The sequence below is a fragment of the Gouania willdenowi genome, chromosome 13 (assembly GCF_900634775.1).
Source record: "Gouania willdenowi chromosome 13, fGouWil2.1, whole genome shotgun sequence".
Taxonomy (NCBI): Eukaryota; Metazoa; Chordata; class Actinopteri; order Blenniiformes; family Gobiesocidae; genus Gouania; species Gouania willdenowi.
The window spans coordinates 22,319,465-22,896,180 of NC_041056.1; the positions used below are offsets into that span (position 1 = coordinate 22,319,465).

General features: G+C 38.0%; 13 protein-coding genes and 1 long non-coding RNA gene across 33 annotated transcripts; 6 read left to right on the forward strand and 8 right to left on the reverse strand.

Annotated features, from left to right (window-relative positions):
• The first annotated feature begins 41,625 nt into the window (after positions 1-41,625).
• sphkap (SPHK1 interactor, AKAP domain containing) lies at positions 41,626-79,185 on the forward strand. 2 transcript variants are annotated; one of them, XM_028465250.1, is made up of 12 exons: positions 41,626-41,925; positions 44,367-44,463; positions 49,637-49,747; positions 66,375-66,434; positions 67,033-67,173; positions 67,773-68,043; positions 68,999-72,377; positions 74,311-74,472; positions 75,129-75,212; positions 75,510-75,553; positions 75,754-75,905; positions 78,109-79,185. In XM_028465250.1, exons 1-12 carry the CDS (start codon positions 41,891-41,893, stop codon positions 78,256-78,258), a joined length of 4,686 nt encoding a protein of 1,561 aa, XP_028321051.1. In that variant the 5' UTR covers positions 41,626-41,890; the 3' UTR covers positions 78,259-79,185. The 2 variants fall into 2 exon arrangements, with proteins under 2 accessions (XP_028321051.1, XP_028321052.1); XM_028465251.1 differs by lacking the exon at positions 74,311-74,472 and having other exon boundaries at positions 78,109-79,184.
• Positions 79,186-79,759: 574 nt separating this feature from the next.
• daw1 (dynein assembly factor with WDR repeat domains 1) lies at positions 79,760-91,076 on the reverse strand. 3 transcript variants are annotated; one of them, XM_028464942.1, is made up of 14 exons: positions 90,852-91,076; positions 90,572-90,679; positions 90,213-90,285; positions 89,278-89,422; positions 87,913-87,971; positions 87,684-87,806; positions 87,473-87,572; positions 86,838-86,921; positions 84,864-84,970; positions 84,642-84,744; positions 82,986-83,100; positions 82,704-82,780; positions 80,167-80,329; positions 79,760-79,970 (listed from the first exon to the last, which is right to left on the reverse strand). In XM_028464942.1, the coding sequence occupies exons 2-14, from the start codon at positions 90,609-90,611 to the stop codon at positions 79,936-79,938; spliced, it is 1,224 nt and encodes a 407-aa protein (XP_028320743.1). In that variant the 5' UTR covers positions 90,612-90,679; positions 90,852-91,076; the 3' UTR covers positions 79,760-79,935. The 3 variants fall into 3 exon arrangements, with proteins under 3 accessions (XP_028320743.1, XP_028320742.1, XP_028320744.1); XM_028464941.1 differs by having other exon boundaries at positions 86,838-86,945; XM_028464943.1 differs by lacking the exon at positions 90,852-91,076 and having other exon boundaries at positions 86,838-86,945; positions 90,209-90,285; positions 90,572-90,625.
• Positions 91,077-91,968: 892 nt separating this feature from the next.
• slc19a3b (solute carrier family 19 member 3b) lies at positions 91,969-99,791 on the forward strand. Its single transcript, XM_028464916.1, has 8 exons — positions 91,969-92,261; positions 92,391-92,570; positions 92,701-92,866; positions 94,663-94,978; positions 95,276-95,427; positions 98,433-98,625; positions 99,399-99,540; positions 99,638-99,791. Exons 1-8 carry the CDS (start codon positions 92,112-92,114, stop codon positions 99,782-99,784), a joined length of 1,446 nt encoding a protein of 481 aa, XP_028320717.1. The 5' UTR covers positions 91,969-92,111; the 3' UTR covers positions 99,785-99,791.
• Positions 99,792-100,515: 724 nt separating this feature from the next.
• On the forward strand, positions 100,516-104,266 carry slc19a3a (solute carrier family 19 member 3a). Its single transcript, XM_028464224.1, has 7 exons — positions 100,516-100,961; positions 101,550-101,785; positions 101,873-102,359; positions 103,276-103,354; positions 103,464-103,656; positions 103,739-103,880; positions 103,958-104,266. Exons 1-7 carry the CDS (start codon positions 100,815-100,817, stop codon positions 104,105-104,107), a joined length of 1,434 nt encoding a protein of 477 aa, XP_028320025.1. The 5' UTR covers positions 100,516-100,814; the 3' UTR covers positions 104,108-104,266.
• agfg1a (ArfGAP with FG repeats 1a) lies at positions 104,259-136,972 on the reverse strand. 8 transcript variants are annotated; one of them, XM_028464218.1, is made up of 13 exons: positions 136,636-136,972; positions 120,002-120,095; positions 117,700-117,815; positions 116,624-116,789; positions 114,452-114,614; positions 113,163-113,282; positions 111,810-111,881; positions 108,839-108,995; positions 108,390-108,472; positions 107,307-107,414; positions 105,496-105,645; positions 105,317-105,408; positions 104,259-104,960 (listed from the first exon to the last, which is right to left on the reverse strand). In XM_028464218.1, exons 1-13 carry the CDS (start codon positions 136,800-136,802, stop codon positions 104,901-104,903), a joined length of 1,548 nt encoding a protein of 515 aa, XP_028320019.1. In that variant the 5' UTR covers positions 136,803-136,972; the 3' UTR covers positions 104,259-104,900. The 8 variants fall into 8 exon arrangements, with proteins under 8 accessions (XP_028320019.1, XP_028320018.1, XP_028320016.1 ...); XM_028464217.1 differs by having other exon boundaries at positions 108,390-108,469; positions 113,163-113,285; XM_028464215.1 differs by having other exon boundaries at positions 113,163-113,285.
• A 2,960-nt stretch (positions 136,973-139,932) lies between these two features.
• mrpl44 (mitochondrial ribosomal protein L44) lies at positions 139,933-144,077 on the reverse strand. Its single transcript, XM_028464225.1, has 4 exons — positions 143,876-144,077; positions 141,951-142,419; positions 141,667-141,845; positions 139,933-140,272 (listed from the first exon to the last, which is right to left on the reverse strand). Exons 1-4 carry the CDS (start codon positions 144,049-144,051, stop codon positions 140,101-140,103), a joined length of 996 nt encoding a protein of 331 aa, XP_028320026.1. The 5' UTR covers positions 144,052-144,077; the 3' UTR covers positions 139,933-140,100.
• A 401-nt stretch (positions 144,078-144,478) lies between these two features.
• dnaaf1 (dynein axonemal assembly factor 1) lies at positions 144,479-147,468 on the forward strand. The gene is made up of 3 exons (XM_028465073.1): positions 144,479-144,523; positions 145,697-146,580; positions 146,657-147,468. Exons 2-3 carry the CDS (start codon positions 145,752-145,754, stop codon positions 147,466-147,468), a joined length of 1,641 nt encoding a protein of 546 aa, XP_028320874.1. The 5' UTR covers positions 144,479-144,523; positions 145,697-145,751.
• Positions 147,469-148,971: 1,503 nt separating this feature from the next.
• Positions 148,972-157,356, reverse strand: mffa (mitochondrial fission factor a). Of its 3 annotated transcripts, none has more exons than XM_028465401.1 (8): positions 157,171-157,356; positions 156,403-156,633; positions 154,125-154,291; positions 153,948-154,039; positions 152,452-152,613; positions 150,805-150,861; positions 149,651-149,735; positions 148,972-149,551 (listed from the first exon to the last, which is right to left on the reverse strand). In XM_028465401.1, the coding sequence occupies exons 2-8, from the start codon at positions 156,614-156,616 to the stop codon at positions 149,420-149,422; spliced, it is 909 nt and encodes a 302-aa protein (XP_028321202.1). In that variant the 5' UTR covers positions 156,617-156,633; positions 157,171-157,356; the 3' UTR covers positions 148,972-149,419. The 3 variants fall into 3 exon arrangements, with proteins under 3 accessions (XP_028321202.1, XP_028321201.1, XP_028321203.1); XM_028465400.1 differs by having other exon boundaries at positions 152,452-152,625; XM_028465402.1 differs by lacking the exon at positions 152,452-152,613.
• Positions 157,357-158,958: 1,602 nt separating this feature from the next.
• On the forward strand, positions 158,959-228,404 carry egfem1 (EGF-like and EMI domain containing 1). The gene is made up of 30 exons (XM_028463948.1): positions 158,959-159,001; positions 160,388-160,522; positions 161,382-161,491; positions 161,554-161,658; positions 175,624-175,746; positions 181,078-181,200; positions 181,381-181,506; positions 181,949-182,071; positions 182,824-182,943; positions 184,427-184,564; positions 184,643-184,765; positions 185,668-185,790; positions 185,901-186,125; positions 186,456-186,584; positions 190,322-190,450; positions 191,000-191,128; positions 196,030-196,164; positions 211,714-211,842; positions 211,911-212,039; positions 213,379-213,507; positions 213,600-213,728; positions 218,336-218,467; positions 218,561-218,689; positions 218,808-218,936; positions 220,317-220,445; positions 222,077-222,205; positions 222,397-222,525; positions 227,105-227,233; positions 227,320-227,448; positions 227,808-228,404. Coding segments are annotated over exons 1-30 (3,729 nt in total). The 5' UTR covers positions 158,959-158,999; the 3' UTR covers positions 227,888-228,404.
• LOC114474049 (EH domain-containing protein 2-like) lies at positions 190,643-195,651 on the reverse strand. Its single transcript, XM_028463949.1, has 6 exons — positions 195,206-195,651; positions 194,943-195,119; positions 193,944-194,041; positions 193,126-193,538; positions 192,853-193,017; positions 190,643-191,925 (listed from the first exon to the last, which is right to left on the reverse strand). Exons 1-6 carry the CDS (start codon positions 195,424-195,426, stop codon positions 191,332-191,334), a joined length of 1,668 nt encoding a protein of 555 aa, XP_028319750.1. The 5' UTR covers positions 195,427-195,651; the 3' UTR covers positions 190,643-191,331.
• Positions 228,405-238,185: 9,781 nt separating the features above from the next.
• Positions 238,186-411,313, reverse strand: mecom (MDS1 and EVI1 complex locus). Of its 8 annotated transcripts, none has more exons than XM_028463945.1 (18): positions 411,106-411,313; positions 345,696-346,033; positions 268,932-269,066; positions 261,170-261,272; positions 260,926-261,039; positions 259,741-259,852; positions 259,499-259,646; positions 259,249-259,402; positions 254,355-255,729; positions 254,083-254,170; positions 252,833-252,859; positions 249,311-249,477; positions 249,106-249,183; positions 247,460-247,629; positions 245,333-245,477; positions 241,972-242,202; positions 240,382-240,562; positions 238,186-240,005 (listed from the first exon to the last, which is right to left on the reverse strand). In XM_028463945.1, exons 1-18 carry the CDS (start codon positions 411,140-411,142, stop codon positions 239,871-239,873), a joined length of 3,738 nt encoding a protein of 1,245 aa, XP_028319746.1. In that variant the 5' UTR covers positions 411,143-411,313; the 3' UTR covers positions 238,186-239,870. The 8 variants fall into 8 exon arrangements, with proteins under 8 accessions (XP_028319746.1, XP_028319745.1, XP_028319742.1 ...); XM_028463944.1 differs by having other exon boundaries at positions 254,083-254,173; XM_028463941.1 differs by having other exon boundaries at positions 254,083-254,173; positions 259,225-259,402.
• Positions 411,314-425,974: 14,661 nt separating this feature from the next.
• On the reverse strand, positions 425,975-438,180 carry LOC114474369 (sodium channel subunit beta-4-like). The gene is made up of 5 exons (XM_028464640.1): positions 437,441-438,180; positions 429,977-430,137; positions 429,662-429,881; positions 429,438-429,567; positions 425,975-428,256 (listed from the first exon to the last, which is right to left on the reverse strand). Exons 1-5 carry the CDS (start codon positions 437,532-437,534, stop codon positions 428,163-428,165), a joined length of 699 nt encoding a protein of 232 aa, XP_028320441.1. The 5' UTR covers positions 437,535-438,180; the 3' UTR covers positions 425,975-428,162.
• Positions 438,181-449,148: 10,968 nt separating this feature from the next.
• Positions 449,149-470,418, reverse strand: scn2b (sodium channel, voltage-gated, type II, beta). Its single transcript, XM_028464784.1, has 6 exons — positions 470,160-470,418; positions 454,849-455,009; positions 454,565-454,781; positions 453,272-453,464; positions 451,099-451,151; positions 449,149-450,399 (listed from the first exon to the last, which is right to left on the reverse strand). Exons 1-5 carry the CDS (start codon positions 470,245-470,247, stop codon positions 451,142-451,144), a joined length of 669 nt encoding a protein of 222 aa, XP_028320585.1. The 5' UTR covers positions 470,248-470,418; the 3' UTR covers positions 449,149-450,399; positions 451,099-451,141.
• Positions 470,419-473,128: 2,710 nt separating this feature from the next.
• LOC114474453 (uncharacterized) lies at positions 473,129-475,213 on the forward strand. Its single transcript, XR_003675365.1, has 3 exons — positions 473,129-473,250; positions 473,341-473,445; positions 474,222-475,213. It is a non-coding gene; the product is annotated as an uncharacterized LOC114474453 (long non-coding RNA).
• The last annotated feature ends 101,503 nt before the right edge of the window (positions 475,214-576,716 follow it).

Consider the following 576,716-nt stretch of genomic DNA (forward strand, 5'->3'; position numbering starts at 1 on the left):
TTATTTGCATATAATAAAAAATAAATAGGACTTAAAAAAACACATCAGTAAACAAAAAAACAAATGTTCCAGTTATGGTGGAAACATTACTTTGATTCTAAGAGAGAAAATTAAACAAGGAAGAAAGGTTTCAGAAGCTGTGTTGCCAGATTGGGTTTAGAAGTCAACATTTTGGTGGATTTTTTTTTTTACTGTTTAGGGGTAGAACTATCATCTGTATCTGGCAACTCAGAGCAGACGCTTCATGGGTGCAGATGCTTCAAACAGCAACATATGTTAAGAGGAAAATAAACAGGAGACAGCCTGCGAGTACAGAAGCTGCTCATTTAGGGCCTTAGTTTATTTAGTGCTCTGTTGGTCAGTTTAAAGTGTTTTTGAAATGCTGAATGAGCGCTCACTTTTGTCAGCTTTAGTAGCACATGCTACATTCCTGATCCTGATTTATCAGTAAACCCTAGTAAAAAAAAAAAAAAACATCATTAATTTAATGCAGATGAGCCAATGGGATAAAATGTTACTTTTCAGGGTTAACTGTCTGAAAACGGCTGCTGGTTTAAGAATATATTTGTGTAGAAATTATTATTATTATTATTATTAATAATAATAATAATAATAATAATAATAATAATAATAATAATAATAATAATAATAATAATAATAATGGCTTAGATTTTTACAGCGCTTTTTTCAAGGAAACTCAAACCGTGTACAGAAACCATTATTCATTCACACCAGTCACTCACATCAGTCACACCAGTGGTGGTAATCTACAAGGTAGCCACAGCTGTCCTGGGGCATACTGACAGAAGTGTGGCTGCCACTTCACGCCTCTGACCACCACCAACATTCATGCACGAGTCATACCCATTCAGACAAGGCAATGTGGGTGAAGTGACTTGCCCAAGGACACAACAACATTGACTTGGATAGAGCAGGATTCGAACCCCCAACCCTTAGCTATTTGGATAAAAAGTTACTGAAACAGAGTATTTTTGTGGGGTGGATATTTATTTAGCAATATTATACTATTTCCTAAAGACAGATGTACTCAAGGAATCATGGCCAGCACGAAACAATGTTAACTACTTCTGATTTCCACGGGCAGTAATTCAGCTTTATGTCCTGAAACGTTGAATGTACGGAATAATAACAGTATGGTTTTACATAATGCAAACAGTAGGGAAAATGATGTTATGATGATACACTGTTTTTATTTCGAACAATTGCAATAATACAAGAAACAATATTACAATAAACAAAAGATTTGATGCAGATGGCTTCCCAAAAAGAAAAACAAAACAATAATTACATATATTACTGCATAGTGCATAAACATACTTTTTATGTTCGAAAGGGTGGAAGTATAAACGTATTAGTCCCACCCCTTTTCCTACATTACAGGAACAAGTAATCCATTTTCAGCACCCTGTTTTCTAACCATTGCTGCTGTTAATAAATTAATTTTGTCTCATCCTTTTAAGATTTTGATTAAATTAATTATTAATTAATTAAGATAGATACAGACAAAAACACATTACACACTTAAAATTGTCATATAACGTAAATATATTTTCTTTTAAATTGCTTGATATTTGTACACACATAAAGGCAGTCGGCGAAGGCCTCAATATTTTATGTCTTATAAGATTATCCTTTAGGAATTTTTTGATGCATTATAATAGTGAATTTGACCTGATAATCAGTTTTGATACTGGTCGTGGATGGACAATTGTAAATATTAAATCTGTTCAATATTTACGACCAAAACTCCTCGTGTGCATTGAAAGTCGACGACTCTCGACTCATGACCTTGTGATTTGTGACGTGCAATGGAATGTAGCCAATTAAGAAGTGAGCTGACTGTGAAACACGTAATGCTGCGTTTTAGGCAACTCTGAACTCAGCCTTAATGTGGCCAAAACAACAATCTCTGAGTTCAGTGGCAGCACGTCAAAATATATCAAACACTACTGACCGTTATAATATTAGAATTGTTTTCCGACTTTACAGAAAAGGAGTTCCGACTTCAGGTGGCGTTCTAAGTCACTTTTTAGAGTAGAGGGTCAGAAAATCCCGACTTGCTTGGAACACCGCATTAGGTCACGTTGTTAGATCTCATTTATTGCAAGAGATTGCTGGCTTGGAGGAAGATTGGTGTTTGGACAGTATCGTTATGTTTATGGTAAGATTATCGGAGCACACACAGTACGATCAAAACTGTTCTATGCCTGATTTTTTTTTACCTTATGAGGGTGGTCTGTAACTCGAGATGGGAATCGAAAACCAGTTCTTTCTGAGAGTCGATTCCCAGTAATCCAATTCCTAGGAATTGTTTGTTTGTTTGCCTGTTAATTCCACTTATCGGTTCCTCTTATGTGATGACATCACACGCAAGCAGCGTGTTGTTGAAGTCATAGACTGGTAGCTCTGTATTTAGTAGTCGGTGATGATTTGCGTTGTTTTTTGGCAGTTTAGGCGGCGTTCGAAGCCTGTTTGAAGAGGCCAGGATGGGAGGGGCCTGGATTGTATACCTGATAAGTAGGCCCCACGGAAACATTTTCCCATTAAAAAAACGTTTCATGCCGATTCTGTCCATTTCCCCGTTCAACAGTGAATTCCGTTTTCACTGGTCGATTCCATGATGCCACGATTTCGTTACCTTAGATTTTATAGGGCCCTACGTAGTCCAAAGAGTGAATGAAGAAGTCCAACTATATAGAAATCTACCCCCCATCCCCACCAAAGACAGCGCCACCCTCTGGTGGTGGATGAAGGGGGGCACATTGCCAATGGTGTCAGCTTTAGTTGAGAAATATCTCTGTGTCCAAGGATCCTAAACACATCACTAAATTCCTATCAAATCCCATTTCTATCTGTAACAGAAAAAATGTCTCCATTTTGAATAAAACTTCTATCATACAAGAATAATATAGGCAGACTTTCAAAAATGTGTAAATATGAGCATCGGAGTACTCCAATGAAGCTAGACTTGGTTGGATGATGATTATTTAGTTCCTGGCCATCTGTTCAGTTACAATGTATCAAGTTCTAAAGACGTCTGAATTTGCGCCAGAGATCCAGTTAAATCTTGAATAATAACCATTTGTTGATCCACTTGTACTTGCATGCACGTTAAAGAAATGACACTCAAACTAACACTGGGCCAGCAGGAGCATTTGCTAAGCAGTGTTTGTCCCTCCTCCCTGCTGGGAGTGTGGGCTCGCTGTGAAAAGCAAGTGGGAGCAGGGATAAAGAGGCAGAGGAGCCCTGAGAAGCAGACAAAGAAGCAGACACAGAACTTGTGAGTCAGAATGCTGAGAGAATGACTGTCATCGGAATCTGCCACTAATTTGCCCCGAAACAGATGACAGCGCTACTGTCAGACACAAGCTAAAAGAGCATCCAGCTATCAACATGGACTGCTTCAGTTCTGAAATCATCGTTCAGTTTCTTTGGTTTGAACCTCTAATGGCGTCTTCATATGCCCGAGGGATTCACTATCAAAGGGAAACTTCCAGCTAAGCTGCACATTTCTGACTAAGAGAGATAAACAAAAGGACAACCAGTTGTGGTAATTTGCTCAGGCTGAAGGGAATGTTCAACAAGAGAGAAGCCATTTTGCCCTGTAAACATAGTACCCTGATAAGCTGTTTCTCACTGATATAATTGGAGAGAAACACGATGTATGAACTAAATCATGTAGCTAAGTTACTGGGAGCTTGAAGAAGCTATTCAGGGACTTTTTTTTGTTGCAAACTACATAAATGATAGAGCTTTTACTTGTAATGTTAAGACAATTAGATATAAGTATTGTTGAAATAATGAAGCAAACAAAAACTAAGATGAGTTGAAATATCAATAATAGACCATTTGCAATTTTTTTGATTGTGTTACACTTCTAAAATGCCATCAGGCTAAAATCGTTTCCACAATTTTAGCGTAGAGTGTGTGGAGCGGTTGGAGTGTGCAAATGTGTGGAAACAGAGCAATACCTCAGGAGCAGTAACGCTGTGTTCAAGGCATCTCAGAACATTGGAAGTTCCAACCTCCTAATTGGAAAACGTGCATAGAATGAATCACACAAAAACGTATGTTTTTATTGTAAATACTATCTTCATTAGCCATGCTTTGGTGTTTGGTGTTTGGTATTCAACGTGCTGAGTCTGGAACACTTTAGAGATCGATTGAATTTTTTAGTACGGAAATGCTGATTCCCATTTGTTTTAAATCCAGCATCAGAAATATGGTTATAGACCATATGTGGACTTTTGGGGGAGTGCAAGTTGCACCTCTAGGTGGTACAAATGTGATTGAAATTCTAAATAGCATTCCTTAAGGCTATAGGTGTTTCTGGCAATAGGCGGACTATGCATTTCCAGTGTCCCATGAACCACTTGGGGGACACAAAGCTAAGTCTTTGGCCATATCTAAGGAGGTCTTAATCTTTAATGTGTTTGAAAATGATTAACTGAAACATGTCACTGCTATGACTGGTATTTATTAGGCCTTATTAAAGCTGCAGTTTGTAAATTTTTTTGGACATAATTTGGTCAAAAATCCATAATCATCTTTGAGCATATTGTAATCCAATCTCCTTCTCCTGGCCCGGTAAAATTACATTTATATGTCCCGGAGCGTGACTCTCCTGGAATCTGGATGTTATCCAATCAGAGATCTTTCTACAAACACGTGTGCTCCGTGAGTTGTTTTAGGCATTTCTATTGGCTGCTTAACTGAAATCAGGCACGTCCACGGACCATCGGTCGTAAGCGTGCATTTGCGGACGTTCCAGCAAAAGTTCTCATAACAGCGTAAGGCGCAACAGTGACACAGCAAATGAAGCATAAAAAGGCAGACCTTGGTGGAGAAGCAACAGAATAAAGTCACAAACACTGAGGAGGAACGAATCGCTTTTGCTTTGCGTCCTCGCGGACCTCCGTGACTGCGCAGGGTCCAACCCACACACACACTGGCTTCAGAGGGAGAGGGACAACAGACAGGATAGATCACGTGTAAACCTATGGGAAGCGTATGCAAGGTGAATTAGTTTTACAGTCTGAATGCGGCTGCCCTCAGAGCAGCTGAGATCAGTGCAGCACCCTCTGTGTGTGCTTGTGGCGGGGACGAGCTGACGGCAGCAGCCGTTGCTCAGGACAGTAACTACAGAGTAATACGTGCATTCATGTCAGAGTCACTAAAACACCAGAAAATGTTCCACTAACACAAGATTAAGTCCATTCATTTGTCACTATGTCTTTCTGGTGAAAAAAGGAGCGAAGAGAGGATTCTACAACCTGCAGCTTTAAGTCACTATTTCATTCAAACAAAATTATGTGCATTATGGAATTTTAAGGGCTGATTTCAGAGTTGCTCTTTTTAATTGCTAAGATTGCAACAGACTCATAGGTGTGTGTATTTCTCCATAGAAAATGTGATTTTTAATGTAAGGGATGTATAAGGTGACGTCCCACAACCACAAATACGTGAATCAGGCTTTATAAGAGGTAGCAGGAAGCACTCTCTCACCATCACTGCTGTTTTATCCACTGTCAACCCAGCTGTTGAAAAGCAACTGTAAGAGGTGACAGGTGTTTTGTAAGTGTGAAGATGTCTGTATTCTAAAGGCAGGAAAGAGCATACACATCTTTTGAACAGCTTCGTGATGGCCTTGCACGACGTTGCTTTGCTACAAACCAAACAACATTTTTGGCAGGTCTAAAGTGAAAATACTTTTTTTGTCACATGAAAAGATGGTGAAGAAGCCCAGCGCCTAAGTATACCTTTGACTCTTGGATCGCATGCTCTGTGTAAGATTGCTTTTTTGATGAATATATTTATGCTTTATGCTTTACATTTTGATAGAGCCAATGCCCAACAGTTTTTGCCAACAAGTTTTTATTTGGTGGATTAAAGTTAAAGTCAAATATATTTATGGTAAAAAAGAAAGTATTAAACATTGTTTTCCTAATACATCTTTTTAGATAAACCAACCTTGAAACAGCTTTTAACATTTCTCAATTCTTATTACACTTATTTATTCGATTCTTAATACACTTATTTGCTTCGCCCCAGACTATGTTTTTGTGTTCCTAAAACTTTTATAAAAGCAAGACATGCTTTTAAAATGTGTTGTTATATCCCCCCTCCCCTGTATTTATCATGGCTGATTTCAATTTCTTATTTTCTGAATTGAAAAATAAATTACCCCAGAGTTACAATCACAATAGAACAAACATGACATGTTAAATCATCATATTTATATCTTTCTCTCCATCCATTTTAAAGGATCGTGGCATGACAGGACAAGCGGAGGGTGTGTACTGCATACTTATGATGCTGATGATTAACAACACTATAACATTCCCTTTGTAGAGTCCAACCTTGTTTATTTTTCTTCTTCTGCCATCCATCCTTTTGCTTTGCAGTGCTAAGCTCGGCCTCTGGTATGCAGGACTAAAGCTGTGCAGCGTGCCTTGAGTGATATTCAACACAGCACCATTATCACGTGGCCGAGACGACCAATCCAAATTAGATCAAAAAAGAGCCAGCTTTCACGCCTAAAGTGAATAACGCATTTTATTGGAATTGATTTAGGAATTGTATTTATTTATTCAAACATGAAAAATAAAACCACATGAAAGAAGGGCTGAAAGCTGACAATCACACATTTAGCATCCACGCCGTAAGTAATCAGAGAAGAAAGGATGGCTGAATTAATCAATAGACAGCAAAATTATACTAAAAAGGTCATAAACAGACCAGACAGTGACGGGATTACCCTGTGTTATGCTACCATTAATAGCTCCACCCCCTGTGTAATGTTACAGTTATTAGCTCCGGCCTTGTGTTATGTTACAAATAAAATCTCCGCCCCCTGTGTAATGTTACAGTACTTAGCTCCGCCCCTTGTGTAACATTACAAATATTAGCTCCACCCCTTATGTTCTGTTACAAATAATAGCTCCGCCCCCTGTGTAATTTTACAGTAATTAGCTTCTCCCCTTGTGTAATGTTAGCTATTAGTTCCGCCCCTTGTGTTATGTTACAAATAAAAGCTCCGCCTCCTGTGTAATGGTACAGTAATTAGCTCCGCCCCCTGTGTAATGTTACAGTAATTAGCTCTGCCCCTTGTGTTAGGTTACAGTTAATGTGACAATTACAGTATGTCTCTCTGCTGTATTTCATCTGATTAAGCTCTGTATCATACTTCACTTTACATCTGTGTCATAACAAACAATGAAAAGCCTAAACTCAAAAGGCTCTGCTCCAGAAACCGAGAAGACACAGCAAAGCAGTGGAACACCAAACATTACTGACTATGATCATTTAAACTAAAAAAGACACAAAATCAATCATGTGATTCTGGGATGTCTTTAAACACAACACAGACAAGCCGGCTGCATACATGGAATCAAGCCAACTATGTGATTAAATATGCAGTATGCATGCATCAGGAGTTTTAAATTAAAGAGGGCAGTTATTACACATGCTTCAAGAGATGGGAATCAGACTAAAATATATGTTTCATACTTAACAGGACTTGAGGAGTAAATGTTCCTCTGATTGTATTTTTGTTAGCCCTTCACTAAATTGCTGATTTGTACAGATCATTTGTGGTTGAAAGAACTAATTTATTTAATGAAATCAAAAATAATCACAATCACATTTTTCACCAGTGGAAAAAAAAAACAAAACATAGAAATAACTTTTTCTCTTGTTTCTTTAGTTGCATGCAAACAAATGAATACGCAAGGAATAGACAGAGGCTTTGTATCTTCAATTGTGTTTAACCTTTTTAAAGATTATTTACCATATTTGTATGTATGTCATCATCAACACTGCATTGAGCAAACCTTCCATTTTCACTAAAGCATAGGTTTATTACCCGTCTACATTCCACACCACTGTACATGTCAACAAGGAGCCTGGTGTTTGTGGCCAGATTGAACGCACACTCTGTTGGCTGCGCTAATGGTGTCCAAACGTCACTTCATGTGTTTATACCCACTACCTCTCCTTCCTTATTGCACCATCCTGACACACCTTTTAGCTTTTCCAGGGGGCTTTTGTTGGCTGTCATATATAGACTGAGCATTTTATTGCAGCTCAGAAATCAGTGTTCCTTAGCCTTACTGTCTGTGTTTGGTTTCCTATATTTAGCTGTTTTTCACCTTGCAGAATCTTGATGCTCCCTCACACACCACTCAAACACACCCTTCTCTTCTTGTGTTCATCATCAACACCAACATTTCTGCATTCTTGTGTATCTTAAGGCTGTGTTACATCTGCGTCTTTAAAAATAAAACAACAACTTCCCAACAAAACATTTCCACAATAGTAAGGGAATCCTAAATCTGAGTAGCATTAAAATGCACCAACTCAGTGATGAAAGCAGAGAAGTCGGCTACCTTTCTGTCACTCGTGATCACACAACAAACAGCGACAACTTGCTCAAACAGTGACACTCCAACCCAAACTAACAAGTTTTAAGGAATTATTATTTATTTTTTGTAAAATATGATAAGCTGTATAAAATATTGTTTCTTTTCTTCAGGGTTTCAGGGATGAAATATTCAACTAAATCTATGTATTTTAGACAGACTTGCCAGTGCGTTTTCCGTATCATAAAAGGTTTGTAGATGATAGTTTTTTTTGTACAAAAACATACATAAATACAGTGCATAAATTAAATAGTCTATTAGAATTGAAATGAATCAAAGAGTGAATATAAAAAAAATCCCTAAATGTCATTTACTATTTAATGTAATTTCTACTGCAGCAATCCAAAAATGAAGGATTATTTACACTATAAACATCTAAGGACCTCACATAGTTGTCTCCAGCAAATGTGTAACGTCTTTCTCCTCGAGATAAAACTTGTGTGTGTGTGTGTGTGTGTGTGTGTGTGTGTGTGTGTGTGTAGGTCATACAATGTTAAACACCCACGCAATACTTTCTGGTTCACTAATTTTTTCCTCTTAAGATTCAGAATAAAGTGTGATTCCAAACTTTCTATCACTCTTCCTGTAATAATTTTGGATCCAAAAGTTTACCAACATTTGCAAGTTAACTTATGGAGCTTTTATTTGTAACATAACACAAGGGGTGGAGCTAATAACTGTAAAATGACACAGGGGCGGAGCTATTATTTGTAACATAACACAAGAGGCAGAGCTATTATCTGTAACCCAACACAGGAGGCGGAGCTATTAACTGTAACCTAACACAAGGGGCGGAGCTAAATACTGTAACATTACACAGGGGGCGAAGCTTTTATTTGTAACATAACAGAAGGGGCGGAGCTAATAATTGTATTCTAACACAGAGGGTGGAGCTATTAATTGCAAGGTAACACAAGGGGCGGAGCTATTAATTGCAAGGTAACACAAGGGGCGGAGCTAATTATTGTAACATTACACAGGGGGCGGAGCTTTTATTTGTAACATAACACAGGGGATGGAAGGCGGCACAGCAAATGTGGCGCAAATTGCAGAAGTTGGTGCAATTGTGTTAGTACAACAACAAAAATCTTTAATATGTCTAAGGTTATGTCTCAATAGTACATTTCTGTCTAAACAAATCAATAATAATGCATCGATAGTATAAAATTCACTGTTAAATTATGTCTTTGTATGAACTTGAGGTAGTGCATGGGAAGCGGCACGGCAAAGGCGGCGCAGGAAAAGTCGGCGTGGCAAAGGCGACACAGCCAATTCAAACAAAATTAAATCGCGCGCTTCTCTAATTTCTGGCTATTTCCGATTTTGAAACAATTTGACACAGAAGTAGACCATGATAAGACAAGTAAAAAATATTATGAAGACCATGCCAAAAAACACACAGGAAACCCAGAATCTTGAATTGATAATTGCAAAATTGCTATTTTTGCTAGGGCGTTTTACTGATGGGGTTCAAAATCACTGGGGATCATCTAGAGAAGTGGGACACCGAAAGTGATCCATGGATTTTTGATGACTTTTACGGTGTTTGCAGGGTGGAGCCATGAATTTTGGGCAAAAATGACAAAATATTTTGGAAGTTTTGGAAAATGCTCCCATTTGCACATACGAACTCCGATTTTATTTTAACGCACTTCTCCTACTTCACCGAGAGGGCTCAAAGTTGCTGGAGATCATCTAAAGAAGTGGGACACCAAAAGAAATCCATAGATTTATGATAACTTTTACTTGGTTTGCAGGGCGGAGCCGTGAATCTTGGCCTAATTTAAAAAAAAAAAAAAATGTAAGTGCTCCCAAAGGCGGTGCGGCGAAGGAGGCGCAACAAAGGCGGCACGGCAAAGGTGAGGACCGTTTATTGCCGCTTGCGGCTGAATTTATTATATTATAATTTGACTTTGAACTCTATATGAGCTTTTCTAATTTAAAACTGGATGTCAAAAACAAAACAAACTGAATAAATAAATAAGTGCATTGAAGGCAGAGCATAGATATATTATCTTACCACAGCGAAGGCGGTGTATCAAAGGCATTGCCGAAGGTGGTGCAATTTGGCCGTTTATCGCCGCTTGCGGCTGAATTTATTATATTATTATTTGACTTTTAACTCTGTATGAGCTTTTCAAATTTAAAATTGGATTTCAAAAACACAACAAACTAAATAAATACATAAGACTTTTCCTTTTTAAAGTGCAAAAATCTACTCTCAGAATAACATTAACTGCAACGGAGGGTAGAGAGAGTCAGCATGTTAAAAAATCTGAAGGGAAACAACGCTGCCAACCAACCCTACCCCGCCCCCGCCTGCCAGATACTGTGGACCCCCTAACGATATATACTGAATTTCCTGACATTTTAATATTGTGAGAGATCATTGCGTAACACATTGTCCCACCTCTTTTTATCACTGATAGGATGCAATGTGAGGTTCAGCGTGCACTCCAAGATTGTGTAATAATACTGTGATTTAATGTATGATATGAAATGAGCAGATATAGGCCTATACATAGGAGAGGTGTTGCTTATGGGATGTGTGAAAGCAGACAGATGGAGGCATGCAATGGAATGCATGGGGTGAAGAGATGAAAAAGGTGTAAGGGTTATCAGATTTAATAAAATAAAAAAAGGCAGATATTAGTTTTAAGAGCTGTGTTTACCTGCTGCTGATATCCTGTCATTGGCTGGCCCTAAATGCACATATTGGTGTTATTTGTATTATTTGTCATCATCCCTCATAATGGGTAAGCTCACAACTTTCCGACAGCTGCCGTTTAGTTTACCATATGCCAGCTGGCAAAAGGAAAACAGGCCATTTTGAAGCAAAAGCCGAGTGCAATCTCTTTCCTTCGCAGCACGATATGTCATACTGCTCCATTTGCAATATAACACCTAAGGCTCAGAGGGTGTCACAGATGTGATGTGTGAAGACTCACGATGTGATAAGAACATGCGTCAATACTGCAAACAATGTTTTGTTATTGTGATATTTACTCCAAAAATATAATAAAAAATACAAACTAGAGCCATGTTCATTTTTAAAAACAGCAGCAATTTGCATCAGGACAGGACATGTTATGCAAATTATACAGAGCTACATAAACATCAGATGTACGTATTCATGTAGCTGTGTACTTTTAACCTTTTAATCACCTAATTATGGTGAACAACATGTCACGGTGTCTGATCTGAACTGGCAGGATTAAAACATTGACAAATGGTATTATGGATACATGTGTGACCCTACAGGAAGACTATGCCCTTTGCATTCATTTGTGCTTTAATTGACTTTCTGGCAGATTTACAAACCATGTAGAGTAGGGGTGTCAAACTCATTTTTGCTCAGGGGCCAAATCCAGTGCAGTTTGAGCTGAAGTGGGCCACAGATTAGTTAGAAATAAAGTGCAATTTTAACACTATTGTGCCCTAGTTTTCACTTCCGCGTATAACTGATATATACAATTTGAAAGGTGCTGACAATATCCAAGCAACAAGTGACACATATCAGTCCCTGCAAGATCAACACATCGAAATCATTGAATTTGTGGGAAAACGCTGGAATTCAGAAAAATTTCTACAATATACAATAAAAAAAGACATGTGAATTATAGGCACAAAACAACAATGTTTGCCCCTGCCAACATTGTGTCAATTTATTAAATGTGTGTATTTGGAAGGACAAAGATAGACAATTTAAATATTTGGTCATTTATTAAATAATTGATGTTTTCTATTCCGTTATTGCTTTTTTCCTGTGGGCTTAATTTGATGGTCGAAAGGGCCAGATTTGACCCCCCGGGCCTTGAGTTTGACACACGTGATGTAGAGTATGTTATGGAAATGGCCTTCAAAATTATTCACATAGCTCTGTTGCACATTCCCAAGTACAGCTATACACATTTAGTTATATACATGCACATTAGAGGCTTTCAATCTATTATACAGGATTTCTGACTAATGGAATTTTAGAAAGAACTTTTATACTATAAAAATTGTGACCAATAGAACTTGAACCCCTAGTGTTCTTTAGCTTCAAGGCAGTAGTGCCTTTCACTGCTTGCCTGAGCAGCTAAAAGCCAATCAATATACATGGAACAATGCAACTTCAGTGTCCTCAGTCAGAATACTTGATGAATGATAAAAAGCTGCACTTCAGGAAGTACATTTATGACATTTACACTGTAAATGCCACACAGATTTTAGCTGCTGTCTTTTCTTGTTCTTGCACAATGTAGGTCTGTCAATCAACTCGACTTTTTTCTTCTAATAAAGAAATGTCCTCAGCCATTTCCAAGGTAGCGCCATGCATTTCTCCTGTTTTCATTCCCCAGTTTTTACAGACAAATTGTTCTATAAAGCTTTTAGCTTCAATGACTACATAATGAACAACTGCAAGATATAATTCAAGTATACATACATGTAGCTTTTATGTTGTGGTATAATTTGTGATGTGCAGGTCCTTACAGAGAGGGAAACACGTTTGAAGGTATGAGCCATAATGAAACATGTAAGGATTACATATTGGTCATAGTGCACTGTACATCTTTAAGCTCTCTGAATAAACATTTGTTTACTCTCTGTTGTAATGAAGAGGTTTTGTCTACATTAGAAAAAGCAGAAAACTTTGAAGGGAAAAGGTGAAACACAAAGGAACTATAACGTCTTTAAATGTTCACTTAGTGATGTTCTTGTAGCCTCATCCTTTCAAATGCTTTCGTAAGATCAAACAAATGTTAACATGGCAGGATTGCTTGATGTTTATCTCTGCAGTCATGAGAAGCATCTATTCTGGAATTACCCGTAAACCTTTGACTTATTACCTTTTCCAGCTCTTTGTTTGCTGTAGCTGTGACCATACTGTATATGTGATGCATCCCGTCCATGTCTATTAACCAAAGAAGAAAGGCTGCGTTGGAAAAGATTACACAAACCATTAAGATGGACTTAATCTTTGAAAAAGCAGCTTTTTGGCTCCAAATGAATCCCTTTAAGTTAGGCACGCTTATGTTTTTTTAGTTCTTCATAAAGATGAACTGTAGGTTCTCTAATAACATTGTCTTACATACCACAACACACAACACTTTACAAAACTCCCACAGGATTCAATGAAAGTCATCATTTATTCATATTCTAGCAGCTTGAGCCAATCAACACACACTGAAGATGGCTGAAGTCATAGAATATATATGTTCTATTAATGCTTTACAGTTTTGTGTGTGGTTAGAATTGTGTATCTTAAAACTGATGACTTCCTTACACAGCTGCATGACACAACAAAGCATTTTACTTGTTTATTTGCCTGAAGTTTTGCATTGTGACACATGTTGTACCAGTAAACTTTCTGTTAATAAGGATGTGTAATTATTGTGTTCCAGGAAGCAATTAATGTGCCCAAAGCACGTGTGTGTTTATGTGAGATTAGCTAACGTTACATAGCCTGGTGACTCTATTGCTGTGGGTTCTGACCTCATTAAATTGTCCAATAACATCATTAATTTGCAGAGAAACCTCATTACAACTTTCCATGACCTCCTCATGGCTCAGTGACGGCCGTGTCATTTTAGCAGATGATCTACAGCCGAGATTGTACTGTGTATATTTTCTTAAACATATGTGACATGTTTTTAATGGTGTCATTTAAAGGAACAGCTCTCTATCAACTGAAAACAGTGCAAAGTGTTTAAAATAAAATGAGTAAAGATAAAACACTACATCCAAACAATTGCTTTATGTTTATATTACTGTCTGTTTTATTTATATTACTGTCTGTTTTCAGTCTTCAGAAACGGATTTGTTAGCTCATCTGAGCCGACACAGACACATTTCACTCATTATACCTGTATAATGCATAAATACACTCCAAAGCAGATGAATGCAAACAGTCTTTTAAAGTGATTGTAAATCATCTCCAGGAGAGAAATAGTCGCGGTCGATTGTGTAATATGTTTTTCACTCTACGTGTGTATTACCAATTTATTAAAAAATATATGTATATATGTATAATTCAAATTATTTAAAAATACAAACATTTGCCAATAACATTAAATTTGCCTTTGAAATATGTATCATTAAATTAAATATGTATGCCATAAAGGCTATAATATTGTGTGCGGACCCATTTTAGTTCTCTGCATTCTGAAAACTCTCAATTGGAAATTAAATAACATTAAATTGTCATTGATTTCAGCCTGAGCCACTCATTTGCCAAATTGACTCATAGCTGGCCTTTCCTTTCCCTCTCTCCTCTCATGCATCGTAGCTGCCCATGACCCTGATGCAGTTTCACAATTGTCCCTTCTTTTTTACACACTTTTGATAGATACTGACCCCTGCAGACCAGGAAAAACCTAAAAGACCTCCATTTTTAAAGATGCTCTGACCCTTTTGTCGAGTCGTGACTTTTTGACCTGTATGAAACTTGTTCATTTTCCCCTTTCAAGCACCACAGAACATCAACTTTGAGGACAAAGTGTTCACTTGGTGCCAAACTTATTCTACCCACCGGCAGATGCCATGAGAAGAGACAATATAGTTACAGTACATAATGCAGGACATCGACATAGTGGTGGACAGTATCAAATTAATGTACTTAAGTACTGTACTTCAGTAGTATCGTTGAGTGTTTTTTGGGGGGATACTTCATACTTTCACTCCATTAATATTTGAAAGACAAATATTGTACTTTTTACACCAGTACATTTTTAAAAATACTCTCGTTATTAAGCACTTTTTTTTCTCTCCTGTCAGCTTGTTTTTTTAAAAAAAATTTTATTATTATTTCATTTTCTGATACTAAAATGTTTCTGTTGATCCTCATACTGGTTAAAGCTGGCAATATAAAGTATGTTTAGTTAAAGACAAAGTAAACATTGTATTGTATTTGTTCTATAGGGTTAGTTAAATATGCCTCAGCTCTTTGTTCATTCTGTGAATAATGATGAGTGGTTGGTTTGATGTGATTTTATTAAACACAAACCTAAATATTACAGTAACCACACAGTGTTGTACAAACATAGCTACTATAAACATGTAACAGATCAGTGTTTTCTTATTTGCATTATGATGTGGAAAATTATGCTGGAGTTTTTAATTCATTTCATTACTTATGTATTTTCTTATGCAAATACTTCAGCGTTTTCATTTAAGTATTATTTTGACTGATAGTTGTACTTTTATTGGAGTAGTTTTTTGTACTTTTACTCAAGCAATAAAGCTGATGATCAATGTGTACATTTGCCAGTTCTTAATGGTTATTGATACAGCAGTAGCCAGGAGTGTTGTGTATCTGCTCCATTTCGAAGCTGTAGCATGATTCCCACAATGCATCAGTTCTGTGTTTTTGTACAAGTGACCACCCCTCTTAGTTTAGTGTCAGTGTGACACTTGTCATTCTGAACTACTTTTGTGTACTTTAGTAGCAGTCTGGGTATTAAATATGTGTCATTTTGTGTTTGTGGCTGCATATAGAGTAGAGGAAAGCATAGAAGACCTCCTGCTGTGCGAGCGATAGCTTACATTGATGGAATCACAATGGAACATCTGGTAGATTGTGTTGAGAAGAACTGCAGCAGGTAGAGAAATTGCTCTGACAGGAGGCCATTTATTCCCTTCTGTACAAAGTATTGCAGCATGTGAGGGTTTGGATACATTTTGTGAAACTATCGCCTCTTTGTGTGTTGTAGGTAAAACACCTGAGCCAAGTCATCACAGAGAAACAGACTGAAGATGTTGTCCTCACTGGTCACCGTGCTGCGAGCCTTCACTGAAACGTAAGCTCAAAATATTCTCTGTGATTTATATTAAGTGCAACATTTGTAATCTGTTGAACATCTGTTGCTAAAGGTACAACATCAGGGGTGCCCGACTCCAGCATGTTTTAGATGTCTACCACCTCCCCCACATTTAAATTAAACCATCTTTATTAAGTGTCTTCCGTGTGAAATTTAATGTTTCTGCTGCACAAAAAACAACATTGGTTAAAGGGATTCTCTACGGCTTTTACAAATATGTCCTTATTAGAATATCAATGCCTAACAAACTCCCATCCAAGAGGACTTCTATCCTCAGGGTTTGTGTTTCTTCAGCAGTCCGTGATTTACTCGATTACTTCAGCCACCAGAGCATAAACCTGAGCTCTTCTTCTCTGCTTCATTGTCAACGACCAAACCACAGAGTTGGAACTGTCGCCCCCTGTGGTCATAGATTATTTTTTGGGTCACAGTTTTGATCCTCTTTCAGGAAACTAAAGAGGGTTACATTGACATTTTTAACTTATCCTGATTATTTAGAGCAACCAAAAGCAGCACAAATTGACATTTTGACCAAAAAAGCTGCTAAATGACCAAAAAAGCAGGCTGAATGCGTCACCTCAATAGGAAACAATGAGATGTTTACAGGCAAATGGAGCCGTGTGACATCATCAATCATGTGATTTGAAGATGGCGGAATACGGATTTTAAAACGTCAGAGCTTAATTTGGGCCAGAATTCTGCCCTGGCACGATCTGGCACCTCCCAGATTTTGACCCGCACTTATTTGATTGGATCCAGCCCCTCGTTTTTATTTATCTATTTTTTAAATTTCCAGCAACTCATTTACTTTTAGGTGTTTTGATTACATTTTGAAGTATTATATTTGCACAGCTGTGTCTTTTATTGAGTTGAAATCACTGTAAATTTCGATGTACACACAAAATTGAATGTAATGAGAAACAGAGGGGTAAGTCAGGCCACGCCCACGCCATGCTGGCTAAAAAGGATTCAAAGAATTTTTTTTAAGCCAATAAGTGAAGCTAAGTCTGAGGTAAAGGTTGTTTCTGTGGAAATCACGGAGCAGCAGCAGCAGTTAGCACAGCGAGTAGCGGCACCTGTAGCATAGATGTACAGTATGTGCGCATGTGCGCGCATATATGAACATGCGCGCACATGCCCACTACCGAAAAATGAATTTTATGTTTTATTTGTTTAATGGATTATGTTAGGGTTAGGGTTATAATCTCAGTACAAAGGTAAACTCAGACCGTGACACCGGCCTCTAACGGACAGAACACTGGAGAACTATCCAGAACTATCTCAGTTCAAAGCCAAGATAAGCTGCTACTCTTGGCTTATGGTAAATGGTAAATGGATAAATGGACTTGATTTTATATAGCGCTTTATCACCACACTGAAGCAGTCTCAAAGCGCTTTACATATCAGCCCATTCACACATTCACTCTCACATTCACACACCAGTGGGACAGGACTGCCACGCAAGGCGCTAGTCGACCACTGGGAGCAACTTAGGGTTCAGTGTCTTGCCCAAGGACACTTCGACACATAGTCAGGTACTGGGATCGAACCCCCAACCTCTCGATCAGAAGACGACCCACTACCACCTGAGCCACGGCGCCCTTTTATGAATTATGAATTATGAAAGACAAATACAAGGTTAGCACAAGTTGTATTTTAATTTTCTGTTATGGCCTTACGATATGGGTGTAAAAGTATGTAAATATTTTGTATTTGTGGGTTTTTGTGTCCTGAAAGTGGCCTTTGTGATGAAAGTGGCTAAATTACTGGTGATTTTCCGCTGTCATTTGACAGCTGTCACTCAGAGGGAGAGAGAGAGACGGATGCTCCGTAACGAGCGAATGTCTGTGCTCCATTAATCGTTTTTTTTTTTTTTTTTAAACATTTGGGTTCATTGGCGGCCGGTGTTCCGGGACTTGATGATTTACAAATTAAGCACTGGGTAAAGTAGTGACATTTAAAAAAGTTAGTCAAATGAATATGGTGCAAAACAATGTGTTTTATTAGGCATAGATTTTCTAATGAGGACATTTCAAAGATTTTGGGCCACATTTGTAAAAACAATGGAAGATCCCTTTAAGGCCCAATGACTTTATTGTGAAGCTTTCATTTTATGCATGCATGAGTAAATATTGTCAGAGAACACTTTCAAATTTCCTCCTATGATCAATGGATTGATGCCTGCGAGATGGATGGAGGTTTTTATGCTCGTTCGAACCTTTAAGTTATAGTTTTGTGAGTCTTTATCTGACCTGTCTTTCTCCACATGGGGGTTCGCGGCTTTGTTCTACCTCATTATCTTTAGTCTCTTGTCAAAGGATGATTACAACCCTTAATTGTGGCAATTTATCATTCAGACCCATGCCTGTGTTTTGCTATGGACTAGAGAGACAGAAATGATGGAAATTAAAAGCCTAAACTCTTTGGGAGTACTGATGCAGATAGCTGATCATAAAACACGAAAGGATGCCAAGCTGCTAAGGGAGCTCTGCTCTCTGAGAAACACCTCATCATCATCATCTTCATTATCATCAACAGCAGCAGCAGTGATGTCTCAGCAGCTCTTTTTGCACAACAGGTGTCACCAACCACCTCCACGTCAGACAGAGAAATATACGGGACAGATGGTACAAAGAGTAGAAGCAGGGTTTATGCATGAACCGTGGGATGTGGAGGCACAAGGCCGGATGTTTCACTGATGTAACATGATTATGATCAAACCAGGACTGAAATATACAGGTGTATTCCTAATACAGCATCAGATTAACCTAAAGTACGTTTTAAGAAACTCCATTCTGATAAGAAGGAATTTCCAGTACTAGAAACTCATTTTTTATATTTTCTTGAGATTTTACACTACCTTAAATATATATTTGCACGCTCACATGGAGGGAAATGGAAAGTTGAAAAAGAAAGATAAAGCTTTTATTTGAAACACTGTTTCCTGCATGCAGTGTGATATTATCACACTGTCAGAGTTCCTAAAAGGAGTCGCCAAAGAAAAATTCAATAACGAACAGGAGACTGAATGTTTTTGCTTCGTGGTCCTGGTTGTTCATATTTGAAATCAAATGTGACTTTTTTTTTTTTTTAATTACTATTCAGCCTCACTATCTAATGCTCAGTGCCTTTCAAACAGCTCCACCCATGTGTCAATTTTTCATCAATATCTGCTAAGCTCACTTTTAACCTGATATTCTACAACCATATGATACCAAAAGTGTCTACATCAGGTTTTTTCAACCTTTGGGTGGAGACCCTATGTGGGATAGCCTGAAATGTCTAATAATTAAAAAAAATAAAAAATATTATAATACAAAAAAATATTTAAATTTAATTTTAATTAAAATAATAATGATCTATTTTGCATAAGGAAGAGGAAGAAAGCTCATAGAGCTTAAATAAGTATTATTCTTTTTAGAATTAAAATGCCACACACAATCTCAAACAATGAGAAATACATTTTAATCACTGTGTTGCACTGTTGTGTTGGGAGTGTACTGTGAAGTGCAGCTCGTACACCTGCCATGGCCGCGCGCTCGATCTCCACCGCCGGGAGAGAACCAGCCATACATATCACCCAGGCAGGCATCGGTGAAGAGGCGTGTGGGAGCGGCTGTGTGTGTCTCTGCTTGTGTATTGGTTGAGGTTACAAGGGGTGGGGTTAATTAGCATATGTGCGAAACATTTAGGTTCAACAATTAGATTTAGATTTAACATTTAACATTTAGATTTAGAGTTATTATTTAGATTTAGATTTAATATTTAGATTTAATATTTAGATTTAACATTTAGATATAACATTAAGCATTTAGATATTTATATATATTTACATTTAGATTTAAACATTTAGATTTAGATTTAATATTTAGATTTAGATTTAACACTTAGATATAAGATTTAGCATTTAGATATGATATATAACATTTAGATTAATTATTTAGACTTCAATTTAAGATTTATATATAACAGATAACATTTAGATTTAAAATATAGATTTAGATTAAATATTTAGATATAGATTTAACATTTATATATAACATATACCATTTATATTTAGTTTTAAATAATTAGATCTAGATTTTTTTTTTTTACCTCTATATATGTGGTTAAATGTAGTAAAATGTGCTAAATATGAGAAAAGTGAGATAAATAATGAAAATGTGTTAGCTACAACTTTTCTACTAAATTTTTACACTTGGCACCCCATACCCAACAGCTTGAAAATTCCAGCCATATCATCTTCTGAGCAATCAGCACATTGGAGTTTCATGCTGAACATAAAAGCCTGTCGTGCTCAGCAGTGATCACATATTGCACGCCACTCCAGTTCAGTGTCACTCGCCGTCTAAACCCTTTGGTGAAATGATCACCAGTGTGACAGGCTGTGAGCTCGCTCTGCTTTGTCTGAAACACAAAAAACAGTCCCAAATCAAGAGCTCTTCATGACAATTTGGTGAGCCTGGGTTGCAGCTTGGTGAGCAGGTGTGCTACACTGCCAACATGTAATTAGTGCTCAGGGGGGCATGTCTGGAGTAGTGTAATCACAGAGAAGATGGGCCTCCTCCTAGGAGGCGTATAGCAGGGATTCTTTCCTCTCTTCTATATCGAACCGCTTTCCTAACCTCTTTTTGCTCTAATTTGCTCTTGTTTGCTATAGAACGTTCAGCATTTACTCTGCTCTCAATCCTACATTTCTTATTAGTTTTTAACATGTACTGTATGTGTCTGTTGTTCCTGATCCATTCCTTAGTTATTTTTAGCCATGCACCAAACAAATTGTGCTATCTCATTACAGGAGGTAGTTTTCTGTTTGTTCTCATTCACATTTACATGTGAGCTTTAATTCCTTTTTTATTCAGAATAAAAGTTTAATCATCATTGAACTGATCTTGTAAACACTTAATTCTGAATGAAAATTGATTCAGAATTAAACTTAAATCCTAATTAAGTGGCTGGTTTATTCTGATTTTAATTCCGAATAGAATAATTCCTCGATCTTGTAAACGTTTAATTCCGAATGAAAATTGATTCAGAATTAAACTGAAATCAGAATTAAGTGGCTGGTTTATTATGATTTTAATTCCTAATAGAATAATTCCTCGATCTTGTAAACATTTGATTCCGCTTCAAATGAATTCCAGTCATTCTGCCCATGCTCCAAGATGGCCGCCTAAAGCGAGTGGGACTCGAGCCAAGACTATTTATTTAATCAGCGCTTTAGATGACATGGATGTAATGAAAAGAGTGGATGGACGGAAGCATAAACATACAGACATTCACACGGACACATGGACTTATTACACACACACACGGACGTCGGCAAACGGAACAGGCTTCATTGGGGCATGGAGCACCAGAGCTTCACTAATGATGCACGGATCATTTTAAAGTTCATTTTTCACTCAACGTCCTATAGAGTGGAGGTAGAGCAGCTGTTTCACTAATCGCTGGCTTTGATTGACCAAAGTATGGATGTCTTCCTCCTTTCTCCGGTACTCTATCTCCCTTCTCCTGCTCAGCTGACCAAAGTGAAACTCGAAAAGGAAAACCGTATGTTATTGTCGAGCTGCTGCTTCAAAACTACGATCAAAATAAAATTGAAAAAAGTTTCTATTACTGTATGTTGTCTTCTATGTTGTAGCTGAAAAGAAAAGGTTTCTTGTGTGCTTTTAACAATAGACGTGAAAACATCACGTTCGCCCCCTGTCCAATCAGAAGCCTCCCTAACCCCCAGACCGAAAGTGGAATTGAAGGCGAATAAACATGTTTCCATCTAAACCTCAATTCGGTGTTACTATTTTCATGTAGACACGAAGCAGAACACTTTCATTCCGAATTATAAAATATCATATAACCGTAGCCATTCACTATGTTCTGCACTCACGTTTCCCAATGGCAGCAAAAGGTTTGCCTCTGCGAGAGTAAAATAAAAAAAAAAATGATTGTCAAAAGAAGGAAACAGACTTTTCAAGCCCGTATAGAATGTGAGAAAAACTCAGTTAGAAGAGCTATGTCTACATCACACCTCTCAGTTTGCCCTCAAGGTCAAGAAAAGTGGTCTGAAACTGGAGCAACATCAGGAGCACTCACTTGGACTGTGTGCCTGTAGAAAGCTGTGGTGTAATGTGTTTCAATCAAGTCTGTGTAACCTTTTCCCAAGATTGGATGACAGGAGTAATGGGGAAATTTCATTTTGCTGTCGCCAGCGGACTTACTCGGCCACTGAAGTGGCAAACACTAATTACACCATTTCACCATTTCACAATCAAATCATAACAAAGTGTCAATTTTGGCCTTTTTGGCCAGGAACAGGAGCTGTTGGAGAGTAGGACTGAGATGGAAGGAGTCAACTCACTTTGTCAGGGAAACAGTCGAGACAACAACAGAAAAAATAAAAAAGTATATTTCACAGCATTGATTACCTGCTTTCTCTACTGGCGAAAATCACACAATCTATGCCTGGACAATGATATGAAGAACATAAATTCACACCCCCAAAAAGAAAATTGTTACCACTTTACGGCATAAATGGAACCACTAGAGACTCATAAAAGTGGCTTTCCGAGGATAAAATACCAGTCATTGGTGAAGCCCTATTAAAATTGTTGGAAAACTGCCTCATGATGACTGATCTTTGGCCGTTCTACAGTATTGAATGAAGATGTGCATTGTGGACGGTAATGTATTACTAATTATTTAATAAGGATTAAATAAATAAATGAAAACAGAAAGCTTAACTAGACGAGCAACAAAAAGAGGAAAGAAGAGGGTGTCTGAGTTAGGAGAAGTGGAGGACTGGGTGTCTCTGAAGGCACAGAGACAGGGTTTTTTTAATGAATGCAAGTCAGGTAGGTGTGTGGGCTTAAGGGTGCTGGGTTGTTGCCTACGACTTTCTAGTTTTTGATGTGTGTTTATTCAATGTGGCTTTTGTGTATCTTCAGTCACATTTACCTGAAAGGTACTAGTTCAGAAAAAGCTTTTTTAAAAAAACTCCACGTAGAGTCAGCACACGCACCATTGCCTTGATATTTACTCGTACAGAAAGTCTCAACTGCAAGTAATGCAGAGTAGCTCACTACAGCACACATCACAGATGCCTCAGCAGATGCTCTGTGGCCACAGGAGAGAAGATGGACACTGATGTATCTGTACTGTTGGGGTGGCACGATGCCACAGTAAATGTGTTTCAGCCTTCTTGACTTGCACCTCTGTACAAAACCTGGCTCTAATGGCCCTTTACTATCACTATAATTGAAATTGCATTTTCACAGTTTTGATATTGACTGGTCATGTTAGTTAGTTAGTTTAGTTTTATTATTTCATTAGCTACCATAGTGTTTCTCTCAGTATATGTGCTGTCCCAATTATTATTATTATTACTATTATTAACTGGCGCATGATGACTTAGTGGTTAGCTTGTCCGCCTCACAGCAAGAAACACGATTGTTACGTTGACTGGAGTCTCTAAATTGGCCGTAGGAGTGAATGTGAGTGTGAGTAGTTGTCTGTGTGTTGCCATGCGATGGACTGGCGCCCTGTCCAGGGTGTACCCAGACCTAACACCCACTGAGAGCTGGAGATGGGCACCGGCAGACCCCCACGACCCTGAAAAAAGGAACAAGTGGGACAGAAAAAAGATGGATGGTGTGATAATAATAATAATTACAAAAAATTTCTTTCGAAATTTCTTTCGGGTCTCTCTCTTTGTTTTTGTTTTTTTTTTTAAATCTCTGAACAACCTGACGGATTATGAGCATAATGTGCGCGCACGTGTGAGAGAGGTAACGCACGCAGGAGATAGAGGTACACACACACACACACACACACAGTATTTATAATAAAAATATACTAAATGAGTAAAATGAAACAAAAAACTAAACAATATTTATACATAGAGTACACAAAACAACAACAGAAATTCCCAAAAATATACAAAAATGCTCCAAAAACACATAACGTGACTCCAATAAAAAAGATTACAGAAAAATACACCAAACAACAAAAAATATGAAAATACATACAAAATAAATATTTACACACCAAATGACAACAGAAATTACACAAAATGACTCCAGTATTACACTACAATGGCAACAAAAAACTATAATTACAGAAAAAATGCACAAAAATACACGACTCAAAAAACATCCATGACAGAAAAATACCCCAAATGAAAAAAAATGTATAAATGAGTAAAAAAACAAACACATTTATCATGTACATGTCCCATAGAATTAAACCAGGTAAATCGCACATGCTATTTTACTTTGCACCCGCAAATATACCCCTTCATAACAGTAACAGAGTATGTACACCTCTTTGTACATCTAACCTTCAAAACACATACTCATGTGGCCATAAATGACAACTCCATTACACTACAATGGCAACAAAAGACTATAAAAAACAACAGAGAGATACAAAAATACACGACTCCAAAAAACATACATTACAGAAAAATACACCAAATGACAACAAAAACATGAAAATGACTCAGAATACACTAAAATGACAACAGAAATGCACAAAACTACAGCAAAAAAACTCCAAAAATACACAAAATGACTCCAGAATCACTACAATGGCAACAACAAAAAAAACAATAGTTATACAAAAAATGTCCAAAAAGACAACAGAAAGATATAAAAATATGCACAATGACTCCAAAAAACATACAAAAAAAAAAAAAAGGATAAAAAACAACACATTTATCATGCACCATAAAATTAAACCAGAGAAATCACATATCAAATATTTTCTCATTTGGCCTTAATTGACAACTGTACTTATGCTCCCACATGAATGCATACTTCTGACGGGCACTGTACTAGTTTGTTTAATTCAGACTTTTTTGAGTCTGACTGCAGAGAAATAATTTATATCAAACATTGTTCGGTTCTCAGCAGTTACATTGATTGAAAACAAATAGTTCTCCTTTCTAATGTAGTAAAAACATCAAAGGCATTCACACCAAAGTAGAAGATGACAAAGAAAACAAACACGAAGGAGCACTCAAGCAATTGTAGTTAAACTGCAGCTCAGGAAGTGCCAGCTCAGTGCTCCGATGGCTGAAAAGACAAACTGTTCGTACACAGCCTGCAGCTTCTCCCATGGGCTTCTCGTTCATGACCTTTCCAATGATTGCTGATTAGGTGCACTCAGCCGCCTGCAGAACAGCATGCGAGCGAGGCGAGGAGAGCAAGAAAAGAAGAGGGACATCCTGTCTAAACAACAGTATTCAGTCAAGGACTGCAGGCTTTCCATCAATTTGATTCCAGCGTTTTTAGAGGCGACAAACGTTATAGCTTAATAGCATGATTTCTTGGCAACAGCCTTTCTCTTAATAATTTCATAGTAGTTGGCAACCTCAGTAGTAGTGACAGCACCAATAGTATGTATAGTAGGATGATGATTTGGGGGTCATTTTGATAATGATTTGTTGTTGCCGATACAATATAAGGATGCTATTGGGTCATTTAGAAGGATTCAGTTGAAACAATTCAGTGACGACATTGATTCCGTAACCTTTTAGCCAAAATAATAATTCTGAAGGCCAACTTGCCGAGCACAGATCAATGTAGTTGAATTGTAGGAATATATATGGATTCATCGGTCTAATGCACGTGTGTCAAACTCATGGCCCGTTGGAGCATCTTATTCGGCCCGCAGGTGAAAGTAAAAATGACAGAGAAATCATGAATCATGGTGTAAATGAAATTTAACAATATTTGCATGTGCTCACAGTTTTCCTGGTGCTTATATCACATGGTTGCAGTTATTTGTAATGTTAAAACAAATTCAAAACAAATTTTCACTCAATTGAATAAAATTGGTCACAAGATCTAGGAAATTTAAAGTAAAGATCCTGTTAGAACTGATATCTGTCAATTATTGCTTGGATATGATCAATTTCCTACACATTTTGTATTTTATATATATTTATATATGTATGTATAGAAGTGCAAACTAGAGCACAATGATGTTGAAATTACTCGTTTTCATGCATAAAATCCATGGCCCTCTTGAGATCAAACCGTTCCATATTTGGCCCCTGAACTAAAATGAGTTTGACACCCCTGATCTAATGGATGAATTGATACACCCTTATTGTGTAGGCATATACAGTAAGGGATGAGAACCAATAGATGTATGAGGATCATTCACCCTGAGTCAGAGAGGTTAGGCAACCCATCACAGGATCAGGTAGTAACTAAAGAAGAAACAGGCTCTGTTTGTATGTAAGTGCATGGACACAAACCATAGTAAATTACAGATTTGGAAGATAATTCCGTCTGGATTATTGCACATCAAGTAGACCCTGATATGTTTGGTGTAAAAATATTGAAGCTTCTTAAGTTTAGTCTTTAGAGTCTATGGCACTTGTGTCCTTTCTATGTCTATATTTAAAGTTTATTTACCTGCGTAAAGTGAGCAGCCAGAAATGCACTTTCTATTTAGCTTTAATGTCAGACAGATTAGATGTTTTTGTTCATGCCGGCACTTATTACATTTTTTTCACTAGCATTGATCCACTTTCTTAAGCATGCCATTGGCCATTCATTACTTATTACACTTCTTTATATATTTTTAAACAGTTGAAATATTTACCAGGCAGATATTTCTCATAATTATTTATTGATGACTCGAACGGTAACAAAGGCTGCGAGTTTATTTTCAGTCGCGCCCATTCTCTTTGGTCTTTGATCTCAGATTTGATCTTTGGCTGTGAATTATGAATGAATGTTTCCATCATATGACGGTAGAGTGCGGCGACCTTCTTTTCCTCATGTAGCAGGTAATTGAGTGGGCTGCGGTAATAAGGTACAGGTCCTTCCTATTGATGTATGGGGGCAGTCATTTTCCTTCATCAAAATAATTTATCAACTTTTAGATTTGGGACTTTGACTACACTACTCATTCTCAGAAATGAAGACCTGTCAATGTGAAGGTGTGGATATTCACGTGGATGTGTGTGTGTGTGTTTCTTAGAAAGTAAAACCAATTGATCTCAGTTTGATTTCTAGCCATTCTTCTTTGAGGCTGGACTGTAAAATCTAGAGATGTGGATGACAACCTTGTGTCTGGTAATCACTATGTAAATAGGGACGGGTTCTCGCTTTCACCCTGACCCAATGCCACATCAGTTATTTGTCTTGTGCCACCCAGTGCACAATTACGTCTACTTGTAAACAGTTCATTAATTAATTGTGCTCTGTAATTAATTAATCTATTTTTTAATCGCACTTAAAAATTGCTGAGAAACGGCCTCAACTTAACGTATTTTCATTTAAATCACATTATTGTGGCAGATCAAAAAATTGGGTCTTCATAAAGTCATTAATTGTTTTTAACAGACTTGAACAGATGCAGGCGTAGACATTTACATTCCGCGTATTTGAGAGTCGTCCCAAGGGCTACGTGTCATATTGATGTGTACTTTAGTCGATATCCAAAGAATAGAAAATACAAATGAAATAAAACATTAGGACTTATTCATTTTGGCTCTGAACCCTGTCATCTTGTCGAGTTTTGGCCACACGGTGTGCTCGGAGCATGTTGCAGTTAGCACTGTCTGAGTTTTTGCACGAGCTGTCCGTGCTAGCTGCTACATGTTTAGCATTGAGGTGGTAGCAGAGGATGCAAAGCTCCGGTGTTCAGCAAACTCTTTCTTGCTCGATTTGCATACAACTAGGCTTGTGATTTCCATCTGGTGTTTTTATGAGCCAAAATGAACTCAGACGAAGTTGAGAAACTTGGTAGTCTCAGGGTAGTCTCTTGTCTTATGTATTATGGGTATACCAGGAGCTAAGGAAATGGAAAAGGATCCGCGCTGTTTGACGCGCTAAAAAAAAATCCATTAACAACGTAAATGTTTTTATCGCATTCATTTTTTTAGCTCGTTAATTTTTCCTGTAATTAATTAATCACGTTACAATGACAACCCTACTTGTAAGCACATATTTTTTTTCTCTGCCTACTTCAGAACAAGTGAGCATCGTAAGCCTTTAAACTCTAAGTATGTATCGAGTTACAAACTTCTTGAAAGTTTTTCAAGGACTGATATGACTTGACTTTTCATAGTCACAAAGTCTTACTCAGGATTTTTAAGTCGCCTGCTGAGTGGGAGTGCATGCTGGTTTTTATTTTTTACTTGAGTTCACAGAAACTGAGCTGCAATTCCAAATCTGTGCGGGAGGCAGAGGCATCAATCAGTAGCGCATTTTTAGCATCAGCATTTTTGATGATTTGGTGATATGCTGAGAGAGACAAAAAGGAAGCCTGTGCCAGTCTGCAAATTACAAATTTATTCCATCTGTAAATGATAATTGAATTTATTGCTTAGCAGGATTGAAATGACAATAAATGAAAATGAACCACCATGATTTTAAATTATTTGCAAACTGGTTTCAGTTACTATCCAAGAAAGTTAAGCTATACAACCTAAATCTAACATCAAATCATTACAAATGTTGACAAATGCAGTTGGTGATCCAGAAACAACAAGAATTTTAAGGTAGGCAACAACATTTTTGTCTTGCTCAATCCCAAAGTATGTATTATTTATCTTCACCTGGCTGGGCTGCAATTTAACTATTATTATTATTATTAATTTTATTATTATTATTATTATTATTATTATTATTATTATTATTATTATTATTATTATTATTATTATTATTATTATTAGTTTATTTAGGAGGGACAGAACAGAGAGCATTGTCACATATAGGAAACTGATGCCATGTCCGTGGGCCATCTAGCCAAAGGCTAATTTGTAGACCCAACATAAAACAGACAAAGGCAAACAGTGAAAAATAGTCATACATAAAAAACTTGCTAAAAAAAACTTGCGGGCTTGGTTTAACTTTAACCAGCACTTTGCTTTGCTGTTGAACAAGTTCAGATCTGTGAGGGTTTTCAGTTTGGCAGGTAGGTTCTTCCAGATCTGTGGACCTTTACTGTGAAGCTGCATTAACCGAAAGTAGTTTACATTTGGCTGGTTTACAGTCACCGTTTGCAGCACCTCTCGATGACCGCGGAGGTTACATTTCTCTACCATTTTACATACAATGTCAGGCATGAGATTATACACACATTTGAAATTTAATTTTAAATGTGCCTGCTAACTGACAGCACTGAATTAATGTCTCTAATAACAAACACGACAGAATATTCTATGGTTTCATTGATGCCTTCTGACACCACAACGCCAGTGAAAGCATACAGACAAGTGTATCTAACATGACACAATTTTTGTGGTTTTATAATCCTCAGTGATATTCTACTCTAAAAACTATGGTACAACTTTGTCCTGTTCCCAGAGGAAAGCAACAGTTGATATGTAGCAGTGAACTACTCACTCGTTCATATTTTTGGTGGTTATTTATGAAATTCTTTCTTAATTTGGCAGCGTTGCACTTTCTCTGTTTCTGTTGGCAGTCAGTGGATTGTGAAAAATGAAACCCATATTTGTTACCGTGTGATTGGCTAAAACAAATCATGGTGGACAGGCGCTTTGCTCAATCAGCTTCAAGCATTCTGTTCATGTCCCTCCCTGGTGCCGAAAGGATTTGTCTGACACAGACCCAGATCCATGTGGAGAACTAGAGTTAGAGGGAGGGGCTACACATCAATCTGGCTCTAGCCAGGTTACTTGTTGGTGATTTGGGGAGAAATTCATTTTAAAGTGACTCGGGCTGTGGGTGGGAATAAAGGATGCTTTCACAAAGATTTCTCATTTCTGTCTTTCTAAACAGTCACTTATTCTGTTTCTATAAAAGGCCACTGATGTGAATGTGCATGATATAAAAGGCTGCAAATCAATACTGGATTCCTGCAACCTTAAAGCCTGTCACGGCAAATTTGCGGTTGACCTCATTTGGAGACATGATTTATTGCTCTGGTTGAATGATGGAGTCCAGGCGAGGCATTGATGATTTTATAAAAAAAGGTTTATTATAAAACTAAATAAAAAGGAGTACAAAGATGGACAAAATTAGTGACCGCCTGGGCGGACATCCGATGACAGAGTGGCACAGTTCTAACTCATCACGTATATTCCCCCTCAGTCCCCCTCCCTCCTCCCCCCAGGAGATAAAGAGGACAGGGTGGAGGTGAAAGAAGAGGGTGAAAAGAGACAGTTTCTTCTTTAGGTCAAAACAACCAGTTCTCTGGTATCTCCTGATTGTCGCGAGTGTTGGAGGTGTGTGCGTGTATGGTGTTTGTGTGTATGAATGGATGTGTATTGGGTGTGTATGTGTGACTATGTGAGTGTGTGTAGGCATGTGAGTGTGTCATGCCTCTGTGTCTGAGGGATAAGATGTGTTTTGGGAAGCTGACCTCGAGAAGAGAGCAGAAAACATGAGACAGCAGAAATGAAAAGTCTCAACTTAAAGCCTTAAAAAGAATAAAGTCTATGAGTAAATATGTTAATAACTAACAATTTTGCCCTGACAAGCCCAAAGCAGCTGATTTAATCTTATCATAATCTTATTAGCTAAACAAAAAAAAAAAAAACACATTTTTGTTCTTCATATTGAGTCACAAGAATATTTCAGATGCTGTTAACATTTTTTTTTTTCTTTTTGCAATACAATTATACTCTGTCCTGAAACTGATCATTAAAGACTTTACATCACAGCAATTGCACTTTGTCCTCACAGCAAGAAAGCTCAGAGATTCACTAACTGGTAAAGATCAGGAACCTTCTTTGTGATGTTTGCATAATCAAGGTGAAGTTCTGTATATTCAGCAATGTTTAATGGGGAAAAAGCGCTCTAAATTATTTTAATTTCGTCGAAAATTAATAGATCGGTGGACTAATATCCACATTTATTTGTTGTATCATTATTTGTTTTGTTTTTTTTTCATGATGCGTGGTGCTGTCTCACCTCTTGCGCTCTCAGGCTGACCAGGCACACCGTGGGGGATGCGACGCCTTCACTTTCAAAAAAATTCATCCCCCTCACTTTATACAGAGTGATTCATTGTTGAAAACGTATTGGTCCAGTTAGTGATTGAATGGTGATCAAGCCAATCACAGCCAGCAATTGACCAATCCGCCATTCCGAGAAGGTAAACAAAGAATTAACAGTGATGAATAAAGTGTAAGTAAAGTGACTAAAAATGAGTAACAGGTGGCAAAAAATTGTTCAAAAGTGGCAAAAACGTGGCAAGAACAAAGTGAAAAATGGCTAAAATGGCCCAAAAGCAGTAAAAAAAAAAAAGGAAACAAGTGGTATGTATTGGCTAAAGGTAGCTTAAATGAGCAAAATGTGGTAAACAATAGTGTAAAAGGGAAAAAATGTGGAACAAAAAGAGGCAAAAATTGGATGAAAGTGTCAAATAGAACAAAAAAGTGTCACATTTTTTGGAAAAGGAGCAATAATGGGACAAAGGGAGTTGCAAAATGATCAAAGAAAAAGCAAAAAATGGTCCAAAACTGGCAAAAATGTGGCAAGAAAAGAGTGAAAAGTGACTAAAAACAGTCAAGAGCGGCAAATGAAATTGACAGAGGAAACAGGTGGTGGCAAAGGGAAGCTTAAATGAGCCAAATTTTACAAAATAGTGAAAATTGAAGAAAATGTGCAACAAAAAGAAAAAAGTGTTGTTTATTTGGCAGAAGGTATAGCTTATTTGGATGAAAATTGGGGGGTAAAAATGGTTAAAGAATCAACAAAAATTAGATAAAAGTGTCAAAAAGAACTTGCAAAAATGGACCAAAATTAGGAAAAGGGGATATTTATTAGCAAAAGGAGCTAAAATCTAAAAAAAAAATACATTTTCAAATCTTTTGGAAAAGGAGCAAAAATGGCCAAAGAGAAAGGTAAAAATGGGTTAAAAAGTTTTGCCTTTTTTAGGGTTTTTTGGTGGAATTAAAATAAAAATTAAGACAGAAAGAGCCACATGTTGAGTATCACTGACTTAATAACAGCTTTATCATGATTTTAGTAAATTAATTTAATAATTTAAATTGGGAGTGGACGGTTGTGAAAATACCCTCACTTTTAAAATCGCTGCTCCACCACCCCTGAGGCTGACTGAACACTGATTACATGGGAGTTTGAATGGTACAGTAAACTGATGTTGAAATCATACTCATGATTTCACTTGAGTGAAATAATTGTATCATTGTGGTGTTTGTCACTATTTATTTGCTCTTCGGGGAAACTAGGTGCTCCAGATGAAGTAGGAGAGTCATTTCTCATCCCATGTGAGTAAGATTGAAGTAGACAGGCGCTAATCAACTGCCAAGAGAGACCAAAGTGATGGATGGAGAGAGTGAGGGAGAGGTTCACATTCAGGGCAGGGAAAAGGAGAGAGAGTGTGACTCCTATAAATGGAGATATCCACATATAGATGAAGAGATAAAAAAGCGCTTTGATTCAAGCTGCCGCTCAGGTTTTCTACATGTTTTTCTGGTTAGTGAAACAACAGAAATGGTTTTGGTGATGTCGGTGGTTCTGTGTCTTTCACTGCATGTGTGGCAAGATGAGGATTTGTTTAATGTTGACAACGCCCCCTTGGGAGTCTCACCCAAGGAAATAAGTAATATTTCAAATAAAATAGAAAAAATAAAAATAATAAAATAAAATAGAGTAATAATTGATTTGTAAAAGAATAAATAGATCATGTAAGGCACTCAGTCTCGTTAATTAATAGAGCTTCAGACATGTTCCCAGTTAAAAATAGGCTTATTATAAAAATATTCTTTTTAAAACAGTGTTTGTTCAAAAGAAGTAAATTAACAAAACAACATCAACCTAACATAATCAAAATAATAAATGTTGAGAACCAAAACCCAAAGTAACACAGAGACAAAACAAAACACCTGACCACCCATGAGGCATAGCAAGAAAAGCCACCACCAGGGGTAAGGACTGCTCCACAGCTCTGATCCTGAAAACAAAAGAAAGTTAACCCAAAATACAGTTCACAAAATAGTTACAAATTAAATTATAAATTACAAAAAGTAGTTTCATTAATTAAACAAGTTACGTGGCATTAAAATGATTTTCTGAAAACTTTGTCTCACGCGCGCGTGGACGCATCTGACCTACCTCATATGAGGGAACGGCCAGTGCTGGGAGGACCAGGGAAGAGACCTGAACAGTATACAGTCCTCCCAGGCTGGGAAATGCAGTCAAACCCTGCACCTACTGTACCTTCCTGAGGTGTAAAGACAGGAATGTGATGATGTGAACCGGAGACTTCAGCTTGACGCTGTCCGCACAAACACCCGACCACGGAGGAAGTAATCTCTGCACTGGTTCACTACCGGTGCAGATATACACATCCTCCCGCCTACTGCAATGCCCACAAATTAAGGCGCCATCTTGAAGTGAGAGCACCTCAACTAAATTAAAAATCCATCCTGTTACACCTGTATATATTGGCTTCACTGGGGATTTGCCACTGTTAGATGGTTTGTAGTGTGTTTGCACCACTAGTGTCATCATGAGTATTAAATACAACATATCATTACTCAGCAGGCTTGTTCCTGACTTGGCTCACTCTAAGCCACTGGCTGTGTTTGGCTCAAACTCCAAGAAATCATCCCAGCATCATAGCAAAAAAACACAATCTGTCCCCACTACTACCAACAGCCACTGTCGTAGAGAACAGCTCCACCTCTCCTGTGATTCTCCATCTCTCCAGCCATTGTCAATCGCTCCTACATTGTTTCCCCCCCATGCCCTTCAAAGCCTTTATTTGACCTCACAAAGTTGTACACATAATTGATTCGTATGTTAAGTTGAGGTTTTGTTTATTCAGAAAATAATTTTCAGGATTTTTTTTTTATCTCCTGACATGTTTCACAACTACCAGTCTTCGTCAGAGGAGTTCTGCTAATCGCCTTTGATGCTTCCTTTGAAGTTTTACTTGACTTCCATGTAATAGTTCCAGCAAGATTCATTTTGTCTCATTTTTTAACAGTATGTTAAGTTGAGGTTTTTGTTTATTCAGACAAGGTTTTTAATGATTTTTTCTGTATCTCCTGACATGTTTCGACTGTCAACTGCTAGTGCCCGTTAGAGGAACTTCAAAGGAACCATCAAAGGTGATCAGCAGAACTCCTCTGATGAAGACTGGCAGTTGACAGTCGAAACATGTCAGGAGATAAAAAACCTTGTCTGAATAAACAAAATCTCAACTTAACATACTGTTAAAAAAAAGACACAATTATTTCTGCTGAAACTATGGTTAAATTTAAATTTGAAAGTGTTTTTTTTTTGTTTTTTTTTAGTCACTTAACAACATGCAAACCGTACAATCAACCCTATAGGGGTCTTTGCTGCGAGGAGTGGAGCTGCCTGACATTTAAACATGTGGAACATGTTTGTAATGCATTATATAAATGAAAAGAGATAATAATCCATTCCCACTGAAAATATTTGTCAGATTATTGCTCATTAGATTGTATAATCATCCATTTCTATTATGAATAAAACACAGGTGGAAAAAGACACATGAATAAAAAGGTTCAACCAAAATAAATCAGCTCTGAGTCAAGTGAGCGTTCCCTGTGATTACTCTGATTAGCCAAGCCATTAGCTCCGATTGTTTCCAAGAATGTATAGTAAGTAATAAAATCTCGATTTCAGTCCATAGTGTCACTGTGAGCTACTACATGTGTGCTCGTGCTTGTATGAAAACATTGAATCAGGCCAAATCATTTGAAAGAAAACAGTTGAATGTGTTGTGAAGGTAAAGACTGTATCAAACCTGCAGTTGTGAGGATTTGTAACGCAGCGTGACTGGTTAGGTTAATGTCGTTACACCCAGGATTTTTATAAGTTTTGTTTGATATTCTTGTTGCTGCCTTTTCTTCATTCCTTTTTAAGACTTGTGGATTTAGTTTTAGTTTTACTGAAGGAGGGTGCGGTCCAGGTAGGTGTGGTATTGTTGGCAGCTGAGCAGCAACTGTTAAGTTAAACCCTTAAGATGTCACCTATATATTACCATTTAATGTTAAAAACATTAATTATTCAGTAAACACATTAGCAAGTTTTTTCCAATGTGTGTTTTTTTTTTTGGACTAGCTAATGTTAATGTTCCATCAGGGTTGCTTTGTAAACACTTGTTATCCAGAGTCAGGGCCCTGCTCTTTCTCGCTCTAAAAGCTTTTTCGTTGTTATTAATTGCCAGCACTGACTGGGAATTGCTTGTTTTTCCTTTTATGCGTTTGTGTTGGTTTAAAATGTGACTTATTGTGCCATGAAAAATAACACGTCCATTTAAACCTAGTTCAAATCTGGCCTCGATGACAAATGAAATTATTTAGCCACGCTACAAATCCTATCCGTGTTATTTTGTGGGTGGCGTTATTCACCCTCGTGGGAAAAATGTGGCGATTACAGTAGCTCAACTGAAGATAGTCAGAAAGAATGATAGGAATTGTGTAACAAGAAGAAAACAACAGTAGAACAAAAAAAAACCTCTTAAAAACGCAACAAGAACACTCAGAGAGCGCAAATCTCCGTAAGGTGGCAATAATGCTCGGTTGGAGAGAGGTTGGAGAGGGCGTTAAGAGAGAGGTCATTTAGGTTAGAGAGGGACCGGAGAGGGTCCCATTCCTCTTTCAAACACTCCCTCTATGTCTGCTTACTCCCTTGTGTGTTTGCTCCTGTACTCCTTCTGGCTTTTGTCTTGCAGGTCCGTGGGATCCTCAGTGTGGAGTTACAGAGACTCAGCGGCTCTGTCTCCACCCTTTTCTCTGCACACACCCAACACAGCATAACGTGGATGGCTGTTCATCATAGGAATGGGATCCACACAAGGTTCCTGCTGCTTAACAGAAGGTTTTCCTTGCCGCCATGATGAATTCATGTTGGGTGTGGGATACATATGTATGTGTATATACGTATATATGCATATGTGTGTATCCATAAAATGAAGAGTCCGTCCTTAAGACTGCTCTACTGTAAAGTGCCTTGAGATACCATTGGTTATGATTTGGCGCTATACAAATAAAGATTGATTGATTGATTGATTGATAACCTCTTTCTTTGCCTGATACTGGATCTGGATCAATGATGCTGATCATGGTATTATGATCATTCACACTTTAAAGGCTTGGAAGAATTTCATATCATACAGGAGTAGGTGAAATTTAATAGGCACCCCTATTTTTTTCTTTTGAGAAAAACTGCCATGGAATGTGTAATCAGAATCCAATCTGAATGAAAATCGTTGGGGTAATTCAGCAACCAACCCAACATAACTGAGTCAAATTTCATAACAATCTGTCATTTAGGAACCCAGATATGATTTTGTGGAATTCTACCAACAATGACAGAACTGATCTAAAATGTATTGAATCTTCCATGGTGCCAGGTCTGTCTGTGGTTAAAATGTTGTCAAAATCCTTTAAGTACTTTTGAGCTAATCCTGCTAACAGACAAACAAATAAATGCCAGTTTAAAGTCATTGGCGGAGGTACAGTAATATCTCCAACTTTAATACTACAAACATATTCATTCTACTGTATACACCGGTACATTGAGGAATTATGGTCAACATTTTCATTAAGATGTTTCACTACTTCTCTTGTTAATGTTAATGCTGGTTAAGCAGTTACAACTTTAAGTTGAAATCATGCTTTTTATTATGTTTTCTTTTGATAAAGTTGTTTTCCATCGACTTTCTGGAGCCTTTTTCAGACTTTGGTCTGTGGATCAGAAAAGGTTTTTCCTGCTTATTCAACATCTTAGAACCTTCCAGAGATGGAAGTTCTGGTGAAGTTGACCCACTGCTTGCGTCTCTTTCTTAGCACATTTTAATTATCGGCATCAGAACTGACTCCAAATCCTTTTTGAATCCACAGTGAAAACGATGTGTGCCTTTTACTTCTTTTTCTCAGGGACCGTAATCATCATGTGAGCGCTCACACATTTTACTACATTAAACTGGAAGAGTTTGTCTGAAACTAATCTTTCCTTTTATAGCCAGCAACAGACTGGTATCAGCTGAGACCGCATACAAGACAAATCAGGATTTGTTTTGTTTATTTTCAGAGGTGGGAATCAGAATCTCATGAAAGGAAAGATGCCCTGCCATTTTTACAATACAAGTTTTTATTTATTTATCGCTAAACTTTTTCAGTGTACTGTATTTAGCCAAAGTCAACTCTATGAATGTGTACTTTTGTAGCTCTGTGTATATGAAAGCTGTACAATGGTTTATGTGGAATTGGTCTGTTGGTAAAAACCACCACAACAACAGAGATGCAGACAAACAGTTTGACATGGAAGCAAAGGTTGAAGATCTCCACCATCCTTCCTCGTGTAAGTGCTTCTTTTCATGTTTTTATGAGGCTTGTTTTCTTATTTACAGACTGTACAAGTGTACGTTCACATGGCAGCTGCTGGCCATCTAAATGGCTGACCCCTAACCCAAACCCTGATGTTCTAAAAATATCTTCTCACATCATTAATGTTCACAATCACTTACTGAGTTCCCCTGACATTCCACCAGTGTAATAATACCTTTCTCCCTTTATTTTTAAGCCATTTGCTAAATTAAAAATATGCCCACTGTGGCAGATTTCTAAAAGCACACTGTTTGCTTTTTAAGTTGATTCTGGTATGTCTTCATTTTGTCTTTAAACTCCCTCAGACGTCTGATGAAAAACGTTATTGCTTTCAACTGCACTTTAGTTGGTCTCCCATCTTTTATTAAATGTGCAATGGATTAATCCGCCCTATGGTATTCCTTTGAATTAAAACGTGGAGAGTCACAGACAAGAAGCTGAGAAGGCGAGCTGACGAACAGGGACAGGACAGTCATTTATTGTTCTAAATGATGAAGCACTGAAGGAGTCTGTGGAGGATAAGTGAGCATCATGTTTACGCTTCAAGATTTGATTCTAATCCTGTTTGGTATTCAACATCTAGTTAGGTGTTATCATCGTGTGTGTCTGTCGAGCCCTAGAAAACATATAGAGTGACAGGCTGTTGCTATAGAGACTGACTGAAACAATTTTAACCCACTTTTGTGATCTATTGCTAGCATGATTCCATAGCTCCAAATATCCTTTGTCAGTTATCATGGTACCATGATAATTCACACTTTAAAGGCTTGGAAGAAGTTTCTGTGTTGTTGTATGCTCTAAACCATGGGCAACTTCAATCAGAGCGGGGCCCACAAAAATTTGACTGTCTGATCCGAGGGCCACATTATCAACATTTATGTTAACATTTAGAATAATGACCAATCTGAGCATTAATACAGGAAATAACAAAGATTTTGGTCTTCTTCATTTCAATATGGCAAATTTTTGTTGCCTTTTTGTTTGTGTTTTTCGAGTCATTATATGTGTTTTTGTTACATGTTTTTTGTGTTAATGTTGTCTTTTTGTGTATTTTTCTGTCATTTTGGGCATTTTCCTCTTTTTGTGTGTCTTTAAAGTCCTTTAGTATATATTGTTGTTTATGTAGTCATTTTGTGTTTAAGTGGTTGTTTAGTGTATCTTTGTTGTTATTTTGTGTACTTTTGTTGACATTTTATGAAGTTTTGTGTTTCCTATAACTTCCAACTTCATGAATTACAATTTTGTTTTGGGGGGCCTCACAAAATTACACGGAGGACCACATTCGGCCCCCGGGCTGCCAGTTGCCTATGTCTGCTCTGCTGTAAACAGAAAGTGAAATGTTGTAGAACCAGCTCAAAGACCTGAACAGGGAGATTTATTGGATTATCCATAAATTCTGATCACTTGTTTCTTGTCCTATTTAGGATATTTCCTTAAAATGTCATTTGTTTTCTATAGTTAGACTGTTCACCGACAATGAAATAAATAAATAAAATAATGCAGGTGAAAACGTAACCATCTTGGCAGTTGTAAATATTCAAAATCATAATCACCCAACATGTTGAGTTGCTTCGACTAAACAATGGTTTCTGTTAGTGTTTTTACTCTTTGTGACAAAATTGAGCATATAAACTGGTAAATGTCATGTTCTGAACATAAAAGTCTTCAGTTGAGTCAACGATGAAGCCAAAACAACTGAATCTCTGAGGTGAATGATGAGCTTTTCAATATTGATGTTGATGCACTTGGCTTTCTCCACGGCTCAAAAAAAAAAAATAGTGGAAAAGTCCAAATTCTCTCTAATTTTGGCGTTCAGCTTCATCAGACTGTTTTGATGAAAGCAGGCTCTGTTTTGGAGGTTGAATGAATTTGTTTTCTTGGATTCAGACACAATATTGATATTAAATTGGACTTTTAAGAAGAATGTTATTCTTCATTGAAATTGTCAGAGGTGATGTGTGTTTCTCAAAGTGAAAAGCCATGGGAAATGTAACGTGATGGTGTAATAGTAAGCAGTCACTCATTCACGAGAACCAAGTGAAAGTTTTCTGCATGCACTCCAGTTTTCACACGTACAGAACAAAGAACAAATCAGTGACTTTGGTCAGTGAAAGGAACCAAGCTAAACACAAACTCACATCTGGATGTATTAAAACATATCTGTTGCATCACCTGTTGAGGTCAGCTGACAGACATTAGGTTATGACATTGTTGCATGCAGCTGAGTACAGCACGAGGCATGCGTTCAAGCAAATATCATGACAGCTCATTGACTTTGAAGAATTGTATTTTCTTTTTGCATTTGAAGTTTTCCATTTGACTGAAATGATCCTTTCTGCAGAGAGGAGGTTACACATCATGCATATCATTAGAAGTGTTAACTCTCGTGTTCTCGTTCTCCATCGCGCAGGCACGCACAAAATCACTTACACACACATGCGCACACACGTACACAGCCAGGCACACTTTCCATCTGGACCCATCACACCTTTTCTTTGACGGTGCATTTCTCCCACTTTCCTTCCTTCACCTCTATCTCAGGCTGTTCCTCTCTAAGGGTTATAGAGCAGGAGGTCTTTCGGCTTTGTCTGATTCGTGCTGAACTCTTTGATAGAACAGAGGATTCCAACCCAAGCCTTTGGATAAAGCAATGAAATCTGTACCTCTGGGGAAACTTTACTATTATTCCGAGGATATCTGGCGCAATCATTCGTGTATATTCAAGTAATCGGATCCTTCAAACTCTTAAACTTATTTATTGGTTTTACTTAGCTCAGGGTTTAGGTTCCCCTCTTTAGTTATTGATTCTTATTATAATACTTCCCTTTGTAACATTTTACAGAAACACCATCCTGGTTCTCTTGAAGTGTTATATATTGGGATGTTTGATATAGGGAGACCTTCACATTTTCATGCATTTTCCAGGGAAATAATCATATTCAGTCATGGTACAGTAACACCCAGCAGATCTGCTGAGTCTTTTGCTGGAAAATGAATGCTTGAAACAGGTGCACGTACCCTTGGTATACAGGGGCACGTCCAAGCGGGAAAAGGTAAAGTAATAATGGTGAAATTCATATCTTAAAATGAGTCCAAAGTATTTAGAAACTCTAACATTTTTATTTGAATATTACGCATGATTTGAGCTAGAGCCGTTTATTGCTATATGCAGGGTCATCCAGAGTACAAAACCTACAATTAGTTCACTTTAAACATAAAGAAAAACTGTTTTTCACTTTGGTTTTGTTCCGTGTGCACATTTGTAGCCATGGGTATTTGTTTATTGTTTTTTTGTTTTTTGTTTTTTTGTTCTAACTTAAGGTTTGTTGAAGCAAAAGCTTGTAACCTATACACACACAACTACACACACCTACACTTACACTTCATCACAGAAACAAAACAAGAGCCATGTAGATAAAATAAAAAAATCTAATAAAAATAATAATAATAAGGAAACTAATGTTACTAGTTTTACAATACACATTCAATATATTTTGCACAAAGTTATACATGCACATCAAACATATATACATACACTGTACGTTCACACATATACATACATACATACATACATACACATGCATGTTCGTGACATATTTCACTTAAAAGTTTACAATTCACATTTGACTTGTTAAATAAATCATTCATTAATGTTGTTATAGCCATTGTTTTTTTTTTTTTTTACTTAAAATGTAACTATCTTTTGCATTCTCAATTGGATGATGTACAAGAACGGACGTTTTCATGTTTCACGTTTAAATGTTTTCATGGAACAGTCCCCATGTGTGATCTGTAATAACTTATTCATCTATTATTCTACTTTATCCTCAGCTGCTGCGTGTTATGCAACGTTTTAATCGTCAATCCACCTTTGATGCGGATCATTGATCAATCTGTGAGTGAGTCAATCGTTTAGAAGTCCCCAAACATTTGGTCGGTAACTTGTGAACCCACAAGAAAAAAATAGGATACACCTAACACGTTTGTACACATGCGCGCGCACGGCTCGTGCCCTTGCCCCTGCTTGCGTCGTGCGGCTCCGTGCGTCTGATCCAAGCCGAGTCTTTGCGCTCCGCACCCGGCGGAGACACGCGCAGGTCAGACGCTGCTGATCACTCACCCTTTCAGTCCTTTCATCCACACTCACGGTGAAACACGCTGGGATTCCTTCGGTGCTGCGTCGCTGATGCGCATCTGGACTGGTCACCGTCCAGCGGACAATTACGCATCGCGGCACTGATACTCGTGTCCTTGACGCCTTGTGTGGGATTAATAACTCCTGTCCATTTTATTTTATTTTTTTTTTAATTTTCCTTCTTCTTTTGGACAGAATGGCAGGTGCTAAATGCCTTCTGAAAACACCGAGGTAAGACTGTGGATGATGTGGATCCTAAAATGTGGTATGGAGCACTTTAACCTTATGGAGGCGAAATTCTCTCCAGTGCAGGAAATAAATATACATTGTATCTATTTTTATCTGTGAATGTACTTCCTTTGGAAGCAATATTGATAGGTTGCGTTTCATTGATCTCAAATGTGAGAATTTCAGAACATTGCGCATCATTAGCTAGTAATTGGTGTTTAAAAAAAATACGCACTAAAAAACATCCATTCATTCATGTTCATATTCATATTCATATTCATATTCATATAGCTGCTGCTACTGCTGCTATGTAAGGCTTTATAGGGCAATAAAGAGTTCACTTTGTCATCATGTGAGTCCTGATATTGTTAAATCTCGTAATTTATCACTTTTTTTTTTACGAGCTGTTAACAGATCCTTTAGTTTTAAGTTAAAGTAAAAAGCTTGGGACAATGATTATTTTTTGTTCTTCATAATAGTGAAACATAAAGTTGTGAGTTTTCGAGCTTTCCAAACATCCATATCTGTTCATAGAGCCCTTATCACCAGCTGCCAGAAAACACAATGCAATATGCTGAAATGGAACGTATATGAAACGTTTGAAACGCGGTCGTTTAGGGGTTAATTGTTTCCTGAAATCACGTTGTGTCCGGCGGACAGAGCTGACTGAGCTGTCAGTCATCACCGCATCGTGATGAAGAGATCATTAAATTCTCTGAATAGAGAGCAGGTCGTGCGTAAAACATGTATTCAGATTGGATTTCCTCGTTTTTTTTAAACATCAGTTAAAACTGATACAGCATAAATCAGATGCCTTTTTCTTTTTCTGTAGTACATATTTTAGTTTTTCTGCATGTAAACCATACAGATTTCCTGCAGAATGACTGGCTCTGGAGTTGTTGTTGTTGTTGTTGTTGTTGTTGTTGTTTTATGTTCCCTGCAGGTGCAGCAACCTATTTAAAGCCTATATTATCCATTATCATAGTTCCAACCATCACAACAAACTGACTTTACATCAGGCATGTTCATTCATTTAAAAATAAGTCTGTGTGTAAGCTATTCCTTTGCTCTGAAATAGAAACAGCTGTATGCCCATTTGAATATGCATCCATGGGCTCTTCATTTACCAAATTGATTCTCATTAGTGTCGTTACAGATAAGCTTCGATTTTGGCTTATCGCAGTGAAAGCACGCACAGGATGAAGAAGCCTATCCGGGATTTTTGGGTTTGCTTTATAGCTTTCCCATTGAGCATCAACAAACCACCCCCACCACCAATGATGGGACAATAATTTTGCTAAGCGAAGCAAATGAAGGTCATGCATTGTGTTTGTTTGCTTGACCTGAAAACATGCAAATATAACGACATCATACAACATCGCACAAACAAAGACGCCAAATGTCTGAATCTCTCCCAGAGATTGTGTTAAAAACACGCACTCAACCTTCATTGAGTCAGAAACATTCATGCATTCATTCATATTCATATAGCTGCTGCTAGGTCAGGCTTTATACAGCATTAAAGGGTTCACCCTGTCATCATGTGTATCCTGATGTTGTTAAATCTTGTAATTTATCCCTTTTTTTAACGAGCTGCTTGATCCATTAGTCATAATTGAAGTTAAGCTGAAGTGAAAAGCTTAGCATCTGGATTATTTTTTGTTGTTCATTACAGTAAAATACAAAGTTGTGAGTTTTTGCGCTTTCTAAACGTTCATATCTCTATATAATTTTGCTGAGCGAAGCAAATGAAGGTCATGCATTGTGTTTGTTTGTTTTGTCATGAAAACAGGCAAATATAATGACGTCATACAACATCGCACAAACAAAGTGAGATTGTGTTAAAAACACGCACTAAAATATGTTTCCAGATGTATGACAGATTCCCCCATAATTCCTAAAAAAGATAAAAGCAGGTAAAAACCTTATTTTTCCCAGTCGTTAGTTTTGCTGGGACTTAACTGCATGCTAGCCATTAGGGTACGTACAGATACCTGTACTGATGACATGTTCCATTGCAGGTTGTTTGGAAGACTGTTTCCAGCTGACAGTGTTTGAGTTTGAGAAAGCTTTGATTTGACAAATATCAACAACATAAATTCTGTTTTTGAAACCGTTAATTCCTCTTTAAAGAATTGACATTATTTCCAAGATCTAAGAAAAACAGAAACATGCAAAGTGAAGGTTCACCATCAGCGATTATCTGCACGTTCACTTCACTACACCAGAAGGCTTTAAAACTATGTTCTACCTTTTATATAAATCACAATACAAGTTTTTTTGCTTCACTCGTTAAGTTCACTGAAACAGTGCCAAAGTGCATGTTAGGTTGTTCCAGTCACAGTTAGAATTAGTTCTGGCTCCCTGTAGGTCCATTTCAAAATCTGATGGAAGTGAAAGCAGCTCTGACCACATCAACCTCTTCCCTTTTCTTCGTCTTGCAGTAATTTCCAGTCATCCGTTATGTTTGAAGGCTCCGAGTCTGTTGAGGTGATCAGCACAGAGAGCACGTTGGCCTCGTCCATCAGCGCCTGCAAAAAGGTAAGAACAAAAAAACACAGAGGTGTGTGATCTTCACTGCTTCGGTTTTGCTCTGGTTTGACCTTTTCTATGGCTACGTTCACACTGCAGGCAAATGCAACCCAAATCCGGTCTTCTTGCCCATATGCGACCTGTATCCAGTGACGCTTCGTGAGCACTTGGGGTTGGGTAGGCAGGGCAATTCTAATCAAGACCACCAATGTCGACACCAATGACAATTTCATATGTTTTAGCTGGCAAGTGTTAATCTAACAATCAAGATCTTTGAACACCATTAAAGAAACATAAACAATTGTGCAATAGCAGGCTCCATATTCTCTTAACAAGATATATCTCATGACAAGGCAGAACATCTGTTGTTTGTGTTGGAAACACAGAGAAAATGACAACAACAACAACTTAGAACAGCCGGTTCAGTGAGGCGCATCCAGAAAACCAATCCTTCATTTTGTACCATTCACTATAGAAATTAAGAACAATTTTTTTAACTTACCTTTGCTGAAGGTCTGCTAGCTCAGGTGTTGGTCTCCCATTTTTTAAAAGCTGTTGTTTTTCCTCAAAAGAAAGTTTCTTTATCGTCTCCAGCGCTGTCATAATTCTTGTAGTGTTATCCCGCTTCTAGCTATAGAACGTAACAGCGGTTACGCTATATCAATTCACTAATGCACTGTAAACGTACGTATAGCATTCAGCATAACACGGTAATGTCCAAAGGCAGCGTAGCGATCTTCCTTTTTACGTAAATGGTTTTCATAATGGGGAACTGACAGTGCATGCACAAACACATATAAACACAGGCTATGGGTTCAAAGGCAGAGTAGCAATGTGCCTTCGGGAGAGGGTGTGGCCTCCTCCTGCCTTACTCAGTGGAGTGAGACTTGTGCAGCGTCTCTGCCGTACCTGGAAATAGCAGTGTTGAGTCATTTGGGCTATGAAAAGCACAAATGCTGACACTTTCCAACTGTATTGTAGGCTTTCGGAAATTTAAAAATAAGTTAGAATTATATTATAATTAAAACAAATAATCAACATATCTATTCACCCTTGGGTAGGCACTGCCTACCCTGCATACATACACATGTCACTGCCTGTATCCGATTTGTTAAGGACAGTCTGAACAACACAATTCTGATTTTTTCCAATCCGACCCAGGCCCCTTTCATAAATGCGATACGTATCCAATTTTGACAATAATGCAACTGCAGTCTGGACAGCCGAGGCGCTTTCTGTCCGACTCCTACATCATGACCACTGTTGACTCCGACTCCGCATCCAAACAGTCCTTTGTACAGATGTAAGCAGCCATCACAGCAAACGGCTAGAGCGATAAACATGGATCTCTACTTTTTCACTCTCTTTAAAGTTATGAAGTGCTGACATCTGTTGGAAATAACATTTCTCAGTGCGACACACAATCCTACACAGGACGCCTCCATATTTACTTCCGTAAACACCGTACGTGCCTGCGGGGTCATGTGCTACCTTAGACCTCTTCTGGGTCTCATTCCGTTCAAACTGCAAACTGATTGAAGACGCATTTAATATGTGATATGAAGGATTACGCAAAAAAAAAATCTGATTAAAAAACAAATAATCTGAATTGTGCATTAAGACCTGCAGTGTGAACGTAGTGTCTGTTTGAGTTCACCTGTCTGTCATAATTGTTCTTCCATTTGTTTACTCATTTGTGTGTTTCCAGTAACGCAAGGATTTTTTCATTTCCTCCGCTTTGGTGCCAGTGAAACCCAGGGGGTTGTGCAATAGGAGAAACAGGCCGGCCAATGGGGTCAACCCAGTAGATTTATCATCTCCCAGTGCTGGAGGAACAGGAGGGGGAAATGGGACAGATGAGTGGGCTGGGGGTGGAGGCGAGATTGAATTTCCTTTCAAAGTGTGTGGGTCTGTTTGGTTGTGCATGCCCAACTGTGCACCATGTGAGTGTGTGTGAACAGGAGGGCTTTCTACTGCTGTTCACATTCATCTTCTGCTCAGAAGCTTAACTTCATTTTACTCCACTATAGAGACTGGCTTCATTCTGGCTTCATTGACCAGTGCTTTGACGTGATTTTTCATGACATCACTTGTGTTTTTACGTCATCTTTACTTGGCTGAAGGCCCGCACAGATGGTCCTAAACAGAAGGCGCAAACATGGGGGGGATTATTGCCTCAAAAATACATTGTGAAAAAGAGCATAGACAATAAGTTCATCATACAAGAAATGTCAATAAAATTATTATTATTTTTTTTTTATCAGTTTAAAAAGGTAAACAAATGTTGCTGGTGAACCATGTCCTTTTGTGGTATTAAGTATGAGATTTGCTTTCCATTGTAATCAGAGAGGCACTTCTGTAAATGATTAACTGCACTACTTTACTTCCTGTATGATATTAAGTAGCAAGTGGATCATCACTAATTATGTTGAATTTTGCCTAAACAATTGATTTTAGTTTTTTACAATTAGCAGGATTTTACGGAGCCCCTAAAGGGACACAAGTGTTTTATTTATTTTTTATTGCGTGCTCGCATAAAGGTTCTACGCGAGCACGTGACACTAATACGTATTCGCGTAAAGGGCAAGGATGTTTTTAAAAAGTTACACTCGAGCACTTGATACTAGTATTGCGTAAGCAAGCACGTAAAGGTAATTGTTAACCCTAACTCTAACACTAACCCTAAGGCTGAAATAAAGCTCTACGAGATCCGCAAACATGATTAACACCTTACGAGCAGAGCACGCAGCCTGATAACTGACTTTTATAAATGCGCACTGTTATGGCAATTATTATATTAATCATCATATCATCAAATGTGTGTTCATGTGTACAATTTTTCACGTGTTTAGACTGCATTATTTGTTGTACTTTTGAACAGAGACATTGCTCCTTTGCTGAGTCATGTTAGAGTAGATTACTCCAGGGCCCTACACTAACTTTTCCAGTGGTGGCACTGGTGCGACTAACTTTCTCAGTCGGTCGCACCAGCAGAGAATTTGGTCGCACCTTTTTTTCCTTTTTTTTGGTGAGCGGGGGTGGGGAGAGTGTACAGCATAGCCATGCATGCTGATGAATAGCTGACTTAACTGGCGTACTGTAGTTTTCTATGAAGTAAAGATTGACAATGACTCGAGATATATTTGCTAAATGTTTTAATGTTTTATTGTCAATATTATATATTATAAATATAAGTTTTTTCTGCAACAAGCAGTGGCTGAAATAACAGGTCATTTATTTTATATAATTTTAAAAGAAGACGTAACAATTTTTTTTTTTTAAATAACAGCAAAGCATAACAGCATGTTACGTGTATTCTGTTTTTTTTTTATTTTGCATAAAGGCTGTACTTGAATTAACTTAACAGTAGCATAATCAACTTAGCATCTACATTGCTTCACCCCATGGAATCCAATTCAGAGGGTCCAGCTCTGATAGTGGGGTCTCCTAACCCTCGTCCCCTGGTCAGGGGTCTGTAACCTTTACTCTACAAGAAATCATTTCACCTCATCTCACCTGGATTAAAGTCCTCCTGGAGCCAAAAAATACCTTCTCAATGAAGATAATACAGTGAATTAAATTCTATACAGTTAAAATTATATAGAATAATGTTTGATTAAATTTGATGTGATTTATATTGATCATGTAAATAGAAACTTAAAAATAGTTTAAAATAAAATAAAATTGACATCAAGAAATAAAACAGTATCTTGCATCTTCAAATTCCTACATATCTCAGTTTACATGAACACAATGTTATATAAAGAAGTTTTTTTAGTTAATGTATTAACACATGATCATGTGATCAACACATGCTAATTGCTAATTTCTTGCCACACATAAAGCATGAATATTTAACCAGCACATTGGTGATTAAATGATTCTGTCCCCACACAATTCAAATATTTTCTTCCAGAATAGTGTTTTTGTTGGTTTAGTTACAGTATCTTACCAGGGATTTAAAACTCAGTCATTGCACAACGTGATTCATTTTAAGTTAACAAATTGTTATATCTTGATTTTATTTGTCTTTAATCATTAATAGCCTCTGTAAAAAAATAACTTTATTTCAATAGTTTTTTTTTTAAAGCTATAGGGAGCCATTGCAAAAGAGTCAAAGGGCCACATTTGCAGACCCCTGCTCTGAGAGAACCACAGCTGAACATCTGGCCTGGCATCATTGTCCATCAGTTCTGGTCCCTCCATGCTGGTTTTGATGAGTGTGTATGTTCTATCACTGAGCTCAGCACGTTTTTCCTTTTTACTGATGCCCTCAATGTGAGCGTGCACTCACTGAAGGGCTCGTTATGTCTGGCTCCGTTCACGGACCGCGCGCACTCCAAAGAAGCGTATTGGTGTTTATACTCGGTGCATTCACCGTTGCATTACCCGCAGCCAAGTTGCGTGAGCGTGCACCGTCTTCTCACCTGCGGTCAAGCCAGCCTCCACTCCGAAATCCTCGGTCAACCTCGCCGCCAGCCAATTTGCAGTGCCTGTTTATAGACGGTTTTACGGTAATCCAGCAGCGCAGAGAGAGAGAGGGAGAGAGAGGAAGAGAAGTGCACTCTGTGGGACGTGACGGAACGCTCTGCCGCTCCGTATAAAAAAACGTCACCCTATACGTACTCGCACGGATGCGACCGGATAAAAAATTTCACTCTCACACACTGAAAAAATACTCGCATATGCGACCATTTTGGTCGCAGTTTCGAGCCCTGAGTTGAACAATTTATTCAACTTAATAAAGCCTGTGTAATATTGCATTACTTGTATTGTATTCCTCCTGCAGGAAGTTGCACCCATAATCAGGAAGTAGTTTCCCAAAAACTAATTTGGGTTCCTTGTACGCTTCTAAAATAGCTCATTTAATTTTCTGTGACAGGTCAGTTGTTGATTGAATGACTCCAATAAAATGTCCCCTTCTGGGAGGAGGCGACAACAGTTCTCTTATAATTTAGCAGAGTGTCTGCTAAGCTGACAGATTATTGATCGCGTGCTGTGGATATTTACCTCCAAAATAAAGGTCCAGGAGAAAAGGTCAATTGATCTTGTCATTCTGAAAGGGGGCATACACAGAGACTGCCAAATCAAAGTGAAAGGGTGACTCAGTGTGTGTGTGTTGTCTACAATTTCCATGTGTGCCTCCTGCTGCATCTGAGCCCACTTTATTCATGTGCTGCAGGTTTTGTGCAGCAACAGTGTTCTGGATTCATCTGAGTACTGGCTGAAGAATGAGAAAGCTCTGTGCAAACTGGGCCTTTTGGATGACGACACGGAGTGCAGCTGCGCCACGGTGAGTGCCACGCATCATATGGGACATGAAACTATTCACGATTTTGGCAACAAAGAAAGAACTTGAGTCCATTTTTGTACACTGTCTTTAAGCTGGAGGCGTCATCGTTTAGGCTTTCAATGACAAAGACTATAAACCAGTGTGGAATTCAAAGCAGGACTGGTGTGACACAACATCAAAAACTGCTTCTTCATTTTAAGTGGCTTCTGAACATGAAGATGGTGACAAAATTGTTTTCTCTGCAGGTTGGCTCTCATGTGCTTGACAGATTTTGCTCATTTATGCGTCTCACTTGAAGTATGAAGCAGTAGTCCAACATGAGAGCTTATCTATGACTGTATGAAACCAAAAAAATCCTGTCATTTTTTTCTGAGTTATTTTTGGCACTGATTCTTGGTTTATCATGTATTTGCATAATTTATGGCCTAATCAGTGGAACGTTTTACTTGGTACAAAAGTCTAGATTTAGAAACTCACATGTATATTAGCAAACTATACAGTTTATGTACAGTTTATTAGCCATACTGACCATGTGATCAAAGGGCTGACTGTCTTTCTGCATTTTAAAAACAACATATCATCACCCTCATCTCTAGCGCTAAGTTTGCTTTGTTTTTTTTGCCAAATTGAGATTTTATAATTTATAAAAAAAACCTTTCAAATAATAATAATAATAATAATACAAAAAAATTCAGAGTTTTTGTTTTGAAGGTCTACATGTTGGCCTACATGCAAGTGTGTGGCTGCATTGGCTGCCATTAGGCTCTCTGCGTTCTGTTCAGCGTAAATGTATGAATCGTAAAATCTGAGTTTTATTTGCAGTGAAACTATAAGGTAAACTCTTAAATCGTGTAACTCAGTATTTCACACAACTCACACTTACAAAAGGGTTTAGATTTTGGTATGGAAAGTCTGGTTGGGCCAATCCAAACACATTATCACTCTATATCAAGAACTTACCTGTTTACTTCAGTCTGGCGGTGCCTTTCTGACAGAGTCCTTAAATTCAGTTGTTGGGAAACAGAATAGCACTTTTTTCGATTGATTAGCCGTTTGCCAATTTTTATGTTTGAACTACTCCTGGTTGATTGGTCTATTATTATCCTTTCCTTCTTGAAAAAGAGTGAAGTCCTCTGGCCTAAGTGGTCCCAGGCGTTTAATTTCCAATTTTTGTTCGATCGGTAGAGTGCCATTCCAGTTTTAAAATCTTTACACTGGCTCCCAGTCAGCCTCAGAATAGACTTTAAAGTTCTGCTGCTGGTGTATTCATGTGTGAATGGGTTTTGTTGGTCAGGTATGAGCCCAGAGTTCACAGTAAACATGGTGATGCTGGAGAAATGGAACAAACTTCCAGCAGAGCTGAAGTCATTATCTAATGTGAACATGTTAAATCAAAGTTAAAGGTACTTTTTTTCTCTATTGCGTTTGATTGAGAGGGAGATTTTTGGTCATGTTGTTGTTGTTTGTTGATGATTTTAAATGATTTTACTGATGATTTTAAATGGGTTTTTTTTTTTGCCAACTTTAATATTCTTATTGATTTTAAGCTGTTGGAATGTTTTCTGTTGCACTTTTTGATCATGTAAACCACATTGAGTTGCCTTGTGTATGAAATGCGCTATACAAATAAATTTGCCTTGCCTTACCAAATCGCACAGTAGATAAATAATCTACTCGGTTCAATATTAATCTCTAGAGTCTAAAGGAAACAATCGTCATCTAGTTAGAGTTAACAAGGTAGCAATGCCCAGTACCACCACCCAGCATCTATAGACACTGGCCAAACTAAAGTGTGCATTAAGCACACTCATTCCAGCAGCAGTAATGTATTGAATTCAGACAAATCTGACAAATCCACACAGACCAACATTGCAAACAAGCCTAGAGAAGTAACATACTCTGCAAATGAAATCTTCATTGTTTTATTTGGCGAACAAAGTTCGGTTTGCTAATTTTACGTTTCATTGAGCAACATAATTGTGTAACACAGATGAGCGTAACTCTCCAAATGCAAAAACACCACTGTTAACCTCTATCAAACAATTCACAACACTGCAGAATAGCTTGGCCACTTACTGCCACTTATTGACAAGGCAGAATATTTAATTACTCTCCACTCTACAAATCTTGAAGTATTCCGAAGCAAAATAATTGCAGTACAAATTGTTATAGCGCATTTTGATTATGTAGTTACACATAATGACTCCCTCACCTCCCTGTGTTTAATCATCAGATGTTACCTGAGCTAAAATGATCTGAAAGCTAATGTGGTAGCTGTATTTACATTTAATTTATAGTTTATTGGGTTTTTTATCGACACAATTACATTAGTTTTGCATTTCCTTGTTTTGTCTGCTGCATAAAAAGTAACAATTTAGGTTTAATCAGTGTTTTATAGCATCGAGTATAAAAACACAACATTAAAGAAGTTGTCCTCAGGGTGATTTGTGTACAATAATGATAAGATTTCTTCCAAAGCTTGCCGTTTTCATATTTGTTGGGATTTTTTGGTTCACCAAGGACGGTATTATTTATTTAGGCAGACACAAGGCTTTCAGCTGTTACCAAGGCTTATTCTTAATTCTGCCTGTGACCCACTTCTGATGTGTCACCTTTGATCGCTGGTTTGTCATAAATTGCATGTTGTGCGTGAACTGCAATTGGAAAGCACATCTGTCAGCTGCTAAAAGCCACTGCAGAGAGAATATCAGCCGTTTGCTCTTTTCTGAGTATCTGCTGCATTTTTCAGCATTCATGATTGGTTTGTATTAGCTGGATCCAAATAGGTTTAATTAGGTTAGCGTACTTGCACAGAGTCTTTGGTATTCATGCTAGAGGCAATAGTTTATGGGTTAAAACAGTTAATCAAGCTAATAACTTCATTTTTGCAGATTTCATAATCTTGCTCTATGACCTTTAAAACAACTATTCATTAGTGAGAATGTATAGCTTCCTCTCTATTGTTTTCTGTGTACTATGAATATTAATACTATCATTATTACAGAATAGACCTTTGTTCGATAAATTGTCCTCAAAATTTTGTAGGATTTTACTGACCAGGGTACCCCAGTGTACAGAATACTAACAACACTCATTTTATTCATTTATTTTTATTGTTATTTTTTTTATTTTACCTTGTCTGCACATGCTGTTGAAGGTCAACACTACATGTAGTGCAATAATTTTTTTCGCGACAGCAACTCATGTTTTGTTATTGCAATTAATTAAATTAATTTATTTTATTGCATAATTGTGACCATCACCAGCCCTCCCTAAGGAAGGGTAAGAAAAACTTTATTAAAGGAAGGATATACTGTAAAAAGAGAGGGCAGTGTTACACCTATGTGAGGGGGAAGGGAACAGGGAAGAGGATGTCAGGGTAGGACAAGGGAAGGGTTGACTGTTTTAAAGTGAGAGTGCATTACACTCCTTTTACGGTTTTTGATTAAATGGCAAAATTAAATTGAGATTTTCCCACTGAAATCTATTAGTACAGTGAACACAGCACCCCTGTTAGTCATTATATTACGCTTTGCTGTATTATTAATAATACTGGCTCTAAGGGGTTATACATACTCTAAGGGTTACTGTATATACTGAGAGTTGTACTGATTCTTAGGAGTCATACTGACTCCAAGGGATAAAGCTTATGCATCCTCACTTGCATTTTCTTTGGGAGATGAGATGACTCACTTCAGACTGATTTATGCTCTACTGGGGATGAAGGCACAGAGAACTAGTATAAAGATATGATGAGATGCAGGGATTACTTCTGTTGTCATTTAATATTATCTAGGTTGAGTGCTTTGATGGGACTGCAGAATATCAGCACATCGCTCGTCTCTCCTGTTGAAATCAGAAATACTTTATTCATCCCATGGGGAAATTACTTATGTCACAGAAGCTTGAGAAAAATTACAAATAAAAAAAAAATAAACACTAAATGAAAAAAGAAAAAAGAAAAACGTCATTAAGTAAAATACTCTTCATTAAATAAGGATTAAATACAAGTGCACACGTTGCAGTTAAAAAACCCAAAACAAAATAAGATAAAATATAAATAATAGTAATACAAATATACAAATGTCCAAATACAATACTGATATATACAAGAATCAAGAAGCATGACAAGAATGACAAAAGTAGAGTAGAGCAGTGACACCAACAGCACTCTAAACAGTGAGCTTTGCATGTCAAAACATGTGGGCTGGGCACGCTTGTGCATGACACTTAAATAAAATCGATCCATCAATCAATCATCCTCATTACCCAAACATGAGCTACTTTTAATTTACACGTTTCTCAATTACAACAAAAGTCATCTCAAAGCGCTATCAAACTATAAAATTCGAAATAAAAAGGAAAAATGAAAAAACCCAACAAATCCACATGGACAACCATAAGCAACACTGGGAAGAAAAAAACTCCCTTTTAACAGTTTTTCTTTTAACAGGAAGAAATCTCCAGCAGAACCAGGTTCAGAGGTGGCAGCCATCTGCCTCGACTGGTTGGGGTTAGTGGACAGAAGGAGGAACAGAACAGGATAGAGAAATAGAACATCAGAGAGTCCCAAACTAGTTGAGCTGTGAACTATTGATCAGGAACTACCAGATCCAGCTTAAAAACACCTGAAGCAGAAAACAGAGAGAAGGGCGAGGAGAAGGCACAGACTGCAGAAAAACATGATACAGTATTAGTAGGTCTGCCTGCATGGAAACACCTGATGCTACACTATGTGTGAGTGGAATGAGAATGAGTATGTAAATGTGTAAATGGTGTGTGAGCAGTGTGATGGGTGTACAACAAGGTTCAGAAGTGGGGGGTTGGCTACAAACCGGCACAACCTTGTCTGACTGGACTTCACACATTGCCACCCATTAGAGCTATGTGTAGATGGTGGATTGTAGGGATGTAACGATTAATCGTAAGGCAGTTAAAAAATTGATTTATAGGTATCACGGTTCATATCGATTTTCTGAAAATTGAATCGCAGTACTTTTTTTAAACAACAGAGGGCGCGATATATTTATCCTTCTCTTGTCCAAATGCTGAGGCGGCGTGCGGAATCTACTACTACTCTCTTTCCTTCTACTCTTAAACATGTTCATGAATGATTCCTAACCCCTTTAGCACCAAAAGAATATCTGTAATATTACGTGAATATCTGTAAAAGTCAGGTTTTTCTATTATCTCTGTCTGCTAGCATAGCATCTCTTCTTCACTGCACAGAATAGCTGCATCCCAACCAAACACTGGGTTACCAGCGCCCTCTGCTGGTCCAAACAAATATCTGACATAAATACAGTTCAGACTGGTCCAATTGTTAAGGCACAAAATACATTTTCAGTTGCACTTTTAAAAAGAAAAAGAACTATTATGCAGTTTTGCATTGTTTACTATAGATCCAGAATTTAAATTAATAGGCTTCTCCTTCATTTGTATTATTCCTTTATTTATTTCATTCAAGATTTATTTTTAGTTAAATTGCATTGTTTTTAATAGTTTATCAAGGGATTCTTTTGACAATGAAAAATAAAAGGAACATCATTTGTCTACAGTCCCATTTTGTAAAATAAATCGTGAGAGAATCGTATCGTGAACCCAGTATTGTGAATCGAATCGTATCGGGAGTTGAGTGAATCGTTACATCCCTAGTGGATTGTGTTTGAATATAGTGTTGGTGTTCTACTATATAATAATAGTTTTTAGGGTTTTGTTCCTAGTGGTTAGGTCAACGCTATTATACGGTATACGCTTTAGCAATTAAGTAGGTTTTGAGTTTAGCCTTAAAGGTGGAGAGAGTAGCAGCCTCCCATACTAAGACTGGGAGCTGGTTCCAGCTGGAAGCTCTGCCTCCTGTTCTACTTCTAGACACTTTCGGAACTTCCAGAAGTGGAATATAGCACAAAGTGGAATATAGCATTCCTTCACCATCAGCTAAGTAGCATTTCAGGGTGAATGTCTCAGATTCCAATGATTTTTGGCGGATTGTATAAATTACATAAATTCCACACTCTTGCATAATGTTGCCTTGACTGCTAATGATTACCACGGTAAGTGGAATAGCAGTAATTTAGCAAAGAGCATTGCTCTCACACTCTTTTATCACACTTGTGAATTTGTGCTCAACCACATGCTGATTTAAATCACAGCGTTTTCCAGAACAGCGCCGTGCACGAGTCTCAAACAGATGTGTGCGAGCTTTCGGAGAGGTCTTTCTAATAATGTCTTCACGATTCTCTGTGCTTCTTTGATGGATGTGTAGGACCCCAGGCCGTCACTGAGGTTATTTGTGTAGGGGGTGACGCTGTCATTTTACTCACTTTGACAGTAGACGTGCTGTTTGTCAGCCTGTTTCCTGCACACAGTGCAGCTGTTTATGATCAACACACGTTTAGCCCCTCACAGAGGGAGGCGTACCTGATTATTTTGTGTTTGAGTTTGAAGTGTCATGCTGATTTCTCATTATCATTTACTCATGAACACAAGCTCATTGTGTGTTTTTTTCTGTGACTTTGGAAGAAGCTCTGGTGTGTGTATGTATGTGTGTGTTCACAGTTGTGCACCTTCCTCACAAAGCGTTTCTCTTGAGCTTTGACGTGATAAATTGCTTTCCTGACTTTTAATACACCACTTATCTTTTCAAGGATTTCCTCAGCCAATCAGTCCAAGAGAAGCCCACACCCCATGACACAGTGTGAGGAAATAAATTCCTCTGTCCTGGCCTCAGCTGGATGACAAAGTAAAGTGTGGAGAGTTTGAAAAAAAAAATGACAAAATTCTTCTGTCCGAAAACCTCAGATGAGAGTGAAAACGAAATCCACTTTCAGATTTTGATCAATCTTGATATTCAATCAAACCTACTCAGAGTAACACTTGAAGAGAAGAAAACAAGAACATTTAGGTTTTAGCAGAGAGCTGATAAAACTAAAACTGTGCTTTTAGGAGGAAAAAAAAGCTAGTTTTATCTTTCACCTTTGGTAATGTCCTGTTGGCACCTTTGATCATTCACTCATGTTTTAATGCATGAAGTCACTGCAAAGTGTCATGTTGCTGTTATGGTCTCACTGAATGTGATCATATCCCTGAATGGTTTCACAGTACTGGGCTTGTTTTGGAAGTGAGAAAGAAAAAAAGCACATTTGTTTAAAATCCTTAATCTTCACAAATTAGATTGTCCACAGACGTTTCCTTAAAAACACTCATTTGAATATCTAATATTCAGGGTTACATTTTTCAATAAAAATTTTGTAAGTAAGGGGACGGATCTGGATAAGCATAATGCTTTTTTCCGTCGCCCTTTCCGGCATGCAAAAGGACAAAAAAAAAAAACAATGATGTGATTTTGCTCTGAATGTCAAATGAATTTCTGTGAATGCAACCATGTTGGAAATGAACTGAATAAATAAAAATAAATAAATAAGTTCAATTGCAATTGAATTATTATTATTTTTATTCAATTACAATTAAAATCACAATCACAATTTTGCCCTGACAGTCAATTACAATTATGTTCTAAATTACTAAAGTTCAATTACAATTAATCACATTTACCGAGTGAAATAAATAAGCCCATAAAACTTAACCTTCCTCTTCTGTCAGCTAGCATCTCTTATGTTGTCTTAAATCAGCTGTAAAATACACAAAAACTATGTTATGTATCATCTAATTTGTTTTTCATCGCTTAGTGACGTTGTTAAGCTTCCCAATTTACAAAAAATATTAATGTTTTTGGAGTGGATGTCTGAGGCTTTTTTCTGTCAGTATCACTCAATTTATTTATTTTTTTAAATGGTAAAATGATCCTCAAGATAACTAAAAGGTAGTGGGAAACGTTTATGTGAAACTATTTATAAAAACTGTCAACTACGTATGTGTAAGCCATAGAACTGTCACACGGTTCCACAGGTTTAATTAAATTGTAATTGAAAATGTTTGATCATTTCCATGCCAATTACAATTACTAAGTCAATTGTACGGTGGCCGAGAAGTGCAAAACACTTTTACAAATGGCCGCAGCACATTTACAAATTATTGCAACACTTTTACAAATGCCACAACAAATTTACAATTTTGAAAACAAATGTACATAATTATCAAAAAACAAATAACAAAACAGATTAAAGAGATAGATTTACAAAGGCACATTGTAATTGTAAAAGTGTTTCCATATTTGTTAATTATAGTTTTGACCTTCATTTGTAAAAGTGTTGCAATAATTTGTAAAAGTGTTGCAATAATTTGTAAAAGTGTTGCAATAATTTGTATAAGTGTTGCAATAATTTGTAAAAGTGTTGCAATAATTTGTAAAAGTGTTGCAATAATTTGTAAAAGTGTTGCAATAATTTGTAAATGTGTTGTGGTATTTGCAAATGTGTTTTGCACTTCTCAGCCACTGTACAATTGTCTGAACTTAATCACAATTCAATTACAATAGCACCCTATTTTTTTCCATTACAATTCTAATTCTAATTATGTCATAATTGTAATTATCAGTTACGTGATTACAATTATAATCGACCCGAACCCTGGACTAACATTTGTGTTGTTTGCATCTAGAAGTTAAATTTACAATGTCTCATTAAAAAACAAAATCCGTTTGAACCCAAAATGCACAACACAATGAGCACGAGTCCCCAGGCACATGCGTTTTTCTGCTTTGTACGTCAGTCCCAGGAGGAAAGTGATTCATTATTCACTGGACTGTGTGTTGTGTCCTGACCTGTCCTCTACTGGCCTAAGGAGAAGAAGAACAGATTAAATATACCATCGATCACATCAGTAGTGCTGACGTTCATCAGAATCTGAGCAGGGAGAGAAACCTGACCCCTTCACTAAAAACAAAGCTCCTTTCGCCCTCACCTTTCTCTTATGAATGTCCCACATGATGAGAAAACACAGTGGTAGCTTCAGGATCACGGTGTGTACACCGTACACAGAAATATATTTGCTTCCTTGCTTATCAGTTAGTTCAAGTGTGTTGAATCCTGTTCTTGTGACACCATGTCCTGCTCTGAACGCTTCGATGCTCCACCACACACACCATTGAGTGGGTTGTTATCAGGTCTCTGCAGAGCTGCATGATGACATAGGGATAGGTTGCATGTCTTTGAAAGGTAGGAAACTTGAAAAAAAAAAAAAGAGGACCCAAAACAAAAGATACTCTGTTTAATACGTATTAGCCTGCGATTCATAAGACAGAACACAACAACAACAGTAGTAGGTCTGTGGCCAACACCAGAAAAAAATTGGCTACCCCTCCCCACGGTAGAAGAAAACACGACTCTACTGTATGTTCTATAAGAAGTGAGGAAATGGTTCTTGTGGCCTCCGGAATTGATGGCAGGGATGTTATTTTTAGCGCATTTTAATAATATGATGATTTTCGCGATTTATCGAAAACACGTAATTATCAAATACATATATTTTGAAAGCAGTTTTTTTACGTCATATTTGATATCAAAATTTCGATAATGATGAGACACATCTTCATGAAAACAATTTGAGTCTCTTCGAAATCTATTTTGGCCGTCACATGACAAAAAGTGACAAATTAACAGTCAAAAACATTTTGACTTTGTAAGTAATGTTGCGCAAGATTGTCCATAACATCGTTAATATAAATAAAGTTTTGTGTAAGGTCTTAAAATGATCCCAGTCCATTCCAACTTTCGGTTAATTTTCATTTTTTTCTTTGATTTTGTCAGAAAATTAGGGGGTAATGTTAGTAAGTTGACTATATTTACGCAATAATAGTTTCTTGTTGCTAAAAGCATCATTTCATGAGCATGGGGAATGGACTGGGATGATTTTAAGACATTAAACAATACTCAGCTGTGTATATTGATGATGTTATGGACAAACTTGCGCAAAATGACTCCCACAGTCAAAATATTTTTATCTTTGTCGACATTTTGGTATAACGTCCACACGAAAGTTGAACCTCCAGCGGGAAAGGATCCAGTTATAATTATTGCCATGAATTGGTATTTTGTAGCTAATTAGTGGTCACACTTTTTTCTTTGTTTTTTAACCATGTCATGTCTGGGGCTCTGTTCTCTATTTCTTGTTGTTCTTCATCGTTTTTTTTTTTGGTTTTTGTTCTAACTATGGAAATTATTAGCTTTGATGTCACCAATAATCCTGAGGTGGACTTAATTTTACGATTTAAAGAAAAGTTATTTCATGCATATAGATACCTCTTAGCAATAAGGTTAGGGTTAGTTGGAATTACTTGAATTGTGCACTTCCTTTAATAATCACTACGTCATAGTTTATCAAACATGTCGACCTCCACAACTGTGCATTTAAAGTGCTTTTTTATAAAATCACCTCCCATTTCTACTACTAAGCTTACATTCTTTCGGTTTAGCAGTAAATTGAATATCCATTTAAGATATTTCTTGTTTAGCTTATATATAATGTTGTAATCTTTCAAACAGACCCATCAGAGAAAGAAAACAGTTGGGCTTTTTGGAAAGCAGCAGCATTTCATATTATGGTCTTACATTTTATAATTTGTGGACAATTCAAGGGTTTTAACCTATGATAATATGTAAAATTAAAACTCAGAAAAAAGTTTTTAACTCATATTAAAGTCACGTAATATGTTCATTTTCCAGGAATTAAAGCATATTTTTTTTTTTTTATAATTTCTTGAATTGGCCATTGTCTACAGTGGAGGTAAAACAAGAAAATGAATTACTCAGTAAAACAAAATCATTTTAAAAGACAACTATAGTAAATAAAGGAGACAGTAGGACGGGGAGAAGCAGCTGTGTGTGGGAGCACAGGGGGACTGAAGAGGAGGAGTGAAGCTTTGATGGACAAAGTAAATTCAAATGTTTGTAAGGATTTCCAGTTGTGTATGACTGCATTTTATGGTCATGAAGCTGGCACAAGCTCATTTGGTTTGTTTGTTTGTTTGTTTGTTTTACACATTTAGTCAAAATAAATCTGCTTTCCACATTGCTTTTTTAATGTATTGTTTTAGATAATTACATTAAAACAAAAATACATACTGATCCCTGTATATATTACTTCCAGTAGTAATGCATCGAATCTGGCTATTTAAATCTCAATATAAGTGAAATTTGGGCTAATAATTTCTAATACTTGAACTGTTTGTCACCTCATCAATGGTTGATTTATGGGCAGCAGTGAACAATTCATCAATAAACCCTCTGTTACATAACCTTTGCACATGTATGCATTAAAAAAGGCAAGAACATGCATTTATCATGCAGATGATGCTTACAATAAATGCACCACATAGTTACAGTGTTGAATACAAATCACTAGCTGTTAACTGAACTATCCATTCTTGTTTTCTCCAAGTTTTAGAAACCAGGTGTAACCAGTGAGGCCAGTATTATATACCAAGCACCAAATTCTAACCTTAATTTGGTCAAATGGATTCATACACTAGATATAATAAAAATGTGCCTGCAAGCCCTGTAGAGGTACGCAGACGATTTTAGAAATGCAACATGTAACGTAATGTACCTCATCATGTTGAAGTAGTCATTACACTGTGACTGTGGCAGGTAATACATTGAGATTTTCTAGCTCTGATTATAGCAGCAGTTTTTGATCCAACCCTTTCTGGAGAATGACAGCTAGAATACACAGATCCTTGCTGTAGCAGGAACTTTAGTCGCATTGGTCAAAAAACTGTATTTATTATTGAAATGAATACAAAAAAGTACCTTTATCATGTCAGTGTGGATCTTTTAATGCTGGTGTTTCAAATGACCTGGACATCAGTCAGTTTCTTTCATTTTTCACCTCACACAGATGACTAGATTTATTAACATAATTAATAACCCTGATACATGTCGTAATCAATAATCTTGATACATGTAAAGCTACAAGCTCGATCGAGCTTCTCGGTATCCTTCACAGCATACTGCTGCGGATGCAAAGACCTCTTACTCTATCTGACTCCCTTGTTCTTCTGGAGCTTTTTTCACCCACAGGTCAGAGACCAGGGGTTGGGGTTTGACCCCCCAACCTTCACCATTTCTACACAAGCATTCAGGTGTTCAGATTATGACAATCAGATGTACTAACAAAGGTGTTGGTGTTCTGCCTAAAAGCAGTGATTCCTAAACAGAAGAATTGAGCACATTGTAATACGAAGGTTTAGTTGGACGACTCTGTGGAGATTCATCAAAAGGTAAAGTCAAAAAGTTGAAGATGGATGGATGGATGGATGGATGGATGTGGGACAGCTTGTGACAGGGTTAAACATCCTCCTCTCAGGAGTCTCTATTGGTCAATAACATAAATCGGTGCTTGTGCATTGCTTGTGTTTTGTGTGGGAGAAGTGTTGGCATGCAGGAGGAGGTGTTGTTTTCTTGACTGATTCCTAAAATTAGCTCAAATAAAAACTGCTGAGGTGCTTCTGAGCAATGACACGGAACAACTCAACAGAGGTTATAAATATTCCAAAAGACTTTACTAAACTAAACTCCCATGAGGGTTTGATCATTCTCCTTCAAACCGTGTATGACTCATTCACTCTTCTTCTCCCTAGTCACAGGTTTATATCTCAAAGTTAAGTAAGGTTAATGTTTTGACCAAGTTTCCTTTGATCGCGATGAAAAAGGGATAGACAGAACCGATGGAGAACGTTAAAACTGAAAACATCCATCATAGGAATGAAAGAGGAAACTCCAGAGTATGGCGTATTGTTTTGTTTTTCCCCGGTTATCTGCATTGGTTATTGACATTTGCCTGCTGCTCTAACAAAAGCACTGTTATCACGCTTAATAAAGAGATCTGAATCCCTGACAAGTGAAGAGCAAGTGATTTTCTCTTGCTGTGGGGAAATGGCTGTCTTTGTGTGTGTTGGAAGCTGTTACAAAGCCGAAGACCTTTTAGTATTTCAATAAATATCTCTGGTGACTTGTGCAATTCGTGAAGGGCACAGGAGAAACAAAGAGCAACCTACAGACAATCACTGCCTTGCAACCAGATCCGTGGAATCCAGAAAAGGCATTTACATGTTCACTTCATCGTCACCTTTCATGGACTTCTCATTATACGCCCAAATGACCTGGTACTTTTCATCACATCGGCCTTCACTTGGGATCATCTTTGACTAGAGTTGCCTGATTAAATGTGAGAGGCGAAATTGTCCTCCCTTGAAAAACCTCAGATGTGTCTTCTATTCTTAAAGGAAATCAAGGCTGTGAAGGAAATCCTATAGCCTATTATTTGTAAACCTAAACAATATTTATACAAAAAGTACACCAAATGACAACAGAAATGCACAAAAATATACAAAAAGCCTCCAAAAACATACATTACAGAAAAATACACCAAACGACAACAAATGTATGAAAATGACTCAAAATTCACAAAATAAAATTTTTATACGAAAAATACACAAAATGACAACAGAAATGCATAAAACTACACAAAAAAGATACAAAAATACAGAAAGAATGGCTCCAGTCACACTACAATGGCAACAAAAAACAATAATTATACAAAAAATGCACAAAAAGACATCTGAAAGATACAAAAATATACATAATCACTCCAAAACACATACATTACAGTAAATACACCAAACAAAAAAAAAAATTAAAATGAGTAAAAAAAACAAACACATTTATCATGCACATGTCTCATAGAATTAAACCAGGGAAATAACACTACAAAACACACTATTTTACTTTGCACCCGCTAATAAACCCCTTTATAACACTACAGAGTATGTACACCTCTTTGTACATCCAACTTTCAAATACATACTCATTTGGCCATAATTGACACTTAAGCCCTCACTATATGAATACATACTTCCGACGGGCACTGTACTAGTATTAATAATATATTTATATATCGTTCACAGCAGGAAGATGTGAGAGCAGACATAGCGGCAGGTAGAATGGGTTTTGAAATAGCATAGGTCCTGGGTTCCCAAAGTTTGGTATGGGTACATAAATGGTCCTAAGGGTGTATGTGAATAAAAATTAAAATCAGCATGACAACATTGGAAACTAGAATGTTAATCGACCAGCAATCAGGAGCCTCCGTGCATTGACGTAAATTACACATTGGCCTCTGTAAGACTGCTACCCTCTAGTGGTGACAGAAAAAACAAATGTCATCAAAAAAATCACATAATTGTGTGAAAGTGGATTTTCAACTTTGACAAAAATAAAAACAAAATATAGAACAAGACTTTGTGTGGAGAACGATTTAAGACTAAGTCTTTCTCAAATGTAGCCAAACATTGCAGAGTTCTGTGCATTCTCTCAACCTCATCCTTCTCATTAAAGTTGTAGTGAGTTGTATTTCACAGTTTCAGGATGATGAATATGTTGTATTACAGATATATGTTCAATCAACAAATGTTTGGTAGATTTCTTTTACCAAAAAAAAGACAATTTCTCACTTTTTTTTTAAATTTTTTTGTTATATGTTATTCCTCAACAGGATAGGTAATATTCAAAGGCAATTTCCACTGTAGGGCTACATTGTATAAGACCTAGGTTTCCAAAGTGGGGTACAAGAATTGTCCTGGGGATAGGTGAATGGAAACTAGAATATTAATCGTCCAGTAGTCAGGAGCCTCCATGCATTGCCACAAATGACACATTGGCCTATATAAAACTACCCTCTAGTGGTGGCGTAAAAATAATCTCGCAAAAAAAAAAAAAAAACCTCAAATATGGCGAGAGCTACATTGCTTTGTGCTAGCCAAACATGCTTGATTCTCTCTGCTACCACTTACTTGTGTGAACGTGGATTTTTAGCTTTGACAAACGTAAAAACAAAATATAGAACAAGACTGTGTGGAGGACTATATAAAACTCGGACTCTCTCAAATTCAGCCAAAAATTGCAGAGTTCTGTGCATCCTCTCAACCAGTTGTATTAGACAGTTTCAGGGTGATACATACTGTATGTTGTATGACAGATATTTGTTCAATCAACAAATGTTTAGATTTATTTTACCAAAAGTAGTAGATTGCTTTCTTCTTTTCTCACTGAAAATGTCAGTAGGCTAATTATTTAAATAAATCTAATAATTAATAAGACGTTTATTGTGTGTTTATAGATTTCTTTATTTTTATTATTATACAATAATCCTCATCACAATAGGTAGTGCAGGAGTAGGGAGTACATGGCTTCATGTTACTTGTCTGTATATATATACTGTATATACAACATGTCTGTAGTTTGCATGTCTATGTGTAGATGATATACTGTATGCAAAAAGAAAGAAGCAGAGTTTTGGTCAGCTGCCTTTACTAATGCTCCAAATGTACTGCAGCTCAGAGGAGAACTACATTCTCCTCAAATGCTTCTGGAGCCGTGCTTTATCCATTTAGCCCTGTAGCAACAACTTCAGTGTGCCAGCTTACATCAGAAGCACTGTGCTGTACAGTCGATACGACTGTCCCAGACTTTCAGCTCTGACATGAGGATTCTATCACAGGCCATTTAATCTACAGCCAAAAGCAAAGGCGCCTGAGACAGGAATAGACGGTGACAGAGTTTGATGGAGGTACTGTGAAGGAGGACACAGTGGAGAAGAACAGTGGAATGAAAGAGACAAGTGAGAGGGAGAAGAAAGCTTTTCTAGTTTTTTTACATCTGGTGCCAGCGGCTCCTGGGAGAGACACAACTGCACTTTGGCTATCCCAAACACAATAGACACACTGAAACTTTGAAGAGTAAGTACACTCCTGCCTTCTGCTGACCTGCCACGAGGAGGGAAATTCAAAAAATGCCTTGATTATGGGCGCTACTGCTGTAAGACACGCCCACTCTGATAGCCAGTCAGCGCTGTGCGCAGAGACAGACAGTAATACACACAATGATGTGTACACACACACATAGCTGACATTTGACACTACAACCACAGGCACACACAATCACGACGTGAAGCTCACTCACAGCCTTACAGACACCACTTAGGGCCCTGCTGTCGCACTACCCCACGCACGTAGAGATGTACACACACGTCTGCGCACACACAGAGAAAGAAGGGAATATGCACACTATATGTGTCTGAACCCTCTGATTAGTGCAGAATCAGCTCTTTATAGAAGCACAGTCAACAACATCACTGCAAGAACGCACGCATATTAGTCAATCACTCAATGCTCACTGAGGGTTGTGATTGGAGGTAACCCTCTCCCTCCTCTGAACTTTTATATAAGGGGCGGGACCAACAGTGAAATTTGATGACGCAGGGGAATCTTAAAGAATCCGTTTCAGCCAAAATTCAAATATTGTAAAAGCCGGCGTTCAACCCTTAGTGGCCAGTATATCGGACAATTTACAACTAAATACGCAGATTAAAATACTTTTACTAAAATGTGAAGAGTGGGACTAGGATCAATTAACAGCACTACTTAATACACAAATACATATGTATTCAGCAGAAAAAAGTTGGTTTGGGTGTACTTGCTCTTTAAAGAGTGAGTCACTGAAAGTACAAGTGCCAGGTTTATTCTACAAAGAAAAGCAAGTTGGAAAGACAGTCCTGCATCCTTACAACATTACCATACAATCACATCTGACACCTCAGAAACTCTTACTTTTTTTACTTTGTATTTATTGCAAAATCTTGCACTTACGTTCTTAATCTTTTGTTTTTCTAGATATGTTTCGTGAATCTGGACCCTCAAAAAACAGACTGCCGTGATGACAATAGCATCAAGGTGAGCAAACTCCCCCAGTCATTTACACACTCATGACATTAGTTGCTATGGATTCAAGACCATTTCCCAGAATGAAAAGGCTGTTTCTTAAATGCATGTTTTGCAACCTTTTGTTGCAGCTCCTGTCTGTAGTTTTCAATCAGCAACTATACCACGTTGTCTCTAAAGACTTCATAATCATGTAGAAATTACCTAAAACCTCAAAGAGCACATTGTTTTTTTTCCTAAAATACTTCTGATATGTGATTACAGAATCTCTCCTGGTTCTGGTCACACTGCCCTAAGCAGGCCAGATACCATTGTACACTGATAGCTTTTGCCAAGATCTCTTCTCGGAGGCTCTGTCATTGTTATGGCTACCACTATCAGTAACATACAAAACCCTGAGAGTGCAGAACAACTGCAGATTTATTGTGACACACCTCTGAATCTCAGAGTGCCTCCAAAACCCTTTGACCAAATAAACCCTGAGTCCGTATCTGACCAGCAACCCTAAACCTTGACTCCGACTCATTCCATTCAAAACCGCCACAACAACTTCAGTGAAATCTTTTTAAATACTAATTTCCATTTTTTGTGTTTTAAATATATTTTGCAGAAATTGGCATCTGTGTGTCCTGACCTGCCAAAGCTTGTAGAATTACTTACTGTCCACCAGCCAAAAGAAAATGAGATCCTGCTGCTTGGTGGTCTTGAAACTTCAGATTCTTTCCAATTGTACCAACACCCTCCACAGCTGGTGAGTTTACAGCACTCTTCAAGTCCTTGCATGAACTACCAGCACTCAGACTGATCAACTTGCACTGCAAGTAATGCAATTTCTTTCTGAGCAATTAGTTTGATGGGGTTTAAATATTTTCATGCGATTACAGTATAACTGATGCGCAATCGTGGTCAATTCTTGCCCATTGTCAAATTGACTTTTCACACAAGTGGAAACTTTAGCGCTTAACGCGACCTAACCATCCATATTTTTCACTCTGTAGTGTATTCTCTTGTTTGCATTAAGGGTTGCATCACTGGCTCTCAGCGTAGAAACTGTGCATTCAAGCCGAGCTGGCCTGGGTTTCTTTGCAAATTTTTCAAGTCCGAAGCTTTTTTGTCTGCATGTCACCTTTCAAAACATGATCTTTCTAAATTGAGAGCAATTTTGAGTGTACATGTACAGCCTGTAATTCACCTAAAATTTGAATCAGCACATACAGTATACTGGATGGGATACATGCCTGAAATATTTCCATGATAATTTGTTTTTTAAATTAACAATTTTGTCTGTATTAAAGCAAAGGAATTATTTAATCAATATGAAATTCATAATCTGTTTCTCCTCCCATTCAGAGTGGACAGCAGCTGCAGAGAAGCACAGGTGTGTGCGTGGTTCAGAGCACAGAAAAAAGCTGCTCAGCACTGCCTGGAAGCATCATATTTGAGATCAACAAGTTTCTGATTGGTCTTCAGTGGGGGAAAGAGCGTCAGTTACCACATGGTCGAGCAGCTGGGCAACGAGCTGATGATGACACTAACCGCTCCATCTCCTCTATTGAAGAAGACTTTCTGACTGCATCAGAACATCTTGGAGATGACAGTGAAGATGATGGCTTCAGACATGGTGAGGTTTCCCATTACTTTTGTTATTGGGTATGTTATGGGTGTCTGTTTCCCTTTCCATGTCATTCATATTCACATTATAATAATAACTATAATAATGTACCTTTATTAGTGAAATTCTTCTCTGCATTTTACCCATTTTTCCTGAGGAGTAGCAGTGGGTTATGTCTTTCTCTTTGTTAGCACTGCTATATACAGTGTATTTCCACCTTCCAATTCTCAATTAGTTTGTCCACCAACCAGCATTTCCTCCTTTGTGTTTCTTGGTATTACTGAAGCATGAAGAAACCAAACCACTGTGTTATTCTTTATACTCACTGAGAGCTTGAATCACTGTGTTCTTGTGACTGAAGTGTGCAAAAAAAACACAGTTCCACAATACTACCTGCTACACATTGATTGAAAGGAGTGTTATTGAGACCCCTACAGACCAGGACAAATGTGAAAGTAAAAGCTCCTGCATTTTTAATCCCTAGTTCTAAGATGAGTGCTGCCCATGCTCTATTAATGTAATGTCTCGAGATGGCAAACTCTAGTTTTTGATTAACTTTATTTGGCGAACTCTATCTTCCTGAGAGTCGTTTAGTGTTTATGTCAACATTTGTTCCAAGCACATTCTACACATTTGGCTTTAACAGGTGTAAAAACCTACCTTAAGATAAGGCATTGCTTTTAATCTACCTGGATGTAATGCAGAAAGTGATGTATTCTTTAAGGCAGATATTAAACTCTTTCTCTTAAACCTTGGTATAGTAGCTTTAGAATTAGTGCATGCATTTTATAATGTCCGGAGCATAAAAGACATATTTCATATCATGTAAAGAAATGTGGCAGTTTAAGATTCAGTGAAGCTAAAGTAATATTGGGCTCCTTTTGAAAACTCAAGGTGCTGCTTTGTAATCTGTTGAGACATTCTTCATTCCCTGTCTATTTCTGTTTCCCCTCTCCTTTCACAGAGCCAGAAAGCAGTGACCTGAGAGGTAGCCTGGTGGAGGTTGCACAGAAACACTGTATCAGACTTGCATATCACAAGGGACAGCTGACCCATCATCCAAGTCGGGAAAATGTTGAGGTGAAAAGGGAAGGGCCTCATGGAGCAAGCCTAAATACAAAGGAATCAGCTGGATATTACGCCACCAATCTAGCTGAGTCAGTACTGCAAGATGCTTTTATAAGACTTTCGCAAGATGAAACCTCTTTTGTCTCTGAGGCAGCTGTCAGTTTGTCGAAGACAAATTGCCCAACCATCTCCAACAGTCCTAAAAAGTACAAAGAGGCGTTGCAACAGCACACTTGTTCTTTTGAACTCCCTAAGATTGTCATAGTCCAGAGCCCAGATAGTGCAGATGCTGCTGCTGAATGGTCAGATACCCAAGTTTCTCATGTTTCTGACCACAACATCGTTTCCAGTGAAACACCAGAGAATGATCCACAGACTGTTACTTCTCACCGCATCATAGGGCACGCACCCAAACATGTAGAAGTGGCTTTAGCCTGTGCTGCCAATGTTATCGGAACAATATCAACCCCACAACTAACAGAGCAGCTTGGGACTGGATCTACGACTGAAGAGGATACAGAGGAAGAACTTCAGGAAACAGAAGAGAGGGTTGACTATTCTGTCTCCTCAGCCATGTGTGGTATGGCTCAGGTGGCTGGTGCAGTGGCAGCTGTGGAGCTAACTGAGGACTCGGGAGATAGAGCTGTCATTGATGCAGACTCAGCTGAAGTCTACGCTGCCTCCCAAGGTCTGATGTCTGCTGCTAACACCTCTGCAGCCTTGCCCCTGCACTGTAGTGTAGCAGAGGGTACCAGCGTTGAAGCATTTCGAGCAAACATCGCTGAAGTTCTGCACAGGGAAGCAGCTCAGGTGCTGACGCAACCACAAGGCTACAAGAGTGTAGCCCACCTGCTGGAAACTACTCATAACAGAATAGTGGATGGAATTACATGTCCTAAAAAGTGTTACTTGGATGAAAAAGAGGTGGATGACTTGATTAACGAAGTAGCAGACAGCTTATTTAAACATGCATTAGAGAAAGCCAAGAAGAAGAAGGAACTCGAGGGTACAGGAAAAGAGGCACCGAGTCTTCAACTTTTTCTGCAGGAGAGTGTAAATAACCTACTGTTTGACATTCTTTGTCTTACACAGAAGAAAATCAGTCACATTGCTACTTGTGAGCTAGAGTCATGTGAAGCACATGAAAGCGACACATGCACTACTGTGTCTGCAACTGCCAAGGATTCATTTGGAGTGTGGCAGTGCTTAGTTGATCAATCCAATACTAACGAAATTCACAGTAGCACCACATACTACACAGATAAACTACCCAAGGTTCAAGGTCTTAGGCAGAAATTTGTGATTGAGGAAGGTAATCACACTACACCTCTGTCCTCAACCCGCTTTAAAGATCATCAGTCAGTAAATAGACAAAGTTATTCTAAATCTACTTTCTCACAATCCAAAGACATACTTGACCTTCACCAGAGCCAACAGACCAGTGCTCCCAATGGGGAAACTTTCAGTGACATCATAGTTCATAACTTTGAGAAGAGGGGTCGCCTAATGACAGGAAGTGACAGTAGACAGTCTTCTCTCACTCCTCAGTCTTCTCTCACTCCTCAATCTTCTCTCAACTCTTGCAGTTCTCTCCAGTCCTTCAGAATGGACTCAGAATCACGAGCACCAATTACTTGCTATGCTGATGATCTGGCTGCTACAGTGGTATCTATGGCCACAGAGCTGGCAGCTATTTGTCTCGAAAACTCTAGTGGAAAACAACCCTGGTTTTGTGCTCTAAAGGGTGCAACAACAGAGGGGCCAGAGGCCTATTTGATCCCTGCTGGTCGCACAGTTCTGAGAAGAAAAGAAGTTCAAAGTGGCAACGCAGCCTCAAGGAAACATCGAGCACCACGCCTTAGTGAAATAAAGAGAAAAACGGAAGAGCAGCCGGAGCTAATGGAGAGGCTGGTGAACCGGGTAGTGGATGAATCAGTAAACCCTGATGAACCACAGGACCCTTTTGCACTTTTTGCTTCTGAGGTCACCGCCAGGATCATGAATTGCCCTGAACTGAATGTGGTGGATACCTCTAAAAGCGGTCAGCCCCGCAGCAGGCTGCAGTGTGAAAGGTGGAGTCGTGGAAAGGCGTCCAGTTATGAGAGCATTCCAGAAGAAGATACAGACCCCTCAGGCACACCCAACACCCTGGGCCCTGGCAGTCGGTTAGGTCAGAACCTAAGTCGTGGTAGCTCGATCTCTAAACAGTCTAGCTGTGAAAGCATTACAGATGAGTTCTCACGTTTCATGGTCAACCAGATGGAGACAGAGGGCAGAGGCTTTGACCTGCTTCTGGACTACTATGCAGGAAAGAATGCCAGCAGTATCCTGGGTGCAGCAGTTCAACAAGCTACCTCAAAGAAAAACGGTCACTTAAATGTCAGGACGTCATCCTGCCTGTCTAAACAGTCAAGCACAGAGAGCATCACCGAAGAGTTTTACAGGTTTATGCTTCGAGATATGGACAAGGAAAACAGAGATTATGGAATTGCCAAGACTAAAGAGTGGAGCAACAGCTTGTTCCCTCCTTCTCCCAGAACTCCCTTCTGTATAAGGCAGTCTTCTGTCCCAGATCGCCGCTCTTCAGACTCACGACTTTCTGTCAACTCTCCCATAAAAGCCAATTCTTTTGATGGATTCGCTCGCAATGTGCATGGAGACACGTTAAATATCTTCCCTACTAACTCAGTGTCAACAAGCGGACTGTGTAAATCTGACTCCTGCCTTTACCAAAGGGGTAAGACTGATCAGATTACTGATATGCTGATTCACGAGACATGGTCGAGCTCCATTGAATCCTTGATGAGAAAGAATAAGATCATTGCTGATCAAGAAGAAAGCATTGAGGCGGAGGCTGCTGGTGACTCTCAGCTACCTGTGCAACAGTTTGCTAATCGCCTAGCAGCTGACATTGTAGGTATTAGCAAACCAACTCGAGGAGCACAGCAAGATGTAATTAGGAGTTCATTGGGGACCCACCCACAGGTGCATATGCCTGAAAGTGACAGAAGAAGAGGATTCAAACAATCTCCCTTAAGTTGCACTCGAAGTAGGCCCAGTCAGGAACAAGCTGTTGTGGTAAATTCTGCGGCCAATGACAGCAGTGCACCTTGCATGAGGGGCCCGAGAGATGTGCCACTGATCCACATCGAGGGAGACCAGAAGGATAAGGAGACTCATATGAACCCTGAAAGAACCAAAGGAAGAGCTCAGGAAACATCCAAAGACATGACAGCTATCAAGCATCTGGAGCGATCTACAGCAAACAGCAGCAGGTATTGGACTTCCAACAGTTCTTCTGTGAGAGAACTAGTCCTTTATGTTTTTCCGTTTAAAGCAGCAAATTCATTTTTAGACAGACATCAGACAACAGGCAGACTGTTTATGGAACAAAGATTAAAGTTATTTTTAGATTTTATTGAATCGTGATGGACATACACTGGATCTAATTACTGGAAAAGAAGTGTGTGTGGTGTGTGTGTGTGTGTGTGTGTGTGTGTGTGTGTGTGTGTGTGTGTGTGTGTGTGTGTGTGTGTGTGTGTGTGTGTGTGTGTGTGTGTGTGTGTGTGTGTGTGTGTGTGTGCACGTGCGAGTGTGCATCTGTGTGTGGCACAATATGTTCAAAGAAACGTAAAATATAATTAAAGTATTTGATTTTATTTAATTTGAAATACTGCAAAAGCTTAAAAACCTTGCTGTCTCTGTTTATCCCTTGGGCAGAATTCAGCTGCACACCAGGTCAATAAAATTAGATTTCCCTCAAGATTTGCTAAAGATATGATTTAATTATAATAAAATTTATTTATTTTGCTGCAAAACATTAACAATACTGCCTTGTTTTGTTGTTGTTGTTTTTTTGCTTCAAGGCTATAAAATGTGTAATAATTGTTGACATTATAAAATCCACTTTTTTCCGGGGATTGGATAATTACCGGTAATCATAGATGATGATTGATGTTTAAAAGTTGAACTGATAGGATTGGTGAAAAAAGAGTATTGCAAAGAATAAATAATGTTAAAAATATGAAGAGTTCAACCTAAAAGTTGGTTATCTAAACAAGGTTAAATTGGATCTTTACTGGAATAATGCTGAGGTCAAGATTGCATGATTACAGCCTCAAATCTCCCTAATTAAATTAGTTCTTCCTTTTCCTACAAAGTTAAAGCGTTTGACCCTTAGACCGCAAAAAATTGATTATTTTCATGAAAGATCAGTTCTTTTATTGGACAATACTAGGGGTGGGACGATACAATGAGATTATGATGTGCAATAATAGGTTCGTGATAAAGATATGATAATTTTGTTACTTTGACTTAAACTCTGGACATACTTATGGCGCGTTTCCACTGGCGGTATCGGCTCTACTCGGCTCGGCTTTACTCTCCTTTTTCTCGATTCCACTGGGAAAAAGTACCTCCTCCGTGGTATCTGGTGCTGCCCTTTTAAGGATCCCCTTTGTTGAGGTTCCAAAAGAACAGCCCTGGTCTGAAAATGTGGCGTAGGCATTAAGCAGACACTGATTTAATGATCGCAGCAAAGAGGAAGCATTTGGCCACCATTGATTTTTGTTGGCGATCTTGTGAGGATGGCAGTAAAAAAGAGCATTCCGTCTGGCAGTTTTGCGTGTCAGGTTGGTGCTCAATGGAAACGCTTCGGAAAAACAATATTGGGTCCCGAAAGCGAGGTATGCGGAGCCGTGTAGAGCCGATACCACCAATGGAAACGCGCCATTACAGTATATACTTACTCTGGGCATGACCTTTTCAATTGAAATAGGAATATAATAAAATAAACCATGAAAATCTAGTATGTAGTAGATCATGTTGATATTTTTTATTCTACACCACACCCCACTGTGATATCATAGTACCCTCGACGATACATCTTGTGACGTTTCATTATTGCAATATCTTGTCGTACGATATATCATCCCACCTTTAGGCAATACCGCCCAAACAAGTAGCTGTTGTAATTGTATATCCTGGTGTGTAAGTGGCCTGTTATACATTTAAAGTTAGTTGTCAGACTTTGAAAATGAATAACTTTTGAACATTTGGGTACATCTAACATGTCTATTACAGATGAGTGATCAATCTGATTAGAGTAATCTAGATTGTGAGTCTGTGAAAATACACAAGACATTACAGGAACAATGTGCACAATCAGCTGATGGTCACTCCCACCATCTTGCGGTCTGCTCTCCCCAGCAGTGACAGGAGCAAGCCAGCCGTGGCAGTGGCTGCTGTAGTGAAGAGTGACAAGCGTTCTATGAGTGCTAGCAGTGAGGAGAGCATGGGGAGCTGGTCTTATGTAACTCCTGAGGATGACCTCCACGAGGAGACCAGTAGTTTTATCCAGCTGAGTGAGGGGTCAGTAACCACTGCTTTAACGCTGCTACTCCCACCATTAACCCCACTCTCATTGGCCCATTGCTGTTGATAAGTGTGTCCCGCGGTGCCAAAGCCAATTTTGCTCCCTGCTGTTGCAATATCGCACCTGTTAAAGCCAAGTATGACAGTGAGCACACTCTACATCACTTATAGAAGGCTGGACCACACTCCACAGCATAGATACATACATTGTCTACAGTAACTGGTCAAAAATAGCAATTCTTAAACAATATTATTATATTTTTCATCACAAATGACAAACAGGTTTTTTGTGGTACAATGAAAAATATAAACACCACACCACAATGACACCTGGTGCTGCTTGCAACTTCTCCATCTACCTTTTTTAATGTAAATCCACCTCATACATACCTGATCCATGCTCTGCCACAAAGACATGGCTCCCAGCTTTGCCTGGTCACCCAACCCACCTAAACGACCTCCAGAGATCATCATCTCCATGTTCAGGAAGACTTCTGCCAGCATCGGCGTCCACTTTTGCTGCTGCTGTTTTTGTGTCACAAGCTAACTAACATGACCTACATTGCTGAGCTTTGGGTATTTTTCATGCTATCACGTTGGATGTTGATGAGTCTGATTTATTCATTTGTGTATTTATTTGTTTTTATTTGCAGAAATGGAACCAGCAGCACATCAAGCTTTGGCCTTTCTGACCTTGATGCTTTTTCTGATGTTCCCAGTCAGAGCACAATAATTAGGTGAATACCTCAACTTTATGTTTTGTATTAAAAAACAAAACGAAATTGCTGATGAAGGTTCTCATGGTTCATATTACCCCAAATTAGCTAAAAAAAACATGTTAGATTATTTGTGAACAAATATGAATGTTAGTTCTTCAATTAAATTCTGTGTTTGTTAGCTATATGTTAGACTAGAATCAGGTACAGGTTGTACCAAATGTAGTCCCCAATTTCGGCAGGAATTATCTAAAGTTAAACCGCTTTGAGATAGAATTAAAAAAAAAAAAATCTTTGATTTTTCTTATTTTCTCATAGTGATGGGAGAACCAACGTAATGGGACTCAAGGACAATGTTTGTGGTGAGACCGTCATATTCCTTATTTGTTCTTTAATTATTTTCTTTTGTGATCTGGATAAAACTTAATATGTTATAACAGCAAGTCAATCTTTCCTTCTTGACCCCCACTACAGTAAAGTAGCAGAATAGCATCCTGAAAACATAGATTTAAAATACAGAGTGATGGGAACACTTCTAGGTTCTATTTCCTTTGTGTTTCAGATATGAGTTCAGCATTGTTGGTGGTAAACTGTGACCTTGAGTCAAAGTGTGTGGACTTGGAGCTCAGGGTGGCCCTGCAGTGGATCGCAGCCTCTGAGTTGGGTCTTCCAGCTTTCTACTTCAGGAAGTCCAAAGAGCGGAGGGTTACAAAGGTAGGAAAGACCTACAGTATGACTAAACGTAAGCTAACATTGGGCAGTGGTGACCTAAAAAAAGTGGGCTTGTAACTGGAGGGTTTGAGTCCACTGTTGCCATCATTCCAACCTAACATTTTCAGAGACTCTCCTGAAAAAGAGGTTAAATAAAGGTAAAAAACAAACAAGCATGAATTTCCTTCTGTAGATTTGGTCAGTAACACGTTACAAAAGTAACACAATTACAGTAATGTATTACTTTTTGCTGTAACGCAGTAATGGAATGCAATACTGATACAATTTTGGTAATATTATACCCGTTACAAATCTCAGTAACGCGCGTTACAATGCATTTTAACCTGAAATGTGAAAAACAGCACCAGTAACTTGAAGAAAAACCTCTACCGTTGCCGCGCTAACACCAAGTTGACAGAGAGAGATGGGAGTGCGGCGAAGAGAAAGAGAGCAGAGGACAAAAGTGAGGAAAAGAGTCAGACAAAGCAACAGAAATGATGTTTCTCTCAGTCTGACGTGCTACTTGAACCAATAGGAGTGAGGAGACTATGGTGGAGGATATGCAGCCTCTGTGGAACCAACAGTGAAATTGCTGGCGTTATGGCACCGTGCCGGGGCGTATGGCTGAGAGTGAGACTCATACAGATCACATTCCTGCTCCTACATGTGCGGTGTAGAAGTTTTTGGTTTAGAAGTAATTTTTTTGGAGACATTCACAGTAGAAATGTCACTAGCTGGAAGCTAAAAACAATAACAAAGCTAACCGCCGTCATCAATTTGACTGGTGGTCATGGTATCTCGTGACTGGTTTGTCTTGAACACTCATAGAAAATAGTGATACAATTGTAGTGGTCACCATATTAGCAGCAGTAAAAAACAGTGCACTAAAAAAGAGAATAAAAGAATAGAAACAAAAAGAAAGAGATGCATGTGTCTTGTCATGTCATAAGGCTAAAGGTTACATTACAGTTGTTTCTAGCTCTATGTGTTTCATATGAATAGGTCTAGACTGTCATTTTGACAAATCACATTTATTTCTCATAATGTAAATCAAATTAAATATTTTTGTCTTTCAAACTTTTTTTTTTTTTTTAGTGTTTATAAGTTTCTCTTTTTCTGTCTTAAATGTAAATTAAAATTATTTTTTTCTTTCATCTTTATTTTTCCAAACAGTGTCATGGAGATCTCTTTTACAAGAGAGACCTGGAAACAGCATTTTACTAACAGCCGATAGAACACAATAGACAATGAGAATGAACAGAAATTATTCATGGAGATTTAAACTCTCATCGGTGAATGAGGGACAGATTGAGTGCAGATTGCAGTTCATTCCATTTGAATGGAGCATATTAACTGAAGTGGGTTCTACCAATGTTTGTACGAGTAAATTAAATGTTAGATAATGAAGGTTACATACTGTAGTTGCTAGCTCGTGTTTTGAAGTTGTCAGGTTTTAGTGAGATAAGGGAAGTGAGGTCATTCAGAAGTTTCACAAGCCAAGCTTTGTAGATGAATGACATAAAGTTAGTATTTCTTCTGGACTATAGAGAGGACCAACTCACTTTTTGATACAGTAAACAGTGATGTGTACAAAAACTGTCAGCTATGACGGACAAGGTCTTGGTTGTTGCAGAGTTGATGACCCAGTTTTCTGGCAAAAGATTGTCTCAATAATTATATTTTTGTTGAAAAAAACTTTTCATCATAGTTTTCGTAAACTATATATATTTTCTAAGTGACAATAACTAGACTATGACAAAAAAAGATGCAAGTGAACGAAAACTATAACAATATAAAACCAAACTATAATTTTGACACGCGACTCTTACGAACATAAGTTTTAACTAAATCCAATCAGAACTCATGTGATCATGTGGTTTTATGCATTGATCACATCAAATCTGTGTCTGTGCATATTTACAAACTTTAACACGATCCCATATCAGGTTGATGGTATATGAATCTTTAAAAAGTCTTATGCTGTATATTTTAGTAACAGATTTAGTCAACTAAAATCTTAATGTCATTTAGTTGACTAAAATAGCCCTGATGACCAAATTTGGACTGAAATTAAGTTGCATTTTAGTCAAAAGACTGAAACTAAATCAAAATGACCACTGGTTCCAATCCATATCGGTCGTATTCTACTGACAAATGTTCCAAATGTCCAAACACCAAATTGACGATTTTTTGTTGGTTTTCTCAGTTTCAGAGGGTGGTCCACCTACTTTCTCAGAAGGCGTGGCGGATTGCGGACTTGTTCAGGGCTGTGGTTCAATTCTGTAAGCTACGAGAGGAAGAAGAAGGCCAGTCCAACCAGCCCAGCCTGTTCGATTGGCTGTTGGACACATTTTAGGACCAGCCTTGTGTTATTGCAAATAATGAGAAAAAAAAAAAAAATACAAAACTTGGTCTTTCATTAATTACCATCAGTTTTCTCATTCTGTGTGCTCACTTCAAGTGTAACCTACTGCAAGATAAAAGCACAACAGAAAGTGTATACTTGAGAAATTCAAACCTGTCACTTTATCTGTAATAGTTGTGTCGTCTTAATCAGTCTGCAGCTATTATTCGACTTCTCTCCCTTTAACAATACCAGGCTTTCTGTTGGAAACCGTGCACACAAATCCAGTGGGCGGGGAAATACCAACAGAAATAAAGCAGCCTTTAAGAGATTACAGTCAGCAGGTTGTAACTGCTGAAGTATATATTCAACTATTGTTGTATAGATTTACAGACCACTACTCAAATTGTGTGGTAATCTGTTTCACGTTAGCACGTTTAAAGCAAAGTATATGTAGAATACAGTAAAAATCAGCTTGACCTCTCCACACACCATGCAGATTTTTGTATTAAGAATATTTTGTAAAGAAGGCTTACACAGGCCCAAACATGCTTTGTCTCTTTCTGTCCATTTTCTTAATGTAATCATTAACATTTTTGTTGTGTTCACCTGCTATCATCTTAACTCTGTTGTGTCTGTAAAGTCCAAATCAAAGTACGTGTGTTATCTTGTTCCCGTTACTTGAGATTCAATATTTTGTATAGCCGTGTTGTATATACTGTAGATTTGGGAACTGCTGCACCTTGGAATAGTGGACCGCTTTCTTTGGCTTTTATTACTATTGTTCTGAATAACGGTTTTGGGTTTGTAGTGATGGATTTATATGTGGAGTTGGTCTGTTTATTTCTTGAATAAGTGGCAATGTTAAGACATCATTTAATGAAAGCTAAAAGGGAAGAAAAGCACACAATTCAGCTGTAGACACAGTCAGTACACCTGAATGTATTTATTTATTATTTATTTGACATCAATAAATTTATGTGATGTGAAAAACAATCAGTGCTTTGATTTATTTTTCTCTTTTTTGGCTGCCTTTTCAACATGGACTCTTGGAGTCATGATAATACAGCCCCACAGGAGTTATACTGACTCTGAGGTGTTAAACTGAGGGTTATACTGACTCTGGGGGGATATACCAACTCTGAGGGGTTTTACTGACTCCAAGAGGTTATACTGACTCTGAGATATTATAATGACTCTGAGGGGTTATACTGACTTTGAGGGGTTTCAGTGATGCTGAGGGGTTATACTGACTCTGAGGGGAAATCCAGTCCGTCTAGTTTAATTCATATTTTTTTGTATTTCTAATATAATAATATATAAACGGTTTCTGAGAAAAGCTGTCCCCTTTAACTTGGATGGACGGAGCTCAAACCTATATCCCCCTTCACACTTTGTGGCAGGGGATAATAATAATAATAATAATAATAAAGTTGTGAGAAGTTAACTTTACTGGTATTTAAAGGGTTTACCTTAATTGCCACCTGCAATTATTGGAGAATGATCCCTTACTACTTCCCTAAAGGACAAATTCAGAAAAAAACAAGGTATAAAAGATGACACAGCATCAGACTTTTTTAAATAAAGGTTTCCAACATAATTCATGAAGACATTATCTGCAGATCTATGATCTATGTCACAAAATTAACAGTTCCAGTGCTTCGCCAGCTTGTGGTAGAAATAGAAGCGTCAGTACCAGATACGGCAGGTGTTATCCTTGCTCCCTGCAGGGGAGAAAAGACACAAACAGGTGGTTGCACAGACGGACACAGCTGGTTGGCTTTAATCTAAAATAGGCAATTATGCATTGGTGGCAGCTGGACAAAAAGACTTAGTCCACTGCTCAGAGGTGCTACACGTTAACTGTGAGGGTTTGACACAGAGGCAGCGTTGTTGGTGGCGCGAGGCCTGCTTTCATACCTGTAATAATGGTGTCGCCCTCGTAGTTAAAGACACAGGAGAAAATCTCGTCCGTGTGTCCCTCCAGGACTCGCAGACACGCTCCAGACTTGGCGTCCCACAGTCGAGCGGTCTTATCCGAGCTGGCGGTCAGGACTCTGGTGCCCTGTGGGCTGAAGCAGATCTACCAAAAGATGAAAAAGTGTTAGCCTTACATGGAGGTGGCTGTGAAGGACAGGAGTGCTGAGTCTGGGTTTATCTAAGAGTCCAAATGAATAACAAAGGGAGAAAACTTCTACCCTTGTCAGCAGAATCACACAGAGGTCAGCCAAGTTAAAACACTTTAACTGAGATGAATTAAAGCACCCCCAGTGAACCTGAGTGCAGAAATAAACGGGTATAGAGAATGGATGGATGAATGGAGTCACAGCACCAGAGGCACTACTTATAGAGGACAGCAGGGCATTAGAAAAAATAATGTCTAAAGGTGATGAAGTAAAAATCCAGGTTTAATGAGCTCTGATGCTTTAAAAATACCAGTGGGGATGGAAAGGATGAAAGAAAGTAAAATAAGGGCAGAAAGATAAATTAAACTCTCCTTATGTGTGCCCGTGCATGTGTATTATGGAAATTGTATCCATGCAAAAATACTCATGTCATGTTTGATCATAGCACTGAAAATCATCGTCATTAATGTACTATTTTTTTCTTCTATAGTTTTTTTTTTTTTTGAAAGATCCGAGATGTTAACATGGTGTGGTATTAATAAGCATTATTCTGAAATAGAGAGAAGTTTCTGAAGAAATTGTGCTATAACCTCTGGTTCAGCCTATCTCTTACAGACACTCTGACATGTACAACAAACAATTACAGAGGGAAATGGGACGTCACATGAACCTAACAAACAGGAGATATCTATATTAATTTCTATTGCAGAAGAATGTAACGTCATGGCAGAACAGCAGATTTGTATGGTTGAGCTGTTTTTTATTTGAACAAATGGGGAATCCCAAGTACAGTGTGTGTTTGTGTTTGAGCAATATTAATACAAACTTGGTACAAAATTCACGCTAACCAAAGCTGACAGTTTCGCTATAACCATTGATGACAACTCCTCCATCTCTCCCTCTCAACAGGTTAATAGTCTGGGTGTCATCAGTACTTTATCATTCACTTCTCATATCAATAACATCACACGGTCTGCATCATTTCCGCTCATCCCTCACACTGCTGCCATACTTGTTCACAGTCTGGTCACCTACCATCTTGATTATTATAATTCCCTCCTGTTCGGTCTCCTCAATAAAACTCTTCATAAACTTCATCTGGTCCAGAACTCAGCAGCCAGGATCATCACCAGGACCCCAATTACTCACCATATCATGCCCGTCCTCCAGCAGCACCACTAGTTATCCATCACACATCGCATACATGACAAAATACTTCTACTCGCTTTTAAGGCAATCCACAATCTGGCTCACCCATACCTCTCCAACCTCATCCACATTGCTACGCCCTCTCGCTCACGCAGATCATCCTCTTCCATCCACCTCAGTGTCCCCCCTGCACGCCTCATCATCATGGGGAGCAGAGCTTTCAGTCACTCTGCTCCCCATCTCTTAACTCACTCCCTCCTGACCTCCGATACGCAGATTCACTCATTTTTTAACCTGTTTTCTACTGTTTTTAACTTGTTTTCTACTGTTTTTAAACCTGTTTTTAATTTGTTTTTTTTTACTGTTTTTCAACTTGTTTTCTACTGTTTTTAACCTGTTTTCTACTGTTTTTAACTTGTTTTCTACTGTTTTTAACTTGTTTTCTACTGTTTTTAAGAGTTTTGTACTGTTTTTAACTTGTTTTTAATTTGTTTTTTACTGTTTTTAACCTGCTTTCTACTGTTTTTTTAACTTCTTATCTACTGTTTTTAACCTGTTTTCTACTGTTTTTAACAGTTTTCTACTGTTTTAACTTGTTTTCTACTGTTTTTAACCTGTTTTCTACTGTTTTTAACCTGTTTTCTACTGTTTTTAAACCTGTTTAAACCTGTTTTCTACACAACCCTTCCTACTGGATAAATTCAATGCTTTGCTCTAAATACTCGCTACATGCTAAATTTTCTTCAAAACGCTAAAAGAAATTTTAATGCTAATTAAGTCAAAGAGTGACAAAAATGAATTTGGCATAATGCTCAAGTTTTTAACCAGATCAATAATGTTGCACAGCTGTAACTACTATACATCAACTTCAGTCATTGATCAGGGATAACAATTAAAAAAAAAAAAAAAAAAAGAAAAAAAAAAACATTTAATAATGGTTTAAAACTAATTCTTCCTCACGTATGTGCTACATGCTGTGGTATTTCACTAAACGTTTACATTGGATTCACATATATTGGAGAAAAATATTTAAAGGGATGAATTCCTCCAACAGTAGTATGTGTGAAAATCCCAAATAACACACAAAATATTTTATTGAACAAAGCCAAATATTAAATGTTAATAAAGTAGGCTACACTTTTGGCTTTTTGTGGTGACATAAAATAACATGAATTGTCTTACCTTAGAGATCTCTCCATCATGGCCCACAAGCGTAACCAGACACTGATGTGTGGCCACACTGAACACTTTTGCTGTGCCTAACATAAACACACAGCAGCACAACTTTAGAGTACAGTCCTTTTTTCTCAGATAAGATTGGATCTGTTCAAATTAACTGCAAATGTTTTTCTTAAAAAAAGTCTATTTCTTTGAATCATCATAAAAGAGTATCAGCAAACAAAGTAAAACATTGTTGTTGCTTTGCCTCTAATGTTCCATTACTGGTAAAGGAGTTTATCTTACCATCAGCTGAGGCTGTTGCAATGAGCTGACCACTTAGATCAAAACACACATCCAGCACATCTTCTTTGTGTCCAACCAGTGTGACCACACACTTTCCACTAGCTGCATCCCACAACTACAAAACACAAGCACGAAGGCCAAGAAGAAACGTTGTCAAACATGAATGTATAAATAGATCGTGGGCGACCGTGGCTCAGGTGCTGGAGGGTCGTCTTCTGATCGAGAGGTTGGGGGTTCGAAGTGTCCTTGGGCAAGACACTGAACCCTAAGTTGCTCCCAATGGTCGACTAGCGCCTTGCATGGCAGTCCTGTCCCATTGGTGTGTGAATGTGAGAGTGATTGGATGAATGAGCTGATCTGTAAAGCGCTTTGGGACTGCATCAGTGTGGTTATAAGGCGCTATATAAATCTAGTCCGTTTACCGTTTAGATCAGCGGTTCTCAACCTTGAGGTCAGGACAAAAATTTTGCCAATTTTTGCTTATTTTTTTTATAATTTTTCTGATACTACACCAAACTTGCCATATTTTAACCTATTTTCATCACTTTTTCTTGCCATATTTTTTCTCATTTTAATGCATTTTTGCTACATTATTCCCATTTCTGCCACTTCTTCATCAAATTTCAATGCCTTTTCTGCACATTTTTTCCACTTTCAAGACATTTTCGGCACTTATAAACCCTTTTCACCACTTTTCCCATATAATGTCACATATGTTGACCCATTATTGTCACTTTTAACCTCTTTTTCCCATATTTCATGCTTATTTTTGCAAATTTAACCACATTCACGGTTTTTCATGCCCATTATTTGCCAGTTTAAACTAATTGTTCCAATATTGACACGTTTTCTGTCTAATTTTGGCCAACTTTTAACCAATTTCTGTGGTATCTAAAATCCCATTTTACCACCTTTTCCACCATGTTTTGTCACTTTTAACCCATTTTATTTCTGATTAAAACAAGGATTTACATCTTTAAGAAGACTATACACTATGGCACAAATAATAATAAACTTCCTGTATAACAGTGGATATTAATCAGATTAATAAATAAATGTGGTTTTCACAGATTCATAGAACAATGAACCATCAGTTTGCTGACTTTATGGATGAGCCCCAAAAAGCTCTCCCCTTTATCCCCCCTTATAGATGGCCCTGTCTCCACATGACTGTTCTTGTCTGTGTTAAACCACCTTCAGGTACAGTGGGGGTCCCCAGTCTCTGGCACCTTTATTTTGGCAGTCGCGGGCTGAAAAGTTTGGGGACCACTCATCGAGATTACTCCACCTGCCATTGTATACCTAATAAAACCTAATCCCATTGGGGTATCTTTACTTAAACACTGGAAGAACTCAATTAGATGAATAATTCTAATGATCATGATTGATTTGTGTTGGTGTGAAGAAAGAGTGAGAATTTAATTATTTCTACCGAAAATGATTGACATCTGAGAGACGGCAGATATGAAGCAACAAATAAAGAAGAATAAGAAAGAACAATAAAAAAGCAAATTTTTACCAGCAACATCTATAAATGCAATGTAACTATCCAGACTGGGGATACGCTTTTCGTGAAAATGACTGACTGACTGACTGACTGACTGACTGACTGACTGACTGACTGAATGAATGAATCTTGTCTTGAAAATACCTTACCTTCCCACTTTTGTCTATAGATCCTGTAAGTATGAGGGAGCTATCCCAGTTGAACTGAACATTGCATATTTCTCCCATGTGACCAATGAGAGTGTGGACAAGTCTGTGGTAAAAAGAAGAAAAACAGTTCTTCATTAATTGTAGATTTTCTAGCTATCATAAATAGAATGTATGCACACGTTCTAGATAGCTTCCACATAAAAAACCATAAGGATATCTGACCTTCCTGTCGCTACGTCCCATATTGCTACGGTGTGGTCGAAGGAACCAGTGACGAGTTGATCACCGACAGTGTTGAAGCACAAAGACAGAACCTCTGCTGTGTGACCCTGGAAGGGATTCAAAAGAAAGCATTATCACCCACTAGCTCCATTTTCCTTCTTAGATTGGATCTTTCTCAGCCCCTCTTTTTATTGTTTTTTTTTTTTATATAATACTTCATTGAATACAGGGTCCTAGAGGGTCTGCTGGTCCCTATCCCAGCTCTCATTAGGGACAAAACAGGGCATAGCTTAGTCTGGACAATAGGCAGACAATCCCATTCACACATTTTGTCTCTTCTGCAGACAATTTGGGGGAAAAAAACTGCAACACAATGAAGTGAGCACATCGAATCTGAAAACAGGATTACCTCCATCCTATAAAAGAGCTACTGGTACATTGTTGTCACTCGTCTCATCACTTGTGGATTTGCCAGAGGGCTGAGGTTTTAAAAGTGAGGGTGTTCTAAAGGTAAAGCTACCATTTAGTTTATTAAATTAATTGACTAAAACCATGATAAAGCTGTTATTAAGTCAGTGTTACTCATCATGTGGCTTTTTGTTTTATTTTAATTAGGATTCCCCCAGAAAACCTTAAAAGAAGGAAACTTTTTAACCCCTTTTCTTTGATCATTTTGCAACTTCCTTAGTCCCATTTTTGCCCCTTTTCCAAATAATGTGACACCTTTTTGTTGTGTTTTTTCAGATTTTATCTCCTTTTACCAATAAATATCCCTTGTTCCTCATTTTTGTTCATTGTTGCAAGTTCTATTTCACACTATTATCCAATTTTTGCCTGTTTTTCTTCCACATTTTTGCCCTTTTGAACTATTGTTCACCACATTTTGCTCATTTAAGCTAGCTTTAGCCAATACATACCACTTGTTTCCTATTTTTTACTGCTTTTGGACCATTTTAGCCACTTTTCACTCTTTTCTTATCAGATTTTTGCCACTTTTGGACCATTTTTTGCCACCTGTAACTCATCTTTTGTGTCACTTTACTTACACTTTACTCATCAGTGTTAACTCTTTGTTTACGTTCTCAGAACGGCGGCTTCGTCAAATGGCTCGCCGTGATTGGCTTGATCGCCATTTAATCAATCTAACTGGACCAATACATTTTCAACAATTAATCCCTCTGCATAAAGCAAGGGGGATACATTCTTGTTTTTACAAAACTGCGGGTGTCGCATCCCCCACGGGTGAGACGTGCCTGCCAGAGAGATCATTTCATGTCATTTCAACACATTTTCAGGATATAGCACGCACTTTTTTTTTTTTTACCAGTTGTTTTGTGATTATTCAATAAGCACACTGTACATTATTAGTTTAAACGGATTAATACTTTTTATAGCCAAGTAAGTGAGGGTGTATGTGTTGATTTTTTGGGTCCTTATTTAAATTCCATATTCAGCTTCCAATATCTCAGGATCGACACCACATAGGAAACTGAAATTTGGTATAGTACGGTAATACAGCTCCACCTACTCTATTAGAATGTACACAAAGATCTGAGGTAAATCTTATCTGGTGGACATGCTAGCTCCTCAAAATTGGTAAAAGGTTTGTCGGGGTTTCAGGTTCGAACATGTTTGGGCCTTCAGTAAACAACTTTGCATATGCCTCAGCTCTCTGTAATTTGATCAGCTTTGAGCTATGTACATAGACTGTTCAAATCACTAATGATTAATTAGTCAGATAGATGGATTGGTTCTTGGGTGACCGATCAAATTTTTTTAGAACGAAGTGTGTGGAGCATTTGTGGAATGGCATGGAATGACCCAGAGGCTAAAGAAGATAGCCAATAAACAGCAGTTAGACTGATTAATATATGCACACTGTATTAGCTGTGGAAACCAACATGGATTCAATCACAGAGATACAGAATTGCAGCACAGACCGTAAGTCAGTGAACAGGCAAAAAGACGACTCACGCTCAGTGTGACCACTTCTCTCCCACTCTCCACATCCCACAGCTTGGCAGTGGAATCCATGCTGCCTGTGGCCACCAGTGTGCTCTGGGGGTTGAACGCCAGGCACACCTACACATATCATTGAATGTTATGTTTCATCTTTTTCTTAAACAGTTGTATTAATGATGCTTAAAGCTGAGTTCTGGAGTTTCTGAGAGGACGTCTCGATGTTCCGCCCTCAACAGCTCCATTTCCTCCCACTGCCTCTGCCAATCTACCAGAAGCTACACCTCTACTTTTCTGCACGTGGAACAAAACAAGGTTACATTGGGTCGCATTGATATAGGACTCTGACTTGTTTCCGTGCAGTTCCACATTCACTTTGATTGACAGTCTCAAACACAAAAAGTCAAAGCCTATTGGCTGGGCGCACTAAGGGATCATTTCCATTTGTATAGGGGTCTATAGAACGAAGGAGAGACTTATACATTAATGTATATGAATGACCACTGGCAGGAGACCATAGTAAAAGACTACTTAGGTTTTTTTTTTTCGCATTTCAAAAGAATCATACATAAACATAGATTTCTCAGAAACTCCAGATATGAGCTTTAAGGCTATAAATATAAATCAGCTAAAACGATGATCAAACATACTATTTCTGCCATGTGCCCACGAAAAGTATGGAAACATCGGCCAGTATCTGCACACCAAAGTTTGCAGGTCTTATCAAAAGAGCCCGTGGCTATCTTGTCTCTGTGTTTAATGGAGAGGAAAATGTGAGTTAATAATCCATTTTAAGATCAAATGCTTACTTTACTCCATTCACTTTAATGCTGCTGAATTTTTGTGGAAACAGCTCATTACCCATATGGGTTGTTGAAAGCAATTGCATACACCACATTTTTGTGACCCTCCAGCACACGCAGCTCAGTGCCAGAAGCTGTGTCCCAAATTCGGCAAGTTCTGTCATAACTCCCGGTAATAAACCTGTAGGGTTTATGGAGGAGGTTGGAAAAAAAAACATCATAATGAAACCAAAGCATTGTCTTTAGTTTGGAACATTACACAACAAGTAAAAGTCAGCAAAACTCACCGTGACCCAGATTTATCAAAAGCAACATTGGTCAGTGGTAGGATGTGTGCTTTAAGCTCCTGTAAAGCAGAGGAGAAGAAACGTAATTACACAATTATAGACTAGAGCATATTTATATCTCACTGCTGCTCTGAACCACACTGATTATCTACGTACTAGAATTATTTCAGGGAGAACATTTTTTGTAAAACATAAAAAGCTTACCCCAAAAAAAGCTAATATATAGGCTTAAAATTAGTACCTCAATATTCAACCTTTCAATATTTGTGATGACACAGTGTGCTTGTTCTCTCATAAGTATATGCACAAATGTCATCATGGCTTATATATGACATGTTAGAGCAGACATAATAGGCAACTGACGGCCGGCCCTCGGTTTAATTTAGTGCTGGCCTTTACAAGTAAACGCACAATACTCCAAAAAAAAAAAAAAACACAAAATGACAGAAACATACACAAGATGAGAGGAAAACACACTAATTGACACCAAAAAAAAACACACAGGCGACAAGAAAAACACAAAACATTAGAGGAAAATATACTAAATGACACCAAAAACATTGACAAAAACACACAGAATGAGATAAACAAAGAAAACAACACCAAAAAACACACAAAATATGAGAACAATTTTCTAAATGATACCAAAATCACACAAAATTACAACAAAAACATACATAATGAAATTAAAAAAATTGACTGAATCACACTAAAATACTCACAAAACGACAGCAAAAACACAAAATGAGAGGAAAATATACTAAATGATATCTAGAACACAGAAACAACAACAGAAATACACAAGATGAGAGGAAAATATACTAAATGACACCAAAAACAAAAAATAAAATAGAGAAATACACATTAAATGGCAGTAAGAACACAGAAAACAACACAAATATACAGAAATGTTCAGATCTGTCATTATTCTAAATGCTGACATGAATGTTGATCATGTTTTTTCTTGTATCAAATCATCACAATGGTCTTTTTTATTTCATAATGTCATTTGTGGAAATAGATATTTAAGAATAATAAAATGTATTTCATAATAATATTACCTTATTGAACAATTTAATGGCCATATTATATATTTGTCTGTTATTTATCAAAATGGTATTTATTTCAAAATGTTGTTTTTATTTATTTAATCATGACTCTTTTGGGCTTCCATACATCCGACCTCATTCTTTTATTCTCTTAAGCGTTGGTATCCAATCTTAAAGTGACAAACATGTATCACTCACACTACACAAACACTGCATACTCACACGCAATATAGAGAATCATCTATTTAAACATATAAAATACCAATATAGTTGCACTTATAAGTTCACTTGTTTGTGACAGTGTGACGTGTCTAACCTTACAGAAGCAGAATCTGTGGTGGACCTCCTGGCCTTGTTTCTGCTGCAGTCGGAGGATCAGCTGTTTGACCTGTTCAGCACGAGCCTCCGTGATCAGAGGCTCTGAGTGCATGATGTCCACCACCAATTCATCTGGGTTTGTCCTAGAACGCAAGGGGAGGCAACTGGATCTCAACTCCAAAATATAAAATTGTCACAAAAAAAATACTTTAAAAACAACTTCATTTATTTTTCAATAGATTACTTATTTATTTGCTAAGAGAATATAGTATAAATGTACTTCAAATCTACAGATAAACGCGTTGTCTTTAAACCAGTAGTTCACTAACTTTTTTGGATAGTCACCCCATTTCGATATCACCATTTTCTGACGTCCACCAAATTATTTTTTATTTTTTCGAGAATTAGTTTTTAATCACATTTGCTACAGTGTTACAAATACAGAATTAATGACAAATTGTGCCAGCTAAGTTTTTTAATTTTTTTTACTGCATTTTATTTCAACCAGATTCATATTTAATATAGAATACAGTTGTTTAAGATTGTGTGTTGTTTTAAAAATGTGTTAAATGTGTGTTAAAAATAATAATAATTACACAATAAGAAATTAATTTGATAATGAAAAAAAGATTTTAATCAGTATTTTAAAAAAAAAAACAATTACTAGACATTTCTGGCGACCCCAAATGGGATCATGACCCCAAGGTTGAAAAACTGAGCTATAAACTCTAAAATATAGTTAAGTACAAAATAACTAATCTTAGGAATGTATAACAAGTTCAGTTATAAGATCACAAATGTGGTGTGATTTTAACGCAGGGCTCCTAATAGAAGAAGGGTATTTTTTTTATTGTTATCATACACAATGTATAACGAAATTAATAAGAAATGTATAAAATCAGAAGGTTGTCCCTGCAGGAAAAACTCACTCACTCTGGAGTTAAATCCAAAAGATCAATAGATTTGGTTCTCAGATGACCTCCTTTTTCATATTCCAGGATTATACCTAAAAGGAAACAAAATGCAACAAACAAATGAAACTGTAAATCTAAACCGAGCCTTTAGTAACTGGTTTATTACATTGATAATGGATCTATTAAAAATATTAAATATTTATATTTATCAGGGACTCAGCTGCCCAACTCTTGGACTTCACTGCTGAACTTTAGCAGTTTTTTTTTTTTCTTTTATAATGAATAATTCTCATTTTCACTAGAGTATAATTAGCTGTAGATATAAAATAGCTCTTTCTAACAACAGTGTTTACAGTTTAGTTCAGTGTAAATTGTTACCTGGTGGATAATATCTGATGAGAAAGCGCTTGAGTCTCATGTTGAGGTGCTGGGGATCCCGGGTTGGTGAAGATCAACAAACCGTCGCTATGGTAACAGAGCGCCTTCCTGTTCACGCATGCGCAGTAAACACCACAGGAAATAATTTCTCCGTTTATTTATCTCATTAAACTCTAAACTATATTACAGGCAGTTGCTTGAATTAGTATTTAAAGTTGTAATAATCTCATAAAGACATATTTTTATGGGACTATCACATTTACAAGATATAATCACATACCTTTCTGTTTTTTTTATCTCCACCTGTGTCATTTTCCTGCTGCTGCAGCACCTTTTCCCTCGTAAAAGCTAATATTTTACACCAAAAACAGATAGTTAGACCGGTTTCTGCGCCTCTAGAAAAGACACAAGTTGTCTTAAAGTAAACACAGTTGCAAACGAAGGAGGAATATATTATAAAAACGGCTGCAGCGGCTCCATTTGCATGTTTCACATCTTTTTTCAAACTTTCCAGCCAATCAAACTTGTCTCTTATTAAGTTGATTGACAGCACTCTCGACCAATCAAGCATCAGTAAGTAGTAGCGCTGTAAAAACCTAAAGCCGATGTAAACAGTAATGCACAGAAAAATGGAGCGACGAGGAGACAAAACATTTATCGACCAGAACAAAAACAGCAGTAGCCTTATTTTAGCCTTATTTTACTAGAAAATGGGAATCTTCTACTTTTGTTTGGTGCAAGAAAATTTATAATGTATTTTTTTTTTTTTTTTTTTTTTGAAATTTTAAGAATTCTTCAAGTAGGTGTTTAAATTAAAGGCACTTCTTTTCTCTACTGCGTTTGACAAATACTTTTAATCATATTATTGTTTATTTCATGTTTTTAATTCAGATTTTAAATGTTTTTTTTTTTTTTTACTGCTGATTTTAAATGTTTAACTGCTGATTTTAAATGATCTAATTGATTTTTAAATTGTCAAATATTTTCTGTTGCACTTTTTATTCATGTAAAGTACATTTAATTGCCTTGTGTATGAAATACACTATACATATACATTTGCCTTGCCTTTGCAGCAGGTAAAGTTGGTTGATGTTTTCTTTTTCTTTTTCTAAATAACTTTCAACGATAACATATTTTGAAAGGCTCATGAACCATGTGACTTCATGAACCCAGCAGTTTTTCATTATCTCCAGTGTCTGACTTTATTTATATTGATAAGTATTTTTACTTATGTAAAGTAACGTCAAACTTTAACATTCCCTTAAACAAAAAAAAAAACAAAAACAAAAATCATCTTTTTTGTTTCATCATATTTCACCAAGTCTCATGTTTATTAAGTGGTCAAAGTCTCGTCCTCATAATCTATTACCAAGTCACGTGCAGACCATAAAGATTGTGTGTGCAGCTACTGAGAGTTGTGTTGAGCTTTAAGATAGATCCAAACATCACAGAGATAACCCTGCTGTTCAGAGAAGAAACAAAGCTGCTCAGGTAGCTTCTTCAGAAGACATCTTGGAAATTTAGCCCAAAGTTGTTGCTGATGAGCTGCTGGACAAAAATGACAATCCCAGGATGGGTGTATCCCACCATAGTCCTGTCACTTTATGGATTTTTTGCCAATTGCAGAGTGGCAGAACCCTTCCTGACTCCATACATGATTGGACCACACAAGAACATCTCAGAACAGGTGGTGAGTACTTCACATGTGGGAATCTTGCCTGGAATTGGGGTATTTACCTGAAATAATCTGTTATTTAAAGCTGCCTGACAATGATATGTGTAAAGTAAAGATACTTGTGTTATTGTTTCTCTTCTACAGTTGACCAACTACCTGTTTCCTATCTGGACGTATTCCTACTTGGCTTTCCTCTTCCCCGTCTTCCTTCTGACTGACTTCCTACGGTATAAACCCATTATTATAATCCAGGGGCTTTTCCTCGTCACTAACTACATCCTCCTGTGCTTTGCCCCTGGACTCGCAGCGATGACTTTCCTCCAGGTCAGGGAAAAAAATCAGCATTTCATATTTAAGAAGCTGTTCCTTATTGTTGGGTATTACAGATGTTCTCAGTGTGTAGCCTACTGATAGATGTTACAAAATCTTAAACTGCTTCAATGTTGCACCACAGGTCAACTACGCTGTGGTGACTTCCACAGAGGTGGCCTACTTCTCTTACATCTACAGTGTGATCCCAGTGGAGCACTACCAGAGAGCCACTGGTTACCTCCGCAGTGCCATGTTGGCTGGATACACGTTTGGGGCCAGCCTCGGTCAAATGCTCATCTCACTGGCAGGTAGAAAAGGTTTTTTTTTTTTTCTCTACAAAACAATTAAATGATGACATTTACAATTATTGGAATCCTTTTGAATATGAAAACCCTTCAAATCATAGTTTAAAACAGTGGTTCCCAAACTGGGGGAAGCACCCCACAAGGTAAATCATAAAACAGCATAATTTAATCTTCTTGTCCACTTCAATCTCAGGCAGAATATTAGCTTGATTCCTCTTTTTCCAAAATAGTTTAAATTCACTTGAAATAAACAAATGCCCGATATCTGCGACTAATTATTTTGGATTCCGGTGTGTCTTCAACAATTCTTGAAATTTGTTGATTATACTTTCAAAGTTGTTGTTTTTGGTCGAGAGGCATGATGTCACGATAGCGGGGCACAAGAGGGGGCGCTACAACGGCCTTGCCGAACCTATTTCTTTTCACTCAAAGAACATCATTATTGCCGTTCTTAAATATGATTTTACATTTAATGTGAGTTTTTAAGAAGAATAGTCAACATATTTACCTTTTTTCAACAAAGAGTCGTTTTTTTAACCCACTGTTGTAGTCAGTACATTGTTCATTTTTCAAAGAGGGATGCTACAAAAATATTTTGGCAACTACTGGTTTAAAACACGAAATGAAACAATGTTCTAGAGCAGTGGTTCCCAAACTTTTCACAGTCCCGTACCCCTTCAGACCTTTAACCAGAAGCCATGTACCCCATACTTCTGCAAAATTAAAAAAACATAATAATGTAATGCAGCGTTTTTCAACCTTGGGGTCGTGACCCTATGTGGGGTTGCCTGGAATTCAAATGAGGTCCCCTGAAACGTCTAGTAATTTATAATAATAATAAAAATAATAATAAAAAGTACTGATTAAAAACCTATTTTTAAAATGTTTTACACCCCACACAAAACTTTCACTTTCTTAAATATAAATCTAGTTCAAATAAAATGCATATTGTTACTTTGTGCACTAGTCCTGGCAACAACAACATCATCAAAAGCTAATTCTAGAAAGAAAGAAAAAAGTCTCTGAATATTTGTGATATTAAAATGGGGTCGAGTCACGACCCAAAAGAAGTTGCGAACCACTGATGTGATGTCACATACAATGTAACCCTACAGTAAAATGTGTCTGAATTTTACTTTTGAGGAATAATGTATTATAATAAAAAAAATAAAACACAATAATCTGTAAGGATGTAAATGCATGGAGGCTCCTGACTGCTGGTATATTTATTTTCTAATTTCTAATTTTTTTTTTAAAATTTGTGTACCCCCTATGAGAATTTTCATACCCCAGAGGGTATCTGTACCCCACTTTGGGAAACTTGCCCGGCCTGCAGGAAGATTTTGTTCAAAGAAAATATTATAAATAAAAAAAACATCACTCTTTGTAAATCAACATCTACATTGTAGATATTTCACTCCCTCCAAATTCCCTAATTTAAAAAAAAACACCAAAGTACGATGGCGCTTGCATTACTATATTATTTGCAGTAATATTGAATCACAGTATTTTTTCTAAAACATTCTTGCAAATTATTCCATATAACTCTGTGCAGATTTTGAAAACCTTAGGTGAATACTCAATCAATTTTGAACAATTGCATTACATTCAGGATATTGTAAGTGACTTTCAATATTTTTTACACATAAAAGTGTAAACTGGTTCACAAAAACATGAATTTTTCTGGTCTGGCCCACTTCAGATAAAAATGTGGCCCCTTCGCTAAGATGAGTTTAACACCCGTGTTCTAGAGATTGATAAGCATCAGCCTCTTATGGATGTTCATCTCTTATCAACAGGGTTGGATTACTTCTACATCAATGCCATCACTCTGGGGATTGTCAGTGTAGCTTTCCTCATTTCCTTGACATTGCCCATGCCCAAAAGAAGCATGTTCTTTAAAGTGAAAGATGACGCTGCTGTGGACTGGCAGTCCCAGCAGGAGGAGGGGCAGCTGGGAGAAAACCAGTGTGAGAAGCCAGTGGTGGATAAGAGTGGAACTGGCTCAGAAACAGAAGAGATGGAGCATCGCTCGACTGGCTGGTGCAGCAGAGAAAATGTGGCCACTGCTGGACGTCTGCTTTGGCAGAGCTTTAGAGAATCTTACTCTTCCAGGCAATTAGTTTCCTTTATTTCATACAGTTCACACACACATTGCTCTAAATCAGTAGTGGTCATTTACTTCATTGCACCTGAGTGTAATGAGTTGCTAGTTAACAGGCCTACAGCAGGACTGATTGACATTTATTACATTCAGGTGTGATGGAGAAGGGACACATCACAAACTTCCTTTGATTTTTTTTTTTTTTTTTTTTTTAAACTTCCTTTGATTTACCTGAACGTATCCTCCGTAGATGTAGCCCATTACTACAGTCAGCATTTTAATGTCTTGTAATGATTCTACTTCTGCAGGCGTTTGATATACTGGTCCCTGTGGTGGGCTTTGGCCACAGCTGGTTATGTGCAGGTATTTAACTACATTCAGCTAATGTGGGATCATATAGAATCATCTGCTACATCATCCATCTACAACGGAGGAGTAGAGGCTGCGTGCTCGCTCGTAGGTAAGATTTCCTCTGGATATTTCAGGAAAGGTTAAAAGCTGATTGTAGCGCTGTGTCTAAGTTTCATTTATTCCTTTTCTCTGCCTGTGTCAGCATACATTGTCAAAGGTTAACTCTACATGTTAGGCGTGTGTATCACCTACCATCTGGTGATACGATTCATATCCCGATACATACTGTAGGTCACGATACGGTACGATATATCCCGATATTGAAGTATAAGGTGATTATTGCGATTTTTTTTTAAAAATATATATATGACAACTAACATACAACTAATCTGTACATTTTGTACACCTTCATGAGTACATTATGTATGAAATATATTTTATTGGCATATTTTACACTCAAAACATTGGCTTTAACATGTCGTGTGCCAACAACTTAAAATAAAAAAAATAACACATTCTGCCTGTGGCTTTTAAACTTTGACTTTAGTGCAACTTAACTGAGCTATACGCCTAGAACAGGGGTCTGCAACCTGTGGCTGTGGAGCCTAATGTGGCTCTTTGACTCTTATGCAATGGCTCCCTATAGCTTTAAAAAAAACTATTGAAATAAATAGTTATTTTTCTACAGAGGCTATTAATGATTAATGACAAATAATATCAAGATATAACAATTTGTTAATCTAAAAATAAATCACGCTGTGCAATGACTCAGCACCTTCCTACTTCACCTCCTGCAACATCTACAGATCATCAACTTTCCTGCACCTGTGGCTAACATTAAGGTTGAAATCCCTAGTAAGATAATTAAACCAACACAAACACTATTCTGGAAAAAAATAGAGATTTTAATTGTGTGGGAACAGATTAATTTAACCACCAATGTGCCTGTTAAATATGCATGCTCTATGTGTTGACCACATGATCATGCGTTATCAAATTCAAGTTACTTTTTGTAGCCTTTCAAATACATTAACTAAAATAAATGTTCTTTTAATAACATTGTGTTCATGTAAACTGATGCATAAGAATTTGAAGAATTTCTTGATGTCAATTTATATTAAACTGTTTTTAAGTTGCAATTTACATGATCAATATAAATCAAATTAAATCAAACATTTTTCCATATAATTTTAATTGTATAGAATTTAATTCACTATATTGTCTTCATTGAGAAGGTATTTTTTTCGGTTGAGGCTAAATGGCTCCTTGTAGAGTAAAGGTTGCAGACCCCTGGTCTAGAACAACAAATAAAAAAGTGAGTAATATCGACGTAATATCGCGTTATATTGCAGAATCAATTTTTGTACACCTATCCTAAAATATAAGGGATACTGGAGCTTGGTTCGGCGGGTGTGACGGCTCGTAGTGGGCGTTTGAAAATGGCCCTTATTTTCAAATCCAAAACTTGACAGGTATGGTTCTGAGTGATGTACTATCATCCCCAAAGCCTCCCATATCGTAGATGCATCCCTTTAGCACTGTAACACTCAATGAGGCTTGTGACTCTTGCATTGGTGACATCTCCTGCCAAGTGTGTGTGACTAGATTAAACCCCCACACTCTGTTAGAGAAGACAAACAATCTTAAAACACCACCCACGATGTAGAGGTATCTACCAAGGGAGACAGTGCTGTAGAAGCCTAGGCGAGTCATGTGATCCTTCAGACTGTGATGAGTGTGAACTGTGATCCAGCTGTTAGTGCTGTAGTCAAAGGCCTCTATGGTCTCAGAAAATTATCTAACCATAAGTAAGATGGCGTTTGGCAACCAACGGCAAAACAAGGTGTTGTTGATCCCAGGCTCAGAGCAGAGTAACGAAGGTTCAAACACGACGTGAAGGGTATTAAAGACCAAGGGGCGGGACTCAGGGTTTGTGAAGTAATTTTTTGTCCATCAGCCCCAGACGTACCTTTGGTAACAGAGTAGCAATGGCTCCCTGTCGTTCCTCCGACATGTGGTTTATCAATTTTAAAACACTTTGATACTCTGTGCTCTCATGGGTCACAGTAAAGTCATCCTGACCCAGGATATCAGCTAGCTCCTGCATCGCAAGCTGCAAAAAATCTTCACAGAGTGAAACATTTTCAAAATGTATTAGTTTTGATGACAATAAATAATTAATTTTACTCCTGGAAGAGGTGGGGGTCACCCGTCTTCTCCGACCCCCGACGAAGATGAGCGACAACTGCAGTGAGGCGGACAGCTTCTCTGGTAGCAGGGAGAAGAGCGCGGCGATGGCTGCTGCTCCTCCAGCCTATAGTCCAACCCATAGATTGTAGCCACGGCGTGAGCCCAGCCCTGAGAGCCAATCCTTATCCCGAAGTTATGAATCTGACTTGCCGACTGAAGAATCCACGTTTAACTCAACTATCACAGCGATTAGTGCTCCATTAACCCAACACAAAACTACCATATTGTGCTCTTTTGGCTGTAAACATAGGCTAACTCCTGTCAGAAAATGTCCGTATGTTGTGATGTCACGTGGGAACTACATATATCTGAGCCTGTGGTCACGTGACTGCCGTAAAGTGAAACGTTCTCCAGGCATTCTCCAGGTCACATGACCTGGCCAAAGACGGTCCGTCTCTCCAAACTTACACAGTCGGTATTTTAAGAGGGAAGCCCCGCTAGGAGCATTGATACTGTCAAGTGCTGTATATTGTTCTGAGGAATCATTTAAAATAACTCATATGGGTCAACTCTTTAGGTCAAAAAGTCAGCGGTGTGCCTTTAAATACCCATTACTTGGTATTTTAAAAAATGCCTTATAAGGGGGTGCCAAAAGAAAATCTCACCTAGGGCGCCACAGAGGCTAGGGCCGGCACTGGGACATGGTTTATTGATTTTAAATGGGGGGGACATTACCTTATTCCTCCTGGCTCGTGGTCAGCCTGGTTCAGCATGAGTGAAAGAAGAGAAAGTGTTATAGGTAATGAATAGAGTTTAAAAAAAGAGAAAAATGAATTGATCCTCCTCATTGCTGCTTTAATGGAGGCCAGTAGAAACAAAATGGTGTTCCAGTGTCGAGTCTCTTTCTCTCTCTCTGTGGTCCAGGAGCTGCTGCAGCCTTCTCTGTGGGCTTCATCAAGGTGACCTGGGCTGTGTGGGGCGAACTGGCCTTAGGACTGTTCTCAGCTGTAGGAGCAGGTGCTGTGTTCATGATGGCCCTCACCACCAACATATGGACATGCTATGCTGGTTACGTCTTGTTCAAATCCTGCTACATGTTTCTTATCACAATTACAACGTAGGTAGCTGAGAATACCCAACAATACTGTATCTACCTAAAAACTGTGTTCTTTTATGCACTATACAAGCAAGAAATAAACCAAAACAAACACATTTTCATCGCAGAGGTGTTAGATATAAGGCTTATGTCTCTAAAACCCTAAAATCGTCAGTTTTTTGTCAAGGTGATTTGTCAAAATGTGTGAGTTGGAGAAAGATAAGATATTCTATTACTTATCTTATTTGGGCATTTTTGATTTTGGGCTGTTATGGAATATGTTTGTCATTAAAGAACTATTTGAGTAGATTTATTAATATTATTATTTTGGTTTGATAATAAGGAAGATTGACATCCATTTTCTTATTAATTATTAAATATTCTAAACAATACAAGAATGGACCAAAATGGTGGTCAATTTTAAAAGTAACCATGAACACGTTGTCATTCAGATACTAATAGTGTATTTAGTGGAGGTTTTCTTTTCTTTTCCAAAACACGAAGCCTTTTAGATGAGAGGTGAGTCCTAATGAAAAACTATACAAAATGCTGTTACCATTTTGGCCTCATGGCAAGAGCACCCTGTGTTGGATTCCTGGAGTGAACAAGGGAACCTTTATTTGTGGGGTTTGCATGTTGTCCCAGCGCTTGTTTAGCTTTCCCAAACCATGAAAATATACATGGAAGTGCCAGTAGTCAAGGTGTAAATATAGTGGCTCTGTCTTTGGTTTTAATCATCTGGATTGATCCATCCTAACAGCTGCTTCTCCTGTGGTTTTAACCCCTATGTGTAGGTTTCAGATTGCCTCCAACCTCTCCATGGAGTGCTATGCTCTGACATTTGGAATCAACACCTTTGTGGCTCTCTCACTGCAAACCATCATCACAGTCATTGTTGTGGATGAGGCTGCATTGGGTCTGGACATTGTGACACAGGTAGGACTGCACATCATTACATGTGTGAGGTCTGTCTGACACCTGGTGGTCAATGTTATTAATGTTTGCATCTTATGTGATTTTCTCTTTTGTTCAGTTCGTTATATATGGCAGCTATTATGGAGTCATCTCACTGCTATTTCTAATCCGAGGAACCTACACGGCTTTTAGGAACTACAGCCATGCTCAGCACACAGTGGAACAGGAAGAGAAGTCGGGGGAGGGTATATCTGAGCGTTTTTGATGATTGTGACCCCCTTTTTTTTGTTGTAAATAAAATACTATGTATCTACATACTGTCCACAGCTTGTTCATCAAACAGCTACAGCTGCTTCAGAACGCTGCAGCTTAGGTCTTAACCAGAACAAAGAGGTCAGAACACATGAATCAAGTTTTAAAGTCTTTACACTGACTCCCAGTCAGCATTAGAATAGACTTTAAAGTTCTGCTGCTGGTGAATGGGTTTGGTCCAGAATACATCAGTGAGATATTAATCAGGTATGAACCCAGCAGGTCTCGATGGCCACAGGTCATATAGCGGAGCCCCGAGTTTTACAGCAAACATGGTGACGATGCTTTTAGTTGTTATGCTGCAAAGAAGTGGAATAAACTGCAGCAGAGCTGAAGTCAGCATCCAATGTAAATATTTTTAAATCCAAGAAAAGGCAATCTTTTTCTCTACTGTGTATGACAGAGAGATTTTAAACCTTTTCATTGTTTATTTTTAAACTCTGTTTAATGCTATGTATGTTAAGGTTTCATTTACTCAGGCAACTGTTCCTTAGGGAATCCACTTTGATCTCCTGACAATTTGACGTGTTTTGAATGACAACTGCCAGTCTTTGTCAGAGGCGTCTGCTGATCGCTTTGATGTTTCCTTTGACGTTAACTTGACTTCCAAGTAGTAATTCCAGCAAGATTATTTTTGTCTTTTTGATTAAGGTTTGATTTATTCAGACAACTGATCCTTAAGAAATCCACTTTGATCTCCTGACAACTGTCAGTCTTTGTTTATCGTTATGCTTTTATTGTTTGTTTTCTGTTGCACTTTCTAATCATGTAAAATACATTGAATTGCATTGTGTATGAAATGCGTACAAAATTCCAGGTGTGTGGTGTTGTGTGTATCTGAGCTTGACGGTCACTGAGATTGTGTTGCCCTTTGATCGGGTTGTTGATTGACAAACAAGGCAATAATCTAAAGCAGACAGGAAAACGGCAGCTCTTCATCCAGCCCTACTGCACGTTTAAAGCTGGGACAGGTGTATAGGAACATGGAGGCAGTGAGGAGGTGGAGGTCCAGCTGGGGTTATCCAACCACTGTGCTCTGCTTCTATGGATTCTTCAGTTCAATCAAACCACTGGAGCCTTTTCTCATCCCATACCTGACTGGAGTAGACAAAAATCTGACAACTGAGGAGGTATGAATTCAATGGAAGCAAAGAATGTATGTTGATGTCAAACATGTCAGTTCATTTGTAGTCCTTTCTTAAATAAAATATTTAGCGGAGATTGTATTTATTTTATTGGGCAACACTTGACTTGAAGTTTTATACATAAAGGCTGACATTATACTGTCATTAACGTGACACCTGTCATTAGCATGAATAAGGTGTCATGAAGGCTGTCATTATGAGTCGTTCGTTACCCTAGCCTCTAACCCTTAGTTATCCTAACACTATAATTCCAAACCCAAACCAACCCCACCAGACCCCTACACCTAACCAATGAAATGCCAACATAGCTCTAAAGGTGTCATAATTTAGCAAATGACACTTAATGACACCTTATTCATGCCAATGTCAGCGTAATGTCAAACTTAAGTACAAAACTTCAAGTGTTACCATATAATGCATCAAACAAACATGTCAGTATTTGTACTGACATCTTTATCTGGGATTATATTTATTCAAATGTAGTGCTAATCAGATGGTGACCATAAATGTTGTACTTTGCCATGAAAGCTTCGCTACCTCCCATCTTGATTACCTTTATTATTTTCCTGTCAGGTGAACAGTCAGATCTTCCCAGTTTGGACGTACTCCTACCTGTGCGTGCTGGTTCCCGTGTTCCTGCTCACTGATTGGCTGCGTTACAAGCCTGTGGTGGTTCTGCAGTGTGTGGTGCTCTTCACTACTACATCACTGATCAGATGGACATCCAGTGTTGCAACCATGCAGGTAATGCAGTTCTTCTACGGGGTGGTGACAGCCAGTGAGGTGGCCTACTTCTCCTACATCTACAGGTTAGAGATCATAGTTACTGTCATTAATTCCACTTGTTGAATTGGGTTTTTCTGGTATTTGATGTGGTTGTGTGTTGCTTGTTCCAGTGTGGTGGAGCTGAAGAGATACAAGAGAGCCACCTCTTACAGCCGCAGTGTTCAGCTCCTGGGCTACACAGTGGGCTCGGTCCTGGGTCAGCTGCTTGTCAGCTTTAACCTCATGTCCTACAACAACATCCTCGTCTTAACACTTGTTCTCATTGCTGTTGCTCTTCTTGCTTCCCTGCTGCTGCCAATGCCACAGCAGAGCATGTTCTTCCACCAAAAACAGAGAGTTCAAGCTGAACAGGCCTTTGATCCACAGAAAGACTCAAAGATATCTACAAAACTAAGAAATAATGAGGAGAAATTTCCTTCAGGAAATGTGCAGAATCAGCAGACTGAAGAACTTGTTCATCCAAAGACCTGCAGCAAAGTCTTCCTCCAGCTGTGGAGAGACTTCCAAGAGTGCTACTCTTCCAGGCAGATGGTTTACTGGTCAGTGTGGTGGACACTGGCCACATGTGGCTATAACCAGACTGCAAACTATGTGCAGGTTAGTGTGCGGCTAAAACAAAGAGCAATCATTCAAAGCTAGAGCACTGAGTTTGAAACGCCAATCATTGCTATTCTGAATTCTAGTTGTTGCAAAGTGCTAAAAAAAAAGATCTAAAAAAAGGTAGCTTTTTTTGTCTCCTAAATTGGTCAGATCTGCTAGTTCACGTGTCAAACTCAAATTCTGCCCTTTAAAGCTCCCAATTTGGCCTGCAGGACGATGTAAAAATGACAGCAAAAACATGACGCAGTGTTAATCACCAACTAATTCAGTTGTAGATATTTCAGTACCTCATAATACACAAATTCAATGAAACTGCATATTTTTTTTTCATTGGCTCAAGTCTACATCACATGATGGCAGTCATTTTTAATCTCAAATTGTTGTAAGTACTCAATTTTTTCAAAATCCTAGTTTATCTTAAATTATTCCCCAAGATTCCAACAAATTAGATTAAAAAATGGGCACAAATTCAAGGAAATTCAAGTGAAGATTCAGCGAGGACTGATATCACTTATTGCTTGAATATCGTCGTTGCCTTCGATACTTTTAATACTATTATATGAGGAAGTGCAAACTAGGGCACATGAATGATAAAATTGCAAAAAAAAATGTTTTACTGCAAATAATGTATGGCCCACTTGAGATTAAACTGGTTTGTATTTGGTCCCTGAACTAAAATGAGTACGACACCCCTGCGTTAGTTCATCCATGGTCAACAATCATCAACGCAATCAGTGGATGCCTCTGAGGAAGACTGACGGTCGGCAGTCGAATCATGTCAGGAGATTAAAGTACATTTTGTGAAAAAAGTTGCCTGAATAAATGAAACCTTAACATATCCCCCTGTTCTTTAGACACAGATTATTCTCCTGTGTGCTTGGAGGCTAAATAAATCCTGCTCATTAACACACAGGTGCTATGGGAACACGTCCAGCCGTCTCAGAACTTCACTATTTACAACGGAGGTGTGGAGGCCATGTCCAACCTAATGAGTAAGCTACAATAAATGTATTCAATACATTGCAACAAAGTGATTACTTTAGCTTAAATAAAGCCATTCTCAGCCCAGTCTAACCACTGTGACATTGAGGTGTGTCTTAGGTGCAGCGACAGCGTACGGGATTGGTTTCACTGAGGTGAGATGGGAGCAGTGGGGGGAGCTGGCTCTGGGGGGATTCTCTGGACTCGGGGCAGCTGCACTCTTCCTAATGACCTTCATTGACAACATCTGGGTCTGCTACTGCGGCTACATTGTTTTTAAGTGTGTGTACATGATGCTGATAACAATAGCCATGTAAGAGCATTGTGTTATTATTAAAGCTAGTTATTTACTAGACGTATTAGCATTCACAAGTTTTCCCATCCGTGTATTCCAGGTATCAGCTTGCAGCTGATTTGTCACTGGAAAGATACGCTCTGGTGTTTGGAACCAACAACTTTGGAGCCCTGGCTCTTCAGACCATCATCACTTCTATAGTGGTCGACAGTGGAGGACTGGGACTTCCCATTATTCCTCAGGTAAAGCCATGAACTGAAGACGGTCGGTATATGTCGTCTTTTGGTCGATAAACATTCCAACATTCCATTTTTTGCAGTTCACCATTTATGCCAGCTACTTCTCAGCAATAGCGATTGTTTTTCTGCTCCGGGGACTGTTTAGCACCTGGAGAGTGCATCAAGACAGAAAGGAGACAACTTCTAAGGACCACAATGTAAAAACAGTTTGTGAAGAACACAGATTTTGAACATGTGGAATGTTTACCATTAAATTATCACTCCTAATCCATAGTTTCACACACTCAGACAAATAAATGCTTTGTTGCTGTTTTTTACCTTAAAATTTCATTTTAATATATATTGTATATATTTACACATTAAATTAAAATCCTCTTATTCCTAGTAAATGGTTTTCAGTTCATCACTTTTTGAATGCAGCCTGGGCTTCAGTGAGCAGGACTGGGCCTGGCAGAGAAGTTACCCGTCCCCGATGTGCAGCATTCACTAAATGTTACATCTCAACAACTGAAAAAAAAAACATATGTTTTCCTATTTGTGAGGAACGATTACTTAAAACGATCCTTCGCAAATAAACAGTTTGTAACAAATACAGAACCGGGCAGAACACGTTAGCTTTCCAAGAAACAAATTTGTCTTTGCAAAATTCTGTGGGCTTGATACAAATACTGATATGCACAAAGCTAATAGTCTAAACGAACAACTCGTGTACACGTTGCAGCAGGATGAATGAGATATACTGCTTGAAATAACTTCATATTTCAGCCAGTCTGGTAATAAATGGTGACTCAGTCGAGGCAAGGCCAGTTCACAGGTTAAATAGAGTCCTCAGTACACGACGTTACTTTTATAGCCACAAACAGGGTCGGCTGACTGTCCAACATCTCAATCAATTCATGACAAAACTGCCATAGAAAATACAAATTCTTACAAACGTGATTTTAAAGCTACTTGTGAAACAAAACAGTGCAATAGGTGCAAGCGCGCCAGTCGTTGACCCTGTAGTGCAACTGAGAAGCGTTGCTATAGGAAAGGATTGGTTGATGAGCCACTGGCTGGATACTGAGCAGTCGGACCAGATCCCTGGAAACACACAGAACAGTCACTTTTATAACGCTTTATTCGTAAAGTCTGCATAGTTAGTGCGCTACATTTCTTATTTCATTCATCGTCACTGTACTTTCTGGGCAAAAGTTAAATAGAAAAACTCAATCATCTCAATAGTTTGTATTGACAAATAATAATAAAACAATAGTAATTAAAATAAAGCATTTTAGCATAAAGGTAACGCCAGGGCTTAAAGGGATCCTACACTGTTTTACAAATGTGGCCCAAAACTTTTGAAGGACATTTCAAAGGTTTTAGGCCACATTTGTAAAACAGTGGAGGATCACTTTAAAGCTGGGACAATTCCTATACCAAACTGATAACATGCTCACCAGAAAAGGGTTACTGGAAGCCATGGGACCTGCCATCGTCTGTCCAAATGGAGCCATGACAGGCTTGGTTGGGCCATAGGCCGGAAAACCTCCTGGAAAACATACCCATCATCACACATGTTCACATGAGTAAGCCTGGTATAATGGTTACACCACCAAGCATCACTGACAACAAGTACCATTAGGTTGCTGAGGGTATGGATGAGGCTGAGGGAACGGGGGTTGTCCAGGGAACGGCGTCTGGAATGTTCCACTAAAGCTGGTGGGCAGATTGTAGGCTGCAGCGTTCCCAAATCCAGCAGGCATACTCATGGAGACTGTGCCGAACGCTGGAAGACAACAGGACAGACACCGGTTACAGATAACAAACCAAACAAAAATCAAGGTTAAGTGAAAAACATTTTCCTATAAACAATATTATCATATCAAAGCTTCTAGAATGAAAATACCAAACGGATGCTTAGAACAGATTGTGAGTAAGAACTTCAGGATGGTGCTTGTCTTCAGTGTGACTAAAGGATTAAGGTTACAGAATGATCTCAACCAAGGTGTTGTCAACTGATTTGGATCTTAGAACCACCATCAGCTCTTGAATACAAGGCACGACCAAAACTGGACTCGTTTTACTAACTTTAAAAAGGTCATATTGTACAGGTTTATGCAATACATATCATCCCTGTGTACCTGTGAACACAAATAATCTAGAAATTGCTAGAAATATCTTAATTTCAACAACAAAACGGCACAAGAAAAGCCTGAAAAATTTCCAAGTTTCTTGAAGTTATTTATTTTTTACATCTAGATCAGGGGTCACCAACGCGGTGCCCGCGGGCACCAGGTCGCCCGTCAGGACCAGATGAGTCGCCCCTGGCCTGTTCTAAAAATAGCTCAAATAGCAGCACTTACCAGTGAGCTTTTATATATATAGATTTATTTATTTAGCTATTCTTGTTTAAATCACACTTACATGTAACTTAGAAATGACAATACATATATATATATAAACACTTAAAATGTAAAGTGTTTTTTGTGTTTAATACATACTTGCCAACCCTCCCGATTTTCCCGGGAAACTCCCGAATTTCAGTGTACCTCCCGAAAATCTCCCGGGGCCACCATTCTCCCGATTTTATCCTGATTTCTGCCCGACATTGTCCGGGCGGACCATCCTTCACTGAGCGTCGTTTCCAGCCGGACAATAATAACAATTACACCGCATAAGAAGAGGAAGAAGACTCTTCTTCCTCTTCTTATGTGGTGTAATTATATTATTGTAATAATAATATTGTTGTAATAATAATAACGATTACACCGCATAAGAAGAGGTGTAATCGTTATTATTGTCCGGCCGGAAACGACGCTCAGTGAAGGATGGTCCGCCCGGACAATGTCAGTGAGGAAATCGGGAGAAAATCAAATCCAACCATGTGTAGGGAAGTGTTTCTGTTATGGTTATAGCCGTTGTTGTATAGGCTATGTTTAATTTTCCTTTTGTTGATTATTTTTATTTCAAGCATACATTGTATAGATTGATGGATAATTTATGCAATGTATGCCTTTTTTGTTTAATTTTATGTTATTTATTTTATTTATTCTACTACTACCACCATTTACCATTTGCACGGGTACTGTGGAATTTGTTCTTTACTTTATATGTGTTTTTCAAATAAAAGAACACTGTGAAATTGAATTATTTCATTTCAAAGGGAAAAGTAAATATGACATCCTTTAAAACACTTATGTGTAGAAACTGTCAAATTAACTACCACTCATTTACTAAGCTTCAGTTTAGGATCATGCAAACAAAAGAAAGTTTTCCAAAGTGTCTTATTAGCCACCTGTTTCTGTGACAACATAACAAGGCTGACTTAATATATTCCATACTAAGAAATTCCTAAAAGATGAAAACATGCCGATCATTTCTGAATCAGAGGATGAGACCGGTTACTCGTATTCATGGAGTTGTCTAAGAAGCAAATACACAACCAACCTGCTGCAGCAGCCAGACTTGCTGCTCTGCCGTTGCACTGGAATGGGTTTGTGGGAGCAGCTGCAGGAGCAGCACCAGCAGCAACAAACGGATTAGTGGACGGAGCTGCTGAAGGAAAGATAGGAAGTCAACAAAGCCTCTGGTACACACGCATAAACTCATTTGTGTTTTGCATGTGGAGCTTATTGTTCAATATATCTTAGAAAGCTACTCAAAAACACAAGGAATAAACTTTAAATTAGACTTTATATTTTAATAATTATTTAAACAATTTACTTAAATCAAAATGATTTGACATAGCCAAACTACAGCCTGTTGGCCAGATGTGATGAGAGGAATGTTAAACTATGTCCAAAATAATTCAACCACATAGAAGAAAGAACTCTTTTTGAGGAGTTTATACACCTCAATGCTAATCATGAGCTAACACTCCTGGCATTATTACTACACCACATAATGATAAACAGGATATTAATGAATAAAACACTGAAAGCATCCATAATGATTAGCCACTGTTTGTCCTGAGGTTAAACCTAACCATTCAGTGAAGAATCCACCCAGCAAGTAAACAGTATCAAGGCTCTTAAAAAACATGGTCTCATCTGTAATAATGCCTCCACTATTCAAAGTGAACAAGTAAATGAAAAAATAATAACAACAACAAAACAATGCTATTGGCAACATTTTCAATTATAATGGACATGCTGTGGCTTCAGTAATTTAAGGATATTTTGGCACTGGAGCAAGGAAACAATCATCTGGTGTAGGAAATACATTCACACAGTAACACTCAAACAAATCAAATTAACAATAGGAATTTGAAACAAACACAAAAAAGGCAGCCAGTTGTTATTTTAAATATACTTAAAATGTAATTATTAATATGATAATAATAGTAATTTTAATTATTATTTTAATTATTACAGTCTTAAATAAATACATTTTCCCCCTACAAACATTTTGAAACAAATCATTACATTTCCAGGTGGACAAATTGAATTCACATTTAAAACATTTCTCTTTAACTTATAGTTGAATACAGTAAAAGTTTTGGCTTTGACAAAGAAGTCGAGTAAGACTGACCTCCAAAGCTCTGAGTCATGCCAGGCATGCCCTGGTGTGCTTGGACTGTGGACACTCCTGTTTCTGAGCCAAACACCACCCTGCTGTGAAACATAATCACATCAACCAGTAGATCAGGAGTATTTTCAGGTCAGAGGAAAGGAAACAATAAAGGAATGGATTAAATGAATAAAACAGACAGAAGTCAAAAAGGATGAGGCTATAAATGAATGAATGGATGAAGGAAGAGTGCTCAATAGTTGTCTATGTAGTCAAACAATAGTTTGCACATTATTGAAATTAATTACCACACAAAAACAATGTGTCAATATTCACAACAATGTCTCCACCATTAACCAATGTCAAATGACCCATTGTGAGTCCAGATGTGTGTGTGTGTGTGTGTGTGTGTGTGTGTGTGTGTGTGTGTGTGTGTGTGTGTGTGTGTGTGTGTGTGTGTGCTATCTGACCCTTGTGAGGTACTTGTGGTGTTGTAAACACTGGTGGCCGGTACAGATGGACTGAAAGCCGTATCCAGCTCAGCAAGAGCAGCGTAGCGGTCTCCTCCTGTCTGCACCGTCGGCTGCTTGGGGGGCAAACCAGAGTTCAACCCAGTGGGAATGCCTCCTGTAGCGGAAACACAACCAGAGGGCAGAGTTCAACAAATTTGGGAAATATTAGAACTACGAATGGAAATACACGCAAGCAAAGGTTTGGAGACAGCCATAATGGGATTTGAACAAATGTCCTTAAGAGATCTACATTTATATTACAGAAACAGCCCATAAGTAAATTCAGCAGGAAGATATTTCCATCATGTTAGAAACATTAGCTAATGTCATTGTCCTTAAGGATGAGATCTAATTCCTCAAACATTCTCAAGTTGTTTCTCAACTGAAGACTCATAATTGAGTTCCACGCACCAAGCTAGGCAGGAGAAGTTTACCTTGCTCTGATTGGGCAGAGCTAAACATGTTCTCCAGGTCAGCGTATCTATGGACAGGCGCACTAGTACTGTGTACGTCTGTGCCAGCTCCTGTAGAGTTACTCTGGGGAAAGGAACTTGTAAGGCATCCAATGTCGGCACTACATGATTTGGGAAAGTTGTCTAAGTTTGCAAAAATGGCATTTGCTAGTCCCCCTGGGGTGCTACCTGCATGAAAAAGAAAGATTATAAAGTCAGGATGGGTGGCCTGAAGGGCTGCTTTTAGCAAATATAGGGAAGAAGCTGTGGAAGGTGGAGTCAGGGTTCAGTCACTAAAGGGACCACCCATCTTCACTAACTTTAACATTATCTATAGAAATACCTTCAATATAATGTCTTAAGAATGAACACATACAATAAATATGCATCAGTTTATCTTCATCTGCCTGGATTATATCAAGAGTTCAGGGCCATGCAGCAGATTAAAGACCTTAAATAGCAAACCGTAAACTGTACTAAGGCCAAGTAACAGATTATACCTTTAGCAGAGCGAGTAATCACTGTGTCGGTCAGAGCCAGATCAGAGAAACCAGTGGTTCTCAAACTTTTTGGCTCAAGTACCCCCTTTCTCTTATTTCTGAATACAAGTCCCCCCTTTGTTCGACTACAACATTTTGCTTAAAAAACGATTTAAAAACAACTATAGAGGATGATGATGGAATGAAGGAGTGATAACACACATTTTAAAGAATCTCATTTTGTAAATAAGTGGAAACAAACAGTATATAGTGCAGTGGTTCCCAACCTTTTTTGGATTGTGACCCCATTTTGATAAAGAAATGTTCTGCGACCCCAAAGACATTTTTTCCCTTGAGAATTAGTTTGAGCTTTTTTTTCTTTTAACTGCATTTTAGTTTAACTAGATTTATGTTTCACAAAGTGAAAGTATAGAAACACAGTTGTTTAAGATGGTGTGTCTTTAATTTTTTAAGGTAAGAATAATTATCTAAAAAATTCAAAAATCTATTTACATTTTTCAGAAACTGGCCCCAAGGTTGAATAACACTGATTTAGTGGCTCCTGAATAGATTTATTTCTATAGTTTTTACAATTTCCAGTCATCTCACGCCTGGGGTGGGACCAGACTGGAAATCTCTCAAGTACCCCCTGTAGTGCATTCAGGTACACGTACCCCCATTTGAGAAACACTGATTTAAACCATTTCAAGTTTGACTTTGGTTTGCACAAAGTAATGCTGGACAGACTCAGACATTCAGGGGTTAGATTTTGTACTTCCTTTGATCAGCAGGTATTTAAATCAACTCCTTCAAAGCAGCAGCTAAATATTTGATGACATAAAAACCAATTGAGTTTAGATCGCTGAGCACAACATTAGTTATACAAACACTAACAGCACAATGAAGCCACAACATACCAGTACTGTATGTACTGGGATGCTCAGTATTTTACTGCATGCCATTTAACATTATGACATAGTATTTAAGTAGGAAATTTACCAAAAAAAAAGTGTTCTATTAATAAAGCCCTTTGTACGTGCTGGACCGCAATATAAAACTGCCACTACTTAACAACCAACTCTTTATTTGGTGCAAACTGTATAATTCCTTCAGAGAAGTAAAGGCTTGAGGTCATAAGAGACAGTTTAGTTCCACAGTGTTAAGCATTACTTACTATTTTCTTACATTAAACACAATAATCACCGTTTTAAATGTTTTTTTTTTTTTTTTTACCTTTTTACTGTGGCTGTAAAAATAAAAGCTTAAAAACACAAAGTTGAGCCTTGTGCGGAAAATTTTGTTCTTTTATGCGCCTACGGTGTGTATGTATGAATGACAATAAAAACCTGTGATGTCCCGATACAACTTATTCTCTTCCGATACGATACCGATATTGCAACCTTGAGTATCAGCCGATATCGATATGCAATATCAGCACAAATCACACATATTTTTATTACTTATTTTGTAGTACGGAATGTTAGAAAAGGCTTGATCGAGTGATGTTACTCAAACAAACAGAACAATAGTCAGCAATAGAAGGTATGAGAAAAAAACTGACCCATTTATTATTAACCATACATTTTAACCTTCAACATAATATCTACAGTATTCTACAATTGAATAAATATAATATATATCAGAGATTTTAGATGCTGCCTGATGAAATCTGATGTTTGTTTTCTGGCTGATATCAGATTGATATCTGATATCAATGTCGGATCGGGACACCTCTAATAAAAACAGTATCTATCTATCGAGAATTATTTTCATCTCTCCTCTTCTCTGATTAATTAATCATGTCTGTTACTGGTTATCAATGTTAAATTAAAAATCCCAGTACATTTTTGTTGAGTTAAAGACTAAAAGGAAAAACCACAAAAGGCCCATGGGACAGAACGAGGAGAGTCAAAGTGACTGCACTGCACAATACATACTGTATGTAGGAGAGGGTGGAAGCTGTTATGAGGCCAAGCCCAGAGAGAGAGAAAGACTTACTGTGAGCGCCCTGGAGAGGCAGCGCAGAGACAAACTCACCCATACTGTGGCTAGATGAGAGCACAGTGAACGCTGGCAGCCACAGAAATCAAAGAGGGACAGAAACGAGGCAACGCAAGATGGGAACAAAAAAAAAAAGAAAAGAAAAATGAGAGAGAATATAAAAAAACATTGACGAGACCAGAGGTGCAAATTAAAAGTCAGATCAAAGCAAATCAAGCAGTGCTAAAGCAAAGCATGAAACATAGATGAGACAGTATGGAGAGCTGTGAGATAGATTATCTTCTAAAACCATGAGAGAGAAACAGGAATTCACCTATTTAGCATTAGATGTGACACAAGAACACGGCTCAGGCCTCACGTACAGCTGGTCAGATCTACCTCCAGCAGAGGGCGTTCTAATGCATAATGTGGAGGGAGTGGTAAGACCAGCAGGTGAAATATTTTGTCAGATTGCTGCAGGTGATCACAGTCATTATGAATGCAAATTGTGTATTTTAGCATTACAATTGTTTTTAAATTACAACACAATGATGTTCATCACTACGGAAGCATATTGCATTCACTTGAAAAATGAATAACTTATTTTTTTGGTGTGTTTTTTTTTTTGGTGACTATTATTTTTCATGTTTTTTGGACACATTTTTTCTTCTTCTGTGTTTTGAAGTATTTTTTTTTGTTTTTCATGCACATTTAAACATCTGATGCATTTAGTCCTTCATTGATTTGATAAAAATGTACTTTCAACTTGCTGTAAGACACTGGGAGATAGATCTATCTTTAAGCCATATTAATGGCTTTACCTGAGGACTTTGCAGTTGTTAGAAGGAAAGCCCGTTGAGTTCTGCGGGACATAGCAATGTTTCTCCAGGATTAGTTGGACGGATATGGCATGTTTCATGGATATAAAATGATGGATTTGAAGTGCATTCAGCTGGCTACATGATGCAGTCAGGGGACTGCTTAAAATACTGGATCCGCAAGGTGTGCAGCTGAGGCGGTACAGAGTTGAAGATTGCAGCAGGGAGTTGCCATAGAATTGACTGAGTATCTTGATTATTCAGAAAAGAAATAAGCACAAAAAACAGAAAAAAATTACTCCAAAAAACTAATTAAAAAAAATTATTCAGAAAAACCTGATTTTTTTCCCCTCATGTGAATGCAATACAATGTCACAATTGACCAGATGAAACACAAAAGTAGGAAAAATTTGGTCTGATGCGACTGAATGTGTTGTTGCACATAAACTCTTTCACCACACATTTCCAACATACCACTACAAAATACAAGCTCATTTCTTTACGTCGGTGATGTAAAGACTGTCATTTGTCCAGTGAAAACAACTCCATGTACCTGAATTTGAGGGTTGAAATGGGGCTTGAGGTGCAGCAGCAGGGAAACCACTTGTTGAGCCAGATGTGCCCCCAAATGCATCAAAGTTAGCAAAGTCTGAACCTGCATTGGCATTCTGTGCTGCTGAAGGTGGCATTCAGATGTTCAGACAAATGGAAAAATAAACAGCGGGTCAAAAAACAATGGACAATGAAAATGAACTCAGACATGACATATGACAATGGCATGAATAAATAAAAAGATACACCATGGTTATTTATTTAAACACAAAAAAAGGCTAAATGTGGTCTTATTTAATTTGTCCAATTACATCAGTGGTTCCCAACCTCTTTTATATCATGACCCTATTTTGATATGAAACATTTCTGACGACCCTAAAGACATTTTTGATACAGTTTTTTATACTGCATTACAAATACAAAGCTCCTGTTTAAAAGGGATGTTGATAGGGGAAATAAAGGGGAAATGATTAGATAATATCCTCTAATATCCCAATGCTACAGACATTAGTAACCATGGAGATGTGCCTGTTTATCCAGTAGCTGCTCATGTATGGCTCTGCTTTCAATGCCGATGCAAGATTTCTGCAAATGTGTTTTCAAAGGCAACACAAAATAAATATCTGCACCTCTTCAACACAAATGTGGGTCCCAGGGTGAGACCAGTTGAGAACCCCTGATCTAAAGTTTAAATTTAGATAGCTGAACTTGCTAAGTGATCTCGATCTGGGCCTTTGTGAGTGTTTCCTGGCTCTTTTTCATGTTAAAGGCTTTGGCTGGCTCGCTGTGGTGTTTACAGGGTAAAAAGAACAAAAACATATGCAAGGTTGAATGTTAATAATTACTTGAAAAGGCTGTTCCTTTGCAAATCTTTGATCCTGTTGGGCAAGTGTCTGTATGAGGCTACTGGAGCCTGTTGACTTTAGCTCTACCTCCAAAGCAAATAGTGAAAATTATTTAAAGGAACCATTTCTTTGGAAAGCTTCCATTTTCTTCCCTCAGTTCCCTGAATCTGCAAAACTCAGGAAAATGCTGAGTCAACATTTATTAGAATGGCTTCAAAGCATTTAGAATATTAAAATATCAAATAATTTGCTACAAGCAACATTAAAACAGATTTAAGTTCAGTTCTCTATGAAACAACATTAAATGATGAAAAGTTTGTTTAAAATTGAACAAAACCACTCTTCCTGTCGGTCAAAGTCATTTTTTAATGATGCGTGTTTCGTTTTTCTTTTGAACAATTGCAAAGCTTGTTTATATTAGTTTCCGTATGAAAGTGTTCCTTACTTGCGTGGCTGTTGAAATGTGCAAAATTAGCGAAACCGGAGCTGGCAGCTGAATTCACATTGGTTGGCCCTGCAAAGATGTCTCCACCCAAGTCACTGAGGAGGTCAAACTTCTTGTCATGGAACAACTGCTGATGGGTCGGTCCACGGCTCACCACTGGAGACTGAAATAAGAAATGATAAAGAGCAGGAAGATCAACTATATATAAAGTCACAGTACAATTAATCAACTGGCCTCTGATTCTAATGGTGGGAGAAATGCATGGATGGTGCTGCTGTGTGTCCTGCAAATAGCTTAGACCAGACCTGAACAACTGGAAGAATGTAGCCCTGGTCTAGTATTGTGAGGCCCCCAATGTATACACACAAAAAGATGCATAAAATGCACAAAATGACTCCAAAAAACATATTAAACAATGACTACAAAAAACATATTAAACAATGACTACAAATATTCACAAAAACACAAGACGACTACAGATATACACAAAAATAACTGTAAAATACACACAATACCACAGAAAATAAACAGTAGGACACCAAAAATACACAAAACAAAAACTGCATCCATCCATCCTCTTTCGCTTATCCGTTGCCGGGTCGCGAGGGCAGCATCCCTAGCAGGGAGGCCCAGACTTCCTTTTTCACAGCCACTTCTTCCAGCTCTTTCGGGGGGATGCCAAGGCGTTCCCAGGCCAGCTGAGAGACATAGACTCTCTAGTGTGTCTTGGGTTTTCCTCGAGGTCTCCTTCCAGAGGGACGTGCTCTCCTGAAGGGGGCATCCTAATTAGGTGCCCAAGCCACCTAAACTGGCTCTTCTCAATGCGGAGGAGCAGCGGCTCTACTCTGAGCCCCACCTGGATTTATTTTAATTTTTAATTTTAATTTAAATTACTTTATTAATCCCTGAAGGGAAATTATGTTACACTGTTATTTTTAGGGACATGCTTCTCACACACACAGGCCCAAATCACACACATGCACAAACAGGACCTGTGAACATGCATCAATAGAGAAATGTCAGAGTGGGGCTGCTTCCACAATGAAGGGAGCGCACCAGAGCAGTGTTGGGGTTTGATGTCTTGCTCAATGGCACCTCGACAGTGCTCGAGAGGTGCCCTGGCACCTCTCCAGCTACCAGAACAACTTCTGACTGAGCTTCTCACCCCATCTCTAAGGGACAACCCAGCCACCCTTGGCTGCTTGTACCCGCGATCTTGTTCTTGATCCACATTGCCAGCAATAAGTGAAACTTGTTTACAGTAAGGGTTGGACTCCACCAGGGCTGCCCTTTGTCATTGATTCTGTTCACATCTTTTATGGACAGTATTCCTATGTGCAGCCAGGGTGTTGAGGGGGTCCGGTTTGGGGGCCTCAGGATTGCAGCACTGCTTTTTGCAGATGATGTGGTCCTGTTGGCTCCATCAAGCCATGACCGTCAACTCTCACTGGATCAGTTCGCAGTCGAGTGTGAAGCGGCTGGGATGAGAATCAGCACCTCTAAATCCGAGTCCATGGTTCTCAACTGGAAAAAAGTGGAGTGGCTTCTCCGGGTTGGAGATGAGGTCCTGCCCAAGTGGAGGAGTTCAAGTACCTCGGGGTCTTGTTCACAAGTGAGGGAACGGTGGAAAGAGAGAGATCGACAGGTGGATTGGTGCGGAGTCTGCAGTGATGCGGAGTCTGCAGTGATGCGGAGTCTGCACCGATCCGTCGTGGTGAAGAGGGAGATGAACCAATAGGCGAGGCTCACGATTTACCGGTCATTCCTGCCCTCACTTATAGTCATGAGCTCTGGGTCATGAAACCAAAAACTCAAAATGAGTAAAAATAAAAAATATATATACACAAAATGACTGCAAAAACGCATTTGTTCTTTCCTGTATTAATGCTCAAAATACAGAGTAGTCATTATTCTAAAGGCTGATGTGAATGTTGATAATGTGGCCCTAAGATCAGACCATCACATTTCTGTGGCCCCACTGTAACAACAAATGCCCACCTAAGGAGCACTTACATTTCTGTTATTTATACTCATGTCACTAAGAAACATACCTGGTCATAGAAACAATTTACAGAACACCACTATTCAAAATCTATTTAGGAAACATATTGGCTTTTGACAAGCTACCCAATATTTCTGTAAAAGAACACAAACATGTTCTTCAAGCCTCACCTGATTTGGTGGGGTGTTCTTGCTGAGCTGTAAAGATGGGACGGACTCTCCCAACAGAGTTTTCAGAGGTCGAACCTCAGGCGTGCTGCTGGTGCTGCTGTTTGAGGAGCCAGAAACTGAAGCATGGACTGATGCCGCCACCCTGGCCTGCTCCGGAGGTATGTACCTGGGAGGTAAATCACATTACAGACAAAGCTTTTATAGAAGTTCAATGAAAAATGACAGAATTGGCAGTAAAAGGTTTTACCTTACACCAATGAGTACTTTTTTTTTTTTTTAACAACCTGTTCTTTAACCCTTACACCTCCAGAAACACAAACCATACCTTGTAATGGAATCAGACCTGTGTCTGTGATTAAAATGATCATTTTGGTTGTAATAAGGTTGGTTTTGAGCTCATCTGTAAAACATTCCATCCTCCAACTACTGACTGCAAGAAGGAATTGTATTTTTCAATATAGCAAAATTGGTGTAAGAAGGAACAATTTCCATTAGTCAAACCAAAGCTTAAAATGTGCAATACATTTTATTTCCTAGTTGGATTTAAGAGCTGCTCTGTGAAAAGATAAAGACCTGAGTGATGACAGTGGGTGTGTTGCAGAGTGTGCAGGTTGAGACGTGCACTGCTCATGACTCTCATACCAGGAAAACTTGACAAAAAGACCACAAGGATATGGCTATTATGACAATTTATAAATTGCTACAATGAAATTAGGATATGTGACTAAACATTTAGTTCCAACCATTTAGTTTTTTTAAATTATTATTTAACTGAGTGTATAACAAAAATAAACCTAAAGCATTTGCTGACATACCAGAAAAATAACTATGCTGCTGAAACTTATATATAATTCATTTTATGTTGACACAATAATTACATCTTCGGGACTAATCAGCTTGCTTGTAGTGACCTACATTAAATAAGGGTATGTAGTGGCTTGCTGGAGGCTGAGTGCTATGAGCTGCCAGTGTGAAATTCCTAGCCAGAGTGAAGAAAAACACAAAGACACACTACATGTCTGTGCAATGGCAGTATTCTTCTGTTTTAGCACAACTAGTTTGTAAATATCACCTACCATCTTTTCTTCTCGTATTTTTCTTGCAGAAACTCTTTGACTTTCTGGGGTTCTCTGAAGTCTGGTAACGACGTGTTTCTTTCATCATATAGACCAAGCCATATCTGTTTACATACCTGCAACACACACAAGTCCATTGTAAATGAATATTTCTGTAGAACAAGCACAGTATTGCAAACTGCAAAGAATGCCAGTGTTTATTAGCGAGTAGTAGGGTTGGGCATTGCCATGAATCAGGCGACTAAACAATACGATATACATTACGATATATCGCATTGTCAGTAATTACAAATTTCACCTTTATAAGAAAAAAATGGTTTGAAATATAATTTATTTAAGTAAATGGCAACTCAGTGTAATTCAATTAAAAATATCAAAAATAAGTGGTATATTTATTAAACTGTCAATTTATGTTTTTCAAAAAAGTTTAACATTTGCTTCTGCAACAGATTAATACTTAATACCAAAATGCGTTTGCACCCATTATAGCGCCACCTAGTGGCAAACTTTTAGGTATTGGTGGTCTTTGTGCTCTTCTATATAAACCCTGTATATTTCACAGCCCTCAACATAATACTTAAGCTGAAATAAACGTGTGTTTATGTTGTAATAAGCCACGTCCACTTTGACCAATCACAACGAACTTCGAGATATGGCCTCAGGGGTGACCCAAGGTCATACTGACCAATTTTGGTAAAAATCAGTCTTGACATTTAAGAGATATAAATGTCCCATATTTGCAGCGCCCCCTAGTGGCCTACACTATTCAAATTTTGCTCATACCTCCACAGTCATATGCCAATCAAGGATCTCAGATTTGGTGTAGCTAGCATTTGTTGTGACCGAGATATGCAACAGTTCGCTTTTTATAGCTAGCTAAAAAACTTTACTCGATAATAATTTGTGCATATTTTGACCGACCAAAATTCTTTCCTCAACTTCAGATCAGGTCTAACTGAATACTCTACGTGCCAAGACTCACGTTGATTGGACAAAGGAAAAGTTAGAAAAAGTAGGTTTTGCAGTTTTCGTGATTTTGCCCCAACAAAACTCGAGATTGAAAAGGGCGTGGCTGAGCTCAACTGATTCAGTGCTATTCAGGGAATCTGTGGATATGAGATTTTTGAATGTGCGACCTTGGCTATAGTGCCACCTTCTGGCGGACATATGTGAGTTTCAAACTCCATCAAGGTATTGATATCCTGAAGCCACACACCCAATTTGGTTAGCCTATCTTAAACAGTTACTGATAAAAGCTGCCCACTTTAACTCGGACGGACGGACACACAAACGGAGCTCAAACCTATATCCCACTTCCACTTCGTGTCGGGAATAACAATATATCGCAGAATCATTTTTTTTCGTACACTCTTATTAGTGAGCCCTGAATTGTTCACAGTACACATGTAATAAACACACAAAGAAAACTGAAACATCCCACAAAAAACAGGATAGTCCTTCACACAGGCATCACTTGGCCAAAATGTTTGAAAAAAATAGGTAAATGCAGTTCAGAGATGGAAAATCAGATCTACTTCCTGATATTAGAATGTATTCCTTTAATGAAAACTGACAGGCTTCACACACATGCCTCCTATAAAGAGAGCCAAACTTTGCTTAGTCATTGTCTTTATCCAGTGTCAAACCATTTATTCAAGCAAAGTGCAAACAAGCCAAGAGTACATTCTCTTTCACAGTTCAATGATTGATATAACTTCAAATGCATCAGCTCTTATTTCTTACATTAAATCTTAATTGCGAAGTGCATTCTGATTAGAGATAAAAACCTTGTTGCACACAGCAGTATTTATAGAGTATCCGTGAAGGTTATGAGCCTCCGTTTAAACCTTGAAATTTCAACATGTGTCTGTGCCTTGCCACTTTCCTCCAGCTTTTATTAGACAGAGCATCCCAGGTGGCATTGCTCTATCTTATACTCCATTTAGCTGAAATGTCTCTGGAATGACGATGCACTTTTCTACCTGTGTGCAAGGCAAATCTGCCGAGCACTTTGATCAAATTCCGACAAATAGGAGGTGTAGCAATAAAGGCAAGGCAAATTCAACACGCTTTAAATGATCAAATAGTGCAACAGAAAACATTTAACAGCTTTAAAAATAAAAAAAGAACATTAAGTAAAAGTCCTTGCATTGATTGTGATGGGTCTCATCAGTAGCACAACGTCATACAGAGCTTGCGATCCACATCCCGTCAACTTGGGATAACATTTCCAAGTTAATTGTTCACAACAATGAATCAAAGTAGTGAGTATCTTAGCCTGTAGAACAGGAGTGATGCTTACCTCGTTGCCATGTTTTTGTAAGAACTCAATTTCTTGCTGTGTAAAAGTTGTCATAGAGATGGATTTAACTCTGTGGGGCGGATTTAACCCTCGCCTGTGGGTGGAAGAAGAAAAAAAAACATATAAATCAGAGGTCAGTTTAACAAGACAACACTGCAGAATAAAAGGGAGAGCACCAGGACATGCCACAAAGTTCATCTTTAAGGACAGGACCGTTAAATTAGCTACAAGCTGACTCACTGATCATATACTGTACGTAGCAAATCATAGGAAAAAATGATAGAGAGAAACAGTGACAGAGAGACATTCTGACAGGAACAGAATGGGAAACAAAGAGAACAAAGGCAGAGAGTGATGTGATACACTTTTGTGACGTTGATTGAACAAACTGTCAGTATCACAGCTAAAGAAAGCAATGCCCTTTATTATAGAAACATCCCATACTGAGTAACACCCACTAGCCCACACGAGCCATACTGGTTTTGCTGTGAAGGTCAAAGCTGTTGCAGCATGGTCCAAATTATAACTGAAATAGTAATAGTATATTATTAGGCCCCCTGCCACCTGAATAGAGTCCCTGTAGTTACTCAAGCAGGAAAAATGATTTCTAAAGGTTCAATTTTTAAGCCTGTGAACATGATTTTTAGATATACACACAAACACACATATAAAAACCTCTGCATCAATGTAGTGACGTAACCCAATCAATTAGTGTAACAGTAGGTCTGGGCAATATATCGAGATTTAAGATATATCAAGTTTTCTATTTTGGCTATCGCTCTATAAAAACAAGGAATCTGTGTGTGTGTTCCTCAAATATCTCTGTGGATCAGGATCACACTGACCTGAGAGTTTCAACATGGCTGCTGCTTAGTTCAAGGGTGTGCGACGTCAGATTAGTTTGGACTGCATTGATACCGTTAATAAATTATTTCATAGCTCTCCAAATTCCGTTAAGAGTCCTAACTCTGCAGTGATGACGTCATCAGTCCTACCTCTACAGCAGTGATGTCATAAGTCCTACCTCTACAGCAATGATGTCATCAGTCCTACCTTTACAGTGATGATGTCATCAGTCCTATCTTTACAGTGATGATGTCATCAGTCCTATCTTTACAGTGATGTAACAACCTAATTTGGCCATCCATGAAAAAGCTACTTAAACTTCCACTTTTCTGTAGCAATACATACTTCATATGGGCACTGCACTAGTATAGAAAATTGCCTATGTCAATATTATGCTTTCATTTTATATCTTATTTTGGATTAAAAAAAGATAAAATAAAAAACAAACACCCATTTTGGAAGTTGCTGCTTTCACTACGTCTCAGCATGAATGGATTGCTGAGTGCATCCTAACCCAGACCTACCGCTAAACAAGCCACACTACAGAACTCACTCACACGTGCTGTCCCTTATAGGAGAAAATGCCAAAAGTGGCACATAATAGTGCACCCGCAAATTTAACCATGAATGGTCTTTCTGGTAAAACTTTATAGAGTTAAAAATAGACATTTATATCATATATCGCCATTTTGAGAAAAAATATTCAGATAGGAATTTTGGTCCATATCGCCTAGCACTATGTAAAAGGATTATAAAGTTTAAGGTTCAAAATTACTTCCAGTGAGCAACGTGTCAGTGAATTGTGAGAACGAGTCTAACACACTGATGTGATGGTGGAAGGTGGAAATCAAGAGAAGATGTATTCACTAATAAAAAAGTAACTTTTGCTTCCAGCGATATATTAGAAGCAGCACCAACATGTGTTATTATTGAACAAACAAAGAAATGAATAAAAGCATGAATAACCAGTGGCTTGAATGACAAAGTTTGTGGTGTGTGTGTGAATATCATTATAAAGTGCTTGGAGAATATAAATGTAAGGAAAAACCATCTAAAATTCAAGTTTGCTGTACATATAAGATGTGGTGCTTAACTCGACTTAGCAAATGCTTTTCTAGAAGTAGTTCTGACTGCTCTCTAGGGACAAAAGTCCAACTTGTGGTACAATTACAAGCATAATATTACCCGCATCGAAAAGTCAGATCTCACAGGTGGTGAAATACTAGACATGGGTGATAAATAATTTACCGCTCTAGGAACTAGCTTTGGCAAACCTTAAAATGACAGGACGTGTGTTATGTGACCAGATCATGCTCCTCACACATCACAATAATAGGTGTCGGCAAAGGCTCGGTTTACACTAACCCAGATAAAATATAGGTGAGCTGCATAGTCCCAAAATGCTATTTATTATTGTTTATTCATTTTTGTTCATCATAAACTATATGAATTTTATTTTTTGTGTTAGGATATCAAAGATTTGTTTTTGTTTTTTTAATCAGGAAGCATTAAAGTGTATCATGGAAGTAAAGAAAAATTAAAAAATTAAAAACACTATACAATTTTTCTAAGAGACCACATTTGAAGTAAACCGCTGAGTTTGTCCCTTCCTTCTTAAGCCACACCCCTCTACTGTGGTTCAGCTTTTGCACTTGTTTTATGGCTATGACATATTATAATAGAATAAAGATATATTGATCTAGTTTAGGACTGCATCGATTCTTCATGATCATTCAATAACTTTATTACAAAAAACCCAAAACATTTCTCTGTCTCAAAGCAGTTTACATTTTTTTTTAAACTTATATTATCTAACATTTTTTTTTAAGTTGTCTTTTCAATCATACCAGAAATTGTCACAAAGAATATGCATAACATGTAAATAAAAAATACATTTAAAAAATTGTTAAATAAATATACATTTTGTGGTCGGTCCTAGTTTTCTGTTGTAGATATAGAATTGAGCTTTTATTAAACCAGAGTAGATATTATCCCATTACTCAATTTGATCACAATTGAAAGAAAATGCGATTACTAAAATATTCAATAGCTACAGCACTAAATTGAATTACAACATTAGTATTTAATACTGTCGTTCAGTCTACAAAAAAATTGTAAGAATTTTTTACATGAATAATACTTTTTACTGTTAAAGAGGCATAGTTCATAAAATACACGTACTTAACCATTAACATGTTTTCAACGTCCAACAGGAGGTAAAATGATCGGGTCCTCCTCACTATAGATGAAACTAGGTCATGTACAGAGAAAAGGCTTCCTAGCCCTTAAGGTCTAAATATGATGGCAGCATCTCTGCCTCTTTGCTCCACTATAAAGAACAGAGCCAGCCTCCAACATTACTGACATTATTCATTCCTTCATATTTCAATCATTTATCAGAATTTAAGATCATGCTCCAAAAATGTATTCGACTTTTTCACCTTGATTTTCTTTGACACTACACACATTTAAAGCTTTATTTTATCAATCCATTCTACCAGTGACGCGTAGACTTAATTAGAAATAAATGAACCACACATACGGAAACTTTGACTTCAATTCATTCTCGAAATCAAATAACTCAAAACTATTTTTTCATCCCTAAAAGCTGATTCTTATATGCTAAATATTTACATACTAACTTCCTATATATCATATTATTTGACTACAGAATCAAAATTGACTCATTTTCTTTCAAATTCAAGTGGGTGTTAGAAAACATGATCACACATTGCATGGCCAGTGGGGAACTCCACTCATTTGCATACGCTTACAGCTTTAGGGTACGAAAAACTGGCAACATCGATTATGAAAAAAAAAAAAAGAGAGAGAGTGAGAGAGCGAGAGGAAGCTTCACATTGCTGCATTAGGTAAGATAAATACATTAACCAAACCACTAAATTAATATTAATTTCTGTAACCCTACAAAAACACACACTAACATATGCTGCTGTAAATTATTAAAGTTGACAACATTGTAGCCACTCCATCTCTCATAGAATGTCTAAGGTAAGGTTTTAGAGTAGAAAGTTTAAGTCACGTCTTTTTAAACTACAATAATAAGTCTGGATATTGATGAAGTCACTGTTGTGAGCCTTGTTTACTCAGCGACCAAGTGGAGTTCCTTCCTGGCCCATGCAGTGAGTTATCCATTAAGAAACATTGTTAGTGAGTGGTGTCTCCGCCTTCATAAGGAATGTGTTTACAGAGCAGATTCCAACTCCACCCATTAAACTACTTCCACTATGTTGAAGAAAAGGTTGTTAAGAGGTAGGGACGTGATGTCACCCCAAAGCAGCAATAGAAACAGAAACGTACATAAGAAAACACAATCATTAGCATTTCTGCAGCTATATAAATGCACGGCTTTGCATTTGGGCATTAATTTTATTTACACTCACTGCACTGATCTTTAGACACTTTCTCATGATGAAGTTATATTTTCCACTGTAAAATAAAATAGAAACCACATCAGCAACTTCCTGTTGCACACATGCAATATCACACGCCACTGATGTAGCAACCGTGTGTCGCCACACTACTTCCGGGACCACAAATCATGACTGACATTCATCAAGTTTTTTTTTAAACCATCGGAATATATGATTTCTTTTTTTAAAAAAACATTAAAGTTTGATTACTCCAGACCTTGACTAACAGTTGTGAAAAGGAAGGGTGATTAAGTAGCAATGGATTGAGAAGAAATAGTAAATTCAAGTCATGATGACCCCTTAAAAACCTCTGCTGTACAGGAACAGCTTGGTACAGTGGACAAATTAATGTTTACTTGGAAGTACATCTAGAATACCTTAATCCAAAAAGTCTAAATACCTGATAGGCTCTATATCAACCTAAACTGACATTTAATAAAGAGCAAATTTAACCATCTTCTATATTCTGCCAGTAACATAGAAAGAAGGAACCTAAAATCTGTTCGTCATGATGTCAAAAGACTGACAAGAGCAGGAAGATCATATCTAAAGATGAACAGGAAGAAATTGACTTTTTCCACTAATCTCCAAGCTACAGATGCTTGGTTACACAACTGCACAGTGAGGCTGTGAGTAAAAACACTGAACTTTATAACACACAGAAACTATCCAGGAAGAGGATGGAACATTGAAGCTGTGATAACAAGCTGCTGACATGAAGGAATTTGATCCTCAGAGAGATGCTAACTGTTTGTCACGTGAAAGAGCTACTGGTATTTACTCTAGCCTCCATGGTGATGATGATGATGTCAGTGTGTCTACAATAGATAGCAAACAGATGGACTGTCTATAGGTGACGATGGAAAGAATACCACTAATGCATACCTAAGAGATAATGGTTGGCCTTTAACATTATCTTCATATAATCTGGTGTGTAATGGTTTAAAACAGAAACAGTACAATTACTTTAAACGCTAAGGAGTATTTAGCGTAAAATGTTTAATATAGGAACTTGGGAATAGAATCGGACAAATAGAAATGTAAATATTTGGGGTTTTAAAAGGCCAACATATATATATATATATATATATACATATATATATATATATATATATATATGTCAAAAACTGGTATCTCAGTGGATATAAGAACATTGCTATTCACAGGATATTTACTGTACATGAACACAAATTATTATAAGACCAAAATATGATTTGACAAAGATGTAAAAAACTAAATTAAACATATGAAGCTTTCATTAGTAACACTGTCAAGTTCAACATAAGATTGTAAAGCCACGATAAATAAGAAATGGAAAACTTGTACACACTGCATTTCCAGTAAAAAAATAAAATATATAATTAAGTTGCTGAAACCATAAACAGTAAACATGGATAAATTCAAAAAAGGCAAAAAGTAACTAACCAATGAACTATTGCACTTCTCCCAGTGTTGTAATTTTGTAAGTACAGCACAGAGTCACAACATGTATATACAAGTTAAAGTCTGACTAATCAATCCTCCAGGATATTGACCGATGTGGATTAATCAGTGACAGCTAAAATCAGCATTGGCCGGGCTTTATTTTGGAGTTTTAGTTGATAAAACAAAATGACTAAAATTTGCAGATACAAGGATAGATTTGGAAACAATAATGTTAAGGTGCACACAGTAGGGCTTGAACTTAAAATTTCACTGTATTACTCTGTTGAGTAATTTCCAATTACTACGTATGTAAAAGTGGTTCAAAAGGGTGCTGGGTCGCCACAGCTCTGTAAATACTGGGATGGAGTGAATGCTGCCAGGTGTGCTCATATTTAAATGCTGAAGAAAACATGGCTAGAAAAAAAGGGGAAACAATTAATCAGCGCAAGGTAACTCCCAAGTCAATCAACCTTCTGGGAAAATCCACGTGTCCAGTTAGAAAGCTGCTGTTGTTCTGATGGAAAAGATCACAGGTGGAAATAGGCAATTAGAAATAGGAGTGTGATATGGCGATATATCGCGATATTTTTTTTTTCACACAATTGATTATCAATATGCTCGCGCTAAGTATCGTTTTTTTTTTTTGGATTCAAGATTTGTTTTAGATTTTCAAAACCATTTCTGCTAATCACTAATATGTGTAGGTATGTCTTCACAGAAATGTTGTCACTGTTGAAGGAACCAATATATTGTTTACTGGAATATTGCACTATAATGGTGTCACTGGTAAGAAAAACCCTATGTTTTGTTTACAGATAGCACTACTGGAGATACATATTTGTTTACATTGGCATGTTGACACTTATTTACAGAAATGTTGCACTAAAATAGTGTCACTGTTCATAACACACTTTTTTTTCTTCTTATGTCAGATTATTGTAGATTGATTTCTGACCGATATATCAATAAGCGCAGTATCGTCATATCGTGAGATAATCGTTATTGTGAGCTGTGTATCGTGAGTTACCCAGAGGTTCCCACCCCTAATTAGAAAGACAACTGTCTCCTATATAGGAAGGGTTGAGAAGGTCGTTTTTTGCATTTTCCCAGAGCCATCACCACTACAGGTAGCATGAGGTGGTGTCTACAACCCACAGAAGTTGCTCAGGTTGTGCAGTTCTGTTAGAAACAGACTCCGTGAGGGTGCTAGGAGGGCCCGATGTCCATTGGTATTTGCCAGAAAAAACCAAGATGAGCAGGTTTGCCATCGGTGCTCATCGAACAGGGAAGAGGCAGATTCACTGAGCACCTCTGACAGAGTCTGGAGACCCTGTGGATAATTTTCTCCTGTCTGCAAAATCCTCCGGCATCATGCCTGATGTGGAGACAGTTATTTGGAGGGCTGTGCAAGCCAGAGAAACCCTGACTGCCATTAGGTACTGGGATGAGATCCTTAGACTCATTGTGGATCAAATGCTAGTGCAGTGGGTCCTGGATTCCTTCTGATTCAACAATGTTAGGCCTCTTGTGGCTGAATCCAATCAAGTACATCTGGGACATAATGTCTGATTCTATCCACCAACAGCACATCACACCAAGAGTGGACAGGACTGAAGCTTTGATCCAGGTCTCCTTCACAGCTGTGGCAGGGAGTGCATACAGGCACGACGAGGCCACACCCACTACTCAGCCTCATGTGAACTTGTCAGGGCATTTTCCACAGAAGTTAGATCAGCCTGTGATTGGATTTTTCCACTTTTGAGTATGATTGTGGATCCAGACCTCCATCATTGGAAAATGTTAATTTCCATTGATTATTCTAATGTTATTTTGTACTCATTCCACCACGTAATGAAGAAAGCTTTTCATCAGGAACATTACATTCATTGACATCCATGATATTTCCCTTTACTTTTTTGAGGAGTGTACATTGCCATTTCTGATTCATCAAATGTGCCAAAATATCAAGTGTATAGCAGTTGATGCTGCAAGAACCTTGAACTAAACCAAACTATATCATCAACATGTACTGACCTCAGAAAAGATTGTGAGTTAATCTGTTTGTCAGACAGATGCCAAATGTAAAAAATTATGCTTACGAGGCCAGTTTTCTACATCCTCCACACCTTCATTCCATTCTGCAATAGAAATTATTTTACCTGATAAAATGGGAACCAGATGAATTCAAACACCTGCTATGGATTGTTATATACTTCATCGATCCCAAGTGAAAACTTTCTCATGAAACTTGGCTAGGAGTAATTATTCTTAATTTTGTGGAAGACTAGTAGATCTTAGTATGTTTTAATTAAGATTTTATTTGTATTCCATTTTTATGTGGTAACACCATTCTAAGTTGCTACAAATTATGGTTGCACAACTTTGACCAAAAAACCTAATTGCGATTTTTCTGACAGATATTGCGATTGGATTTACAATTTTTTAAATATATTTTATACATTTAAATGCATGTTTCATTTTTTTTTTCCAAATTCCATGTTTTACACATACATTTTTAAAAATTCTGTTTTCTTTTTAGCAATATTAATAATTTTTTTCAGAAATCATTAGTTTTTAACTCCTGTGAAGAAACAAAATAAATAATAATAATAATAAAAAAAAAAACATAATTAAACAAAAATGTTTGTCAAAAAGAAGTAAGATACAATTAAAAGGTAGATATAAGTTGTACTGACATGGATTATTCTGACTGCTGTTTCTTAATTATTTATTTGTCATAAAGATGTATGAGAGCAGTATTACCCAATTTCCCCTCAGGGATCAATGGTTTACTGAATCTGAGCAGGTTATCGATTAAGTTTTGATCAACTTAATTTAAATTATCTCAATGACATCATTCCAGACCATAATGATTAAACAAAAATAAATGAACACAAGGATACATCAGTTATTTCACCACTAGGGGCCAGATTATTTTTCAGTATCAGAAGTTATCAATAAACTACGATGTTTCAGACTCTACAATCCCTGGCATTGATGCTCTCGTCCACAACTCCACGCAACTTTTCCCACAGATCTTCTGTATCTCTGATGAGATGTTGTTCAAACACTCTGAGCAGGTGAAGGTGATTAAAGCTGATCATGTTTTCACAGAGCGCCGCTGCGCTTGACGAAAAACGGACAGTTTTACAGACAGAGCAAAGTTAAGTGGGCACTGGTGGCTCTGTATTTAGGAGTGAGTGATGTTTTTTAGCAGTTCAGACAGTGTTTTGTGTGGTTTAGACGCTGTTTAAAGTGGCCAGAACGAGAGTGGAGAGGGTGGTGCATCTAATGAGCAGTCGCCAGAAACATTACACCATAAAAAAAATTATTTTCCTCACGGTGACGGCGTTTCATCTCGATTCTGTCCATTTCCGTGTTCAACAGTGGATTCTGTTTTCATTGGTCAATTCTGTCCGTGATTCCATTACATTGGATTTTATAGGTCCCTAGTAGTGGCTGTTCGCGCACGTCTCACTGAGATTCGCTGCAGCGCACACACGCTTGTGTCCTGTAACCATCTCTGATTGGCCAGCAGCTCAGGAAGGCAGTTCTTGGCAATTCTGATTGGTGAACATATGACTCAAATGATGGAGGCGAAAGAAAAAACCTCAGCGTGTAAGGTTAGCTTATCACAGTCATGAAAATCTCAAAATTGATGCGATTAAGGTTAAGGTACAATTACATTTGTTACTACAAATGTAATTGTATGACTTTGTACAATTACAAGAAAAAGCAAATCTATCTATCTATCTATCTATCTAATATGTTATAAAATGTAGGGAAAATAAGAAACTAGGTTGGATAACTTGCTAAAAATAATGTAAAAAACCTACTTTGTATTGTATTAACTGATATGCGCAAGAACCTGCACTAAATATAATGCTACATTACTGGGCTGTTGAACAAGGTAATGCTGAAGGATTAGCATCTACCGACAGCAGATGAATCCTTCAATCAGGCCAGTTTGGGCCAGTCAGGCTTCAAATATGACAACCTTACTTTAGTGTTTTCAAACATGAATAGGGATATACAATTCAACTTTTTCCACTTCTGATATGTTACCAATATTGCAACCTTGCGTATAGACCAGTAGATACCAATATGATATTAGTACAAATGAATCATGAATGTTTTTATTGTATATTCTGTAGTGTGGGATGGGATGTGAGCAAAGGCTTGATCAAGTGATATTACTCTAATAGAGAACAATAGTCAACAACAGTAGTTATTAGAGAAACCGACCCATTTAGGAAATAACGAGTTACATAAATTTTAAAAAGTGTCTATTTGTACAGTAGCCGTACGGACAACCCCCAGTGCTATTGGTACGTTTACCGAAGTACACGTACGTAGCGTCTGATGCTGTGTTCACACCGAATGCGTCACGAAATGTCCAGATTACATACAAAGTCAATGGATAGATGCATCCCAGATAAAAAAATCTTTCCAGTGTGGCAATGCGGTCCGATCCGCACGTCAAGTGCGTTGGTTGTCCGAGCGCGCTCCCGATTTTACGCATATCCGCACAACCGCAAGAGTTGAAATTATTGAACTCCTGCGACTGTTGCGCATGACGAAAGCCAATCAGAGTCTTTGTTGACGATGACGTCAGGCAGTCAACACGGACACCGGTCTGTTCACCCATTCAACCATGGAGTAGAAGCTGTGTGCGACCACCTGGAGCTGTATGACACAGCCTTTATAACCGGGACCGGACAAATAGAAATGTAAATATTTGGGGTTTTAAAAGGCCAACATATATATATATATATATATATATATATATATATATGTCAAAAACTGGTATCTCAGTGGATATAAGAACATTGCTATTCACAGGATATTTACTGTACATGAACACAAATTATTATAAGACCAAAATATGATTTGACAAAGATGCAAAAAACTAAATTAAACATATGAAGCTTTCATTAGTAACACTGTCAAGTTCAACATAAGATTGTAAAGCCACGATAAATAAGAAATGGAAAACTTGTACACACTGCATTTCCAGTAAAAAAATAAAATATATAATTAAGTTGCTGAAACCATAAACAGTAAACATGGATAAATTCAAAAAAGGCTAAAAGTAACTAACCAATGAACTATTGCACTTCTCCCAGTGTTGTAATTTTGTAAGTACAGCACAGAGTCACAACATGTATATACAAGTTAAAGTCTGACTAATCAATCCTCCAGGATATTGACCGATGTGGATTAATCAGTGATAGCTAAAATCAGCATTGGCCGGGCTTTATTTTGGAGTTTTAGTTGATAAAACAAAATGACTAAAATTTGCAGATACAAGGATAGATTTGGAAACAATAATGTTAAGGTGCACACAGTAGGGCTTGAACTTAACATTTCACTGTATTACTCTGTTGAGTAATTTCCAATTACTACGTATGTAAAAGTGGTTCAAAAGGGTGCTGGGTCGCCATAGCTCTGTAAATACTGGGATGGAGTGAACGCTGCCAGGTGTGCTCATATTTAAATGCTGAAGAAAACATGGCTAGAAAAAAAGGGGAAACAATTAATCAGCGCAAGGTAACTCCAAGTCAATCAACCTTCTGGGAAAATCCACGTGTCCAGTTAGAAAGCTGCTGTTGTTCTGATGGAAAAGATCACAGGTGGAAATAGGCAATTAGAAATAGGAGTGTGACGATATGGCGATATATCGCGATATTATTTTTTTTCACACAATTGATTATCGATATGCTCGCGCTAATTATCGTTTTTTTTTTTTCATTCAAGATTTGTTTTAGATTTTCAAAACCATTTCTGCTTATCACTAATATGTGTAGGTATGTCTTCACAGAAATGTTGTCACTGTTGAAGGAACCAATATATTGTTTACTGGAATATTGCACTATAATGGTGTCACTGGTAAGAAAGCACTACTGCAGATACATATTTGTTTACATTGGCATGTTGACACTTATTTACAGAAATGTTGCACTAAAATAGTGTCACTGTTCATAACGCACTTTTTTTTTCTTCTTATGTCAGATTATTGTAGATTGATTTCTGACCGATATATCGATAAGCGCAGTATCGTCATATTGTGAGATAATCGTTATTGTGAGCTGTGTATCGTGAGGTACCCAGAGGTTCCCACCCCTAATTAGAAAGACAACTGTCTCCTATATAGGAAGGGTTGATAAGGTGGTGCTGACCACACACCATTTCTCTGTCTTCTTCCTTTTTGGCTGATTTTTGCATTTTCCCAGAGCCATCACCACTACAGGTAGCATGAGGTGGTGTCTACAACCCACAGAAGTTGCTCAAGTTGTGCAGTTCTGTTAGAAACAGACTCCATGAGGGTGCTAGGAGGGCCCGATGTCCATTGGTATTTGCCAGAAAAAACCAAGATGAGCAGGATTGCCATCGGTGCTCATCGAACAGGGAAGAGGCAGATTCACTGAGCACCTCTGACAGAGTCTGGAGACCCTGTGGATAATTTTCTCCTGTCTGCAAAATCCTCCGGCATCATGCCTGATGTGGAGACAGTTATTTGGAGGGCTGTGCAAGCCAGAGAAACCCTGACTGCCATTAGGTACTGGGATGAGATCCTTAGACTCATTGTGGATCAAATGCTAGTGCAGTGGGTCCTGGAGTCCTTCTGATTCAACAATGTTAGGCCTCTTGTGGCTGAATCCAATCAAGTACATCTGGGACATAATGTCTGATTCTATCCACCAACAGCACATCACACCAAGAGTGGACAGGACTGAAGCTTTGATCCAGGTCTCCTTCACAGCTGTGGCAGGGAGTGCATACAGGCACGACGAGGCCACACCCACTACTCAGCCTCATGTGAACTTGTCAGGGCATTTTCCACAGAAGTTAGATCAGCCTGTGATTGGATTTTTCCACTTTTGAGTATGATTGTGGATCCAGACCTCCATCATTGGAAAATGTTAATTTCCATTGATTATTCTAATGTTATTTTGTACTCATTCCACCACGTAATGAAGAAAGCTTTTCATCAGGAACATTACATTCATTGACATCCATGATATTTCCCTTTACTTTTTTGAGGAGTGTACATTGCCTTTTCTGATTCATCAAATGTGCCAAAATATCAAGTGTATAGCAGTTGATGCTGCAAGAACCTTGAACTAAACCAAACTATATCATCAACATGTACTGACCTCAGAAAAGATTGTGAGTTAATCTGTTTGTCAGACAGACGCCAATGTAAAAAATTATGCTTGCGAGGCCAGTTTTCTACATCCTCCACACCTTCATTCCATTCTGCAATAGAAATTATTTTACCTGATAAAATGGGAACCATTTGAATTCAAACACCTGCTATGGATTGTTATATACTTCATCGATCCCAAGGAAAAACTTTCTCATGAAACTTGGCTAGGGAGTAATTATTCTTAATTTTGTGGAAGACTAGTAGATCTTAGTATGTTTTAATTAAGATTTTATTTGTATTCTATTTTTATGTGGTAACACCATTCTAAGTTGCTACAAATTATGGTTGCACAACTTTGACCAAAAAACCTAATTGCGATTTTTCTGACAGATATTGCGATTGGATTTACAATTTTTAAAATATATTTTATACATTTAAATGCATGTTTCATTTTTTTTTTTCCAAATTCCACGTTTTACACATACATTTTTAAAAATTCTGTTTTTTTTTTTAGCAATATTAATAATTTTTTTCAGAAATCATTAGTTTTTAACTCCTGTGAAGAAACAACATAAATACTAATAAATAAATAAAAACATAATTAAACAAAAATGTTTGTCAAAAAGAAGTAAGATACAATTAAAAGGTAGATATAAGTTGTACTGACATGGATTATTCTGACTGCTGTTTCTTAATTATTTATTTGTCATAAAGATGTATGAGAGCAGTATCACCCAATTTCCCCTCAGGGATCAATGGTTTACTGAATCTGAGCAGGTTATTGATTAAGCTTTGATCAACTTAATTTAAATGAACTTAATTTAAATTATCTCAATGACATCATTCCAGACCATAATGATTAAACAAAAATAAATGGACACAAGGATACATCAGTTATTTCACCACTAGGGGCCAGATTATATTTCAGTATCAGAAGTTATCAATAAACTACGATGTTTCAGACTCTACAATCCCTGGCATTGATGCTCTCGTCCACAACTCCACGCAACTTTTCCCACAGATCTTCTGTATCTCTGATGAGATGTTGTTCAAACACTCTGAGCAGGTGAAGGTGATTAAAGCTGATCATGTTTTCACAGAGCGCCGCTGCGCTTGACGAAAAACGGACAGTTTTACAGACAGAGCAAAGTTAAGTGGGCACTGGTGGCTCTGTATTTAGGAGTGAGTGATGTTTTTTAGCAGTTCAGACAGTGTTTTGTGTGGTTTAGACGCTGTTTAAAGTGGCCAGAACGAGAGTGGAGAGGGTGGTGCATCTAATGAGCAGTCGCCAGAAACATTACACCATAAAAAAAATTATTTTCCTCACGGTGACGGCGTTTCATCTCGATTCTGTCCATTTCCGTGTTCAACAGTGGATTCTGTTTTCATTGGTCAATTCTGTCCGTGATTCCATTACATTGGATTTTATAGGTCCCTAGTAGTGGCTGTTCGCGCACGTCTCACTGAGATTCGCTGCAGCGCACACACGCTTGTGTCCTGTAACCATCTCTGATTGGCCAGCAGCTCAGGAAGGCAGTTCTTGGCAATTCTGATTGGTGAACATATGACTCAAATGATGGAGGCGAAAGAAAAAACCTCAGCGTGTAAGGTTAGCTTATCACAGTCATGAAAATCTCAAAATTGATGCGATTAAGGTTAAGGTACAATTACATTTGTTACTACAAATGTAATTGTATGACTTTGTACAATTACAAGAAAAAGCAAATCTATCTATCTATCTATCTATCTAATATGTTATAAAATGTAGGGAAAATAAGAAACTAGGTTGGATAACTTGCTAAAAATAATGTAAAAAACCTACTTTGTATTGTATTAACTGATATGCGCAAGAACCTGCACTAAATATAATGCTACATTACTGGGCTGTTGAACAAGGTAATACTGAAGGATTAGCATCTACCGACAGCAGATGAATCCTTCACTCAGGCCAGTTTGGGCCAGTCAGGCTTCAAATATGACAACCTTACTTTAGTGTTTTCAAACATGAATAGGGATATACAATTCAACTTTTTCCACTTCTGATATGTTACCAATATTGCAACCTTGCGTATAGACCAGTAGATACCAATATGATATTAGTACAAATGAATCATGAATGTTTTTATTGTATATTCTGTAGTGTGGGATGGGATGTGAGCAAAGGCTTGATCAAGTGATATTACTCTAATAGAGAACAATAGTCAACAACAGTAGTTATTAGAGAAACCGACCCATTTAGGAAATAACGAGTTACATAAATTTTAAAAAGTGTCTATTTGTACAGTAGCCGTACGGACAACCCCCAGTGCTATTGGTACGTTTACCGAAGTACACGTACGTAGCGTCTGATGCTGTGTTCACACCGAATGCGTCACGAAATGTCCAGATTACATACAAAGTCAATGGATAGATGCATCCCAGATAAAAAAATCTTTCCAGTGTGGCAATGCGGTCCGATCCGCACGTCAAGTGCGTTGGTTGTCCGAGCGCGCTCCCGATTTTACGCATATCCGCACAACCGCAAGAGTTGAAATTATTGAACTCCTGCGACTGTTGCGCATGACGAAAGCCAATCAGAGTCTTTGTTGACGATGACGTCAGGCAGTCAACACGGACACCGGTCTGTTCACCCATTCAACCATGGAGTAGAAGCTGTGTGCGACCACCTGGAGCTGTATGACACAGCCTTTATAACCGGGACCGGACTAGGAAGGATTAGGCGTGGAGGAGAATCAGCGAGGAGGTGGTAGTAGCAGGTAAAAGCTCGCTCTGTAGTTTTCATCTTTAAAAGTCGGCACTGAGCTAGGATAGCATTAGCCGCTAATCACACCGGCTTTTTTCACTGGTGGTTTAAGTTTGTGAGAAGGGAAAAATGAGCGCAGCTCCTCGCTTCACCAGGCAGTGAAACTCACTGGTGGGTGGGGCTTTAGTTCAGACGAATGTATGATGCGAATGGGGACATTTTTTGACCCGCCGCAGAAGTCGGTGTGAACTCAGCATTAGGGCTAGGTTCTAACCTTTTTGCAACAATGTTTAGGGTTCGGTGTAGTCTTAGTCACGTGACCTAAACTGGCCAATGAGGGGCGCTGCGTACGGATAGCACGTAGGCATATTGATACGGCAACCATATGGATAGCCACTGCCTAAATTTTAAGCTTAAACAAGAAAATGAACAAGAAGACCCTGAAAAATAGCCTCAATAAATCTAACAACATATTATAGCTGAGATTTTAAATGCATCAGATACTCTCTTTTTGTGTGCTGATATCAGAATAATATCTTACTTTTACTGGATACATTGGAAAAATGACTCCGTTATTCATAATCCAAAAAGTATGAATACTAGCTCACAACAAACCTGTGCACTCTATAACATACTAAAATCCCAGGGATTGTAATCCAGGAATTAACTGTAAACAGCGAGCGTTCCTTTGTGTCTTTGCATGTTGGGAGGGGGTCCGACCTAGCTGGGTGGGTTTGCTCAATGGCACTACGGTCACTGCTAGCAGCTGCTGGCTTATTATCATCAACAGACCAGACAAATTCGCTCCCGAACACTGAAAGGCACAGTTTGTTAACATTCCGCCTGATTCCAGTGATAACACAGAGCACCCCGCCCAGAGACAATGTCAAAGCCGCTCAACTCTCACTCTAAAACTCTGTGTCTGGTGCTAGCTTAGATGCTAACATGCTGCCCCGTAAAGCCGGACAGTCTGACTTGCTAACGTTGTACCGTATATACGCCATGTCTGAAGCTAAGGTCACATGGAAACAACACTCACAGGATGCCCGAGCAAGACGTGCACACGAAGGAGCCCATGGTCATGTTGGCATAGGTCGGGCCGCGCTGGTCGCAGTCAAAGCACTTTCTGTTGTGAGCCAAACTCGTCATTTCTCTCAGCATCTTAAGGTGTTTCTCCTCTTGTTTTCGCTTCGCACTCGCCGCCATGCTGGAGGGTTGAGTGCGTGGTTAATAAACCCGGAGCTGGACCAGTCAGTAGTAACACAAAGAGCCGTGCTTGGTTTAACGGTAGCTGGATGAGCACAGCACAGCGGATGGTGGGTGGCTCTCTGTCTGTTTCACATTCAACCAGCAGAGTCTGACACAGGGGAGCGCAGAGAGACGAGAGGAGGCTGGAGAAACAAGAGCATTCCCTGTTTGCACTTCCGCCTTCGACAAACCTCCGCTAGTCATGCTTTTGAGTGACCCGACATGCCCTACATCCGCCTCCTTTTGGGCACTCCTGAATATATGATTATAGACAGTTTTGGGGAGTAACTGATTACATGGAACGGCGTTACGTAATCAGATTACAAAATACGAGTAACTGTATTCCGGTACAGTTGAAATGGTTACAGGTACATTATTAAAATGAAGGAAGTGTCTAGAGAAACGTTAAACGTAGCCCCATCGGGATTAAAAAAAAAAAATTAAAAAAAAATCTGATTAATTTATTGACCGATTAATTGATTTTGAAAATAATCGTTAGTTGCAGCTTTACTGATGTATTATTCTGAGTATGTGTTATTACTGTGAAGTGTAATATCACCATCAGCACCTATAGAGAATGTATTTATCTTTATTCTTTTCATTGATGGCTGCAATCCTACACTTAAAAAAATCTAATTTAATGTGGAAGTAATCAGATTACAGTACTTAGATTGAGTAATGTAAGGGATTACATTACAAATTACAATTTTGGGCATGTAATCTGTTATCTATAACTGATTACATTTTGAACATAGTCTTCCCAACACTAGATACAATCTAATCTTGACTGTAATAACATTTTCTTCCAAAGAATAGATCAAAAGCAAAAAATGAAAACAAAAAACAACAAAAAAAAACAAAACAAAAAAAAAAACGCAATCAACAAAACAAGTGTGAGGCAGTAGTGAAGACTTTCTTTTAAAATTACATTAATACAGTTTGATAGTTGCATGTTATAAGGTGCATATTGGAAATAAGAAGTTATTTATTGGTAAAGGTCGGTTAATGCCAGATTTACTTTGTCCTTATTGGCAAAATAAAAATAAAAATTTCTTATGACACTTGGGTTGCTGTTACCAGGAACACTTTATTTGGCTGGTTGTTTTAGTTTATGTCACATGTTTCAAAATCTGACTTAAAAATCGCTTACACAGAAAGCAAAGTGCTGAAAGGGTTAAATGTTATCTATGATAGTTTATGGTGATAATGATGTTATTTCCCCTACATTTGATCTGCATCCTGTGCAATTTCAGGTGTGTTTTCATGTTTATCTTAAACATTCAAACACCTCTCTTAGCTGTAGGTGAAATTGCAAAATTCTGCCTGTTTTTCCCTCTAAAGTCGTTTAATATTATTTCAAAGAAACTATAATTATTCCTACTGTTATCCCATTGGCTGTAATGCACCTTTTAAATGATATATATTAACTGTATTGTTAAATATTGCACAAAGCATTTAACCTGGCTGAAGAAACATTGATTTGAGTTGACATGACACCAACCTCTTGCTGATGTGGCTGAGCTCGATATTTAGATTAACTTGTAAAAGTACATTTAAGAAAGCTGGGACTGATAATAATTTTTTTTTTGTGTGTGTCGGCTGAAGAAGAAAGAGAAAAACGGCTTTAACTATCTTGGGGCACTCTTTGGCAGCTCAAAACAGTGCTAGTGCACCTAGTGGTCGGTTTATGATACAATATCACAACCACGTGGTAAGATAGTGCTACTGCAACGCCACAGGGCGCATTGAGCACGTGGAAGGATTAGACAATGACGTGATCTCAAGTTTTACCGCTGCAGATAATTTTTAGGATCATAAAACGCCACTAACTTTGTTCAAGGTTCTTCTTTTGGTTGTTGTGTAAAATCGCTACTCCTGTGTTATTCGTGAACGTATTGGGCTGAAATTTGGTAGGTTTAATCTATGGATGTGTACGCATCGATTCTCGGATCCTGATTTTCGATTTTGGGCCCCAAAAAGAAAAAGAAAGTTGATTTCTCATTTATTTGGGAGCTAAAACAGTTGGTGGTACTGAATCATTGACACATAGCAATATATAAATGGGGCCCATTACCCCGTGTGACGGGGGTGCCAGTGGGAGCCCAGCGGCCTCTTTTTCAAATAACTACTCCTCCGTTAGTGCTCATTAGATCGGAATGCATTTTTGGTATGAATACTCTGAATTAATATGATGAGACACTCAAAGCCCTTTTTTCTGAAATGGGGCCCGGGCCCCCATTTCCATTACTTTCCAAATGTATGGGAACAGTCGAGTGATATATCATTTCAAAGGTAATTCAATGTACATTACGATTATGCCTCGCACAATTCACGTAGGGCCCACTCCCTTTTTCAGGCAATTTCCTTTAAAGTCATTTTCTCATTTATTTGTGATTCAAATAGTACGACGGTTGGTGGTACCGAATCATTAACACATACCAATATATGAATGGGGCCCATTACTCTGTATGTGCCGTGGGGGCCCCTTTTCAAATGACTACTCCTTTGTAATGCTCGTTGAATCGGGCTGTAATTTGACATGGATATTTGATGAGCGGATGTCAAAGGCCTCGCGGAAACCTTTTTGAAGGGGGCCCACCCCCCTTTTCTGATATTTTAAAAATTTGTTGGAACATAATCGGATGATATATTGTTTAAAAGGCAATTCAACGTAGATTATGATTTTACCTTGCACAATTTCATTTGTATTACTCGGTGGAACCGAGTCATTTCACTGAATTCCCGGGAATGTGGTACGTGCTATTCAGCGCGGAGATGTTCTGCGGGCCTGGCCGTAGTTCATCAGAACTGGTTCCCTCAAAAGATGAGTAATTACAGAACTCCAGGCTCCATGGACCATTATCACATAAATAAATATATAACATGATTCTCTTGACTCTTAGGTGTTTGCCTAAAAAGCACCACTACTACTACTTTTTTAGGAAGTTTGTTTAATGTAAGGACGTTACAAAAATCCTTTCAAAATTATTTAAAAGATTTATTTAATAATCCTATAAACATACTCTAGGTAGCAACACAAATGGTCAAGGAGAACATCCAACCGAGGTAATAAAATGCAAAAACATAATTCCAGATGGTATGTTATTTAATTGTAAATGAAACAGTTTGTGTTTGTATATACAAGGGCACAACAAGAAAATCCCTTAATTTCAAGCAAATCTCTTCTGACATGCACATCGATACATTAGAAAGAAGTAAAAGCTACTCTGCAAATAAAGGGCAAACGTGTGCTGCATTAGTTGCTGCTGACAGACTCAATCATCGGCTGCTGATGCTGCTGTGGTGAGAAGTCGTCAGGTCTGCGGTTCTCGGTGTAGCCGAAAAGTTTCCTGAGAGCTACACGAGCAGCTTCCTCCTCAGCTACAGCAAGCGTCTCTCCTGGACCCTGAGCCAACAGTTTCTTATCACTGGAGGGAGAAAAAAAAAAGGAATAGAAATAAAATTGATTTTATGGATCACAGATATATTAGAAACAAACTAAACATAGACTTTGCAGTAAGATCTTTTAAAGCTGTCACTAGTAAGGGCGTTAGAAAAAAATCGATTTGGCGATATATCACAATATTTCACAGCGTAATTATTGTATCGACCCAAAAACATGTCTAAATTGATTTTTTTTAACATCATGTTTTTTTTTTTTTTTTTTTTTTAGTAAAAAACAATTTAATTGCTTAATTAATTAAATATATGTTTAGCACGTAAACGCCCAGTCACTAAGTATCAGTGAACATCAGCAAACCTTGTTAAACTATCTCAATGCATTTTAGCTGGAAGTTGATTTTATTTTTCATAAAACATACTGGGCACTTTTATAGATGTATATTGTTACTTCTTTTTAAGAATTTAAAAACTTAACAGAATCAGAATCTGTTGTACAAGAAACTTTTTTTGAAAAATGGAATTTGACAGTTTGATAAACATACCACTTGTTTTTTATTTACTTAAATTACAGTTAGTTATATTTACTTGTTCTCGCAAGTTAAAAAAAAAAAAAAAAAAAATCAAATAAATTGTATTTCATACCATTTCGTATTTGTAAATTTGAAATTTGTAATTATTAATAATGCAATTTATCGCAATGTATATTGTAGTTTAGTATTGGGGTATAGGGCTGCTCAATTACTTGAAATTCGATTTCGATTATTACACCCAACGATTACAAAAATAACTTAATCGAAAAAAAAACGATTATTAAAAAAAAAAAGTTGTATATATATATATATGTATATATTTTTACATATGTAATAATAAAGCTTGGCGCACACAAGTTAATACTAACTTTGAGTTGTTTAATCCACACACATGCAAGCTCCTCCCCTCCGCCCTGCCCCTCTCAAAGCCAAAGCTAGCCTGCAGGCCAACATGAGGAGAGTTGTTGCTAGTGGTCTTTAAACATGGCAGGAGAAACGCAGCAAAAACACATGGTAAACAAGTGGCAAGTCAGATTCTCTGATATGGGAACACTTTGGGTTTGATGATGAAGATCTAGAGCAAAGACACATCACATGCAAGAAGAGTTTTGTTTTGCGCAAAAGTGAACATACATGATTTTAGTGTTTGAATGATTTTATTTATGTTTAAAGAATATATTTTATGTTTTTTGTACAAAAAAAACCCACTTTTTGGTTGACAAATAATCGTTTGAATAATCGTGATTTCAATTATGACTAAAATAATTGTGATTATTATTTTTTCTATAATCGAGCAGCCCTATCGGGATATGTTGTATTGTGAAATGTAATTCATCAATCATATTGTTAGATTCATGGCAATGTACACCCCTGGTTGCTAGGTAACATACCTGTACAGGCCCACAAAGTATAAGGGCAGGACGGTACTGGCTCCAGCCGACCTGATGAGCCGAGGCTCCGGCAGAGGGATGTTCCTCTTTGTGAGCTCCTCCACCAACAGTCCCATTGGGTTCACCACAGGCCACATGTCAAATAGGTCCTTTCCAATCAGCTGAGTCACCATGAAATCCTAAGCACACACAAAGCAAGGTAGAAGAAGAATAAAGGTTGTTTTTTTGTTTTTTTACAGATGCTGAAAGAACAGAGGACATAAATGTTTCAGAAGCTTCCTCACTCTGAGAAATAACCCAGCTCTCTGAGAGCTGCTGCTCTCCAACAGAGCTCCGATCACTGCCATGAACGTGGATTGCAGCACGTGATCAGGAGCAGGAAATGTTCCACTCATCGTCAGATCTTCAACGCCAAGGTTTTTGGCAACATTTGTCACAACAGGCGGATTGGAAAGATGTCCTACGATGCTTTCAACACCTTCTGCTGGCATGTTGGGGAAGCTCGCCCTGCACCAGTCGCTCAGAAAGCTTTTAGTGAAATCTGCTCCACTTTTACTCAGCTGGATGTTGTCCTTCAGCGTGAGGGCGGTGGCTTCAGAGTCCACACCTAAGGCCCGCCTCCTTTCCTGTTCTGCCTGGACATAACAGGGATTGACGAAGGCTGATTTGAGTAAATCAGGTAAAAAGTCTTCATTGAGACGAATACCAAAGGCCTGAACTTCAGCGTGGTAATCCCAGTTAGGCTGATGGGACCTGTAACACAGTCAGATACAAAGTAGAGAAGAAGAAAAACATTAAAGTCTCACAATCTCCGTGTTTTTATAGATTTCAGAATCAGAAATGTTTTTAATGGCCATGTACAGTTTTAAGGATAGTACAAGGAATTTGTCTTGGTAGTTGGTGCACAAAACAAACAACAAAAAAAATAAAAAAACAAAGAACAACCCAGCAACAATAATAATAATAATAATAATAATAATAATAATGATAAATATAAAGGATGAGGATAAATATAAAGGATAGATAGAGAATAAAGGATACATAGGATAAATATAAATATATATATATACTGTATATAAATGTTTGGTTTTTAATAAATAATCTGCATCTTATTTGTTATTTCTTTTCAGATTTAAGATCTAACACCTGCTTTTGCTACTTAGTGAAAGTTGACTGTTTTTTATTTTAGCAAAATATTTTTTTGGTACAATTATTTAAATTGTCCTAATTCATTTACTGTCTTTCTGAATATCTACAGAGCTGAATGTGTTCAAAAACCATAATATGAAGCAGGTGCATAACACCAAATCCAAGTCAAAGTAATGTATGGTTACCTTCACTGTAAAGCCAACTCTATGCTTTACCTTTGCATAACATTATTATTATTATTATAATTATTATATCTAAATGACCACACTAGATTTGTCTCTGCTGAGCTCTCTATGAAGGAGTTTAGCATTAATGGATACACAAGCACTAACAAACAAACCTGGACTTATTTACATTCTGCACACAAACCAGTGTACAGGTACCTTGTATTCCTCTCCGCTCTACACGTTTGTCTTTTAATCCAGATTTACCCAAGAGTTTATTAGGAACAGCCAATCAGCTGCCATATATGTCAGCTCTAGAATCTACTGCTTTAATGTACTTTTTCACAGAGTAGCTGCAGAAATATAGGGTATAGATTTGTCTCAACAAATATTCAGATCATCCACAATTTATGTCTTTCAGATTTTCACGTGTTTTTTGTTTGTTTGGTTTTTTTTTTTTTTTTTTTTTTAGATTTTTACATGTGTTGTTTTTCAAATTTTCAAATGGTTTTCAGATTTTCTAATATTTTTTTAGATTCTGACTTTTTTTAAATTGTTTTTTAGATTTTCAAATTGTTTTTTCGTTTTTTTTTTTTAGATATTCACTTTTTTCTTTTTCTTTTTTTTAGATTTTAACATGTATTATGTGTTTTTCAGAAACGTCACCGACACACATATTATATTTTATTACTATATTATATTTAAGCATGTGAAAAATACATGTAAAATAGTGGGTATATTTGTGAATATTTTAGACAAATCTCTCCCATACAGAAAATACATTTCTAGTTGTTTTTAAACACTATGGTTGACCCACGGGACACAGATCATATAAATTTGTTGAGCATAATGAAAACATGCATCGGTGGCCTTGAAATGCTGTGTCGTAACCTTACCGAGGCGTTGGTTTCGGAGGTCCTTCCAGTTTTAATTTGAGAGCCATTATACGCGTGTATGCTCTCATCCACCGCTTCTTCTCTCTGACCTGCGTAAACGAAACATTTCTACATACACGCTGACAGTTATTTCCAAATGTTGCCACTGCACGGTTGATCAAGTGAACCGCCGCCATGTTAGCACAGCAGTGTACAGCACCAACAATGGTCCGACGAGGAACAACATCTGCGGCTTTTCTTTACACTTATTTTTTTCATTGCTGATTTCAACAGTTCAGCCAGATTTAATTCTGGGTTAACAGGCTAAAAAAAGGTTTATTTAAGAATAAATAATGTTGTATGTTGCAATCCAAGTTTTACATTTATTTGAGTTGAAGTATGTTTTTAGGTTTCAGGGCAAAACAGAATACTTTTTTTATTTATTTTATTTTATTTTTTAATTTTCTAGCTACCGTGAGTAAAATTTAAATGACATCAGAACAAACATTTGATTCACGAGTATAATTATTTATTTTTCTTTTCTTTTTTTTATTATTTTTTTTTTAGGAAAAAAAAGCCGGAAGTCCCAGTTAAACAAAGTCGGAAATAGGACCTTGCGTTACCAAGGAGATAATCACAAACATCAAGATCAGCGGAGACAAACAGACGGTAGGTAGCTTCTTCTTTTAAAAATTTAGGCGCAGAATATCTAAAACCTCCGGAAATATAATAGACAAAAAAATATACATGAAGCAATATAAGATGAGTGAATAATCACACATGTGCTGATATTCAGCACAACAGCTTTACCTCGAATTATGAGAGTAGAGTATTCTTTATTCATCCCGCAGTGGGAAAATGTACTGACATGACAGCTCAATAAAAAGTGCAATAAAAAATGCTATGAAGATGAAAAAAATAAATAAATAAACAAAACAATTATAGAAGCGATACATAAATAGAAAAATATAAATAGAAAAAATAATAATCTTGATTTCATATAACAGTTCTACAAGTGCATTTTATTAGTTTCTCAAATGGGGGTACGTGTACCCCTAGTGGTACACATTGGCACTACGGGGGTACTTGACAAAGCGAGGGAGTGGAAAATTAACAACTAAAGTGTCAGTTTTGGTCCAACCCCAGGAGTGAGATGCCCGGATTTAATAATAATATTAAAAAAACAAAACTATAGAAATAAATCTATTCAGGAGCCACTAAATTAGTACACCTTGGGGTCGGGACCCCATGTGGGGTCATCTGGAGTTTAAATGGGGTCGCCTGAAATTTTTGAAAAATCAAATAGAATTTTGAAATGTTGTAATTATAATTCTTTTCTTCTTCTTTTTTTTTAAAAAAATGAAAACAACACGCAACCTTAAACAACTGTATTTCTATACTTTCACTTTGTGAATGTAGTTCAACTAAAATGCAGTAAAACATTAAAAAAAAAAAAAAAAGATCGGAGCTCAAACATGATCAAAAATTAGTTTTTAGTCAAAAAATGTTGTTGGGATTGGTAGAAATTTTTTATATTAAAATGGGGTCACAATCCAAAAAAGGATAAGAACCATTTACTTATTTCTAAAATGAGATTGTGTGTTATCACTTGAATAATTCCATCATTATGTTCCATAGTTGTGTTTTAAATTGTTTTCTAATCAAAATATTGCAGTCGGACAAAGGGGGTACTTGGATTCAGAAATAAGAGAAAGGGGGTACTTGAGCCTAAAACAATTGAGAAGAAACTGCTCTATATCACTCATAGAATGTCAATTATCAATCAAATTACTTGGACAAAATGAACTGTTGTATAAATATTTGCAATTTATTTTTTTAAAGGTGGTCTGTTGAATTTCAGGAAAAGGTTGGACATTAAAAAATATAGCGAAAGAAAATGGAGAAAGAAAATGAAGAACATACCACCAAAGGCATGGATACATTCTCAGGACCACGTATGACCAAAAAGTTCCTGAAAGACCACTGCAAAGAACACAAACTGTATCGGACACCATCGCTGAATGACACCCTGTACCTACATTTCAATGGATTCTCCACCATTGAGAACTTAGAAGAGTACACAGGCCTCAAGTGTCTCTGGCTGCAAAGCAATGGGCTTCAACGCATCGAGAACCTGGAAGCCCAGACAGATCTGCGCTGCCTGTTCCTACAGGAGAACCTCATACGCAAGCTGGAAAATCTTGAACCTCTAAAGAAGCTCCAGACCTTGAACGTCTCCAACAACTCAATACGTGTCATTGAGAACATCTTGTGTCTGCCTGAACTCAGCACACTGCAGATTGCTCGCAACAAACTGGAAACAGCAGCTGACATAGAACATCTGAGTCAGTGTCTGGCCATCACAGTGTTGGACTTGTCACATAACTTGTTAAATGACTCCAGAATCCTTCCGGTGCTTGAGGCCATGCCAGAACTACGTGTGTTGTATCTGATGGGAAATGAGGTGGTGAAAAAGATCCCAAACTACAGAAAGACTTTGATTGTCCATCTCAAAAAGCTTACTTTCCTAGATGACCGTCCTGTGTTTCCCAGGGACAGGGCTTGTGCAGAGGCCTGGGCTGTTGGAGGTCTGGAGGCCGAGCACAGAGAAAGGGAGATGTGGAAATCTCGGGAGAGGCAGAAAATTCAGGACAGCTTGAATTATTGTGATACGATCAAAAAACAGGCCCTGGAAAGAAGACGGATAAGGGAGCTTCAGGAGAAAGGTAAACTGCACTTTTTTTTGCACATACTAAGCAAAGAATATATGAAATAATTTAATATTTATGTTTTTGATTTTAGACTTGACCGAGGATGAATCTACTCCAGAGAATCCCTCTAGTCAGGGAAACAACTACCAGATTTCAACTCCTGTACCAGAGACGTTTGAAGCCTCTGTCCAGGACGGCTTTGATGCTCATGAAGAGCTCTTGCAGACACAGTCAGAACTGAATTATCCTGAAAGTCAGCCAGAGTTTGAAGACCAAGAATCAGATCATAAAGACCAGGAGCATTTAGAAAAAGTCACCTCTTACCAATCACCTGTAGTCCAAGGGTTGAAAGCAGAACAGCTGAATCCAGACTCTCAAAAGCAAGATATCATTATTGAGAAGATACAAGAGAAAAGTGAAGTGCTGGATGACCAACCACAACCAAACAAATGTGAATATCATCCTGGAGAAGATGAGGTGTTCCCTTTGTGTGCTCCTGGACCCCTCGTCACAGAACTGGAGGACGTAGATCAACTGGAAACCATTCATCTATCCTTCAATCGCTCATTATGTATTGATGAGCTGCCAGATTTGGAAGATGTGGACACTGATGACTTCACCTCGATTGTGTCTTCTGAGAAAGTGTTCAGACCAAAAATAGAAGTCATTTCAGGAAACGACGAGCAGGAACTATCACCCGTTGAGCAGAGTGATGACTTAACCCCCTTTGATCCACACCAGAAGTCATTGTTCTTTTTCAACGACTGCAACAAAACACCAAAGGCCTCAAACCAACCTTCAGCTTTGCTGTATCCTGTGGATGCAGATGGTTTCTGTGATGGTGCACCAGCATCAGAATCCACCCCTCCTCCAAAATCCTGGCTGATTGAAGAGCTGGACTAAAGCGCTTCAATTTTACCATTTCAAGGTGATTTCACGTCCTTGACTTTCACGTAATGATTTCAGAAAGTCCTTTATGCTTTCTTTTTGAATGTTAATATGCTATTATGCAGAAGTTAAAAAATGTCAGGAGATCAAAGTCTGAATAAATGAAACTTTAACATACAGTAGGTGATTTCACTTCATTTTGCTTTTTAAACAATAAAATACGTACTTCATTTATTTGAACAAAGGGAATAACATTAGATGGTCTTGGATATTTGTGGATTGTTGTCTTAATGTTTGTGACGCTTTGTGTTGACAATTCATTCAGCATTGGTGCATTTAGTCTTCTTCAGTGGAAAATACTTGGGATTTTAAAATTGTATTAGTAAGTCTTCAGAAACTCATACTAAAAAAATGGTCTCAGTATGTCTCTCTAAAAAAGACGGTAAGATATGAGGTGTTTTTTATGGCAGCAGCAAAGCAGTAAGATCATTTAACTGCACATTATATAAATGGTTAATCATCCTTAGTTATGATTGTCTTGCCAAGTTTAGAGAAGACTGGTTTCCTCTAACAGTGGAAAAAACAATGTGCACGTTTAAATGTTTAAATAGGAACAAAACAGCTGAACAAACCTTGGTACACCCTGACTGTTTTCTAATTATGTGGATATAGAAGATAAGGATAAAGATGTGAGAGTAAACAAAGCTAACCTTGTTTATATATTATTTGTAATGCAAATATATATTATTAAGAAAGATTATATGGGGGACATTTCTGTTAAAAATAGCAATATTATACAGGAATGCAGCATAGGCCTTTGAAAAATCTTAGGTGAACTCGTTGAAATATTCAGGGTTCCCACACTTTTTTTCACATAGATTTTTCAAAACTTTTCCAAAAAATGTTACCAAATTTCCATGACTTAGTTCTGAACCGTGAAGATCTATTCAAGACTGTTAGAGCACAAAAATGAGCAAGCCTTTCCAGTAACAGAGGTCCGACAGTGTCCCATGGTTAGTAGTGAAAATGTGGCACAGGGAATGCAAGTTGTTTCCATCACTTACTGTATTTATCATATAGCATTGTATAATGGTGCAATTTTCTTTGTTTCCCATTTTGCAATATTTTGTAAATAACGATGCACCAGCTATTGAATCAACATTAACAACTAAGGGCCACCATGTTTAATTATAAGATTACAATTTCAATTAGCACACATTTATTAAAAGTGATGTACAACACAAGGTGTTAGGGTTAAGGCCCCATAGTAATAGCGATGGTTGGATTTTAAACAATAAAATAAAATAAGCTGTATTTCCAAAACCGCTAAACTATTCCATGACTTCTCAAAACTGGAAAATCTGTTTTTCAAATTCCATAACTTTTCCAGGAATTTCATGACAGTGGGGACCCTGAATATTAAATGTGCATTGCATGTTCTCCAATATGTTATAAAACCATTCTTGGGCCCATAAAATAGCAGCTCCTATGTTAAAATAATAAAAACACAGGACAAAATATCACATGTGTGGTTTTACTGAATTGCACAACACCTCCAAATTAAAGCCAAGTAGTATTTTCTCTGCAATACATATTCAACATCTTGCCCCCTTAGCTTTCAATCCCATGATGGTACACCAGGTAATACTGTGTCTCTGACTCTGTAGGAATCAGTGAGAAATATGAAGACAGTTACACAGTTCTATCCAGCAGTGAGGAAATAGATATAGGAAGAGAAACTACAGCACAACAAATATGAAGAGATGGAGTGAAACAAGCGTACAAAAATAAAACAATTGTTTAAATAAAAAACTAAACATCCTCTCTGTGTGTAGCAGTGCTAATATATGTAAGATATCCACACAGGGACAGAGTGTAGCAGGTAGCTAACGTTTGACCCATACATTACAGGATAGGTCCGGTACATTGTCCGCTCATGCTAATGGCAGAACAAAATATGGCAACTTTAACGCCGTAACCACACCCAGGTGTTGACGAGCCAGAACGCCACAGAGATGGAATACAGGAGCAGCTCCCGCCTTGTTCGCTCCTTGTTTTCTTCTTCCAGATGTTGGAGTCTTCGGTTTAACTTGATGAGCTGTTGAGATTTGACTTTTGTTAGAAAAAAAAAAAAAAAGGATCCACAATGTGCTGCTGTTAGGCTGTCATCATAATAATGTGTTTATTCTGGGCTAACCTGACGTCTAAGTGCTGTTGCATCAACCACAGTCATGTCATCCGCTGTTCCATCCAAAGTGGCGTCAAATGTTGATAGTGCAAGCCTTTCAAACAAGAACAGTGTTACTTAGTTCAAGCCGACACCATCGAGTTATTTATCGTAGTTATCCAAAACCAACTCAGTTATAAGGGCTCTATTCTCCCGTCTGGACTAAAGCGCTTTTTTACGCGCCTGCAGTTACGTGCTTCTCTCCTATGCGTATTCTCCGGTCCAGGCTCCTGACACGCCCAACGCGCGTAAGTAGAGCAAAAGCGCGTAGTCTGTGAAAGGAAGCAGTGATGTCATTTTTTTTGGGCTGTCTAGAAATCACGGAACCTGGAGTTTTCCCAACGCTTGTAAATGTCACTGAAATCCGTGAAAATGATAAACGTTCATTTTTAATTTGAAACGCCTTCATTGATAAACAATGTAACAGGGTGATTTGATCAGATCATTGATCAGATTATTGCAGTGTGACTGAGGATCTGCTGCATTCTTCTAATATGCAGTTTTAAATATAAATAGTTTAAAGTGACCTGAGCTGAGTTTCTGGTCCATTTTCATCCACATATGACAGCTTGTTTCACTCTGTAGTGGATCAAACTGTGACTTTATGTTGGACATAGTATGAAAATAGTTGAATCACTGAGACCAACATGGACAGTCTGCATCTGTCAGACTTTTAATTAATCGCGCTGCAGCAGCTGAGTGATCACAGCTGCTGCTGCCCGACGCACGAGTCCGTGTGGCTTCAAATGTAACTAAGTCCATATTTCTAGTGCAATATAATGTTTCACCTTATTGGGCGCTGCACTTATTCCAGGGTTAGAAGCGCGTAAGAGGAAAAGGACTTACGCACTACGGAGAATACGCGTAAAGCCACAGTTGAATGGGAACACCCACATTTCAGGGCTGCTCCACCCATAGTGCGTAACTGGCATGAAGGCGTGCAGCGACTGACTGAAGTACAGGGGGAGAATAGCGCGCAGCCAAAAACAGTGCAGCTGTGCAGCTTTTTGGACTTACACGCATGGGAGAATAGAGCACTGTGTGTGTAACTCATTTAGACTTCAAATGAGATGAGAGGGCAGGAAAAGGAAAGGAAGAAAGGAGGATGAGCCAGGAGGATTTACCTGGAGTCATGCTGGGGGTTGGAGCTCGAAGCCGAACCCCCTCGCAGGGATGGTTTGCTAAGGAGGCAGGAAAGAGAGAGAAATGGGAAAAGACACATGTACGGAAAGACACAAACTTGCCTGACGACCGCAAATGCTGTTTAACCCTAAAAAAAACTATTAGAGAATATATTTAGGGATTTGACAGGTTCATGTCTGACAAGGGAATTTAAAAACACGTATAGGTTCACAAATATAATGGTATAAAAAAAAATTAAATTTTCCAAATTTTCCCAGATGGCATTTTGTCTTTGCCTTGTTGCCTTGGGCCATTATAACGTCCGTAAAGGGTGGCACACTTTTTCACCATTTTTATTGCTCAACCAAAGAATGCGTAACTTTCACAGAAACAGAAGCTTTAACGATATAAAGGGAAGTACGGCCATTAATTGTTTCTCCCTGTATTTATAGTAAATGTGTAAAAACATTAGAATGGTTCAAAAAGTATTCCTGAAAAGCAGCGATTGACTCCATTTCTGGTACAGATGATTACAAAGTTAATGTGAACAAGGCAAAAAGCGCTCTGGTAAAATATGGCTAAAATGTATTTTGTGAACCGCCCTAATATACATTAGAAAAAGTAATTTTTTTCTTTGTCGACCAAATAAATCCAACCGTTCACTGAGAAGTCAGACAGAAAATTAAAGATTTAAGATTTATCTCTGTACATCATGTGTCCAGCATATTCATTTGTTGGAACCTTCTTATTTTTGTATCATCAGTGTTAGTTGACCTCAGAGCTTATAAGTTATGGGTCTGCTAGTGTGCAAAAGTACTATTGCTATGTTTAATGGCACAAAAGACAAAAACCAAAAGCACAAATTAGTCATCAGACTGAAAAGCCGTGCTAAAATGTATTTTTACCAACACATGCTTAGTGAAGTGTAGTGATACATGATATTATCAGTATTGGCCAAGATTGCCTTTAAAATTAAGTATCGAACATTGATTATTCCCCTGAAATAATTAACCCTTAAAACAATAGGCTTTACATCTTTGATCAGCAACATAGACATCATGCTCATCGGATTGGATGAGGTTCTAGTAAAAGTGCAGTTTTCATCACACAAATATAAAGCGTATATTGGTAGTAACTGTTTGAATTAGAAAAGGCTGCAAGTATCTTAATGGTTTTGTTTAAAAACTATTGTCATTAATGAATATGACATGTTTTATTTAACGTAAGTTGAAGCATTTTCCTTATTTTCCACACGGAATAATCATTTTTAGCATTGTCTTATGTCTGCATTTGCCAACGGGCTACCATAGTGAAGAGTAGGTTTTGCATTTATTAACTCCACTACAGACATTAGATGATTTTTGCGATTAGGTGTATGGTGAAAAAAAAAGAAAAAATGCGATTATCGGTGAGACGAGTTACAAAATGTCGGCATATCAGAGATCAGTACCAATATTGTAAATCTCTACATTTAGGAAGAGGCAAAAAAAATTGAGACTATTGATGTGATAGTTCTAGACTTAGTTTAATTAAAACTTATAGGAAGACTTTAGATTAGGTCAATATTGACTTTTTGAACAAACTTAAATAATAATAATAATAATAATGTTGCTAAGTGACAAACAAGGACCAGACGATCTGCAGGTCACCTGTGAGGGTTCTCATCCAACACCTCCAGGACCTGCTGGTAGGCTCGACGTGTTGTGGACTGGATGAAAGACAGAACGTTGCTAGGGCTGTACAGGTTGTGCTCTTGAACCGCAGCGTCGGGGGGGCATGGGTGGGCAGTGGGTAAGGGTGACGGAGTAGAGCTGCTCGGGGCGCTTCATTAAAAGCAGCATTTTAGAGAGAGTGGGAAGAAATGGGTCACAGTTGGAAGAACAGGGGGAGGGAGGTAAAGGAGAAGGAGAGGATTAAGAGAAAGAAAAGTTGCTGTGCTGTCCGGCAGTATTTAGCACAGCTGAGCTAAAGTACAATTAATACGACATAAAGCCTGCCAGCTAGCAAGCAACAAACAAACACAGTTAATAGCGTCTGAATAGACTAGGATGAATTCAATATTCCTGATTACTAGTGGGAACTGAAAGAAGACAGATAACATTATTCCTGATAATGAATGTTGTGCTGTGGGATCAAAAAGCTCCAATTTGTTATAGTCAGGCTGTTTAATAATCTAATAAATCCTTGTTTTAATCAGTAATAAAATGGGTTAAAAGTGACCAAAAGTGGTGAAAAAGGTGGTGAAATGGGATTTTAAAAAAAATCACAAAAATTGGTTAAAAGTTGCAAATTTGAGTTGCCAAAAATGGAAAAAAAGTGGTAAAAAGGGTTCAAAGTGTCAATATTGGCTTAAAAGTGGCAAAAATGTGGGAAGGGGGGATGGCATAATGTAATTAAAAAAATAGGAATAATTAGTTTAAACTGGCAAATAATGGGTAATGACAAATGGTGAATGTGGTTAAATTGGCAAAAATAATATGGTGAAAAGACATATGTGGTATATAAGTGCCGAAAATGTCAGGAAAGTGGAAAAAATGTGAAGAAAAGGCATTGAAATGTGATGGAGAAGTGGCAGAAATGGGAGTAATTTAGCAAAAATGCATTAAAAGGAACAAAAATATGGCAAGAAAAAGTGATGAAAATAAGTTAAATAATGACAAGTTTGGTGTAACTGCAGAAAAAGGGTAAAAATAAGCAATAAATTGTTCAAAAAATATTCAATATTCCTTGTTTCTTGAATGCATCTGGTGGTGACCCCCTACCAGTGTCTCGCTACCCCAAATTGGGTCCTGAACCTAAGGTTGAGAACCCCTGGTTTAGATGGTCCGCCCACTTTAAAGTTAAGCATACATTTTTTTTTAAATATTTTAAATATTGAAGAACCTTTTAAGACTATTTAAGTGTTAACTAGTTAACATATTTATTAATTGCTGTGATTATTATATGTTCTAAAATCAACTTAAAACAGATTAGTATCACATGTGTAAAAAATAACTTGTAAGAAAGATTAGTTTTGTATTAACACACTAAAACCTCTCAGCATTAAATAACACAACATATAGAAAACAACGAGCACCAACATGCCTGTGGGAAATATTAGGAGCTGATAGCAGGCTAATAATAGCATTACAAGTCATATACTCACGCTGAATCATTGTGGACAAGCGAAATGCTATTTCGGAGCGTTGCGTTCTCACTCGCTGAGCGTTCTCGCCGTGAACGGACTTGTGGCCGCAACTAAAAAGCAATTTATGACAAGTGATTTTTTTTTTTCTCTACAATATATCAACATACAACACCAATGCATCAATTCATTTCTTACCAGCTCTTCACTACCCTGAACCTCCTGATGCTCCTCCAGAAACTCCAGCGGACCCTCGTTGAGCGTCAGGACTCTGGGGGGCGTTCTGAGCGACAACGCTTCGAACGGGGTCGACTGAATAAGGTCCAAGTCCCTGGGTCCATGGAACGAAGTGTTGTTACTTTCTCCTAATAAAAACACACAGAGCCCGTTGTTTAGAATGTGAATTTTACATTTCACACACTATTTAATTATTTCAAGTAAAAATAAGCTTAATTAATACGCATCTGAATATTTGTCAAAAACATGCAACATTGCGGTGAGTGGACTTTCTACATGTTCCTATGCACAAAAAGTGAGGACAATATTTAACCTTCAGTAATTTCTTATCTTGTCGAGGAACAGTTTGATATGCTTTTATTAAATAAATAAAAATCTATATTGCCATACAAACTGTACACCCTCATACACTCATATACGATGCAACACTGTCCTTTGAGTACAGGAAATAATTTATCAGGTCTAAAACTAGGGACATCCTGATACAATCTTCACACCGATATTGCATCATTGAGTATTAGCCGATACCACTATTATAAATACTTTTATTACTTGTTTTGTAGTGGGTGAAATATTAGAACCATATTGATCAACATATAGTAGGTATGAGAAAACTGATACATTTATTGGTTAATAATAATTTTTCTCATACCTATATTCCACATTTTAATTTGAATTAAAAATAAATTAAGAGACCATGAACAAAACAATCATTTTAAGTGCAAAATAACCACTAGTTTAACTTAAATATAAGGAGGATATTCTGACTTTGTGAAACTAAAGACTAATTAACCAGGTAAAAGCTCAGGTATAGATTATAGATTGGATTTATGTATCAGTATCAGTAAGATGGGGGTTGAATTTCAGAGGTTTCTCAAGTTGAATATTATGACAAATGATCATTTGTAATCTTCTAAAAACAAAAGATTTGGCTCAATTAATTGGGGTATTTGTTTTGCACATATACTACCAGGCTTTATGTTGAGTCATTAAAAAGAGATAGGGTGACCATACGTCTGATGTCTTGTACGGACCGTCCAGCCGGATTTCAAAAGTATATAATATTTGTTCTATCAGAGAAATTCCAGCACTTTTTTTAAAGCTAAGAAGTAGCTCCTAAAAGCCTGTATCATGTCATTACGGTAATTTTACGCACATGTGACAGAATCATTAAAGATGCTGCTTTGTTTTTAAGAAATGGTCAGACATGCTGCAAAGAGAAGAGAAAAACTAAAGTCCAAGAAGACCAAATACTGGTGGATTTAATGACAAAATATGTAAACAGGAATTTGGGGTGACCATGGCTCATTGGTAGAGTGGGTCGTCCAATAACCGAATCCCACTCTTGCCAAGTCATTGTTGTTCAGTCCTTGGGCAAGGCACTTTACCCACATTGCCTAGTATGAATGTAGCGTGTGTGAGTGTTGGTGGCGGTCGGAGGAACCAATGGTGCACGAAGGCAGCTGTGGCTACAATGTTAGCTTACCACCACTAAGTGTGGAGTAAATGAATAATGGCATGTAAAGTGCTTTGAGTGACCAAAATAAGGTGCTATATAAATCCAATGCCTTATTATTAGAAACTTAGAATATAAGAAGTTATGGGTAAAATAAGTTCAATTTCTGGATTAATAAATGTTCTTGTGCCTTTCTGTACCGAGCCTTTACATGTGTAAATTATTTTGTCATCATATGTCAGGATGGCTGAGTGGTCTAAAGCGCCGCACTCAAGGATTCTTCCTTCCGCTGCCGTGGGTTTGAATCCCATATATATCTTTTCATTTTAACATATTTAACATGGCAAATTCCACCTTTAAAAATAAATATACTTTTTTTTTTTTTACATTTTAGGGTATTTCCTGGGTTAGGGCCAAAATAAAAGGGTTAGCGGGGTAGCTAAAAATAAATATGAGCTAAAATAAAACTGACAGAACTTTAAGTCACGTGACTTAAACTGGCCAATGAGGGGCGCTGCGTATGCATAGAGTGGCAGTCTACGGATATGTTTAATGTGTCCATAGCCACGCCCATTATTTTTTATGCTTTCTAAACCTTATGGACAATAATTAACAACTTATTCATCTACTATATTTTATTTTGCCGTTACTAGGTAGATTGAAGAAAACGTCAAATACTTTTTGAGTATGCCGAGGTTGGCCTAAGTGTCCTCTTTTTTTGGAAATCAAAATATGGTCCACCTCAAAGAGATGAATAACTCTGTGTTACAGAGCATCTTCTACCTGCAATCACAATCCTCTCTGGGACCTGCATGTTAACACTGTGCAGGACTTCCTGTGGTCCCACCCCAGACCTCTCATTATGGTGCGGAGCCACTTTGAGCATCTCTGGAACACGCATCCTCTGGCTGATGCCCTCGGTGTACTCCAGCTCGTAGTGGAGGCGGTTCATCTCGGCCATCTCTGCCGTGGGGGAGGGGAACGCTGCACCATTCATCTGCAGCGTGGAATGAACTGTACAGCAACACACAAGCTAGTTTACCGTCATAGTGATGTCAGAAATAACTGAAACTGGTGAAATTAGAAAACCTGGTGTTTGTCATGACTTGTTTTTTTTTTTTTTTTGCAGAGACTTTTAACAATTTTTACTATTTTTTTTATTTCCTAATAAATAATCTAATTCGGACTAATGAGTATAGATTAAAGCAGACAGAAAACACCAAGGCGTCTCTCTTGCTGGAGAAACTAAAAGGAAAAGCTTAGAAATAGAAACATACTCGTGATGTCATCATATGATTTAAACTGAGAGATGAAAATGAAACCATTTGAGCTGTCAAATGCTACTGCCTCCTTTAAACATTATAATGCTGATACAATGTTAGAATAAACGGCAAACTGTTTGGCAGGATTCTACACATAACTCTAAGAAGAAGAAAAAACAACCATTACAATGATACAGTCAACATTTAGTTTAAAAAAAATAACGCAACGAGTGCAAAACACTTTAGCTTAATGTGAGGTCAAGCTAGCGCTATAACCTTGTTTTCTTACCGTCCGGTTCAAGGAAAGAGACTTCCCGTTCAGAGATACATCTACTAACTCACAAAATTAAATTAAACGTATGGATGTAGCCTTAAATAAACAGGACAGGGTAAGTTTCCATCAGTAAAACGCTTTGCAGCATCTCATAAGATTCAGAGCAAAACAATTTATTTCCCTTTCGTTCAAACGGGAAGTAACAACAATCAACCGGAAGTGACGATATAAACCACAGAAAGCGTATTTACATTTTAACAAAATAAGGATTTGAACCTTTAGTTTTTAAATGTATATATTTCCAGTGTTTTAACACATTATTTAAATGTTTAATTACCTCATATTTTACTTTTGAAACTTTTCATTACACCTGCTCTTTGAAAGGTATAAACCAGGTACAAATTTTTTTTATTCAGTACAATAAATAAATAAAGAATAATAATTCTTTATTCATTTCGATGCAAAGAAACAAAATATGTCATATCTTGTTCGTAACTTTTTTGTACAGTTTCACAGGCTATTTATTTATTTATTTATTTATTTATTTATTTATTTATTTATTTATTTATTTATTTATGTCAGAATCTGAATCCTTTAATGTCATTATACACAAAATGCGGTGCACTCCTATTCAGTGCAATTAACAACTATGAATTTAGATTAACAAAACAAACTGTGCAAGATGAAAAAAACAAGACATTTGATTAGATGTATATGAAAATATGTATTTATTTACTAATGCAAAAGTGGTGTAAATTTTTGGGAATCAATTTAAGGAAACGAGCACAAACACAAGGAACTTTCAAACTCTGCATTAAACGGTCCTATACTACTCCAGTGATCGAACCCATGCAGCTCTTTATTACTATTTAAAAGTTCACAAGACAAGGCAATATACTAGAGCTGGGTGATATATCGAGATTCAAGACACATCACGTTTTCTATTTTGGCGATACAGAAAATTATAATATCGCCTATATCTATATTTATAGTTTTTTCTTGCTTATTTTTTTTTTAAAAAACACTTATTAATGAGTCGCTGCCCATATTGCTCAGCACTACGATATACAATACTGAGCTCATCATACGAGATAGTAGGGGAAAAAGACAAAAAAATAATAATAATAATTTAAAAAATAATCAATATGAAATGCCTGAATTTTCCATCTTTACATGCATGACAGAAAGATTCCATTTACTGATGCGGAAACTATTTTTGAACTTGTCAAATGTATTATTTTAAGTTTCAACAGTTAATAAGCCTCTGTTAAAAGTCACATAACATTATGTGGATACCTGATTTACCACCAACAAAAAAAAAAAAAACAGAAAGAAAGAAAGTGTTATGCCTCCCCTTCCCTTCAGAAAGTAAGCAGCATTGTCACTTTTGCTTAGCTTTGTTTATTTAGGGGTTGTTGCTTGGATAAAAGTCAGCTGACCCAGAGCCAGCGTGTTATTACCGGTGCACATGTGGGGGGTGGGGGTAGCAGAGGCAGTGGCCCCTCAGTGACTGTGGCTGGTGCATCCACTCCACTCACACACATTCAGAGGTTCCCTTCACCATGACTCCTCTCTGTCTGCTCTGCTTCACCGGGGAACGGGAAATGCGTAATATTAAAGCAAAATAAATGTTTTTTTTTTTTAAATTTTGTATTTAAATTTTTTTTTAAACGTTGGAGTAACTTGGAAAAGGCGGACTTCTCTCTGCAAGGATGCGTTTAATTTAACCCATTACGCACTTTTCCTCTGGGTGTAAACTGGCTGAAATGATGCTTGTACACATGTTCATGTTGTGTGTGAACATATTCTGCACCATTACTTCATCTCTGGAGTTACAGCCTGGAATGTAAGTAAAGTCATGTCGTTTACTTAATTGCTTTCTAAATCAGGTTAATAACAGGTAGCCTACTCATTTTGTTTGAAATTTGTAAATATGTGCATGGAATACAATACATTAAAAAAACAAAATGTATTTAAAATAAATAAATCTATCTAATTCTTTCTCTCTTTGTAATAGCGCTCTTTGCCCACTAAGAGTCGCTGTTTCGGGGTACAGCTCTGTATAATTTATAGTGGTATTGTATTGGTCCTGCTAAATACCTTCAACTGGAATGTGATATTTATATAATAAAAAAAAAAAAAAAAGCTTGAACACATGCCTTTAAATTTAAATAGAGTGTTTTTTTTATTGTGGAGAAGCAAACTACTTCCCCTTATTAAGCTCAGGCTGTTGTGTATTGAAGCCAGATGGTTTGTGTAGTTAACAAAAGACACCTCTGGGTTTGTTTACCACCATCTACAACACACACACACACACACACACACACACACACACACACACACACACACACACACACACACACACACACACACACACACACACACACACACACACACACAGATGAATTTCCCACAGTTCTTCATCCTGGAAGCTAATTAATTTTGGACTAATTTACAATACATAGTAAGGGTGTATGAAAACATTGATGCAATATTTCACAGCGCGATTATCGTATTGATTTTTTAATCACGTTTTTTAATTAAAAAAAAAAAAATACCATTTTTTGCGCTAACATATGTATAGCACATAAACACCCATTCAGTAAACCACATCTTGTTAAACTACCTCACTCCTCAATGCATTTAGCTTGAAAGTTGATTGCGCTTTATTTCCATAAAATACACTGGGCACTTTTATAGATGTACTGTATGTGGTTACTTTTTTCCAATAATTTAAGAATGTAACAGGATCAGAATCTGTTGTAGAAGCAAAAGTTAAACTTTTTTGAAAAATGTTATTTGAGAGTTTGATAAATATACCACTTGTTTTTTATATTGGTACATGAATTACAGTTAGTTACCTTTACTTGTTCTTGCAAGTTAAAAAAAAATAAAAATCAATTGTATTTGATATTTTGTACTTGTAAAGGTGAAATTTTGAAAATACGATATTTTGATGACCCTGAAAATGGGAACAAGACAAGCGTGTCAGAAAATGGACGGATGTATGTATGTATGATATCGAAATATATATTGCAATGCATATTGCGTGTCATGAAAACCGTGAATCGTATCATTTTGTCAGAGTCATGGCAATGTACACCCCTAATACATGTATACTGCTTCAGGAGCTTAAACGCACATCATCAGCCAAAACCTTGAGGTTTAGTTACTCTTTAAGTTTTGTTCTGATTTAAAACCAACCATGACCTCTTTTTTTGTCCTTTCACAGGCCAAATGTTTGCACTGACCAGGACATGTACATGTTGGGGGTCCGCCAACCCTGCATCCAGGCCTTTACTCGAATGGTGAAGGTGTGGAAGCAAGGCTGCACAGGCCACAAATGGTGTCTGGGCTATGAGAGAAGGTAAGTAAAGTTATACGTTCACAAATTAAACCACGTGTCAAACTCAAGGTCCGGAGGCCAAATCTGGCCCTTTCGAGCAAGGGTTCTCAACCTTGAGGTCGGGACCACATTTGGGGTCGCGAGACACTGGGAGGGGCTCGTCTGATGCCTTTAAGAAATTAAGAATATTTTTGGAACAATTTCAGCCCATTTTAATTTATTTTTACCCTTTTTCTTCAACTAAACCAAACTTGCCATGTTTGAACCTATTTTCATCACTTTTTCTTGCCATATTTTTGCTCCTTTTAATGCATTTTTGCTACATTACTCCCATTTCTGCCACTTCTCCATCAAATTTCAATGTATTTTCTGCACATTTTTTCCACTTTCAAGACATTTTTAGCACCTTTAACCTTTCCACCATATACACTATGGTGCAAAGAATAATACACTTCCTGGATAAGAGTGGATTAGCAATAGACCATCATTTTGCTAACTTTATGGAGGGGCTCCAAAAAGCTGTCCCTTTTATGGATAGCCCTATCTCTACATGACTGTTCTTGAATGTTCATGTCTGTGTTCTACCGCCTTCAGGTACAGTGGGGGTCCTTGGTCTCTGGCACCTTTATTTTGTGGGTTGAGAACACTGTTTTAGAACATCAAATGTGTCCCACCCCTGATTTAGATCATTAATTTCATCATCATGAGGAAGCGTGAAAATATAGCAAAAGCTGTTTTATTTATTGACATATTTGTTTTTGCCTGTCACAAGCAGAAAATCTCAGTTTCAATTTACTCATTCAATACAGGCATGAACCTAATTAAGATGCACATTTTGGTTATTTATTGTGTTAATCATTATAGATTATTTTGTCCTCAGAACAGCATATTACACAGCATACAGGCAAATCTACAATATGAATGTAAACACAGTCTACAAGTGCTGTCCAGGCTGGATTCAGAGGGCTGATGAGATGGGCTGTTTACATCGTGAGTATCACTGTTTGGTACAATGATGACATCAGCAATAATGTTATCCATTCTATTTCTAGGAGTTTGTGGTGCTAATACTTGTTTCAATGGAGGGAGATGTGAAGAGACTGGAGATCATGTTTGTAACTGTGCACCAGGCTTTAAAGGATTACAATGCCAATATGGTAAGTCCATGCATTCGTCTGGGAATCATCAAACTCACACATTTTTAAAGCAAAAGAAATGGTTAGTCCATGCATTCGTCTGGGAATCATCAAACTCATTCACATTTTTAAAGCAAAAGAAATGGTGTGAAAGTTTTTCAGGCTGAGTTTATACCTGGAACTTTCACTTTGTGGTTGCTGTGGTTGGTTGGAATTCTCTGTGGGATCTTTGGGTAGTTCAAATAGTTTTCTCTAGATTTTGGTAAGCTTGGTGTGTCAAGACCGATCATCATGGCTATCACCGATTAATCGTTTGGGCTATTGAATCTTGAATCTTGTATCTTGAATATTGAATCTTGTATCTTGAATACTGATTCTTGAGTCTTATATCTTGTATCTTGTATCTTGACTCTTGAATCTTGTATATCGAAATCTTCACCCGTTTTCACGCAATATTGATAAATGAGACCCTAGTGTACCTATCTACCACAATCCATCAGAAAGTTAAAGCATCTTTTTTTTAAATGTGTCCGCAAAATGTATTTGATCCGTCTTTTGGTTTCTGTGGCCTTTAACCAAATAATACATTTAGACATTCATTTGTAATGAAAAGTGCCAGGTATCTGTCTCCCCTAACCTTTAACTGGTTTCCATGATTTTTAAATCTGGACTACATGAGCACACACGGTGAGGTTTGGTCATTAATGTTTTAGAAGAATCCTGCAGAGACAGAACGTGTAGAGGAAGTTTCCTGCTTGCTTCACACGCACACGCACCCACACACACACACACACACACAAGATGTGCTCCACATGAATCCCTGACTCTTTCCGGGACAAGTTTGTTAGAGGTTTTTAAAGGCCTTTCTTCTTGCCAAGACATTTCACACAAATGTGCTGTTTGTTAGGAGCGACTCCAGCTTTTTTTGTGGTACAGACTCTTCACACAAAAAGATTTGGGTTGGAATATAGATATTACATTTATAAGATCTCTGGAATCTTCATTTTTCCTTTCACTTCCCGTCCTCCAATCCAAGTGGTGAACTCAAACCTTCCTCCTGTAAAGTGTTTTACCTTCTCTTCTCTCTAGAGAGAGATTCATCAGTTTTTCTCAGCCATAGTCACCGTGAGGAAGCAGAGTTTATCTCTGCTTGATAAAGTGCAAACACATGAACTAAAAAGTGGTTTGGATCAAAAACACTTCATCCTGATTTTCCAAAACAGTGTCAGTGCATCCTTTTGTCCATTTCCTACATCTCTTGAACTAGGGAAATGATGAATTCTAATTGCATTGGGCAGTATTGCAAGTTGGTTGCATATTGTAAACATCTTCACTTTACTAATATACCACGCACTTAAACAGCTGTGTTGTCTGTTTGTTGGATCTAGTCAAACATTGTCTGTTCCCATGAAGTATGTAGAAAGCATTTAAGGAACCAGAACGCTTTCAAATCAGCAGTTTTTCATCCTGGTCTCATAAAAGATATTTTCAAAAGGAGGAAAACTCTTTTTTATATTTAAAGGTGCATACTACAGATACTGGCAGTGAATCAAAGTGCTGTACTGTGAATACAATTACAGTTTTGTTGGATTGCTTAAGCACGATTTTCAAAACACTATACACAATTAGCAAAACACTACAGATCCTTTGCATAATTAAACACTCTGGTAAAAACCACACTTTGTTACCATATGAAACACACATGTTTCACATTACTGTACTCTGTTTGCACAAATTACACTCTGCTGTGATAAACCTAAAACACTTTTAGCACTTCTACTTCCCTAGGATTAGAGTAGGCTACTATCAAAGTTGAAATATAATGTAAATTCACCAAACACTACACAAGACCAATGTTGCAGACTGAAGAAACTCATTTATTTCTCAACACGCCCAATACGTTTACATGGAGATTCATAATACTGAAACAAAATGTGACAAAAAAAAAAAAAAAACTAGACATCGTCTCTTCGTCTAGCTGGATCTGGCCAGAGAATTTCATCTACATCGCAGGCAATGTCGTCATTAGCAAGACACCTTGGAAAGAAACGTCTTGAATGACGAATCCACACTTGCATTGCTGCTACCTCCATCTGGTCACAGGCCTCCTCCATGGATTGGATGAGAGGTACCTCAGCCTGGAAACGGAGGTCATATACCTTCCACCGCCATGCCGAGAAAAAGGCTTCTATAGGGTTGTGGAATGGAGAGTATGGTGGAAGATATAAGACGGTGAAATTTGGATGTTGCTGAAACCAGTTCTGAACCAGAGCAGAGCGGTGGAAAGACACATTGTCCCAGACAACAATGTATTGCATATGGTTGATTTGCTGCTGTTATGTTGTGCAATTGGTCCAAGAATGTAAGTATGAGTGCTGTGTTGTATGGCCCATATGGGAATGGCAGTGGAGGACCCCATTCTGTGTAATGGCTGCACAGAGTGTTATATTACCCCCACGTTGCCCTGGGACATTGACTATAGCCCTGTGGCCAATGATGTTTCTGCCCCTCCTTCGTGTTCTCGTCAGGTTGAACCCAGCCTCATCTACGTACTGGACCTCCTCTCCATCCATTTGTAGAACTCTCTGAAGAACAGTATCAGGCAAAATTGTGTGGTTCAGTGTAGATCTAGTATACATATTACAGTACAGTAAAAGATTATAAGACAGTATGCATGATCACACTGCTAAAGTGAATACATACAGTACCTCTGCATAATCATGCCGCAGTCGTTTCACCCTTTCGGAATTGCGCTCGAAAGGCACTCGATAAATTTGCTTCATTTGAATATGGTTCTTTTTTAGGATGCGTGCCAGTGTTGATGTCGAGACCTGATGGACATTGTTGAATATGGCGTGGTTATTGACAATGTTAGCGTGGAGCTGATTGAGTGTTATTGCATTGTTGGCCAAAACCATGTTTACTATCACCATTTGTCATGCCCATTATTTGCCAGTTTAAACAAATTTTTTTAACTTTTTTCTACAACTTTTAAGCCAATATTGACACTTTGAACCCATTTTCACCACTTTTTCTGTCTGTTTTTGGCCACTCTAATTTGCAACTTTTAACCAATTTCTGTGGTTTTTAACCTTTATTGTGGGGCTCGCAGGCTTAAAAGGTTGAGAACCACTGTTATAGGTATTAGTCAGATGCTGTGGAAGCTTTACTTACGTGTGGTTTTATGAAGTACTGCAGGCCATTCAGGGTTGTAGGTTTGGTCCCTTGTTTTACAGGGTGAATAACTATTTTATACATTCAAAAGCATCAGTGCAGGGATCCCAATGTTTCTAAAATGAAAACTTAAAAAACAGCACCCAAGTAAACTACAGGGTGTTTAGGTGAAAGGGACTGTGGTTGTTGGTGGTTTCTTATTGAGCTTTTCACGTCCAAGTACCTGCAATCCAATTTTGTACAGCGCTGCAGCCTGGTGGTTAGGTATATCTGCCTTAATAATGTTTGATAAAAGAAGCCTCACTGAAAACACATGATCAAATTACTCTAAAGTGCTTTGTTAATGTTTTTGCCTAACCCTGTTAAAACATTACAGTCCATATATTGGCCTTTCTATGCACAATAACTGCAGAGTAATGACTTTGCATCAAGTATGAAGCAGCCTCAAACCACTGCTCTGGCCATCAACTGATCCATTTTCAACACATAGTCACCATGCGTAGATGGCTTCTTTGGTCACTTTGAAACAACATTTTTAGCTCTCATGTGGCCAATAATTCAGAAAAAACACAGCTGCTGTTTCTTTTATATTCACCAAATTGGAGAATTAATGAATAACTGGTTACTGACTTTTCAGGTTTAGAGAGACTGTACATTAAATGACACTGGCTAACATCTCTAATAGATTCATTGATTCACTGTGATCTGTCCCCTCTGTCTTCTTTCAGCGTTCTTTATCAATTCATTTCTTATCCGATATTCCCTTCTGCGTTCTTTCCAAGTTGTTCTCTTACATCATGACAAGTGGCCACCTGCTTCCAGCGAGGCAATAAATAGACTGGATATAGTCCAAATATTCTGCTGAATCTGGTCAATTTGCTCATTTATTATTGCATTCAGACTTGCTTGTGGAAACAGCTTTGTCTAACTTTATTAAGCCTCAGATTAGACTTAGATTTATTGAAATTAGAGAACGGGGTTAAACAGTAAACAGGATTAAAGTAACCACAGGTTTATAAAAATGTTGGGGCATAAACATCTGTTCCTAACCAAGTATTAGCTCTTTTCAAAGCATTTAATGAGGTAGTGACAAAGAACAGAGGTAAAGGTCTGGATCCTGTTAACCTGGAAGCGTTTCTGCACTCAGGCCAATCTGCAGAGCTGGCTGGTGTAAATCCCATTCCATACACATGCAATAGATTATTTTTGTTGTTGCTTTTTTTTTCTTAGGTCATATGGACCGACTTAGAGGAACCCTCCCCTTGTTTTTACAAGTTCAGCCCAAAATGTTCCCATCGTTCTTATTAGAAGATCTTTGCTAAAACAACAACAAATAAATCTTACATGGACCAATAATCTTTATTATACAAAGCTACTAATGGCAGCTTTGTAGAGCTAAAAAGCTAGTTTGTGATTTTAGTTTAGTTGTGCGTTTTTGTCGTAATAGCTCATTCACCTTCCTGCTTTGTCTGAACAGGGTCATAGTTGTTGTTGCCTATTGTAGCTGACTGAGGGTGGACAATGGATAATAGAGAAAGGGTTTCCTTCAAAGGGTTGTGGACCATGAATAAAGCAGTGGGAGGGAAATGCTGACTTGTCCTCAAATTCAAACCCCTCTGGTCTCCATCAGGCACAAGGCAGAGAACCCTTGACATGAGTCCATCACAGGAACACACATGGAAATTAAGACAAAATATACACACCTATTCACTCCTTCTAAATGTCAGTATCTTGTAATACTGGTCCAAAGAAAGAAAAAAAAAGTGTTGTAATTATAGACAGCCAAGGTTCACTGATGGCCTGGCTATTGGGGTCTGATCAAACAGGATGATGCTTGAACAGCTAAAGCTGCTTTTGCTAATTCTGATATGCTAAGACTATACAGAGTGTAGACACTGGTTTGCTATGAAAAGGCAGTCCAACAACATGTCACAGTTCTGTGTACAAAGGAGAATTTCTCTTTAACTGATGGTCAACAGCTATACAGACAAATTTAAATGTCTTTGTGGTAAAATTATTTCATTTTCAAAGAAATAAATAACCAGGTGGCCTATTTATTCAGCCAAAATTGCCGTAGTAAAAGTACAATATAGCATTGCCATTTATGGGTAGTGTTTGCCATGGGGGTTCTACTTATTGCTTGATTGACTAAGAGAAAGTTTGATTTCAGTCATATTATGATTAGTGTTGCTAACTTAGCAAATAGCCAACTTAGCACAAGGTGTAGCAAGTTTACATATCCCTCCAGCAGTTTCTCTTGAGAAAATTTGTGATCTATAAACGAATACAGAAATAGGACCATGATATGTTTTACTATCATTTTCACTTTTATTTTTTTATCAATATTGTTGTCAAGTTAAGGCTATCTTTGCAAAATGAAAAAAAAAAATTAGGGCTGTCACTTTAACGCATTAATTGCGATTAATTAATTACAGGAAAAAATTACCTGCTAAAAAATATGTTGGTTCATAGACAAATATTTCACAAAGCGAGAACATTTGCACAACCTACATTAAGCTGCAGCAGGGGTCGGCAACTCCAGTCCTCGAGGGCCGGATTCCTCAGACTTTTAGATGTGTCCCTGGTTCAAAACCCCTGCTTTAGAGCTTAGTGGTGATAGAGTTTATTAAACGAGATCATCAGGATTGATTTTGTTGATCATATTTACGGAAGAGTATTAGGGCCACAGAAAGAAAAAAAATTCGGAGGCTAAAAAAATAATAAAAACCTCATGTGCTTCAGAAAAAAAGTCAAAAATCAAAGTCGAGATTTTTTTTCCATGGAGATAAAAAAAAAGTCAAAAATCAATGTTGAGATTTTTTTAGGGTCACGGAAGAAAAAAAAAATATTGGAGGAAAAAAAAAATTGTCATGTACTTTGAAAAAAGTTGAAAATCAATATTGACTTTTTTTTCACGGAGAATGTAGACTTATTGCAAAATCAAGTGCATGATTTTTTTTTATTTTTTTTACATCCAATAATTTTTTTTCTTCAATCTCAAAAATCTTGACATTGATTTTCGACTTTTTTTATTTATTTATTATTTTCTTTTTTTTACCTCCAAAAAAAAAAAAAAAATTCTCAAATTTGATTTTTGACTCTTTATCAGAAGCGCATGAGGTGTTTTTTTTTTTTTTTTTTTGCCTCCATTTTTTTCTTCTTCTGTGAACCTAACACTCTTCTGTACATATTCTAAAAATCCAGCATTAAAGTAAATTCTACTGAGAGGACAGTGGGCAAAGGAAAATGCTCCACATCATTAGAGCCCTGATGGCTGTCATATAGCAGGAATGTTTTCCCACTAAATAGACATGCCCTCATCTCCCCAAACCACTGTTTATCAGGTCAATGTTGAATGGGTGTGTGTACGGATAGTTTTACTCGTCCAAGACCTATTGCAAGATGCCTTCAGTACTTCCTCAAACCAGGGTACAATTAGGATTTTGTAAATCTGTGCTTTTTTTATTCTATTTTGAAAAATGTTTCATTTTTTGGAACTTGTCATTGAGGTTTTGTTTTATTGTTTGAAAGGAATTTGAAAGGAGAGTTGCTGTACTGCAGAGGGCAGGAATGTCAATAACACCTAATGAGATTTGCAGAAGTCAGTGAACAGTGGCTGATGTTTGTCCGCAGAGAATACAGAAGCATTCAGTCATAACTGTTATCTTCTCTTCCTCTCCTTCGCCTAATCACCACCATTTATAACCAATGAGAGACCTTAACATTGTAACTTAGAACGCCAAAAAGAATGGTAAAAAAAAAAAAAAAAAATACACATCTATAAATGGCAGTTTACCCTTAAATAGTCTAAAACCAACTAATACATCAACCACAAAAAGTAGAAAGGTAGTGAATGTATATGAGGATGAGCTTCACCTGTGTGGAGGCAAAAAATAAATCTAGAAAATTTCTCTACACTTGCACATAGGCGAGACAGAGGGTGCCAAACACAAGAAGGGAATTAAACACATGACCAGACTCAGGGAAAAACAACAAAACAGATTAATATTGCAAGAGCCCAGGGGCTTAGACAAAATATGAGCTGAAGAAAAAAATATAAAAATAAAAAGCAGGCTATGAGGAGCCCAAGTTATGAAGAGTCCCAGTCTAAATTCTAATACTGTATATAACAACATTTAACATTAAAACATCTCACAGACCCAGATTGTGACAAGTTTAAAATATAAAAGTACAGATAAATGACATAAAAGTAGTCAAAAGACATCTGCAAATAATATGTGCTTTGTAGTCTCCAAAAAAATCATGCATAATATGATAGTAAGAAGATATAACTAAGACACATAATCAGGGATGTCCCGGCGGCGGAATCGCCTACTACTCTTTTTTACTACTGTGCTTCACTCTTTATTGATCTCTCTAAAGCTTTTGACACTGTAGACCATGCTATTTTAAAACGCAGGCTACATCTCATTGGACTGTCAGAGCACACTGTCGCTTGGTTTTCAAATTATTTAGAAAACAGGACCCAGTGTATTAAATACGAGGGCCTTTGTTCTGAAATTGTTACTGTTCACAAGGGGTTGCCGCAGGGATCTGTTTTGGGGCCCCTCTCATTTATCTTGTACATTAATAATGTCGAACAAAATGTTTCTGATGCTAATATGCATTTTTATGCCGATGATACAATTATTTATTGCTTCGGATCATCTCTTGAACAGGCTGTTAATTCCCTGCAGAAAGCCTTTGTTTCTGTCCAGCATTCGCTGACTAATCTAAAACTGGTTCTCAATGCTGAGAAGACCAAGCTAATGTTGTTCTCTAATCATAAGAAGGTGCCTCAAGCTCCCCCGGTTGTGTCCACTCTTGAAGGAATTGTCATAGAAGTGGTACATGAATATAAATACCTTGGTGTTGTAATTGATGATTCCCTCACTTTTAAACTTTTCATTGACAAACTTGTAAGGAAATTAAAACTTAAATTGGGTTTCTTCTTCCGCTATAAGACATGTTTTTCTTTTGGTGTAAAGAAGCGCCTTGTCTCTGCCACATTCTTATCTGTGTTAGATTATGGTGACCTTTTTTATATGAATGCTTCTTGTACATGTCTTCTGATGGTGGACTCTGTTTATCATTCTGCTCTGAGGTTCATCACAAACTGTAGAGCCAAGACACATCACTGTGAGCTGTACTCTCGGGTGGGATGGCCATCCCTGCACACTAGGAGGCAGTGTCATTGGTTTACTTTTGTTTATAAGGCTCTTCTTGGATTACTGCCCTCTTACATCTGTACATTACTTACAAAGAGAAGCACGAACACTTATACACTGAGATCCAATGATCAGCTGTTGCTCACAGTTCCTTTTGCCCGCACAGAGCTGGGGAAAAAAGCCTTTGTACATGCAGCTCCTTGTGCTTGGAACACACTGCAAAGAGACTGGAAGTTGACTGAATTGTTATCCTTGAATGCTTTTAAAATGAAACTGAGAGAATTTGAGACTGCCTCAGTTGTCTGTAATTGTTTTATTTGATTCTTATGTTATCGTGTCATTTTAATGTAATGTAAATGTATTTCTGTTCAGTGTTGTAACTTTGCTGCCTCTTGGCCAGGACTCCCTTGAAAAAGAGGTTTTTAATCTCAACGGGATTTTTTTTCCTGGTTAAATAAAGGTTAAATAAAAAATAAATAAAATTTTTGGCTGCCTTCCACTCTTAAACATGTTCATAAATGATTCCTTACCCCTTTTGCAACAAAAGTTTATCTGTAATATTATGTGAATATCTGTAAAAGTCACGTTTTTCTATTAGCTCTGTCTCCTAGTGCGTATGCATCTCTTCTTCACTGCGCAAAATAGCTGCATCCCAACCGAACACTGGGTTACCAGCTTCCTCTGCTGGTCGAAACAAATATCTGGCGGCTGTAACTGAAGGAAAACTATAATTCTCTCTCTAAACATTTCCCCAATAATATAATAACTCTTAACATTTACAACATTACTGAATTAAAGTAAATTAAATAAACATTATCTTCAAGAAAGAAGAAAAGAGAAAAGAAAAGAGTCGCTGGTAAGAATAATTCAAAGATCAAATTTGAAAAAAGTAGATTTTGAATTATTTTTATTCTTCTAGTTTTTTTTTTTAAATGCTCATGATCAATATCATCATGAATCATGAATTAAAAGTCCTGCGTCTGGGGTACTGGGTGACGAAAATCACAAATATAAGGGTATATGTAAGATATATTATGGATATTAATGTGCTTGTTTTAGATATATTATGAAAATTAATGCGCATTGATACAAATAAATATAATACCTAAACCAACTACAAGCAAACCACACAAACATTATGTTAATCATTCAGACATGTTACTGTGCCAGACAGCATTCTACAGAGGACTACTAGACTAAGCACCCATACTACTGGTATATTATAAGTTGGTACATTTTTAGCTGAAAAGAGGTAAACTGATAATGATGCTCAATTCTTTGTCATCATTATCATGGATACCAGGTTTCAACTTGTAAATGCATCATGCAAACAAAAACTAGGTGAGTAAATACATCATGCTAAGCTACAAAAGAGAAGAAAAGCCACAATTACACTAATGTAAAGCACCAAAGCCACCATATAGCGTCATTTTTGCTCAAATTTTACAGGGGGGGCATCCCCCCTGACTCCCCCTATTATCGCCACAACCAGAAGTATGTTGTGTAGTTTTCAGCTGTACGCCCTTGGAAACTAAGCATGGTTGTAGCCGATAAGCCCAACATGGCGACCCATCCTTTGTTTCTAAGGTTTTGCAGAGCTCTGCGTCTTGTCAATGAGTTTTCCTGCTTTACTAAAAGTGGATGATAGTTCCTGTCTGCTTACTACAGGAGCAGATTTTCTTCCTTAAAACTGTTTTCACCTCCTGTAAAATTTGAAGTCGAAGAAGATAATTTCCTTCATATTTCGTTGGGACATTAATGGAAAATGCACATGGCAGCATAACTCAGCCGAACACTCCCACATTGCAACATGTTGGATGTCGTCCATGAAGAAATCAGAAAAGGGAACTTTTACTTAACCATGAAAAAATCCTCAAAATGGTTGTTCATGAGCCAATTTCTCTTACTTTGGTACTTGTTTGTTCTGCAACAGAGCAGACTTAAAAGCATGATCAGGTATTGCGGTTCCATTACAATGCAGTGTGATGTAGTTGTTTGTTAAAAAACTATCTTTCACTTGGTTATTAGACTATTTAGCCGGGTTGTGGTGCATGTCACCAATGCACGTGGACTTACCTGGAGTTTGCTTTGACAATGTTTCATAATTCATTCCAGAGTTTTCTTTAGATCTGGACTCAAATCAGTTTAATATTAAAAAAATTAAATTAAAAAATGAAACTGCTTCAGTTAAAAATTCCTGCAAATAGATGCTTTCACAAAGTTTATTAGAACAATCTTGAACTTGACATCGATTTGACTTGTGTTTTATGCCTATAGTGATATTGGAGTAAGCTACAAGATTGTATAAGGCCAACACCCTGCCCTTTCTTTGTGGAGTTTGCATGTTTTCCTTAACCATCAAGTCATATATATATATATGATGACAAAGAATATATATATATATATATTAAATTTAATTAAAAATTTAATTAAAAAAAAAAATTCCCACCACAGTTTTTTTGGACTTTTTCACGTTCCGATGTGAGCCAGCCCCCTCTTTGTTTACATTTATTTGCTCTTCGATTAGGCTATATGTGTGCCACAGGCATGTTCATGTTTTTATTTGCACTATGCTGAGATGCTAAGGGAAGAGTTTATTATTTTTTAATTGTAATGTTATATGTTATAGATTATGTAGTTATCTGATTCCTAATGAGAAAATTTAAGCTACTGTGAAGTTTCTGTTGCACTTTTGCTTGAACCTGGGTTAAAGCTTGAAATGTTGAATGACAGAGCCTTATTTACTTTACTTGTTCTATGCATTTTAACTTTTGAGGACAATCACAGCAATAAAGTTACACTTTTGACAATATATCTGATGTCTGCAGTAATTTTTAAGTGCATTAAAAAAAAAATCAAAAATCAAATTGAAAATCACCCAGCCCTAGCAATGAGTTAATGTGGCATAATGTACCATAAGCTGTGTAAAGATGAGTGGCTACAGGGAAGGAATGAATGCTATGCTACAGCATAACCACAACATCTTAAAAGTGTTACTTTAATTAAATGCTTATCAAATGTATTTTATTATTTCTCTTATTTACCCAAACAGACAAATAGTAATTACCAGAAACCAGGTAGAACAGAGTAAAGACTTCTGTCATTTTAAATTAGCTCGCTAGTTGCGTTTGAGGTCAATTTAATCATAAAATACCTTATTTTTTGCGTTTGCATCTTTGAGTCAGTATTGTTTGGAAAAATTAGTTGTATTTTTCTACATTTCCAGGACTAGTCAAGCAACTCGGTTTTAAGTAATGGCTTTGGCACAGTTTCTCTGACAAAAACCAAAAGTAACAGCCAATTTGTTGACAAGGACCCCCATCAATCAGAAAGGATAGACTCTTTTCTCAGCATTACTATAAGCACCAACAGGAGAGTTAACAAGTTTGAGGTATTTTGAAGAAACTATATTCAACTCTGACAGGCTGAAGGAGTTTTGATCCTACAATAATCGCAAATCAAAAGTATATTGTAAAACATCTGGAGGCATTTATTAATAATAAATAAATAAATCCGGCATTCAAACCCCACCTTTAGTGTTGCTCATGTATATGAATACATACTAACAAACCCTTTTTACACTGCTAGCTAGGTGTTTTTGTGGGTAAAGTTAGGAAAAAAGAAAACACTTCCTGGTGTTTTTTACTTTTAGGGCTCTAATTCTTAACAACCTGATGCATTCAAACCAAAAAGCAATAATGGGCATCAGAGCTAAAATAAGGTTACCAAGTTTAGCATCGTCCTTCTCAGTGTCGTGCCGTGGCCACTAGGGTTGGGTAGGCACATTGCAAATCGAGACCACTAATGACAATTTCATATGTTTCTGCTGGCAAGTGTTAATTCAATTCAAATCAATTTTTTTTGTATAAAGCAATATCCAACAGTCATCTCAATACACTTATCAAAATATAAAATTCATAATAGGAAAGAAAAAACCCAACAAGATCCACATGAACAAGCATTTAGCCATCTAACAAAATCAACATTGTAAACACCCTTAAAGAAACATAAACAATTATTTATTATAGCCTCCATACTTTCCCAACAAGATATATCTCATGACACGGCAGCGCATCCATTGTTTGTGTTGGAAACACAGAAACAAGGAGAAAATGACAAAAACAACAACTCAGAACAGCCTTAGTGAGGAGCATCCACAAAGCCAATCTTTCCTTTTGTTCCATTCACTGTAGAAAGTACCAACATTGTTCTGACTTTACCTTTGGTGAAGGTCTGGTAGCTTAGGTGTTGGTCGTTTTTCCTCAAAAAATAGTTTCGCTATCATCTCTTGCGCTGTCACTCTGACTGAAGAGTTATCCCGCCCACTTGTTATAGAACGTAGCAGCAGCGGTCACATGGCATCGATTCACTAATGTACTGTGAACTTACTTATAGCATTTAGCATAGCGCGGTTACGTCCAAAGGCAGGTCTCTACGCTACCTTTGGACGTAAATGGTTGTCATCTTGGGGACCTGACTCCGCATGCGCAAACACGTAAAAACACGCAATGGGAATGGAGGAAGAGGAGCAACGTGCCTTTGGGAGGGGGCGTGGCCTCCCTCTGCCTTACAGCGAAGTGAGACTGTGCAGCTGTTCCAGGAAATACCGCTGTTTAGTAATTTGGGCTATGAAATGCATAAAATGTGGACACTTTCAAACTTATAGGTACTGTAGGCTATTGGAAATGGAAAAATAAATAATTTACAATTATATTATAATTGATCAAATAATCAAAATATCAATTCACCCTTGGGTAGGCACTGCCTACCTTGCCTACCCTGACGGCACGTCACTGGTCCTTCTTGACACCAGCTAAGCTTGCAAAAAATAACGCATGCATATAGGCTTCCCCTGTACATACCATTTTTTGCATATATACTCATTCATCTTTATGCATGCTGGATTATTGGAAAAAATAAATATCTAAAACGACACATACAAATTTGAGATATTCCATACAATTTATCCCCTTGCCACAGATGATCAAGAATGTAAAGAGTGGATGCCAATGCATCCATGCATTCTTAACTCTAAATATACAAAATGCAATGGAAAAAGAAAGAAGTCGAAGAAAACAAATCCTTAAAGCACTACGAACACAAGGAACAACAAGGAACACAAGGGGGATACACAAAAGGAATCCAGGAAACAGACAATAACAAAAATGATAATATTGCAAGAACTGGCAAATAAATAATAAAACTGACCAATAATATGACAATAAACCCAAACGATCCATGATCCTGACACATACTGTAAGTGTAAAATATATATAAATAACAATAAATCAAAAAAATGATGCTGAATCCGAAAATGCTACCTAAAGCAACACCAGCACTACCTTTGGTGCCAATAATAACCAGCAGTGTTTTGTTGCTGTCTCCTCTATGAAGATATACAGTGTTTGATATTGTCTTTGAAAGCTTTTTGTATGATGATGTAGCAATGAAAATGTGATTGATGGCAGAGGTTCAGCAGGGTGTGAAAGTGGAAAAAGGCTTATATTATTTCTAAGTTAATACCACCCCCACTCCACACGCTAGCGATCAAAAAAGTCATTTACCTTTTCTCTTTGCTGAAAAGGCCTTGGCCTTTGAAAACAAGGTTTGCTGTTGACATTTAAGTTATGTCTTCCTCTTTTAGATGTGAACGAATGTGAGGTGAATGAAGGTGGTTGTGAAGGCCTCTGCTGCAACACTTTTGGCAGCTACTTCTGCAAATGTCCTGAAGGCAGTCTACTGGGACCAGATGGCAAGGCCTGTCATGGTAAGATGGACATCTGGACATCATGGCTTTACAAACAGTCACTTCTTCTTCCCAGCCTGTCTGCACATGTGGGGGTTTACTGTGCTGCTTCATTAGTTCTTTGAGAATAAAACATGAAGGAAGCGCTTTGAAGCTTTAGTGACAAATAATGCTGTCCTGTGTAGTTGTTTGTGACTTTTATTGGGACTAATAATTCAAATCTGTAGTTTACTGCAATAAATGCGGAACTGTAAAGAATATTGTTTGATTTACAGTTTACAGGCACATTTCTAAACATGCAGTTAACAATTATTACCGCAATCAAATACAATATACAAAAAACAACCTTTTTTAAATCTTAAATTTATTCAATCAAAGGTTTTGCTTCTGTTGGGCTGATTAGTATTTATTGCTCTAAAATTAAAGTGATCAACTGATGATTGTGGTTAAAATAAATAAATAAATAAATAAATAAATAAATAAATAAATAAATAAATAATTCAGTGATCTGTTGGTTTAGTCATCAGATGTCCTTAAAATCCTTTGTAAACCAAACTTGACACTCATTCAGCAAACTACACAGTTTGGCAGAATTGTTCTTGCGTACTGGTTCAAAACTGCAATCTTAAGGTACCAAATCAAAATGCACTATATTTGATCGAATGTATCCAATGATGATTGATGATGTGTAGTTCTCCAGTTTTTTGGATTTAACTGTTAAAGACCCAGTTTTCTGTCTGGCCCATAGACTGTGAGAATCGTTCCTTTTGTTGACTTGTAAAACGGCATGTCATCTCCGCTTCCAGGTTTAATGGAAAAATGCTGAGTCGGGGTCAGACTTTAAGCCCATTTGTTGGGTTAGAGCCATGGGTGTGAACAAGTGGCGTAACCTGTAACCTTTTTGACAGGATATTGTCTGAAGCCTGGCAGGTTACTAGAGAAATGAGGAAGTTATATGAAAACAGCTTTAGCAGCTGTAAGGCACTTTCATGGGAATATATATCAATGGGGAAATCTGTGATTTTGAATTTTGATAATGGAAAAAACACAAGGTTAACAGTTGGTTTAGTAATTGGTTTTAAAGTCAACTAAAATACTTCTTATTGTAAAAACATGAGAACTCATGGAGCGTAAACATCCGCCATGTGACAAATCTCCTCTTTGCCAGATATTGGCCATTCAGTCTGGATCAGTGATCCTGATCATGGTACAGATCATTCACATATTAAATGCTCATAAGGAAAGTCTATCCCCATTAATAATGCTACAGTAGGTCGAAATGTATGGGCGCTCCCATTTTTTTTTTTTACAAGTCAAAATAATATTTGCAACTAATAAAGATCGGTCAATTATGAACCAAGATATGAATTTTTTAAATATTGACAATGATGATTTTTTATTTTTGAAAATGATCCAAAATTCTTATATTGATCCATATCCCCTTCATAATTTATTGGAATCTTCCCTGCAAGGTCTGTCTTTGGGGGATTTTTTGTCAAAGATCTTTCAGTACCATAATTTAGATCCTGCTAAATGACAAACAAACAATAAATAAATAAATGCCAGTAAAAAAATAATGCCTCCTTGGCGAAGGCAATAATAATAATAATAATAATAATAATAATAATAATAATAATAATAATAATAATAATAATTTATTTTATTTAAAAGCACCTTTCAGGCCACCCAAGGACACTTTACGATAAAAACCGAATTATAAAAACAGTGCAATACATAAAAACAGAATAATAAAGAAAAAGAGCAATGTAGGTGAAATTCGGAATGGGAATTACAGAGAATGGACAGATTGTAAGACATGGGTTTTGAGTTTAGATTTGAAAAAGGGGGTAAGGTATCAATGTTTCTGATGTCGGGGGGGGGGGGAGTTCCAGAGTAAGATGAATTAAAGTAAAATAACAAGAATTAAAGTGTTTATCTGATGCAATGTGACAGATTCAACCTAAACTGTACCACATTTAACACTTTAAGTCCAAATATTTTGATTACTTCACAATACCAATCTACCTAAAATCTGAATGTATATAAAACAAAAACTTAAGTAGTAGTTTTAAATCACATTTTAATGGGTAATTTTTTTAAAATTTCTATTTCATCCTATTTATATATATATATTTTTTTTTTCAATCATGTTTTTAATAGTGGAAGTGATTTTTTTGTTGTTGTCAGTTTAGTCCTTCCAACCTTCAGACCACTTGTTGATTGAGTTCCTTTCTGTGGTGCCTCCACGTATTCAGTTGCGCGTTCTGTCTGCCAGTTGACGCTAGCTCAGCAGCTAAGCTCAGCACCAGACCTTTCAGGCTTCAACCTCCTGACCTTTGACGCCTCCGACACCACCACACGCACTGCCTCGTCCACGGGTAAAAGCTGCCTTTGTATGTTTCCCTCTGAAAAGCTTTCACATGAGGCTCCCAATAAGTATATTAACCCTGACAAACCTCCCCCAGTGTGTAATGGTTTTCTTCTAAAGCATCCTCTACCAAACAAAACCTCTCTGTTTCACTTTCAACACACAAGCAGATGTCTAAATAATTTGTGTGCAGGCAACTTTGAAGTAGGTACTTATATTCCATCAAACAACAAAAGAACGCCTTCTGACACACATCCACCTCTTAGCCCTCACTATTGGTAACAATTTGAAATAGTCAATTTGGAGTAAGCTGTTCCCACGGGTCTGCTAAGAGGTGAGATTATAGAGGGATAAGTACATATATATGTATACACACGCAAATGAATACATGCTAGCTGTTTTAATGTGATTAGCATTATTTGCAGCTTTTTTGGGAAATGCTTAAACCTCTGATGAAGTGATGTCAGTGTAGTGTGTGCTCAATAAACCTGATCCACAGGTTTCCAGTGAAAAAACAGTAACACTATTTAATAGGGATGTAACGATTAATCGTAAGGCAGTTAAAAATCGATTCATAGGTATCACGGTTCATATTGATTTTCTGAAAATTGAATCGCAGTACTTTTTTAAAAATATATTTATCCTTCTCTTGTCCAAATGCCGAGGCGGCAGGCAGAATATGCTACTACTTGCTTTCTGGCCGCCTTCTACTCTTAAACATGTTCATAAATGATTCCTTACCCCTTTAGCACCAAAAGAATATCTGTAATATTACATGAATATCTGTAAAAGTCACGTTTTTCTATTAGCTCTGTCTGCTAGCATAGCTTCTCTTCTTCACTGCACAGAATAGTTGCATCCCAACCGACCACTGGGTTACCAGCGCCCTCTGCTGGTCCAAACAAATATCTGATGTAAATACAGTGCAGACTGGTTTTTTTTTGTAAAGTCCAATTGTTCAGGCACAAAATACATTTTCAGTTGCACTTTTAAAAAGAAAAAGAACTATTATGCAGTTTTGCACTGTTTACTGTAGAACCAGTATTTAAATGAATAGGCTTATCCTTCATTTGTATTATTCCTTTATTTATTTCATTCAAAATTAATTTTTAGTTAAATTGAATTGTTTTGAATAGTTTATCAAGGGATTCTTTTGACAATGAAAAATAAAAGGAAAACAGTACAGTATTTTCTATTCAGTATTTTTTTTCCCAAATAAAATAAAGGAATATTTTTTAATCATCATTTGTCTACAAATGATGATTAAAAATGAGTTCAAACATATTTCAGTCCATCCAGGATCTTGCGCAAAAATTTTGTGTGATTTTCTTGCGGCCAAAACTGACAGCTTTTTTAAAGAATTGCAGCAAAGGCTGTGGTATTTTCAAGGCTTTATTGTTTTACTTAACGTTGCATAAACATTTAAATTTGCAAAGTATCTGATTGTCTTTCATTTCTCAAAAAAAAAAAGAAAAAATGGGTACGGATTCAGGCAAGGCAAGGCAAATGTATTTGTATAGTGCATTTCATACACAAGGCAACTCAATATGCTTTACATTCTAAAACATTCAACAGCTAAAAATCAATAAGAACATTTCAAATCAGTAAAATCAATTAAAATCATCAACAAACACATTACATCAACAACATGACCAAAATCTCCCTCTCAATCATATGCAGTAGAGTTCACAACAATTGAACAAAAAATGAATACTTCCTATTACATTTTAAAAATTTTCAATGCAAAACATGTTAATATTGAATAAAAAGTCGTCATTTAAGTAAACATTACCAAAACACTAAATGTACTTTTCCTATAGGAATCTCATCCATGCTGGATTTCCACTCTGTTCACTGCAGTGCAAGGAAAACCTCAATCTTCACATATGTGTTAAAGAAAAGACAGCATATTTCATAAATGTAGCTGTTGTGACACAGTCTGTAACCCGAATAAATGGTGGTTTTGGTCTCTGTGGTGGGGCCACCATCAGCCGCCAGCTTCGGTAGCTGATGGCGTCTTACACAAGGCGGCTGGAGTCTTTGTTTACTCACGGACTTCAGCCACATTGTACCACCAGATTGATAGGAGCCGCCATTTTGCTGGGTCATGAAATTTTGTCACAACACATGTCCAGAGTCGTAGTGGCTGTTGTGATACACTCTTGGCTTAGTCAGATTGGTCAAAATAGTGGAATTATTGTGGCGGTTGGACATTATTGCGGGGATGCGCAAAATTCACAGGGATTGTCTGTATTTGCATAAATAGTTGCGATCGCAACTTTGCACATTTTGGGGGGGACTGATATTTTCACAAAACTTACAGGGTAAAGAAACCCTGAGGTTTTGGATAACATGCGTCTAAGCTGGAAATATGAAAAACTTATTAATTGTGGGCGGGGCTTCTGGAGCAGTTAAGACACGTCCAATCTATATTACAAAATCTCCAAAGAAAAGCTATGCTATGCTAACTACCAAATCAATTCACACTAACCCTCTCTATTCACAATTCTCTCACCTACTCACCACAGATTCCACATGTGCTTGGTTTTATCGAAGGGGCGGGGCCAAGCCACGAATCACCAAACTGTTGCTAAACACCATTCTCAGCAAATAGATAAAACTGATTGTAATAACCAGGTTCCAACCCATAGAGGGCAGTCATTCATACATTTTTGGCCTAGAGTTGGCCTAGAGTCAATCAACACCACTTTATACCCAAATACATTTGTTTTCAGCAGAAGAAAGTGTTGGGGTTTAGTTGGGGTTGATGCAACATTTAATTTTCTTTTTTTTTTTTTAAAGGTTACTCAATTTTAGCTTTTTATTTTCATACAACCTGCCTTTTTTTTTTAATCAGAACTATATTTCCCAGAACGAAAAAAGGAATCCACAGAGGTTCTGATTGTGATTCCACAGTTGTTTGTAGTTATGTACCAATGTCTTTGTTTAAAAGGCATATTTGTGCTTCTGTGTTATGTTTACAGATGTTGATGAGTGTGAGGACTTTAATGGAGGATGCCAGCAAATATGTGTCAACACACGAGGCTCCTATCACTGTGAATGCAGTGAAGGTTTCCGCATGCACTCTGATGGTCGGACATGCATCGGTGAGCACTTCAATCAATGTGGTGGTATGACACGTGTGTGAATAATACCAGGGTTACCTTTAGAAATCAAACTAAATTGAGTTTTTTTACTAGTCAATATTATACAAATGTTTTCTATTATTGTAGCTGGATTTTATGCGCATGTTTAATGTTCGTCTTAATATCCCATTTGCCTTTAAGCTCTAAATTCCTGCTCAGTGTTCAATGGTGGATGTGAGCACACGTGCGTGGATATGGGGAACATGCACTACAAATGTGAATGTCGGAGAAACTACCAGCTAAAAAGAGATGGAAGACACTGCGAATGTGAGTCATTTTATCCACTAATGTTTCCGTTATGAAAAAATGTGTTTGAAACAGCTCAGGTGATTAATGGTGCTCCGGCGCGTTATCGTCCTCAGGTGGAACTTCTCTTTGCCAATTGGACCACAGTTTAACAAATATGGACTTTATGGTTTTGTTGTAAAGCACAGAGCAGTTGAAACTGCACAGTGCACAGCAGGAATTCAGATTAGGGTTATTTTTTGAGGGATCAGGGAATATCTTAACTGCATTCACAGACTGGGAAACTATTTCTATACAGATACCAATATTCTTACAAATGTCTCTCTCTACACAGATCACACATTACCCTAAATGCATTTGTTCATTTAAAACCACAGGGAAGCTCACACTTGTTTGTTTACCTGAGTGTATTAAGGTGTTTTATGTGCATTGCCGGTTTTTTTTGTGTATGTGGGTGTGTTAGTGAAGGACCCCTGTGAGGAGAAGAGAGGTGGCTGCACCCAGCTTTGCACTTCTGAAGATGATCGAGTGCAATGCAGCTGCAGACCAGGTTTTACACTGGCCAGGGATGGCAAAGAATGTGAAGGTGAGGACATTATTTACTACATGTTCTCCTGTCATGCCTTTACCACTCGTAGAGAGTCCTTCTTAGTTTTGAACACAACATTTAGGGTGAAAAACGCAACTCTTCAAAAACAACATCAAAAATAAATCCGTACACTCATACAACAGCAAATACATTAAATTATTAGATGAGCAAGAATTTATGGACATTTGATTATTCCACATCTAAACATACACTTTGAGAATTACATTTACAGACACAAACTTATACACAGCATCCACACACACACAAACATACACACATCCATATAGTCACAAAACATTTTTACTTGCTGTATTTCAACAGTCAGTGTTACAACAAGCAAAAGTGATTTAGTCCAAAGCTTGTTTTACTTTTTAAAGTTAATTAATATATTTTTAGGTATCATTTCCTTTAAAATCCAACTCCAACAGCAAATATGTTATCATTAAAACTCAGTAGTTACATCTAAAGGACAGTATATGTCATTTCAAAACAAAAAAAAACAAAAAACTATTGGCTTTACTTGCTAAATCATCAGAATATGTGTTATAATTAAACATTAACACATTTATTAGGTTTTGATGTTGTTGATGTGCCAATCTGACTTTGAAACTCATGCTATGGTTTTTCTACATTTTGTGATTTATACACTTTTTATGTAATCAATTTTGTACGTTGTTTGTATTTTGTCTTGCCTTCCTTTAAAGTACAATATATATATATATATTTTTTTTATCATCTGTCTCATATAGACATAGATGAGTGCAGCTTCCATGACCGCTGTTCTCATGGCTGTGTGAACATGGTGGGTTCTTTCAGCTGTGTGTGTCATCCAGGCTTCGAACTTGGTGCTGATGGGAAACAGTGCTACAGTAGGTACACTTCTAATGTCAGTAGATGGATATTTCATGCTCAGTTATGAAGAACGTGTATATATAGACCCTTTGTAAACATTGTTTGTAAACATTATGATGTATTTTGTTGGGCGGGGCTCAGCCTGAAGGCAAACCACCATAGATATATATACATATATATATATAAGCACTAGTCTAGATGACTTACCCGCGCTGTTAGACAATGGGAGCGATGTAGCACCGTGTCGGCCATCTTACCTCAGACAGCTCGTTAAATCGATGTCAGTGGTGCATGTACTATTTAAATAACCATAACTTGCTGAATTTTCAACCAATTTTCTAAGGTAAGCGTCAATTTCAACATGTACAAGCATCCTATGTCATACCTACGTATAATAAGGTCAGTAATAAGGCAAACCGTTTGTAAATCCATCAATATTTCATCGAGTTAAGGGTATTTTTGTTTAAGCTGATCACTCACCTTCCAACATCTACCGTAGAGGGAGTCAGAATGTCAGAACGTCAGTTGTCTGAGATAAGACGGCCGCCGTTAAGCTACGCTGGCGAATTCCGCGTGCGTCATTTAGTGTTTATATATATATCTATGCTTTAGCCAGTGATGTTCCTGTTTTTGCCTCCAGCCACGTCACTCGTGACATGGGCCATTAAGGGGTCTATATGGTTAAGAATTGGGCCTGGGTGGATTTGAGTTGGACAAGCAATGAGAGACAATTATAAGGACCGAACGGCGGTAAAATATACATACAGAAATGATTGTAAGTATATGTCTTGATTCATACCCATCAACAACGTTTATTTGTTTGTCTCTTAGAACAATGGAAGATTCCATTTGGTGGGGATCCAGATCAAGTTACAAATTCTGGATCAGTTTTAAAAATCACCAAAAATCCCCATCTCTCATTGTTTCAAAAATGTATATCTCGGTTTGTAACTGACCGATTTTTATGAAATTCGACTCATCATTGATCCAGATAATCTGGCTAGTAAATTTGTATAAAATTCATAAAAGGCAAAAACAACAACAACAACAACAACCAGCCAATCAGCATTTGGCAATGAACGGATCAATAATTTTGGTCACATTTTATTTGAAGTTTTATACATAAGGCTAACATTACACTGTCATTATCTGTCATTAGCATTAATAAGGTGTCATTAAGTGTTGTTTGCTAAATGATGACACCTTTGGAGCTATGTTGGCAATTTTGGGGTTAGGTGGAGAGATCTAGAGGATTAGGTACGGTTAGGGTAACGAAGGGTTAGGGTTAGGCTCATATCACCTATTTCATGCTAATGACAGGTGTGATGCCATAATAATGACAGTAATGTCAGCCTTTATGTATAAAACTTCAAGTTAAGTGTTACCAATTTTTTTTTTATTAATTAATTAATCTTTATTACACAGAGTTCATTGCATTATTATGATATACATGTTTCCTCTTGGTATTGTAGCATAGGGTTTTCTGTCTTTTCATTTCAGGAATTGAGATGGAGATCATTAACAGCTGTGAGGAGAACAATGGAGGATGCTCCCATCATTGTGAGCACTCTACCAATGGACCCCTCTGCTCCTGTAGCCAGGGCTTCCAGCTTGACCGTGACAGGAAGACTTGTGTAGGTGAGACGGCCTCTATTCACTGTTTAAGCACCACAGACTCTTCCTCTGTGGCTGAGACATTAATCAACGTTCTCACAGACAGCAATGAGTGTACCACCGCTGAGTCCTGCTGCAGCCACTTCTGCAGAAATTACCCAGGTGGCTACGAGTGCAGCTGCAGAGCCGGCTACAGACTCAACCCAGATGGCTGCGGGTGCGATGGTGAGAGTGTTCGATTGTTGACAGACCTTTAGCACTGCTACTACTGTGTTGCAGTTAAACTATGCAGGACACAAACACCTTACACATGATACATATGTGTTTGCAGCATGACGAAAACTACAAGCTGCATATAGCAGTAAGCAAAAGAGGATTTCTCTTCCAAAATGTACACTGTGGCTCATAAATGAGGCATTTAATACTCTTGCTTTTTCAACCACATGATAGTGAGAAGGTTATTATATAAGCTTATTACTTATGTATGAAGTGTACATGAAGTTAACATTTTGGTAACACTTTACTTGAAGTTTGCTGACATTACGTTTGCTGTCATGTCATAATAATGACATGACACCTGTCATTAGTGTGAATAAGGTGTTATGAATACTGTCATTAAGTGTCGTTTGTTAACCTAACACTTAACCCTAACCCTAACCCTAACCCTAACCTTAACCCTAACCCTAACCCTAACCCTAACCTTAACCCTAACCCTAACCCTAACCCTAACCCCACTAGATCCCTACATCTAACCCCATAAAATGCCCACATAGCTTCAAAGGTGTCATAATTAAGCGAACAACACCTAATGACAGTCTTTATGACACTGTATTCATGTTAATGACAGCGTAATGTCAGTAGTCTTACCAAAATTGTATTGATCAATTATTAAAGAAAAAGAAGCAATGTTTGCTATTGAATTACTACAAATTCACACAAGCTCTTAGTCAGAAGTCCAAAGAAGAAGTAGAAGAATAAGAATAAGAAGGGACATGCATGGTACTCATTGAATGTGCCATGATAATAGGGTAAGGCATGATGTAACTGAAGATGTTACACTTTGCATTAGTTTCACTGTTGTTAACCTTTTCATGCCTGTTGGTTTTGTTTTTCTTACTTCCTGTTAGACATTGATGAATGCCTGGCGAAGACCTCGAGTTGTGAGCACCACTGTATCAACACCTTGGGAACGTATGAGTGCTTCTGCCGACTGGGCTTCCGCTTGGATCGAGACCAGCATTCTTGCATCTGTTAGCTGTTATTACCACAATACATTTGATTTTTGAAATCCCACCGTGAACCTATGACGGTATGATTTTTAATTTTATTTTAACTCTCAATTTGTACTGGGTGTGTTCAGCACTGTACGATGAACTGGAAGAGGATGAAGATGAAGAAGAAGATGAGGAGGAGGAACAGCTGGAGGTTGAAAGATTACCAGACCTGCTGTACCGAAAGGCTCCACAGCTGCTGCAATACACAGCAGCCTTACATTCCTACAATGGCATCAATAGTGACGATGATGGGAAATCCTTAGAGATCCAGAGAGAGCGCAGAGGGGAGCTCAGACTGGACAGTCAGATAGGTACAGTCCTATTATAAAAATGAATAGTCCTCTCTTTAAGATTTTGTCCAGCGGTGTCAAATCTATTTTAGACTTTCCTCATGTGATATAAGCATGGGGAAAATGTAAGCCCTGCTAATATTGTTGAGTTATATTGAATTTGTGTTTTATTTTGGAGATATCTACTTACGCAATAATTCATGGTTTCTTTGACTTTTTTGCTTTCTGCTGCGGGCCGAATTGGATGCTCTAAACGGCCGGAATTGGCCCCTGGGCCTTGAGTTTGACTCGTGTGCTCTAAGTCATGAATGTGTACGATTTTACTGACATTTTATCAATTCTCCTGCGTAGTGTGTCTTGACGGCTCATTTGGGGATGACTGCAGAGTGGGCTGTGGTGACTGTGTAAATGGAATCTGTAGTGGAACCAGAGATGGATGTGATTGCTCACCAGGATGGATGGGAATCATCTGCAACCAGAGTAAGGAGAGTTCATCTTAAACTACTGTATGTCTACTGCGTTTGACTATTTAGGCTGAAACAAGGGTTTTCCAAACTTTGCCCTGACCCAACACACCTGATGAATTATATTGAGTACAGTATGTAGAAGGAGGGAGAGTACTAAAACCTACAGGACTGAGTTTGGTCATCACTGCTTTAAATGTCTGTTGAATTCAAAGACAGAAAGTACCTTTCATTACATCAGGGGTTCCTAACCTTTTGTAGATTGTGACCGCATTTTGATATCACAAATTTTCTGGTGACCCCAAACAGACTTTTGTTTTTATTTCTATAATACGTTTTAAATCACATTTGTTATTCTGTGTTACAAATATTTTATATTTCATTTCATTTGAACTACATATATATATATATGTATATATATATAAGAAAAGTTAGAGAAAGGGAAAGTACAGTATACAGTTGTTTAATATAGTGTGTTGTGTTTTAATTTGAAAAACGTTTTTTAAACATTTTTAAACAGTAATTTTAGTTGATTTTTATCGATTACTAGACATTTCAGGTGACCCCATTTAAATACCAGGCGACCCCACATCATGGGGTCACGACCCCAAAGTTTAAAAACCTTGCATTATGCGATTAATAATATCTATTAAAATCTTATTATAAGATACTTAGTTCTATTTTCACAGCAAGAAACGTATTACAGTGTGACATTTAAACAATGTTACAGTACCTGGGAAGCAAAGGTGTCATTTGCTTTCAGTAGTTCCCCAGAACAGGTAGATTTCTTGCCACATTTGAAAATGTTTGAAAGACGAATCCATTGGGTTAATTACTTAATGATGATTTGATAAAAGCTTTTTTTTCTTTCTGTCGGAGGTGTCTGTCAATTTTCGGTTGTACAGCAGGAAACGGATACAAGTATTGATCAAGGAACCCTTAAACATAATGCTGAAGAAGGTTTTAAAAAAATATATAACAATGCATTAAATAGTAACATAATGTAGGGAACATTTAAGCGTTTGTTACCAAATGCTCATCTCTGTCTTGGCTTTGCTTGAATAAGATCCATTAGTTAGAATCCTGAATTCTTGCCTAAAACTCATTAGGGTCACACCATAAGTAAGTTTATCCTCTGTGACACAAAGCAAACCTCTTGTATATGGAAGCCCGTTTCCGCCACTAAAAAAAAAAAAAAAAAAATCACCAAGGAAAGTCATAATTATGAGAAAGAAAGTCATAATTATGAGTTAGAAAGTCATAATTATGAGAAAGAAAGTCATAATTATGAGTTAGGAAAGTCATAATTATGGGAAACAAAGTCATAATTATGAGATAGAAAGTCATAATTATGAGAAAGTCATAATTATGAGATAGAAAGTCATAATTATGAGATAGAAAATCATAATTATGAGATAGAAAGTCATAATTTTGAGAAATACTTTGCTTACAAATTCACAGAGAAAAATGCTGAGTAAACGCACCCTTGAAAAGATACTAAACAAAAAGAGGCTCTGGTGTCGAAAGGATAAAACTGATGTGGCTGAAGTAGTACAGTTTATTGAACAACAAATGGAGATTTCTGGTCAGTGCCATGGGTACAGATGGATGTACCAAAAATGTTTCTATCTCACAATTATGACTTTACTAACTCATAATTATGACTTTCTTTCTCATAATTATGACTTTCTAACTCATAATTATGACTGTCTATCTCATAATTATGACTTTACTAACTCATAATTATGACTTTCTTTCTCATAATTATGACTTTCTATCTCATAATTATGACTTTACTAACTCATAATTATGACTTTCTTTCTCATAATTATGAGTTTCTAACTCATAATTATGCCTTTCTATCTCATAATTATGACTTTTTTTTCTCATAATTATGACTTTCTAAATCATAATTATGGCTTTCTATCTCATAATTATGACTTTGTTTCCCATAATTATGACTTTGTTTCCCATAATTATGACTGTCCTTGGTGATTTTTAATTTTTTTTTAGTGGCGGAAACGGGCTTCCATACTTGTAAGCTTATAAGGGCTAGAAAAAAATGCCTTAGCTGACCTTAGCTCATATAGCAAGTGGTGCTGTCATCTAGTGGAGGACTCTGGTCAATGTCTTTGATTTGGAAAAACACCTTTTTTTTTTTTTTTTGCAAACTTGGCATGCAAATCTCCTGGACTGCTGTCTTTAAAGAGAGATGTAGGAGACAAAAAAAGGGTGTTTGTTTGTGTCTGACACAGTGTGATCTCCAGAGACAATTTTTTTAAACAGAGAATCTCTCTGCGTATTGCTATGATAAGGTTTACCATGATGTTTAAAGTTTCTGACGCTTGAATTTAATCTAAAAGCACTGTGTGTTGTTGATAATCTACAATTTATATTATAGTCCAAGAGTATAATACTCATTGTAAGTTTTTCATTTAGATAACAATAATTAGTGAAGTATATTTTGAAAAAGACCATGTAGAACAAACTGACCTAATAACCAGAATAATTTGTTAAATCAATCCTTAAATATTATGAGGAGGATCAATTGATAATGAGAAATGTGAACACTAAAGGACACTTTTTTTGAACCACCTATAGTTCAGAATGTATAGTCTATTTTAGAAAAGAGATGAGGCCACACCCAAAGTGCACCAACTGAGCACCATCTATCAAAGCTGTCGGCTCTGCTGTGTGGAAGGCGGAGCGGTTTATGAGCTCCAGGACACGAGATGTCCAGAGGGGAATCCATTCCTCGTCTCGCTGCTACTAGAGTACAGCCATGGCCTACAGCAATATCACAGTCCAGGGCCAAGCTTGTCCACTAATGGATTAGCAGGCAAGCTACGCTGCTATTGTTCACATTCAGCTTAGTGATTTATGGTTGTCTTTCATCCAAATCCCAGTCTGGATGTTAATCTAATAGGGAACCACAGGGGATGATTTTAGTGAGAGCTGAAAAAAGGAGGACATTTTGTAGTCAATGTTTGATGGTAAGAATGAGGAAAATCTTTGAAAAACATCAACATAAGGTTCTCAGATAGGGAGCCATGGCACATCCCTGTTTTTATGAAGGTGGTGCAAATATGTAATATTGCTGCAATTGTATGTAGTATGGTTAGTTCCTCAATTACCTCATTGAGTTTAATCTGGATCGGATCCAGATTGCGCATTTCATCGCAATTTTTATAATAAAACACAGGTGCCCATACCTTTGGACCTACTGTATAATTATTAATGGGGATATAAATGTCTTACAAGCCTTCGAAGATCGAATGATCATGGTCCTGCCTACATTTGACTTTTGATTTTTTACTTTGGAGCAATTCTCACATCAAGAGCAAATGACACAATTTCTGTTTTTCTGAAAAACACATTTGGCTGATTATTTCATTCGCTAAATTATTACAACCTATATCTGCCAAGTTTCATTACAGTATTTTATCTTCTTGTATAACTCATAAAACAGTTGTAAGAGTGAAATTTATGTTCGGCAATATTTATCATCCGTTGTATCACTTCTGCACAAGTTGAACAGCCAGCTGGAGTGTGTCAGAAAGGATAACAAAGTCAGACCTTGTGTAAAATTATTAATGAGCGCACATTCTTTAAGTAGGTGTTCACTAATGTCCTATAACAAGCTTTGCATACTTTCTCTTTTTCTCAAATAAAACTTCAGTTTGAGACATTGATCAGGTTAATCTTTTGAAAAGTCAATAAACACTCTTATTTGTCTTGGACTTCTTTGCTCAGCTTGTCCACAGGGGAGCTACGGGGAGGCCTGTAGCAGTCTGTGCAGTTGTCAGAATGGAGGCTCGTGTGATCCAGTGACGGGAAAGTGTCTGTGCACTCTTGGGGTAAAAGGCCAGTTCTGTGAGAATGGTTAGTTCCAGCCTCCCCCCTCAAACACACACGCACGCACACACACACACACACATCCCATCTACACATGAGTGCATATGTAAATACCAGCAGCATAAATGAACACCATTCCTGAATTGCGGTTCCACTAGCTCAGTGCTTCTCAAAGTGTGTGGCGTGTCCCCTGAGGGGAATGACAAGTGGGGTGCAGCAAACGGGAGGAAATGTTTAATTTAATGCCAATCTTCTTAAAAACCATTTTTCATTGACAATAAAGATTATGAAGACTAAACAAAATGCCGACACACAAAAAAAGTTACAATGAGAAGCATGAAAATGTAGCAGACATTAAAACAGCATTAAATGATTGGATCAAAGGTAAAATGGAATGAGGAACTAAAGTGCAAATATAATGGGTGGCAATGGGTGCAGGTGGTGCTTGAAAGTTCCCCTTCGTTCAAGGTGGGGAATACACAAACAAGTTTGAGAACCACTGCACTGCCTTATGTTGTTATTGAGTATAGCAGAATTAACCTAACAGGAAGATGTGTTTGGTATTTGTCCTCACAGGTTGCCCGATGGGTTATTTTGGGAGTCATTGTCAAAGAAAGTGCCACTGTCCAAACAATGGACACTGCCATCGTCTGTATGGAGCTTGCCTTTGCCAACCAGGATTTTATGGTCGCTTTTGCCATTTAGGTGAGTTTGAAAAATACATTATTATTCTAAAGACAAAGTGTGATTCATTTATATAATAGATTTTGTAATACAGATTTCAATTATGTAAGGCGGCTATATATATGTTTGGTTAGTAACAATTTTTTTCTTTGGGTGAATGTTTGATTTGTATAGTATAGGCCCAACGATTCACAAAGAAAGTAAAAGGATAAGAATCAACTGTATTAAGGACCCAGTTCAGGCTGGCAAGAGGTTGACACAGATAGAAGGCTGTCTGTACACAGCCGCTTTGATGGTGGCACCAGGTGAGAAGGCAACTCTCTGGGCAAGTAGTGTCCCTCTAGCTTTCCTTCAACAAGGTGCACTGCCAAAGCAAACTCCTCGCTGTCCAGCATTCCATCTCCATCTACGTCCGAGAGCCTCCAGATGTGAGCAAGCACAGAGTTTGGCAGGAGAGTTGTTGTCATCCACGCTCTTACTTTTCGGCCGCTAAGTTTGCCTTGGTTTGGACTGAGGTTGTAAAAAATCTCATCATATTTCGGCTTGAACCTCTCCACCTCCCACTCATTGAGCTCATTCTCATCGCTCGCATTGCCTTTGGGGAGTTGTTTGAATGGATCTCTTTTGTAATATTCTGGCCGGAATGTTCCCAGAAACTCGGCATCCAACACACCAGGGAGGGATCTCTTCCTCGGTTCTTGTTGTTGGAGCAGGGGAACCAGCTTGGCTATATCAGTGCTCAGGAGTTTATCCAAGGAATCCATCAAACCAGTTTTTAAGGTCTTGAACTTTGAAAAATCTTCCCTCATCAGCTTTTCCTACAAAATACAAAATGTTCAATTAGCTACAGACGAGATTATTTGGTAACACTTAACTTAATGTTTTATACATAAAGGCTGACATTACACTATCATTATTAAGACATGACACTTGTCACTAGCATGAATAAGGTGTCATGAAGGCTATCATTTGGTGTCGTCCATTACCCTAACCCTTTGTTACCCTAACCCTAACTTTAACCATAACTCTACCCCTCTGAGACATTCCAATGGAAAGTTACAGCACTTTGAACATTTCAAAATCGAAAAAAGAGAAAATTGAAGTACAACATGCTATATCTTGTGAACGGTAAGGCCTAGAGACTCCATTCAAAGTGCGTTGGATTGCCTGATTTACTGGGCCTGCGTGCGGTGAAAAATGAATACCATATCAAGGGAAAAAAGGTTATTAGCTTAAAACGAGCAAAACATGTGCATCTGTTTATAACTTTTTTCAGACTAGCACCCAGATGCTAAGTGCTACAATAACGGTTCTTATATCAGAAGATCGGGTCAGCCAAGGCGGTATTCTGTACCCTAATGCACATGTAAGAAATGTTTTCAGAAAAGAAGTTATGAGTCAAAAACATTTTGCCGTTCCAGGGGTGTTTTTTTCCCTATAACCTAGCCCAACTTAACCCTAACCCTCTCCCGAACCTAACCCTACCAAACCCCACTAGATCCCTCAACCTAACCCAAAAATGCCTACATAGCTATAAAGGTGTCATAATTTAGCAAACAACACTTAATGACACCTTAATGATAGCCTTAATGACACCTTATTCATGCTAATAACAGATAATGACAGCGTTATGTCAGCCTTATGTATAAAACTTAAAAGTAAAGTGTTACTGATTATTTGATATACTAATAATTTAATGTGACACATCAAATTATTTTTTTTCAATAAAACTCAGTCAATGTAACCTGCATCTTGGTGCAGTCAGGAAAGTCTCCTGCTGGGACTCGATGTTGTTGCTGGATCTTGTTGTAGATTACGGGTAGGTCATAGATCAGATTGTGCTTCTTATTTTCTTTGCAAAAAAGTGTTGGCATCTCCTTTTTCAGATAGCTGATAATATGTGCATGAGCCTGTAGAAAAAACAAAGATTAGAATTATGACCACTATAGAAACCCCATGAATGTACCTCCCTTGAGACCAAGAGTTATTAATGGATGCAGTAATAAATGAGCTCTTACCCTCACTAAACGGGCCCTTTTCACCAGATCATTCAGTTTACGCACTGCAGCGTTACAAGGCAGGTTTCTTAGATCACCTAGAAGGTCTTCCTCCTCCAGTTCAATCAGCTCGTAGTGGTCACACTTCTGTCGCGGTTCTGACCAGAAAGATCCAATGTAAACTCGTAAGATTTCAGGGGTTCGAAACACTTTTCCCAGTGACCACATGAGAGCGCCGTACACTCTCATGAGCTGCTGAGAGTCCACCCTGTCAGCTTTGTTGAGAACTATACGTAGCTTGTCCTCAAAGCCAAGCAGAGCCCCAAAGGCTCGAGTGAGCTCATCAGAAAACTCAAGTTTGTGTGCATCGAAGAGCAGGATGATTCGATCCACTCGCTCTGCAAACCAGCGCAGCACTGCTGGGAAATCGTAACCTGGGAAACAAGGACAAACCCAGACGGTTTTCATTAACACTGGATGTAATGCAGTAATAAGCCCTACTTCTATGAGACCATGACATAAACTACAGTGTTTGTCAGTGGCTCTTACCGGTTTCTGGCCAAAATCATTACGCCGAGAATTTTTTTTTTCCATGAAACAAAGCAAAGTGAACTTATTTACCTACTGCTCCTCCCAACGCTGGTCTATTGCAATCATTCAAGGGTTTAGATTATTGTGTGCTGACTTTCTCTTGTTTTACTTCCTTTTCTTTCTGAAGGAAGAAAGATACTCCCAACAGCAGCAACAGAGTCCAATGATAACAGTTACTGACTTGATCAATGGGATTAAAAAAATTCCCTCTAACAGCAAATAAAAAAAAGACGACGTAGTGTTTTTACCTCGGCTTAGTTTCTTTTTTGCAGCAGTTAGGATGCCAGGTGTGTCGATTATGTTGATATTCTCTAGGATTGGATTCGGCATCTGAACACACTGAAACCTGCAGAGAATCTACAATTTACCATAGCATACAATTAAAAAATTACTCGCTGTCAATATTGACAAAGCCTTTACATTTTTGCTTTTAAACAAGTGCATTAGATCAGTCAAAAACATGCATATGGAGTTCAAATCATGCCAAAACCTCACAGTCACAAACACACAGAAGTGTTTTACTCATGTCAAACGATTCACAAACAAACTCAGTGTGGTTTGTAAATAGAAAATATCCTTAGCAAATGAATGTGTTTTGTTTTGCAAATAAGAAACATACCCATCAAACCAACAATTTCATCATGTTTCACACATACAAAGTGCTGGTGATGCTGTTTTGAAAACAGGGACAGCTCCACAATCCCAAACCACAAATTTCCCAACTTCTTAAAATGTGGCCATATGTTTTACTGAGATTACAAATAAGTAAGACTTAAAGGCATCATCTTAGAGCTCTCATGGAAGAGCTGATTAGCTGTCATATTTGGTCATAATAGGTTTTTGGTGACACTGTCAAACAAGTAAAAAAGTCAACTGTAGTGCATGAGACTTCAACAGCCCAATAAACAAAAGGAGGGGTACTGGTAATGTCTTATTGATTCAGGCCATGTTACAACTTAAATACTTCCTAAAGAGAATGAATAAGAACAATGTTAAACCATCGTCCCAAAGCGAAATACTTTTAACCAAGTACAGCATTGCAAGGATGTTCTGGTGCCTATCCCAGCCTCACAGAGGGCACAAATCAGGGCTTCACCCTTGACAGAAAGCCAGTCCATCCCATGATTTACACATAAATACAAGCAACTGCATTTACACCTCAAACTAAAAAACAATTTCCTTGCTACTGTACTTATCATCCCTAAACCACAAGCATTCATTCTATGTTTTGCATGTATTCCCCTCACCTGTTTAGAAATGAATTTCCAAAATGGTCAAGGTTGCGGAAAGGCTTCTTGGGGTCCATTGTAAGGGCATTTCCAGGAATGATTCCCTCCCTCTCTCCATACATTAGGGCAGTAAAGCAGTCAGTGGTTGGCTCTGGCCCAACTCTGCTACCAAGGAAATCTTGTTCAATGAGATACCTGAAAATAAAGATGGTGCAGCCACCATAGTCAACATCAATCACTGGGCTTTAAAGCATTCATTAAAAGTATATTTTTTATCCTACCTGATTAATGTGGTCTTCCCTGTTGAATACTGGCCCATCACCAGCACCATTGGTTTGTTGTCAAAGTCAGCATCCTCATAGCTCGGTGAATGGAAGTGATGAAACAAACAGTGTTTTTCTATTGGCAGAAGTTTCTTGTAATAAAGGCTCCTCAGCTCGTCTGTCACAACTTTAACATCTCCCAGTGCTTTAGGGCCGCTCCAAAACCTCCGAATGGACATCTTTGAAAAGATTCGGGATCCAGTTTCTCAACAGGGATGCGTCTCTCTTGTCTCAAACCGACTTGACTGATAGAGGAATGTGCATGTGGAATATTATCACAATCTCCCCGCTGCCTTTTCCATACTGTAGCAGGACAGAGAGGGTGGAGAGGGTGTAACCAGAGTCTGCAGCTGCACCTCACACAAAGCCAATGTTAAGGGGGACAGGGTGGAGTGCAGTGCTGGGTTGTTTTTTTTGTTTGCTTTTTTTTGGGGGGGTTGCAGAGTTTAAATGGTCTTGGCAATTAATTCAGCTTTCAGAAAGAGAGAGAGAGAGAGTAGGGTAACTTGAGACAACTGACTTATGGTGCAAACTAGCAGTAATCTTATGTTGTAATAACATGGTCATCGAGTGGGTTTGTTTAGCTCTATTCATGGGTAATTGGACACCAGGGAAGCTTATACTTTAATGCATGTCACACGGTTGATGACCAGCGCCAAAATTCTCTCATTGTGATGCTAAGTTAATGTATTACAGTCAGTAGAGTTTCTCACTTTTTCAGATAGGATGATTGTTTGAAATTCCTCAGTCCAACTCAGGCTTTTTGTGTGTCCTCCCCTCAGCTTGTCCCAGGTGGACACATGGCGCAAGCTGTTCCAAGGAATGTGATTGTGTTCCAGAACATTCCACTGGCTGTGACCCCAAAACAGGAAGCTGTTTCTGTAAAGCCGGACACCATGGTGGACGCTGTGAAAGAGGTAGACGCAGCGAAACCCATAGCGGCCACAATCTTTCCTGCACGCCTGGGTTCAATCCCTGTGGTGAACACTTAGGTTCTTTCTATGTGGAGTTTGCATGTTCTCCCTGTGCTTGCGTGGGTTTTCTCTTGGTACACAGATTTCCTCTCACTATCCAAAAACCCTCCGTGAACTTGAAAAGAAGCAAGCGGTTTGGAAAATAGATGGATGGTTTAGGAGTCAAATTTAGCAGAAAATGACAGTTTTGTAAGTATTTTTGTGAGTATTATATACTGAACTGAAGAGATTATATCCCAATATTGTAACGGTGTGAAATCCTAAACACTAAATCTGTCAATGTTTTAAAAGACTTTTTGATGTTTTTTTTAAAAAACATTTTTACATACAATCTGTCTTTTAATTTGCCTGCGACTCCTTCTTTTGGGTCATAATCTGTCTGCTTGGTGCATCAGTCCTTACAGAGTTGACAAGTTCTTTAGAAACCTTGATTTATGGGAACATGGTCAGTTGTGAACCTCAGGTTAGCTGTGTGTGTTCGCCACAAATACTGTAACATTGGACTCTTTGTAACTGGAGCTCTGCAGAGTTCCATAAATCAACATTTTACACTTGGGACTCATCTGGCTCTTCTTCCTTGATTGCTTTGTTTGTTTGGTTCTGGCCAGGTCAGTGAACTATCTGGTGGTGGGTACTTCTGCTGTTACTTGAGGCCCAGCTTTGAATTAGGAGACATTCAAGTAGTGCTGGTGTGCTTCTAGATGGGTATTAGTAGGAGCTGATGTATAGAGAGAGAGCGAGAGGGAGGGACTTCAAAAAAAGAGAATAACAAAAATCACGAAGGAGAAGCTGTAGGTTGCTTTGAGGAGTAGTTTAAAAGGCAGTAGGTCTAGAGTAGACCACAGTTAAATGTACATGTTATAAACGCAACAATAAGCAGATAAACAGGTAAGTGTTCCTAACTAAGGAGTACAAGAAAGTTGGACTCTGGATTTGTCGTAGCCACACAACAGCCAACAGAGAAGAGATAAAACTGCACGAGTAAAACATGAACTAAATCAAAGTTGCTGTAATTTACACTGCAGTTACAGTATGAGAGGAAATAATATAGTAAATGTGATTTTGTTTTTACACGACATGACGTTTGGTGATGTAGTTATTTTAAATATAGTCTAAAGTGTTTTATTTTGAAAAGTTTATTGCGGAGTATGTGCTTAACTTCCTGATTAGCTTCATTTGCTCTTTGCTGATTGATGCGTCGTGCTCCGGTGTCCACCAGAAATAGAAGTCCTGCATATAACTACCGGAGAGCACCGGACTGTCGCCGCTGGGAAGGAGCAGACACGCAGCGCAGCGGACCCGGTGGAAATTAACACATAGACTACAGTGGAAACCTATCAGCTCCAGTGGAAATTGGGGGTAGTGGTTAGCACATCCGCCTCACAGCAAGAAGGTCCTGAGTTCAAGCCCTGAGGTGGGAACTTGGGTTCTTTCTGTGTGGAGTTTGCATGTTCTCGGGTTTCCTCCAGGTACTCTGGCTTTCTCCTACAATCCAAAAACATTATTGTAAGGTTGACTGGAGTCTGTAAATTGCCACAATTCACAATTGTGAATGTGAGTGGTTGTTCGTGTCTGTATGCTGCCCTGCCATGGACCGGCGCCCTGTCCAAGGTGTACCCCCTCCTAGCACCCAGTGTGAGCCGGAGACAGGCACTGGCAAACCCTGCGACGCTAACAAACAGGAACAAGTGAGTCTGAAAAATCCGTCCATTCATCCATAGATGTTAATATACTAGCTTATTATAAAATGTCAAAAATGTGGCTGTTGAGAGAGAAAGCCTTTGATGGCTCTTGTAAGCACTGGGAGAACATGCAAACTCAACACAGAAAGGTTCCCCACCCAGGAATCGAATCCAGGCCTTCTTGCTGTGAGGCAGAAACGCTAACCACAAGGGCCCTTAATAATTAAGTGTGTATTTGAGTGTTTAATATTGTGATTCATCAAGGCTGAATGGGTGCTAGTGGTTTATGTTTTTCTTGACCTCAATACATCCTCAAGCATTTCTTGACTCAAGTGGTTTAAGGCGATCACAGAGAATAAAGCAGGGGTCCCCAATCCTGGTCCTCAAGGGCCACTATCCAGCATGTTTTAGATGTTTCCCTCTTCCAACACACCTGATTCAAATGATGAACTCATCATCAAGCTCTGCTGAAGCCTGATAACGATCCTGGTCATTTCCCTTTGAGGACTAGGATTGGGGACTTCTGGAATAAGGCATCCTAAGAGGCTTATTGTTGAAATAATGCTTGTTAGACCCCACATTGCCCTGATGGATGCTGGGGGTTGTTTTCATGGTCCCAAACTGTGAGAAATTATGCTTCTGCAGCAAGTTGATGGCTTTATGTGATAAGAAGCCAAAGCTCGAATTAATAGGAGACATAAGGCAAATTAGGGAAAGCCCAAAGTTTTGTGATGATGTAACTGTTTGGAGTTCATTGTGTATTAGTACATTAAATGACATACGGTGTGTAATATCCTTACGTACATATTATATACAGGGTGAACATAGGAGACATGTATCCCCTGGGGTATATGTGTACCCGTATTTAAAATGTATTCCACGGTGTCCACTTCCATTCACAGTCCCCACTCTGCAAGACCATTATGGTAGCAATAATAATAATAAAACATAATTCTGGATCCAGTTTCCATGTATAAAAGAGGTATGACAGAACCGTTGCCAATAGTCAACAGCAGTATTAAAACCATGTTTCTTTTTGAAAGCAAACAATGGTAAATGCTACCATCTAGTGGTAATTACAGGCAGGTGTAAACATAATAGCGTTACTTCTTTCAACAAAGATATGCTATTATAGATACTTATAAAAGCAAGAAAGGTCTGTGTGTGCGTGTGTGTGTTTGTGTAGAGCGAATATCTCCCCGGCGCGGAGTCTGTTCGACCTGAAACTTTGTCAAAGGCTTCCAAATACCTCAAGTGTGTGCATCCATTATTTTGGAGTAATTTGGTGCTGTAAAATATTCAAAAAGTTCATTTTGATTTTAAGATTACGGCCTTTCGGTATTGAGCATGGTATTGAGTTTGCTACTTCCGGTTCCAGGTCACCGGTTCATGACGTCACTGTGTTGCAGTTTGTTTGGGTTTGAAAATATTAAAAACGTTTTTGTACTGCTAAAAGTTATTTAAGTTAATATTTCATGGTTAGTTAAAATTATTCCCGTGATCCCAAACTTCCTTTAAATCGCCGGTAACGGAGTCCATTTCCTCCTCCTTCTCCATCGCTGTGCCATGCTATCCTCAGCGTCTCAAAAACGGTAGCTATCTGAATAGATCGTTTGAAACCATCAGCCACTGGTGAGTCTTTTGCCGACAAGTTTCCCATTGTTTAAACCATCTAACTGTCCGTGTATTTGCTTACTAACGCGCTGTGTCTTTGCATGTGCATGCGCGTGTGTGAGAGAACCCACGGAGGAGTTGGAGAGAGTCCGAGTCTCTCTCTCACGCACAAACACACACACACACACAATATTGTATATTTCAACAATATTTACATTTTTATTTCAACAAATACATTTCAGCCACAGGTTTATCAATCAGTGGGTTAGAGGGGAGCCAGTGTGTATTATTCTGTACGGAACCTCAGGAAGTAGTTGCTGGTGGATGTGAAACAGAGGTGGGCAATAAACCCATCTCCTGTTAGCATCCTCGTACCCTGCAGCTCCTTTTCTTTTCATCCATTACCATCCAGTAAGTCATCGAGGGTTGGAATCAGTGTAGTCGGTTCTCTTCTCCTTTTCTGTGCCTATCTCAAGCTGAGAGAATCCAGCAGATCCACCCCATTTTTTTTTTTTATTGTACTTTCTCACCACTGCGGCATGGGGGCAACGTGGAATGGCGGTGGGGATTTTTACACCAGCCAGGGATGACGCTGTAGCGCCACCAATTGTGGTCGCTGTTTTGGGGAGATAGTCAAGCACTGGTTCATGAAGTCGTTGCATTCATGAGACAGACAGACAAAGGGGGAGTTTTGTCCTTCCATGTATTTTCTGGTTGCAAAATTTTCTTCAGCGTAGAGGTCACGCAGTAAGGCCTCTATTTGCCACACTGTGGTCGGCTCTGCGTAGTACTGTCTCTGCAGAAGCCTCTCTGGTGGTGCAAAGTAAAAAGTGCCAGAAAACTGCGAGTAGGGACCTTTTTTCATGATATTGCCACAGTCAAAGTCAATGATCTTTACGGAGAGGTTTCCTTGGTCCAGGTAAACCAGGATGTTCTCTGCCTTTATGTCTTTAGTACTCAAGTAAAAGTATAGGTACTTGAATAAAAAAATCGTAAATGTTTTGAAGTTTCTCTCTTAAGTGAATAAAAGAAGAAAAAAAAAATACATGCTACAAAGTGTACTTAAGTAAAAAAGTAAAACAAATGCCTCTTCAATAATAAGACAGTGATTTTAAACCAGAAAGTTCCATATATTTTATTTTTTTAAGAACTTGTGGAATACAGGTGCATGAAAGCAATTTTAATGTTACCTTTGCACAACTGGATAATTTAGCACTCATGTGTCAGGAATAAAATAAGTGCAAATGCTCAGTAAAACTCAGAGCAGCTTTGAGGTTTACATTTTCAAGTTTTGAAAACTAAGAGACCGGCCTAAGAGAAAAAAGCTCAAACTACCAACATTTTGCGTCTTTTTACGCTGTAGCGTCATCTTTGAAAGTCTTTAAAAATAACAAGGTCATTTTTAAAATGTAAGGAGTAGAAAGTACAGATATTTGTTTTAAAAAGTAGTAAAATGTCACCAAAAAAATAAACAGATACCAGAAAAAACTACTTAAGTACAATAACAAAGTATTTGTACTTTGTTATTTGTCCCCTCTGGTACTGAACTACTTCCTAATTATTGTAAGCATCTTTTTTAAATAAATCCATGACATATTCTAGGTCAATGGAGATTCCATTGGGAGCTACTTAGGGTTCAATGTCTTTCCCATTCACACTTTAACATGTTTAATATTTTATTCATTTATTATTTTTTTTTTTTGAGTAGGGACAAAAAAACAAAAGGAACAAAAAACTCTTTGCGTACAAGGAAACTTTAACAGAGAAAAACCATGAGAGATGTTCAAAATAATATATAAGATCCATGTACACTTATAATTGCAATAATATGAAAAAAAAAAGAGTGGGAAGAAGAAAGACTTATTAAATCCCACTATATGGGATTGTAGAGTGAAGACGGGACAGAAAAAGTAAATACTGCTATTGTTATATGAATCTGTGGCTAATCTATATCGTAATCTTTCTTTTTCAGACGTGGATAGCAGCTCCATCAAAGTCAAACAAGTTTTTTAAGGTCAGACAGTTTTATTTTTAAGTTTAACCAACTCTATGAAAAAGAATCATTGGATCCTAAAAGCTGCCTTCTATCTTCAAATTTATCCTAAGATTTATTTCTAAACTACCACCTATGAACTTGAGTTCTGTCTCATCTGGAGTAAATAGCTGAAAATGCCAAACTCTCTATAATGTACATTTATCATGGCTGATGTTGTCACTGTTATCCACTAGATGGCAGTGCAAGATCAGATTGATGCTGACTCCTACTATATCTCCCATAGTTTTGGTTATTGCTCACCAAATGAATGGTACCGATGAATCGCACATCATGTCTGAGGAAATTCATTTTTCAAACTGCTCAAATCCTGAATTTGTCATTGTGGGATCAAATGACATTGATTTCACACACTTTGAAAATGCTCTGCTCCATCAGTAGCGTTTCATGTAATATGTTCATGGTTGGGATATTGTTGGATATAACGGACAGACTTATACCAACAGAGCAGGAGTTCCCGTCATCTACTGGATTTACACTTTAATGTGGTCTTCTGACCTGAAGTGGTCTCACATTGGTACAAAGTGTAAGATTCACTATGAAGCTTCCAATGAGGCCCAGAAACACATACTGTACCACCACTGCAGCACACACACACACACACACACACACACACACACACACACACACACACACACACACACACACACACACACACACACACACACACACACACACACACACACACACACACACACACACACACACACACAGTTGTAAATCACAGGCATGTCACACAGGAACAGAGCTTCACATCCACAGTCATAACAGTCTAATGAGCATTGGATGTAGTCATCGCTCTTATTTGAAAGTTGCAGTGAAAATGCTGTCGTCCGACCAAAATCTTATTTTCTGAAGGCCCGTTTCCTGTCAAACAGAGGTGTTTAGTTTCTGAGTTTGGTGCTTAGGCCTCTTCCTGACTTCTCCTGAAGGAGGTCTATCTGACACTGTGAGAAGGTCCAGATCTCTGCTTTGTCTCTTTCACAGAATTCAAATGGAACGGAATGACTTTTAGATACATGGCTTGATCCTTAATGGGGCAGGGTTCTTAGAGACGGTCATTTATCTTAAATGACAGGTTGAACTGTCCTCATGTCATGCCTATGTATTTTAACACAGTCTCTGCATATATCTTAGAGCAGTGTTTCTCAAATAGGGGTACGTGTACACACAATGGCACTACAGAGTGTACTTGAGAGAGAAAGAGAGAGAGAGAGGAAAATTAACAAATTAAAGCATTCAAAATATGGGGTTTTCTAATGTTTGTCAGAAATGATAATCATACTAAATATTACCAGCAACTCACAAAATGACAACGAAAACACACAAAATAAGAGAAAAATATACTGAATAATAAAAAGAACAAACAAACAACAAAAAAAACACGCAAAATGACACCAAAAACACAAACTATGAGAGAAAAATACACAAGATCACTACAAAATACACAAAAATGACAGAATCAGACAAAATGACATAAGAAATGACCAAACAACACCAAAAACACACAAAATAAGAGAAAAAATTATACAGAATAATAAAAAGAACATACAAACAACAACAAAATAAACAAAATGACACCAAAAACACACAAAATGACACAATACACACACAAAATTATGATTGAAATAATCTTGATTGGAATGTTCTAATGTTGTAGTTGACAAAAGGGGTAAATTGGATTCAGAAAACAAAGAAAGCTGGCCAAAAAAGTTTGAGAACCACTGTCTTAGAACAGTGTTTCCCAACCTATTTTTATGTGCGTCTTATTTCACTTTATGCATTGTTTGTTTTTGTCAGCCTGCTCGTCTAAACCTTTTCCTGTGTCTGGTCCAACATCAACCTCAGATTTAAACCGTTTTTAAAAAAAAAAAAAATCTTTTTTATAATTTGAACTTGTGTCACAATTTATTATTGATAGATGAGTAAAATATCTGTAATAATTTGTCCTATAATGTTAGAAATGAAATAGAAAAAAGGCTTCCAAGTATCCCCTGAGATGTGTTGAAGACATTACCCTTAAGGCAGGAGTATCAAACGTATTTTAGTTCAAGGGCCAAATACGGACCACTTTACTGCAAACTTTAGGTGGGAAAATGAGCAATTTCAACATTATTCTGCCCTATAAATATATGTAAAGTAATGGAAGTTACAGACAATGTCAAATCTTTAAATTTCATTTAGTTTGTGACCAATTTTTCATAAAATTTGGGAAAATTTTGTGGAATACTCTTTATAAAATTGCAGGATTTTTGGAAAAGATAAAGATTTCTGTGCGCCCTGGCAAATATTGTGGATATTCATAGAATTTATGTATTTGGAAAGGCGTTCATATCTACAACTGAATTACTTTGTATATTTACACAGTGATTCACATTTTCTGTCATTTCAAATTTATCCTGCGGGCCAAATTTGATGCTTTAAAGGGCCGAATTTGGCCCCCGGGCCTTAAGTTTTACACATGTTCTCTAAGAGTACACACGTACCCCTGGTTGAGAACCACTGTCCAAGAGTGAACCTGAAAGAATTGCACATGTTTATCAAGCACTCCTATGTTGATGTTGGTTATTGCCTATCTTCACAGTTGAATAGCATTAAATTATAATAAAGCTGGCATATGTCAGAGAGACTGTACCACATTTAATTGTTTTATGTTTATTATCCACAGCTTTAAGGTTTGCATGATAATAGTTCATTTGGCCGAAGTTGAATGAAACACTGGTTTAAACAAACATCTGTCTTATAGCTGAAGAAACCAGATTTTTTATTCTTGTTGTGTTGATCTCATTTGGTGAATGTAACCCTGACTGGCACCAGGAAGTTGGTTCTCTATGTTTTCTCTTTCCTCTCTTTTTTTTCCGTGGTGGGCTCTCTCCGGTTGTGTGGTCTCTGGACCTGCTTTATGGGCTGACAGCAGTGGCTCTTACACAACTGGGGATCTGGAAATAATCCTCCTGTCTTAAAGAGCTCATTTAGTGCAGAGATGGAGACTTTCAACTGTATGTGTGTTGGGACCAACTCTTCTTTTCCTACCTATAAACAAAAAAAAACTCCCATTAAAGTGTCCACAAAAGGCACATTTAATACAAACTTTGCTAATATTAGCTGACATAAGGCTAAAATGTGTTTTAGAAGTGTAGAAATGAACTTGGGGTGTAGGTTGGCGATCACATCTATAGGTGTGATGACGTAGAAGTATATGGGTTGAGGGCAGGGTTGATTCAATGATGTTTTTCAATTACAATTACTTCTTCAATTATCCATGTTAAATTTACAACTCATTTATAATGACGTTGACAGACATTTTTTCAATTACAATTAAAAAGACAATTATAATTTTTCCCCTGAATGTCAATTTCAATTACATTCTTAATTACTAAATTTCCTTTTTGTGTGAGGTTTCTGTTCGCATCTCTTATGATAACGAGTCAGTTTTGACCCATGTGTTAAATCAGCTGTAGAATACAAAAAAAAGATTATTCATCATCCACTTTGTTATTTCATCTCTTCGTTACCTTGTTAAGCTTCCTTATCCATGAAAATATTGGTATTAATATATTTGGTGTGTACGTCTGAGGTTTTTTTCTGGCATTTTGCCCCTAGATTTGATTTTTTTTTTTTTAAAAAATGGTAAAATTATGTTCCAGAGAACTGACAGGTAAACTTGATCTGAAACATATTTTAATAAGTGTCGTAGAACTGTAACATGGTTCCCCAGTTTAGCATTTAATGAAATTGTAATTGACAGTTTGTATACAATGTTCATGCCAATTACAAATACAATGTCAAATAACTGAACTAAATTACAATTAAATTACAATTACAAGAGAAAAAAAATACAATTCCAATTATAATTACATAATAATAATAATAATAATAATAATAATAATAATAATAATAATAATAATAATAATAATAATAATAATACGAATTATCAATTACACAATTACAATTATAATGTAAAGGGGACAGAACTGCTCGAGTTTTTAGTACCCAAAACTCATAAATGTAAATTTATGAGTTTTTGGCATTTGGCAATTTGACATTGAATATGGATTTCACTGACATACCTAATTATCATTAGTAACCCCAGTTTTAGAAAAAATGTTCATTTCTGTAAAAAGTTAGCATTGGATATAAATATTGGATATAAACATGCAATATATCTGTATAGGAATCTTACACATGACTGAAAAAATAGACAGTTTAACATGCATAAAAAAAATGCAATATACTTATCTGTACAGGAATCTTACACATAGCTTTTCCTCTTGATATCCATTTATATCTGCACTTTTTTTTTTTTTTTTAAATACTATTTGTCTTTTGTAAATACTTGTTGCTGTTTTTTTTTTTTTTATCCTGCAATATGAGCCAACACAACAAAATGTCATTCTTATCTGTACTGTAAAGTTCAAGTTTGAATGACAATAATAAAAGTCTAAGTCTCTATGTGCACAAACGACACATTATGTCTCATTTCTACTGGTCTGGGCCCTTTTTGAGATCATACTGGACTCACTTTCAGCTCCTGACCTCAACTGAGTTCACCACCCGTGTCCTACTTACAAACATCTGACAAATTCAACTTGTTCCCATTAGTGTTTTCCCTAATGTGGGGGTGTGGCTAGGTTTTTTCAGAGGGAACACTTTGCACATTTACTTTTTATTGAAATAAGTGAAATAAGTGCTTTTGCAGCAAAGCATTTATGTTTAAGGACTAATATGCTCTCATCCTTGTGGGTGAAAGATGTTTGCCAATTTAACCATGTGAACTGAACCACGCTGGACACCATTCCTCCAGGATTTATTTTATATTCAAACACAATGTATCCAGTGTAGTTTGCTCTCCCTGCCTGGCACCCTTTAAAAGCTGGAGGTGGGCACCAGTCAGGGATGGGGTCAATTACATTTTTCAATTACAATTACGTCTTCAATTATCCATGTTCTATTATTTTTACACTGGAAGTCAATTACAATTATGTTCTCAATTACTATAAAGTTCAAATTGAATTATTGAGCCTTTAATAAATAATCCCATAAAATGTAACCTTTTTCTTCTGTTAGCTTTCTGTTAGCACCTCTTATGATAACGGGTCAGTTTTGACACATGTCTTAAATCAGCTGTAAAATACTCTAAAATATATTATTTATCATGTAATTAGTTTCTCATCTCTTGATTACCATGTTAGGCTTCTTTATCCATCAAAATATGGGTAATAATATCTTTGGTGTGGGCGCCTGAGCCTTTTTTCTGTCAGTATATCCCTAGATTTCAATTTATTACAAAAAGAAATAAAAAAAAAGATAAAATCATACTCAAAAGAACTGACATGTAGTGGAAAAATTTGATATGAAACACATTTTAATGATTGTTAACTTAAATACATGTAAGACATAGAACTCAGTTTTGTGTTTTCATTAAATTGTAGTTTTTATAGAATATTCGTGCCAATTACAAAGTCAATTATTTGAACTCATTTACAATTCAGTTATGATTACAACAGCAACATGTTTTCAATTACAGTTACAATTATAATTACGGCATAATTGTAATTAACTACAACTACAGACTTGGAACTCTGAACAGAAACAAGTGGGTCAGAAGATTGAATTAAATTTACACAAACATATAAAATATAGAAAAAGATCATCCTACTGATGATTTTTTTTAAATGTTACTAAATCCCTCATGCATTTGAAGATTACAAATGTAATATTTGATTTAAAAGATAATCAAAAGGAGATCATAAGATCGGTTTGAGGATTATTCCAATCTTGCCGTTTCAAGAATGAATCGAGGCATACTGTATTTGTCAACTGGACTAGTATAAGGGATGATATTCATTTATGTTTCTTCATACTTGTAATGTGTAAATAAATATGTCCGTACCCTTTTGCACAGGCTTGTTGCCATGGTGTCTGTTTATAGCCTATTATAAGAGTGAACGCCACAGTGCTTTACCTCAAAGTTCACGGACAGCTTGATTAAAATGACAGCAGTGGCTTTTACTTTTATTAGCATTTCTGTCCAACCAACACTAAGGCCAGCAAAGCTGTCATGCTTGTCATTGTGGGAACTCAGCAATAGCCATCCCAGAAACTGCTGAGCAGAAAAATGACTTTCCTCCTTAATTTAAGGCTTCAGAGCAGAAACAGAGGAGCAGCCAGCATCATCAGTATGAGTGAGTATATATACTGCAATAACTGTCAGGAAACACCCTGAGTGTATACTGCAGAATTTGGAATCTCTAAAAAACCACTAAATTACACTATTCTGTTGCACACCAAGCTTGTGGCTTCCTTTGGTCACAGTTTTTTTTTTTTTTTTTTTCGTATTGATGGATGAAGTAAACCATTTACCAAGACAAATTCCTTGTACTGTCCTTAAAACTGTACTTGGCCATTAAACATTTCTGATTCTGATTCTAAATAAAAAGAAAAGCTACTGACTCTGAGGTAATTGCTACAAACTTTTACTAAAAGCCCGAAGAAGTTGAAGCTTTCTTACAAATTAAATCCGAAGCTGTCCCGAGCTTAAACCTTTAGGCAAGTCTGACTAATGCAACCATGCATGCACTGTTACGGACAATTAGCTCTCAAGTAAACAGAACAAACATCTTTTCCATGTCAGGGAAACTTCACCCAAAAGAAATAAAAGAGTAAATAAAAATCTGGGATTGGATCCATGAGGATGCTTGTGGATTCTTTGATTTTGACGTTTTGACTATTTGTGAGTCACAGCATACCTATAGTGTTGGAGAACTTAATGCACCACAACATCAAACAACAATTACAAATGATACCTTTTTCATTATTTGTATTGCTAACATTAATTTGACCCTTTTTGGGTTATTTACCTGCTTTCAAAAAAGGATATTGTCCTTCCAGTGTACCATGTGCATGTTCTCTCACATATGCACTCTATGAAACCTCCTTACCAATGCAAACCGGACCCTTAAAACCCGAGGTGAAAGTAATAGATTACAAGTACTCACGCTACTGTAATTGAGTTGCTTTTATTGGTAATTGTACTTTTTTTTTTACTATATTTTTAATTCAGAAATTTTACTTGTACTTAACTATGTTTTAAAAGAAGTAAAGTCATTTCTACACCCAGCGGTTACTTAGTAAATTATAGTTTTTTTTGTTTTAAAACGATCAACTGACATATACATCACATGATAGCCGACCAATCAGAATAAACGTAATGTATGGCGCCTAAACAGCATTGAATATAACCGATACAACTTTTTTGCTTCCGATATGATACCGATATTGCAGCCTTGCGTATCGGCCGATAAAGATTATTGATCCGATAGGAAATCAGCACAAACCATATATATACGGTACATATTTATTTTGTCGTATGGAATGTTAGAAAAGGCTTGATCAAGTGATGTTACTCAAACAGAGAACAATCGTTATCAACAGTAGGTTAATTTGTTGGAATGTGAACCACAGTCACCTATAGATAGAAGTACTAGAGCGGAACATTTTATTAGAGAGATTATATCAGTGATTTTAGATGCAGTCCGATAAAATTTGATATTCATTTTCTGGGTGATATCGGACCCATATCCCATATCAATATCGGATTAGGACACCTCCAGCATTGAATGCTGGTTGTTTTCTCAGAGCATTGCCAGAAGAACAACTAGCCTAATGCTGCTGATGTGACATGGCACATCTGGCAAGGCACTGTTTTAGAGTTAATACATTTAGCTACAATATAAACCTAGAGCCTGAAATGTTATTTTATTTTAAAAAGAATGCATAGGTGTTGTTTTATTTTTAAAAAGTAAATAAAAAATTGTACGTTTTGACAAATCTTTTATTTTATACAGATGCCTTTGTGGGAAATTAATTCAATTTCAATTTTGCATGATTTGGTCTCTTCCTTTTTAAGGTTATACATGACATGTTTGTCTGCAAGGGAAAAGCAGCAAGATGTATTACCCAAAATAAATGAATCAGAATCAGAATTCCGCTATTAATCATAGGGGAAATTGCTTTTGTTACAGCCACTTTATGAAAATTAAGATCACAAATAGAAGAATAAAACATTTAACAAAGATGAAAGAAAGAAAAAAAACGTTAAATAAGTGTATAATTAAAAATAAAGATCAGATATACACACATTACGGTAGTATAAATAAAGTGAGATAGATAATACTAATAATAATAATACAAATTATATACAAATATGATACAGATATTTACAAAAATAATACAAATATACAAATTTACTTTTTACTTGTACTTGAGCATTTTATGTGTGACTTGCTTGTACTTGAGTACAATTTCAATCAGGTAACAGTACTTCTACTTGAGTTGGATATATCAGTGCTCTTTAAACCAGCTACTCCTTATGTCAGCAGGTGTGGGTGTGTTTTTGGGTTGGGAATAAGCTTAATTTTTGTTGTGTGTGTTGGTCGTGCATTAGAACTCAGCAGGTGCTCTTTTTACCACCTCTCTCCCTGTGTGTGTGTGTATGTGTGTGTGTATGTGTGTGTGTGTGTGTGTGTGTGTGTGTGTGTGTGTGTGTGTGTGTGTGTGTGTGTGTGTGTGTGTGTGTGCCCACTAACCTACATGGGGTCAACCTCTGAGGCACCCTGAACTTTGATGAAGCCCAGATCCACCACACATGTTGGACGTGAGCTCACCCAGCCAATGCAGACACTCCGCAGAAGCCACAGTGCGGTGTCGTAATTTGATATCAGTATTTTTGGTGGATGGCAAGACAGAGAATGTAAAGCAGAAGATGGAGAGATGCATGGGGAACAGAAGAGAAAAGATCTAAATTAGAAACAAAAAGAGTTGGCATCTAAAGCCTTTCCTCCCTTCTCGTCTTCTGTAAAGCTGCCAGTTGTAACCAGTCGGATGTTTTATCTCTGTGTGCCACGATGGCTTTTACGGTCTTGACTGTGGCCAGATGTGCGAGAGCAGGAACGCTGCCCGATGCCACCACATCACAGGAGCCCTGCTTGTGCCCTGCTGGCTGGGCAGGACCACACTGCATTCTGGGTAGTAGAAGCCACATCATTAAAACAGGGTGTGATTGAGGCTCTCGCTATAGCCCATCACGACATCCTTCCCTTAAACTCAACTAGGATGTGTTTGTGAACAATTATCTCTATAATGAGTTGACTTTTTTAGGGATGGGTATAGGATGGGGGGAGGGCTATTGTGGCCTTTGGCGAACAAGCTTTAATTGAAGTCTTTTTTAGATAAATGCACCCACATGTGTAAACCTATCAAGATTGAGAAAGTAAAAACACAATTCACTACCAGTGCAGTTGGTTGTCAATGTATGGTCTCATGCTCAGGTTTCTCAAGGGTTCCACGCCATTGTTTTCATGGAGCCAGAGAAACTCTTAGTATTTTTTGCTCTGCAGGCTTTTTCAAGGCTTTCCTTTTGCCACATTCATTTATTGGTTCTAAGTACTCCAGTCGGAGTCAGCAGAAACCGCAGCACGACTTAATAGCTCGTCTGTCATTAGAGCATTTTGCTTTTCACAGTGAAAAGTCCGCTTTGACTTTGATCATACATCTCAAATGAAGAAACCCTAAGTACGATGACAGAAATTACTTTAATTATGAGTTCATCTTGCGATTATAATGGAAAGTTACTGTAAATATCAAATATTGGCAGTTTTTTCGTATTTGGAAAAACATGTTGACCAGTCTACAACCAAAGGATATTGTGTTTATTTGCCTAGTTAATTTAACACATTCACAGTTCCAATAAATACACTCTGATTTGTTTGGTTAAACAATAAAAAAACCCAAAATTTTCTTGATATAATGGGTGTTGATATTGACGTTTGCAGAAATGTATACTCAATGTAACATTTCCAGAACATTTCTGCAGAAATAATAATTAAAAAAAAAAAAAACTTAAAAATAAATGCTATTCTGTTATTAATGTTGGAGGTATTATTTATTAAAAACCAAAAATAAAAAAGAATACATCATGGAGCTAGAAAAATGAAACAAAACACTGAAGTTGTAAATAACGTTGTCAGAATTGCCCTTATAGTTCGTATATGTTTAACTCTGAAATGGTGACAGTTTATCCTACATATATTATATTCTTGATTGGTAAAGAGATTATTTTTTTTATTTTGTGTGCACTTTTAGCATGTTCTCCTGGTCAATATGGGGAAAACTGTTCCAGCCAATGTCTTTGCCACAATGGAGGCTCTTGTAACAGAGTGAGTGGCCAGTGCTCCTGCACTCCGGGATGGACTGGAGCTGCTTGTGAGTTCGGTAAGTCAAAGTGTATTTTTCCTACAAATCCTTAAATGTGAATTCCTCTCTGTTTCCTTCTTTCCTAGAGTGTGAAGCAGGGTATCATGGAGACAACTGTTTGCAGGTCTGCAGATGTACAAATGCAGGAAGATGTGATAAAGTTACAGGGAAATGTGTCTGTCAACCTGGTTGGACAGGAGAGCTCTGTCAAACAGGTAATACCATCAGAACCTGACTCCACACATTTCTCACACATGGCAATAGGGTGTATGTTTTAATTATATCAGACTTTACAACCCAAGTGTTTCTATGTTAACCAGCTTAACCTTGGGGTTGGGACCCCATTTGGGTTGCAAGACAGGGGGGGTCGCCAGATGCCTTCAAAAAACTAAGAATATTTCTTGCCATATTTTAATCTCTTTTTCCTGCCATATTTCAGCTCGTTTTAATGCATTTTTGCTACATTATTCTCATTTCTGCCACTTCTCCGTAAAATTTCAATGCCATTTCTGCACATTTTTTTCACTTGCAAGACATTTTCAGCACTTATAAACCCTTTCTACCACTTTTCCCACCAAATGTCGCATATGTTGACCCATGCTTATTTTTGCCAATTTAACCACATTCACAATCTGTCATACCCATTATTTGCCAGTTTAAACTAGTGGTCAATATTGACACTTTGAACCCTTTTTACCACTTTTTCTGTCTATTTTTGGCCACTCTAATTTGCAAATCTAATTTCACCACATTTTCCACCATTTTTGGTCACATTAAACCCATTTTATTTCAGATTAAAACAAGGATTTACATCTTTAAGATGACTACATATATACTATGGGGCAAATAGACTTCCTGGATAACAGTGAATATTATTCAGATAAATAGATAAATGTGGTTCAACTACCTTCAGGTACAGTGGAGGTCCCTGGTCTCTGGCACCTCTATTTTGGGGGTCGCGGACTGAAATGGTTGAGAACCACTGCTTTATAGTATGCTGCTTTTTAGAGGATTCCTGTTGTGAATTTCAATTACAAGTTCTATCAAAAGATCATCTATAATACTAGAAGTTTTGTTGGGTATTTGCAGCTAATTAAACCTGCCATTTTGTCAGGCATGCTTGCTGCCATGTTGCAGCATGTGGCACTGCCACAGTAGTTAGTTGTTTTGGCAATTCCTGTGACCCAACATAATGGTGGTTCTGGGTAATCCGATGGCTGAAGTCTTCATTTAGTCATTAACGTCATCCACCTTGTGTTAGCCACCTTCAGCCCCCATCAGCCACTGAAGCTGGCCGTTGATGGTGACTCCATGGAAGCTACCGGAATCATCCTGGTGTCAGGTCACGGATTGCGTCGCTATTCCTTCTATGACTCTGACGTGCAACATAGCGGCTAACCCCGAGTAATATGATCTTTTTTATAGAGCTTGCAATTTAAATTCACTACAAGTGCCCTTTAATGTTGACCTTTGAAATCTGAAATTGTGTAAACCATCAAACGAGAACTTTGGGCAACGTGCTGGCTGTAATGTAATGTGTTTTTTTGCCCTAAGCCTGTTCTAAAGGATCTTTTGGAGAGAGATGTGAGCAGAGGTGTGACTGTGTGCACAGTTCAAGTTGCCATCACATAACAGGCCTCTGTGAGTGTGAGCCTGGATGGAGAGCAGCCAGGTGTGACAAACGTGAGTGTGGGAAATGTCAGTGAGAGAAGCATTTGAGTGTGTAGAAATGCGTGTTTTCATTTGTGTATTTGTGTGTTTGTGTCGACTGTCAGCCTGCCTGCAGGGGTTCTATGGTGCAAACTGTGCCAATCGTTGTCAATGTGATGATGGAGTGTTCTGTCACCATGAGACTGGAGTCTGTAGCTGCTCAGCTGATCTCACCGGGCCTGGCTGTGAGCGAGGTGGGTCCACCCACCCATCCATCCATCCATCCATCCATCCATCCATCTTCATGTTTGTTCCGGGTGTGAATTGGTTTACTTTGGATGCTCTAGTAACTGGCTTCTTCCCCGAGTTTCAAAACAAGATTATTGGAGTTTACAGAATGACATTTTGGAGTAAATGCATGTGTGTAACTGTTGGCTTGAAATCGGAGGGTCGCCAATTTAAAATTCAACCTGGGCCATCACTGTGGGATGTTGAGCAAGTCCCTTAACCTTAACCCCAAATTTACACCACATTAAGAAACTGCTCCGAAACTGCTGCAGAACGGCAACGCAGCTGATAGGTTTCCATTAAAGTCAATGTGCCAATACACCTTTTTGCGGTGACATCGTCATCTGGGACATTTGCCTTAGCAACACCCTCGGCCATTTTAAGAGGGGTTTACGTTTGCCTGACAGCTGCTATTTACACTATTTACCATGAACAACACGGAGGATTTACTCAATGTTGTATGAATATTTCAGCAGATTAGAGCCAAAGGCCAAGCATAGATATGAAGTGAAGTTACATCTGGTTGGTTTGGAATCATGTCCATCGCGAGCACCTTAAGGTTCATGGAAAAATGACCCTACAACATGGCCAGATCTCCAATGGCCTGCTATTTAGGAGTACCTCATTAATAGCCCTGGCATCTACACAATGGAGAAGGTTAGCACCACTAATAATATATAATAATAATAATAATAATAATAATAATAATAATAATAATAATACAGCCTAAATTAAAACATAAATGGATATATGAAGCACATTTAATATACTTACAGTTCATATACAAGTCAACGAATTGCATATTTACTGTGCTTGGATCCATAATTTTTGTTTCTGGCCTTTTTATGTAGGTATTCTGTAGGATATCTTTTCCCTCAGCCAGGCGGGCTTATGACAGCCAAATACTACGCAGGATTTGGGCATTAAACGATAAAAATTAGCCAAACTGCAAAATCTCCACCATAATATCAGTGGTAAATAGCGGTTGTCAGGCAAATGTTTACCACTCTTAAAATGGCAGCACGCGTTGCTAAGTCAAGAGCTGACGTCACGCGAAAAAGGTATTTCCACCACATCCGAAGCTGCTCCAGTCTTCTGCGGTGAATTTGCAGCCCTTCTATTTTTGCTTGATGCCGTAGCTGTGCTGCAGCAATTCAACAAAGATAAGCCCTTGTGGGACAGGAAGTAGTGCACAGACACAGAATAAAATATCCAGTATATTTTTGAGATAAAATAATCCATGTTCGAAGCAGATTGTAATTCCATTTATTTATCGACCCTCTTGCTCCTTACGGGTCGGGGGGATCTGCTCGTGCCTATATCCAGCTTTCTTTAGACGCTAGGTGGGATTGTATCTTATTTCACATATAAATATTGCCATTATCTTTGGTTGAATAACAATAATCTCCACAAAAGCGGAAGATCTACAATGCAGGACCGAGTTGATTTCCTTCTACTCCTCTCCAAGGACACAACTGTTTTTTTTCGGCTTTGTACATCTCTTTGTATTGACTACTACTCGCTATATCACGATTACACGTGAATAAGTTGGATCAACTGAGTATTTGATACGCAGCAAAAACGGAGGCATTGGGGATTGAAGGACCACAATTTGCGCTGCAGTTTCGCAGCGGAGCAGTTTCGGAGCATTCACGGATCTAGTGGGAATCCGGTGTAACTGCTCGTGTTGTATGTCGCTTTGGATGAAAGCATCTGCTAAATGAAATTGTAATCTGAATTCCAAAAGCCTACTGTGAACCTTAACGGCATGGGTATGATAGATTAGAAATGTGAATAATTGGTTGAGTGAGAGTTGTGAATACAGAGTTTGGACATGACTTAGAGACCCTATTAAACCTTGGACCCTGATCGAGTATTGCTAATCTTTATCAACACAATGCCTCAACATCCTGTAAACCATTTTCCTTTCATTCTTTTGGAGAAAGGTGTTGTCTCTTATGCTCTAGGAAAAGTTATCAACGCCTTTGCTTAATCCTTAAACTATCCCTAGTGTATTATTACTGCTTTTACTATTTAGAGCCTTTAGGCCTGTATTCAGGCGGCTTCGCCACCCAGGCCTTCGCTGCTTCTCTGCCCCCTCCTGACGGCCTTAGCTCCCTTCCTCTTCTCACACACTCCCCAGACATCTGATAAACGTTACACACCGGTTGCCAAGTAAAACAGAAGGCATTGTTTTTGTCTCCTCAGCAGCGGATAAGGGCTTTTGGAAGGCAGACATGCATAATGACAGCACTGTAATTGCCTCTTTAGTCTGGAGTCCTTTCTTATCTGTCCCCCACGCTGCCTGAGTGCTGGACTGCTGTTGTTGCTGCTGTTTGGTTCTCAGATTCATCTTGTTTGCTATGACGAAGTGTTTAGGGATTTCATTCATTATTGTGATGAGTGTGTATGTATAGGTAGAGAGGCTGTGTGAACGTACGTCTCTCAGTGGCTGCTATGCAGGTTTAGGCACTAGGGACAGTTGTTAGTAGTTGTTTTGTTTTGTTTTTTAAGTCCATTTTAAATGTTACTGTGTAGTCAAAGAAGAAAATTGGCAAATGTTTTCTTTCCCACAAACTCCCGAATGAGTAAGAGTTTAAGGGATTATCTGTTCTTGTAATTAAAATTAACTACCTGAACTGTGCACCTAATATGACTAGCACTGGTTTCCATTGGTATTTAACTACATTTACTGTAACTGCTTAGGTTTTCATCAGGTAATCCAGTAGATTGCCCCGTATGGTAGGGTAATCTGTGACATTGAACCTTCCTGTATTACTAATGCTACTCCTCTTGTAGAAATTGGGGGTTCCTATCAGGACTGTAGCTTGTGTTGAAACCATTGTACAAGACAGGCGTGTCTCATGCATGGGGGATGCAGGCGATCCGACACCCGCACTTTCATAAAAAACAAAAATGTATCCCCCTCACTTTTTACAGAGGGATTCATTGTTGAAAATGTATTGGTGCAGTTAGATTGATTGAATGGTGATCAAGTCAATCGCAGCCAGCCATTTGACCAAGCTTCTGTTCCAAGAAGGTAAACAAAGAGTTAACAGCGATGAGTAAAGTGGAAGTAAAATGACTAAAAATGAGTAACAGGTTGCAAAAAATGGTCCAAAAGTAGAAAAAACATGGCAAGGAAAGAGTGAAAAGTGACTAAAACAGGAGTAAAGCAGTCAGGAGTGGCAAAAAAAATTACAAAAAAGGGGAAACAGGGGGTATGTAATGGCAAAGGTAAAACGAAAACTGGATCAAAGTGTCAAAAAGAACTTGCAAAAATGTATAAAAATTTGGGGAAAAAAAAGGAATATCTATTTTAAAAAATAAATTTAAAATCTGAAAAAAGTTTCCCCTTTTTAAGGTTATCTGAGGAAATAATAATTAAAATTAAGACATAAAGAGCCACATGTTGAGTATGACTGACTTAATAACAGCTTTATCATGGTTTTAGTAAAAATAATTGAATAAACTAAATTGGGAGTCAACGGTTGCCCTACCTTTAGAACACCCTCACTTTTAAAATCGCTGCTCCACCCCTGGTACAAGATGAGCAGGTTCAGAGAAAGAGATGATGGATATGATAGATTTTTGGTTATCAGATAATTACTATCCACTATGCAGACTGGACCATTATTGTTCTCCCTGTTCGGCTAACCTACAATGCAAAGATGCTTAATGGTGATTTTGGACATGTTTAGGTTATGTTTGCTTAAGGCAGTGGTCTGCAACCTGTGGCTCTAGAGCCTCATGTGGATCTTTGACCCTTATACAATGGCTCCCTATAGCTTTAAAACAATATATTGAAATAGATATTTTCTTAGAGAAGCTATTAATGATTAATGACAAATAAAATCATGATATAACAATTTGTTTACCTAAAATGAATCACATTGTGCAATGACTCAGCACCTTCCTACTTCACCTCCTGCAACATCTACAGATCATCAACTTTCCTGCACCTGTGGCTAACCTTAAGTTTTAAATTCCTGGTAAAATCACTAAACCAACTAAAACACTATTCTGGAAGAAAATAGAGATTTTATTTGTGTGATTCTAAATGCTAAATATGCATGTTTTATGTGTGGCAAGAAATAAGCAATTAACATGTGTTGGCATGCGTTATCAAACTTCAAGTTACGTTTTGTGGTCCCTTAAATACATTCATTTAAGAAAATCTTCTTTATATGACATTGTGTTCATGTAAACTGAGATGCGTAAGAATTTGAAGATGCAAGATACTGTTGTGTTATTTCTTGACGTTAATTTATTTTATTTTAAACAGTTTTTAAGGTGCCATTTACATGATCAATATAAATCAAATCAAATTAAATCAAACATTATTCTATATCATTTTAACTGTATAGAATTGAATACACTGTATTGTCTTCATTGAGAAGGTATTTTTTTCGGCTCCAGGAGGACTTTAATCCAGGTGAAATGAGGTGAAATGGCTCCTTGTAGAGTAAAGGTTGCAGACCCCTGGCTTAAGGGATTCTTTAGCCCACAATTTATAAAAAATATCAAACCGTGCCTTCATGCTAATGACATGTTCCTGGTTGCCTCCTCACAGCCTGTCCTGTCGGCTCGTTCGGACTCAACTGTAGCCAGCCTTGCCAATGTTCAGGAAACCTGGAGCAGTGCCATCGTGTCACAGGAAAATGTCTCTGCTTACCTGGGTTTTACGGGTCACGCTGTGAGCTACGTGAGAAAACTGATAGTGTTTTTAATGAGAATGCTGATATAATGTATATATATTTAACTCTTGTCTTGCTCTTTTATCGTGACTCCTTGTCAGGATGTCGAGCAGGAACCTTTGGGCCAAACTGTAGGCTCACGTGCAGTTGCAACAACGGTGGTCGCTGTGACTTCAGGACTGGGACCTGCTCCTGTCCCACTGGTTTCATTGGAGCTAAGTGCAGCTTAAGTAAGTCAGTCCTGTAAAAACCATCCATGACATGAACATAACAGTCTTTGTGGTTTTAAACAATTCTCATTGACTTACTGTAAAATCTTTATTTCCTCTACTGGGTTTGTTTGCTCAGGGTGTCCAAGTGGGTACTTTGGAAATAATTGCTCTAAAGTCTGCTCCTGTGGTGAAGCTGGGCAGTGCCACTCAGTGACTGGAAAATGTCTCTGTAACCCTGGTTGGATGGGTCAGTCCTGTCAACAAGGTGGGTTAATGAAATTACAATTATAAACTATTGATCATTTAAGATGAATATGCAGAATTTAAAAGATGTATAGTCATGGTCTGCAGCAACTTTTGGATGCTCTCATTAAAAAAAAACATATTATATCCTATGCTATTATTATGAATTGATTTTTTTTTCAACAAAAAATATTTTTTTTGTAAAAAATAAAATAATATCTGGGGTTTTACTTAAAATTATTGATTTCCCTTTCCTGTTGTTTACTACGAGAGTAAAATAGAGCTCTTTTAAAGTCCCCCACGTCTGAAGATTTTTGCAAAGTAGTCATTGATGTATTTCCACCTGATATAAAGTATAGGCTGAATTAGAAAGAAAAAATCCCTTTTAGCACTCTATTAACTTTTTGTTTTAGTCATTTCTATAATCCACTAAGATTGTTAGGGAGTTTAGCTGTAGCTGATACATGTTCATATGGATTTGTTGTGTTTTTTCTTAAGAATTTTATATTTTGATAAGCGCTTCAAGATGACTATTGTTGTAATTAGAGATATATAAATAAAGTTGAACTGAACTGAAAGTGTAACTCACTATTAGGGTATTTTACTTCATGATGAATGCTTTTCTTCTACATACTGTATATTCACTCTGCAGGGCGGGGACTTTGGCAGGCCTTGAGTTTGAAGTGTTTTTCAGTAGCAGTTAATGAAGCAAAGAGGACCCAAAAAGAATTGAACACAAATTGAAACAAACATTGTAAAACAGACTTGTGATCAGCACTTTTAGGCCGGAAAGGATAAAAAACTACTGGTTTTAATTTGATTTTCCAAAACAAAACACTTCAACACCCCACACGCCAATAAGGCTGTTGTTTTCCACATTTCTCACTGTGTCTATTCAAGTTAGAAATTTTTCATTTCTTAATTGTTCAGACTCTAATGATCACAGGGTTTTGAATCCCGGGAAACTGAAGCTGAGTGACATCTTCCAATCTCTCCTTTTATCAGCCATTGGGACTTTCCAGCCCTACTTTCCCTAAATGTTCTCCTCCTGCATCCTGCCTGGTTCTTGGATGTACCACCTCTTAAGTTCATCTCGTTCTCTGTTTACAGAAACCTAAAAGCTGCTCATTCTATGTGTTTCGTGTCACTGGTTTTGGCAGGGAAGCAAATAAATAAACTGAAGAATCAAAGATGTCTTAGTTTTTTGTTTTCCTGATCTAAATTACCCAGAGAGACGTGATTTTTCCTCTATCTCAGCACCGATTTAGAATACTTTGCCATCTCTTTAATTAACTGTGACTAAAATAAACTTAAACATCATTAAGGAAAGTTGTGTGGGTTGTACATCATTCTGCTTGTTAAACAGAAGTTAAATTTGTATTTTTTTTTAATGTGTCTGCAGCATGTCCTAGAGGGCGCTATGGTATACAATGCAGAAACACATGCCAGTGTCAAAAAAGGAGCTTGTGCAACCCTGTGGATGGTTCCTGTAAATGTGGACTGGGTTGGACTGGAGCTCTCTGTGACACAGGTAAAGCATTAACATGAAGTACTGAACACTCCTCCATTCTGGTCGTGGTCATAGTGAAGTGATAGGCTTAAAGCAGTCACATCAACATCTGATCAAATGATTTGCCCTGTAATAGCTGGACCATAAGAAAACAATAACCAGGTTCTTTTGAAACTTGAAATTGTTATTTAACATCGATTTTGATCAGATTGGTTGGAAATACATGAAAGTCATGGAGGTCTTAAATCAGAATCAGTTTTATTGGCCAGGTACAGTTTAGAATAATACAAGGAATTTGACTTGGTAGTTGCAGGGAAAGAACACACCTCAACACACCGGAGCAGCCATTTGCCCTCAACGTGCATGTGTAAAAAAGAAGTTGCAATAAAATAACATCAGTAGAAACTATAGCCTGTCTCATGATGGTCCCCAAAGCCATAAAAAACAAATGATGATGAAGCCCTATGTGTTTTAGTTTTAGGCCCCATTTACACAACAATGTTAAACATGTTAAATGTTTAATGCAAACGTTTTAATACTAAAGATTAAAAGCAGTTCAGATCTCATCATTGTCACATTTTACAGAAGCACAAGCTGCTGACTTAGGAAAACTTCAATAAATACAAAATCATGCACGGTCTAGAACTCCCCTAGACTATCCGGGTTTCATCCATCCATTCATCCATCCATTTTCAGGGTCTGCCGGTGCTTATCTCCAGCTCACACTGGACGCAAGGCGGGGGTACACCCTGGACAGGGCACACGTCCATGGCAGGGCAACACACAGATACAGACAACCACTCACACTCACATTCACTCCTACGGGCCATTTAGAGACTCCAATCAACCTAAGTCATGTTTTTGGGAAGAAGCAGGAGTAGCCGGAGGAAACCCACGCGGCACAGGGAGAGCATGCAAACTCCACACAGAAAGAACCCAAGTGTCCACCCCAAGGCTTTCGTGCTTCATCAACTTTAAATCAACTACTAAAAGAACAACGAGAGGTGCAGCTAAAAGTGACTGCACTATACCAACAAGAAATCTGTATTCGGCCAGGATGTTTTCTCATACAAAGCATCATATCAGTAGAATACAGTGCCACAATCTGTAAGAGAGTCCCCATCATAGCACTCATTCACATTTAATGCAAAGAAATGGCTTGATGATAATAAAAAATATGAGCATTACATTTGTAATATTTATGTCACTGTGTATTAACTTCATTGTTGCTTTTATAAATTATTCTATTGTAATTTTATTGCCAGTTTTTAAAATGTACCTGTATCTTACTGTATGTTATATTTATCTGTATGAAAAGCCATAAACTACTGGCAAGGGACTACCGATAAAAATTAGCCTTTCGGCTAACTCGGGCACATTTACATTTATTATAATATTGATTAAAGTGCACTAAAAACATTCAATTTGAATTTGTTGCGATTTGGGTGTCCGTTTACATGGCAACGGCATTTTGGTGCCTGAAAACGGAACATTTTGAAAACGGGCTACGATTTAAACCAGCTTTGTTCGAGACACGTCCGTTTATTAAATGGCTAATCCGGGTATGAATGTGTACAATTTAAAATAAATTGTAAAAACATTTCTAAAGTCAGATGTTTAATCCATGCGTACTTTTGTGTGTGCTTGTGTAGCCTGTTCACGTGGGAAATATGGAGTGGATTGTATGTTGGACTGTCCATGCCAGCACAATGGGACATGTGACCGCTTCATAGGCAGCTGCAGCTGTACTGCAGGATACTACGGTCACTCCTGTCAACACAGTATGTATCGTACGGTACACCCTAACATGTATTACAAAGGAGGAACTTGGTGACAGGTTCACTAAGGTGTTCCTTTACTCTCTGTAGACATAATGACAGTATGTAACATTAGGTTAAGTTACGTGACCAATATTATAACGTGATGATAAAAGTGATGTTTAAATATTTGCTTTCTTTCCCCCCGTTTCTAGTGTGCCCTTCTGGGTTTCATGGAGTGAACTGTGCTCATACATGTGACTGTAAAGTGGGGAAAACATGTGACCATGTAACAGGCAAGTGTCTGTGTCCCCCGGGCTACTCTGGTCCACAGTGCCAAAGGAGTGAGTATTCATGTCTACCTTTATTTTTCTTTTTATCTAATACAGGGGTATCAGTAGTATCAGTATTACTAGTTGTAGTAATTGTACAAGTGCCAAATACGGACCAGTTTAACACATAGCTCTAATTTTCACTTCCGTTCCGTGTGTAAATAATGTGTACAGTATGTAGGGAACATGCAATATCCAAGCAAGAAATGACAGATATCAGTTTCTAACTTCCTTCATTTTAGTGAGAAACAGCAGGATTTTGGAAACATTGAAAGTTCCTCCACAATTTGCGATTAAAAATGACAGCAATGACTGATAAAATGACAGGAAAATTGGGATTCTCTACAAACATTGTGAAGTTTCATTATTATGGTTATTATTTTTTAATTCACGCAATGATTAATGTTTTCTCTGTCAGCTTTACTTCTTCCTGTGGGCCACATTGATGCACTGCAGGGCTGTAATTGACACGTGATCTAATAGATAAGCAAAGTAAGTCTCAAATCAAAAGGTGATTTTTTTTTTGTAGGAAAAAGGCAGGAAAAAAATAAAGTAAATATTCTGAAACTTGTGTTATTTGATTATAATATAACACATTTTCAAAGACCAGTGGAAGTTTTGCTTCTTGATACTTAGTTAGTGTCACTTTGATCAGTGCACAGTACCTTAAAATTATTGATATGGCAAATATGAAAGGCATCCTAGACAAAAAAAACAAAAAAACAAAGCTTTATAAGTCTATAGAGTACAATGAGGCGAGATCAAAAGAGCTGTAGGAAAAATAAAGTTTGTTCCAGAAATCATGTGGACTAATACAGTTGGTTTTATTCAATGTGAAAATAACACCAACACTGCATCATTTTACGATGATTATCTTTCTTGTTACAATTCAACCACACTAAGACAGACACATTGTCAGACTGACGTCCTCCGGGATGCCCTGCTGTTATTTTACCAGAGCAGATAGGAGAACAAATAAATTAAATATCTTTAAACGTTTAGGACAGGCTTTTAGGTTTGAGGGCAGGGAGGGAGGCAGGCGGGTTATTTGATGAGAGACAGGTGTTTCCTGACTTCTTAATGCATTCTTGTTACATCCCTGTGCCCTCCTACCTGCTGCTGGGACTCTCAGTCACAGTTTGAGCGCCTAAACGACCACTTTGGTACCAGCAGGAGATGTGACTGTGCACTGCAGAGCAGCTGTAAGGCAAACACATGCTCTAGAGACACACTGTGTATACCTCTATGTAGGAGAATGTGTGCCAGTATTTTATTTTAGTCACTATAAGCACTTGTGGATGTGAAGATATGTTTTAGATAGTAGAAGTCCTGTGTTTCAGAGTGTGTGCTTGAGTAAACAATGGTGAACATGATGTTGAAAACCAACCTCTCTCTGATTTTTACAAGAGATGGGCGATACTAGTGTTGTGGTGGTCAAGACCGGTCTTGGTCTCGAGACCACATTTTAAAGGTCTCGGTCTCGTCTCGGACTCGGAAGCATTTTGACTCGGTCTTGTCTCGGACTCGGGCTGCCCGGACTCGGGATTTTCCCTCAAGACCGCTCGATACCAGCACTAATTCCTGTTATTTTTAAACTTTTTTAAAAAGAACGGGATAAAACAATCCTTTATTCATTATTTAATCCACCCTGTTATAATGACCACAACCTTCCTTAATGTTTTTAATGTTCAAATTTAAAACCAGAGGAGACCTGGCGTTCCAGGCTGCAGCCCCCAGACTCTGGAATGGTCTGCCCCAGTCTCTCCGGGAGATGAACTGCGTGGACACTTTTAAAAAACATTTGAAGACTTCGCTTTTCAAAAAAGCTTTTAGTTAACAAGATTTTATTTTTAATTTTTACTGCCCTTTTATGATGCTACACATGTGATGTAAATGTATGTTTATTGTTTCTGTGTACAGCACTTTGTGATTTTATCTGCGAAAAGCGCTTTATAAATAAATACTTACTTACTTACTTACTTACTTACTAATGTGACTGAGTGACGTGTGTGACACACTCATACGTATGTGTGTGTCTGGCTATGGTGTCAGTTTGGAGCGCGAGGGAGATATGAACTAATCACCGGTAAAAATCCCAGTAAAACTCCAGAAAACAATCGCCATGAATAAATATTATCTCCCTGGTAAAGACAGTAGCTCTAACAACTGGTAAAATGATAAACTGGTGATATTACAGCCTGTACATGTAGTACAGGGGACGCACTTACTCTGCCTCCTAGTGCCAGCCGCCGGTGCAGCCTGTTCCGTTTACCGAGGTCCGTGTGTGTTTATTAAGTCTGTGTGTGTCCGTGTGGAAGTCTGCATGTTTATGCCTCTGTCCATCCACTCTTTTCATTATATCCATGTCTTTTAAGGCTTTTATTAAATAGTGTCGGCTGTAGTCTGGGCCGCTGCCATCTTGGATTATGTCGTCACCAGCGCGTCATCAACGCAAATCGCACAAGCGCAGAATGAGTCAAATAACTGTAAAGAGGTCTTATATTAGTCTATTTTCTTTTTAAATTGGTGTTTTTTGTGGCTTTAGACTCCAATTACATTTATGTATCTAATATGTTCCCCACAATATAAACAGGTTCACAATATAATTATTTTTTATAGTTTCTGTTTCCACTGTTTTTAGAATAATAATAATTCTCAACAATAACTATTGATTAATTTGTCACATGACTTTTCCAGGGTTTGAGTTTGTTTTATTTAGTTTCACATCTACCTGTAGCTCTATGTTTTTTACACTGATGACAACTTGTTTGTAGTTTTATTTCAGAAAGTTTCACTTTTACAGTTACAGCTGGAAACCTTTGTTAATTGAATATTATACTTACATTACAGCAACCAAATTAAACTATATCAACTAAGTGAATTAATAAACTCAAACTTATTATTATCAAAATTAAAGAGAGAATGTTATTAAACTGTCGAACCTTGTCATAATTTTATTTATTTATATATTTTTTTAAATTGAAAAAAAAAAATGTTTATGGTCTTGGTCTTGGCTTGTCTCGGTCTTGGCTTGTCTCGGTCTCGGCTCCCGGAAGTCTTGGTCTTGTCTTGGTCTCGGTGCATTCTGGTCTCGGGCAAGTCTTGGTCTCGGATCGTGTGGTCTTGAACACAACACTAGGCGATACTATCGCACCATGGATGATATCGCCGTAAAATGTAAGACAGATCTACATCTGTATTTGAGAGGACATAATAACTTTTACTACATGGATGGAAGAAGTTAAGTGTGTGTGTGTGTGTAAATAAGTAAAATAATAAATAGGCTTGAAAATGTAGAGTCCCTTCCCGGCCTCTTAAAAATGTGCTGAATGTGCTATGCTAATGTACCAGGCCAACCAGCACTACTCTGAGGAGGACCTCAGAGTAGTGCTGTTGCTCCTCCATGTTAAGACAACCCAGTTGAGGAGAGTTAAGGCTCAAACATACTCGGTTGGACCCCAGCCCGCACACAACGGACTCTGCGTGGGCTGACTGCTCTCCTCAGAGCTTACATACTCGGGCACACCGCTGCATAGCAGTTTCCATTCAAATCCGACATGTCCCACAATCCTTAGCACTTCTCTGTCGTCCTTGTACTCCTGGAACACGTTTTAAAGGTATTAATCTATCCTGCTCTGTTTCACCAGGAGGGTGAAATGCAGGTTGGTGTTACATTTAATGCGGGTAGATACAATGCCGAGCAGTGTTTTCTGTGACACCAACTACATGGAGAAGTCCGTGGAGTCATAAAATCTGAACTTTGCAGTTAATTGGCCTGGCGGACTTCACTTTGCAAATTTTCGCCCGAGTATGTTTGAGCCTAATGCTGCGTTCACACCGGATGCGTCACAAAAGGTTTGTGCAACCAGATTACATGCAAAGTCAATGGATAGATGCAGCCCAGAGGCAAAATCTTTCCTGTACGGGGGCGCGGTCCGATCCGCGCGTCAAGAGCATTGGCCCTGCGAGCGCGCTCCCGATTTTTCATCATATTCGCAGATTCGCAAGAGTTGAAAATATTGAACTCCTGTGACTGTTTCACATGACGAAAGCCAATCAGAGACGTCAGGCCGTCAACACGGACAAACCGGTCTGTTCATCCATTCAACCATGGAGTAGAAGCTGTGTGTGACCACCTGGAGCTGTATGACACGGCCTTTATAACTGGGATCGGACTAGGAAGGATTAGGCGTGGAGGAGAATCAGCGAGGAGGTGGTAGTAGCAGGTAAATGTTCTCTCTGTAGTTCTCAGTCAGCACTGAGCTAGGATAGCATTAGCCGCTAATCACACCAGCTTTTTTCACTGGTGGTTTATGTTTGTGAGAGGAGAAAAAGGAGCGCAGCTCCTCGCTTCAGCAGGCAGCAAAACTCACCGAGTTGGATGTGTCGCTGGTGGGCGGGGCTTCACTTCAAACACGCATATGAAGCATATGAGGAAATTTTTTGATCCTGCAAAACCTACGAAACGTTTTGCGTGGAAGACGCGTCCGGTGCCGCAGAAGACGCATACGGTGTGAACGCAGCATTAGGCAACAGGTGATGTATATATGTGTGTGTGTTTTTCGACCATCTACATTTTGTGTGCCTCCAGGGTGTGAAGGGAGAACTTTCGGCTTTGGTTGTTCAAAGATTTGTGACTGCGTCGGCGAGGCCTCATGTGACCCATCAACAAGACGGTGTCGCTGTCCCCCTGGAAAGACAGGACACAGGTGTGAAAAAGGTAGATGAGACTGTATGAAATGCTTGTTTTTAAAATGATGTCACACGTGGTTGGTGTCATATCCACTCTTGCCCTTTGTCTCTCAGACTGTGAGAAGGGGCGCTTTGGTCCTGACTGCAGCTTGCTGTGCCGCTGCTCCCATGGGGCGAGCTGTGATGGGGTGAGCGGGAGATGTCAGTGCCAGAGAACCCAGCTTGGTCCAACTTGTAGCGAAGGTACACATAACATCCTGTCGCTGGCTTGTGGAGTTGAAGAAACCACACACACACACACACACACACAAGGTTATAGTACTGTAAAGCTTCAACAGCTAAAGTGATACTGTGTTGATAGACTGAGGCCCATCACTCTGTGTCACCCTGTCTCCATCAATAGTCGCTTGCATCTCCTGACAGTTATTATAATCTGTACCCAGCGTGATGCCAGACTGGAGGCTGTCTCCATTTTACCTCCTCAAAGCCAAGCACACGGGAGACCACAAGGCACTTACTTCTCCTCCAAAACCCCAAACATTTGCTTTTCATTTCAGATTGCAGGCAGATATTTTTATTGCCTTTTTTTCCCTCCTCCTCAGGCCTGCTACACCAAACCCCGGAGGCCATGAACCTATCTGGTGCCCAAAGAAAGAGAAGAACAAGCAGCAAAACCACATGACCTCCTAATAGGGCTTTAAATCCGTGACTGGGCATTCAAACCTGCAGCTTGGCTCAGCAAAGCAGGATTTTAGACTGTTTTTAGTGAAAGTAGTTTTGGTATCATTATGTCAGAAACTGTGACTTCATCATCAAATGTGAAGCTTGAGACAATCAACCCAGAGGACCCAACACACACTGCCTAGATTTACAGCCTTGAGCTACACACTGTGGTTTGTTACAGTGACTTCTCAAAAGGGGATTTTCTATATTTGTGATAGAAATTTGATGAACTATAAAATATTCCGATTTATGACGCTTTACACCTCGTGACGGGACGTCAAATTTTTGTCGGCTAATGGAAAATGTGAAGATCAGTGCACAAGTGTTTAAACAGTAATATGAATATGTATGGATGATTTATCAAGGGTTACATACAGTATATAAGGAGTGGATAAAGTACAGAAAACCAGCAAGCTTTACTTACTTTGCTGTTTCCATTAAAGACTGAATCTGTCAGTGTAAATGAATTATATTTGTCGAGCACATTTTTTTTTTTTTTTTTTTTTTTTAATATACATTTTATTTATCAACATTTGTGTAGAAAAACAATGAGGAAAAGTGTTTTGTGAATTCAACTGGTTTTGTTTTTCGCAGCAGTTTCATGAGTTAAAATCAGAAATAAATCACTGTTGGTGCAACTGTTTCTTTTGTATTAACAGGTTTAAAAGTATAATGTAGGGATGTTGACTCTTTTTTTTCTTGTAATTTGGCACCAGCTTCATGCTATTCTCTGCTTTTATGAGGAGCTGACAATTGTTTAATATAAAATAAACATAGTGACATCCTCATTAATGATTAGTTTCTGTACATAAAATAATGCCATTGACGTTTTTACGTGAACTCACATTACGAAAAGTTGTTATACTCTATTGTTAATAATATATCATTTGAAGCACCAGTGTAGGGAAAATTCAGCCTATCAGTTTAGTTTGACGTTCATATAAACAAGGTTTGTTCATCTGCACCACTTTTTTTTTCTCATCAAAACTGATTTTCTTTTCTTTTGTATTTAGTGTTAAGGTTTCTTTTAGTCTTTTGTTTCCAATGCTTAGCATATTTGTCAAGAACATTTATTAGAATGTTTCATCACAGATAAACCAGTCCATTTATACCACACTGGGCATCTTCTTAGAAAGCTGCATTGTACGAAATGTTGTACTTAGCACTCAAAGAACGGCACATTTACTTTGAAAAAAATCCAAAATTCATAGTTCAAATAAATATAGTCAAAAGCTTACACAGGCATTTATTTTCAACCAGTGTTTTTATAAATACGTGTCTTTTGTATGCGTTGTTGCATGCTATAAACTTCTGTGATCGCTTTGCATTGTGAGAGGAAAAGTAAATGTTGAAAAATAGAACGGGTCCTGTGTGTGTGTGTGTGTGTGTGTGTGTGTGTGTGTGTGTGTGTGTGTGTGTGTGAAAGCAAGAGCAAACACTCTTTTCTGGACATTTTTCAAGTCCACTGGAGCATTTTCACCTCGATTGGTCAAAGGTGGCTCTGGTCTTGCAGAGGCAGGCAGGTGCCTGGACCAAACACACACACACACACACACACACACACACATCCAGCATCTGCCAGGTGAGTGATGGTTTGAATGGGCTCATCAGCTGAGGATTGAACCCCCCACCCCTCGGATGTGGCTGATGGATTGAGCAACGCTTTATCTTAACCTTTGTTGTGACAAGCAGCAGATGTTCTCCAGTAATGTTTACAGGATGGACCTTTAATCTTTCGATGACACACACCTGTTTCCCGTCCAACCAAACCATGGAGACCAACCATTGAGTCCCTCCACCAATGGCCACTGCACAACAGGATCTATTCTCAATGCAGGAGCTGTTGGCATCAGTGAAGAGTGCGTCAAACAAATGTCAAATCAAGACTAATCCAAAGTAATTCAAATCCAAAAGTAAGCCTATGAATGGACTACACCTGCCAAGATGCAATACGTAGTAAAACATGTAGCAACGCTCTGAATTGATGGATGTTTCTAAAGTTATTGTTTAGGGAGCTGGCAGTGGTTCTGGTTTATTGTCTCACATTACTGTAATTGATTTGCTTTTATAGTACTTATACTTCTTTGAGTATTTTTCTAAAACTGTCATTTTACTTGTACTTAAGTCATTTTTAAAAGAAGTAATACACCCAACTGTTACTGAGTAAATTAGAATTTTTTGTGATTATTTTTCTTATTTCTGTTTCATGGTCTCAGTCGTACCGTTTCTGATCAACGGCCCGCTACTATCTTGGGTTCAGGTTGTTGTTTCTACCTCTTATCTTGTTACCCACGTGGCACATTTGGCATTGCACTGTTTTAGTGTTTATAAATGTAGCTATACTTAGAAATTGTTTTCTATTTTGAATTGAATTCATTGGTGTTATTTTATTTAAATAAACAATTGTACCTTTTGACAAACCTTTTATTTCCAATTGTGCGAAATTCATCTCTTCCGTGGCAAGATTTTTTTTTGTGTGTGTGTGTGGGTTGAAAGTAACAAGTAACATTTACCAATACTGTGAGTACTATTTAGTTGAGCTACTTTTTACTTGTACTTGAGTATCTTATGTATGACTTACTTGTATTTGAATACAAAGTCAAAGTACTTATACGTGAGTAGCCACAGTAGATACAATGTTGTTCAGCTATAGTGGATGAAGAACAAATACTGACAAAGAACACGTTCTCCAGTGTTTATTAGTATTTACCATTTTACATGTGATTTAATAAAAGATATTGGATCAAATGTAAACATTACTTTGATTTGCTTGTACTTTTTTTTACTGAAACAATAGAGGCGGGGGGGGGGGGGGGGGGGGGGGGGGGGGGTGGAATCAAGTTTGTTGTCATTTCCATAAAAGATTTATAAATGTTTGAGAATAATCCGTGAAGTTATAGATGGTGGACACCTTTACTTACAGCTAGTACTCATAATTCAAAGGGGATGTTAATGTATCATATAATATTATGAATAATGGAATGATTTAAGGGTCAAATCAGTTTGCAAATAAAACCTTGCATGTTATTTTATCCATCGTCCATCCGTACACTACAGATTTCATTTTTGCAGCAAAAAGAGCTGATTCAGGAAAGAGGGTCGATTAAAGGTAAGGTGTTTTAAATGCCACAATTGTTTTTATCGTAAGCGAATGTATAAAGATGTCATTTATGCCAAGAGGCCCTAAAGAGAAAACTGTTTGTGTACGCTGGCTTATCAGCAATGGGTGAAAAAGAAAACTGTGCAGGAAACTGGAAATGAAATAGCCCGTAAACGCTGAGATGGCATCATCGGTACTTTCTTACTGTAATTAGGCATAAGCCACTCTTTGCGAGAGAGATTCTATCACTTTACCAGCCCAGTTACATGTTGCAGGGATCATTCCTGGTCCTGTGCATTGAACCAGGTCTCCCAGAAGGCCACAGTGTTTTGAACTTCAGCTGACAAAGCTGTCTGCTCAGAAAAAAACTAGGAATGAGGGGGAACTTACGTGAACGCAATCTGCAGGGTTTGGTTAGTCGTTGTCTGAAAAGTTAAATGGCCAGTGTGAAAAGATGAGTATTAATCTGAGCATGTGTGTGGTGCAAAGAGGACATCTTCACTGGCATATGCAAATATCTTTAAGATTCATACATACAGCGTCACATTTGGGCCAATTTTTTTTTTAGGTACAACACGGTCATAATGGGTTTAAAATGTTGAGGTTTCATTTATTCAGACAACTGTTTTTCAGGAAATTTACTTTGATCTCCTGACATGTCAACTGCCAGTCTTCTTCAGAGGCATCTGCAGATTACTTTGATGTTTCCCTTGACTTTGGCGTAATAATTCCAGTAAGTTCTTTTTGTCTTCTTTTTAAATATGTTTCATTTATTCAGACTACTGTTTGTCAGGAAATGCACTTTGTACCTAATGAAGTGACATGTGATTGTCATACGTGTACAAACTGTTGTAGGTTGTGATCTTCACCACTGGGTGGCACTCAGTCAAACATCCTGTAGTAGTAGAGTTTACAGGCACCTCATGCTGCATTGGAAAAAAATGTCAAAACATTCTCTTTATTCGCCTTGATACATGAAGTCAGAGATTTTTTTTAAACACCATCTTGTAACTGGTATTGTTTGCTTGCCCTGATTAGTTCTGTCATATTAAAACCATGTGCACATGTTGCTCTGTCGCCCCAGTTTGTTCCCAGAGTCTGTTCTATGGATGTCATCAATAACAGTAATGATCCAAAGCCTGCAGGGAGAGGAAACACACACACACACACACACACACACACACACGTAACTGAATAACCAATAACAACTTGATGTGATTTATAGCGTTTACAGTTAAAACTGCTGGGGAAGATCACTAACATTCTTTATAGCACAGATAAAGACATAGGGTGACGTCCAGAAGGAAAGGAGCGCAATCGCTAATAGCACCACGACTTGCGCATCATCTGAGCGTGCAATCTGTGATGTTTTAGCGCCACATTCTCAGAAAGTTTGCCATCTAAGCGCAATTTGCGCCTCAGATGGCAATAAGCTGAGTGACATATAAGCGATTATCAATCTCAACGCCTCTTTATTCAGCCAGGTTCATCTTACTAAGACACGGCCCTGAACAATGAGGAAGTTTGAGGAAGATGGGCAAGAAAACCTCCAGCTAGCCTATGCAGTGGTTTTATTTTAAAGTACCTGTACTGCGTACCGTAGAATGACAACCCAGTTAAAGCACTGCATTTATGTGAGGGAGTGATTGAGAGGGAAAAGGTGAAATTGTGCTGATTTAATACATGTCTCACCGGCGGTAACTGCGCTGCTGCAAGTGGAAAATAGTGCTGGTGTATGTGGCCTCACTGATGAAGAAATTGAGGATATTTCTTCCAAAATCAGAATCAGAATCAACTTTATTGGCCAGGGGTGAATGAATACACACGAGGAATTTCTTTTGGTGACCTGTGCTCTCTCAGGTAGTATAACATTAAATAATAACAATCAACTAGAATAAAGAAAATAAATAAAATAAAGAAAAATAAATGAAAAAAGAAGTATAAACATAAATATAAGAGTAGTTAGACTAATATGTGCAAACTAAATAAAAATAACAAGATAATAATAATAGTAATAATAATAATAATAATAATAATAATAATAATAATAATGAAATAAAATAAGAATACAATAATAACAATAATAAGATAATAGTGCAGTAGTGCATTGATGAGTAGTGCAAATAGGTGAACATTTAAATGAAAAAATTATGTCCATGAACATTCACAGTGACAGGTTGTTTCAGGGTTGATATGTTTAGTTCCAGGTTATATCACAGTAACAGAAACAGGTCCGACACTCTTTGACTGTTTAGTGTTGATCAGAGTGACAGCCTGAGGGAAGAAACTGTTTTTATGGCGGGAAGTTTTGGCGTACAGTGATCTGTAGCGTCTGCCGGAGGGGAGGAGTTTAAACAGATTGTGTGCAGGGTGTGAGGGGTCTGCAGTGATGCTACCTGCCCGTTTCCTGACCCTGGACAGGTATAAGTCTTGGATGGTGGGCAGATCAACACCAATGATCTTTTCTGCAGTCCTGACTATCCTTTGCAGTCTGTGTCTGTCTAGTTTGGTTGTAGATCCAAACCAGACAGTGATGGAGGTGCACTTTCTCACAAACTATTGTAGAAGGTTGAAATTGCAATTGCATGTCTGTTTGCCTCCATCACAAACAATGGGTTTGTTGACAAATGGTCATGTAACTTAAAGTTTTGTGCATTGCATTGTGGGATTGGGAATCCAATAAACCCCTGGAGGCAAAAACAGGAAATGTCGCTGGCTAAAGCATAGATATATATAAACACTAGATGACGCAAGCGGGATTTGCCAACGTAGCGCAACGGCGGCCATCTTATCTCGGACAACTGACGTTCTGACGCGCTCTACGGTAGATGTTGGAAGGTGAGTGATCAGCTTGAACAAAAATACCCTCAACTCGATGAATAATTGACGGATTTACAAACTGTTTGCTTTATTACAAACCTTAATATACATAGGTATGGCGTAGGATTCTTGTACATGTTGAAATTGCTGCAAGCCCTTTGACAATTGGTTGAAAATTGAGCAAGTTAGGGTTATTTAAATAGTACATGCAACATTGACATCGATGTAATGAGCGAGGCCAGCTGTTTGAGGTAAAATGGCCGCCATGTTGCTACGTCGCTACCCATTGTCTAACAGTGCAGGTAAGTCATCTGTTGTTTATATATATCTATGGTGGTTTGCCTCCAGGCTAAGCCCCGCCCAACAAAATACGTCACATTGTTTACAAACAATCAAAGAGTCTATAGAATGTTTACGTTGATGATATTTAGGAAGTGTTTTGGTTTCATCCGTACTGTGATTCACTTGACGCCTTTTTTGTTCTGGTCTGTGTTACCCGTGATTTGATGATACGACGTCACTCTGTGAGACATTTCACCCGTACTTCGGCGTTTCCATCAAATGCCACAATATTAACTTCCGTTATTGTGAAAACAGAAATGTCACTTTGTTTTTGGGGGCACACTAGCATCAGTAGTGGATGAGAACAATTACTGGATGAAATAAATAATGTTAGGAGTTGTCCCCAGTAGCTTCACCCATTCCTGCTAGCTTTTAGCAAGTAGCCGACATCTCCAGGTCATCAGGTCAGCCTTGTATCTGGTGCCAACTTAATCGTGGATAAAGCCAGCCCAGAGGGGCCCTTACATGCCCCCCACACGCTAGGAGTGATATATGAAGTAAAGGAGAGTAAAGAACAGAAGAGGATGGTGGCTGCACATGATGGAGTCCCAGGCTGTGCCAGCTGAGCCATTAGCTGAGTGGCTCCAGGCCCCCGAAGGGTTGCCCACCAGAACTCATTTACACACGGCGAGGGCGCGCTCTTTGGACACAGACATCCACACATCTTCCCATTTACCTCAGGAAGTTGTAATCGCTTTTTGATAAAGATAAACTTGTTTAGTTTGTAAATATTCAAGTAAAAAGAATGATCGTGTGTAAGGGCCAAACAAGCTTTTCAAAGTAATTTCCCTATTTTATACTCAAACACATGATATATAATAAGAGCCATCAGTGGATGACACCTTATAATGAATACTCCCTCATTAATAAGAGGTTTGACCCCGATGTGAAGCACACAGCCTCTCTCCTCTGAATGATCGAGGCTGCCAAACAGGAGGTTATTTTGAGTCATAAATATGGACGTCATCTTGCACCACCTAAACCCTTGTCAAGTTAAATCTGCCACATTTTCTTAGAAATATCAGTTGGCAGCAGTGCAGTGGTCAACTCCTTTGAGTCACTGTGCATTATATCTGTCTTTATACATCAATTCAATTCAACTTTATTTATATAGCGCAAAATACAACAAAGTCATCTTAAAACGCTGAACAAAATATAAAGTCCATAGTAAAAAGAAAGAACCCAACAACATTTGCAGTATTTTTCAGATTTCATGAACTTGCATTTGAAAGGAATTATAGACTTTCTGGGGGAAACAAATGGTACATTAACACATAAAAGAGCTGTTGTTGCCCTGAACACCTCAAACCTCCACAAATCCTGAATCTGCTGTTTTAATACCCCTCTTTTCTTGTAAAACACCCCTCTTGTCTTGTAAATATCCTCTGGGGACTGTACAGTTTAAGATTATAATTTCCTGCACTATTCTATTCTATTTTGCAGTTTTTACAGACTTTGATTTGATGTTTTTTGCACTAATTATCTTTGCACTACCTTCCGCTGTTTAATTTTGTTGTGCTTCTAAAAAGTAACCATGACAACAAAAGGATTCTGATTCTGATATCATGCCTTTCTGGGTCATGACTGTAAAATGATATGAGGTCAGGTGCGTCGCTTGTAACATGTCTTTCCCATCAGCTACACAAACATTTTAACCCCTTTACGATTCACCACAAATTTACTATTTTGATGCTGCTTAAATATTTTAGAGACCATGCAGAAGCCTTAACAACTTCCTTAGTTTCATGAATTTATAGCTTTTATTGGAAGTTATGAGGCTCTGTTTCAAAACATGTTGTAAAAATAGATTTCCCAAACCCAAAATAACCAAAGGAGTCACAAGGAAAACTGGGCACAGGGGACAAAACACAGTAGCACACAAGGAGGAGGGTAACATTCACAATGAACAAGCAATCACTCTCTGTCCAAACACTAAACACAGCTAAATAGTGAGGGAGGCTTGATTGGGATCTAGCCACACCTGAGTCAGCTAATTACGCACCGATGTCACAGGGAGGAGGAGACACGAGCAGGAATATACCATATACATCATTAGTCATAACAAATATTATCAACAGACAAGGAAAAGCAGGAATCTACATTATTATACCAGCTTTCATTTATCATTATATCAAATTGATTCTAACTCTATATTTTCAACTTTCCATGTCTCTGTTTTTTTATTCAAGATTCAAGATCCCTTTATTATTACATCTCAATGTACAAGTACACAAGATAAAAATGATATACATATATATATACATAAGGTGTATAAAGTGCAAGAGGGTGTCCAAAGCTGAATTTTCCATTTTTGCTAAATAAAAGCAATATTTCTAAATGTTGACAAAGTATAATTGTGCTTTGAACTTGTTTCCATTGAAGGTACATTTGGACAGGAGCCTCATAACTCCCGTGAAATCTCATCTGGAGAGACGTCTAAGCAGGAAGATGGACGCTCAGAACCTCCTTATAACACTGTATTCCTTTGTTGTTTCACGTCTAATGTGGTAGTAACATTTTTTAAGTCTAATGCTAAGAAATGGTTTCCTCCTCTGTCCACACGTGCCGCGCCATGTTTCTCGGAGAGAAGTGGTCATGTGACCAGGTACCTCATGCACGTCATGTGGTGAATATTTGCGGAAAAAGTGTTTCCATTGCGCTTTTGTGACACATTTCAATATCAAAATGTCTGAAATTCTTCCTCATAGAAGCGTAAAAGCTTTTTAGCGATATTGGATATTGAAATTCAGGTGTTTCCATCACCAGTTTTTAATGGGCTATTTAGATTTTGTGCATTTCCAAGGGTAATGGAAATGCAGCTCATGACACCATACTGCCCCTGACGCCCACACTGCGTTCAGAAGCTGTTCATGTGTGCATTGTTCATAAACCTGCAACAGCCTGATGAAACAAAGCTGTTCTGGAGTCTGCTGGTACGGGCCTTGAGGCTACGGAACCGCTTACCAGACGGCAGTAGCTGAAACAGTCCGTGGCTGGGGTGAGTGGGGTCCCCAATTATCCTGCGGGCTTTACTGACACAGTATATTGGGTTCTTCAAGTTTGTAAATTTACCTGTAAGCCTGTGAACAATTGTATTATCAAAATAAATATACAAATATTGAAAAAAAAAATTGGAGAAATTACATTTTAATTAAGTCTTTTTAAGTACAGGTGACAAAAGTCATAATCTTGGTGCCACTTCATTATAGCTACGTCATTGCTACCATCCTGGCCACTGACCTCATCAAAGCTGGACAACCCGAGCTGACCCCATCAGCACTGACTGACCTTCTGTGACCTCATCAAAGCTGGACGCCCCATGGAGCTCGGCGAGCTGATGACAGGCCTTAAGAAAACAACCCATCCATTAAGGTGCCAAAAACACTGTAAACGTGGAGTGTCAGCGCCAGCCATCCTCACTGTCATGCCCAATTCTCCAACCCCCCACTCAAGCAACTGGCCGGACAATGAAGCCGCTGAACCTCCAGCCCTCCCAGTCACAATGTCCGCCCACGTTGGCTGGCAGCAGTGACAGAGGGGTGGTGGTGGTGGCGGGGTGGGGGGGGTGCCTGCTGCAGGATGGGACTCTTATTGAGTGTTTGAGCGATGAGCCAGGTCATCACATCTACCAACCTCATCCATCATGCCCCACAAACAGACACAAATAAAGAGGACACATTCCTGCCTCCGCTCCCACTACCACATTCAGGCCTTTTCTCCGCCTGCATCGCTCTATGTGAGCCAAGGCCTCGAGGAAAGAAAAAGGAGGAGCAGAGTTCAGGCTCTCCCTCGCTCTTGGAGGCCATGGGAGCGCCAAAAGAAAGTGCCAGGTGCTGCTCACACTCATGTCTTTTCTCATACATTTCAATTTGTGCCCAAAATGACGGGCAGCCAAAGGATCATACAGAGAGGGGATTGTGCAGGAAATAAAACGACGAAGAAAGGTTTAAAAAAAACCCACCGAAAACACGTTAATCCACATTGTAGTCCTTTATTTCTTAGTTGTTCCTCCCACAGTATTGAATTGAAATGCATAACAGTTACATCGTAGAAAGCATTAAAACAAAGTACCTCAACTCGCTGATTACTTTTCAAAATTGATTATAAACAAAATATCAACAAAAAACAAACAAACTAAGAAACAACAACAAAAAAAAATAATCAGATCCCTCAAAACGGGAGAATAAATGAAAGTAATCTGTTATTGTTCATAAATTTGGCACGAGGGATTAACAAGAACCGGACGTCACATAGTCTTGCAGACAACCGTAGAAAAATGTCAGATACAGATCTTTACCAGACCAATCATGCGCTTCTGAAGAAATTATACTCGGCACTGTTTTAATCATTCTTTATATTTTTTTTTTCTTTCATTTTTTACAATTGACTCATTAAATTGTCATAGAAAAAAAACTAAAGTATTTCTATTCATCAACTGTTTTTATTAGTAGAGTAAGGGAGTGAACTGTATGTTTAATACTATCCGGCACTCAAACGTATATTCTACAAACCCCAATGAACTCTGGGAAAAAGCCCGGCTGGGAATCTCCCCTCCACCTGGGCTAAGAGCAGTGCTATTCAGTAAACAAACTACTGTTTGCCAAGAAATAAATACAATTGTCAAAATACAACATCCAATAACAACAACACCGAAAAGAAAAACAAAAAAAAAACAAATCAATGATTGTCTAAAAATAAAAATTAAAAATACACAAGCATGGAGTAGCTAACGACTAGCATTCAGGCTATTTAGTGGTATTGTTAGTCGACTATGATGGAGTCAAGGGTTTTGAAAATAAAAAAAAGACATATGCCCTTTACAGAACAACAGATAACTTCAGCACAGGCTATTTATCTCACTTAAAAAAAACAAACAAACATTGTGTTTTCTTCTGTTCCACTAAAAAGAGTCTATTTATATCCTTTTCACAGAAGTCACAAGTGGGCAGGACGGTGCACAGTGAAGAAGAGCCTGTGTTGGACACTTGTGTACAGTGCTTTGATTGTGAAGACACTCAGAGCTATAAAAACACACACGTAAACAGGCCAGATTGCAGTCCATCGATGCCATTTTTGAAATTCTTTGTATTTAACGTGTTGTTCGAGTGCTGGTTTGGTCCTCACGTGGTGCGGTTTTCACACATACCGAAGATGCTCTCCCTTCCCTTCCCTTCATTTTTTTTTTTTTTTTTTTTTTTGGAATCAAGTACATTATGGCGAAACACCTGTATTCTGGTTAAAGGGAAAATTTCCTTCTGGTTCTCCTGCTTTTACACACAGTGAAACATGCTAGGCTCAATCCACGTGTCTTAGAGACATGACCGAATACGTCAAGTCTAGCTGTGACACCTTTCACATCGATCAGCTGCCTTGGCTGTGCAAAACATAGAAAGTTCAAATTAAATACAGCTATTATTATCTTAACATCTTATATTTTTTTTGCCTTATACTGGTCGATGATGGGCTTTTTATTTATTTATTTTTGCTCTGTTCCTGCCTTCGTTGGGGGGGCGGGGGTCCTTGTGTTCTGGTGCTCCGCTCAGCAGTCAGATGGGCCGTGGCTCTGCTCAGCAGTCACATGTCAGTCTGAGCCCCTGTAATGAACTCCCAGTGCTGTCGGTGGGTCAGAATCAAAGGAGAAGGGGCCGAGGGGTAAACAACAGGAGGCCGACTGGTATCATCATACGTGGCTGAGGGACTGGATGGCGCTGGATTCAGCAGCAGCCCGAGCCAGGTTGTGCCACATTGTGGCCGGGGTGTGTGTGGCCGGGTGGAGAGAGTCCTTCTCAGCCAGAGACAGCATCATGGCATACGCCTAGAAAAGTTCACACCACATGATTTTAATTCAAAAACACTGTCAACCAGGGTTGGGGTCAATTACATACTTTCTAATCAATGAAAATATAGGTTTTAATATTTTTGGTGTGGGCATCTGAGCCTTTTTTTGTGTCAGTGGGAAATCTTGATATGAAACATTTTAATAATAAACTACATATGTGTAGAGCTGTACATAGAACTGAAACATGATTCCCCAGTTTAGCATTAAAATAAAATTGACAATTTTTATATAATCTTCAAGGCAATTACAATTAAAAAGTAAATGATCTAAACTCATTTATGACAGCAACCATGCTGTCAACATACTCTGCATGGCAAGATCCACAAACGGAGCACAGTCAGTGTTTCTCTACCTGAGACTTAGATTTCCTAAAGAGCGGCTGTTTGACGGTGTCATTCAGAGGAGAGCCAAACGATTCGTCATCCTCGTCTCCATCGCTGAGCTCACTCTCCTCCAGCTTGCGCATTTCCGAAAAGTGATGAATATGATCCAAGGCTGAGTAGCTGCTCTGTTCCTCTTCTTCCTCTTTATACCTGAAGGTCAAGCGGCAAATGGAGATTAAGATTCAGATCTTCATCTGTGCGCCCTTGAATAAGAATTACTAGGGCTGTCACTTTAACGCGCTAATTGCGATTGAAAAAATACCACGTTTTTTTTTGGCACTCCAAACAGCGTTGGAACCTTTCTCATTTCAAGAGTTCCTGGTATACCCAGAATACTGAAGCACAGACTACAATACAGCACAAGAAGAGAGACTGCTGAGGTTCTCAGCTTCGTTGGGGTTAATTTTGTTCTAATAAAAACACAGGATGGAAAACAAGTTGTGTGCAAATTGTACAAGAAAGAGTTTGCCGATCACCGGAGCTTTTCCAGCCTCTGCTACCACCACAATGCTAAACAGGTAGCAGCTAGCATGGACAGCTAGCACAGACACTCGGACAGTGCTAGCTGCAACATGCTGTGAGCACGCAGTGTCTCAATCCACAATGGACAAGATGACAGGGTTCAGAGCCAAAATGAATAAGTCCATGAGTGACAAATGAACAAACTCATGGGACAAATATAATCTGAAGAAGAGAAAAAGCGACAGGTTTGATAATTGTAATGCTCAGAAAAGTGTTCTTACTATTAATAGTGGGGAGAAGCCATCTGGGGGGGGGGACGTTACACCCCAATCAAGTGAAAATGTGCCAAATATTGCCAACAATCATCTCGCTTTGCGAACACTAATTCAGTAAACCAGCGAGCACTGTTAGCATCATATGATATAATGCAGCATAACAGAATGCTCAGTGTAAAAATACTGATAGTGCCATTAGACATGGTCTCTATCATGTTGGAAGCAAGTGCTGCAAAAATACAATTTAAAGAATCAACTGACAGCAACACAGACAGTTTGTTTAAGCTCATGTACATTTTGACATTATCTATTTTTTTGTCAATCAGCACAAATTGTTTTATTCATTTTTGTTTTGTAGGTTTAAGTGTTTTATATATTGTACCCCTGAGTTGCTGGTTAATTTGAATTTATTATTATTATTATTTCTCAATCAATTATCACATGTATATATCCATTGTTTTTATTATTATTATTATTATAATTATTATTATTATTATTATTATTATTATTATTATTATTATAGTGTTTCTGGTTTATTTGTTTTTTGTTCTTTGCACCATACACCAAGATACAAATGAATGCACTTTAAATCTTGATCTGTATTTCATTCTTTTTTGTTTTCTTCCATGTTAATAAGGATACCATGTTATGCAGGGGTGTACTCATACAAATTTTATAATCAAATGCTATTATTTATAGTCGCGGCACAATACTGTAATTAATTAAGTTTCTCAAATGCTTTTCTTATGAATTTTTATGTGAGATTAAATAATAGATATAATAATCATACTTTTTTAATCTCTTGACAGCACTAAGAATTACCTTCTTGGAGAAGTTTTACAGATGTTGGGGTCACTGAAGTCCATCCCGTCTTGTTTGATGTCACTGTGGCTGCTGGGAAGGATCTTCCCTTCTTGTTTATCGTGGACGTTGCTGGGCTCTTCTGCTTCTTCATCATCAGCACCAAGTTCTTCTGCATCTTCATCCTCTAGATCATGAGACCCGTGACTGGCCAACAGTGGCTTCTCTTCATCAAATGAACCGCCGTTTAACCTGCAGGTCACATCCTTATATAAGTCCACTAAAGTTCAAAAGTACAGCTGATATATAGACACTTGACTCCTTTTGCATTGTCATGATATGTGAAATAAAACAAAGTTGGAGGAGCTCTAATAATGCTAGATTATAGGTAAAGCACCCTTACTGCTCACTATTATTTAACTTCCTAATTTATGCCAGGGTTGGGGTTGATTATAATTGTAATCATGTAATTGATAATTAATTACAGTTATGACCTAATTATAATCGTAATTGAAAAAAAACCTGTCACTGTAAAAATGTTGTAATTGAGTTCAGTTAATCAACTTTTTCATTTTAATTGTCATGAAAATTCTATAAAAAATATTATTTACAATTTAATTAAAGGAAAACCTGTGGAACCATGTTGCAGTTCTATGGCGTACACATTAACAATTATTAAAATATGTTTCATATCCACTACCTGTCACTTCTCATTTTACAATTTTTAAATATATATTTAAATCTAGGGGTTTACTGACAGAAAAAAGCCTCAGACACCAAAAATATTAATACCAATATTTTCATGGATAAGGAAGCCGAACAAGGTAACCAAGCAATGAGAAACAAAATGGATAATAGATGATATTTTTAGTGTATTTTACAGCTCATTCAACACATGGGTGAAAACTGACATGTTATCATAACAGATGCTAACAAAAAGCTATCACAAAAGAAAGGTCACGTTTTAAGGGCTTATTTAATAAAGTATCAGTAATTGTAATTGAATTTTAGTAATTGAGAGTGTAATTGTAATTGACTTTCAGGTGAAAAATAATAATTGTAATTTTAATTGTAATTGGAAAAAATGCCAGTCGTCACTGTAATTGTAAATGAGTTGTCATTGAACATGGATAATTGAAGATGTAATAATAATTAAGAAAAATGTAATTGACCCCAACCCTGCTTGCTGCAAAAATAGTCTTAATAGTTGCAACAACATTGACGGAGAATAGAATAGAATAGATAGAATAGAATAGATAGAATAGAATAGAACACACCTTTATTAATCAAATGATTAATAAATTCACATTTGCAGCAACTCAGTATATACAGTATAAGAGCAGAGAGTAAGAACACAAATAAATATTATAAATACTGATAGGCTAATAGTGCAATAAATGTAAACATACATAATTAGAAAAATAACAACAGCAATAGCAGAAAGAAAGAAAGAAAGAAAGAAAGAAAGAAAGAAAGAAAGAAAGAAAGAAAGAAAGAAAAACAACAAATGACAATTGAGGATAGATTATACTTATCGATTAAAACAATAGAACATTCATCATAAGTGTAACATTACAGCTGGAATCGTGCAGAGCGAGAATCCCGTTTGTCATCGCTGCTTTGGGGCCCCTCTGGGCACCGCTGTTCGCACTTGATCACTGCAGCACTTACACTGAGTGCTGTGCCTCTCTCCTTGTTTATTTTTCCGACTATCTTGTATTCATCTAATAGGCAAAATATTTAGATGACAGCCCCATTTGGTGGGAGAGTAATGAGAGTGCTGCCTACTGGCTCATTCCTCTACTAGTGCAGAGGGAGACAGAGCCAGCTATCCAAACTGTCCCAGTCCTAATCTGTCCCTCTGTCTCAGCGCCGCAGGAAACCATCATCTGGTAAATCATCTGGAACCACATTAGGACTGATTCACTAATTACACTCTGGGACATCTTGTGTCGGGTCGCAAAAATGTCACTTCTTGGCCAAAGTTGACGCACAGGCAACTGAGAGTTGAACACAAAAATTGGAATAAGAAGCTAACCACAGCTGTAAAGCACATTTTTTGGTGGTGTTTTCTCTCTTCACCTGAGCTTCTGACAGAAGGGTTTGGCTCTGACGCTGAGGAAAAGCAAACACGCTTTGAGGAGGAACTAGTTCTTAAAGAGGGGGCGAGAACTCACAGATTCGCTAACTACGCTCAAACGTGGTAATTTGCTGGGGATAAAGTATCTATCAGGAGCAGTCAGGAGTGCAGCGCTTTGAAAGGAAACACAGGCCGACCCTTTGACCCCACCCCCTCTACTCTCTTCCTGTAAGCAGACATGTTGGTTCCAGATGTGGCGGGCCAACAACTGCCTCCCTGCCTGTTTCCTCACCAGAATTTTGACGCTTTCTCTCACGCCTGCTGCAGAATCTGAAACCAGTCTGAAAGATCTTTATCTTTCCCTTCAATCTGCCCTGTGATCAAACTAACACGAGGCACATGAAAACAAACAGAGACCTGACCAGACATAAGATCTGATCACAGCAACAAGATTTCATTCAATTCAAACTGAAAGTGGACACAAAACAACTGATTAAGGACCTCCCTCATAATGTTTTATCATTTATTCATATTTTATATCTTCAATTTATGACATATTTCATTAATTAACCATTTTATCTCCTAAACCAGGGGTCACCAACATGGTGTACGTGGGCACCAAGTAGCCCACATGGACCATGTGAGGTGCCCTCGGGCTTGTTCTGGAGCTCTCGTCACCAATGAGCACCAACTAAGGTTTCAAACCCATACAGATAAATAGAGATGACAAATATAGTCAGTGCCTTAGTAGAGTTAAATACTGCTGCACTTTACAAGTTTGTGTATTAAACTAACCATCTTTAAATGATAATTTTCACTGAAACATTGTGACAAACGTTTCCAAACGTCACTAATTTGTATATAGATTGTGATAAGATTTTCTTTTTTTTTTTAAGGAGATTTTCATGAAATATTACATAATGTGAAACTGTACAAACATATTACTGGTACATGTTTTATAATTATTTAAAATTGTTAGTGGCAGGTAAGATAGGAACATGACGACTTCCTGTGAAACCTAATGCAAATAAAACAATTGTATAAACTAGGAAAAATATAGTGTCGCATGCTGAAACTTAAAGTGAAAATGTGAACATGTAATATTCAATAAGTGCTATTTAAATGTATGCCTTTGGGCTATTCACTAGAAAGGCTGGTGACCCCTGTCCTAAACCCTGTAAAGATGATTTATCATTGATAAGTGCAAAACGATGGCAGCCAATGGTACGCCTCCTCTATTGACGATCAGCTCATGCAGACTTGATCAAAATGAAAGACGTGATCTCATTGGATAAGGCTCACCCTTCCTCAGAGGGATCTGGTGATGTCTGGCTCCGGCCCGTGTTGGTAATGAAATTTCGTATTTCATTGAAATAGGAATCCTCCTTGTCATCAAGGATGGCACTGCCACTGTCAAGCTCAGATTGTGGAGAGGACATCGCTGTTCCTATTGGGACATAAAAAAACATCCATTAACTGGTGTTAAATCGTTACAATTTGCTTTTTTCAATTTTGTCCATATTTACAAGATTAAACACAAATTTACAGCCAAACTCCAGTGAGAAAAGAGTCAAAAGCTACGTTCATATACGGCAGGTCTTCTTTCACTATTCAGATTTTTTGACAAATCAATATTTTTTTGTGAACTCTTTCATATTAAGTGACCCTGTAGTGAACCACATGCATAAAAGAGGTTCTGAGGTAATATGTGACCACGCAGGCACGCACTGTGTTCACGGAAGTAAATATAGAAACAACTCAAGTCGGCACCAAAACAGTCAACTCATTTCAAGAAGAAGATTGAAAAAGAGAGAGATTTTTCCTTTCTTTTCTCGTGGGACGCAGCATTGTGACGTTCATCGCATTTTGATGACGCAGTCACATATGAAAGTGGCCTGGGTCAAATTTGAAAAATAAAACAAAAAGGTGCCAGAGACTGGAGACCCCCACTCTAACTGAAAGTGGTTGAACACAGACATGAACACTGAAGAACAGTCATGTGGGGGAATAAAGAGGAGAGTTTTTTGGGGCTCATCCATAAAGTCAGCAAAATTATGGTCAATTTTTAAATGAATAACACTTCATTATCTGAATAATATACACGGTTATCCAGGATATTTAATATCTTATTATCTTAAAGATAAAAAAAATAAATCCTTGTTTTAATAAAAAATAAAGTGGGTTAAAAGTGAACTAAAATGTTGGGGAAAGGTGGTGAAATGGGATCCGAAAAACCACGTAAATTAGTTGTAAATTGTGGGTAATGGAATTTAAAAATATAGGAAAAATGAAACTGGCAAATAATGGGCATTACAAATCATGAATGTGGTTAAAATGGCAACAATAAACATGAAATGTGGTGAAAAGGGGTTCAAAGTGACAATAATGGGGCAACATATGCAACGTCAGGTTGGAAAAATGGTGTAAAGTGTTTATAAGGTCTACAAATGTCTTGAAAGTGGAAAGAGGCATTAACATTTGATGAAGTGGCAGAAATGGGAATAAAGCAGCAAAAATGCATTAAAATGGGCAAAAATATGGAACGAATAAGGTTGAAATATGGCAAGTTTGGTGTAGTTGCAGAAAAGAGGTAAAAACAAACAAAAATGGGCTTCAATTGTTCAAAAAATATTTTTCGTTTCTTGAAGGTATCTGGCGACCCCCTCCCCTGCTTTAACAGATCGGATGCAGGTTGTATAAGGGCAAGAAAATGGATTTGGGTCACATTTGCCTGCAGTCTGAACCAAGCCTAAGTCAACCCTTTGCTTGTAATAACTGAACATTGTTAAACAATTGTAATGAATTATTGAATTCTTCCACAGGTTAAGAAACATCACATCTCCAGACACCAGCAAAGCAGTAAATATGAGAGTAAATTACTTCAATCTGATAAATTGCATTTTAAAAAGCATAACAACTGAGTCCAATGCTGCAAGACAACTTCGCTCAACTCATCACATTTGTAATAATACTCGTAACACAGTTAAAGTATTTTCCCCCACAGTTTGTCACCATGGTGTTGGAGGTATAGAAAGATATATTATCTGATGCTGAAAAGCTTTGCTGATAATTGATTTTGTGTGTGATAGATTGCACATTGTGTCTGATTAAGTGACGGCCCCCTCCGAGGCCGGCAGCTGTCGGCTCCGGGCCAGGTGTCACGCCTCAATCTGCTGATTCAGAGTCAGAGTGATGCAGCCCATCAAAGCCGTGTGAGCTGTGCTGCTGATGAAAGCAACTCATTCAAGAAATATTTTCGCACTATTGCGACGATCGATGACAGATTTATACAATGTAATTTATCAGCCACTGTGCGAGAGTAGATGATTCCTATATACATATATTTCATTTGATTCATTTTCTTTTATTATAACAAGTCAGCAAGGAAAGATTTATTTGGTTTCTCCTGCAGACAGATTCTGTTCTCACCTGACAGGTTGCCGTTCTCATGTTTTTTGAGGTGACGGTCCAGGTTGGTTTGCTGACCAAAGCAGCGGTCACACAGATGGCATTTAAAGGGCTTCTCCTTGTTGTGAATGTTGCGAATGTGACGCTGCAGGTTGGACGAGATGCTGAAGGAGCGGTCGCAGTATTTACATCTGTAGGAAAAGTGGAAGAAAAATGCATTTTACAACTATAACTAGCTCGAAACAGTGACCTGTGGGAAACCCACTGGGACACATAATGGTTGATGCACATATACACGCTGTCCAAGACATGATGGAGGAGCTTGTTTAAAGAGAAACAGCTTAGTCTCTTATCTTCAGCCAGCAGAATAAAAACTGCATTCTTCCCTCACAAAATAAGCACCCAACAGATTTGATTGTAGCCCTGCAAATTTCAGCCAATTCCTTGCCAAGTTTCTTCATGCAAAATTATACGAGATGATTACATCTTTTCTTCTGGTGGAATTAGTTTGCCCGATTGGCTGTCCCTCAGGAACCCCGCAGTTATCTCCACAAAACTTTACAATAAACAAGCGGTGATCTTTAATGACATGCCAGCATGTAGAGTGCAGGCTATCAGGCTGATGAAGTTGAGGTCTACATCTGTCTTCTCCGCTCCCTTGTGGTCAACAGGCCACGTCCAAAGTTTGGGCCAACATTCCTCCACCTTGGTAACTACAAAGCTGTGCAGCACAAGCCAGAGCAGACTCATTATTCACATACTGTGAATGTGCAAAATTAATTTTTGCAGCTGCATTGAGCTGCTTTTGCATTGTTCGTGTTACTTCTCTCCCAGATGCACCTTTGAAGATGTTTGAAAGGCTATTCAAGGTAAGGATATGAAATAATTTGGACGAACAATTATCACTAACTTAATCTTCTTTACATTTCTATCCAGTTTTTAGTTGCAAGATGGGATGGAACCTATCCTGGCTAACTCAGGCACAAGGCAGGGGACACTCTACACCACAGGGGCCGAATCCGGCCCTTTGGAGTATCCAATTCGGCCCGCAGGAGAAGGTAAAAATGACAGAGAAAACATGAATCATTGTGAGAATGTAACTCAACAATATTTGTAGGTGCTCACAGTTTTCTATCACATGATGGCAGCCATTTTTAATGCTAAAAAAATTCATACACAATCTTTACATTTTTTCCTAAAATTGTTACATAATATTTTACTTAATTAAATAGAGGAAATTTAAAGTGAAGATCTTGTTGGGGCAGATATTTATCACTTTTGCTTGGATATTGTCGGTTTCTTAAATATTTTGTATTTTATGAGTACGTAGAAGTGCAAACTAGGGCACAATTATGTTGAATATACTTGTTTTCGTAAATAAAAATCTGTGGCCCTCTTAACATCAAACTGCTCTGTATTTTGCCCCTGAACTAAAGTGAGTTTGACATCCCTGCTCTACACTAAATGCCAGTCTGTAACACAGCTATCACACAGACAGACATTGTGACAGATCTATCTATTTCTATGATAAGTATCATCAAAAAGGGCTCACATTTGTGTGCAAAGAACAGCAGTACATGGTTAAAGTGTTTAATAAGATGATTTGACATTTTCTTTATTTCAAAACAAAAGAAGGTGAATATTAACAAAAGCAGCAGAAGTCCTACCTATACGGCTGCTCTCCCGTGTGAGTCCGTAGGTGGCGAGTCAGGTTGGCAGAGCGTGGGAATATTTTTCCACAATATCTGAAATAGGAGTCATTTATTTTCAGTCACGTGTAACAAATGCACTCCACAGATTGTTAATGAAATATAGTAAAATAAATTTCATATAAATGTTTTTAGAGAGAAGTTGCAGTTATCTGTTGCTCACCTGCATGTGTAGCGCTCCTTGCCCTTGCGCAGCATCGTCTCTGGGAGAGCGGAGGGCGGGGCTCTGAAGTCAAACATGGAGGGAACAGAACGGAGCAGGTCACCAGAGTCCGGCTTCAAGGAGCCAAAGGTTTCCAGCTTTTCTGCCATGTTCTCAATGGCTGTCATCTGATGAGACAAAAGACATGATGGACAGATTGGTCAGTGAGGAGCTACCTTTAGCCTAATTTACCACTAACAACTATAAGTTGCTACACAGGAACAAGCAGATCTTTTTTTTTGATTGACGAGCCTTATTTACAGCTGTCACATCAGCGGAGAAGAAGGAAAATGGGCATGCATGGAATTTCCATTGTGACATTCATCAATGATTCAAACAGAAAAAGGTCAAAAATTTCTCAAATGTGAGTATGCATTAGTACATTTGACACTGATTCATTTCTTTATGTTTTCTTCTTTTTCTAATAGATGTTATGGAACCAAAACAGGTCAATTCATTTTGATGGTCACTGGGTGAGCGGGTCTATGACACAGCATTTTAACTTCTGCCAAGAGCTCCTTGCAGATATGCATCAACACGCACACTCAAACATATACACACACACACACACACACACACACCAATATATAGGATTAAGGCCTGCATCCAATCTGCTAATGAACCTGAACATTTACTTTCATTAGATACTCTCAGAGGACATGCGTGTGTCTGTGTGCATGCATGTGTATGAATGAGGGTAGCATGGTGGTTGCAGTTGATTAACTACTACCAATGTGTGTAAAAAAAAAAAAAAAAAAAGAATATATATAAATGTGTATGATGAAGAATGTATTTGTAATGGCTTTTTATGTGTGGGGATGTGTGTGTCCAAAATGTGTGCACATGCAAGCTATTGTATATTAACACAAATGTACAGTCTTGGTGTGTGTGTGTGTGTGTGTGTGTGTGGCACGGGAGTGATTCATGTCTACTGCTGGGCTGTAAACCATTCTGTGCACAATGCGGGCAGACAGCACATTCGTCAATATGAAAGATGTTGACATTACTGATCAAGGGCCAGACACGGGTAATAATGATATCGCTGTGCAGAGAGGGGCGGGATGGGGGAGGAGCGGGGGAGTGAAGCAACTAGAGGAGAGGAGGAAAAGGAGGGGCAGGGGTCTCTGTAGGCCGCAGGGCCTGTCAGCCCATCACACACGCATGCACACACACACACACACACACACACACACACACACACAGGAGATTTTAAGGGGGCCCAGACAAATTTGCATTGTTTTGCGTGTATTGAATTTTCTGCCTGTTTTGTTTTTCTTATTCCAGCAAGGCAACAAATCAAAGGTGATTTGGGCTTTCCACCGAAGCCCTTCCCCAGCTCTGACATCCCATCTCCTGTTTTCACCTTTTGTCACTCTCAGGCTTTACGCCAAGATCGAGGACACCAAGGGTAAAGAAACAGAGGAAGAGAATTTGGGTAGGAGTATGATGTGAGACGATGATAGGAAGCGAAAGGGAGAGAAAAATAGTTTTTTTTATTTCTTTAAAAAAACAAGAAATCAAGAAAAGCAATAATGCAAACAAAAAAGACGTAGGAGAGCAAAAGTCCTGAGAGAGGACGATTGAAGGCTAATAGACGATGGTGGAGTCTGGCTGATTGGGAGTGACGGCTGAGTGTAAAGTTCCTATCTCAACATTCAACATGCTCACTAAAGGAGGATATTATAGAGTGTAGAGTCTGTTAAATGATGATGAAACAATACCAACATTACTCCCAATGAAGTGAAGACAAAAAGAGACAGAGTGGGTGATAAAGAGTGAAAGTAAGTGGAAGGCGACATAAAGAGTTGACAAAGGGGTGGAGCCACAAAAAGCATTTCATATCTCTTTCTGGATTGGGCTGTTATTCAGACACTAGAGGGAATGCTTAGTTTGTCTGCTTAGCACAATGGGAGCCCATAACTCTTCCGAACATTATGGGCTCTAAAGCTGTCAGCGGGATTGGACATGTTCGATAAAACATTTTTGGAGCTGGAAACTATTTCATATTGGCTCCATCTACTGGGGATTTCTAATCCCACCTCAAACTACTCAAGCTGTTCCGCTGCAAGGTCAAAGAAACAGTACCACCTAAAGACAATCTACCGTAGGTGGAGAGTGTGAAAAGTCTTAGAAAATTTCAGATCCTCACTGTAAGTTAAACCAAAGATCTTCATATGAGTACATCAAGTAAACAACTGATCAAGCTTCCCGGTTCTGTGAAATTAATTTTAAATGCTTCTTATAATGTATAAAACATTATTCATCATGTACAATGGTGGAATGTACAAAGGTTGGAGAACGTGAGGTTACATAATGCAGGATTGTTGGTTTCAAGCCTTTAACTTGGACCTTTGATCCCTAAAAGTGGGGCTTTTCTCACTTTTTTTCCCTCTAAATATGATTTACACAACCTGGGGTGGAATCTTGGGACTGTTCTGTGTGGAGTTTCCATGTTCTCCCTGTGCTTGTGTAATCAGAGTCTCCCAAATGCCCATAGGAGTGAATGTGAGCATGAGCTGATGTCTGTCTGTCTGTCTGTCTGTCTGTCTGTCTGTCTGTGTTTGCGTTGTGATGGGCTGGTCCCCTGTCCAGGGTGTATACCCATCCCCATCACCCTGACCAGGAACAAGCGGGTCAGACCATAAATTAAAGAATGAATGATTCATACTCTATGCTATTGGACAACCGACTAGCAGGTTAGTGTTGGTTTTTTTTACTGATTCATTGAGACTCTGTCCTCCAGTTTTCTGTATTTATCTTCTTCACTCACAGCACAAACGGATAAATACTGGATTTTTAAAAAAGAAATGACTTACAGTCCAGCAACTTCTCTTTCTCTCTCTTATCAAGAATCCACAAAATGAACTCATACCCTCAGCACACACATGTACACACCTATGAAAAACCCCCTTGTCCAACCCTGCAGGCATTGTGTATGCATCTGTAAAGTGGCTTGTTGCTATAGTGCCGCTCTGGGACTAGCTGATGATTGGCTATCTTGAGATGTCAGTGATGCTGTTAGGGCTCTAATTAGCGAGATGCATTCTCGATTGTTGATCTTTATCTGGAGCCAGATGTTTGGAGGGAGGAACTAACCTCCCAATCCCCTCATCGGTGTCCCAAAGAGACTGTTACCCTTTGGTTGATGTGAAGCAGTTTCTCTTAAGACCACCTTCCACTCCCCCATAATGACCACTCGCAGTAGCGCGAGACTCTCTCATGATAGGAACAAAGCTGTGGTATAACGTGTAGACAATTCATGGAGTAAAGAATTTCTTGAGGCAAAGTAATAAAAATGAGGCTTAGACAGCTACATAAAAAAATGACGCCTATCAAACATAATGCAATGAAACTCAGACAGACTAAAAGCCCTGTCAAATGTTGGGTGGTGTTAGTTGTAATGCAGCTAATACATCATTTGGCTAATTTAGTCTATTTAGTAGAGTACAGACACACAGCACTGCAGGTTAAAAGTAAACTTACCCAAGTTCTCTGATCTGGCAAACGAAACTGAGGGGCGGAAGAGAAGGAAAAAAAGCAGTCAGAACCAGGAAGTTGCTTATGGATCAGTATGTTTTGATTGGACACGTCTCAACACAACTCTGAATCTGCAATGAGCTTCATATCTACAGAATTCTGGTGCTGGAATTCGTAGTTCCCAACACTTCCTGGAATTCTGTACGCTCCATATAGGGAGTATGATTCCAGTATTTAATCAAAACCAGTAATGTCTGCTCATAAATGTTTTTTTTTCTCCCAGGATATAAAATGCTGAATCACAGACAGTTGAAAAGAAATTTCAGCTCACTCAGCTCTGGAACCGTTTTATTGATATACTGCTGAGGAATCAGGTGACTGAAAACAAACCCCCTTAAAGGTATACAGAAGGGATCCTTGCCTTGTCTGGGTAGGACCAACCCAGGTCTGGCATTTGTGGGAATGATTTGTGAGTCCAGACATCATAAAGTCATAAAGATGGCCTAAGCACTCTGTTAGTGTTTCTACTGATAGGACACCTCATTAAGGCGCGTGGAACAGCCATGCTGCTGCTGCAGGCTGGGCTCATGCAGTATTCTGGACATGGGGCATAAATCAGACAAATGAAACAGCCAGTAAAAACCAGACCCGAACCAGCAAGAAAGTAGGGGAAAAAATCATAAGCCTGAAAAAGTGGTGTTTTCACTTTCTGACGGACCGTTCTCACCCGCGGGGGGAGGCTGAACAAATGAATGTCGGTGCAACATGTCATCGACACACGTACACAGAGGCCTGGACGCATGCAAGTAGTAAACCTGAAGGCAGAAATTATTTCTTTAAGAGAATATCTTTTTAACACTGTAATCAAAGACACATTATGAGACGCCATGTCACAATGTGCCCTTTCTTTATGCCACATCTGTTTCAGATACCCAGAAAGAAGGTTTAACAGGCAGAAGCTCAGGTAACACTGAAGCCGTGCACTAATCATCATTTATCCTACATAGCTAACTTGACAAGCAATGAAAACATAAAAAGCTCTGATTGGCTGAATGCCATACAAAAAAGCAATTTTGCACTCATAGAAAGTTATTACCACACCATGTATAGCGATTGCTTCACAGTTGGATGGCATTAGTTATTGCGGTCTTAAGTGGATGAGACATTTAAGCCCTTATCAAGTTTTTCCAGATCAAATTCCCTATAAATGACAGCAAGGGGCACTTGTTCTTATGGAAGCTACTGTTAAAACCTACCTGTGGATGAAAGAGGAAGCCGGGAGCGGGCCGCATGTACTTGTCTTTCAGAGTCTCGAACGGATCGCTCATTCTCCTCTTCTCAACCCTGCTAATAGTACATTTCTATCAGCTCTTAACACATGCGAATAAGCAACCAGCAACAAAGCAAACAGCAACACTACCATAAAAAATGCAATAAAGTCAAGATTTTAAACAATATGATATATGGTATAAATATGACCTATTTTAAATTTCAACGTTAGTTTTTGAGATACTGGGAATAACAATACCTATAGATAGGATCCATGAAGAAAGGCGTAGGCCTGGCATGTTGTAAGGAGGTGTCTGCTTTTGGGATTTCCATCACTCCTCTCTCTTCATCGTAGTTTGCGGTTTTCTTGATCTCCTCTTCTTTTGGATTACTTCCACGGCACCTTGGGCCAAGGCTTAAATCAAGTGGCTGCTCTTGACCAACAGTGTGTGAGACAACTGGTTTGGAGGGAGGAAATGAGGCAAACTTGTCTTCCTTTCGCTTTGTAGTGAGGTCAAATGGTGATTCGGTAGAAGATTTGCCATGGGATTTTTTACAGTCATCAGCCGGGGACTGTGGCTCACCCTTCAGGGCGGTAGGTCTGAGATCGCTATCTGCAAAGGGGTAAACTGGGGGAGAGAATGCTGGAAAGAAAGGCAGAGGGAACATAGAGGGGTAGGGAAGGGACCCCACCTTCTTATCTTGCAGTCCAGCTAGCCCTGTAGAGCCAAAGTACTTTTCAGCAATGGAGGCAATGGCCTTAATAGAGTCATTGACAGCTCCTGTTACAGCTGTATGCTCGTCCAGTGAGGATGAGATGAGGGAAGGACCTGGAAAGTCTTTAGCAGCATCACCGTCCATCAGGGCGAGGCTTTGTTGGCCCCCTTCACTGTTCTTCCTTTTGGGAACTTTGCCATTTTCTCTAGCAGCCCTTGTTTCCCTCTCACTGTCCATGTCACTCTCCAGCTCAGAACAAGACGTACTCTCAAGATCACTTCCACTGGGTGTGCTTACATCATCCAGGTCACTGCTTTCGGACTGCTCAATTTGCTTGTTTTGCCGTTTAGTGGAGGAGGACGAACTCTGGGTGTGGAGCACTGTGCCTGGCATTTGACTTCCAGGTGAGCCTCCCTCCTTCCGCAGGGTTTTTAGAAGCTCATGAGCAGTAGGACTTGGAGGCAGCAGTGGACTCTTTGAGCCGGGGCCAGCAACAGTTGCATGGGCCGCCTGTCTGACAGGAGAGCTGGCAGGAATGAGGGGTGGTCGGTGATAGAGTCCAGATGGGAAAAGGCCAGGGAAGCTAAAAGGGAATGCAGGGGTAGCGGGGAAGGTAAGCCCACTGTGATGGCGGCTAGCCCCAAAATAATCAGCCAGACCAGCATTGCTGTGACCCATAGCAAGAGCAGATTTGTCTAATCCAGGAGCACCAGCAAGGGGCATACCCTGGGCAAACAGTCCCCCTGCAGCAAAATGGTTCTTCCCTTCGCAGAAGCGCCTGTGCTTGTTGAGGGAAGAGGTAGTGCTGAACATTTGTCCGCAGTCTTTGCACTTGATCTGTGTGCGACAGTCAGCATGCATGCGCTTGTGGCGACAAAGGTTTGAAAACTGCGTGTAGGATTTGTGGCATACCTCACCTGTGGGAACACAGAGGCACATACAGTGCATGTTAACATTCAACACAAGCACACCTGCAAAAAAACCACATGACACCATCATTCTGCTGAATTACAATTCAGAATAACAGAGTGACACACACAGAGAAAAGGTGTGTCCAGATCCTCAAATGATAAACACATTTGTTTGACTTATTTGTTCTTTAGCTGCCACTCATCAGCTGGACATCAAACCAGATTCCCAGGCCTGTCCAACTCCATTGTGTGTTCCCAGGGAGTCCATAAACAATCCCATCACAGACACACTTAAGGAGATATCGGCACACTCACAAAAAGATTCACACCACTCACAAAAGAAATCACATACACACGTACACACATACACATTCTCAGCCTCCTTCAGTACAATGGCTCTATTTTGAGTTTGTGAAGGAAGTGGATTTGAATGAATCCTATCCTGAGGTCTGGTTCCCAGGGACAGGTCTCACGTCCTCTGCTACCTCTCTTCCCTCCCTCCCCCATGGGCTTTCCCAGTCGCCCCCTCACCTTGTCACCACAGCCTGGGTCCAGCCATCCTCAGCTAAATGACATTTCCACCATCAACCCTAGTAGAGTCTACTGTTGTGCTGTCTGACCCTGGGATGTTGAGCAGAAATGCTGACCCCAAAAAGCAGCACTTCCGTCAGATGTTATCTCCTGTCATTAATATTCTGTCAGCTTTATCTACCACCAATAGATAATTGTAAAAGTGCACAATGCACTCAAGTACATATTGTCTTTTTTGTCGCCTATGTTTTTCGGGGAGGGGGATGGCTACGAGGGGGGACCCATATTTCCTGTCTATTCTTTGACATGTTTTTTTATTAGTTGCACCAAAGCTTTGTTTTAGACACATTTCGATTATGTAATCTAATAAAGTATTTCAGGAGTGTTTGATTCTGCTCACAATATTGTTAGATCTTCAAAACAAGGATAAGGAAGTGGTTAGGTTTGGATTGTGATTACACTTCTGCACACATTGCATGTCCTCCAGACAGAAGGTGCACTAAAGGCAATTTAAGAAAATTGGAAAGAAGAATAAAAAGTATTTCGGACGAGACTGGGATAATAACAAATAATAATAACTATAGTAGGTCTGAAATCAACCTGAAATAATGTAAAAATTTGTTTATTGGCTAATAATCAGACATATTATTCAAATATTTATTTTTTCAATATTATTAATTGTGTGATGCACAGTCATTATACATGTGAATTTGGGATGCTAAATGAGGTAAATAATTAGCATATCTTCTTGGATACGACTACCACATCCAGTTGGTTTGGTCTCTGTGCTCTCATCCTCTTCCTTAGCCAAAAACCTCATATGTTAGGATAATCTCTTAATTGTCTATAACAGTGGTTCCCAAACAGGGGTACGTGTACCCCTAGTGGTACAGGAGCATATTGCAGGGAGTACTCGAAAATATTTGACAATTAATTTAAAAAAAAAAAAACTTCCTTTTTAAGCTACTTTTTTTTTTTAACAAATTCACCACAAATTAACAGTGCTATTGCTTAATGACATACTATATTTTCTTGGAATTTATTGAAACAGGATTATTGTACAATGTTGAGGCCTTTTTTTTAATCACATTTCTGATATTAGGAGGCAATAATTAGCTACATTTTACATAGGAGATTTATTTTTTCTAATAAACTACACTTTAAATTCCGCACATTGTTTTGAATTTGTAGATCAAGCCTCGGGGAACCAATGTTGTGAACCAATGAGACACAGATAGGGGTTTTTTTTTTACAAAAAAGATTGGGAACCACTGGTCTATGAGAACACATTTATATAGTACTGGTAATCCCATTTTTTGTTGTCCAAGTGACTATTCATTCACTAACCATTCACATGTGCACCCTAGGTAGGCAGATCAGGTGTCTATGCCAAGTAACATCGGTTGTAATGTGGGGTACACCCCAGACAGGGCGGCAGTCCATCCTGGAGCCTAAATTGAGACGTGAAGTTCCTGTTTCTTAGAGTGTGATTTAACAAAGTACTTGATAGATTTAATTAAACAGACTAAATATTATATGGAGTGATTAAATACTCAACTACATCCTCCCACACCAACTTAGTTCTGTTGAAATACAGTCACAACAGGCAGAGTTAAGTATATCTGCACAGTCCACAACACATACTGTACATGCACAACAACAAACACTTCATACACACACACACACACACACATACACACACACTAACACACGCATAATCTCTCCCAGGCAACTGTCATGTCTGAAGCAGTAAGTGAATTACTTCTTTAATAACACAGCCATTGGTTATTCTGAAACTTGCATAATGTCTGCTGAGCGACTGGACATCCATGTGATGGGAGCGTAGGAAAGAGAGTTTTACATGTGGTTGCTATTTGTGAGGAATGGTGCCTGTGGTGAAGGCAGATCTGAGATCTTCGGTGGAGCTGAAGCTGCTTTTTTAAAATACAAATTATAAATGTGTGTATGTGTGTTTTCCAGAGAAGAAGAGAAACGGTGTGTAATTAACGTGTGAGTGAAGTCACATCAACGTGAGAGGATGTAAGCAGCCAAAAAATGGGGGAAAAGGTGAAGGTCAGATTGCTTTAGGGGGAAGGAGTTGAGTTGTTTGAAGGGGTGCAAACGTGTAAGGTCAAAATAGTTTGGGAGCAGCATTGTGTGTAGTCAGAAAGAGAACGACATCATCCAGCAGTAGCATTACTATGTGATCAGGCTGGATCGCAGCGAGAGGCAACATTGAGAGGGAAATACTGTGCATGCACATTTAAATATTGATATTAGCACTGTGCAGGTGTGCAGAAAAAGAGAAATCTGCATACTTTTTCAATTTGAAAATGAATATGAACAAAATTTTTAAAAAAATCCACAAAAATTGTATTTCAAAAAGTTGGAAGGAATATAAAGCCCAACATAATATACAAAATAACTCCCAAAACACACAAATAAACAGCAAATTGCACAAAGTACACGAAAAGACATAAAAAGTTCCTAAAATACACAAAATGACTCATAAAACACAAAATGACAACAAAGACAGACAGAACCACTTAAACAAACTAAACAGAATAGCTTCCAGAGACACAAACTGTCAACAAAATTATACATAAAGACAGGAAAATACATGTACAGAAAGAACAAAAATACAGAAAGTGATTCCAAAAACGCACAAATCGACAACATAAATGCAGAAAAATATAACAAGAACACAAAAAAAAAACACAAAATGACTAAATACTGACAAAAAAACAAAACAACTATTTTTTCTCCCCTATATTAATGCTCAGATCAATCATTATTCTAAATGCTGACATGAATGTTGACATTCTCGTGGCCCCCACTGTGATAGAACTGCCCATCCCTGCTGTAGAACATAAACATTTTGAATGTCTATTTTAGCACAAACATCTGAACTTTCTCTTCAAAAAGCAGGTGAAAACATGTGTATTATTATAATGTACTGAGGCGACTTACATAGGTAGGGTCTTAGTGACTTACACATGAAGGGCTTGACACTGCTGTGGATGTGCTTATGCTGCTTGAGGCCCGAAGACGTTGCAAACGTCTTGCCACAGTCGGGGCAGGCATGGGCACGTGCTCCTACATGCTGTGAGCGTATGTGCCTCTGTAGGTTACTGGGGTCTGTGAACACCTGCTGGGGGAAGGAACCATGCAGACACAAGAGGGAGTTACTATCAGCGATAAGGAGGGAAAAATGGACACATCCCGACAAAAGCTATCACTGTACCTTTGAGCAGTTTTCACATTCATAGTGTTTCCCACTGTCGTGCGACATCTGATGTCGAATCAGGTTTGATTTCCAGTTGAAGGCCTTGGGACACTGGTCACATTTATACTCTCTGTCCTCAGAGTGGGACAGAGTGTGTCCTTCCAGGCTGCAGGAGACCAACAACCAAAACCTGATTAACTTTGTGTTTCAGGTGCAAAGAAAAATCTAATATTCAGAACAATCCATTTAAATGTGTGTACCTCTGGATATCAGGAAAAACCTGGTCACACTCCTTACACTCATGTAGGCCGTGGGACATGTGGAGAGGTAGCAAGTCTTCAGGTTCTTGGGCTTTCAGGTCATTTTCACCAACTGTGTACAAAAAATACTATTAGGAATTTAAATAGTAAAAGTAATAATAAAGCTGTTTGATTCACTCTCCGCAGGGGGAGAGCTCTGTCTCATGTGAGGCAATAATAATAATAATACTTAAGGTATTTGTCAAATAAGATTTATTTAAGAATGAATGTAAGCATATTTTGCATGAGATAATGTATTAACACTGTGATCTTTATTTGAAGCTGCTGGAATGTATCATTTTTAATCAGATAAAGACATACTGTAGATCAATAAATCAAAGATAATTTGCTGAAAAAAGACGTGAAAGATTAAAAGTAGCGCTCGAAACTTTGTTTTGTTCTCCACTGTGAACACTCGGTTTATCTACAGTGTCGGAAAAAAAAGTTTTGTGCATTGCATTGTGGGATGTGGAAACCCATAGATGGATGAATAGTAGTGTTTTTACTTCATTATACCATGATTTATTGTGTTTATTGCTTAAAATATTTCTTGGTTTTTTTTTAATAGACTGTACGTTGCAGCAAAACAATGGTGGGTGATTATTTTTAGGGATTACACCGAACGATAGATAGATAGATAGATAGATAGATAGATAGATAGATAGATAGATAGATAGATAGATAGACAAATAGATAGACAGACAGACAGACAGATAGATACACTTTGTCAGCAGTCAGTCAATCAAGCAGCAGAGAAGATTAAATACTCTAAAAAATGTAATGTTATAATCATAATTTTTTCAAAAACATCCGAATCTGTCCGAGATTGAATGTCTGGCGGAGTGAAGTGATATCACGAGAAATCCTGGTGAACAAACGACAACAACAATGGTTTCTAGCTAATCACTATCCTCCAGGTCTGGTAAAAAAAACTGAGAAATCATGGTACGAATGAAGGAAAAATACTTCTATGCATCAGTCTACAGGACTCTACATTCCACAATGTGTGAAACTTTCCCACCAATAAAAAAATATCTTCTCCAGCAGCTTTAATATTTTTCCATTGAATATTACATCGTGTCATTTGACAGTAATCCTCATCAAACAAAGAGTGGACGTGAATGAATTTATAAGTTTAAGTCAGACCTGGATTGAGGAAGGAGGATGGAGGCATCCCACACGGTTGCTTCTGGTGATCCAGCAGCTGGTTGCGAGACTCAAAGTGCTGGTCGCAGTCCTCACAGCGGTACTGCCTCTCCTCTGCAAAATGTAAGAGAGAAAAATTAGCATCAGGTGTGTGTGTGTGTGTGTGTGTGTGTGTGTGTGTGTGTGTGTGTGTGTGTGTGTGTGTGTGTGTGTGCTTGTCTGAGTGTGTGCTTTTGAGACAAACCGTGAATATCAGGGGCCATTATGTTGCATGGAAACTCCTCAGCCTTCATGTAAAGTAGTAGCTCCTCACTGGGAAAAATCTCTCTGGTGACTTTGTAGAAGATCTGCAACACAAGAACACTTTTAGTTGGAACGCGTTTCTTTCTTAAAAATCTAAATACAGCAAAGCATATTTTCAATGCAGACACACAAAAGGCAACTTATGTTCACATAAAAGAAGAAATGTACATGTGAAAATCTTCACTCATTAACTTTTTAATATTTACTATGTACAACATCCAAATAAAAGCACCAAAAAGAGAGAGAAAAGAATCAAAATCAAAATATGAAACGAACAAACAAACAAACATGAAAACAATAACCACTTCTGGGGTGTTTATGATACTAAATATTAGTGTGTCTTAGGTGTTTCCCATATCCTTTAGTGGATCCATTTAATCAGCATATTATGAAAGCGTGTTCCAGTGAGTGTGAGAGTCATGTTTGAGAATCAGCTGAGAGACTCTGGGAAGGAGCTGCTTCCCATTACGGCACAATAGCCTTTCTCTTTGAAACAATCAGACACCAATGTATTTTTGGCAGGCAGTGGGGAATTCACAAAGTGCCTTCCTCTGCTGTGTCAACATGACAATGATAATAGAGGAATTTAGTTGAAACGTGATTGGTGGGTGGGAAAGAGTGGGTCACAGGTACAGTACTGAGCATCTCAGACCGGGGGTTATGACACCAAGAGTCACTGTGGCTCCAGACAGATGACGAATAATGAAATCTCATGAGGAACAAAGGGGATTTTTTTTTGTCTTTCTGAAATGTGATTGAGAATGTCTGACACTACTGAGTGTCAGACTTTCACTGAGTGTCCGAAAGTCTCTGATATCTATCACTTAAGTTATGCCCACCATGGTGCGAGAAACATGAATAAAACTTTTCTTTTTTTCATGATCAGACCTTATTGATCAGTAAGGGACTCAGAATCTGATGATAATTTAAAAGGTGAAAAGTTTTCCACCAAAAATAAACGCTTTAAAGTGTAAGCATGGACAGACATTAGAGCATTAATTATTTCCTTCAAAATAAAAGCACACCTTTTTCTAATTTTTTTTTGCCCCATTCCCATGACGAACTGAAAATACGTTTTGGGTGAAAGACACGAGTTGAGAATTCCGGCATGGTTTTTATTATAAAGATCCAATGCTCTGTGGTTAACAAACACTGTCCTAATCAAATATACTGTATTGTGAACTTAGTAAACAGGTTGTACAGACAACTACAACTATCCAAGCCAGGTGAGACACTAAAGAAGTTCTTTACAAACTTAATGTAGTTTGTTAAACTGGTAGATGTCTGGAAGACTAGCTGTTCACATATGGGCGGTTAGTGACAGCCAGGTTGCAGCTTCATTTATCTTGTATAGAAAAGGATGCTGAAGGGAGCAAATTGGGATTTAAGATATTGTGATTTAGAAAAGATCAGACAGGCCTGCAATAACCCACTCCAAGTGAGTGATACTGAGGCTGAGGATGAAGGCCATTTGGAAAGCTACCAGGTACCAGGCCGAGGCCTTGGAACATAAAACTTAATGGACGGTGTCAAATCCATTCTGTTTGTTGAAGTAAGCGACCACAATAATCACCGTTATACATTTGGGGAATACATTTACTATACTGCTGACTCAAAGTTTGTCTTTGCTACTAAGTGTATGAATAAAATGGAGTGCATTTCAAGTTAGGAAAGAAACACACAGCTACATGAGGGTGACTGCCAACCAGGAGTTCCCCTGCTACACCCAATCCTACGAGAGCAGCCTCCGATAAACACAAGAAACAAGCAGGCAGTGGCAGATTGCAGCGCTGTAGACAGTGTGTGTGTGTGTGTGTGTGGGGGAATTATGAAGCACGTACACACGGTGGCTTGAAATAATTATGGAGATAAGAGTGGGGGTCTGAGTTCACACTGTGAGGAACCTACTGCCTCCGCTTTATGGTTTCAAGAAGATGTGATCAGTTTTGTCACAATAACAAAAATGACTGTAGAGAATGTCTATTCTTACCACTCTGTCCCTTACTATAGCTGGTAGGGGTGTTGGAAAAAAAAAATATTTGGCAATATTGCGATTCTCGGATCGATTCAAAATGCATTCATGTAAATTTTTTATTATTTTTTTATTTCCTTAATTTTTTTATTTTAAATTCAAAGGTTATTTTTTTTACCTTTATTTAACCAGGTAAGTCTTTTCCACTGCAGGAGACATTGTAACTACACAAAGAAGTGCGTTGAAACCTCGGCATGAAGACCAGCTTGTGTTTTTTCAATAAAAATTATGCATTTATTTATTGTTCTAGGCATATACTTCAGTTAAATTGCACTAAAGTCAAAGTGTAAATTTGAGTGTAAAATATGCCAATAAATTATATTTCACACATAATATTCTCATGAAGGTGTACAAATTTACAGATTAGTTGTTTCTTAAGTCATATATATATATAATATAATATTGGGAAATATCGCATCGTATCGTGACCTATGTATCGGGATACGAATCGTATCGCCAGATGCCAGGCAGTACACACCCCTAATAGCTGGTAAAGATCAAAAGCAATAAAAAAGATCAGACGTCTTAATCTGACAGTTTTGTTGCCTTGACACCCTTAGTCATTAGCAGTGTAAACAAAGTCCCATTTCCCTGCAGGTCACACCCTGTTGGCCAATGCCTTTCTCACACAGAGCTCATTCGACAGGTATGTCATTCATTTAAGCTGTTCTGCCAGAGTAAACTCTGGGTCCTGAGAAGCTGAAACATTAACATCCCTCAAATATGTAGTACCTCATTAAGGAAATACCAAAAAAAACAAAAAAAAAAAAAAAAAAAAAAAAAAACACCAACTTTGGAAAATAAAAGGGGGTCAATCAAATATTAGAATAAATAAATAATATCAGCCTGCATCTAAAATCTCCAATTTTATTGGATTTTTCAGGGAATAATCTTACTTTTAAGGTTAAAGTTTAAAAAACCAATTGGTTCATAATAAATTGGTCAGTTTTTCCTCATACTTACTGTTGCTGACTATTGTTCTCTATTTGAGTAACGTCACATGATCAAGCCTTTTCCTGATTAGCCTTCTCCCTTTGAAAATGATTCAAAATGCACAATACACTTTATATTTGACTTTTCTATCTTTTCTACCTTGTACATATACACTACTGGTTAAAAGTTTTAGAACACCACACTTTTTCTAGTTTTTTACTGAAAATTATTCAGTTTATTGTGTCATTGCACTCTGAAATGAAAGCTTAGAACAAATAAGCAATTTGAGTTGAAAAATAAATCATGGAATCCATGAACAATACTGTTCACCTGTTTTTAAACAGACCGAGGGGGTTGTAAGTAACCAGGAAAAGTTGGAACACCTCTAGGAATTAATAGCACCAGATTTCAAGGCTGATTCAACCTCCATTGCTGCAGAACAGCTTTATATAGTTAACCCACTTCATGTTTGATGAAAAACGCATATTTGTATAACTGAAATGTACATTATTTTTCAGTTTTGAGTAACCAAAAAAACTTTTTTTATTAACCTCTGGCTATTCAGTAATTACCTTTGCACCATTTCAAGCTATTCATTGGACTTGAATTACAATAAATAACTGGATAAATGAGGGTGTTCTAAAACTTTTGACCGCTCGTGTATATCTTTATTTTGTTTGAAATGATTGCAATTATTGTTAATATACTTTACTTTTATTTCTTTGGTTTTGTTCTTTGTTTCAAATATAGTGTAAGAGGACAGCAAAGAAATAGGAATTTCATTGTACAGGGAAACATGTTTCTTTACTGTGCATGTGACAAAAAACACGTCTTGAATCTTTTTTAACATTCCACATTACAACATAAGTAAGTGAAGTATGTGTGACTCGTGCTGGTATCGCGTCGGATCAATATCGGTATTGTCCAACACTCCATGCAGCAGCATCAGATCAAAAGTGAAAAAAACTCTTCCGTATATTCTTTATTTTGGGTTTTGAGGTTTTAAGGTTGAATATGCATTGCTTCACTTACTACTGCAATTTGACTTTTTCTTCTTGTGAATCCACTGAGCAAATGTCAGCGTTTTGTCACTCCATTGCACTCAATAGTCAGAGGGAATCAATAGGTTGAATAAGATTAACCGTCATATCCCTCTGCACTGTCCTATGAAAGGCTCTTTAGTGTCTCGTCAAATAATGTTAATTAGGCTTTGAATCCATTTTTCTTGTGGTTGAATTGGCCGAGTGAGGAGCGCGGTGAAGGCTTTTTAAGCCCCATAATTGTCCTAATTATCCTAATGAGCAAACACGCTGCTGATGGAGGGATCTGTGGCAGAACGACTCAAACGGACGAGTTCAGTGCATTCACAAACAAATGAGGGCATCAGCAGCGCACGAGCCAGTTAAAGGCTGACACCAGGCTGTCATTTTCACTTTAAAAACACAAGAAATACAAGTTTGTTTAATCAAGTTATGTTGCTAAAAAGAGATACATAGATTATACAAGTGCATCAGATCATTAGGGGTGAATTCTAATGTGTAAGTAGGAGGAATAATTTGATTAGAGCTGGGCAATAGATCGTGATTCAAGGTATATTGAGTCTTCTATTTTGGCGATATAGAAAATGACAATATCGCATATATCGAGATATATCTAGATTTTTTTTCATTGTTTTTATTTATACAATCGCACAGCACAAATCACATCATACAATGTATTTAATATTATTCATAGTGTACAGTCAAACAGTGTCCTTTACAATTTTTCCACATTTCTGAGATATATATTTTCATAGCTTATTTTGTATTGAAATACTTGTTTTAGGAGTCGCTGCTTTCCTTACTTCTCAGAACAGCATGAAAAGATGGATTTCTGAGTACCCTAACCCAGATCTTCCCATAAACAAGCCACACTGCAGAACTCACTCACACGTGCTGTCCCTTATAGGAGAAAAAGCCTTAAGTGGCACATATTTTGCACCTGTTTGTTAATACATCTTCGTCAGCAAATTGAACACAGAATTGTCTTTTGGGTAAGACTTTATTGAGTTAAAACTATTGAGATTAATATTTTATATTGCCATTTTGAGAAAAAATATCTACTGTATATATGAGTTTCGGTCCATATCGCCCAGCCCTAATTCACTGTTCATGAAACTCTCTTTTCTTTTCCTCTTTCTTGCTGCTTTTCTGTGGCTACTAATATGTTAAGTTATTAAAAAGAAAAGCTCATTTAAAAACACATTCGTGGTTATATTTACATGATACACTAAAAATATATGAAGCTAATACAGGGAAATTAGGCAGGGTATTAAATTCCTAGTTTAAATACCTGGTTACAGAAGTCTCGTTGCTCAAAGACAAATGCAGAAAGCAAGTCCTTAAAATAAATAGATGGGATGTGATTTCTTTTTTTCGCTAATGACTTTTATAGATCCCACAGTTGCTTTTCTCAAGATTGATTTTTATCGTCAAAGAAGTGGAATTGATGAGGAAACATTAATGGAGAGAAAATAAGTAATGCTCTCAAGCTGTTCTTCCAGCAAGAAAAAAATAAAAGACTATTTAGTCGTTCGTTCTCTCTCCGCGCACACTCATTCATTCCTCTCTCGCTCCTTCCCTCTCCAGAGGTTGGTCATAAAGTTTTATGATAAACAGAACTGGATTAGAAAAAAAAAAGAGAGAGAGAGAGAGAGAGAGAGGATGGAGGCCAGTTTGACTCACACTGGCAGAGCTGAACTGGTGCACGAAAAGAAGCAGGACTGAATAATGAGCAACACACCTGAGTATAGCTGCCATTGTGTGTGTGTATGTGTGTGTGTCTGTGAATAAATCACCCAACAAATCATCATTGCCAATGTTATAGAATGGAAAGGCAAAGCAACTCCATTTTACAGGGTAAGAAATATGTGAGGACTGGTAATTTAAGATGTGAGATTACACTCATGCATTCAAACACACATCATGGACACATGTAACTACAGGTGGGCACACACACACATACACACACACACACATAGACACACTGACAGCCCCCTTCACAGGAATGGACCACCCCATTAAGTCTATTCATTTTAATGCTACAGCCAGGCTTTGTGAGATGCTACAGTCGATGCTTTGAAAAACACAACTGTTGGCCGGAAGGCTTAAAGACAGCACATTGTGCTATGTTGTGACAGTGTGTAATACTTAACAATCACCTCATCATAGCCATGTCCGTGACCTGTCTAAGCCTTACACAGCCACCCAAGCAGAACCACAGTGTTGACAGGGAGTCACACCTCGTATGGAGGGCAGCTCTGAAAAGCTTCTCCCTGCCTGTTTGCATCCCTGTGTCCGTTTCCAGAGAGCAGATAAGTCCTTTTTGTCAAGCTTCTCAACTTCACTGTGTGCGTTTTTTCTTACAAGCTTCAGTTTTTCACACTCTTTTCCTTCGCCACCCCCAGCAATATTGAACAATTAATGTGTGTGTGAAATGAGGGCCATGCAGGGAATTGTTTCCTGGAAGGATGTTGATAAAAAAATCTAAAAACTACCAGTGCGTCTATAGCAGAGACGGGCAACTTCTATCAGAGCAGGGGATTGTTTGATCTGAGGGCCACATTATCAACATTCATGTGTTTTGAATTCATTTTGTCTGTTTTCTAGTCAAAATGGCAAATTTATGTTCCATTTTTGTTGTATTTTTTGTGTTATTGTTGTCATTTTGTGTATTTCTCTGTTAGTTTGGGCACTTTCTTTGGCATTTTGTGTGTCTTTGAAGTCCATATATGTTGTTTTTGCAGTCATTTTTGTGTGTAAGTGGTTGTTTAGTGTGTCTTTGTTATTCATTTTGTGTATTTTTGTTGACATTTTGTGCACTTTCTGGAGTTTTGCATGTTATGTTGGGCTTCATATAACTTCCAACTTCATGAATTACAACTTTGTTTTGAGGGCCGCACAAAATTCGACAAAGGGCCGCTTTCTGTGGCCCCCGAGCCATCAGTTGCCTATGTCTGATCTATAACATAATACGTCCTAATCCTGCTGATCTGAAGAAATAGTTTAAAATGACAACAAACACTTCAACTTAAGTGTGTTTAGGCACATCCACATGTGCCAAGAAGTTTAGCTTTCACGCCTAGAAAGTGCTTTTCTGTGTGGATGGAGCGCTGACGGGGCGGGGGTGGTGGGGGGAGGAGGAGGAGGAGGAGGGGGATTACAGAGGCCCCCATGTGTACAGCACGCACCTCTGAGCAGCCAGGTGAGCAGCTAAAGCACTGTGACATTCCTGGCATATCTCAGAGTTTATATCGTGACTTTGGAAGTGTGTGGAACTATCATCCTCTGCAGCCGCCTCTGATCCTGCCCTGTGGTCTTTGTACGGCAGAAGAAAACACACAGCGAGACAGCACAGGAGACTCGGTGGTGGAGTGTGTGGCACGGTGGATACGTGCTGAGAAGAACCAGGGTGGGCCGTGACTGATGAGACGATCTCCCTTAGACCACAATAACCCCCTTTTAACAACCTGCAGACCGGAAAATACAAGGAAAGCTGCTGGTGTCGGTGTTGTGTTAAAAAATCTAAAAAGTTTAACGGTCTGATTCATTGCCCCCACACACCCACATTTCTGATGACGCATCATCATTAGGAGGTCAGAATTAGAGTCTGACTCCATGTATTTCACCCAATTAAAACGTAAATATGTATCTTTTACTTTGCTGGTGTTGTCTAGGCAGTGCAGTCTTCTTCCACATACCTGATCATTTATCTGGCACGCTGTCAGGTTATGCTCCTGAGTCGCAGGGGAAAAGTGGATGTACTTCAACCAACTCCCGCTATCTGGTCTGCTGGCATCCACACAGAACTTTACATGGCCTGATCTGTCCAAGATCTGAAAGGGAGAAGATGTATAAGAGACACGTTAAGATGGAGTGAGACCTTCATCATGTTTCAGACCAGGATACACACACACACACACACACACACACACACACACACACACACACACACACACACACACACACACTGAAATGCATAAAAAATACTGAAATCCACAAAATTAAGATAAAAAAATAAATAACAACAGAAAAATAATTCTCAAAGGATCTTGAAAAAATGCTTTGTATGTCTTAGAATGAGAGGACGTTTAGAATATTTTATATGATGTATGACATAACTATATATATATATATATATATATATATATATATATATATATATATATATATATATATATATATATATATGTGTGTGTGTGTGTGTGTGTAAAACCAATACAATATAGTCCAATAAGTCTTGCAAACTTGACTGATATAATTTCAAAAACATAACTATACAACAATGGGCAACACAACAAATAATAATTAAAAAAAAATAATCTATATATATATATATATATATATATATATATATATATATATATATAGACAGACTTAGTGATAACTTGTTTTGAGGGAGGCAAACGAAAAAAAAGAAATTTGATTTATTTTTTAAATGTATTGCTTAAAAAAAAAAAAAAAACACACACATTTGGCAAAAACAACAAGAACATCAGGAATATAAGATAATAATAATAATAATAATAATAATAATAATAATAATAATAATAATAATAATAATAATATACGTAGGCCTGTATGTTTTAAAGTTAAAACAAAACAGCAACAAACACAACTAGTCAAATCATCAAATCATTGTAAAGTATTAATAAATTAAAGTATTAAACGGCAGTTATAACCCAAATAGAGGAAACCGGGAGCGATAAAAGAATTATGGAAACAATTGTTTTAGATGCAAATCTTTTTCTGTCTTTGTAAACTGCGCCATGGAATAAATATTTAGGTTTTATAAAGCGATCGGCCGAACATGATGCTTAGTTTAAGGCGCAGGGGAAAAAATACAAAACATGTTATTTTGTCTTACCGTTCCAAGTTGTTTTCACTTCACGTGCGCATGAAAAAACTTCACCGGATAATCGTAAAAAAGTACATAAATAATGTGTTTTCAAAAAGTCGTGAATGACAACACGGTGTTAAAGATAAACAGTGAAAGTCTGAGGTTGATGAGGCTCGGTGCGCTCCCCGGGTAACTGGCCTCCTCAAGCCCCGGAATGACGCCGCGTCTCTCGGACTGAGCCCGGCTCTCCTCCCCGGTGCTCCGCTGCAGCGGCGGGTGAAAATAAATCCCTCTGTAACTAAACTCTAGAGTCTCCTCTGCTCTCACAGTCCCGCAAACACCGCAGGAGCCGAGCATCAAGTTGCTCACAACTTTTCGGTGCGTGTGGTGCGCTTGAGCCGGTGCGCTTGTCTTGTCCTCCTCCCTGTCCTGTCCCTGTGTCCCCTCCTGACGCACCCAGGTGTCCTCTCCAATCCTCTGGCAAGCCTTTCAACTCATTATTTCTCTCTTCCTCTGTTGCTCTCTCCTCCAACACTGTCGCCTCTGTGATGATAGCACACTGATTCAGAGAGGGGGGTTTACGCATCGCCCCCTCTGGGCTGCGCGGACAGTTTGTGAAGATGGTTCTTATTCGCAGATTTGGTGCTGCGCGTCCATCCCCTGCACAGTGAGACAGGACGGGCCCCCGCTCCCAAAGCACCGCTCCCCGCACTAAATTGTAAGGTGGCAGAGGCAGGGGCCCCGGGGTTGGAGAGGGTGAGCGGGGTCAGGGAGAGGTCGAGATGGGGCTTCAGAAGGGATGAACTCATGCACACGCAGGCGAGCACACTTTAATAAAGCAACATTAGCATCAAAGCGATGCGTTTCTAAGTTTCCCCAGCACGGCTCGTTTTTTTAAAAAAACATTTTATTTTTTTTATAGCTGCCAAAGTTAGGCCTTTAGATGCATCTCAGTTTCTTATACTCTCATGACTTTTCCGACCATTTGTGTGTTAGGTTTACCTGGAAGTTTAAGTCATTTGAGTTAAAGAACATAAGTCATAAAGGATTTCCAAACTTTTCCAGTTGAAGGCTCAAAAACAAACATTGGTTCTCGGTCAGCCCCAAACACAACCAGGGGGCTGATAAATAACACTACCAACCTTTACATGTATTATTATTATATTAAACAAAATAAAATAATTAAATAAATAACATTTGTTCTATTGTTGTTGTTGTTTTTTTTTTTTTTTATCAAAGCTTATGAACATTTGATCTAATTGGATTTGAGAATTAGTTCACACAATTTTACTTTGCCGAATACAGCAACTAAAACAAAAACCCGTCTGAAATCCAGGATAAATGATTTATTATGAGGGGAACATTTCATTTGTTCCAAATCCCGGGTTTACAGTTTAAAACACTGACATCTTCCACTTAAGAAAAAAAACAAAAACAAGTGTAAGTTTTACAATAATTGTAAAGACGTTGTGGTTATATATATATATATATATATATATATATATATATATATATATATACCTGAAGAAGGTAATGCAATATTAGGACCAATGAGTCCATAAATCTTATTCACCATCTTCTTGCACCTGCTTTACGCACAGCCACACACACTTTAATTTCTGCACGATTTCATTGAACTCAACTTAATCTAAAGTCGACACTGTGAATAAAAATCAAGCTCATATTCTAAAGAGATGTCCTTATTGTCTGTGAGCGGACTTTATTCTAACAGCCGCAGAGGACCATGCAGCAGGCTTTGGCTGATGAGAGCAGATGATGATGGATAACTCCTCACGCTGTGACATTGACCTTCCATTCCAGATAATGCCCATTGTTTTATGAAATCGCGGTGTAAATGTGCAGGAAGGACAGGAAAAATCACGTGTAAATAAGGCAGGACCCCGCCACCGATTCCCACCGTCTGGGACGTCCCTGAGAACCGAGGAGAGACCCCGGTCCGACCCGGTCATTGATTTCCTGCCACCCTTAGACTAGTCCATTGTTGGAGGCCTTTTTAATTTAGCCATAAATTGGGAAAGCTCAAGTCGAATGAGCTGTTCTATTTTCTCCCTGTCAGAATGAGGGATTTGTTTTATGATGCATTGTGTATTAAATACAAGTAATCTAGGAAAGTGATTGCACCCCCGGCCTCTGTGGGTCCGACAGAGGATGCTGATGGAGACAGAGAGCTGTGCACGAGGATCACAGGAGTAAAAAGAGGAGGATGGACCTGCACAGGGTTCTGGGTACACATGGGTACATGACTTGGAGCTCTTTTTTTGGCACGGGCCTAAGTAACTGTGCTGTAATTTGTTTAGTTCCCAGAAGGTGGCGCACTCAACTGAACTGATTTTTTTTTTTTTTAAAGACAGTTTAAAAATCGAACAGTATATGTTTTTATATTATATTTTTAAAAAAATCTCTTTTACATCTTTATTAGATGATTTATGGAAAAACTAATTATTTATTGACCAAGGAAGGATTTCAAAATTTGCTGAAACTAAGTAATCTCCTCCAGGGATTATTAGTTTTATTGTAATTTTTCTTTTCTTTAAAAAAACAAACAAAAATAAAATAATAATAATATTATTTATTGCTTAAATAAATTCATGGTTTTCCTCCAGTGTTGTTTTTATTCTGTACATCAGGGGTGTCAAACTTATTTTAGTTCAGGGGCCAAACACAGAGCATTTTGATCTCAAGAGGGCCACAGATTGTAAACAGGATTATGAGTAATTTCAACTGTAGCATTATTGTTTATTTATTTGTTTATTTGTTCATGGATCCCCATTAGCTTCCACCATGGTGGTTGTTAATCTTCCATAAAAAAAGACTGTAGTACATATAAAAACAGAAAAATTAAAGACAGTTAAAAATATACAGAAACATTACATTACATTACATTGTGCCCTGGTTTGCACTTGTACGTATACATAAAATACAAAATATGTGAGAAACTGACAATATCCAAACAATAAGTGACAGATATCAGTCCCAACAGGGTCTTCATTTTAAATTTCCTACATTTGTGAACAATTTCTATTCAATCAAGAAAAATGTTACGTAACAATTTAAGGAAAATTAAAATATTTTGTAAACATTTTGAGTTTTTGATTTGTTTTTTTTTTTTCTTCCAACAGTTCAACATTAAACATGACTCAGGAAAAACTGTGAGGCCCTGCAAATATTGTTGAGTTTCATTTACACAATGATTCATGTCATTTTTACTTTCTCCTGTGGGACGAATTGGATGCTCCTAAGGGCCAAATTTTGCACCCGGGCCTTGAGTTTGACACGTGCTGTACATTGATTAATGTAATAATAATAATAATAAATGATTTTTTAGCATTACAGTGAGTAACATATTTTCTCAATTGCAAAAGGTAAAAAAAAAAGTGACGACACGCTGCCATTGTGGACCATTTTTCTCATCTGTGCTAACCGCAGCACATAATGTGTACAATATTAATGCCTGGAACTGTTGGATGGGACATAAAAGATTCAGCTGTATGTGCTGCATATATAATCACATGAACGAGCAGCCCATAAACGCCCCTGAATCATCAAGAAAAGAGCAATGGGGTGAATGTAAAACACTTGTACTGTGATGATCTGCAAGGCATAGCCGTAATTTATACGTGTTTGAGCAATCCGCCCTAAACATATAGTGATGTGCGTGGATTGAACAGGCCTGTTTTATCTGAATTATGATATGTATATTTGTCAGAACCGTCACACCAAAAGAAACAGCGGCGTGGAAAAGCTGTTTATCAACAAATTACAACCCAAACACATTCAGGCTTCAGGGTACGTTAGTTCCAACTATCATGCAACACAGTGTTTCATACTTATTTAGAGAGGCTGTGAAAACAGGCAGCATCCGGATAATGTCAGTACTGAGGCTTTAAAAGACTGTGAAATTCTTAAAAGGAGGTTGAATTGCTTAAATGGGTTCATGCTTATTTTGCTTGCGGCTTTTCTTGTTTGTTATAGGAGTTCAGTCACAGGAAAAGTGACTCAGACGTGAATGCAGGGCCAGGGAGGGTTTTTTTTTTTTTTTAATGATCAAATGGCTTCATATGTTTGATTGATCGCAAGTTTAAGTGAAGTTCTGCTTCACTGACTAATGGATTGGCTGATTTGAGGTTTTCATCTTCTAGGATGTGTTAGTCGTGATTTTTTTTCTCTTGTCTGTGGTATTATTTCGTTTCTTATTCTGTAACTCCATCAGCCTTGGAGTCATAGAGCCTATACAACAACCGCTGCTGCTGCTGTCGCTGAGATTTGAGGAAGGGTTAGTGTGGTGCATTCCTGCACATCACTCAGAGGAGGACAAGCTGAGATAGAGAGAACATATACTGGAGCCAAATGAATCAATCAAACCATTCATGAGCATTTCTGGGGGCGCTGGGTGGAAATGTGCCTCTACTGCCTCACAGAATGAATTGAAAATATGGATTCAAGCCCTATGGTGTCCCTCTCAGTATGGAGTTTGCATGTTCTCTTTTGCATGATGAAGCTTAACCATAACCTCTGTTTCCATTACAGATTTTCGCAAAATAAAAGCGATATTTCTAAATGTCGACAAAGTATAATTGCGCTTTGAACACGTTTCCATTGAAGGTTGTTTTGGGCACAACTATAACATCACATCGCACTCTCTCCTTAAAACAGTCGACTCTTCCCCATCCCTTCTATTTTCCTACCCTGACTCCCTCTTCCCTGTTCCCTTCCCCCTCACCAAGGTGTAACACTGCCCTCTCTTTTTATGTTTTTCCTTTAATAAAATGTTTCTTACCCTTCCTTAGGGTGATGGTCACAATTATGCAATAAAATAAATGCATTTATTTAATTGCAATAACAAAACATGCATTGCTGTCATAAAAAGTGTTGACCTTCGACAGCATGTGCAGACAATGTAAAAAAAAAAAAAAAAAAGGACTCTCCAAACATTTTTCCAACAATCCTTTGTTGTGTCATGTCTAATGTGGCAGTAATAATTTTAAAGTGTAATGCTAAGAAATGTCTCGGTCTCCTCTTCTGTCTACATGTACCGCGCCATGTTTTCTCAGAGAGAAGTGGTCATGTGACCAAGTACTTCACGTCCTGTGCAGAAAAAGTGTTTCCATAGCAGTTTTGCGAAACATTTCATCATCAAGACATATACAATTCCTCCCCGTGAAAGCATCAAAAGTTGATATTTGAGTGTTTTTTTCGAAATTCAGGTGTTTCCATTACCCGTTTTTATTGCGCTATTTAGATAACATGACTAGAAGCCTGACAGAAGTTTGTCAAGTTGGCCACTCCCAAAAATAAATGTCCTGAAAAAAGTTGTGTGAATAAATTAAACCTTAATGTATGAATTTCAAAAAGAAGCCAAAATGAACTTGTTGGATTTATGAGCAGAAGCAATTGTGTGCGATACCACCGTCCACTTCTGTTAAACGTAAAGCATCTCAATGAAATAATGAAACCTACATTAAAAAGCTTGATTTCAATGCCAAACAACTGCCTCTTTAAACAAACCCCTCAACTGATGTCGCTGCACAGTCAGAAAAAAGGGTGCACAACTTGAAGGCGTCCTTATTAAAGGATTAAAACCCAGTGTGTACACCATTCCTATATCCTTATTAGCATTAACACAGCGGAGGAAATGAAAGGGGAAAATGTAAATAAAATATTTCCTCCAGCCTGGAACTGGGCCCGTTGTGAGCAGCGTGTTAATCTCCACCTCAGTAATTTGGTTTTGCGGGAGAAGACAGAAGCCCTGCTGCTGTGCCCTGCACTTCATAAATCACTGCTTTATGTGGACAAGGTCAGCACCCCCCCCACCCCCTTATCCCCCCACACACACACACTCCTCCACCTCCACCACTCTCTTCCTCTACCACGACCCCCTCTCGGACCCTCCGCCATGTTTACCCGGCCGCCCGTGGGCTCTCAGGACCAGAGCAACTCACTTCTAATTACTTGGGATTATTTTCATTTGCCGGGGGTCAGCGAGCCATTCCAGAACAGAGGTGGAGAGAGAGAGAGAGAGAGAGAGAGAGACCTAGCAAGTTTGCTGAATGAGCACATGGTCATTCTGTCCTGACACTGTCTGCGTCTCTTTGTTACTCCTGTTGACAGCTGCTAGCAGAGGACTTACGGTGCACATTTTTTCCTTAAAGGGCTCGATGTGGGCAGATGTTGCTCTCAGTTGAAAGATAAAAATGTCTCCAGTCAAACCAGTCGCAGGGCCTCTCAAAGGCTTCTATGTGAACATATAAACGATCAGAGGTCAAAGTAACGAATTAAAAGTATTGACGTCACTGTCATGGTGTTGATTTTATGGGTAATTGTGCTTTTTTGAGTGTATTTCTAATTTTACCTGTACTTATGCACGTTTAGTACTAAAGTAGTTTGTGACATTCCCACACCAACCAGTAATGAGTTAATTATTATTTTTTTGTTTTAAAATGATAGATGGACATTGTGAAACAACAACAATCAAATGCATCACATCATAGCCGACCAATCAGATTAAACGTAACACAGTCAGTTATTTTCTCAGTTTTAGAGTTCATAAATGTAGCTATACTTAGAGCCTGATATTTTATTTAAAAAAATGATTGTACATTTTGACAAATCTTTTATTCTGTAAAGATACTCTTTTGGAAAATTAATGAAGTTCCAATTGTGCAAGATTTGGTCTCTGTTTTACTGTATGCAAGGGAACCGTGGCATTATTTTTTACCAAAAATAAACGTGGTGGGTGACAGTAACTTTTACTTCGAGTACTATTTCATTGAGCTACTTTTTACTTGTAGTTGAGTATTTAATTCAATTCAATTCAACTTTATTTATATAGTGCTAATTACAACAAGTCATCTCAAAGCGCTATCAAAATATCAGATTCATAATAAAAAGGAAAAAGGATAGAACCCAACAATGTATGATTTACTTGTACTTGTACTTGAGTATAATTTCAATCAAGTAACATTACTTCTACTTGAGTAGAATATATCAGTACACAACTCTGTAAACAATCTCATTCTTCCTACTTATATAGAGGAGTTTGTTGGACAGTCGACCAACAAAGACAAACAAATATTTTTATACAACTAACATCAGATGCAAATCATAAAATGACACAAATGGATTCAAATACCAAGTTTGAAAGGGGAAAAATTACAAAATGATTTGTAAAATTAGAAAAAAGAACATCATTATTCTGATTAGGTATTTGACATGCTGAAAGCTCAATACTTATATTTTTTTTATTAGATAAAATCATAGTTTATGCTGCATAGATCAATGAATCTGACATCAATTAATTGAAAAAGAAAGATAAAATGTTAAAGGTTGCTGCTTGAAAGTTTACTTTTGTCTCCACTGTAAACTCTCTCTTATTGACATTTTTGCACATTGCATTGTGGGATGTGGAATCTCGTAAACGGGTGCAAAAAAAAAAAAAAAAAAAAAAAGCAGCTGTGTTTTTTAATAGAAAAAAAATGATGTGCAATAATGTCTGCGCTTTGTGAATAAACATACTGATGTGGCCAAATGCAATTCAAAAAAGGCTGCATGTGAGCCATTGAAACTCAAGGTAAGAATGAAAGTTATAGAGATTAGAGAAGCTAATAAAATATATCTAGGTCAATCCAACCTAATTGATATTAATGTTATTTAATGGTGCTTTAAATGAAAAGATGCTCAAACCAGTTCCTGGTGATTGAGGAGGGAGGAGAGGTGGCAGCCGTGCACAAAGTGTTTGACCAGGTTGTGGTAATCACAGACACTTCCTGCACACTGGCCCACAGTGTACGCAGGCTATTGGGTGCGATAAAGCTGCACAGGGGTCAAAGGTCACATTTTAGAAGCATAAATTAAGCGGGCACACAGCTCCTACATGCATGGGACGCACTGGAAACTTAAACAACTCACTCCACCCCACTTGAGAGAGAGGGGGAGGTAATTAGAGCATGTTGCCTTTTTGCCACAGGGAGAACAAATTGGCTCTAAAACGCACACAGATATCATCTTTAAAAGAGCTTTTTATGTCGGAGGTAAAGTGGTACGAGGAACTTAACACGGCACCTCAGATGTTGAAGTGTCACACATTCATTACATTTATCGAGCTCTCTTCAGGCGTTTCAAGCAAAAAAAAGGCTGCGACTGTATGCTCGTAATGTGCTGTGTCAAATTGGAAGGGTAATATTTGAATAATGAGGATATGATAAAAAAAACATCTACTATATAAAATAGATTTGAAGAAAAGCTGCACATTAACCACTGCACATGCACACACACAGATGCAGGAGTAGATGCCATTAAATGCTTCACTGGCATCAAACAGATCTCTAAGTTAGACTGGGATTATATTTAGCCCCAGAGCTTGTTGCAATGCAAACAGCAAGATCAATGCCTGTGCTGCTGCTACTGCTGCCAGTGCAGCATGCTGCTGGCACCAATCTTACCCAAATCTCTCATTAAAATGTGGCTCGGACACAAGTTTTTGTTTTTTTTACTGAAACACATGCACAGAACAACAAATCCGAGAGAATAAAACTACACAGAGTCTTATTGTTTCAGTGGCCCTGGTGAACACGTTTCTTTGTTGCCTTTATCATTAGGACGGATCCTTCTTTCTTCAGCATTTTATGGCAAACAAATGAAATAAAATCTAAATGAGCATTTTGATTAGAGACAATGTTAGCTACCACCGATCAATCAGTCACTAATATGTACAGTAAGTGCACCAACACAAAGCTGCACAGGTCCACATGGAGCTGTCAATCAATGGGGCTGTGAGAGGAGGAAAGTCTCTCCAAAAATATGCCACTGATCCAATCTCTGCCAAAAGCAAAATTCAATTGCAATAGCTGGCATTCAACCTATAGACGGCTTTCACTTTACAAATAAATATGCTGAATTAAAATACTTTGACATGACTTCATACCTAATCATATATGTATTCAGCAGAAAAAAAAAGTTGTTTTAGGGTGAACTTACAGTTCTTCATTTTTAATTAGTAGTGTTCTTTGTCTTCAATCAAATATTTGGGAATAGATTATATGGATATCAGATTTTTTAAAAACCCAAATATCAGTATCAACCCATAAAAATCCCATATCGATCGGGCTCTAAATCTAAAACAATGTGTTACAAATGCACCATACATTTTAGACTGTTCAGAACCTTATAATTGTAAGCAAGTAGACCAAAGTTCAGTAGAAGTCAGTTAGGAGATGCACTCACTACTTTCAGTAGTCAGACTTGATATCAGACATGTTGGTCAATACTCCCAAGGTTCATTCAATTCCAAACCAATCATTCTAGTGTCATACACTTTTGGGTTAATATTTGAACCATGCCACCCAACACTAGGAGAAGATAAATCAGTTTTTATGATGGGTTGTTATGGTTTTTATGGCTTTGGGTTTGTGAGGGACTGATTTGGGGATCAATCACATGCAGGTGTCTGCTTGGGGCCGAGGTGCAGTGAGGATCGATTGAGGATCTGGAGCAGTGATGATGGAATAGAGGTGTATTTGTGTTTGTGTGTGTGTGAATTAGTTTGTGAAGGCCAGAGTGTGTGACAAAATAATGAAGGTGTGTGTGGTGCTTCAGAGACAGGGAGGAGATATATTTGAGGCTGCAGCTGTGATGAAGGACTGCTGGCCTATGACCAGACCATCTTGGGTTCTATTAGAGATTTTCCTACATCACCAGCACGCTCTACCTTTGCCTTCCTCCTTGCTCTCTCAATCTATTCTAGGTGACACTTTGGAAAATCTCATTGTCACACAACATTTAACAGAAGTCTCAGACAAGCATGCAAAGATAACTGGCCTAACAGCTCCGTGTGCAGAAAATCCTTCAAACAATCCAATTCACTCACGTTTTCTTTGCTTTCCCCTATACACCAACAATGTAGGCAAAGCCTTGCCAAGATCCACAAACAAGCCAGTGTATCTATGTGCGCAGATGGCATGGCACCCATCAACACATTATTTGCGCTAAAGTTTGACAGTTTCTCTCTCGCTCTGCCTAGTTACAGTGTTTATACACATTCACCATGTCGCTGGACCGTCAGACGGCTGCTTCCTCCATGCTTTCAGCAGCGCTCCAGCTGAAACAAAAGAGCCAGGGAGCAAGGCCTGTGTTTTCTGAATCACAGGAAGTGGGTGCTGATTACGCTGCCACTGAAGAAGCATTCCAATCATGTTAACCCATACACTCAAGGCCTTTAACAAGCATGCAGCCAGGTAGCAAGCTAGAGAAGCACACACAGCCACAACCTGGATGGCCTCTCCTGTTACAGGACAAACATTTCCTCTCTTTTTATTTATACTCACAACTTTGTTTATTTTCTTCTGCTGCCACTCATATAATCGAGACCAATGACAACATGTTTTTCCAAAAAGGAAAGCTAGTGATTTATATTGTCATATTTTGGGAATTCAAGTATCAGAGGAAGAGACAGAAAACTCAACAAAGGCCACAGCACTTTCAAAACTAAAAAGGAATCTTCTTGGATTCAGGAAAGTTAAAGGGATACACAACTTGAAATGCAAAGACATACGCTAACTATACTTGTAGGAATGAGAGGCGATTCAGAAGCTGCAAATGCAATAAAAAACACTTTAAACACACGTGGACGAAGACATGTTTGACAAACTGTGACGTAGTGATTACTCAAGGAAGTACTCTAATCACATTACTCTCTGGTTTTATGAGGTTAAAGACATCCGATTGTTCTGATCATAGCATGGACTTTACACATTTTAAGGTGTCTTCCTTATTCAAGTGGAAGACGTGGGGACATGTAGTAAGGTGGCTGTTAATGGCATGCGAACACTGCGCTTACCGGCATTTCCAAGTCAGATATCTCGTTACCTGGTATTGACAATGTCAAAATCCATCCACATTAATGTTCCTGGTCTTTATAGGATAACATCATAATGTCAAAGGAACTCGATGACATGTAACTAAGCCTTAACATGCCAGATTGAAATGATATTTCACCCTAGATTATCTAGGAGAGCGGAAATAAAGAGAATAGTCCTGACGCGACAACAACATAAGATGCAAATGCTGATTGGCTGAAATCTCCTTAACGGCAATGACCAAAGGAATCTTATGTGTATTTGAAGGCTAAAAGTTGATATAAATGACACCAAAAACATTTATTACAAGCTGAGAGCGTTTGTGTTTACATCACACCTGAATCACTAAGAATTTGATTGGAAATGTTCTAGAATTTGCCTTCCTGATCCGTCTTGAGACTTTATTTACGTATACACACCGGCCCAAACGAGGTGGACCATATGGGCAAACAAACCCTAGGGCATTTTAACCACTCTAGGATTCTGCGACATGAACGCACCCATAGGTGCATATACAGTATGTGATGGATCGCATTTTGCTTAACCAAAGCCTTATGAATAACTGCAGTAAATCACAAATGCTGGCCAAACTCAGACAGTGCTATCCATATCCTCCTGATTTTACTTGTCTTCTTTAGTCTTTTTTAGCTAACTTCTCTCCTGTCCACTATCGTCCCTCCCTTAAACAAAATAACCCGACTAGACTCTTGTCGGTGGAAGAACATTCCACCTTCACACCCTTACCTCTCTATTCTGGATGAATGGATTTTCTCCACTTGTTTATAGGACAGAGGGGGTTGTTCATAATCAAACCCAAGAGAGTATGTACACACAGTGGACATCCTGATAGAAAGCTAAGTATTAAATTTCAGTTTGTTTGACAAAAGTGCCGTCTCTCTCTTTCTCCTTGACAGGAAGACCCCCATCCATCCATGTGGGTGCATGACCCCAGCAGCACTCCCCTCTCTCAAGAGCGAACACATATTAGGTAAATGAAGAGTCTCTTCAGATGGGTGTGAGACAAACGAGCTCCTTAAATGTCACAGGAGTGGCACTTTGATTTGGTGCCGGTGTGTGTTTATGGTATAAATGAGTCCTGTTTGGGATGTTACTCTTTTAAATGTGTTTATATGGCAGGGCAGACTGTCCTCATCTTTCAGCCAAGTTAGAGATTGAAAAAAAAGGTCTTATGGTTTTGGCTTGCATGCACTCTTGTGTATGGCAGTTTGTTTAAGGTTTAATGTGTTTGTCCATATCCCAACCAAAGGAAGGTTTATTTTGTAGTCTCTTATTACTTCCTCCTGTCTCTTCAGCTCCTCCTTTATTCTATCTCTCGTCACAATTATTTCCACGCTGCTTGTTTAAGGAATAAACAGTTTGCAAAAGGAAGTGTAAAACTAGGGGGGGGAGGGAGAAGCTACTTGATCTGCGATGGGTTGACAATGGCAAATGAGGTGGTGCAAGGGGACTATCAGGCCCCGAGGCTGGGTATAGGCTTTGGAGAGGGCCCGGGGGTTGGTGGTGAGGTGTGCTCCAAGAGAAGGCCCTGGTGTAATCTCAGTGCTGAATAGACGGAGCTCTTAATAGAATCCCGTCGTCCGGCTGCCACTGAGAGAAACAAGAGCCGTAATGGATGGGCTCAGTGCAGGCTCCTACTTTCCCCCCGTGACCCCTGCGTTGGTCAGAAGTAAGAGCTAAAGAAGCATTGTAGCCGCGGGCTTGATTGAATGGGGAGGGAGGGTGGTAGAGGCAGTGGCGGCTATGGTGGTGGTGGCCGTGAGGGTGGAGGGGTTGCTGTGCTGATAGACCAATTTCCCACTACTGCGAGCAGCAGGGCTTGATTGATGAGGGCTGGTACTGGTGAGAGGAGGCCCATCACATGCGATCACATAAATACTTATTCAGCTCGAATTGGGCCTGACAAGCCTTACGACAGCTTTGTGCTGTCACAGATATCATTGGTACGAAAACGCTCCATTAATCATGCGTAATTAACTTTTCCAAAGGGAGGATCTACTTGGAACCAGTACTAACCTGCTCAGTACCAAGCTGAAAAGATCCAGCATCCTAACTGGGATAGGAAAAGGGCTTTAATAAAAGCTCGAGCTAGTTTCCCTTGAGCCGCCCCGTTTGTACAGGAAACGGATTCATTAGTATTGGTTTAGGGCTCTAATGGGCTCAATACAAAGCCTCCTCTCTCTAAGTCAGCCCTGTTCTGTGGCCTTACAGTGCAATATCCTGTGAACGCGCACGCCCATAATGTTCCCTGTTTGAAGTCAGAGCGTAGCCCATCTGAACGCCTGCCACTAGTTAACTACCCTGACCCTCCCATAAAGTAGCGTAAAGGAGTGAGTGTTGCAGAGCCCGACAACCGACATGGTGTTATTTTCCTGCCCCCCTCTCTGGCTCTCCCCTGACCAAATGTAGCCTCCCATGGGAGTAAACTGGACCAGAGCCCCTTTGTTTTAAAGCAGCAGACCAAATGATCTGCCTCACTTTAGAAATCACAGAAAAACACACACATACAGTAATCACAAAGCGGTGATTCCACAGACCTACACAGTATTTTGTTTTTACCATAGACAAGCAGCTGTACACCTATTGGTACAGCACTAACAGCTGTTATCGAGTTAAGTGAAAAAACAAAGTGTAAAATAACCTCAGGTCAAGCTTAATTCTATATTTTATTTTTCAACTCAAATTCAATATTGTTGTAGCACTACAACGGGATTACAACACTATGAGAAACACAACATATGCTGTACGAATACAAACATGACAAATAATTGAAAACCATTTTTATTACAAGATGTCAGTTAGCATTTTTACACCAGTCACATAACTTCTGACACATAACAAGACAGCATATGATTTTACTACTGCAAAGAAACTGCCTAGACCAAAAATATAATAAATGCAAGTGAAATGACAGCTTCTAATGGTAAAAAAAGTACTTTTTTCTCTTAAAAAGGCAGACATAGGCTGTCAGTGTTTGTGGGCATCATCAATTTCTGAGTCCCCTCCAATGTAGACTGACTCATGACATGTGTTATCAACCACTTTTTTTTATTGTATATCCACGCTTCAAGAAAAAAATTCCTTTTGATCATACTTGGCTAGAAATCCTGATGTGGATGATAAACATGTTGTCATTCATTGTCATTTCCTTCAAGCATCTTCTTCACTTTTGCAGGATTTGAATCATTTCCTGCCTGTTAATGACTTCAGTCTGGCACTCCAACAGAAAAGAAAAAGAACCAATGTCGCGTCCAACTCTTCTCCAATGAAAACACCAAAACATAGGTAAACGTGTAACTTTTTTTTCCTACTCACTCTACCAACTTTGTAAACCAATAATAGGCAGTAATCAAAATCTTTTGAAATCAATTTGTTACTTATTTTCCTGTGTCTGTCTTGGTGAAATAACAAGAACACAAAGGCTGACCTTAGTCAGGCAGTGCCTGTTGCTTGCATGGGCAGACCGCAGGAGATAAACGTTATTATCACGCTCAAAGTAGGAAAACAGCTGCCTGAATTTGAGTAAATGGACCACAGACTAATATGTTTGCCATCGCTTTACCATACATTAATCAAATATTACCAAACTCTTTCTTTAAAACACCAACTATTACTTTATCTCCAATCAGACAAATTAGAACAGTAAAAGTGACCAGTCTTTGTCTACATTCACATTCTGTACTAGGAAAACCAACTCAGCTGTGATGCTGCAAAGAGATCAGGAAAAACTGATATGATGAGAGGAGTTAAAAATAATTGTTTAATCATCTCACAGCTTCAAATGTTAGCATAATGTTTTCAAGAGTCTTTTGAAGAAACATACTTGAAGTGCTTAAATCGTCCAAAAGCACTTTCAGCTATAAGTTCATAGAGATATGTGGAATCAAACAGACAGGTGGTCCAAAAGAGACCACCCGCAGACAAAGGAAGAAGTAAGGATGAGGTAGAGTGGAGGACTAAGAAGGAGAAGAGGGAGCGGGTGAGGGGTCAAGTACATTCACTCAGCTTAGTTTGACTTATCTGCCGTGGACATACAACAATAAGTGCTTGTGTGTTGAGGTCTTGATGGTAGAAAAGATCTCATGAACTCACAATGGCCGGATTCTCAGGAAAACAAGACAAGTTGATTTTTCTGAAACATTTTGAAATGATAATTTAGAAGTTGGAAACAACAAACACCAAAATGTCATGACACCCAAAACTGAGTCCTTTGCAAACCACCGGTGCTGCAATCGTTAAAAAGTTGGGATCACAGGCTTTTTCACAGTTGTATGATAAATACAGTTAGCAGCTGTAGTAGTTTAGCAAAACTGAAGAAAAAAAAATGCAGGATCATCTTAAAAAACAGATGTGTAGGTTATGATTTTGAATTGTAAAAATTTTAATATCGTTTTACCACAAAACACGTTTGGTCCTTATAGATATAGTTGCACATTTCCTTTATGATTGAAGATGAATACACAATAAACACCTTTCCCTTTGTACTAAAGTCATGATTAGTTATCCAGTGTGTATATAAGACAAGCAGAGGTGTAAGTAATATTAAAAATGTGTGTATCATCAGCATATGTCTTCATACAACAGAGTCTCTGTCCCCTGCTCTTCTCTTTTGCAGAACCGCAATCCATAAAAGGTCTGTTGCTGGTAATAGGACAGAAAAGGAAAGGGAGTTTGGAAAGTAGCTTTCATGTATTTATATTTTTTCTTCAAAAACAGAACCTTAGTGTTAATCTGAGATTTCCCTGAAGGTTCCTCGAGACAGAAAAAGTGAGAGAATGCGAGGGGTAGGCACGGACCTGAGGAAATAGGAGATGACTTGAATAAGGGGAGACGGAGAGGAAAGGAAGCAGGCAGAGAGGGCAGCCTGCATTCCTGTGGCCACAGCTAAAATGTAGCGCTGTCTCGATGCTGGCAGCTTCTGGACATGTTACAAACGGAATAAAACACCATGACATGTCTGCTTCTTAAATCAGAATAGAGACCAACAATCAACGTGCTGCAGTTTATTTTACCTCCTCCGGTCTTTCACCATTATTATCTCTTCAACCATCTCTCCAGCAGACTGAAATGCTTTCCATGGAGGGGATGACCCTTCCGCTGTCTATATTTGCCACTCTTTGTTCACCGCTGACCAGTCGGGGCAGGCATCTGTGACTGAGAACATCGATCACAGGCCTGACAGTGGGCCCAGGGCGGGGATGGCTCTGTTATTTGGACTCTATGATGGGCCCCACCTTCCCTCACAGGCCTGGCATGGCTGAGGTTTGGTTTGGACGCTGCGTTCCTTCCCTGTATGTCCAAAGAGAACACATTGACTTTCACTGGCCGCGTGTTTGGGTCATGCTAGGGTGAGCAAGACAGATTGAGTGTGGATTGGGAGTAAAATAAATTGAGGGAGCACAAGATGTGGTCTTGGAAGTTTCCTAGTAACCTGTCTAATTCCAACGAGCACTGTGATAAAGATTTTGGCACTCGGGCTTAGCAGTGTACATTTGGACTATGAAACAGCAAAAGCCGAATACTGTGATTTATGGATATGATCTGTCTGACAAGATAGCGTAACAGCACATTAGAGGAGGTAGAGGCTGTCATTTTACAATGTTTATTCTATCTCTGTTCGCACCTCATTTACTTAGAAGACAGCGTGTGAGCATCTTTGGAAATACTGAGCCAAATGTGCATCTTTCATAAATCATTTCTTTTCTCTTTTACCCTTCAAATCAAATACTTTTTCTCCAGTCTGAATACAACATTCGGTCTATGCACACCTTATACAGGACAATGGCCCTCAGCAGATATGGAGTTCTGCTATTGTCTTGCTCACATTATCATTATCATTACAGCCAGCTGTAATTGAAAACAGGAGTCTTTATATTAGGCGACATGGGTATCTGTCTCCTTTGATATTCCCACAATGGCTAATTTCCTCCCTCAGCTGTATTCATCCAAGTTAGAAGAAGACAGTGTAACAGCAGATACAGTCCATGACATCTCTCTGTAGGCAAGGCTGTCAAATTCACCCAAATGTTTATATGTTGCAATGTACAATGAATTTATATTCAAATATAGTGAATTACTGTATATCCCTCCATGAATCACAACCCATTTTATTGTATGTTACAATTACTTGTACAATGTGATCAAAAGTATTCAATAGTCAATGCAGTGGTTTAACATTGTAATATTTCTTGATGGTTGTTTTTGCTACAAAAGCTCTTAAAAAGCATCAACAACAACTTTTTTCAAACTATTTAACAGCAGTGAGATGCTTTTGGTAACTCTAAGTTGTTTGTGAAATTACTGCCAATGTGTGGAGTGTCATTAAGTGCGCTGGCACCTCCCCTCCCCTGAAGAGCCAGTCTGACAAAGGGTGCACACACTTCATTAACACTGTCCGTGAGAAGGAAGGAATCTCACACATGGAATCACTCCTGATCTCCCATCTCAGGCCACTGCTGTGCACAGCCTGGACTCACTGGTTTTTCTTCTTTGGAAATCCGACTGGCCTTTGACTAAATACAATACACAATTTGTTCATATCCAGCGTCAAAGTAAAGAAAAACACACAATGGACAGGAGATAGGGTTACAAACTGTCTTAACACCCACAGGTGTGAAACCATCAAAGCCTTCAAAACATCACCTCATGCCCCCAGCCCCCTCCTGCCATGCACAACCACATGGACAGATTATTCTGGTAGAAGAAGAAGAAGAAGAAGAAGTGGAAACGAGTGTGCATTTATAATACAGAAAAAGTTATAAAAGACCATGTGGCGCTATCAGAGTAAATGTGTCATTTCTCTACTCACTCATCCATGTAAAAGCACACACACACACACACACACACAACTTTTTCACTCAGCTGCTATCTTACATTGCATCACGCCGCTCTGCACCTTCACACAAACGTTCGCCTTTGCTCTCCCACTCTTTGGGTCCTGCTCTCTTTCAATGGCATCAAATGCCTGGAGCTGACAAAAGAGGAGAGGGAGTGCTGCCAGCTGCCACTGTGAGGTTGTGGAAGTTCAACTTACTACCATGAACGTGGCATTGACCCCATCTCCTTCACAACACTTACTTTATTCTGCTAATTTACACAGAGTAACTCCACTTGTCTTTTTTTTTAGCATTATCCACTCAACACAAGCGAAGCCGTGCATTTAATCAACCTTTGTCCCTTTCAAGCACATGGGGTTGGGTGTCTTTAGATGTACTTTTGGAATAACATGTGCATCTGGTTTTCCCACAAAAAGTAGAGGTCTCACATTTAATTTGGTTAGACGAAAAGTTATTTTTCAGCCCTTACCATTTTATTTCCAGAAATTGGACAACAAAACAATGTAATCAATGCATTTGATGAAAGACACAGAAAATTCCAATATATTATTATAGACTTGATATCCACACTTAAACAAATGTTTGCCTCAAATTGTTTCCTCAATCTACTGAGCAGATAATCAGAATAGATCAATTCATTTTGCAAACTGCCCATCTTTCCAATTTATGCTTAACGTTTCAGAAAGTGTAAATTTTGTTACATCGCAGATTTTTTTAATTGAGTGAACCAGTGTGTCTATAATATTACCCGTATAGTTTTCTAATGATGAATTAATTTTTGCCTTTGCTTAATTATTGCCATCTGATATTCATATTCATCATTTAATTTCTTTTAAAACTGATATATATATATATTTTTTTTTAATATATTTTATGTCTATCATAAAGTTCATATTTTGTCCATCATTAAGACTTTGAACAGTGTGTTTATCTTGTGTATTACCTGTGTAGAAAGTAATATGTTGTGTTTAATTTATTTTGATCTCCTGACTTGTTTCCACTGTCAACTGCCAGTCTTCTTGAGAGGCATCTGCTGATCGCTTCTTTATCTTGACTTCTGCGTAATAATTCCAGCAAGTCAATTTTGTCTTCTATATTACATATATACTGTACATATTATTCAAGAAGACAAAAATAACTTGCTAGAATTATTACATTGAACAAATGAAACCTTAACACATTATTAAAAAAGAAGACACAATGAACTTGCTGGAATTAAATGATGATAATTAAATGACAATATGTTTTTTTTTTATTATTATTATGACTAAATTAAAATAATAAATATATCATTCGATGAAGCCCTCACACCTGCTTTCCTTGGACTGGGTCACTCAAAGTCCACATTACTCTTTGGTGGTGTGAACAGCAGGTGAATCACTGTCAAATATTGTCTCAGGGATTTTGTTCAGTCTTAACTCATCTTATTTGTGTTGTTTCCATTGAAAGGCTCTTATCTTTTTGCCACAAAGGCCATTTCCCCCCGCACTCATTCCCGAATGAAAAGAAGAAAGAACGTAGAGTCCTTTTCAAAAGACAGAACAATGACACTTCATTGAGATCCTTAGTCTGTGTACATTCCACAAACTTGCACAATAACTTATCAGAGGTGAAAGGAGGAAGGGCAGAAAGAAAGATAGATAGCATATATGAAAGATAAAGGATAAAAGCCAAAAATGTTGGGAGATAGGGGTTTGAAAGGAAAAGAGGTGATGGCTGTATAAAAGATTTCCTCATTTTGCTTCTTAAAACCAGTTTCTGAGGTCATTGTGAGGTTTCTGAATGACCGGATGTGAATCCCACAATTTGTGTGCACTTGTGTGTGTGTGTGTGCCTGTTGATGAATACGCACACTTTCACACATATGAATGCCTACGTGTGCTCATTTGTAGAAATTGAGAAGCCTTTGTGCAACAGATAAAGCCACCCAAGGCTCGATTTCCTGCCATTTTGTTCTCCTCACAGGTTCTCTCTCAACTAAAGGGCTATACTTTTACAAAAGCTACATGCAACACAATCTGAAAGTAGAGCTTGTAAGCAAACTTGATATTACAATTTAAGGCTGCTTTTATTGGGTTGCAGTTCAAAAGAGATTAGGTATGCACCATTTAGTCATGCAGCTCTTGAGCCGGAATCAGCAGTGAGGGAGATCAGTCTAAAAGGAAACAGGATCTCATCAGAGGTGATCCAGCTCTGAAACCAACTCATAAAACTGTCCCTCTAATGGATCACCTAAATGGAACACATACACTCACGCAGGATGTATGCACATTTAAAAAGCAGCAATCAGACCATCTGAAGGTCTCTATTTGAAGAAAAGTCAATTTCATGCTGACAAGTCCTCGGTACACAAACTTATGTGGATTTTTTCATTTTTTTTTTTTTTGCTGAACTGTCATATTTGCATGTGTGTGTATCTGGGCAAGCAGCCTTGCACACGGGCTTCTGTGATGTGGAGCGGCTCTCTCAGGAGAGCAAGCGCACGCATTCACACCCAGACCCGCGCACACCAAAAACACTCCTCAGCATCCCCTCCGGCCAAGCCCTAGGGCTTGACCTCTCCATGTCACTCAATCCAACAGGCAATATTTGCTTTCATCATCATAAATATTAAATATGTGCACAAGTAAATATTAGGGTTTGTCGAACCTCAAAGTGGTAAATGAATTAACGTATTCACTAAAAAAAGGAGTCACACACACACTCGCGCGCGCACACACGCAGTTATATAAAGCTATTTACAGTGAAATGGAAGCAATGTCTCAGGTGATTTTGTACAACTGTTTTCAAAAACGTATGAATCACAAATACAGGGAAAGGCAAATAATCTGTGCCTCATTGTGTTGATATAAAACAATAAACAAATATACTAGACACTAGACTACACTCCAATATCACTCACTACACATTAACTAAACAGTCAAATCACTATTTTCTCAAATCTTTCAACTCACCCTTTCTTTCTCTGTCTCTGTTTACCTGACGCTTGAAAACAAAAATACCGCTATATGTGGACATGATGATTGGACAATGGCATTCTTCTTCTCAAGTGGTAGCACAGATCCGCCCCCTGGTGCCCTGGATGGGGCCAGGCCGCCAGGCTGGGTTAGGGTTGGCTTTACGGTTAACCCTAGCCCTAATGTTAGGGTTAAGGTTAACCCCCAGGGACCAGGCCCCCAGGCTGGCCTCAGCGGCAGCACAGATCCCCCGCTGGTGCCCTGGATGGGACAAGGCCCCCGGGCCTGGCTAGGGTTAGGGTTAGGGTTAGGGTTAAAGTTAGCCCTCAGCATTATTGTTAGGGTTAAGGTTCACCCCCAGGGACCAGACCCCCGAGCAGGCCTCAGTGGTAGCAAGGAGCACCACTGGCGCCCTGGATGGGACTAGGACGCCGGGCTGAATTAGGGTTGGGGTTAAGGTTAACCCTAGCCCTATTGTTAGAGTTAAGGTTCACCCTCAGGGACCAGGCCCCCCAGGCTGGCCTCAGTGGTAGCAAAGAGCACTCCTGGTGCCCTGGATGGGACAAGGCCCCCGGGCTTGGTTCGGGTCATGGTTGGGGTTAAGGTTAACCTTAGCCCTAAGGTTAGGGCCCAGGGCGAGTCAGAGGGTGAGCTCGAAACCCCACGGCGCAATGAAAGTGAGGGCCGGCGCGCGCCGGCTGAGGTGGGATCCCGGGAAGGCTCTCAACGGTCGGCCCCGGGCGCACCACCGGCCCGTCTTGCCCGCCCCGTCGGGGAGGTGGAGCCTGAGCGCGTGCGATAGGACCCGAAAGATGGTGAACTATGCCTGGGCAGGGCGAAGCCAGAGGAAACTCTGGTGGAGGCCTGCAGCGGTCCTGACGGTGCAAATCGGTCGTCCAACCTGGGTATAGGGGCGAAAGACTAATCGAACCATCTAGTAGCTGGTTTCTTCTGAAGTTTCCCTCAGGACAGCGGGCGCTCAGAGTCTCGCAGTTTTATCTGGTAAAGCGAATGACTAGAGGTCTTGGGGCCGAAACGATCTCAACCTATTCTCAAACTTTAAATGGGCAAGAAGCCCGGCTCGCTGGCTTGGAGCCGGGCGTGGAATGCGAGCCGCCCAGTGGGCCACTTTTAGTAAGCAGAACTGGCGCTGCAGGATGAACCGAACGCCGGGTTAAGGCGCCCGATGCAGACGCTCATCAGACCCCAGAAAAGGTGTTGGTTGATATAGACAGCAGGACCCTATCTCCCCACCCTCGCCTTGGGGACGAGGGGGCCCCATCCCCAAGACCCCCGCGCAATGCGGGGGCCGGAGAGGGCGCAGCGAGGTAACCTAGTCCACAGCCCCGGAAAGCGGCGAGTTAAGAGCGGGGCGGCGCTGTAAAGCTCGCGGCCCGAGAGCCACAAGCCACCTTCGCCGCCGAGCCCTTCCAGGCCGACCCGGAGCCGGTCGCGGTGCACTGCCGTGGAGGATATGCGCCCGGCGAAGGCCAGCCAGCAGAGCCGGGGAGAGGTCCCACGAGGGGATCCTCCCACACCGGGCGGCCGTCCCTGACCCGCCGAGTCCCGGACCGGCACTCGGTCCCCACGGGGAAAATCGGTCCCCACGGCGTGAGTGACACACACACACACACACACACACACACACACACACACACACACACACACACGCACGCACACACGCACACACACACACGGTCTTTGAGCTTTTACCATTTACTGTAAAGGCCCGTCAGTGGTCACACAGGGAGAGAACCAAAACTTCTCAGAGGAAAGCAAGAAAAAAGCTGTTACCTAATAAACTGTAGAATTATTTTTTTTAAATGTTAAATGTGATGCCATGTGTATGTATCAATTTCAAAGATAATTTAATGTCAGAATTGAAAGTGCTGTCCAAAAAAATAGACGTAGATTGCCAAGAAAAAATTTACAATAACAAAGAAATCAGAAAAAATAAACAATCATCTGAATTATAATTATAAATAATGATATGGTTGACAATCATGTCAAATGCACAAGTGGTGGTCATACAGTATGTGTAAAATAATTAATATTCTTGTGAAATAAATTGTTTTGCTTGTTGATTTGATTAAAAGCTTTCTAAGAAATAGAAAATGTAAACCAATGACCCATTTAAGAATGCAACATTAATCCAAATCCTTCACACTTCACACAGTTTATCTGATTACAGTCTTTTGTAGAAACGTACTAGAAAAGACACTAATCACATGGCTTATTTGTAGGCTATCAAAAAGTTAGATCAAAGCCATTGAACTCTGATGTTCACAGTGTGACAAAGAGAAAAGACATTGGCTTGGCATCAGTGGTAATCTGAGAAGAGCTGTCAGAAAGGAAATCATAGCTGACCCGGGCCCCTGCGTATAATTGTGCCCTCTGACCCAGTGGACATCCTAAATTACCAAACCAAACAGTCAGCCTCCCCTTAGTTAATACCCGGGGAAAAAGGTCCACTCCTGTGCTGGCCTGGTTCTCAGGTCTCCTTCAGAAAACACTCATATTACCTTCAGGCACCCATATAGCTTATGATCAGTTGACTTTTGTGGAAGGAGTTTATTTTGTAGGCTAGTAGCTCGAAAGGGAGAGTGGTAAAGTAAGAGTAGTGGATAAATGTCATTTCATCTATTCACCAATCTTCATACCTATTCCTCACAATGTCATGAGGGATGCAATAAAGCATAAAAATGCTACAAAACCACATCTCATAAAGTCAGAAATGTCTTCTTTGAAGTGTTGAGTCTTTGTCAAGCTAAAACATGCAGGTTCTCTTAATATAAAAGAAAATATATGGGACACCTTTACCAGATGCTGTACCCTAACCCCCCACCTTTCTATAATTTATGAGGAGCAGATTAATGAATACATGGATTAATTAATCTTTTGTTTTCTTCTATATTTTTGTCTTTATTTTTATTTTACTGTCATTACCTTTTTGTAGTTATTGGTCTGTTTTTTTCACATTTGTTTTCATTTTGTTCATTTTTGCTGTTATTTTTTGTACTTGTTTTAAGGGCAGCACAAAATTAGACCGAGACTGCTCTACTTTGAGCTCCTCCGTGATGACATAACTCTTTACACTTCCTACTATAAGGTGAAAGATGCACATCTTGGCCCTATTTCATTCCTTCAATCATGAGCCAAAGTTTCTAGCAATGTCATGACTAGCTATGAAAATCCATTGGTTAACACTAAACGGCTTTGCCTTCATACTCAGTTCCTTCTTTAAAAATGCAACTCAATAGTTTATTGTTTGTCCAGGGGTGTTGACAATGTCAAGCACAAACTACATCAATTTTGGGAGAAAGTGTCTTTCCAAATACGAAACTGACTCTGACTTGGAGAAGCTGATTTTCATTCTAATCACTTCTCAATGACAGTAAAAGCACCCTTAACTCTAACTTTACTTTGCAGTAAAATGTTAATCTACATCAGGGGTGTCAAACTCAGTTTCGTTCAGGGGTCAAATGCGGACCAGTTTGATCTCAAGTGGGCCGCAGACTTTACGCCTTGGGTGTAATTTAGAGGAATTTTTGTGAGAAATTGCAAGAGCTGTGAAAAGATTTAGAGTTTTTCCACAATTTGCAATTAAAAATTGCTGCATTCAACAAAGGAAAAATGCAAGCCTCTGAAAATATTGTGGAGTTTCATTAAGTTGGTGAATTTGAGATATCTACAACTTAATTATTTGGTCATTTACACAATAACTCGTTTTCTCTAGAATTTGGATTTGGCCCCCGGGCCTTGAGTTTGACACATATGATCCACATGCTGGAGGCCCTAGTAGTCCCATGAATCTAAGAAGGCGAGCCAATGAACTCTTTGGTTTTTGTCAAACTAAAACTGAAGGCATTAAAAGAAGAATCTGGGATTTATTCAAAACACAATGGACCTGACAACGACATTTCGAAAATAATTCCTGTTTCATCTTTATCCATTTCTATGTAGAATCCAATGGCTGGATTGCTCCCCCTTGAAGCACAACTGAAAGAAACTCTAGAATTAAATACAAGGACAGATGAATACAAGAATCCATGCCAGTTATCTGAAATCCCAAACAGAAAATACTCAAGGACACTCTGTTCCTCTGGCTCTCCCAGGGTAGAGACAGGCGAGGACTTGCACTCAGAGGATGAGGGGATTTTAACGAGGGTGGGAGGCTCGAACATTGTCGTTGGAAGGGTCTGAAGTAATGGACCTCCCGGAGTGCTTGACAAAGAGCCCAACAACGGAGAGATGCACTGCATCAAACCAGGAGGACAAGAGGGGTTCAAAAAGCGTTCCTCCCTGGGGCCTTTCAGCCTGGCATCCCTGTACCCGGGCACAGCAGGAGAACAAGCTTCTTCACACAAACACAGTGGGAGGATGAGAGGATGGTACAGGGGAGTGCCACAATAGGGCCCAGCTATAAGGGACAGTCTGAAAATGTGAAAACATGAGACATTAAATAGTCCAGTCATTGTATTGCAGAAGCGTCTGTTGTCACTGACTGATAATGGTCACGGCAGCTGCAGTAGCTGAATTCACTGAATGTGAAAGATACAACTTGAAAAGCGTACATTTGATCCATTTCTTATATTTTTTTTTAATTACACTTTCTATCCTCTTTTTCAGCATGAAAAATACATTACATCACAACACCTGCTGCACTGAGGAGGACACGAAATACAGCTGCCATTCTTCAAGTGTGCTGCATCGATTAGAAAGACAAACATTAACAGTGCCAGGCCACGCTTCCGCTGTGCCAAACTAAAAACAACCTGCTGTTTTAACCCTTCATGGCTCACCAGGGAGAAGGATTAGTTCGCCGATTTTTTGGGTGCAATGAAGATTTCCATGTAATACAAAACACTGAGGCAGGGTACACACATAAGGATTGTATCTGTTAGAGACCCCACACATGAAGATAAACAGTTATGTCGTAACGTTAAAAGCTAAATCTACTGCGTATGATTGAGAGAGAGATTTTTGCTCATGTTGTTGATGTATTGTGTTTGTTGATGATTTGAATTGATTTTACTGATGATTTTAAATGTTCTTATTGATTTTAAACAATTGAATGTTTTATCATGTAAAGCACATTGAGTTGCCTTGTGTATGAAATGCGCTATACAAATAAATTGGCCTTGCCTTGCCTACTGTGTGTGGTTCGCCCTGATAATGTCAACACAGCACAACACACACGTGAAGACTCTGTCCAACCACCGATTTTCCTCCAAGACAGGAATCTGCAGTGATCAAACAAGATCTAACAACGCGGCCTAATGCTGTATTCCATGGAAGTCACAACTCTGTATTTTCCGACCTCCTACTTGAAAAAGTGACTTGGAACGCCACATGAAGTCTTAGCTGCCACCAAATTTGGTAACACTTCCCTGAAGTTTATACATAAGGCTGACATTACACTGTCAATATCTGTTATTAGCATGAATAAGGTGTAATTAAGGCTGTCATTTAGTGTCGTTTGCTAAACTATGACACCTTTGGAGCTATGTTGGTATTTTTTAACGTTAGGCAGAGGGATCGAGTGGGGTTAGGGTTCGGTATGGTTAGGTGCATTCATTATTTATCTCGATGAAACCCCCTGAATGGTCCTAGGACCGATCCTGTTTGGAATAGGTAACCAAAGGCAGGGGTTAGGGGTTAAGTTTAGGGGTTTGGGTAACAATCGACACTTAATGACAGCCTTCATGACACCTTATTCATGCTAATGACAGGTATCATGTCAAAATAATGACAGCGTAATGCCAGCCTTTATGTATAAAACTTCAAGTAAACTGTTATCAAACATTTTAACATTATAGCAGTCTGCCATGTATGAGATATTTTGACGTACTGCAGCTAAACTCAGTCATATTTCGAGACTGGAATTTTTAACTCGGAAAAGCAGAGTTGCCTGTAACTCAGCATTACGTATTTCTTAATCAGCTTACTTCTTAAAGCTGATATCTTTGTTTATGTATGATTCTTTTGAAATGCAAAAATTGTTTTTACTATGGTCTACTGCCGGTGATCATTCATATACATTAATGTACATAAGTCCCTCCTCCATCCTATAGACCCCTATACAAATGGAAACGATCGCCGAGTGCGCCTAGCCAATAGGCTTCGACTTCCTGTTTTTGAGACTATCAATCAAAGTGACTGCGGAACTGTACACGGAAACAAGGCCACGCGTCACAACAGCAAACAGGTAAATATGATTACCTGACCCATAGACCTATATCAATGCGACCCAACGCGATCTTGTTATGTTCCGCGATGCGCGTGCAAAAAAGTAGAGGCGTGGCTTCTGGTAGATTGCAGAGGCAGGGGGAGGAAGTGGAGCTGTTGGGGGCGGGACATCGAGAAGTCCTCTCAGAAACTCCGGATATCAGCTTTAAATGGTTACATTCCGTTCCACGTCACAAATCACAGGGTCATGATTCGGAAGTCGTCAGCTTTCCTCACACATGGCCCGGACTAGTTTCGGAGCCAAATGTTGGGATGAATTCACACTTAACAAAATTCAGACCACAGGATAATCTTATAAAACATAAAAAAAATCTGGCATTTGCATCCTCAGTCGGGAAGGGGGAAAATCGGGACAACAGCCCAATTATCTTTACGTGTGTACCTAGCTTAACAGACAGTCCAGGAAGTACTTTCAGCATTTTAAGGTTTAACAAGTGACTGGGTGCTGATGCCTACCACTGCTGTTCAAAGTTGAAAATGCAAAAAGTTCTTGGACCAATGTTTCTGCTCAATATGTATTTCTGTGACCAAGGAGCTCTGTTTTGTTGGAGCCAGAAGAGGCATTTGTTGCTACCACAGCACTTTCACCAGCAGCTAAAGGGGACCTACACAGTGTGCACTTGGTAAGGCACATGATTGTATGTCTACTTCAAGTGGGACGTGCTTCTTATTCTAAAACATCTGCTCGTCAAGAGAAAGGGAGAGGCAGAAAAAGCCAATACAAACACACCAAAAGATGAGTAGTTAGGGGTGTTTGTGCTTTTGCTCTTTAAATGACAGCATTCCTAGTAAATGTAAGCTGGTCTTTGCTTTAATAGAAACATTTAATTAAGCAAAATGACCCTAACGGGTTTCAGCCGTCTTTGCTTCTCTTGTATTTGTCTTTATTGTGTGAGGGAAAATCCATTTCCTCTTTATTCAGGCTGTCTCAGATTTATAGATTTTACAGTTGTCTCCTCAAGCATTCAGCATTTCCTGTGATTTTTCTCGTCCTGCTACCATGGCCTCACAAAACTTAGCAATGTCAAAACTTATTTGTTTAATTAAAACAGTTTATTATTACATTAAAAAAAATAAAAAAAATAAAATCATTATAGTCTGGCTTTAAAACAAGGCCAGTTCCATAAGACGCAAAGTTAGTTTCTAGAACTATAAAACTCACAGACATGACACTGTGCTCAAAAACAAAAACAATAAAACGGTTTTTAATGCAACGTCTCTGTGAAGTGTATTTTAAGCGCACACCTTTTTACACAAAGCCTGGCAGTGGGTTATCTACACACCTACATGCTCACACACAGACACGCACACATCAGCTCCACTATAGCCTCATGTCTGTAATTGAGAGTTAATGACGCAGTTGGATCTGTTCTTTGCTCCATATTAAACACAGCCCTCTGCAGCTGCTTCTTGGCTGTAAAAGGCAGCCCTGCCTCTCTTCTTCTACCTCTTCCTTTTCATTTTCCTCCTCCTTTCCAATCACCTCACTCTCTTCCAACAACTCTTTATGACCTGACCTGCTGCCCGCCACACTTCTCTCAACTTCCTAATACTAAACATCTGAATTAGGGAGCAACAGCTCCATTCTGCAGGCTTCTGTCCATTCATTCGCTTGTCTGATGACTTTAATGAAAAATAATATTCTGTAACCACTTACACTTCAGTCAGGGTTGGGGGTCACTTCCATTTTTCAGTTACAATAACGTTTTCAATTATCCGTGTTCAATTACAATTCGATTATGATTACAGTGACCACGCAGCATTTCTTTGATCACAGTAAAATTACAATTATTATTTATCCTCAAAAAGTCAATTACAATTACATTCTCAATTACTAAAGTTCAATTATAATGAATCACAATTACTGAGCCTTTAATAAATAACCCTAAAAAATGTAACATTCTTGTGTAAAATACACTAAAAACAACTATCTATCATCTTATTTCTTACTTTTTTCTTGGTTACCTTGTCAGGCTTCCTAATCAATGAAAATATAGGTTTTAATATTTTTGTGTCAGTATACCCCTAGATTACAAAGTCAATTATCTAAACTCAATTACAATTTTATCATGATTATGACAGCAACAGATTTTTAAGATTACAATTACAATTATAATTACGCTATAATTGTCTTTAATGATCAATTACAATTATAATTGACCCGTACCCTGGTTGGCACGTTTCTCAACAAAGACCCTAATGTCCAGCTGGACACCAGCAGCAGTACCTATACCTGATAACAGAGCACCCCCTCCTTTTTAGGGCTTCTTCTGCTCTCTGTGCAGGACAAGCACCCCCCCCCCCAAATTTCATGCAAAGGGGGGGCCCCCGCGACAGGCCGGCGCCATGAATGGTGTACTGCCTACGGTGAGCAGGTCGCTGTGGGCCCAGGTTCTATCACTGACCAGAGCATGACGGGAGACGGGGGTGAGGGGGGGACGAGAGAGCAGTAGCAAAGATGTTAGACAGAGAGAGAGAGAGAGTGAGAGAGAGAGAGAGAGAGGCAAGAGAAAACAAACAAGACAGAGGCTGCAGTGTGTGTCAGGTCAGCAGGGAGTTCCAGAATGTTCTCCACTGCTGTTCTCCAGGATGAAAACTCCTGGAGGGTTATCTGCTTCTGGCGCTGTCATTTATCATCAGTCAGGATAGGGTAGGCCACCTCACAGAATACACACACACACACACACACACAAGTTTGCAACGTGTAGCAGTAGCACACTATTTTAAAAAGAAGAAGAAGAAGAAGAAGTGTGTGTTAAGTCAACAGTAGTGCACATGAATCCCGCATGGCTATAAAATACATCTGGTGGATATATGCATGTCATTAATGGTGTCACACATAAAGTCATAAAGGATAAAATACAGGACGGTGAACACATGCAAACAAGGTTTTATTTGTGAGGACGTCCCTTCTGACCAACCAAACCTAAAGTGTCTTCAGCATGTTCTCGTTTTATGAAAAATAAGATAAATCACACTTCTTGGTTCTGTAATGTGTTATATTCTATACTTCTTCTATCCATGGATCATATAAACCAGGGGTGTCAAACTCATTTTAGTTGAAGGGTCAAAAACGGACCAGAGCTTAATAAGTGGGCCACAGATTTTAGGTGGGAAAAAGAGCAAAGTCAACATTAATGTGCCCTGGTTTTATTTCCACATATAAATGATAAAGTATGTGAGTATATCAGTCCCTGCAGGATCTTCACATAAATTTACTTGCTTTTTGAGTTTCAGGAAATTTTGAAGAATAATTTGAGGAAAATCTTCCAGATTTTGAAAAAAATTGAGAGTTCTTTCAACAATTTGAGATGAAAAATGACTACCCTCATGTCATATAAGAACTGGAAAACTAAGCTCTGTAAATATTGTAGTTTTGTATTTGTAGGGGCTGAAATATCTACAACTGAATTAGTTTGTAATTTTACTAAGTGTTTCATGCTTTTTCTGTCATTTTTACTTTCTCGAGCAGGCCGAATTTGATGCTCTAAAGGGCCGGATTTGGAGCCCGGGTCTTGAGTTTGACACCAAAGCTTGTGCACAGGACAGCTAATGTCAACATTTGGCTCACTGACAGTGTATCTTTAACACTAATCAGTTACAAACAGCAGACTGTGTGGCTTATCCAACAAACTGAACAAAAAGGCCCCTCATCATGTAAAAAAAAAAAATAAAAAAAATAAAAGCATCAATGGGTGCTTTCTCCTTCCTTCCTTGTTGTTTTTTCGGGGAGGCTGAGTGCTGTGGAGTATTGCTCTTGTCAGCCACCGTGAAGACATCCCTGAGGTGTCAGTAGAGCCACTGATTTGTGGGCTGCGCTGTCCTAACAGCTTCTGTCTCCTTCTCTATCTGTTTTTCTCTCTCAGCAGGGCAGGCCTTTGCATAGACATTTATTTTAAAGATTTTTGTTTTTTTTTTCTCATTCCAAAGTGCCTGAAGGGTTTAATTATGTACATACACATCCCCTATAAACTTCTATTCTGAGTACTTTTTATTGAGTTTTGAGCCAGGCTACCTTCCAGCATCCTAATTAAGCATTTATAAGACAAGCAACTACAATTAAACGTGCCTATAAAGAGACGGTCACATTATTTCCATTGGTGTTTGGAAGATGACAGGCTTTATCTAAATGAGATGGTGTACTGTGTGCATATGTGAAACGGCTGCAGCGGAGAGCCTCATTTAGAGGGAGAAAAGGAAAGGAAAGGATGGGCGGAGGGAAAGATAGGACAGAAAGAAGCAGAGAGGAGGAATGGAAAACAGAAGTGTAAATACAAAGATGTTCATGTCACCACTAAGAATAATAACCAATCAAAGCAGCATTAATATAAGTGTTTTTGTCTTTTTTTCTTTAATTTTCCTGTCATTTTGGTCTATTTTTTTTTTGTACATTTTACTCTCATGCTGTGTTTTTGTTGTTGCTTTCCATTTTTTGAGTCATTTTGTGTATTTTTGTTGTTGTTTAGCATATTTTTCTATTATTTTGTGTTTGATTTTAAAATGCGTATATTATTATATTTTTGTCATTACTTTTTTGTAGTTATTTGTCTGGATTTTTTTCACATTTTTGTTTTCATTTTGTTCATTTTTGCTGTTGTTTTGTATGGTTTTCTATCATTTTGTTTACTTGTTTTAAGACTGAGGGCCGCATGTGGCCGCCAGTTGTCCCTGTCTGCTCTACTTTGAGCTCCTCTGTGATGATATTACTTCTTACCCTATACCATAATGTGAAGGATGTACATCTTGGCCATATTTTATTCCTTCAATAATGAGCCAAAGTGTCTAACAATAGCACGGCTAGTTATGTAAACTGATTGGTTAACTAATTATGTACATACACATCCCTTATAAACTTCTATTCTAAGTACTTTTTATTGAGTTTTGAGCCAGGCTACCTTCCAGCATCCTAATTAAGCATTTATAAGACAAGCAACTACAATTAAATGAAACGTGCCTATAAAGAGACGGTCACATTATTTCCATTGGTGTTTGGTAGATGACAGGCTTTATCTGAATGAGATGGTGTAAGGAAAGGATGGGCGGAGGGAAAGATAGGACAGAAAGAAGCAGAGAGGAGGAATGGAAAACAGAAGTGTAATTACAAAGATGGAGATAGAGCTGCAGCAGGGCAGGGCACGAAGGGGTGAGAGGGCCAACGACGGGGGCCAGCCGGCTCTGACCTCGCTACTTAGGACCTAATTATATGTTGTGAAACTTTGGGTTGTCTCTTGGGCCTCCGGGAGAATAGACAGACAACGTACAACAGCATTACATATATTGTAAGTAAGGGAGGGCGAATGATTAAAAGAGGGATGTGTGTGTGTGTGTGTAATTATCGGAGTGTGAGTGAGAGAAAGAAGGGAGGTTGATTTCGTTTTGAGTAACAAAGCCTGAGAGCTCTCCTTTGTGCACCACTGCTGAGTAGAGAGTCCTGGTATTTTTACAGGCCTAAAGATCTGTGCACTCATAACAATGTGGGTACACAGCCCTCAGCAGGGGGGCCTCTGTGAAATATGCCCCACTGCACCCCCCCACCTACACCAACCCCTCTCCTTTCCCCCTAATATCCTCCGTCCACATTAGTGCAAAACTCCTGCTGCAACACACATTGACGCTGAGCTTCTCCAACCAGGAGGCAGCTTTAAAACAAGACTTCTATGTTCTAACCCCCCCCACCCCCCCAAGCTCTAAGAACCAACACATACCCGCATCTAAGGTACACATGATGCACTTTAACACAATGAAGGACCCACATGTACATGTTCTGTAGGCGCTGACCTGCCTTTGGGGGCCACTTGTGGAGCATTGTGTGTGATTTCAGAGTGTGTGTTGACATGGCTGTAGAAAAGGTGACATCTGGGAGTCAGATTGGAACTACCTTAGACGTGTCTGCCCTCAGACGTCTTTCTCACCACTCGCACAGTTCAACGTACTTGCCCTATGACCTTCAGTTCTGCCCTGTGAGAATATTAGTCATACCAACATCTTTATGTTATCTTTACTTTTTTTTTTAAACTCTCCTCATTCAGTTCTCTTTTTTTTTTTTTTAAGTTGCAATGCATTTTGGGAAATCCAGGTATCCCTCAAAGTGCAGATGAGGGAATTCCAGCACACTGCATAAAAACTATGGGGGATGTAACCAGAGAACAAAAGTGTTTTACTCCGCAGATTTTTTTTAACTTTTATTGCTTCAACGTGCAGTGTGCTATACTCACATCTAAAACCACACACATGTGCTCTATTGCACACCAACGCTTCACTTAAAGCAACACAAAAAAAAGAAGGGAAAAAAAACGCAGGAATAAAAGGCCGATCAGTTCTGTGAATTTCCACTGAGCAGTAATTTAATTTAATTTAATGAAAATCTGCGCCCTTAATTCTTTATTTCCCATTTTTAGAGTACAGCTAACATGTCCGAGTATGTGCGGTCGTCCCTTTCACATATGTTTTTAGAAATACAGTGATTACACAGTTAGTTTTAATGATCCTTTATATGCTTCATGTGGTTTCAGGTTCTGCTGTGGCTGAAATACTGAGGTGTTAATATAAACTGTGGCCCTGCTAGTTTACATCTGCAAAAAAAGAAAAAGAAGAGAGCGAGAGAGAAAACATATTAAAGATACATATAATGTTGTGAAACCATATTGAGCTAATGTGTATTTATTTATGACAAAATGTGTGTGTGCTTTGGTGTTTTAATTTCAATGAAATACTCAACTGGCGGCACGGGGGCCACATGCGGTTCCTGGGCTAATTTTGTATGGCCCCCAAAACAAAATTGTAATTCATGAAGTTATATGAAGCCCAACATAGCTCCGAAAACTCCAGAAACACAGAAAATGACAGTAAAAATGTCAACAAAAGTGCACAAAATAATATCAAAGACACACTAAACAACCATGTAAACAAACAAAATGACTACCAACACAACAACATATACAAAAGGACTTCAAAGACACACAAAATGCCAATGAAATTGCATGCAGAAAAATTTACAAAATGACAGAAAAAAGACAACAATAACAGAAATATAACTGTAAACCCGAACGTTCAAAGTAATGAAAAAGATTGAGTAGTTTATAACGTCATTGTGTCGAGTTGGTGTTCTTCTTTTTTAGTAACTTTAACTAATAATATTTGAGTAAATGGAAATATATTTGTTTATAAGTAAGCATAACTTAAAAATACAACCTAATAGAATGATAAAGTCCTATTGTTTCAAACAGGGATTATTTAAAAAAATAAACTTAATCCATATAGCACTTAAATTTAACTGTTATCAAAAAGTACAAGTAGCCAGTCGTCTAACCTTCAGTTCTGGTAACTTAATCGGGTTTACAGTGCACATAATGACTCAAAAAACACACAAAAAGGCAACAAAAATTCACAAAATAGATAAAATGAATTAAAGAAACACACTAATTGTCTAAAAACTCAAACACCAAGAAAACCCACACAAAAAGACTACAGATACTACTGTATTACTGCACAGAATGGTCATTATTTTAAATGATAACATAGATTTTCAGAATCTGGCCCTCGGAGCAGACAATTATATTTGTTGGCCCCGCTCTGATAGAAGGTGCCCATCTCTGCTTTTACTGTATATATCAAGTTGTCACCCACTCAAAAAGTCTAAAACTGCTCAGTTTCTGATCTCCTACAAAACAAGTAAAAGAGTAACCGCGTGCTCATGAGTGTGCATTGATTAGTACTTTACAGCCTGTGCTCATTTCCTCATGTTAATGGATGAAGCAGGGTCTTATCTCCTGTCTGGGTGCAAACTGCAGCGCGGACACATGCAACAGAGTGAGTGACAGGGAGTTGCCGGACTGTGTTGTAGTGTTATCTGTGATCTGTGATCAATCTTGGTCAGAAGTGGCTGCTACAAGCGGGGAAGCGAGGTCGACCCCTGTGGCCCCTCGTCCACCCTTTTTCAGCTCTACATCCCTTCCTTTTCTGAGCACTGCACACATCCCAGGGGTGGCTCGCTCTGCCCTGAGGGGAGAACATGCTGCAGAGCAGGCAGACAATTTTCAGGCTGACTGGTTTTACTTTCGTCCCAAGCAGGGCCTCGTGAAAACAAACTGACAAAACAAAGGACAGCAAATTAATGACCCATGCTCTCTTTCCAGCCCCAAACCCTGACAATTGACTCCTGACTCCAAGGGCCCCTTCCTTCCCCCTTCCCCTCCTTCTCTTCTGACTTTTAATCCTTTACAAAACATGAATGCACTGACACACATCTCCATATCGATGCAATGAGATGTGAAAGTAACTAATTAAGGACTAACATTACTGTAATGGAGTTGCTTTTATGGGTACTTGTACTTTGTTTTGTACATTTCTCAATCAGTAATTTTACTTGTACGTGTACACCCAACCGTCACTGAGTAAATTGTTATTTTTTGTTTTAAACTGATCAACGGACATTGTGAAACTACGAAAAAATTAAATGACCAGACAACAATCAAATGCATCATAGCTAAGGCTGTCACTTTAACACGTTAATTGCGATTAATTAACTACAGGAAAAATTAACGCCCTAAAAAAAAATAACGTCTTTAATCGCATTTCTTTTAGTACTCGAAAAAGCGTGGAACCTTTCTTACTTTAAGAGTTCCCAGTATACCCATAACACTGATGCAAAGACTACAATACAAGACGGGAGACTGCCGAAGTGCTCAGCTTCCTTTGCATTATTTTTGGCTTTTAAAAACACCGGATGGAAAACTAAAGCCTAGTTGTGTGCAACAGAAAGAGTTTGCCTTATCAATGGAACTTTGTAGCCTTTGCTACCACCTCAAAGTAGTGGCTAGCACGGACAGATAGCATAGACAGCTAGCACGGATGGCTAACACAGACAGCTAGCATGGATAGCTAGCACAGACAGCTGGCACGGGCAGCTAGCACGGACAGCTAGCACGGATAGCTAGCAAATACAGCTAGCACGTACAGCCAGCACAGATAGCCAGCACATACAGCTAGCACGGATAGCTAGCACGGATAGCCAGCACATACAGCTAGCACGGATAGCTAGCACGGATAGCCAGCACATACAGCTAGCACGGATAGCTAGCACAGACAGCTAGCACGGACACACAGACAGTGCTAACCGCTACATGCTGCAAGCCCACCGTGACTGACAAATGAACAAACCCACTGAATAAATAATATTATCTGAAGGAGAAAAAAAGCAACAAGTTCAGAGTCAGAAAAGTGTTGTAACTGTTTATGATGTGCTCACTTATAAGAAATGTAAATATCTACGCCTGCATCTGTTCAAGTCTTGTTAAAAACAATGAATGACTTTATAAAACCACTTTGTTAAATATCAATGTTTTAATCTGCCACAATAATGTAATTTAATTGAAAATACCTCAAGTTGAGGGTGTTTCTGAGCAATTAAAAATGAGATAAATTCGATTAATTAATTAGAGAGCATCATTAATTAGTCTCACATTTTTTTTAATTTCTTGACAGCACTCATATCATAGCTGACCAACCAGATTAAACGTAATGTGATGCGCCAAAAAATTGGTGTTAATTTATTTAAAAAGAATTGTACATTTTGACAAACCTTATATACAGATAATACAGATGTCTTTGTGAAAAATAAACTAAAGTCCAATTGTGCAAGATTTGCTTTCTAAGTTTATACATGAGCTGTTTATTGTATGCAAGGGAACCATGGCAAAATGTATTACCAACAATAAACGTGGGGGGTGAAGATAACTAGTGATTTTTTCTTTGAGTACTATTCAATTGAGCTACTTTTTCCTTCTACTTAAGTATTTTATGTATGACTTACTTGTACTTGAATATAATTTGGATCCAATAACAGTACTTCTACTTGAGTAGGATATATCAGTACTCTTTACACCTCTGCACACACATACATTTACACATATATGTAAAAACATCACGTCCGCTATCGTTATGCTCACTAACTTCTTGACCTGTAGCATCTGGATTGCATTGTCACAGGAAGAGAGAGACAGAGGCGTACGCCGGAAAGTGTGAGTGAAAGAGAGAGAGAGAGAGAGAGAGAGAGAGAGAGAGAGAGAGAGAAAAGGCCTCTGTGTGTCTGGATCTTCATTATCATGTGTTAATATTAATGCAATTTGAAAAAGAAACAGACACGAAGACACAGAGGGTGAGAAGGAGCTCGTCTGTGCTGAGTGGAACAACATGCACTCAATGCACACACACACACATGCTTCCAACCCACAACTTTCATGTAAGACTGCATCAGTAAAAAAAAAAGAAAAGAAAAGAAAAGGCACTTTTACACTTAGATTCATTCTCAGATTCCATGATGAGATATAAACTGGGTGACTCGGTGTGGGTCGGCCTTTTACAGCTGCTTCACAGTTGGATTTTTTGAAGTCCCTTTTTTTTTGGTATCTATGGATTGTAAAAAATGTTGTAACATATTTAACAATGTTTGAAGATTTGCTTTCTGTCATTCAAACCAGCTGCTTCAAAATGTATATGTACAGTATAAAACATTATAATATGACTCCGATGTTAAATTAAATTGGATTTAACAGTGCACACGCGTGAGTAAGCGTGTATGTGCGTCCCCTGTGTGTGTGTGTGCGTATTTCATAATCTAGCAGCAGGGACGCAGGGTTTGCTGCTTAATTTGATGTTAGTCCAGATTAACCATCATGCATCCCTTTGGCACAACATGACAAACTTAAGAAAATGATTATTTAAACACTAAAAAATTGTACTACTTAAAAATAAAACAACACATTCATTATATCAATAATGTCTAGGAATTTCACTACTGAACAAGGACAATAAGGCCTAAATATATTTCAGAACAGAATTCTTTACAATTCTGTCATTTCTTAAGATAGTTAATACATTTAAAATAAATAAATGTTTCTAGCAATAACTAAACAAACAAATACATAATGAAATGCTGGTGTAACAATAAAAAAACAAAAACAAAGCTTTATAATAATGAAGCAGCCATGTTAATACAAAGAGAAAATGTCCTGGAAAGACCCAGCTGTCAATCAGGTCATCCTGACCTGTTACAGACCATTTACCCTTCGAATGTTTCTTGTCATCATTTTACACAAAGATTCAAACATGAATTAGACAATATGAAGGAGAAAAAACATAAATAACTTCTCATGTTTTTCAAACATTTCAGATTTATAATTATACTTATGGCTTTATTGACTTTTCTCGACACAGTGAACTGGAAATTAAATAAAAGGAGATTAATCCTGAATCCTTGTCTCTCTTGCTGACATTTTGAGAAAACTTTGAGGGAGTAGCTTCAGGCCATTCTCTGGGCTCACTAGAGCAAAGCAAAAGAAAGTTTGCTAAGGTCAAGTTGTCGGTTCAAAGTTTTCATCACCTCCTCCCTCTTTGTCGACAAATAAGTCTTTCAAGTGGTAGAATTGGGAAACAGCAGCCAAACCAGCATGATGCACCGTCGATTAGTGGTTGGAAAACGTTTGCACCTACTTGTAAAAGAATTTTAAAAAAAAACTTTTGTTTTCACAAGAACTTTCTATTGCATTTTTGGCTGTTTTTCATTGTTACATGGGTGTTTAAATAGGTAGCAAGCTTTTTGTTGACAATATTTTCACTAAATATCCATATTGTTTTGGATGAACCTGAATCACTCTCAGCAAACTGTAATCCAGCTGGTTTAATGCTAAAATTTAATGTTGACTATTTCCCATGATAAAGTCCACATATTGTAACTTATACATGTATACAGTGGACGTGTACAAAGTACAAAACATTTAACTCAAATGGTTAAAAAGATGCAACAACACTCCCGTGCACACACTGCGCACATTCCAGTGGGATTAGTTCAAAGGCTATGAGCATTTCATCAAGTGTTTCCCATTCAAACAAGGCTTGAGTGCAGATCCTGTAATCAGCTCAAGTCACTGGCCTGGCTTTTGGTTTGGGCTTAATGTTTAACCTGGGTGGTAGAGGGATTGAAAGTGACTGTTATCAGTCATTGCAGTATTATTAGGGCGAGGATAGTCAGGAAGTAGCTGTACACAAACACACACAAACACAAACACACACTCGTTTAGCCACCTCCCATGTCTGACTTAAAGTCCTTCTGACCAGTATGAGGTAACTGGTCACTAAGGAAAGATTTATTGTTAATCAGTTGGTATCGGCAGCATCTACGATGGACTGAGGCAACTTTAGAACATTACACATTACCACACAACAAGGGGATGATGTCAGTTAGAAAGGAGGAGGTAAAAAAAAAAAAAAAACATGTAGGAAAGTGATGAAAGAAGATGCAAGAGGGACAAGAAAGAAGATAAAGTGAATACAAAGAAAAGGTCAATCAGACAAACAACCATAAGGAATAATAATAGTAAGTAAGTACATTTTATTTACAGATAAAAATCGCTAAGTGCTGTACAAAACATAGGTCAATTAAAACAACAGGAGCAGCATCTTAAAATGGATAACAAAAGTTAAAAATCAATTAACCAAAAGCTTTTCTGAAAAGCAAACTCATCAAATGCTAGGGGTGGAATACATTGGATATTAAAGTAATTAGCAGTAGTCCATAAAAACTGCATTGATATTTCTAACCATAGAGTTATTGATCTACTAAAGCACTCAAATAACATAATTCAAATAACTGTGTATCTGTCCTCTGTGCAGAATACCTTTATGTGCAACACTAAGGAAGATGACGGAGGTAAACACAATCACAATCTGAAACACTTTAGTGACCAATTCTATTCTCTGGCAGAACTAATGAGAAGCTGGTACATTGTAGCCCTGTTGATCTCAGGTTATCAGTAAATCAACAGTGTTCTGTAGGGAAGGATTTTGAGAGTAACTTCATCATTCATTCAGCCATCATGAGAACTTTCAGATAGTCTTGCTGTTACAAAGAGCATGAACTCATGCATGGAAGGCTGCATTACATCTACATCACATCTGTAAGACTATCTCCCAAATCGTCCCTGGAAATGGTGTTCATTAATGGGAAGATCCTCCAAGAACCAGCACCTATGGTGACTTGTTCTCAATCAAGACTCAAGTAACTCCAGAACAATCTGAATAATTTTAGATCAAATACTCAATAATCAGAAAAACAGTGCGTCACTACCAGCCCATAAAGGAGGCGACATGGCACTAACTGAATAATGTACGCAACCTTCAGTATTATATACACAACCATTTGATCGATTTTGCAGTTAAACTTCACTACAGGTGCCTTTTAAAGCTGTGGTTCTCAACTGGAACTGGTCTCCCAATGGGACCCACATTTTGCCACGGTCATTAAATCACGGCCAACTTTTTTATTTTTTAGAATTCAACTAACCAAATTTAGTTTTTCAAAAACACACAGATATAATCTCTTTTTTTAAACATAAATCTATATATTTTCCTGTGCAACATGCATTTCACAGCATGCCTGTCAAAATGAAAGTTTCTGTCCAAATAAAAGACAAGTCCAATATGAGAGATATTCATTTTTGACCAGATGTCCGCGACCTACTTTTGGGTCCTGACCCACCAGTTGAGAATCACTGCTTTAAAGCATTTATTGTCGGAGGTTAGCCACTTAACCTCACAGGTAGGAGGTTGGATGATTACATTCTGTGCAGTGAAGTGCATATGCATTCTGGGTCACTTTAAGTTAAAGGGCACCTGTAGCACTCTGTTTGTGACATCTTTGGTAATTCATGTTAACCTTTAGATTACCAGTCACAATATCTAGCGTATACATTTCCCCCTTCCTTGATGGTTGTATGGATGGATGGATGGACGGACAGAAGGATATACTTTTCCATTGTGTGTGTGTATTTATCTATTTACATACTCTGATGCTTTTCCAAACTTATTGATAAGTGTTAACTCATCTGTCAATACTATTAGTCTGAGAATGAGGTCAAAGCTTTTGTCAAGGTAAGGTCATTGACCTCAGTTTTCCTTTAATGAAAACATGAAAAAGCTGAACCCTTTGTGCTTTGCTCCCCCAGACTAGACCATCACACATAAAAGTGAATTGTACAGAAAAAGTATAATGACAGTCTCCTATAATTAATGACATTGTGACAGTTCTTTGTATAAATATCTGTGAAAAAATATCTTTCCTATGCTTTAACACAGTGATTCTTAACTGGTGAGTCGGGACCCAAAAGTGGGTCACGGACTTGTACTTGGTGGGTTGCAGACAGCAGGTCAAAAATAAAAAAAAAATATTTAATCTCTGTTGGACTATGCTGTACTAGTCTTTTATTTTGAAGAGGCATGCTGTGAAATGCTTGTTGCACAGGAATATATATAGATTTATGTTTAAAAAAATATTATATATGTGTGTGTTTTCAACAGCTATTTTTTAAAAACACAATTTGGGTCGTAATTTAATGACCATGGCAAAATGTGGGTCCCAGGGTGAGACCAGTTGAGAACCCCTGCTTTAACACATCTGATGAATAGCTATTGATTAAAAAATAATGATTTGGTTAAAGATTTTGAAGTAAAACCCAACAACACTTCAAAAATATATTCTTAAACAGCTAGCATTGGAATTAAAAACAGTATAAAAGAAGAATAACTTGATGTTAATTGTACATGGCTATGTGTCTTTTAATGTTAAAAAGTGATAGTTTTGCCGACAAATGCTCTGCATTGACACATTTCGTTTTTTCAACTTCCCCAATGAAAACGAATTATTATTTAATAATAAAAAAGCTACTTAATGGTAATCCTTCATTCAAAATTGAAAACCAAAACAGTGTTTTTATGGCAGCACATGATGACCATGTCTTTCAACTACTTTCATGCCACTCTCTAACGCCACTGCAGCAGGCCAGTCATCACCGTCTGACTGAACCGCAACCACACCGTCACAGATGGATTCCTCTAAAGCCCCTACAGAACAGCCACCAACCACCAGCTATCGACTTCCATCACCACATAACCACAAGCCCACCACAGCAAGTGAGGCAGGGGGAAAGTGGGGAGCATAGAGAAAGAATGAGAGAGGTGGAGAAAAATTAAATAAATAAATCCCCTGTGACAGAATGTTGTTGAAACAATTGAGGTGTGGTATTAAGACGGTTTTGGCTCATCTGTAACTCTTTCTGAAGTGTCTCTTCCCTCCAAGACAACAAGTCTAATAATGAAAAGCATCATGAGTCCTATTCAAAGCACCAAACACCAAATGCAAATGAGCCACCTAATGACCATGGGCACTTAAGAACTGCTAATTAAAACCCATTTGATTCACAGACACTTAGAAGAATAAACTACATGAAAAAATCCTAGAAAGACAAGCAGAGTTATGGCCACCTTTGGTATTTGTCAAAACGTTCCCACTCCCTCCCCTCCTGTTCTGCCCTCCCGTCTGTCTCTGTCACTCTGTCCCCGCAGCTCGATTGCCTCTAATGGACGTGCTTTATCTAGGCTGACCTAACCATTGTCACAGGGAGCAAAATTTGTGAGCTTTTAGAGTGGGTACACTCATCAATGAGCTGGGGTGGGGGGTGTGGCTGAAGGCAGCCGTGACTGGGGAGTGTGCAGTGGGTATGGTACGGTGGGGAGTTGCTTGGCAGGAGTCCATCCATGCACTTTCCAGGCCACTTCGTTAGCCTCTACATACACATCTCACTGTCAGTGATGCAAAATGATGCAGGTTAAACATGGAATGAGAACTCAAATATGAGCCTTTAACTCATCTGAGACACTGAGCGATTTACATCTCATTGCAGTCTTCGAATCATATCTGTCAAGTTTTGGATTTGAAAATATGGGACATTTTCTGTCACATGCTACGAGCCTATCCACCACCCCAACAAAGCTCCAGTTTCCCTTATATTTTAAAGGTATAGTGGACAATGTATTTTTTTGCTTCTAATTCCGGGTGGATCATCAAGACTATTGGTCCTCCTCGTTGTCAATCATTCTGGTGATATGTTTACGTAAGGACGTCGGACGTGCTCGAGCTCGGTGCGCACCGGGTCCTTTGAAAATGGATATTCACTTAACGGTGGTGAGTCAGACAGAGTGGTAAAAGTGCAAATCTTCCTTTGGAAGGTAAGCTTGCATCAGCGATGCCAACTCCAACTTGTAAACAGAGCTGTGCACGAGGAAAACTGGGCTTGTGCACGCTCTCTCACTCACGTAGGCCGTTTCTTTTCAAAACTTCCGGAAAATCGTCCACTTTACCCTTAAGACAGGTGCACAAGAAATCTAAGATACCCACTTGTAAACCACTTACTAAATGCAATTTGGTGATTAGAATGTGGTAGGCATACCTTTGTTGACAACAGCTGTGTTTCCATTACCCTGCGCAAAATCTAAGTAGCGCAATAACTGGTAAACACCTGAATTTCAACATTCAAATATCACTAAAAAGTTTTTACACTTTCATAAGGAGGAATTTCAGACGTTTCAATATTGAAATGTGTCGCAAAAGCGCTATGGAAACATTTTTTACGTGAAATACACGTCACAAAACGTGACGTATCTGGTCACATGACCACTTCTCTCCGAGAAGACATGGCGCGGTACATGTAAACAGAAGAGGAGACCGGGACATTGCTTAGCATTATAGTTAAAAATGATTACTGCCACATTAGGCAGAAAACAACAAAGGAATGCATAGTGTTATGAGGAGATTTGAGACGTCCATCTTCCTGCAGTGAAGTCTGGCGGGATGAGATTTCATGGGAGTTACGAGACGCCGGCCCAAAACAACCTTCAATGGTAACGTTCAAAGCGCAATTATACTTTGTCGACATTTAGAAATCTGTAATGGAAACCCAGCTATTGAAATGCTGTGAATATTCCTACAGCCTAAATGAAAACATAAAAGGGTATATAAAGCACAATATTTAATTTAATATAATTACAGTTCATATAAAGTGTCAAACACATTGTATATTTACTGTTAATTTCAAATTGCTTGTCTTTAAGTTAGACATTAGCATTTTACTTCCATTACATATTTTCTTTTAATTTCTCATACTCACTCAGGTGGTTCTCTGGTATTCACTAATAACTAATTATACACATTTGTTGCAGACTTTACATCCTTTAACACTTTTTGGAAGGAGTGTATATTTGTGGTGCTTGTGATTGGCTGATTTTTAATGCTGACTTAAGTCGTTCCTTCCGCTGTGGGAAACGTTAAAATCTCAGTTACAAATCTTACAGAACACGTAACTGTGTCCCATCCTGCTCCTTTTTAAGAAGATACGTTTGTTGTCCCAGTTTCCAAGGTATTTACACAACTTCTTTGTTTTATTCACCGGAACGTCTTCTTACATCCATTCATCTCGCTTCTTAGTTGTTTCCGGGTTTATTTACGCTGTCTGCACTAATTTCGTAAGAACGGCCACCCAGGCGTCTTCAGGTGGCAGTTCTTGCGAGGCTAGTGACATTGTTCAGTTTGGAGAGGCATAAGAATGTTTTTATTAATTTATCTTTTAATTATAATTACAATATAATATGAGATATTCAGGGGAGAACACTAATACGGGAGGAAGGCGGGAAAGTTTTCCGGCCAAAACGGGAGACTTAACAGATATGCTTTGTAGCTATCTATGAAGGAAATATTTAAATAAATAAAATACTCAATAAAATTAAAAAAAACAGAGACACTGGGCTGACCTCAGGGGAAAATAACCCTGGGATAGATATAGCAAGTAAGCGATCGACTAAGACTTTGACCCTCAGGCCTGGAGAAGAAACCGGATAGGAGTATTTAAAAAAATCGCTTAACACACTGAACACAAAAGACAGCAGAGAAACTTGAGCTGTGTTTGATTTGATTGTCAGGGTGGGAGGCACTAATCTGTGGACACGGCGAGTACAGGTGGTGAAACAATCAAACAGCTTTCCACCAATCACCCACGTACATACACGCACACACACACACACACACACACGTGCATGTCTGCATCGAGATGAATTGCCATGGAGCTCGGTGTTATTTCACAGGCCCTGATAAAGACAAGGCAGATCACGTTCTCGGCTCCCGTTTCCCTCTCCTTCCTTCTCCTCCTCTTTTTATGTGTCAGTGACACACGCCCTGCTTGGATGACGGAGCACTGATTAGAAAAGGGTAAAGTCATGTGTCTGAAGGTGGCTCATTCTGGGTATAGCCTGGTGTCTTCACCATATTTTACCTGCAATCATTTTAATGGTTCTAGATTATCTTACACTTTAAGACAAAAATGAACCTAAAAAATGCTTGTAAATAATTATACAATACAATTAACAACTGAACATCTTCACATTTTAAAATGTATCAATACTGGGTATTCAACATACTTAATTGTGCCAAAAAATGGGGAAACCAGGCACTATTAAAAAGCCTTTATTGCAATAGCCAAAGCATTAAAAAGCCAAGATGTTTTCAAAGAGCATGGTCTTCATCAGTGCTAACCATAAATAAATATGTGATTTAAAAACAAATTATTAACTCATAGAAGCATGGACAAGGAATTATAAATTGAACAGGATGTTTTCATGAACATAAAAACATATAAAGAGGCATTCATTTAAATTTTTTTTAATTATTAAAACTTGCTTCTGAACAGGCATCAAGGACATAGGCATCTACACACACACAGCTCTTCGACTCAGGCTATAAAACAAGTTCATGTTTTCGCGGAACGTGAAACCATGAAACGTTGAAACGTCAGGTGAGATAATTTTGACGAGAAAACATCCATCCATCCATTTTCAGACCCGCTTGTTCCTGTTAATCAGGGTCGCGGGGGTCTGCTAATCTCATCGGCATCCAGACAGTGTACATCACAGTGTGAATCTGAGTAAGTCTTTTGTTTTTTTGTTTGTGTTTTTAAGTGAATCTCGATCGACACATCGAATATGTGCGCTAACATGAAGCATAATCACCACACAAATCACCATACACAATGTCTGATTCTCTAAAATATTGATTGGCTCAACTGTTTTTGATTGATTATAGCCTTATCACTATTTTTCAGTGTGTCTTTGAGAGAGATTGGATTCTGCACAAGAAGAGAAGGGGGTCTTCCCCTCAGGACCGGCCCCCGACTGGTACATTTACACACACCACAGTCATATAGACTCACACATTCTGCCCTCAGGCCCGTCTCTGTAATGGGATCCTTAGTGTTATTTCTGCTGAATAAAATAAATCCCACTAATTAACATGTTAACATGATTAATGGGCTCTGATTCTGCAGGGAGCATGGGACGTCTGCCTGGACCCAGGCACACAGACTGACACACAAAGAATATCAAATTGGTTTATAAATGTTCTAAAAAGCTTGTGTTTTATCACCGAAATATGTGAATTAACCAAGAACATTTTCCATAGTTTGCAATGTTTGTTTGAAACAACTTATGCCCATTAATATTAAGCCAGAAATTTGTTTACAGAATCAAGATCAAATCTATCTATAGTGCAAGAAAGGTCTGCGTGTGTGTGTCCGTGGGGCGAATATCTCCCTGACGCAGCGTCTGATCGACCTGAAACTTTGTCAACGGCTTCCAAATATCCGGAGTGTGTGCATCCGTAATTTTGGAGTAAATTGGTCTTTCCAAAACCAATTTAAAACCAATTTGAAATGACCAATCCGCACTGTGGAACTCCTGTCAAACATTGTTTTAGAACGCTGCTGATGTCATCAACAGTGATGTCATCAGAGTTCCAAGAATGTTCAAACTGATGATGTCATCAACAGTGACTTCATCATCAGTATTCTATTCTATGCTAATGCTAAGCTAATGCAGTGCGACGCTGTCGGTCTGTACACGAAAAGTTATGAACGAATTTTGATTACATTTTCAGGAAATGTTGATAATGGGTCACGGAACAGCTGATTAAATTTTGGTGATGTTCTGACAACCAAAAGAAAATATATAGATATATACAGTATATTCCATTAATTTTCCCATCCGCACTGTGGAACTCCTGTTAACATCACTATGAATATACATACCTCCGACGGGCACTGTACCAGTAAGATTAAAAGAGCAAAACAAAATAATGATAAGATGTTTGGTCTGTAGTTTTTTTAATAACAGATCTAGTGAATGTGAAACAATAACTGGATGGAGAACCGTCTGGAGGAGGTACTAGTGTGAAAGTAAATAAAGGAGGATATGGGGAAGCTTGGCACTGGTCAACTGCACCCACACCTGATGCCTTACTGTCTGAAAGGCATCAGAGTAGATGGAGTTGTTTACTCTCTGCTACCATATCTGAGCACTAATCACCTTTCATATGATGTTTGGTGTACTATATGTGGTGCTCTATTGCCTTGTTGGGTGCTACTCAGCAGCCCTGTAATGCTACTGTATCACACAAAACTTACCTTGGATTCAAAGTGGTTCAACCTGTCAGCAGAGCAAAGCTGGATCACTCCACACCATTTACATTCATTTATCCTATCCTTTAACCCAGTATAGGGGTGCGTGTGTCTGCCGGTGCCCTGGGCAGATGGCCTGTCAGTCACATGCTAACAATCACAGACAATCATATTCACACACAGACAATCATATTCACACACACTCCTACGATGATTTAGAGGAGCCAATTGACTGAACATAAAAGTTTTGAACTACAGAAAAAAAGTCGGATAACCGGGGAAAACTCATGCAAACACAAAGGAATCATGCGATCTTCACAGACATGCTCCCCAAGTCTGGACTCTGAATTATGTAATAATAAATAATACATTTTCATATCAATTTAAATGAATTTTAAAAAAAAAGTCACATCAATGTGTGAACTATTGCATGAAAGTAAACTTTTAGATTCATTTTTAAAAGTTTATTTTTTAGAAAAAATAAACAGTTTCTCTTCATTGATTAAAATGTCTAGGGTGACGTCCATATTTACCCACACATGTCCCCTTTTTGTGTGTTGTCCGGACCGTCTGGCCTGACTTATAATCAGATAACCAGAGAAATTCCACCAGTTCCTGAAAGCTCTTTACAGCCAATATCCTGTCATTACGGTAATCTTACTCACACGTGAGGAAATCATTAAAGTTACCGCTTTGTTTTGACAAAATCATCAGACATGCAACAGAGAGAAGACAAAGATTGAAATAGATACTGGTAGGTTTAGTTTAAAAATGTGAAAACCTCTATGGAGGCTCAGAGAAACAGAGGAAGTTAAGGTCACAGTTATTTATTAAGTGTATATTTAATCATTATTTAATGTTCTGTAATCCCTGAGTATGAATTTCTAGGAGATGTTTCTGATTGTTTCAATAATTCAGACATTTTAAGAAGGTTATTAATATACAAGATTTTTCAAGGACAAATTGTTATAATGCATAATAAAAGGGATGGACTTAAGTCAAATAAATTAACTTTTAAACCTTAGGAACAATAACAGCTACTTATTTATCTACTATTTTGTCGTTATAAGGTAGATTAAAGAAAACGTTGAAATATGGTCACCCTAGATATTTCATATTAACATTCTAGTTGGGTAAAACATGTAAGGAGCCATTTAGAATAAAGCTTTGTGAAATACTAACAATATTGCATTAAATGTGTCTCTCACTGATACCTTTGTCTTCTCCGACCCATGAGCTTCACTCCACTGCCCGTTGTTTGCACATTGTCATCACAGAAGAGGTGAATGCATCCTGTACATTGTACCTGTCTCTGTTTCTGACCAGCCTGCTATTATCTGAGCACTTCTGGTACCAGTGAAGGGGAAGGGGCTGTTATAGAGGGCTGCTACCCGCTGTGCCCGATTATTCTTTATGAATGAATTAATCAATGGTGACACTGCACTACATGCTTTTTCCTCTCTCATTATTTTAATTAGCCGTTTATATGGATGCCCACCACCCTCCTCTTTTGCATTTCATTAATACATTAACATGCACTTGACTAAAAGAGCAAGGACACAGACATAGTGGCGGCCGCTTGGCTGGTCACTTTGTAGTCTCCTGCTTGTCTTGCCCACTTCGTCCAGTTTTTCCCTTCCCTGTCTTATCCCAGACTTTGATTAATAACTCCAGAGAAAGTTATTAATAGCTTCTGTTTATCATCTCCATGTAGCCTCAACCACAATTTTAAGTGTTTCAGACAAACAAATTCCAAAAAGTTTCATTTATTTAAGCCCTCAGACCATAAGAAACAAATGCAAAAAGAAAACAAATTTGTACCCCTTCCACTGGAGGGGGAAGGGGCACCCTTAGTGTTAAGTGTATGTGCATGTCATGAGTGTAGCTGTGTGTTTGAATGACAGAACGGACCTTTACATGTGTGGAAAGGAAGGGGAAACGTGGATGTGTGAGGGTGTGTGCTTCAGAGTGGGTAAATACTTGTGTGTGGTGTGTGTTAATACATATGTGAGTGTTCAGTGGCTGCAGTGATGGGGTGAGAATGATGAAGCCCATTCCTCAAATGAGGCACCATGTGCTTCTCATATGTTGGCTTTTTGTTAAAGAGTTGCTCATCAAAACCTCTAAACTAAACTAACACGCAAGCACACAGTTTTTTTTTTTGTAAAAATAAAGGCACCCCAAAGCTCCTTCCACTCACACACACACACACACACGCACACACACACACACACACACACACACACACACACACACACACACACACACACACACACACACACACACACACACACACACACACACACACACACACACACACACACACACACACACACACACACACACACACACACAGGCCCACCTCGGCCTAGTCACGCCTGGAGGCATGAGGTGATTGACAGTATCCAGATTGCCAGATTGTTCTCAGGAGCATGCAGAAATGACATCACATTCATTACAACTTCTAAATATAAACAGTCTCACTGGTTGACTGACAAGTCGGTATATGTGCCTTTATGCCTTGTGGGGTTTAGGAGTTCTCTTATGTGGTCGTATGTTTGCTCAAAGTTTGCATCCAACCAAGCAGGTGTGTGTCAGATTTAAAGAACAAATAATAGATTCATATGAAATCATATCAGACAGACCATGTCACTAGTATTTTCTATATGTATTCGAGGAAAAACTGCATTTTTAGCACAGACGATAACACTTGGCTGAACCATGCATTGAACAATAGCTGTTAGAAGTGGTACAGTATAACGTGCAACAAGATATCCCGATAATAAAATGTCACAAGACATATAGTTGATGATGCCCGGCGATGGACTGGCGCCCTGTCCAGGGTGTACCCCCACCTAACGCCCATTGAGAGCTGGAAAAAGACACTAGCAGACCGCCGTTACCCTGAAAACAGGAACAAATGGGTCAGAAAATATGGATATCGTTGATGGTACGAGTGGTATCGCGATGATGAGTGTTGGGAGTGACAGAAGACATTATAGATTTTGATACTGCAAGAATGAGTTCCATTCTTTGTTCTCTTTCAATGTTCAGCTTACTTTGATCAAAAATGGCTTTGAAATGCTGAGAAAAGGTCAGTTTGTCTTAATTTCAACACTACAGCCCCAATGTCCTAAGCAAGCTTGTTTTTTCAACTGCAGGAGACAAAGTCAAAGTCAAAAGGTCTCAACTACTGCTACAAAATATACAGTAGATGCCTTTGAGTATTCTCAATACATGTATACATGCTTTTGACAGTGTTGTTGTACAATGCATATTTTTCAAATAAAGAGAAAAAAAACCATGTAGACATGCTAATATTGTTGAAAAAGAACATGTCCATATCCTAAATCTGGGCTCTGTATACTATTCTAGTTTGTTATACAAATTGTCATGCATGTTCTATTTGCAGAGTGGCACTTTTAGCACTTTAAATAGGAAACATTGGTCTTATTTATGTTATTGTTAATTGTTTATTTTATATTTACTCGATTTGAAAAGTCCATACCCAGAATATAATCATGCCCAGAGTTAGTCAAATAAAAGCATGGTGTTTTTTTAAGCTTTTTTGTGCCTTTTATGTTATCCAAAAATATTTCCCTGTATCGTTATTGTGAGACCAGTATCGTCTATTGTATCGTATCGTGAACTTTGTATATTGTCCCACCCCTAATGGCTATTGATGGTCATAAAGCTGCAAAACGCAATAAAAGTGGTTATCTGAATAGGTTTAAAAGAACTGTACAGCTACACTGTCCCAAATTAGATTATTCAGCAACTTGTCAAAAGCAAATCTTTGCTAATGTTGTGTATGCCTATAGGAAAAAATTTAGGACACACAGACACACTCAATTATAAACACACATACCGCCACATGTTTGTGAAGCTGCTGAGTTCAAGGCTTCTCCGGTTTGTCTGGCCAGCACATTGCAATTTACAAGCACTCAGTGTCACGTTGAGATCTCAATTAAGCAGCTCCACTACATACTCGCGGCCCTGAGGGCAGAGTTAAACTGGGCCCACATTCTGCCTCCCTGGCCAAGGCACTGCAGCGTTATACACTCCTCCAACCCTCCACCCGCCAACAGACAACGCCAACAGTAAATAATTGAGGTTGGAGACAAAGAGGGGAGAATGGATTCATTTAGCTTATTCGAAAACATGACATTGTGATTAAAAGACAGACGGCCAGGAAAGCAAGAAGATTAGCTGTTTTTTGAGCAGGATACTTCTCCACAAAGCCGCACATTCTTTAACTTGTGACTCTGGAGCGTGCAAACAGCCAATTAAAGATGTGTAATTGAACATATACTAAAACTAAGAGCTTAATTACGTTTTAAAATATCAAGTAACCATGGAGATAAAACAGACAAAACGACTTAACTAGATATGCACAGAGACAGAGCTACCGAGTAAAAGAACCAGATAGACACCATGTGCAAGAATAAAGCAAGAAAAGCCCATAAGCTGCCACTACTGTTCAGTGATCAGATCCATATGGACCTTGGCCTTGGCCCTCCACCACCTGCCTCAAACATTCCCCAGTACCTAACAAGCCAGCCCGCCTTTGACTGGCCTCAGACACGTTTTACAAGCAGCCATATTGATGGCTATTGAGCTCGGCTGCCATTTAGCTCACCAAAAATCTTAAATTATACGCGAGCAATGTGCAGCTTTGTACACCCCCACAAAGGGACAGACGCCACATCAGAGCTTCCACTTCCAGGCCCATCAAAACCTGGCTCTGGATCAAACTCTAAAACATGACACAGCAGGCAACAGGGAGAGCTGCTTTGAAATTAAATTAGTAAATAAGAAAACCTGTATGTGTTTTACCAGCTGAAGATCACTTGATGAGAATGGCTAATAACTGATAAAAAAAAAACCCCAAAATATTAAACCAAACAAATACTCTAAACCACCTCCGTGAGGAATTTCAGGAGTTGAATAAAACTTGGGTGTTTTTCTAAGTGAGCCAATAAAGTACCACACTGAAAATCCCCTAACAACTGGGAAATAAAATCAGCAAGTTAAACCATTATTAAATATTACCAAAAACCTCAAAACTGCTCCCTATAAAACCCACATAGCAGAAAAATCAAAAAGTCATGCTCCGTTTAATACATCTACTGTAGGCTATGGTTTTGTTTACCAGAATATGTTGCTGCTGCTGCTGCTGCTTTGTTACGGAACAAGGCACAGTGAATAAATACACAAAGAAGGAGCTATAAGGTCCTGATAGGCATTATCCTATAACAAGCTGCAATAGCAGCCCTGAAATTCACTCTTACAGCATCGGCTATAATGAGAGAGGCCTCACGCAGCCCACAATTATCATCACCAGAACTATTAAACTCGACAGGTACAGCCTTGTTAAACACTTTCATATGCAGAGGCTGGACAATTATCTTTCTAATGGACACAAACAAAAGGACGAACGGTGGCCTCTGCAAACACAGAAAAAATGTACAGTAATAAGCAAAACCATAAGTAGTGGCATGTCGCTGGGAAACCCCTCATATGCTTGATTAAGAAGCTTTACTTAAATCCATGGAACTCTACTTCATATATATCACAGAGAAGCTGCTCCAACAGCATACTTCTTGCAGTAGGTATATCCCATTTAGGGCTTGCCCACTCCTGGAATACAGTTTTATTTGATCCTCTATAAAAGAAGGTAAGTGAGGGGAAACTAGAAAGTGGAAAAAAAACAGCTCCTGCAGTTGGAAAGGTTGAATTGGGTGGAGGTGCCCTGGAGCAAATAATAAAAGATCAAAATGTATCAAAAGCACCCTGCTAAGAACACCGAGGAATAGAACTCAAAGCAGCAGAAGAGTTAGGCCTTGAAAAGAAGCAATATAGGGGGGGGATTATTGGTTAGAATTGTAAAAGAGTACTTTGTTTCACTACTAGCATGACTGCTTCATTATGACGGCGTACCCAGAGTTATATATTAGGATCATTAACAGAGTGGATGGACAGATACAGTACAATGTTTCAGCATGTGGCCTTGAAGTGCATAAATAAAGAGGATGAAGGAGGCGGGACGTGTTTGAGCCTGGCCTCTACACACACATAGGGCAGTATGACTGTCAGGTCATGTCTTTGGCTTATGCTCCTGGCAAAAAGCAGCAGTGTGGTGGAAATCAGGGATGCTGTGATGCTCCTAGGGGTTGTGGTAGAGGTTTGGCAATCCTGTGGACAAGCGGGCTCCGACTGAGGCCAAATTGAGGCCAGAGGGAAGGACTGAGGCCAAAAGCCAACTCACAGAGTGGAGCCTCTGTGCAGGACACCCGCTCTGTAGGCCAGTGGTTGCCAAGTCAAATCTCAACAGGCTACTTAGATGTTGCTGAAAACATTTTGGGTTTATTGACGAGTGTTACGTTGCTGGTTGGTAGTCGTATGTACGTAGGTGAGTTCTTTGGCAGTGATATAAAGAGGGGTTTTATGTTTTTTTGGTTTGGTTGCACATTACTGATTCTTGCATGTACTGACATACGTAGGTGCACATTTGCTTTATATAATCCTTGGTCACAGTCAATTTTGTCTATCTTGACATTAATGACTCACTGTCATAGGCCAGGAGGTTAAGGTTAAACCTTGTATAACTGAAGGGTGACGTTGCAGGCAAATGGGGTGCGGCGCCCTTACACCTTTGCTGCTTTTTGGCCTGGGTCTACACAAGTAAAAGCAGATTATTATTATCTACAGTATAGTGTAAACAACCAGTGGTTGTGAACACAACAATGGCAAAATGGTGGATTGTATAGAACAGTGTTTCTCAAATGGGGGTATGTGTACCACTACTGTACTCACAAACTGACAACAAAAACACACAAAATAAGAGAAAAATACACAAGATCACTACAAAATACACACAAAAAACAAAAAGCATACAAAACAACCTAAGAAACAACAAATCAACACCAAAAACACATACACTGATAGAGAATAATTTGAAGAATACCAACAACAAACAAAAACTCCAACAAAAACACACAAAATAAGAGAGAAATATACTGAATAAAAATAACAGACAAAATGACACCGAAAACACACAAAATGACACAAAAACACAAAAAGTTATGATAGAAATGATCTTGATTAGAACGTGAACTGAAAATACAAAGGTCAGTCTTGGTACCACACCAGGCGGGTAATGACCGGAAATGATAAAAACTATAGAAATAAATCTATTTAGGAGGCACTAAATACTGTTTCATTCCACTTGTTTAAAAAAATTAGATTCTTTTTATCACTCTTTTCATCATCATTAATGTTCTTTAGTTGTTTTTTCACAGAAATAAGAGAAAGAGGGTATTTGAGCCAAACCAGTTTGAGAACCACTGATATATAATATCTAATAATTAAATTTAGAATATGCCTCAAGACTATATTGACTATATTGACTATATTTTGGAGATGTAGGCCATAACAAAAAAAAACCAACAACCAGTCCATTGTGTTTGTAACTGACACTATTACAAGGAAACATGGTTCGAAGGAAGAAAAAAAATGGTCTTGTTCCAGAATTGTGAGGAATTTCTAGATTCCCAGTGAGTCAGGATCAAAATTGGGTTCGAGCAGCAAAAATGGTAGCCTAAGTTTTGCCAGACTGAAACCCCAAACTAGGGCCATAAACTGCTTTTCACTTCTTTCCCTCATACACTGTGGCCAGTCATAGCTGAAAATGAACTCCTAAAAAATAAAAGTCACTCTACTCCTTTTGCCAAAACAGTCTGAAATCCCATACTGGTCCGAGAGAATGTTTAAACCAGGTCGGATGAGTTAAATTCACAGGTTAAGTTGCATGCATGTGAATGGAAATCTTTCAAGGAGGCATAAATGCCTCTAGCCCAAAGGTCCTTTATCTTTAACTTTGAAAATGGTTTCAAGGTGTGTGTGTGTTTGCATTTAATCCTTGTACAAACATCGCAGATGCCACATGATCAGATCTTAGCACGTCTCCATTTGTCTTCCGACCCAGGCGAGAACATGCACACATAAGGGGTGGACTTTCTGATTAATGATAGTCATTTGTCACAGAGGTGGATAAAACAGTGAATATCATCTTTGTGCTAAGGATCAGAGAACATTGCACTCTCCTTCCTGCGTGTCTTTCATAAGTGGTTGAACACGGCGGCACGCAGGGACACGCAGACAGGAAGGCTGCCAGCAGATCTATTCTCATTACCTCTCTATTAGGACATCAGCTTTCCCTGATCAGGCCCTACATCTCTATGCTGACAGAGTGAAAAAGGAGAGCTGGATGAAGGGTAAATAAAAAATGGAAGGAGATGAACAAGAAGTTCTTGAGTCGAGAAAAATTTTGCATGTCTTAATTTGATTAATCTAAGCCTAAATCATCCTATTTGTTTGGGGGTCATGAAGCTGTAGCCCATGGTAAATAGCATGTGCGTGTATCTGCCCTGATGCTGTCCTTCAGTGAAGAGATTAGGAACACAAACTTCTAAAAGGAGACATAAATGAGTTTCTTTGGTAAGGGTTTTTGGTCATTTCTAAAGTAATTTACAACAAAATAATGACTGGGCTGTTAAGAAAACTATGTGGAAGAATGATAATGAGATATTTTTTTCCTAATAGTAAAATGACACATACCTAAGATGTCTGACACTTAAAACATGCATTAAAAAAAACTATTTCTTGATTGATATGAGCTTGAATGAGCAGAAGGTTGCTAAATTGCCTTTTATATACAAATCTATCCTTGCTTCTCACAGGCCTGAGGTTACAATGGCACAGGTGTGAGAATGCATGGAGATGAAAACCCAATACTGAACAAAACATCAAATAAAAAAAAAAAATCGTATTAAACCATTCCTATCAGTTTTAAAGTACAGACATAAAGGCTACTGAGGAAAACTTACATCATACATGAAAGAGATGCATAGAACTGGACTGAATAAGAGCAAGATCATAGGAAATGTTTATGAAGTAGTCTAAAGAAATATTTTCTTAAAATCTCAACACCTACAGTAATTCAGGTCAGTGGCTTTCCAACCACATTCAGCCTTTTTCTCTGTTCCCGTGACCAAACACCGTGTCCCTTTGACTCATTTTTGCCATTTAACACAAGTTGTAAAAAGAAATCTCACCACTTAAAGAGACATCAAAAACAAAACTTTGCAAAATGTCAAAGATGTACATAAGTTGCTATAAAACCTCTGTTAAGTTGTTGGGAGTAAAACTTGAATATTTTGACACTGTTTAATAATGCATTAGAACGAGTAAAACTTATAGATAGGGCCTCAAGTGATGTTTCAATCAACTGGAGACTCATTTTAACTGGTGAATGAGTGAAAGTGTGAACAGGCTGTGCAACATTTTAACTCTATTTGTTTTGTCACAACTACCAGGCTGATAAATGCATCAAGCAATGCAGTGTAACAGAATAGATATATCTTTATATATTATTTATTCATATATAATAATTATATAAAGAAAGATGAATGTATAGAACACTTTTCTATGATATACTGCAGTGGGTGGGGCTAAAGTGAATTGCTTTTTAAGGTTGCTGACCCCTGCCCTAAACTGATATGAAACATTAGCTGGGTTTCCGTTACAGATTTTCGCAAAATAAAAGCAATATTTCTAAATGTCTACAAATTGTGCTTTGAACGTGTTTCCATTGAACGTTGTTTTGGGCTGGAGCCTTATAACTCCCGTGAAATCTCATCCCACGAGACTTTGCTGCAGGAAGATGAACCTCAGAACCTCCTCATCACAGTCAGTATGTCATTGTTGTTTCACATCTAATGTGGCAGTAATATTTTTAAGTATAATGCTCAGAAATGTGGCAGTCTCCTCTTCTGCTTACACGTACCACGTCATGCTTTCTCTGAGAGCAGTGGTCATGTGACCAGGTACCTCGTGTCATCTGACCAGGTACGTCACGCTCTGTGACGTGTATTTGCGGAAGTGTTTCCATAGCGCTTTTGCGACACATTTTTATATCAAAACGTATGAAATACCTCCTCATGAAAGCGTCAAATCTTTTTAGTGATATTTGAGTGCTTTTTCGAAATTCAGGTGTTTCCATTACCCGTTTTTATTGTGCTATTTAGATTTTGTGTTTTTCCATGTGTAATGGAAATGCAGCCATTGTGGTAGGATTTCTTGCTCATATGCAGTGTGACAAAACCAAGCTCAAGCTCTTGTCTGCTTTCCTTTACATGCAGCTAATAAAAAAAAAAAAAAAAAATACAGCATGCTTAGTTATATTCTCATCGGGGCCGACAGAGAATAAGAGGTGGGGCCGAGTGCCACCACCCATTGATGCACCTGACTGCAGTAAATCACAGCCACTGTGGTCCCATCTTCATGCTGGAGATTTAATGAACTACCGTAGGCTTTTTATACCTCTTAAGGCTCACTGACTGACCACTTTGCACTTGTTCAGAGGAGAGGCGACACTGCTTCTGCCTACTAAATCTTCCTGATGCCACTGAGGATAAAATCTCCTTTTATTCATGGGCTATTTACCAGGGCCAGATTTATTACAGGGGGTACTCTAACAAAAGAGGAGGGGACAGACAAAACCCCAACTTCCCTCTTCCCTTTATATCCTGAGGCAAGCTGAGGTAGAGACCTCAGAGCCCAACGACTACATTAAGCTTGTTCAGCATTGAGGCGGTGCATGTTATTTAAAGGGTACATAAGCGTTGAAGATTATGTAAATTCCATTACTGGCTGAATTAGAGAAATGCCATGATTAATGGAGCGTCAAAACATGCGCTCTACAACACCAACATGTAAACACGTACTCCTATTTGGACCATCTGTCCCTTCACTGACCTGCTGGTATCGTTACCATGGTAACGCCTCTCCCTTGCCGCCTTTTATCGCCAAAAGGTCAAGGGTGAAAGGTTAAAGTGATACTTATAGATACATGACCTTTGCGATGGCTTTGTCAGAGAGCCTTTGACAAAGCCAATGAACGTCTTCACTCAAAAGCCTCAAGTGAACAGCAAACATCTCCGAACACACACACACACCTAAAAGAAGTGCGTGTGAAAGGCTGTTACGTTATCTTTAATGAATGTGTCCTACAGTAAACGTATCAATAGCTGGGTTGAGCGCACCTGCCCATCGTCTGCAGACATAGTGCTGCCTGCCACCACTTGTATTACGCAGTTCATGGACTTTTGTCGACCTAGCTTTGACCCTGATGTATTGTGTCTCCGTATTCCTCCTGAATAGACCGTGCTCCCTCCTCTGAGGTCTTCTCTTCTATTTCTCTTTGTGCCAGGACGCTATCCGTCTCCATACTGGCATCACTCTTTTTATTTACATCCCTGGCTTTTAAAGATTATTACCTCTTTGGTTCAGCACATTTCTTACTGTATTCTCTGTTCTACTTAAATTACACATTAGATTCGAGCCGCTGAAGTATTTACTGAATTTATGGCAGGGGTGTGAAACTCATTGTACTTTGGGGGCCACATACAACACACATTTATCTCAAGTGGGTCAGAGCTGAAAAATCCAGATTTTTTTTTTGGGGGGGATGAAAACTATTTTAACAGTCTTTAAATTCAGATTTTCACATCTCCGATATTAGTAATTACAGGATCTTGTACTGCACAAGTCCTAGATTTGGTGACCTATTTTTAAAATCAAATGTAAAGTAATTTGAGGAATTATTTAGGTGAAATTGCAGTTTGTTTGTTTCTTTAAAAGAGAGTTCTGACAAACAATTTGGGATTAAAAAATGACAGAATTCATGTAACTATGGGCAGAGAGACACAAGTCCACACATACAGTACATTGTAGTGTCATTAGTTTTTATTTGAATTTGGAGGGACTGACACATCTGGAAGTAAACTTGATGTGATTTACATAATGACTCATGTTTTTGATGTATTTGAAATAAATAAAATTAAATTAAAAAAAATCTTCCTGCATGTCAAAAACAAGGCTCTGGTGGGTCGGATTTGGCCTGCAGGCCTTGAATTTGACACCCCTGATTATGAATTTTATATTTTCATAAGCGCATTAAGATGACTTTGTTGTAATTTGCGCTATACAAATAAAGTTGAATTGAATTGAATTATACATGTCAATCACTATACAAACATAAACATGATGAATTAAAAAGTGGGTAAAACTATTCCACAATAAGTTCAAAAGACTTTCTCAGGCTTGGAGTGACTTTCTCTGTTGCTTCTTGAAAGAAACCTTCTTGAAACTCCATTGGAGCTTGTTGCTTTTAAGTCCAAGTGAAAGTTTTGGCCCCAATAAATTCTCATAAAACAGCAAAGTGGTTAATTGCTGGATTTTTACTAACTGGAGAATTTAAAGTTAGCAGAGATAAGCAGGACATCAAACAACCACATGTGTTTGGTTGTTTTTAAAAAGCTGGGACTTGTTATCAGGGCTGGGCAGGATTTTAGGCTCCACACATCTTGTTGTTGGGAGCCTTTCTAGTTTGGAGTGTGTTGGGTAGATTGAGGGGTGGTGGTTACGGGCAGTGGTGGTGTGTTGCTAAAAGCCCCTCCTGCACAGGCAGAGGCCAATGTCTGGATGGGTGCCAGTAGTTCTGAACTAATATTCACAATAATGTTCCGACTCCGAGGGGCCAGCGTCAGAAAGCACTGTGGAGTTGTGCCAGCTTTTGTTTCCCTCCTGTTAATTTTTTTCCACTTACCCACCACACCTCCCTCAGCCTCTGGGATATACTCTTTCTGTAGTATAACCAATGCTCCCATCGGACTTAGCAATATTTAAAGCTTATTGTTCACTGAAAATTATGTGTGCGTGTGTGTGTGTCCTTGAATGGCTGAGGATATTATATAAATTACAATTCTTATTTAAAGATAAACAATAAACAGGTGTTTCGTTAATCAACAGTTCATTAAATTCCACAATAAGAGCATACTTAAACTGATGGACTACTCACATCTAAATACAACTACATTTTGCATGTGAGAATTGCAAAATTCAAACCTTTGATTTCAAAAGAGTACTTTTAAAATGAATTAACAAATTCTATTGAAACCTTTACAAAAACATGCTGTTCTGTGTTTCTTCCCAGAACCATAAATATACACACATCTAATGGACAGTGTGTGTTTGTGTGTTGCCTTTAAGTCTGGCTACTCTATGTGATTGTGTCACATGCTTGCTCCCTTTGCACCTGATTGCTTTTTTTTAGCCATTGATAACACAACACATCAAATCTAACCCAGCATCCCCAAAAAAGATGATGCCATCACCCCAAAAACCTTTTCCGTAGCCTTACGAAAAGGAATCACCATAAATAACCATGACATCATTCGTTTCTTATCTACGGGACGTCCCACGCTGATCGATAGCAAAGCTCCTGCAGTGTAAATAGCCTCTAATGCCCCATCTTCCCCTTCAAATAGGAATACATTATTTATGATGGCTGTTAGGTTACCAGTCCAGGACACAATTTATTTCACCCCACCCTTGCTCTTATTATACCACTGCTTTTGAGTCTCGATGGGAAATTGAAGTGTGGGTTTAAAGATCAGGAGAAGCATTCATACAGAAAAGAAAGACCTCAGTGCGTCTTCTGAGAGCAACAAAAAAAATATGCACCCTTACACACCAAACACCCAGAGACGTCTAAAATCTCATCATTAGCTTGGGGCTGGGAAAAGAAGACGACGATGGCAAAAGTTAAGGAGTGAAAGTGGACCTGAGTGCTCTCTGGTTCACCCTGTGGTAACGATGACACATCCTTTACTCAGATGACAGTGAGAGTGGCAGGCCTATTTGCGCGCCCGCCGACACGCTATGACGGATTGATCGGACTGAACGGTTGTGGGCTGCGTAGAAGTGACAGGCTGCATTTCCATTTGTGTGAAAAATCTGGCTAACATTGCCTAGGTGGGTGGCTAGGTGAGGAAAACAGGGCGACATTGGTTGGAAAATGCATCACAAAACAGATGATGGCAACAAAAGAATGGAAGAATGAAATAAAACTCTTCAACTATCTTAAACTTTGAAAACCCCAAATAATGGCTAATATAATAATGGGCTAGACATATTGATTAAAGGCTTTGGAGCATTTATCCGTACGCAAATATAGCTCATCACATAAATGTGTTGCTTACCAGTGTGTAGAAGATAAAATGATAAAAAGGTAAATGAGCTGAAGAAGAGAAAAAGCCTTGCTAGTCTTTGTCTTTATGAGTTTTCATGGTCTATCGTGTCACCCATGTTTCCTCTTACAGTTTTAGCTCATGTAAGATGAAGGGCTCTTTAAATTGTCTGAAAGAGTTAATCTGTGTGTGTTAGCCCTATGATAGAGTGCAGTCCTGTTCAGTGTGTCCTCTTCCTTGCACCCTGAGTCAGCTGGAAATGGTTTGAAAATGTAAGGTTAAATCAGATGTGCAGGATTACACAGTCTGTAGGTACTTGTTAAAACTGGAAAAAACAAATTATCACTAGTTTTTGTTGTGAAAACTTTAGCATGTAGAAATAATCAATTCTTCCAGTCTTCTTATTTAGCAATAGAAAGATGTAGGCTTTTTTTTCACAAGTGAGGGGTGATATTCCCTCAAACCCCAGGGTTCGTGTGTGAAGGCTTTCTGAGGAATGTTCATCCTCACGCCTCATTGGTGTTCTCATTGCTCTGTGCAGATCTAGCAGTGGAGATGGGACTCTTTAGATTTACGGGGAGTGTCAGAACCTTCACATCCTTCAGACCCCTGGGGCCAATCTCCTGTCTTGATCTGGTCTGCAAAGAAAACAGCCGTCCCTCACAGACTTGACAGTGAGGTGTAGCCAACCAAACATATGGGTAGGATGGTGAAAATGAGCAATGTGGAAAAAAAGGAGAGAGGAAGAGAACCAGGGGTGGCCAACCCTGCCCTGGCTTTAGCAGTCTTTTCATTTTGACAACAATGACAATGTCAAGTCATGCTCTTGGAGAAAATGAACCCTTCATTCTCATCATTGGGATCTTGGAAGCACAAAAAGACACTGACTTGATGACATACAGGTGATTTAGTATCGGCCTCAGTGAACTCAACCTAAACCTATATGTGAGAGCATCTCTCATAGCATATCTCACATTGAGAAACCTTAAATTCTCTTTATAGACAACACGTTGCTGCTGCCAAAAGCTAACAAAGGCCTTCTTATCCCCTGCAGGATCTGGTAGCAGTTCAGGAAGTGGCACTTTATGCCAGCAGGATGATTTATGGCTCTGTGTCCTGGGTGGCACCTGGACTCGGTCCCACTGTCACTCGGGCCAGGGAAAAAGTCTGCCCCAGAAACTCGGAAGGCCTTACAAGGCCCGTCATAATGTATTCTTGAGAGGGACATGGGCATTAAAGGGACCCTTCACTGTTTTTAAAGTTTGATGATGCCATGATGTTTTGCAGGCCATTCAAGATGGCGCGCCAAGCCTTTCTCACTTTAAAAAGAATTATAGGTACATGTAAGATTTTTTTTCGGCATAGATTATCTAGTAAAGCCTCCATGGGAATACAATTCTTTCTCAAACTAGAAAATTACAAAAATGTAAAAAAAGGTGAAGAAAATCTGACCTTCCTTTCTTCTTAATTGTATCATTACCTCCTTTCATGTCTTTCTGTTCTCCGTGGAGCATAGTTTTTTTTTTTAAGAAATTGCATTTTTCAAGAGTTTTTCTCATCCGTACTAATGCGACTAACTCATTAGGACTTCACAGGGTTGGCCTGGGTTAGAGAAAACAATTAGTTTGGTAGAGATGTCAGGATTTGCCACCGAGTTTTGCAGGAGGGAAGCCTTTGTGACGGATTGGTGCTGACAATGTAGGCAGATGAGGAGGGAGTGATGGACTTCCAAAGCGCTCTGTCTCATTGGGGAAACCTTTAGGCTGCATTAACCCTTATCTATGAGCTGCCTTGAACAAAGTTCCCTCACAGACTACCTGCTGTAGCCTGGAAAATCCTATTACGGACTGCAGGGGACACTTGGTAATGGTCCATCGGGAAATCTGTCTCCCCCTGCACGTACCAGAAACAGGACATCGAGTTCACTCTCATTCTGTCTCTTCTTTATTCACCAGGACTGATTTTCTCTGCCTTGTACTGCTCACTACTCCTTTATCTGTCTTTGTTTCTCTTCTGCCTCATCTATCATTCTTGTTTTGGTCCTGTCTAGTTGTCTCGTTTGGCCTATCCTATCTTCACACAGGGTGCAGACTCGGTTGGGATGCAAAAGCATGCTTTGGCCCTCCTTTTATTCCACTCTTTCCTGGCCTTGCACTCTTCCAGAGAAGAAGAAGCTTTAAAGGTTGGCAACATGTTTTTGGGTGACTGAGGTGCACTAATCTGTAAATTCACAGGGGGGCTGCAGAGAGTGGTGTTCAACCCTCAAACCAGTGCTGAAAGACAAAAGTTAAGTTCTTGCTTTCCTCCTTTTCTTCAGCAAAATAAATAGTGAGCAGTAAGAGGGAGATATTTAGTCTGAAATGCTTTAATGTTTAGCAGTCATTATTATGTGAGGTTAAGCATGATACAGTACTATCAAACAATGCAATATGCTATGTATCTTTGATTAAAATCCCTTTTAAAAAATAGGAGCATATGTGACCTTTACCATCAGAGTTTTTGAAGAATAATCACATTAAAAATGATGTAACCTTTTCTTTACACAAAGCATGTTTATACTGCATTTGATTAAACACAAATTCCACTAATTATGCAATGACAGATACTGATGGACTCGATCATTACTACACAACCTGGACGCAATTACTGCACACTTTTGACAGGGACTTAATCTTATGTCATTACCAAAGTAATTAACCTCATTAAAACTCAAGTGTTCTATCCAGTAGTGTGACCCTCAAACTTCTTTATGAATTTGTTATTATTAATAGTCGTCATGCTCCTCGAGAGCTAAGAAGAGTAAAGAAAAATAAATGGGTGTGTGCAATAATGTAGGAAATGTAGTTCAAAACTGGCACAAAACATTGTTACTGGATTTGAAACTGGATGGACACATAACTATTGTATACAAGAGTTAAGAGTTGATACTTTCACAGAAACTGTATGGCATTGATACAATGAAATGTTTGACATTGTTCAGAACAATTCTACAATTATATTTGAAAGGGACTTAGTAATATAAACACTGCAAACTTAAGATTCTGAGTGGGAAATTACGACTGCAGGTTGAAGTTGAGCTTCAGTTTTAAACGCTTTGATATAAAGTGACACAAAGTTCGTTCCAATCTAAATCTAATGTGTTCTCCATGTTTTAATAATTTAATTTAATTCAGGTATGCATCATAAATAACTTAATTTCCATTTAAAATACATTTTTAAAAAAATGAGCTGCATGGGTTTGTTAGCTTTGTGATATTTTATTATTTTTCTGTATTGTTTTTCTCTATCAAAAATTAAGTTCTTATAGTTACACATCCAATAACTTTTACCAAACAGTAAATAGAGACACCAGACACCATTCATGAATGAAATAAAGTGATGTGATTTGCTGTCAATCATTTGCTCCTCAATTCGGGCTACATTTCACTCATGCTAAGATGAACAGACAGGGCAAGTTTGCAAATATTGACTTTCCAATTACATAGGAGTGCACAGCAGCCTATCATATGGCTCGAATTAAAGCATTATGACATAATAGAGCAAAGTCGGGGTTAAGACCTCATTACTGCCACCAAGGGGCCCTGCTTTCACTCTTGCCAGCTTCCAGTTCTGGTTTTGGACCTGCTTTTTTTCTACTTGGAGCAGGTATATAGAATAATTGTGAGTGTGCCTACATTTCTACCATGCAGAGAAATGGCTGGGCCTGTGTTTTTTAGCGCTTATCCCAGTAATAAGCTCTCAAACCAGTCTGCACCATATCATTAGCCTTTGAACTGCAGCATAGAGTCAGAAAGGAGATTTAGACATATGAATGAACACACACACTGCACAGAGGGTAACAGCCTGTTAGGGAATTTTAGATACCGTACATAGAGATTGTTTCATAATAGACAAGAGAAAGAGAGAAAGCGAGTGTAACACAGACTGGAAGAGGCTAAAAGAACAGAAGGACACAGGGCCTTGTTGTTGATTGTGCCTGTTTGTACCACTCAGACCACAGACACGAGGAAAGTGGTTTTGTAGAGCACTATTAGCTTTTGATTATTTGTGTTAACCAGTGCATAGATTTACTGCCTGGGTAATGCGATCTGACTGGTAGTTAAGCACCAGAAGCAACTCAGGGCAAGAAAGTCAGGACAAAGTTAATGTTCGCTCTCTGTTTACTTGGACAGGACTAATAAAAAATAAAAAAATCTCACAAGCTCTGCCCCTGAGTCGCCATCTCACCCTCCCTGTAACCAAGCCCATTGGTAACACATTTGGAAACAATCAGTGGTGTGTTTTAAAGGGAAGGCCTTCCTCTATCAATCCCCCTCGATAAGGTATCTATGAGGCTGGCTCCATGGCCTCGCACACGGAATTCATCACCTCTGTTTCCTGTCTGTAGTTTAGGGGTCCCCTCATTTACACTCCTATCTGCGCAGAGAGCAACAGGGCACATTGTGCGTGGGTGAGGACAAAAACACACTGTGCTCGTCCTTTGGTCTGTTAAGTTATGGTGTTTACCATAGGGGAAATAATTGGCGATACATATCTTCCCCCTGTGACTGACCATAAGATTAAACGATATGCAGCTGGAGTGTGATATTGTCATCTAATCTGGATAGGGTTTGCTTCTTTGCATTCCTGCATTTAAAACATTTGATCAAAATACATACCATATCTATGGTATATGATATGGTAGGTATTTTTACTCAAAAGGAAAATGATCTTCGTAAAAAAAAAATTAAGAATTCCAAATAATCCTCTATTCAGAGTTAAGTCATTCCGGTTTCCTTTCTAAATTTAAAATTCATATATCCTCTTAGAATAGAGAATTCTAATAAAATGGGATAAAAGCTTCTTGGTTTTATAGTGCAGGCAGAGTGCTTTAACAGCAAGGGATGGGTAATATAAAAGCTAGTTCCAAGGCAGAAGCAATTATTTCCTATTAATGAGTCATTGCACCTTCACATAAATAAATCTCTGCATGTCTAGACATGTGTCATTGAGCCATTGAGTTTGTGCAGCATGTGTTTCCGATCAGATTAGCTCAAGGAGTGTGTTTTATGTATTCCACCATTAGCTATTAGTTAGGGGTGGGAGTTTTAGCCTGCTTCCAAACAAAACAGATGTAAAGGAGCAAAAGAAACGTGCGACCCCGTGCCAACAGGTGGACTTCTTTTTTTTTTTTTTTTAAATAACTTCTTTAATCAAATGGGTTCTCCCATTCACTTCAGCTCTAATAAGGCTCATGACCTTTGCCCTGCTTAGATGGACCCCTAATGCGAGCCTCCTTCACCTGGTATTGTCCTGCGGGCTACACCTTCCGACTGGCAGAGCCCCCATTCACACCCGTCTTTGTCCTTCTGCAGTTTGTTCCAACTTTGTGCAGTTAGTTAACTGAGCTAGTTTCCCCTCCCTGCTGGGAAGTTAGAAAGAAGGAGGAGAGATAGAGGAGGAAGGAGTGAGCAGATGGAGGTGGAGGAGAAAGGGGATCCTAGCTCAGGAATGGGGAAGGGATGATTAGAAATGCATTTACTTCCATAGTCTTCAACAAGAGCATCATTAAAAGACAAAGTAAAAAGTCTCTCGGAACCAAAATAGAGCAGCAACAAGTTGCCTGCTATTGGTGGTTTTGATGTTTTGTTTTGCGCCTTAGCCAAAATCTTGCCCATCCACAATTCTATGCGCTATAAGTCATCTTTGCTACTTCCTGTGTTTGCCACAAAGTGCACCTCAAGACTTCCATTGGAAACGCTCTGCATCCAGCCAAAACAATCGCTCTAGAATTCACCTGCCTGATTCGCTCTAGACTTTGTTTGCGTGTTCACACCACCCAAACAAGATGGACTACCTGGGCAAACCAGACCTAATTTAGCGTTCTAACCACTCGGATTCTTCAGTGTAAACACTCCTTAAAGCTGTTATCCTATATCTACCATATCGGGAAATTTTTTTAAGTATGCACAGTACGCACATGAGTCATACTCAACCGCCCCATGATGCATTGCGAGCGAAAAGTAAATTCGTCCTGGAACAGGCTTCAAGCTAAAACTCAAACATCCCCTTTTAAAAAAAAAAGCATCTCTTTTTGTCTTCCTTAGTTGTTTAACGCCTTTGTAATAGGGCTCTTGTTTTGAAGTTAACTGGAAGTTTTATCAGTAACACAAAGGTGGAACCGGAAGTCTCAGAAATGTCGGCATTATTTGTGTTTACGCAAGTTTTATGGATCAAATGACCACATTTTGATATTCTACTTGGTCACTTTCTCACTTAAAATGCTTTCACAACTTTAAGAGGTGGCAAATCAACAAGATATTTAGCCTCAGTGTGCTTCATGTTTTTGTCGTTGTAGGTTTGAAGTGCAATGGGAAACTTGGAAGTATACTTCAGCGGGAATGGTCATCATCAGTCATCATCCTAATCCTCCTAACCTTACTTATAGTATATACTGTAGTAGACAGTACATACTCATTGAGTTTGTAGTGCATTATATGGAGTATGCCATTTCAAACACAGTCTTGAAGCTCAGTTGCACAGTATTATTTGCATTTTATTCATAATGGTAAAAGGTTCTGTGTTTCCCAGGCAGCAGACTTGTCCTAAGAACAGTCACTCACTAATCGTCCTGTGTCGTACAGGTGACACATTGGCCTTCTCACATTATCCGGCCCCACGCAGTAACATTTACCACTTTTTCTTGTCAACCACACAATTCATGAAGTGCCTGTGAGACTCAAGTGTGTGCTATGAATTGCTCCTTCATTATTGTAACACAGTGTGTAAGCAGCCAGTTAGTGCTCTCCTCATGAGTTCCCACAATGATGTTCATGCAGTTGCCGAGTTCACGCGACACAATGTAGTTGTGACCGCCATTCATGCTGTCTTTGTAGATGTGAGACTTTCTCACTTTCTGAATTGTGTGTCTTGTATGAGAAAATGTGGGGGTGCGTGTCCATTGAGAGAATGTGTGAGTGACAGAGGGGTTCATCCCCAGTGCTTGTCTTTGGAAGCGCTGCAGTGGGCAGGGCCATGGATGCTGACAGTAGATGGGATGTGGCAGCAGGCTGAGGGATTAAGGGGCTTTTGGCCAAGACTGAGAGTGGCTCTTTCTCCTTGTGACAGAGAGAGGTGACAGGTCGTCAGTTGCACAGGAGACAGGCCGACAGCCAGCCAGAGACATCTGCATTCATTCAGGACAGCGGCTTATCCGTGCACAAAAAAACACACCTTCTTTCAAAACCTCCCATCCACACTCTCACACACTGGAGCATGTATTAACACACATGCAGTCAGCAAACAAGACAAATCACCAACTGACCACTCATAAAGGCCTTGCAATAGGGATAGCTGAAAACTTGGACTCCAGTAACAAAAAGAATATACAATAATGCACGTTTATTCAACTTAAATTGAGACAAAGAGCTTTAAACCCAAGAATAACAATGTTTGGGTACATTTGGGCCAGACAGTGGAAAAAAGGTTCTCATTGAAGCCAGGTGTCAGTTAGAGACTCCTTTTATCCTCTCAGCCTCTCCTGCCCAGGACGTTAAGACAGGCGGAGTCAGAAGAAGGCCCTGCCCAACCTTCTAATCCTCTATTCCCATTCACCATCACTCCTAATCTCCTTCACCGCCTCCCCAGCATCCCAACTATCGCCTCCACCACCTCCTCTGCTCCACACTCAAGAGGTTCACAAAGCACCAAAGCAGCCCCGTCCCGCCCACTTCACTATCCCATCCCCTTATTGCGTCCCTAACCTGCTCCGCCCATTGCATCTACAGCAGGAGGCACCCAGCTTTCTAAACCCAAGACCCATAATCCCACAGGGCTGCAGGTTTAGGAGAGCCCAAAGGCTCATTGAGTGCAGGATAACTCTCTGGTGGACTCTGGCTTTCTGTCTTATTGTTGGTGCTGAGAAGAAGACAGACACAAATGGAGTTTGAATTTGAATGTGCTTAACGACTCAGACAGAGAGAGAGAAAGAGGAGTGAATATGGACTGATGGGCATCCAGAGAATGACAGCATATTAAAGGAGAGCCATACAGCAGCCAGTTCTTCCCTTTTCCACACCACATGAAAGATGACATAACCTGTTTGTCAAATAATTCTTCATCTATTTTCTAATGAATAATAAAAAAAGTTCTACTTCTTTAGACAAAGCAATTTATCAACCTTTCTTTTACCAAATCCCTATTGATTCCAGATCGATTTTTTACATTTTAAATAATGCATGACATTATATGTAGAATCGCAAACTTGTAAAAATTGCGCAAATATGAAATATTTGCTGATACAAATACTAACTTTAGAGGTTTCCAGAATAACGATACCATGAGAGAAAGTATTTCTAAGATGTATTTGTATCTTTTCAATGAAGTTTTTTTTAAATCATGAAATATCTAAATAATTTTATTATCATAGGAGAATTGAGCAATTATACCTAAAATCTAAACTTTCAGAAAGGTAAAGAGAAATATGGTAAAGCCAGATGGAGACGAGAACTAATTAAATGTGTTACCTTAAAATATCCCTATAGTCATTCTTGGTAACTTCTGTAGGTTCGTGAGTTGTTTTTTTTTTTTTAAACTTGGTTTCAAACCTTAGGCCCTGGGGCCAAATCTTACCCATCACAGCGTCTAATCCAGCCAGAAGAATGACTTTGGATGGTGAAAATCTAACTGAAAGCGTTTAACATACTTAAAAAACAACATTGCTAATAGAGTTTTTATAACCTTGTCCATTTGAGAATAAATGGAGCTGTAATATGGTCCCTGGACTAAAATATGTTTGACACCCTGATTTATACCATTCTCCTTTTCACTGTCCAAACTGTACCTAAGTTCTCTCTTTTTTTTTTTACTACATTGAATAACTTTTAATACTTTGCGTAATAAGCAGTACACAATTCAACGTTGACTGGCATAACGCATAATTACTCACAGATGCAATGCGTGTGAACGTGTGCGCAGTCAGCACTTCAGTTGTGCTATACGTCTGTGTAGGTGAGCCTGACAGAGCTCTCGCTGCTGCCTGTCCACCTTTAATTTACAGAACCTATCATTCCCATAAGTCACCATTCCTGTATTCATAAAGCATCGTGGGTGCCATAACTCACTCGTCCATTTTATGAATAAAGCCCCCCAAATTTATGGTGATAGTGCTGAGGAGTGGTGGCCTCCATGGTGACAAACTTCCCAGAGTCTGTCACTACTGGCCTGAGCTGCTCAGGGTCCTACATCACCAGCTCCAGATGGGAGCGCCACTTTATCGCTCCCTTGGATCGGTGACATCACCTTGCCGCGCTGGACGAAATTGATGATGAAAGCAAACATATCTATCCTAACTCACATTTACCAAATCAATTTTATTTTTTTTACAGACTCTCTGCGACGTTATTGACATATTGACGGCTTGCAGGCAGGAATGGCGGCGAGCAGCAGCCGAGGAGAGGTAAACGGGCGGGTGTGGGAGGCGAGGGGGGGGGTCAGCAGGGCTTAATGGCGTTTACCATATTTAATGCAGGGAGATGTCATCACTGAATATCCATTCTGAATAATGTGGCATTTCATCATAAATTCCTAACAACTTATTTACTTAATGGAAAGAATTATAGCTCGCTGTCAGGATGGTAATTAAACATTGTGATACAGTGTTACCTCACTTGGAACCCATCTCTCCCTTCAACCCCCGCTGCCCCCCGACCATGCTCTCTCTCTCTCTCTCTCTCTCTCTCTCTGTCTCTGTCTCTGTCTCTGCTTTGTGCAAGCCATAGATCCCAGCAACTTAACTTCTTAAATACATGTTGTCATTTAAGATCCTAATAAATTAACCCCAGACTAAAAGTCAGGACACCCCTTTTCCTATTTTTTCCTTAATTTTGGCTAGTAAACAAAGAGTTTGGCTCAGCTGCCAAACTCTTGGGCAGAAATGGAAATCTGTCATAAAGTTTGCTAAAATTTGTTAAATTAATGATGTACAGCTCTAAATCTGAGTGGCAGTTGAAGTAAATACACAAAATGAGTTAAAAACACATACAAAATCACAGAAATATAACAATACATACAAAAAATGACTCCAAAACACACAACAGCAACCCCCCCCCCCAGAAAAAAAACCAACACCAAATGAGAGAAAAATTATAAAATCAATAAACCAACAACAAAAACACAGAAAACAGATACACAAAAAGCCTCCAAAATCACAACAAAAAATACACAAACTGGCACATAACACAAAAAACTAACACAATTAGAGGAAAATACACTAAATTACATCAAAAACACATAAAATGACAGTAAAAACAGAAAGTTCAAAATGAGAAATACACTTCAGAAAACGACCATAAAAATTAAACAAAGAAATAAATTACACCAAAAACACATGGTTCCAGTACCAACTAACTTTGGATAAATTAAATGTTTTATTTAAAAAAAAAATTATGTAAACCCACAGAATACTAAATCAATATGAAGAGAATAGTGTTTATACAAAATAAAGAAGATGTTTCACTGAATTGTCTTCTTGTGATCTGCATGAGCAGCTCTTTATAATGGGGGTGGCTCAGTCTTACAAAGGACTAAAAAAAAGGCCTGAATGAGAAGGACCAAATCCTTACGTTCAAATTAAAGAGGATCTATTTGTTGAAGCGAAATGAGACAGATACTTCACCCCGCTCTATAAAACCACAGCAACCTGACACTGACACAAACCACATCTGATCTTTGACCTTGTCTTGGGACACTGCCTTCGATTTTTTCGTGTCTGCTGAACAATTCACGATTTGCCAATAGTCGCACTGCGTCCGTAACAATAATAAAGAAGGGATTTATGGCTTTTATTTTTAATTGAGTTAAGAGCTCACCCTCAACCCTTTTTTTCAGGCCCACCAAGCTAACATTACATCACTGGGCAACACGCTGCTAAAACATGGTTATCATGCTAAATGTGAATCTCACAATGTTAAAAGATAAGAGGACTCATGTTAAGTCAATTGTGTTTAGAATATGCATATTTGATACAAGTCAAGTAAGTACTAATGCTTGGCTTTCATTTTTGATTTATATTTCAACATTTCGACAAGTTAAAGGGGCGGTATTATGAAAAAAATCAGTTAATAATGGTTTTGCTACAGTGATATACATCCATTTAGCCTCATTCAGAGGGTCAAAGTTCAAAAAGTTCTGTTTTCTCTCTCCCTTGTTATTCCACATTTTGTAAAGAGTCAGCTTTAAACGGGCAAGTTGGATTTTTCTCGCTATGTGAAGTCACCTAACTGAAACTCCTCCTCCTGACAATCCTGGCTCCTCCTCTCCTATATAAGAATGTGAGTTCCTCCCTCTCAAACTATCTAACAACAAACACTGCAGTTCAATATAGAATATACATTATAATTTATTGTCATATATGTAAAGCAACATACACGAAATGTGTTCTTTGCATTTAACCACTCCCTGAAGAGAAGTGGGCAGCCTCATTGTAGCACCCGGGGAGCAGTTCCATTTTTAGTAACCGTTATATTGCCTTGTAACACCTTTGACTTGATCTGACGCGTTTGTGACTCAATGTAACACAGCGGTTGGACAAAACAATGGACTATCACCTTGAATGGACTATTCCTGTAATAAGTAGTGGAGAGAATGACAAGAAAGCAACATAACAGCTACGGAGAGTGTTTGAAGCAGCTGGCTCAGCTGATTGAATCCGCTGCAGCTGCCACACAAACACACACAAACACACACCATGGAGCAGTATTTGTCTGACTCACAATCACAATAGCTGCTTAAATAGCTATGTGTTTTACTGTAATGGGCAGTTTTTTGTCTGAAAACAATAACAAGAGTGTGTGGATAGCAAACTATTGTGTCTACTCATGAATATGCATAAGTAAGCCCCAAAACAGCCCATTTTTAGAACTGCTCAGAAAGTCACTTTCAGAGGGCTAAAACTCTGGAAAACAGGCAAGTTTGGGAAAATAAACTTGAAATACTATGTCGTTGGGGTTCTTAGAACAAATAGAGATGGGTGAAAAATAGCATGACACCTCATCTTCAAGGCCTAACAGAGCTCTACTATTTCCAGGCTAACCTACACAGTCTAACAACAAGCAGCACACCGAGCATTGTTATTAAAGGTTTTGAACTTCTACAGTTGGAAAAATGCTAAAATTGACCGTTGTCCCTTTTACGTTAACTCATCTTTCGTAAATAATTTTTTCAAATCTCACACCAGCCTTGATATGTCTTTTTAGAAAGAACTGGCGCCCTCGTCAATGTGTCCTTTAACTTTTTGTGGACTAAATAAACCAGTCTTGTTACAATTGCAATTGAACTCTGATCCCCTTAAATTACAATGTAAATGTAAACTGACTATCCAGCAAATCAAGACGATCACATACAGTTCGGGAAGTCGTTACAGCAGAAATTCACAGATATTAAAGCTCACTCTTTCAGAGTCTGCATTGGTCTAATGTAGGGGTTCTCAAATTGGGGTACATGTACCACGAAGGCAAGGGTCTGCAACCTTTACTCTCAAAGGAGCCATTTTGCCTCATCTCACCTGGGTTAAAATTCTCCTGGAGCAGAAAAAAAAGACCTTCTTAATGAAGACAATTCAGTGAATGAAATTCTATACAGTTAAAATAATATTGAAGACATTTATGAGTTAATGGATTTGAAGGGCTACAAAAGAATAACTTGAATTTGATAACGCATGATCGTGTGATGTCACATGCTAATTGCTCATTTCTTGCAACATATCAAGCATGCATATTAAGCTGCCATGCCAATTAAATAAATCTTTCCCCACACAAATAAAGTCTGTATTGACGTCCAGAACAGTCTTTTTGTTAGTTTAGTTATCTTACCAGGGGTTTAAAACATAAGGTTAGCCACAGGTGCAGGAAAGTTGATGGTCTGTAGAGGTTGCAGGAGTTGAAGTAGGAAGGCGGCACAGTTATTGAACAATGTGATTTATTTTTAGGTTAACCATTTGTTTTATCAGATTTTTAAAGCTACAGGGAGCCATTGCAAAAGAGTCAAAGAGCCATATGAGGCTCCAGAGCCGCAGGTTGCAGACCCCTGTTTTAGGGGTGCGCGATGGTACTACAGGGGGTACTTGAAAGAGAGAGTGGAAAATAAACAAATAAAGTGTCAGTCTTGGTCACACAGCTGGTGTAAGATGAACAGAAATGATAAAAACTAAAGAAATAAATCTACTCAGGAGGCACCAAATCAGTATTTTTTAACCTTGGGGCTGGGACCCCATGTGGGGTCGCCTGGACTTAGATTTTTTGAATTTTTTTGGAAACAATCTCAAACAACTGTATTTCTATACTTTCACTTTGGGAAATATAAATCTAGTTAAACTCAAATGCCGTTACAAAAAACATATCTGAGCTCAAACATCATCAAAAACTAACTGTCGAAAAAAAAATGTCTTTGAGGTCGCCAGAAATTCTTGATATCAAAATGGGGTCCCGTTCCATAAAAAGCTTGGGAACCACTGCACTAAATACTTTTTTTATTTTCTTTAAAATGTGTCATCACTCGTTCATTCCATCAATACGCTCTTGCTGTTTTTAAATAGTAAATAGCTTTCTAAGCAAAATGTTGTAGTTGGACAAAAGGGGGTACTTGGATTGAGAAATAAGAGAAAGGGGGTACTTGAACCAAACAAGTTTGATAACCACTGGTCTAATGTAGAGAAAATTTGTGAGCATCTCTAATAACCTCTGCAAAAACAAGAAATTGAACACATTTATAACCTAGAGGAAGAAAAGAACATTTGTGAACAGGAAAACTGAGTGACTTACTGCTAAAAGAAGTCTCCATACAATGGATTGCACCAGTGTAGAAACAAGCAACTCCAAATGCATCACTGCATTTTTAGGCATTTACGGTCAAAATAATGCCGGAAACATGCAGTTGTTGACGTGCTGGCAGTTTAGCTTGATAAAACCAAACTGAACCATAAAGATGTAGTGACCCCTTTTAGTCATGCTTCATGTATAATCAATCGCACAATGAGTGTGGGGAAAAAGAAAGCAGGAAAAATATATCGTGCCAATGACCATATGTATTTCTTAACTGATACATATGATGCATTACTTTTCCATTATATTAATAAACTGTCTACTGCTCACTGCAAATAAGACGAGAATAGTTTTCATCAAAGAAATGTTGTTTTTTTTTTTAGCTGTATTCCTTTTATCTGTTTAATCTGCAAATGTGTGTGGTCAAAACGATATTTATCAAAAACACAACAAATAATAATTTCCGTCTTCCTACCTCCCAGCCTTTCGTAGGATCCTGGAGACAGGGCTTGTGTTCTCCTTCATATGGACCAAATTGCTCTCCAACATACACTTTTCTGCGGCTCCAGATACCAAGACTTTCACCTGGGACTGATGATTCTCTTAGTTCAAAGTCCAGGGGAACACTCAACTCAGCTTGAGGTAAGAACATACTTGGGTGGTGGAATGAGAAGGACTCGTGCGGCGAGGACTCATCGTCGGAGAGTAAAGGTGAACTTGGCTCCTCTGCCTGGACTGAAGAAGGTGCAGGTTCACCATCTGAGACACACACGTCGTCCAAAACGCTGATTGGGTAATGGGGTAACTCAGCATCTGGCGATAAGAAGAATAAAGTCTCTATGTGAGGGTTTTGCGTGCACACAGTTGGAAAGAGCTAAAACAATCAAGAATAAAGAACCCTTTAAAGCTAATTCTAATCACAATACAACAAAAGACTAGAGTTGTTTAAATTGTAGAACACAGTAAAATAATCCTCTTGTTGCAGCAACCACAAGTTCACTCAAGTTTCATTTGATCTAGTTTAGAATCAGGAGGTTATGCAAAAACCTTTTAACTTTCCAGGAAACCTATCATTACATAATAATATTGTATATTCAACTAAAACCAATAATTATTCAAAAACAGTGACACAACTAAAGTAAAAACATGCTGCTTGAGTAGGGTCAGCTCAGCATTGTATGGCTCCAACTGTTATATATTTCCTTTTCCTGAACAGACGTTGTGCTGCACCATGAAAACAGAAGGAAGTATTGCAGGGTTAATTAGGAAAAGAGAGAAACAGGAAGTAGAAAGTTCACCCTGAAACATATACTGAGCATCGCTAGCCTGAAACATGAGCCACGTAGAACTTGGTGTAGGAACCTTGACGTATGGTCGAGGAAACCAGTGACAAGTTTTAAAATATCATTAATATGAGGTGGTGATGGTGGGGGGTCTTGGGGGCGGGGCGGATGGGTGTTTTGGATTCTCAGCTCTGGTGGCTCGCTTGTGGGTGCTGAGGGCATGTGTGGGTGTTGTGGTGGGGCTTGGGGTCTGTGGGGAGTCTAGAGGTGCAATTTGACAATGTGAGGGGGTGGCTTGGCTCTCGTTTTGGGGTGGTTCCATGTTTCACAATAGCGGTTCTTGTACGGACAACCATGGCGGACACACTGGCATTCATTGGGCTTTAGGAAAGCTCACATTTGGGCTTCATTTAAAAGACTTTGATCCCAACCAATAGATAACAGGTGTTAACACTGACCCTGTCCCTCTGTTCACAGTCATCTTCATTATACCTAAGCAGTACAATGTCTCACACACGTTAATCACACTAAGAATATCACTAAACTGGTACAGTAGATCACACACACAACAATATGCACAATAGGAATATCACATTGTACTTTCAGCACAACCATTTTCTTTTTTAATGTCTCACCCTAACTCCACATCCCTTGTTCTCCTCCCCCCATTATGGTTTAAAACTGCCCTGTCTTTTCAACTCTTTCCCTTTAATGAAGTTTAGCTTACCCTTTCTGAGGTAGTGCTGGTGATGCTTACAACCAAACAATAAAATAAATGTATATGTTTGTTTATTTGTTGCTAGAATAAAACGTGCATGGCTGTCACAAAAAAGATTGCACTACATACTGTATCGTGGTAATCTTTGATAGCATGTGGAGACATATTAAGAACATTAATTGTTTTAAAAAATCACTAATTTCAACATATTTACTTGAGCATATTTACAAGATGGAGTGGAAGCATTTATATGTTTGGGGAAGGGTCTGTAATCAGATGCTTTTTCACTGTTTGCCCCCTTTAAAGCACATCTCTATTCTCAATTGACTAAATTATGTATGTTCTGTTTGTTTAAAGTGTTGCATTTCTTATAACTTGCATTTCTTATGAACTTTGCAGTTTGCACACATTTCAAAAATGTCAAACTAGAACAGCCTACACAGCCCAGATTTCAGATATGAAAAAGTTATTTTTCAACAATATCAGCGCATTCAAATTTCCTGGCAGCAATTGAAAGCTTTGGGCATCGACTATTTCTCCTGCAGTTGAAAAGATACGCTCACTTGAGACAGACCCTTCTTGCAATATTGCAATACCACTCATACAATATATCCACAATGTATATATTTTGGCATTTTAATATAAAGAATAAGTGATGAAATTATGCAAAGTAAAGATCTTAAAATAGCCCCAGTGTTGATAACATGAAAAAGTACAGAAATCAGACAAAACCACTGCATTGCAACAGAACCAGAAGAGATCGCAGGTATGCAGAACAATTAAAAGTGAATAATGAATGATCCCACTACTACAGCAGACAGCACGGCAGGTGTCAACCAGAGAGACATACAGACACTGAACACCGGATATGATCCGCAGGAAGCAATGGTTTTAGCAGGTCTGTGCCTAACATTGGCTGACAGGTCGTGGTGAGATGGGGCTCCGCTAATGAACCCATCCATGGGCAAGGAAACATTCCTGATGGGCTTCCTGTGTGACACTGTAGCTCAGCTGTCAGTCGCAGAATCTTTCATCCACACAGATAAACACATGCAGGTCTTGTTCACTGGCAATGAACTGTGATTTGTCCAATGTGTCTGTTCACCAAACTGAGAGTTTAATGGATTATATCTTAAACAATCTGCCTGGTTTGGGGGTTGTACAGTCTAGAATTAGGAGAAAGAATAAATACACACAAATATTGAAATATCATTAAAACTATTGATGGTAAACACAAAATGTTGAAAGTGTAAAAAAAAGTCCCCCCCCAAAAAAAGAACAAAAACTTTCTCAAACAAGCCTTTACAGGCCCTGATTTGTGCTCTGCTTTTCACATTTGTCGAAACAGGAAAATAGTCAACCCTGAACTGGTAACATAAAGTTGGGAGCACATACTGGTAGGGTAAACGCAAAAGCATTTCTAGAAAACATTTTATCTAAGGCTCTGTTTACACAACATTTTCCAGTGAAAACGCTAAAGTTTTGCCGCGTTTTGGCTGTTTGTTTACACGACAATGGCGTTTTGGTGCTTGAAAACTGAACTCCAGAGAAAACGGGCTCCATGGTGGAAGTTTTTGAAAATGTTTCCGTCTCCGTTTAAACAGGAAACCGACACTTTCTGTCATGGGCCTGCTCACTGTTCACGTGCCTCACTCTTTGGAATTTAACTGTACTTCTCCAACAAAGTGTTGATATACTTCATCATCACTTGGATCAGCAGACATATTTCATGCCCGGATGACAATCACAGTGCTGTTCTCCCTCTTACAGCTTCAGTTATCGGCCCGAAACCAGGGTCAGGCTTAATTTCTATCTTTTTAACATTAAAGGAGCATAGGGCAGGATTTGTGAAAAAACAAACATATATCTTAAGTTTTTTTTTTTATGCTAATACGCTCAAAACTAAAGAGAATCAGCCCACACACATTTCTACCTATTGCCTTGGACAGATTGTGTGATACATTTTGTACTGCTGTTCTGGGTACAAATTTCCCGCGCAGTTCATCCAACGTGACGTCAAATGACACTGATGGTGAGGTCAAATGACGCTGGTGCGCGTTCTTGATGGCTTGGAGAGGCGTCCCAATACCGGAAATAAAGAAGAATGAGAAGAAGATGGCTTGGAGACTGGAAGAAGACAAGCACAGTGGACTAAACTACTGTTTGGTTCCACAGATGTATGCAGAGGCATGTGCACAGGTCTTGCAGTAAACAGTCACATGAACGGCGAGTAAATAAATAACCGTGTCACAGTTGGAGTGCGGATCGGGCCGCATTTTTTGTCCGAGTCTGACCCGTTTGTTTTAGTAACCACCAATTTTATTAACATACAACTGTTAATGTCAAAATCAGATCAGCGCACGGGTAACAAGCGAACGCCAAACACAAACAGGGACGCAGTGCACGCAATAGACCAAGAAGATCTATTTACATAATCCATGTATCAAAGATAAAGATAATCCATGTTATTGTGCAGAAAAAGGGACGTTTCAACAGTGTTTTCCTTTATAATTGTCCTCTGCTCTATTCTCCCTCCACCGCAGATCGGCTATGGTCGGGTATCCATCCTCTAGTCACAGTATCAGCTGTGCTCCGGTGCTAAAGACTAGATGCAGTTACCCTAATAACCATGGTGTCACTATGGAGTCTGATTTCTAAATCCTGCCCTATGCTCCTTTAACAATTAGTGCAAGAAAGATGCAAAAATGGATGCCGAGAAGGTGAATGGACGGCTGTCCTCTCATACATAAATAAATGATGTTAAAAAATGTATATACAATTCATGGAGATGTGTGCTGTCTCATGTAGAGAGCAGTGTGACCAAAGAAAACCGCTGCAAAGCATGTAGTGACACATGAAGCTGCTTGTCATGATTATAGTGGTATGCAGAATGAGTGATTAGTAAATAAAGCTGGGATACTAAATAAACTTGCCTACATGTGCGTGCCATGCACATATTTGAATAGTGTCGGGCAGCAATAGGTTCAGGCTTAAAGAGAGATCTGTTTTATTCAGTTTCGGATTGTATCCTATCGGCCTCGGGCTGGGTCGGGTCTAACTTTGTAGGTCCGGTTTAATCTCTACTTTTACTTGTGTTTCTACGCATGCACTTATTTTGCAAAATCACACACCTATAGTATAAGGTTTTCCCACAGTCTCATGTAAACAGAGATTGTTTTGAAAACATTACCGTGTGAATGCGGAAGTTTTTGGAAACGAAAACAGAAAAATAGGGATTTTATAGGATATTACGCAATTTTTCACCGTTTATCTCCATTTGTTCTAAAAACCCCCAAAACATAGTATTTGAGGTTTATTTTCCTAAACTTGCCTGTTTTCCAGAGTTTTAGTCCTCTGAAAAGTCACTGAGTAGTTCTGAAATCGGACCGTTTGTCTATAGACACTCACTCACTTCATGTCTCGGTCTTTTACAGGGTGATCAGTGATCAGTTTTCACAAAAGCAATTTTATTTTTGCTATCCACACACTGTTATTGTTTTCAGCCAAAAAACTACAATACAAGGCGATATAACAGGTTCACCGATGCGCCGAACCACAAGAGCGGAGTACCCCACCGCATGAACAAATAGTGCTTACACGGCAGTGTATGTTCACTGTGGAGGCACAGCACTGGCAGCAGGCAAGTTCTGTTTTTAGTTTTACCAGTAGCCATCACTCCTTTGCTAGCGAGATAAACAATGTCAAACTTTCGCGAAAGTTTTCATCAGGTTGGGGGTGGAGTCCATGGGTGGAGTTTCCAGCGGAGGGGAGGGATTTGTCTTGTGACGTCACAAATCTGGAAAATTTGAAACAGAGCAATTTTCTCTGTGTTGTTAGACTTACAAAGAGCACAAAAAAATGACTAGACGGATTTATTTCACATTTTGCATGCCGGTGGTCACTTAAGTTACCTCATGTGATCAAAAAAACTGCAAAAGTGGATTTTTATAATATGTCCTCTTAAGTATTTTCATGCAACTAAGCACCACCATTGAATTATTTTTAGTTATCATTCGAAGAAGAAGTAGAATAGTGAAATACAACACCAACAAATGTGCAGAGGTTGCTTGAGCATGCCTGTTCAAAATCACACCTTTCATAATGTTTGCTCCTGGGATGGAGAAAAAGTCACAGCATCAGCATGTTCTATGACAAATCCAGCAGTACGTCTACGATTTCTATTATGCAGTCTCTACGTGTGTGTTTGATAAAACATACTTTTAACTGAATCATTTTACAAAGTCACCTGGTCACAGTGCCTATGCAACTATTGTGTATGACAAACACACTGTGTGGGCTGAGTGTGCTTAAAGGAAAAGAATTTAAAAACCCCTCCGAGCTGGCTTACAGCTAGGCCTCAAACCCAATGTGGCTGAGGGAGTCGTGTAATGATTTTCAGCACATAGACTGCGTACGAGGGTTATACAGCCATGTGGTGCAGAGACGAGAGCTCTTAAAGGTAACTGTATCCCTCCAATGATGTTTCTTCACTGACATTTCCCCTCTCACGCTGGTCTCCAAGTTTATATTAGATTTAGGGCCAGATATTCCCCTGGTTCACTAAATTAAATGAGACCATTTCAGCTTGTAAACATGTATTGCTGTAAACATTAGCGGAACACAAATACGCGACAGTCAAAGATTTGGAAATGATGGTTTTAATGGAGAGATAAAGGGTCAAGCAGGTCAAAGTGTGTGTGTGTGTGTGTGGTTGGAATGTGGGTGTGTGCCTAAAAAAAAAAAAAAAAAAAGCACACAATACTGTTTGTTTGTTCTGTAATGGACATTACTTCATCATTGCAAGCCTACGCCCCTCATCAAAGACGTCGCTCCGAGAGAATTCCTGGTAGGGAAGGGGAACTCCGTCTGGCATGGTGACCTTAACTGCATTATAGATGAGCCATCACGATAGGATAAGTAAGCATGTGTAGCACAGAAAAGAAAACCCTCTGGAACATTAATACTGATATATCCAAAAAGATGACACCAAAAGATTTAGTGCAAAACACGACAAAAAAAAAAAAAAAAACAATTATATCTCTCCATCAAAATGTGCGTTTAACAGAGGAAAACACAATGTGAAACAACGTGTAAACACAAATATGCACACACGCTGATCTGTCATGCATTCAAATGCATACGCTTGATGACAAATTCATTAATTTTTATTAGGAGAGAAAACATTTGTTCCCAGTCCTGCTATCTGCATGGGTGGAATGGTTTTCACCTCTGCCACAAGGTGTTGGGCGGACTCATACATCACATGATTACCCCGAGCAGCAAGCAGGGCTGCCATCATCAGGGAGTGAATTAAAGATGATAGAAGGAGCTATTAATCACTGTGACAAAAGCCCTAATGGAGGTGTGACCCAGCCACTGCTGACGGGACGCACCCACGGGAGAAATGGATACATATGTTTACAGAGCGAATAACCTACCTGTGGACAGATTGAAGCCCTCATTTCCTATTATTTTTCAGAATTTGCTCCGTTTTCCTCATCGAGTTGTTTCTAAGATTATTGTATTGTCTAGATGTTCTTACTTACTGACTGATAGTTGAACAGACCAGTGTTAATTTTGACAGCACATTTTAGTTTTAGTCAGTCTTTTGACTAAAACTAAAAACTAGTTTTTAATGACATTAAGATTTTAGGGGAACTAAATCAGTTACAGCAGTGGTTCACAACCTTTTTCTTGTTGTGACCCCATTTTTACATCACAGATTTCTGGTGACCCCAGAGACTTTTTTTTCCTCTAAAATGAGTTTGTTTGTTATACTGTTACAAATACGGAATAGCCAGTATCAGTGCACCAAGTAATAAGCACCAGCTCAGATATTTTTATACTGCATTTGGTTTTACCTATATTTATATTTGAAAAAGTGTATGTATGTATGTATATATATATATATATATATATAAATATCATTTAAGGTCTTTGAGTTTTCTGCTACTTCCTGCATCTATTTCTGTGATATTATGTATTGTTTTTTTATTTTTATTTTGAAAGATCAATTAAAAAAAACTATTTAAATTTTTAAAATATAATTTAATCAGTTTTTAATCGGTTATTATTACTAGACATTTCAAGGGACCACATTTTATTTCCAGGCGACCCCACATGGGGTCACCACCCAAAGGTTGAAAAATTTGGGATTACAAATAAAGGTTAAATATAAAACATAATAATTTCTGCTTCGTTTATTAGGATTTAATGAGCACTGATCAACCTGATTTTGGGATGCTATTAATGTTTGTAAATAGTAGGGCTGAACGATTAATTGCATTTGCAATATTATCGGGATATCATAAAAACAGCATTTATTTTTATTTTTTTTTCTTGTCCTGTCTTGTACTGTCCTGTTAAGTTCAGAGAGTGTTTAAGAAGTGCAGTCCACATGTTTACATGTTTCATGAAACGTGAAGTTAGTTAGATATGTTGAAGAGGTAAAGCCACACATTTGTTTGCTTTATTGTTGTAATCTGTGCTTCAAAATGTATATTTTATATTTTTTTAAAGTTTAAATAAATCTGAAATTGATTATGAAACAGACTGATTTATTGCTTGTGTTCATTTAAAAAAATAATCGCATATTAAATTGCAATATTGATGAAAAAAAAAATCGCAATTACATTCTAGTAAATATACAGACATATTTGATGTGATCATTGTGTAAAACCACATGTCTTACATCTGCAAACACAATCAGCTTTAGCTCATTTCCTATTGGGTCACTTATCGGCTTGTTCTGCCTTCAACACAACAAAAGTAGTTAATGGTTGAGATTGGATACATAAAAAAAAGAACTTAGTTCTGATTGGATTTTGTCAAATGTGAACATTATGGTTTAGTTTTTATTAGTTGACAGAATATATCAATATATTTAGAGATTTTTTTTAAATTAGTTATATTGTCACTTAAAAACATATAGTCGACAAAATTCACACTGGAACATATATTAAGAGATTGTTTTCTGTCAAAAAGCAATCTTTTTAATCAAATGATTGTTGGTTATTATTGAAATAAAACAAAAAACTAAACGTGAGTTCCAATGTGTGTCTTTAAGCCCCTCCCCTGCATCACTGCTTTATGGATCAGCTGTGTGCTCTCATTTTTAGCATGAAACCAATTCACACATCGCTTCACGCAGCCATATAAAGAACCCTTAGCGTGACTGATGAGGTCTAAAATTGTGAAGTATGAAAATGAACTCATCACTCTATGAGAACTGGCTCTCGTGCTTATCGGCAGACGTCATTTGTTGCCTGTGATGACAGAAAGAATCGGACCAAGGGCTTTACCCTTGTACTACAGGTCAGACATAATCACATATGATCTCCACCATTAGTCATCATCTCAATCTGGGGAATGCACTCTTCATCATTCTCTTGCCATTTGCTTCTATATATGTGCTTGGGAAACCATAAAAATTACTGCAGCGATATTTTCCCAATCCGACAGAATAACTGTGCAATAAATATAAGTAACAGACAGCTACTGGAAACAGAAGTAAAACAAATTAAATGATACCGTTATTATCGTGATTTTGCACCGTCTTTTACCTGAAAAACAAAGATACCCAGGGAGACTGGGAGTGTTTTTGGAAAACAATTACTGTGTGTTTCATTTGGTTAATTTTACCATTGGGTTTCTGTCAATCATAAAATGTCTGTGGTTGATCTTTTGTTAATTACAGTGCATCAGTGTATGTGTGCATTCCCTCAGCAGGGTGTATAGGGGAGCGCCTGAAGCCTGTGTTCTCAGGAGAGGCAATAAGCCTTCTAATTAACTCGCTCTTTGTGCCTAATGGAAGCTTTAACACCACTTTTGGGGAGTCTTTTCGGTTTGTGGGTCCACTGGGGTGGCTGTGGGACTGACTGATACCAGGCAAAAACATGGAGGTACCAGGAGGCAACGAGACAGGAATTATTATATAGAAAAAAGTGAAAACTGAGAGAAATCATAATATCCTCATGAACGAGTATTTAAGCGATTTAAAAAAAAAACACAAAATGTATCAATATATTTAGTGCATACTGTGTACATATTTTACCTATTATAAGTTATGGTTTTTTTTATTCACAGGTTTTTAAGGACATTTTTATGTCCTGACATGTTTTGACTGTCAACTGCCAGTCTTCTTTAGAGGAGTTCTGCTGATCACCTTTGATGCTTCCTTTGAAGTTTCACTTGACTTCCGTGTAATAGTTCCAGCAAGTTTAATTTTGTCTTTTTTTTAATAGTATATTAAGTTAAGGTTTAGTTTATTCAGACAAGGTTTCAGGAAAAAAAAAAAAAAACTATTCAGACTTGTATAAACAAACCTTAACATACTATTCAAAAAGAAGACAAAATGAGTCTTGCTGAAACTATTACCCATTATAAGATATCCTAGTACGGTAATTATTAATGTGAAGAATAAAACATGGGAAGCAAGATAAGCATCACCATTGTTTGTCAAATGTGGAAAAAAAAAGAGAAAACTTGTCCCTGCAAACAGTCCCATATTGCCTGATAGACACACACACACACACACACACACACACACACACACACACACACACACACACACACACGCTGCATTAACAAAGCAGTGCTCTTAACATAGTCTTAATTAATGAAAGCATTGTCTGTGTTTTTCACCCTTATGTTAGTCAACTACTTCCCATTCCAAATGGAAAACACTCCATTAGGGGCCCTGGGCAGAGTTACCAATTAACACAGTGCACCAAACTGAAACTATGAGCTGGTCCCCCTGTGCACACACACGCAGACACCTAATTAATTAGCATTAGTTGTGATTATTAATGAGCTTCCTTTAATGGTAGATCTGCAGCTCCGACTGCAGCCTGACACAACAAAGAAAGACTGTGTACGAGGGCAGGATTTATCCGGGGGAGCTGCTTGGGGATTTTAACATGTTTCTCACAGGCCTGACAAATGGCCTATTAATTATCTAATGTTGTCTGACAACAAGCGCTTGATAAAGATGTATGTTTAGACAAGGCGAGGAGGGGACGAAACGGCAGAAGAAGAAAAAACAAGGTCTGGGTGAGTCAAATAGAGAAGGCAAAGAAAACTAGAACAGAACTAAAAAAAATAAAGTGTGTATAAGGAAGGGAGGCCAAGTCTGATTCATACTGAGTGAGCGACGCATACTGGGAGAGTTCTCACAAACTTCTTGATGAATTTATAACAAAAAGACAAATCACTGTAGGGGAATAATCAATATGGAGAATGAACAACAAACTCCTTTTATTCTTAATGATATGCTAATGAAAAAGTCTAGATAAACACAAAGATGGATGTCAAGCACAAACATGTTTCTTTGACCCGGAATCACAATCAATATCATCAACTAGAAAGTCTCCAACCACTTCCAAACATTAAATCTTTAACAACATGGTGCATGTGGTGGAGAACAGCCTTCGTTCACATCCACATATCCGGATTCAATCTCAGTGCTGGGTGTAATTTGCAGAGTTTATCTTCCGCTGTATGTTGACAGGTGTTCCTAAGTGGGATGCCCAGTGCCAAATGTTGCTTTATGAGTGTTTTAGGCCCTTTGCATTTGGCTTAATGAGATAGGATTCCAGTCAGACGCTAACTCACGCCTGTCACGTGTAAAACAAACAGAATAACAACCTGGCCCTCACATTGTTTCCACAGGCTATACATCAGGGTGGGGGGATGGTAGGTATTGTTGGAGTAGAAGATGAGTGAAACGGGAAAAAGGAAATAAAAACATCGAGATTAAAGTCAGTATATTTGAAAGTGTGTGTCTTTCATTCAGAACTGACATCAGGAGATAGTGTATTTGGGGATGTAGAGGAACATTGATGACACATCTAGAGATTCCCTTCAAAATCCCACATGTCACACTTCCTCAGCCTTTCATTTGTTTTGCTCTGGTCTCCTACACCATTTCTTTTCATCTATCTTCCTGTCCATCCATTCCCACCCTTCGATCAAGTTACTTTCTTTCGCTTCAGTTAAAGTAACATTTCTAACATTTGTGCCAAATAGGTTGACCATACGTCCGGATTTACCCAGACATGTCCTCTTGTCGTGTCTTGTCCAGACCGTCTGGCAGGATTTTATAAACAGATGAAAATGTACGGGTTTCTGAAAGCTAAGGAGTTGCTCCTTACAGCCAGTGTCATGTAATTACGGTAACTTTACTCACACGTGACGGAATCATTAAAGATCCCACTTTGTTTTGATGGAATCGTCACACGTGCAGCAGAGAGAAAAGAAAGACTGAAAGTGACCAATTACTAGTGAATTTAATTAAAAAATGTCAGCGGGAAAACGCTCCTGGATGATAACATTTCCATGGAGGCTCAGAGAAACTTATCCTATAGGAAGTTAATGTCACAGTTATTTATTGAAGTGTATATTTAATTATTATTTAAGAAAGTGTCCATTTGTACGGTTGCCGAAAACCCCTGATGCTATTGGTACGTTCACCGAAGTACAAGTACGTAGCGTTTTAGGTTTAGGTTTAGGTTACAACCCAATATCGCAACAATTTTTAGGGTTAGTGTTAGGGTAAGGTTTAGTCTTAGTCACGCAACTTAAGCTGGCCAATGACTGACCTATCACGTGACCTAAACTTGCCAATGAGGGCCGCTGCATACGGATAGAATGACAGTATATTGATACGGCAACCATACGAACAACCACTGCCACGATTTCATAATCTGCACACCTTGAGTTTTTTTTGTTTTGTTACAGTTTTAGTTTTTAGGAGACGTTTCTCATTGTTTCAGTGATAAAGAGATTTTAAGAAGATTTATATGAGATTTTGCAAGAACAGATTGTTATAATGCATAATAAAGGTGATCGACTTCAGTCGCCACTGATTTCAGATAATAAAAATGTTATAAAGAGAGACATTTATTTTTAAAACTTATGGACAATTACAACTTATTTATCTACTACTCGAGCACTGCTGGGTTTGGCCCATATTTCCTCTTTTAAGTTATTCAAAATATGGTCACCCTGGTGCCAAAAGAAAAAATAAACTAAATCTGCATACACATTTGCAAGTACAAACACTTCTCAGCTTCCCAAACTTCCCAGATTTTCCTGTCATGAACGAGCGTGTCCCCCCACCCCCACACACACTCTTTTACTGTCATGGCTAACTGCCATTGGGCTCTAATATAATTATGGCTCACAGTTGTGCACATTTCAGAAATTGATTCCTTTGATGAAATGTGAGTGAGGCAGGTCCAGGCAGAGCACAGAGAGACATATATCCAGATTGGTTGCTGCCAGCCACAGCAACCCTACGGACGCCGCCCCCCCCTCCCCGATCCCCCACCCCGGGCACCCAATCGCCAGCTCAAACTGCAGGCCAGTCTGGCCCAGTCGTTAAAAGAAATGATAGCATATGTGCTTTGTTTGAGTTTGATGTCTTTGTAATGCATTACACAATTAGATTGATTTGACAATTTCCATTATACTTGATAAAATATTTATGTAGGCCTGAGGATGGTAGTTTTTATCAAAGGGAGGAGGGGCTGCAGATGGGAGCTCTGCTTGGAGGTGGAAGGCAATTATTCAGTTAGAGCAGCAAACACTCCTGTCATCCTGGCAAGTAATAAAAGAATAACAGTTCATTTATATAATCATTTTATTCACCCAATAAAGTGTGCTACAGGAGATAATTCTGACTGATTGTATACATTTCTTTTATTTTATTAAAAGGATATTTCTAATATTCTCTCATTTGGAAACATGTGGAACAGAAGAGTTTGCATGCTGCTTACTCACTTGTTATGAGTTTCACTTTCTATAATGCAAATGAATTATTCTGTTCATAGCATTTTTAGTTCTGTTGAAGTGACATGAAAACAGCAAAGACACAGAATGAGGCACACGTACAGTACCTTTGCCTCCATGTTGAGGGAAGCTTAATACACAGATCTATGTCAGAGATGGGCAACCTTTATCACAGTGGAAGCAACATGAAAGAGATTAGTCTGAGGACCAGCAATTGGCTCCAGTTGCCCATACCTGACCTATTGTGTTAATTTGTGCAATCAGATTTTAGGTTGAAATATTTCCCATGCCTTGTATTTTATCCCAGAAGCTTACTAACCGTGCTTCTAATGAATATTACATACTGAGAATAAAACTGGTTGGTAGTTAGCAGATTGTGATCATTGTTTTTTTCATCATTTATATTGTTTTTACAGTATATGGTAGAAGTTAATTAGGCTGCTGTTGGAACCTTATGGCACAATGCAGGGCATGCCCTCAATATTATACCAGTCCACCACAGCAATCAGTTCACCATTCATTTCAGTTTCAGTGCCCAATGTAAACATACAATTTTTAGCCAGTAATATTTGAGACAAAAAAAATAGTTTTAGACTTGTTCACTAAAGGCCTGCTTGCCACATACATTGATCATGTGAAGCATCATGGATTGAAAGATTAGGAAATATTCAAGTCATCACATTTTCTTTTTCTTTTTAACATTTTACTTTCTCCGTCTTCTATTTCATTTGTGCACTGAATGATAGTTTTGATTAAATGTTACAATACGCAGTATATTGAAAGTTGTCATCGACAAAAGTGAGTCTCCTTCCACTTCTTTCCTCCTGCATTCACACTTTTCTGAATTTCCCGTTTTTCTCACCTTTTTTACGTGCCCCTTTTCTCCTTCCAATCCCTTTTCTTACCCTTCTACAAACCTCTCAGTGTGCACAGCCACCCCACATCCATCACAGCACAGAAATTTAAGGAGCCAAATTGGCCTCATCTGTCTCAATGTTGGATGCAGATGGAGTTTCTTCTGCTGTGGGAGGTGCAGTTAGTCACCCCTGCTGCCCCCGCCCTTTCAATGTACTGCCTTTAAAGCCAAGCCAATGCGCACCCAGTCTAAATGCTATAGGAGACGCATTATGAGGCCAGCAGCTTGGATAAAGAGGGCACAGCGGAGAAGTGACCACTGGAGTGACCACATGCACAAATTCTCCTTTTCATCCAGTTTTCTTACAATCGCCTTTTTTTTCCCTTCCCACTCTTTTTATTTTCCATCTCGCCTTCACTTTGCTCATTTTCCTTCCTATTCCCACTCCGCCAACCTTGCTTACTCATACTGCCAGCACACACACGCACACACACACACACGGTGACCATTGCAGTATAATCCCAAGCAGCTTGGTCAGACCTGGCTCATTAATAAAGACCCCAAATCAGGCGGCATGCATAAAACATGAAGCGCTGCGTGCTGCAGTAATGAACTGCTGCTCCATAATTGCATCTCAGAGCGGTAAAATGAAGACAAAATATTTGAAGAGGGATTCTGTCACCTCTCTGCAGAGGCAACACTAATCATAAGCGTTCTGCGTGGCCCTGGGGTCTCACCATGACAGGGTGCAGGGGCTAAACGCCCACGGTGGGGACATCGGCAAAAGCCACCAACTGATGACACATAATTGAATAATTACTGATTAAAAAAAAATAGGGGGCGAGGTAATAATATATTGGTGTGCAGAGTGTTATTTAAAATAGGTCCACAGGGAGAGCCAGTGCATACACATAAAATAATATATACGCCTATAAAGGAGGTACATTTGCTATTTTAACAGGTCTTTTGTTTTATCACTTGAAATTCTGAGGAGGTGTGAATGGATTTGAAAAGCATTACACCAACCAGTTTGTATAAGTGAAGGACAATGAAATATAGATAAGTCAAGTCAGACAATCTGTTATTTAGAAACAAATCTAGGTGACAGATGAGGCCATACGGTGACAACAACAAAAATTGGTTTATAAAAATGCAAAGAAAAGAAAAAAAACCAAAGCATAAATAGCAAAAGGAGTGATGAATGAAGAAAGACAACAGACACATGAACACACACATCCAAAGTGACAACCTGAGAGACGAGCAGGTCTCCAGATGAGAGATTGGAGTCCCACTCGGGGGTGTCACCAAGATACTTAGAGAGTTGCTGTCGTGACAGCGAGGCCGTGGTGACATAATGAAGGTGCTGTGGTTGTCACTGAGGGTCACTGGTGATCACCATGGCCAGGCAAGGAAGGGAGGGTGTGTGTGTGGGGGGATACGGATAACTATAATGAATCCCACCAATGACAAATGGCCCTTAACTCAGGGTTGAAGCATCTGACAAACTCAGGCTCATCACTGAAACACACACAGGGGCACGCCACGGGCACAATGCAGACACAAATAAAACCCAAGAGCACACGTCCATATCTGTCAAATCTCCCGTTTTGGCCGGGAAACTCCCATATTCTTCTATTCTATTCTAATAATTAAAAGAACACTGTCACTAGCCACGCGAGAACTGCCACCTGCAGTGGCCTGAGTGGCATTTCTCACAAGATTAGTGGTGACAGCGTGAACAAACGCAGAAACAACTAGGAAGCGAGAAAGATGGATGTGAGAAAGGAAGGAACGACGTAAGTCAGCATGAAAAATCCACCAATCACAAGTGCCACAAATATACACTCCTTTTAAAAAAAACTGTTAAAGGATGTAAAGTCTGCAACAAATGTGTCTAATAAGTTATATAGTGAATACCAGAGAACCAAATGAGTAAGCATGAGAAATTAAAAGAAAATATGTAATGAAAATAAAATGTAAATGTATAACTTAAAGACAAGCAATGTGAAATTAACAATAAATATAGAATGTGTTGACTTGTATATAAACTATAAGTATATTTAATTTAAAAAAAGCTTTATATAACCTTTTATGTTTTTATTTAGGCTGTATTATAATGTAGGGAAACTCACTGTATTTCAATGTCAACAAAGGTAGGCCTACCAGATTCTAATCGCCGAGTTGTATTCAGTAAGTGGTTGACAAGTGGGTACTTTACATCTTCTTGTACACCTGTTTTCAAATACAAGGGATACCGGAGCTTGGTTGGGGTGGTGGGACGGCTCGTAATGGGATATTTTCAAATCCAAAAACTTGACGGGTATGTGCACGTCATAAGTGTCATCATGGTGAGACTTAACCTGCATTTCCCTTTTCTCTACACAGTTTTGTTTAAAGGATCTTGTCTCTGCACATCTGGAATCTTCTTGAACCTGGCCAAAGGCACCTCCTAATGTCTGCTGTTGGCACTACAGTGGCAGGGTCAAGGGTTATCAATACACACATTGGCTGTGTTCGAAATGGCATACTCTGGACTATGCATTACAAATTCAATGAATATATACCGTCTACTCTATAGTATAAGTATGGTTAGTATGATTATGATGATGACTGATTACGACCCACTAAAATATACTTTCAAGTTTCCCAAGATGCATTTCATACCTACAGCGTCAAAAACCTGAAGCACACCGAGGCTAAATATCTCCGTTGAGTCTCCATCTTTGAAATTTTAACACATTTTAAGCGAGAAAGTGACCAAGTAAAATATCAACATCTGGTCATTTGATCTATAAAACTCACGGAGACACACTTCATGCCGACATTTCGGAGATCCGCCATTGTGCTACTGACAAAACTTCCAGTTAATTTCAAAACAAAAGCCTAATTTACAAAAGTGTAAAAAAAACAAACAAACAAAACAAATGGAAGACATAAAGAGTTTTGTTTTAGCCTTAAGCCGATCCCAGGACGATTTTATGTTCCGCTCGCAATGCATCATGGGGCAGTTGAGTATGACTAGTGTGCCAAACGTGCATACTTCAAAAATGTCCTGATATAGTATACATCCGGGTATTTCTCGTGTACTCAATCTTTCCATACTATCTAATGTGAGTCCACTACATACTCATTTAGATGTCAGACTTAGTAGTACGTTAGCATGAATTTTCAAACACAGCCATTGTCTACCGTGCACAATGGTCCATGCAAATTGAGAAAAAAAAAACAAGCTTTCCAAGTAATCCTCAGATGAGAAAACCAAGACTCACACAATACAAATGGCTGCTCAAAGGGTCTGATACTCATTTAAAAAGCAATCACAGTGAGGTCTGTGTTTGGTAAAGAATGTAAAACTTTTTGGAGTATTTTGAAAGTGACGAGCTGACCACCTACGACCAAACTGACATCCTTGATTTAATATTTCTGGATCTAAATCGACTTTGTCTGAGGGTTGCTTTTCCACTCTCAGGTTGTGCCTGTGTGAGCAGAGACTCAGCAGCAGGTCAATTCCACCTTAACTTTGTTACAGAACTTGTTACATACAATAATGCACATAGATGCAGAGACTTTCCAAACCACAAGGCGACATGTGGAATAGACCAAGGCATGGAATGGTCCTGGAAAGGATGTTTGTTTAATGATTGTTGGAAAGCTAACATTCAGCCCTGCACTCTGAGAAATAAATCCCCTCTCAGAGCACCGAGGCTGTTTATGTTTTTCTATTATGGACGTCAGTTTCCGTCTAGTTAGGAGGTGATTTAACTGGACAACACAGTGGGATTGGGGTCCTGATGGAGATTGTTGTCTTCCATGCAGGGTTGGGGTCAAACATAATTATAATCTTGTAATTGATCATTAATTACAATTATGGTGTAATTATAATTGGAATTGAAAAAATCGATTGCTGTTGTAATCATAATTGAATAGTAATTGAGTTCAGACAATTTACTTCGTAATTGTATTGGCATTGAAAATTCTATAGAAAATGTCAATTACAATTTACTCAAATGCAAAACTGGGGAACCATGTTACAGTTCATGGGTCAAAACAAAAATCATACGTGATGCTAACAGAAAGCTAACACAAGAGAAAGGTTAAGTTTTATGCAGTTATTTATTTCACACTCAGTAATTGTTGATTAATTGAATTTGAACTTTAGTAATTGAGAACGTAGTTGTAATCGACTTACAGGGGAAACATTCTAATTCTAATTGGGAAAAAATGCCAGTTCAGTTGTAATTGAACATAGATAATTGAAGACGTAATTGTAATTGAAAAATGTAATTGAACTTAACCCTGCTTTAATGTCAGCTGGAAGTTGTTGACGATTGTGACATTTATTGTTGTATATCGGATTCATTACTTTGATTTATGAACCAAATATGTGCCAAACAACAACATGGATGTTTTTTTTTTCTCTTGCAGGGAATGTGCAGGAATGCGAGTGTGTAAGTGACTAGTGGGAAGTGGACATGAATGAGGAATGATCGCTGCCAAATGACAGCATGATTAAGGTGGCGATGGAGGGAGACAATGAGGAAAAAAAAAGAACATGACAGTAACAGCACGTCAAATTAGACTCAGATCACACACGCATGCACACACACACACGCAACCACCATGGAGAATCCATCCCCACGCTCAGGGGAAGATGGGAAATGTGAGTCCTAACAAGTGTTCAGTGTGTCACAGAGCACAGAGGAGGAGGATCAGAGTGATCAACCGTTTCTTCTTCTTAATTCAAACACTCGGGACTCTAAGCGAAGCCACATGTGCTTCCTTAATGACTGACATTTTGTTTAAGGTTTCAGTTTCAGTTTATTTACTTGGTGTTTATTTCACGATGAGCTGCCAATAGTCACTGATGCAAAAATTCTTATTTGGGATTGTTGACTGTGCTTTTGTTCGTCTTTTTCCGGTTTTCTACATATTAAGAGTGGCATGCATTGAATGAGGAATTGATGACAGGGTGCCAGAACATACATATGCTATGCATGATGTTCAACTAAAATGTAATATGCTATAGGATTTTATATGGATGAATGGCAAACCCATTAAAATGTTTTTATAAGTCAAGAGAGAGAGAAAGAAAAAAAAAAAAAAACAATGTAGTATATTATTTATCTAAAAAAATCCTCGAAACCTGCGATGGACTGGCGCCCTGTCCAGGGTGAGCCGGAGATAGGCACCGGCAGACCCACGCAACCCCGAAAAACCGGAATAAGCGGGTCTGAAAATGGATGGATGAATGGAAATCCTCTAAACCACAGAGCTGAAAAATAATTTAAGATGGCAAAGCAATAGGTTCAGACCTCTTATGTACAGGGTCAACGAGTATCACAGCTGACTCGTAGTGTCATGCAAGCAATAATACTAACATAGCCAATAAATGAATGCCTCCAAAAACCCTTTTTTTTATTGCATTTTTTCTGTATAAAAGCCAGAAATGTACTATCTGAATCAGAATGAGAAATGTTTTATTTGTCAAGTACAGTTTTTAAGACAGCACAAGGAATTTGACTTGGTAGTGGGTGCGCGGAACAAAAAACAAAGAAACAAGCCAGCAACAGCAATAATAATAATGATAAATATAAAGGATGAGGGATAAATAAAGGATAGATAGAGAATAAAGGATAAATATATAGGATAAATATGATATATATATATAGTGACTATATATATATATATGATATAATCATGCCAAAAATTTAATTTTGTGTAAAAAAAGAAAAAAATCAAATCAAAAAATTGAAATGATGAATTTACATTGTAGAACAAATAAATCCCATCCTAATTAAAGCACAACACTTCTTGTCTAGGACATTTAGCAGCAGCAATGAGTCTAAAATAGGCTCTCATTGTTTGTTGTTACTTGCATGTTTGGTTGCTGTGCAAACTACCAGACAAACAGACCCTTTCATAATTACGTACTGGTGCTGGTGATGTCAGGGGTCATGGGGTGATAAACATGAGCTTGAATGGCTTCGTACCAGCCTTAGTTAAAGATTTTTTTTAGTTAGTTTAAGATTTATTTCGGCAGTCTTCAGGAAAAAAAAATCCAGGACAAACAACACTCAATCGTCCAACTAATCATCTGAAAGGTCTAGGTTAAAGCAAAAGCTTACACACATCTACCCCACCACACAAAACAAAACAAGGCTCTCTAGAGAATATCACAGAAACATAATAGGAAACTAATACTATTTATGCTACTTGTTCTGAGAGTGCATGTTAAAGAGCTCATGTTCAGCTAAATCTACTTTTTTTTTCAAAGTGCTATTTGGGCTTCATATACATTTTTTTTTCACTGATTCCCTCAATCATTAGTTAGAGGGTGATTTGCTCCTTTCTTACTGCAGGGTGAGCCCAAACACCTCGCTCCAAGTTGATGACACGTTCCCACTTTGATGACAAATTTGACGCAGCACTGAGCTGGAGAAGCCGCGCCTCCAGGAAGCTCTCTACTGTGATTGACATGTAAACAGACACAACCATGAAGGTGAGCATTTCAGCATCCTTCGCACAGTGCGATGTATGTATTTTCTACAGTCTATGTATGTACCGGTGAACGCCCCACCCCCATGCTCTGTCTCATGTTTATAAAGCAGCATGAGCTTGGCTACGGAGTTGGTGGGGGAGGAGGAAGTCAGTGTACTGTCTATAGACACGCCCACTCATGATAATGCATAAGTAGGCCGCAAATCAGCCTGTTTGTGTAGAGTTGCTCAGAAAGTGACTTTTCAGAGACTAAAACTCTAGAAAACAGACGAATTTGGGGGAAAAAAAATTACATTTTATGTTTTTGGGGTTCTTAGAACAAATAGAGATGGCTGAAAAATAGCGTGACATGAAACCTATAAAGTAGAAGGTAAGTTACAGAGATCTAATCATTAGGACTTTTTTTTTCATTGACTTTTAATTGAACCAGATAAATAATTGAGAATAGATTCTCATTTGCAATGATGACTTTGAAGCAGTTGGATTTTAAGGGATTTGCTCAAGGGCCCACAGTGATGGCCCATGGCGGATTCAAACCAGCGACTCTCCAGTTACAAGGCCTCCTCGCCCATTATCTGCTGTTCCCTGATGTGTTTCTATTGATGACATTGGACGGACAGTTCCTGTATTAAACTTATAAATGACACAAAAGAAAGATGAGTTTTTGCGAGCCTAAAAACAAAAGAAAGCTACCTCTAAGACCTCTAATAAACACTTGTGTACTTTTTGTGCAGACAGATAACAGGAGCTAGTGAACGCTCATTTCAAACTGAAACTGTGTGGGAACTTGTAAAAATGAAAGTATTAGTGGAAATAAATGTTATAGATTTCACTAACACGTACGCCACAAAACAATGCTTTAATAATAAAGATGTGACGCTGAACAAGATGGAAAACAGTCATTTCTTTATTGCCCTCAGGTCTTTGTTTCTCTACTTTAAAGAACTTGGAAAGAAAAGATGCAACATGTCACTTAAACACGCATGCTCAAAAAGGTGTTTCAAATTATCCACAATTTACATCAATCTGTTTAATATCAAATGTGATGTGAGCATAACAAAGTCAACAAAGGGACAACAAAGGCTGATAAGGAGGAGAAAAATAATAAAGGCACACATTAAACATTTGTAAAGTAACATTTGTGTGGCAAGCTGTATTATTGTGGAAAGTCATTGTTTTCAGGATTTTACTGAACAAAGCTGATTATTTTCGTTAACTGTAATTAAAATGTATCCAAAGTATGAAGTTGGATTATAATTAATGACATGTCTCACATTCAGACTGTGTGGCTCTGTTTGTAGCACAGACTTTGGCATTTTAAAGCAGTAAAGTTTGATCACTTACTGTATAACTTGTGGCAAATATAACATTATCACATTTTCCTTCCTCACTTCATTCTCTTTTCAGCTTAAACACACGCATTGAAATGAATAAAATAACTACGAAGCTGAAGAAATGTACTTCACTGTAACAAAAAAAGGAAACAAACATGAAAATAGACAAATTGAACACGACCTAAACTAAAGGCAGTGTAAAAAAACAGTCCCTCCAGGATTTGGCGGGCATTTTTTGTGATTGTTGCGGGCTGAAATGCCTGTTTTCACGGGCCATTTTTCCAAAAGTTTTTCCACCAATTATAAATACATATTGACCAGACATGTTCTAGAAAAAATATGCTTTATTGATGTATAGCAAATGTGCAAACACTTTTTTTTTTTTTGCTTCTACCGTGAATGCAAAAGGTGCACCAGTGTTTAATCAAAATGATCATCAGAAGTGCAAGTCAGTAAATAATATTGAACTTAATGAATCTTAAAGTGCATTAACATGAACCTGTCATGAAAACATATTTCTTTAGGCATAACAAAAAAATGTAAAAAAAACAGGGCATTAACGAACATACTGTATGTAATGACAGTGTGTGCTTCCTGTTTGTTCTCACACATGAGGTTGTGCACTGGCTTGCATTTTCTTGACGTGCTTTGCAGAAACAAAATGCTTGTCCATAGACGACTTCTGCTTTTGCTCATGATAACATTGCATTTTTAACAAAAAAGTTTAGCTCCACCCTTATGAAACAACGTTTGGTACTGTTTTGCACGGTTCTTAGCCGATTGTTTTGTAAGCAAATGCGAGGTATTTCTAACGCACATGACTCCATTGAATGCTTTCTCCCGGCACTGGTAGAAAACTGGATGTGACGCAGGCATTTTCTCTTCGTAGGTTCCTTTTAAACAGTGCCAAGCATAGACATAATATACATAGACGCACCGCTCTAGTGGGTGGCAGCAGTTACGTATACATGTCGATGGCGCAAAGCCCATAGTACATCCTCCGCTACTTCCGTAGCAACTACAAGCACGAAAATGCCAAAAAAACGATAAGCGGGCGCATATTTATATGTTTTTTTTTTTCAGCAAAGTTGCGGGAAAGTTGCGGGCTTTTGGAAAAATTGCAATGCCGCACTGATTTCATGGAGTTTGCTTGATTTTGCGTTAATAATTGCGATCGCAATATCACGAAATCCTGGAGGGACTGAAAAAAAACAAATATAAATGTTTAACTGCATATTTATGTATTTGTCAGCTTTGGATAATAACGTGTGCATTTCTTCTTTAAGTTCAAGTACCTAGTAGTTGATTCTCTTTAACACCCTATTGTATTTGTTTACATAAATGGAGAGAATGTGTCATGCATGATTCCAATCAGGTTACACAATATTGGTAATAAATAATACATAGATATTTGGATTTTATTTGATGCCTCTGCAACGAAGGACAGATATTTCGATAACAGCTGTAGTGACTTGGGGAAGTAAAGTAATTAATCATATATCACCACAGAACGAAGATTAAGTTTCCTTTGAACTAATTCATACATCGATTACACAGTAAAATAAAGCTGAATGGAACGCATCCCTAAAGACTTTAAACTGCTGCAACTAATTATTCATTCTCCCATTTCAAGCTATAGTTTGCACCAGCGCAACCACCAAAATCAATCAACACTCTACTTTTTTTCATATTGATGGATTTGATGGTGAAAGAATGCTAAGTCTAAACTAACAATGCCACAACCATGTACTGAGATGGAAATCAATTGTAATTAAAACAGAACAAGTGTTCCGCTTCATATACTCAAAGAGTGTGTTGGTCATTAAGTATATTTTTTATCAGCTATCAGTTAAAGACTTTTAATCAAGTCCACGCCTTCTGCCTCCTTTGGGATAGCTGTAGCACTTGCATGGCAAAAATTCTAGCGTGTGCTTGCTTTGCAATCAGATGGCGGACAAATTAAGTATCAAACAGTTTATTGCTGCGTGTCACTCTCCCAAAACGATCAGTATTAGAAGCACTTAATTAAACTCTCAAATTCGAGCGCACTAATCAGTTTGCAGCAGAGTGGGTGCATTCTTTTGCCCACATAAAACGCCACGGTTTGCCAGGCTCGGTCTATTGGCTGCTTATTAACATGAAGGTGTGATTTGCATTTCCTGATGGACCGTTTCAGTTTTTAATATCCCTTTTTCTGCTCTTGCATCAATCATAGGAGAAGGTAGGCCACCATAGGCCACTATTAACCCTCCAAATCTGCTGCAAAACAAACATTACAAGAGTTCACTAATTTGGAGATCAAAAAGGCACTTGTCCATTATATAATTGAAATGAAGGTGGAGTGTTGGTGCACTTCTGAAGAGCTCTATAATTACCAGCTGTTAATTGCACACTTGTGGTGTCTCACTTTTAATTAAAAAGAGCAGCTCGTGGCTGGACGATAAGCAATGTTTGAGAGGCGGCGGTTTAATCAACAAAGCGAGAGGAATCTGTTTCTGCCGCGGCCAGCAGTAGGCTGGAGAAATCTTCAAATAACCCAGAGAGATTAAAACGTGTCCATTAGGAGCAGTCAGGTTTTATTTGGGGTGGCAGGAGCGAAGTGCATTTGAAGTCGTCCTCAGAGACGCGCAGCTGGGGGTACGGGTCTAATCAGTCCGCCGCTGGCCCTGGGCGCTCAAGTGGAGGAATTGAACCCTGCTGGTTGAGCGAAGAAGGAAGGGAGAGAAGTATAGATGGAAGGAGTGAAGAATGAGAGAGGTAGACCGTGAAAAAACCTCATCACTACGTTCTTACATTTCTCACTTTTTACCCCGTGCTTGGTCCTCAACTTGATTTAGTCTTGCAACCGTCATTCTTTTTGTATCGAGTATTTCACTACGTTCACATTGCAAGTCAGATTTTTTCAAAAAAATCCTATCTTTTGTGTGTGATTGTTCATATTACATATTAGATGCGTCTTCAATCAGTTTGGAGTATGAATGGAATGCTACACTGAAGTAACCCGCATGTGCAGAAGAGGTCCTAAGGTGATACATGACCCCCGCAGGCACGTACCGTGTTTACAGAAGTAAAATATGAGAGTTCAGTGTCGGACTGTGTCACGCTGAGAAAGTTTCTTTCCAACAGAAGTCAGCACTTCATAACTTTAATTTGAACTTCCATTGTCCACTCTCTGGGGCTTTTCCTGGGACTCAGAATTATGACGTTTTTGCCTGGTGATGATGACGTAGGAGGAGAATAGAAAGCATCTCGCCCGTCCAGACTGCAGTCACATTACAAAAAAATGGATACGTATAGGATTTCGGACCACATATGAAAGTGACCTGGGTTGGATTTGAGAAAAATCATTATTGTGCTGTTCAGACTGTATTTAACCCTTGTGCACTCCTTTAAATTTGCATACATGTGGACACCTCATGTACACAAACGGTCCATCTCAGAAAAGTGCAATAAAAATGTACCCCATGAATATTCTTTTTTACTTCCACTGCATCAGATCCCTTCAACTACTTCAGACCTATCCTTAGATATGTAATATAAAAATAAATAAAAAAACAATATTTTTGATAAAGATGGTACAGCCTTGACCGTGTCATTAATTTATAACAGAATTGATTTTAATGCAATATGTTTTTTGGCACAGTTTTAAAGAAAAAAATCACTTTTACTCCTTGTGTACATTCCATGAATATTTCTTTTTTACTTCCACCGCATAAGATCTTTTCAACTACTTCAGACTTATCCATAGATATAAAATTTCCAGATCAAATCGGATACAGGTCGCAAATGGGCAAAAAGATCGGATTTGGTTCGCATTTGCCTGCAGTGTGAAAGTAGCCTTTGTTTCACACATTAGTCACCGATATCTCCCCCACCATGAGCTATCCTTCCAGGATGTATCATGCCCTTAGATAGTACACAAATAACCTTTGGTCTTTTGGACAACCTGGCTGCTCACTAATAAACCAAGAACTTCTGCTTCTTGATAGTCTCGACTTACTGCCATATTTCATTCAGTGTTTATATAAACAAGAACAAAGTACATGACTGTGATAACCTTGTCCAGCCCTTCTCTAACCCCTTTGCCCCCTCACTGATAAAAATGTCTGCCAGGAAGTTTCCTTCACTATGCTTCCTCCCTCTCGTGCTCAATCAACACCTGTCACCGCGGCGATCGGTCCTGTTATGTGAACGTATTGCTCGTGGAAACCGTGGCACATCTAACAAGGTGTGGAGATTATCGTTCTTCGTATGAGATAAACATGCTATACGTTTAACTCCATCCTGTTTCGAGATTACACGTGCAGAATGTAGACGTATAAAGTAATAACAGAGCCATAGGGGCTTCCCAGAACCCCTGAGTGCCACGACTCTCTTAGATAAAGGACTCTTGGTTTATCTGAGGAAACAGTCGCTGGGGCGAGGATGGTCAGGCCTCACTGACAGATTAGTCCAGCCCAGGCCCACTTCCTGCCCGCTGAGGACACTAATTACAAGGAAGGACTGACACCACAATAAGAGCTGACAGTCGAGTGCACTTAGTACAGCTTCACACGATCCGACGCTGTATTAGTACAGCGGACACGCCAAGCCATAAATTTCATCACATTAGCTGGTGCTTATCTGTTGTGACAAAGTCAACCTGGATGTTGTTTGTACAGAAATGTACAAGAGCCACTCTGGGGGTGTTGATTTATCAGTAGAAGTGTGAAAAAAAAGGTTGAATTTGAAATGTTATCAACCTTTTTTTTTATGATAATCGCTCGTCTGGTTCTCTCACCGATTCCGACTTTGGGCCACACTTCACTATCTCTCTAGTCAGATGGAAAGAAAAGTCATTGTGAGCCCAGCTCATTCTCAGTGTAAATGGTATCCTGTTTACAAACACGTTGAACAGCGTTGTAAGGGTCACGGTCGCTCACACCCTCACCCGTTGGTCCTATATCTCTTCCTTCTATTTAAATGACCTTTGACCAAAAAAAGCATTCAGCGTAGCTACCCTTGGGAAACTTACTAATGCTCTAAAACAGATGTGGTCCAAGTTTCCACGCTCCGCCTGAGAAAATAGTGCAAAAAAAGTATTTGTGTGTATGGAGACAAAGTGTAAAAAAAAAACACACAAAAAACATGTCCAATAATGTACAAACACAAACGTAATATGGTAACAAATAAATAAAATATCACGATTAAATTGACCACCAAATGAGGGGAAAGATGTGCTATTGCCTACAGGGAAAATATCCAACACAGTCAGACACATGCACATAATAGGCTGAGCTGTTTTACAACAGCAGTATGAGCTGAACTATTGTTATATTTTGAGAGGTGCTGGCTGTTATTGGATTGTTTTACACAAGATGGGAGATTTGATCCCAGCGGCACTCCGTGTATTTTTTCTTAGTCATATATAATAAAAAGAGGAATGGAGAAAGAGGGAGAAAAACAGAGGAATGAGAGGTGTGACTAAATGTATGTTGGTGCTTGCACATCAAATTTATAAAAGCATCAGACATCCTCACATTGTTCTGCAGCCCCATGCAGTAAAATATGCTCAATATATAACTTTTATCGATTGGATATTATAATATAAAACTAAATCTGGCAGTTGAATGAATTTAATGTTTCGCTACATTTATTTAGACATGATAGAAGTTAAATCCCTAACAATAAAATCCTTAATTAGGATAACGTCATAGGTGTATAACAAACATTTACAGCTTAAACTTTACTACTTAACTTGTGATAAAAAAATTTTAAAAAATACATGGTGCATTACTACCCTGCCTTGCTACTGTATTGGTACTGGAATTTAAAAACCTAACAAGTTGGTGGATTATTATTATTTTATCTTTTTTTTTTTTTTTTTTTGACAAATTCACCACAAACTAACAACACTATTGCTCAATAAAATACTACATTTTCTTGTCATTTATTGAAACAGGATTATTTTATGCTGTAGAGGCCGTTTTATCACACTTCTGACAATAGTAGACAATAATAAGCTACATTTTACAAAGGAAACTGTATTTACTTACTATTGAATAACATAAAAGTTGTAGTTTATCTAAATTCCACTCAATGTTTAGAATTTGTAGATTAAACCTTAGGGAACCAATGTTCGAGACACGTTTAGCGGTATAAGAGAGCCCTCTGTTCCATAAATTAAAAAGTATTTGAAATTATTGAAAGGGTACTTAACATATGACAAAAATGGGAAGGGGCTACTGGGAACAAGGATGATTGGGAACCACTGGTATAGACTACTAGTCAACTCGACTATTGTTTCTTTTTTTTTCTCACAATCTGCCTGTCAGTCTGCGGGACATCCCAAAGGAGAAAGCCAAGAGGCAGCCTCTGCCAACTTTGCTCATCCATCATCGTGACAACGTACGCAGCAGTCATGAGAAACCCACCACTGGCTACTAGTAGCTCGCCCCCGGAGCGCCGAGTGAAAAAGGGGGAGACATTAAGAACACATTGTGTTGTTTAATATAACTAGTTAATGAGGTTGATGTGAAGCCTTGCTTTGTTTTTTAAACACTTCCAGCAGAAGGCCTCTGCTGGGTGCGAGCCATCCATAAGGTTTTGGGTCCACTAAATTGGACGCCAACAGGTTTTATGAGAGGAGAGTTGGCCATTTAATTCAGGATCTCTTGGTACTTGAAAATAATTGACTTTTAGGGCATTTTTTCTACATTCTGTCTTTATACTTCAAACCACTTTACAGTTTTCTATTTGTCATTTACTGTATTCATAAATGCAATAAATACAAAAAAGAAAATACAAGCAAAAATAAAGAAATGGAGTGTGGGAGCAGCATCAGAGGGTCCCCCATTGTGTCTGTTTCATGGAGATTGGCAAAAAATGCACATTCCCAACTTGTCCAGCCTGCTGCTGACACGTCTACTTTAATTGTTAGTATTACATCATTTGCACCATAAGCCGAGTTGTTATCTGCCAGGTGTTAAGATTTACTCTGGCAAATCTGCGCTGCTAAAACACTCTAGAGTGATATGCGTATTTACCTAAAAGCCTAACCCCTAAAGACACTAAAGTGTGACCATATCCTCCTGATGTGTGTTTTGATTAAGCAAACACTCATTCACACACATACACAAACACAATGAACTCCTCTGTTGGACTGATTGTCGGTGGCGTAGAAAGACGGGCAAAAGGCCTCCACCCCATCCTCACCATGAGCCACCCGTCAGTCACCAAACCCAACGCACCACCAGCAACACCACCGGCTGTTTGCTTTAGGAAGGAGGCTAGAAGCCAACTAAAACACACTTAATGCCGTGTCTGACTAGTGTTTGGAAAGATAATATATGTCCACGAGTCCAGTCAACACAGTGTGAGCAAGTTGGCAAGAGGGGAGCGCTGTATTATTTTATTAGAATACAGACTTACAATATAAAGAGACAAGATGTAATTGTATGAATTGAGAAAGGAGAGATAAACAGACATGCAATTGATATACATTTTTATCTCTAATAGAAAAAAACTTGAGCCTGATCTATCAATAGCCGGTTAATTGGGTCGATTTAATTTATCACCAATGAACATTATTGGTCAGTAGCATGGCCAAATAATGGTTGGGGCTGTAATATGTAACTGATGTATTTACTTTTTTGCTGTGTGTAAATTCTGTGGCTCTGTGCTGTGCTTTCTGCATTATAGACTGCCATTTTTTATCAGCAGTAACACTGGGAGCAGTGCACTATAGTTTTTTGCTTTTTTATTTATCCATGTTTACTGTTTATGTTTTGTGCAACTTTATTTTATCATACTTTTTTTTCCATTGTATTCCGGAAATGCAGTTTGCACAACTTTGCCTTTTTTTTTAATTTTTTTTTTTTATCAATGGCTTTACAGTTCTAATGTTGACAGTGTTACTAATTAAAGTTCTTTGCTGTAAATTAGTAGTTTGTTTTTTCTTTGTCTTGAATCATCTTTTGGCTATTATAAGAATTTGTGTTCATATCCAGTATATATCTATATATCAATGTTCTTATTTCACGTATCAGCCGATATATCAACTATTGACTGATATATTGGTGATCAACAAATACGTTGGATACTGGCTTTTTAAAACCTTCAATATCGGTATGGGCATTGGCCCTAAAAATCCCATATCAATCGGGCTCTAGAAACACATTATTTTCTATATTACTGTGGTTCAGCTGGGTTCAGTTTATAGTCTATATATGGAGGAATATCTGCTTGCGCATTAAGCTCCATAAAGTTTTCACAATAAATCTTAAAATAGGACATTTAATTGATCAAAGTGAGTATTCCTTCTAAAATCAACAGGATGAGATATAAAGTGTGACATAATAAATCAAAATTTAGTAACGTTATACACAAGTGTGAATGTAGGGCAGTAAGGAATAAGTACACACACACACACACGGAACAGGGTGCTGATATGAGTGGTGGTGAGTGGTGAGCAGAGACGGGAGCTTGATGTCTGTTCAGTGTGTTTTAAGAGTGTTTAAATGAGTGAAAAGTCACTTATGGCTTCCAGATGGGCGCCAGTTTGATCTGGATCATTCTGACAGGCTGAGACTTTGATGTGCTGCTGCCTATTACTGACATTACGGGGAGACAAGCATATTTCTCCATAATCACTTCCAACTCCACCATTCTGGTCCTGTGCACGGCCAGGCCCTGCTAAACATGCCAGTATAGTAAGCTTAGGTTTAAATACATGTAGAAAAGTGTGTCTTAAAAAAACCCAAAAACACTAAATGTGATTTAAAAGTTATCCACTTGTTTCAGAAGCAAAGAAAATATATCCTTATGATACCCTTTTCAACAGAAGTTCCTCACCATGTCTACATTCAAACACTCAACTAGAGAGAAGAGTATAATAGCTTCATTTATGTTAAAGGAGGTGAATTCTCTTGAAGCATTTATCTTGTCAGGTAGGTTAAATATAGTCCAGACAGACATACAGAAGGGAATAATTCCTCTACATCCCTCTCTACCCACACTGCCCAGTAAGCCCAGTGGAAGTCATTTCCACAACCACAGAAGAGGAGGACCAAAGGGTAGAAGCAGCGCTACTCTGCTCCTCACTAATCACTCTGTGACCCTGAGACCACCCCTCGACTATACCCCTTACCTCTCCTCGTCCCCCTCCCTCTTCAGCTTTTGGGTCTGGGTTTTTTGGGGGAGGACCATAGAGAGGGGTGAAGACTGTTGGGTGAGTCAGGCTGAAGTTCTCCCTTTTTATCTCCTAAAAGCAGGGGAATGCTAAGGACCCAGCACTTTGGAATCCATGGTTTTGTCTGCTTTTTGGGGGGAAAGCTGGGCTGAGACCTCTCAGAGCAGCACAGAAAGGTATTCAGGGCAATTATGGAGGGTCCTTTGGCAGACAATAGTGCAGCTCTCTGACAATGTGAGTCCTTGATGAGGGATCTGTGGAGAGGTGCAGGTGTCTGAGGTGAAGAACACTCTCTGGGCTTCACCCATTTATCTCTTACAGCTCGTCTTTGCTCGTCTCCACTCCCTCCTGATCAAATTTCTCAAGTAGGAAAACTCAGGGACACATTTCTAACTTCAAAAAAGTTTCTAAAGCAATTTTTTTGACAAAAACCTTACTCTCTTCAAGTAATAAACACAGGAAGAGGCCTTTAACCTTGATGTTTTTTCTTTTTTTTTGTTTTTTTTTGTTCGTCATTCCTCCTTCAAACTTTACACCAGAAAAAAGCCAATATCTAAATAAAGACTGCCAAACCATGTCTTCCATCTGCCGTTAGATAAGATGATGAAAATAAACTATGTTCCATAAACACAAACATAGAGGGATCACAAATCAATGCTCTCAGTCAGCACAACCATAAATTAGTCTCAGGCCCATTTTTAGCTCTTTGGGGGGTTCCTGGGACAAGAGGGTGGAAGACAAGAACAACCTATTCTTTAAAATCTCATCAGTGCTGCCACAGAGACCTCTATTCCATTAAACAACTCTTGAAGAACAGCAAAAGATGTGACCACTGAAATGTAGGCTGGAATTTGGAGACACGGGTGGGATAATTGGCAGTCAGAATATTTTAGAAGGAAGGAAGTAACAAAGGATAAGATGTAAAACTTGCATTAATATACCTGAAGTCAAGTGTTTATCTATTTACAGGGTTTGTTGTTGTTTGTGATTTTTTGATTGATTGCTAGAAAAACACAATTTACTTTGTAGATTGGCTTAAAAGAGTTGATAAAAAAAGAAGAAAAAACCCAGCTGTGTTTGTTTTACAACCTTTTCCCGTATGTATTGCCGTACTCGGGCTTGATAACAAATTAATTCCTCAGGCGTTCACTGTGCTGTTTTTCCCATTAAATTGCATGCCACTAGGAGGACATTACCTTTGTCTCTGCAGACGGAGACCAATGCTGCCTCTGGAATTGCACATGCAGATTTGTCTTATTTTCCCAACTTATCTTCATATGTATTTGCTTTATCTTGTGAATTAAGCGGTAAATAAAGCGATGTGGCTTGTGCATTGTAAAATCAGCTGGAATTGCCACAATAAAAAATGGTGCGGAGGTGTAGCCTGAGCTATCCTCCTGGATTTAGGCAAATTCAGCTGATGCAAAATACAGAATTAATTTAAGGGTAGCAGCCTGCGTGCTGAGCTTGGCGCTCTGACAAAGATGAATGGCATCATTCCAAGCAAATGGTAATTTCACTTTTTGTGACAGTGCTTTGGAGCAAAAGCGACTCTGAACGCACAATGCATTTGCAATCCCATTGAGAGCCCTTGGTACCTGCCTATCAGACACCGCACATTGTTTACCAATCATCTGATATTGATTGGTTTCAGACTAAAGTTTGAAGATGAATTAGAGTGGAAGAAGGTTAAGTCCCAACCTTGAAAGATTTAGTGTCTATTCAGGCCTCATGTAGGACTCTTCTCAGCTCACTCAGAGAATGGAGAACTTTTAAATTCAATAGGGGGTGGGAGACACAAAACGTGTCACATTCACCAAGTGAATCCACTGGAAGAAATGCAGAAGAACACCCAAAAAGCATAATCTTTCCCCAGTTGATAGAAATGGTAATTGCATGTGTGGGATAATACTTTGAAGCTAAGGCCTTGGTCGGACAGACTGCCTATTTAGGTTAAAAAAGGGGCAACAAAACAGCTCCTTCTTAACGCTTTTGTTCAGTTCTCCACTCTTTTAAATGTTTACTGAAAAAGAACCCTCAAATCCACTCTCCATCTCCTTCGCAATGTGACACCTATCACTCTTGAATGCATGGACACATTGTACTTGGTGAATCATTGATATGTAGCAATCATTCCCATGAATCATTTTCTACTAAACATTCAGATTCTCAGGCATCAGATTTTCATCCTCTTGAAGGGGAACAAAAGCAGTTTGTGACACTAATTTCAAAGCTGTCACTCAGTTACACAGGAAGATAATATTACATAGAAGAGTAATGAAGCATCAAGAAAACAGTCAATAATATCTACCTAACCTAAAGCTACCTTCACCCTCGGTTTCACTAAACAAGGGGTACTTCCATTTCAACATGCTGTACACGTTATAAACCATTTGACATCACATGTTTAATATTTTGATAGAGTCAAGTGCGTACTAGCACTATTGAGGCCCCTCAGCTTGTCGGGATGTACCATCTCCCAGCGTGGGGTAGGTGTTCTAAATGGACCATTGGGCCACCCTTCACAGCGTGGACACCCCACTTAACGTCTTCATCCCATCCCCCTCGTCAGCTGTGAGCTCCTGTGATATTCTCCAAAACACTCCAGCCCACTCGACCTCTGACACAGCACAAGTAACACTAACCAACAAGATGCCCCAGGTCAGGGGTCGCATTAGGTGCACGCACGGCTTGTGGTCTGATAGAGAGCCATCATCACCACTATAGTCACTCAGTTGATTCCATGGACAAATTTGATTTTCATTATTAGCTGATACCTTTCTTAAGATAAGATAACCTTTATTAGTCTCACAAAGGGTAAATTTGCACAGTTTCAGCAGCAGAAAGTGTAATGAAAAAGGAAAAATGAAGATATATATACATGGGCATAACGTTGCACAACAAAAACCAATCAAATAGAATACACACATATACATACTCAAATAACACATTTGATCACATTTTGAAAATGTTTTTCAATATCTAATATATCACATTCTAGCCATATTATTCATACATTATGTAAAGTGATACTAGTACATTTTTACTATTGATTTTTATTTTTTGCCTGCATTTATTTTTACGAACAGTTAAAAAACTAATAGATGGAGTTTGATGAAATTTTAAGAAAATATCCAAAATGGGATAAGGAACACGTGAATACATTTTGGAGATGATCTGGATTAATATCCTAAATCTGGATCACTTTTACACACATTGATGAAAAATGTGTATCTCAGTTTGTAACTGACTGATGTAGAATTTGTTCCTCTATCACCCACTGAGTTTCATCTGGATCAGTTTAGGATTGAGCATGTCATTGTGAATATTTTAGAAAAAAATGGGGGTGCCCACACATTTTGACCGACTGTATCATTATTATTAGGGATAGAAATTTCATACAAAAGTTTATTCTTTGTCTCAAATTTTATGACAGAATCAACATCAAAACTAAACATTAAATACACATGTTCTAATCACTATACAGCAGGCCGTCAACACGGACACCGGTCTGTTCATCCATTCAATCATGGAGTAGAAGCTGTGTGCGACCACCTGGAGCTGTATGACACGGCCTTTATAACCGGGACCGGACTAGGAAGGATTAGGTGTGGAGGAGAATTAACAAGGAGGTGGTAGTAGCAGGTAAAAGTTCTCTCTGTAGCACTGAGCTAGGATAGCATTAGCCGTTATTCACACCGGCTTTTTTCACTGGTGGTTTATGTTTATGAGAGGAGAAAAAGGAGTGCAGCTCCTCGCTTCATCAGGCAGTGAAACTCACCGAGTTGGATGTGTCGCTGGTGGGTGAACGCAGCATTAGCCAATCAGGATGCAGAAAAAAAATCCGCAAAACACAGAGGGCGCGAAAGGTGAACCGCGTTATTGTGAAGGACTACTGTATATGTATCCTTCCGTAAAAGTAAGAATGATCACAGTACTAGTGTTGTAGTAGTTAAGACCGGTCTTGGTCTCGAGACAAAATTTGAAAGGTCTCGGTCTTGTCTCGGACTCTGAAGCATTTTGACTCGGTCTTTTCCCTCAAGACCGTTAGAGACCAGCACTAATTCCTGCTATTTTTAAACTTTTTTATAATGTGATAATAACAAGGAGAAGAACGGGGTAAAACAATCCTTCATTCATTCTTTAATCCACCCCGTATAATGACCACAATCTTCCTTAATCTGACTGAGTGACGTGTGTGACACACTCGTGTGTGTGTGTGTGTGTGTGTGTGTGTCTGGCTACGGTTTCAGTTTGGACCGCGGAGCGCGAGGGAGATAGAAACTAATCACCGATAAATAAATCCCATTAAAACTCCAGAAATCAATCACCATGAATAAAGATTTGCTCCCTGGTAAAGACAGTAGCTCTAACAACTGGTAAAATGATAAACATGGTGATATTACAGCCTGTACATGCAGTACGAGGATGCATTTACTCCGCCTCTGGGTCCAAGTGTCAACCATCCGGTGCAGCCTGTTCCGTTTACCGAGGTCCGTGTGTGTTTAATAAGTCCGTGTGTGTCCGTGTGAAAGTCTGCATGTTTATGCCTCCGTCCATCCACTCTTTTCATTATATCCATGTCTTTTAAGGCTTTTATTAAATAGTGTCGGCTGTAGTCTGGGCCACCGCCATCTTGGATTATGTCGTCACCAGCGCGTCATCGCCGCAAGTCGCACAAGTGCAGAATGAGTCAAATAACTGTAAAAAGGTCTTATATTAGTCTATTTTCTTTTTAAATTGGTGTTTTTTGTGGCTTTAGACTCCAATTACATATTTGTATATAATCCCTACAATAAAAACAGGTTCATAATAAAACCATTTTTTATAGTTTCTGTTTCCACTGTTTCCAGAATAATAATAATCTTTCTCAACAAGAACTGTTGATTTGTCACATGACTGTTCCAGGGTTTGAGTTTGTTTTATTTAGTTTCACATCTACCTGTAGTTCTTTGTTTTTTAGACTGCTGACAACTTGTTAATAGTTTTATTTCAGCAAGTTTCACTTTTACAGTTACAGTTGGGGACCTTTATAATTGAATACCCTAGTTACATTACAGCAACCAAATTAAACTGTATCAACTAAGTGAATTAATAAAAATGGCCTGTGTAAAGGCTTTTTCAAACTAAAAAAATATCTTGTGAAATCTGTGACCTGTTGACCTGCACAACTCAAAGAATCGGAATCAAGAATCGTTTAGAACAGGAATCGAAATTGAGAATCGGAATCAGAATCGTTAAAATCCAAACAATGCCCATCCCTAGCATAGAGGAAACACTCTGAGGTGTGTAGGTAACCAGCCATGTTATTTCTTGGCAGAAATACTTTTAAACACTTGCTGTACATTCAGTTGACATAAAAATCTTGTTTTCAAATATGTAGAATAAGTGTGAATTTATCAGTAGCAGTAGTAGTTTTAATATTTTAGTTAATTTTTTTCAGGCACCTTTTTTGTCCGTCGAATGTATTTAAAATAAACTAAAATTAAAGAGAGAATTATATTTAACTGTCGAACCTTGTCATAATTTTATTTATTTATATTTTTTTTTAAATTGGAAAAAAAAAATGTTTATGGTCTTGGTCTCGGTCTTGGTCTTGACTCGGTCTCGGCTCCCGGAAGTCTTGGTCTTGTCTTGGTTTTGGTGCATTCTGGTCTCGGGCAAGTCTTGGTCTCGGATAGTGCGGTCTTGAACACAACACTACGCGGTACCATGATCAGGATCACTGATCCAGATAACTAACAATATCAGACAAAGAGTAAATTTCGTTGTAGTTCTAGTGAGATTCATTTTGTCTTCTTTTTAAACGAAACCTCAACTTAGCATACAGGATATTTGGTGACTGCTGGTGGTTTGCGCTCTCTGAGTGCTCTTGTTAACTCATGAGTTGATAATACACAGCCCAAGTAAAAATGTGTTGCTTATAACATATATGTGAACTAAAAGCTAAAGGCCAATCTGGACAAGAGTAGTGTAAGCACACACTCATTCACACACAAACACACCCATTTGGGCCTTGGGCTTAGCTCACCCTTATAGCCAGGCGACAGCCCTCAACACAGTGTATGAGCAGCACTTAAACTTTCCCCTTTTTAAACAGCAGAGTACAAAGAGAGCCCAACATCAGTGGCCTGCTGATCATCACCACAGACGGCTGAGCACGGACAACAGCCCGCCACCATATAATGTCCTCATGTCCCCCCATCCCGATCTCATCAATCCGAGGCCTGAATTCTGTGTATCCGACACGGCCTCTCATGTATTCTAGATGTGCAGATGGGTGACAGTTTTTTGTAGCAGTTAGACGGAGTGGGACCAGTCAGGCTAGAGATGCCTGTGCTGCAGCTGTCCCATCGGCCACGTCCACCCCCTGAATCCCTGAGTTACCTCCCGCCTGCCCCCAGCAGCAGGTTTCTCCCTACCGAGAAAAAAAAAAAAAAACACGCTTCATTACGTCCTCTCTCCCGAGAGCAGCCAGGGGCCTTTCAGCGCAGATAAGCCTCTTAGACATGAAGTAGCGCTCAGAGCAGCATTTGAGTGACAGCAGGAAGGTTTAGCCATTCAGTGGACAATGCTCACATTCTCTGGCTTTAATCTAGGAGGCGGACAATGATCTGTTTTTAAGGCCTCATCTCCTCTGCTTTTCCCACAGCAGTAGGTGACTGGCACAAGGAGAGGAAAAAGAGACAGAGCGGACAGAAGGCCGGGCTGGGAGAGCTACGCCACTATCTCCCAAGGCCTCATGTTTCCTTGACAGTCCGAGCCGAGGTGGGACAGAAGTGAGTGAGAGGGGCGGGACACACACACACACACACACACACACACACACACACACGTACGCAAACAATCACTCAGTGATGGTTGAGTGGCTCTGTCTGACAGACAGGCAGGTGAGAGGCCTTGGAGTCACGTGGCTTAGTGTAGAGCTTTGTCATTCTTATCTGCTCTGACCACTGACATCCATCAGTGGTCAGAGCAGCCATTGTGCACCTCTCTATCATGTATTTATATGGATGCAGAAGCCCCAGCAAATGGTGCATTGGTGTGAATAAATATTTAGACAAAGTCACACATTTTGATTTCATGATAGTGTGATCCTGTGAAGTTCTGTTTTCGTGGAATGCAGGAAACACAAAACTTCATAAAGTGGAGGTTAGCCTCTAACAAAAATGAGAATGAACTGTTTCCCCTAAAATGAGAAAGTCTAAACAATTACATTAATTACAAAACCAGTGTAAATATGAAGTATGTGCTAACCCAGTGGATCTCAAACTTTCTTGGCTCCCCTTTTTCTTATTTCTGAATCAAGTACCCCCTTTGTCCGACTACATCATTTTGCTTAGAAAGCTATTTAAAAACAACTATAGAGCATAGTGATGGAATGAACGAGTAATAACACACATTTTAATGAAACTCATTTTGTAAATAAGTGTAAAGAAACAGTATTTAGTGCAGTGGTTCCCATCCTTTTTTGGATCGTGACCAGATCGTGACTAGAATTCATTTTTGATCATGTTGGAGCTCAGATATATATTTGTTTTCTTTTTTACTGCATTTTATTTCAATTATATTCACAAAGTGAAAGTATAGAAATAGTTGTTTAAGATTGTCTTTTTGATTAAAAAAATAAATCTATTCACATTTTTCTTAAATTTCAGGCGACCCCACATGGGGTCCTCATCCCAAGGTTGAAAAACACTGATTTAATGGCTGCAGATTAGATTTATTTCTAGTTTTTATAATTTTCAGTCATCCCACGCAGCAGTGGGACCAAGACTGAAACTTGATTTGTTAATTTTCTGATCTTTTTGTCAAGTACCCCGTGTAGTGCCATTACGTACCCCTAGGGGTACACGTACCCCCACTTGAGAAACACTGTGCTCACCTACAAACAAGAGCTTTTATAACATACATTGTCAAGAAAAAAGCTTTCATTATGACTATTTTAGCCTTTTTTAATAGTGCTCAATCTATAGTGATGATGAAGACTATTACAGTAAACTCTCCATTTGTGTTACTAAACCAGCAGAAATGATCTTTCTTTGTCAAACTAAACACTAGGAATAGACCGATATAATTTTCTTAGGGCCGATGCGGATACCGATTTTTTTCCCATCAACCTTAGCCGATGACCGATATGGACTGCCGATTTTCTTGAGCCGATATTTGGAGCCAATACTAGTTTTGCTGCCTCAGTATACATCATAAAAATTACACAATGATGATCACAAATGGTATGAGTCTCAATTTTTTTTTTTTAAAAAAAGGAACATTTATTGAAATTAACAAAGGTGAGATAGAATGACAACAAGTAAAAAAATATTTAACAAATATTAAAAACAGGTGACGTAGAACAAGAACAAGTAAAAAATATTCCTGCTCTCTGTAAATAATGCGGATCGGCAAACGCAGCAGCCCACATCGGCCGATGCTGATATGAAAAAAAAGATGAAAAAATGCAAAAATCAGCCGATAATATTGGTCTATCATTACTGATCAGTGTTTAGCATGTTTATTAGTTAAGTGTGTAGAAAAAGAAGTGTCATCCAAGAAGAATTGGATAAGTTTGGATACAAAAAGTAACAAATATCGTCACCCTGTTAAAATAATCGCCTAACTCATTTTCTCAAGTTTTTCAGGAAACACAAAAAACTTCACCAAAAGTGTAACACACTTGACATAGGCCTTTATCTTAAAGGGGTAAAATCACATGATCTGATCAACTGAGGATGTATACGCGATTTTACCATAGGTGGCCGGCGTCATGAGGAGATGATTTAGGGGAAAAAAAACAATTTTGACAAAAAATGACTCAGGCGATTATTTTAACAGTGTGAAGATACGTTAAGTGACAATGAAACAGGGACAATGTGACGACAACTTTAGAATCATTTCCACACTTTTGAATTCGTGTTGCTCCATAAAAAGTTTAAACAGTGTTCAGAGAGAGAGAGAGAGAGAGAGAGGGGAAGTGTAAGAGCAGGAGGCCAACATACGAAAACATTTCCTCCTAGAGACATGCCGTAGAAGCCCTTCAGTGTCAATCACAGGGCCACTTACTGCTCTAAGTGGATTATTACTACAGTCTGGCCCATAATGTGCCTCTTTGTTTCTAAACATGGCAGTAGTAACAGCTCAAGTCGGACAAAAAAATATTTTAAATTGTGTTAAAAATCAGAAAACATTACTAGCAGTGAATGCAATTCAAAATGTATCCTGGACTTTTTAATTCAATCCCTGAAATAAAAAAAAATTAAAAAAAATCAATCACTCAGTTCAACCTTATTATATCTAATAATGAGATGAATTCATGTTCACATTAAAGACAAATTCAAATAATTAGTGTCAGTGTTCAAGGCATGAATACATAATACAAAGTAATGAAAACCTCTCAGAACAGTCAACACAGGCTTGTAAATCCCTAAATCCTCAGTGTTTCTGCCTCCATGTCGTTTCATTTATTGTAGTTTGATGTTTTAAATCAGTTCTCTCTGTGAACTGAACAATACGGTGGAGCTATAGGTCTGACAACCAGTAGTTTTTTTTAAGCTGTACAATGGGAATGTTGGTTGATGCTACAGGGCAGCAGGTTAAGGATCTCCATTCTCAAACCCAAGTGAGAACATCACTAAACATTATATATGATTGACTTTCAGTCAACAGTGAGCGATTGTGTCAGCGTTTCCTGCACGTTTTCCATGAAAAGTTCTCAAACACACTTCAACAGAAATGTCCAACAGCCATTCAGCATGTCCTCAGCACCTTGGCTTTTTGCTTTCCTCTCTTCGCTTACAGCTTCACTCCCATTAATCTCACACACCTCATCACAGCCTGCGCACCTCCACCCCAAAAAAGCTCATATCCTCCACACACCTTCACCTCCTCTCTGGGCTTAGCCACCGCTCTGAAAACCCACAGCTAATAACACCTTTGCATGTTCTGTATCACTAAACGTATCAATCCCACCACCCACTGCTGTGCAGACCCACTAAAAGAACCAGGATAAATCATTGTTCAGTTTCAAAATTAGGATCTCAATCTATACAGTATGTATTTTTGGTAACTCATATTGTCTGTCCACCACATCCTCACATACAGAGATAATTCAAAAATCAACTGAATGACAGAAGAAACTGAAACCCTCTGTTTTTCCAATGATGTGTGGATTGTGTTTTTGCTGTTGATGCCATCATCGCCTTAGACAGTTATAGGCAGTGTAACTGAACACTCCTCTATGCCAACGGGTGGCAGTAGATAAAACAAAATGTACTTTTATTCCTATTTTCCTGTTTGAAAGTATAGGCCTATAAAAAGTCAGATTTACCTCTTTACTAGACTATACTACAGTATATGGAACTCAGGGAGAACCAACCGGACATAACTGAGTCATATTTCATAAATATTGATTAATTATGAACTGAGATATAATATACTTTAAAGTCATGAAATTATGTAAATGATCAATTAAATCCAAATTATGAGCACAAATTGGTGAGATCTAGGATATAAACATGTTTAAAGAATCTATAAACAGAAGAAGAAGAAGAAGAAGAAGAAGAAGAAGAAGAAGAAGAAGAAGAAGAAGAAGAAGAAGAAGAAGAAGAAGAAGAAGAAGAAGAAGAAGAAGAAGAAGAAGAAGAAGAAGAAGAAATTTAATCTTTGGTTAAAAATGTCTCAAAACCTGTTAGTTACTTCTTTACGTAATCCTGCTAACAGACAAACAAACAAGTAACTATTTTAATGCAAAAATATGACCATGATCCTTGGCAGAGGTAATGAAGCAACAGTAATTCCATATTACTTCATAGAGAATTGTAGGAGTTATAATTTAATTGCAACACCATCTTTCTGACCTGTGTAAAATACTGTGTTAGACCTTCAAGTTAATACCCCATGTATACCTCTGTAGTCTCTTTTTCAATGGGTTTCTAGTAACTGGCACTTTTTATGCAGCGAAATGAATCACTTATATATCATAAATCACCATATAAAACCAAAAAAAAACAAAACAAATAAAACAGAAACAGACGCTGCCATTTCAGATTTGGCTGAATACTCAGCAGAGGTCTGGAAATAGGACAATCTGCTTCACCTTCGTAACGTAAGTGTTTATACAAACTCAGGGCAAACATAGGGCTGTGAAAGAAGGACAAAGTCAGCAGGGAAACAGACGTATCAGGAGACAGACAGAGACAGATTGGGCAATTAGACAAACATTCGGAGTCGGATCATTCTATTACACACAGAGACTGACGTGGCAGCCATTGGGGACAATGGGCGCCTTCAGCCAACTACTGAGTGTTTATGTCCCCCGTCAGTCTGCATCACTAGTGTCCCCCTGACTGCTCACAGCTGACATCCAACACACACACACACACGTACTTCTCTGACCTCCCAGGCAGAACGCAATCATGTAAACACACAGTCCTGCTCTCGAGGCTTGCTTTTTGTCAATTGTCAGCATATCATGTCCCATTCAAAGTCAATCGTACTGTATCCAAATGTGTCTGAAAAGGACCCAAGATGGTGTGTGTACGTTGAACTGCGTGTATGCGCCCATGTGTGTATGTGGAAGCAGATGCAGCGGAGAATGAATGAATGGGCTTCTGTTGAACTGCTCTTAATGACTTTATTTAGAGATGTTGTGTTTAATGTCAGGAAACACCAGTCATGTATGCTGCCAGCGAGGATAGCACTTATCACTCCTCTTTAAAGATATCAATTACAATGACTGAGCAGGTAAAAGGCATCTTCTCCTTTTTCATCTATATACACTTATAACTCTCAGTCAGTCAGTCGTTAATTTCCTCCTAAACTCACATCAATCTTCTTCATCTTTCTTTCTTTTTCTTTTTTTTTTTTACATCCCCTCCTCTTCCTCCCCTCATTACCTCCTGCTTTGAGATATCGCTGCATAAAACACCCCAAAAGTTTTCACTGGAGCTGGGTAATGAGACACACCTTTGACCTCTACTTGATGACTTCCATACCTGTGCATGTGCAGGGATACATGTGGTTGTGTGTGTGTGTGTGTGTGTGTGTGTGTGTGTGCAGCTGGCGGCTGACAGGGACATGACTAATGAGGGCCGGGGACAGAAATAATAGGTGGGAATTATAACACAAAAAGGGTACAAGTGCAAGGAAAAAGAAAGAACAAATGGCAAAGCTGTGAACAGGGCGAGTGGAGGGTGAAATAATGAAAAGAGGAAGGAAAGGCCAAGATTTTGAGAAGTTTGAACAAAATAGGAACTCGTATATTCCACCAGGCAAAGGTGACATAACATGAGCTAGGCCTGGGCGGTTTCTAGTTTAGCTGACGTAGGAAATGACTAGTTGGGTTTTCATTACATATTTTTCGCAAAATAAAGGCGATATTTTTAAATGTCGACAAAGTATAATTGTGCTTTGAACATGTTACCATCGAAGGTTGTTTTGGAGTCTCGTAACTCCCGTGAAATCTCATCCCACGAGATTTCGCTGCAGGAAGATGGACACTCAGAATCAGAATTCTTTTTTTAATCCCAGGGGGAAATTGCTTCAACCTCCTTAGAACACTTTGTATTCCTTTGTTGTTTCCCGTCTAATGTGGCAGTAATCATTTTTAAGTATATTGCTAATAAATGTCCGGGTCTCCTCTTCTGTTTACACGTACTGCAAGATGTTTTCTCGGAGAGAAAAGATAAATCACGTCATGTGATCATGTACGTCACCACCTGAGACGTGTATTTGAGGAAAAAGTGTTTCCATTCCCCTTTTGCGACACATTTCAATATCAAAACGTCTGAAATTCCTCCTCAAGAAAGCGTGAAAACTTTTTTGCGATGTGTTTTTTTCTAAATTCAGGTTTTTCCATTACCAGTTTTTATTGCACTATTTAGATTTTGTGCATTTCCAAGGGTAATGGAAACACAGCTAATATCACCTATAGCAGGGGTCTGCAACCTTTACTATAGAAGGAGCCATTTTGCCTGGATTAAAGTCCTCCTGGAGCCGAAAAAATACCTCCTCAATGAAGACAATACAGTGTATTAAATTCTATACTGTTAAAATGATATAGAATAATGTTTGATTTAATTTGACTTGATTTGTATTGATCATGTCAATGGAAACTTAAAAACAATTTAATATGAAATCAAATAAATTCACATCAAGAAATAAAACTGTATCTTTATCTTCAAATTCTTACACATCTCAGTTTACATGAACACAAAGTTATATAAAGAATTTTCTTTTTTCATTTGGAAGGCTACAAAAAGTAACTTGAATTTGATGAACACATGATCATGTGGTCAACACATGCTAATTGCTCATTTCTGCCACACATAAAGCATGCATATTAAACCAATACATTGGTGGTTAAATTAATCTGTTCCCACGCAATCCAGAATAGTGTTTTAGTTGGTTTCGTTATCTTACCAGGGATTTAAAACTTAATGTTAGCCACAGGTGCAGGAAAGTCGATGATATGTAGATGTTGCAGGAAGGTCATTGAACAACGTGCTTTATTTTTAGGTTCACAATTGTTATATTTTGATTTTATTTGTCATTAATCATTAATAGCCTGCGTAAAAAAAATACAAATATTTATTGCGATAGTTTTTTTTAAAGCTATAGGGAGCCATTGCATAAGAATCAAAGAGCCACATGAGGCTCCAGAACCGCAGGTTGCAGACCCCTGCCCTATAGTAAGAAAATGTAATTTCAAAGTTTATTTTGCATTAAAAAACACTGTTTCATGAATACCTCTCCCCTGTCTACCCCTGCATGCCGCCCTCACTCACGCTCACAAGAATCAACAAGATGAGGACACAAAGGGGAAGACTTGCGTTGACTTTCTTTGTGTTCCCGGCTGACTAGTAGGAAGCACAGGGGAGACGTCTGGGTGCCCCTCGTAAAACTTCCTCAACTGTTCACGTTTTGAAAGCATTGAGACGACTGTATGGAAAGAGCTGCATTTATTTTTCTTCTGTAGCAAACAAAGTCTGAGTCTCAAGCAGCTTTATCCATAGCGTGTTTACCCACCGGGGTCTATTCCACACGTGTAACAAGGCCCCTCCTCTATTGAAGAGGCCCAGAATCCTCTTTCTGTTTAGTGACTTTATTTAAAACAAAAATTTAAAAAAAATGGAGAATTTCATCATATATGGCAATTTTAGGCAAAAAATATCAAGATAAGAAATATCTTGTATATCGCCCATCTCTACATGAACTCAAACTTTTTCAGTCCAATAGAGTCAATTATGAAATAAGATTAAATTTGGGTTATTCAACCTGATGTTTACTCAGAGGTATAAAGAGTACTGATATATCCTACTCAAGTAGAAGTACTGTCACTTGATTGAAATTAAACTCAAGTACAAGAAAGTTATACATAAAATACTCAAGTACAAGTAAAAATTAGTTCAATTAAATAGTACTCAAAATAAAAGTTACTAGTTACATTCATCCTCCCACGTTTATTTTTGGTAATACATTTTTCCACGGTTCCCTTGCATACAGTAAACATCTCATGTATAAACTTAAAAAGGAAGAGACCAAATCACAATTGGAACTTGGAAAAAAAAAAAAAAAAAAACTTGATGTATTTTCCACAAAATAAAAGGTTTGTAAAAATGTTCAATTATTTTTTAAATAAAATAACACCAATGAATTAAATTCAAAATAAAAAAAATTAAAAAATTCTCAGGCTCTAAGTATGGGTAAATTTATCAACTCTAAAACTGATCAAATAACCAGCATTCAATGCTGTTTTGGCACATTGCATTACGTTTAAATTGATTGGTCGGCTATAATGTGATGCATTTGATTGTTGTCTGGTCATTTCATTTTTTGCAGTTTCACATTGTCCGTTGATAATCTTAAAAGAAAAAAATTATAATTTACTAAGTAACGGTTGACTTCTTTTAAAATGTACTTTACAATAATAATAAAAATAATAATACATTTCATTTAAAAGCGCCTTTCAAAATACCCAAAGGACACTGTACAGTGAAGTCATAAAAACAATAAAAACAGGAGCAACAGAATAAAACAGAGTACGGCATTGAGATGGTGAGTGTGTGACTAGGTGGTGTAGGACTGTCTGAAAAGGTGAAAGTACCCGTAAAAGCAACTCAATTACAGTAACGTGATTACTTGTAATCCATTACTTTCACCTCTGTGTTTACTCATCAACTAAGTTTTGAAAGCTTCTTAGATATCCTCCTTTTAAGTTATATAACAGTTATATCTTTCTTGACCATGACACATATTATATATCATTCTTGAAAATATCTTACCATGCTCATAATGACAAATGTTCTGATTTAAAACATTTTTTTTAAGCTTTTGAAACTCTCAAGGTGGTTTTGTAAACAAAAAGTCTTAGAAACACAGACTCAGGACACTTGATCCCACAGCGGAAACTAGACTTTATGAAGCAACGAAATATATACAACACATTAGGTTTCTGGCAGTACCAGCCAACAACTGCACTCCAGGTCAAAGGTCATCGTTTGTAGATGGAGCAGCACATCGTAACTATATATGATAAATGTGTAATTACACACAGGAAGGATTTCTCTCCACAATTTAGTAGCTTAACCTTGTCAGATGTCCCCACACTGTTGGCTAAACACTGCTGATGTGTTGCAATAAAAAAATATCCATGTATATGACATTCACCTATGAAATAGACATGGGAACATTTTTTAAAAAAAATTTAAATTCCATGAAAAACACAAATCAACTATTCTAAAATGTCTGTATGGGAACTCAAAGAGCTGGAACCCTTTCCATCAGGGGGCGTGTGTTATGATAATGATGCTATCTGATCTAAAGTGAACCCTGTGCTCCTGCTCGATCAGATCGCTGCTGGTAATAGCCAACTGCAGTCAGAGGGTCTCGATCCACTGACACAAAACATGGCGCCAAAACACTAGCAAGACAGAGGAACAAATAGACAGATAGACATTCAGACAGACATCCTGTCTCAAGCCACAAATAGATACAACAATTAAGCAAGGCCTGGTCATTTTCATTTCACTGACCTTTGCCCCTCACCGCCCACGCATTAAGGAGACAAATTACTACTGCTGTTGGATTTGGCCAACGATTCCAATGTGGGCAAACATGCAGTGTGACGGCTGAGACAGTGGACATAAATCATACCTGCATTTGATCTGTGGGGCGCTGGGGTAGCTGACCGTGTGACAGCTTGCAGCAACTCCTGTCTCTGAAGGCTAAAATGGGTCACTTGTTTTGCAGGTCAGTCATAATTTTCAAAAGGTGAACAAAACTGGGTACAATTGCGATGAACATTTATCGAAAACATGCGACGTAAAAGGTAAGGGGACTCAGTGTTTCACCATAAACACTAGGGCTGAACGATTATTTGCATTTGCAATATTATTGCAATATCATAAAATGCATAAAAGGCTGCAATTCTTTTTTTTTATTTAAATTTTTTCTTGTCCTGTCTTGTACTGTTCTGTTAAGTTCAGAGAGTGTTTAACAAGTGCAGTCCATGTGTTTACATGTTTCATGAAACGTGAAGTTAATTAGATATGTTGAAGAGCTAAAGCCACAGATTTGTTTGCTTTATTGTTGTAATCTTTGTTTTAACATTTTTATTTTATATTTAGTTAAAGTTCTAATAAATCTGAAATTGTATATTATGAAACAGATTGATTTATTGCTTGTGTTCATTGAAAAATACATGACAAGAGGCCCTTGAGTAGGGAGGCAACGATTAATCATAAGGCAGTTAAAAATCGATTCATATGTATCACGGTTCATATCAATTCTCTGAAAATTGAATCGCAATACTTTTTTTAAACAGCAGAGGGCGCTATATATTTATCCTTCTCTTGTCCAAATGCTGAGGCGGCGGGCGGAATCTGCTATTACTCTCTTTCTGGCCGCCTTCTACTCTTAAACATGTTCATAAAGGATTCTTTACCCCTTTAGCGCCGAAAGAATATCTGTAATATTACGTGAATATCTGTAAAAGTCACGCTTTTCTATTAGCTCTGTCTGCTAGCGCATAGCATCTCTTCTTTACTGCTAGAATAGCTGCATACCAACTGACCACTGGGTTACCAGCGCCCTCTGCTGGTCCAAACAAATATCTAACGTAAATACAGTGCAGAGTCAGACTGTTTTTTTTTTTTTAAAGTCCAATTGTTAAGGCACAAAATACATTTTCAGTTGCACTTTTAAAAAGAAAATAACTATTATGCATTTTGCATTGTTTACTTTAGAACCAGAATTCAAATTAATAGGCTTCTTCTTCATTTGTATTATTCCTTTATTTATTTCATTCAAGATTTATTTTTAATTAAATTGCATTGTTTTGAATAGTTTATCAAGATATTCTTTTGACAATGAAAAATAAAAGGAAAATAGTACAGTATTTTCTAGTTTTTTTCCCAAAAAAAATAAAGGAATATTTTTCAGTCATCATTTGTATACAGTACCATTTTATAAAATAAATCGTGAGAGAATCGTATCGTGAACCCAGTATCGTGAATCGAATCGTATCGGGAGTTGAGTGAATCGTTACATCCCTAGATGTAAGTGTTGAGGAATGACTGCTGGCCCTATTTGTTGATGCTGAGTTCGTGTATCATTCGTTTTTCAATATGTAACAAAAACATGAAAAATGAAAAAAAAAAACACTCATTATTTGATATTTGTTTCCAAAACCAAAATGAGAAAACGGAAAACGCCTTGTTTTTCAAATTCAAGCTCTTTTGCTTTGGTACATTAAACGAAAAATGGAAAACGAACACCTTTATTCGTTTTCTCCATTACCGATTTGCCAAAATACGTGACCCGGAAGTGAAGCGTTACACATTCAGCGAGGTTCTGTGCCCAACACCAGCTAAAGCAAAAAGGACACGTTGTGGATGCATAGTTGGAAGCAGCGATCTTGTCATGCCGAACTGCCGTTAGCATAACCGTTAGCGTCGGATGAGAGTACACTTCCAAGTCACGTACTTACAACACAACTAGTTAGAGTTAAGCTACTATCCCACAGTGATGACCCAGGTTGGTTTGGTTTCCGTTTCATCATCTTTCCCTGTTTATATGGGATGGTTAGACTAATATCACATCAGACCATCAGCCACCTGTTTAATGGAAAAAATACCGTGATTTGTTCCCAAAACATTATTTGTGAAACCTTTAATTACCAGCAACCAGCGACTCACCCCCACGTTTTGCACGAAAAAACCCACGCATCTGTGTGATTGGAGATGTGTCACCATGTAAAATGATTGCCAGTTCAGCTAATACACCAACAGCTAAACCTGACTTTCTCCTAGTGCCTTTTCAGATTTGAATGCAGTCATAATACTCTGAACCACTTGTTCATCACAACACAACAAAAACACATTTCAGATGAAGCTCTGCATTCATTTCCAGACACAAGGTAACATGTTCACTAGTCGTACTCGTAGTGAGAGATTCTGAACAAGACTATTGGTGGAACAGGACATACAGTCTTTGTCCTTTTGTCACATTTTTTTACACTTTCAATTACTTGTTTTACAGTTAAAAATAGTGTGTAAATGTGTGATATTCTCCCAAAACATGCATATCAGGCATTTCTGTGTCATGTTGGGGGGCAAATCAAGAGAAAGAGAAAAGAATGCGTTCTGTGTCTCAGAACTTGAATTTCGTTTTTTCTGTCCATTTTCCGCAGTCACGGAAATTTGGAGGTCCTACTATTTCTGCTAGAGCCTGTTTAACATGATAAAATACAGTATATTTTATAACTTTACTCTGCAAAGTATTGATCACCGAGCATGACTAAGCATGTTGCGAGTTGCATTTACAGTATGTACAAAAACAGCTCACAGAACAAATTCATCAAAACCACCTCAAAAATGATATCACCTCGATCCCTTGTTCTCCAGGGAAGATTATTCAGTTACATGAGGAAGTGCCCTTAAAACTGTGATTGTAAGAAGTGGACCAGACTTTGTTTTCTGCGTCTCTGAGCATGTTTTAAAACCCCAGAGGGAGCAAACCTTCAGGCTATGCAACATCAGAATTGCATTAAGATCCAGAAAAACATTTCATCAGCTTCAATAAGACCCTGTGCTCCACAACACCTGTAATAGAATAGAGTTCACCCTCACAAACAAAAAAAAATAAAATAAAAAATTAACTCTTTTCAGTTTTGAAGGTTTACATGTTTCCAAGTGTAACAAAAAGTGGCGTTGCAACTGATCAAATCATGCCAAACAAATTGCATTTGCCAAGACTAGGATCAAATGCTATTCGTAGCAGGAAACATATTAGGAACCTGAGCTACACAGAATACTCTCGGCAGGGTGATAGTATTGGATTAATAAAATAATATTGAATTAAAGAAAAATATAGCTGGTAATCCAAACTGACTGCTTTCCTTCGTGCTCTACTCACAGAGGAGTGCCTCCATACTTTCAAAAAGTACACATACTTGATTGCTGCAAATTTAGCGAAACAAATGTGTTACGCCAATCCCAACATGGTAAATCATGACAAATAGGAGGTTTAGGAGATATTCATTTCTCTAAACTTACTACGCAGACAACTTTGGAGAACTTCTCATATAAATCTAAAAACGATCATGGAAAGAATCAAGTGTTGTGTCACACGTGAAAACTATTAAATTCAAACATCCAGCAATGGGAAAAAAAGACATTTCTCCAGTTTGTTGTTTCAATAAATAGAGACAGTGATGTCTGAGAGATGTTGATGTTTGAAACTCAGGAGAGAGAAGGAGATGAGAAGAGACGAGAGCAGCTAAAGGGTTGGTGTGACAGACAGGCAAGCAGATGGACGGGAACTTGGCATTGGGGAATATGCTTCTGTCAGAGAGTGATCCATAAAGACTGGGGGGAGGTCGAAGGGCACCGGTTCTATAATGACTCATCATCACTCACTGGTGTCTGTGGTGTGTGTGTGTGTGTGTTCGTGAGAGTTTGCGTGGGTGTGTGTATTGTCTGGGAGAGAAGGCCAGTGGATCTGCTGAGAGATAATGCAGTGAAAACAACCGTGATGCTATTCTAGGACCCTGGGGAGAAAAAACGAGATCTCCCTGTTGTTTTACCAGAGCCCAGGCCAAACGCAGTCACCCACTGCATCAGTTAATACCCTTCCTTACATTTTCCTTTAAAATTCTGAGGGAAAACATGGGTGAGAAGTTGATGACATTCAAATGATGACCGTAACAGAATGTATGGAATTCCCTCTGCCTGAGGTAGACTGGTGGACTTGTTGGGTCTAGGTTATCACCACTAGAACCACGAGAACATGTCAGCTGTTCCCAGGGTACTATGGTGGTGGACATTAAAGCTGATATCCAGAGTTTCTGAGAGGACGTCTTGATGTCCCGCCCTCAACAGCTCCACTTCACCCCACAAATTAGTCAGTTTTTCTCATACCTATACTGTTGCTGACAATGTTCTTGATCTGGCCTCTGGTAACATTCCACACGAGAAAACAAATAATAAAAGTATGATTCTGGCTGATATCGCATCGGATTGATATCAGCTAATAGTCAAGGCTGCAATATTGGTATCGTAAGTGAAAAAGTTCTATTAGAACACCACCAAATTTGTGACCTAATCTATTTAAATCCCAGGAGATCATTGCTTTTACAGATGCATCAGAATGACCACTAAGGGAGAATTCGTGCCCACATAGTTCAACACACAATTATTGGCACCATATTTGCTTGTGGCATTCCTAAAAATAAGTTTCTATGATCGTAGCTATGCCTGTGCAAAGGTATAAACATGCACAAGCAAAGAACCATTACTTTTGTGGTGCAGCTTTGGATGGATATCTCTATTTGTGGGCTCCTGACAGCCTGTTTGTCATCCACGCCACTCCCAGGAACTGACCTTCAGCAGCATAAGTGCAATTATCCCACCATACTCTCTCTCTCCTTCTTTCATCCATACGTTTTCATCGCATCCCTCACCCTGAATTCCTCTCAGACCAACCGCTCTCTACTTTCTTTTTTTAAACTTTTTGCTCATGATTTTCTTGGGCCTTTGTCATTGATCGCTGATGCGATTGGCTGCCTCCATGCTCAGTAATGACCTGTGCTGGTAACCATTCGGCTGCTCCTCTTGGCCACATCGCAGATTGAACTGTCAGATGGCAGCGATTAATGACTGGCCAGTTTGACACAGGCTCACACCTGCCATGTCCCTCTTCCCTGTGCTATCCTGGTCCAACGCTACCGCCTTATGTAAGCTGTTTCTAGATTCAGGGTACATGTTACACACAAACAAACTTTTTTATAGAAGTAAATCTGTGCCATCAGAATTTGAATTCAGATTTTTAAAGCAGAATTTTTTCAGCATTAAAATCAGACTTTGTATTTCAAAACCATGGAATTTCTAGAATGATTTTTTTTATTTTTTTTTATTCCTGACACTTATTTTAAAAAAGTTTTGAAAATTCAATATAAAAAAATATCAACATAAAATAACTGAGTATGAAATAGTCTAAAGTGTAAAAAATTGCAAAATATTCAGCAGACTGCAGTCCAAAACAACAACCATGGAAAAGCAATAGATCCCCTCCTCAATTATCCAACGTCCAGCCAATCAAGTTACGCTCCATCGGTCATGTGACACCGACACGGGAAGAGAAAGTTATAAAGTCGGCCAACGGGAGCGATGGAGCTTCAGGTAAGATTACTTAATTTGCCATGTGTTTTTGTAAGAACTAGTGATACATGTTACCTGACACCTGAAATAACTGCTCTTAAACATTATTTATTAAACAATATATATCTACACTGAATTTTTTTGACACTGATTTATTCTATGTTGAATTTTTTAATATTGACTTTATTGACGATTTAAAAACAAGTGCTAGAAATTCGATTGTTTTGAAATTCAAACTCTGATGGCACACATTTACTTCCATACATTTCTACATGTACTAATTTTCCACGAGACATGAAAGAGTTCAAGTCACATTAGCAAACAAATAAGAAAACATTTCCCCGCTAACTAATGTCACACCATGTCATCCACACATCTGCAGAGGTATATTTAGAAGCTCCCTACTTCTTCCATTACTTTATTAATCATATATACACAGGTTTAATCATTCATCTCATTTTCTGTTCACAATGGGAGAGTCCAAAAATAAGGCTGAAATGCGAACATGTGTTATTTTCTCAAACAGCGATGAGTGGGGTGTTTGGGTCACGCTCTGTCTGTCTGTTGTGCTGAACACTGTGGGCCCCTGTGGCTATCGTGTGTTGTACTTGGCTGGCCGTCTGCTAACTGTCAGTGCGGTATCTCCTTACTTTGATGAATGGGAAGTTTCCAGACTATTCCCAAAGCTTTCATTCCCTGACTCCGATGCTTATCCAAAGGATTGACCAAGAATACAAAAGCGATTTCCTTCATGAAAGGTGTCAATATGAATGTTTGCAAAGAGACTAAATTTACATACAATGTAAATTTGCACATTATTGTAAAGTATATCTATTCTTATATTGAAAAAAGAAAATTCTTGTACATCAAAAGTGGGGGAAACAAGAAGAGATTTTATAACATGGACATGACTAAATCTACTTTAAGAAAGTAAAAAGTTGAAATTTAAAACCATCTGTGATTACATGGACTCTGGACTGGAGCATACTGATCTAGAACGCTATTTTCTTTCTCTCCCAATTCATTGAATATATTACCATTTGCAAAAGAGCATTCTTGCATTAACATTCTTTAATGGGAAAATTGATTTGAATGTCCTATAATAAATATATCGTTTGTATCTCATCCATGGCCACAGGTGTGCACAATCAAGCGATGCAGACTGCTTCTATAAACATCTGTTAAAGCCTGGGTCACTCTCAGGAGCTCAGTGAGTTCCAGTGTAGTACAATAATATAATGTGTAACCTGTGCAACAAGTCCAGTCATAATATACAAATATCCAACTGTCAGTGGTATCATAAAAAAAAGCAATTGGAAATACCAGCAGCTCTGAAAATGCTAGGCCACATATAACAACAGAGCAGAGTTGGCGAGTATGTAAGACACACAATGTGAAGATTCAGCAGAATTAATCGCTACAGCCTTTCAAACTTCATGGGGTCTTCAGATTAGCTCAAGAAAACTGCATAGAGGGCTACACAGTTAATGGGTTGAGCAGCTGCATCAAAGCCATATATCACCTAACACGAGGCCAAGTGTCAGATGCGCAGTGTAAAGCAAGCCACGAGTCATGACTGGATTCTAGAGCAGAGATGTATTCTCAGGAGTGACGAATGACTCTTCTACGTCTGGCAATCTGATGATTTGGCTGTTTCCAGGACAACGTACTTGTATCACTGCATTGTACCAAATGTAACCTATGGTGGAGAGGACATCTTGATGGGGAGTTGTTTTTCTTTCCAGCATAATTTAAACTAAGATGGTTGAACTATTCCTCTCTTCTAATTTGTTGAAAGAAATGCACTTCCCAATAAACAATAAACATAATGGAACATTTTGCTAGGCCGCGGCTCACAATATTATCTATTGATTGGTTGAACAAGTGTGGGGTGCACGGTGGCATAGTGGCTTAGTGGTTTGCAAGTCCAAATCACAGCAAGAAAGTCCTGAGTTCAAGCCCTGGGGTGGACACTTGGGTCATTTCTTTGTGGAGTTTGCATGTTCTCCCTGTGCTGCATGGGTTTCCTCAGGGTACTCCGGCTTCCTCCCACAATCCAAAAACATGACCCAAACATGACATGTCTCAAAATTGCCCGTAGGAGTCAATGTGCGTGGCTGTGTGTTGCCCTGTGATGGACTGGCACCCTAGCCACGGTGTAAGCCCGCCTAACGCCCACTGAAAGCTGCAGATACGTAGGCCCCAGCAAACCCTCGCAACCCTGAAAACAGGGTCAGAAAATTAATGGATAGACAAGTGTGCCCAAACATTGGGCCACGGACCAGTATTTATAGTGAAATTTAATTGTAGATACTTTATGAGAAAATTAAATTCACTGTCAAATCAATCTCCAACAGCAGAGGGCGATGTGTATACTTTTTTTATAAAGCATTAAAACAGAAAAAAGGTACAAATATTTGAAAGCAAAAAAAGAACATTATCTCATTCATCCGACCGGTGAACATGTGAAAACTGGCTGGTTGCAGTTTGGCATAGCATGTGAAAAGGAGATAAAATCGATTAGCTTGTCCACTGACCCAGGGAAGAGAGCCTCCCCCTTTATAGCCCTGGTCATGCTACTGCCCTGACAGAGATGTCCAAGCCTTGGTGTCCCAAGGGGTCGCCCCTGGACACTGAGGTGAACAAAGTGGTGCCCTCCTGTCAAACTAAAGTCCTCAAAGCCCGAGCAGAACAACAGACCGTGCTGTGATGCTTCACTGCCTTCTGATTCCACAGGAGACAAAAAAAGATGTAGTGTCGGCCATCAAAAGAGCACATAGTGCATTAGAGCCCATACACAAAACACGAGAAAATGCAACACCCCATAGAAAACCTTTTTATGGAATATTTGAACCTCTGGTCAACAAAATTTATGCTTTTTGTAACCTTAAAGCATAAGCATCTCAATCTATTTCTGAACATATTACTGGTGAATAACTTTAAACATGTGTTGTTAATCAAAGCTGACAGATCTTGGTAGTTATTGAAGTTGTTTGGCTACAAAGTAAACATGGATTGCGGTAGATAACCAGATGAAATTTGCTTCTTACCAAAAGTGATTTGTAACACATCAGTCAGTTGTATTTTACAGACTTTAATGTGCTGTTGGCAAAATAAAGCCAAACATTATCCAACATCTGTTGTTTTTTCTCTTGGGATTCTTTGAAACAAAGGCCTGACAAAATCTTCACACCTGCTCGGAGCCCTCCAAACCTCTCTGTATAATTTTATCGCTTTGTTTTCCCCTCATGATTTCCACAGTCAAATTAGTGCTTTAGGAGCAGCTCTTTGATTCTTGGCTCACTGCACCGTATCTGACCCTGGAGGTCACCAAGTAGAAAGAAGTGGATGTGTCACCAAGAAGTTTTTCACTGTGTTACAATAATATTCCTTTAGGATGCTAAACCCAATCAAAAACAGGACATCCTGAGGAGGACCATGCTCTCTCTTCCTTGGCCTCACTCACTGGCTACTTCATGTTTTTGTGTTTGTGGAGGAGCGACAATCCCAGGAAGCTGCGAGATGGGTTCATCAAAGCTCCGAGTGGGGGGCCCCGGCTGCAGGATCACTGGAATGTAGCATTGGAAAGGAATCTCTACTGTCCTATTGTTCCCTTGTTTCCTCGGTCTCATCACACGCCGGCACGTCCAGTTCACTTACAGGTAAGCTGCTCTAATCAGCCGCACATTCTTTTCCACAGACACATTCTTTCCTCTGCTGCAACCCTGGCTGACCATCAACACTCATGCAAACACATTAAGTAGACAACTATTCAGACACTCACGTTCACAGGAGCGAAGTCATCAAGACAAATCTCTAAGGGCAAAATATAGGGTTTTCTTTTTCAAAGAAGAATCTGGAAATTTACAGTAATACGAAAACAATTTTTGGTAAGACATGCAGAGAAAACACCTCCAGATAAATTTTATGTCTAAATAAAAAGTATGTTTCCTTCAGTTTAACAGCGTTAATGTTTTTGTGTTTTATTACAAACTGCCTGACTTTTCTTCTTTGTGTCATGTACAGTAAGTGTCATTGACTCAGAACTACAACACGGACATGACAGCAGCCATCAGATCCAATCTGCTGAATATGTTGCAATTTGAACTTCATCAGGAAGGCCCTGCCTTTGATCACTTCTCCTCCCCTCATCTCTCCCATCCTGCAGGGGGTGAGAGGTCACCATCTAATGAGCTCCAGCATGGAAAAAAACGGGGGTAGCTTGTTGCTGTTAAGTTAAAAGGTGTGTAGGAGTCATGTACAAGAAGCACACAAACACTCGAGCGTACACACCTGACTACATCTGCCCTGTCCTGAACTCCTCTGAACATTTATTCAAGGTGGCTCTTTTCCTCACTAATTCCTTTAATGGTAATTATTAGATTGACCCCAAAAAATAGGAAAAAAATCTGCCCTCTTTATTTTAGTAGCTATTTCCCCCAATTAAAGCTGCAGTTTGTAGAATCCTCTCTCCGCTCTGTTTGGAAACCAAAACCGAAACTTAGCCTCTCTTACCGGTATATTTTGTGGAAGCCCTTTTTTTTTCTCCATAGAGACATGTAGGAATTTTAGCTTGTGTTATTGGAGAGTTTTCTGGTGTTTTAGAGACTCTAACATGAATCAACGTATCCCTCTGTCGTTATTGTCCTGAGCAGCGGCTGCTGCCGTCAGCTCGTCCCCACCAGAGATCACACAGAGGCGGCTGTGATCCCAGCTGCTGCTCAGGGCAGAGTGACAACCACTCCGCATACAGAGTGTTAAATGATTTCACCTTGGATAAGCTACTCTTAGGTTTACACGCGATTTATCCCGTCTGTTATCACTCTCCCTCTGACACCATTGTGTGTGACGGACTCTCCGCAGTCACGTGGATCCGCGAGGATGCAAAGCACTCCGTTCCTGCTCAGTGTTTGTGCCTTTCAACTGTTGCTTCTACCCCTCGGTTTGCCTTTTTCCACTTGATTTGCTGTGTAACTGTTGTGCCTAACGCCGCGATGGAGACTTCAAATTGAACGTCCGCCATGGCATTTGATACGTGAACGCGCCTGACGTCAGTCGAGCAGCCAATAGTAATGCTCAAAACAGCCCATGGAGCACATATGTTTGTAGAAAGATCTCTAATTGACTGAAGTCCAGCGTCACGCTCCTAAATTTATAAACTTCATTTACAGGGCCAGGAGAAGGAGAAGATTCACTGTCCACTCAGAACACTTTGGATTACATTAAGCTCAAAGATAATTATGGATTTTTGACCAAATGACGCCAAAAAAAACTTACATACTGCAGTATTAAGTTTTTAATACCCTTCCTTAGGGAGAGCTCGTGTTGGTTACAGGTACCGGATTGATGACAGATGATGACGATGCGCTGATCATTTCTGAATTGCAGGAATGGAAGAAGTTAATAAAATCAGGCTTTCCACAAAAACTAAAACAAAAAAAATAGCTATTTTAACTGTGGCTTGGACAGACTGCAATAATCTGATCAATAATCTGATCAGTAATCTCAACATGTTACATTGTTCATAAACGAAGGCGTTTCAAATTAAAAGTACGCTTTATCATTTTCACGGATTTCAATGACATTTACAGGCATTGGGAAAACTTTATGTTTTGTGATTTCTAGACAATCCAAAAAAAAAACATCATGGCCCAGTCCGCTTACTTGGCTTCAGACCGCCTTCATTGACAAACTACGTGCTTTTGTTTGATTTATGCGCGGTGGGCGTGTCAGGAGCCTGGACCGGAGAATATGCGCAGGGAAGAAGCGCGTAACTGCAGGCGCGTAAAAAAGTGCCAAAATCTAGACCGGAAAATAGGGCCCTTAGTACTTTAAACATGTTTGGAAAATGTATCAAGTGAATTTTTGTCCTTAAAAATTTAATGTATTTGGATCTTTAATTTTTTTTTTTTTTTTATACTATTATTTTTATTTTGTAATATGCAACAAAATATGAAACAGGGGGCTGAGTAAGATAAAAATCACAAGAATGGATAAAAAAGATCAAATAAATGCAAAAGTTAAGTAGCGCGCTACAGTTTTTGACTCAGGTATTGTTCAGTGTCTTTGTTTGTGACAATCCCATCTTTCCAGTATTCATCCCCTTTATTCTTTTAAAGCCTCAGTGTAAAAGTAATTTTCTCCACGCTGCAGATAGAGTTTATGATGTTTATATAGAGTCTTAAAGATAGGGGTTCTTCTGGAGCCAGCACTTACTTATTGCTTTTTGACTTGCTATTCTGAATATCATGATCCCTAATGATAAGTAGGAAAACATCAGTTAACAAAAAAAAAAAAAAAAAAAAAAAAAAAAAAAAAATGGAGTGACAGGCCTAATTTTTCAAAGCATTTATAGACATAATCAGATACAGTGATTTTCTTGATAAAGCATTTTTTTCCCACAATGTGATAAAAGTGACTTCATCTATGAGACATGAGGCCATGAGTGCGGAGCTGTGATTGGACCACCTGCTCCAGGTAATTGATTGGGGTGTATAGAATGATTGAGTTTCTTTAATTAACTAACAGACGTTTCTTCTCAAAGCATGCCAAGCAGCACTAACTTCAAAGTGTGTCATTAACAGCCGGAGTGGACTGCACCATCAGCAATCTGTTGACATTATATCTCCACAGACATCATAACGACGCACAAATCATTCTTGTGTCAGAGCGAGTTCTTTCAATTCAGCTAATTCATCACAGACCAATTTCTGTTGGGGGAATGGGTGACATGGGTGCCTTTGTTTAGCGCACATACAATACTTAACAACTCACACACACACCAAATTATCAGCACGTACACTTTGTCTGCTCTTTTTCAAGCACAAACACACACACTATAAAAATATGCTAGCTTGGGACGGCTGTGTTGATAATGACCTCAGCCTTGGCACTGTCCGGGGCCCGGACAGATTGGTGACTTTTGTGTGGACTCCCTATCTCAAACTCCATGACCTTTAGGGGAAGAAGAAAGCAGAAATGCCTTTTTTATTTAGAAGAGGTATGGCTTACTCATTGTTCTGCACTGGTACAATTTCCCTGTGGTAAACACACAGTGGTTCCCAGGCTTGATATGCTGCTGTACACTCTCCGCCTCCATCTTCATCCATCCCTTGGTGTTCCCACACTGCCCTGCCTTGTCTCCTGTGCCGGCACAATCCCACCCTCCCCTTCCTCTTCAGCACCATTAGTGCATGAACACTACTATCAGAGTCAAAAAAATACTATGCATTACGAAAATGCTTCACATAGGAAGGATGGAGGAAACCAAAGATCACAAAAAAATTAAACACAGGAGAGAAATCCCCTGAGCATGATAGCGGCATCCGGACCAGAGAATGGACTAATGACAAGGCTCTAGCTGCCTGGTTACCAAAAACAAGGGCCATCCTTCAAGTGAGTGACACTAGTGCATAAACAAACCACTAACCTCATGAGCTCTCATTTTACGCCCCTAGACTGAGTCCTCGACAACGCTTTACCATCAGGAGCCTTCCAAAAAAAAGGCCATTGCTTGTATGTGTGTGAGAGACCAACACATTCTCTATCACATTAGTGTCAAACTTAAGGCCCGGGGGCCAAATCCGGCCCTTTAGACCATCCAATTCGGCCCGTAGGAGAAAGTTTAAGAAAAGACAGAAAAAACATGAATTGTGTAAATTATCAAATTATTTACTTGTCAATACACTAATTCTATGAATCTCAACAATATTAGGAGGATCACAATTTAATTTCCTCACGCTTTCATGACATGACGACAGTCCTTTTAAATCTGACATTGTTCAAAGGACTCAATTTTCCTGAAATTACTTCTCATAGTTTCGCAAAAATAAATAAAAATGAGTCACAAAATTAATGATCCTGAAGCGACTGATATCTGTTACTTTTTGCTTGGATTGATATTTTCAGTGCTTTACCCACCTTATGTATCAATTATACATCAAAGTGCAAACTTTGGGAAATGATTGTTGAATTTTCTTGTTTTCCCGCGTAAAAAAATTCAACTACTTTATATTTGCCCCCTAAACTAAAATAAGTTTGACACCCCTGCTCTATAAGACGAGGAAAGTGAGATGTTTAGTTATGGTAAGGGTACTTACTTAAGTCACAGTCAAACTGATCCCTGTCCCCTCATAACCACCAACACGTACTGCTTTAAAACACAGCCAATACTCCAAATGTTGGCCAGTATTGTGAGTGCTGGCATGTGTGTATACCGTATGTATTTATTTCTTATCGGTTAAGACAATAACCTTTACACCCCCAACATTATACACCTCTGACAATACCCATCTCTCAAAGTCAATCAACCTGTGAGAACTAACCAGTGAAACCACTCAGTGATCAGATACAGTAAGTCTTTCTGATCCCTAAGAACCCTTTACAGCAGTGGTTCCCAAACAGGGGTATGTGTACCCCTAGGGGTACAGGAGCACATTGCAGGGGGTACTCAGAAAGATTAAACAATTCATTTAAAAGAATAAGGATATGTTCCTAATTCTTTTTTTAGGCTATTTTTGGACAAATATACCACAAACTAACAGTACTATTGCTCAATAAAATACGATATGTTCTCGTAATTTATTGAAACAGGATTATTTTATGCTGTAGCGGCCATTTTTATCACACGTCTGCCAATAGGAGACAATAACATAGGGATGTCCCGATACAACATTTTCATTTCCGATATGATACCAATATTGCAGCCTTGCGCATCAGCCGACACCGATATTGATTCGATATCAGCATGAAGCATACATACTTTTTTCTCCTCTTCTTCTTCAATAAAAAAATAATTACTTATTTTGTAGAGTGGAATGTTAGAAAAGCTTGATCAAGTGTTGTTACTCAAACAGAGAACAATAGTAAATTATTGTATAAGAAAAACTGACCATGTATTATTAACCAATTGGTTACATACATTTTAACCTTCAACATAATATCTACAGTATTCTACAATTGAATAAAATAAAAATAAAAATAAATAAAAAAATTGGTAAATCCGGAAATTTAAATCCGATATTCATTTTCAGGCTAATATCGGACCGATATCGATATCGGAACACCTCTACAATAATTAGCTACATTTTACAAATGAGAATATATTTATTTACTACTGAATTAATCACATAAAAGTTGTAGTTTTAACTAAATTCCACTTTAAATTGTAGATTTAGTCTTAGGGAACCAATGTTCCGAGACACATTTAGGGGTTTAGGAGAGTCCGCTGTTCTACAAATGAAAAAGCATATGAAGTTATTGAAAGGATACTCATGATATAAAGTGTAGGTACAAAATGATTTGACAAAAATGTGAAGGGGGTACACAATACAAAAAGATTGGGAACCACTGCTTTACAGCAACTTATTGACATAAGTCGAAAACATACATTTTTACTGGTATAGATAAACATTTACAATACCTTTATTATATGGCCAGTACATTGACACCATACACTGTTATGACTGTACTTTCAGCTCATGTTTTTGTTGTTCTCTTATCTAAAGTGTGGTTTTTATCAGAGATATAAAAACAACTCTGCACCTAGTGGAATAGACAATAGTATTAGATTATCATTGTTATTGGGTTATTAGATTTACCTTCATTTGAAAGTTTTAGACATTCTTTGTAAAGCCATGGATGATCTGTGATACTCTGCTGTACACCCTGAGTTACCTGATAAACTCAACCAATCAATGCTCTTGAACAGGATGTAGGAGTTTATCAACGTTTTATCTGTTTTAATCATGAAACATCATTTCAATCTCAAACTTGTCCACTCTGAGCCTTAGGTATATGCCGATAGATAATGCGTCACTGACAGCTATGTTGTTTGTCTTCTTGTCATTGCGTAACATTGATCTAATTCTAATGTCTGTTGGATGGATGAAGTTGCTTGGAGGAGCTTTCCTTTAAGTGTAATCTTTTTTTTTAATCAATTTATCTAAAATGTATAAAGAAAACCTTTTCAAAGTCTAAAATGACACTCTGCTAGAGATTTAAGTGCTTTCTCCAGTCATGATCCCCAATGATTCTTGACCCAGCAAACCAAAGAAGGGAAGTTTTATGAACGGAGCCGTTTGCTCAGAACAGAATACAGGCCAAGTGCCGCTCCGGGACAACAAGGGCCATTTTAATGGGCTCTGTATTTTACTCTTCTTACGCCTGCCTGCTCCCTCTCACCTTTTAAATGGCCCGATCTATTAAGCGTTTTAATGAGCTCCGCCGGACAAACATGAGATGCATGGCCCATTGCACAAAGTAAGGGAGGACAAGGCGCACTGAGAGACAGGACACACACACAAGAAAACACGAGTTAATAGATGTGACTTATTATTTCTGCTGACATGGGTTTGGTCTAAATAAGGGACGAGGGCAATGATAAGTGACAGAATAATGTAGAAAAGGAAAAAAAATAACAATCCCTCATGTTAGGCCTATGAGACAAACTGGATTGTCACTTGTTAAACTTCCAATTGTTTGCACGATACTTCATTACTATTTTTTTTTTTTTTTTTTAATAGTACCATCTTAAGGGGATCTTGTAGGTTTTATTTCCAACTGGTTTTCAACCCTTTTAAACACATCATATTAAGGGTTTTATTGAGACACAAATATGCAAAGTAAGCCTTTAATTGTGCTTACCAAACCAGTTTGGATTCCCCCTTCATCGTATGCTGTGGCCAACCAAGCAGCCCAGGCTGAGGCCTGCACGCCTTGGCCTTACGTATTTGGGAGTTTTTGTGGCGCGCCGCATTACATCTGGACGTGCGGACTAATCAGTCTGCCTCCATCAATCACTCTTACGTTTACCACCTCTCCATCACCTCCTCTATTACATGCACCCCCTCCTTTTTCTTCTTCTTTTTTTTTTTTTTTTATCACACGAGTGTTCTGCAAGGAGGGAGGCACACACACTGAACGCATTTACCAGCAGAACCCTTATGAGGGGTCTGGGAATTTAAATATTCACTGTTGACACTGCACAGACCTGGCTGTGGGCCAGGGTAGACCCTTTACTTTAGGGCTGCAGAACATCCCCTCATGACTCACTTAAGAAACTCTTTAAGAATATTAGATGCACAACCACTAAGCTCTGAGACCTTTTCAACAGTGGGGTGTTTTAAATGAAGCCAGAAACTGCTTTTAAAGAAACGTTTTTCTGCTAATAATAATAATAATAATAATAATAATAATAATAATAATAATAATAAAGAGTGTCTGCCATGCAGAGAAAACATATACTTCATCCTGTGCTGCTGTTCGTCATTCAAACACTTATGAAATAAACTTGTAATGTTCATATTTCATTTTGTAATCACATTTCAATTCATGGTGTTTGGTATGTTTTTATAGAGTGAGATGAATTAAACTTGTTGCCTGAGGATGGGTTGTATATTTTCTACCTGTACTGTAATAGTCTATCATTTTTCTTCTTCTTATTATTTTTTTTTTAAACACAATACAAGCATGATATGTCCAAAACAATATATTATATTATTATTGCGAGCATATTAACAGTATTAAAATTATTTAAACATTTTTTTTTTTTTTTTAATAAAATAACTTGTAAAATACAATGATGGAGGCCTGGATTCTTTGTCTAAAATCTTGGATATAAACTTTTAAAGAAAAAAACAAAAACGGATGAAGTGCGAATGTTAACTGGGGGGAAAAAAAAAACTTAAATTAGGCATAAAGAACGGAGAAATACACACAAACCTACGATCAAACTTGAATAATACAAAAGATTTACACAACTAAAGTGAAATATATTCATCTTAATTTATTATAAATCGATGAATCCGCACAAACTCTCTCTCTCACACACACACACACACGCACGCACGCACACACACACACACACGTTGTCTCTCACACACAGCTGATAGCAATCAAGTAATTACATTAACTACATAGGACAAACGTGTGACTGGGACAGAAGAACATACGCTGATGTATAAATGTGGTAAAACGGATTTTTTTTCACTCTCTCGGTTAACAGTAAACAATGTGTGCATAAATCTAATAGTTTAAATCGTATATTCCTTTAAGACAATTAATTAAAAAAAAAAAAAAAAAAAAGCTTTAAACTACTCCACTCACATACACAGAGTTACATACAAAACACACCCTCTGTAACGTGTCCTATGCGCATCTTTAGTCCTGGTTTTCTTCTTGTTTCTCTCCGTTTGTCCGGTAAACACAGAGCTGACAGCGACAGCCTCGCAGAGCGGAAAAAAGCGAGCATCCAGCCGGTGAACGACCAGGACGTGGGACTTAAAGTTAAACACGCTACAGCGCCCACTACATGCAACCAGCAGCTCCCATTACAGAGCTGGAATACACGGACTGGAGCGGAAAAGTTGCTCCATCACGATCTCAACTATCAACTTTTCCTCATCATCTCGTGATCGCGTTGAAATATTAATACTTGTCCCGCAGTTTAACAAGCAAATGCTTAGTTTTTTTTTCTTCTTTTTTTTGGGTTAGAATAAGACTTTCTAAAAACACAGACAGTGCATATATATGTATTTAAAGGTGACATGTAAGAAAAGGAAAAAGAAAAGGGATGTTGCACCTACTCGTGGCCAGTTTCCGTGCCCTGCCTTTGGACCTCATGGTGCCAGTCTCTCTCTCTCTCTCTCTCTCTCCCTCTTTCTCTCTCTGCGTGGGTTTGTTTGGATTTTTTCCTCAATCTTTTTTCCGCCTTTTTGGTTTTTTTTCTCTCTTCTCTGTCCTTTTTCTCTTGGTTTCTCAATCCAATCGCGCTATCTCTCCAGCATTGTCAGTCTGGACACCTTCGCACATGCGCACAGCCCCGAAAACTGCCGGCAGCAAGTGGCAAGGAGAAAAGTTTAGGACATGTTTTTTTTTTTTTTTTTTTTTTTTACCACTTTGATATTAGGATGATGTGGTCAAAGTAGTGGCGTTTCTTGCCTGATTTTTTTTTTTTTTTTTTTTTTTTTTTTTAAATACCAAGTGTCCAAATGTGTTTCTAAACTTTATATATGTTTTCATTGCAACTTATTTCAGAAAAAAAAAAAAAAAAAATCTCAATTTACATCCCAAAAACTGACCCTTTATTGGACACCAATCTTAATTTTAAAACATTTTAACAAAGCAAACATTTTTATTTATTCTTTTTTTTTTTTTTTTTTTTTTCATATGCGTCAAAAAGTCACCCCCCTTCTCCGCCCCTCCCTCAGTGCTCACCCTTTCTTACTAAGTGAAGTCACATTAATCAATGTTCCCTTGATTTACCAATGGCGGGTGAGCTCATTAACGGCTTTATATTTTTTAATTGTGTTTTGAAGATTTTTCCAGACTCCAGCAAATGAATAGAAAGGTACCCCCCCACCACCACCACCCCCACCTTCCCCTCTCTCCCTCCCACCCCTGCGTGACCACCTCACTGACAGCTATAGGCTAATAATAAAGTGGCCACGTGTTTCTATAAGAAAAAAAAATAAAGAAATAAAAGCTATGTTCGTATTAATATATTGTTAATGTTGTCGGAAGTTGAATTTCACAACTTGGAAACTTCTAATGAATCTAAAATAGTTTATTTTCTTTAACTTGATTTCAGAATGAGAACAGATTTTGTTTGATGTGAATGTATATTTACATTATTTTTAATAATATATATTTTTTAAAAATTAATAAAGATATACTCAAATTAATACCTGCAATAGAATTCGGGGGGGAAAAAACATACATTTACTACTAAATCTGTGAAAAAGGGTGTAATGCGTCACTAACACTTGCATGACTGACTGCGCCCTATCAGTGCTCAGTCAAACAAAGCATAATTAAAGTAATAACCAATTAATTAGATCCGCTAGAAATGATGCTGACCCTGCAGGTGAACCCAGTAATGGGTTGTGATCGGAGCAATTGATTTAAATGTCTGTTGAAATTGACTGAAGTCATGACACTGAGACATAAAAAAAAAAAAAAAAACATCAATAAGTGAAAGGTGCAGCATTGAACAGGATACACCAAATATTTTAAAAATAAAACAAGTTCATATAAGAATACAGCAGGTGTGTCAAACAAATTTTATTTTAGAGGCCAAATAAGGAGCAGTTTAATATCGGCCACAGATGTTATGATCGAAAATAAGTAATTTCAACATGATTGTCCCATATGTTATATAATATGTAAGAAATAGATATCAGTCCCAACAGGTTATTCACTTTAAATGTCTTGGATTTTGCGACAAATTTCTATTTAATTGAAGCAAATATTTTGTAAATTTCCACAATGATTTATGTTTTCTCTGTCATTTTTTTTTTTAACTTTTTCTTGCGGGCCGAATTGGATGTTTCAAAGGGCCGCATTTGGCCCCCGGACCTTTAATTTGACACTTGTGCACTTAAGGGTCACTCCTGTCTCTGGTTATAACTAATATATTAGCTAATGTGGTCGCACCATGCATATACCTGTAATGACATAAATGGGTGCGATTAAGTGTTTGTTTTTACTGATTGAGAATTGGTGACGCAAAGGGAGGACGTGTGCGCGCGCGCGCGTGTCTGGGTGGGTTCATTAGTTTAAATGGAAACATTTTATTTATTTATTTATTTATTCATTTATTTATTTTTTGCTTATGAATAAACAAACTAAATGCTCACAGTGGACTCCTCGCACACTCCTACACTGCTTAAACTATCTTATTTTTAATTGCATCTCCAAATAAGAAAAGCCTTTAAATGTATTGTATCATTATTATTCTCTAAATGGCGGAGTTGGTGCGACACAAACGTGGCTTATAATAATAATTATTAGAAATTAATTGGAAGCGCGACTCCCCCTCTGATTCACCAGACATTACACATTCATATAAACGACCCTGCGTTCAATATCTAACGTAAAGACAGTAAATAATCCTCGTCCAAGCAGCAGCAGCGACATACTGGTGTCCCTGTATAATATTCCAGTTGTGCACTGGCGTGTTAAGGCGATAAGGGGTTAAAACATTACATTATGTGTATTAGCGGACTGGGCTGTGCTGGGCTGTGTTGGCCGACTAAGGAAAAGTGAAAGGGAGCCTCCGGCGCAAGGAAATTACCGGCGCCCGTATGACCTTTGAGCAAGGCAATCAATCACATGATCAACAGGGATATTTATCACTGCTTTGGCCAACCAGAAACAAAGCTAAAATATGTCAAAGGAGGTCAGCACCTTTGTATAATAATAATAATAATAATAATAATAATAATAATAATAATAATAATAATAATAAATGGAATTCTGTAAAAGGCCGGACCTCTTCACCGTTTTAGGCTTTTTATTGTTGCATATAAGAAACAAACACGCCTTTTTTTTCTTTTATTAATTTTTTATTTTTTTTTACAAGATTAACCTATTATTTGTTAGCCTATGTATTATTTATTTACACACATTTAATCGCACACAAAAATCATGTGTATTTCCGCTAGAGGGAACAAGGCCTAAACCTACGTATTTAGGCCGGCGCATGCTGCCCCTTTGTGGAGAAATATTAGCCTAATCCCGCACCCATCTAATGCTATAAATTGTCATGTAATCCTGAAGATAGTAATCTGTATATGTACTAGTGTAAAATGCCGTGAGCTTTTCAAAGTAGAAAAATGTTTTCTTCTCAGATAAGAAGATCACACAGAACGGGAGGCGCTTTTATACATTTATAAAATAAAATACAATAAAATAAATAATCGATAAATTTTCATGTTGATTTCAACAAGAAAATAAATAAATAAATAAACTCAAATTAATAAAGCGATATACGGTTTTCATTTTTTTAAATTTTTTTTTCTTCAAATGAAAGGATTATTTGCTGTATTTATCTGAGTTTTTTGATAATCTTTGAAAATGTCAAATAAAATCACAGTGCGCAGGCGCTCAGACAAAAATGTGCAAAATGATCCAATGGAGATTAGCTTTGGTTTTTGGCAACTTACTAAAGTGTAAATATTAATGTTAGCAATAGTGTGAATTATGTGCAGACAGCAATTGTTTATGGAGTTGGTTTTTTTTTTTTAAATATATATATTTTGTGACTTTATTTCCTGTTAGTTTTCAGTTATCTATTTTTTTACAACCAAAGAATTGGTAACTTTTATATCTCTGAGGTAATAATATGCATATTATGATATTTTAAAGATGAGATAAAAGTAGATAAATATCAGATTTAACACGATTGCAAAATTCTATATATATATATATATATGTGTGTGTGTGTGTGTGTGTGTAGCCTTTTTATATTCAGTGCCAAGTGATATTTGGAAATAAATTGCAAATGCAGCACTGATGGCGGCATTTAAATATCAGTTTGGTCAAAGTTTATATAAAGTATTCAACGCGGCAGAATCATAGGTTTGTTTTTTTTTTTTTAATTCAATGCTACCCTCTAGTGGACAACATCCAAAATGGTTTCAAATACTATAAAAAAGAGGAGAAAATAAAAAAGCTGAGGAAGAACTGTTTCCAAGCATTGATCCAACACAAAACTCAAAATCAGGGACACAAATTTTCTTGGAAAAAAACATACTGAATGATATAATTTTAATACACTCGCTCATTGTCTAATACATGATTGTGAAGCTTAGGAATAGATTAAAGGAATAAAGTCTAAAGATATGGACAAAGTGGCAGATAAATGTCAGGGCTTGCCTCAGGTTAAAGTAAAGTGCATTTTAACAGCTGCTTAGACTCAGTGTCCAGCATGAGAGATAGATTATACGATGAGCTCTGGAGACAATTTGTGGAAGTAGTATTGATGGGGTTGGTGTTGGCTGTGGACACATTTATCTCAAAGGTCTGCTTTAAAAGAACACACTTACAATAGCTGAAGATACAAAGTCATCCCATCAATTTTGCACTGATGTTTCTCTTGCTCCAGTCACGTCAACAGGGAGAGTTGACAGGTAATCAATAAGAGAGTCGATCAGGTTTATTTATTTCTGCTTCCAGTAACATCGGATAGTTGCCAAGTTCCCGGTTGCCAAGGTAATTACAGGAACATGCAGATAGATGGAATGCTTAGCACACAAATCAAGCATCCCTGCATGTGAAAGAAAACAGGTGACCATTGTGAATATGTCAAGTTAAAATAAGTTTGAAGCTCTGAAAAGGTCTTCATTCATCATCCTCTACTGTGGTTCAGAGACTGAAAATCACACACACACTTATTTACTCTTGTGGAAATTCAGAGACTTAAATTAACTCAACACAGGATTACCGGGACAGAATCCACACAAACACGGGAAGGATGTGTGCACATATTCCTCCCAGGATTACAGACCTCTAAATCACTGCATAGCAACAGTTCTATAACACATTAAATAGGCAACAATCTAATAAAGCAGGGGTGTCAATTTCCTTTTAGTTCAGGGGCCAAATACGGAGCAGTTAGATCTCAAGTGGGCCACAGGTTATATGTGGGAAAACTTATTATTTCAACATTATTGTGCCCTAGTTTGCTCTTCTACATATATATAAAATACTAAATATTAGGTAAGAAACCGGCCATATCCAAACAATAAGTGATAGATATCAGTCCCAACAGGGTCTTCACTTTAGATTTCCTAAATTTTGGGTCCAATTTCTATTTAATCAAGGGAAATGTGTCATAATTTGAGGAAAAGTGAAGGATTTTGTAAGAATTTGGATTTTTTTTCTAACTGTTTAGCCTTAAAAATCCAATAATTCATGTTTTCTCTGTCATTTTATTTTCTCCTATAAAATGATTATGTCACAGCTGTTAATAATTTTAGTAAAGAGATGAAAATTCCTTTTGAAATGACCGTTAGAAATGGTAAATGGCAGAGAGCTCTGCAATAAATCATCCAGATTTGCTTCAATTACTTTTCTAAATAATGAAATATGTATTTCATAATATTGTTTAATGTTATATAGTAAAGTAACATATTATGCTCCACGGGCGTGTCACTGATGACAAAGATGAGGGGGGCAGTGGTTTATCCAAAGCTTACTCTGTCTTTTGGAAAAACATGGTGAGGTAAATGTATTTGCAAAACATATTTCCTATACATAATGCAATTCAATGTTTTTTATACAATAAATAATTGAATAAAAGTGAATCATTTAGAAAACAATAAAAACATTAAACAGAGTTTGAAATCAAGAATACAAATTATTGAAAATCTCACCATCTTTTATAAGCACCAGAGAACATGAGAGCTGTTACCTTAGATTTAACTCAGACTTAGTGTCCAGTCTGCTGGAGATAAACGCATGGACCAGTTTCTCCTGATCTTTCTGAGTCATTAAACCTTTCACTATGGATATGTTCCTTAGGTGGTAGAAGGCTGAATGTGACTGCTAAATGTCAGATCGACTTGGTCTTTAGCTTTTAAAGATCAAGACTCAAGGTACTCGCTGACAGCTGTCCTCTCTTCATTGTTACCAAAGACAATCACCTCCATCTTGTCATGATTTAGTTGAAGGAAGTTTTCACTCATCCAGCAGTTTACCTTTTCTAAGCGGTCTCACATCTCAATGGGACCAAAATCTTAGTTGGGTTTTAGTTTACCTGTTTGTGCAAAAGTTGATTCATCTGTGCATCATCTGCATAGCTCTGATAAGTAACCTAGCTCTCTGTAGAATTTTATCTAAAGGAAGCAAATAAAGGCTGAACAGAAGTGGTCCAAAAACAGAGCCATGAGGAACCCCACAGGATAGTGTTAATCTCTCATATTCAAAGTTTACTATGCTTACTGTAATGGTTTGCAAACACAAAATAGGACCTAAGAGCAGCACTAAGATAGTATAGTGAGTTTTACAGTTTGATGGGGTTTTATTGAAGGGTGGGAAGAGGAGTTGATCCCAGGTGCAGTGGTGATGAAGATCAATGGGAGGCTGGGACTGGGAGCAAGGGTGAAGTGGTTGGGCAGTGAGGAGGAGTTTGGTGAGCAGAGCACTGGAAGGGAAGAAAGATTTGGGTAAGTTTGAGGCACAGACTTGCATAGATCAATAAACTTGTGAGAGACGCCTGAAATACCACTCAGGAAGGTGGATGAACTGGTGCCATTGCCGAGCCCCAGCAGGGCTTAAATCCAGCTGCAGGTCATCAACGCTGTTCAGGGCCAGGTGCGTTGCTCTCCTGGAGACTCACGGCAGCCCCGCCCAATAATAACTTCACTGTTCCAAGTAGGACTTAAGCAATTGTAGTACTTTTCTATTTAGTCCAACCCACGTTTTCAATCTATGCAACAAAATAGTATGATCTACAGTGTCAAATGCAACACTGAGATCCAATAGAATGAGAACAGATACTTTTCCTGAATCAGCCTCATGTCTTTGATCACGTTGATCAGAGCAAATAGACTCAGTTGGTTGAAGACCACCTTCTGAATGATCTAAAGGAAGGTTGCTGATTGGTCTGTAGTTAGCCAGTATAGAAGCATCCATTGTTCTCCTTTTTAATAGCGGGTTCACAGCAGCTATTTTCAGGGATTTTGGTACGGTGCCTGACTGGAATGAGCAGTTAATTATCTGACACAAATCACACTGTGCAACAGTTTTAAATAAGTTTGATGGTTTTGTGTCAAGGCGACGCATTGATGGATTCGGCTGCTGAACAGTTTCCTCTATTGTTTTAGGATTCACTGTAATAAACATTGTTGTTGACTCATCTTTTAGTGATTGAAGCTGTTTGAGCTATTTGTTATTTTGTTGGTTTATGCTGATGTTTGACCTTATTGACTGTATTTTTTAAATTCAAATTACAAACTAATTTTATTTACTAGTTGACAGTACTTCAGGAGCAATCTGATGTCGGGGGTTTGTGAGCTTTTCTATCACAGAGAACAATATCTGAGAATTGTTGATGTTTTTAGCCTTAACTATTGCTTTCTTGCTTTATAATTGAATTTGGAGTTTTGATTGAAGTTTTTTTCTTTCTGGTTTTTTTTCTCCTATTATGAGCCACAGCATCTATGATGTCACAGACATTAAATCTAAACTTATACAATATTTTACTAGTTATTTTAATGCAGAAAAAAAAGTCTCTTGATGTATGTTGTTTATTTTTAAAGACAATTATTTAGTGGAATTATTGCATTGCAGTTAAGCCATTTCTTATCGTACATTTCCTGACTGCCAAAAATCAAGAAGTAGATGTATTGTGCCAATAAAGTAGTGCTGATTATTTATTATTTATTATCATAAGAGAGAAAAACATGAGCCATAGTGAGAGAACGGAATGAGTCTTGCATTTACTGTAGAACACAATAGAAATGACCTTTATATCGTGATTACACAACCATTATACATGCTTATATACAGTATATGGTATTATTAGTGCTGATAACTTTTAAAGCCATATTAACACTGATAATTGTATTAACACTGAATACCATTTTATATAAGCTTGATAACGCTTTGTATTAATAACACTTATTTACACTTACATTAGGTTCTTAACCTTCATATGTACAGTATTAATGCTTATGTAGGCTTGTTAATGCATATATAGTCTTATCAACACTTAACTTGCTTGTAAAGTCTTAATAATGCCTACGCTTTTATAGTCTTAGCAACACCTATTAACACTCATATAGTCTTAGTAGTGCTTATATAGACTCAATAGTGCTTGTTAACACTTAAATAATTCATCAACAATTGTTAATGCTTTTAATAGTCTTTTTTAAGCTTATTATTGCTTATATAGTCTTATTTAAGCTTATAATAACTTTTATAGTAGCAAAATATGAGTGTCTGATGAACATATATGTTCTTATTAATGCTTTTTAACACTATTAAGACTCGTATAGTCTTTAATGCTTTAATAGTGGTACATAGTCCTATTAATGTTTTGTTGTTTGTTAATGCATATAATCTTATTAACACTTATATAGTTATTTACACTTTTATAGTCTTATCATCACTTATTAACGCTTTAATAGTCTTATCGCTTACTAACTCTAAAATTGTCTTAGTAACACTTGTATAGGGGGTTTTCACACCGCGTCATCAACCGCGTCATCAACCGAAGGTCGCCATTTTGGAGATAAACAGCCGGTTTACAAACAGCACACAAACGAGCAAATCCTGAATTTTGAGAGGAAATGCTGAACTATTGCCGTGTTTTTGGCTGTACTAATCGGTCAGACCGTGAAAAACATGTGGAGTTTTATAGACTACCAAAAGTTCCAACAGATCAGGGAAGAACAATGTCTGCATTTTCTAGTCAGTAGTTCTACATCAGGAGAGCAGTGACATGAGACTAGCTCACCGTTGTTGCACTAGCTGTTATTGATGTATATGTAAACTCCGTCGCCCTCATCTCCCGTCTTAAATTTAAATCCGGCTTCAGGTAGTCCAGTTTGTTCTCCAGGGAGCAGACATTAGAACGCAGGATGGAAGGAAGTGGCGTTCTCTGAGGATTAGCTTTTAACTTGGTTGCTAGCCCCGCTCCTGCTCCTGCTCACACCCCTAACGTCTCCTCCCCTGGCAGACACCGCTGGTACGAGGCTCCGCTGCTTCCTAGGCCGCTGGATGATAGCCAGCGTAGCAATCCGAGGATTGAGGTCCAGAGTCGTCGCATCTATTGGACTATAACTGTTTGATTTGCCTGAATCTAGGATTGCCTGGTGGTCGTATACTATTTTAGAGTAACTACGCTGCAGGTTCACTGTGAAATAATTAGAACTGACTGAGTTATCTGCCGACATATATCCGTTGCTAACGCGAGCCTCTGCAGCCGCAGCCGACCTCCAAACTTCTATAAGATTTAAGGTCTTCCGCTGTGTATATGGTTGATGAAATCCAGGTAGTTGACGATATCAGGATACATAACAGTCCAGAATTTTGCCTTGTAAATCCTGGTTTAGCTTTGCTAGCCACAAGCGCCTTCTTTCCTCTGATAACTTGTGAGAATGTTATCCCTGATTTGTTCTGATTTTTTGCAATCTGTAAAATTCCAAATGTGTCTCACTGTTTGACCGACTGGTACAGCCAAAAACACGGCAATAGTTCACCATTTCATCTTGAAATTCAGGATTTTCTTGTCTGCGTCCTGTTTGTAGACCTGCTGCTTTATCTCCAAGATGGCGACCTCCAGGTTAATGACACGGGTGATGACGCGCCGTGAAAACCCTCGGTAGTCTTAACACATAATAACACTTATGTCATCTTCTAAATACTTATATAGTCATTAATGGTTTTACTTTATACTCTCATTGCGGCTTATTGAAGTTTATACAGTCTTGTTAACGCATATAGAGCTTAATATAGTTTTTCATTGTAAACGCATTGCAGCAGAAGCTACAAACCCAACATAGTTTCAATTTGTAAAATCACCACATGGTGGCAGTGTGTAGCAGCTTAACTCTATAGAAATAAATATCTGTATCTTATGGGAATGGATCAACTGACAGGTTAAGTTAGGGTACACAAAGTATGTATTTTCTCAAGCCATTTTTGTTCTAAACAACATATATCTATGACCAAAGACATCAACTTTAAATAAGCTTCTCAAAGAGTGTACCCAGTATGCTTTATTATCCTTGTTTAATGGCAACTTTCAAATCTGTAGAAATACATGATGACAGATGAGGCCTCTTCCTAGTTATACATTTTGTTTAATAAAGTCTAATGAACCTGTCACATAATAATGCCTCTTCTACAATAGAAAATGTAGAACTATTTACAATAACAGATTCAACCCCTGCAAACAATCAATTTCAGAAATTGCAAAAAAAAAACGTTCGATCAGTTCAAAAACACAAAGTGAAGACACAAGAAGACTCGACAGGACTCAAAGGATTCAGTTAACTTTATATTTCCATTACTTTTTGAAAGAATTGAGGTGCATAGTCATGAAGGGAACATGATTGCAAACAGACACATCAGCTAAACATTCAAGTTGATTTTGGGAAAACAGGAGTTGCACATTTGTTTTATGGGTGCACATGTGCATGTGTTGAGTAACTTAGTGATGTAAGCAATATATATATAAGCATTTGCATTAACATTTCAGCCAACTTTAAATCAGTGTAATGACACACAAGATATATGTGAGTTAAGTTTTAAGTTAGTCATAGTAGCTGCTGGATGTATATACCTCTGCTGAAGCTTTATGAATAGCATGACTGCTTTGGGAAAATATGAAGAACTTTCAACCTGTGCTTATAGTTTTAAACCTCTTGCCAGCTGGCATTGGTAAAAAAAAAAAAAATAATAAAAATGAATCCCTTTAAATGTGGGGCGCCGATTATAAAGTTGCACAAGCTAAAATAAACAGCAACTTTTTGCCACATTTAGCATCAAACCACATTTGAAAAACACTTTACTTTTGGTCAAATTTACAGCAGTAATTGTGAAATTAATTTTCTCCTAAAAATATAATGTCAATGTTAAATCTAAGTCAAAATGTTAAATATTAGATATAAATATAAATGTTAAATGTAAATATAAATGTTAAATGTAAATGTTAAATGTTAAATGTAAATGTAAATGTTAAATGTAAATGTAAATGTAAATGTTAAATGTTAAATGTAAATGTTAAATCTAAATATTAAATGTAAATGTAAATGTAAATGTTAAATCTCAATCTAAATGTTAAATCTCAATCTAAATGTTGAATCTCAATCTAAATGTTAAATCTCAATCTAAATGTTAAATCTAAACTTAAATGTTAAATCTAAATGTCACGGGTTAAACTAAATATTTAGCAAAAATGTAAATTTACCGCTAGTACCACAAATAAAAGCTCATTCCTGTGAATTTGCATATGAACTATATATTTAGTTTCACCTGTGACCTTTAAGTTTAACATTTAGGTTTAGATTTAACATTTACATTTGACATTTAGACTTAACATTTATATTCAACTTTTATATTTAAATTTAATATTTTACATTTAGATGTAACATTGACATTATATTTTTACGAGAAAAGTAAGTATCCCAAATTTCACAAACATTGCTGTGAATCTGGTCAAAAGTAACTTCGTAAATTCATACATGTTTTTTTAAAATGTGGTTTGTTGCTAAATGTTGTTTCATGTTTTATTTTATTATGTGCAACTTTACAATTGGTGCCCCATATTTAAAGAGCTTTAGGAGGCAGTTTGCTTGGTGTATACTACAATGACACATTTAGAATGACAACATGCTTCTTGTTTGCACGTTGCTAATAAAGAACCTATAGCTATTTTCTCTAAGTTATCACAATGCTAACACTTGTTTGAGCCAGAATAAGAAGGCAGCGTTCCAATATATCTAAACTTTAGGTTTTTTCACTCAACTTTAGTGAGTTTTACTATTTGCAAGCTGATCTGACAAGTGTTTGGTAGAGCTGTGAGCCACAATTATTGTGTTTTGACCTATTGTCATCGTTCTAAAATTTATTTTAGTCATAAACACATAAAACGTCCAAAAGGCTTTTTAGCACAAACATCTGAAGCACAATATTTTTTAATGTCTTGTTTTTTTTTTTTTTTTCCACTTATAACAATTTAGAACCCCAGGAAAATACATCTAAAAGACAGTGAGAAAAATCCCTTTTTTTCCACTCTATTTTGAATAAGTAAACATTCATAGAGTAGATGGTGATTATTTTCTTTACTTATTGATTAATCTACTATTAATTACAGCTGTTGTGTGGAATGTGGGAGGATGAGAGCTGATCGTTGTCTTGGCAGTGTGAGTTCCAGGTATTAGAAATGCAGACGACGTACAGAGACAATACTGTATACACATCTTTTTGTTGTGAAGCATCATTAACGTGTCAGACAGTGATGCATCTTTTGTGTGTATACAAGGTTTCCAAAGTGAATTGTGTGACATTTTCAGAGAGTTGTTGTAACATTAGCCGACATGAGACTCTTGGATTGGCAGTGTGAGTTTCAGCCGCTCCGGCAGTATACGTGCAATACTTGCAATGAGAAAATTGGACTGGACACAATCTAAATCCTTGCAGTATCATTATATATCTATATGAACTTAAATCAATAACTGCTGTTGGTATTTGTCAGCTCTAAATGGTGCTACATTTGTAAACGTATCACTTAGTCATGTATCCATTGATAAAGGAATTCATATTATTAATTGCTACATGTTGATATCCTTTGAACTGCAAGGAAACATGGATCTATGGCAGACATGGGCAACTGGCGGCCTGGGGGCCACATGTGGCCCTCAGTCTAATTTGTTTTGTAAAATGAAGAAGTTGGAAGGAATATAACACCCAACATAAAAGACAAAATAAATAAAGTATACAAAAACATCGACACGTTAAAGAATTGCTCCAAAAACACACAAACTGTCAACAAAAATACACAAAATGACAGTAAAATACAGACAATAACAACAAAATCACAGAAAGTGACCCCAAAAACGCACAAATCGACAGCTAAAATGCAGAAAATGGCAGATAAATACACAAAATTACAACAAGAACACAAAAAATAACCATCTCCCCCCTCCATATTAATGCTCAGATTGGTGATTAATTGTAATGCTGACATGAATGTTGATCTGCTCTCGGATCGGATACAATAACATTTTTGTGGCCCCCGTTGTGATAAAGTTGCCCATCCCTGATCAATAATATCAAAGTACAAACATTTAAATGGATCATTGTAGTTTTTGACGTCACCTTTATAATGCGTTAGGGGCTATACTGTATGTGTGAATGGCCTTGCAATATTTGATGTGTGAGAGATTGACCACATGGTGGCAGTCAGGCTATGTCTCTTGTGATGAAGTGATGCACTGCACACCTACTGCAGCAGCAACCGGAAGCAGATCACTGACCTCGAGTCTCCTTCAAATTTAAAGCCAGAAAGCAGAAACACTTCGCATAAATTGTATAAATTGTATCAGAATTAAATCCCATTTTTTTTTTGCGTGCATTATTTCACGATACATAGTTTTACCCTACGAACCAATTTCCACCCTGCCAATTACACGTTTAAACATTGTTTAACAGCACACATAAGCAAAAAAATGATGGTGTTCACATGTAGAAAAAAGTGGTGCACATAGTAAATGAGAAATGTGGTTACAAGTAAAACATTTAGCGTCACTTCCTGTGTGTAGAACGCATTGTCATAAGTTAAAAGTACACTGGAAAGATAATTAAAATGACAATATTGCTTGTCACGGCTGGAAGACTTTGGATATGACAAAAAGCTTTTTTTTTTTTTTTTTTTTTTTTTTTTTGCAACAATATATAATTTCTTCTATGTGTGTATAGTTGTTTATGTTGTAGTTCCTTCTTACATTCATAGTGTTTCCATTTTCACTGAGTAATGTGCACACTGTATCATTTGTGACATACCCTAATTTTGTTGCTGTTACCAGTTACTTTCATAGTTGCTGCAAAGTGCATTCATCACTTTAAAATTTGGAAATGTCAATTTTCTTTCAAAGTTTTTATTTTATTTTATTTTATTTTTTATCAGTGTTTGTTTGGAATTACATTGGTTCACAGGTTTTTATGAATCTATCAAAACTATAAATAGAATATTAAAAATAAACAACAAATAAACTGTTCATTTTTATTCTTACTTTACATGTGCACCACTATTTCAAGTTTTTCCACTGATTTCCTTTGTCTTTTTACATAAATGGGTCTTTGTCTGTTCTCTTCTTTAAAAAAAAAAAAAAAACCTGGTAGCCTTTTATAGGACGGTCTGATTTTAATCCAAAAGCCCAACTTTTAGATATTTAATCTACCCCGACAACAGGATTTCTTCTAGATACAGGCTTTAGAATGCAGCTAAAGGCACGCGTACCAGAATTTATCACCTGCGGTAAGTCTAAATATAGGACCATAAGATTATTGATCAATGCTAACAAATCCTCCTGTTTATAAATTCTCATGTATAAACATTCACCTCAACCAAGATCAATTTGTGTTTTGTCCCTATAATAACAATGGTACAATGAAAAGTGCCATGGATAGAGATGCTATAGCCAGTCCACACACATCCATAAAGTGCCTTGTAACAGGTTATTGCATAATCTGATGACTTTCTTATTGCTTCCATTGAAAGCAAAGACGGGAAATGCACTCCAGTAGCAGAAAGCAGCAGGCTGATAAAAGTGAATAATAGAGTAATAATTCGTGAATAAAGAATAGTACAAAAAATTATGACTTAAAGCTGATATCCAGAGTTTCTGAGAAACGTCTGGATGTCCCGCCCTCAACAGCTCCACTTCCTCCCACTGCCTCTGCCAATCTACCAGAAGCCACGCCTCTACTTTTCTGCATGCGCATCGTGGAACATAACAAGGTCACATTGATATATGTCTATGGCTCAGGTAAGAGCAAAAATCATATTTAGCTGTTTGCTGTTGTGACACGGGGCCTTGTTTCCGTGCACAGTTACGCATTCACTTTGATTGACAGTCTCAAAAATAGGAAGTCGAAGCCTATTGGCTGGGCGCACTCAGCGATCGTTTCCATTTGTATAGGGGTCTATAGGACGGAGGGGGACTTATATACATTAATGTATATGAATGGCCACCAGCAGTAGACCATAGTAAAAGACTAGTTAGGTATTCGCATTTCAAAAGAATCATACATAAACATAGATTTCTCAGAAACTCCAGATATCAGCTTTGAAGAACACAAACATATAATGTAATAAGAGGCCAGTGGCGCTTTCTAAAAATAATTCCAAGCACAATGTTATCTCTTCCTTAAACTTGGTTATTATCTTATTACAAAACAATAACAGTGAGCTCACTTTAATGAGTGACTGTTTTGTAAAGCCAATTAGAATACTAATAAAGTGCTGCTTTATTTGTATGCAAGGCCAGAGTATGAATAATCTCTCAGTGTGTGTGTGTGTGTGTGTGTGTGTGTGTGTGTGTGTGTTGAGTTCTCAGCTGTTACAGCTGTTTCAGATATGGGCGAGGGTGTGGTGGGTCATGTCAACGAGCTTAAGTATGCAGTGAGCTTTTGCTCCTATTGAGCAATAATGAGATGACATGAGGTTTTTAATCAATGTCTTTAAAGTATCATATAGCACATCTATGAAATTTGAATTATTGTCATGTATATTTTTTGTACCTTTCAACAGCATCCCATCTACGGAACTGCTCCAGCCCTCCTACAAGTCCTATAGCAAGATAATATAAACCTAGATATGATAAAGTTTGTGACAATTCAAGTTCGAACTTGGCCTTTTTGGATAATCACACATTAGTTTGTTATATCTCTGATAATAGATATCACTTTGTAATAAAATAGAGCCATCATATACATCTATTCCCTGACATTCTTTTATATTTTCTCCACCACTTTCCTTTAAACTGCATTGGTGCCTACAATAATGAGGCTATAATAACATACTCGTAGCACAAATGCCATTTACAGTAGATCTAAGGTTGTCATTACTTTTTGATAGTTTACTTTAAAGTGTATAACTGTGACTGAAAGCTTGTAAGTCATATATTATTTCAATAACATGAAATAATCTGGAGTAAAATCTACCTGAACTCTTCTTTGAGTGTTTGAAGCTCTAAATTTCACCTAAGCAAAAAAAACCAAAAAAGGCAAAAAAAATAAAATAAATAAATAAATAAATAAATAAAAAAAAAAAGCTGCACCAGTGTTGACAGATTACAGAGCTGTAGACAGATCAGACTATTGGGAAAGATTAAACGGTGACATCGACACATATAATTGATCCTGTACTCTGGTGAAACACATACTTACATGAAGGTATATAAAATGCGTACATGCTAAAAATGCATTGGTTTTTACTAGTCAGAAGCAGCAAGATATTCATATCCTCTCTATGGGGAGCTAGTGGGGATTGTCTTGGATGAGGGATTAGGGAATTATTATTGTTTATTTTCAATATATTATTTATTCATTTTTATATATATTTTTGTTTTTTTATCCTCCCACCAGCAGAGGGAGCAGAAGCAGAACAGGCACCTGTGTTAATCTAAAGCAAAGAAAACCATAACCTGTGCAGGACTGGATCATTCAGTTACCACAGAAAGCTTTAGTATGCTGCAGACAGCTGTATCTTATCATTTTAATGCTATTATACTACAACCAGAAACCCCCAAAAAACATTCCCATTTTAGACGTTTCAATAAACTTAAAAGCTCACAACTAAGTCAGAACAAAATCGATAAAAAATACATTATGGATCTCAACAAAACAATGTATATAAGCTCTGAAAGCCTTGATTAGTGCCTCGTGATATTCTGAATTAAAATTGACATGGCGAGCTGCTCCAACCGTGATTGTTAAAGGAAATGTTGGATTGAAATATGAAAATAGTATTATAGAACTGTTATGTCAGCATTTTGTGTGTTTCACCACAGTTTGTGGATCAAATACCTTAGGAAAGTAAGTATACTGTGTTAACTGGATTCACTAAACCAAAGTAGGTTTACTACTTTAATGAATTTTAGTTCATAGAAAGTGAATATAAAACGGGAGGAATGTTTTTAGTCCAGTTTCTGGTTCAGTAATTCAGACTTTCTCTACTACTACGGCTGTCATTAAGCTACAGAATCATCCAGGCTGATGCATATTTAACTCTTCCTAGAACTCAAGCAGGATTTTGAAGAATTAGTTAGCAGTTCATCGATAACACCTTTCTCTCTCTCTCTCTCTCTCTCTCTCTCGACAACCGTACAGACATACTTTGCACTTTTGCTCAAGCCTTTGGTGTTTCTTTGTTGTCAGCTTTTGCTCCCGTGTGTCCATTATCTGTGTTATCGTTCCCTGAGGAGCTCACCAGGCACTCTTTACTGCAGGAGAAAGAACACATTTGAGATGTACAGCAGAACACATTTAGGATTTTTAAGAAATGTCACATATTAAAGTGTTTGAGTCTATCTGACGTGGCCACAAAAAAAAAAAAAAAAAAAAAAATCAAACAAGTTGATCTAAGGTTATTTTTTCCCGAGATAGTTTTGTCTTCAAAAAGCAAGAATTTATGCTAATTTTGATTGGAAGTACATGCTTGACTTTCATAGCACTTCTTAGAGCTGCCACCCCCTATATCCCACATTGCATTGTGGGATGTGGAGTCCCGTAAACAAATACATAGAAGCTTTTTTAGTTAATTGTTAATGTGATTTCTTCACCTGACAAGTAGAACATTGATTATCTTGACACTATTTTTGTTCCCATTTTTTTCCAGGTTTTCCAAGTGATATCAGAATGAAGTAAAAATACCTCTATGCATCCGTGTCTGTGACCCACAATGCAATGCGCAAAGATGTCAACAAACGGAGCATTTACAGATAAAAGCAAAGCCGCAATTTCAACATTTTAACTCTTTTTTTTAAAATTTTTTTAAAGAAAACAAATAATTATTATTATTTTTTTTAAAAATCAATGAGGCATACCCTATGATTTCATTAATTAATGGGGTATTCCACATCTGGCTGACAAATTGAGCATTGCATTCTTTCTGGCCGGCCCGGAAGTCAAGCTAGTCCAACTCCATCAGCTCTGTAGCTGTTCACAACTGACAGCATCCATCTCTTAATTCAGTTAATCATTTAGCTGATCATGTTCCATGCTTCCCATTGGTTAGAGTTAGTCACGGCGCTGTGTTTAAACCACTGTAACACGCCTACCTCCGCAAGCTTTCCTCGCAAATTCCTCAAAACCCACCCCCCACCCCGGCTCCTCCTCTTCTGTTTAATTAAACAGTGTCTTCTGTTCCAGGTGGTCATGCTGACCGCTCTCTCTGCTTATGCCTCTATGTAACTCATGGAAGAGCGAGGGGGATCTCCCTTTGCTCTGGGCTTTTGGAATGGCATAGAAGTACCAGAACAGAGCCTTACCGCCAAATCTAAACAGGCATGCTAATAAACAATTTAAATAAAGTGATACTGTTTGAACTGTGACAGGGTTTTTATTCACCTCTATGGACTTTGGCTGTTATGCATATGGCTCTTTTTTTTTGGGAATTACTTACTTTTTCTCACCATCCTTTAGTAGAAAGTGAACGACCAAGGCCTTTATCACCATGATGATAATGACCAAACCAATGACTCCACCTAGCACTGAACCAATTATGACTGTCAATGTATTGTCAACCTCCCTCACTGAAAGAGAGGAAAAAACACAGGATTTACACAATAAAGTAAACAATTGAGAGCTTAAACATTAGCATTACAAGCGATTGCATGAGTCACATACGCTGGTCCACCACTCGTAGAGTATAAATGGCACTGTGGTTGCGGTTCTTCTCCTTCTCGTTCCTTGCAAAACAAATATAGTCTCCATCATCCTCAGAGGTGATGTTCCACAGCAGAATGGAAATGTTCTTTGACTTCGATGAGCCAACAAACTCCACACGCTTATGATGCACTTTAACAATTGGGTCAGCGCCCTCCATTTGAATATCTCCTTCACATAACTAAGAACACACAAAAATACACATCATATTTGCATAGAAGCAAGATGTTTTATCTTATTAAGTTATTAATGCATGAAGTTGTATTTGTTTTTTACCTTCACATTGTTTCCGTTGTTGAAGTGCCAATTGAAGTAAAGGTTTTTAATGCCAATACAAGAAGAGTAGGTGCAGGGCAGTAGAACTGTTGAGCCATTTATTGCTTCAAGCAAAGACACTTTACCTGTTGAAACCTCTAGTCCACAGGCACTCCAAGCACCTGATGAAAGTGAAAGGAACTTGTTAAAACCAACAACAACAAAAACAAACGACATGATGATTTTAGGCGGTCCAGATAATATAATTTACTTTGGTTAAAAGCGACAAAGCATTACAGACAAGAGGTTACAATTACAGGCTAGCCAAATAATGCTGACCTGGCACTTTATTGAGAATGGGTTGGGAATGTGGTTTAGGCACTTCCTGAAAATAACATTAGGTAAAATACAGATTCACAACTTTGGATGTCCCAGTCACCATTTTTGGCCTCCAACCCCTGAAATTGAAGATATGCAGATATGTTTTTATGTTTTATTTTTAATAATTTACAAAATGTCAGAATATCATTACACCCTTTTAAACTTTATTTTGCCTAAAAAGGAATACTAGGTACAATAAGAATGGTTGTCTAAAATTTCTTTCCCAAAATGAATTAGTGTAGTTTGGCTTGAAGAAACACAAGGAAATTGATTTAAAATATAAAAAACAAGGACCTTAGTCTAAATTGATAATAATTGTGACCTAAATATTCCAAAACCAGCTAACATAAAACTTAGTCCTGGAATCAGGTCAATTTCACCGATCGATAATGCATTAAAACTTGCTAATATCAGCCCAATATGATTCAGTTGATCCAATCTGGATACCACAAGCATATACTGCATGGGTCATTTACCCATACGCAAAGACCCCCCAGTGGCCAAAAGTTTTCATTACAGTTTTCCCAAATTATTTGAGCAACTACAATTCTTAATATAATGTACTGTACATAAAATGCAAATAGCCAAAAACACAGTGACTGTATAAAATATATATGCATTTGTTTATATAAAGTTATTTTTTGGCACTCGAATCATCTTCTTCCCGTCTTTAGGTTGGTTCTTCTTCTGTTGCACAATTCTTCTTCACAATGTAAATGGTGAAGCGACACTGCACCAAGCAATTCATTTTTAAGTATTTTTAACTTTGTCTGCACTAGCTGTCAAAGGTCAACACTACAAGAAGTGCAATCTTTTTAAAATAGCAATGCAAGTTTTGTTATTGCAATTAAATAAATGAATTTATTTTATTGCATAATTGTGACCGTCACCAGCCCTCCCCAAGGAAGGGTAAGAAATACTTTATTAGAGGGAGAGTATAAAAAGAGAGGGCAGTGTTACATCTAGGTGATGGGGAAGGGAACAGGGAAGAGAGAGTCAGAGTAGGAAAATGGAAAGGGTGGGGAAGGGTCGACTGTTTTTAAGGTGAGCATGAAATGTGATGTTATAGTTGTGCATATTGTGCTTATTGGGTTGTGTTATCTGTTCAGCCAGTCTGGTGACAAGTGTGGAGAAATTGAAGCGGGTGACACAGCACCCAGCTTAAATATAATGGTAGTGGCCTTGAGGGAAGGAGTGAGTGGTTAAACCTAAAACTGGTATTTGGGATCAATGTGACTATAGGTTAAACCCAGTACAAGCTTATTCCACAGCCCAAGGCATGCCAGTGCATCCATTACCAATGTTTGTGCAAGAACCGCTTCTGCAAACCCAGGCAACCGCGGCTCCGGACCCAAAGATGCAGCCAGGCCGGCAGAAACAACGGGAACCAAGGGGCCCCAGGCCACCCCCCATGACCGAGCAGCCCCTGCAGAGATTCCAGGCCGAGAGGCAGCCACCGCCCCCACAAACACACACCCGAGAAAGCACCAAGGTGCCGAGGACCCACCGCACCCAGCCACCGATCCCAACCCCAAGGGTTAGGGCTTGGGTCCCCACCCGTCAGGCCTAAATGTGTAAACCCACCCACCACCCTGTTATGGTACCTCTTTATTCCCCAATGGAGAGGCCCTTCCCTAGCCCCTGTGTGAATGTGTGTGTTTAGTGAATGTATGAGGTGCAATTAAAAGAAAAGGGATGGGGGAGCTGTGCTTCTCACTCAACCTTCTTGTATACAGTATATGTGTATATGGTGCATTAGCTCCGGAAGGTGGAGGCAGCGGTTGCACCCTCCCCTGGGGTAGTGTGTTGAGGTGTGTTTGAAATTGGAGGGATTGGTAGAGCAAATTGAGGTCAGCAGTTCATGTATGGTACAGCAGCAAAAATGAAGCGGAAAGCGGCCGCCAGCCAAATTTTTATCATGAATTTACAACATTAAACGACGCGTTGATGCACATTTTTGTAGCCAACATTATCAATTATGTTACTAATCATTTTTGCATTATTGTATAAGTTACACACATTGTATTTGGCGCAAATCACGTCTATTTATTTTATTCTATTTTTTCTTTTGCCCACTCCCTGGCAAGAATCTCAAACTCCGCCTATGCGGTTTACCTTTCTTTTCTTAACATTATTGAAAATTTGTGGTAAATGTTTTGGAAAGATAAAAAAGTCTTTATTGGTAAGTCTTCCTTGGCAGATTGGGTTGGTTTTGCCATGGCAGCTGCTGGTTTTCAACATTAGTTGCTTTGGTATTTGGTAACTCACAAGCTTGGACTCTATTTATAAAAGCTCTTCTCCTCACTGACCTGCTTTGGATCACATTGCACTTGGACATGGTGTAGACAGATCAGAGCAAATGAATGCCTTCACGCCCCTGATACTCAGTACAAACCAGGCTTACAATTCCTAATAATTATATTGTAATTCGCATACAGTACATACACCACATACTTGTCAGACTTATAGCTATATTATCAGTGTGTGGTCATACTGTTTAAACTCAATTATCAACATTTATATTCCATATTTGGTTGTGCTCTTGCACATTCTAAAGCTGCTTCAGTGGAATACATTTTATGTCATTATACGTATGATTTAAGAGATTGTATTTCTCAATCTTTTAAAGTGGTGTGAGAGCGCACTTTTAGACTTGGACTCTATTGGACTCTATAAACCTTGTTCATTTCAAAGTGCCGGCTGATATGCAGGTTTCGACAAATGAGAAAAAACATTCAGGTTTACCTCTCTCACTTCTTTCTACTAACTCAGACACCCTGTTGATCATATTTTCATGTTGAAGGCTACAAAATACATTGAGTTTTTATCTCCAAATCCATCTTAAACAATTTTGTGTATAACAGAAGATAGTGAAGATCGTTGGAAATACATGATTTCCAAAATATTCCAAAAAATACACAAAATTACTCATAAAACATTAAATGACAACAGAGATAGACACAACAACCACTTAAACAAACAAAGTTACTACTACAAAAAAGAAACCCACAAAACAACACATTTACAGAATTGCTCCAAAGACACACAAAATGACAGGAAATCACAGAAACGCACAAATCAACAACAAAAATGCACAAAACCCTCCCCCACAAAGACAAATTATGACTCCAATAACAAATCAAATTGACTAAAATCTGACGGAACATAAAAAACACAAAGACAAACAAAAGACAAAGCTAATTTTTTCCCCACTGTATTAATGCTCTGACTGGTCATTATTCAAAATGGTAACATGAATATTGATCATGTGGCCTTCGCTGTGATAGAGCTGCCCATCCCTGCTGTAGAATATCTGAAACAGTGTGGAGACCCAGTTAAGGGTGGAAAAGCAGCAATGTCAAAAGGGATTTAGAACCAATACAGGAGCAGTTTTCAACATTGATTTTGAGTGAAATGATAAATAAACCAAGTACTGCAAAATGCAATGAGTTAAAATCTGTGAAGAAAACAAACAAACAAACAAACAAACAAACAAACATAAAAACAAACAAACAAACAAACAAAACAAGCATAATGCAATGAAGCACCTGTTCTCTTTCTGATGGCTGATGTATCTTCATTATCATGATTGTTTGAGAGGTTTCCTCCATCGAGTCTTAAAATAAACTGAGAACCTTCCTGTCTCTCCCCTGATTGCTCCTCTAATAATTTCCATAAAACAACCTCGACAGATTACAAAATGTTGTTGAGTACTGGCTGCACAACTACCTGCTCTTTTGATCGTTCAGCCAATTCCTGTAAAGCAGAGGTGGACAACTTATATCACAGATCTCAGGGCCACAATATCTACATTAATATCAGCATTTAGAATAATGACCAATGTGAGCAATAATACAGGGAAGAATATATGTTTGTGTTGTCAATTCATGTATTTTTGGTATAATAATTTTTGTTTTGTTCTTTGTGGCCATTTTGTGTAATTTCTTTCTTATTTTGCACTTTCTGTTGTTGTTTTGTGTCTTTTTACTGTTGTTTTATTTGTGTTTTGGGATTCATTTAGCATATTTTCCTCTAATTTGGGCCCGAGCACAACGTTGCGTAGGACCCTGTTGTAATGCACCTCATTTTTTTATTATTCTTTCAAAAAAATGATTGCATTTTTAAGGACCTAAATACGTTAAAAAACTCATGAAAATTTGAAAGCATAATAGGGCTTGCAAAAAATTTGAGAGTTTGGGGGAATTGGACATGTGAAAGGCAAAATGACTAAATGGTGCCCCCTTGAAAAATGTATTTGTTCCCAGCTGGAACTTATGACATCATGACAGTTACCATAACTATCTGTCAACATTGAGCTGTTGACTCCGAGAGAACCTATGACATCATCAACACGAAGTTCCACAGTGTGGATGGGAAAAAGTTTCGGATATACAGTATATACATTTTCTTTTGGTAGCCAGAATATCACCTGTTCCTTGTCCCTTTTATCAATTTACTTGAAAATTTCATCCAAATCCATTCATAACTTTTCAAGTTATCTTGCTAACAGACAGATAAACGCAGACAGATAAATGTAGACAGCCAAATGCTGGGTAAAGCATAACGTTCTGCTCTCACCTTTGCCTGATTGACAAATGTTTGCAAACTACATGGTCGGATTAATTAATTTAACGGACATTCATAAATATACGTCTTGCATCCAACACTGCACTGTTAAAGTACTTCATACATTCATATTTTTGTTTCAAACATAGAGGTTTATTTGGTTGCGAGGGCCCGTTCATCGCTGCTTGCAGCTTTAATTTGTTTTTTTTGTTTTTGTTGTGTTTGTGAATTATGAGCCAATTTGTGTTTTTGTTGTCGTTTTTGTAATTTTGGAGACATTGTTGTGTATTCATTTTGTTTGTTTTTGTTTACTTCAGGGGCCGCTCAAAAATGGAGGGAGGGCCTCCAGTTGCCTATGTCTGCTGTGAAGGACGTTGGTAATGCATTACTAATGGGTAGAAATATGTGATATTTATAGCTTCACTATCAAATATCTGTTTCTCCCCCTTTGTGTAACATCAATACCACCTTAAGTGATCACAAAGAAACCCAGTGTTAAGGTGTGCGTACGTGTGTGTGCCCTTGACTGACTCACAGTGTTTTTTTGTTTTTTGTTTTTTTTGGAAAAGACGCCAGAGATTAAAGGGTTAATGCAATTCACAGTAAACCCATTGAGGACAGTGAGAGGTCTCCCGTACCTCTGCAATAGAGAGAAGTAATAAAAAGGTGTGAGAGGAAGGAAAAGGAGAAGAGATGTGAAGAAAGAAAGAGTCACAAATGGAGAATAGAGAAAGAAGAAAAAGGAGGGAAAGTGAAGTAAAATGTTCTCCTCGAGGTGAATGATAATGACACCAGATGAGGAACTCTATTAACCTGAAGGATGGAGGTTTACACACTTTGTGGGCGTGGGTGAGTATTCAGCAATCTTAGATTACTGTAACATGTTTTTAGACTGAAGAAAGAAACTGTTTTACCCAAATAACCCTCATGTGTGTTTGATTTTTTATTCAAAGAGACTGCAAGACAGATGGATTAGAGTAACTCAAGCTTCTTTATTTCTCTTTTTTTGTTGTTGTTTCCTGATAGATGAGATGCTTCTCTATGTGATACAGATTGCAGTTGCAATGGTTTTAGGAAAGTCTAAAGACAGCTTATGTTTACACCTAGTTATCTTCTTTACATATTGTATTACAATACCAACACAGTTCTTATGGAGTCATCTTTGATGTATGAATATTGAAAAGCCTATGTGATTTGTAAGGCTCTTCATGAAAACCAGCAGTAACTCTGACAACGTTAATTGAGTGCATTGTTGAAAAAAGATTAATAAATGCAAGACCACTTTTTTAGAACTATTAATTAATACAATATTTAATTAAAGATAGCTCTCGTTTCCTAACTATAGGGAAAGGGTGAAAATCCAATCACAGAATGCAAATCTTAGAATACTTTTTTGATAGATAATAGAAATTGGTATACGACTGCTACATATTAAATGAATGTAAATTTGATGGACATGACTTTCCACATGCATTTCCACAGTTTATTCTAATTTTTCAAACGTTAAATGCTTAGCTTTTGGGATTCATTTGTTTTGCTTTGTTTGGTCTATTGTGTTGTCATTTTTTTTTACTGTGTTTCATCATTGGTACAGGCACAATTGTAGTCGTGGTGCTTTTGTTGAATCAGTTTTTTGCAGAAGTAGTGAAAGTATCTTTTTTGTACAGTTCTATAAAAAAGTCTTGTTCTGTAATACTCATTTTGCAACTCAAAAACATCTGCATAGTGAAGTTGTTTTTAAAGATAGGACTACTGGTGTGTCATATATTATAGAATAAAGAATATAGAACAACATATGCAGGCCTCATAGATCAATACATTGGAGGTATTTCTTCCAAAATACATGAGAATTTACTCACAAACAAACGTTGAAGGTTTTGGAAATGCCATTCGTGACATTGTTTTGACTCAATCACAAACAATTGGTAAGTTGACAAATGGTCATGTGACTTGAACTTGAAAAAGTTTTAAGCATTGCATTTTGGGATTGGAATCCTCTAGAAGAATGCAAAGATGGCGCCGAAGGGGGAAAGTTACTTTAAGATGTGTTTTTGCTATATTGTTACTGACTGATGGTGTTCCTCGTGATGACATTACATTTCAGCAGTATTCTGGTGTTTCCAAGGAAATAGTACAATTTGTTGTTTTTGGCAGAGCTTTAACCAGCAGAAATTTCACTTTAGCAGAGTTTTTGGGGACACACTGCACAAGTAGTGGATAAGAACAACTTTTAGATAAAATATGGGTACAGTTTAAAAATTTTAGTTATTGTCTCAGCAACTTGAACTGTACATAAAGGGTACCTCAATAAAATGTGGTTTTAAAATATGTTTGACATAAAAACAGAAGCCAAAGTGAATCAATACATTTAAAAAAAAGTACAAATATATTTTATTTATTTATTTTTTATTATTTTAATTCCGTAATGTGCTACACACACTGGAGTAGTAGAGGCCCAATGCTCTGTGTAACGTGATAGGGTAACAGTTACAGAGAAATGACGTGGCACCTTAAGGAAAAAATATGACTATAACTTACCCAGTATCAGTGCAACTGCCAGACCAGCATGGAGCAGATCCCTTGATCTCATCCGAACAGAAACACTGGAACTGGTGCTATCTACAGACGCCATGGCACGCTAATTGTCTATCTGTCTATCTGTCTGTCTGTCTGTAATTCCAGTTTGTCTTTCTCTCCGTTTCTGACTTTCCTCCTAAGTTGTCCGTACGTCTGGAGCTATGTTTCTTTGACTTGGCCTGGCTTGGTCTAGCTCTGAAGCAATGTGGGACACTGAATTCTGTCCTGCTGAGGTAGAAGTCCTGCTCTCAGTCCCTCCCTCTTCTCTCCTTCTCTGCACTACGTCCCATAAATGAACAGAGTTGACGAGCATGAAAAGAAAGGTTCAAATTCTTTCAAAAAAGCTTTTTCTCTGTCCAGTTGTTCTGCAGCAGTCCAGAAGAACAGATGTAAAAGGCAGATTAAGGAATGCAGCAGATGAATCAGTGAGCAGGATCCCACTCTTTCTTCCACCTTTTCTTCTCGTCCAGTCTTGTGTCAGTGTCTCTGGTGAACTCACTGGTGAACATCCACTAAATCAGAGTGTCAGACGAAAGGCAGAAAAAGAGAAGCGAGGCAGAGTGGTGGCGTCCAACAGCTTCACTGCTTCAGCAGCAACAGCCAAAACAGAAAGGAAGGCTGGGAAACAAACCCTAGAGGGTTGGACATAGACTGGAGGGTTGCTGGTTGGGGGGTGGGTGGGTGGGTGGGGGGCAAGAGAACACACAAGAGGCACAGAGGGATGCTGTAGCAGAGCAAGCAGCCAGGCAAAAAGGCAGAGAGTGCGGTCTCCCTAGCCGGCACCAGGGAGGAATGAGCAAAAGAGAGGTACTGCAGAGGCAGCGGTGGAGTGAGAGAGAGAGAGAGAGAATAAGAGGGTGAGAGGTGGGGGCTTGATGTCTGCTATCCCATGGACACATGAACGCATGTATCCAACACAGCGAAGCTGAGTAATGCTCATTGAAGGTAGTGTAGGAAGCAAAGGCAGACTGGGTGTTTAACCAACAACACTTAGCCCAGTACGTACCAAATCCTTTTCTCCTGTTAACATTTTAGCAAGTCAACATTAATGTACCGGTACTACTTCATGCTTCCTCTACGCCTCTAGGAAGGCAAGTTAAATCAGCAGGTTTTATTTATCCTTCTATTTCACATTATTTATGTGTATTTTTATTGGTTTTATTTTCCTATTGTTTTTTTCAGGTTGTAGTTTAATTACTTCGAGGGAGCTGCTTAATTGTATCTGTTGACCAGGCCTTGTTGCAGTTCCTTTACACCAGTGGTTCCCAATCTGTTTTTGTTTATTTTCTCCCATTTTTGTCAAAACAATTGTACCCCCTCTTCATATCATAAGTACCCTCTCCATAATTTCATATGCATTTTCATTTGTAGAACAGCATGGTCTCTTACTCCTCTCAAACATTTGTTCCCTAAAGCCTAATCTACACATTCAAAACAATGACAGTAATTTAAAGAGGAATTTAGGAAAACTTCAACTTTTATGTGATTACTTTAAGAGTCAGTAAATGCAGACTTCATTGCAAAATGTGGCTAATAATTGTCTCCTATTGTCAGAAGTTTGATTAAATGACATACAGCATGAAATTATCCTGTTTTAATACATTACAAGAAAATGTAGTATTTTATTGAGCAGTAGTATTCATAGTTTGTGGTGAATTTGTCCAAATATATGTATTTTGATGTACTGTGTAAAGTAGTTTTACTATGATTGTGGTTTATTGGCCTGTTGTGATGATTGTATGTGTGTTGTGTTGTTTGGTGTTGAATTAGCATGTGTACTATTTACATTTTAGCTCATTGATTATAACATGCCTATCTGGTAACACTTTACCTGAAGTTGAATGCATAAATACCGACATTATGCTGTCATTATTACACCTGTCATTAAGTGTCATTCGTTATTCGTTACCCTACCCCTACCTAACCTCACTAGATCCCTGCGCCGAACCCAAAAAGTGCCAACATAGCTCCAAAAGTGTCATAATTTTACAAAAGTTACTTAATGACAGCCTTCAGAATTCTTTTATTAATCCCATGGGGAAATTGCTTATGGTACAGCCACAGAAAAAAAATCACAAATAAAATAATAAAAAACATTAACAAAGACAAAAGAAGGAATAAACATTAAATAAGTGTATAATTAAGTAAAAGACATGACACCTTATTCATGCTAATGACATATAAGGCCAGCGTAATGTATAAAACTTCAAGTACAGTGTTACCTAATGGCCTGGATAAAAGCTAAGGAGAACATTTGGAAATTAGCAATAGCTTAAAAACTGTACATCAGTTGAATTCACTGTATTAGAACTATGTATAAGTGTGTTGTCCCTATTTAAATTACAGCTAAACAAAAAAAATGGTATCAGAAAATGATTTGATTATATACACTATACACTACATTGGTCAAGTATCCAGGCCTAACATCTGTGCAAACAGAACATGTCACTGCCACGCAAAGTGTAAAACCTGTGAAAAGGCAACTCTATAACATCTACGCATTAGTTTATGTGCTCCTATTCTTTCACCTACACTCAGATAGTGCTTAGTAGTCACCTTTACCCATTCACACTAACACACATCCACATTAACATGGTCACTGAATAGCTATACAAAGTGTTGGCCTTTCTTGATGAGTACTCCTGGTGCTTTCGTTGCCCCTCCATCAAAAATGCACATGGGTAGCCTACATTGGTGATTCAAGTCTAACTTTTTCCATAACTTTGTTAACCAATTCATTGGACAGTCACAATAAAATCTCATTGACCTTTACATGTATACCACCTGCCAAATAACCAGTCTTTCAATATCAAACTAGATCAAATTTACTCTGGCTTCATAATGACTTTCCATTAAGTTGGAAGGCACATAAAGACGGTGAGGTGTCCTTCCTCCTATGCCACGTATAATGAGAAAACAGCAGAACATTACACCTTCCTCACCTGCCATCAATCCCTGCTCAGCCTTCAACTGTACACGGAGTAGCTGTGGAGCATCACCAAAGACCATGAATCGCGGGAACCTCATTCACAGGATTCATGACTTTTTCACCACTCGACCAATATATTACCAGCATCATTAACAGTTCAACAGCCACAGAAATGTATAGTTTCAACATGGAAACATTAATGCACATAACACAACTTTCAAGCCTACTCGAGTAAAAACAAATTAGTGAAATTGGCGTCTTGTATCGACTGCATATACTCATTGTGGTTCTTTGACCACCTTGAAAATTGGTGAGACTATTGGTGAATTTGCAATATTTTTTAGAGTACATTATCAACTCTTTAAAGGTCATTATTAATCCACTAGAGATACTTTTGGTTGTAGAAAAACCTGATGAAGCAGCTACAGGTATATATAGATTTAAACGGTCCATATTCAAACATTAGTAAATAAGTAAAGGTATAAGTAACTTTATTATTATAGATTCTTTTATCTTTTTTTTTACCTATACAAAATGTGGTTTTTGAGCACTTCAATTGATGAAATAATAATGGTGTGTATATTAGTGTGATTTTGGTTGCCTTTTGCCATTTACCTTCTTCTACGTGCAGACCCCCCCTCATCTTTCCCTTACGTCTATGCAGACATGATGGATGTGTGACCTCCCCTACTACACACATCCACATGTTGTCAGGTAATCCATCTTTTGGAACTTGATGTCATTTCCAAGAACACGTATATGTGTGTGTGTGTGTGCGTGTGTGTGTGTGTGTGTGCATGCGTTATATTGATGCCACGGAACAAAAATCTACAGGGATACAAATATACATCATAATGTATAATGTTGATGCAAGCGTTTTCTCATATGATGAGATATTGGATGGCGATAGGACATGGGATGCAAGCATTTTTGCATATGCAAACCACACTGTCGACGCAAGCACACACACACACCTGCTTCTGGTCAGGGTGACCTTGGGCGCTGTATGTAGAGGCAGGGATGGAGGATGTTACACTGATGAGAGGAGAGGAAGACATTGGGGTATCAGGAGAGAAGGATATGGGTGAAAGGATGGAGTTGGGAGTTGATGGAGGGGAAAAGGAGCAGTGGGGCGAGTGGACAGGGAGAGGAGGCACAGTGGTTGGGGGAGGAAGGAGCTGTGTGAGGAGGGCTGACAGGAGAGGTAGTGAGAAGGGGGTGGGGTGGTGGGGGTGGAGGATCTCTTTCTGGGACATGCTGCAGTGGAGCCTTACACAGGCTGAGCTGGTCCCAATGCAGCAACTAGGATAAACTCCACTCACTCCCCCTCCTCATACCACCATCTTGTCCTGTATGTACCCCCCACCCATCACCCCCCCCCCCCCCACTCTCACCGCCCTGATTAACCTTCATCTCACCCCTCACTTCGACCTGTTCCCATCCCTTCCATCCCCTCCCTTTCCTCCTTTCTCGCTTTGCACCAGCTGGTGAGTGAGCAGATTTCAGAATGCATCTGAGTCGAGCACCAGTGGGGTGGGCCCCTCTCCTCTCCTCTCCTCTCCTCTCCTCTCCTCTCCTCTCCTCTCCTCTCCTCTCCTCTCCGCCTTGTCTTATCCTCACCTTTTTCTTCAGTTTCTTCACTCCTGTTGTCTTACAAATGTTGCTGCCTGCTCAACTTGGTGCTTTTATCTCTATAGTTGTTTCAACACCTTTTCTCCTTTTTTTTTTTTTTTTTTTTTTAAATGTCTGTCCCTCCACCTGTCTGTGCAAGAAGAACAGCGACAAACCAAAGGTGAGTTTTGTTCAAAGTTAAGAGAAAGTGTGCTGTGCATATCCTGATTCATCCCCTCCTCATGCACACAGTCATATCTTACGCTAAAGTTACAGTTGTGAAGTAAACTTGTGCTGATCAGGCTGCTTGGCTTTCAGGTGAGATATAGTGTTGGGTTTGTTGCGCAGTTTTAGATGGTGACATAAATCACAGTTTGATGCAATTAGATTTTTTTTTTTGGTCCGACAGTTTTCCTTGAGTAAGCAAGTTTTTAGTTGAATAATGGCATGGCTTGAAAAGGTGTAGCTATGAAAACATAAATTCTTGTTGCATGTGTGTCTGCAGTAAGATATCCAGTGTAACGGTTTTATATATGTGTCAATTTACAGCCACACAAGTAATCTATAAATGTGTAATATGAGATGATTTGCTGAATAAGGAAATGATGTGTCAGACAACCAAAACCATTACAAAGCTGTGCTTTGTGTATCTTTTTGCTGGAAATGGTTCATATTTTTTAAGCATAGGTTATTTATATTCATAACACTATATTACTATTTTGACTAGCAAGCCAATTTTAAAGTAATGCTTCAGTAAAAGGATAAATTGCGCAGACGCAGTGAAAGTTGTTCCATAAAACCATTTTAACTCATTTACTGTAGGTTGACCTCAAACTGACAGTGTGTGCAACGCCCTACTTTTCATTCTGCAGACAAAGGTTTAAATTACACCTGCACAAAATTAGGCCAAATTAGGAGTAGATAGTGTTGTAACTTTATTTCCTTTAAAAAAAAATCACATGAATATAGCATTAAATGATCATATCATTTTCAGTATTTCAAAAATACTAAACGGTATTTGACAAAAGTTTGAAGGGGATCTGGACCAATATAATTTATCAGTAAAAAAAAAAAAAAAAAATATTTAATATCCTGGTTTGTAACTAACTGATCTGAAATAAATTTGACTCAGTTATGTTGGGTTGGTTTCTCAACCATTCCATTGAGTTTCATCTGGATCGGATCTGGATTTGCGGATTTCATCATGATTTTTGGAAAAAATATTGACGTCTTTACGTTAGGACCTTCTGTATTGTTATCAATGGGAATATAAATGTGTTACAAGCCTTTAAAGTGTGGATGATCATGGTACCATGATCAGGATCACTGATCTGGAAATTGCAAATATCTGGCAAAGAGGAGATTTGGCACTTGGGGGAGGTTTGCTCTCTGAGTCGTCTTGTCTCTTTCTGCAGTGTAATAATTACACCAGACACGATGAACAATGAAGGTGTTTATTTTAGGACACACATATCTAGAGAAAAACAATGCATACTCAACAATAATTCCACCCCCCAATTATAACTGGTAATGCAGCAATGTGTTAGTTCAGGTTTTTAATCTAAATGGTACTTGTGGGATGAGGGAAGTAAATTGCATACTCTACATTCTCAAAGTCACCTCCTGCCAATTCTCAGGGGAGAAAACCCAGGTTGTCCTTCCTGATGAGATTAGAGCATAGCTTTGCTTCCAGGGATTTAAACTGGTTACCACATGCATAGAGTAGCAAGACGTAGAGCTATAAAAAGCACCAGGAATATACAGTAAATGCACAAGTTACTCTTGTCTTACAAGGGACGTTAAAGTCTCCATGTCATTCAGGTCTTTATTTGGTTTTGCTCCATAAGCCATGCTTGTGTGGTGATGTGCTTGCTTAAGTGGTCCTCAGTGTGATAAACCACTGATAATCACTTTAATGGTTTCTTCCCTAATCAGTTTAGATCAGTGGCTCTCTAACTTTTTCGCTTCAAGTCCCCCCTTTCTCTAATTTTTGAATCCATGTACCCCCTTTATGTTCGACTAGAACATTTTGCTAAGAATTCTGTGAACAAATAACTTTAGCGGGGTATGTTACAAAGCGAGATTACCTCTTATCACGCTAACTTCCAGGATTTATTCAGTGTGTGCTGGACTACGAAGCTCGCTAACGTCTTACGGAGCTAAATCATCATGGAAACTTATGCTGAATGGTTAGCATGCTCGCGCGCAGGTTTTGCCCCGGCGAGGATCTGAGCAAGTGCTAAAGTCCCGCCTCCTGACCAATCAGTTCTCCTGTGTCTCGATCGTATGCGCGGACGGTTGAAGTTATAAAGGAATTAATTAATATATGACTTCACTAGTCTGCGCATACGGATCGAGACGCAGACTTCATCAGCTGACTCTGTGAATGCGTTAAAGTGTCACATTATTTATGATATCAATCCAGTGAATGGCACTTCCCATCCAATGAATTAATATGATAAATAATATCATGCTTTTACACATTAACAGTCTCAGCAGCTTCCTGCCTGGGTTCTTTCATTCCTGCCTTTTCTGTAACAACAGCGATGCTTTTGGTCTGAATTACGGATTTTAATTATTCATCATTTTAAACTTAAGCAACACCTAACTGGTCGGGACCAAGTTATGAAGTGGATCAGATCTGAAGGAGTATAAAAGCTCCGCCTCCTAACAAATCCTTCTTGAACACTGTTGCTCTTCGCTGTCATCATGGATTTAAATTCACTATATTTATTTAGGATCATAAGCTGTTCCTCCTGTGAAGACGCTCGCTCTGCCAGGTTCTCCATTGTAGTGACTGGTCAGACGCCGCAATCTCCACCCCTTTCATGTGAACACGCACGTACCCAGGATGAAAACACTTGGGTTAAATTAGCGAGTTGTGATCGACCATCGTAAGACAGCTTCTCTCTGACAGGGAATGTTTGGTTCATTGAAGCCAGCTAACAGAGATTAATCCAGGATATAATTATCCAGATTCGTAGCATAGGGCCTAGAGCATAATGATGGAATGAATGAGTGATAACACACACTTTAAAAAATCTCATTTTGTAAATATAAGTGAAATGAAACAGTATTTTAGTGTTTTTATCATTTTTGGTCCTCTCCCACATGGGACCAAGATTGACTCTTGTATTTTCAGTTCAGGCTCTAATCAAGATAATTTCTATCATCATTTTTTTTTGCCTCATTTTGTGTATTTTGTTGTTGTTTTTGTAGTTGTTGGTATTATTTTAAATTATTTTCTCTCAGTGTGTGTGTTTTTGGTGTTGTTTGGTTGATTATTTTGTCGTTTTGTATGTTTCTCTGTTGTTTTTGTGTATTTTGTAGTGATCTGGTGTATTTTTCTGTGTGTCTTGTGTCGTTTTGTGTGTTGCTGGTAATAGTAAATATTTTTTTTCTGTTAGTGCGTGTTTTTGGTGTCCTTTTGTGTATTTTGTGGTCTTTGTCTGTTCTTTTTTTACTCAATATACAGTATTTTTCTCTTATTTTATTTGTTTTTGTTGTGTTTTGTGAGTTCCTGGTAGTATTTAGTATGATCATAACTAAAAATAAACATTATAAAACCCCTTATTTTCCCCCCCCTTTCTCTCTCTTTCTCTCTCAAGTACCCCATGTAGTGCCATCATGTTGCCCTAGTACCCCCAATTTGAGTAACAAGAAGTGCAATCTTTTTACGATGGCAATGCATGTTTTGTTATTGCAATTAAATAAATGAATTTGTTTTATTGCATAATTGTGACCGTCACAGCCCTCGCTAAGGAAGGGTAAGAAACATTTTATTAAAGGAAGAATATAATAAGAGAGGGCAGTGTTACACCTTGATGGGGGGGGGAACAGGGAAGAGAGAGTCAGGGTAGGGAAAATGGAAAGGGGTGGCTAAGAGTCGACTGTTTTTAAGGTGAGAGTGAAATGTGATGTTATAGTTGTGCATATTGTGTTGTGTAATCAGTTCAGCCAGTCTGGTGACACGTGTGGAGAAATTGAAGCGGGTGACACAGCATCCAGCTCCCAGCGTATATTGTAAGGAAACACAACAAAACTTGACTTTTCCCAAAATCTTTATTCAAAATACAATATGTAATGATGGCTACGTGTTTAGAGGCAGCACTGTGCAAGCATACATTTGCATTTGGTTTCTACTCACAATTAAAATGATACAAGCACAAACTATTCAAGGAAAATTCATTTCAGTGATGTGCAAGTATGGATCTATTGTGTGCATGAACATTTCACTTATTTTTGTTTGTTTTTTCATGTATAGAGATGCATAACACACACACACACACACACACACACACACATACAATACAATCTTAAATAATTATAATGCCAAGATATGCAGAGAAAGTTCCTTTCAAACATGTTGCCATAAATGTTCAACCTGTCACCTATCAATGGGTCTGACCAACCTGCATTCATGATTATACAAGGACAGAAGTAGGATCTGATACTTATGCCATCATTGTTTATCATTATTTTGATCTCACATATTAATCATTACATCACAATTCCATTTGAATTTTTAGTTTTTTTTTTGATTATCACAAAGTGGTCAGCATGATGCTAAAGATGTGCTTTCAACATGGAATGAAGTAACACATTACCTCACTCCTGATAGTAAAGTATTAGTGATAAATTATTAAAAAAAGTAAAGTCCAAACACGTCAGACATTCAGAGATGAACAAAGCTCAAGTGCTGAATGGAAATTAGTGTGATCAAGTATGTACTCTAAGTATTTAGTAACATTCAAGGTGTTCCGAGCAACACATCTAATATACATCCAACCATTTTTTTTTATTTACATAACCACTAATTTCCAAAATAGTCACATGCTCTTCAATGGATTACATTATAACAATTGTCTTTGTGATGATGTGCAATACAAGAGGTGCAGTTTAACACGCAGTTTTAACCCTCGGGGCACTTTTGGGGACCTAATGTGTACCTTCTGCTTATTCAGTGTTTTAATGATCATATCTATTCAGTTTAAAGACTAATTGTGTTGGCCATGGGTTTTCTATTAATATCATGTTCATAATTCAATGACCACTTTTAATGCAAGATGTATAGAACAGGAGATATAAAATGTACCGACAGTCTTTGTGTTCTAGACCGATTTGGTCCCATTGACACTGTTATCCTGACATATAACAGTGGTTTTCCCATAAATACCTAATAAATCTAAGCCTCTACCTTCAATATACAAATTGCACCTTATTTTGTTGATAAAAAAAGCATAATTTGTGTTTTTTTCATTTAATTTTTTTCTTTTTTTATAACAAAAAGGGCAAAAAAAAGAAAGAAAAACTATATTCATGGTTAAGTCTGAAGTTGTTGAAACAATCATATGTGAAAAAAGTGGAAAACATCTTTTTTTTATATGACATTTTGAAGAAGGGGAACATTTTTTTAATAAATGCTAATGATGCTTCAAAATCAATTTTCCTATAAATTATTCACCTAGTCAAGGTTGTAATAATTTATTCATTTTTATTTATTCTTTTCATTTAAGTAGGGACAGTACATTACAGAACATAATTTTTTTTAAAAACATGTCAGATTATAGCCACTGGCTAATTTCCATCTGCTGTCCCTAGACAATTTCATACCAAATATTCCACTTTACACCTTGTTAAAAAAATGCATATTTTGTATTTTTCTTATTGAAAAAAATTTCATTTTTATGATAGAAAGGGCATAAAAACATGAAAAGAAATACAGAAATATAATGAAATCTTGTATATCCATGGTTAGGTCTGAAGTTGTTGAAAAGATCTGATGTGAAAAAAACAGGGGGAAAAATTATATACGACATTTATTCTGACAGTTTTATGAAGAGTACTGTGTCATATTTTTTCAAAGGTGCCCAGAGGGTTAAGATGAAGGCATCACTTTGGTGACAGAACTATGATGTTCATTAAAAATGACAATATTCCTATTCCGTAAATGCTCTTTCATATAGCTGAATAACTGAAACATTTTGGTCCTTTTTAGAAAATCGTTTCCGATTTTTAGCTACATTTAGATTTAAAGAGGGGTACAGAGTGCATGCATCCATGTGTACTGTATGTGTGCACCCAGAAGCAATTACAGATTCAGTAAATGTTAATGAAGAGAAACAAATCCCAAATAATTCATGACTATGAGTAATGTACATTTATGGATAAAAGTTGAAACAGTACATGTATACAGTGTGTCACGATGACTGATTAATGGTATAACCTGATTGTTATAGAGTTTGCTTGAAACATGCTTTGATTCACATAGTTACAGTGAGCAGGCTTTCACATGCATTCATAGCAGTAGGAAATACTATAGCAAAGGTAAACTGGTCCTTCTGAACTGAACCATAGTTAGTCAGTAACCATAGTTATTCAGTAACCATAGTTATACAGTAACCAAAGTTATACAGTCCACAACGCTTTAAAAGGAGCTGCTTGACACCAAGTCCTGAACTGCTGCTAATGTCAGTGTGTGATGTATTAAGAATAGAAATGTAACAAGGCTGTTGTTGGCATGGCTGTCAAATACAACCTTTATTAATTCAACAGTAATTTAAAACATATGGTGAAATTAACATGATTTTATTACACTGACTAAAGCAGTCGTTCTCAAACTTTTTCAGTCCAAGTACCCCCTTTCTCTTATTTCTCTTATTTCCAAAGTACCCCTAATTTGTCCGACTACAACTTTTTGCTTTGAAAACAATTTAAAATCAACTATAGAGCGTAATGATGGAACACATAACACAAAGAATCCCATTTTGTAAATAAGTGGGAAAAAACAGTATTTAGTGCAGTGGTTCCCAAAGTTTTTTGGATTATGACCCCCAACTTTTTTTTTAGAATCTTTTTTATTTATTTATTTTAATCATATTTGTGCATTTTCATGACAATTTAGTTTAACTTGATTTATATTTAACAAATTGATAGTATAGAAAAACAGTTAAGATTTTGTGTACAATAATAATAATAATAATAATAATAATAATAATAATAATAATCCCATTTAAACTCCAGGCGATCCCACACGGGGTCCCGACCCCAAGGTTGAAAAACACTGATTTAGTGGCTGCTGAATAGATTTATTTCCATAGTTTGTATCACATCTGGGGGGGGGGGGGGCAAGACTGACACTTTATTTGTTAATTTTCTACTCTCTTTCTTTCTATCAAGTACCCCCTGTAGTGTCATTGCGTACCCCTAGGGGTACACGTACCCCCATTTGAGAAACACTGGACTAGCGCATTAGAAAAGTACATTTTGCTATATATCATGTGTTTGTTTTACTTGTGGTATGAAAGTGCTTTTTTAAATGTGATTAAAGCTGTGTAGTAAGTGTGGGTGGCTATAGTGTATATTGTAGTTACATTAACAGACTAGTTGGATATAACAAAACAAAACAGAATTTTTGGTTCAATTGTTCTATCAATGTGTTGTTGGAGCTTGGAAGATTATTTAGTGGCCCATGAATCTGCGACGTTGGTTTACTTTATGAATTATTGAAAGAATTTTTTTTTTAGGCTTAAATCGAAAAGCTTAAGCTGAGTTGTGTTTATTATTCTGATTTTATATAAAAAAAACTTTGACTGCCCTGATAGCCAAAAATATTACAGACAATATGGCAGTGGCTTGATTGGTTAACGGCAGCACAAGCTTTCACAATAAAATACTACTCAATTACTATTTATAAAAAATCTGGACAACGTACCCTCCAGCTCAAGCTTAAGTAGACAATATTAATATATGTGATAGTGACGGGTATAGAAATAGACATTAAGAAGCCTGATCTTTAAACTATCACTTGATGTCTTTTTTCTTTATCCATTTTTCAAATGGCCTTTTTACAAAGTTAAATTCATGATTATTTAAATAATTATTCACTTTGTTTCATAAAGAGGGGCACCCATTTTCTGCTTGGATCAATCACAGTCTAATTTCTTTTCTTCTTTTATTGCAGATGTTATTGCACTGTTTAGTAATTTATGTCACTTGATTGTATAATGTGTTCACTTTCTCCACAATGTATGACTATTATAGTGTTTGTGCAAACACGATGTATTGCAGTGCTGTCTTTACTAATTCTACGTACAATATATTTCCGTATTCAAAATATACAGTAATATCTTTTTTTTTAGGTGATACCAATCAGTTTAAAAAAAAAAAAAAGACTTTAAACAAATTAATTTGTTTTGCGTGTTAAAACCCCTGGCTTTTCATATGGACTAAAAGACAAATCTCACACATACATTTATAAATACACACACACACACACACACACACACACACACACACACACACGCACATACAGACATGTTGGAAGCGTTTGTGAGGGATGATTCAAGCATGGGACTACTTCTGATCTTCAGAGCGATGTCTAAAAGGAAGAAGAGAAACAGAAGTGAAATTTAGAAAAGTACTTCTTTTTATTGCGTTGGTTCAGTTCTTGTTACTAATAATCACTTTACTTCAGTTGTTTCTCATTTTTAGGCCGGTGTCATGTACTGAGTGCGCATCGCACTGAGATTGTATATGCGCATATATGCACAAGCGCGCACATGCGCACTACCGGAAAAATAATTTTTGCTAAAAAATAATAATTCATTTTTGTTTATTTTTGTTTTCAAAGTGAACGGACACGCGTTTTTTTTGTTTAATGGATTATGTTAGGGTTAGGATTAGGGTTATAATCTCAGTACGGAGGTAAACTCAGTACGTGACAATGGGCTACCGGACTCAAAATGCCACTGACTTTATTCTTTTTCTTTTTCTTGTTGAGCTGTAATTTAACATGGATATTCTTTGAGTGGATGTCAAGACCCTCTTGGAGACCTTTTTTTTTACTCGGTGGAACCGAGTCATTTGACTGCATTCTCGTAAACGTGGTACATGCTATTCAGCGTGGAGACATTCCGCGGGCCCGACCGTAGTTCATCATTGCCTGATAGCTAATGTAATTTCATCATTTAAATGTATTCCCATTGCATTGTTTGACCTTGGCGAGTGAATTGTTTTGCTTGTGCTCGACTCTACATTGTGCATCTAATAATCAGCTCATCTGACAATAGATATTTACCAGTTGAGGTGCTGGAATGGGAGCTCCACAATCCACTGGTTGGTTATGGTTGTCTATGAGAGAGAAAAGGGACCCCAAATATCAAACAGGTTAGTTTCTCAAGTTGTATATATAATATATGACTTGACAGGTAAAAATACTATTTCAAAGAGGGAGACTTGCTTATTGGTACTATCGGGTGATGTAAATATTGTAAGTAATTGGTATATTGCATCTACTCTTATGACTCAGCAGCATGCACATTTGGGAGATATCAGGTTTTCAACTACCGGCTTGACCATGGTTGTAATGGCAGTCGAGCAGGTACTGAAAATTCTGATACTTCCCAAATGTGCTTAAAATTTGGTTATCTATAAACACTGAAAACCCAAGTAGAGTTCTTTAGAGCAGTGCATATACAAGAACTATACAACAGTACTCAGAGAGCCAAAAACCTCTGCCAAGTTTAGATCAGATCACATTTCAAAAAGTTTTAGATGACCTTTTGAAATATCATTGTTAAAATGAAGAGTAACAAATGTGAACAAACGGATCTTTGTTGATGAAAAACAATTTGACTAAAAAAGTTGGAGATTGTGTTGGAGTGTTTTGCTTCACAAATAAAGATTAAAAAATTATTATTTCTCTTGTTTTAGGGCGTTTATACGCTGGACTTTCCATTCATTAGCTGCCTCTTTCAGTACAGCAGCAATGTTTTGGCCTGTGTGTGATTCAAACATCGCTCGTGTTTGGAGCACGTAGCATTTCATTTCCTAACCATCATCTCGATGGTGTGGGCTCTAACTGATATGAAGCTTTGAGTATCACGTGAGGTCCAGCCATCTACAGTCATCGCTACTCTTTGGTGTCTTACTTTTGCGGATCAATTACAGTCACAATGAAGTGCAGAGGACCTCTGTGAAACATGCAGCTTTGTAGGGGTCCGTGTGTCAACACAGGTGGCTACACGTTGATGTGACAGAAACATAAATCACACCTGAGAGTGACATTTTCACTATTTTCACCGTGATCTGTCTCGATCTCTGCTTAGAAGAGGCTTTAGTAATTTTTTGGTGCATTAAGTACACGCTGTCCTCCATCTTGTAAACAGTGCAGCATGCCTTTATTTGGCTTAAGCACTGGGCATAATTGCATAAGGAATGTAAAAAAAATTGAAAATAAACCATAACAATCTGGTATGCAGTAGATCGTATGAATTCATTTTAAAATCCTATTCATATCACAAAAAGGGCTCTGAAAACTATATACAACGTTAGATATAGAGATCCATCAAACCCACTATTTATCAAATGTAAGTCACTAAAATGTAATTAAAATGTTGATTATAATATTCTTCAGATTTTGTATGAAGCCAATAAAAAACTTTACCAAAGAACATCCAAGAAAGGTTTGAAAAAAGAGAAAGTCACTCTTGTTTAAAAGGAAAAGACATCTTAAAAAAACAGCATTAACTCAAAAGCAATGGATCACAGTGATGGGAATTTTTTTATGGAATGTACTTCAGAAAGAAATGAAAGAGTCAGGAACTCTCTTAATATTGAAAAAAAAAACCACATAAAATCTGCAATGTTAAATAAGTATGAAAATTAGATTTGAATATAAATAATATGAAATGTTATTTTTATCTATTTATTTTTAATTTAATTAACGATACATCTTGTGATGTTTTAATATCCTGATATATTGTCACACGATATATCGTTCCACCTTTAAACATGAGCAATTAGTGGTGCTAGCCTTTTTCTTTGGGCTAATAAAACACATTTACACAAAAGTAAAGCAAAGACAAAAGTGTTAATTACTTGTCACGATACAGGAATCTTGGCATTAAATTTCACTATGAGATGTTATGGGAACAATTAATTTGAAGTTTTATACATAAGGCTGACATTACACTCTCATTAACATGAATAAGGTGTCATGAAGACTGTCATTAAATTATGACACCTTTCACAAAGTTATGACATCTTTGGAGCTGTTGGCATTTTTTGGGTTAGGTGGAGGGATCTAGTGGTGTTAGGGTTAAGGTTAGGATAACGAAGGGTTAGGGTAACGAACAACACTTAGTGACCTCGTTCATGACAGGTGTCATGTCATAATAATGACAGCGTAATGTCAGCCTTTATTTATAAAACTTCAAGTTTTTTTAATATCTTGAGATACTTCTTTTTACTTTGTTCCTTCCTCTGCGACTCCTTCCGCCTCCAGCTTTCCCTCTTCCTCCATTTTTTCCTCTGAAATCAGTTCCTGTTTCCGGTGGCGACGAAGACACTTCACGACAACCATGGAAAGGATCAGGAGCGCTAATGCTCCGCCCACCGATGCCCCTATTGCAACTGCAATGGTTGAATCCCTAGGAGGGGGAACTGAGGACAGGAGAGAGTTAAATGTTGTATATACAAACCTGGACACAAGTGCAATGCTTAGATAAAAGCTCTACTGGGCTGATTAAACACAGTGGATAGAAGGAAAGTGCTGCTGAGTTAGCCTACGTCATTTACAGTGTGTGTGTGTGTGTGTGTGTGTGTGTGAGTTTGTGTGTTTGAGTGAGCGTGAGAGCAAGTTTGGACAAAATGCTGAGGGACCAAATTCAACCTCTTGTTGGTCATTAATAAGTAAAAAGCTGACTCATCACTGGTAGAGCTTTGAAATCCCTGAAGCATTTACACACACACATGCACACAGCATGTTATATAGGGCCCTATAAAATCCATTTTATTTTATTTTTTTTCCAAATTCTATGTTTTCCGCATTAATTTTTCACAATTCCGTTTTCTTTAGAAACATTAATCAATTTTTTTCAGAAAACATTAGAAGCTATCAAGTTATCAATAACCTACGATGTGACAGACTCTACAATCCCTGGCATCGATGGTCTCGTCCACAACAACACCCAACTGTTCCCACGGATCTTCTGTATCTCTGATGTTGTTTAAATGCTCTGTGCAGGTGAAGCTGATTGAAGCTGACTCATATTTTCGCGTAGCGATGCAGCACGTGACGAGAAAGGGACGGACTTTCACAGAAGCAGTAAGGTTAAGTGGGGACTGGTCGGCTCTGTATTTAGGAGTGAGTGATGATTTGCGTAGTTTTTTGGCAGTTTAGATTTGGTGTTTTGTGTGGTTTAGGCGGTGTTTAATGTGGCAAGGACGAGAGGGGGAAGGGCAAAATATATAATGAGCGGCCCCGGAAACATTTATTTATAAAAAAATGTCCTTTGCCTCACGTGACGGCATTTCATCCCGATTCTGTCCATTTCTGCGTCCAACAGTGGATTCCACTTTCATTGGTCGATTCCGTGATTCTGTCCGCGATTCCGTTAACGTGGATTTTATAGGGCCCTCGTTATATGGGATCTTTAGAGCTCTTGTGTTTTAAAACAAATGTGTGTGTCATATTTAGGATGCTACTGTAATTAGTAAACATTTATCTGTGGATAGACTGAAAGACTGGAAATGACTCTTACGTTCATTGACGATATTGAGCTTTATGATGCCGTGGCCCTGGATGCGATCCGGGGGGTTTTTCACATAGCAGTTATATATCCCTTCATCTTCCGACCTAACCTCTGACAGAGTGATCGACAAGTCGTTCTTTGCCAGGTTCCCAACAAACGTAACCCTCTCCGAGAACCTTTCAGAACGCTGAGGAACCAATCCTTTTTTTCTGATGAACTTCATGAACTACAGAGAGAAAGAGTAGGAGTGTTAGTTGGTGTGTAAAAGTTGTTGAAGTTGTTGCAATTTTTACCAAGTCCTCTGTATCCTCCGTTACTTGGTAGGTCCAGTTCATGACAAATTCGCTCTCATCTATCTTGTAGCATGAGGTGAATGTGCATGGGATTTTGACTGTAGTTCCATTCAGTGCATTGATGTAACTGGGCACAATCACATCCATGCTGTAACAAGAACCTGTAAGTCAAAACAGCAATAGTGTTAGAGATCATCAATCATAAACTTACTGTAAATATCCCTCTTAATGACTTTTAAACACTCTAACGGTTTTGTCTGTTTGGAAATGATATTCTGGATTATTTCACAATTTTGTACAATTGCTTCATTATACTGACAAGGTTTAAAGCCCAATAAAATAAGAAGCTTTGAGAGTTCTTAAAGATTAGCTACTGACAATTCCTTCATTGCCTTTTTAAACTTTACCACAAATAATGAGTACTGTAGGTTATGGCCATGTGCGCTCTGCGACTGCACAGAATGTAAAAAAGCATTGTCCTGTTATGCAAAACAAATGTTTTTGCAGGTAAACTTCCCAAATGATGGCGACAAACTGTACTTTTAGGAATTCAACCTCTTTATTATTATTTAATTGTCTGTAGCCACAAAGAGAGATTCCTTAAAGCTTCACTATGGGTGGGAATCAGGAGGTGCCTCACGATTCCATTACCATTATCTTGCACTTTATCCATAGCGTTTCTCACCGTGACCACTGATGAATTGCTGTCTTTTAAAGTTCCTTAAATGGGGGTACGCAATGGCACTACAGGGGGTACTTCAGAGAGAGAGAGAGAGAGAGAGAGAGAGAGAGAGAGAGAGAGAGAGAGAGAGAGAGAGAGAGAGAGAGAGAGAGAAAAATAACAAATAAAGTGTCAGTCTTGGTCCCACCCCAGGCGCAATATGACAGCAAATGATAAAATCTATTCAGGACCCACTAAATCAGTGTTTTTCAACCTTGGGGTCCGGACTGCTGAAATTTTTGAAAAATGGAAATAGAAATAGAATTTTTTTAATTATTATTCTTTTTTTTCCTTCTTTTTTATATAACAACACACAATCTTAAACAAATATAAATTTTGTTCAACTAAAATGCAGTAAAAAAAACAAATGTCTCAGCTCAAACATGATCAGAAACAAATTCTAGAAAAAAAGATTTGTTGGGGGCGCCAGAAATTCTTGATATAAAAAAATGGGGTCACGATCCAAAAACGGTTGGGAACCACTGCTAAATACTGTTTATTTCAATATATTCACAAAATGAGATTCTTTAAAATGTGTGCTATCAGTCGTTATGCTCTATAGTTGTTTTTAATTAGATTTTTAAGCAAAATGTTGTCATTGAACAAAGGGGGTACTTGAGCCAAAAAAGTTTGAAAACCACTGTTTTAAAGCATAGCAATGGCATTCAGACATAGACAAATTTACATTTTTGAATTAATAACGTTTTAATTCTTATTAAACCAGCAGAGGATCTGTAAACTGTTCAGTTAAAACTGCATGGTAAAGGGTCAAAGTAGTCAAAGTGTAACGTACAATAAACAAAACGGGCTGTTCTAAAGTACATATTATATATAATAGACTAAATAAGCAGCTCAAGTACTATAGTGGTAAATGGTAAATGGTAAATGGACTTGATTTTATATAGCGCTTTATCACCACACTGACGCAGTCTCAAAGCGCTTTACATATCAGCTCATTCACCCAATCACTCTCACATTCACACACCAGTGGGACAGAACTGCCATGCAAGGCGCAAGTCAACCACTGGGAGCAACTTAGGGTTCAGTGTCTTGCCCAAGGACACTAAGTCAGGTACTGGGATCGAACCCCCAACATCTCGATCAGAAGACAACCCACTACCACCTGAGCCTGCTTTGAAAACATCAGTTAATCCAGTGGTTCTCAAACTGTTTCGGCTCAAGTACCCCCGTTTTTAATTATTTCTGAATCCAAGTACCCTCGTTGTCCGACAATAATATTTTGCTCAGAATACTATGAAAAAACAACTATAGAGCATAATGATAAATGAATGAGTGATAACACACATTTTAAAGATTCTCATTTTGTAAATAAGTGGAATGAAACAGTATTTAGTGGCTCCTGAATAGATTTATTTATATAGTTTTTATCAATTATGGTCATCTCCCCCCTGATCGGGACCAAGACTGACCTTTGTATTTTCAGTTCATGTTCTAATCAACATAATTTCTATTTTCATTTTGTTTGTTTTTGGTGTCATTTTGTGTATTTTGCTGTTTGTCTGTTCTTTTTATTATTCTGTATATTTTTGTCTTTTTTTGTGTGTTTTTGTTGTCGTTGTTGATGTTGATGGTGTCATTTAAATTATTCTATCTCAATGTGTGTGTTTTTGGGTCGTTTGGTTGTTTTGCATGTTTCTCTGTTATTTTTCTGTATTTTGTAGTGATCTAGTGTATTTTTCTCTCATTTAGTATGTCTTTGTTGTCGTTTTGTGTTGCAGGTAATAGTACGATTTTTTCTCGTGTGTTTTCTGTGTCATTTTGTGTGTTTTGTGGTTGTTTGTCTGTTAATATAATTATTCAGTATACATTTTTTTTAGAAAACCCCATATTTTTAATGCTTTCATTTGTTCATTTACCACACTCTCTCTCATGTGCCCCCTGTAGTGCCATCGCGTACCCCCATTTGAGAACCACTGAGTTAATCTGATCAAATTTCCTTCCACTGTATTTTGTGTAACTTACCATTTACATAAACGATTATTGGGATGGACATGTATGCATTGATTATTGATTGCTATGTCTGAATGATGTTGGATCAATGACAGAGAGAGAGAGAGAGAGAAAGAGAGAAAGTCTGCACACTTTGCTCCTCTGCAGTCAACTGTTTCTGGCTCCGTTCCCACTGCTGCTGCACTACTCCACAGGGTTGCTCCATCTCTGCACCACACACACCCTACATCGTCACACCCTATATATATATATATATATATATATATATATATATATATATATATAAAAAACACAGACAAACACTGCATTGTCAGCAGCATGCTAACTATGCTATATCAATGTCATCTCATGATGGAGCAGATGCTGCCACATGCAGGCATGTCACAAACATAAGCTGTACACAACGTGTGAGAAACCGTTTCACACATGCTCTTGCTTCTGCTGACTCAGCAGCCCTCTGGCTAGCTAGCAGAATAAAGAACATCAGATGCAGACTTGCTAACAGATGAAATACTGCAGTGATGCACCCACTGCTCCCTCTCTCTGCCCCTCCCTCTTTCCTATCCCATCTTTCTCCACCTCACATACTACTTTTCAACAACCTTTTTTCTTTCCGATTACTCAACAACCTTCAAAAAAAAGAAGTCTTCCCTCTTTGTTTCCAACATTTTTAACATCCTTCTCTCTCTCCCGCTCTCCTTTATTCTATCAGCCGAACCTTTGAAGCACAAGGTCATTGCAGGTAATAGAGTAAAGCTTGTAGATATGTTACATGAGCGTTTTTTTTTTTTTCATTCTTTGGGATTGCGACCCCCTCATCTTGGTGTTTGACCTTTTTATATAAAGCTGTTGAAAATGAACACATGGCATTTGTTGGAAGAGTTTGATTTACTTTAATTTAAAAGGGCAGCTTTGTGGGGTGCTGGTTGTATTGTTTTCTCACAGCTGGGTCTACGTTTGGTATTTCTCAGATTCTCCATTGTTCCTGCCATGTTTTTTTTGAAATTCTCCATGTTTATAATCTGAATGAGACAAATATGTGTTCCTGTGGTGGCCTGTTTAACAAAGCTATGTAGCTGGTGTCATATATAACAGGTGAATGATCTTAGCTTGGCCGGCCTAAGATACGTTACAGTCCTTGGAGTTTACACAAATTGTGTTTTAAATCATTTTCTAAATGCACAATAGATGTCTCAAATGTGACTTTACGTGCTTTATTGTAATCATTATTAGAGGTGTCCCGATCCGATATTGATATCGGTCCAATATCAGCCAGAAAACCAATATCGGATTTTATCGTACTGCATCTTAAACCGCCGATATATATTATATTACATTTTTTCAATTGTAGAATACAGTAGATATTATGTTGAAGGTTAAAATCTATGTAACCAATAGGTTAATAATAAATGGGACAGTTTTTCTCATATCTACTGTTGCTGACTATTGTTCTCTGTTTGAGTGACATCACTAGATGAAGACATTTCTAACATTCCACACTACAAAATAAGTAATAAAAGTATGTATGATTCATGCTGATATCGTATCGGATCGGTATTGGTATCAGGCAATGCTCAAGGCTGCAATATCGATATCATATCGAAAGTGAAAACGTTGTATCGGGACATCCCTAATCATTATTTGAAATTTCTTGAAGCTTAATTTTAATTCAAACATCTGTGGAATAAAAACCAAAAGCCAAAATAATAGTTTTCTTACAAACAAATCAATAAAAAATAATTAGCTTTAAATGTTACTTTAATATTTCCTCCTTGTTCAATGTGCTAACATTGTATGTATTTGACAGTAATAGTCCTAATTAGCGAGACCTAGGTTTTAACTGTGCTTTTAACTCTGTTCACTAATATCCATCAAGGCTGAACAATTTTGCAAAAATAATGTAATTGCTTATAATAAATTAATAATTAAATAGATTTTTTTTTTTTTTGCTTAAATATTGCGATTGCGATTAAAAGCTGCAGTAGGTACTTTTTATTTTGCATCATTTGGTCAAAAATCCATAATAACCTTTCAGCATATTGCTATTCAAAGTGTTCTGAGAGGACATTTGACCTTCTGTTGGCTCTGTATTCAAGCTTTAGAAATCAAGAACGAGGCTCTTTCTCAGCCAATCACAGATTTTTATACATACAAGGTGCTCCACGAGCTTTTTGAGGCTATTGGCTGCTTGACAAAAGTCGATGCGTGTTCACGTCCTATAGGTAGTGAAGGTGCAATGGCGAACAATTTGAGGGGGAAAAGACCTAAAAAACTATGCAAATTTCTGAATTTAATCATTTCTGGTGACCCCAAGGACATTTTTTTCCAGAATTGATTTTTGATCATGTTTGAGCTCAGCTTTTTTTTTTTTTTTTAACTGCATTTAAGTTTAACTAGATTTATATTTCACAAGGTGAAAGCATAGACATACAGTTGTGTGTTTCAATAGTAAGAAAAACATATTAATTTAAAAAATCTATTTTAATTTTCCTGAAATTTCAGGTGACCCCACATGGGGTTCCAACCCGAAGGTTGAAAAACACCGAATTAGTGGCTCCTGAATAGATTTACTTCTAGTTTTTAGCATTTGTGGTCATTTCACACCTGGGGTGGGACCAAGACTTACACTTTATTTGCTAATTTCTCTCTCTCTCTCTCTCTACATGCCCCTAGGGGTACATGTACCCCCATTTGAGAACCACTGGTCTAAAGGCCCAAACATACTCAGACAGAACATATGAGAAATTGATTTAGTATTTGGTCAATGTCCTCTTCCTGTGTGTTTTTCAACAAAAACATGAAATACATCAATCTGTAATATATCAACAATATTAAACGTCCACATAAATTCTTCTGTCTTATAGGTTTGGTTTATATTAAAATAAAGCATGAATTAATCTAAACTATGGTGCATTTATCTGCATCATTTACAGTTGTAAACTTAGTAAATACTCCTGGGAAACTCTTCAGTCAGAGAGATGAAAGCATGGCTTCGTTTATTACTTGAAATTAGTATTGGAATATGGGTGGAAGGCTCAAAATGAGAGACAGCAGGAAGTTCTTCGGTGATCTACTCAGGCTGATAGCAGTGATTCAACACCAAAACTTTTTTGAGCTTAGAAAATCATATTTCACAATATTGTGATATTATTGCAATCGCAAATAATTGTTCAGCCTTGATATTCATGAACTTCTGAAATAAAATAAATACCTATACAGGCATTAACTGATGTACAGTATGTATTTTCTAAAAATAAGTAAATAAATAAATTTAAAAAAAGAAGCTGCTTAATCTCCATCTTCTTCTGAGTGAGGATTGATATCCATAATCCACTCAAATCCAATTATTATACTGCCATTTACAACATATAAGGTCAACTAAAACAAGATTAGACTTGATAAAAATGACAAGATGGCATGGATTTTATTTGAATGAAAGGATTAAACATGTTTTTTTTTAAAAAAGAGGAAAGGCAACACCATGACGTTTCTGATATTAGAGTAATACCCTCCTCTAAAAACTAAACTACGACTAGTTTTACATTTCAAATATTATCCACAGCAAAACCTGTGATCTTTACAACCTTTGGAATATGAAAAACTCACCGTGAAAGATTTTCAACTGGGTTACAAGGTTAATATGTTTCTCTGGGGCATAATTAGCTTCCATTACCAGATGGTATATTAAACATTACATTATTATTATTTCTAGACAGGCGTGTGAAAAAAAAGAAAAGAAAAATATTCATCATAGATCCACCAGTAGGGATGCATTTATATGTTTATGCCACCACCGACATCTTTAATCTAATGGTACAAAAATGTTCTTACATTGCATGACGTCACTGCGGTTTTCCAGCACCAGTTATCCTTGACAACCAAAAGGACTACCCTCACATCTTAATAGGGGTGGGGGGAAAAAAAAACGAGATCATCCACGATTCTGAATCGATTCATAAAGTTAAAAAAACAATTTAAATAAATAAATAAATGAATGAATAAATAAATAAATAAACAATGTGATAACCCGACAGCATACACCCAGAGAAAGGGGCAGCTAGTTTAAGCTTTTATTTAGGCAATATTTTTATTTATGAAAGTTATTTCTCATACAGTAAGTAACTTTTTATTTGTTTAGCATGAATATATGTTACCTTGTGTCTTAGGTTTGCCTTTGTGTGATTGCATCATTGGAATCAGTTTATTTTAAATGATCTTGTACAAACTGTATTGTTTTGATGTCATAATTTGCCTTAACACACTATGCATTGTATCAATTTTTGAATCGAGAATTCATATCCCTATCTTCATATTAACAAATACAGACAACTATTGACCAGCAGCGTCCAGGAAGACTCAAAAGCCTCTTCTTGTTAACATTCCCTCCACTGTTTTACTGTACTATGCATTATTGACAACCGCATCCGCTTTGAACAGAGTCAGAGAGCCTGGCCGTGGGTATACCCTTCATAGCAGGAGATAACAGCTGCTAACATCACAAAGTCACTTTCTTCATGGGTGTGCTAAAGCATTAAAGTTTAGTTTTGTGGTCCCAGATCAATGAAAGAGGCCACTGATTGAGTTATCCTGTTTGGCTAATACGTCTGAGCTCTTAGTGAAACCAGAAAAGACAATCAGTCTGTGTAAACAAGAGGTTTGTAGACGATAATTAATGTCAACAGTTTTGTCTGTTTAACTCTCACGATAGCTGAAAGCCATATCTGACACTTTTAGTCACGAAAAACTGTATATATATATTTTATGTGTTTTTTTTTATATATATATATTATTTATATATAATCTTGTAAAAATCAGAATCTGCCATTTGTACAAATCACACAACAGATTTATATTTATACACCAATATACTGTATTTCCCCAAGTTTACAATGACAAAGGGTTTGCTTTCATGATTGTAACGTTTTTTAATGTAATGCATCCTCTTCTGCTTCTGTTACAATATTTAAATAACACCAGTCATTAAAAAAAAAAAAAAAAAAAGCTCAGTGCTTCACTTGGTGTTTCATTTGCTTTGTATGAAAGGTTTTATTCAAAAAGTTTGAATAATGTAGAAAGTGTCTATTTGTACGGTTGCCGTACGAACAACCCCCGGTGCTATTGGTACGTAGCGTCTTAGGTTTAGGGTTAGGGTTAGGTTATAACCCTATATCACAACACTTTTTAGGATTTGGGTTAGGTTTACGGTTAGCTTTGGTCTTAGTCACGTGACCTAAACTTGCCAAATAGGGGAGCTGCGTACGGTTAGAAAGTTGGTATATCGATACGGCAACCGTACCTATGGCCGCTGCCAATAATGTATGTCTTGAAGTTGAATAATTGTGAGGCTGATCAGTAGGGTATTATATTCGAATTTGCCAATGTCACAAAGCCTGCCACGATACGATTTTGATTTGATTGAGTTTAGAAGCCTTTTTGTGATATCAGACAATAATCTGTTTTTTAAACAATAAAAACACAATATTAATAGATTTTGAGAATTTTACTGCCTGACTGTTTAAGACATTTACATGAAAAATATTCTTTGAAAAAAAAAATAAAAAATTCTCACCAACTAATAAAAGCGGAAGGCAAAATGGTGATGGATATCGATGTTTATACTTTAGATTAATTTGACTAAATTATTGATCAAACAATCGATCAATCGATCTAGATTGATTCATCTTTACACCCCTACTGATAAGCAGTGTTAGGTAAGTTACTCTAAACTTGTAATATATTTATATTACTAGTTACTGAGATAAAAATGTAATATATTTGTATTACAATACTACTGTTTTTTAAAATGTAACTGAGTTACACTACTCTGAGTTACTTTTGGTCCAGAACACTAATTATATCAACACTGATAGTGTTGGAATAACATCGGCCTAAGTTTTGTTTCCAATACTTCTGCTGTTTCAGGAGCAGAAAGCTCTTTTTTGTTCCCCATAAGTTATATTTACCTATAGTGATCATCTCTTCTTTTTTTTTTCCTCAAACATTTGCAAACAGTGAGAAAACAAAGCAAATATGTACTGAAATTAAATATGCATGTAATTTGAGTTACTTTAATTGTAACTATAATATATTACCACTTTCACTTTTGTAATGAGTTACACGACTGAGTTACTTCAAAAAGAAATATATTACTGTAATATATTATGAAAATAACTAGTTACTCCCAACACTGCTAATAAGACATATGTCTAGCAAAACACCAAAATTCAAGTTATATAGATTGAAACAGTTGTAGTGTTGTAAAACCTGTGCAAAAAGCATGAAGAGATCTGATAATGGGATTTTCTAGCATTATTCCACATGTCTCATACTGGTCTCATACTGGTCTCATACTGGCCTCATACTCCCATGTGTTTTAGCTGTGTCAAAGCTCTATGGGTCATTATGCAATGCCTTTGATGTTCTTGGGATTTAAATCCACTGTATTGATGAAACCAGTGCTTTCACCCAGTTCGCCAAAGTGCTAATAAAATTGGACTAGTACTAATATTAGCTTTCTATTCATTCTGAACACTATTTGTTCTTTTGCTTGTTCTGTATCAGAGACACAACCAAAAGCTCTCCTCTTAAAATCATGCTGCTGCCCTCTAGTGGTAATGTGGCGGATGTTACAAAGTATAATAATATAATTCATTTCACTTTCTTACCCATGTTATGTATTATGTATTTATTTATTTACAGAAGGTTCTTATGGCAGCATCATGTGATAAATGTTTTTATTTTAACATATTTTTGTATTTGTAGCTATAAACCACTTATTACAGAGAGCAATGATAGAAACACACCACAATTAAACATTTTTAATTAGTAATATTTTGAGTTAAAACAAAAAAAGGTTTTTGCAGAATTGCTACAACTTTAAATTAAAGTGAACAGCGCCAACTGGAACACCTAAAAAACAAGTGTGCAGATCATTTACTTTAGTTTTTATAGATGAATTATCCCTTTAAATTGAACCCAAACTGACACGTTAATGCACCAATATGTGAAAGTGTGCACCTCATCATTGGGAAATACAGAACAGGTATATAGGCATGATAATATTTCTGAATATTAGTTGCACTTAAAGTTGCATTGTGATAGATGGTTTGGGGAGTTTGTTAGGTTTAACACTGACTTGTGTATATATATGAACAACTGGACTTATATTTTAAATTTGGTGCGTTTTTGAACTAAGTAGTGCAAAAACAACCCAAAAACAAGTAACTGCATTATTTTTCTGTATATACAGTAATTAATTGCAATTATATATAAGGCTTTACGCTGATCTGATCAGCTATATCGTTTGTATGTGTGTGCGCGTTTGTATTGTTTATTCAGCCTGAGCATGTTAACTCATTCAGTGCCAGCCATTTTCAGATTTTCTACCCCCCTCAGTGCCAGCCGTTTTTGAGCATTTTGACTGATTTTAAAGACCCACAGAATATTTTCTACTATGACTATCTGAAATCTGACAACAGATTCTGAAAGATTGAAGCCTCTACTTTCATCCAAAAAAAGAAATTGTTTCCGGCTCGTGTCGTTCTTTTGTAATCAGCTGTTGAATAGAGCAAGTTTTACACAAATCTTCAGTTTCAGAGCAAAAAGCTGAGAAAAAAAAGCCTTTTTCTAAAAAAAACCCCTGTCCATGACTTTAAAGCTATTTTTTTTTTTTTTTTTGCTTTCGTGACCACTATAACATCTGAACATTGTTTCCTTACATATATATAGAAAAAACACAGAGACAGGGCTTTTGATGGCAAAACTATCATTATTTTGTTATGGGTCAGAGTTGAATGGATTTCTTACTGTATTTTGGCGTTCCTCCAACTTTCTCTCTCGTCAGTCTGCACACAGTAACTTCCTCTTCCTTCCCGGACATGCAGAGTGTCACTGCGTTCCCCGTTTTTTTTTGTCGTTTTATCTCATCATCGCCACACTATCCATGAGATCCACACATACTCTGGTCGAGTGTGTGCTGCTGGGAACGTCAACTCTCGTATGTAGCGCCATTTTCTGTCTCGTAAACGCCTTTCCTCCTCTCCCTCTTAGCTCTGCTGAGCACGGATGATCTCTCATCCAAAGGTGTGCTGCTACCTCCTACGTGTCACCTATTATTTTGCTATCTGGCTCACAGGCTGGGGGTATTTATATATATATATATATATATATATATATATATACAGTGCCTCGCGAAAGCATTCGGCCCCCTTGAACTTTTCGACCTTTTGCCACATTTCAGCCTTCAAACATAAAGATATAAAACTGTAATTTTCTGTGAAGAATCAACAACAAGTGGGACACAATCATGAAGTGAAACGAAATTTATTCGATATTTCAAACATTTTTAACAAATAAACAATCGAAACTTGGGCGTGCAAAATTAGTCAGCCCCTTTACTTTCAGTGCAGCAAACTCTCTCCAAAAGTTCAGTGAGGATCTCTGAATGAGCCAATGTTGACCTAAATGACTAATGATGATAAATAGAATCCACCTGTGTGTAATCAAGTCTCCGTATAAATGCACCTGCTCTGTGATAGTCTCAGAGGTCAGTTTAAAGCGCAGAGAGCATCATGAAGACCAAGGAACACACCAGGCAGCTCCGAGATACTGTTGTGGAGAAGTTTAAAGCCGGATTTGGATACAAAAAGATTTCCCAAGCTTTAAACATCCCAAGGAGCACTGTGCAAGTGATAATATTGAAATGGAAGGAGTATCAGACCACTGCAAATCTACAAAGACCCTGCCGTCTCTCTAAACTTTCAGCTCATACAAGGAGAAAACTGATCAGAGATGCTGCCAAGAGGCCCATGATCACTCTGGATGAACTGCAGAAATGTACAGCTGAGGTGGGAGACTCTGTCCACAGGACAACAATCAGTCGTATACTGCACAACTCTGGCTTTTATGGAAGAGTGGCAAGAAGAAAGCCATTTCTTAAAGATATCCATAAAAAGTGTCATTTAAAGTTTGCCACAAGCCACCTGGGAAACACACCAAACATGTGGAAGAAGGTGCTCTGGTCGGACGAAACCAGCAACACAGCTCATCACCCTGAACACACCATCCCCACTGTCAAACATGGTGGTGGCAGCATCATGGTTTGGGCCTGCTTTTCTTCAGCAGGGACAGGGAAGATGGTTAAAATTGATGGGAAGATGGATGGAGCCAAATACAGGACCATTCTGGAAGAAAACCTGATGGAGTCTGCAAAAGACCTGAGACTGGGACGGAGATTTGTCTTCCAACAAGACAATGATCCAAAACATAAAGCAAAATCTACAATGGAGTGGTTCACAAATAAACATATCCAGGTGTTAGAATGGCCAAGTCAAAGTCCAGACCTGAATCCAATCGAGAATCTGTGGAAACGACTGAAAACTGCTGTTCACAAACGCTGTCCATCCAACGTCACTGAGCTTGAGCTGTTTTGCAAGGAGGAATGGGCAAATATTCCAGTCTCTCAATGTGCAAAACTGATAGAGACATACCCCAAGCGACTTACAGCAGTTATCGCAGCAAAAGGTGGCGCTACAAAGTATTAACTTGAGGGGGCTGATTAATTTTGCACGCCCAATTTTTCAGTTTTTTATTTGTTAAAAATGTTTGAAATATCCAATACATTTCGTTTCACTTCATGATTGTGTCCCACTTGTTGTTGATTCTTCACAAAAACGTACAGTTTTATATCTTTATGTTTGAAGGCTGAAATGTGGCAAAAGTTCAAGGGGGCCGAATGCTTTCGCAAGGCACTGTATGTATATATATATATATATATATATATACAGGACTGTTCCTGTGGACCGCTACAGATAGCGTCGCTCACCAAACTTAAGAACTGCTACGTATATATAGAAAGACAATTTCAAACTAAATTCATCAGTTGGTCTGTTTATTTCAAGCCATAGATGTTCTAACTATTTTGCACTGTTCGGTTTTTTTTTTTTTTTAATTTGTTAACAAATCTTGAAAAGCATGCTTATAGCTTACTTCCATTTAAGTTTGTGCTTTGTAAACAATGTAATCATAATATTCTCAATATTCATTATTTCACATTATGTCAGCACATTTTTGTTATTTAAGCTCAGTAATTGTTTCCATTTAAATTGGTAGCTGAAACTAAGTCCTGCAGGTGCCCTGAAGCTGAAAAAAGAAACATCATGAATCTCTATAGCCACATTATCAAAATTCCTGTCATCCTTTAGAGTAAGAAAGTGTCTATTCGTGCGATTGCCGTACGAACAACCCCCAGTATTGGTACGTTTATTGTTAGTTTTAGGGTTAAGTTCTAACCCTACATCGCAACTATTTTTAGACTTAGGGTTAGGTTTACGGTTAGGTTAAGTCTTAGTCACATGACCTAAACTGGCCAATACCTGACTGATCACGTGACCTAAACTGGCCAATGAGGGGTGCTGCGTACTGACCGAATGTCAGTATATTTTATGTGACAACCATACGTATAGCCACTGCCTTAGAATAATGACCATTAATACAGGAAATAGAAAAAGCATTTTGTATTTCATTTTGTGTGGACAGTATATACAATAATTTTTGCATGTTTTTCTGTCATTTTATATGTTTTTGAATGATTTTATGTAATGTTGGGGTTATGTCCACTTTTGGAACCATTTTGTCTGATTGTTATTGTTACAGACATTCTTATAATGAGCCACGCATATCAAAAAATATTAAAAAATGGACATTTAAAATGACATATTTACTTTGTTTTCCCTACAAAGGAAGTTGGAAACCTAAGACAGGAGGTGGATATAGCACTAGCTTTCTGTCAATAAATAAATCAAAAGGGAGCAAATATTTATTCCAGGTATTATTTTCCACTTGGCCCATTGTGTTTACAGTGTTTCTGAGTTGTGCTGCTGGCTGGCCTAAAGCTGTGTAACTGGTTTAACTGAAACTATGGTGATCGTCAGTAAACAAAGCCCAATACAACCCTGGAAAACAATAACCAGGAATAAATATTTGCTCCATGGTAACAATAGTAGCTCTACCAACCAGTATAATGATAAACTTTGTGATATTACCGCCTGTGCATTAGGGCTGGGCGATATGGACCAAAACTGATATCTCAATCAATTTTTCTCAAAATGGTGATATACAATATAAATCTTGATATTTTTAATTAAAATAAAGTCTTAAAGCACATGTATTAACAAACTGCTGCACAATATGTTCTGCTTTTGGCTTTTTCGAAGGAACAGTGTGTGTGAGTGACTTCTGTATTGTGGCTTGTTTAGGACAGGGGTTCTCAACCTTGGGGTCAGGAGGACCCCATTTGGGATCACGAGACACTGGGAGGGGGTGACCAGATGCCTTCAATAAACTATGAATAATTTTGAGCCCATTTCTGCTTATTTGTTTTCCCTTTTTCTGCAACTACACCAAACATTCCATATTTTAACCCATTTTCATCACTTTTTCTTGCCATATTTTTGCTCCTTTTAAGGCATTTTTGCTACATTACTCCCATTTCTGCCACTTCTCCATCAATTTTCAATGCCTTTTCTGCACATTTTTTCCACTTTCAAGACATGTTCGGAATTTATAAACCCTTTTCACCACTTTTCCCACCTAACGTCACATATATTGACCCATTATTGTCACTTTTAACCTCTTTTCACCATATTTCATGCTTTTGCCAGTTACCACATTAACAATTTGTCATGCCCATTATTAGCCAGTTTAAACTAAATAATCTATAATTGACACTTTGAACCCTTTTTACCCCTTTTTTGTTTGTTTTTAGCTACTCTAATTTGCAACTTTTAACCAATATCTGTGGTTTTTCTGCCATTTGTTGCCACTTTTAACCCATTTTTATTTCTGATTTAAACAATAATCTACATCTTTAAGATGACTATATACTATGGCGCAAATAATATTAAACCCATTATATTTAATGCTTATTTTTTGCCCATTTAACCATGTTCACAATTTGTCATGGCCATTATTTGCCAGTCTAAACTACTTGTTCCTACTGTCCAAAACTAACTAACTAAATAAATAAATAAATAAATAAATAAATAAATAATATTAATAATAATAATAATAATAATAATAATAATAATAATAATAGAAAAATATGTTAAAATAAATGAAATAAAATGAAACTGTTTCCGTATTTCTTGGGTTTAGCGCGTCCTAATATTATGGAACAATTAATGTGCCACTGAGTGAATGAAGGCCTATTTAATTTCCATCATTATATCACAGATGTATCAACGTTTGTTCAAATATGTAGCAGGATAAAGCAGTTAATCCAGTCTACAGGCTATGGTACAGTATCTACAGATGTACACTATAATAATTTAGACATCAACAGAGACTGAGCGGGAATGGTGGGCGGGGAGGGCGTGCAAAGCAACACATCTGAGATCCAAAAACAATCCAAGTTTAAATTATTGGTCGAACGTGCATAGATGACTGTTTCATAATCAATAGACGATATCTCATTTTACATTCATTACACCCCCAGCTCCAGCACCCATCCACCCACCCATCCATCCATCCATCCATCCTCTGCTCTCCTCCTCCATTATCCCCAGGTCCACACTCCAACGGGAGGATGGAGATGATGTCTTATTACCGTCAGTTTTCTTACCGGAGAGCATCAGCATCACCATCACCATCAGTGGCAGTGAGTTCCTCAGCTGTACCACAGCACATCTCTGCTGCGCGGTGGAAGACATGTTACCCTCTCGCGCTGATATATAATCCGTGTTTGAACCGCTAGAATAAATAAATAAAAAATAAATACAGTAGTAGAAAAAACAGAGCAGAAAGTCTGCTTTTTGTGTGTTTAAAAAGAGCAGAATGTGTTAGTTTCAGAGGCAGGACATGGCTGGCAGTGTCTATAGCCGTGTAATGGTTGGTTTTATGGTTGTCAGGTCGTTGGTAGGGAAGGAAGAACCGGGGCGGGAAAGAAAGATGGAGGCTATCGCTCACACCTCAAAACATTGGACTGATTATAACTAAGCAGGCATGCAAGGAGTACAATGACGAGATTTATTTAGCAAATGGAAAAATAAAATAAAAATGTCTATAAATATTATCATATGAGTATCTACAGCTAAATGTGCGTTTATTATTGATATTGTTTAAATTGAACTGTAATGCAGTAAATGCTGTAAAGTTTTATACATAAGGCTGACATTACGCTGTCATTAGCATGAATAAGCTGTCATAGGGTCATGTGGTTTGCTAAATTATGACACCTTTGGAGCTATGTTGGTATTTTTTGGGTATGGTGGAGGGACCTAGTGGGGTTAGGGTCATGGGTGGACTGGGACCAAAATTCATCCCTGACATTTTGTGTCCATATATACTACTGTATATTATCAGCAACACCTTGGAGAAGCCATTATTAAGTCAGTGATGCTCAACATGCAGCTCTTTAGTATGTCTTCATTTGAATTATGTTTCCCCCAGAAAACCTTAAAAGGGGGAAACTTTTAGTATTTTACCTATTTCCTTTCCAATTTGCAAATTCCTTTGTCCCATTTTTGTCCCATTTTTGCCCTATTCTTAACTTTTTTTCAGACTTAAGCTACTGTTTGCGAATAAATACTTTTCCTCTCCTGTTTTTGTAGTTCTTATTGACACTTTTATCCATTTTTTGCCATTTCTTTAATTTTTGCCTCTTTTTGTTCCACGTGTTTACTCTTCTTCTCTATTGTTAGCCATATTTTTCCCATTTAAGCTACCCTTTGCCAATACATACCACGGTTCCTCTTTATTTGCCCATTTTTTTGGCCACTCTGGGCTGCTTTTGGCCCACTTTAGTTCAGTTTCACTGTTTTCTTGCCGAGTTTTTGCAACTTTTGGACCATTTTTGGCGACCTGTTTCCATGTCTGCCTCCACTCGCTCATCAAAAAAAAAAAAAAAAAGCACACAAAAAAACAAAACAAAAAGAAACACATAGCAGACCGGACCGAACCCACATTGGATCGCCGGCCCACAGGGACGATGCCCGGTATGCCAGATGGCCAATCCGCCCCTGGTTAGGGTTGGGCTTAGGATACTGAAGGGTTAGGGTAACAAACGACACTTAATGACAGCCTTCATGACACCATATTCATGCTAATGACAGGTGTCATGTCCTAATGACAGCGTAATGTCAACCCTAACCCTAAGTGTTACCAAAGTGCCTTTTTAATTAATGTTTGCATGCCTCTAATATCATGTGTTTTTTCTTGTAGTCAGGTTTAATCTTCCCAAGATGTTTACATCAGGCCTTTCTTGTAAGGACTTTACTAATGACAGTGCATGTATGCAGCTGTCTCTGACATTCATTTGTTTATGTGGTGACCTTTATTTTGCACTTTGTAGATGAAGTATAGGTTCTGGCAGCCTGCATAAAAAAAAAAAAGCAAAAAAGAAAAAAAAAGCTAATGTTTCCACCTTATTGCTGGGGCTGCTACTTCCTCTTTTGGGTGCAACCATCTGCGTGATAAAAGAATAAATAACCATTACATTGGGCTATTAGGGTTAGCATCAATTAGGTTTTTGTTAACTGCTACTTCTATAATCACACACGAAGTTGTCAAGTTGTGCCTTTAAGTATGAAAAGGGTGGAGAAATTAATGCAAATGGACTCTGGAGACTTGGGCACCTCCAGAAAACCATATATGTTTGCACAACTACATTAAACAATTAATTGTCTCCATTTGCTTAGACACTCCAGTTTGATGAAGGTGTTGCTTCTTTGCAACACCTATTGCAATTGACAAGTACTGTCAATTACTATCTTTGACAGTAATTGATATTTTTTTTTTTTTGGTTAAACTGCTTCTTTTGCAGCTCGGGTCTTAACCAGAACAAAGAGGTCAGAGCACATTACTCCAGTTTTAAAGTCTTTACACTGGCTCCCAGTCAGCCTCAGAATAGACTTTAAAGCTCTGCTGCTGGTGTATAAATCTGTGAATGGGTTTGGTCCAGAATACATCAGTGACATGTTAGTCAGGTATGAACCCAGCAGGTCTCTCAGATCTATGGACACAGATCAGATAGTGGAGCCCAGAGTTCACAGTAAACATGGTGATGCTGCTTTTAGTTGTTATGCTGCAAAGAAGTGGAACAAACTGCCAGCAGAGCTGAAGTCAGCATCCAATGTGAACATTTTTAAATCAAAGTTAAAGGCACTTTTTTTCTCTACTGCATATGATTGAGAGAGAGATTTTTTGTCATGTTGTTGATGTAATGATGATTTTACTGATGATTTTACTGATGATTTTAATTGATTTTACTGATGATTTTAAATGTTCTTATTGATTTTACTGATGATTTTAAATGTTCTTATTGATTTTAAACAATTGAATGTTTTATCATGTAAAGCACATTGAGTTGCCTTGAGTATGAAATGCGCTATATAAATAAATTTGCCTTGCCTTGCCTTTATGTTGAATTTATTGTTAAATAAATAGTAGCCGAACGATTAGAAAAAAAAAAACAAAAAATCTGAAAGAAAACGATGCAGGCAAACAGAAAATTAAAATTATCCTCAGCCTCTAAAGACTTAATCCTTCCCTCCATCTTCCCTTCCTGTGGGTGGGGGTGATGGGGGGGCGGATATGATGAGCAAATGTTAACTGGTGGTTAAAGATCTCATATTTCCATCCATCTGCTAAGTTGTGGTCAGGGTGCCTAAACACTAAAGAAAGAAGACCTTGATCATGATCACTATAGTCGGAAGGTAGGATGGACATAATATCGGTACCAGGAAAAGCTGTCTTTACACATTCATTCTTGTTTTTGCATTTTGTTGACTTTTTTCAATAAAAAGGGTAATATTGAAGAGCTGAATAAGATGATGGGAGACCACTGGAATGCTAAAGACAGGCAGAGTGAGAGAGGAGGTGTTGTACGAAGACAAGAGATGTGGAAAAATGTGAGTGATGGTGCACTTAGTGATGTGGTCTGAAAACAATAGGCCATTAGGGTATACGTAGTGTGGAAGAGGAGGCGAGTGGGCAGGCTGTTACTGTGTGTGCTCAGCATTAAAACATAACTGAGTATGGTGAGAGTGAGAGCACGTGTGCAAATGCGTTGTCAACACTGTGCAGGATTCCCTCTAAAAGCATCTCTGTCTGCAAATTGTCTGAGCAGGACTCCACTTATTGTGATGCCTGTGAACCCTGCAAATATTGTTGAGTTTCATTTCCACAATGATTCATGTTTTCTCTGTCATTTTTACTTTCTCCCGCAGGCCGAATTTGGTTGCTCCAAAGGGCCGGATTTGGCCCTCGGTCCTTGAGTTTGACACGTACCCCCTTGGAATTGGAAACTAGAATATAAATAGAGCAAAGTACTCATTTGCTGTAAGACTGCCCTCTAGTGGTGACAGAAAACAATCAAGCGCTACATTGCTTCATAACGTTCGGCATCAAAGCTTTTATACCCTTTGAGAAACATGAAAACAAAATAGTGAACATGACTGTGCATGGAGAATGAATTAAGACTCGGACTCTCAAATTCAGCCAAACGATGCAGAGTTCTGTGCATCCGGGTACGGGACTGTGAAAAGTCTGGGAACAACTGCTCTGATCCATAGGGTAATCTTTCCATGCAGCAGTAAATGTTGCATATCATAGTCTTCCAAATGACCTGTCTTTGTCATTTGGGTTGAGGATCCCTTTAAATGTGTGTCATGTTCTTATGTTCCAGGTGTTACAGATGCAGGGACAGGAGTCACTCTGAACAGCAGCCTGGGTTCCCTCAGCGACATCATCAGAGGCCATGAAAAATATGCATAACTAACCCTGCAGCCATGCAATCAGGGGATGTTGCACGGACACAACGGACTCCTTCAAACTCCTACCAGCAATGTATTAATAGTTGAAGTTAGTTCAACGAGTCCAACAGTCAATGAGGTTAGAAATTAACAATAGTTAAATGACACACACACGAGTAAAATGTTGTGACCATGAGATAACGCTTACTGGGCCAGGGTTGGGGTCGTGTTTGAATCTTTTCCTCTTTGTGCTTTTATTTTGGAACCATATCCCAACTTCCTGTTGCTTTATATCTGAGATTACAAATCTGATAGGGAAAGAAAACTCAAGTGGTTAGAAATGGTGACTCCTGATTTACATCTGCCAATAACTTTTAAGATGTTAGTGATCACTTTGGTGTCCAATCTTTTATATTTAAGGGCCACATTTTTACAGGCTTAACCTACACACTGGGATGGAAAAGCAGTAAAGCCTGAAAAATGAGAAAAAAGTGACAAACACCCAAAATCAGAAGTAATGCTATAGTAAGGCATAAAAATAACAACAAAAAAAAAACAGAAACTTTGGAAATTTTTTCCTGATATAAAGCTATCACAAGACCCTAAAAATTAGTGCAAACTTGATGTGCATACTTAAATTGGAGTGAAATTGCAGTAAGGCATAACAAATTAGAAAACAGTGGAAAATGGGAAATGAGAAAAAAAGTGACAAACACCCAAAATCAGAAGTAAGGCTTTAGTAATGCATAAAAATGAAAAAAAAAGGTTTTTTTCTTCATGAGATAAGGCAATCGCAAGACCCTAAAAGCTAGTGCAAATATGATGTGCACACCTTTACTGTGATGAAAAAGCAGTAATGCATTAAAAAAGAGAAAAAAGTGGAAAGTGAGAAATGAGAAAAAAGTGACAAAATCCCAAAATCAGAAGTAAGGCTATAGAAAGGCATACAAATAAAAAAAAAAATAAATAAAATGTTTTTGTTTTTCTTCCTGAGATATGGCTATCACAAAACCCTAAAAACTATGAAATATGATGTACACACTTAAACTGGGATAAAAAAGCAGTAAAGAATGAACAATGCGCAACATGTGGAAAATCAGAAATAAGAAATCAGAAATGAGAAAAAAAAGTGACAAACACCCAAAATCAGAGGTTAGGCTATAGTGAGACATAAAAAGTAAAAAAAATTGGAATTTTTTTTCCCTGAGATGAGGCTATCGCAAGACCCTAAAAACTAGTGCAAATAAGTTGTGCATACTTAAATTGGGATTAAAAAGCAATGAAGCATGAAAAATGAGAAAAAAGTGGAAAATGAGAAATGAAAAAAAAAATTGACAAACATCCAAAATTGGAGGTAAGGCTATCATAAAACATAAAAAAATAAAAAATTACAAAATTGTTGCGATAGGGCTATCACAAGACTAAAAACTAGTGCAACTATAATGTGAACTTAAACTGGAGTGAAATTGCAGTAACGCATGAAAAATGAGAAAAAGGTAGAACATTAGAAAAAAGTGACAAACACCCAAAATCATAGGTAAGGCTATAGTGAGACATGAAAAGTTAAACGTTTTGGAATTTTTTTTCTCTGAGATGAGGCTATCGCAAGACCCTAAAAACTAGTGCAAATGTTATGTGCATACTTAAAATGGGATGAAAAAGCAGTAAAGCATGAAAAGTGGAAAATGAGAAATGAGGGAAAAAGTGAGAAACACCCAAAATCAGAAGAAAGGCTATAGTAAAGCATAAACAAAACAGAAAAAAAAAAAAAAAAAAATGTTTTTCTTCCTGAGATAAGGCTATCACAACATCATAAAACTAGTGCAAATATAATGTGCACACCTAAACTGGGATGACAAAGCTGTAAAGAATGAAAAATGAGAAAAATGTGGAAAATGAGAAATGAGAAAAAAGTGACAAACCACCACAATCAGAAGTAAGGCTATAGTAAGGCATAAAAAAAAAAAAATTAATGGATTTTTTTTTTCTTCCTGAAATAAGGCTATCACAAGACCCTAAAACTAGTGTAATTATAATGTGCATATTTAAAATGGGATGAAAAAGCAGTAAAGCATGAAAAATGAGAAAAAAAAGTGTAAAAAGAGAAATGAGAAAAAAGTGACAAACACCAAAAATCAGAAGTAAGGCATAAAAATTTAAAAACCTTGGAATTTTTTTTTCATTAGATAAGGCTATCACAAGACCCTGAAACTAGTCCAAATATGATGTACATACTTAAACTGGAATGAATAAGCAATAAAACATGAAAAATGAAAAAAAAGTGGAAAATGAGAAATGAGAAAAAAGTGACAAACACCAAAAATCAGAAGTAAGGCTATAAATAAGGCATACAAATAAAAAAATTAATTGATTTTTTTTCTTCCTGAGATAAAAATATCACAAGATGAAAAAGCAATAAAGCATGAAAAGTGGAAAATGAGAAATGAGGAAAAAAGTGACAAACACCCAAAATCAGAAGTAAGGCTATAGTAAGGCATAAAACAAAAAGAAAAAAAATTATCGTTAGATAAGGCTATCAAAAGACCCTAAAAACTAGTACAAATATGATGTGCACACCTAAACTGGAATGAAAAAGCAGTAACACATGAAAAATGAAAAAAAAGTGGAAAATGAGAAATGAAAAAAAAAGTGACAAACATCCAAAATCAGAGGAAAGGCTATAGTAAGGCATTAAAAAAAAAAAAAAAAAAAGGAAAAAAAAAAAAAGTTTTTTTTCTTCTGAGACATGGCAATCACAAGATTCTAAAAACTAGTGCAAATATTATGTGCACACATTATGGGGTAATTGCAGTAAGTGACAAATCTTTTAGATAAACCTATTGAAGGAACCTAAAAATCAGTACAAATATGAACAACACACTTAAATACTTTGAGACTGTATTAAGGATTCTAAACTGATGAAATTCAGGCAAACACCTAAAATTAAAGGTAACACTGCAGTAAAGCAAAAAATGCAAAACGGGAAAATGATTTTTTCCAAATAAACTTGTGAACACTGAGTCAGCTTGCTGTGTCTGGTCCTCTATTTTCTAAACCTAGACTCCAGAAAACTGTTTTTGAATCATAAACACTACAAATCATTGTCATGAAGGTGCATAGCAGAGATTAGCTCACCCTGTGAGAACTGCTCCTCTGGCTAACCAAGCTTGGGTTCAAAACTTGCTGTGTGAACAGCTTTAAATTTAGCTAAAACCCACATTTGTGAATGTCAAATACCCCATGAGTTTTGCAAAGCAAGTGTGAACACTTTGTGTGGTGGATAAGCAGTTGCTGCAATATTTGATCCTTCATTCATCAGGAATGATTGGGGTTCAGTCCCCTAATGGCTCACTCAGCAACAGCCCTTTAGACACTGTTTTCAAGTTTCATGCTCTAAATTAGGAGTCAAATACACTACGAGAAGAATGAGTAGTAAGAAGAGCTTTAGTGTAGTGCGTCAAGCTATGACTTCAGCAAAGCAGAGGTTTTAATCTTATTGCTCCATTAGAAAAAGCATGTGGTCACTTTTCATTTGTAGAAATTTTCAACTAATATACCGTAAAAGTCAAATACGCCATGAGAAATACCAGCAGCATGAGGAAATTTAGTGTAGTGTGTCAGGCTGTGGCTCTGGCATAGCAAAGCAGGGGTTCGAATCCCATTGCTCCATTTTAAAAAAGCATGTCTGATCATTTTGTCATGGTGACATTTTTATACGCAAATACCCTAAAAGTAAAAGTCAAATACACAATTTAGTGTAGTGTGTCAAGCTGTGACTCTGGCACAGCAATGTAAAAGATCCAAACTTCCATTGGAAACAGCATGAGTCAACACTTGAAATCAGTGACGTTTTTCAACTCAAATACCCTAACAGTAAAAGTGAAATACGCCAGGAGCACTTACCATACCCAGTCAAGTACTAATGGTATAGTGGGTAAGGCTGTGGTAACAAAAAGTGTAGTTTACAGATGAGCAGTGGTTCAATTCCTCCAGGAACCAAAAGAGTGGGATTGTAGTGAGATGTGAAAAAGCCAGAAAGCATGAGAAAAAAACCTGAGAAAAGGTATAAAAATGTAAAAACATTGGAATTTCTTTTTCAGGAGATCAGGCTATAGCAAGATTCTGAAAACTAGTGCAAACATAATGTGCACACCTAAACTGGGATGAAAAAGCTGTAAAGAATAAAAAATGTGGAAAATGAGAAATGAGAAAAAAGTGACAAACCCCCACAATCAGAACTAAGGCTATAGTAAGGCATAAAAAAAAAAAAAAATGGATTTTTTTCTTCTTCCTGAAATAAGGCTATCACAAGACCCTAAAACTAGTGTAAATATAATGTGCATACTTAAAGTGGGATGAAAAAGCAGTAAAGCATGATAAATGAAAAAAAAAAGTGTAAAATGAGAAAAAAGTGACAAACACCAAAAATCAGAAGTAAGGCTATAGTAAGGCATAAAAATTTAAAAACCTTGGAATTTTGTTTTCATTAGATAAGGCAATCACAAGACCCTGAAACTAGTGCAAAGATGATGTACATACTTAAACTGGAATGAATAAGCAATAAAACATGAAAAACGAAAAAAAAGTGGGAAATGAGAAACAAGTGACAAACACCAAAAATCAGAAGTAAGGCTATAATAAGGCATAAAAATAAAAAATTAATTGATTTTTTTTTTTTTTTCTTCCTGAGATAAGGCTATCACAAGATGAAAAAGCAGTAATGCATGAAAAGGGGAAAATGAGAAATGAGGAAAAAGTGACAAACACCCAAAATCAGAAGTAAGGCTATAGTAAGGCATAAAACAAAAAGAAAAAAATTATCGTTAGATAAGGCTTTCAAAAGCCCCTAAAAACTAGTACAAATATGATGTGCACACCTAAACTGGAATGAAAAAGCAGTAAAACATGAAAAATGAAAAAAAAGTGGAAAATGAGAAATGAGAAAAAAGTGACAAATACCCAAAATCAGAGGAAAGGCTATAGTAAGGCATTAAAAAAAAAAAAAAAGGAAAAAAAAAAAAAGTTTTTTTTTTCTGAGACATGGCAATCACAAGATTCTAAAAACTAGTGCAAATATTATGTGCACACATTATGGGGTAAAATTGCAGTAAGTGAGAAATCTTTTAGATAATCCTATTGAAGGAACCTAAAAATCAGTACAAATATGAACAACACACTTAAATACTTTGAGACTGTATTAAGGATTCTAAAATGATGAAATTCAGGCAAACACCTAAAATGAAAGGTAACATTGCAGTAAAGCAAAAAATGCAAAACGGGAAAATGATTTTTTCCAAATAAACTTGTGAACACTGAGTCAGCTTGCTGTGTCTGGTCCTCTTTTTTTCTAAACCTAGACTCCAGAAAACTGTTTTTGAATCATAAACACTACAAATCATTGTCATGAAGGTGCATAGCAGAGATTAGCTCTCCCTGTGAGAACTGCTCCTCTGGCTAACCAAGCTTGGGTTCAAAACTTGCTGTGTGAACAGCTTTAAATTTAGCTAAAACCCACATTTGTGAATGTCAAATACCCCATGAGTTTTGCAAAGCAAGTGTGAACACGTTGTGTGGTGGATAAGCAGTTGCTGCAATATTTGATCCTTCATTCATCAGAAATGATTGGGGTTCAGTCCCCTAATGGCTCACTCAGCAACAGCCCTTTAGACACTGTTTTCAAGTTTCATGCTCTAAATTAGGAGTCAAATACACTACGAGAAAAATGAGTAGTAAGAAGAGCTTTAGTGTAGTGCGTCAAGCTATGACTTCAGCAAAGCAGAGGTTTTAATCTCATTGCTTCATTAGAAAAAGCATGTGGTCACTTTTCATTTGTAGAAATTTTCAACTAATATACCGTAAAAGTCAAATACGCCACGAGAAATACCAGCAGCATGAGGAAATTTAGTGTAGTGTGTCAGGCTGTGGCTCTGGCCTAGCAAAGCAGGGGTTCGAATCCCATTGCTCCATTTAAAAAAGCATGTCTGATCATTTTGTCATGGTGACATTTTTATACGCAAATACCCTAAAAGTAAAAGTCAAATACACAACGAGAAGAGCAAACACTCAGAGGAGCTTTAGTGTAGTCTGTAGGGCTGAGTCTCTGGAGCAGCACAGCCTGGGTTCAAATCCCATTGCTCTGTTAGAAAAAGTATTTGTCATTACTTAAGTATTGGAAACATTTTTCATCTCAAATACCCAAAAACTTAAAGTTAAATACTCCACGAGAAGAAACAGAAGTGAGAGGAGCTTTAGTGTAGTGTGTCAAGCTGTGACTCTGGCACAGCAATGTAAAAGATCCAAGCTTCCATTGGAAACAGCATGAGTCAACACTTGAAATCAGTGACATTTTTCAACTCCAATACCCTAACAGTAAAAGTGAAATACGCTAGGAGCACTTAACATACCCAGTCAAGTACTAATAGTATAGTGGGTAAGGCTGTGGTAACATAAAGTGTAGTTTACAGATGAGCAGTGGTTCAATTCCTCCAGGAACCAAAAGAGTGGGATTGGAATGAGATGTGAAAAAGCAGGAAAGCATGAGAAAAAACCTGAGATAAGGTATAAAAATTTAAATACCTTGGAATTTTTTTTTCAGGCTATCGCAAGATTCTGAAGACTAGTGCAAATATGATATGCACAGTTAAACTGGGATGAAAAAGCAGTAAAGCCTGAAAAATTTGGAAAATGAGAAACAAGTGACAAACACCCAAAATCAGAGGTAGGGCTATAATAAGGCATAAAAATTTAAAAACCTTGGATTTTTTTTTTTTGTGGGATAAGGCTATCACAAGACCCTAAAAGCTAGTGCAAATATGATGTGCACACCTAAACTGTGATGAAACAGCAGTAATGCATTAAAAAAGTGAAAAAAGTGGAAAGTGAGAAATGAGAAAAAAGTGACAAACTCCCAAAATCAGAAAGGCTATAGAAAGGCATACAAATTAAAAAAAAAAAAAAAAAAAAAAAAAAAAAAAAAAAATTGTTTTTCTTCCTGAGATATGGCTATCACAAAACCCTAAAAACTATGAAATATGATGTGCACACTTAAACTATGATGAAAAAGCAGTAAAGAATGAACAATGCGCAACAAGTGGAAAATGAGAAACGAGAAATGAGAAATGAAAAAAAAAACACCCAAAATCAGAGGTTAGGCTATAGTGAGACATAAAAAGTTACACATTTTAGAATTTTTTCCCCTGAGATGAGGCTATCGCAAGACCATAAAAACTAGTGCAAATAAGAATTGCATAAGATGTGCATACGACCGTGGCTCAGGTGGGAGTGGGTCGTCTTCTAATCGAGAGGTTGGGGGTTTGATCCCAGTACCTGACTGTGTCGAAGTGCCCTTGGGCAAGACACTGAACCCTAAGTTGCTCCCAGTGGTCGACTAGTGCCTTGAATGGCAGTCTGTCCCACTGGGGTTTGAATGTGAGAGTGATTGGGTGAATGAGCTGATATGTAAAGCACTTTGAGACTGCTTCAGTTTGGTGATAAAGCGCTATATAAATCAAGTCCATCTACCATTTATATTGGGATTAAAAAGCAATGAAGCATTAAGAAAGTGGAAAATGAGAAATGAAAAAAAAAATTGACTAACACCCAAAATCAGAAGAAAGGCATAAAAAAAAAATAAATAAAAAAAAAAAAAGTTCTTCTTCTTGAGATAAGGCATCATAAAACTAGTGCAAATATAATGTGCACACCTAAACTGGGATGAAAAAGCTGTAAAAAACGAAAAAAATGTGGGAACTGAGAAAAAAGCGACAAACCCCCACAATCAGAAGTAAGGCTATAGTAAGGCATAAAAATAAATGGATTTTTTTCTTCCTGAAATAAGGCTATCACAAGACCCTAAAACTAGTGTAAATATAATGTGCATACTTAAAATGGGATAAAAAAGCAGTAAAGCAAAAAAAATGAGAAAAATAAGTGGAAAATGAGAAATGAGAAAAAAGTGACAAACACCAAATATCAGTTTAAAAACCTTGGAATTTTTTTTTCGTTAGATAAGGCAATCACAAGACCCTGAAACTAGTGCAAATATGATGTACATACTTAAACTGGAATGAATAAGCAGTAAAACATGAAAAATGAAAAAAAAGTGGAAAATGAAAAATGAGAAAAAAGGGACAAACACCAAAAATCAGAAGTAAGGCTATAGTAAGCCAAAAAAATAAATTGATTTTTTTTCTTCTTCCTGAGATAAGGCTGTCACAAGATGAAAAAGCAGTAAAGCATGAAAAGTAGAAAATGAGAAATGAGGAAAAAGGTTTTTTCTTGAGATAGGGCTACCACAAGGCACTAAAACTCGTGCAAATATGATGTGCACACTTAAACTGGGATGAAAAAGCAGTAAAGCATGAAAAATGAGATTAAAGTGGAGCATGAGAAATGAGAAAAAAGTGACAAACACCCAAAATCAGAGGTAAGGCTATAGTGAGATATAAAAAATTGTTTTTTTTTTGAGATAAGGCTATCACAAGACCTAAAAAGTAGTGCAAAGATGATGTGCACATTTAAACTGGGATGAAGAAGCAGTACAGCATAAAAAGATGAGAAAAAAGTGGACAATGAGAGATGAGAAAAAAGTGACAAACTCCCAAAATTAAGAGGTAAGGCTATAGTAAGGCATAAAAAAAAAACTTTGGCATTTTTTTCCTGAGATAGGGCTATCACAAGACCCTAAAACTATTGTGCAAATATGATGTGCACATTTAAACTGCGATGAAAAGGCAGTAAAGTGCCCAATAAGGCTTAAAATGAAAAAAATAACCTTTTGATTTTTTTTTCTGAGACCCTAAAAACTTGTGCAAATCTGATGTGCACACCTAAACTGGGATGAAAAAGCAGTAAGGTATGAAAAATAAGAAAAAAGTGGAAAATGAGATATGAGAAAAATCTATAGCTTTACATAAAATCAGTGGTAAGGTATAAAAATAAAGAAACTTTGGAATTTTTTTTTTTTAGATAAGGCTATCACAAGACCCTAAAAACTAGTGCAAATGTGATGTGCACACTTAAACTGGGATAAAAAGCAGTAAAGCATCTATCTATTCTAGACTCAGCCCTACCAGCGACTGATCTAGCTCTAATGCAGATAGATTTCTCAGACCTCTTTGCTACTGTCTCTGGTGAGTCCAGGTCCAGTCCAACCACAGAGTGGGACTTCATAACCAGTTTGTTTTTCTTTTTGTTTGTGAATTTTCCTGTTTTCCTTTCTTGCTGCAGAAGTGAAATAATAAATGTTGTTTTAACTTGTGTATGAATAAAAAAAAGAAACTCAATTAATGTGAATTCTTTTCACATGTCTTCTTGTGAAGTACACCATCTGTTGTTGGTTCATCACGTTTCAATCTGTGCCTTATCCATAATCAGCCACAGTGATGTAATCACAGTCCCATTACAACAAAAGAACAAAGTTCAAAGAAAATATTTTGTTAGTGTGAATGATTAATGTGTAATCTGTCGGTGTTATTATTATTACTGATCATCAGGAAAGGAGGACGTATCAAATATTTTGTAAATTATGATTGCACTAAAGCCCATTTATTAATACAGGGTTAAAACAAAACAAAAAAAACACATGCAATACTTGACCAATGGAGATTGAACTGACTGGATTACCTGTATGGAAACATTCTGTGGTGACACAGCTCAACACACAAATACTGACGTGTATATATATATATATATATATATATATATATATATATATATATATATATATATATATATATATATAAACCACTCATTTTTAAATGTAGAAAGGGTGAAAAGCAAAGCTAAGATAGAAACATCAAATACTGGGTATTTTTTCTTGTACAGGCTTACATGTGCAATGACAACAAAGCAACAAACAACACATGAGTTGCAGAAGTTGTCCAAGTCATAAAGTGCTGTGTCACGTGTCAAATTCAAGGCCCAAAGGGTCCAAATCCGGCCCTTTAAAACTTCCATATTGGCTCGTTGGGTAAAAGAAATGGCTGAGAAAACATTGTGAATGACCAAATGATTTAGTTGTGGATATTCATCTGGTTTGCAAATGGGCGTAAAATATCTAGAAAATTTCCAGGTGGCAATATTCAAAAACTTTTCATGGGAATTATTTATTGAAGTTAAGCAGAGATTAGGATTAATTTTAGGTGTATCATATCCAAAATACACTTAAAAAAACATATTTAAATAGATTTTTTTAGATGTAGAACTTTATAATTATTCAAAGTAGAGTTTCATTGAATTTGTCACAAACTCAATGAAACTCTACAATATTAGCAGGAGTTTCCAATTTTCCCATGCTTGTAGAACACGATAGAAGTCATTTTTACCAAATTACTGCTCAATCCTCAAATTATTTGACAATCATTTTCCCAAATTTAATAAATATAGTCACTACCTTATACGTATTGCTTGGATATTGTCGGTGCCCTACTCTACATACTTTTATATGATTTATACATAGACATTGTTAGATTTCCCCTCCTCTGCGTCCCACTTGAGATCAAACTTTTCCGTATTTGGCCCCTGAAGTAAAATGACCTCGACACCTCAGTGCTATGTAAACGGAATAGAGATATATGACTTGAAGTTGTTGCTTTTTTAAGGGAAAATGAACAAATGAAAGCATTCAAAATATGGGGTTTGATAATGTTTATTTTTAGTTAGAAATGATAATCACACTGAATATTACCAGTGGCTCACAAAAAACGACAACAAAAACACACAAAATAAAATATACTGAATAATAAAAAGAACAGACAAACAACAACAAAATACACAAAATGACACCAAAAACACACTCCCACAAAGACATAAAAATACTTAGCATTAACAGCAACACACAAAACGACAACAAAGATACACTAAATGAGAAAAAAATACACAAGATCGCAAAAAAATACACAAAAATAATGGCGAAACATACAAAACAACATAAGAAACAAACCAAACGACACCAAAAACACACACTGAGAGGGAATAATTTAAATAATACCAACAACACAAAAACAACAACAAAAATATACAGAATAAGAAGAAGAACAGACAAACAACAACCAAATACACAAAATGACAGTAAAAATACACAAAAAACAAACAAAATGATGATAGATTAGGAGGGAGATGACTGTAAATAATAAAACATCTATTCAGAAGGCACTAAATGCTGTTTCATTCCACTAAAAATCACTAATTTGTTCATCATTTTTCTGAACAAAATAGATAGTCGGACATAAAAGGGTACTTGCATTCAAAAGTAAGAGAAAGGGGGGAACTTGAACCAAAAAAGTTTGAGAACCACTGCATTAGAACACCAAACATGATGGTTTCAGGTAACACTGTTTAACTGTTATTCTCATTAGATGACCTTTACAATAACTTTTTCAGGGACATTAAAAAATGTCAGTTAAAAAAAAAACATCCAGAAGAGGGCGCTGTGACTCCATTGTTTAACACAGCTATAAAGTATACTGTAGATAGAACATGGTCCCTATTAATCTGACTTTTTTTCTTTACTCAATAAGTTTTCTGCTAATAAGCCTCAGAATCAGAATTTTTAAAGTTCTACCTTGCAGTTCAGGAGGAAGAAAATGTAATTTTCATTCCACGTCACTCTTGACTAGAGCGAAGGTCTCACATTTGATTCTCATTTCAAATTAAAAACGTTTTCTAGAGTGTTAGCGTCTTTGTGGGTCATGTTTCTCGTCAAGATGAGAAAACATGCAATTACATGCAAATGTAATGCACTGAAATGATTTTTGTAACAGTTTTTTTTTTTTTTTCTTTGCAAAGTTTCCAAGGACAAAAGAACATAACAAAGACAAGGCAATATTGCTAACATCAACATATCAACAAATCTGTTTATTATCATCTGATAAAAACCTTATAATAATGCACATTGATTACAGAGGAAGTATGATGGTACTGTTCTTGTCATCGTAATCAGAAGTTTACCAAAAGTCCTTTATTTACAATTTAAATGTTTGAATTTAAGTTAGGTTCCTTGGCTGTCTTTACATTTACAATGCATCTCTCAAACATATATATATATATGTTATATATATATATATATATATATATATATATATATATATATATATATATATATATATATATATATATATATTTCAAACAATTTACACTTCTGTTCTGCATTGCAGAGAACAAAGAAAAACTACAGTAAAATGAGAAAAGAATAAAAAATCATAAGAATAGAGGCATTATTTCATCACTTTAATTGTCCGTCTGCCTTCTGAAGTAAAAAATTATTTAGGCAAAGTGTGTGTGTGTGTGTGTGTTATGTGAAATAACGTGCAGGTACCACATCACTCATCAAATAACAACTGAGATATGCTGCCAAAACTCAGAGAAGAAAGCAAATAGAGAAACAAAGGTAGTGAATTACAAAGAAGATAAGATGAGGCTGGAATGGGGAAAAAATTACCTCCTAGACAGAATTCATTAAAAGCAGATAAAGAATAAGAAACAGACCCAGTACGAGAGACAAATGAGAATATATATATATATATATATATATATATATATATATATACAAGGTATGAGAGTCTGGTGGAGAAATGATGAAAGCAGAGATGTTAGATGGGATAACAGGATGTGTCATTCATCCTTCAAGGTTTCCTTTGTTGAGCATGTGGTTGGTGAAAGATTGACAGTGGGCTTACTTAGGTTCATGCTACGGTTACCTGCGGTGTTCAGAGTAGATCCTTTGGTGGAGTTCATCCTCAAATCAAACATTCAACTGAAAAGCCACACCATTGTTTTTAGTCCTTTTTAATAGTCTTTGTCTTCTTTTATTATGTTTTTGTTCCTAAAATACGACAAAGCAGGTCTACACTTCGGGGAGCAGTCTTTGGTCTTCAGGTCAGGGTCTCCTAAAGATCCCAAAAACTCAATTTAAAACCCGAGGAGACCTGGCGTTCCAGGCTGCGGCCCCCAGACTCTGAAATAACCTGCACCAGTCTCTCAGGGAGCTGAACTGTGTGGACACTTTTAAGAAACTGTTGAAGCTTTTCAGAAAGCTTTTAGTTACTGGATTCTAAATTGTTTTTTTGTATCCTTTATGATGATGCTCCTATGGTGTATATGCACCCATGTTTTATAAGGCTATTATGATGTTCCACTTGTATCAATTTTTCCCACAGCTCTGTACAGCACTGTGATTTTATCTGTGAAAAGCGCTTGATAAATTACTTACTTACTTATTGACTTACTGAAAATTGATAGATGGATGATGGATATTTTTATTCTTATTTTGTGTAATAAAGCAAACCCAAAAAGACCACTATTTGGATATCCTGCTACTTTACCATGATTTGGCCATCAAATATAAAGTAGCAACAAGTAGCCTAATACTAGCAAAATATATTATGTTACTAAACACAGGGTTAATATTTATTTAATCAACATTTCAATGCTTTCAGAAAATACCTTATTACATTACAGGTACATTTCTGATTTAATAAAGTTTCTCAATCACTTGTTCGGCTTTCCTGCAAAGGATGAATTTAATGGATTAAAAGCTTTATCTACTGCTCTAACTGGAACAACGACACATAGAATAATAATACTCACCTGTGAATGTGGCAATCTTAACAAAAAGTACATTGATTTGACTATTTTTTTTCCAGCATGTAAAAATGCTTGAACAATGACTCTGGATTAGGGTGGTTGACAAAATTAATTTTCACCCAATTGTTGCCAGATCTCTTTCTGCCTTGTTCACATTGACATTGTAAGCATCTATACCAAAAATGGGGTCAATCGCTGCCCGTTTAGGCGCGGCACACTTTTTTCAAAATGTAATTTTTTCTATTTTCAGGAATTGTTTTTGAACTCTTCTAATGTTCTTACTCATTTAGCATGAATACAGGGATAAACTATTATTGACCATACTTACATACATACTTACTTACTTTATATCGTTAAAGTATCTGTGAAAGTTACTGATTGGATAAGCAATACAAATTGTGAAAAAGTGTGCCACAAAAGTGTTCAAAATATCAATAGGATCAAGGCAAAATGCGATCTGGCAAAATTTGGAAAACTTTTTTTTTTTATACCATTATATTGTGAACCTCCCTACTCAGCATTCTCTAATTGAGCAGAGTCCACACAAAAAGGTAGATTTTCAGCACCACATTGTATAATGTCATAAATACCTAAATGACATACATTTTAAACATACAATAGCAGTACAGATAAGAGAAGTAGCTTAAAAAAATGTTCATTTGGACATAGAGTGCACAGTCTTTGTGTAAAGAATCCAAAAACAATTAAAGTAGACTAAGCTGCATGCATAAAAGAAGTCTTATCAATTATTTGCTTACACCCATCTCTTCTTCTTTGCCTGCCATTGTTCTTCTTGACTCTTTTAAAGGCTCACGTTCACAGCTTTGTTATAAGATTAATCAAGTACAATAAGGATGGAGTGTGTGTGTGTGCGCGCGTGTGTGTGTGTGCGTGTGTGTATTGTCACCCTTTGTTGAGAACTAATGTACAGTTATTGTGATAATGACAAGCAGAGATGCAATTTGTTTCCAAGGGAGATGCATCATTGTGCCCTTGCGGGGGGTTAAAAAGCCCACTATGGCATCTTCCATAATCTATATACAATTAGCATTTTATATTTACAGCCTGTCACGTTCACTTACCACCGTTAATCCCAGTCTTCAAAGTCAGTTTATCTCCTCCATATTTTTTGACCCTTAGTTTACAAAACTTCTATTTTACGCATTTCTTTCTGTCTTGAGACTTTAAAATGATCAATTCATAAAAAAAAGTTGCAATAAGTATAGTAGAAACATACAGTAGACTACAGAGGAGAATCTTCTAGTCTTTTTCTGCATCTATTTTATTACCTCTGCCAAGGAGGTACTATTTTCATCAGTATTTATTTATTTGTTTGTTTCTCAGTTAGCGGGAATACGTCAAAACAAATTTTGACAACATTTTATCCAAAATAAAACCTTCTGCCGTGGAAAATGCCATTAAAATTTTGGAGGGAATCCCGACTAATTCAAAAATATCAAAAACCCTATCTCTCATCATTGGTGAAATAAAAAAAAGAAATCATATCTCGATTTGTAATTAATAAATCTTTATAAAATTGAATACAGTTAAGTTGGGTTGGTTTCTCTATAAAGGCTAGGATACACTGTATGCTTTTTTTCAATCGTTGTACTCAGCTCCAGCTGAAATTGTACGACTCAAATGCAGAGCCCGAATGTGCGCAGCTCACGATTCATGTTCTCACACTATACGGACCGACACTCTGACACGATCTGACCGCTCAAACTGCACGACACGTCGGGGTCTTGTCTCCAGAAATGCAACGTACAAATCAGAAAAAAGAAGAACTCTGAAGCGTCGCCATGAAAACAAAAGAAGGAGAAGAACCCGGAAGCTTTAAAAAAGAAAAGACGGCGTCAGAAGGAAACGCGCTAAATGGATTGTGGGCACATTGTGACCCCCTGACGACACCGAGTCATGATTCCCTGAAGTTTGTTGCCCTCAGATAAGATGGAAACAGCCAAAGTGATCCCAGTCTGTAAATACGGAAAGAAGCAATTTGTGTCAAATTACAGACCAGTTTCTTTACTGCCTCAATTTTCTAAAATTCTCAAAAAATTGTTTGTAAAGAGATTAGATTCCTTTATTGAGAAATATGATTTATTGAATGACCATCAGTATGGGTTCAGGAGCAATTGCTCAACATCAATAGCAGTGACGGAATTTGTGGAAAACATTGCAACAGTTGTACATAATAAGCAGTTAGGAGTAGGTGTGTTTATTGATTTGCATATAGCATTTGATACGATTGATCACTCCTTACTTCGACAGAAATGTGAACGGTATGGCACAAGAGGTATAGCACAACTTTGGTTAAGAGGTTACTTATATACTAGGTTTCAATATGTAAGCATTGATTATATTAAATCTCATCTTAAACAGGTGACCTGTGGAGTTCCACAAGGCTCAGTTTTGGGACGAAAGTTATTTATACTTTATATAAACTATATTTTTACAGTAAGTTTAATTAATTTATTTTACTTTGTTCTTTGTTTAACTCCATTATTTACAGAAAAACTCTCATTACAGAAAGTTTTCTTCTTCCCTGCTCCTTGCAGGGGAGTCATTGTCAACCTGCTCACACACCTGGATTTAACATGCGTAATTAGCTGGCTAACGAGCTACTCATCACATTCAGGTGTTTTGAAGGAATGAGAAATCAAAACGAAGCTGGACAGCTGGTCTCCAGGACCAAATTAGGATAATTTCTTACTCCCTAATAAATGAGATTCAACAATTAGGCTAGTGTAAATATGAATAAATGTTAGGCTTTACAGCGGCACAATGGAGTAGTGGTTTGAGCTTTTACCACTTAGCAAGAAGGTCTAGGTTTGATTCCCAGGTGGGAAACCTTACTTTGACTTTTCTTTGTGGAGATGGCATGTTTTCTTTGGGTACTCCAGCTTTCGGAACTTCCTCATAATCCCCTTTGGAATGAATAAGTGCATTCATGGTTATCTGTCTCTGCCCCTGCAAAATCCTGGGTGCAGGTATAAGTGTGTGTAGAAGATAACCAGATGGATGCATAGAAGAAAGCTCACCGATAAGGATGCCAATAACTTGCGCTCCTTTTGTGGATGGAATTTGGATTTTTTAGAAACTTGTTGAATCCCTAAATAATCAAAAACAGTGCCATAATGAGGAAGGAAAAGCTTACTACGGACACATCTGGGAGGAGTAAGAATAAGCATGCCTTTTACTTATTGACAGTTGCTCCATCTGTCAGGCAAAAAAGGACCCTAACTTGACAGAGTCGGTGCTTGGTAGCCTTTTCTGACAGAACTTTGTCTGATAGTCTTGCATCTTGACCTTACTGAATCCTTCACAGACAGATCTTAATTTACGTTTTGTCCTTTTATTTGGTTTATATTGTAACAGTGACATTTGCCCAAGTGCACTACTCAGGCTGGGCCTGTTATTCTGAAAGCTCAACCACTGACAATTTATTGACTTTACACCATTTTATGGTTGGATCAATCTTACCTCAATCTCCTCAGGAGATTTCTTTTTACAGCAATTTTTCAAGTTTGATTCCACTTGAATTGTCTATCAGTTTTTCGTTTTTTCCACTGCGACAAGTCAAGATGTTTTTTTTTTTTCTTATGAAAGAGTTAGAAAGCTTGTGTTACTTTACTGCCATACTGCACTCTGGAAGTTGCTGATTTGTGTTTTTTTGCTTCTTTCTTTAGTTTTTGCTTTATATTTCATGCCAAAGTTAACATTCATATGACTGAATCTTTGGCTAAGGATCTGATATACAGCTCCTCCAGCTTGTTTATGTTCTCGCTTCTCTATAGCAGTGCTGCTTTCATGAACCAGGGAGGAAGGACATACTGCAACACTCCTGAGAACAGCACTGGGCAAGAGTGCTCTGCTTAGTGTTTGTTCCAAAACGACCCTGACAGCATGTTAATACTTATGAGGCGATGGGTGCCAATGCTCTCTTCCATATTAGAGCTTTTCACAAGTGCAGAAGCCATATGTTCTTTTCTACAACAGCCACATTTGTTCTTCTCATTCAGCATTGCTTTAAAACGGCCTGCTGTGAAAGTGAGAAAAATAAAATTCTATTTCATAACATTTGTTTCGATGTCTCACTATGAGATATACACCTCTGCATCATATCTCAGAAGCCCTATCTCATTACACCAATCCTTATTGGCTGATGAATGTGTTCCGCTGCCGCAGGTAGTAATGCCCACTATACAGTAAGTAGTGTGATTGGGAAATATAGCGCCATTCAATTTCCTCTTCTCACTCAAGAAGCTTCTCTCCGCAGCAGCTTAACTGTCCACAGTTGGACCCTCTTCTGTATTCCGCCGGCGGAAACTGCTGTGAGTATTCTTTTTCTTATCAACCACACCAGGTCAACCAACCTTTTCCTTCCTTGATGCTGCTTCCCATGGCCGTTGGTAGCCCGGTTACAACACCACCCTTGCCGTCCCACGCGGTCTCCATTAGCTGGTTGTTGGCCTTACAATAATTTAGTGGCTAGCAGCCAGTGTTAGCGCTAACTAGCTTCCCCTTCCTGCATGCATCCCAGCACAGGGAGGAAGAAGAAAGCCCCACATGCCAGCAAGGCTGGAGGCGCAGAGGCTTGTTTACCCTCTGCTAGCTTAGCCAGCCAACACTAACCAGCTTCTCCTTTCTGTCTGCACGCCAGCACAGAGAAGAGAATGGAAGAAAAAGCCCCACTCACTGGGTGGCTGGAGGCTTGCCTCTGCAGGTGGGGCAAGAAAAGCCAGCCTGTCTCATCAGGACCAGTATCTCCCTCCCCATGGCACCCCCGTCGCGATGGAGATAAAAACGGGGACCTGTGTGGAGCCCGCCGAAAAGCTCGGTTCCAGCTGGGGCCCCCAGCTTAACCCCGCCTCCATTTTCCTTTCCCGGGGAAGACGTACCCAGACTGGACTGGGGGGAAGATGAAGATGTTGCCCTGAACCCCCCACATCAGAGGAGGAATACAACACCTTCATTACTCTGGCACTGGCAGGCAGAGATACACATGATCAGGCTTCCTCCACTAGGTCTCTGTATGACTCTAACTAGAGGGTGTTTGAGGACTGGTGTCATCGGGTGGGACACATTCCTTTTCAGTGTTCTATGGAAGTGATTTTGTCATTTCTGCAGGAGCTGATTGACAAATGGAGGGCTTTCTCCACGGTGAAACTGTGTCTGGCAGCTATTGCTGCCTGTCACGTGGGCTTCGGGAATGAAATTGCGAGTCAGCACCCACTGATTGTTTGTTTTATGAAAGGGACATGACAAGGGGTCTTAGTAAGAGCAATTAGCTCTTTGTCTTGCCCTGCGGACTGGTGTAACGCGCGATGGGCTTGTCTGCAACACGGGAGCTACGACATCCCATAGTGAGACATCAGAAAGAATGTTATGAAATAAACTATAGGTTATTTACATAACCTTGGTTCTATGAGTAATATAAGTGAGATGTCTCACCAGACAACCCTTCTTGTTTCTTGAGCGAGAAGAGGATTGCTTATTGAATGGCGCTGTATTCCTCACCCACACTACTTATAGTGGGCAGGACTACCTGCGACGGATTAATACATTCACCAGCCAATCAGGATTGGCGTAATGAGATAGGGCTTCTGAGATATGACGGGGAGGCGATAATCCCATAGTAAGACATCTCACGCATATTACTCATAGAACCGAGGTTATGTAAATAACCTATTGATTTTTCATCAGCTTTTGGTTGTTAATGTCAGTTTTTACTAAATGCCAGCACACAGATGGTTGAGAAAAGAACAGTTAAATAGTAACATATCCAAAAATGTGTTTTTATCAAAAAGAAAAGAAAATTCTTTGGTGATCACTGATTATCCTTGCAAGACATGAAGTCTGTGTTTATAGACATGGCCACTCATGCATATGCAGTGACGTTCCATCAAGGTGGGCAAGGTAGGCAGTGCCTACCCAAGGGTGAATTTATATTTGATTATTTGTTTTAATTAAAATATTATTATAAATTATTTATTTTTCCAATAGCCTACAGTACCTATAAGTTTGAAAGTGTCCGCAATTTGTGCATTTCATAGCCTAAATTACTAAACAGTGCTATTTCCTGGAACAGCTGCACAGTCTCACTCCGCTGTAAGGCAGAGGGAGGCCACGCCCCCTCCCAAAGGCACGTTGCTCCTCTGCCTCCGTTCCCATTACGTGTTTTTTATGTGTTTGCGCATGTGCAGTCAGGTCCCCAAGATGACAACTATTTACTGTATGTCCAAAGGCAGCGTAGAGAGCTGCCTCTGGACGTCATGAAATTGACTTTTTAGAGGGCTAAAACAGGTGAGTTTTGGAAAATAACCCTCAAATACTATGTTGTTGGGTTTCTTGGAACAAATAAAGAGATGGGTGAAAAATAGCATAATACTGAACCGTTAAATTATTTTGCCGGAATTCTGCAAACAGCCAAATAAAGAAACAAATGCTGATAAGAATATTGTCTCCTGGAGCTATTAATGCATGCACAGGATTTGAGTTTGTATTATCCCAAATCGAAGAAAACATGAAGTTCAATAAAATGAAGAATTTTTTTCTCCATTTTTCACCTTTGTTCTGCTTTATGTAAATTTTGGTTTAGTAAAGTGGGATAGGATCCTAAGTCCAAAAAAAATAATGAATAAGGGAATATATTTCTTTACATCCAATTATAATGTCTTGATTAGTGGAATTTTTAGTTTTATTTTAATGATGACTTACAGTATATCAGGTTGTCACCTATATGTTTATAAAATTTACATTATGCAGCGCTGTATTATGGAAAAAACACTTTCATTAGAATTTCAGTCATGCTTTAAGAGTGCCTGGAATATAATCAATTTAACCACGCAGTGAAGTGTGAAAATGATGGACATAATGTAAAACAAAATGTAATGAATGACAATTCAGCAACACATGGAAATGGGACTCGTTTTCATAAGCCTGTTGACCAAATGCATGCAAAAACAGATGATTGCTTTTCCCCACACTTCACAGACATGCTCAAGGACCACACAATAAATGTCTTCATTGTTTCTTGTATATTTTCCCTAACAATGATGTATTTTGCAAAATACACAGTAAATATTGGGGGAGTGAATGGACATATGGAGAATAATAAAACATCTATAATCAAGCAAGCTGGATTTAAAAAAAAAAAGAACAGAAAAGTTGTATAGAATATTCTGTTAGAACATATTTAACATGATTTTTTAAAACACTAGTACATTTGAGTTAAATATGTATTGAGTTCCATTCCCCATTTAACATATTAACAACTTTTTCTTTTACGATTTACATAAAAAATATAAACTGAAGGTCATTATCAGCTTTCCATCAACATCTTTTTTTTTAATTTCGAATGTTAAAGCTAGCCTGTCTATATTATTGCCAATTCATCATAAATCACTTAAAACTGGTTTTGTCACTCTGTGCCCAGAAAGGCCTAAACTGTAAACCTTGTCAAAAAGTCTGTTTGACAAAAAATGCTGAGGAATGAAAACAGGAATAAACAAATATAAATCTGTTTGAGTTTCTGTGTCAGTGAAATGAAGACAGTGGAGATAGAGGTGGGTGTAACGATGATCAGCATTAATAAGTTATGATAATGAGAAGAAATCATTGTTTGATTGTAAAAGAGGAAACCCTGCAGGTATTTTTATTTGAGTGCTTCAGAGAAAAATCAAGGGAGGGGGGCTGTGTTTTGCGTTTTCTTTTCTCAAACATTTTGTGTAATCCAGCTTTGCAGGAGATTGGCACCGGCAGACCCCCGCGACCCTGTTAAATGGGAATAAGCGGGTATGAAAATGGATGGATGGATATTACTATGTAATTGTAAATCTTGTTGCTGCCATTGCAGTTCAGTTAGTGAACTGGAATAATTTATTTTTTATGTTTGTACACAGCACAACTGGATGGCCAACTGGCCCAGAGACACACATGGAGGCATGTAAATTTAAAGTGTGTACAACATCAGGAGATGAGCTGCTGTCGTAAGTTTGGTGTCAATTGAGCAACCATTGTGGGAGGAGACTGATTGACAGACTTCATAAAATACAACAATCTTAAATGTGCGAAAGCTCTTTTCAGTATTGGGGCTACATTTTAGTGGAAGTTGCACTTGCAACTTGTAACACATATGGTAGATGGTAGATTTGTTGTGAATTTTCTAATGTTTAAACTTTAGAGGCTTCTTGTAGTGCCAGCATTAGGACGATGGACCTGTTTTTGCAGATGAGGCAATCTGGCATGGAAATGTGCAAAATTTGGTGACTGTTTGCCCATGGAAAGTATGATTTATTTGGATTTATTTTATTCTTGAAAGAAGAAGAAGAAGAAGAAGAAGAAGAAGAAGAAGAAGAAGAAGAAGAAGAAGAAGAAGAAGAAGAAGAAGAAGAAGAAGAAGAAGAAGAAGAAGAAGAAGAAGAAGAAGAAGAAGAAGAAGATGCATTATAACAATAGGTTCCCAACAGCGTATTCTCCTTGGCCCCTAAAAAATGAGTTGTCCAAACTGAAGCTCCTATTCATCATCTATACAAGATTTTTGTGTTATCGGTTACATCTTTTGTGATTTTTTGTAGGAATAGCCTCTATGGAAGTTTACAGGATGGCAAAGACTAGAAAAATCCCCTATTGTGCTCGGTCTATGGCAGAAGAAATATTGACACCTTCTTCATCTTTAATAAATAAATCTTCACAGGAATTTACTTGTTACAATTGAGGCTCTGCAGTAAATAAAACTTGTCAGACACAGAAACAGCGTTGTGAAGAACAATCTGAAAGACAATGCATCAAGGGGGGGCAGTGAGTCACGCCATGTAAAAAGGAATTTATTTTCCATTTCACTTTGCAAAAAGAAAGAGGCAAACAAGAGCAGGAGCTGCCTCAAAAGAGGGTAGCGACAAGATCAGTGCAGCACGAAGAAAAACAACCCAGCAACAGTCGGAGATAACTGCAAAAGCCAAGTGATTGTGTGAGAAGAGGGCAAAGCACAGATTGGACTCAAAAGCAACACACAGGGTCACAACGATAGGAAAACTTCAATAAAAGTATCACTGCGAGAAGAACTACCAGTATTTAAGTTTTCCCTGAAATGAAGACTCTGCCTTTAAAGGTGCAGTCTGCAACTCTTATAAAAGTGACTTTTTGTCATATTTTCTAAAGCTGTCACTATGTAAGGACAGCTTTACATTAAACTAGTAGTTTGTGTGAAAAAAAAACAGATTCATTGAGCCCCCCTTGCTGCTTCTGCAGCTTTTGGCAGATTGCCAGAATGCACCACGACTGAGCAAAAAGAACCAATCAGAGCCAGGATTGTGTTTGATGGGATGTCTGACAGCTGTTGATCACAGTCCCCGCCCCTTTCCCAAAGCTAGAACGCCATTTTTTTTACAGTGTATGATGTGGAGGAGTAGAAGATGGATTTGGTGACTTTTCTGCTTGAAAGGTAATTACTGCTGCTTGATTTACATTATATTTGATTTGTAATTGTTATACTAGAACCCTGTAGTGGATGTATTGTTTGTGTGAGCGCAGCAGCCTCCGTGTGGGCTGCTGTAAGTGACACTGTGTTGTTGCTGGTGCTGCTGAGGTGTGTGCACATAGAGAGAGAGCAGCGCTGCAGTAATATGCTTTTAACAGTGCATGTTATATTACTGTGATGTTGCTGTCGGACTAATGTTAGCTTGTTAGCTCCTCTGAAGGAGGGACTTTGGAAAGTTTGGATGCAGGGCATGAGAGCAGCGGGGAGGGAGGGGGAGAGAGGGTCTGAGAGTTGCGGACTGCACCTTTAACCTTTGGTCCAGCTGCCAAGTCTCTGAGCAGAGGATGACGCTGTGTAACACTTGAGATATGATATTTAAACTACCGCTTGTGTAAAATACAATATAAAACATCTCACTCATGAAACAAGTTTAATTTTCAATAGCGGCATTTTAGCCTTAAAGCATTATTTCCCAAGTTGCTTTTCAAAGCCACTACATAAAATAGAAGCTTAGTAAAGGCTCAAACATACTCAGGTGGACACCCGTAAAAGTGTCCGCCAGGCCAATTAAATTCAAAGCTCAGATTTTACTACTGCAAGGACTTCTCCGCGTAGTTGGTGTCACACAAACCACTGCTCGGCTTTGTATCGACCCACATTAAATGTAACACCGATCTGCCTTTGACCCTCCTGGTGAAACAGAGGAGGAGAGATGAACACGAGCTTAGAGGAGAGACTGGCAGACGAGCTACGACAGTAGCGACGCCTTTAAAACATGTCCCAGGAGTACAAGGACTACAGAGAACCGCTAAGAATCATGGGACATGAAGATTTTTAATGGAAACTACTACGCAGCAGTGCATCCAAGTATGTAAGCTCTGAGGAGAGCGGACAGTCTGCGCAGAGTCCATCGTGAGCGGGATCCGCCTGAGTATGTTTGAGCCTTAAGGTGAATGATGACATTTGTATCTTCTGTGTCACTAGAAGAGCAGTGTTTCCATTACAGATTTTTTGCAAAATAAAAGCGATATTTCTAAATGTCAACAAAGTATAACTACGTTTCAAACGTGTTTCCACTGAAGGTTGTTTTGGGGAGGAGCTTCGCAACTCCCGTGAAATCTCATCCTGCGAGTTTTTGCCGCAGGAAGAATGGTGCTCCAAACCTCCTTATAACAATCCGCATTCCTTTGTTGTTGCCGTCTAATGTGGCATTAATTATTTTAAGTATACCGCTAATAAATGTCTTGGTCTCCTCTTCTGTCTACACATACCGCGCCATGTTTTCTCAGAGAGAAGTGGTCATATGACCTTGTACCTCACAATCTGTGACGTGTATTTACGGAAAAAGTGTTTCCATAAAGCTTTTGGGATACATTTCTACGTTGGCCGACAGGGGGACGGGAAAATTATGCAAACGCCAAAAAAACACAAACCCGAAAATAACTGCAAGAGAGAAATGTTGTTATGAACTTATTTGTGTCTTTCAAGAGGGTCTGGAGCAGTTGGTCCATCGACAAGTCGGGCTCCCCTAGTGACCCTGGTGTTCTTTCATTGTGTGTCCGTGAACTTGCAGCATTTCTCTCTTGCATTTGTTTTCGGGTTTGTGTGTTTTTGGCGTTTGCATCATTTTCTCGTTGCATTTGTTTTATGTGTTTGTCTGTTTTGCTTGTGCTTTGTTTTTGTGAGTGAAGCAGTTTTCTCTTGCATCTTGGTTTTGTAGCATTCCTGTATTTGCAGCGGTTTTGCTGTTTGCATTTGCCCCCGTCGGCCACCGTACATTTCAATATCGAAACGTCTCATTAAAGCGTAAAAACTTTTTAGCAAAATTTGAGTGTTTTTTTTTTTTTTTATTCAGGTGTGTTCATTTTGCGCATTCCCAAGGATAATAGAAACCCAGCTACTATCAGCCAATCATATTATGTTTAGATTTTTTACAGGCGAGAAATCCCATCTGCAACTGTCACTTCCAAGTCTTTTAACAGACCTGATGAAGAAAGAATCACAGTCATCATTACACACCATTTCATCTAATGCACGCAGCTGGCAGAACTCAACCTGAATCAGTTCCCTTTTGAAAGAAGAATGATGATAGTATTGGCAACCCCTGCCTCACTATTTTGCAAATGTGCCTCAGTAAGTAATTAAGATCACACAGCCAGTGTTAAATGCAGTTCTGTCTGCAGATGGAGCGAGGACTATATTATGAAAGAATTACTTAAATTGATCCCTGTAATATTGTAATGGATAATGAAAGCCCTGCTTCAGTTGTGGGGAGCTCGACGAAAATGGAGCAGATGATTGTGTGCATGAATTTATGGCTTTGGCTTACCACAGATGTAACATTCAGTGTTACACACTTTGGTGTGTTAACATTAAAAAAAAAAAAAGACAATAAAATGTATAAAGCAGTTTCTGATCACATTAATAAAATATTAATTATTGTCTAAAAATATGATATACTTGAGAAAACACCAAAATGTAATGCCTTAAAGCGCTTATAATGAGAAAACATCAAAAGCACAAAGCATTACTCATTATTACACTATTTTCCATTCAATCCAGAACAGACTATTTAGATTAATAAACACACGTTCCAAACACGTTTGCTGACATCAGGTTTTTGACGTGATCATTCTCCAGTCAATATTTTGGTGCTGATAAAGCACATATTATTTTAATTGTGCCTGCTGGAGTGTGTTTTATATAGGAGTCAGAGACTCAGCATTTGTGCCATTTCAATGATTTTCAGTCAAACATTTATTTTGATAGTCACTGAGCTTTGTCCCCTGGAGATACTGGACATTTTTTTAAATACTGCATTTAAAAAAATCCTTCTATTCACAGCCCACATATGTAGAAAGCTGCTCAGGGAAGGTCAGAGTTTGGAGTTAAACGAGAAAACATTAAAAAGCGAATGTCAAAAGTGGAGAAAAAATTGCAAAAATGTACATTACTATGATAAAGATATTACCAATATCGATTGTTGCTGAATACTTCAGCAAAAAAAACTGCTCAGATACTGGTAGGTCTTCATTCAGATGCTCCGAAAAATCAAATAAATTAATTCAAGGTGTGTTACAGAGTACGGGGCTATAAACATCACAAGGTTAAAACAGTTAAAAAAAATTGTGGTCACAAATTAGATATGGTGTGAGCACAAAATACTAATTTGTAGTCACGAAATATGTATTTTCTCTTTGTAGCTTTGTAGCCTAAAATAGAAGTCAGTAATAATCCCTGTCCATACATACTACCAATGTGTGGTAGTTTCCATTAAAATCCTACATGTCCCATGATCCTTAGTGCTTCTCTGTAGTCCTTGTACTCCTCCTTCTGCCTTTAGCCCCTCTACTGCAGTCTACCGACACTGACTGTTACCATTTTTAATCACACTTTGAATACTAATCCATTCAACACACATGTTGGCTGTTTATTCAGTTAGAATTCAACACATGGTGCATAGCGTAGAAAATAGTGGAAGTACAAAAATAGGTCTTTATTCCAAAATATTCTGTCATATTTTTGTATGTTTCTTTGCAACTTTACATTAAAAAAGTTTCTCATATTTATGACTTTCTATCTTATAATTATGACTTTCTCTCTCATAATTTTGACTTTTTAACTCATAATGATGATTATTTATTTTGTCAGTGGCAGAAACGGGCTTCCATACTGCAGTCTACAGACATTCAATGCATAAAAAAGAAAAAAGCCAGAAGTAAAACAATTATGATTGATCCAAGTTTGGGATTCATCCTGTTTCATTTGATACATTTCTCTATCTTTTTGATCGATACATGTCGGACTCAGTTTAGCAAAGAACTTTTGGTGATTTTGCGCCACTGTCAGTGGTAGTTTTATGTGACGGGACATATTCAAACACTTTAGGACACATAAGGGTTGTTTAGATTCTTCAGTTGTAATCCTGACGCAACATCTGCGACGGTGGAAGAATAAAGTGTGTATGTTTTATCCTCTCCATGAACTCATGCTCTCCCATCAAAGCTTTTAGCCACAGGGAAGGTCTTCCACTGTTTCTTCTTCTCAACTTTTGGAGCACTTAAAGTGCAAGTCATGTTAAAGGAGATGCAGTTTCGTGCTTTGAATTACAAAATGTAGGCATATCTCCTATTTTAGCCTAATTAGTAGAGCTGAAGTAATAAGTACTTGATGGGTTACTTATAAACTATATAAATGTTGTAAAAAATAAAAATATGTAATAATGAGCTTAATATATTGGAGGAGAACTATGCTTTACTCAATTAACTTCCAAATTCCGATCACATGGATCATGAAGAATTACATTTGGGGCATTAATATCCATTAATGCGCTTTGAAAGACCTTTAGAGTTAGTTTATCGAATGCGTAGGAAATATCTCTGAAGCAAGCAAGCATTGGAAGGACTTAGTAATAAATGGAGGGAAGTAGAGTTCAGTGAGATGTGTTTGAAATATTAAAAGAAATAAGTTTGACAAAAACAGAGGAGGCCAACTGACAAACTATAAATATTCAAGACAAGTAAAAAAAAAAAAAAATAGGGGATCAAATCAAACCAAGCGCTTGTTTCTACGACTACAAAGGCAATAATACTGATGCAAGGCTTTGTAATGCAGTTAGCACCATACAGACACTAAAACACACAGATATATACATTATTTATTTAGGGTCCGTCTCAGCTGAAAAAAAAACTAAAAAAAAACAACTCACAAATCACAGAGGGAAATGTTTGCAGGTGTGAACAGGCCGTAAACACATGCCAATATCTGTTCAATGCATCTAAACCCACAGCTCAGCAGTTTAGCAGCCAGGCACATCCATGTCCCACACAGATGCCGATAATAATTGATGACCAACATGTGGTAAACAGGTGCTCAGGCCTCACTGATAGAAGCTAGAGGATTTGTGTCATTGTCTGTTTATGGCCATTGACTTTCAGTCTGTGGACAAAATACTTTGCTGAAATAGAGGGTTTTTTTTTTTTTCTATTTATTTTTATTGTTTTTTCTTCAATGCCAACTTACCAAATTTTAGATATTTACAATTCCATTCACGATATCTGCAATGTAAGAAGAAATGTCGATAACAATGACATTTTCCTTAGTTTGATTGTAGATATTGGTTAATATAATACATTATCAAAATGTTAATTGCAACTCATTATATCATGGATATGTCGACTTGGTATTACAATATGTCAAAATTAAATTATAAATATCCACAATTGCAATTACCTCTACAGATTAAATGTTTGCCATTGCTGTGGCCCTAACTTTTAGAAAAGTCAAGTTCTGCAAACTTTGCAAACGTGCTTTCTTACAACTCCTAAAAAAATTGACAGTAGCAATAACCAGATTTTATTTAAAATAATCAATTAATGGTTCGTTGTGTTTTATTTATGATTTTATAGTTATGTTGATTTTAGTTCTGGGCAGGCTCCCAATACATTACAAAGTGCTGCTTTATGTTTTGCCTGTGAAATAATGGTGACATTGAAAGGATGTCCTCCGACTTTCACTCAAGGACAGTTAGGCTTACGTCCAACTTCTGTCATAATCTGAATGAATAATTGGTAAAAACTCTATGAATTCATAACAAAGTACAGTCACAGTGAAACTTTAGGAAACAATAAAAAAAAGGGGGGATGGGGCAGTAAAGGTAAATGTAAAGGACTCGGATAAAGCAGATCCCAAGCTCTACGTGTTGTCCTAAGATGTCTCATACCTTTGGGTGGGAATATTAAGTTACCACTCTTACCTATTTGTTTGTATTTAATACAGACAATGTCTCACAGTGAGAAAATCACTGTTATTTATAATAAAATAAAAAAATTCATTTTGTAAATTTCAAAGCTCAAATTGTATTACACAACTTTGGAAACACAGTCAGACTGTGAGTGTCTGTTTATGAAAGCTTTTTTAAAAAAGTAAAAATTTGAAATTGCAGGAAAAAGAACAATTAGGGCCAAAGTCACATACAAAAAACAAACAAAAAAAAAAAACAAAAACAATTTAAGCAAGAGATACAGAGCAAAAAACTCCACAAACAGGCAGCAAATATCAACCTATTTCATTGGCACCAAAGTAAGCTTTTAATATGAATATGCATGGTCATGCCCCTTCCTTTAGTGAACCATTTGCTGATTGATTGATTTTTCTCTCAATAGTTAGATCGACCTTTGACTTCAATTGACTTTACAATTCTTTTTATCTAACATTTACAAAAGGAATCTAATAGTTTTACAAGAAGTGTTTCATTACTTCTTTTTTTTTTTTACTTTCAGCAAGTTAAAGAGGTTTCTCTACCACACATGCACTCAACCCTTTTAATGCAATGCAGTGTCCAGTGTCCATTAAAGCAAACTCCGATGATGACCAACCACTGCAGCCTTGACTCACCTGGACAAGAATGTCTATATCTTTTACACACTCTGTCAACCTGAAAATATGGCTTTGTTAGTCATGAAGTAATGTGCTTGTTCTCTTATTTATTGTTTTGTTTATTGTTTTTTGAGTTGGTTGAATGTGAAAAGGGAGGTGCACATTCCTCTCACAAATAATGTGTATTAGTTCTGTTTATTAGTTCAATGTTTATTTCATTTGTTTTGGTGTTGATTTAGTTTGGCGTTCCTGGTGTGGGCTCCACCTGAGTAGAAAGGAGCTGAAGGAAGAAGACGCAAACACACTCCTCTTTTTTTTTTTTTCACCAAAAGAATGGCTTGTTTTGACGAAATGAACTGTAAATTGAAAAAAAAAAAAAAAAGTTGTATCAACATCTACTTTCTCTGATACAAAGGTTTATTTCCCCTTTGATTCCCTGTGTTCTAGACAAACAACCTTCCCAATATGAAAAATATATTTAATGCTGTTTCTTCCATTGTATGGAGTACATTGAAACAAAAAAAAGTTTGTTGTAAATGACATTTTATCTGAGAGAAATGCATTTCTAATGCTTAGTCTTCAACTGATCAGTTGTCATATTTGCTCAGTCAAAAAAAAAAAAAAAAAAAAACTAAATATATTTCTGGTTGCTTTAAGGTCACAACATGCTGGACTATTTCCCCAAAAGTTTGGTCAACAAAGTGAGTTGCAGTGGCGCTTCTTTTAGAAAGTGTGTACATTTTTCATTTTCTTTGTGAACAATTGGGGGAAACTTATGACCATACGCAACTGTACGACTGTCTATATTTTTGGAAGAAAATAAATTGCAGATTTTGGGCATCTGTCTGAATTGTTCCGTATTCCAAAACAATAAAACTCTACTGGTGTTTAACATTAGGACTATGTATCCTTCATCTGGCACAGCTAGCAGGATAAAATCATTCCAAAGTAGAAGTATATAATTTTGTTCTGGAAATTTGCGAGATGAGCAAAAAATACTATTTTAATTCATTTAAATAAGACTTGGCTAGAGATGGAACCACCATTGAAGCTAATTGATTATTCACAAGTTAGATTAGATTAGATGAATGCTATAGAAAAAAAAATAAATGTTGTTAATTAACTATATAATGGTGTACATGAATCAGCAAAAACTGACTTTCAGTTTTATATCCATAATTCCGCCAACACAAAGTATAGTCATTATTTTTTGACAGAGTTACACTTACCGTGAGACAATAAAACCCATCAATTCTTAGGATAGACACAGAGAGAATAAGAGAGAGAGGCTTTCCAATTAAAAGTTTGAACCTTTCCTTTCCATATTGCATTTGCACTAGATGTCTTTACATTATACATGGTTGGTTTCTGTTTAGACAGTATTTAATGATATTGTTTTTATACCTGGCATGAAATAGAAGGCTATAAGAAGCTATTTGCAGTTTATATTACTGTATGTTAGTCATAATGAGGACACAATGTAGCACAATATCCTATCTTCTACTTATAAATGGGAGTATGTAAAAACAATACACAGACTCATTTACTAAATAGTTTGTGCCCTGTGCTACTTTGAGCATTGTCGCTTTCAATGTGCACTGGAAGGCACCAGTAACCTTTGTGTTTCTTTTTTCATGCCTGCACAGAAAACACAAAACATAATTATCCAAGCATTTTTTTTTTATATCTGTAAAATGGATTTTCACCAAATAATGACAAAGTCAGTCCTTGAACAGCTTCAATGTTCAAATTTAAGTGTAAAATACTGATGCATTATTCTTTATTTCTTTTAACTTGTGGAAGAAATGCATCCAGTTCCACATTGAAGCAACAGATGTCACTGTTGTACCTAATGATTGTTGAATAAATGAAACAAAGTGCTGCCATGTCTGGATTAATTTGATTTTGGCTTCGGTGGCCAAATATGACATTGAATAAATTTTTGAATAGTGTAAATCAGTGTGCATTTAAAGAACAGGAAATTCACCTTCTTTTAACTGAGCAGGCAAATACACTGAGAGTTTAAAGGGACTTTCACCATTCATATTGAATTTTGGGATGTAATATTTTTTACTGCCTGGGGCACCAAAGTCTTAAATCAACCTAATCTTATTCTCCCCAACAGCTGAACAAAAGCTAAAATAAAAATAGTCAAAATAACTCTGTTCTGATGAGTTTTCAACTAACTATTTATTTCTAGATTGTTAATACAATATGTAAAACAAAAGCTCTTTTGGCTTGTTTTCAGTTTGTATTCAGTGACTTATTCATTTTTATTCTTGCTTACCTGTCTGTGCAGCATGTTAGCAGTTTGTGTTATTAAAAGCTTGCATGAAATCCATCCATCCATGATCCATCCTTCCATTTTCTGACCCGATCCTTTTTTCTGTTTCGTGGGGGTCTGCTGATACTTATCTACGGCTGTCATTGGGCGTTAGGCAGGGCAACACACAGAACCACTTCTGCATGAACTACTTGTACAGAAATGTATTTATTAAAAAAAACAACAAAAAAAAAAAAAAAAAAAAAAAAAAAAAAAAAAAAAAAAAAAAAAAAAAAAAAACTGTTGTGAAGAATAATTTGAAACGGATTAAACATCATGTTGCATTATGGCATTATATGTAATTGTACCACTCTAAACATTAGTTTATTTTTTATTTTCATAAACCTTAATATCAGTTCATTTTTTGTCCCAACAATAACATAGAACAGTGCTTCTCAAATGGGGGTATGTGTACCCCTAGGGGTACGTAATGGCACTACAGGGGGTACCTGAGAGAGAGAGAGAGAGAGAGAGAGAGAGAGAGAGAGAGAGAGAGAGAGAGAGAGAGAGAGAGAGAGAGAGAGTCAGTCTTGGTCTCACTCCAAATGTGATATGACCAGGAATTGTAAAAAAAAAAAATATAGAAATAATTATATTCAGAAGGGACTAAATCAGTATTTTTCAACCTTGGGGTTGGGACCCTATGTGGGGTTGCCTAGAGTTTAAATGGGGTCATCTGAAATTTCTGAAAAATTTAAAAACACAATCTTAAACTTTTGTATTTCTATACTTTCACTTTGTGAAATGTAAATACAATTCAACTGAAATGCAATAAAAAAAAAAAAAAAAAAAAAAAAAAAAAAAATAATAATAATAATAATAATAATAATATCTGAGCTTAAACATGATCTAAAACTAATTCTAGGAAGAAAAAAAATCACTTTGGGGTTATTAGAAATTCTTGATATCAAAAACGATCCAAAAAAAAAAGTTGTGAACCACTGCACTAAATACTGTTTTTTCCTTACAAAATGAGATTATTTAAAATGTATTATTTAAAACATAATGCTCTATAGTTGTTTTTAAATAGTTTTCTAAGCAAAATGTTGTAGTCGAACAAAGGGGTCCTACTTGGATTCAGATATAAGAGAAAGAGGGTAATTGAGCCAAACAAGTTTGAGAACCACTGAGAGAATAACATCATTGGCAGTCAAATCATCTTCGTGCTTACCTGCACTTTGCAAATGTTGGATCTGGTTAGGGACAATGGTCAACGGGAGTGGGAAGTTTTCATTGAGCTTTGCTTCTGCCTCGTTCTCCAAAATTGCTCACCTCAGCTTTATTTCATTCTCATGTGGAGTGGATAATTATATGAATGCAGAGTGCGTACAGCTTAAAGTTTTGGTGACTGAGACTTTGACCTCATTGCTCTTCCCAAAAATAAAACGCCAAGCTCAGCACTGCATGAGGTGATGAGCAATGTTCTAAACTCTGCCCTGGAGACAGTAGGACCCACAGCAGCCCACAGGTGGGTGTCAAGGTGAAGGTAGGGCTTTAAAATGCTCAAGTAGCAGAGGCAGCAGCAAAGGGCAGCATAGCTGTCAGGGTGAGTGATGTGGTAACAGGCCTGCAGGTTGAGAGTCAGAAAAGCATTAGTGCAGCTTTCAGTACAATGCCAGAAAAACAGAGCCTATGAGACACAAACTTGGATCAAAGAACAAAGAAAGAGTGAATGCACTGAATGATAAATGCTGATAATTCTTTACAGATGTAATAAATATGGCAGCTCTGTAGCTTATTTCTACTGAAACGGCAAGAAATACCACAGAGTTAGGGACATGATGAAACCCGTAGAAGTTTGCGCGAATAAACTACACCCACGAAAAATCTGTTAAAAATTACTTCTTGTGAGCTGTTGGCTTTGTTATGTTGTACAAGCCTTTATTTACTGGCATAGCTTGGGTCCACTTGTCTGCTGAGAGAGAGGTCAGTGTAAATCAATACAAACTAACCCGCGGCACTGACCTTATCCTATGATGAATCATTTTTACTCTGATGTGGTAATCTCCTGCGGTATAAGAATGGTTTTATCTGCAGGGTACAACAGTGGCCAGTGAATCATTGGAAGTTTGAAAAAGAAGGTGTACACTTTGTTTATCCAGTGATTAGATTTCCCCCTGACCCAGTTTTTTTTTTAACTTAAGATTCTGAATCCTGTTTCTATGCAGCACTTTGTCTAGTGCTCAACATCTTGTAGAATTGTATCACTGTATTTTCTTTAAAGGTCCAGTATCATTTCATGCATCTCCATTTGTTCTAAGAACCATAACAACATCGCATTTGAGGTTTTTTTTCCTAAAATGTTCTTGTTTTCTTGAGTTGTAGCCCTCTGAAAAGTCACTTTAATCTAAATCTAATTCTAAAAACAGGCTTTTTTTGGTCCTTCATGCATATGTATGAGTGGGCGTGTCTGTAGATGCAAACTTCATGCCTCGCTCTGAGAGGGTATTGTTATTGTTTTCAGCCAAAAACTGCCCATTACTGTATATAAGCTGACGTCTCCACATTAAACGAGCAAAACGCTCATTTAAATAGAGGAAGTCTGCACCGGTTCTGCTCATGCACTAATGGTTGCTGCAATCTTAGTGAATTCCGTGCAGCAGGTGAGGAAACTGCGTCACTAAAGGATTTAGGGAAGCAACTGGATTACCACCCGTCATTTCAGATCTTTATGAATCTGCCTCTGAGTGTACTGAGAGAGGGCAGAGTTGCTCAGAAGCTTGAGGTCATTAATAAATAATGCAGTCCCTCCAGAAAAGGGTTAGGGTTGATGGTCAAAGCTAATAAATGAAACTACACCAAGTATGCAGATGCTTTAAATCTAAAAAATACAAGGCTGTAAATGCCTTGTACACTATCAAACTCATCCACAATAATAAAGGGAAAGCTTTGGAAAGACTGATTCTGGTCTTTTATGCTTATATTAGAGATCTGGTAATGCTGAACAAGCAATGACTTCAGTTGAACTTTGGCTTCAGAACTTTATATAACACTGCAGAAAAGGATCAGGTAAGTGTAAGTGACAGAACGATGGAGGTTATTGCAATGGGGCATAAATGACTAGCTGACAGAGATATGTAAATGACAGAGAGAGTAGGATAAAGCAAGGATTCTTGGAATGGTCAAAGTGGAAGTGCCTATCCCTTGACATGTGCATTAGTATGTCAGGTCTAAAGAGTTGTGACACTAAGTGGTGTTTTCTTGAATAATTTCCACTTCTGTGAAGCGGCCTTGACTCTTTACATGCCCTCTATATACTGTAGCTTGTGTCTTGATATGTGTTATCTGCAAAGCATATGTACTGGGCAGCTCTGCCGCAGAACTGATACCGGCCAAACACTCTTTGAAATGTATTTCAGTGTTTAAACTAACATGACTTTTCATCTCAATCTTCACCTTTGATTTTTTTTCATTGGATATTTTTAAAAAAATCATAATTCTAACACCATTTAGGAGGATAAATGTGATGGGAATTTACTAAATATAATTTGTACCCTCTTATTATCAGATAGTTAACAGGTAGTTTGAAATTACTGTATGTTCTATGCCAAAGAATCATTCCTAGTTTGGGTTTTGTTGATCGAATTTTTTTTTCCTCACCCATTTTGCAAAACCTTGAAGAGAAGATATGTTTGCAAACCAAATTAAATCAAACAGCAGATCACGTAGCAATGTGTTCTTTAAACTTGAATTAAAGACATATTTTCTCTTTGGTTTTCACTGCAATGGAGACCATTTTGAAGCTACATAATGATATATCTGAGGATCAAAATGTTGGGGAAGAGGAGGTAAACAGATGTAAACTTGTTAGTAATGTTTTTTGGCTAAAGTGTGTGTGCGTGAGAATAAAGTAGGTCAGAAGGTGCCTTGTCAGATGAAGAAACAGTTGTCTATTCAATTTGACTAACTTCCCTGCTCACCGACAAGCAGGCACCATATTGACAGTCTAAATGGTGACAATAGTCATATAGCTTTATTTTCAAAGTGCACGACACAGTATGTTGCTTTTCCCTACTTATACAGATGGTTACACAGTTTGGTAGTTTAAAAAACATAAGAAACACAAAGTTTGCTATTTTTGTAGCACCAAAAATAAATAAAAATCTAAACAAAAGCCATAATTTCAAAGATAAAATTACAAAGAGCTTTCGAGGCTACATAACAACTTTTTTTGGTGTTGAAATTGTGCGTGAACACAATATATTTTATCAACTCGTGTTCTCCTTATTCCCGGCACAGATGGAGAAGCAAATGTCAGTGAGGTGTTAATTACTGTGGCTCATCACTCAAGCCCCAATGCTCTAAAAGGCAGAGGAGCGTGTGTGTATGTGTACAGGTATATGTATGTATATTATGTGTTTTCATATTCTTTTTATGCAAGGTTAAAACACCGTGGCTATAAAATCCAAATATTATAATTGGAAATGGAAAGAACAAATGATACATGGATTATGGTGGGTTTTTTTTCATTTCCTTTTTTCAATTTGAATGTGAAAACAAAAGTGCAAAAAAAAAAAAAACTGTTTGTTTTTTGGTATCAGATTTTTAAACAAATAATGAAATAACAAACCCTTTTTGATTTTTTGTTTTTTTATTTCTTAATTGGAAATGGAAAGAATGAATGATACACAGATTATACCACAGGTCATCAGACTTCTTTACATACCCAGTGTTTAACAGCAATGTATAGTTCTGGCTAATGCTAAAATAGAATTATATTTAGAGTAAACAGATTAAAAATAGTAGTTAGAATGAAAGTCCTAATAATATGATATTGTAGAATTAGAAATGAAAGTCCCCACAAACCTGCAGTTTATAAAATAGATGGACAGATATTAAAGTGCTTGAACTAGAACTCCTGTGTGTGCATGTTTGTTTGAGAAACAGTTTTTGAGCCTTAATATTAAATGTAATATCAATCAATGCATGCAGCCATTCAATGGAACTGTATGCCTCCATTTCTTTTTTTCATATCATCTTATTATTTCAAGACATTATCAGACTCACACCATCTCAGTCTGTTTCATGAAGTTTTTTTCCTCTCAGAGCCGATGTCATATCAGCATTCCATTGTTTGGTGTCTAGTTCTCAAATGAGTTTTGGATACTGCCTCAGAGGACAGCGAGGGGGCAATGACTCTAGGGTCGAAGAGCACAAATAGAATCAAAAGCAGTGCATGTGTCTTTGTATGTATGTGTGTAGTGGAAACAACAAAAAAAATCTAAGGCTGAAATAAAACAAGGAAGAGGCTTAAAAGATTTGATTAAATACAGTTTAATTTAAAAACAAATGTGATTTGCGTGGTTAAGCAGCTTTAAAGGTAGCAAAATTCTTCTGGTCCATATCTGGCCCAGTGGGCTCATACCTGGCATATTCATTCGACACATACTGCTTGGCAAAACTTGGCCACAACCAAACACTCACAATGCCTGATGCCAAGAACAGATCAAATAAATATGGACCTTATACTGTAGTATGTGGACCATTTTTGGCTGACATCCAGAATAGTCAATGCTAACTTGCCAGATTTTAGCTAAAACTGGCACAAATATGTTTTAGGATGACTAGCCCACATTAGTCCAATCGAGCTCACATCTATTTTGTATTCACCAGAAGAATGCCAGAAGTGCCAGAAGAATGCCAAAAGTGCGGGATAGTTGCAAGATGTTGTCCATATCCATACGTTGTCTTGTTTTTTTTTCTTTTTTTTTACATTCCCTCAAGAAAAAAACCTTGCAAAATATTTAAAGGCACGCATATAACATTACAAAAGTGGATGTTGTATCTTTCTCTCATGCCATTTGATCTTCGGTAACTATGCCTCCCTCCTCAAGTTCTGTCTGCAGTGTGTTTTAACAACTTGTCTTGACGATTAAATGGAACTGATGAAACTAGTCCTTCTTGCTGGCAGTATGCTACTTTCATGTCAGTGAAAGTACACATCTCTTTCTTCTTTTTCCGGAGCTTTGCTGTTTTTGTTTTGTTGGCATTTCCAGATGGAAAACTTGACCCCCTCCAGGACTGTTCCATATGCCCTTTTTATAATCAGTGCATGTATTAATTCCCCTCTGTGTGTTATAATAAAACAGATTAAAATCGTTAAAACATTAAGAATAAATGGTGCAAATCGCTCTCAGAAACGTGTCCGTCCGCCAGGGACACTCCCACTTCCTATAAGAGGAGGAAGCGGAAGAGCACACATCATTTGAAATAATCACCTCTTCTCACTCGCCCAAGCAAGAAGGGTTGTCTGGCAAGACATCTCACTCATATTACTCATAGAACCGGGGTTATGTAAATAACCTAAAGTTCTATTTTATAATATTTAGTGAGATGTCTCACTATGAGATGTGGTAGCTCCTGTATTGCAGACATGCTTATCGAGCAAAGACCAGCCCGCAGGGCAGAGTTCTGTTCACATCAGGACAGGAAAACCACCCGTGCCACGCACGGAACAGAGACGTTCAGCATGTAAAAGCGGACAAACGTGAGAGGCGAAGTCCAACTCTGTAGCCTGCATCCTCTTGTATCGTCTGTAACACCGACCCAAGGCGGGGGTGCGAGCGCTGCCCATCTCTCGCCTTTTCTGAGGGAGAGAGTGGGTAAAAGCCGTGGTCCGCTGACCATGTGAGACTCCATCCGTGGTATAGTGGAACCCTCTTCCGGTGGCAGCCCGCCCACCACAAGAGGCCCCATCCGTGGAACAGTGGCATTCCCTCCAGGGCGAGCATGTCTTACTGCCGTCACCGTACTGCTTATTGTGGCAGAAATTGCTTCAGGATGCCCGCCTCTTCTCTCGCTGCTACGGGAGCGCCGTGAGGAGCAAGGAAGGATTCCTGCTTAGACAGGCTAGCTTGACGTGCTAGCCACCTGCAGCGGCTCTTGGTAGTGAACGACGCACAGTGCCGATATGAGCCGGGAACGAGCCGTCAGCTGGTGCCCAAAGGTTCTAAACCGTGGTGGGGACAGGCTTCTTTTGACCTGGTGTGGTCCACAAAAGCAAGTGTGTACATTCCATCAGTGCTTGTCGGCAGAGGCTAAAATAAGATCCGTCTGTGGACAGTTATGCTCGGTAGAAGATGCGAGATATGCTTGAGAGTGAGAAGAGGTGTTTGAATGATATGTGCCCATCCATCTCCTACTCTTATAAGTGGTGGGAGTGTTCCTGGCGGACGAACACGTTTCACCAGCCATTTAGAATTGGCAGATGGAGAAAAATGTTTCTGAGGGCTGCAGAAAGAAGTGCAAGATTCCCAAAGTTTTGCAACAGGGAATCAACCACGGGTTATGTCTACCTTAATGTCCCAATTGCACTGTGACAACTGCTACTCAGAAGTTTAGGAAAGTACATTTTTAGAAGCACCATATTCTTTGTTTTAGCAACAAAAAACACTTTTACCACCTATGCAACTGCAGAAACACAGACTATAAATATCTGTGAAATGTGGAAACATTGGGCTGTCAATGGTATGGAAACCCAGTATGTAAATATGTAAATAAGACTTTGATGTGATGTGTTCATACCTGTGTGTATTTTGTGTAGATTGTTGTATTAAAATTGATGTCTGGTGTAAATACTATAAACACCTAAGTGACAGACTCTACTGCGCTACGGCTGATTAAGGACAGGTGTGGGTGCTTTCTAGAAAGGGTAGAAAAGGCAGAGGAGGAACAGCAAATGGGAGGAGGAACACGGACACAAAAGGAGCCCAAGGGATTACGCGTGGACAAACAGTCTTCACTGGGACGGGCACCAGAAGGTTACGGACGGACAAGTGGGAACCTGGATGGACGGAAGGAAAGATCACCGTACAACGCACATGACAGCTAAGTTGAAGGGAAGTGCTCATGTGCGCGAGGCACAGCGCACACTCGCCGACCAGATCCTGTGCGTGGAGTGGACCTACCTGGACTCTTTCATCATTGTGCTTGGTGACTTTAATAAAGGGGACCTCTCACACCAGCTCCCCATATATAGACAATTAATTAAATGTCCGACCAGAGAGGAGAAGACACTGGATCACTGTTACACCACACTAAGCAGTGCTTATCACGCCGTTTCCCGTGCTGCACTGGGCCTATCGGACCATTTGATGGTCCACCTGATTCCTTCATACAGACAGAGGCTGAAGCTCTGTAAACCTGTGGTGAAGGAATCTAAACAGTGGACCAGTGAAGCAGTGGAGAAACTCCAGGAGTGTTTGGACTGTACTGACTGGGATGTTTTCAGGTCTGCAAACAGTTCTCTGGATGAGTTTACAGACGCTGTGACGTCCTACATCAGCTTCTGTGAGGACAGCTGTATTCCATCAAAGACCAGGGTGAGTTATAACAATGACAAACCCTGGTTCACAGCTAAGCTCAGAGGGCTGAGGGCAGACAAAGAGGTCGCTTTCAGGAGTGGAGACAGAGCCAGGTACAGAGAGTCGAAGTACACTGCAACACCTTCACCCCCCACATCAAAGCTACAGTCTCACCACAGCTGCTTACAGAGGCTCTCTCCCCTATCTCCCCCCCTCCTCCCCCCCAACCACAGAGACACCTTTCTCCATCAAAGAGAGAGATGTAAATAGACTTTTCAGGAGACAAAACCCCCGTAAGGCTTGTGGACCGGACTCTGTCTCTCCTTCCACCTTAAAGCACTGTGCTGATCAGCTCTCTCCAGTGTTCACAGACATTTTTAACACCTCACTGGAGACATGCACCGTACCAGCCTGTTTTAAGGCCTCCACCATCGTTCCTGTCCCTAAAAAGCTGAGGATCACAGGACTTAATGACTACAGACCCGTCGCTCTGACATCTGTGGTCATGAAGTCCTTTGAACGCCTCATGCTCTCCCACATCAAGGACATCACCGACCCCAACCTGGACCCCCTGCAGTTTGCCTATAGATCCAACAGGTCTGTAGACGATGCTGTAAACATCAGGACCAGAACCTCCAGACACAAAAACAGCTTCTTTCCCTCTGCCACCATCCACATGAGCACACCCCAAGTCACCCACTGGACCCCCCCACCCAATCACCACCTCCATGATGACATTATCTGCTGCACTGTATATATATATATATATATATATATATATATTTATCCTATTTATCCTTTATTCTCTATCTATCCTTTATTTATCCCTCATCCTTTATATTTATCATTATTATTATTATTATTGTTGCTGGGTTGTTCTTTGGTTTTTTATTTTATTTTTTTTGTTTGTTTTGTGCACCAACTACCAAGACAACTTCCTTGTACTGTCCTTAAAACTGTACATGGCCATTAAAAACATTTCTGATTCTGATTCTGATTCAACTTACCTGTGCGGGTGGGATCTCTACTGTGGTGGGAGGCAATCAGAGGATGACTGTGTTGCTTCCCTGTCGCAGCCAGGAAGAGGATCACAGACTCGGTGGTGGACGGGTACCGCAGGGCTCGTCGCATTGAAGCTACAGAGCCGCGCTTAAGGGACAGCCCGATTCGCTCGCTCCATCTGACGCAGCACGATCACCGTACAGAGCCGTGACCAGATAAGTGGAAGGGAAGAGTTCCACTGATATGTATGTGTGTGTGATCTCCATGTGGGTGGCGATCAGAAGGTGACTCTGTGTGTTGCTTCATTTCAGCCGACGCAAAGAGGACCACTGACGGATGACGTATAGACTAGACTTCAGAACAGCGCTGGAGTGACTGATCCAGTTGGCTGCTCTACCTGCGCCCTCTGGTGGATGGTGGACTCGGACAAACTTTAACCAAGGAAAAGGGAATATATACGGGTTTGGATGGACCAAATGACCTTTTAAACTGTATTTGCTGTGAAACTCTTTTAGAACATTTTATCTTGGCTTCTTACCTATTTTTATTGTTAAAGAGAACACAGAATAAATGATTTGCAAGGTATCTGGACATGACTCATTTTCTCTAAGTGGATGATTTACATGCTGGTGAAACAATTTGACCCCCTGTGTGACAAATCCACAACCAAGAACCAATGCTTCATCCCTGATCGGGTGTTTTGGCCATTTACCACAAGACCACCTTTACTAAGGCTGGACAACCAAAGGCTGATGTGACCTATACGGGGTTTGGCATGGTTATCGTTTTCTCTACTCTGGGTTCTTACTTCTCAGCCAGAGCCAGTTACTTCTCTTTTTGACTGTAGAAAATTTTTGGAAGGTTTTCAAAGACCTGCTCTCTTGTCCTCATAACCCTAATTACATTCTCAAATGTAAAAAAATAAATGCATGCAGAAATATTATTTAAACACACCTTATATTACATAATTTGTATGAACACTTATTGCTACACAAAGCACTTATTGTTTTGAAAGCTTTTTGTAGGAATGAAAACTGTTTCAATGAACATTCTGTTTATATATACACAGTATAAACTGGAGACTGGAGATACTTCAATGGTAAGCCTTACCCCTAAATTGTCCCTTCAGAAATAAAATGATACTTAATAATTCAGCTAAGAATTCTGACGGTAATGCTTTAAAATTAAACAAGCAATTTGGCTAATGCACTTTTGATCTATTTTAACTGTAAGTCTTGTAGTGTAGGATAGCCAAAAACAGGAGTATTTTTCATGATACAGTTTATATAGCAAAATATTTTTTAAAAAATGATTAAAAAAAAACAAATGAATATATAAATACAAAACTACCAAGAACTGGGCAAGATGTGAGTTAGAAAGAGGAGTGTTTTTCTTAGTGGGAAAATGTATTTTCAGGGCAGGTCAAATGAATTACGCAGCAATATGTCATAGGTCCCTTGATGATTATTTAAGTTTCAGGGCATGCTGAGGACATTGCTCATGTCATCACATATCAGTGTATATGAAAGTGCACACTCTGTCCTCTACTTGGCTCTGAAATTAGAAAAGATTGTTTAAAGTTCTGATTTCTGGCTACAAAATAATAATTTTTTACTGGTGGGGTTTACCTTTGGGACAAACACTACATTAATACAACATTTTACTTGTTAATTGATCATGCTCCTTAGCCAGAAACAGATGTATTTTCCTCTCTAGGTTGTGGGCGAGAGCCTACCTGTTGTGCTGAAGATCAAGGGGCAATTGTTCTGTCTTTTGAGTGGATGCTCTATAGCAGTGGTTCTCAAACATTTTTTGGCCCAAGTACCCCCATTTTCTAATTTCTGAATCCAAGTACCCCTTTGTTCGACGACAACATTTTGCTCAGAACACTATGACAAAACTATAGAGCATACAGAATGATTGAACACACATTTTGAAGAATCCTATTGTGTATAAGTAAAATTAAACAGTATTTAGTGCCTCCTAAATGGCTTTATTTCAATAATTTTTTATCAATTCCGGTCATCTTGCCTGGTGTGGTATCAAGACTGACCCTTGTATTTTTAGTTCATGTTCTAATCAAAAAATCATTTTCATCATTAATATTATGATTATCATTTTATACTAATAATAAACCTTACATCATAGATTTTGAATGCTTTTGTTTTTTTATTTTAAATTTCTATCTTTCTCTCAAGTACCCTATGTAGGTTCATGTACCCCTATTTGAGAAACACTGCTCTATAGGGTACATTTTGGTGAAAAAAAAAAAAAAAAAAAAATAGATTATTTAGCAGGAAAAGTTATTTGATTTTGGGTCAAAAAGCATTCATTAATGGTCAGAAGCTTTAACAGAAGTTTTTCATAGGTTTCATCAATGTTATCAAGGAGAAGCAAGGACACTCAGGAGGGATTTCCTGACCTTGCTGGCCTGGGAATTTTTTGGGAATATCCCCAATGAGCTGATGGAAGTGGCTGGCACTGGAGCTTTCTGGGGCTCCTTCCTAAACCAGCTCAACATCCATAACAAAATTATATATCTAATGATTTCTCAAGGTCAAAAATAAAGCCTCAATCGCAAAAATATTTAGGATTCCCTATGTGGACCTTCCCTAAGGAGCATATCAAGTCCCGATGCTAGCAGCAAAAAAAAAATCCCTCAATCATTTGCAAAAATAATTGCAGGTAAAAAACAATATATGATATGTTTGCTGAAATCACTTTAGGAGGGGACATGGGATTTACAGATGTGTTAATACAGATTATAATATTGCAGCAGGATTAGGGGTAGCTCTCCACCTGGTTTGATGAAACAGACCACAGTGGTGATGCTTTTTGATTGAAAGTGCCCTGTTGTATTCAGAGCTTTAAATTAACTTTTTAAGATCTATGTCCTTCAATTTAATTCAATTAACTTCAATTCAACTTTATTTATATAGCACAGAACACAACAAAGTAATCTCAAAGTGTTTAACAATATAGAATTCATACTAAATACCATCCAGAGACACTATTTGCTCTGATAATGTCTCTCTCACGTGTGTTGGACCAAGTAAATCACTTTGGTTTTATTCTGGTTAAGAAGGAGAAAGTTACGACTCATCCAGGATGGGATGTCTTTAAGACAAGCATGAAGTTTTAATAACTGATAAGTTTTGTCTGATTTCATTGACAGATAAAGCTGTGTATCATCCGCATAGAGGTTTGATTACAGCGGTTATAAAGCCCTGTGGCACATAATCTGTTACTAGAGATGTATTCATCCAGTTAGCCATATTAATGCTAATTAGTGGAAGAACATCGTTTAATAGTGGAGTTGGAATTGGATCTAAAAGACAGGTTGTTGATTTAGATGCACTAACAATTGAGGTCAGTTCAGATAGACCAATTGGAGTGAAACTATGTAAATAAAAGCTGCATGTTGGGGATATTTCAGGAGCTGTTTTGTTCAAGAAATTATTGAGCACTCCTGCAGGGGGGACATTAGCTTTGTTTCTAATTGTTAGAATTTTATCAGTAAAGAAACTGATGAAGTCATCACTGCTCAGGTAGACAGGAATAGATGGTTTTACAGAGCTATGGCTTTTGGTGAGCCTGGCTACAGTGTTGAATAAAAAAGGAGTATTATTCTTGTTTCCCTCTATTAAAATTGAATAATAGGAGGTTCTAGCTTTGCGGAGAGCTTTTTTTTTTTATAAGCTAACAAACTTTTTCTCCCGGCAGTTTGAACTTCTACCATGTTTGAGGAGAGCCATTTCGTTTTTAATTTTCGTGACACCTGTTTTAGAAGACGCAATTCAGATTTATACCAGGGTGCATCCAGGGCTGTTTGCAGTGACAACATTGCACTGTTGATAAAATCTTCTATTTTCTCTGTCATAGTACGTTGATATCTACTCTCTGTTGAGATATCATATAGATCAGAGACAAGCAATGATGGAGCTAAATATTTAAATCTAGCTACAGTTTTTTCAGACAGTGATCTACTATAGTGTACTCTTCTATCAGTCTATGAGTTTAAGCAGGCTGATATTCTAAATTCAAAAGATAACATGAAGTGATCTGAAAGAATAGGATTTTGGGGATATATTGTCAGGTGACCAATATCTAAACCATATATTAGAACAAAGTCCAGGGCAAGATTAAGATCTCCTCACTATTCAAATCTCTATTGTCACTGAACAGTCTGAATGAAGGTCCATGAACACTTGTTTAACAGTGAATGAAGTACTTTACAATGTCTTTAGGCTTTTTGGTGGTGAAAATACTCCCTGCACTCAATAGACAATGACAAGCAGATACCACATTTGTGGTTTTAGTTCATGCAAGTCGATAGCTACAGTTTCATTATAACCAGATACCATGAGCAAACCCACTGTTGGCTTTTGCATGGGTTTGCTATTTACTTAATGTAAGGGTCACACTTTCTGATAATGTCCTAAGAATGTTGTTGCATCCATCATCATTATTGCCTGAGCGAGTGAGTCATTTCTGAAGTCTATCAGCTGAGACATGTCTAAATTGTTTGAGAATTATAGACAGCATTTTGTGTTTGTCTTGTGTCATATTTGTTGTAACAGTGAGAAGTTTTCACCAGGATCACTATCATCTTTGATTTTGACATAGTAATGTTCTGACATTGTAGCATCAACTGGGACAACTTTTGTTTTTATTTGACATTCAGTTTGTCCTAATAGGGATGGCATTTTCACTTTTTTAGTTGAATAAGCAGCTCTTACACCCCCAAATCTAAATGATCTTGAACACTATGTGACTTGAGTGCTTAATAAATCTGTCTGCTTCAGTCCACTGAGGTAGTGATTCATCCATTTCTCTCCACATACTGTACAGCACATTTCTGATTCAGTCTGTATCAATTACACGTGACACCAAATACTCCATCATTTTTTTTGTTAGTCTTGTGTATCATTTTTGTTCAAGTCCACAGCTGGAATCTTCCCGTAAGCGACAAGTCAACTGCTTAATTTTCTGTAGTTCAGTGATCAATCTCTAACATTCAACCTTATTTTCCAGCTTTCATAGGACATATTTTCATCAAAAGGTGGCAGAACTTTGTGACTTCCAGACACCAGCTTGTGCTACTAGTGTTCGCTCAATAATCAGACAACTCTTTCATTTAGCCATTGCTTTTCTTTTTGAACAGTTTTCCTCACTTTCAACAGACATTACAAGACATACATTCCAAGAAGAAGAAGAAGAAGAAGTGCGGCTTGGCATTCCATTTCATCCTTTAAGGAGAAACTCAATGTCAAGATGAAACAAAGGACAGCCATATTCCTCACATTAGAGCAAACAAGAACCTGGATTGAAATACTGAAGAGTGAAGGAAAGAGAAGAGAAAAGAAAAAGGAGAAAAAATAAACACTGAGGATTCACAAGGAGCCCAATCCTCTTAAGTCATTTAATCCTTCTGTCTCACAAAAGAACAAAATAAAAACCCGGGTGATACGTTTGTTTAAACTATTTCCCTCAAGATTATACAATCTGGGAAAAAAGAATGTTCAAAATAAGGACACAGCTGGAAGCAAATTCTTGAATGATAGCCTGCTTATATCAGTTTTTGAGATGTAGAGAAAAATCCAATATTAGCTTAAGCACAGACACAAGCTCTTTTTAGTCAAAAGATGGCACTAGCACAACACCTTGGCCTTTTGTTTTTTTATGTCAAATGAGAAAGAAAGAAAGCAGATGAGTGAAAAATGTAGGTAAACAAAAGGGACATGGAACATGTCTCAACATACAAAGACAAAAGTAGAGAGGAATAAAGGACTAAAGATTATATTTGAGGGACAAGCTAAACGGAAATCTGTGTGTTGTGTAAGAGACTGATGTAGTAGGTTGTATAATTGATTTAACATAGCAAAGTGAGCCTTACCCAGGGCCAATTTCTCCACCAGGGTGTAGGAAATAATCTTCCACTGCCAAAGGGGGAAGTAAGTATAATTTTACACAGAAGCAACTTAAACAACTTCTCTATAACCCAGCCAATGCAGTGGCAAAGGAAAAACCCATTTCTAGAAAATCTATGTGCTGTCATGATAACTTAGCATGTTTCCTACAGTTGAAAGGCAGTAAGTGGGGGTGGAGAGGATATTTATACACAGATGGAGTAAATGATTGTATCTTGGCTGACAACTTGATAAAAAAAAAAAAAGCTTAATGATTTAATGATGGATTTGCTTTTTGCAACCAAATTATCTTCTTACACTGGGCTCTATTCTCCCATGGGCACTAAGTTAGAAAAGTCCTGCCTGTCACTACGCGCCTTCGTCCCAGTGACTGGCACTTTGGGTGGAGCGGCCCTGAAATGTGGGCGTTCCCATTCAAATCTGGCTTTATGCATATTCTCTGGGTGGCTTAAGATATTTTCCTCTGTTACGGCAATTATTATAATAATCATCATATCAAATGTGTGTTCATGTGTACAATTTTTCATGTGTTTTTACACGATGACTGCATTATTTGTTGTACTTATGAACAGAGACGTTGTTCCTTTGATGAGTCATGTTGGATTATATTTCTGGCAGTACAGACAGATTGTGCTGTATTCACAGTACCAGCGAAAACCAGTCTCTGCTCAAGATCTCAGCATAACTCTGATAAGTAGAGCTCTGAAGAAGCAGTAATTTTCCATCAAAATCCTTCCTTCCTTCACAACCTCCCTCCCCTTCCTCTTCATCAGCTATAGAACATATTGCTTTACTCTTTCAGGGTTCAGGCGCATCACCCGTCTTGTGGAAGAGGGTTGTTGTATTTATCCTTTGCTCTTTTCTTCATTAAATATGTTTTATTTAATATACATTCCTGTCTCTGTGTGGAATCAGAGGACAGCTGAAATGTTGTCTTTACACCTCTTACGCGCTTCTGAACCTGGAATAAGTACAGCGCGCCGGGAAGGTGAAACATTATATTGTACAAGAAGTTTTGACTTAGTTACAATTTAAGTAACATGGACTCATCACATTGCAAAAGAGACTCCCAGAATGAATCTATTGACAAGCTGACACTGTCAGTGGGGTGGCAGGGGGTTCAATATTTACAAATTTACAAATCTAACAGTTCTAGATGGGACGAAATGTGTTAAATTTCATTATATTTTATCCATTTCATCCACTCCTTTTGCTGGGAGGACGGTGGGTCCAAGTATTTTCATACTATGTTCAACGCAAAGTCACAATTTGTGGAAAAAGTGAAAAAACAAGCTGTTATATACAGAGGTTGGTGAAATGAAACATGAGAGGATGGACCCAAAACTGTTCCCACACATATTTATTAATGAGGCTTGGTTTTAGTTCTGGCTTGCTCACATCAGTTCCATGAAAATTGCATGTAAGCCAATGGGTCTGTTTCACTGCACACATCTCCTTCTCATCTTCATCCTCCACAGAGTCGACGCCAGACAGTATTAAATGGGGGGCATTAAGAAAACTGCGGGGGGCACAAAAATGCTCCGCTCTGAGTAGTGGACCGGGCTACCAGACTCAAAACGCCACTCACTTTTGTTGTTCTTCTTGTTGTTGTGTACACTAGTTAAAATTGCTACTCCTCTGTTATTCGTGAACAGATTGGGCTGAAATTTGGCAGGGATAATCTATGGATGTGTACGCATTAACCCTCAGGGCCTGGTTTTTTATTTGGGGCCCCAAAGGAAAAGAAAAAAACGAAAGTTAATTTCTCATTTTCTTGCAAGTGAAATATTATGACGGTTGGTGGTACCAAATCATTGGCACATACCCATATATAAATGGTGCCCATTGCCCCATATCTGTAATGGGGGCGCCAGGGTGCTCCCCATTTCTTGAAATTTCAAAATTTATGGGAACGTAGTTGTGTGATATATCATTTCAAAGGTCATTTATTTTAGGGGGTCCCATTTTTCAAAAGACTATTCCTCCGTTATTGCTCGTTGAATCGGGCTGTAATTTGACATGGATATTCTATGAGTGGATGTCAAGAACCTCTCAGAGACCTTTTTTTACTCGGTGGAACAGAGTCATTTGACTGAATTCTCGGGAACGTGGTACGTCCTATTCAGCGCGGAGACGTTCTGCGGGCCCAGCCGTAGTTCATCCGAACTTGTTATTTTATTTTTCCTACTCTTTTGTGCAAAAATAACATTGAATAGGCTTGAAGACAAGGTTTTCATGTCTCATAGATGAAATTGTACTGAATCGTAATGTTTCCCTGCCTCGCCTTTCATATCTCAGCCCACAATCAATGTAAAAAGCAATAGTGCTATAATGCTGTTTTCAGAAGTTGCCCTGCAGCCACCATTAAAGGTCCTCAATGAATACCACATACCTGTTGGGATGGATTTAGTGATCTCATATTAATGACAAAAGCTAGACTTGTATAGCTCTATTAAACAATCAATATTGAACAGCTACATCTTCCAAAGTCCTGTAACCTAAATTGTTAAATCAAATGTTGATATTTAACTGCAATTAAGTCCCTTAATGTTTTATGTTTTCTCTTGCCCTTTAGTTTTCTTGAGTGTCTGTTTATGAGCTTTCAGTTTTAGAATGATCTGTGATTGTAAACAGTGACTCAGTGGCAGATGTTTCTTTAGACCTTTTTGTCTCCTGAGTCTCATACCCAAGGCTGTATCTCTAAGTTCTGGTCCCCAGCGTATTTCTCTCACTTGTCAGTTTGAGCCCATTAGTCGTAGCTCTTCAACCAAGCCCGTTACTCTCAGTTCAGTGCTTGGGTAGATAACTCCCTCTGGCCAAGACTCCTTTCTCCACAGCATGTTTTCCATTTTTCTGCTGTGAGCACTAAATATTTTTGCTCTAAACATTGACATTTACCTCTTTTGAATAAAATTTGGTATGTTGGATCTTTCCCCTTACTGACTGTGAATTTCTATGTAGCTGGTTTAACATATTTCATGTTAAAATGACATAATAATTGTATCAAAAGGCTTACATAAGTTTAAAATGGTAAATGGACTTAATTTACAGTATATAGTGCTTTATTACCATCGAGGTAGTCCCATCACTTCACAATATCAGCTCATTCACACGTCAATGAGACAGAGCTGCCATGCAAGGCACTAGGACACTTTGGTACAAAGACAGGTACAAGCCTGGGATTGAACCACCAACCTCCCAACAGTTTTGAGCAGTATCGCGTTACTGCCCCAACGTTACTTCTGACAGTAACTAGTACTGTAACGCAATATTTTTTTTAAAGAAATAGCGTCGTTACCGTTACAATATGGTGCATTTGTCCGTCACTTTGCTAGCTCATCTGTCTCCAAAAGATGCATCGGTGAAGCTCTAAGCTAACGCTACCTTGGTGGACATGATGGAAGCCTCTGCACCGAAACATCAGCGTATGGATTTTAACGGACTGTGACTGTTATCCAGCCAAACTATTGCACGATATGTTGTTGTAAATAAGAAGCCTGTCGCTACTGCTGAGTCACCGCTAAGAGCAGCTCGTTAGCCTGATATGTTTAGCATTGTGTAGCTGAGAAAAATGCTGTGAATTAGTTTTTCCACATTTATTTTTATAAGCATTTTCAACAGCAGAATGTGCATCTGGAAAACGCACAGCTTACTTTACATTACTGTGCTAAGGCTGAAAAATTACTGTTTTAATTTTGGAGCAGCTGTTTTGTTCTTTATATGCACATCATTTATAGTTGTTTTATAGCAGTTTTTGTAAAGCAGAGTTGGTCAAAATGTATTCCGAATGTTATGCAGATTGCTTTCATTTATTGATTTTAGAAAGTTTTTTGTGTTTATGTTGAACATTATTGCTAGTTTTTGTACTTAAGCTGTAAGGTAACATTCTAAGGCTAAACATAACCATTTTTTGATGCTGAAGCCACTTTAATTTTTGATCTTTGATTTTGAATAATATTCAGGTTGTTATGTGTTTTATTTATTTCACAATTCCATGTAACATTTTGAGTTTCTACTGGTCTCAGGTAAATAAACTGAAAGAATACTTAGTGTTTCAGTCAGATTGGTGTTTGTAAAGACTAATACTGAGCAGTGTTTAGTACTGTGAATGTAAATGATTAGAAACTGTAGGGTTGGATACGATAACATTTCATTGGGAAAATACGAAGGATCCACCTAAACAGCAACATTACTGATGGTAATCACGGACATGGACCCAAATCTATATAAACACTGGAAACAAAACTCAGACTGTGATTATTACTGACACTGAATTCAATGTGGAAACCAAGAGTAAAAAAGGTCTGTCATTTATTCATTTCAATTGCTAGGTGGTGGGGTGATTAAGGATTACATTACTACCTTGCTTATGAACTAAGACGTAGTAATGTGTTTATACAAGAAAGGATTAAATATAACACTGGAAAATACAACACTGCCAATAGAACTAACAACAGCTGGAATAACCTTGATTTAGAGACAAAACAAGCTGCAAACTTGTGTGTCCAAAAGAGACAATCCCGAGTGGTGGCGTCATGGATGGAAAGGGAAAAACCTTTCGAACAACTTCAAAAGAAGATTAACTTTTCTTGAACTGGAGGAATGCAAACAACATCTGGCAGGGAACAAGGCCGACACGAACAACGATAGAGATGAGGAGGAATTTAAAAAAAAGACAACACTGACTACAGATGACAATAAATCCTACCCAAAAAAGGACTGTTCAGAACAACCTAAAAATGTTTGACCAGAGAGACATGTAAACCCATGTAAATTTTCAATGTACAAAACAGGGGACGGGACCTAGCTAAGCAAATTGCTTCTCTCGTCTCCTTTTTCGGCAAGTACAAAAAAAAAAATAGTAAAAAAAAAGTGAATCTAACCATGTCGGAAATAAACTGAATAAATAAAAAAAATAAAATTTATCAGAGGCTTTTATCCAAAACAATGTAAATACAGGGGCACAGTTGATCAACAGTGGATCATTAAATTATTACAGCACTGATATGAAGCTGTATGGACACAAATGACCCCAAAAAAAAAAATACATTCTTTAATTCTAAGTAACTCAAAAGTTACTTTTTCCAGTATAGCATTACTTTTTGGTGTAAGTAATCAAAATAGCAACTGAGTTACTTTTTGAAGGAAGTAACTAGTAATGGTAACTAGTTACTTTTTTTCAGTAACTAGCACAACACTGCCTCCCAATCAGAAATGCCACCAAAGTCATCTAATCATGTTTCTGCTTTTCCATTTGCCCATTTACCAGAAAAGTTTTTGTGAATGTCTTTCTGCCTTCAAAGAACTGTATTTGCTCGTTTCCATTGGGTTTCTTGATTTGCATTAATTTTTTATTCAGACCTGGGGTCAACTGGGGGACATTCCTGGGACCTTTTTGAGTGAAATTTACATGTTCTCCATGCTTGGGCAAATTTTCTCTGGATACATTTCCCACAATCAAAGCACGACTGATTGAAGTGGAAGTGAATGGTCGTCTGTCTGTGATGATAGACAAATACAGACCCCTGTGACCCTCAGTGGAAGAATAAATGGCTACTGAAAAACAAGTGTATAGATGCAATTAGGTATGGGTGAAATGCCTGAAACAAAGCCAGACATCATAAATATCACATCATTATTGACTATTATATTTTAACCACAACCATGTTTTAATGTTAAAGAAGTCATTATCAAATTAGACAATCATTATCTAATTTGCCAAAACTTTTTTGAAAGAAGGGACCTATTTCCTCTTTACTTTCTTGCCTGTTGTTTGTAATGTCTGCAATTATGACCAATTTATTATGCTTCATTATGTTAGTTATTTTAGTGTAACCTACTCCAAGAAAAAAAAAAAAAAAAAAAACATGTACGGCAGCCTTACAGATCAGGTCAGTGTATTTGAAATGCAGGATTTTATGGAAGCAAATAATGGTAACAGCAAACCAGGTGTGTAGCAATATTGAAGTTTGATTTTTTTGTGCACATGCTCAGCGCCTGTGTAGGTGGTGACTAAAATAGATGAGGAATCAAGTGTATTTCTTTCTTATCTACTGCCTTGCTAGTTTGACATTAACTCAAATATCCCTTTATACTTCCCACATGGCCAGTGCAGAAATCTACATTGAAAACTTCGGACTCACAAAAATGTGTCAACTTGTAGTTTCTCGACAATCTGCTCGTGGTTGTACATTGATGGAGTTCCATGGCTCTGGAGACTTACTAAAGTTTAGTGACATGTTACTGCATTAGTAAGCCTTCATAGACCAGACAAGCTGGATATTATAAAGTTCAATTCCCAATTCCACAGTTTGTCAAAGGATGTAAGAGCTTGGTTTCTAATCGCCTAAGTGCATGTTATGAACCCATTTAATCAAAAACACATTTTAATTGCTATTGTAAATGAATCACTGGATTGGCTGAGGCTGTGCAAAAAGGAAACACTGTGTGTTTGGCAAACAGCAAAGTATCTCTCATTTGGATTAAAATGGGGATCCCCACCCCTCTTTAGTGTTTTTTTTATTTCTAATATATAAATATTTTTCTTCTTTTCTTTTCTTGCCTTTATTTGACAACTGACTTTTCCAACTATATCATTGATTTTTCATCCAATGTTTCCCTCTTTCTCTCTTGGTCATTTACTCTGATTTATTTAAAGTGTTTTATATTATATACCGTCATTTCCGGACTATAAGCCGCTACTTTTTTCTCACGCTTTTAACTCTGCAGCTTAAACAATGACACGGCTAAATTGTGTATTTTTCCCGGTTTTATAAGCTTCATGCCGTCACAAAATTGAGCTCCGTCACAGTAGACCAGGTGGGACAATGAAATTGTTTACATTAAATTGTTCTTGCTTTCACTGAATCATTCTGATCACTCATTTTGTCATGATGCACACTACCTCATCATAGTGACGACGCAAAAAAAATGTTGTCAGAGAGGGAAAGAACTGCAGCCGCAAATCCTTGCCAGAGCAAAACCTACTCCTGACCAGGCTAGCCGTTCAGCATAAGTTTCCATGGTAATTTAGCTCCGTAAGATGTTACCCAGCTTCATAGTCCAGCACACACTGATTCAATCCTGGAAGTTAGCGTGATAAGAAGTAATCTCGCTTCGTAACATAGGCCCATAATGATTTCCTGTTTTAGTAATGCTCAACATCGACAAACGGTCCTAAGTCTGAGCTCACACTGCAGCCGGTAGGCATATATTATCGCTAACATTCATGACAACGTTAGCTGGTTAGCTGTAGTAGTATTATGCCAATGTATTAAGCAGATCCTGGAAACTTCAGCAGCGCAGGACGGAGGCTCAGTTAGCGGGGAAAGACAGAAGACCGCCAGCTCCTGAGACACAGGACATGTTAAAGGAGGAACAATGCTGCTTCACCTACTGTGAGTGTACGGTAACTATAGGGCCCGGGGCTTCCTCAGAGCCAGGCACTTGGATTTGTTTGGACTGTTTTTACGGTAGCTTCGGCTTCCTTTACTGAAGCCAGCACTCGGCTGCCACTTGCCCGCCATTCGGCTGCCGCTTGGTCGCCACCCCGAGAGCATTGGCTTCGGCTCTTGGTGATGGGTATCACCTGGTTTAGCCTCTGTGTGTGTGTGTGTGTCTGTGCGTGTGCGTGCGTGTAAAATGTTTATGTGTCCGGCTGGTTGAGAAAACCTGTAAAATCAGCCTGCTGTGTGTGTGAATGAGTGCAGGTTTGGACTAAAATTAGATTTATTATTCATATTTGTTATTATTTTGCTCTGGATACTGTTATTGGTCATATGTCCTTGGTTAATTGTAGTTTAATGTCTTTTGTTTTCTTTATTTAGTATATCAGGCCAGGGACCTGCCTGTGGATAAATTTGGGTCACTTTGTTTTCTCTGTGTTTGAAAATAAGCTGTCAGAGTGGAATGTGTTTAAATTTGTGTTGATTAATTTGTTAGATTGTATTTTAACTGTGCTTCCTCTTCCTGCAGCTGCTGGCAGCCATCTGTGGTGGTATGTCCTCAGGGTGGTGGCATCCCTTCGTGTGCTGTGGAGTCCTGGTGTGGCTGTTTGAGCACTTCCCCTCCCGTAGTTGTGAGTGTGTCACTTTATTTTGATTTGATTTATTTGGACCCCCCTACACCGGTGGCTCCCCCTTATTGATGGTAAGCCTAGTTGCTGCAGAAGGGAGCTTAACTCTTTGATTTCAAAATAGCTTTTTATTCTATGACAGAAAATAAAGCATTGTAACTGATTCAACCTGGAAACAAGTCTCTGCTCTCCTTATTTACCTGTGTACTTTCTTTTTACCCCTTGAAGTAAGCATTCTGTAAATCTTAATTCCTGGGGTCGGCATTGTCATTTTCTTTAATGATGGGTTGCATATACTGTGTATATATATATATATATATATATATATATATATTAGCATTTTATTTTACATTATATGTAAATGAAATGCTCAATAACTCTACACTGTCCCGAGATGTAAGTTATTGTTGTGTCACCTACAGTGTGGGTTGTCTGATGTTTATGTCTTATGAAATGTGATAAAAGATAAGTGCAAGTTATGTAAGAGTGTTCGTCTGATACCTTGCTAAACTCCACCTGAGTAAAATCATGATGTCAACTTCTGTCAGAGGAATGTATGGGGGTTTTCAGCCTGAGAAGTGTTTTTTTTTTGTGAGTGTGTGTGTGTGTGTGTGTGAGTGTGTGTGTCTGTGTACAACCAGATCTGTGTGTATCCAGCATTCACCCATAAATGTCATAATAAAAATTCAACTACACAGTTTATTTCTGGTCTGCCACTGATCTGAGTCAATAACTATGACAAATCCAGAGTCCAGTCAAGTCTTATGGTGCAGGTTCATACACACCAATATGTGCTCTCTACTTGAACTGCCTGTATTGATTGCTCTGCTATCTAAACTGCTGTTAGGAGCAACCAGCCGACAGCCAGACATTTTTGTAAAGGCTGTTAGTTTATTGCTTTCAGTCTCGTCAACTGCTGTTTAGTGTTTGTTTCCTGTACAGAGGTGAACTGTCAGATTTATCAGACATGTCTGAGCTGCAAACATGTACACAGCTCAGACAAGCCCAGAGATCCAATAATGTGTTTCACCTTTCTTGATGTACATGGTGTAAGCCTTACACTTTGATACCAAATAACCTTCTGGTTGTCCTCAAATAACCGTTTTCCGTACCAACTATACATTAATACCAGGGAAGCATTTTGCAAATTACTTGTACAAACAAAAGTTGCATTGACCAAATAACCTAACTATGATACAAAATCCATCTATTACATTCCTGAGCAACAGAGAGAAAACTAAAATACTTAAAAGCTTCTCAACCAAACATATATTTGCCTTTGGTAATTGCCATGACTCGGCTACACATTGCACACAGATCTGCTAGAAGACACACTTCATTATTATGAAATGAACTGTGTCTTTGCTCCTTGCATGACTTTGTAGTTCACCTTCAATCCATACAAATAACTTGTCGGGGACTGTTTACTCTTAAATAAAAAAGATCAGGTCCAGAAATCATGATCCCTTTTGTGTGACTCATCAATGCCTACCCTCAAAGCAAGGAACATGATACATGCATTTTCTATGCATTTTTTTTTTTTTTTACATCCAAAAGACAACCAAAGACATTCATGTTAAAATGAAATAAACACCAGACAGAGTTTCAATTCAAAACTGCTATATGTCATTGATCTTTGAATGAGAAAAAATGTCAAGTAGAGAAAACAGGCAGTAATGAATGATCAAGGCAATTGAAATAAACTCAATGCTACATGACACCCTGAATTGCAACGGGGAGTTACCATGGACAGAGATAGAAATGTTCATAAGGGGAAGAGATTAGTGGATTTTGCTGATAATGATGAAGGAAGGAAGCAGATAGCACTGACAGTGGGACAGTGGATAGTAATTACTGTATTTACATGTTTTGGTCATTTTTAACTTCTGTACTCTGCTCTGCCTCTGAAGGGTTTAGAGTTCAGGGTCACACAGCATTACTGTTGACGGCTGGGCGTTTCTTAGTGCTGTTTTCAACGCCACTTCTGCAGGGAAGATGCTGAGTGACACAACATGCATCACGAACGCAAGTTCTATGGTTAAAAAAGAATCTTTCTGTCTACTATGTCAACACATAACTCCAACAAACTACGTATAAGGACAAATCGTAGGAAAAAATCTTGATATTTTCACATTTTAATTGAAATTAACACCACAAAGGAAGCCAGAAAAACATGGCATGACAACTCATGCCTGCATTTAACAACACCTGCATGTTAGTGTTGTTTGACTTGTTTCTTAGAGTGTTAAGTCTAGCGGCAATAATGCCTGATTATACTTCATTTCTTTCATCAGTGAGTTATGCTCCATGGATGTAATAAACAGCAAGAATAAATGAGCAAGAAAAGTCTTTCAGGGTCAATGGAAAGAACATTGAGATATTAGATTACTGTAATTTGACACAGGTAATAAAATAGCCAGTTTTCCCCCATTTTTTAAAATTCCTTTTCCATTTTTAATGCCTTGTGTACATGTGTATGTCTTAGAATGAATCACACATTTCAAACTTATCTTGGAACTAATCTCTGGAGCATTATTGTTATGTTTTTTTAATCATTGTGGTCACAGGTATCAATGTAACAGTAAAAGTGCTTTATTGTCATTGCACAAGTTTTTCATGTAAACTAGAGAAACAATTACATCACTAGTGCTCCAACATCAATAACCACAAATGATTTAAAGCTCTCCTAATGACAATATATCACTTTGTTAGCCAAACTCTCCCATGAACTGAGGACATCTCTGTAAAGCAATACACCCTAACATGTCTTAGAGGCTTCTTATTTGGAAATTTTAGGGCAAAATACATGTTCCCAATTATAAAGATTGTTTCTCAAAGTGAAGCACTGGAACTACTGAAATCATGGTAAAATCTCTATATAAGTCAAGTCCATTTGGCACATCCCTATAGTTACAATTAAACTGCGTTGTCAGAACAACTTGTACTGTAAAGTAATAATCGTCTTTTTCTGTTAAGTCCTGTGACCTCGGACTTCTGCTATTCGAGAAACATATGGCACACAAAACAACATTGAGCAATATTTTTTTACTTTTTCTCTTTCCTTTTAAATAAAGTGTAGGCTTTTTTCCATTTTTTTTTTTATTTTACTATCCTTGTGTAATTCCATTAGTCTGTGGAGTGAATATGTGCAGGAATGTGTGTGTTTAGAGAGATGGCTGACAGAATTTAATGAACTGATATCAGAGGACAAAAGTGAAAAGTAGGGAAAAGAGTGGATGAGAACATATTGCTGCAACAGCAAAAAAAAGTATCTGGAAACGCATATGAGGCTAAGAAAGTTAGAGTCACTGTTGCATAGACACATAATGCGTTTTACGATGGTTGCTTGAAGAATTTTATCATTTATCAGACACCCACGGAAATAATTAAATCATGAGTGCAATAAAAGCCATTATTGATATTAGTTTAAAAATTAGGCTTACATAAAGTCAGATGAGCTGTATTTCTTTTATTCAAGTCTTTTTCTCAGGGTAATAAACTTTGTACAATCTTTTTTCATTTCACAAGAAAGGAAAGGAACGGAAAGGGACATACAATGTTTCTGATGGCACACGTTGTTTTTCAAGGTACATCTGGAGACTTGTAAGCATTAAGTTGTGGGTCAGCATAACAATATTAATACTTTAAAGTGTACATTTATAATAAGAAAATGCAAACAACTAACGTGAAAAAAACCACTGCAACAATAAAATAAACATTCTGAACAGGATATAACTTGATCGAGCAAAAACACATGCTGAATGTTTAAATGTACCCAATTCAGTGAATTAACAAAGGCAAAGTTGTCAGTTCGACATCAATATATTTAATAGGAAGTCGCCAGCATTAGATTTTTGTGGAAAAACTTATTATCTATTTGAATTCATTTAGAATAAAATTCTGCTGTTTAAAATTTCTGATGAGAGCTCTTGTGGGGGTTTGTTACCAGGGCTTTAAACTAACTTTTTACATCACCAGCCAGCATGACTAATAGATTCTTAAAGTTACCAGCCAACCAGATTTTCCACCAGCCCAATTTTTTTCCAGCAAAAATAAACTACATGAGTGCCACAGAATAGATTTAAGCGTTCATGTTTCTTTAATAGTTTTTATTTTAGTTGATTGCAGAAATACATTAAAATTGTAAAAATATAAACATTTAATTTAAAAACAAAGTTGTAACAATGCCTAAAAGGTTCAATATGGAACTTTGGGTGTGTCAGAGAAGTGAACCTTTTATAAAGTATATTCTCATAACTTAATAAACAAACTCAACTCAGGTGAAAATTGGATCCCTGGAACACTGTTTGAAGTTAGAAAGAATAGAAAGTAATCGGTACTAAGATATACATGTACTGGAGAGAAAAAATGTTTTACAAACATGCATGCTCATCAAATATAAACAAATCCCACTCCCCACAAACTGTATAGTGCACATTTTAAAAGTGAATAAATGATCAAATACCAGCCACTCACGACCCAACATCCATTTAGTATTAAAACTCCTCAATTTCTTCTTCTTTTCGGATCCTCTTTCATCTTTATTTTCCTCACACAGAAGCATGCGTGTGTGTGTGTGTGTGTGTGTGTGTGTGTGTGTGTGTGTGTGTGTGTGTGTGTGAGCCCCACCTCCACGTGCACCTGTGAATATGGACTATAAGCAACAGCAGGTTTTGTGATGCCACAGTAAGGAAATATGTGTTCGCTCCCAATGCTAATGCTGATGGAGACTTCACATAGTTTCAGTGTGGTCTGCCTCCACAGCTTCATCTCAAACTCTCTTGTAGTTGCTTCACAGTAATCATTGAGTATGACATGAGACTCCCGTTTAATTCAAGAGCTGCAACATTTATTTAGCCTATCTCTAAAAACGACATACAGCTTATAATCGATCTGCTCCGTTCACAGATGCTCCCTCACTCCGCACATGGTCGACTGAGCAGCACATTTGTTCACAGTTAAAGGGCCACGCAGCCACACACACACACTCTGACAACAAATGTTTTGGAAATCCTTCAACTCTTCCACTCCCTCACAGCCACATGGCTGTGTTTAGGTTAGGTAGTACCAAAGGAATTTGGAATGCTCACATTTCAGGGCCTCTCCACCCAGTGTGCTTAACTGGGACTGACTTAAGTACAGGGGAGAATAGCGCACAGCCAAAAACAGCGCTGCTGCACGGCTTTTGTAACTGAGAGAATAGAGCCCTCTGATATTATACAACAAAAAAATGCTAAATTTCAATACTTTGACTAAAATGTGAAAAGTGAGATTAGAATCAATAAACTACATTACTTCATACCTAATCATATATGTATTCAGCAGGTTTTAGGGTGTACTTACACTTGCAACACTTAAAGCAGAACCAAGTAACTTGCGCTTAGCGCTCCCTCTAAAGGTCCTTTTTGGTTATATCCCTGTTGTAAACACTCCGCACCCCCCGCCGCCTGCCCCACCCCACAGCTACATGCGCACCTTTGCTCTCCAGTGACGTGCCGTGACCATTAAGTTTGGGTAGGCAGGGCATTGCAAATCGAAACCACCAATGTCGAAATGACAATGTCATATATTTTGGCTGGCAAGTGTTAATCTAACAAAATCAAGTTTGTATAACACCATTAAAGAAACAAAAACAACTACCATACTCTCCCAGCAAGATATATCTCATGACACAGCAACACACCGTTGTTTGTGTTGTAAACACAGAAACACGGAGGAAACAACAACATAAACAACAGCTCGGACAGCGGAGCTGTCTGTGGTGCTGAAACCACTCTTGTGGCACGTCTGCACCCCAAATTCACGTAACAGCCAAAACCTTTACAAAAATAGGCTTATGCACATATTCAAAATGTGCAGCACCTCTTCCTCTTAATTCATGCCATTCACACATTTATCCTGACATCAGCTAATGGAAATTTCAGATTCATGAAATACCATATTTTACCATATTCACACGCCATTCACACAACAGAGAGAGAGAGAGAGAGAGAGAGAGAGAGAGAGAGAGAGAGAGAGAGAGAGAGAGAGAGAGAGAGAGAGAGAGTTTAAACTTTAGACTTACTTTATTTGAAGATTAAGTCCATGCGTCTGTCATTCTTGACAAAGACGTTGATCACAGCGGTGTAAAATTTCCGCTGTCTTGGCATTCAGCTTTATGAGTCTCTCTTTCTAAATAGATATGAGAGCCAGCGATGAAAGTCTTCCTTGCTCTGTCTTGTTGCAGTTGTAGGTTTTAATGCGCTTTAAGGCAGAAAATAACCTCTCCATCGATGCTGTGGTGGCTGGGATAATCAACGCCAACTTCAGCAGTTTTGTTACCTCTGGAACAGTCTGTTCAAGATCATTTTCAACCAGGAAATCCAGCAGTTGTTGAGGTGATTTGTTTTTGATCACCCGTGAGCTATATAGTCCAATGAGGTTGGCCTTTAGCCGCACACAATCAAAATGCTTGCCATATTGAGCGAGGCTGTGCAGTTTTGTATCATCAATGTCTGCTGACAGATCATCAAACTTTTTACAGTTTACTAAAGCCACAAAATCAAGCTCTCCATGGTTCTGGAATAATGCCTCCATTTGCAAGCTGATGTTGTCCAGGAAGCTGTGAAACAACTTCAAATTCAGAAGTTCAGAACAAATTCAGAACTTCACACTGCTCCTGAAAACGATCATAAATAGACTCAAATGACTCACGCTGGTTGTTCAAGGCTTTCATGGTGTTGCTGACACGAAGGGAGCAGAATCCTATCAACTTGGCTTGGAGAACACTGAACAATGCGTCTGTCTCTGTGAATATTACGCTGTACACCATGAGAAGAAAGCAGGTGGAAGCTTGTCCATCCTATTCATCTGGGTTTTCCTGAAGGTTGAACACCTTACAAAGCTCTGTGTGGTTGGAAATGACGGTTTGAACAAGTCTGGAGTTTGAGTTCCATCTGGGAGCTGCTGCACATGGAATGCGCGTTTCACCACTTCATCCAGCACCTTGCTGCGTTTTGTAGACTTGCTAAAATAAGCAGCAAGGCCATCCACAGTCTTAAAAAACACTTTAAACTCAGGGATCAACTGTGCAGACTGTGAAAGGACGAGGTTCAGTTTTTGACCGAAGCATTGCTTCCGGGACCTTTTTTTCTGATTTTTTCCTGCACTCCATTTAGCTGGGATGCTATTCCTGCCTAGCCATCATAGGTTTGCGCTACCAACTTGTGTGCTCAGTTAAACTTGTCCAGTACACCGAACATGTAGATAGTTATTGCTGTCGCTCTCCTGTCATCACTAACATCATCAAAGCCCAAAAAACCTCCTTCACCTCACTGCCAGAGACATATACCTTAAAATGACTGAGAGTTAAGATTTATTTGTGATGTCTGGAGTTTCATCTACCTCCATGGCAACAAACTGAGCAACACTCACTTTGTCTTTAATGACATTCCTCAGAACACGTGAAATGGCCTCAATCAAGTTGTTCTGAATAAGCCTTTTCACACTCTGGAACTGCGCATGCGCGACTTGAGGTGGGTCATAGGTCGAGAGGGATATAAACATAAACAAGCTTGTTATTCTGTTGATATTTCCAACCTAACAGTGTTTGTAATGTTATTCCAGAGATTGTTAGTGTTTCAATGGTTTTCATATTATTAATATTACACATATTCGGACTCGAGGAGGCAGCTCGGACTGAGAGCAGCTCAGCAGCTCTACCCGGGAATGATGCATGTATCTGAGCACTTTTGTAAAACTGATGGTAGAAGTCGTATCAAAGCGACAGACCTTCCTCTGCTTCTACACTCCTCTCCCATTGATGGGACTCGCTGAACGACAAGCCTCCATGGTCTCCAGCGGACTCTACCCGGGAACAACGCACATATTCGGACTCAGGGCGACCATGGCTTTCCGCTAATCTGAGCCCTTTTGAAAAACCTATGTGAGCAACAGTATGAAAGCGACAGTCCTCCTCTGCTTTCACACTTCTTCTACAAGCTTTTAAATTTGATTGTTATGCATTTTCTGTATTTACTTTATTGTTGTTGGTTTCTTTTTCTGACTTGTATAATTGTTTTAACATCTATGAAGTGTATAGGAGTTTTTGGAAAAGCGCTTTTAAATAAAAATATAATATTATTTTTGATGGGGCAAGCAAGATTTCCAAAAAAAGGACAGTATGAGTTTTCACTTTGAAAAGGTATATTTACGCGGTACACCATTCACTAACCAGGTCCATGATTAATTTGGTTAAGCTATTGCTTTAATTAAATTTACAAATTTGAAGGAAGTGCACAAGATGGACAGGCCAATAAGTGAACTGGAGTAATGCCATCAGCTGAAACAGTTTGTAAAGTCAGGAAAAACCAGAATTTTCAGTTTACGTGCAGCATTAGTTTTAGCAGCTAACTCGGTCTTTCTGCCTCGGAGACCGATATGTTTGTTTATGCAAACATTTTTTCAAGGAATCAACGTTCCAACGGGTAAAATAATTTGAATCTCTGTCAGACTTGCTTCCTACACCGTCAGCCATGGCGAGTTTATCCGTTTTGACCTTTGACTAAATGCGAAAGAAATGAAAAAGAGCGAGAGTATAAAAGGCTTATTCTGTTTGAGATGCCAGAAAACACTGTCGATGATGCCAAGTGGGAGGCTAAATCTCCATCCTTGCTGGCTAGCAGGTGCAGAAGCTCAATGTAATTTTCCCCGATTTGAGGAACTTTCAATCACATTGTCTCCACGAAAAGCAAGCTCTTGTTTACCAAGGAAACACACAACAGACTTTCAAGGATCTCTCTGTTTTTTTTTACTTTCTCATTGTGCATGTTAACACCCAGCCGTCGTTGCTCGTCCGAAGCTAGGTCAATTCTGCTGTGGCCAATTTTTTTCAGAGAAATCGGGTTCTGTATGTGGATCACTGACTTTTCATGTTTGGCTATGGCACAGGGCAAGTTCTTCAAATAACATAATCCCGCATTGGTCCAGACCTTGACGGTGGTGCCACAGCCGCCAAACAGCAAACATGGGAAACAGAACAGCTGGTTCAGTGAGGCACATCCACAAAGCCAACTCTTCCTTTTGTATCATTCACTGTGGAAAGTACGAACAATTTTCAGACCTTTCCTTTGCTGAAGGTCTGGTATCTCAGGTGTTGGTCTCCCATCTTTTAAAAGCTGTTGTTTTTCCTCAAAAGAAAGTTGTGAAAATGTTTTTATCCTCTCTATTGCTGTCATCTTGCCTTTAGTGTTATCTCCCGCCCACTAGCTAACGTAGGAGCAGCCACGCTGTAGCAATTCACTAGTACACTGTGAACATATGTATAGCTTTAGCATAGCACAGATACATCCAAAGGCAGCGTTGCGAGCTTCCCTTTTTACGTAAATGGTTTCATATTGGGGAACTGACTGCGCATGCGCAAACACATGCGTGCACGCCACTGAAGGGCCAAAGGCAGAGGAGCAGTGGGTCTTCGGTAGTGGATGTGTCCTTCACATTAATACAGGAGCTCTGTGCAAGTTGCAGGAATTAGTGACTTGTGCAGAGTCTCTGCCGTACCAGGAAATATAGCAGTGTTTGGGCTATGAAAAGCACAAAATGCTGACACTTTCAAACTTATAGGTACTGTAGGCTATCGAAAACAAAAAATAAATTATAATAATATTATAATTAAAACAAATAATCCAAATGAATATTTCATTCATTTCAATTCATCCTTTGGTAGTCACTGCCTACCTTGTCTACCCTGACTGCACGTCACTGTTGCTTTCCCAAGATGGTAGAAGAAGGATAACACAAAGATATGTCTGAAGAGGTGGGTACTATCAAACATGAACATCGCCAAATCTGAGTCCAATTTACAGCCTTCTTTTTCTTTGAACTCTTGACATCCAACATACTGTATGCCTTCTGTCGATCTGATTCCCGTTTCTTTTTCCGTCCCTCCTTGGACAAAGGTCTTCTCTGTCTTTTTTTGCTGGCTTCGCCTTGATATAAGTTTGAGGAAAGTGAATTTATAGACAACCGTGAGCAGCCACGGGGCTGGTGACAGTCAAGCATTAGTGTGTATTGGGCAGTCGTAAAGCAGTACGTCTTGTTGCGAGAATGAGAACAGAGCTGCTAGACTGGTACAGGCTCGGAGGCAGGGAAAGCTGCAGGCATGGTTTTCTGGCCAGAGACAGCAGAGGGAGATGAAAGACCCCCTAATCACCCCATAAACACTTGTATTACCCTCAGAGGGACTACAAGAAGAATTTATTAAGGTGAAGAAGTTGCTTAGTTCTGCTTTAAACACAGTTTTCAGTTAACCCTACTATGGAACTGACTACATCTGTCATCGTTTATTTATTTTTTTTAGTTTGAAGCCTGCCTTTCAGACGGAGCTCATTCATGACTCGTCCTTCTGTTAGAACAGGCCTGAGGGCACCTCATGTAGCCTATGCACTGTGTTGGTCACCTCTGATCTAAACCTTGTAGAATAGTATCATCTACAAGATGCACTCTGCATTGCGCCTGGTGTAAAGAGACACAAATGGAAAAAAAAACATCCCAATACAGAGTATAAATGATCATACAGTTTTTAAAAGTGATTTTTGGATTATGTTTGAAAAAAAAAAGAAAATCCTTTAATTGGTTTGATAGTCTAAATTACTTTTATATGATGTTTATTTGTTGTTCTGTACAGACATCTATGCTTACACTTAATAATAGTGTAAAGCTTTTTGTTACTTAGATGCCTGCATCCTTTTTCATAGGTTTTCAGAAAAAAATCAGATCGTGAAGTGAGTTTTTTGAGCTCATTGTCAAGCAATTAATTTGTCACAATAGGTGTCTTTTTTATTATCTTTGAAGTAACCACCTTCATCAGGATAGCACTTTAAGCTTAGACAATTCATTGTACCTTTCTAAATGTCTCATTATCTTTATGTCATTGCCTTTGAAGCAGTTTAAAGTCATTGTTAGCATTCTGCCCTAATCAGAGGCATGCATGTCTGTGTGTTCCTTTTAAACAAATTGCCTTTTCAAGCTACTTCACCTGAAAATGTAATGGATTCCTCCCATGTCTCACCTAATGGTCTGAAACACTAGAGATTGGTTCTTGACACAATGCAGTGTCGATAATGAGGACCAAAGAAATGTTTTGTGCATATTCGGGATGAAAGAGGTGCTTTCAAACATTCACATCATGCTAAAATGCAAAAGTTTAAAAAGTTGTAAGATGCACAATTATATGGTGTTCATTTAGATTCTGCATTCTTCTTTCTGATGCTCTTCATATGGTGTAACACACTTTAGGTGACTGGAAGGAGGATGTTTGTACTTCTTTAATCCCTGAAGAAAACACTAATCACAAAGAAAACGCTGAAGCCAGCATGATTGACACTTTTTCCCTTTACAGTTTGGTCTTTTAATTCTTTTTTGGTTTGGTATGGACAGTATTTTTGCTTTAAAAAAGAAAAATAAGAGAATAAGCAACAGCAATCACCAACTACCACACAAATACATTTAGTGTGAATAGGAAGGAGCCTGGTATCTTTTGAAGCATTGAAGGGTAAATGATCTTGTAAAATATGAAACCTTGTGCATCAACTCAAATATTTTCTACTTTTGTGAACAGTAAACAGTAAGCGCTATGTATTAAGTAGTTTCAAAAAGGTGGCTAAATAGAGGCATCATGATGCCGTCGCTGATTTTGGTTCTGTTCAGGGGATTGCTGATGAGTCATTAGAACACAATCATTACAATATGATTGCTTGATCACAGTGCATTAAGCTTGTCTGCTTCAAATGTATTTGTGTGTCCTTGCTGAGGAATCCGTTTTCTTTAAGGTCCTGAACTCTGGCCTTTTTCTTAAATATGCATGGAAATGCTCATCTATTTTTGTTCGTCAGTATAAGCAAAAACTCATAAAGTTGAGGGAATCAGGATCACCCTGCAGATGCCTCTCTAGGGTCTAAAGGCCTATCTGATATTTTAATGAAACAACATTTTTTTCTAATGTGAATGTAGTCAAATATAAACACATGATTTGTATGTGTATGTGCCTATTTAAGCATGACTATCATTGGCTGTTCATGTATTTATGTATGTAGTGAATGTAGGAGTTTTTGTGTAAGCACGGGGATGTTTTTGTATCCTGACATCTATCTGTGTATAATCAGAGACTATTCTGAGGCTTTCATTTAATGAAACAATATTTCCTGTTAATAATTTCATGCACCTTCATTAACTATGCTTTGCATCTCCCCCGTCCCGAACCCCACTCCACCCCCACCCCCCACCCCTGTAATGCAGTGGAACAATAGCAGTGATGAATTAGTAGTAAACGTGTTTGAATGTATATAATTGAATGGGTTTTGTTTACAGATGAAGTAAATGACAAGTAGACATTTTCAATGTTCATGTTAAACAAAAAAAGATTCATCATAGGATTATTTTTCTATGTCAATACAATCAAGGGACTCTGTTTTGTATTGTCTATTGAGTGGTTATAATGTAATATAGTGTAATAATAAACAAAAATAAACAAACTCGGTACTTTAAATAAATTATTTTAATTTTTAGAAGATAATGAAACTCAACAATTTAAATTTACAATAACTTAAATCCATATTTTGTAAATATATACAATGAATTCCATTCATGTAGTTATGATTAAACTCACATTTTTCATTTTTTTTTTTTTTTTTCTGGATCTGTCTGAACTTGTTTAACTGACCAACTCTGAGTATGTGGAAGTGAACTGCTTTTCTTTCTCCTGTCCTTTTCTTTGCCCTACAGCATCCTGTCAATTCCCTTGATACTGTAGTTGTTCTGATCCCAGTGTTCCATTTAAATGTAAAGTTACTGCATTGTATGATCCCTATGTTCCTTGTCCTGTATGTAATATTTTTGAATATTGTTTTGTGACTCGCCTTGTTTTATTGTTAAGTGTGACATTTTTGACCATCAGCCTGTCTGTTTAGGGACAACATATGGAAATTAGCCTATGGCTGTAATCTGACATATGTACATTTGTTGAATGTTCATTGATATGTACTGTCTCTACTTAAATAATAATAAAAATAAAAAATAGAAATGAAAAAAAATGGAAATGATTCAAAGAGTATCAGTGATACAAACACAGGGTCGATAACTGATGAGTCAGATATAACTGTTTCATTTATTGTGTCACTCTACTTGTTAAATAATGTTTTACATTACTTTGAAAACTACATTTTTACAGCGTATTGTGGCTAGCAGGAGGGATATTTGTTAAATATCCTGTGGCAAACATAGTTTTTGGTTCTGTGAAAACCTTCAGCTGAATTCAGGTTTGTCAGTTTTTTCTAATGTCCTGAGTCCAAATCCATTAAAAATACTACTGATATACAAGGTCCATGGTACATAAGGTACAAAATATAACATGGACATTAAAAATGAAATGATAGAGGGAAAAACACTGTTGTTCGACAAAAGAACTGCTTATATTCTCAACACACACTAACAATATTGGGAGTGTAGACATTTTACAGACACACTGACCCATTAACATAGAAAGGGAGAAACACAAACAAATTACCAAAAACAAAAAAAAATTACAAGTCTATCTCTCAAAAACCACCTCAATGACCTTAAAGACCTAACGACCCTGACGGGTGGTTCACCTTGCCTTAAACCCCCCAAACCTAAATTTCATGTTAGTACCTCTTCATACTGCTGAAGAATACTTCTTGAAACTACATTTTTCCAATGCAAATTCCTGGAAATTTGAATATCAAGTGAAACTCCATGCTCCATAATCTTCTTTTGTTCACCCAATGAGAGTTTTGAAAAATAACTTTTTTTCTAAGAAAGAAGGGTTTTGCTTGCTTCCTACATTTTCAGGTGAACACGCCAACATCTTAAGCTACCAGTTGGATGGAGTGAGTGATTGACACATACAACTGAGGCACTGTGCTGCACTGGGGATTAAAAACTGAGAGACAGCCAGGAGAAAGGTCCCATAGGAATAGGCATGAAGAGGCTAAACATTCTGATTAGATGCCATAAAAAGTAACGGGTCCTTAGTGTAGGGTGGGGTAATCTGGAGCAAGTAAATGTCCCTTTCTGGGAACCTCATGGTACTGAAAGGTTTGTGGATTTCTTTGATCTTTTATTTAGTCTGCATCAGAAGCAAAAAGAAAAAGAAATGCAGACAGAATATGCTGATTCTATTGTAGCATCTGTTTGCACCAGAGACGCCACAATGGAGCAGAGCAACTCTCAGTATCTAGTGCTGTATGGTGATGACAGCAGGGAAGGCAGGATGTTTCTCACTCAGGAGTAGTACCACTGTCACCCACCTTAGAAAGGTAAAGGACTAGAGAACAGTTGTATGCCCTTTACTATCAATGAACTGAACAGTTTCCTTTTGTGCTTCCTCTGACATTTACCTGCGAATATTTCAGACATCAACCAAAACCAACTATAACGCTTGTAACTTTAAAATGTTTTGCCAATTAAAGTCAGTAAAACAATTTTTAGAAAGCTGCTAGCAGATGGTCTAATACCTAAAAACACCTAACTCATTTTCAAGAAATAATGCATCTAAATGTGTCATCATAGAGTGAATTCATGTCTTTCCTTATATGTTGGCAGCACCCTATCCTCTCTACTAACAAGCAAACACTAAAGTAATCTTTCATCATTTTCAAAACCCACATTATCCTGTCCAACAGGAAATAATAACTCAATCTCTAGCCACTACTAACTAAGGTGCCTTACGTCCGGCATTGCACTGGACACTCCGGTTCTTTAAAGTCCTGTCTATCTTTTGGCGCAGCCTTATGCTAGACACTCATTTGTCTTAAAGGGGACATATCATGGTTTTAAATCCTTTCTTTTTAGATATAAATCATACAGTTGTGGTCTATATAAAGCGGAACTGCAATTCTTGGGTCTGAATTCCTCATTATTATAGCTCCACAGGCCCCTTTTCGACCTCTTTTCTGATGTGCTTCTGAGAGCAACTTGTTTTGGTGCGGTCTCTTTAAATGCAAATGAGACACTCCATACCCCGCCCCCTCTCCAGGTTACAGAGGTGACACTCGGTTCAACTCCACCCTGCTCGGCCATTTTTGTAGTTTGATAGAAGAGATACGGCTATGTAGCAGTGCATAAACTTTTTATTCAGAGGTTATTTACAAAATGTCAACAACGGAAGACTTGTCCATCCAGCCTTACATGTTCGAGCCAGAGTCGGACCCAGCGGAGCGAGATGAAAATGAAGATGATGAACCTGCAGAACCCTAACAAGTTAGCTAACACGAGCACCGAGCTAACGCTAGCACCAAGCTAACGTCACAAAATGCATTTTAATACAGTCTTTTTGGAGACAAAAATGGCAAAATGAAATGACTAATGAAAACTTTAGACTTAAATTAAATCACGTAGGCCATATCATCAAGGATCTAAAACGAGCACACAGCGCAAACATATGAAGGCTGAAGACGGTGCAACTGCTAATGCTATCAAAACAATGACAGGGATGTCTTATCATCACACTTTTTAGCGTTATTTACAGCTTACTGAAGTGCTCTGTTCGTCGTCTCCAAAGATAGAAGGAATTGAACCCTCAATCAGACAAAGTCTTTCGGCAAATCCTTCTTTATACTGGCGGAGGTTGCTGAAGCAGTCATCCTTGAAGTGCTTCGCGCACACAAAAATGACCTTACCCACAGATGTGGGTACATTTCCGTGAAAAATAAAACTCAACCAGGCACTTTGAAAAGGTTCTGATGCTGGGAGACGTTGTAATGAAGCGTGTGGGTTACTCCATCCAACAACCAAACATTTTGATTTCTCCTCTCGTAACTTCGGCATCCTTGAGCTTGGACTACAAAATCGCAGCGAGAAATAAAAATGGCCGATTGTTCGAAGTGTTGGGCCTGGAGTCAATGTCCTAATTTGGCAGTTCCGCTGCAAATACTGTGATGTAATAGTTCAAAAAACGTAATAGAGAATAGAAAAATCGAAACAGATTGAAAAATATGACCAAAACAGAATATAAAGATATCTACGGAGCACCTGAAGAGACTAATTTGATTTTTTCTGTACTTCTAAGCACTCTAAATATACAACAAAATGCATTTAAGGGCTAAAAAAGTGGATTTGGCATGAAATGTCCCCTTTAATTTCAAGACAATCCCTATTTTGTATTTACCTGGCTTTCTTGAGTTCTAAAAAATGTCCTCCTTTATGGAGTTATTGAAATAGCCACCCTATGCTAACTTTCCGTTTGGCCTGAGGGGAAATCCAGCCTTTCTTCTTTGGAAGAATGAGTCATTGTTCTTTCTCATATATAATTTGAGGACAAGGACTGTGGCATGTACCAATAGCAAAGGCAACGTCCTAGAAAATGCTGGGGTTTGCGATACATCAAATGCTTTTTTGGTGATTTAAAGTGCAACTTTGCCTTCAGTGCTGTGTGCTCAAATCAGCTTTTTGCTCTCTGCCCTGTTCCAGACATGTCCCTAAAAATCAGGTGTGGTCACAGTGCAGTCCAGTTGAACCAGTGCTCTTCAAGCTGAGAAGAGTTTGATGGGATGAAAAAAGCCAGCATGGTCAGAGATGGCTTGGGTAAACCAGGCTTTAACCCGTAAGCCTGGTTCTTTTAAGCACACTTTGATGAAGTGCCTCCTGAGTTGCTGGAACTTCACAAAGCACTCATCCCTGTGCAGAATGCAATGAGAAATGACATCATTATCATCCTCTGTCTCAATCAGCATTGTAATAATGTTTGCAGAATCAACAAGATAAAAGACAGAGTGAACGTTTTCATTATTATTATTATTATTATTATTATTATTATTATTATTATTATTATTATTATTATTATTACCATAGGTTTTCAAACTATATTAGATTTAGAATGGTTTCAAATGTATTGACTTACAATTTTGTAGTTTGATTGATCAGTGTGTATGGTTAGCAAGAGGTTATGGATGAATAAAAGACAAGAGAGTAGCACTAAGGGTCACCAAAGGTAAAATATTATGAACAGCTTTCAGCATTGTTGGCAACGGGCTTTTGGTGACAGGTCTTCTGTTCTTTTCCCTGCACTGCACTACATTGTATGCCTGAGGCAGCCATGTTTGGCCCTGAAGCAAAAGCCTATATTCGAGAGAAACCAAGGTGAAAGTAATGTCTTCTCTTTTCTTTGCTTTAATGACTAAAGCCCTGCTGCTTACATTACTGATCATCAAAAAGACAGGGTTGAATACAAATTTTGTTCAATATATATAGGACAGCTTTGACATTGTAATTGTCAATGTGGCGAGATGATGGTTGCAAACATAGTTGCAGACGCAGATGAGAATGATGTACCTGTATAGGGAGAGGTTATGATATTTTTCAGGACATGGTGTAGGAATATTTTGTAAAACCCTTTTGTGAGGGCTGACCCCGCCCACACACTGGAGAGCTGTCACTCATTCAGCTCCAGGGTGTAACTTCCAGGCTCCACCCCTATGGCCTGAACCATGGCAGGACATGAGGGGAGATCTGGGATGTCAATTTAAGTTATTATTTACAGTTTATACATAATTTGCTAATATTATTTGTCAATGTAATTTACTTGCTAAATCTTATTTGCTTATTTAGATTTAGCTAATTTACTTACCAATTTATGCATCTAATTATGTCTGTAATGTGTCAGTCTTGTCACCGACTTCATGTTTGGTCTGATCAGCCAGCTTAAATGTCATTTGGTAGGTCTGTTAGGTTGTGTCATGTTCAGTTTGTTCCTTCTGTTAACATTTGGTTACTTTGGCCTCATTTATTGTTCATTTTTGACTATTTTTCTGCTAAATAAAAGCCGTAAAACTTGAATTGCTTTGGTGTGTTTCCTACTTTGACCCTCGATCCCTGACACCTTTAAAAACAATTTACATATGGATAAAAAAACAAAAAAAACAATTGCTAGCTGTTACAGGTGGTATTACAACGTAGAACACTTTGCAGAAACAAGGGAATGAAGATGCTGGGGATCACTTGGGTGATATTTGAACATCTTCCAGACTACTTTTTTAGCACAGATGTACAATCTTTTTTCCTTCTCCTATGAGAAAAAAAAAATCTAGAAAATCACATTGTAGGATTTTTAATTAATTAATTGGTAAATCTCTCAGTAAAAAAAGGTATTTGGTCACCTACAAACAAGATTTCTGGCTCTCACAGACCTGTGACTTATTCTTTAAGAGGCTGGTCTGTCCTCCACTCGTTACCTGTATTCATTTAACCTGTTTGAACTTGTTATCAGTATAAAAGACACCTGTCCACAACCTCAAACAGTCACACTCCAAACTCCACTTTGGCCAAAACCAAAGAGCTGTCAAAGGACACCAGAAACAAAATTGTAGACCTGCACCAGGCTGGGAAGACTGAATCTGCAATAGGTAAACAGCTTGGTGTGAAGAAATCAACTGTGGGAACAATTATTAGAAAATGGAAGACATACAAGACCACTGATAATCTCTCTTGATCTGGGGCTCCATAAGAGATCTCACCCCGCGTGGTCAAAATGATCACAAGCAAAAATTAGCAAAAAATCCCAGAACCACACAGGGGGACCTAGTGAATGACCTGCAGAGAGCTGGGACCAAAGTAACCAAGGCTACCATCAGTAACACACTACGCCGCCAGGGACTCAAATCCTGCAGTGCCAGACGTGTCCCCCTGCTTAAGCCAGTACATGTCCGGGCCTATCTGAAGTTTGCTAGAGAGCATTTGGATGATCCAGAAGATGATTGGGCAAATGTCAGATGAAACCAAAATAGAACTTTTTGGTAAAAACTCAACTCGTCTTGTTTGGAGGAGAAAGAATCCTGAGTTGCAGCCAAAGAACACCATACCTACTGTAAAGCATGGGGGTGGTAACATCATGCTTTGGGGCAGTTTCTCTGCAAAGGGACCAGGACGACTGATTCGTGTAAAGGAAAGAATGAATGGGGCCATGTATTGTGAGATTTTGAGTGAAAACCTCCTTCCATCAGCAAGGGCATTGAAGATGAAACTTGGCTTTCAGCACGACAATGATCCCAAACAAACCGTTCGGGCAACGAAGGAATGGCTTTGTAAGAAGCATTTCAAGGTCCTGGAGTGGCCTTGCCAGTCTCCAGATCTCAACCCCATAGAAAATCTTTGGAGGGAGTTGAAAGTCCATGTTGCCCAGCGACATCCACAAAACATCACTGCTCTAGAGGAGATCTGCATGGAGGAATGGGCCAAAATACCAGCAACAGTGTGTCAAAACCTTGTGAAGACTCACAGAAAATGTTTGACCTCTGTCATTGCCAACGAAGGGTACATTACAAAGTATTGAGATAAACTTTTGTTAATGACCAAATACTTATTTTCCACCATAATTTGCAAATAAATGTATTAAAAATCCAACAATGTGATTTTCAGGATTTTTTTATTTATTTATTTTTTATTTTGTCTCTCATAGTGGAGGTATACCTATGATGAAAATTACAAGCCTCTCTCATCTTTTTAAGTGGGAGAAATTGCACAATTGGTAACTGACTAAATACTTTGTTTGCCCCACTGTATATTATCCTTTATCATATCTTAAGTATATACCTTAATATTGGACAATGACATGTCCTTATTTTAATTCTGAAATCTATATTGTATTTTGAATTATTTTAAGTCAGATTTTGCCTTCCAATGTGTTTTACCTTTTTGTTTCTCTTTTCCATAACTTATCCTTGCATAATTCTGACTCAGAACAACCATCCTTCCAGCCATGCTTTTGCTCCTTCACTTGCTCTTAGTTTCTTTCTCCCCTTTATTTTTTTATTTTTTTCATTCTTAGCAGTCTTCCAGGCAAGTTGAATGCAAAGTTTCAGTGTCTCTGATTGACCCTGACAGGACATTCATCATCAGTCACGGCATGTCATGCTACATTGCCATGAGTATTATGTACCTACACAATAAATAGAACATACCATACACTGCCACATATAAAGAATGGCCTTCAGGGCTTTATGGAGTTAATGCAGCTTCTTAATTTCCTGTGGTGACAGGTAACACAGGTAAAATTGTGAAATTAAAGAAAAGCAAAAAGCTTTATAGAGATAAAAGTTTTACTCCTATAACATGTCATCCAAAAAGTCCACCAGTGTCTCCAGTAAAGTCTTTAAAATGAGCTCTTCTTAATGTTAGATCTCTTGTTAACAAGTCACTACTAATTAATGATATTATTTTGACACATCACTTGGACTTTTTATTTCTTAATGAAACGTGGTTGAATGATGGTATCAGTAACACTATTCTCAATGAAAAAGCACCACAAGACTTTTTTATTTCAATAAGTGTCGTACTTGCAGGAAAGGTGGTGGAGTTGCTGCCATTTTTAAATCAATATTTCAGTGCAAAGAAATAACATTTTATCTCCTTTGAATACATGTCATTCTTACTGAAGGGTGATTCAAGACTTCTGTTTTTAGTCATTTATAGACCCCCAAAATATTCTGGAGAATTCATGGATGAGTTTGCTGAACTGCTGTCAGTTGTATGCACTGAATACAACTTTTTAATAATAACAGGTGACTTAAATATTCATATAGACAATAACATGGACAATACTGTCAAAGAACTGTATGCTTTAATGGACACTTTTGGTCTTATACAACATGTAACTGGTCGGACACACTCAGGGTCACACTTTGGATCTGGTTATCTCTAAAGGTGTTGATATCTCTGCTGTTGATGGAAGAGACTTAGCTCTATCTGATCATTTCTGTGTCTTTTTTGACCTAGAGACTGTAACATCTGTTCCCCCTACTTCTGTGTGTTTAAAGAAAAGGTACATAAATGACAACATAAGTGCACAGTTTATGGAAGCCAAAGCAATGACACCAACATTGAGTGGTGAGACAGTTGATGATCTTTTGGATGAGTTTAATACAAAAGTCTGTAATGTCATAGATGTGGTGGCTCCAATCAAAACTAAGAGAAAACCAAACACACAGAAAACACCTTGGAGGAGGACTGAGATAATGCAGAATTTGAAAATCTGACTGTAGAAGAGCTGAGTGTAAATGGAGATCAAACAAAACTCCAAATTCATCTAGAACTGTACAAAATAAGTCTGCAAAATTCAATGATGGCTTGTTCAAAGCAAGACAGCAATACTTTTCTGATATTATTGCCAAAAATGTCAACAACTCTCACACGCTGTTTTCTGTAATTGAGCCGTAACATGCAGCGAGGAAAGGAATAATAAAACCGTCCATCTCGGTTCTCTCTTCTACTTGATACATTGTTGAAACAACCCTCGCGCTGCTCCGCAAACAGTTGAAACATGGTGGTTGTCTATCAGAAAAAGCACTGGTCAGGGATGAGGCTTGGAGTGGACCAATCACAGCCCTTGCGGCCTACGTCGCCGCAAAGTGTGGTCAGGATTTGTGGGAGGCACACGTCAGGTTATGGTGTCGGGGACTGCATCAACTCAGAGGGCTACGAGTGGCTATGGCGTTGACGTGACGCAGTTGCTTGATTAAAGCTTTAGGTTGATTAGAGTCATCGATAAAAGTGAATAAGAGTGTGAATTGGTGTTTATTTGCGTATGTGGTGCCTGGCATTGGACTAGTGTCCTTGTGTCCAGAGTGTACCCCCTCCTATAGATCCCAGCGACAGTGAAAAACGCTTGAAAAAAAGTGAAAAAGTGTTTGTTCTTTATGTACACTTTATGTAAAGCAAATTTAAGTGTTTGGAAAAGTGCAATAAACACAGCTTTCTTAATTGTACAGTGTAGTTTGATCACGGCTGATCATACTTGCATATTCAAATCGTATTTGGATGCATATTTGTATTTGTATTTAATGCTTGTTAAATTTTGAATCCTTATTCTAGTATTAGTATAATCATAGTCATGGTCTCTATGTTTTCTTTGACTTTTTTTTTACTTGTATGTATCTTTTGTTAGTGTTTCTTTTCACCTTGTTATAATTTCTATTTGTACTGTAACAAAAGTAATTTCCCCATGGAATTATTATAGTTTTTCCGAATTCTGAAAACTGATCCCTAATTATTAGTATTATTCAAATCACAAATACTGTCCATTTAGTTTGAGAAAATCTCTGACTAAACTATTTCATGAGCTGGGGAGTAAAATATCCAAACTCCCTGGGAACCCACTTTTAGTATTGAATTACTTATGGATAATCACACACGCCCTATTGACATTAGCATAAAATTCCTTTCCAAGGTCAATATTTTGGCAGTGCCTAGTTAAAATTAACATTTAACCAAAATAGTGCTGGAGGCATTTTCACCCCATTATGTTTTTTATTCTCATTATTTGAGTACTTTCAAAAATGTTAGTCAGTAAAACTTACTTCCCTCAAACATTGGTCCAGTGAGGCTTTAGTTAAGCTCTCTTTGTTGTGGATTGCTGGCTTCATGCGCTCGCTGTCTGCTCCTGTTCTGCGTACTGATTATTCGCTTTAGGATGCTTGTGCTTCCACGCATAATTAATTCACACAATAAATTCTGCTGCCAGTTTCAGATTTGTGTTCGTTGCACACCAAACGACTGAGGCGCACACACGAAATGAATACAGACTGTGTACATGTGCTTTAAACACATGGATAATAGTGGCTTGCACACTCAAGTGAACACACACTCCACTTCCTTTGATGTTATTCACCACGAAGGCAACTAATGAACTGAAACAATTAAACCGTCAGTCAAGCGCTCACGCTAGTATATGTTATGCTTGTGAGTGGAGTGTTGCATTTATTAGTTAAAGTTAGATTTGAGTTCAGGGTCATTTACTCTCCTTCAGTTTTCCTCTGTTATATTAAATCTTAATAGGAAATATGTTTTCCCTCATTTTACCCCTCAAAACTCTCCCCCTGAGCAGGCAGATGAGGTGTCTGACATTTTTAGTCTTTTGTGAAAACAAATTAAGGATAATCTTATGTTTTGCCATTTTAGAATATCTGCAAGGGTACTGCTGCAAATTAATTAAAATCATCATCTATCCTCAGCAGCCAAGTTTCAGTCTATGTTGTCTCATTACCTATTGCAGCCTATTTTGTGTTTATGTGTTTACCTTCTTTTCCATTTTTCTTTCTCTTTTGTATCACCCTGTCAACTCCCTTCAGTGGATATTAATCATTTGTTTGTCTTTTATCGCTCCCTGAAATCATTCTGAATTCACTGTTTCTTTGGAAAGACAAAGGCTGAAATAAATATAAGTTGAAAAGGAAGAGTGGGACCAGATAGCCAAATAAGATAAAGGCACTGATACAATAATGAGGATACTGTAAGTATGCAGTTAATGATTCTATGTGAATAGTCTATTCTCTCAGACCGCCACAGGTAATAAAACGGACCCTGAGGTTATCCAAAATGCTCCGTCGAGCACCACATATGACCTATAGATGCAAACACACAATTGAAACAGAAAATCTGCATAAAATGATATTTGTCCTTATCACATGTAGCTTGTGTAAAACGTGCTGTAATACTGTATTCTGAAACCACCAGAAAAAAACAAACAAAAAATGTGTTTATAATAGCTTGTCTATTGCAACACAACACCTTCATTAAAGGTGTGAAACCAGAGCTTAGTTTGGGCTGGATCCTGCCGGAGCAAGATCTAGCACCTCTTATTTGATTGGATCCAGCACCTTATTTTCTATTTTCTTTTTTTCCAGCATCTCATTTGCTTTTAAGCGTTTTGATAAAATTTTGAAGTATTATATTTGGACAGCTGCATCTTTTGTTGAGTTGAAATCACTGGAAATGTCATTGTACACACAAACTGAATGTAAAAACCGAGTGCAAGTGAGGAGAGAGGGGAAAGTCATGCAGGTCACGCCCACGCTAGTCCAAGTGTGATTTTGTCAGCTTGGAAGATGGTAGAAAATGGCAAAAAAAAAAAAGGCAGTTAGATTTAAAGATTTTTTAAGCCAATAAGTGAAGATAAGCCTTAGGTACAGAAGTCTGAGGTTGTTTCTGTGGAAATAGCAGAGGAGAGGAGCAGCACCTGTAGTAAAGATGCTATGCAGGATAACCTGCCTCCAATAAACAGGACACGAGAGGAGAACTATCCAGGAGAGATGAGGATGACGTAGGGACAGAGAGAAGAGAAGAGAAGGAGAAAGCTGTGCTATGGACATTGAGACAGAGGCTCAAAGCCAAGATGAGCCGCTACTCTTGGCTTATGAAAGCCAAGGCATGCCTTGGTTGTGAAATATGTAAAAAAGTTGCGAGGATACAAAGTTCTCCTCTTTTGGAAAACCAACAGGTAAGCACAAATTATATTTTCTTTTTCTGCTGTGCTGCTGATTCATGAGAGGAGTTATGGCTTTATGGGTGTAATGTATGGCTTCATTAGTTGTGATTTTCCACTGTATTTGTTGCTGAAACATGGCAGATTTTGACAGCTGTCACTCAGAGAGAGAGACAGATGCTCTCCGTAACAGGCAGTGATGTGCCATGAACACTAGGGTAGGGTAGGCAGGGCGTTCCAAATCGAGACCACCAATGTCAACACCAATGACAATTTCATATGTTTCTGCTGGCAAGTGTTAATTCAATTCATTAAATCAAATTCAACTTTATTTGTATAGCACAATTTACAACTGTCATCTCAATGCGCTAATCAAAATTTAAAATTCATACTAAAGAAAACACCCAACAAGATCCACATGAACAAGTATTTATCCATCTAACAAAATCAACGTTGTAAAACACCATTAAAGAAAGATAAACAATTATTTAAAATAGCCTCCATACTTTCCCAACAAGATATATCTCATGACACGGTAAATGGTTTTCATCTTGGGGAACTGACCGCGCATGCACAAACACATAAAACACGCTATGGGAACAGAGGCAGAGCAGCAACGTGCCTTTGAGAAGGGGTGTGGCCTCCTCCTGCCTTACAGCGGTTAGGAAATGGTGATGTTTAGTGATTCGGGTTATGAAAAGCACAAAATGCTGACACAATCAATTCACCCTTGGGTAGGCACTGCCTACCTTGCCTACCCTGACTGTACGTCACTGGTAACAGGCAATTGTCTGTGCGTCTTTAACACCGATTCATCATTCTTTTAATAAACATTTAGCTTAATTGGTTGTTTGTGTTCATGCAATATTATTGGCCCATTTAGTTAGCAAAAGGTGCTTTAAAAGATGTTTTATTCCGTGACATTTTTGTCTCTCTCTTACTGCCGGACGAACACACGAGTGGTGTTCCGGGACCTGATGATTTACACATTAAGCACTGGGTAAAACTAACCTTTTTTTTTCACACTGGTTTAAACTCAAATGTTTTGATTGTTGAACTAAATGTAATGAAAAGGTGAAAAATTGAAGTATTTGAGTATTGTGGGGCCTTGTTTTCCATCACTTTCTGATTTCATTTTGATGAAGACTCAATACACAGTAAAAGTATTCTTTTATTTCTTTTCCTTTAGGTACAGAGTGGACACGTCCCTCTCTGGACAAGAAAACTATGAGCTTACCCTCCCACAGTTTCGCATCATCTGGTCTACGCCTCATTACCTCCCTGTCTCCGGAGACAACAGAACAAAGCTCAGAGAGTCAGCATGATACAAAGTTTCACAGTTATTTATTGAAGTATATATTCTAATGATTATTTACTGTTCTGTAAACCTTGAGTTATATAACTTCATTAAATCTCTCAATCAATGAAGCAATAAAACTATATGTCTTCTGAACCAGACCTACCAAGGTGGTCACACGTCATCTGACTGTATCAAAGGGAAAGCAAGGGTTATTTTGTCTACGTCTCCACGGGCCCTCTGCCCCCGCAACTCCTCCCCATCCCCTCCGAGCTGCATGAAAGGTGCGAGGAGCACCCAGAGGCTGCATGCTTGCGCTCCCCAGCAGCTGGAAATAATCTCTCCCTCTCTCCGCCCAGCCCCCGCCCCCTACTCCCCTCCCCAGACCCCCCTTAGCAAAGCGGCTGAATGCTCTGTGCCCCATGATGATGAGTTTGGCCGATGGGACAGAGAGCTGGAGAGTGGAGGAGGAGCGGAGTGTGCGGGCAGGAGTGGCGATGTGGAGGAGGTCAAATATATACTGAGGGGCCAGGTTATAAAGTGCTTTGAATGTAATAAGGAGTATTTTGAAGTTAATTCTTTGTTTTATGGGAAGCCAATGACGTTGTTGTAAAACGGGGTGATATGGTGAGTGGTAGGGGTCCTTGTGATGATTTGTGCTGCAGAGTTATGGAGGAGCTATAGTTTCTGAAAGGATTTTTGGGGAGGCAGAACAGAAGTGAGTAGTGCAGTAATCAATCCGGGAGGTAACGGGGCTGTGAACAAGGATGGCGGTGGTGTAGGGGGTGATCGACGAGGCAGAGACGAGATGTGTTTGCAGAGCGGGTGATGCTATTGATGTGATACTGAAAAGAAAGCTTACTGTTGAGGATGACACCCAGACTCTTAACCTGAGGGAAAGGAAGGACAGATGGGTTGTTGATGAAAATAGGAACACTGTTGGATTTGGAAAGAGTGGAGGAGGTGCCTACAAGCAGGACTTCTGTTTTGGAGTTGTTAAGTTTGAGGAAGTTGGAAGAGAACCAAGAATGAATTTCTTTAAGACAGATGGTAAGAGAGGATGAAGGAAGAGATGAAGATGGTTTGGTAGAGAGGTAGAGCCGGGCGTCAACCGCGTAGCAGTGGAAATGGATATTGTGTTTAAGGATGTGACCGAGTGGGAGAATGTGGATGATGAAGAGGAGGGGCTCCTGTAGTTGAAGGTGGTTGAAAACAGACATGAACATTGAAGAAGTAATTTGAAAAGTAGGAACAATTAGTTTAAACGAGCAACTAAAGGGCATGAAAAATTGTGAATGTGGTTAAAATGGCAAAAATAACCATGAAATATGGTGAAAAGAGGTTAAGAGTGACAATAATGGGTCAACGTATGTGACATTAGGTGGAAAAAGTGGTGGAAAGAGTTTATAAGTGCCAAAAATGTCTTGAAAGTGAAAAAAAGTGCAGAAAAAGCATTGAAATTTGATGGAGAAGTGTCAGAAATGGGAATAATGTAGAAAAAATGCATTAAAAGGAGCAAAAATATGACAAGAAAAAGTGATGAAAATGGGTTAAAATATGGCAAGTTTGGCATAATTGCAGAAAATGGGTAAAATTAAGCAAAAATGGGCTCAAATTGTTCAGAAAGTATTCTGTTTGTTGAAGGCTTCTGGCGACCCCCTCACAGTGTCTCGCGACCCCAAATAGGGTCCTGGCCCCAAGATTGAGAATCCCCCCTGGTGGAGTGTTATAAAGACATAAATTATTTGTTAAACTTATGGAGAATAACAATGTATTGATCTATTATGTTGTAGTTTGCCATGACAAGGTAGATTCAATAAAACTTTGAGTACCTTCTGAGTATGCTGGGTACAGCCCACGTGTCCTCTCTTTTGGAAATCAAAATATGGTCACTATATATTCTGACATGTATATATACTGTACCAACCCTGGTGCAATGTTTCAAAAGCAGTATACATGCTTGTAATTATAGTTTAAGTAGACAGCAACCCTGTTACATGCTCCATGCTGAGTTTGGTTATTTAGGTCTGTTTGGTTCATGCAGTGTTCATACCACAGTCAGCACTACTTTAGAAGATCCCTGTTGTGCACAGCATGGTGCAGAGGGAGCCATGTATGCTCCCAGAGAGAGTGTGTTTTGCTTGAATCATGAAACATTTCTATGCATGGCCATATTTAACTGCTTAGGTTGCTATACTTATCAGAACTTTATTTTACTGAATAAACTATCTTTAACAAGCCTCTATCCTTGTAAAAAGAGGTTTAAAAAAGGTTTTATATAGGGTTAAAATACAAGTTCTATTATTTGTCAATGACAAAAACTTCCTGCAGAGAGCTGTTTTTCACCGTTTATACCAAAATGAATGCATGCTTCTCCATGTGAAACTGATTTATTTTGGTTGTGTTTTAGATGCCAGAAGGGCCCTAATATTAAAGTGGGAGGATATTTTAACATGCAATGGAGTGACGCTTTATGAGCTGCCTCATAAACTTAAGTTTTGTCCTACGTCTGTAAAAGCTCAGCACTCCACACTCCCTATTTATAGAAACATGGAGAAAAAAAATCTCATCTCGAGAAGAAGAATGTGAGTAAATCAAAACAGGAAACTTGGAGCTGGTAATCTAATCAAAACCCAGGACTCTGATGATTGCATCCTCAAAAACAATGAGGAGAAAATGTGTACTCTGTGTTTCTGTCATGAAAGCAAGAGACAATTGATACTAAAAATGGTCCGATTGTTGCTGGAGAGAAATGAAAGGAGCTAAAAGTGAAATAACTAAATTATGGTGGGGGGATGGGTTTCAATCCTCTTCTATTGTTTTACAACCTCTAGCAGTACTTTCCTCCTTTTTAATTGTTACAGAGCCTTACACAATCCATCTATCCCCTTTCCTTCTGCCTTCAACCCTTTCTCTTGCTTTCTTTGTCATGCTACAATGCTGAAGGCTCAGAAAAGAGTTAACTCATTATGTTTTGGTATTAAAGCCGTAGTGACCACTGATGTAAGAACATACATTCATTGAAAGTACTGAAAGGGACATTATTTATGAGTTTGATTAGAGTACCTTTGTGTTCTATTATTTTTTGTGGTTCATAAATAGAGAATTAATAAAATGGGCAGTGCTTAACTGAAACAGTGTCCAGTGTCCATTAAATACTGGATTGTCGCGTACAAGCATTTAAAGCAATGTCACTATGTGATCCTTTGTCGGCTCCTACAATCAGTAGCTGCAGGTTTCCATTACAGATTTTCTCAAAATAAAAGCAGTATTTCTAAATTTTGACGAAGCATAATTGCGATTTGAACGTGTTTCCATTGAAGGTTGTTTTGGGCTGGAGCCTCGTAACCAGTAATTTAAATTGGTAAATGGACTTGATTTTATATAGCGCTTTATCACCACACTGAAGCAGTCGCAAAGCGCTTTACATATCAGCTCATTCACCCAATCACTCTCACATTCACACACCAGTGGGACAGGACTGGCATGCAAGGCGCTAGTCGAGCACTGGGAACAACTTAGGGTTCAGTGTCTTGCCCAAGGACACTTCGACACATAGTCAGGTACTGGGATCGAATCCCCAACCTCTCAATCAGAAGACGACCCACTACCACCTGAGCCACGGTCGCCCCAAAAGTTCCATATTGCACCTTTTAGGCATTGTTGCAACATTGTTTTTAAATTAAATGTTTATATTTTTACCACTTTAAAATATTTCTGCAATCAACTAAAAAAAAAAATTGTTAAAGCAACATGAACGCTTAAATCTATTCTGTGGCACTCATAATGTAGTTTATTTTCACTGGAAAAAAATGTGGCTGGTGGAAAATCTGGTTGGCTGGTAACTTTAAGAATCTACTAGCCATGCTGGCTGATGATCTAAAAAGTTTATTTAAAGCCGGGCTTGTAACTCCCGTGAAATCTCATCCCGCGAGACTTCGCCGCAGGAAGATGGACTCTCCAAACCTCCTTATATCACTCTGTATTCCTTTGCTGTTTCACGTCTTATGTGGCAGTATCGATTTTTAAGTATAATACAAAGAAATGTCCTGGTCTCCTCTTCTGTCCACACATGGTGATGTGACTAGGTACGTCACGTTCTGTGACATGTATTTGCGGACAAATTTCAATATCAAAATGTTTAAAATTCCTCCTCATGAAAGTGTAAAAACTTTTTTGCAATATTTAAGTTTTTCAAATTTCAGGTGTCTCCATTACCAGTTTTTAATGCGCTACTAAGATTTTGCGCATTTACAAGGGTAATGGAAACACAGCTATTGTGATTGAGAGTTCACCAAGCGTGGGATTGTTCACCCACTTACAGGGAACGAAAAACTGGGATTACATTATCATTAGCCATTCTGATGATGCATTATAATGTATGAGTAATCTTGGACTTGGCATGTTGGAAACGGCAGAGTAGTATACATCTGAAACTACAGGACATTTTAAAATTCAAAGTGGAATTCTGAAAGCCATTAGATAAGATTGATGACCTCTTAAAGAAAAATATGCCAAGTCGTGTGTAGCAATCCAGCAAACATCAGCTGAATACCACCTACACTAGCACAAGGACATTGTCTGCAGCTCCCAGTTTGTGGCTAACTAATTAAAACATAAGTAAATCAAAGCTTAATGAGTTGTAATTGCAAATAATTGCAGCGTTGTTGATGTTTCATGTGTAATTGGCTTACATTGCTGCGATAATGAGAAAAGTTTGATTACTTTATGCTAAGCATGTTAGCAGGTGTTGTTTAATGGAGGTGTCACTAGCAATCCCGCGCCTCACATCTCAATCTTATCGCTCAATCTTTCCAGACGAGGGTAGGAGGCTGGTCTGTTTCCAAATGATGTACCCAAGGCTGTAATTACACACTTGAGCTAATGGGGCTGACAATATTCTTTTTTTTCTTTTCCATTTAAAACACTTAACCAAAATTGGTTGTTAGCTTGGCTTTGCAATCCTAACATATGTCAGCTCATTGGAAGGATTTCTCCAGCGATGTCTTAAAAATCTGTGTGTGTGTGGATATACTGTATCAATCATAGAGTTGTGCCAAGTCATGTCCTCAAGATATACAACCTGTCTCGGTTATATGACCAAGTTTGCATGCATGTGTGCACGTGTCCACTGAAAAATATGGCTAGAACATTTAAACATTATGAGACATGAATTGCGTTCTGTCCAGGGTGTACCCCCGCCCAGCGACCAATGAGAGCCGGAAATTGGCACCGGCAGACCCCCCCACCAATGGATGGATGGATGGAAACATGAAATGATTTAGAACTGTAAAAGTAAAATAGTATTACATATGTTCACACACTTGTTGCCAAATGTCAATGGCCAATGTTTAAAAAGCTGTTTAGAAAAAAAATGAAATGAATTCATTACATTTTGTAGCTATCTGTAAGAAATCCATGTAAAAAATGATGCAGCACATGACTCAACGTGACACTGGTGGGTGCACACCTCTCAGTTTTCAATTCTTCTTGAGCCATTTAAAACCTTAGATCCATGGTTGAGTTATTTTTAAGACTGTATATTTTCTGTGAGTATTGCAGAAGCCTCTTGGACTCAATAACCCAGACGTCTAGTTTCATACTGGCGATTTCTTTTTCTTCTCCTTTTCTTTAGTTTCGTAGTCATGGTGAAAACTACAGAATAAACAAAAATCACATAAAAACATGATAACATACAATTAGCAAAAGATATGAGCTTTTGTACCTCATTTCGCTTTCCAAGAGGTGTTATTTTCTAAGTACCTTCCTCGACAGTGCAACTCTCGACTCAACATGTGCACCCTGATGACCTCTGGCGCACGTACAAACAGTGCAGTTGAAATAAAACCAATCTTTGAAATAAAAAACTTGTATGTCAATGTTATCAGACTTGAAGTGGACTGGTATATATAGCATATATAGCATTACACTTAACACTGAAGGACAAGGAATGTGTTTTCTTAAATGTGTACACCCCCTATGTCAGCAGAATGAAACAGAATATCTAAACAGACTTGCTTTTATCAATTAGTTTTGCAGGACAAAAAGTTTTCTAATGTATTTGTTGTTGGTGACATGAATTCTGATATTACAGACAATAATTAATTATTTGCAAGCCATCCAAACCAATTTTGTGAGGATAATGGTTGACATTATCTACTAAAGCCCTCTTGCCAGCTGATAGTTTTACATACATAAGTGAGGCGTGGCATATAACTTCTTGGTTGGACCACTGCATAGCTACAGCAGATGCACATGCATCTTTGGTGAATATTAAAATGTATTATAAATATTTAACTACTGACCACATTCTATTTGGGATGCTAATATATTGTCATTTTCTACCCCTGACAGAAAGTCACAAAGTTGAAAGTAGTACATCCTACATTGGTTGGAATTGTCTTTCAAGTGAGGATATACTCAAGTACTCCATGAACACAGACCAGACACTCTATTGAGTAATATCTATCTGCCAAAGGAGGCTGTGATGTGCAGAGATGGTAACTGCAAAAATTCTGATCACAAATCTGTCATCAGTTCTATGTATGAGGATATTGTTAAAGTGTTGAATGAGTGAAGTAAACCTCTTCAAAGATTAAAATCTAAAAAGAGGTTAAGGCCAGGGTGGAATGACTATGTGGCTGATCTTTATACTAGAGCTCAGGAGGCTTCTACAGAATGGATACTGGTGGGAAAACCTCGATATGGGCCTGTTTTTGAACATAAGAGGCTAACTAATGCCCAGTATAAATATGCTGTGCGTTCTAGCAGTAAAAACGAAAGAGCGTTGAGAGCTGATTCTATGGCCAGGAAACTCTCCTGTAACACATCCTACGACTTTTGGAAGGAAGTGAAAGGTTTGACTTGTAGTAAAACACCTCTGCCCTGTGTGGTGGATGGTGCCTCTGGTACTGAGAACATTTTGGAACAACGGAGGCTGCATTACAGCAGTTTGTTTAATTGTGTTCCGTGTGAATCTATACTGTGAACAATGTTGACGTAATTACGGTAAATGAGGTCTTTAAGCCAATGACCAATTTGTCTAATAACAAAAGTACAGGATTGGATGGTATCTTAGCTGAGTATCTAAAGTTTTCAAGTGTGAGGCTAGCCCCACTGCTTTCCATCTGTTTCACAGCTTTTCTTGTGCATGGTTTTATTCCAGACTCTATGTTAACTGTTATTGGTTACAGTTATTAAAAACATAACTGGGAAGGTTGGCAGCTCAGACAATTACAGACTGATAGCCCTGGTTAGTATAGTGTCCAAATCATTGAAACTCTTCTTCTGGACAGGATTCTAAAATTTGTGATATCTAGAGATAATCAATTTGGATTTAAGACCATGTTAGGCACTGACGTGTGTATATGTGTTTGTGTATATACAATTATGTGTATATGCATATGTATGTTTCTTGCATGTAAACTGTTTATCTGTTATGTTAAATGTTTTGCAAAAGGAAGCAACCACTGATATGAATTAATGAATCATTTAGAGGGGTGGGAATTTACAAGTTTACTTCCCTCCCACTCCTTTTCGAGTTTATGTACATATGAAAGTATGTTAATTTGAAAAGAGTCATGAGTATATGTAATGTACATTAAAATCAGAATAAACAATCAATCAAAACTCATCTGTCTTTATGCTCTTTTTGGATGCTTCTGAAGCATTTGACAAGTTAAATCATAGAAAACTATTATTGAAATTAGCTCAAAAAGGTGTTCCCACTTATGTTGTGCATTTCTTAGCATACTGGTATGAGCTGCAAACAGTGCAGATTAAATGGGGGAATATCTGGCTCTTTTAAAGTGAGCAATGGGGTCAGACTGGGGGGGTGGTCTGTCCTCAGTGTTATTTAACCTGTTGACTAAACTCAGAGCCTGTAACACTGTCTGTGTCACTGGAAGTATTGTTCTAAATCATCTTTTCTCGTCGTGTTGAGCCCAAGTCCAGCTGGTCTACAGCAGCTACTCAATATCTGTTCAACCTATGGTCTGGAGCGTGACATTAAATACAATAGTTCTAAGAGTATGGTTATGATTTGTAAAACCAAGGAAGACGAGAACATGACATTTCCAAACTTTTGTCTGTCTAACAATGTTCTACATGTTGTCAACAAAATGAGATACCTCAGGCACATCATCACTGAGGACATGTCAGATGATGAAGACATTAACAGACAATGCAGAGTGTTGTATGGCCAGGCTAACACTCTGACTTTATTTAAAGCGTCCTGTACTCCCCTGTACACGGCTCATCTCTGGACTCATTTTAAGAAAGCCAACATGCGCAGGCAGCAGGTGGTCTATAATGATGCTTTGTATGTTGTTTTGAAGAAGTCGAGATGGTCAAGTGCCACAGAAATGTTTGTCAATGCCAGAGTGAACACTTTACAGGCCGTGCTACGAACTTTGATGGACAGCTTTATGTGTCGACTAAACATGTCTGAAAATGAAATAATGGAGTCCCTCACAAATATAAACGGTAGTGTGACACATTATCAGTCTGACTTGTGGAGACATGGACTTTATCCTTTTAAAATGCCAATTAATTGTTTGTCTAGTTCTTTTGTTTTATTTTTAATGGACTACGAGTCTGGAATAAAGTTGAATTGAACTGAATTGTTAATTAGTTTATGAGGTCAGCATTGAAAATTAAAGCATGCAATTAACAACTAAGAACACAAAGTTACCGTTGCCGTTGAAAATTCAAATGAAAAAAATACATTATTTATTCTGTGTTGCAAATTGCATCAACTTTTGTAAGCCAAGCTAAAAAAATCTGAGACTACTGGCCAATAAATTGAATTCAACCATTTACTCTGATCTTATTTATTTTATTTTATTCTTATTTTTTTGTGCATATTTTTCTACATTGATTCACTGGCTTTGATTTTACTTTACTTGTTGGTTTAATGTCTTATTAAACTGTTCAAACATTTCTACTAATATTTGATATCTTGTCTGTAAGTAAATTCAATTCTACAATTATTTGTGGAAATTGCATATTATCTTTAATATCTGTTGCTTTACTTTGGGAATACTGACTATTGCCTTAAGTTACTCCAAGGAGAAACTTGAAGAAAGGAGAAAGTACGAGGTTCTTTAAAAGCATTAATGAGTTTTAGAGTGATCTTCATGCAGATAACACTGATTATCAGGATTTCTTATATCAAATTGTTGCTGTAAACCTTAATCGATTAATAAAGATGTTTAGGATTAGATAAATCAAAGATGTATTTAACCTTCAAAAGGCAGATTAGAGATTACAGGAGCCACCTTGATGTTAATAAATATGCAAAACATCCTCCAAGGTTTTTAAAGATTATTCAAACTCGGGATGTATCCCTCTTATTTGTTGCAAAGCGTTGGCTGTGGTTATCCTGACGCTTTCTGCGGCTTTTATCTGATAATTGAAAACTGATTAGCTAACCTGACAGGTTAATGCATCTTGTCTTGGTGTTGCTCAAATTCATGCATCTTCCTTGTCCTTTATTGCAGACGCCGTACAGGAAACACCAATAACACCACTGGAATTATGTTTAAAACCATCGTGGCGAAAAGACCTTGCACTGCAATGTACTGCACTCCAAGTATGACAGTTACTTCATTTTTTTTTTTTTTTTTTCCTTTGCCGGCTTTCCTTTTTTCCCTTTCCCTCCTTTTCTTGAGCCCCTTGACTCACTGCTTGGTAGGATGATTGAATTTCAATGGAAAACCAAAGGTCTGCTCTTTCAGAACATTCTGGAAGGTCAGAGGTGGAAGTTCAACGCTGTGTCACTGCTAATCTGTCCCCGTGGACGTCCCTTTATAAGTCAGTAAAATGATACATTCAGTACCTCGATTCATGTGTGTGACAGAGGACAATTTTGTGGGAATGTTTGTGTGACAAGTAAGGGTCATCTTCCATGGACACTATTAATATTACAAAGGGAGGAGAAGCAAAAACAGATTTTCTGTCTCAGTCATTTATGAAGCGGTGACCCCGAAGAAGCATCTCTGTCTCCACAGAGTACACGAAGCACTGAAAAGAAAACGTGCACACACAGACCAGCATTACTTACTCAATTAATCCCCGATGCAGGTGAAACCCATGGCCTCCTGGAGGCCATGAATACGACCATGCTAGGTCTGATGGCCTTGAAGGCAAAATATTTCAAATGCATAATCATTTTTTACTTTTTTTTTTGTATTTTGGCCCTGATTTTCTCTCTTGAACTGGTATGAGAGCAATGAGAGCAGGTCATTGACAATGGCAGAGGTGAAGTACTCATGTTACTGTAATTGAGTGGCTTTTATGAGTACTTCACATGTACTTAAGTACGTTTTAAAAGAAGCAAAGTAAATTGTTACATTTCTACACCCAACTGTTACTGAGTAAATTAAATATTAAAAAAAAGAAGCGAAAACAATCAAATGCATCACATCAAAGACGACAACCAGATGAAACACATTGTAACGCACCATAACGCATGCTGGTTATTTTTTCAGTTTTAGAGTTCATAAATTTAGCTATACTTACAGCCCAATAGTTTTTTTTTTTTAACTTGTACATTTTTATAAACCTTTTATTTTATACATATGTATTTGTGGAAAATAAATTAAGTTTATACATGAGATGTTTACTGTATGCAAGGGAACAGTGGCAAGATTTATTACCAAAAATAAACTTGGACGGTTTAAGTAACTAGTAACTTTTACTTTGAGTAATATTTAATTGAGCTACTTTTTACGTGTACTTGAGTATTTTATGTGACTTACTTGTACTTCAGTACAATTTCTATCAAGTAACAGTACTTTTATTTGAGTAGGATATACCAGTACTCTTTACACCTCTGGACAATGGCCAAAATTAGTTAAATAGGTTTGAATGCTTGGATATGACCAGGTTTGCAACGGATCTATTGTGTTTTTTACATAAGTATGCAGGGGAATTATTTATTTATTTTTTCAAAATTATGAATTTAAAGGAGCAGTCCGCAATGCTGGATAGCTAGCAAGATATGAGCAAGCGAAATCTCCTTTAGGCTCCACCCACTTCTTGCTCCCATCAGGGCCCTGTGCTAATGCTGCATTCGATTGCACTCGGAACTCGGATAAATCCGACAGAACAAATCAGAAAAGTCCAATAAAATGGCCCTTGAGCTCGGGACCCCGACTCGGGAACTTGGGCAGTATCCAAGCACCCTGAGTTGGTCGGAATGACGTTAGTGAAATGGCGGCGCCCACCATTAGACGTAAACAGTAATTTTCTCCTCAACTTTTACTTTTATGTGCTGTCTAATTTGGCATGTGTGTTACTAAAAGTGCACCCACTGTTAATTTGAACGCTGCTCTGCGTAAGTACTGATACCGTATAGTTCAACGTCTATGGTTCCCGTTTTCCAAGCTTACTAAATGAAATGCATTTTCCGGGTTCCGAGTGCAATCGAATGTAACATAAGCCACGTCTTCACGTGCTTGAATGCCCATAGAATTCATGAGGAAGAAAATTGCTGACTCGACCATTTCAGAAGATTTTGGAGTGTGCACATAGGGAGTGTGCACGTAGGGACACTACAGATGGGGACGTGGGCAAGACTAGATGAGACATAAAGGCATCTTATTGGTTCTTTCTATTTGGACAGAATAGCAGGGAATGGTCAGAGTTTTTTCAGAGCGAGCAGCTGCTTGAAGTCTGATTATTTGTGTTCCTTTTTCTAATGTATCGACTGTACTCTCAGGATGGAAGGACCATTTCAGGATCATCTACAGCTGTGCTTTATTGTATTATTTGCTTTGTAGGTTTGGTGTCTTAAGTTGTTTTGCCATTCTATGAATGTGCACAGAGGTTATACAAAGTATGAGGTAATCTGAGGCCTATTTTGATTTTTTAAAACTACGTCATTCTTCTGAAAAATCTTTTTTAAATGAAAATCATGCAGAGTGGAGGCGATGTAAAATAGAAGCAGGAAATGCAAGAGAGGTGAGATGAAGACAAATACAATATTTCAACCAAGCTAAAGAACTAAGATGTTACTGCTGATATTTTCTCTTCTAAATCGTCATATTTCCTTCCCTCAAAAAGCAAGCAAACACTAAAGATATTTAAAAACTGAACGAGCCAAACACTTGCAATGCATCAAGTTCTTGTTTTCGGCACAGCTTCGTGGATGGATGATTACCACACGCTCAAAAGAAACAAACTAAATCTCATTCGCGCACAGAGAAGACATAGACGACGTGTTATTGCTGTGAATATTGATGCTAGAAGTGAATAAAATAGATATGACAAGTTGTTGAGGGGAGCAGTCACTGCATCTGCTTCATTCTGACTGATTGCTTTTACACACAAGGAAATAATATGAAGAATTGTTCATGCTCCGGTGAGAGAGTGCACGTGTGTGTGCTTAAGACATGCTGCACTGGCACTCATGCACTCTCTGTTTTTTATGTCAGTGTGAAGGGTTCTGGTGCTCGTTATGAAGTGAGCTAAACAGAAAAGACTGTGGTGGAAGCAGCAAGAGAAGCACTGCCTTTGAAATATAATAAAAAGGGGATGAAGGTGGTCAGTCACATGGCATCCTGGGACAGTGAGTAGAAATATGAGACAACCTTGCTTTGCTTTGACTCACACTTCTTTTGTTTTCCCTGTAGTGCAGCTAAATTCCTGTACACTGTGCAGTGTAGCAAGTCTTTTTTTATCATTAGATAGTAGCTTGTAGTGCAGGGATGGGTAACTCTCTCACAGCGGGGGCCACACACGTGATAGTATCTGATCTGAGGGCCAAAATATCAATATTCACGTCAGGATTTAGAATGATAACCAATCAGAGCATTAATTAAGGGAGAAAAAAAGGGTTTTGTCTTCATTTTTTTGTCTTGGTCTGTGATTTTGATGTTTTGTCAGTTTTTAATCATTTTGTGTGTATTTGTTATTGGTGTTCTTGGTGTTTTCTGTCATTTCATGCATTTTTGTTTTTTTTTGTTTCTGTATTTCCCTGGAATTTTGTGAAATGTTTGTGTGTCTTTGGAGCTATTCTGTAACCTGTTGTTGTTTTGTGTGTTTTCAAAGTCATCATGTGTGTTTTTGTTATGTTTTGTGTTCTCTGTGTAGTTTTGTGTATTTTGTTGTCGATTTGTGCATTTATGGGGTCACATTCTGTATCTTTGTTTTTGTTTTCTGTATTTTCCTGTCATGTTGTGTCATTTTGTTAACAGTTTGTGTGTCATTGGAGCTGTTCTGTAATGTTTTGTTTGTTTTGTGTGTTTTTGTAGTCATTTGTGATTGTTTAAGTGGTTGTTGTGTCTGTTTTTCTGGTCATTTTATGAGTCATTTTGTGTATTTTTGTGTACTTTGTGTATTTTGTTGAGCTTCATATTCCTGCCAACTTCTTGAATTACAATGTATGGGGATTTGCATTGGGGGCCTCAAAAAAATAGACTGAGGGCCACATGTGGCCCCTGGGTCACCAGGAGCCCATGTCTGCTAGTGCTTTATGGTGCTCATGAAGATCTCTTTGGGTATCGACCTAGTGGTACGCATTAGAGGAGATACGAACTAGAGTGAATAAGAGTATGGAACATATAAAAGTAATTTGGATCAACACAGCAGTAGATGTTATAAAAGGTTAGGAGTACTCAGTCCGCACTAATCATTAAGGCACTCTTTTAGGAATATATACACTTCATTCATGTTCTACTTCCACTTGTATCATTACCATATGGTCTGCAAGTATCAGACTCTGACAAAGTGTTTTTTTTACAGCTTTCACTATTTTCTTCCTTGTGATGGGAGATCAATTCCTGGCTTGAGGAATCAGCTAATTTTCCTTACCTTTAGGTTTCTCCCATTTTTCCTATTCTACAGGTAGGCTCTGGGAGTATCATTACAGGTCGTCTGAATATCATTTCACCTCAAAAAGCTTTTTTTTTTAAAAAAAAGACCCGAATGCTGCATAACCTTTTTATTTTTAGACTATAGTCACAGCGCAAAATGAGTTCTGTCTTTTAACTGGCTGAATGCATTATTTAGCCCCAAACCTGTGTGAGTATGTAAATAAAATCATTATCAAATTAAATATATCTATGTATAGTCTGTGCTGGTATTTACTGAATAAGTAGGAATTAAAAAACGTAATCAGCGGTAAACATGTACTTAAGTTCAGTGTATAGTTGATTGTCGGATGTTTAAAGTGTCAAACTAGTTCAAAGTAAACATACATTAAGACCACAATTTTGAAACCACTCCAGCATTCTAAGGTGGTACACTGTAATGATTAATTACACCTAATTTATACTATTTACTATTAGTTTTTGTTTCTTAATTACTAACCACTAAATACATATGACTGGTGTTCATGGTTAGATAGTTTCATTCTCAATACTGATGTATAATGATCATTTTTAAAAACATTTTATTCAAGCTCATAACTTAAATTCCCTTAAGTGTTTTGCGACTCCTGTGCAAATGTTGCCGTCTTCACCTCTGTCCGATTATGTTATTAGCTCTATTATTCAGGAACTTAATATACCTTTATCAATCAATCCTTCTGCAGAAGACTGTTTTCCTCCAATCTTTAACCTTCTTTTTAACAGACGTCATTGTCAAAATTGTCCACCTATCATCCATCATTTAATATTAGCTTTTGTGTCATTGTTCCCATTTTAATTCACATGTCTGTCATTGATCTTTATCAACTTCATTGGATTTTTTTTTTTAATTCTCTTCATCCATTATTGCTAATAGATAATTGCACATGCTGCTGTGGGTGGCACTGCTAATATATATATATATTTATTTATTTTTTTTAAACAAGTGTATTTTGATACATGGTATATTAAACAGGGGCCTGATATAATCTCAACTAATTTAATCATTAATCTTCTTTATCAGTTTTATTCTGCACACTGGACACTGGAGCCATACTCTGCTGACACCAGGCTCGAAGTGGAGGTTATATATTTAAAATTATGACCTCAGAGCACATGGTCACCTCTTAACTCTGTAAAGTAGAATGGGTCATTAATATCAGCTGAGGTTGCAGAATTACCCACAACCCCTAAGCAGATTAAAGTGGGTATGAAAGATCAAGATTTTCTGTAAAGGTGTATAACTGCTTGTGGCGTTATGGTACAGGAAAATAACAACTCTAGTTCACTTCTTATTAACAGGTTTCAGTTAATCTTCATATGGGTTGACCCAGTCCTACTGCCATAAACTGTACCTTTATTGCATCATGCAAAGCAAAGAGGAAGGTCCCATGCAGTGTTTATTTGTTGTTTCGACAAGACAATGAACTCTAAGTAGCTCAGAATGGTCGACTAGCGCTTTGCATGGCAGCTCTGTCTCAATAATGTTTGAATGAACTCATATTGTAAGTGTTTTGGAACTATACCTCATCATAAATGCACAATTTAAATCAAGTGCATTACCACACAATTACCATTAACTTATGATGATGAAAATTGTGTTTCAGATTTGTAATTACTTTAATAGTTTTATTGCAATTACTTTACCACCTTCACTTAAGTCATTTAAACTGAGCTGCTTTTATTTGTTTTGGAGTGCTTTTTGACATCAAGTATCTATATTTCAGTGCTAGTGCTACAGTGCTAGTTTCAGTGTCTGTAAAAACTGATCCTGCTTAAACAATTGTTGTTGTTTTTACTATTTTAATACAGTGTCAGGGCAAAATTGTTAGTTATGTTTATTAACATATTTACTCATAGACCTTATTCTTTTTAAGGCTTTAAGTTGAGACTTTTCATTTCTGCTGTCTCATGTTTTCTGCTCTCTTCTCGAGGTCAGCTTCCCAAAACACATCTTATCCCTCTGACACAGAGGCATGACACACTCACATGCCTACACACACTCACATAGTCACACATACACACCCAATACACATCCATTCATACACACAAACACCATACACGCACACACCTCCAACACTCACGACAATCAGGAGATACCAGAGAACTGGTTGTTTTGACCTAAAGAAGAAACTGTCTCTTTTCACCCTCTTCTTTCACCTCCACCCTGTCCTCTTTATCTCCTGGGGGAGGAGGGAGGGGGACTGAGGGGGAATATACGTGATGAGTTAGAACTGTGGGCCACTCGGTCGTCGGACGTCCGCCCGGGGCGGTCACTAATTTTGTCCATCTTTGTACTCTTTTTTATTTAGTTTTATAATAAACCTTTTTTTATAAAATCATCAATGCCTCGCCTGGACTTCATCACTCAACCAGAGCAAAAAATCATTTCTCCAAATGAGGTCAACCGCAAATTTGCCGTGACAACAGCTAAAAGTAAAAAAAATAATATATAAATATATATATATATATATATATATATATATATATCATATTCTTAAAATAACCCCCCAAAAACAGACTTATCCATTTGCATCAAAGCAGATTGACATACATACTTTTTCAAAAAACAGAGGGGGTGGATTTTTGTTTATAAAAAAGCCTGTCTATATGTGTACAAGGCCTCGATTTCATTCTTGTTCTCGTCATTGTAACTCTATAAAGATTGAAGTTGAAATCAGATGCATTTAGATACATTTCCACTGAATTACATAACGAAACACATCCATCATGTAATGATCGTGTATTTTCCTCCTCTGTAAATTGTCTTGATCGATAGAGACTTGTAGAGTCTATTTTGTAGTCAATGACAGTGGACAACTGTTTTCAAGGTTTACAAGATATGTAATGTACACTACAGTATAATGTGTTGTGCTACGCTCTCTGAAATAGAATAGAACAGAGTTTATTGCCATATGTACAAGTTAAAAAGAAAAGGTCCAATGGAATTCTTGACATACTGTAAGCATATTTTCATTAAAAGTAAATTTTTCAAGTTTATTTTCTGTGGCTCACCAAAACTAAACAGTGAATTTTAGGTCAGCAGTGAAAAGCAATTTAAACTCATGTTGTGTTGATTTAGTTTACTCAATTTCCCCCTTTGGTTTTCCTTCAACAGAAGCTAGGTGATAGAAGATAAACAAAAGGGAATATTTACAGTTGTGGATTCTCGTTTCCTTCCAAAATCTGATAAAAACTTATGAGAGCTGTATAAAATTCCCAGGATAATGCTTTCTGTCTAAACTGCAACTGCTGTAAGTAAAGTGTCATGGTAACTGATATATTGTATATAGAGAGCTGCAGTCTTCTAAAATACAAAAATATATAAATATCGTTTCATGAGAGAAACATGGAGGTAAGTGTTGATGCCTTTAACCAACTTGGCTGAATTACATTATTTTTTTTTCTATAAATAGGTGACATTCTTGGTTAAGATTTGTTTTTTTCAGTTCAAGTTTTGATTTTGACAAAGAAACAATCTTAAATCCTACATATTTAGTCCATCTAGCAAAGGACTTAAACATTTATTGAAAGTGTGAAACTAAAAAAGGATCACACTTTTAACCATATTGTGGTTCTCTGACTCTTTGGTTAATGTAGGTGATCAATCAAAACAAAAGTAGATGTAATGCAGAAATAAACTCTGCATCGTTACCAAGATAACCTAAAGTCAACCCTTGGAGGACTGTGAATCCATTAAAACAGTGGTTTCCCAATGTTCTGCGAATGTTCTTGTACTCGGTCAAAAATGACTTTGACATTTATGGATTTTGATGGTTGAATGTCAGAGTAACTCAGAGAAGCAAAGAATCTGCACACATGCTGCAGCCTCTGTGTGACCTTGCGACCTTTTTGCTCTGAGGTGACATTGCTCAGCCTAGCAGCACGCTGTTCCCTGTAGTCACTTCACTGTCACATTATTCTCTTTCATGGCAGCTTACCAAACCCATGAGTCACGGTGCAAAAAGGCTGTTGAGTGAAAATGTGGGTAGAATCCCCTCTTTTAGCTGTTTCATATGCTTACATTTTTGCAAGTCTTGCTATTCAAGGTCTTTGAAAAGGAAATGATTTACATTGTTTAGTGTAACATATTCAGCATTTTGAACAGACATATTTTTGGTGGAACTGCACTGGTGAAGCTTCTGGATCTCCAGTGCCCGTAATAAAAAGCATCAAAAAGCATCCTAAGGCTAAAAGTAGCTCTTAGTGACGTCATACTTGGAAAAGTTTTTGTAGAATTTTCCCTTGTTAAAATCAAAATAATTTACAAAGCACCTTAGGCCCTAAGAGAGCTTCTAAGGGGAAAAACTGTTAAAAGGAGTGAGGACTTTTAAGAAGCCTCAAAGTGTTTTAAACAGACAAGATGGCAGAAAGACAGAGGAAGGAGAGATATTCTTTGTATGTTTAATGAAAGTGATTTAATAACATGCAACTAGCTTGATCTTGCAGATATAATGTTTGTGGTTGACTTTATTGGGGATGCGTGTACTTTTCCCATACAGCGTAACATAATAGCAGAGTGCTCAGTCAGTCCATTACAGTGCTTTCACAGCCTTGTATTGTTGAGTGATCTGTTCGCTCCCCGCAACCTTGAAAAGGAGCAAGTGGGTCAGAAAATGGTTGAATGAATTTGTTCGCTTTCTGCTTGATTCTCACTCGTTTCAGGCTAACAAACAGGTATTCATGGGCAGAACTGGCATTGTTGGTGGTATTGATGTCACTCATGCATAACTGCACCATCACAAGATCAGGCATTTATGTGACTAGAAAGCTGGTATCCATTCATACAAGTATACAAGTATTAATATTAAAGTTAGCAATGTCAGCATCCATAGCCTTAAAGCTGATATCGAGCTTTAAGGCTAAAATACACATACACATACATGTGTATGTAAATCTCTAGGATTTACATACACATAAATCCTTGAGATTTATGTGTATGTATGATTCTTTTGAAATGCAAAAAAATACCGAACTGGTCTTTTACTATGGTCTACAGTCAGTGGTCATTTCAATGAATGTATAAGTCCCTCCTTCGTCCTATAGACCCCTATACAAAAGGATTCGAGCGCCGTGATCGGCCAGTCAATAGGCTTCAACTTCCTGTTTTTGAGTCTGTCAATCAAAGTGAATGCTGAACTGTGCATGGAAACAAGGCCGCGTGTCACAACAGCAAATAGGTAAATATGATTTTGGCTCTTACCTGACCCATAGACGTATATCATTGCAACCCAATGCAACATTGTTATATGAAAGTAGAGGCGTGGCTTCCGGTAGATTGGCAGAGGCAGAAGAGGAAGTTGAGCGGTTTAGGGCGGGACATCAAGACATTTCTCAGAAACTCCGGAAATCAGCTTTAATAGTATAATATTCACCTGCATGAGAAGAAATTTGCTGCAATCTGCGCTTTGGTTTTGGTTTACAGCACGTCGCAGTGCTTCTCACGCTCATCGCTCACAGACACACCCACTCATGCATATGCATGTGGGCCCAAAACAGCCTGTTTTTATAAGCGTCATTAAAGTGACTTTTCAGAGGGCTAAAACTCTGGAAAACAGGTGAGTCTGGGAGAATAAACCTCAAATACTATGGTTGGTAGAACAGATGGAAATGGGTGAAAAATTGCACAATACTGCGCCTTTAAAATATTGAAACATTTGCGTGTCTGAAGTAACAGGAAGCAAACTGTGGATAATATTTTGTTTGTGGCACAAGCAAAACACCTAAAGTTTCACCAAAACGAATCTTTATTTAATTTCTTTTTTGGTTGTGGCTTCTGTCTTTAGCTGTCTGACTTTAATAAGAAGCGACGGTGGTGTGGCCATGTGTCACACAGGGAAAGAGGATGACGAGCCTCATGAATGGGAAGTCACCAGTCGCTCTCCTTCTGTCTCTGATTGGAATTCAAATTCATAAGCTGTTTGTCTGCGTGTATGTGCATGAACGTGTGTGTGAACCTGTATGCGGTGCGTTCGCGGTTTGCAGGTTTCGGGTGTACATTTATATATGTGTGTGGATCTTTATGATATGGGTGAGTTAGTGTAAATAAGTGAGAAGTTGTTGGTATTTCACTGGGGACACATGCACGCACACACATCATAAGGTGTCAGCTTGCAAAATGGTTTCTCTCCTCTGGGCTGACAGGTTTGACAGGCTTTTAATGAGAGGCATAAACATTTCTTCTTTATCCGTCTCCTAACTGAATATCAGAGATTTCAACTTAAAGACCTCCCGCACCCCATTTTTTTTTTTTTTTGGCTTCGCAAACAAACCCATTGTTACTCCTCTCTGAGTGGCCATTTACTGTATATTTGAAACTGGTACTTAAAATCATTCTGCTTACGCTACCACTTTATCCAAATCATTTATCATTGCGTCTATTCAAACAAGCATTTTTAGGGACGACTGGCAATACCAGCTGGTGATTAGTGCGTACAAACATTATCCGGCTTTATGCTGAATAAAAACACCTTAAAGTTGTTAGTAAGAGTATAAGATATTCATCATAGAGTCTTGGATGTTACAGTTGGAGAGATTTGTTGTAACTTTAACACTATCTGTAGATTTTTAATATCCTCCACAGACAAAATGAGCCTAATTAAAATGTGCTCCTAATATTAATGTTGTCAAAGAGCAAATACCTAATTGAGGCAATCACCCATGATTAAATAGTACCGTAGTTATTTTTAGCCATTTACTTTTGAGTGCAAAGCCAACATTTTATTATAACTTAACACTGTTGGCACATAATTTCACTTTTTTACATTAGGTGTCAAATGGTTCTATTGGGTTTCACTTACTATGTGGCTTATAATGTGTTACAAAATACATATACATAGCTCCCTTTGTTGTTTTTTAGGTAACACTTCCATTTCTGAAACAAATTGTGTTTGTCTTCTTCATACAGGTTCAAAAAAGAAGTGTAAATATCAGACATGAGTGTGTATGTTTGTGTGCTCCTGTGTAAGTGTGTCCATCCCTCTATCCATCAGTAATGAACACTCAGTTAATGAAGCAGCCCTTGCTTCTTTCACTGCAACAGGCAGGAAATAATTACTTTGTGTCTGTGGCCATTTTCCATCCCTACCTCTTTCTTTCTTTCTTTCTTTCTTTCTTTCTTTCTTTCTCCAGCTCTCTATCTCCTTGTGAAAATAATTTACCCTTCTAAGCAGCAGATAATTGTCTGAGGAATTTTACTTTTGATGGTTTAATAAAGACTTTTAATGGAGTTTTCATTGTGCCAAGACTTGTACGTGTGGACATTTTCATTATAGACAAAAGTCATCTCCACACACCGGAGGCTCAACATAACTCTCTATTCACTCTCTGCCTTACTTGTGATTCCTTTTTCTATTCATTAAATATATTTGTACTAACTTATCCTTTTCAATGCCACAGAGCTCTAAAGCTTATCCCAGTTCAGACACTAAAGGCAAAGTGCAACCTTGACTCTCTTTTGTGCATTGTAGGGCAAACACACAGCCATGGATAGTAACACACATATTTACCCTTGGTTTAGATAGACATAATCTTCCATATGTCTACAAATCTCACATATCTTAAAACCACAATCTCATAGATGTCGGATCATGTGGCCAGTATTCATTCCCCTGAGCTTCCCTCTTTGTTTGACCTGAGATATAAAACATGTTTTCTTTGTCAACTACCTGTATTATTTAAGTTTTATTTCTGAATGCTGCCAAGTATACAAGATGAGTTTACGAATACACAGAAAGAAAGCGAACACAATGAAAACATTCAGATTATTCATTGAAACAGATTCCCTGGCACAGTTTGAGACAGAACCCCAAACACTAAAGACGCATTGGACTTTTTTGATACAAAAGAAAAAAATATAATGAGGAATTTGAAAGCCCTAATTATTGAAATGAGTGCTGTCAAGAGATTAAAAAAAATGTCCGATTAATTAATTATGCTCTGTAATTAATTATTCTAATT

Excerpts from the sequence above, each read along its gene's own strand:
- LOC114474369 (XM_028464640.1), bottom strand. The coding sequence starts at position 437,534 with ATGGCGTCTGTAGATAGCACCAGTTCCAGTGTTTCTGTTCGGATGAGA. Across the intron at positions 430,138-437,440 it reads GGCAGTTGCACTGATACTGG|GTGCTTGGAGTGCCTGTGGA; the intron begins GTAAGTTATAGT and ends CACTTTCATCAG. Across the intron at positions 428,257-429,437 it reads CTAAAGGATGGTGAGAAAAA|TAAAGAGTGCCTGGTGAGCT; the intron begins GTAAGTAATTCC and ends TTTCTCCTGCAG.
- mrpl44 (XM_028464225.1), bottom strand. The coding sequence starts at position 144,051 with ATGGCGGCGGTTCACTTGATCAACCGTGCAGTGGCAACATTTGGAAAT. Across the intron at positions 142,420-143,875 it reads CCTCCGAAACCAACGCCTCG|GTCCCATCAGCCTAACTGGG; the intron begins GTAAGGTTACGA and ends ACTGTGTTACAG. Across the intron at positions 140,273-141,666 it reads TACTTTGTGGGCCTGTACAG|TGATAAGAAACTGTTGGCTC; the intron begins GTATGTTACCTA and ends TTCTCCCTCCAG.
- daw1 (XM_028464941.1), bottom strand. The coding sequence starts at position 90,611 with ATGAGACTCAAGCGCTTTCTCATCAGATATTATCCACCAG. Across the intron at positions 89,423-90,212 it reads CTTTTGGATTTAACTCCAGA|GACAAACCCAGATGAATTGG; the intron begins GTGAGTGAGTTT and ends CTTGCGTTCTAG. Across the intron at positions 86,946-87,472 it reads GTGGGCACATGGCAGAAATA|GTGTGCCTGGCGTTCAACCC; the intron begins GTATGTTTGATC and ends TGATATGTGTAG.
- scn2b (XM_028464784.1), bottom strand. The coding sequence starts at position 470,247 with ATGTCTTCCACCGCGCAGCAGAGATGTGCTGTGGTACAGCTGAGGAAC. Across the intron at positions 455,010-470,159 it reads GGTGATGCTGATGCTCTCCG|GTTCTTGTTACAGCATGGAT; the intron begins GTAAGAAAACTG and ends TTTGACTTACAG. Across the intron at positions 454,782-454,848 it reads CGGAGGATACAGAGGACTTG|TTCATGAAGTTCATCAGAAA; the intron begins GTAAAAATTGCA and ends TTCTCTCTGTAG.
- agfg1a (XM_028464215.1), bottom strand. The coding sequence starts at position 136,802 with ATGGCGGCGAGTGCGAAGCGAAAACAAGAGGAGAAACACCTTAAGATG. Across the intron at positions 107,415-108,389 it reads CATGACTCAGAGCTTTGGAG|CAGCTCCGTCCACTAATCCG; the intron begins GTCAGTCTTACT and ends TCTTTCCTTCAG. Across the intron at positions 105,409-105,495 it reads ATACCCTCAGCAACCTAATG|GAGGTTTTCCGGCCTATGGC; the intron begins GTACTTGTTGTC and ends TATGTTTTCCAG.
- mecom (XM_028463939.1), bottom strand. The coding sequence starts at position 411,142 with ATGAGGTCCAAAGGCAGGGCACGGAAACTGGCCACGA. Across the intron at positions 269,067-345,695 it reads ATCCTACGAAAGGCTGGGAG|ATCTTGGACAGATCAGGCCA; the intron begins GTAGGAAGACGG and ends TCTCCCTTTCAG. Across the intron at positions 255,730-259,224 it reads GTCACTAAGACCCTACCTAT|GTGAGGTATGCCACAAATCC; the intron begins GTAAGTCGCCTC and ends GTGTTCCCACAG.
- slc19a3b (XM_028464916.1), top strand. The coding sequence starts at position 92,112 with ATGAGCTGCTGGACAAAAATGACAATCCCAGGATGGGTGTATCCCACC. Across the intron at positions 92,262-92,390 it reads AGAACATCTCAGAACAGGTG|TTGACCAACTACCTGTTTCC; the intron begins GTGAGTACTTCA and ends TCTCTTCTACAG. Across the intron at positions 99,541-99,637 it reads GTCTGGACATTGTGACACAG|TTCGTTATATATGGCAGCTA; the intron begins GTAGGACTGCAC and ends TCTTTTGTTCAG.
- egfem1 (XM_028463948.1), top strand. Across the intron at positions 182,944-184,426 it reads TGATGGGAAACAGTGCTACA|GAATTGAGATGGAGATCATT; the intron begins GTAGGTACACTT and ends TTTTCATTTCAG. Across the intron at positions 185,791-185,900 it reads AGACCAGCATTCTTGCATCT|CACTGTACGATGAACTGGAA; the intron begins GTTAGCTGTTAT and ends GGGTGTGTTCAG.
- mffa (XM_028465400.1), bottom strand. The coding sequence starts at position 156,616 with ATGAATGGTGCAGCGTTCCCCTCCCCCACGGCAGAGATGGCCGAGATG. Across the intron at positions 154,040-154,124 it reads TTCAGGGTAGTGAAGAGCTG|TTGCGGCCACAAGTCCGTTC; the intron begins GTAAGAAATGAA and ends ATTGCTTTTTAG. Across the intron at positions 149,552-149,650 it reads CAACAGCACTTAGACGTCAG|CTCATCAAGTTAAACCGAAG; the intron begins GTTAGCCCAGAA and ends AAATCTCAACAG.
- slc19a3a (XM_028464224.1), top strand. The coding sequence starts at position 100,815 with ATGGAGGCAGTGAGGAGGTGGAGGTCCAGCTGGGGTTATCCAACCACT. Across the intron at positions 101,786-101,872 it reads TACTTCTCCTACATCTACAG|TGTGGTGGAGCTGAAGAGAT; the intron begins GTTAGAGATCAT and ends TGCTTGTTCCAG. Across the intron at positions 102,360-103,275 it reads AGACTGCAAACTATGTGCAG|GTGCTATGGGAACACGTCCA; the intron begins GTTAGTGTGCGG and ends ATTAACACACAG.
- dnaaf1 (XM_028465073.1), top strand. The coding sequence starts at position 145,752 with ATGGAGAAAGAAAATGAAGAACATACCACCAAAGGCATGGATACATTC. Across the intron at positions 146,581-146,656 it reads AAGGGAGCTTCAGGAGAAAG|ACTTGACCGAGGATGAATCT; the intron begins GTAAACTGCACT and ends TTTTGATTTTAG.
- LOC114474049 (XM_028463949.1), bottom strand. The coding sequence starts at position 195,426 with ATGTCCATTCGGAGGTTTTGGAGCGGCCCTAAAGCACTGGGAGATGTT. Across the intron at positions 195,120-195,205 it reads GGGAAGACCACATTAATCAG|GTATCTCATTGAACAAGATT; the intron begins GTAGGATAAAAA and ends CTTTATTTTCAG. Across the intron at positions 193,539-193,943 it reads AAAAAAGAAACTAAGCCGAG|GTTACGATTTCCCAGCAGTG; the intron begins GTAAAAACACTA and ends CTTGTTTCCCAG.
- sphkap (XM_028465250.1), top strand. The coding sequence starts at position 41,891 with ATGGCAGGTGCTAAATGCCTTCTGAAAACACCGAG. Across the intron at positions 44,464-49,636 it reads CCATCAGCGCCTGCAAAAAG|GTTTTGTGCAGCAACAGTGT; the intron begins GTAAGAACAAAA and ends CATGTGCTGCAG. Across the intron at positions 68,044-68,998 it reads AGATGATGGCTTCAGACATG|AGCCAGAAAGCAGTGACCTG; the intron begins GTGAGGTTTCCC and ends CTCCTTTCACAG.